The sequence below is a fragment of the Scyliorhinus torazame genome, chromosome 1 (assembly GCF_047496885.1).
Source record: "Scyliorhinus torazame isolate Kashiwa2021f chromosome 1, sScyTor2.1, whole genome shotgun sequence".
NCBI lineage: Eukaryota > Metazoa > Chordata > Chondrichthyes > Carcharhiniformes > Scyliorhinidae > Scyliorhinus > Scyliorhinus torazame.
Window position 1 is genome coordinate 163,848,170 of NC_092707.1, and position 576,716 is coordinate 164,424,885.

General features: G+C 48.6%; 2 protein-coding genes across 4 annotated transcripts; one reads left to right on the top strand and one right to left on the bottom strand.

Annotated features, from left to right (window-relative positions):
• The first annotated feature begins 34,073 nt into the window (after positions 1-34,073).
• On the top strand, positions 34,074-282,329 carry fndc5a (fibronectin type III domain containing 5a). 3 transcript variants are annotated; one of them, XR_011944774.1, is made up of 7 exons: positions 34,074-34,513; positions 105,027-105,142; positions 109,773-109,965; positions 207,302-207,394; positions 214,256-214,389; positions 241,052-241,330; positions 281,834-282,328. XR_011944774.1 is itself a non-coding variant. In XM_072501097.1 (6 exons), the coding sequence occupies exons 1-6, from the start codon at positions 34,435-34,437 to the stop codon at positions 281,861-281,863; spliced, it is 645 nt and encodes a 214-aa protein (XP_072357198.1). In that variant the 5' UTR covers positions 34,074-34,434; the 3' UTR covers positions 281,864-282,329. The 3 variants fall into 3 exon arrangements, 2 of the variants coding, with proteins under 2 accessions (XP_072357198.1, XP_072357197.1); XM_072501097.1 differs by lacking the exon at positions 241,052-241,330 and having other exon boundaries at positions 281,834-282,329; XM_072501096.1 differs by lacking the exon at positions 281,834-282,328 and having other exon boundaries at positions 241,052-243,906.
• Positions 282,330-416,003: 133,674 nt separating this feature from the next.
• ldlrap1b (low density lipoprotein receptor adaptor protein 1b) lies at positions 416,004-488,011 on the bottom strand. Its single transcript, XM_072501098.1, has 9 exons — positions 487,754-488,011; positions 465,262-465,404; positions 460,069-460,181; positions 452,541-452,655; positions 438,775-438,847; positions 424,918-425,010; positions 423,031-423,143; positions 420,312-420,346; positions 416,004-416,956 (listed from the first exon to the last, which is right to left on the bottom strand). The coding sequence occupies exons 1-9, from the start codon at positions 488,004-488,006 to the stop codon at positions 416,812-416,814; spliced, it is 1,083 nt and encodes a 360-aa protein (XP_072357199.1). The 5' UTR covers positions 488,007-488,011; the 3' UTR covers positions 416,004-416,811.
• Between the last annotated feature and the right edge of the window lie 88,705 nt (positions 488,012-576,716).

A 576,716-nucleotide genomic window follows, 5' to 3' on the forward strand; every position in this document is an offset into this window, starting at 1 on the left:
TCTGGAAGATAACTCAACAATTTATCCCAATTTTAAAGAACATCCTCATTTTCCAATTTAATTTGAGGTATGTCAAATTCACAGTCATCTGGATTTGGTTTGTCACTTTGAGTTAGAATCATTCAAACCTCCATTTTCTCTCCTTACCTTTCAAAGTACCTTTTAAGCAGATTCACATGACACACTTGGTGAGTCTTCCTTCCATCTGGTGTTTTTACCACATAATTCACCTCACTTAATTTCCTTTCAATCTGATAAGGTCCACAAAACCTAGCCTTTAAAGGCTCCCCTACCACTGGTAACAACACTAAAACTTTATCTCCACTGGCAAAACTACAAACTTTGGATTTCTTGTCCGCTACTTGTTTCATCACATTTTTTTGCAACTTTTAAATGTTGTCTAGCCAATTCACCTGCTCTATTTAATCGTTCCCTAAAATTTGACATGTAATCCAATAGTGTAATTTCCGATTTCTCACCCAGCAATTTTTCTTTAATCAATTTAAGTGATCCTCTTACCTCATGACCAAAAATTAGTTCAAAAGGACTAAATTTGGTTGACTCATTAGGTGCATCCCGAATTGCAAACAGTACGAATGGGATTCCTTTATCCCAATCCTCTGGATAATCTTGACAATAAGCCCTCAACATTGTCTTTAACGTCTGATGTCACCTTTCTAACGCTCCCTGCGATTCTGGATGGTACGCAGTTGATTTAAATTGTTTTATTCCTAAGCTATCCATAACTTTGAATAACTTTGAGATAAAATTTGATCCTTCATCCGATTGAATTTCTGTGGGTAGTCCATATCTTGTAAAGAATTTAAGTAACTCCTCCACAATCCTTTATGTACTGGAATGGCCTCTGGAAACCTAGTAGACATATCCATTATAGTCAAAAGATATTGACTCCCACTTTTTGTTTTAGGAAGCGGTCCTACACAGTCAATTAGGACCCTTGTAAAAGGTTCCTCAAATGCTGGAATGGGTATTAAGGGCGCTGGCTTTATCACTGCTTGAGGTTTCCCTATCGCTTGACATGCGTGACATGATTGACAAAATCTAACTACATCTTTCTGTAGTCCAGGCCAATAAAAATGTTTCTGGATTTTAGCTTGAGTTTTCCTTATCCCCAAATGACCTCCCACTGGTACCTCATGTGCCACTCGCAACACCTCCTTTCTATACACTACCGGCAATACTACTTGATGAACTTCTGCCCACTTTTCATCTGCCTGCATTTGTACAGGTCTCCATTTTCTCATCAAGACATCACTTTTACGGTAATAACACTCTGGTATACTCTCAGATTCCTCTTCCGTATATGCTTTCTGATATATCCGTTTTATTTCTACATCTTTCTGTTGGAACTACGCCAATTTTCCTGAACTAAAAATATCCGCCTCATCCTCCACCTGTTCTTGTTCGTTTTCAACCATCTGATCAAAAATCGTTTCTGATAATTGCACTTCAACTTCATCTTCACTCTTTGATTTCTCCTTTTGTCTTAACCTGTGACTTTGTGACCTTGTCACGACACAATCCGGAAAAATCCCAGGATATTCATCCTTCAACCCTTCATTTGTCTGATTTTCCACTGGCTTATCAACCACAGTAGGCATCACTCCCACTTGCGATCCAGCTATATCATTACCCAAGATTATCTGTATTCCTGGACAAGATAGATTCTCTATTACTCCTACTACCACTGCACCACTCTTCACTGGACTTTCCAAGCTTACCTCATATAATGGAATGCTACTCCTCTCACCCTGAATTCCACATATTACCACCTTTTCTGGCAACATTCTTCCCAAACTATATAATTCCTCATCTCTTACCATTAAAGATTGATGCGCTCCTGTATCTCTTAAAATTGTGACTTCTTTACCTGCTCCTCCTGATACACATGACTAAATTTTACCCACACAAGAAAATTCTTTAAAGACATCTGGCACCTTCTTATCAATTACTTCTTGAACAGGCTGTACAATCGTTTGCACCTCCTTCGCTTCCCTTGGGCTTCACCTCCTCATATGTCCCAGATACCTCCTCCGGTAGTGATGCAAACACTTCACTAGCCCCACCTATCAGCTTTGTTTGAATCAGTAATACCCACATGTCCTGTGGCCATTTCATTTGTTTAGCTACCTTCTCAAATGAAATGAAAAAGGCTTCCACCTCCTTCTCGTCAAACCTTGGCAATGCTTGGACATATTTAAATAGATCCCCACCACATCTTCGACTGCGACGCTCTGTCTCACTATCCTCATCAATTTCATCCAACTGTATGTTTCCTTTGCATCTGCCAATTTTAACTGATTTTCATGTTTCATAGCCATTTTATGAAGTTCAAACTCTCTCTTTTATTCCCTTTCCTCTCTATCTCTTTCTTTTTCTTTGTTTCTTTCTTCTCTCTCCTTTTCTTTTTCCTCTCTATCTCTATCTCTTTCTTTGTTTCTTTCTTCTCTCTCCTTTTCTTTTTCTCTCATTGCATATTCAAGCTTCTTTAATTCTTTTTCATGTTCAAATTGCTGATTCTGCAACTGGAGCTTTGCCATTTCTAATGAGTCAGAATGTATCTCAGGCTAAATTAAATGCTCAGCTACCGCGGTATGTACCTCATCTTTTTGCATTTTGCCAGGCAATGTTAACTGCAATGCTTTTGCCAAATCTAACAGTCTGCTTTTAGTCTCTGACCGTAAGGTATTGCGTGTTACCGTGTTCACCCCAAAAAACTCCTGAGCCTCTGAAACAGCCATTGTCCATAACACACTCCCCACTTAAACTAAAATACCACACCTAAAAAGCAACCACAATATGCTCACCCCTCACTGTCTTTAAGTTTGTTAAGCCAATCCAGTCAATAGACTTTTATCCCCCTCGAGCCCCCAATTGTTATGGGTCCGGGTTTACAGAACCCCAAAGTGTTTCATGGAGTTCAACCGACCCACAACTTTTAATAGATTGTGGTGTGGGAAGCACACGGCGTACTCTCTAGGTGTGATACAGCAGAGATGGACAAATGGTTTTTGAAACAAAACAATGTTTATTCTATGAACTCAAGTTAACCTTTTAAAAACAAACATTGAATATCTTAACACCCATTACTTCAAAGATAACCCCAAAAGACTCCAAACCTAAATAATCCTTCAAACTGATCCTTTAAACATCCAAAAGACTTCAAACCTTCAAAAACAGACATGAGGTTACATTCAATATATTTATAGTCTTTGGATTTGCAGAAATCAACAGACCAGCTCTGTGTTTATTCCTGAAGCTCTCAGCAAAACACACAGACACTCCCAGCTGCCTTCTCAAACTGAAACTCAAAAAAGCACAAGTGAGCTCAGCTCCCCCACCCTCTGACATCACTTCAGTAATATGATCAGCTCCATTTCATAAAGGTACATTGCTTAAACATCCATTTCTTAAAGGTACTCTCACATGACAGAGGTGTTGATCCATTTAAAATTAATCGATAAATATTTCCATTCACATAACAGACAGGAATACCATCCAAACATCTTCAACCTGCCGATGTACCAAGAGTAATTTCCAATCTCACAAGTTCGATATTGATTTTTCAGAGCTTGTCTTATCCACTTTATTCAAATTGTTGGAAGCAGGTGTTAGGTAGAGTGACTCATTGTGCAAAACTAAGAGGGAAAGATCTGGTTTAATCCACTCATGTCAGACAATTGAATAGGAGTTCAGATGGCAGTTCAGAACAGTTATGATAGTTTGTGCAGTCACTGATCTCATTGGGACAAAAGGGTGGGAAAAATAGTCAGCGTTTTGCACTTATTCAGTGAGTGTTTTTTTCCGAAAGTTACGCAGAGCCCTCAGTTCTGAAAGGGTAAATGCATATCGATATACCAAGGACAAGAAAAATATCAACCTGAGAAAACTTGAGCAGCAGGTTCAAAAAAGCAGCCAATGCCAGAATTGCCCCAAGCATAAACAAAACATGTGAAAACAGGGAGTTACCTGAGTTTTATTAATGAAGCTGTAGGTGTAGCCAATATTCCTTCACTGGTATTACGTGGGAACAAACATATCTCCATGAAAACCTGAAGGAGAAAGAAATGTAAATCCAAGAGGCACAAAATTGCCTGTTTATTTCTATGGGGACATCTGGGGGAATAGTGATTTTTATATTGGTTAACGTTAAACATTTTTATTCGTTACATTTGATGATGGATTTCTGTTTAAAAAAAGGAAAACCAAAGTGGCATTTGGATTTTGAACAAACTGACACACACCTGCACACTCCAAAAAGCTACTTTAATCCAGCAATCTCTCCGCCCTTTCTATTAGACCCTTGCTGATCCTCCAACCCTCCCAGTTCATGCTGGTCTCTTCTCTTACTTCCATCGATCAATTCCACTGCCCTGCCAAACCTCTTTCAACCTGGCCCTCTTACACCCTCTCCAATGTGTTAGAAGCTGGTATTTTTCTGCCAGAACACAATTTTTCAAGCTGGCACTGTTCTTCTCCACCCATCCCATTAAGTCGGCACTCTTGGGCAGCACGGTGGCGCAGTGGGTTAGCCCTGCTGCCTCTCGCCGCCGAGGTCCCAGGTAAAATTCCGGCTCTGGGTCACTGTCCGTGTGGAGTTTGTACATTCTCCCCGTTGCATGGGTTTTGCCCCCACAACCCAAAGCTGTGCAGGGTAGGTGGACTGACCACGCTAAATTGCCCCTTAATTGGAAAAAATAAATTGGATACTCTAAATTTATTTTTAAAAAGTCGGCACTCTCGGCCCATTCATGCCCCACATGCCCTACCCAACTTCCTCCATCTCACCAGTTTAAGCTGGCCCTTTAACACACTATATCCACTTCCTCCCCCATTGATGCTGCTACTCTCCTTCCTTCCTCTCCCTCTATTAAATCGACACTGCTTCTTTCCCTCTCCTAATGGGCAGCTCCCAGCTTTTCCCCTCCCAATAGGAAAAAACAGTTCAGACCAGTATTCTTATTTTCCTGTTCAAACGTTTTTCTGTTCTGCCTCTCAAAACACTACTCTCAGCTTCTTTCCCCTTTTGCTTTCCCTTTTATTCACCCTGCCCCTCCCCCTTTCTCACTCACGCAGGACTTGCTCAAGGAAAGATATGGGGCGAGATTCTCCGACCCCCCGCCGGGGGGTGAACGGAGATGTCATTTCCGCGCCAGCTGGCGGGGCACCAAAGGCCTTTTCCGCCAGCTGGCGGGGCGGAAATTCGTCCGGCGCCGGCCTAGCCCCTTAAGGTTGGGGCTCGGCCCCCAAAGATGCGGAGCATTCTGCACCTTTGGGGCGGCGCGAATGCCCGACTGATTTGCGCCGTTTGGGGCGCCAGTCGGCGGACAACGCGCCGTTTCTGGAGAATTTCGCCCATGATGTGGAGAAGCCAGAGTTGGACTGGGGTGAGCACAGTACGAAGTCTTACAACACCAGGTTAAAGTCCAACAGGTTAGTTTCAAATCACTAGTATTGTGTTATGTAATTTGGAATAACACAAGCTGCCACTTGATGCATTTTTGAGTAAGAGATGCTCCAGATTTTGAAGTGAGTTCAATGTGTTTTATTGAACTATTAGCACAGTTCTCAACGAGTTCGACTCTCTGCTAATCTAAATGTAGTAACTAAGTCTAACTGAACCAGCCTTGCTCTAAGCCATGTGCTGGGATGTGATGCTGAGGATACACCCTGTCTCACTCTGTAGATGTTGGTCTGTGGAAAGAAGCGGGGTGTGAGTACCTCATCCCTTTTATAGTGAGGTACCACCCCTGAGTGTCCTGACTGCTCATTGGTCGTGTCCTATTCTATGTGTTCATTAGCTGCATGTTTACATATAATGACAACTAGCTTTCGGAGGACTGCTCCTCCTCAGGTGAATGAAGAGGTAGGTTCCAGAAATACATATATAGACAAAGTCAAAGATACTCTGACTGTGAGCATTTGCAGGTAATTAAGTCTTTACAGATCCAGAGGGAGGGGTAATCCCAGGTTAAAGAGGTGTGAATTGTCTCAAGCCAGGACAGTTGGTAGGATTTCGCAAGCCCAGGCCAGAGTGGTCGGGGGTGAATGTAATGCGACATGAATCCAAGGTCCCGGTTGAGGCCATACTCATGTGTGCGGAATTTGGCTATAAGTTTCTGCTCGGCGATTCTGCTTTGTCGCGCGTCCTGAAGGCCGCCTTGGAGAATGCTTACCCGGAGATCAGAGGCTGAATGCCCTTGACTGCTGACCTATTCCCCGACTGGAAGGGAACATTAATGCCTGGCGATTGTCGCATGATGTCCGTTCATCCGTTGTCACAGCGTCTGCATGGTCTCGCCAATGTCCCACGCTTCGGGACATCCTTTCCTGCAGCGTATGAGGTAGACAACGTTGGCCAAGTCGCACGAGTATGTACCGCATACCTGGTGGGTGGTGCTCTCACGTGTAATGATGGTACCAATGTCGATGATCTGGCACGTCTTGCAGAGGTTGCCATGGCAGGGTTGTGTGGTGTCGTGGTCGCTGTTCTGAACGTTGGGTAGTTTGCTGCAAACAATGGTTTGTTTGAGGTTGCCCGGCTGTTTGAAGGCAAGTAGTGGGGGTGTGGGGATGACCTTGGCAAGATGTTCGTCTTCATCGATGACGTGTTGAAGGCTGCAAAGAAGATGTCGCAGTTTCTCCTCTCCGGAGAAATACTGGACGACGAAGGATACTCTGTTGGTTGTGTCCCATGTTTGTCTTCTGAGGAGGTCGGTGCGTTTTTTTGCTGTGGCGCGTTGGAACTATCGCTCGATGAGTCGAGCGCCATATCCCGGGCATATGAGGGCATCTTTCAGCGTCTGTAGAGCCTGTTAAGCTCCTCCTCGACTGAGCAGATCCTGTGTATACGGAGGACTTGTCCATAGGGGATGGCTTCTTTAATGTGTTTAGCGTGGAAGCTGGTGAAGTGGAGCATCGTGAGGTTATCCGTGGGATTGCGGTAAAGCGAAGGGCTGAGGTGACCGTCCTTGATGGAGACGAGTGTGTCCAAGAATGCAATCGATTTTGGAGAGTAGTCCATGGTGAGTCTGATGGTGGGATGGAACTTATTGATATCAACGTGTAGTCGTTTCAGTGATTCTTCACCGTGGGTCCAAATGTCATTGATGTATCCGGTGTATAATGTCGGTTGAAGGTCCTGTGTGGTGAGGAGGTCATGTTCAATCTTGTGCTTGAAGATGATGGCATATTGAGATGCGAATTTGGTCCCCATGGCTATTCCATGTGGCTGGATGAAGAACTTATTGTCGAAAGTGAAGACGTTGTGATCCAGAATGAAGCGGATGAGTTGCAGAATTGCGTCTGGAGATTGGCAGTTGTCGGTGTTGAGTACTGAGGCTGCTGCAGCAATGCCGTCGTCATGAGGGCTGCTGGTGTAGAGTGCTGAGACGTCCATTGTGACGAGGAATGCTCCTGGTTCAACTGGTCCATGGGTGCTGAGTTTCTGTAAGATGTCCGTTGTGTCACGACAGAAGCTCGCCGTTCCTTGTATGATGGGTTTCAAGCTGCCCTCGATGTAGCCAGAGAGGTTCTCACACAGGGTCCCATTGCCTGATACGATAGGCCGGCCTGGTGTGTTGGCCTTGTGTATTTTCAGGAGGCAGTAGAGATGTCCAATGCAGGGAGTACGTGGGATGAGAGCACATAAGGTGCTCTGAAGGTCTGGATCCAAGGTCTTGATCAGTCTGTTGAGTTGGCGGATGTGTTCCTTGGTCGGATCTGCAGGTAACCCCCACCTTCAAGACCTACAATCCACTTCCCAGGTCACTGATTCCTGCCTCCTCACCCCTTCCCCACTGAAGCCTTTGATTTCTTCCTCTGAGGCTTCTGATCCATACCCTCAGGCCTCTGATCCACTCTCCTCCAACCTCAGACCCCGCTGCCTGAGACCTCTGATCTCACTTCCTGAGACCTCAGTCCCTCCCCAAGTCCTATGAACACCCACGCACCCTGAGGCCCCCACCACCTCAATTCCCCCCCAAATGATCGGTCAACCTGCTCAAGACCTTCTCCATCAATCACCCCAATTGGTCTCCCCCATCTCCCTGTTCAATCCCCATTCTGATAGACACACCTCCTCCGGGCACTATAATCAAACCATTCCTCACCCCAAGCCCCTTCCCTGGCATGGGCTTAATGGACGGCATGGTAGCACAGTGGTTAGCACTGTTGCTTCACAGCAGCAGAGTCCCAGGTTCGATTCCCGCTTGGGTCACTGTCTGTGCGGAGTACAAAGAACAAAGAACAAAGACAAGTACAGCATAGGAACACGCCCTTCGGCCTTGCCCGTGCCTACCATGCTGCCCGACTAAACTAAAATCTTCTACACTTCCTGGGTCTGCAAGTTCTCCCTGTGTCCACGTGGGTTTCCTCCGGGTACTCCGGTTTCCTCTAAAAAAATCCTGAAGGACGTGCTGTTAGGTAAATTGGACATTCTGAATTCTCCCTCTGTGTACCCGAACAGGTGCCGGAATGTGGCGCCTCGGAGATTTTCACGGTCACTTCATTACAGTGTTAATGTAAGCCTACTTGTGACAATAAAGATTATTATTATCGTTATTGTTGCTGGGCCCTCACTAACTAAACCCCTATTCGACTGAAGGCCCAGGAGCTAGCTTTCAATCAGGCTCGCCAGCACAGGGAAAACACATTGGTGATATTGGGCACTTGCTGTGGAATTAATGCTCCACAGGGTGTGGAGAAAAGATGAATTGTGGGTTTCTCACAACAGTCTGACCAACCTACACCCTGCAGATCAGCGAAGGAAAGATTGGCCCTGTTCTCAGTGTCAGCAGGACAACAGGTCACTAGGGTTAACAACTGGATGGCTATAGGCATCCATGTAAATGCACCCAGCAAAAGTTGTACTTTCAGAAATGTCGGGTGAAAAATCGGAGGGCCTTCCCCACTTCCGATGCCCTTCCCTTTGATTGCATACATATTTAAAAGAAAAGGGTAACTTTTGTGGAGGTTTGGAACCAGGCTCATTCTTTTGGTTGGAAGGTGACACAGAATGCAGAGGGATCTGGACTAAAGGAATGAGTAGAGAATGCTGAATACTCTGAAATAATTAGAAAGCAAGTTTGCAATTTATGGGACAAAGATTAAGCAGTTGGAAAACAAATTGTAAGTTGTTAGCACCCGCAGAGAATCGAAAATCTCTTTTGAACATTGACCTCTGTGTTTGTAATTTATTATACAATTTCATGTAAAGCTTCATAAAAATCACTTCCTATAAAGTATGTTCACAACGGTACCTGCCGAGCAAATTTCAAAAGCTCACTCTTATCATCCAGCCCACAATGTGTTGCCAATTCCCTGGCACAAATTCCAGCGTTCACTGTTCTATTGATCTTGTAACTCTTTCATCCTATTATAATTTACCAGAGATGACTAGGTCTGACATCTTTTGGCAAGAGCTGTGAGATGATAAATTCACAGCATCTGTCTTAGGAGCCGCTGTAGAGGTCCCAGTGACAACTGAGCTCTGCTCAGCTCAAAACTACTCCAGCGGCTTTCAGTTGCTGTCTTATAAAATTGATGTTACTTTGGAAACCAAAATACCTTTGTCCATTCTCTTTTATTTCACTACAAATGGCAAACAGATACAATCTTATTCCCTGTTTTCAGCCATTTACATTGATTACCAGGGGGGCGGGGAGCTTGTACCAATTGCACTAAATGTGGAAAATTGGACCATTTTCTACCCCCCTCCCCCTCAGGCCCTACCCCATAAAAAAAATTTACATTTATTTTTATGTTTCTTTCTCATGGACAACTGTGGCCAAATTACTTGAGATTCGAATGGCGAAGAATGGGTCTGATTATCCTGCATTGTTGACAGGATCACTTTAGGGTGCATGGAAAGGGATGTCTATATTTGTTCCCTGATATTTTCCCTAGGGCATGTAAGTGGGGTATTGGCCGTTTAGCCTCTTTTGAGGGGCACATTCACTCTAGCAGATAGGGGAGGTGGTGTTGTAGTGGTAATGTCACTGGACTAGTATCCAGAGACCCAGGGTAATGATCTGGGGACCCGGGTTCAAATCCCACCACAGCAGATGATGGGGTTTCAATTCATTAAAAAGCTGGAATTAAAAGTCTAATGATTACCTCAGTGGTCCTCCACGTGCTTGGCCCTCCTAGCTCTAAGCAGCCAGCTGTTTACCTCGTCTCGTGGCCCTCAATGCCCCTGGCGGGCGTCCTCTGGGGGCTTTGGGACCAGAGGGCCCCGGCTCACTTTTCGGTGGCACATACACAGCTATGCCGCCCTGTCCCGTGTGTGACTGTGAGACACGACCACATCAGAGGAGTGGATCTCGGGGGAGCTGCTGGCAACCGTCACCACTCCTTGGGACGGGTCTGGCTTGGCACCCAGCGCCCTGTCGTCGGTGCCCATAGAGCCCTGAGGTTCACCTTGGGACGGAGGGGCAGCTGATTTGATACCCAGCTGCCCCTGCATCATCTGGCTCTACCATTCCTGGCGGTTCCCCATGGTCCACACCATTGTGTTGACACCCTCAGCGATGCTCCTCAGTGACTGGGACATGCTCTGCAGTGCATTGGCAATGCCCACGTGCGATTGGGACAAGCTCCACAGCGCCTCGGCCATTCCCATCTGAGAGCGGGACATATCCCGGAGAACATCATCAAGGTCAGCCTGGTACTGGGTGACATCCCCCAATGAGTCGGATATTCTGCCGAGACCCTCAGCCATGGCCATCACTGACAACGCAACACCTTGGTCTCATTGTGCCGACATCGTGCACCAGGCTCTCCACTGCGGTCGTCACCCTAGTAGTGTTGGCCTTGGTGTAATGCATTGCCGACGACATCTCCTGCGCCCCTAGCCTCAACTATGAATCTGGTGGAGTGACACTGACATCTTCCTCTGAACACTCAGGTTGGTCCCTATAGTCTCCATCAGCTCCGGATAAATCTGTACCACAGGCTCAGCATCAGGCTGGGATCCAGCTGGGTCCTGGGATCCAGCAGCCCTCCGACTGCTGTCTTACCTGGGGGTTCCTGCCTCCACCTGATGTGTATCATCAGCTGTGTGGTGCTCACCAGATTGTGCCCCAGAAGCCTGTCCACCAACATGCCCCACGAAGGTGTGTGTATCTGCACTTGTGGAGGGTGGGGATGACAGCTGTGCCGTGACCACGGTTGCATCCTCAGAGCTCTCCTCCGAGGTGTTCTCCTCGGACTCAGGCGAGAGTGCCGCCCAGGATGGGCTGGCTCCATCGGCTGGAGGACCTGCAGGAGAACGGATATGTGGTCAGTGAGAGGGATGAGTCAGTCAGTCAGTGAGGCAATACCAATGCATGTTTGACAGCTCCTCCGGGTGGAGCCCGAGGTTCTTCACTTCTGCGGCATCCGTCAGCCTCCGAGTGGCTGACCGATCTGTCCTCGTCCACACCAGTCACCTCCAGGGCACGCTTCTCGAAGGAGGTGAGGATTCTTATGTCCGGCACCCATCCACTGGTCTGGGCCCTCTCCCGACGATTATGGGAGAGCATTTGGTGAGGAGCCACAGAGTGGGCATCGATAGCCACACGCGTGATTCACTGTGGTTAGAGAGGGAGTGTGAAGGCGGGGTTGGGGGTGTTGAGGAGGAAGGGAGAGAGAGGGCTGGGGGTCATATGGGGAGTTGGGGGTTGGTGCTCACTTGGTGGAGGCACAGGGGGGTTGGAGTCTACTCACTCGTGCTGCCCAGTGTAGGTCGTTGACCTTCTTCCTGCACTGCTGGCCAATACTCGTGGTCATATTCCTCAAGCTAACAGCTGCCGGCATCTCATCCCAGGCGCACTGGCTGCCTTGAGGCTCACCCTCAGGAATACTCAGAGGAACAGGACATCCCTCCTGGGCTCCACCGTGTCTTAGCGCCTCCCCAAGTCAGCATCTCTAAATCTTGGGGCCGGTCTCCTGGGTGCCATTGTTGCGAGCTGGCTGGGGTTGGCTGAGCAAGTGCAGCTTAAGTGCTGCTCAACCTTGTTAGTGGGGGGCTGGCGAGCCCAGGCCCAGCGAATCAGCTGGCGAGCCTTCATTTGCGGCGAGGAGCCTATGAGGCCTCGTTAAGTGGACCAATTAACGTTGAATTGCATTGCCAGCCTTGCTGGGCTGGACGCCGGGAAGCTCGTGGCAATTCCCGCTGGCTGCCACACAGGAATTTTTCCAGAGAATTGCACCCTTCCTGTTTAGTTTTAAATAACAGAGGAACTTTTCCTCTGGAATTGGAAATTAAAGAGCTAGGATTGATGGCTGTTTTCCGGTGTAAACGAACTTTGTGTCCCAGGGGTCAGTGCTGGATCTACTTTATCTTAATTAAATACAAGTGATTGATGTTGGATATTAATCGAGAGCACAATATCGAAATTTGCTTTAGACACAAAGTAGAGGTTTGGGAAATGGTGAAGACACTGTCAAAGACTTGGGAGCATAAAGGCAATATAGAAGAATGCACAGACAGATAACAGATAAAATTCTGTTCCCCCTAGGGTCCCGGAGGTTGAGTCACAGGGCAGCCAGTGCTGCCTGGGACGAGGTGGTGGTGGCCATAAGCTCCGGGATGTGACCTCCAGTGTCGGAAAAAGGTCAATGACTTACATCAGGCAGCATGACTGAATGCAACCCTCCACTCCGCCCCACCCCCACCTCCACCCCCCAGATCTTTCCGCCCCCTCATGAACATCCAGGACCCCAGATCTCCAGGCAGCCCTCAACCTTTCCCTCACCCCTCCCTCCTTCAACCCTCCCTTCATCCCCCTCTCCCTTCAGCTCCCCCAACCTTTCCTTTACATTCCCCCTCCCGCCACTGTGAACAACGCATGTGGCTAATGATGCCCTCTTTCTGTCTCCTCGGGAAAATCTCTCCCACAGCCGTAGGGAGAGGGCCCAGACTGGCAGAGGCATGCGGAATATAAGAATCCTCACCTCCTTCGAGGAGCGGGCCCTGGAGATGATTGGGGTGCCCGAGGACAGGGCGGTCAACCAAGCGGAGGTTGGCAGATGCCGCAGAGCTGAGGAACCACCGGGCTCCACACAGGCATAGTACAGGCATCGGGAGCTGCCAGGGCTGGCAAAGCCAGATGACGCAGGGACAGCCGGGGCCTGGACCAGCTGCCCCTCATTCTCAAGGAGAACCTCAGGGCCCTATGGGCACCGACCAGGAGAAGGGGGCGCTGAGTGCCAACATGGACCCGTCCCATGGAGTGAGGAAGGTGGTCATCAGCTCCTTCGAGTTCCACCCTTCTAATGAGGCCACGTCTTGCAGCCAGCACACGGGACAGGGTGGCACGGCTGTGCATTTGCCACCGACAAGTGAGCCGGGACCCTCCTGGCCCAGAGGATGCCCACCAGGGGCATCGAAGGCCACAGGATGAGGTAATCAGCTGGCTGCCTCCCCCTATGATGCGCGTGCTGGGAGATGCCTAGCGGGAGAGATAGGAGGGCCAAGCACATCAAGGATCACTGAGGGCACCGGGAGAGGGGGGGAAGGGGGTGTAGATAGGGGTGAGGATGGGGTGGTGAGGGGGGCATGATGGTGCGTGTGCGGCACCATCGGGAGAGTGGGGAATTGTATAACGCATTAAACACTCTTGTGAACAACCAGTATGACGCCTCAATCACTTTCTTCCGCAATGTGGGCCGAGCTCCAAACCCTTGGCCATTCTCTCCAGGGGTCTCCCCCTCCCCCGGGTACACCACGTGCAGGTGCGAGTGAGCACTCAGCAGACAGGCAAGTGTCAGGCTATGGCATAGATTGAGGAGCACTAACGCTCAATTCTTTGCGGGTTATCATCAACCCCCTGCCCACAACAGTGACCCGCTGACAGTGCCGACACAGTCCTACCATCCTGGAGAGATGTGGCACAGACCCTGGGTGTTCGGATATTGGCTACTGTGTGTGTGGTGTTGCCCCCCGCAGTGTTCAGGCACAGTGTCCAGGCATCACGGTCTGATTGGGATGCTAGGCAATGTCTCCCAAATGCTATATGGCCCGCCTACCCACGGGATTCCACTTGGGATTTGCAAAGTGCTCACTTAACCACGATTGCCAATTCCCTTTTAGCAATACCCTTCAGCCACATGGCCAGATACCTCGGTAGTCGGTGGGCTTGTGGGTAGTTGGTGGGGCAACAGACAAAGGTTGCCCCCGGAACGGACACACATGATCCAGGGGTTGGCATGGTGATGTCATGTGCAGTTGTCTCCTGGTTACCCCCACCAAGCGCCTCCTCCCCCATCCTCCCATGGCGGCCCACCCTTGTGGAGGGTCCCCTACCCCCGACCAGTGTTCCCCCCCGATGAGGGTCTCTCTGCGCCCCCCCCCCCCCCCCCGCCGCCACCCCACCCCCCCCCCCCCCCCCCGCCCCCGAGCACTGGGGTGGAAAGCCCAGCGCCCCCGGGCTCTTTGTCAGTGAGCAAAGATGGCTACTCACCTCTTCGGCTCCCCACAGAAGTCTATCCATCAGGTTCACGTTTTTAAAAAGGAGTACTAATCGGCGCCAGCGTGAGCACTTGCTGGGGAGGCCAAGAATGACGGGAAGCCGTTGGATATGGGGTGGCTCTCGTGCATGGAAATTGGGCTTAAATGGTGATAATTGGTTTCTTGCCACGCTACGGCAGAATCCCAATTTCACCGAAGTGAGTCGTCCATTTGCATCGTAAACTGTTTGGCGCCTGGCACGCTTCTCATTTTCGTCCTCTCCCGATGTTCATCAGCCTTCTTTCCCTCGAGCAAGAGCACAGCGTGGCCAGAGATTTGCTCGTAGAACTTCATGTAATTTAAGTTTCAGATTACAAATTTTAAAACTGAATGACTTATTTTCTGTATCCTGCTGGGGTACTTCCAAAGAATGATGAAAATGACTTCCTGAAGTAATCAAACACCCACTAAGGTAACCAGCAGCCATTCCATTCCACTGGGTATTGGCACTCTTTGCAGTGTACTGCTATTGTGAACCTTCTGCTGTTTCTTTTTCCAAGAGAAGTGGAGCTTCTAGTCAAGAGGAAGAAGGAAGCTTACGTAAGGTTGAGGAAGCAAGGATCTGACTCAGCTCTCGAAAGTTACAAGGCAGCCAGGAAGGAACTCAAAAATGGACTGAGGAGAGCTGGAAGGGGGCATGAAAAAGCCCTGGCGGGAAGGATTAGGGGAAACCCCAAGGTGAGAAATAAGAGGATGATCAGAGGATAGTGGAGGGAACTTGTGCCGAGAGTCTGAGGAGATGGGGGAGGCCCTAAATGAATACTTTGCTTCAGTATTCACTAGAGAGAGGGACCTTGTTGCCCATGAGAACAGCGTGAACCAGGTTAATAGACTCGAACAGGTTGATATTAAGAAGGAGGATGTGCTGGAAATTTTGAAAAGCTTCAGGATAGATAAGTCCCCTGGTCCTGACGGGATATACCCAAGGTTACTATGGGAAGCGAGGGAGGAGATTGCTGCGCCGTTGGCGATGATCTTTGCATCCTCACTCTCTACTGGAGTAGTACCGGATGATTGGAGGGAGGCAAATGTTGTTTCCCTGTTCAAGAAAGGGAATAGGGAAATCCCTAGGAATTACAGACCCATCAGTCTTACGTCTGTGGTGAGCAAAATATTGGAAAGGTTCTGAGAGATAGGATTTATGATTATTTAGAAAAAACATAGTTTGATTAAAGATAGCCAGCATGGCTTTGTCAGGGGCAGATCATGCCTCACAAACCTCATTGAATTCTTTGAGGATGAGACGAGACAGATTGATGAAAGTCGGGCAGTGGATGTGGCGTATATGGATTTCAGTAAGGCGTTTGATAAAAATGTCCCCATGGTAGGCTCATTCAGAAAGTTAGGGGGCATGGGATACAGGGAAATTTGGCTGTCTGGATACAGAATTGGCTGGCCGAAAGAAGACAGCGAGTGGTAGTGGATGGAAAGTATTCCGCCTGGAGGTCAGTGACCAGTGGTGTCCCGCAAGGATCTGTTCTGGGACCTCTGCTCTTTGTGGTTTTTATAAATGACTTGGATGAGAAAGTGGAAGAGTGTGTTATAAGTTTGCCAATGACACGAAGGTTGGGGGAGTTGTAGATAGTGTTGAGAGTCATTGCAGCTTACAACAGGACATTGACAGGATGCAGAGCTGGGCTGAGAAATGGCAGATGGAGTTCAACCTTGATAAATGTGAAATGATTAATTTTGGAAGATCAAATTTGAATGCTGAATACAGGGTTAAAGGCAGGATTCTTGGAAGTGTGGAGGAACAGAGGGATCTTGGGGTCCACATACATAGACCCCTCAAAGTTGCCATCCAGGTTGATTGGGTTGTTAAGAAGGTGTATGGTGTGTTGGCTTTCATTAACAGGGGGATTGAGTTTAAGAGCCGCGAGGTTTTGCTGCAGCTTTATAAAACTCTAGTGAGACCACAATTGGAATATTGTGTCCAGTTCTGGTCACCTCATTATAGGAAGGATGTGGATGCTTTGTAGAGGGTACAGAGGAGATTTACCAGGATGCTGCCTGGACTGGGGGGCATGTCTTATGAAGAAAGGTTGAGGGAGCTAGGGATTTTCTCACTGGGCTGGTTTAGCACAGAGGGGCTGGTTTAGCACAGGGCTAAATCGCTGGCTTTGAAAGCAGACCAAGGCAGGCCAACAGCACGGTTCAATTCCCGTACCAGCCTCCCCGAACAGGCGCCGAAATGTGGCGACTAGGGGCTTTTCACAGTAACTTCATTTGAAGCCTACTTGTGACAATAAGCGATATTCATTTCATTTTTTTTCACATGATAGAGGTGTACAAGGTGATGAGAGGCATGGATAGTGGATGGCCAAAGACTTTTCCCCAGGGTGGACATGGCTGTCATGAGGGGACATAATTTTAAGGTGATTGGAGGAAGGTATAGGGGAGATGTCAGAGGTAGGTTCTTTACACAGAGAGTGGTGGGTGTGTGGAATGCACTGCCAGCAGAGGTGGTGGAGTCAGCGTAACTAGGGACATTTAGACGACGACTCTTATACAGGCACATGGACAGCAGTAAATTGAAGGGGTGTAGGTTAGGTTGATCTTAGGTTAGGATAAATGGTCGGCACAACATCGTGGGCTGAAGGGCCTGTACTGCGCTGTACTGTTCTATGTTCTATGTTCTAATTGTCCCGTCATGTATACTTTGCAAATTGAACCTTTGTGAAACAGTTTTCATATGTGTCAACATTGCTCTCCTCTTGGAAAGAAACATTACAGATGCTGTATCAAAAACAGGAAAATCTTGAAAACATGACGGAAATTGGTGAGCGTCTTCGGAGAGACAGGCATCTGGGGCGAAATTCTCCGTTATCGGCGGAAACTCCGCCGATCGGCGCAAAAAACGGCGCAAATCCCACTTGCGTCACGTCATAAAAATGGGCCGATAGTCTGCGGCCCGAAATGGGCTAGCAGCGACGTAACGGGATCCGCGCTTGCGCAGTGGTTCACGCCGTGCAGCGTCATACGCGCTGCACGGCGTGACGGCTCATAAGGCCGCGCAGCTCCCCCCCACCCGACCGGAACACCCGACCGCAACACCCGACTTGATGGCTGGCCGTCGCTCAGCCCCGAGGTTCGAGTCACGCGATGTGGAGGCGCTCCTGGACGCGGTGGAGCAGAGGAGGGACGCCCTGTATCCCGGGCACGGCCGCAGAGTTGCCCCACGCCACAGCCGGCGTCTGTGGAGGGAGGTGGCAGAGGCCGTCACCGCTGTGGCCCTAACACCACGGACAGGCACCCAGTGCCACAAGAAGGTGAACGACCTCGTCAGAGCAGGCAGGGTGAGCCTCCCCCATATCCCCCCCTCCCCATATCCCCCATATCCCCCCTCCCCCATATCCCCCATATCCCCCATATCCCCCCTCCCCCATATCCCCCCTCCCCCATATCCCCCATATCCCCCCTCCCCCATATCCCCCCTCCCCCATATCCCCCATATTCCCCCCTCCCCCATATCCCCCCTCCCCATATCCCCCTCCCCCATATCCCCCTCCCCCATATCCCCCCTCTCCCATATCCCCCCTCCCCCATATCCCCCCTCCCCCATACCCCCATATCCCCCCTCCCCCATATCCCCCCTCCCCCATATCCCCCCTCCCCCATATCCCCCATATCCCCCTCCCCTATATCCCCCCTCCCCCATATCCCACATATCCCCCCTCCCCCATATCCCCCCTCCCCCATATCCCCCATATTCCCCCCTCCCCCATATCCCCCCTCCCCATATCCCCCCTCCCCCATATCCCCCCTCCCCCATATCCCCCCTCCCCCATATCCCCCATATCCCCAAGTGAATCCAGCCCTAACCTTAACCTCTGCAATGCACGCGCAACCGATGGCGTGCATTCATATACCTGCCTAACACTGTTGCCTTTTACCCCTGCCACCAGCCCCCCCCCCCACAGGAGAAGCGCGCACACAACAATAGGGAGCATGTGAGGACTGGAGGAGGGCCCGCTGATGAGAGGCCACTGACCGTACACGAGGAAAGGGCCCTGGAACTGGCTGGCGGACCTGAGGACCGGGAGGTTGCTGATGCAGAGGTCGGGGCCCCACGAGCAAGTGAGCCACCAACAGCCCGTCCCCATATCCCCCCTCCCCTATATCCCCCTCCCCCGTATCACCTGATCACTGCCTGATGTCTAACCATGCATGCTTCATTGTGTATCGCAGGACCAAACGTCCAGGCACCCATCCCTGCAGATGCAGACCGCCCGCAGGATGCCCCTCGGAGACCACAGGAGACGGAGAGACCCGCACCCTCCAGCAAGCGACGCCCGCAGGATGCCCCTCGGAGACCACGGGAGACGGAGAGACCCGCACCCTCCAGCATGCGACGCCCGCAGGATGCCCCTCGGAGACCACGGGAGACGGAGAGACCCGCACCCTCCAGCATGCGACGCCCGCAGGATACCCCTCGGAGACCACAGGAGATGGAGAGACCCGCACCCTCCAGCATGCGACGCCCGCAGGATGCCCCTCGCACACCACGGGAGACGGAGAGACCAGGAGCAACAGGGAGACGACACCCCCGTCACGTGCGGGAGCGACCACCCAGCGATGAGGGGGGCAGCCACAGGCCCCCGTCACATCCGAGCCAGGACACCACTACCCAGGACACCACTATTCAGGACACCACTACCCGGGACACCACTACCCAGGACACCCCTACCCGGGACAGCACTATCCGGGACAGCACGACCCAGGACACCCCTACCCGGGAAGACGAAATACCGGACAGTGACTCAGAGTGGATGGGTGGAGACGAACCCCCACCCCAAAGTGCCATGGACTCAGAGTGGGACGAAGAGCACGACACAACGCCACTGCTGTCACCAACACCCTCCACCATCGCAGAAACACTCACCACGGTTGGGCACTTTAGTGATGAGGCGTCTGGTACACTCACTGGTGCGCACAACACAGCCGTCCCGGTACAGCAGGTGGAGGTAGGAGCAGCAGAGGGACCGGGCGGTCGGAGGGCAGCCCAGGCCAAGCGAACATCTGCCGCCCAGATGGATCCCGGGTTCCTGCAGTTACCACACCCACACATAGATCCGATGCAACCACCGACACGGAGACGAGCGAATAGGGTGACGGGTGGCTTGCGGCGGCTGCGGTCGCAGGTGGAGGAGTCCACCCGCGTCCAGGAGCTGGGAGTGGTCCCGGTCATGCGTGCCACCCAGGCTGACACCGCACGGGTGGCGTCCGCGGTGGAGGCAATGGGTGCGACGGTGTCAGACATGGGGAACGGTTTGCGAGGCCTGGGGCCTTCCGTGCAGGCGGCGTCTGTGGCCCAGGAAATGGCTGCCCTCTCACAGGAGGCCATGAGCCAGTGCCAGCGCCAGATGGCAGAGGCGCCCAACGCCATAGCCCAGTCTCAGCAGGCCATGGCCCAGTCTCAGCAGGCCATAGCCCAGTCTCTGCAGGCCATGGCCCAGTCTCTGCAGGCCATGGCCCAGTCTCAGCAGGCCATCGCTGAGGGCATCGGCGCCAGTGGCCATGTGCGAGCTGGCGTTGCACTGTCGCAGACAGAGTTCGACAACCCCCTGGGCTCCATGGCTGCAAACCTGCAGACCCCTGTCGATACCAGCACAGGCCTCCAGGACTGGCAGCGCCAGATGTCGGGGGCGCGTCGGATGGCCAGTCCGTTCGCATCCCCCACCCATGTAGAGGCCTGGGGGCCATCGGGCACCCCGAGGGAGGAGGAGGTAGTGTGGTCCGTCCCGGCTCCCTCTGTAGGGGAGGTCCCGGTACACCGCGACACCTTGGACTCCCCCCCTTCCGTCCCAGGTGCATCGGGTGGGTAACGGGCAGGACAGGCTGGCAGCTCGCCATCCCAGTCGCCCGGGCCGCAGCCTGGCCCATCTAGGCCAGGACGCCTCAGGAAACGGCCGCCAAAGGGATCCGGTGTCAGAGGGCAGGAATCACAGGAGTCCACCTCCAGTTCTGCTGTACCGTCTGGGGAACCACGTAGACGTAGTCAAAGGGCCCGTAAGGCCAAACAATTAGACACTGAGTAAGTTGGCACGGGTGCAGGGCACAGATGAGTTTTAGGGGCTAGGGCACGTGCATGAACTCCTTTGGTTATTAAAGTCAATGTTACACCTACCGAAGCTGCCTTTGTGCTCTGTCCAAAGTGTGCGGGCGTGTCATGTACGTTGAGCGCAAGTGTGTGTGTGGCGGGTGGTCTTACCTCAGCCCCAGGTGAGTCTGCCCCCTTCCCCCTGGGCCGCCATCAACATCCCCCGGGCAGAGGACGGGACCGTGCGCTGCAGTGTCACAGCCGCATGCAGGGATGGTCCGGGTGGATGGTGGTACTGTGGCCATGGGTCAGACATAGTCCAACGATGTAGAGCCAGGAGCTCATCGGAGGCGGGTTGTCATCATCCTCCATGTCCTGCGATAGACACGCGTCCACCCGCAACTGGGTGAGCCCGGCCCGTTGTGCCGCCGGTGGATTGGCAATTGGGGGTGGGGGGGTGGTGTGCATGCGGGTGGGGTGTGTGGGGTTGGGGAGGGGGGTGAGGGTGCTGGGTGGGTGGATGGGTGGGGGGTGTGGGTGGTCGGCTGTTGTCATGGTGTGCGGTCTGTGGCCATACTACCCGATTCCCACGCCCATCTAGTCAGTGAAGCGGGCGTCTATCAGTCTGTCCCGTGCCCGCTGGGCCAGCCGGTAACGGTGGACAGCCACCCGCCTGTGTCTACCCCGTCTGCCCTGACCATTGCCCCCATCCCCCTCATCTGGGGAGGACTGGGCCTCTTCCTGCTGCTCCTCCACTCCGCCCTCCTCTGCCTGCGGCACATCGCCCCTCTGCTGGGCCCACAATGATGCGGCCGACCCTATCTGACCGATACTGGAGGGCGCCCCCAGAGAGGTCCAGGCACCTGAAACGCATCTTCAGCACGCCAAAGCACCTCTCGATCACTCCCCTTGTCGCTACATGGGCATCATTGTAGCAGTTATCCGCCTCATTGCGTGGCCTCCGTATAGGCGTCATCAGCCACGATCGCAATGGGTAGCCCCTGTCGCCCAGCAACCAGCCCCTCAGCCGGGGATGGCGTCCCTCGTACATGCCGGGGATGGATGACCGCGACAACACGAATGAGTCGTGTACACTGCCTGGGTGACGGGCGCAGACGTGCAGGATCATCATGCGGTGGTCGCAGACCACCTGTACGTTCATTGAATAGGTCCCCTTCCTATTAGTGCATCCCATCGATCGCGCCCTGGACCATGGGGAACCCGGCAACGGCAGAGAAGCCCACGGCCCGGGCATCTTGGTTGGCCCGGTCCACGGGGAAGCGGATGTAGCGGTGCGCCATGGCATAAAGGGCATCTGTCACTGCCCGGATGCACCGATGCACCGATGTCTGCGATATGCCGGACAGGTCCCCACTCGGTGCCTGGAATGACCCCGTTGCATAAAAGTTCAGGGCCACCGTAACCTTGACGGACACGGGGAGAGGGTGTCCCCCGCCAGTGCCACGCGGTGACAGGTGTGCCAGCAGGTGGCAGATGTGTGCCACGGTTTCCCGGCTCATCCGGAGTCTCCTCCTGCATTCCTGGTCCGTGAGGTCCTGGTATGACTGCCGGGGCCGGTACACACGGGGCGCCCTCGGGTGCCTCTGTTGCCGTGGGGCCACGACGTCCTCCTCCCCCTCCTCGTCCTGTCGGTCAGGTGTCCCTCCAGCCTGGGCGGCTGCCGCTTGCCCCTCTGCGGCAGCCTGCGCCGCCTCTCTGGCACGCTCCTCCTCCTCCTCCTCTTCCTCCTCATCCAGGGCAACATAGACATGAGCGGCTGCCACCACGGCGGCCAACATCGCTGGATGGTCTGAAAACATGACGGCCTGGTGGGGGGGAGGGGAACGACGACATGTCATCATTGCCCATATGCCCTCCTCCCCCCAGCCAGGTGGCATGGACCGCATGGGTCCAACTGTTGGAGGCTGGCACCTGGCCAGGTGGACCAACTCATTTGCCCTCCCATCACCCACCCCGGCACGGACCCCCTCCCCAACCCCCAACCTCCACCCCAGCACGGACCCCCCCCCCAACCTCCACCCCGGCACGGAACCCCTCCCCAACCTCCACCCCGGCACGGACCCCCTCCCCAACCTCCACCCCAGCACGGACCCCCCCCCCAACCTCCACCCCGGCACGGACCCCCTCCCAAACCTCCACTCCAGCACGGACCCCCCCCCCCAACCTCCACCCCGGCACGGACCCCCTCCCCAACCTCCACCCCAGCACGGACCCCCCCCCAACCTCCACCCCGGCACGGACCCCCTCCCCAACCCCCAACCTCCACCCCAGCACGGACCCCCCCCCAACCTCCACCCCGGCACGGACCCCCTCCCCAACGCCCAACCTCCACCCCAGCACGGACCCCCCCCCCCAACCTCCACCCCGGCACGGACCCCCTCCCCAACCCCCAACCTCCACCCCAGCACGAACCCCCCCCCCCAACCTCCACCCCGGCACGGACCCCCTCCCCAACCTCCACCCCAGCACGGACCCCCCCCCCAACCTCCACCCCAGCACGGACCCCCCCCCCAACCTCCACCCCGGCACGGACCCCCTCCCCAACCTCCACCCCAGCACGGACCCCCCCCCCAACCTCCACCCCGGCACGGACACCCCCCCCAACCTCCACCCCAGCACGGACCCCCCCCCAACCTCCACCCCGGCACGGACCCCCTCCCCAACCCCCAACCTCCACCCCAGCACGGACCCCCCCCCAACCTCCACCCCGGCACGTACCCCCTCCCCAACCTCCACCCCAGCACGGACCCTCCCCCCAACCTCCACCCCGGCACGGACCCCCTCCCCAACCCCCAACCTCCACCCCAGCACGGACCCCCCCCAACCTCCACCCCGGCACGGACCCCCTCCCCAACCCCCAACCTCCACCCCAGCACGGACCCCCCCCCAACCTCCACCCCAGCACGGACCCCCCCCCCAACCTCCACCCCGGCACGGACCCCCTCCCCAACCTTCACCCCGGCACGGACCCCTTCCCCAACCTCCACCCCAGCACGGACCCCCACCCGCAACCTCCACCCCGGCACGGACCCCCTCCCCAACCTCCACCCCAGCACGGACCCCCCCCAACCTCCACCCCAGCACGGACCCCCTCCCCAACCTCCACCCCAGCACGGACCCCCCCAACCTCCACCCCGGCACGGACCCCCTCCCCAACCCCCAACCTCCACCCCAGCACGGACCCCCCCCCAACCTCCACCCCGGCACGGACCCCCTCCCCAACCTCCACCCCAGCACGGACCCCCCCCCAACCTCCACCCCGGCACGGACCCCCTCCCCAACCCCCAACCTCCACCCCAGCACGGACCCCCCCCCAACCTCCACCCCGGCACGGACCCCCTCCCCAACCTCCACCCCAGCACGGACCCCCCCCCCCAACCTCCACCCCGGCACGTACCCCCTCCCCAACCCCCAACCTCCACCCCAGCACGGACCCCCCCCCAACCTCCACCCCGGCACGGACCCCCTCCCCAACCCCCAACCTCCACCCCAGCACGGACCCCCCCCCCAACCTCCACCCCGGCACGGACCCCCTCCCCAACCTCCACCCCAGCACGGACCCCCCCCCCCAACCTCCACCCCGACACGGACCCCCTCCCCAACCTCCACCCCGGCACGGACCCCCTCCCCAACCCCCAACCTCCACCCCAGCACGGACCCCCCCCAACCTCCACCCCGGCACGGACCCCCTCCACAACCCCCAACCTCCACCCCGGCACGGACCCCCTCCCGGCACTCCCCCGGAGCCCAGCCTACTCTATCCACCCCCCCCCCACCGCCGCACACACACACAAGCCGAGACACACCTCTCCTCACGCAATCAGTCTGCGGCCACGCCATTTCCTGCCCAGAGCCAACCCCCCAGGCCGTCACTCACCTCCTCGCTGGTCGGCGTGAGCCTGGAGCACCGGGTCACGCCGATGAAAAGGAGGTTTGATTGACGTCGACGTGAACGGTCATCACGTCGACGGGACTTCGGCCCATCCGGAAGGGAGAATATCGGCAGGCCGAAAATCGGCTGCCTTGCGCAGACCCGTGACATTCTCCGCGGCAGCGGCGCCATTAACGCCCCGCCGACTTTTCTCCCTTCGGAGACTTCGGCGGGGGCGGGATTCACGGCGGCCAACGGCCATTCTCCGACCCGGCGGGGGGTCGGAGAATGACGCCCCTGATGTTTCAGATGTGGACCCTTTATCTCCAGGATCAAGATGAACAATATTTTTTTTAAAATCAGGTAGAAACGAGCCTCTGAAAGCTGTCTCTTGATGCCAGCAGATAGCTGTTATAAGCGAGAACAAGTGATGGACAGGCTCTCTTACAACGGAGGAAGAGCTATAATGAACTGAATGCAAGAAAGGCTTTTGAGGAGAGTTTTGAACACAGATTTAGGTGGAAAACCATTGAACCAGCATACACTGTGAACGGTTGTTGCTAAAATAAAAAGGCAGCAGCAATTCTCATATCCGACCTACCTTTGCCAAGTCATTGACCTTGTAGGGTTTATACAATTTTTACTCCTTAGGAGAATCAGAGGTGAAGTTAGCCAATATTTCAAAGCTTTTAAACCAATTTGTTTAACATCAAAATACTAGTTTTAGAGCTGGGCATGCATACAACTTGGAACTCAGAATGGCCAACTCTTTGCATGGCAGATTGAGAAGTTAATAATCCATTGATTCTGCTTGATCTTGTGAACTATCTCCTCTTTCATTTCAGAGCGGGTCTTCTTATCCCATTAGTACCGAGGGAAAGAAGGTTTCCACTATCTTCCCATTCTCTTTTTCCCACGGTTACATAGACAAGTGTGACCAAACAACACAAGTACTCACAGCTCTCTCACAGTCTCTCAAGACTTGCTCATCTGCCGCTTATCCCACATGGTTTGCATAACACTTTTCAAATTTGGTCAATGTTACCAATGTCTTTGTGAACAGTCAGTTTAATGATCTCTTAAACCAAACTTGGTTCCTTTTGCAAGTAATTAATCCAAAGCTCCCATCATATCCCATAGTTTCCTTAAAACTAGTGCTGAAAAGTCCAGAAATTTCAAACCTTTTTTTTCCGCTGCTGATCTTCTATACTTGGAATGTCATCTATTTCCACATGCTCTGTCAATCATTTTATTTTACTGATTTGCACCCATATGATCATCACAACCTTTCCTTGCACACTCTTATTTCTTCAAGGTCAACATGAGAAAAATGATGCCCTTTGACTTTTCCCGTGCCAGGGAACATACTCTTGATGTTGCTTCCTGAGCTGGTGAGGGTATTGTGGATGAACTGGACTGTTGGAAAACTTTTTAACTGCTCTGAAAATATTCTTGAAGAAGCACCCAAAATTCAAGGATTGGATGGGGCATCATTTAAGCACTGACCCTCCAGCAAGGGGCTGCCATCTTAATTGGCCAGGGGTTTCCCCAAACAACAAGTCCCCCCCCCCCCAACCGCCCCCCGCTCCTCCCCCCAAACTCAGCATTTTAAATAAGAATTTCATTCCTTGTCTACTATCAAGCACGTTGATTAGTTGAGTTATAGAAGATTCGCGAAAAGGTCAAAGCCCCACCTATTAATGTTCTAAACACGTCACATGAGGAAATTCAGGGCCATTTTTAAAACCCAAAAACCAGCCTGATGGAAACTTAAAACTTCAAAAATTAGAATCAAGAATCCAAACCAGCTTGAACACACCTACTAATGGAGGCAGAATGAGGGGTGTTGACCAATCCACTCTAATGAGATGAGCCAGTCATTGTAACCTATTCAGGCCTTCATTTTAACAAGTTCCTATTTTAGCCTCGGTGGGTTTGGTTTTCCAGGCTTTAGGAAACTCAGCAGCTAAAGGGAAGTAACAAGGCTGGATCAATCAAGTAAGTCTATTTACCTACTTGTGCTTTACTGCTTGTGGGCCAGGAGTGGAATGAGTGTTTCCTCCAGATCCAATTGTCTAACCTGTAAATCTCCCACCACCTCCACCATTTCTTCCTGAATGCTTGTGTCACTGACCATCAATCTCCATCTCACCTCTTGGGCTGGTTTAGCTCAGTGGGCTAGACAGCTTGTTTGTAATGCAGAACAAGGCCAGCAGCATGGGTTCAATTCCCGTACCGGCTTACCCGAACAGGCGCCGGAATGTGGCGACTAGGGGCTTTTCACAATAACTTCATACTTGTGACAATAAAAGATTATTATTATTATTCTGCTCTCATCCCAATCACCAGCCCCCCCCTTCTGATCTCTTCCTGATTTGTCACAATCACACTCAACCATTCCAACAGAGATTCCTCCCCCCACTTTAGCCTTCATCTGCAGCTTCAACAATCACAAAACTCAGCCACTCTTGAGCCACAACCTTATGCTGCAGGATTTTGGTGTTTAGTTGAGGGTAAATTCTGCTCATCGGACAGGCTTCCCTGGGGCGAGGAGAGAGGAGAATCTGTTTCAAAATAATACATGGCACTCAGGGTAAACCGGGTGTTCGGGTTCCCTGAATATAACTCCTCTTCCTCCCAGGCCCAATCCAAAACCCATCCCAGTATATATTAGTCTCTGGATGAGGATCAAGCTCATAACTGCTTAATTTAACAGACCCCTTTCGTGTCATGAAACAAACATTTGAGCAGCTATGCATCGCTCCGATTACTTGTATTCTTATGTTGTCAGTCCAGAACTGATTAATAGTTGAGAACACTTTCGCATTTTAAGGTAGGTTTCTCCTTATGAAATATTAATACACCAATATTCATCTTTGTCTATATGTCTGTTCAGGTTGAATTAGTGGAACAAACAATGAAAGATAATTTCAAGCAGGTACAGCAAAAAGATCACAAATATCCAAATAAGCACAGATAGACGGGGCAAAACAGTGCTGAGCATTGTTCAACTCTGAATAAATTTAGAATCTATTTGCCAAGAGCCTTTTAAAATTTATTTCTCATCTTTGAATGCATTGACAGCTTAAGGATAAAGAACACCATGATTTATACTGCAGTGACCCAGTAAATGCCATTAAATTGTGATATTCTTGATTAAATATCCAATGGTAACTCATCAGCTCCAAGGTATTTGTGAAAAAGATCAATTACTTGCTTTCCATTTTTATTTGCAGAGCAGATTTCCTTCAGACTAATATGGTTATGTTTTAGACAGTGAAGGTAGCTCATTGAATTGACGATCCATTGCAGTAGAGCATTTATCATGAGTAGTGAACAACTGTGCTAACGAATATATCTACATAAATATATTGATTTAAAATAATCAACAATTTTTCCATTTATCTCCAAGTAATCCACACTATGGGAATTTGTTTAATTCATTCGTGGGATCTGAGCATCATTGCTTAGGCCAGCATTGATTGCCTATCCCTAGTTGCCCTTGAGAAGGTGGCGGTGAGCTGTTTTCTTGAACCACTGCAGTGCATGAGGTTTAGGTACAGATACAGTGCAATTAAGGAGGGAGTTCCAAGGTTATGACCCAATGACAGCGAAGTGACGATAGTATAGATCCAAGTCAGGATGGTGTGTGACTTTGAGGGGAATTTGCAGGTAGTGGTGTTCCCAAGAATCTTCTGCCTTCATTCTTTGAGATGACCATAAGACCATAAGACATAGGAGCAGAATTCAGTCACTCGGCCCATCGAGTCTGCTCTGCCATTCAATCATGGCTTATATTTTTCTCACCCCCATTCTCTTGCCTTCTCCCCATAACCCCTGATCCCCTTATTAATCAATAACCTATCTATCTCTATCTTAAAGACACTCTGTAATTTGGCATCCACAGCCTTCTGCAGCACCTCCTTCCCCTAAATGCCTCACTCACCAAATTCTCAGTTGTTCATTCAGTCGCACTGAGAGCCCTGTAGTTATACTATCTGAGACTTAGCTGGTTCAGCTCTGTTAAGAAACCAGATTAAATTAACTACCTAATTAACAAAACAGCAAACATGTCCTTTGTTAACTGTTAGTTAGAATATATCTATTATTTGACGGTACGGTGGTGCAGTGATTAGCATTGCTACCTATGACGCTGAGGTCCCAGGTTCGATCCCGCCCCGGGTCACTGTCCGTGTGGAGTTTGCACATTCTCCCCATGTCTGCGTGGGTTTCGCCCCCACAACCCAAAGATGTGCATGGTAGGTGGGTTGGCCATGCTAAATTGCCCTTAATTGGCAAAAATAATTGGGTACTCTAAATTTATTTTAAAAAAAGAATATATCTATTATTGTTCACTTTTCTCTAATATGGTGTTATTTGGGACTCAAATAATTGGATGGTAGGATGTATTTTATATTTATTGTCCCAGTTATTGATACAGGTTGCTACTAGTCATCCTGATCAGTGTCAACTTATTCAAAGAACATGTTCAATATTCCTTATGGCAAAATGTGACAGTAAATAGATTTCTCTGAAATAAATCATGAATGGTTTAGCCTGAAGGCTGGACCATGAAATCAAACAGGTTTCACCCTAACACAAGAAATATAGCTACTACATTCAACTAAATCAGCTAGTAGCAGCACCCTGAGCATAAAGGCTGTGGGTTCATGTTCAACATTAGGAGCCAACACATAATTGAGTTTCTGGGAGAACTGCATTGTTAGAGGTACATTCCTTCAGACAAGATAGTGAACATAAATTCCACCTGGCCATAAATATTTAAGACCAAGAGCACTATTCAAACAATGCCAAGTTTCTTGGTCAACATGCCTCCCTCAAGCAACATTTCTCGAAAGAAATTAATTGACCATCCATCTCATTGTGGTTTTTAGGAATCTTAACATCACAATGACAAATCTTGCAACTGTGTTTGCTCATGTAACAACAATCAATGTTTTTCAAAGTAATTCATTTGAGGTAAATTTGATAATCTGCAAGGGGCTTTGGGTCAGCCGCCTGCTTACAACCGCCTATTGTGGAAAGGAAAATCCTACAGTATAATGTAGCTGATTCAGTGCCCCACTGTGTTTGAAGCACTGAGACATGTTTGAGAAATGTAATAGGGTAGGTTAGAATCTTATACTTCTTTAACCGAGTTCCATTTCTTATTCCAGTATGGAATATACTCAGTTATACACTCTATCCTCACTGAAAATACCTTCTTACAAACGAGCTACCGTAAACACTCAGTGATCTATATTACTATACAATGTAATCCAGGTATTCCTGTATCAGTATCAAACCTGAATGATTCTACACTGTAGCCCCACAGAAAAGTATGTGATCTCTCGTATAATTGCACTCAGCAGTCCTTCCCCTATTCTGGCACATAGTCTTCTTAATAATACCAACCTCATCAAGAAAGTTGAGTTTCATTGTGCTCAGCAACTTTCTTACTTCAATTATTTTTTGCTGACTGGAATTTTGCCAGCCCTCTGGTGCCAGGATGAGAGGTGGGAAAGTTGTTTAAAATGGTGGCAGAAGGCATTGGGAGGGGAGCCCAACAAAGCCCTTCCTGCCACCATGGGATATTCCCACAGGTTGGGAACAGCAGTGACTCAGCTTCCTGCCAACTGAAGAACAGTCATGTTGGACTTGAAATATTAACTCTCTTTCTCCCTCCATCGATGCTGACAGACTTGCAGAGATTTTTTCAGAATTTTCTCTTTTTATTCCATATCGCCAGTATTTTGCTTTTATTTAATTGGAGATGGGAAGTCAATTGATTAAAGTAACAGGCCAATTGATGCCCATTTTACAAGCCTGCTGGCATTTTACCAGTGCTGATGCCTCCCACCCCTTCACCCCCCCTTTTTGGTGATTCCATGACCCAGGGAGGGGCCCATCAGGTCCACTGGCCCACTGGCCATGCCCATGCCCAATTACGCTGCTGGTGAATTTACTCCATCCATTGCCAAATCTTACCTGCCTTGCCTTTTGCACAGAAGTAAAAGTTCCTACTTACTTACAAGGGCACGTCAGGATGGAGGAGCTTTCTCTTTCCCTTTCTAGCCACAACGGTGACCACCTCTATCAGTGACCCTGAGGAGCTGCGAACCCTCTGGTTGTAATGGCAACACAGAGATGGAGATGGTAGTCCCAGTGGCAGCCTCTTAACTTGACATCACTGATAAAATAAACTCTGCAGTCCAGTTACCCAGCAGTGCAGGCTGAGGGCATGTATTTGGTCACTGCATCAGAACCCACAGCGTGCTGGCAAAATTCCAGCTCCTATCCCAGTGCTGGGTCTATGAACCACATGCTATGGATTAATTCATCAACAATTTTATTTCAGTTGCCTATTAAATCGATTCCCAATTTGATTCCAAGTCAACATCAGCATCCTGTGGCAGCACGGTGGTGCAGTGGTTAGCACTGCTGCCTCATGGCGCCGAGGACCGGGGTTCGATCCTGGCCCCGGATAACTCTCTGTGTGGAGTTTGCACATTCGTCCGTGTCTGTGTGGGTCTCACCCCCACAACACAAAAAGATATGCAGGGTAGGTGGATTGGCCACGCTAAATTGCCCCTTAATTGGAAAAAAAATAATTGGGTACTCAAAATTTTAAAAGAAACATCAGCATCCTAGTCTGATGTTTGCAGAGTTGTAATATAAAGATTCACTTGAGGGCCACATAAAGTTCAATAATTGATTTTTATATATAATGGCCCGTAACTTCCTCAGAGTGGCAATCTCCATCATGTTGTCACTCTCGATGGCCTTACCCTCACTGGGCTTCTGACACTGCAGTCTCACCCAACCTTCCTCAATCAGGTTAGGTGAGACAGGAACAGTGAAGCGTACCTCCTGCTGCATCGGCGTGGAGTAACTGGGGTGCAGAAAGGTAAGAAACGCCCCCTTTTTATGGCACTAGCTGCTGTAAAGGTGCTGTTTAAAGGAACAATTAAAAGGCAAGTGGGGTTGGGTCAGTTTGGACTGGAGAGAGTGGGGGAGCAGCCAGGTTGGACCAGAGAGAGGGGGAGGGTGGGACCGGAGTGGGGGGTAGTTTGGAGCGTCCATTGGGAGCGTCTTTGTGTGGGGGGTATCCTGTATGAGGCTGGTTTTTTTTAATAGTTACTCTGGAGTTGGAAGTGATTTTTTTCCCCCTCTAACTCTTTCAGAGTGACTATGAGGATAAAACTGGCAGCACCATCTTAAGTTAGCGATTAAAATCACTTCTGTCAGTTGGTTCCCAGCCCAGCTCTATTGTCCAGAGGAAGTTAGCGCTTCTGGGCAATTGCTGGGTAAACCCTTATGTGGAAACTTCCTACGGGGATTCCTCAACACATCATTGGGGTACCCCCTATAGGCTACACTGGGGAACCAGGAAGTAGAGTGTGTTTTATTTTGCATTGAGAAAATCAGCACCTCTTTTCATATCATGACCCCATCCTCAGTTCAATAAGACCATTGTGATAGCATTCTTCCATGCAACAATTTCTGTACCACATGTTCAACCCAAAACTACTGATATGTTTCCAACAACTACACTACAATGACAAGATGACAGATCAATACCACTAATGTGTAGCATCACTGGCAAACACAGAGAAAAAAGGGCAAATCTACAAGATCACAACCTTTATACTGTCCCCCTCAATGTATTCTTTCTGTATTCAAGTCTGTTCCACCCTGGCATCCCCACCCCCACCTTCCCATGTTAGAAGTTTCCATATCTCTTTTCAGCACCAACTTCATCAGTGCATTTTCTTCAAGTTGTCTGATCCACGCATCAGACTGCAGCCCTGCCATGATTTCTAGTAATTCATCCATTCCTGCTCACCACTGTCTAAATCCCAACTCTCGCAGCACGCACATCACAGGGCCCCATCAGTGTATTGACAGCGTCTTTAAGCAAGTTAGTTTTCATAAGATTTTTCAAAAGTTTTAAAATTAATCACAAAATTGATTAAATGTAATAATAGGTCATGAGTCCATTAATCCCATCCAGTTGAACATCCACTGGAAGGTAGCTTTTCAAATGTACTAATGTGTTATAACAAGACCAGAAAATGCTGGAAAAACTCAGCACATCTGGCAGCGAGGAATAGTTCATGTTTTGAGTCCAATGTGACATTAGAGACATCTTAGAAACCTAGAATTCCAACAGTGCAGAATGAGACAATTTGACCCACCAAGTCTGCACTGACCTTGGCCCAACCTTACCTAGGCTTAGGCTAAGGCCCAGACCACCTAACCCACACATCTGTGGACACTAAGGGGAAATTTTACCATGGCCAATCCACCTAACCTGCACATGTTTGGACAGTGGGAGGAAACCAGAGCACCCGGAGGAAACCCACGCAGAGAAAATGCAAATTTGACATAATCACCCAAGGTTTGACGAACCTGGGTCCCTGACGCTGTGAGGTAGCAGTGCTAACCACTGTGCCACCCTTAGACTTAGCTCTTAAACTTCAAGCATTAACTCTATTACTCTCTATCCACAGATGCTGCCAGACTTGCTGAGCTCCTCCAGCGTTTTCTTGTTTTATTTCAGATTTCCAGTGTCCACAGTATTTGTTTATTATTTGTCCTAGTGTGCCTGATGGTAATAAAGCTGATGGCCCATTTTGAGGTAATTTTTCTTTATACCACCCATTGTGTCCCTCGCCCCCTGGTTGACGGTCCGCTCCACAGTATAATGCATAACAAAAAAGTGAAAATTAATCTGATTTTTAGGGCTTTTTAATACATTGTTTAAACAGCAACTTGTTAGGTTATTATTAGTGACGCAGCGCTGCAGTTGTGATTTCAGGCTCCAGCGCTCTCTCCTACCACAAAGAAAGAATGATGGATCGGCTCTATTCTTGACGGGTTTGCAAAGGGCAGCATTTCGTGATAGATTTCCTGAACATTCTGCACCAGGTAGAAAACTTCTTCCTGGCCATAGGGTCAGTTTACCGTGCTCAGAATATGACCTATTTTAGTTGAAGCAGGGGGGAGCTCAGAAACTCCCTTCAATGGCTGGCTGGCAAAGTTTAGGCGGCTTGGTGAATTGAATTTCTCCTCTGCAGACTCGATCTTTGCAACACTTTTTCAAGGTGATTTCCAGTAATTAAGGCTGGACAGTAAGAACTTTGGGGGGGGGGGGGGGGGTGAAGGGAGAGATTTGTTGAATGAAATCGGGGCCAATGCAACCGAAGGTGCACTTGAGAACAAGCACAGTCCCATTCACAGGAAGACTGAAAATGTTCGCCCTGAACGTTAAACGTGCTGAGCATTTCCAGCATTTTTAGGTTTTTTGTTTCAGGTTTTCAGCATCCGTGATGTTTTGCTTTTTTTTGTTACAATAGTGTGTCATTTTAAGGGGAAGGGGGAAACACACACATGGCTTTGTCGAGTGTTTGACTTGTGAGTCGATGCTCTCCCCCCCACCCCGGTCTGTGAAGGCATTGGTAAAGTTGGAAGCATCGATGCATCAGGGAGGCAGCTGGAAGGCTGTGTAAGTCTCGCTGTTATTTCCTGCATGCCTCGGTAGCTGGCACTCTCCACTCTCCGTCAATAAAGACTGGAACGCAACAACACAGCGGAGGATCACTTACGCTGGGGACGGGAGTCTGGACGCTTCTGCCGGGGGGGGGGGGGGGGGAGCCTGCACCGGCTTTGGGCGATACAATTGGTGCATTTGTCCCGAGGGCTCTCCCACCCCCACCCCTCAGGGCAAGGAGGAAAAAAACTTTTGTTCGCCAATCCGTCATCTGGAATCAGCACTGGGAGAGGGAGGGAGGGCTGCCTGGGATTATGTGTGGAGCTGTCCAACGTGCTGAAATGCAGCCTGGCTCCCCGGGGCTGTTTGAAGGTGGATACTATGGGACTCGCTGCTGAGAAGTTGAACCGCCGATCATAGCGCAATGGGACGTGAAGATTTTCACTTCTAATGTCGAGGGGGCTTTGCTCCAAGTATGCGTGGCGGGATTTGACGGAATGGGCCGTTTCCTTGTATACCTAAGATCAACTGTGCTACTATTTTTCACCTATTTTAACATCTGCCTGATCACAGCAGGTAAGTCAAAACGGTGGGGTTGGGGGGGGGGGGGGGCTGGTGCTGCTCCTCCGACCCCGCAGTCAGTTTGTCCAGAAATGTTCTGATTCGCTCCCCTTGCCTGGGGGATTCTGTCAATAGATACAATAAGGACAGTCGGTATTGCAATGTTAAGCTTGCATCAGGCATTTTTGGGTCAACAATCGATGATGCTCAAGTCGTAGAATAAAAGAACTAATAATCCTATTTCCTAAACCCAGCCTTAATCAAGGTATTTTTTGTTGTTACTTGCAATGAGGGCGCCTCGAAAAGAGTTGCTCCGTCCAATGAGCCCCTTTGAATCATATTGTAGATCCTTCGCCAGATTGACGTTTTTTTAAAACCCTCCGAATCTTTGTGAAAATGTCACCCATACCTCTCCAGTTGGATATGTGGATGTGTACATGCTTCCCTTTAGGAAAGCTGGGGATCTACCTGATCTGGATGTATTTTAACCCTACACGGATTACACCTTCCGATGTTGCACCAAACCAAAAAAAATACTTGATTTAATTTTAAGGCGAGTAGCAGGAATAAACTATGCTTCCTCGTGCTTATATAAATCGGGTTTATAGCAGCGCAGCGTGGTCCAAACCTACATAACGTTTGTTTAAAATGACAATTTTGAAAGCTGCAAATGATATCCAGGACCGAACGGGTTTATCGACTTGATGCTTATAACTTAAGCACATGTGCACTACGGTCAGCTCTGCACAATTCACTGATGCTTTCAGATAGAAATGCATGTCAGACAGCCCAGGCTTCCCGAAATAAGCCGTACCTGCAAAATTAAATCATTTTCTATTACAAACCCGCCGAACTGTATGCTGTAGGTGAACTGTCTCTTGTATTTTCACATCTAAAATGTGAAGTGCAGCACTGGTGCATTCTGACAACATAATGAAGGGAGCAGTATAACAAGATAAGCCCACTATTGCCAATTGCAGCATGTTGCATAGTTTCAGAGCAACCTAAGGTGCAGCTTGGTGCCAATGACTGGTGGTGGAGGTTGTTGCATTATAATGAAGGATAAATCAATGGAGCAACACCTTATTTTCAATGCATTGCTGGAGGTTAAGTAGCAAACAGTATGGCTAGTAATTAAAGAAGATCAATTAACATGAGTGGAAATGCAAGTAAAGGGTTTGGGATTAATTTCAAGTACTCATTGTTTTATCTTATACATATTCTAAAAATCCAGTCATTCAATTTGTAACTTCTTTATCATGAAATATAAAGCTTAAATATTCAAAACATGTGTGGATGTTATTATAGCAACAATGCTTGTATTTTAAGTTACAAGAGGTGCAACAGCATTTATCCCTGAAGTAGTGATGTATCGTGATGTCCATAGGCTTATCAGCTCACATCTCTGAGAAGAATATTTAATTGATCAAACAGTTATCACACCACTTTTAATTGGAAACCAAGTATCATATCCCAAAATGGAATGATTATTTACTCTGGTAAATGAAGGCTCGTGAATAAAAATGAATTGTTCATACAAAGTGTAAGTTAAAGTCAATCAAATATGAAAATACATGGGATTGTAGCTTGTTTAATTTAAAATCTGATTAAATACATTTTTTTTATTGGGTATATGTGCCTATATAAGATACAGGTTTATCATTGGTTGCAATCTTCACTGCTATATTGGATAATAATTCAATAGTTAAATTCTCTACATCAGAGTTAGGATGCCTTAGACTTAACCTGTAAATATTACTGGTACAGGGCTGATCCAGATGCTTATATAACAAGCAGCAATAGTGGCCAGGTATGAATACTGATTTGTTACAGGAGGATATACATTAAATTTAAAAGGATTAATAAATTGTTAAATGTACCGAGCATTACTAAAATGTCAATCATTTAATACATTTCTTTTATCTGTAAATCTCACAGACTTTCATTATCCAGGGTCTGCATTGCAGCACCAGCATATTTTCAAAATCACCGTTTCAGTTTCCAGAATGCACACTTGAATTCCATAACATTTGCAAATTCAGTTTTTCTCAATGGCATTGAAAAATATATCGACGAAATAAACCTTCTTATGACACTTACAAATCCCCAAACTTGATAGTGAAAAATAATTTCCACACCAGTTACATGGATTACGATAAACTCCTAACCGAAAACAGATGTGGTGAGTTATCAGTTTTCAGTGATAAACAGTATGCACAGGATACAATGGTTATATTAATTTGTAAAATTCATGGACGGGGTTCTCCATTGGCTGATGGCGACATCGCAAAATGCAATTGGGCGGAGAATAGGTTCTGAGACAAAAATAGCGGCGGGCGGCGATTTGGCGCCAAATCGCTATTCTCCATCACCTCGACAGTGGTGCCAATGCGGTCCGGAATGCACGCACAGTAAACACCGTTTGCATATCATTAGCAGGCCCGACCCGGTATTCTCTGGGGCCTCTGTGATACTCCGCCTCCAATGAGCCGAGTTCCTGACGCGTAGTTCACTTGTGCTTATTAAAATCATGAAACCGGCGTCATGGCTGCTGAGGGAGAGAGAGGGGCAACGGAAAGTGTCCAACATCACCATAGTTTGCTGACAGTTGTGCTGCTGGCTGGGGAGCTTCTGCCAGGGCCGGGGGAGTAGCGGGAGATGACCAGGAGATGGGCTGTGGGGCCGCGGTGGGCGGACGCAGAACATCATTGCCACAGCCAGCAAGGCAGCTAGACAGCTGCACACACCGCTAACAACCCACTGTGAACATGGGTGGTATATGTGCCCCCAGGCCACCCCCCTATGTGTCCTCTGGCACCAGCTGACCCATCAGCTGTATTGGCGTGCTCCAACACAACCTGTGCCATCTTGTTGGCCGGGTTGTGTGTGTGTGGGGATTGTTATATATGTGCGGTTGCAGCTTGTCAGCCCACCCGAGTGTCAATCATGGACCTGGCGAATCCTGCACCATTTTTCATTGGAATCGATTGTGTTCCACGTGGCACCAGTGCTAACCCCTTAACAGTTGCTGAATTGATCCAGGTTCAACGCCAGTTTAGCTGGTGTGAAAGTCCACGAATTTCGAGTCAGCGTCAACACTTAGTGCGGGATTCTCCGACCCCCCGCTGGGCTGGAGAATCGCCGGGGGGGGCGGCATGAATCCTGCCCCGCCGCCCCGACGAATCCGGCAGCGCCGGTTTTTCACCAGGGACAGGAATCGCGCCGGTCAGGGGCCTTTGGCAGTGGCCCCCCCAGGCGATTCTGCGCTCCACGATGGGCCGAGTGGCCGCCCATTTTCGGCCAGCCCCGCCGGCATAAATCAAACAAGGTCCTTACCGGCGGGACCTGGCTCTGTGGGTGGCCTGTGGAGTCCTCGGGGGACTCTGGCCCTGCCGGGAGCCCCCACAGTGGCCTGGCCCGCAATCGGGGCACACCGATCTGCGGGCGGGTCTGTGCCGTGGGGGCACTCTTTCCCTCCGCGCTGGCCGCTGTAATGGTCCGCCATGGCTGGCGCGGAGAAGAACCCCCCTGCGCAAGTGCTGGGATCACGCCAGAACATGCTGCCGCTCCCACGCATGTGCCAACTCGCACCGGCCGGCGGAGGCCCTTCGGCACCGGTTGGCGCGGCGGCAACCCCGCGGGCGCCGGCCTAGCCCCTGAAGGTGTGGAGGATTCCGCAACTTCCGGGCTGCCCGATGCCGGAGTGGTTCACGCCACCCCTCGGCGCCGCTACGGCCCGCCACGCCGGATAGAGTAGAATCCTGGCCTTCGTCTCAGAAACAGAGAATCCCACCACATATATTTATTTCTGTTTGGGGAAAATAAAAATATTATAGAGGCCTATCTTGAGTACTTATCATTTATATGAATGAGCTTTGATAATACTTCTCTGAGAGCACATTTATTTGTAAATTATTAATCTGCGATGATATCTTTGAAGCCATATGATCTCAGCACACTAGTGGCCTTCTTCTACACTGTAGGAATTCTCTGGGTCTATGGTCAAGGAGGTCAACACGAATTTACAGCACAAGTCAACATATCTATCCAGAATTTGTATTTCCATTTGACAGAAAATAAGTTAACAACTTTAAGTTATTAAAACTCCCCAAGTAGCATCAAAGCTATTAATAAAATGTCAATATTAAATTGAAGCGATTGGAAATCTATTCCTCCTTTATGTCATCTTATTTTATTTCTGTTTTAAGTGTAAATCATTCTAGCATGATTTTCAAAGGGTTAAAACATTCCACTAATTTATTATTTCACTGGTGTGCTTTACCACTGATGTAGGCGGCTGCCATAATGAACAGAAGCAGAATTGCTCTTTCTTTAATGCTGACACGGTAGGGGCAGCACGGTAGCATAGTGATTAGCACAATGGCTTCACAGCGCCAGGATCCCAGGTTCAATTCCCAGCTTGGGTCACTGTCTGTGTGGAGTCTGCACGTTCTCCCCGTGTCTGCGTGGGTTTCCTCCGGGTGCTCTGGTTTCCTCTCACAGTCCAAAGATGTGCAGGTTAGGTGGATTGGCTATGCTAAATTGCCCTTAGTGTCCAAAAAAGGTAAGGTAAGGTGGGGTTACAGGGAAAGGGTGGAAGTGTGGGGATAGGGTGGAGGTGTGGGCTTAAGTAGGTGCTCTTTTCAAGGGCCGGTGCAGACTCGATGGGCTGAACGGCCTCCTTCTGCACTGTAAATTCTGTGACAAGTTTTTATCCTAGAATAAATCAGTATGTAATAGCAGTGGAATATACTCAAAAGGATTCTGTAAATGTTATGATTGTTATTATGCAGCATTATTCCATCCAAACAACATTGTATGCATCAAATATCACCATTTTAATTGTGAATGGTTAAGATATTTTCAATTTATTGTTTTAATTGTCTAAACGTACTCCCTCTGTTCAGACAATAAGATTATAACAACAACAGCTACATAGTTTAACTTGCAACATAAATAATTCAGCAGCAAAATTGTTCAAGTTCATTTGAGTCATTTTATTGCAGTTGTTGGCTATTGTAGTTTTTTTTATGTGCATCTGAAATTCACAATGGCAAAGGAAGCACATCAGTATAAACTATTGTAAGATTATGCTAGTGTATTTGCCAAATACATAATCAAGAGTTCAGAACTTATAGAAAATAGTTTAAATTCACTCAACAATAATGCTGAAACCAGCATTTGAATCCTTCCCCTGCTTGTGCTGAATAAATAACAGTAGTTAATGTGACAAATGATGCGATTGGCACTTTAACCTATACGGAGTTGAATAAATGGTAACTTCAAATACTGGGACTAGTGTGTTAACCATTGCCCTGAAGAGTAAACAGGAGCTCTGTCAATGCATGCTTTTGTCTGTGAACTCATTTTATGGAAAAGGACAGTGAGAGTAGAGTTTAAAGGATGAAGTGAATTAGTATTTCAGGCTGATTCTGAAGTGTGGCCTGTCAACTAACCAAAGAGAGTAAAATGAAATATACACATCTAAACTTCGAAAAGAGAATAAGTAAGATTAAGAAAGTCATGGGGTTTTAATAAAATAACTACTTCAACGCTGAAAGGGTGCATGGCTGGTTTGTGTAGAGAGTGTTTCTGAGTGGATTTTTATGGATTTAATTTGAAATTAATGAATTCAACAAAATGTTTAATGTTGGATCTCGTTTATTTAACTGGGTGCTTAATGCATAACTTTCAGTTTGGCAACATTCTTTGCTCAATTTATATTGGTGTGAGATTTTAAGTGAATAAATTTAGCAGCTTATTTTCAAAATGTATTAAATTGGTGTGATTGTTACAATTTACTCACCTTTGCCTGATGTTTGGTGGAGCCTTTACATGTTTAAATATTTATTCTCTATAATACATTGAATTGGTTACTGGTGTGAAACATAGTTCTTTCCTCTTACTCAACATGCAAATCCATCTTGGACAGATGGGGTGAAGATCCCAACTCTCTGATGACAGTTGGTGATATTGCCCATCCATCTTTTATGGATTATCAATGCTCAGACCAGAAAGTTACTTATCGAATAATTATTTAATTAGTGTAATTGACTGTTGTGTGAAATATCGTAGAGAATCTGACTACAATGGTGGCACGGTGGCACAGTGGTTAGCGCTGCTGCCTCATAGCATCAGGGACCCAGGTTCAATTACGGCCTTGGGTGACTGTCTGCCATGCCTGCGTGGGTTTCCTCCATGTGCTGGATCCGGTTTCCTCCCACAGTCCAAAGATGAGTAGGTTAGGTAAATTGGCTGGGATCAATTGTCCCTTAGATGCAAAGATGGGGTTGGGAGGATTACAAGAATAGGGCGGTGACTGGGCCTAGGCAGGGTGCTTTTTCGAAGAGTCAGTGCAGATCAATGGGCCTAATGGCGTCCATCAGTACTCTAGGGATTCTATGGAATGATCTTGTCAATGTCAGAATGCTGTGGATGAAATGTCATTGAGCCTGACGGAGTGGGCATGATGGCAGGGGCTGGAAGAATTGGCATCAGATTCCTGGCATTGGGAAAACTGTTATAAATTAAGTTGGGGGTGGGAAAGGTCTGATACTGGAATCCCACCCCTCAGTAATAAGATGTTAGTTAGGTTCATTAACAAGACAACTGACACCAGTTATCTCTGAATCCACCACAATTTAGTGACTGCTGAGAGTCACACAGCTCTCCTGTGCATATGAACATACTGACTAGGAGTAGGATTTAGACCACTCAGTCCTTCGACCAGCTTCACTGCCATTCAGTAAGATCATGGCTGACCGAACTGTAACTTCCTGCCACCCCTGATTACCTTTGACCCCTGTGTTTATCAAGAATTGGTTCCGACATCGCAATCGCAGCAGGCACTGATTTCGCAACAAATCGCAATTCTCCATCGCCTCAACAGCGCCGTCAATGCACTCCAGAGTGCACATACAGTAAACACCCCGAGCATATGTCATGTGAGAGTATCTTTAAGAAATGGATGTTTAAGCAATGTACCTTTAAGAAAACAGTGCTGTGAGAGAGTGGGTGGAGCTGGGCTTTAGATCAGCCATTTTGCAGTTTTAAGTTTCAGTTTGAAAAAGCAGTGTGTGTGTGTCTGTGTGTTTCCAGAGAGCTGCAGTTTGGAGGAGACGAGCTTGGGGAGTGTCTGTGTTTTGCAGTGAGCTGGATTTGCTGTGATGTCTGCCATGAAAGACTATTACTGGATAATTTGGGTGATTTAAACTCATAATAGTAAAGCCTTTAACCTGATGTGATTCTGTTTAAAGGTGTTAAGTCTCTTGGAAGTTTGAAGGAACATTTTGAGGAATTATTTACTGTTGCAATATTTTCGGAATTATCTTTGAAGTAAGGGGTGTTAAGAGATCCAATGTTTATTTACGATGTTAAATTGGGTTCATGGAATAAACATTGTTTTGTGTTTAAAAACCCACATGTCCATAATTGTAATCCCACACCTAGGGAACAAGCCGTGTGCTAGGAATAGCAACAAATACATTAAAGGGGGAGGTTGGCTGAACTCCATGATACATTTTGGGGTTCTAAAAACGCCTCGCCCATAACACGTATCACTAGTGGACCAACCCGGTATTCTCTGGGGCCACTGTGATTCCTGATGGCGATGGTCACTTGTGTTTTTAAAAATCATGAAACCGGCGTTGCGGCCGATAAGGGAGAGAGACGAGGTAAGACATGGAGAGGCGCGATTGTGGGCTGCCGGGCCGGACTCTGGCCGTGCTGGCGAGAGTGGGAGAGGTCTTGCCAGGGCTGGGGTGGGTGACGGGGAAATGGACCATGTGGCCGGGGTGACCCCCACAGGACTGGGCCGGTGTCCAGGCACGGACCGCCATTCCCGCAACCTGCAAGGCAGCCATCTTGCTGTGCAACACACTGACCTTGGCCCCTGGTTTTGCCGAGTGACACTGGCCGTATAGATGCCCCACTCTCGCACCCCACCCTCCACCATACCACCCTCCTCTCCCCAGCCGCTACCCGCTGGTGGGGCATCATGCGGCCCACTCCAGGGTTACGCCCACAGCAGCCCTTATGGGGCACCAAGTGGGGGCCGTGGAGCATACCGCTGGCATGGGCAGCGCCAGGTGACGGTACCCTTGGCAGCAGGGATGGGCGCCAGGGTCAGAGTCCCCATGGTGCCAGGCATCGACAGGGCCAGGTGTGCTGGGGAGTGGAAAAGTGGGGGCAGAGACCTCAGTGCCAATCGGGGGTACAATGTAACCTGTAGAACCTGGTTAGGCACGGGGTTATGCTAACATGTCAGCCTTTCACCCTCTGCAGCAAATGGATATTGGAATTCAACCAGCAATGATGGCCTCCCTGCTACTGGCCAGGATGCCCTGCGACAGTAAGAGCTGGAGCTGCTCGAGGAGCAGCAAGCTGCAGCAGCGGAGCGTGCAGCAATGGAGAATGCCACAGAGGAACAGGAAGCTGCCGCCCAGGGTGGAGAGTCAGCCGCCCAACAGGGCAAGGAGGATTAAGTGCCAAGAAAGCACTGCATGAGGCCTCGAGTGTACTGGGAGCATCTGTCGCTCGAGTACCTGCTGGACCGGGCATGCCGTTGAAGACATCGGTTGAGCAGGGAGACAGTGCCACAGATCTGCCGGATCGTGGTGTACCTGGTACCACGGGGGAATGGGGGAGAACACATGCTCCCAGTGGCCGTCAAGGTGACGGTCGTCCTGAACATTTACGCCACGGGGTCCTTCCTGTCCGGAATCTCACAGACCTCAGTGCACAGGTGCATCCACGCCAACATGGATGCCCTATATGCCCAGTCGGGACAATACATCCATTTCAATGTGGACCAAGCCCACCAGGATGCCCGTACAGCGGGGTTCAGCGCCATTGCTGAGATGCTCTGGGTCCAGGGGGTGATCGATGGGATGCATATCCCCCTATGCGCACCTGCAGGTGACAGGTCACACTCCACAATCTGAAAGGGGTTCCACTCGATGAACGTTTAGCTCAAATGTGACCATCAGATCATCTGCGCCCAGGGGCGGCACAGTGGTGAGGTGGTTAGCACTGCTGCCTCATGGCATCAAAGTCCCAGGTTCGATCCCGGCACCGGGTCACTGTCCGTGTGGAGTTTACACGTTCTCCTCGTGTCTGCGTGGGTTTCACCCCCCACAACCCAAAGATATGCAGGGTAAGTGGATTGGCCACACTAAATTAGAATAATAATAGTCATCTTTATTGTCACAAGTAGGCTTACATTAACACTGCAATGAAGTTACTGTGAAAAGCCCCTTAATTGGGAAAAAAATAATTTGATACTCTAAATTTATATTTGATTTAAAAAATGTTTTAAATGGACGTCTACACCCGATACCCAGGCAATGTGCACGACACCTTCATCCAGGCGCACTCGATGATTCCTGATATTTTGAGACCACCCCCGGCGGAAGGTTTGGCGCCTGGGCAGCAGGGGTTTTCCGCTACAGTTGTGATTGATGCCACCTATCCGGAGGCCACAGATGCGCGGAGACAACAACCCCCATGCAGTGACCAGGAGCATGATCCCGCGGTCCTTCGGCTTCCGGAAAATGTGGTTCAGGGGCCTGGATCGCTCTGGATGGGCCCTCCAGTATGGCGCTGAGAGGGTCGCCTGCATCGTAGCGGCCTTTTGCATCCTCCACAACATTGCGCAGCAGAAGGGCAATGTGCTGGAGAAGAAGGATGAATGCCCGGCCTCCTCTGCGATGAGCTCTAATGCACTGCATCGTATGACAACGTCCTACTCCTGCCCACAGTCACACCTTTCACTGTCCACCTGGGTGATCCCTGCATTAGAGCTGGTCATTCCATCACACAGTGCCATTGGATCCCTGGGGTGGCAGTGTTGGGACTATTATGGGGAGGGTGGGTAGCTGAGCCCACCTACAACATCCACCCAATTCCCCTCCCGCCGCACCCCCACCCTGGCCAGCTCACCCCTCACACCCATCTGACAGAGCACCAAGGCAGGTTGTAACAGTATTAACAGGTGCTTAATGTGCATCAATATTTACAAATACATGCCCTAGCCCCTAGAACTAAATTGCCCATGCTAACCTAACTGGTGTCTAACGTTCTGGCCTCACGGGCCCTAACTCTACATCTTGGTGGATCCCCAGAAGGTACATCAAGAGCGGAGGCGGCCTGCTGTGATTTCCGCCCTGCGACCTGCGTCCCCATTGGTGGGCGTCTTCTGGGGCGAATGGGCCTGGATGGACCTGGCTGCTGCTCGGGTGTACCAGGTTGCGTGGTGCTGCCCTGTTCTGCCCATTGCCCATCAGATGCACCATGGACAGGAGGGGGGGGAGTCCGGGCTGTTGGGGTGTTCCGGAACCTCCCCTGCGGGAGTCACCGGCACAGGCTCCATCACCTCCTCCACCCTCGGGATGCACGATGGCCCCCGGGCTACTCCATGGGATGGGGGTGTGAGCGGAGTGCATTTGATGGTGAGGCGCCCCCGCCACCTGGCGCTCCAATCCTGGAGGCTCTGGTCTTGGTCAAGGTTTGCACGCTCGCAGCTGTGGATTAGAGGGAGTGGACCATCTCCGTCTGGGACTGCACCACATCCGCTGCGACTGTGCCATCACTTGCTTGGTTTGTGTCATATCAGCCAGTGACTGTGCCATCTCACTCTGGGACTGGGCCACGTTGGCCAGCGCATGGGCAATGCCGCCGACACTCTCAGCCATGGCCTACTGTGACTGGGCCATGCTCAGGAGCACCGCTGCGATTTCCAGGTGGCTCTGGCACATGGCTGCCTGTGAGGCGGCAAGCCTGTCTTGCGCCTCGGCCAGCAACTGCACAGAATACCCCAGGCCTTGGACATGCTGATCCATAGCCAAAATCGTCACCCCCAATGCCTCCACCACGGATGCCATCTGTGCAGTGTTGACCTGGATGGCACGCATTGTCAGCACCACCTCTTGCTCCTGCTTGCGGTTGGACTACTACAACTGCGCTTGCAGGTGCTGGGTGCTCGTCAGCAACCCCTCATGTAGTCCCTGGCTCTGCGACTGCATCTCCACAATCGATGGGACTGTCCGTTCCAGAACCCCAAAACCCATCTGGACAGCAGCTAGTCCCCTGAGATCAGCCTGTCCTCTGGACATCCGCCCCCTTGGGTGCTCCTACCTACACCTGATGTACCGGATCAGCTGTGTGGTGCACACTAGAGGGTGTCCCAGGAGCCTCTTCACTAAAGTGCCCAACCGAGGTGAGTGTCTCTGGGATGGTGGAGGGTGTTGGAGACAGCTGTGACAGGAAATCTGTGTCATCCCTGGACTAGGGCTCCGGGTGTCTTGGGTCTGTCGACGAGGGCTGCCATCCGTGCTGCTGTCATCATCACTTCTTAGCACATGGGGGGAGGCCTTATGCTCCGGCTGTGGCATTGGCTGGGGGCGGGGGACACCAGATGGACCCGTCCCATCACCAGCAGGGCACAAGACACAAGACAAGATGCATGATCATACAGCAGGCCGGGTGGGGGGAGAGTGGAGATGTGGGGGTGAAGGTGGTGTGGGGATGACGGTGTGAGCGAGGGTGGTGTGGGGATGACGATGGTATGAGGGTGAGGGCAAGGGTGGTGTGGATGGTGTTGGGGGGTTTTGACACATGTGGCATGTGGAATGGCAACTCATTGTGGTCTCACCTCCTCGCCATGGTCGATCCCACCTCGACAACTTCACTTCCTCTGGGCCACCGCCCATGTCCAGGGCCTCTGCTCAGCATGGTCAGGGCCTCAGGTCAGGTGGTGCACCTCCAGTTTTCCCTGGTCCGAGTGGTTATGGGCGGGGGAGGAAACAGAAAATGCCAGTGTTAGACAGTTTGACGCATGCAGCCCAGAGGGTGGATAGTTGGTGGCCTCAGTGGCCAGGGCACCCGGCCATGGCAGCCGGTATGGGTACTGGGATGTGGTGCAGGTTGGGGGTTCGGACTCCCTGCAGGTGGGTGGGGGCTTGGGGGGAGGGGTTGGCATTACAGGTGTGTTAGACATTATTAGTGCCAGGGCACAGTGCTGCCTTCTCACCTTGGCCGCCCTGAGGAGGCTGTGCAGTTTCTTCCAGCACTGCAGGCCAGTCCGGATGGCATTGCTCACGGAGCTGACCGCCTCTGCCTTCTGCGCCCAGGCTGCAGCTGACAGCCTCATTCCCGGGCTGGGGTACACGGTTGCCTGCCTCTCCTCCACCACGACCAGGAAGGCCTCAAGCTCGGTATCAGTGAATCTTGGTGTCGCTCTCCTGGCTGGCACCTTGTTGACTAGGATGGTATGTGTGGGAAGTGAAGTGTGTATTTGCGGCTGCAGCTTGTCAGCCTCCTGTGTGTCAGTCCCAAACCTTTTCTCATTGGGATCGATTGTGTTACACATGGCGCTGGTGCTCGCCCCTCAACAGTCGCTCAATTCCAATTAAAAACCGTGCGGGATTCGTTGGGTCCGTGACTGAACCTCGGGAGGCTGACAAGCTGCAGCCGCACATACACATTACACATTACACTCCCTGCACACACTTATCCCACCCAAAAAGATGGCATTGGTTGTGCTAGAGCCGCCCATACAGCTGATGGGGGTTGGCTAGGGCCAAAGGGCACCCAGGGGGTTGCCTTGGGGTGACACCTATACGACTTATGGCACTCGGTTCAAAGTGGGCTGTTAGCGGTGTGTACAGCTGCATGGCTGCCTTGCCGGCTGCGGCAATGGTGTTTTGTGCCCGACCCCACAGTCCAGCTCCTGGCCACCCCCCACTATTCCTCCAACCCTGGCAGAAGCTCCCGTACTTCCCCGCTCCACCTCATCAGCCACTACGCCGGTTTCACAATTTTTATACTTAATTCCCCTCGCAATAAACAATAATATTTTGTTAGCTTTCCTAATTATGTGCTCTACCTGCATACTAACCTTTTGAGATTCATGCACTAGGACACCCAGGTCACACTGAATCTCTTTCCAAATGCTCCTCTGCAAATCCTGTTGGGTTTGCTGGTGGCCTACAGGGTGGGTGGGGGAGCTGGTGGAGGTCCCTCATTGTCAGGCACTCAGTATCTGATCAAGGGACCCTGCATCAGGAAGGAAGGCTGGTGAAAGCGACACCCCTGCCCTTGTCTCTGACCCAACCCTCTCTCTCCCATGCACCCCCCCGAACCTTTGATATCCATCTTGCCCTCAATCAACTTTGACCTGGGGCCCCTCATTGATACTGGGCTTCTGGTGGGGGCATTTATGACAGCTGCCACTGCTCCCAGTGACACTGGGGGAAACAAGGAGCTGCTGATCTCCAATTTGGCTGGAAGCTCTTTGTGGATGGGATTACCAGCCCCGTCCTCCACCCCGCCACCCCCCGTCCAGGTCCTCGTTCCTGAGGAAGCGACCAATTAAAGTGACTGATAGGAACGTAATTCTCTTGGGCCTCCCACATGGACCTTACTGGGGCTCCCCACAGGTTTTGGAATTGGCAGGTGAAACCCTTGTCAGGCCATTAAACCTCACTCTCTAAATCAAATAAGTCAGCACTGCTGCACAAGAGTTCAAATTCATTATAATTGTTACAAATCTGACCTTTATTTTACTTCATAACCAACATAAATTACGGGTGGCAAGTTGTAACTGAAATGAAGTGAATGAATTTTGTTGATTCACCCTTTTGAATTGGTGCTAGATTAAACAGCATATAGCTTCCCTCCCTAATTCGCTCCAAACAAAGTTTGGATGGGAAGTTCAGGTTAGTGTAAATTCAAAAGCAGGGAGAGAAATATCTAAGATCTAGAGCAGAGCAACAATTTAGGTTGAAGGAAATAAGCCGAGTGGGTCAGGAGGGGACGGAGATCTTAACAATGGTAATATGACATTAGAGACTAAAACGTCAGGAACAATAGTAAAAAAAAGTTAAAGTTAAGGGCACTATATCTCAGTGCATGAAACACTGACAACTAATAGCACAGATAGAAATAAATGGGTTTTAACTAATGGCCATGGTGGAGCCATGACTGCCCAGTGTCCAAGGTTGGGAACTAATATTCCAGGATACTTTGTCTTTTAGAAGATTAAAAGCAAAATGTAAAAGGAACAGGCGTACCTGACAATAAAGGATGGGATAAAGGTAATAGAATAAAGGGATCCTAGCTCAGAAACTCAAGAGGCAGTTTGGGTGAGGCTAAGAAACAACAAAAGGCAGAAAACGTTGGTGGTAGTAGTTTATAGAACCTCTACATTGGTTGTCGTATCAGGCAGTATAAAAATCAGGAAAGTAGTGGTGCATATAACAAGTAATCATTGTACAGCCAAGGCAAAGCAAATTTGCAGGAATAATATAGAGGATGAGTTCATGAATGCATTCAAGATGGTTTCCAAGATCACTTATCTTGAGGACCAAATTGGAGACTGCCTATTTTATTGCACAGTGAGAAATGATAAATTAATAACGTGTTGAAAAGTGATTATTAAATGATACATTTTGGGCAGCACAGTGGTGCAGTGGTTAGCACTGCTGTCTCACGGCACCGAGGTCCCAGGTTCGATCCGGCTCTGGGTCATTGTGCATGAGGAGTTTACACGTTCTCCCCGTGTTTGTGCAGGTTTCATCCCCACAACACAAAGATGTGCAGGGTAGCTGGATTGGCCACGTTAAATTGCCCTTAATTGGATAAAATGAATTGGTTACTCTAAAATTTAAAAAATAAATAAATAAATGATAGATTTTATATTGAGTTTGAAGAGAAACTTAGTTACATCAAAATGATGGTCTTTGATCTGAACAAAGCAAACTATGTAGGCAGAGGGCACCTGGGCTAAGGTAGATTGAGGAACATGATGGTAGATAATGTAAGAGTCATTCCTATTTTTTCCTTTGATCCTATTTCTTTTATGTTAATTTGTGGTTTTGGCCCATGGATCAATAATTGCAAGACTCAAAACATAACACAAACTGTTTGCCAGGATACTGTGTTCTCAGGCTTTATGTCTGGGAGAAGGGGAAGCCAGACGCTTCGACACCAAGTGGATGGGAGGAAATGGTTTTGGAGGGAATCAGTTTGATTGGTTGGCTGGAGACCAGTGGGTTGGCCAGAGACAGTGTTCTACCTGACAACAGTCAGTGATTGGTTTCTGCTCGTTGATGTTTCTGAGAGAACCTTCCAGAAGTGATCAGACCTCAGAAGTAAAGGCAGTTGTTTTCTCTCTCTGCTGCCTGCTGTCCGTAGGTGGAAGCTGAAGATCATAGATCATAGAATCCCTACAGTGCAGAAGCAGGTCATTTGGCCCATCATGTCTGCACCGGTCCTTGTTCCAAAAGAACACCCGACTTAGGCCCAATCCCCCGCTCCTATCCCCGTAACCCCACCTAACTTTTTGGGAGCAATATTAGCATGGCTAATTCACCTGACCCGCACATCTTTGGACTGTGGAGGAAACAGAAGAACAGGAGGAAACCCACACAGACACGGGGAGAGAAACCCCACACATACAGTCACCCGAGGTTGGAATCGAACCCGGGACCCTGGCACTGTAAGTATATCAAAATCAGCAGTTTGTTGCTGGCCAGGGGCTGAAGTAAAATAACTAATGTATTGTTTAGAAAAGAGTAAGAGTTGAGCATATCCTTTGCTGTGAACCAGAAAGGATATTGAGTCTGCAGGGAAGCAGACAACCTTACCTGAGACAGCCTTATCATATCAAGCCTAGAAGGAAGGAAGTACCAAACCGGAAGCCAGAACTTCAGAAAGACATTGACTGGAAGTCATTCCTGTGACTCAAAGATCCCTATCCTTTTGTTTTTTGAATATTTATTTCCCTTTCCACCATCCTTTTCCCTCTATGTGGTTTGTCTGTGCGTGTGTGTAAAGAGTGGGGCGAGTTGGAAAAGGAGGGGGGCGGGAAATGGGTAGTAGATAGCCGACTTTTCTGTCTGTTTCATTAAAGATACTGTTCAGAGTAAAAGGTTACTCATGTTTTAAAGTTACAAACATGGTAGTTTATTGAACTAAATCAAAGACTGCGGGTAGTTAAATAAATTAACGTCATTGTTGTTGTAACTCCAGGGCTGGAATCGACCACGCGCTAGCCCAGGGTGTCTTAACAAAATAAGAGATGGCATAGCCAGGCAATGGTAAACATTTAAACAATTAATTCACAATGATTATCCATTCCCTTGAGGAATAAAAAGCCTACATGAAACGTGAAACATGACAGGCTGCGGCTAACAAGAGAAATTAAAGATAGTATTAGATTAAAAGCAGGGGCATAAAATGTTACCAAAGTGAGTAACAAGCCTGAGGATTGAGGGGATTTTAAAATTCAGGAAAGATAACCAAGGGATTGATAAGATAAAATGAGACTAAACTGGTGAGAGACATGAAACAGATTCTTTTTTTTAATATAAATTTTGAGTACCCAATTCATTTTTTCCAATTAAAGGGCAATTTAACATGGCCAATCCACCTAACCTGGGTTGCGGGAGCGAAACCCACGCAAACACGGGGAGAATGTGCAAACTCCACACAGACAATGATCCAGCGCCGGGACTGAACCTGGGACCTTGGTGCCGTGAGGCAGCATTGCTAACCACTGTGCCACCATGCTGCCCTATGAAACAGATTCTAAGAGAAAGGAAGAGATTACCTTCAGAGGCAGAGACAAGAGAGGAGGTAGAGGAGAATCAGGTCATGAAAATTAATACTTTGTCTATGTCTTCATAATTAAAAAACAGAAAAACCTCGCTGATAAAATGGACAAACAACGGTGTACTGAGATTCAGGAACTTAGTGAAATTAGTATTAGAAAAGAAATAGTGCTGGAGAAAATGATGGAACTAAAAGCTGACAAATCCACTGGACCTGCTGGCCTAGATGCGAGTGTTTTAAATAAGTAGCTACAGAGATAGTGAAGCATTGATTTTCATCTTCCAGAACTCTGTAGCTTCTGGAATTGTTCCCCTGGATTGGAAGGTTGAAAACATAACTCTGCTGTTTGAGAGAGGAGAGAGAAAACAAGCAACCTATCAGTTAGACCGACTTTAAGATGTAGGGGAAATGCTTCACTCCATTATTAGGGTCATAACAGGGCACTTGGAAAATCGTATTAAAATTGGGCATAGGCGGGACAGCACGGTGACGCAGTGGTTAGCATTGCTGCCTCACGGCGCCGAGGACACAGATTAGATCCCGGCCCCGGGTCTCTACCCATGTGGAGCTTGCACATTCTCCCCCTGTCTGCGGGTATCACCCCCATGACCCAAAGATGTTCAGGGCAGGTGGATTGACCACCCTAAATTGAGCCTTAATTGGGTGCTCTAAATTTATGAAAAAAAAGATTGGGCATAGCCAGCGCGAATTTATGGAAACGAAATTGATCTCGACAGATCTGTTATTTTTAAGGATTGGATAATGAGCAGTATAACAGAAAGTAAGAATAAACCAATCATTTTTAGGTTGGCATGTTAAGTTGCAGGTTATAAGTTGTAAATTGCTCCAAGGGAGCAGGGCAAGCCAGAAATTTTCCAAAATCTCAGGGCCAGCACGATGGCACAGTGGTTAGCACTGCTGCCTCACTGCGTTGAGGTTCTAGGTTCGATCCTGGCTCTGGGTCACTGTCCGTGTGGAGTTTGCACATTCTCCCCGTGTCTGCATGGGTTTTACCCCACAACCCAAAGATGTGCAGGGTAGATGGATTGGCCACTCTAAATTGCCCTTTAATTGGAATAAATGAATTGGGTACTCTTAAATTTATTTTTAAAATTAAAATCTAGGCCAATATGTGGAGAAATGTGAGGGGTGGGATTCTGTGGGAATTGGCGGGGTGGGCAACGGGAAGGAGTGGCGTGAACCACTACGGTGTCAGGCCACCCCAAAGGTACGGAATCCTCCGCACTTTCAGGGGCTAGGCTGGCCCCGGCGCCAACCGGCGCCGAAGGGCCTCTGCTGGCCAGCACGAGTTGGCGCATGCGCGGGAACGCCAGCGTATGCTGGCGTCATCCCAGCGCATGCGCAGGGGGGGGTTCATCTCCGTGTCGTCCATCGCGGAGCAATAGCTGCCGACGCGGAGGAATAGAGTGCCCCCACGGTGCAGGCCCGCCCGCGGATTGGTGGGCTCCGATCGTGGGCCAGGCCACCGGCGGGGCATCCCCCGGGGCCAGATCCCCCCCGCGCCCCCCCCCCCCACCCGAGGACCCCGGAGCCTGCCCCGCCGCCAGGTCCCGCCGGTAAGGACCAACTCTAATTTACGCCGGCGGGACCGGCAAAAACAAATGGGCGGCCACTCGGCCCATCGCGGGCCGGAGAATCACCGGGGGTCCGCTGCCAGCGGCTGCTGACCGGCGCGGCGCGATTCTCGCCCCCGCCAAATCCCCGGCGCCGGAGAATTCGGCAGCCGATGGAAACGGGATTCACGCCGCCCCCCCCCCGGCGATTCTCTGACCCGTCGTTGGGTCGGAGAATCCCGCCCGAGGTTTCCCAGTTTGATAGGATACATTGCAAAGCAGAACATTTTCAAATGGTGAGAGGGTGCCACGGTAGCACAGTGGTTAGCACAGTTGCTTCACAGCTTCAGGATCCCAGGTTGGGTCACTGTCTGTGCGGAGTCTGTACGTTCACCCTGTGCCTTCATGGGTTTCCTCCGGGTGCTCCAGTTTCCTCCCACAGTCCAAAGATGTGCAGGTTCGGTGGATTGGCCATGCTAAATTGCCCTTAGGTTAGATGGGGTTACTGGGTTACGGGGATGGAGTGGAGGCATGGGCTTAAGTGGGTGCTCGTTCCAACAGCTGGTGCAGACTCGATGGGCCGAATTACCTCCTTCAGCTCTGTAAATTCTATGAGCCTGGAAAATGCCGGTATTCAGAAGGACCCTTATACATAAATCATAGAAAGATAATATGCAGATACAGCAAGCAATTAGGTGAGCAAATGGTATTTTAGCCTTTATGTCAAAGGGCCTAATTTTAAGGGTAGCACGGTGACGCAGTGGATAGCACTGGGAGTGCGGCGCTGAGGACCTGGGTTCGAATCCCGGCCCTGGGTCACTGTCCGTATGGAGTTTCCACATTCTCCCCGTGTCTGCGTGGGTTTCGCCCCACAACCCAAAGATGAGCAGGTTAGGTGAATTGGCCGTGCTAAATTGCCCCTTAATTGGAAAAAAATAATTGGGTACTCTAAATTCACTGAAAAAAAAGGGCCTAATTTTAATTCTATGTGAGTGAGTGTTGAGTAGGTCAAAATCTCCCTCCAGGAGTAAAGAAGTCTTAATTAGATAGGGTTTTGGTTCGAACACCCATGTGTACAGTTTTGGTCTCGTTACCGAAGGAAGGATATACTTGCCTGAGAGGAAGTGCAACAGGTTTATTAAACTGATTCCTGGGATGGAAGGATTGTCCTGTGGGGAGAGATCAAGTAGACTAGGCCCATATTCCCTTGAGTTTCGGTGATCTGACTGAAATCGGATGCTGGGATGATGTTTTTCTCTGTCTGGAATTAGGGATTAGAAGTAGGACTCACCCATTTAGAACTGCGATGGGGAGAGATTTCTTCATTCAAAAGATTGCGAATGATCAAAACTTTCTACTGTAGATGTTCAGTTATTCAGTATATTCCTGGCAGTGATTGATGGATTTTGGGATCGGGATATGGGGATATTGCTGGATGGTGGAGTTGATAGGGTCTGGTTTACCACAGTGGGCTAAACAGCTGACTTATAATGCAGAACAAGGCCAGCAGTATGGGTTCAATTCCCTGTACCGACCTCCCTGAACAGGCGCCAGAATGTGGCGACTAGGGGCTTTTCACATTGAAGCCTACTTGTGACAATAAGCGATTATTATTATCATCATTGAGATTGAAGATCATCCATGATTTTAGTGAGTGGCAGAGTAAGTTCAAAAGGTCATTCGGCCCATCATGTTTCTATTTCTTGGGCAGGTTTCTCCGGTTCCCCAGCAGCGTGTTTCCCAGTGGCGTGCCGTTCGCTGGTGGCAGGATTCTATTCTCCCGGCGCATGTCAATGGGATTTCCCATTGCACCCATCCCCACCACTGTAATACCCGCTGGCAGGGTTGCGATGCCAGCGGGAAAAGTGAATCCGGACAACTGGAGAATTCCGCCCCTTATGTCTCTATTATATTCTTACATCAGAGGCGGGATTCTCCGACCCCCCGCCAGGTCGGTGTATCGCCAGGGGGCAGCGTGAATCCCGCCCCCGCCGGCCACCGAATTCTCCGGCACTGAAAATTCGGTGGGGGCGGGAATCGCACCGCGCCGGTCGGCGGGACCCCCCCCAGCAGTTCTCCGGCCCGCGATGGGCCGAAGTCCCGCTGCTGTCATGCCAGTCCCACCGGCGTGAATCAAACCACCTACCTTACCGGTGGGACAGGTGGCCCGGGCGGGCTCCAGGGTCCTGGGGGGGGGGGGGGGGTGCGGGGCGATCTGGCCCTGGGGGATGCCCCCATGGTGGCCTGGCCCGCGATCGGGGCCCACCGATCCGTGGGCGGGCCTGTGCCGTGGGGGCACTCTTTTCCTTCCGCCTCGGCCATAGCCTCCGCGATGGCCGATGCGGAAGTGACACACCCCCGCGCATGCGCATGGATGACGTCAGCAACCGCTGCCGATCCCGCGGACTTCCGCCGGCCGGCGCAGTCCCTTCGGCCCTGGCTGGCGTGGCGCCAAAGGCCTTTCCCGCCGGCCGGCGGCATGCCAACCACTCTGGCGCGGGCCTAGCCCCTCAGGGTGAGGGCTTGGCCCCTAAAGGTGAGGAGAAATCCACACCTTTGGGGCGGCCCGACGCCGGAGTGGCGGGAATCCCGGCGGGGGATTCCCGCCACTCCATCCCGCTGGGACCCCCCGCCCTGCCGGGTAGGGGAGAATCCCAGCCAAGATATTTTTTGTTTATAATCCATTGCTAAATTTCTAAACCACAGCTTGCATTTGTAACAACAATAGTTTGCATTTGTATAGCATCTTAAACATAATAAATCTGTCTGAGCTGGATTTGAATATTCTCAGAAGGAAGAAAAATGCTTTACACCACTAACCAAATCTTTGTATTATGCAGAATAAATATTTTCAACATACAAAGGTTTCATCAAACGTCACAGCAAAGGTGAGCAAATGATTCAACATTTTCAGTAGAATTTTGGTTGAGCTCAAGTTTATGGAGGGCAGAAGATGGGAGGCTGGCGAGGAAAGTGTTGGAAGTCTGGAGGTAACAAAGACGTGGGCGAGTGCTTCATCAGAGGTTGATAAACTGAGGCAGGAGTGGAGTCGGGAGGTGAAAGTAGGTGGTCTTGGTGAAGGAAAGGGAAATGTGGGCAGGAGCTCAGCTCATCATTAGGCATGATCAAAGGTGACATTATAAATTGAAGACAAGATTGTAATTGAATGGTCTAACTTTCATTTCACTCAGTGACAGTTACCTCAGCTAAATAATTAATCATCTAAGCTTTGTTTTCTAAAAGCTAATCTGGAACACCTTTGTGCCAGCATTCCTGGGTATCCTGACATAATTTGGAGAAGGTTTTGCTTTGATCCTGATACGGGAAACACAGTGCCTGGAACAGATAGCCTGCTCCCCTCACATTCAGCCGAGAACAATATTTAATATTGATCACTGAACAGCTAAGAGGGAGACAGAGCTATCACCCTTAATGGTTGACCCACAAAGGGCTTTCCCAGCTTGTAAACACTTGCCAACGGTGGCACATGATACATGAATAATCTTCACCCAAATGTGCAGGTTACTGCAATAAAGTAAAACTTTATGCACTGGCACATTTGAGGAACTTTGGGACCGGGCATGCAGACAGAGACTGCGGATGAGCAGAGAGAAAGTGCGACATATCTGCCACATGATGGCACACCTGGCACCACAGGGGTATGTGGGAGGAGACCTGCTCCCGGTGACTGTCAAGGTGACTGTCGCCTTCAACATCTACGCAACGTGGTTGTTCCAGTTATCGAATGGGGACCTATCCGGGATGTCACAGGCATCAGCGCACTGGTGCATCCATGCTATCACTGACGCCCTGTATGCCCACGTGGAGCAGTACATCCAGTACCCTGTGGACCGCAGCCACCATGATGCCCGGGCTGCGGGGTTCGCTGCCTTCACCGGGATGCCCCGGGTCCAGTGGGTAATCGATGGGGTGCATGTCGCCACCCCCACCCCCGGCTGCAGGGCTGGTTGCTGGGTGACAGGGGTTACCCGTTGCAGCCGTGGCTGATGACGCCTATCCGGAGATCACAGACCGATGCGAAGAGCCGCTACAATGACGCCATTACAGCGACAAAGGGTGTGGTCGAGTGGTGCTTTGGGATCTTAAAGATGAGCTTCAGGTGCCTGGACCGCTCTGGAGGGACCCTCCAGTACGAGGCTAGGAGGGTCGCCCGCATCGTGGTGGTCTGCTGTGACCTCCACAATATCGCCCAGCAGAGGGGCGATGTGCTGGAGGAGGATGAGGAGGAGGGGCACGCCTCGTGCGATGAGGAGGATGCGGGGGAGGGGGACAATGAGCGTGGGGAGGTGAGGGATGAGGATGAGGGTGGGGTGGGGAGGTGAGGGGGTGTGGGGGGTTGAGGGGTGAGGGTGAGGGGACACACCTGTGACATGAGGATCCGCAACTAGGTAGGGGGTCTCACTTCCTCACCCACCGCCAACCTCCGTGCGGCAACTTCCCTCTCCTCCAGGCCGCCAACTACGTCCAGTGCCTTCTGCCCGGGCAAGGAACGCAGGTCTGGTGGTCCCCCTCCGGTCTTCCCCCGCTCCCAGCAGTTGTACGTGGCTTTCTCCTGGGCGGGGGGGGGGGGGGGGGGTTGGTGCCAGGGGCACAGCGCTCCCTAATCACCCTGGCCGCCCTGAGGAAGTCATGCAGTTTCTTCTTGGATGCCAGTCCAGACGACTTTGCCAACGCGCTGGCTACATCCACCACCTGCACCCAGGCACGGCGAGCGGCGGCGCCTGACGACCTTCCTCCCAGGCCGGGGTCCACCTCTCCTCCACGGTGTCGAGGTGGGTCTCCAGCTCATCGTCCCAGAACCGTGGCGCTGCTCTCTTTCCAGCCACGTTGACTGCGACGTTGTGTGTGGGGGGGTATGTGTGGCAATCACGGAGCCGGCGAATCCGGCGCTGCTTCGCTTGCAAACGGTTGCGTTTCACTTGATGACCATGCTAACCCCTTTAGAGTTGCTGAATCATTGCACCTGTTGCATCGTTTTTGCCGTCGTAAAAGTCCACACTGGAGAACCCTGCCGCATATTCTTATAGAAAAACACCATTTGTAATTAATGTAAGGAATGTTTCATCTAAGGAGCATACAGGCAAATAAATTTAACATGAATAATCCCAAGTGTAACAGGACCAGGTTATGTAGAAATGTTAGAGATGTTCAGGCTCTACAGTATATAATAAAGATTGTATAAGTAAAGCTCAGTTGGCTGGCTAGCTGATATGTGATGCTGAGTGACGCCAACAGCATGAGTTCAATTCCCATACCGACTGAGGTTATTCATGAAGGCCCCGCCTTCTCAACCTCGCCCCTCGCCTGAGGTGTGATGATCCTCAGGTTAAATCACCACCAGTCAGCCCTCCCCCTCAAAGGGCAAAGCAGTCTGTACTCATCTGGAACTATGGCGGCCTTACCTTTACCAATATACTTATAAAAAGTGAAAATGTATAAAATATTTATTACAAAGTACTATGGGTAGTATACCCATGAAACATGTATTTAAATTTGAGAAAAGTAAATTGAAATCATATATTGGAAAGGTTTTTTTATTCATATGGTGTTAAATGTTTAGAACACTTTTATAGGCATAGCCAGAGAAACAAGGCCACATTTCAAATGCAGATAAATGTTAGGCCAGGCGGGCTAGACAGCTGGTTTGTAATGCAGAACAAGGCCAGCAGCGTGGGTTCAATTCCCGTACCGGCTTACCTGAACAGGCGCCAGAATGTGGCGACTAGGGGGCTTTTCACAGTAACTTCATACTTGTGACAATAAAAGATTATTTTTTTTCTCTAGGGAATCCAGCTTTAATGCGATAGATGACCTTATCTTGTCCTTGACTGCATTTTTCTTTTTTTATCCGTTGTGGAATTCAGCCATTGGGAATTATAGCATTGAGGTAATGATTTTCTGACGGTCTAGTAAAGGCCATCCTACAACCTCATTATGCATTTCAGATTCTAATTTGAATTCACACGTCTGCCTCTTCAGTTTTAAATCAATGGTGCGCTTTTAAATAATACCTTTTCACCAAAATAATACATAGTCAGCCGAGCTCAACCATGCACATAGTTCAGATGAGGTGACCGACACCGGAATCGCCGCCATCACTGCGGTGCTCCCAACGGCAGATCAAGGCTCCGGACCGACTGAACCTGTAACTTGATGGGGCTCTTAAAAAAAAAAATCATCCTTCTGTATAACTCTCCTCCACCCCCGCTGGACTCAATTTTTTTCTGTACTTTAAAACATCTACTTGTATATAGTTCTCCACCACCCCCACCTGACTCAATTTTAACAAGGGGTGAATGTAGTAGTCACCACTGATGTATATATATTAGGTGTTTTGTGGTAAGGCCCTGTACTACAGGTACAGGGGTAGTTCCCTGCCTGCTGGCTCCTCCCAGTAGGTGGAGTATAAATATGTGTGCTCCTCGTACTGCAGCCATTTTGCCAGCTGCTGTAGGAGGCCACACATCTTAGTGAAATAAAGCCTCGATTCCATCCTAGTCTCGTCTTTGTGTAATTGATCGTGCATCACTGTTAATGTTGCAATCTTGCCATTATGAAGTACATGCTCTGGTTGTAAGTGATTGGGGAAAGATTAGGGCATTATCCTTCAGTAGAAAAAGATCAGTTTCCACCTGTGCGTCTGTGTAGGAGAGAGGGGGAGGAAAAGGGAGCACCTCTGTTCTTCGGTTTATTGACAAAACCCAATTTTAAGGAAAGACTGGTTTAAGATTCTTCCTTTACTCAGTGAATAAGCAGTGCATTATAACAATGACATGGTCATTATCACATTGCTGACTGGGAACTTGCTGTGTGCAAATTAGCTGCTGCATTTTCTGAATTGTCATGTGTGGTCACCGTATTCATAGAATAATAGAATTCCTACAGTGCAGAAGGAGGCCATTTGGCCCATCGAGTCTGCACCAACCCACTGAGAGAGCATCCTACCTCGACCAATTGCCCAGCCCTGTCCCTGTAACCTCACCGAACCTGCACATCCCTGGACACTATGGGGCAATTTATAGAATGGCCAATCCACCAAACCTGCACATCTTTGGACTGTGGGAGGAAACCGGAGCACCCGGAGGAAACCCACGCAAAAAGTGCAAACTCCATACGAACAGTCACCTAAGAATCATAAAATCATAGAATTTACAGTGCAGAAGGAAACCATCCGTCCCATCGAGTCTGCACCAGCCCTTGGAAAGAGCACTCCACCCAAGCCCACACCCCATCCCCGTAACCCAGTAACTCCACCCTGGTTGAACCTTGGTTACTGGCACTGTGAGGCAGCAGTGCTAACCACTGTGCCATGCGTGCCGTTCCTTGGCTGTAAATCTTGCTGAGGTCATCGGTGTCCATGAAAAGCACAATATAAATGCAAGTCTTTCTTTTTTTCTTTCAATCTTGAATGAGTCTTAATATTTAACTGCAAAGCTGAGACAAATTGCCCAGGGAACATTTACTCAGACGTATCTGTGACAATCAAAATATCTTAAGGTAGTGAAAATTAAAAAATCTTCTAAAAATGGGCACATGTGCTTCAATTCTCACATTAGATTGCAGATCCAAATGAGCTATTGATTTTTCCATAACTATTTCAACTGAACCAGCACTCATTGCATTGGGTGATGATGTGTTCCATAAGAGAACTGCAAGTGTGAAAATGACCATTGATAAATATAACGTATCTTATTTCCTGTGCATAATACTTCTTAATTTATACATGTCAGGTCACATCTTTGATCACTATTCTGGACTTGCATTCTTGTGCAATCTTCTTAATTTCAGCCTGGGAGTTCGGGAAACAGGTTAAAATTTTGAAAGTAGAGAGCACATTGAAACAATTGTTAATTTTCTTTTGGCAGGAACTCACGCTATTTTGCTGTCTTAGCTCCAGATATTTTTCTGCACCATGCAATATTGGCTTCTTGTATAAAGCAATGCAGATGCAGCTTTGTTTTATGTAAATGGGTTTTCTACCTTTATAAACTGCTCATCATCCCCCAGCTGGGATAGCAAGATAGCATGAAGACAGTAATTCTGGATCACTGCCAGTGCAGTCCAGGATTTGGTACAACGACAACCACAACCTGTATTTATTATTTATGTAGTCCCTTTAAATATAATAAAACAGAGCAAAGCATTCCCACAAACCAGCACTAAAAGATTGGCAGCCCAACTGACAAAACTTGCGATGTAGGTAGGCGAGAGGGTGTGGCCTTAAGACCTTTAATAAATTTGTCAATATAAAGAGGCCTGAACTTCCAGCTGTCTTAATGCAGGGACAACTCCTCCACTAGACAGTCAGCAACTGTGGCCCTCTGGCTATGACGGATGCAGGGCTCTGCAGCCAGGGCGACATGGTGAAACAGTGGTTAGCACTGCTGTCCCACAGCGGCAGGGACCCAAGTTCGATTACAGCCTCGGGTGACTGGTGTTTGCATGTTCTCCCAATGTCTGCGTGGGTTTCCTCCGGGTGCTCCAGTTTGCTCCCACAGTCCAAAGATGTGTGGATTTGGTATTGGCTATGCTAAATTACCCTTTAGTGCCCATGGATGTGCAGGTTAGGTTACAGGCATAGGACAGAGTGGATGGGGAGTGGATCTGGATTGAGCGCACTTTCGGAGGGTCAGTTCAGACTCAAATGGCTGAATGACCTCCTTCTGCATTGTAGGATTCTATTGCGGACGGTAGCACAGTGGTTGCTTCACAGCGCCAAGGACCCAGTTTCAATTCTCGGCTTTGGTTACTGTCTGTGCGGAGTTTGTACGTCCTCTCCGTGTCTGCGTGGATTTCCTCCGGGTGCTCAGGTTTCCTCCCACAAGTCCTGAAAGACGTGTTTGTTAGGTGAATTGGACATTCTGAATTCTCCCTCAGTGTATCCGAACAGACGTTAGGAGTGTGGCGATTAGGGGCTTTTCACAGTAACTTCATTGTAGTGTTGGGCATTCTGTGCAGGTGCTGGCCGAGGCCCAGGACAGGGTTGCCACCTCACAGGCAACCATGCGCGAGAGCCACCTGGAAATCGCAGCGGCTCTTCTGAACATGGCCCAGACACAGCAGGCCATGGCTGGGAACGTCGATGGCATTACTCAGATGCTGGCCAACATGGTGCAGACACAGAAGGAGGTGGCCTAGTCCCAGATGGAGATGGAGATGGCGCTGTCACCGGCTCACGTGTCACAGACCCAGCAGGTGATGGCACAGTCAATGGGTGATGTGGTGCAGTCCCAGAACGGGATGGTCCACTCCCTGTGCTCCAAGGCCGCCAGCAGGCAGACCCTGGTCGAGACCAGAGCGGGCCTCCAGGACAGGCAGCGCCAGGAGGCGGGGGAGTTTCAGGGGATTGGTCCGTTCAAGCCTCCGTCCCATGGAGTAGCCGGGGAGCCGTTGGGCACCCTGAGGGAGGAATGGGTAATGGGGCCCGTGCCAGTGACTCCCACAGGTTAGTTGCCGGAACACCGCAGCACCTCGGACTCCCCCCTCCATCTGGTGAGCAGCAGCCAGATCAGGGCAGCACATGCCACCTGTGACACCCGAGCAGCAACCGTGCCCATCCAGGCCGGGTGCCCCAGAAGACGGCTGCCAACGGGAACCCAGGTCGCAGGGCGGGAATCACAGCAGGCTGCCTTCACTCCTGCTACACCATCTGGGGGTCCATCAAGACGTAGCGTTAGGGCCCGTAAGACCAGAAAGTTAGACACCAGTTAAGTTGGCACGGGTGCAGGGCACAGTTTAGTTACAGGGGTGAGGGCACAAATCTGTGTATCTGTTGTCACATTAAACACCTGTTAACACTGTTACAACTTGCCTCGGTGCTCTGTCAGATGAGTGTGAGGGGTGGGCTGGACTGGGCTGCCCAGAGAGGGGGTGCAGGGCGGGAGGGGGGTGGGGGGAAATGGACGAACATTGTGGGTGGCATGGGCTCCTCACCATCCCCAAACCCCAGTGATTTGATGGCACCCTGTGATGGAATGGCCAGCTCGTATGCAGGGATCGGTGGAAAGTGCTACCATGGGCAGGAGTCAGATGTTGTCATACGATACAGAGCACCAGAGCTTATCATAGATCAGATTGTCATCAGCCTCCATCCCATGCACCAGACCCGGTGTTATTGCCAAACCAGAGTCCCCACCCTGTAGTGTGGCAAGCATGTATCACGGAGGGGGTGCAGGCAGGAGGGTGGCCAGAAATTGGGGGTGGGGGGAGGGGGGGAGGGGCAGCGGTATGGGGGTGGGATGCAGTGACCATGCCTATGGCCAGTGTCTCCCCACCCCAGTGGGTGAACCTGGAGGCAATCAAAGCATCCCGTGCGTGTTATCCCTGGTGCACACTTCATGCTGCCTCCCATGCTTGCCTGGGCCCCATGTCCTGCACATCCCCCTCATCGGACGAGGACTGGCATCCATCCTCCTCCTCCAGCACGTCACCCCTCTGCTGCGTGATGCTGTGGAGGGCGCAGCGGGCCGCCACGATGTGGGCGACCCTCTCAGCAGCATACTGGAGGGCCCCTCCAGAGTGGTCCAGACACCTGGGGCGAAATTCTCCCCCAACAGCGCGATGTCCGCCGACTGGCGCCAAAAACGGTGCCAATCAGACGGGCATCGCGCCGGCCCAAAGGTGCGGAATGCTCCGCATCTTTGGCGGCCTAGCCCCAACATTGAGGGGCTAGGCCGTCGCCGGAGGGATTTCCGCCCCGTCAGCTGGCGGAAATGGCGTTTGTTGCCACGCCAGCTGGCGTGGAAATGCGGCGCATGCGCGGGAGCGTCAGCGGCCGCTGACAGTTTCCCGGCGCATGCGCAGTGGGGAGAGTCTCTTCCGCCTCCGCCATGGCCCGATCGCGGGCCAGGCCACCGTGGGGGCAGCCCCCGGGGCCAGATCGCCCCGCACCCGCCCCCCCAGGACCCCGGAGCCCGCCCACGCCGCCTGGTCCCGCCGGTAAATACCAGGTTTGATTTACGCCGGCGGGACAGGCAATTCCTGGGCGGGACTTCGGCCCATCCAGGCCGGAGAATTGAGCGGGGGGTCCCGCCAACCGGCGCGGCCCGATTCCCGCCCCCGCCCAATCTCCGGTACCGGAGACTTCGGCGTGGGCGGGATTCACGGCGGCCAACGGCCATTCTCCGACCCGGCGGGGGGTCAGAGAATGACGCCCCTGAACCGCATCTTCAGGAGGCCAAAGCACCGCTCGATCACACTCCTTGTCACTGCATGGGCTTCATTGCAGCAGGTCTCGGTGTTAGTCTGTGGCCTCCGGCAGGCGTCATTAACCATGACCGCAGTGGTTAACCCCTGTCACCCAGGAGCCAACCACTCCCCCAAACATGTCAGGAATCGTTGGTGTTCCAGGATGAAGTTGTCATGCACACTACCTGGGTATCAGATGCAGACGTGCATGATGCGCAGCTGATGGTCACATATCAGCTGCACGTTCATCGAGCGGAACCCCTCTCGGTTTGTGTCGAGCAGCCTGTCATTTGCAGGTGCTCGTAGGGGGACATGCATCGCGTCGGTCACCCCCTGGACCAGGGCATGTCAGCGATGGCAGAGAACCCCGCTGCCCAGGCATCCTGGTGGGCTCGGTTCATGTTAAAATAGATGTAATGAGCCATCTGGGCATACAGGGCCTCTGTGGCGGTGTGGATGCACCTGTGCACCGAGGTCTGTGAGATCCCGGACAGGTCCCCACTCGGCACCTGGAAGGGCCCCTGGGCATGGAAGTTCAGGGCAACTGTCACCTTGACGGCCACCACATAAACCCCTGTGGTGATAGATATGCCACGATCTGGCAGATATGTAGCACTGTCTCCCTGCTCATCCAGAGTATCCGATGGCATGCCCGGTCCAGCAGGTCCTTGAATGGCAGGCGCTGTTGGTACACACAAGGCCTCATAAGGCGCCTCCTTGGCACGTCCTTCTATTCGGCCTGTTGGCGGGTGGCTCTCCACCGTGGGCACTGCCCCCTGTTCCTCTGTGGCATGCTCTGCTGCTGCACGATCCACTGATACAGCTTCCTCCTCCTTGAGCAGCTACAGCTCGTACAGCCGCAGTGCATCCCCTACGGCTGCGGCGACAAGCAGGAAGGCCACCATTGCGGATTGAATTCCAATATCCAATGTCTGCAGGGGGTGAATGACCAACATGGTAGCTTGGTGCGTACCCCCGTGCCTAACCAGGTCCAACGGGTTACATAGCACCCCTCGCCCCGTCTGTGCCCAGCACTGTGGGAACCTCCGGCCCTGGCGCACGTCCCTGATGCCAGGGGTATTGTCAGCTGGCGCTGCCTTTGTCAGTGGTACACGCCACAGCACCTGCTCAGTGCCCCCGTAGGAGCTACAGAGAGCATTGCCCTGAGTGGACCACCTGATGCCCCACCGGTGGGTGGAGGCCAGGTGGGGATGGGGCACTCATACAGGGTGCAAGGTGGGTGGTCAGTGGGGTGTGCAGCAAGATGGCTGTCTTTCAGGCTGCGGCAACACCTGGACACCACTCCAGTCCTGTGGGGAGAGCACCCCAGCCTCTCGGTGTGTTCCCCTGTCCCTCCCCTCCACCAGCCTTGACAGTGCGGAGGCCCTGGAGAATACCATCAGGCCCCCTAATGATTTGCAAACAGTGTCTACCGTACGTGCGATCCGGAACGCATTGACATCACTTTCGAAGTGACGGAGAATTGCAATTTGGCGCCAAATTGGAACCCGCTGTGATACTGGTATCACAACCAATTCTCCACCCAATCGCGTTTCCTGGTTTCAGCGCAGGCAATGAATGATCCGGCCCTATATTTTTAATTTCTATCCCTCTATTAAGGAGCCCCGAGCTTTGTTTGGTTTTTAAAAAAAAAAATAGCCTTATTAACCTGTCGTTAATTTTAGTAATCGGGTTCTTATTTTCCTAATGCTGGTGAAAGACCTATTCTGGGTTCTTCAGTGATGTCTCATTGTATAATTCCTCCTCAACATTTCTTTCCTTCTCCTCCAACAACTATTGGCATTCTTCAAAGACTCTGTAATTTGCTACTACATAAATTTCCATTTCTCTGAGATGCAACATTTTTAGTTAATATCTTACTAATGAGCATTCAGTCACTCCTCCCTAATTTCCTTACACAACATAACTCTCCTTTCAATATCACTCCTTGAGGGTGATTTTGCACTTGCATTTAGCATCAGCAAGAACGATGACGCAGGTGTAAAATATTGCAAGAATTGGGAGATGCTATCCTCGCTCAGAAAGGGCTGGGACCTCACTTAAGTATATTTTATTAATAATAATCTTTAATAGTGTCACAAGTCGGCTTACACTAAGACTGCATTGAAGTTACTATGAAAAGCCCCTAGTCGCCACACTCCGGCGCCTGTTCGGGTACATCAAATCTGCTCCGCCATTCAATCATGGCTGATATTTTCTCCCCATTACCCCTGATCCCCTTATTAATCAAGAACCTATCTATCTCTGTCTTAAAGACATTCAGTGATTTGGTTCCACAGCCTTCTGCGGCAAAGAGTTCCACAGATTTACCACCCTCGGGCTGAAGTAATTCCTCCTCATCTCTGTTTTAAAGGGTCGTCCCTTTAGTCTGAGATGGTGTCCTCTGGTTCTAGTTTTTCCTACAAGTGGAAACATCCTCTCCACGTCCACTCTATCCAGGCCTCGCAGTATCCTGTAAGTTTCAACAAGACCCCCCTCATCCTTCTAAACTCCAACGAGTACAGACCCAGAATCCTCAACCGTTCCTCATACGACAAGCTCTTCATTCCAGGGATCATTCTTGTGAACCTCCTCTGGACCCTTTCCAAGCCAGCACATCCTTCCTTAGATATGGGGCCCAAAACTGCTCACAATACTCCAAATGGGGTCTGACCAGAGCCTTATACAGCCTCAGAAGTACATCCCTGGTATTCTAGCCCTCTTGACATGAATGCTAACATTGCATTTGCCTTCTTAACTGCTGACTGAACCTGCACTTTAACCTTAAGAGAATCGTGAACAAGGACTCCCAAGTCCCTTTTTGCTTCTGATTTCCTAAACATTTCCCCATTTAGAAAATAGTCTATGCCTAAATTCCTCCTTCCAAAGTGCATAACTCACACTTTTCCACATTGTATTTCATTTGCCACTTCATTGCCCACTCTCCCAGCCTGTCCAAATCCTTTTGCAGCTCCCTTGCTTCCTCAATACTACCTGTCCCTCTACAGATCTTTGTATCATCTGCAAACTTAGCAACAGTGCTTTCAGTTCCTTCTTCCAGATCATTAATGTATATTGTGAAAGGTTGTGGTCCCAGCACAGGTCCCTGAGGCACACCACTAGTCACCGGTTGCCATCCTGAGCAGCTCCATGGGAGGGGTTCCCCTTATGTGAGTTGGGAAGGGCTGATGCCTGGTAGGTGGCAGAGTGCCCCTGAGACTATGGTGGTTGGGGGAAAGGGTGGAGATTTCCCCCGAGACTGGGGTGGTGGGGGTAGAGACCATGGTTGTCGGGGTGGGGGGGAGATTGGGGAGACAGAAGAAAGTGCCCCGAAGTCTGCGATGTTGGAGTGGAGAAGGGGGAACTCCAATGCCTGTGAAAGGGAGGAGAGGGGGCAACCCTGTTGCCTGAGAAATGGAGGGAAGAGTGGGCAACACCAATGCCTGCGAAGGGGGAGAGGGTGAGGGGTGAGCCCTGATGCCTGCAAAGTGGGTGAAGGGGGAGAGGGGAGGGCCCTGAGACCTTCAAAGGGGGTGAGCGCTGGATCCTTTATTTCCTTATATTCAACAAACATTGGCTGGGATTCTCCGAGCCCGCCCCGGGTCGGAGAATCGCTGGGGCGGGGGGCGGGAGAATCCTGCCATGCCGCTCCGACGCCAGGCCACCGATTCTTCAGCGACCGGAGCATCGGTGGCAATCGCGCCCACGTGGTCGGCGTGGCGCCAGTTGGGGGCCGTTGAAAGCAGCCCCCGTGGCAATTCTCCGCCCTTGACGGTGCGAGTGCCCGCCGACTTCCGCCAAGTCCCGCCGCCGTGGTTTACATATGGTACCACCCGGCGGGACCTCAGCGTTCTAGCTGCGGGGGCCGTCCTGGTGGGGGGGGGGGGGCGGGGTGATCCGACTCCGCGGGGGGCCTCCACAGTGGCCAGGCCTGCGATCAGGGGCTACCGATCGGGGGCTACTGCCATGTTGCCCAGGGGACGGCGCAGATGGCAACCACGCACATGCGCCGGCGTGGAGACGGCAGTGGCGTGCATGTGCGGACCCATGCGGCCGTGGCACGCATGCGCGGACCCGTGCCAGCCGTGTAGGGCCGGCTTTCGGCACCAGAGCAGCGCACAGCACTCCGGCACAGTTCTAGCATCCGAAGAAGAGGAGAATTACTGGCCTTGGATGCCCGTTGATGCCGACGTCGTTTGCGCCGATTTTGACGCCGGCATCAACACTTGGCCGGGGTTCCGGAGAATCCCGGCCATTGTTTCCCACCATTTCCTATAGTCCTAAAATGGTACATTTAACAGAAGGAACAGCTGTCAGAAATAATGCTGTAGCCCTAATTCTCTGGTGCACATGTATGATCCTCAATCTCTGTGCACTGTTTGTTTGTTGCTAGAATGTGGGATTGTGCAATCATCCGTGTTATCTCCTGAGGATATTGGCGTAGAGAAAACCTGTTTAGGACAAACCATAAGATTCTGCCATGATCCCTGCAGGTCACCAAGCAAAGCTTCAGGAAAGAAAGCAGTTGCATTTAAAGCATCTTTCAAATCCTCAGTTGGTCCAAAAATGCCTCACGGCCGATTAATTATGTGTGGAGTGTACCACGGTACGTAGGCAAATGTGGCAACAAATCTGCTCACAGCAAGCTCCTACAGACTGCAGTGAATATAACCAGATAATCAGGGCGGGAGTTTCTACAACTCACCATCCTCCCCTCCCCCCTCCACCCCCACCCCCGGCATGTTTAGCAGAGGCGGAGGTGGCACACCATTGGCCGGCTGAGGGACCTTCCAGTCTTACTGCTGTGAACAGGGTTTCCAGATGTTCACACCCTCCACCGCTGGAGAACCCACAATGGGGGTCACCGTTGGCGGGACCAGAAGATCTGTTTCAGTGTTATTTGCTGATTGATAAATGCTGACCACAACATTAGAAGAAATCCCCCCCTGCTCTTATCTAGTGGAATGGGATCTTTTACCATCTACCTGGGCAGATAGATGGGGCCTTGGTTGATCCTGTCTGAAAGATGCCACCTCTGCTAAGGCAGCACTCACTCAGTCCTGCACTAAGATATCAGCATAGATAATGTACTCATGTCTCTGAAGCGGACCTATTGATCAGAAGGCAAAATGCAACCACTAGACTGATCTGGTACCGTTCACCGCGAGTTTGTTTTCTAACAGTTTTTTTGATTTCATCAAAACAATGAAGTTTCTTTTCCTTAGCATCTTAGAATAGTATAAACTGCAAAGAGAAAAATAATTAATTCACTGAGCAGCCCAAATATGTCATCTGAAATCAGTAGAGTGCCTCACCATCTGCAGTCTCTCTCATACAACATGCCCATCAATGTGTGCCGAGCAGGCTAGCACTCTTCCATTTATTATTTATATTAGAAGTGAAACGCCTCCGAGTCAACAAAAACCTGTTAGGATTTTTCCGTCTATCAAAAGTCAGTGTCTAACACTTGCGCAAATCCTGTTACAATGAGCCAAGTTCATAATTCCTCATGTTTGCCAAGCCATTATGCTTTGCCAGGCTATCAGATGGTATCCCCATGAGGATCTGATGGGATGCACCCAACTGAAGCAAAGATGTTCAATTCCTGAATGCTGAACTAAGCCTGGACCTTGCAGTTATTTTACTCCTGCCAGTAAACTGTTTAATTCATTAAGGTACCCATGGTGTATTTGCCCTTTTATTCTGTTGTTCACAAACATTTTAGAGGTGAATTTTGCCTAATTATGTGCGCTCAGTTGAGATATTTTCTAACCTGCAGGTATATGAATCATACAGGAATTAGTTTACTCTCCTTGGTAAATGTGAAACAGGAGCCTACAAAAATGATAGGAATAATCGGAAGAGCCAGCTTCCCCCCCCCCCCCCCCCCCACCACCAGACGCCCCCGCTCCAGCAGCACCTTTTTCACCCGCAGGGTTTTACCCGCCCATACAAATCCCGAGATCACTGCATTCACTTTTTTGAAGAACGCTTTGGTGATTAAAACTGGGAGGCTCTGAAAAGCAAACAAAAACCTCGGGAGGACTGTCATGTTAACTGTCTGTACCCACCCACCAATGACAAAAGGAGCACCTCCGAAAGTCCTGCCTCATCTAATCTACAAACTGCCCCACATTCAATTTCTGCAGCTGCTCCCACTCCCGCGCCACCTGGATACCCAAATATCGAAAGCTTCCTCCCACTGCCTTGAACGGCATCTCGCCCAATTTCTTCTCCTGCCCCCTCGCCTGGATCGCAAAGACCTCACTCGTACCCATATTCAATTTGTATCCCGAAAACCGAGCAGATTTCTCTAATATTCCCATAATCCCTGCAATCCTCACCCCCCAGCGAGTCCAATATGTACAGAAGTAGATTGTTCCCGTAGAGCAAGACCCTGTGCTCCACCCCCCTGACTATCCCCTGCCAGAACCTCGGCGCTTTCAATGCCAATGCCAATGGCCCTATAGCCAAGGCAAACAACAGTGGGGAAAGTGGACATCCCTGCCTCGTCCCCCAGAGTAATCTGAAGTAAACTGATCTCACCCGATTCATCCGCACGCTCGCCACTGGTGCCTAGTATAGCAACTGGACCCAGTCCACAAATCCCTGCCCAAACCCAAGCCACCCCAGAACCTCCCACTCCACCCGATCAAAGGCCTTTTCTGCGTCCATGGCCACCAGCACCTCAACCTCATGCCCATCTGGAGACATAATAATTACATTAAACAACCTCCTAGTATTGGTCGCCAAATGCCGTCCCTTAACGGACCCTGTCTGGTCCTCCCCTACTACCCTTGGCGCACAGTCTTCGATTCTTGTGGTCAGGATCTTCGCCAATAGTTTGGCATCCACATTTAACAGGGCGATTGGCCTGTATGACCCACAGTTTTCCGGCCCTTATCCCGCTTTAAAATGAGGGCGATCGACGCGTGTGACAACGTCGGAGGGAGCACTCCCAACTTCTTTGCTTCATTGTAGGCCCTTACCAACGGCAGTCCCAAAACCCCCGAGAACCTCTTAGAAAATTCTGCTGGGTACTCGTCCGGTCCCGGGGCCTTACCCGATTGCATCGCCTCCAACCCCTCTACTACTTCTACAAGTCAAATTGGAGCCGCCAAGCACTTAACCAGCTCCTCATCAACCTTCGGGAACATTAACTCTCCCAGAAACCGCCTCATACCCTCTTCCCTGGCTGGTGGTTCCGACTCATACAATTTGCTATAAAATTCCCTAAACATCCCATTCAGCCCCGCCAGGTCCAAGATCGTATTCCCACCTGTGTCTTTCACTTTCCCAATCTCTCTCGTGGTGGCCACCTCCTCCTTCCTCAGCTGGTGTGCTAATATCCTGCTTGTTCAAGAAGCTCACCAACTGGTCCGTTGACCACTGAGCCGGCAGGGCGGCTCCCTGCTCCCTGCCCCTCCGCCATCTCCACGTGCGTCGCATCAGCTCCAGCCGACTGATTCCCTCTTTTCCGACCACTTCTGGCCCTCAGCTCCAAAGCCCAGAGGATCAATCTCTTCCACTCACTCTCCTGCACCTTATTTCTGCCTCACATCCACCCGTTAACTGGGGAAAAGGTCCGAAACAACTGCCGCGAGTGGGACCCACCAAATGTGCGACCACTCACTCACTGGTCCGACTTTGGACCATGGGGAGGTCACTATCTCATGTTGCTGCAGAGTTTCTTTGGGTTGAGCTGGCTGAAATATCTGACATGTGGGGCAGTTGAGGACCGTGTTGGCAACGTCCTGGCTGATGCCCGGCCAATAGACTGCCTCTCGAGCTCTGCTTCGACATTTCTCAACCCCCAGGTGACCCTCATGGAGTTTGCCGAGCACCATAGCTCGCATGCTCCGCGGAATCACAATCCTATCGAGCTTCATGAGGATGCCGTCCACCACCGTCAGGTCGTCCTTGACGTTGTAAAACTGGGGACACTGTCACTTCTGCCAGCCATTCGTGAGGTGCTGCATCACACGCTGTAGCAGAGGATCCTTGGCCGTTTCCTCGCGAATTTGGATGACCCTCTCATCAGTGGCTGGAAGGTTGGAGGCACACAATTGCACCTGCGAATCGATTTGGCAGACAAAGTCAGTTTGTTCACATGGTGTGGTGATAGACCTGGAAAGGGCATCTGCAACAATGAGTTCTTTGCCTGGCGTGTAGACAAGTTCAATGTCGTAGCGACGTAGCTTGAGAAGGATTTGTTGTAACCGAGGCGTCATGTCATTTAAATCCTTCTGGATTATGTGGACTAATGGCTTGTGGTCCGTCTCAACTGTGAATTTTGGAAGGCCATACACATAGTCGTGAAATTTGTCGATTCCCATTAGGAGGCCCAGGTATTCCTTCTCAATTGAGCATACCGTTGCTCAGTGGGCGTCATGGCTCTGGAGGCATACGCAACTGGGGCCCATGAGGAGGAGTCATCCCGTTGGAGGAGCACCGCCCCAATACCATCCTGGCTCGAGTTAGTGGATATTTTGGTCTCCTTAGTAGGGTCGAAGAACGCCAGAACCGGGGCTGTGGTGAGTTTTGCCCTCAGCTCACGCCATTCGTTCTCATGAGCGGGCAGCCACTGGAATTCCGTCGACTTTTTGACGAGATGGCGGAGCGCTGTGGTGTGGGATGCCATGTTGGGAATGAACTTCCCGAGGAAGTTGACCATCCCTAGAAAGCGGAGGACCGCCTTCTTGTCCTCTGGGGTCTTTATGGCGTTGATCACCGAGACTTTGTCAGCATCTGGCCGCACGCCTTGCTGCGAGATGTGGTCACCAAGGAATTTGATTTCTGATTGAAGGAACGAGCACTTGGCTCTGTTGAGTCGGAGGCCATGCTCATGGATTCTGTGGAATACCTGCTTGAGGCGATCGATGTGTTCTTGAGGAGTTGTGGACCAGATTATGACATCGTCAACATACACGCGCACCCCCTCGATACCCTCCATCATCTGTTCCATGATGCGGTGAAATACCTCTGAGGCAGAGATGATGCCAAAAGGCATCCGGTTAAAGCAGTAGCAACCGAACGGGGTATTGAATGTGCACAGCTTGCGACTGGATGCATCCAGCTATATTTGCTAGAACCCCTTGGAGGTGTCCAGCTTTGTAAAGAATTTGGCATGAGCCATCTCGCTGGTCAACTCTTCTCGTTTTGGTATCGGGTAATGTTCCCTCATGATGTTGCGGTTTAGATCCTTGGGGTCGATGCAGATTCGAAGTTCCCCTGACGGCTCCTTGACGCAGACCATGGAGCTGACCCAGTCCGTGGGTTCTGTAACCTATGATATGATGGCCTGGTCCTGGAGGTCCTGTAACTGCTGCTTGAGGCGGTCCTTGAGGGGTGCTGGCACCCAACGTGGTGCGTGGATCACAGGGGTGGCGTTCGGTTTGAGCAGGATTTTGTATCGGTATGGGAGTGTACCCATTCCGTCGAACACGTTGTGGTACCGCGTGATGATGTCATCAATTTCAGCCTGGAAGTTCTCATCAGGTGAGGCCGTCGCCTGTGACGATGACATGATGTGGACTCGCTGAACCAAGTTCAGGAGTTTGCAGACCCGAGCACCGAGCAGGGATGCTCTGTCAGGTCCCACAATCTTAAATCGCAGTATTGCTTTAAATTACTTATTGGAAACTCTGAGTTGGCATGAGCCACTGGCAGCTATGGCATTGCCATTGTAGTCAAGGAGCTGGCAGGCCGGTGGAAGAATCCTTGGTCTGACGCGGATGGTGTCGAGATCGGATTTTGAGATGAAGCTCGCCGATGCGCCGGTGTCCAGTTTGAACCGGATGCGAGCCTTGTTGACTGTGAGGACAGCACACCACTCGTCGTCGGGATCCACGCTGAGGATCAGGAGGTGCTTCACAGTCTTGGAGAAAGGCAGCGCATGCTTCGTAATGATGCCCACCCGGTATGGAGATTTGAGGCACTCAGCATCAGGATCTGTTGGGCTGTCGGGGTCGGAGTCTGGCATGGCCTGCTGTATTGAACGGACGCTTCTGCGCCGTGGCTGGGATCGCTCGATGCTGGGCAGTGGAGCAGATCTGCAAAGGGCTGCGTAGTGGCAAAGCTTGCCACACTGTAGACACCGTCGTGATTTTGCCGGACATTGCCGCTTTAAATGGGTGGAGCCACAATTCGGATACGCCATGACGCCAACGTCAGCGCGCTCCATGCGCCATTGCACATGTGCAGTGCGGTCGAACGATGTACACACCTGCGCAGTCTGGTCGTCGGTCTCGCCGTCCCCTCGGTTGTGGCGCGCATGTGCAGGGGCCCGGGAAAAGCGCGCAAAATGGCCACTCTCGTCAATACTTAGGCCCTGCATTTGTGCGTTGGCCTGCACCCGTTCCGCCTTGTGGGAGGTTAGCTTTGCCGTTTCTGCCGCCCTGATGTGGGAGTGCCGATTGTTAGCATGTTCGTGGAGAACGCACGTTTCGATGGCGATGGTGAGGGTGAGCTGCTTGACTTTCAGGAGCTGCTGGCGAAGGGAATTGGAGTGGACCCCGAAAACGATCTGATCGCGGATCATGGAATCAGTGGTCGAGTCATAGTTACATGACAGCGCGAGGATGCGGAGATGGGTCAGAAAGGATTGAAAAGGTTCATCCTTACACTGGAAAACGTACCGTTCAAAGCTCTCATTCACCTCAATGTCGCAGTGGCTGTCGAACTTCAGTAGGGCTGTTTTAAATTTTGTCTTGTCTTCGCCTTCAGCGAATGTAAGGGAGTTGTAGATGTGGATAGCGTGGTCCCCGGCTGTGGAGAGAAATAGTGCGATCTTGCTGGCGTCCGATGCGGCCTCGAGGTCGGTGTCTTTGAGATAGAGTTGGAACTTTTGTTTGAAGATCTTCCAATTTGCACCGAGGTTGGAGCTGCGGAGGAGGGCGGACGTTTTCCATGTCACCGGATGGCTGTTTGCTGGTCAACGCTGATTCACTCAAGGTAGGTCCGTCAATTTTCAGCATCACTCACTGGTACCATGATGCGTTGGGTAGGCTGGGTCGATGTGGACTGCACTTGATGCAGTGTAGTGAGAGACAGACCTCCAACACTTGATAAGATGCAACATGATTTTATTTAACATCTAGAACAAACAAAGAACAAAGAACAAAGAAATGTACAGCACAGGAACAGGCCCTTCGGCCCTCCAAGCCCGTGCCGACCATACTGCCCGACTAAACTACAATCTTCTACACTTCCTGGGTCCGTATCCTTCTATTCCCATCCTATTCATATATTTGTCAAGATGCCCCTTAAATGTCCCTATCGTCCCTGCCTCCACTACCTCCTCCGGTAGTGAGTTCCAGGCACCCACTACCCTCTGCGTAAAAAACTTGCCTCGTACATCTACTCTAAACTTTGCCCCTCTCACCTTAAACCTATGCCCCCTAGTAATTGACCCCTCTACCCTGGGGAAAAGCCTCTGACTATCCACTCTGTCTATGCCCCTCATAATTTTGTATACCTCTATCAGGTCGCCCCTCAACCTCCTTCGTTCCAGTGAGAACAAACCGAGTTTATTCAATCGCTCCTCATAGCTTATGCCCTCCATACCAGGCAACATTCTGGTAAATCTCTTCTGCACCCTCTCTAAAGCCTCCACATCCTTCTGGTAGTGTGGCGACCAGAATTGAACACTATACTCCAAGTGTGGCCTAACTAAGGTTCTATACAGCTGCAACATGACTTGCCAATTCTTATACTCAATGCCCCGGCCAATGAAGGCAAGCATGCCGTATGCTTTCTTGACTACCTTCTCCACCTGTGTAGCCCCTTTCAGTGATCTGTGGACCTGTACTCCTAGATCTCTTTGACTTTCAATACTCCTGAGGGTTCTACCATTCACTGTATATTCCCTACCTGCATTAGCCCTTCCAAAATGCATTACCTCACATTTGTCCAGGTTAAACTCCATCTGCCATCTCTCCGCCCAAGTCTCCAGACAATCTAAATCCTGCTGTATCCTCAGACAGTCCTCATCGCTATCCGCAATTCCACCAACCTTTGTGTCGTCTGCAAACTTACTAATCAGACCAGTTACATTTTCCTCCAAATCATTTATATATACTACAAAGAGCAAAGGTCCCAGCACTGATCCCTGTGGAACACCACTGGTCACAGCCCTCCAATTAGAAAAGCATCCCTCCATTGCTACCCTCTGCCTTCTATGGCCTAGCCAGTTCTGTATCCACCTTGCCAGTTCACCCCTGATCCCGTGTGACTTCACCTTTTGTACTAGTCTACCATGAGGGACCTTGTCAAAGGCCTTACTGAAGTCCATATAGACAACATCTACTGCCCTACCTGCATCAATCATCTTAGTGACCTCCTCGAAAAACTCGATCAAGTTAGTGAGACACGACCTCCCCTTCACAAAACCGTGCTGCCTCTCACTAATACGTCCATTTGCTTCCAAATGGGAGTAGATCCTGTCTCGAAGAATTCTCTCCAGTAATTTCCCTACCACTGAAGTAAGGCTCACCGGCCTGTAGTTCCCGGGATTATCCCTGCCACCCTTCTTAAACAGAGGAACAACATTGGCTATTCTCCAGTCCTCCGGGACATCCCCTGAAGACAGCGAGGATCCAAAGATTTCTGTCATCTAAACTAAACTAAACATCTAAACTATTATACATGTTCAACTGTGGGTTGACATTATGCTGATTGACTGGAGACCTGATACTAGCCTAACCAGACTTACTAGCTACCACATGGTGTTTACACTGGCCAGCTCACGAACTCTGACTGTCTCAGAGGCTGGTCCCGAGAGAGAGGGAAAACTGGTGCCCTCTGGCTTTATAGTGGTTTTGTCCTGTCTGGTGATTGGCTGCTCTGTTCTGTGTGCTTACTGGTTATCCTGTGTGTCAATCACTGCCTGTCTGCACTCCATTATATACATAGATGTATATTATGACACCCTGATTCTCAATGACCTGAAGAGTGAATTATTTAGCCTCATAATCTAAGTAAGATATCAATCGTTCCAAGATAACAGACACAGGAGGACTTTTATAGACTACTTCAGCTACTAGCTCTATCCAATAACTTCACTTGATCTTTCTTGTGAAGGTGATCAAATGAAACCATTTTAACTTTTTAACTACCACGTTCTTGAGCAGTAATAACAGCAATAACAAAACATCTACTTTATGATAGTTATAGAACATTATTCGCTTCCTGTATATTGAAAAAGATAGAGTTCTTCCTAAAATCATGCTAAAATTACTTATTTTTACAATGAAACAAATCCTTTCCTCATCAACTACAAAAGTTCCCTGACTTGGTTAATTCCCTTCCGGTGAAAGGCTCCAGTCAGGCCAAGGTATAATTTGGAAATGTCAGGCTGTTAAATAACATTGCAACACCAATCAAAGCTTCAACAATGTTAAAAAACGTTTTTAAACTCAAAAGGGGCAATTAATCAAACATATTTGAGCAATTAAATGTTTGTATTTCAATTAAGTGATTTGCCTGCACCCCCTGTTTTTCAGATGATTCAGTAGATTACTATAACAAACGGTAACTAGCTGAATTGGAACATATTTCTGTGTTTTGAGTTAGCTTTACCTTGCAACTCATCACCACAGGTCACCCACCTGCACAAATACCACCGCCACGCCCCACCCCCACCCCCCCAACGCCACCGCATGCATTGTGACAGAATTAAAGAAACCAATACCAAGGTAAATATTGTGCAACGATCCTGTTACATAGACAATTCTCACAGTACTTCCTGTAATAACACAGGCTATAAGTTCCTTCCCTCATGTCTCAAACCTCACAGGCAGATCCTAGAGCTGCTTAACTTGTTCCAAGCACTTAATGCTACAATGCCGGTGCTATATTCAGTTAAAGGAGTGTTCTTTGACTAGCTCCATATCTTCTGGCAAGTTCTGCTCGCCTCTTGAACCCTGCTGATTTCATCCAGTGCCTTTACACCACCTTCAATTGTGTGAAATTAATTCTGTAAAAAACCAAGTAAATCCTGAATATATTTGCACATTCCCTGTTGGGTGGGGGTGGGGGGGGGACGACAGGAACGACAGTCATTGCTGTGTTACAGTTGAAACCCCCCCCCCCCCAAACACTTGATCTGGTGTTCACAGCTTGATGGCAGCTTCTGTAAGCAAATCAAGTTCGCAAAACATGGGTCTCTATTCATTACCACGTGCAGCTTCACATGTCCAGATTTAACAATGAATGCCGGATAAATAGTAGACTCCGCCACAATCTCATGACAGTTTAAGGTGGCAAAATGATGAGCACATCACAGGATTTAAGAATTGGTTTAAACAAAGGTTAGGCTATGATCCACTGATCTAATTTTCTGAGCATTGTTTGTCATTTTCTCATTGGTACTACCAGCTAGAAGCATATTTGCATCATTGCTTCTAGTGGGTTAGAATCAAATACTCTTTCACAAACCAATCAGACCGCTGAAACAAAAAACACGCTCTTCAGAAGACCAAAATCAATCCCCTTACCCTTTGATGGTATGATTCCAATCCTAGTTGACAATCTCTTGCCATTCATCACCTGCCAACAGGAAACTTTATAATTATAGAGTCATAGATGTTTACAGCATGGAAACAGGCCCTTTGACCCATCTTGTCCATGCCATCCAGTTTCTATCATTAAGCTAGTCCCACTTGCCCGCATTTGGCCCATATCCCTCTATGCCCACCCTACCCATGTAACTGTCTAACTGCTTTTTAAAGGAAAAAATTGTACCCGCCTCTACCACTGCCAAATTGTTTTGTTGTTTTCTCTTTCCGCATCTATTGGTGGACAAGGCAGACTTCCATTTGATTCCATAGCAATTTTTTTTTACCTGGAACAGGTTGCTAACCTGCCACCGGAGGCTTATAGCTTGAGGGGCGCCAATCCGTACCGAGCATGACTGACCAGGAGACTCTCCCACTCTTATTATCTGCTGATTGATTGATTGATTGATCTTTTGTCCCATGTACCAAAGTACAATGAAAAGTATTTTTCTACGGCCAAGGGAACGTACACAGTACGTACATAGTAGACAAAAAGAATACTCAAAAGAATACATTGACAAATGGTACATCGAGAAATAGTGATTGGTTACAGTGCGGAACAATGGCCAAAGAAAGCAAATACGTGAGCAGGAACTGCATAGGGCGTCGTGAATAGTGTTCTTACAAGGAACAGATCAGTCCGAGGGAGAATCATTGAGGAGTCTAGTAGCTGTTCCTATATCTGGATGTGCGGGTCTTCAGACTTCTGTATCTTCTGCCTGACAGAAGGGTCTGGAAGAGGGCAAAGCCAGGGTGGGAGGGATCTCTGATAATGCTGTCTGCCTTCCCAAGGCAGCGAGAGGTGTAGACAGAATCAATGGGCCAGGGTTGTGTGATGTGTTGGGCTGAGTTCACCACACTCTGCAGTTTCTTGCTATCCTGGGCCAAGCAGTTGCCATACCAAGCTGTGATGCAGCTGGATAGGATGCTCTCTATGGCACCGTCATGTGAGTGTCCCTTTAAGAAAGGTTTTTGTCTTATCACATGGCTTCAGTGATGTCATTGTGTGGGTGGAGCTGAGCTGTGGCTGTGGCTGTGTGAGGTTTTTGGTTTCTCTTTCATTTTGACTGCTGTGGACTCAAAGTGAAAAGAAGTACTTACTCTGTATCTTTATTTTCATTTTAAATATCTGTTCCAGTAAAAAAAATTTGATTATAGCTACCTGCTTTGGTAACTTAAAAGATATAGTTAGCTTTCTGGAAGGGTTTAAACCAGCTGGTGAGACGGAGTCAGAATCTCAGGAAAAACCAGTCTTATTCAAGTGAGAATGCAGAGTGCTGGGCCTCGCCCTTGAAAAGGGGTTTTTGGTTTATGGGATTGTGTTATTGAATTGGAACAGTTAAGTGAGAATTCAGTAAGTGTTATACATAGATTACTGTAGCTGTGTGATGTCTTTAATGTTTGTAATTGATAACAATTCTTGAGTGTTTATATAAATGCTAACTAACTTCTTAGAATAAAGCTTATTTTGATTAAAGTGTCTAAGAAGACTGATGAATCACACCTGCAGTGAAGGCTTTTGTACTCATCCTAGCCAAATTCAACATAAACATTGTAGGTCAGGTGGACTTCATAATATACTTTGGAGTTTCTAAACCCTGGCCCATAACAGGCACACCTGTAGACGTTTGTGAGAGGTGTTGCAGACATGCCGGATTTCTTTAGCTTCTGCAGCAAGTAGAGATGTTGTTGGACTTTCTTGACTGTTGCATCAACGGGAGTGGACCAGGACAGACTGTGATAATGGTGACCCCCAGGAACCTAAAGCTATCGACCATCTCCACTTCGGAGCCATTGATGTAGACTGGAGGGGGGGGGGGGGGGGGAGGGGGTGGCGGTAGGGCGTCGTGCTCTGCTTCCTGAAGTCGATGATCAGTTCCTTGGTCTTTCCAGCATTTAGAGAGAGGTTGTTTTCGGTACACCATGCAACCAAGTGATCTATCTCCCTCCTGTCGTCTGATTCATCGATGTTTGAGATACGACCCACCACAGTCGTATCATCCGCAAACTTATAGATCGAATTGGAGTTGAATCTCGTCACACAGTCGTGTGTGTACTGGGAGTACAGTAGAGCACTGAGCGCACATCCTTGCGGGGTCCCGGTATTGAGGACAATTGTGGAGGAGGTGCTGTTACCTATCCTGACAGATTGCGGTCTGTTGGTGAGCAAGTCAAGGATCCAGCTGCACAGGGAGGGGTCAAGTCCAAGATTGCAGAGTGTTGTGTTGCAAGCACGTTGATACTCAAAATACTGGCTGTGTTATTCATCGGCCATCAAGTCCTGGGGTGGGACTCGAACCTGGAGCTTCTGGCTCAGAGGCAGGGACGCTACCCACTGCGCCACAAGACCTCCTCTAACCTTATAATAGCATTGTATTAAAATTCACTTTGTAATTAAAACAGCTGAATGCAGCAATCTCGGGTCAATAGCAATGTACATCCAATTCACCAAATGACCTGGCACTGATCTTTGTTTGGAAATCACAACCGAAGATGAGTAAATAAGTCGGAGAGCACTGCAAAGGTAACTGAACTCAAATGCTTTATCAGGGGAATGCAACTTGGCTAAATTATTACATAATAGGAGGCCATGTTGTTTCCATTGATGAAAATTGGGGCAAATGTTTGAAGCTTTTTTCAGTTGCCTTACCTTTCCTTTGCTGCTAAAGGTGATGATTCTTGCTGAATTACAGCAGCCTTTAGCATCCCCATCAGATCACCATCCTTCACATCGGAGCCTGAACAGTGAATATGTGCAGTTTATTTATCCATGGAAGGCTACACGGATCGTAGTGTAATCTTATGCACATACAAACATATTCCTACACATATATTAATTTAAAAACAATATCAGCAGGCATCATTTAGTTAAGATCAGGAACCGGAAGCCTACTTCTTCTTTTCTCGCTCCCCAATCAGTTTCATTCCACCCTAGTTAAAATCCACAAAATTAAACTAGAATGGAATGTGGAACCTTGCTGTTGTGCAAGGTTCATTGATCAACCGTATGGTGCATTTACTGAGCTCTCAGTACTGCGGCAATGAGAATCCATTATAAATAATATTTTGAACATAGCTATTATCTTATGAAATATTGAACATAGAACATAGAACATACAGTGCAGCAGGAGGCCATTTGGCCCATCGAGTCTGCACCGACCCACTTGAGCCCTCACTTCCACCCTCTCCCCGTAACCCAATAACCCCTCCTAACCTTTTTGGGCACTAAGGGCGATTTATCATGGCCAATCCACCTGACCTGCACGTCTTTGGACCGCGGGAGGAAACCGGAGCACCCGGTGGAAACCAACGCACCCACAAATATGCATTCTAGTTAGGTAGGGGGCTGGTTTCTCCAGTCGCCAACACCAGAGAATCAAAGTTCCCGACCAAATCAGGGGCGGTGCCGCTTTTGCAATGCTCAGCCCCCTCCAAAGCAACGCCTTAGCTGCGGCCTCAGGACATTGCCTGAGGCCCGTCCCATGATGTTCCGCCCCCGACCAGCCGAGTTCTCGATGGCATCGGTCGCGTGTGGTCTCATCTGTCGGGAACGCAGCGTGGTGGCTGCGGACTCAGTCCAGCGCTGTCACAGTCGGGGGACGGCCGATCCACGGGCCTGGGGGGACTTTATTCAGTGCTGGGGGCACTGTGCTGGGGGTGGTCCGAGGCGCGCGAGCCGGCCTATTTTGCGGACTGGGACTGCAAGCGGCCTCTGCCGTGTAGCACGGCGCAGTCACTACAGGCCTCCGCCCTGCACATGCATGGCCACAGACCCAGCAATTCTCAGGGCCGTATCGGCAGCTAGAGCCTGGTGCTCTACTCTGCCGGCATGCTAGCCCCCAGCAAAACGGGGAATCATTGGCCCTTTTACACCATTTTTTCAGGCCACCGTTCGCACGCCGGCGTGGGGATATAGCCCCAGAACAGGAGAAACCAGCCCAGGATATTTATTTTCATACGATGTTGCGGTTGATTGCTAATGCCATGGTGGTAAATGGGGAGTTACATAATAGCAAACAAGTCATTTGATAGGTAAGAAGGGATTTGTTAATGTAGCATGCTGTTTGAAGACTTGGGGCTAGATTTTATCCTTGGTGAATGGTCGGGTTTCTCAGACAGTAAATACCAATACAGTGTGTTCCACTTTCCTTCTGCCTTAAACATTGGTAAGAATGCAATGGTGTTAAGTAAGATAGAATAATGGGATGCATCAACCATTTATCAGATGACAAAGATAAGCTGTGGTAGTCACCACTTATATATATATTGTATATATAGGATGTTGATATAGGTGCTTTATGGTAAGGCCCCTGTACGACAGGTACGGGGATAGTTCCCTGCCTGCTGGCTCCGCCCAGTAGGCGGAGTATAAATATGTGTGCTCTCCGAACAGCATCCATTGCGTCAGCTGCTGTAGGAGGCCACACATCTCAGAGTAATTAAGCCTCGATTACATCCTAGTCTCGTCTTTGTGTAATTGATCGTGCATCAATTTATTACACTGAGTTTTTCAGAAGATGGACCTGCGCATCAAGCCGGATCGCCTGCAGCTGGATCCGCAAGCAGACAGCGCCAAAAAGTACTTTGAACATTGGCTAGCCTGTTTTGAAGCTTACATCGGGTCTGCGCCAGACGAAATTGCAGAAGCACAGAATCTCCAGATCCTTTACACGCTGCTGAGCTCCAACGTCTTTCCACTTGTCCAGGTCGTGCCGACCTACACAGAGGCCATGGCGCTACTGAAATGAAATGAAATGAAGGAAAACTACGCTCAGCGGACTAACACACTCTACGCCAGGCACCTCCTCTCCACGCGGCGTCAACTTCCCGGTGAGTCGGTGGAAGATTTCTGGCGCGCCCTGCTCCCTCTTGTTAGAGACTGTGACTGTCAGGCCATTTCGGCCACGGAACACTCAAATTTGCTCATGAGCGACGCATTTGTTACAGGCATAGGGTCTGACTACATCCGCCAGCGCCTCTTGAGGGGGCCACGCTCGACCTCGCGACGACCAAAAAACTAGCGCTTTCACTTACGGTCGCATCACACAACATTCAGATGCCCCCGACCACGAGGCCCCCTGTGCATCGTGGACTCCGCAGACGGCCGCCCCATCGTGGACCCATCAGCGACCGCCCTCAGCCAATCCCACGCCTGTGCCGCGCGACAGCCAACCAACCCCGGGGGGCCCAAATGCTACTTCTGTGGGCAGTCAAAACACCCCCGACAGTGCTGTCCGGCGCGGATCACACTCTGCAAGGCCTGTGGCAAGAAGGGACATTTCGCTGCAGTGTGCCAGGGCCGCTCAATCGCCGCTATTGTCCCGGCACCCCCCGCGTGCAGCCAGTGGGCGCTGCCATCTTGTTCCTCCCAGGTCCAATGGGCGCCGCCATCTTGCTTTCCCCATGACACGTGCGGCCCGTGGGCGCCGCCACCTTACCCGACTCAGGACCCATGTCCGTCAGGCACCTCATCCGGCCGCTCATCGCCTGCAACCGCCAACGCCCAGCTGCGTCTCGCCTCGGTCACGATTGAGCAGTCTCGACCACACAACCTCGCAACTGCTGCAACTAAAGTGAAGGTCAACGGGCACGAGATCTGCTTGCTTGACTCCGGGAGCACTGGAGCTTCATTCACTCCGATACGGTAAGGCACTGCTCGCTCACGGTACACCCCGCTAACCAGAGCCAGGGACTAGTTTAGCACAGGGCTAAATCGCTGGCTTTGAAAGCAGACCAAGGCAGGCCAGCAGCACGGTTCAATTCCCGTACCAGCCTCCCCGAACAGGCGCCGGAATGTGGCGACTAGGGGCTTTTCACAGTAACTTCATTTGAAGCCTACTTGTGACAATAAGCGATATTTATTTCATTCATTCATTTCAGAGAATCTCCCTGGCCTCCGGGTCCCACTCCGTGGCGATCCGGGGGTACTGCATTGCCACTCTCACTGTCCAGGGCGTGGAGTCCAGTGGCTTCCGCCTCTACGTCCTCCCCAACCTCTGCGCTGCCTTGCTACTCGGCCTGGACTTCCAGTGCAACCTCCAGAGCCTAACCCTGAAATTCGGCGGGCACCAACCACCCCTTACTGTATGCGGCCTCGCGACCCTTCAGGTCGACCCACCTTCCCTTTTTGCAAACCTAGCCCCGGATTGCAAACCCATCACCACCAGGAGCAGACGGTACAGCGCTCAGGACAGGACCTTCATCAGGTCTGAAGTCCAGCGACTGCTTCGGGAAGGCATCATCGAGGCCAACTACAGCCCCTGGAGAGCCCAAGTGGTAGTGGTTAAAACTGGGGAGAAACACAGGATGGCTGTGGACTACAGCCAGACCATCAATCGGTACACGCAGCTTGACGCGTACCCCCTCCCACGCATATCTGATATGGTCAATCAGATTGCACAGTACCGGGCTCTCGACAGGAGACCTGAAATCTGCCTACCACCAGCTCTCCTTCCACAAGGCGGACCGCCCGTACACTGCGTTCGAGGCAGACGGCCACCTTTACCACTTTCTTAGTGTTCCCTTCGGCGTCACCAATGGGGCCTCAGTCTTCCAACGGGAGATGGACCGAATGGTTGACCGGTATGAGCTGCAGGCCACTTTCCAGTACCTGGACAATGTCACCATCTGCGGCCACAATCAGCAGGACCATGACGACAACCTTGCCAAATTTCTCCACACTGCTACTCTCCTCAACCTCACGTATAACAAGGAGAAGTGCGTGTTCAGCACGAACCGCTTAGCCATCCTCGGCTATGTAGTCCAGAACGGAGTTCTGGGGCCCGACCCCGATCGCATGCGCCACCTCATGGAACTCCCCCCTCCCCCACTGCCCCAAGGCCCTCAAACGTTGCCTGGGGTTCTTTTCGTATTACGCCCAGTGGGTCCCAAACTATGCGGACAAGGCCCGCCCACTCATCCAATCCACTGTTTTTCCTCTGACGGCCGAGGCTCACCAGGCTTTTAACCATATCAAGGCCGTCATTGCCAAGGCCACGATGCACACGGTCGACGAGACGCTCCCCTTCCAAGTTGAGAGCGATGCATCAGACGTCGCTCTGGCTGCCACCCTCAACAAGGCAGGCAGGTCCTTGGCATTCTTTTCCCGCACCCTCCATGCCTCCAAAATTCAGCACTCCTCTGTCGAAAAAGAGGCCCAAGCCATCGTTGAAGCTGTGCGGCACTGGAGGCATTACCTGGCCGGCAGGAGATTCACTCTCCTCACTGACCAACGGTCGGTTGCCATCATGTTTAATAACACACAGCGGGGCAAGAACAAAAACGATAAAATCTTGAGGTGGAGGATCGAGCTCTCCACCTATAATTACGAGATTTTGTATCGCCCCGGTAAGCTCAACGAGCCCCCCGATGCCCTATCCCGTGGTACATGTGCCAGAGCACAAGTGGACCGACTCCGGACCCTGCACGGCAACCTCTGTCACCCAGGGGTCACACGTTTTTACCATTTCATCAAGGCCCGCAACCTGCCCTACTCCATCGAGGAAGTGAGGGCGATCACCAGGGACTGCCATGTCTGCACGGAGTGTAAACCGCACTTCTACTGGCCAGATCGTGCGCGCCTGGTGAAGGCCTCCTGCCCCTTTGAACGCCTCAGCGTGGATTTCAATGGGCCCCTCCCCTCCACCGACCGCAACACGTACTTTCTCAGTGTGGTCGATGAGTACTCCAGGTTCCCCTTTGCCATCCCATGCCCCGACATGACGTCTGCCACCGTCATCAAAGCCCTCAACACCATCTTTGCTCTGTTCGGCTTCCCCGCCTACGTCCACAGCAACCGGGGATCCTCATTCATGAGCGATGAGCTGCGCCAGTACCTGCTCAACAGGGGCATTGCCTCGAGCAGGACGACCAGCTACATCCCCAGGGGAAACGGGCAGGTGGAGAGGGAGAATGGGACGGTCTGGAGGGCCGTCCAGCTAGCCCTATGGTCCAGAAATCTCCCGGCCTCCCGCTGGCAGGAGGTCCTGCCCGACGCACTTCACTCCATTTGGTCGCTTCTGTGTACTGCGACTAATGAAAACCCCATGAACGTCGCTTGGCCTTCCCTAGGAAGTCAACCTCCGGGGCTTCGCTCCCGACATGGCTCGCAGCTCCAGGATCCAGTCTCCTCCGTAGACACGTTCGACTCCACAAGGCGGGCCCATTGGTTGAGAACGCACAGCTACTTCACGCCAACCGGCAGTACGCCTACGTAGTGTACCCCGACGGCCGCCAAGACACAGTCTCCCTCAGGGAACTGGCACCAGCTGGCTCCACACACACCTCCCCCTCCGACCCGGCGCCACCCTCCCTCACCCCGGCGCACCCCACCGCAGCCCCCGCTCTGGGACAACCCATCCTCCCCTTGCTCACACCCGGGGATGAAGAGGATTTTGACACGCTCCCGGAGTTACCGAAGACCAAGCCGCCGCCGGAGTCGCCACCAGCACTGCGGCACTCTCAACGTCAGATCAAGGCACCGGACCGCCTGAATTTGTAATATTATCTGTACTTTTACAACACAACTTTCTATATATAGTTCTCCACCACCCCCGCCGGACTCATTTTTTTAACAGGGGGTGAATGTGGTAGTTACCACTGATGTATATATAGGATGTTGATATAGGAGTTTTACGGTAAGGCCCCTGTACTACAGGTACGGGGGTAGATCCCTGCCTGCTGGCTCCACCCAATAGGCGGAGTATAAACATGTGTGCTCCCAGTACAGCAGCCATTTTGTCAGCTGCTGTAGGAGACCACAGATCTCAGTGTAATAAAGGCAGCACGGTAGCATTGTGGATAGCACAATTGCTTCACAGCTCCAGGGTCCCAGGTTCGATTCCGGCTTGGGTCACTGTCTGTGCGGAGTCTGCACATCCTCCCCATGTGTGCGTGGGTTTCCTCCGGGTGCTCCGGTTTCCTCCCACAGTCCAAAGATGTGCAGGTTAGGTGGATGGGCCATGATAAATTGCCCTTAGTGTCCAAAAATTGCCCTTAGTGTTGGGTGGGGTTACTGGGTTATGGGGATAGGGTGGCGGTGTTGACCTTGGGTAGGGTGCTCTTTTCCAAGAGCCGGTGCAGACTCGATGGGCCGAATGGCCTCCTTCTGCACTGTAAATTCTGTAAAGCCTCGATTACATCCTACTCTCGTCTTTGTGTAATTGATCGTGCCACATAAGCACAAAAGAATGAAATAAATATCTAGACAAATTGATTATAAGGTGTCCAGAGACATATGCAAGCAATGTATAGGAAACCCTTAATTGCAGTGAAAGATGTGTGAACGTTTGTCATTGTATTTTCCTCCTTTCCTTCCATAGAATAAAAAATTACGTTTTTGCTCCCTAAAACCCTCTAGTACATCAAAAATGGTTTATTCATGCTGTCAAAAATCAAATCTATTCCCTCCCCGTCTGATAATTTCTGTTGTTTCTTATTGTAAACTTTGAAACTAAGATGGAAACTATAAGTGCCGATACCAGCAGCAGAGTTTATCATCCAATCTGATGATAAATATTCCAAAAATGTTACTGAACCTCGGTACACGTGACAATAAACAAATCCAACTCCAACTCATCCAGGTTGTAAATGGGTTCTGTGAACATGTCTGTTCTTGATTTCTACTCATTGGGTAGAATTTAGTGGAGCTCGATGGATCGGGCAAAATGGCAGGCGGACCCAGTGACTCACACCAAAGATGGTGAATCCAACTCCTGGCAGTTGAAAAATTGTCCCAAGGTAGTGCATGACGTAAAGGGGCTGATTGGGAAATATTGACAGGGTGGTTAAGGTACTTAAATCCAATTATCACTGATCCCACTGGTATTTAATGGTGGCTCAGTGGTTAAATGATTAAAATGGGTCTCCCGTGCCTCCAGAACCTCACCGAGCAAACACAGTCACGTTTGCCAGCGGCCAACCATGGGGGCACTCACTGCCCGATCGAAGGGCTGACATCGGGGAATGTGGGTGGCCCACTGATGGCCACCTCCTTACTCTTGCATCTGACCCCACTTCCCCCACTTTTTTGGTGACCCCCTCTCCCCCACAACTTCCAACCCTCTGCATTTACCTCAATCTCTAGTGAAGGCCACAGTGTATTACTGGCAGCACCATTGTTCCTGACAATGCTGTCAGTACAGGAGAACTGCCACTTCGTGACTGGCTGGCAGCTCTTGGGGTGGGATTTCCACCTGCCTGGTGACTTGATATGATAAGAGGCCCAATGCTGTTCAGGTAAGGATCTGGTTACCAGGTAATTGCAGTGGGCCTCCTGGAAAAGAAGCAACGTGGGGTTTACAAAGGACCGAATGGCCTCCTCTTGCTCCTAGTTGCTATGTTTCACCGGTTCCCCAACCGGTTGACGTGGCCCCTATTGCCAACACCAAATTCATCCCATATTGTCTGTCTGTAAAATAAAGTCTGACAAAGAAAAACAAGGGCTAGAATTTTATGCTTCCTACCTCGGCGGGTTCTGAGGCTGGTGGGGTGGGGAGGGGCATGAAATTTTACAGGCCTTAATTTCTACCTCGCCCCTGAAGGCCCAGTGACTTCCAGGCCTCACTTCCACCCCCTGAATATACGCGGCATCCCGACCGTTCCCATCATGATCACCCTGGTCTTTCCTACCCTCCCACCTGGACATTACCAAGGTGACTAGATGCCAGGTTGCCCATGCCAAGTATTGGGCCTTGGGCTGCCCTTGCTCTTATGAGGTGAGGGAGGACTCGAGGACCCCATAACAGGTAAATTGGGGCGCTGGGGGGTCCGGAGCCCATGTTGGGGAGTTCGAGGGGGGGGGGTCAAGAGATCGGGGTGGCATTTAAAAATGGCTGAGCTGATCAGTGCAGGAAATGAGGTAGGTGCGGCCTCGGCGGGGCGTTCCTCACCACAGCCACAGAAAAAAACAGCCCCGTTTGATAGCAGGGCCATTCTCGACATCTTTTCCTATTAAACGTGCCCCATACATTCGACCAGCCATTTGTGAGCAATTTGATCCTGGAAAATAAATCCACTACAGTAATGCCCATAAATAAATGAGGTGGGAATGATTGTCGGGCATTTTGAAGTGGAAAATCACAAACCTTGGTCCTTGCAGAGGAGAAGGTGGCTGAACAATTGGAACAATTGTGGGGGGGAAGTGTGCAAATGAGGACAGAAACATAAAGAAGCTCTCCAGATACTTGATATATTTTGGCATTTGAATTAAGAAAATATCAATCACCAGTCTGTGTTTGCCAAGTACATTGTTCATTTTAATATTTATTAAATAGCCTCTCACATTGCTATTGTTTTACCATATTTCACTCCCGTAATAATATTCATTTTTTGCTTTTAATTTCATATTAAATGTTTCATGCTCTCAATTTACATCAAGGACCTTCTAAAATTACGCTCCTAGTACAGACTCCAGACTATTACAGTGGGTAATGATGATGAACAGCACACAATCCAACTTGGTACAGTATTTCCTGGCACATGTAAGAGTAAGAGCAGGAATCAACCTTTCAAATGTCTCCAGGGAAATTTAAGGATTCGGGAGGAAAAAATGATACATCACCAGAGAGGACATGGGCTGGCACACCTTAAGAAACCATTGAAGCCGGCAGTACGGTGATGCAGTGAGTTAGCCCTGTTGCCTCACAGGGTCCCAGGTTCGATCCTGGCCCTGGGTCACTGTCCGTGTGGAGTTTGTACATTCTCCCCGTGTTTACGTAGGTTTCACCCCCACAACCCAAAGATGTGCAGGGTAGGTGGATTGGCCACGCTAAATTGCCCCTTAATTAGAGAAAAAATGAATTGGGTACTCTAAATTTATCAAAAAAAATAAACCATTGAAGCCACAGATATTTGAGAATATGGATGGGATTGCGCAGCTGATGTTCAGATCAACCTGGCAGGAATTCAGTGTGAACTCTCGGTCTTACCCATGCTGGAGTAATTAGTGGTGCTTTCAAATAATCATGGAACCTGGTTTCAGGTGAAAATAAAGCAAGTACAAGCTCTATGATCAGACTAAAAATGGAGCTCCATTTATGTCAACAGCTTGTTAATGTTGCTATTAGACCACCAAATTAAACAGATACTTGACACTGTTCCATGTACTGCTGTGACTGAGGACCATACAATAGGGAAGCCCTTTAATTATGTTAATTTATTGAAATGAGGTTCCCGACCTTTCTGGGCAGGAACATCGTTACGTCACCACGGGGAGGGGTGGGGGGAATCAGAAAAGGAGATCTCGCCATTGAGATTCTCGTTTTCTGAGTCTCGTGATATTTTGCACTCACATCGGCGCTTGCGCTCATGGCAAATGCAGATACAAAATGGCAGCCAGAGAATGCTGAAAAATCTCAGCAGCTCTGGCAGCATCTGTAGGGAGGGAAGGTTTCGAGTCCATTTGACTCTTCAGAACTAAAAGAGACTTAACAGAGTCCCGTTTTGGGCACGTGGAGCAGGGTGTTTCTTGGCATCGGCAGCGGCGAGAATGACCCTGATTCCTAACGGGACTCTGCCGGTTTGTTTTGGCCTCAGCGAGGGGTGTCCCATTCAGGCCGCACACATGCCCTTTCCTGCACTGAAAATCTCGCAGGTGCAGGAAGAGTATTCGTGGATCGGGACATCATTTTTAAATGATGCCCTGATCTTTTGACCTCTCTCTGCTCCCCCACCGTGGCCTCCGCACCCCGTTACTGCCACAATTTAGCTTTTAGGGAGTCCTCAAGCCCCCACTCCCTGTACCCATCTCTTAGGGGCAGGGCACCCCAGGCCCGTGTCCAGTCCCTGGCAAAGAAAACCTGGCACCCTGGCATTGCCAGCCTGGCACCCTGGCAGTGCCAAGTTGCCAGGCTGGCAATGCAAAGATGCCCAGGTGCCAGTGGGAATGCCAGGGTACCACCCTGTCTTGAGCCCAAACACCCGGGGGCCTCCAATGGCTTGTTAGCCCCCCCCCTGCAAGTGCTGTTCCACCTGGTACACGATTGTGTCGACCAATGTTAAATGGCACCATGGTGAGGTATCCCAGGCGAGGTGTTTATTCCTGGGCCTTGGAATAATCCGGCGTAGACGAGCCTAATGAGGCCGAGATCCAGATTGCGACGTCTCGTGAGATTTCATTATATCTCACGAGGCATTCCGAGCGTTGCAAATCTCGCGAGTCTTCTCGAGAGATTAAACAGTCTTGTCACGTCACCAAGTCAGACTCTTCGAGGCTATTAAATTGCACCCGCGGAAAATATTTTTGTTCCAGATTCCAGCATCTGCAAAATTTTGCTTCTAGAATAATGAATTGTATTAACTTGTTGCTGTCAATATGGGATACAGAATAGAGAAGACAAGTACACAAATAAAACAGCAGAAAAATACTTCATTGCTGTGTTAATATAAGCCTACTTGTGACAATAAAGATTGTTATTATTATTATTATTATTATTATTAAATGAACTTTTATTGAACTACTATTGATATTCATACTACTTTGTCCTTGTCCTTCTTCAGAGTTGAATTGGAGGTTCTTCCTGCTGATGCGAATGATTTACATTTTACATTGACTGATCAGCTCTTAGATACTCCATCATGTACAGTTCTTGCTGTTTCACCTCAGAGAACTTTCAATTGCATTGCATCTATTTTAGTTTAAGCAGGATACTCATTAACATTATAGCCCTCTGAACCTTATCCCACCCACACACAATTTTTATAGCAAGATTTGACAGTGCATAGTTTTATTCCATTTTATTGTAAGATCAAGTGTGGCTGGAATAAATCGTCATAACTTGTCAACTTGTGTAGCTGACATAGCTATCTGAAATAGCTGCAACGATGCCACCTTAAACAACAGTGGTTAGTGGGGAGAATATTTTACAGATTCTCTTGGAGGTACGTTGAAAAGTATCAGTTGATCTGTCAAAACAGATAAGGCATATCATCAACATTGTGGGTTTTGATAACTGTGCAAATAGATATGTGTGATTATTGTATTCATCATTGCGATGGTTATGATGATTATTTAAGGAAGTGAATGGGCTGGTTTCTCTGTTTCAGCCACTAAGTGTTGGTGCCATTGGAGCATGGTGTGGTCTTTTACGACCAAAATTTCTGCGTGAAACCCTCACCGATTCCGGGACCGGTGATGGGGTGGCAGTGACATTGGGTGAAACTCCCGGATCCCGCGCCAAAAACAGCCGGAGAAAGGCCGGGCCCCTGAACGCTCATGCACACGGCTGACGACCTGCAACGGTCACGCCATACAACATGGCGCCGGCCGTGCGCAGACCCGACCCACCATCCACGACCCACATCCCACCCCCTCGCCACCAGCCACCAGTCACCCCAGCCCTCGCGGAAGCCCCCCCCGGTCAGCAGCACTGATCCCGGTCCGCAGCCGCCACGCCGGGTTCCCACACGGCTGAGACCACACGTGTCCCGCGCCATTGGAAACTCGGTCCATTGGGGGTGGAGCATCGCGGGAGGGCCGGCCGATGACGCAGCAATGACGTTGCAGCGGCGCGCGACGCGATGACGCCATATCCGAGGGAACGGAGCATGGCTGACCCGCGTCAGCTCCAGTTTAGATGTTGGAGTCGATTCTCCGCCCGATCGCCGATTACAATATCGGCTTCGGGCAATGGAGAATTCCATGCATTGTGTTTTGTGGCAGAATTGTTTTAGGAAACAAATGATTAACAGCCATATTTGAGTATTCACCTGTTGTTTGACAAAACATGATAAAGAACCAGTCTGCACTGGCACATTAAAAATACCATGTGCATTTGAACATATAGCAATCAGAAATATTTTGCTCAGATTCTTGGGATACCATTTGAGAAAATACCACATCAATTGCATTTCATCCATTTAGGGCCATTTTATAATCAACATAATTAGAGCTTCAAAAGCCTGGAATCCCTAACAGCACTGTGTGTGTATCTACACCACGTGGACTGCAGCGGTTGAAGAAGACAGCTCACCACCACCTTCTCAAGGGCAATTAGGACAGGTGAAGTCCACTACCCTTGAATAAATAAAGAAAAAAGGTCACAGATGCATGGAACAAAATTTATAGGGAATGAAACGATTGTTGGAAGAGGGATTCGTTGATGTTAGGACCTGATGCCAATCAAGTTTCTATGGTATATTTTTATTATTCATGCAATGTGGGTGTCACTGGCTGGGCCATTTCAGGGGTATTTATTTTGAGTCAACTAAATTGCTATGGGTTTGGATCACATGTGGGCCAGACTTGTTAAGGATAGCAGATTTCCCTTCCCAAAGGAACATAATGAACCAGATGGGCTTTTTTAGAACAATTTTTAAAAATAAATTTAGAGTACCCAATTATTTTTTTTCCAATTAAGGGGAAATTTAGCATGGCCAATCCACCTAGTCTGCACCACTCTGGGTTTTAGGGGTGAGACCCACACAGACACGGGGAGAATGTACAAACTCCACACGGGCAGTGACCCAGGGCCGGGATCGAACTGGGTCCTCAGGGCTGTGAGCCAACAGTGCTAACCACTGCATCACCCTGCCACCTCCAGGTTTTTTTTTTAGAACAATCGACTATGGTTTCATGGTCAAGACTTTTAATTAAAAATAGATTAATTCAAATTCCACCATTTGTTGGGATTCAAACCCAAGTGCCAGAGACACTGGGTCTGTGGATTATAAGTCCAGTGACAATATCACTGCGCCATCACCTCTCATAGCTGCTCCGACTACTGATTTTGCAATTTGGACTCTTTCATTTTGATATTCGTTTGGAATATATAAGCAAAAAGAATACAGGTACTAATTTAAAATGAGCTGAAGTTAAAAAGAACATCAGGTGAAATTGAAATGGTGTCGATGCCACATTTTCAATGATGCCAGAGTCAACTATTGCTGAGAACCTCACAGTGATTTCCCAGGACCATTTGAAACTGAAGTGACCGGTTGTTGGGGTGCAGCTCTCATCGTGACCTAGAGAATAAATTACAAAATAGCAATGAAATATATGGTCAAAACTGTGAAATGAATATATATGAAATGTTTATACACACTGTAGGGGAATGAAAATATAATCCCAATTTACGAATATAAAAACATTCAAATTAGGAGCAGGAGTAGGCCATTCGGCCCCTCGAGTCTGCTGATTGTATTCTCAACACCACATTCCTGCCCTTCCCAATAACTTTTCACCTTCTTGTTAATTAAGAATCTATCTCGCTCTGCCTTAAAAATATTCAAAGATTCTGCTTCCACTGCCTTTTTGAGGAAGGTACAGTAAGAAGTCTTACAACACCAGGTTAACGTCCAACAGGTTTGTGACAAACACTAGCTTCAGAGCACTGCTCCTTCCTCAGGTGAAGAGCGAGAAAAATAATCGTCAGGCCTAAATTGGATGCAGTTGAAATTTAATTTAATTTGCACCATTGTAAGAATACAGCTGTCAATGAAGGTGATAGACTTTTTGCAGCTTATTAAATGCTAGTCACAAACCAGTTAATTATGTTAAAACCCGACAAGTTAAACCCCTGATGTTTTCCAATCGGCCAAATTTTGCAGAAGTAACACTGAAGTGTACAGCTATCACAGTTATTGAAGAATAAATCAGTCAGCAACCTTAGGCTGTTTTTAAATTTAGATTACTCAATTCTTTTTTCCAAATTAAGGGGCAATTTAGCAGGCCCAATCCAGCTACCCTGCACATCTTTGGATTGTGGGGGTGAGCACGCACGCAAATATGGAGAGAATGTGCAAACTCCACACGGACAGTGACCCGGGGCCGGGATTGAACCCGGATCCTCAGTGCTGTGAGCAGCAGTGCTGACCACTGCATCATTGTGCTGCCCCACCTTGTGGCGATTGTACATGTGCAGTTAAATTCAGACATTCGGAAGATGTGGGGCGGGATTCTCAGATAATGGGGCTATGCACCACGCTGGCAGGAAAACCAGCGGCAACGACTCCGGTGTCAACGGCCCACCAAGGTGAGGAATTCTCACCTTTCTAGGGGGCTAGGTTGCTGCCGGAGTTGTCCCCACTGCTCCAGCCAGCGCCAAAGGGCCGGCGAGATCTCACGCATGTGCGGATCGGCCGGCGTATTTCCACACATGCAAGGGGGTTCTCTTCTCCGCGCTGGCCCCCGGGCAATATGGCGGAGCCCTACAGGGGCCTGGCATGTAGGAAAGAAGTCCCCCCATGGAACAAGCCCGCCCGCAGATCGCAGGCCAGGCCACTGTGGGGCCGGATCCCCCCGCGCCCCCCCGAGGACCGCCCCCACACCCTGCCAGGTCCCGCCGTGCGTGAGGTGAGTAATTCATGTCAGCGGGACTGGCCAAAACTGAACGGCCGCTCGGCCCATCAGGGCCTGGAGAATCGCTGTTGGGGGCGCTGTCAACGGCCCCCAACCGGCATGGCGGGAATCCCGCCGCCGCCTAAAAAATGGCTGCGGAGAATAGGGCAGCCGGCACGGGGCAGCGGGGTGGGATTCGCGCCTCCCCCCGGGGATTCTCCGATGTCCACATGGTCTATGTTGTCCTGCTCTACCACAAACCAGATGGAAATTGTCTCTACAGCAAAAGCCCATAGAATGTCAGCAGGTAAGCACAAATATAATGAATAATTAGTGTCATATTTAATGTGCCTTGCACTTTGGAAAAAAAAACATTCTTGTTGCGCAATGTCCCCTTTTTGTAAGTATTTTTATTTGACGGATGTCCACCATTTTCACAATACAAAAACCGCAACCAAACAAACCACCCCGACCTCCCCCGAACCCCCCCCCACTCAACAACCAACGATAACCAACACCCAAAAGTGCATGATGAACAAACTCCAACAATTGTAGAACTCCTCCTTCACACCCCCCCCACCCCTCAGCTCAAACCTCACCTTCTCCAGGGTCCAAACCTCCAGCAGGTTGTCCCGCCAGGCTGAGGCATGGGGTGGAGAAGCTGACCACCACTCCAACAGGACCGGCTTACGAGTGATCAGAGAGCTGAAGGCTAAAACATCCGCTCTCGCCTGCAACTCCGGCCGGTCCGACACCCCGAATATAGTTTTGAGAGGACTTGGCTCCACATCCATGTGCAAGACCCCTGAGATTGCACTGAACACTGTCCTCCAAAACCTTTCCAACTTTGGGCAGGACCAAAACATATGTACATGGTTTGCAGGGCCGCTCCCACATCACTCACAGACATCCATCACCCCCTCAAACAGCCGGCTCATCCTTGATTTTGTGAGGTGTGCTCTGTACACTACCTTCAGCTATATCAGCCCCAACCTCGCACATGAAGTTGAGGCATTCACCCTCTGCAGCACCTCACGCCACAGCTCCTCCTCCCACTTCATCTTAATCCCCTCCAAGGACACCCTATCCTCCTCCAGGATCCTTCCATAGATTTCTGAAGTGACCCCTCCTCTCCAACAACCCCACTGACAGCACCACCTCCAGCAACGAGCAGACCAGTATTATCAGGAAGATCGGGAAACTCTTCCTTGCAAAGTCCCGCATCTGCATGTACCCAAACCCTTCTCCCTGAGTGAACCCATACGTCCCTCCCAGCTCCTCTAAGCTCCCAAATCAACTCCCCCCCCAAGAAACAAATCCTTCATTTCCTTAATCCCCCTCTCGTCCCATCCCCAAAATCTTGCATCCATCCTCTCTGCCTCGTACCCATGATTACCCCTGACCCTGCCCCCAGCTTGCTTTTTTAAAATAAATTTGGAGTACACAATTTTTTTTTTCCCAATTAAGGGGCAATTTAGCATGTCCAATCCACCTGCCCTGCATACCTTTGGGTTGTGGAGGTGAGACCCACACAGACACGGGGAGAATATGCAAACTCCACACGGACAGTGACCCGGGGCCAGGATTGAACCCAGGTCCTCACCGCCATGAGGCAGCAGTGCTAACCACTGCGCCACTGTGCTGCCCTGCAGCCCCCAGCTTAAAGCGCTGCCTAAACTGCCTCCAAATCTTCAATGTGGCCACCACCACCGGACTAACCGGGTACTTTCCTGGGGCCATCGAGAGCTAGCCGTTGCCAGCGCCTACAACCCCAATCCCCTACAAGAGCCTGCCTCCCTCTTTACGCACTGAACCTCCTGCTCCTTGCTCCAGCCCCGCAACTTTTCCACATTCGTCACCCAATAATAATACAGTAAGTTTGGGAGGCCTACTCGCACCCCCCCCCCCCCCCCCCCCTCCTGCGGTCCCCTCAGCAATACCACCCTCCTAATCCTGGCCACCTCTCCCCCCCCCGCCAAATGAATAAGGAGGTCAACTTGTCCACCCCCGGAAGAAGGAGATAAAAAGACCGGCAGATATTGAAATAAAAACAGGAATCGCAGCAAAACATAGAACATAGAACATACAGTGCAGAAGGAGGCCATTCGGCCCATCAAGTCTGCATCGACCCACTTAAGCCCTCAGTTCAACCCTATCCCCTTAACCCAATAACCCCTCCTAACCTTTTTTTGGACACTCAAGACAATTTAGCATGGCCAATCCACCTAACCTGCACGTCCTTGGACTGTGGGAGGAAACCGGAGCACGCAGAGGAAACCCACGCAGACACGAGGAGAACGTGCAGACGTGAGGTGCTGCAGAGGGGTTATTGGGTTACCGGGATAGGGTGGAAGTGAGGGCTTAACTGGGTCGGTGTATACTCGATGGGCCGAATGGCCTCCTTCTGCACTGTATGTTCTATGTTCCGCACAGACAGTGACCCAAGCCGGGAATCGAACCTGGGACCCTGGCGCTGTGAAGCAACAGTGCTAACCACTATGCTACCGTGCTGCCCATTCATTTTAAACATTCATTTTAATTGCCTGCACCCAGCCCGCCAACGACAGAGGGAGATTGCCTTCACCGTACTAGTGCACCTGCATCAAACTAGTGAAATTAAAATTCCCAAACTTTGCCCAATCTCGAGCCATCTGCACACGCAACTACCTAAAGTGGGTTGCTGCCAAGCGGAATAGCAGCCCCCCCCCCCCCCCCCCCACCCACACACCTCTGCTCCAACGCCCGGCGGGGAGACCATAAAATACTCGCTTTTTCCGAGATTCAATTTATACCCCGAGCACATCCCGAATCTCTGGAGCAACACCACTATATTCCCCACCGACATGCTCACCTCCAAAATATACAACAGCAGATTATCGGTGCATAAGGACACCCTGTGTTCAACCCCACCCCCTCTTACTATCCCTTTCCACAACCCCAACCTCCTTAGCACAATGGCCAAGGTCTCTATAACCAATGCAAACAATAGGAGGGACATAAGGCACCCCTGCCTCGTACCCCGATGCAGTGCAAAATACTCCAAATTCATGCTGTTGGTGGGAACACTCGCCATCAGTTCCTTATACAACAGCCTCACCCACGCCACAAACCTTGGCCCAATTTCAAATCTCTCCAGTACCATCATCAAATAACCCCACTCTTCCCGATCAAATGATTTGTCTGCGTCCATGCCACCATCTTCCCACTGCCAGAGAAAGGACTAGTTTCAGCAGCCTCCTCACGTTTGAAAACAACTACAATCCCTTCACGAACCCCGTCTGGTTCTCCCAAGTCGCCTTCGGGAGACAACCTTCATAACTTGATGCCAACACCTTTGCCAATATCTTGCCGTCTACATTCAGCAGCGATATGGGCTGACACTCCACTGGTTCCTTGTCCTTCTTTAGTGGCAACGAGATGGAAGTCTGCCCCATTGTGGCAGGAGACCCCTGTCTATCACATCCTCAAACATTCCAACCATCAACGGTGCCAGCTTGTCCTTACATTCCTTATAAAATTCAACTGGGAACCCCTCAGGCCCCGGCGTCTTCCCTGCCTGCATCCTCCCAATCACTTCCTTCACCTCCAGCTCCCCCACCAGCTCTTCCAACCCTGCCCTATCCTCCTCTCCCAGCCTCAGATACGCAAGCCCATCCAGAAATTCCCTCATTCCCCCACTCCTCCTCCAGTGGCTCCGACCTATAGAGGTCCCTGTTAAATTTTTCAAATACTTTCTTAATCTGCTCCGAAGCCACCGCCAACTTCCCCATCCAATCCTGTACTCAAATGATCTCCCTCACCACTGCCTCCCTCTGGAGCTGCCTGGCCAGCATACGACCCTCTCCCTTAACTCATAAACAGCTCCATTCACCCTTCTCAACTGACGCACCGTTTTCACTGTGGACAACTGGTCGAACCTCGCCTGCAACTCCTTCCTCTTGGCCAGGAGACCTGGGTCTGGGTCCCTCGTTCCTCCCATCCACCTCCAGAATCTCCTCTATCAGCTTTTGGCATTCCTCCCTCTCCTCCCTATCCACCTTAGCCTTGAACGAGATCACCTCCCCCCTCACTACCCCCTTCAGAGCCTCCTAGACCACTGACTGCGAGACCTCCACCGTGCAATTAAAGCCCACACATTCCTCGATCACCTTCCCGATATTATCAATGACGCTCCGGTCCGCTGACAACCCCACGTCCATTCTCCACCCCGGCCTCTGGGCTATCCCCTTCTCCAATACCACATCAATCTATTGCACAGCATGATCCAAAATCACGATTGCTGAGTACTCCAACCTCCTAACCCCGGCCAATAGCACCTTCCCCACCATGAAACCATAAATCCTCACATTCCCGATAGCGCGGTTTCAGGGGTAGTGAGCCTGGTGTGGTGGCTGCAGAGAGAGAGAGAGAGGACATGCGGACAGTGTCCAGCACCGTCACACCCGGGCAAGATCCATGCCGCTGGCCATGGGGCTTCTGCTAGGGCAGGGGGAGGGAGGGAGTGGTGGAGGGTGACCAGGAGATGGGCTGTGGGGTCGGGGTGGGTGGTATGCGGTCCAGCACATCTGAAGCTATCTTTTCTGGTGCAATCGATGTGTGTGTGGCGTTGTAGGCGTACGTAGCTGCAGTTTGTCAGCCCTGCGCATGTCCAGCAAGGACTGGGCGATTCTCCAACTGTTTACCATGCATTACGTGGGTGTTTCACACGGCGGCGGTGCTAGCCCCTCACCGGTAGCGGAATCGGTGTGGGTTTCGTGCCGATTTTCCTGTCGTGAAACACCACAGATCCTTCTTTGGTGTCGGCACTTAACCTCAGGAGAATCCAGCCCCTTGTGCACCGGAGAGAAAAACAAATATTCGGGTGTCAGAACCTCCATGGGTCCACTCCTCGCATCTACCTCATGAGCCCAGCCAATGCCTTCACCATACCCACCGCCCACCTCCCTCCCGACTGGGCCAGCGAGCACACTGGAAACCTATCCACCTTTAGTTCCTGCACCATGTTCAAATTCCCCCCTAGTATCAGCTCCTGGGTGTCCAGATCCAATGGCGCCCAGCAGCTCTTCACAAACACCACATCGTTCCAGTTTGGGCCATATTTGCTCGACAGTGCCACCAACCTCCCTCTAGTGCCCCCGTCACTATCACCTACCTGCCCTCCTGACCAGCCATCACCTTCTCCATCTGAAGCCTTCCCCTCTTGCTCACCAATATCGCCACCCCCAAGCCCTACTATCAAACCCCAAGTGAAATACCTGACTCACCTAACCCTTCCTAAGCCCCACCTGTTCCTTCACCCTCAAATGGGTCTCCTACAGGATTACCACGTCGGCCTTTAACCTCTTCAAATGTGTAAAAATCCTCAATCTCTACACCGGTCCCCTATTCTGACCCACCCCCCGCCCCTCCTATCTGCCATTATCATAACCCAGGGCCTTGCCCCTCAGACCTGACCCGCCCCATCTTTCTGTTACCGTCGAACCCCTCGCCCCTCCCCCCCAGAATCCCGCATCCACTTCTTCTCCCAGTATCAATCTCCTCACCCCCCACCTTTCACACCTCACAGGCCCATCGAAACCTGTTCGACCAGGTTCCAATGACCGTGGCCCCTTCCCCCACCCCACTCCCGTTCACTAGCTAACCTTCACTTGGTAGTATGGAGGCCCTTGCCCAGGCCCACCTCCTCCCAATCCCCTCCCCCATAACAGTCCCATAAAAACAAATAAAACCAGTGCAATACTGCACCCCAGAAAATCACAATAACCCCAAAGCTGAATATACTTGTAACCAACTGTAAACAAAGGTGAACTACCCTCCCCTGTTCAACTAACCCAAAACCCAGGCGTTTGCCCCAGCAAATACAAAACAAGAAACTACAAAAAAGAGAGATCAAAACAAAGCACAGTCCCCATCGTTTCAGTCCAAGTCCCAATCCCAGTCCCATCTCTCATTTCAGTCCCAGTCCTTCAGCCTTCATGTACGCTTCCGCCGCCTCCACCATCTCGAAGTAGAAATCCCTCGAGTTGTGCACCACCTCAGCTTCACCAGGGAGACCACTCCAAACCTCACGCCGTTGCTGTACAGTCCCGTCTTTACCATCCGAAGGCTGCCCACCTTCTCACCAGTGCCACCGTCAAATCTTGGTCTGTTCAAATACCAGCGCATTCCCACTTCACCTCTTGCCTTTGCTTCGCTAACTCAGGACCTTCTCCTTGACGTGAAACTTGTAGAAGCAAATTGTAACTGCCTTTGGTGGCTCTTTTGCTTTCGGCTTCGGCCTGAGCGACCGATGTGCCATGTCCAGCTCATAATCTTTTTTTTTTTATTGTCACAAGTAGGCTTACATTAACACTGCAATGAAGTTACTGTGAAAAGCCCCTAGTCGCCGCATTCTGGCACCGGTTTGGGTACACGGAGGGAGAATTCAGGATTCTCAGCTGGTACGGGAATTGAACCCACGCTGCTGGCCTTGTTCTGCATCACAGACCAGCTGTTTAGCCCACTGAGCTAAAACAGCCCTGGGAGGGTTCTTCCCCTCCCTCCCCCATCAGCTCTGTCAGCATCTTTGCAAAGTACTTGGTTGGTCTCGGGTACTGCACCCCGTCAGACAGGCCCATGATCCATAGAACTTGCCGCCTTGACCTGTTCTCCAGGTGCTCCACCTTGGCTCTGAGCCTTATGTTAGCCTCCACCACCCTCCGCAGCTCCTCATACAACGAGGTGGACAGGTCACTGTGCTGCGACAGAGTCTCCTCCACCCCCTTCAACCTCTCTCCTGGCTCCCTTCGACACTGCCGCCTTCACCGGGGCAATCGCCTCCTCCGCCCACTCCTTCATCGCAGCCACCATCTCCTTTAATGTGCTTGGCGACTGCCTCGCAAATTCTCCATCCATCACCTCGGTCAGAGTTCCACTGTGAGAGGAGCGGCTCCACACAGCGATCCAGCCTCTGCCATCTTTCTTCCTGCCGGACTCACCAGCTCACTTAATGGCAGACTTTCGCTCGGTCCCTTCTTTCCAGTTCCCTTCTTCTGGGTCTTTGACCTCTCCTACCTTCCTTATACCTTCCTGTACCAGCTCATTCAAAAACTGCCTCTGGAACCGGGCATTAAAGTCTAAATACCAGAGCCTCGAGCAGGAGCCACCTAATGTGCAACCTCCACCTAAATGCCATCACCGGAAGTCGATCGTGCAACTTCCCCTTTAAGACAAAAGATGAAACTAAGATAATTCTGGTAATGTGCCCTTAAACTTCTAGGATGTGTTCATGTGAACTACGTTGTTATGGAGTTGAAGCACAAAGTAAAAAGACAGCCAATTGCATATTGGTCTCAGAACACAAAACGACACATAATTGTGTCTACAGAATCTTCAGTTGAGGGGACAGCAAACCCTTTTCAAGGAGCTCTGTGTGTCATACAGTTCAAAAGGACAGAAAGCTAAAAACAAGGCAAACAGGAATTATGGATTGGACAAGAACAGTGTGGCTGTTTCAGTTTTGCTAGAGCCATTATTAAAAAAAAGCAAACTTAGTTGCTTCTTTACTGCCTGTTTAAATGGGGCACATTGCAATCCTATAGTCCAAAAATGTATTTATATTGGTGTTGACCTGTCTGCTAGTTACTAATAAAGATATATTGGATGTATCATTGAAAGGGGGGGGCGGGATTCTCCGACCCCCCGCCGGGTCGGAGATTCGCCAGGGGGTGGCATGAATCCAGCCCCGTTGCTCCGACGCCGGCTGCCGAATTCTCCGGCGCCGTTTTTTTGGCGGGGGCGGGGATCACGTTGCGTTGGTCGGGGCCGTTGGCAGTGGGCCCTCCGGCGATTCTCCGGGCCCAATGGGCCGAGCGGCTGCCCATTTTTGGCCGGTCCCGCCGGCATGAAATACACAAGGCCCATACCGGCGGGACCTGGCTCTGAGGGCGGCCTGTGGAGTCCTCGGTGGGGTGCGGGGGGATCCGGCCCCGGGGGAGCCCCCACGGTGGCCTGGCCCGCGATCGGGACCCACTGATCTGCGGGTGGGCCTGTGCCGTGGGGGCACTCTTTCCCTCCGCGCCGGCCTCTGTAAAGCTCCGCCATGGCCGGCGCGGAGAGGAAACCCACTGCGCATGCGCAGGGATCACGCCAGCGGTTCTGCGCATGTGGCACAACACGCTGGCGCTTCCGCGCACATGGCAACTCGTGCCGGCCGGGGGAGGCCCTTCGGCGCCGGTTGACACGGCGCAAACCACTCCAGCGCCGGCCTAGCCCCTGGAAGTGTGGAGGATTCCGCAACTTCCAGGCATCCCGACGCCGGAGTGGTTCACGCCACTATGTGGCACCGGTACGGCCCGCCCGCCGGTTGGGGGAGAATCCCGGCCGGGATGTGTGTTGTAGTGGTATTGTCACTGAAATAGTAATCTAGAGACCCAGGATAATGCTTCTGGGACCCGGGGTTTGAAACCAACCATGACAGCTGATGAAATTTGAATTCAATTTTTTAAAAATCTGAATTTAAAATGTCTACTGATGACCCTGAAACTATCTGGTCCACAATGTTGTTTTGGGAAGGAAAATATAAGTTTATCTTCGGACCACAAGGGCTTATTTTTTAAATTACCGATCAGGTGGTAATCTATAGGTAGTTTTGATACTGTCAGCAAGAACCCCTAGGGCAGCATGCTGACGTAGTGGTTAGCATTGCTGCCTCACGGCGCGGAGTTCCAAGGTTCGATCCCGTCTCTAGGTCACTGTCCTTGTGGAGTTTGCACATTCTCCCTGTGTCTGCGTGGGTTTTGCCCCCACAACCCAAAGATGTGCAGGGTAGTGGATTGGCCACGCTAAATTGCCCCTTAATTGGAAAAAATTAATTGGGTACTCTAAATTTTTAAAAAAAGAACCCCAAACATGTATCAGTTTATATATTTATCTCTTGATAAATGAGATGTGCTTCGGAAAGTCAAATAAAAATTGCTGTCTAATCGGACACTGACTTAGCAATCCTACTTTGAGTCTATCAGTGTGATAAATGGAAATGTCACACTATCACAGCAGAGGTGTTCTTTGAAGATGAAGAGTAATTTTAAGGAAAGTGTGTGATGTATTTGTCTCGCGCTGTACTTGACTTTGAAATTATTAATTCTCGAGCACTGTCATCCTCATTTCGGCAAGAATAGACAAAAGAACAATTTCATTTTGATGGACGTTTTTGCAAAAATAAAATTCTGGTGATCAGTGACTGGGAAGCTATTACTTTAAGAGAGATGTCAAGCATGGACAATTAAAGAGATTTTCTTTAATTTGGTTCTTTTCTCCAATTACAGACATACCAGCAGCTCCCGTCAATGTCACAGTCCGACATCTGCAGGCCAATTCAGCAGTGGTATCATGGGAGGTTGCTGATGGAGATGCTGTTATTGGCTATGCTATATCACAGCAGGTATTATTGTATTTGTTTCATCAGTATTTTGGATTCTAATTCTTCCCACTTGTTTCTCAATATCTTGGTTGTACTGTTTACAAAAAAAGATCAAGAAATATCAAAGTACCTCAAAAGAACTCTGTTGGAATAAAATCCAGTTAATGTGCACCCTGAAACCTTTGAATGCTAAGAGTGCTGCAGGGCAAAATAACCCAGTGCATAGATAGCAATCCCTGAACATTTTTCTAAGAAACCAAAATTGCAGCCTGAGTAAAAGTTACAAGTATAAACGTTATGTCTGAGGATTGATACCAGTTTCGATGGCTCTGAGTGTGTTCTGCTTCTTGTCCATTCAGAATTGCTATTTCAGACATTGCCTCACAGAGGTCGCTATACATCCTCATAGTCACACAGTACAGAAGAAGCCCTTTAGCCTGTAACCTGAAAGTTCCATTAATCAACTGACTATCGCCGTGCTTTAGGGCAGAGAACTGCAGCACCAATTATGAACTCCAATTACCCCAAGAATCTGCTAGACTTCAGAATGGTCTCACTTTCACCATTATCAGGGGCCTGGTGCACGGACAAGCCTGGATGCCTCTCGACTGGAATAATTAATGTTAAAAAGATGGCTTAAATATTGGGCGGCACGGTAGCACAGTGGTTTGCACTGCTGCCGCACGCCGCCGAGGACGTGCGTTCGATCCTGGGTCACTCTCCGTGAATGAATATAATAAAAAGATGCCGAAAACTGAAGGCTTGCGATGTAAAATGACTATCTGATGGGAGGGCATCTTAATAACATTTGATAGCATTTTGGTGGCACAGTGGCACAGGTGTTTTTTTTTAATTTAGAGTACCCAATTCTTTTTGTTTCCAATTAAGGGGCAATTTAGTGTGGCCAATACACCTACCTGTACATCTTTGGATTGTGGGGGCAAGACCCACGCAAACACGGGGAGAATGTGCAAACTCCACATTGACTGTGACCCGGGGCCAGGATCAAACCTGGGTCCTCGGCGCTGTGAGGCAGCAGTACTAACCACTGCGCCACTGTGCTGCCCCTGTGACACTGGTAGTTAGCACTACTGCCTCGCAGCGCCCGGGACCTGGGTTCGATTCCTGGGTGACTGTGTGGAGTCTGCACATTCTCCCCGTGTCTGCATGGGTTTTCTCCGGGTGATCCGGTTTCCTCCCACAGTCCAAAGATGTGCAGGTTAGGTGGATTGGGCATGAAAAATTGCCACTTTGTGCCCAAAGATGCGCAGGTTAGGTGGGGTTATGGGGATAGGATGGGGGGAGTGGGCCTAGATAGGGTGCTCTTTCAGAGGATTTGTGCAGACTCGATGGATTGAATGGCCTCCTTCTGCGCTGTAGGGATCCTATGGATAGTCAGTTCAGTCATTGGAGAAACACTCTCAATATGCCACATTCTCCCTGAGTTATTTGCAGTCCATGAAATAAGGGCGACATATAAGATTATGCGTTGATCACACAGAATGAGGTGGCTGTTGGAGGTTTATATGATTCCTGCAGAGAAGTTGAAATCTAATAATGTTTGCCCTTAGGAAATGCTACATACCATGAGAAAATTCACATAGATGATGTTTATGAACCTTCCCTGGAAAATTCCTTTAACTTTTTATTTCTTTATTTTATTCTTTCACGAAGGTGCTTGTGTGTGAATAAGTGTGCACACTTTTGTCCAAACAATTTTGGCTTTTTTCAAATTAAGCTTAACTTGGCAAGATATGGGGGCAGCACGGCGGCGCAGTGGTTAGCACTATTGCCTCACAGCGCAGAGGGCCCGGGTGCGATCCAGGCCTCGGGTCACTGTCCGTGTGGAGTTTGCACATCCTCCCCATGTCTGCGTGGGTCTCACCCCCACAATCCAAAGATGTGCAGGGTAGGTGGATTGGCCGCGCTAAATTGCCCCTGAATTGGAAAAAAAAGAATTGAGCACCCTAAATTTAAAAAGAACTTAGCAAAATTCTCTCAACTCTGAAAAGGCTTCAAGCCATCACTCCTCCAACAAAAATACAGCCGTTCATTACATCGCTGTGAAAAACAAATCACTTCTTTGTTTTGTCTCCATATTGCTCTTCCTTTTTAATTCCTCCTCTTTGGCTATCTTTTATAGTTCTCGGTCATGATTCTCTTCATGAGGGCAGCACCACAAATGTGACCAATCTCCCTACCTCAGCTTTTAATCCAGTTCCCAGCAGGAAACACTGGGAGGGAAATATTAATGGTGCTGAAGGCAGGGCTGCCACTGAAGCAGCACAAGAGGCAGGAATGCATTTGAAAGGCCAAAAGAGAGCAGGATCTACCAGACTAATTCATAATCCATCTGAATCTCTGATGGGATTTTCATTTTCTCCTGCCCTTTTAAGACTGCTCCCGCTTTTAATGCCTAGGCAACATCCGGACGCCCTCCTCCTTGACCTCTTAGAGCTGCCCCTCTGAACAATGCAAATCCCCTGCAGGAAATTTGGGTGCTGATAATGTCGTCATGGTGATGACCCTCAGACCCCTCCAAACCAATTGCCTCCTGAGATTTCCTGTCTCCCACATCCACCCTCTAGACTACCAGAACATCATGTAGATATATTAATGTATAATGACATTAATATTGCAATGATATGAATGCAGCTCGATAACAAGCTAAATTTTAATGAATTGTGTTGAATTTTTTTATTCATTCATGTGACATGGCATCGCAGGCTGGGCCATCCCTAATTGCCCTTGAGGGGACAGTTAAGAGCCAACCATATTGCTTTGGGTCTACAGTCACATGTACACATGTAGGTCAGAGCAGGTAAGGACAGCAGATTTCCATCCCTAAAGGACATTAGTGAGCCAGATGGGTTTTTACAGCAATCGACAATGGCTTCAGGATCATCATTAGACTTTTAATTCCAGATTTTTATTGAATTCAAATTTCATCATCTGCAGTGGTGGGATTTGAACCCGGGTCTCCAGAGCATTACTCTGGGTCTCTGGTTAACTAGTCCGGTGACAATACCACTATGCCACAGCGTCCCCATTGAAGGCAAGAGGTCTTGTAGTGAAAATGAAAAATGAAATGAAAATTGCTTATTGTCACAAGTAGGCTTCAAATGAAGTTACTGTGAAAAGCCCCTAGTTGCCACATTCCGGCGCCTGTTCGGGGAGGCTGCTACAGGAAGCATAAGTGAGGCAATGTCCCTTCCTCAGAGCTAGCAGCTCCTGGTTTTAAGTCCCACTTCAGGACTTGATAACCACAGAAGGTGCATTCACAACGAGGCCAAACAGGTTGATTATCAACCTGCCAATACTTCCAATAGACCCATGGCATGTGGTGAGAAAAGGAGAGTCTCCTGATCAGCCATCAGCAGAAGGTTGCTGCAAACTACTGCAGTATCTTGCAAAGCATAACCATGGACCAAACACAAGTCCATAGTCACCAATGCCTTTGCAGGGCATGGCACTGAGAGAAAGAGCCAGAAACCTGATGGAATGATTAAATCTGAATGTGGTGATAATCATAATAGCCAAAATCTACAGCAGTTCTTCCAACTGTTTCTTTTTCAGCTTATTTTATTTATCTATGTTAACAGGCATAATGCAGTCAGGAAACAGATAAAAACAAATAAATCTCAGTCAATTTCTGTATTGTCAGCCCCTCTGGAGAGTGATGATAACAATTATATCCCATGAAACTGAAATTAAGCATAATTCGAAGTTAATGGAAATCAAATATTTAAACCAATTATTCATGACTATCTGTCACACTGTAATCTCCGGAGTCTTGTGTTCCCAATATGCAATACCTGAAAGGTTTTGCACAGGAACAACATAAACAGCCTCAATCTTTGAAAAAAACGTACCTAAATATTTAACAATACAGAGAGGGAAGCTATAATTGCAAGTCAATGAAGAAGCTGCAGTGACAGCTGTAAGTTGCAATCATTCTTTGAGTTGAAATAAGTCACAAGAACTTTGAGTGAATTGTTCTGTTGACAAATTCCCATTTCGCATCTGGTCTATCTATCTGTGTGATGTACAATTGCTGTGTAACCTTAAATGAACTGTAATCCCTCTGGCTATGTAAATTCTATGTCTTGTTGATTACTACTACTTAACCAGAGTTTGGATTAAAACTGTTTACAGAGAAAAAGTTAAAACTTGCTTCTGCTGTTTTGCCCATCGCTAATAGTCTCCCCCTATATGACAAGCTGACTTACTTCCGCAGTCTCAATCTACCCTGTGAATTAATTGCAGAATTGATAAAGCATTTACTGGTATTAAGGGAATGTCGCTAAATTCTCAATCTCAAAGTAGTACATCATCCCAGTGATTTTGTTATAAATAGGGGCAGCGCGGTGGCACAGTGGTTAGTACTGCTGCATACGGCACTGAGGACCCTGGTTTGAATACCAGCCCTGGGTCACTGTCCGTGTGGAATTTGCACATTCTCCCCATGTCTGCGTGCGATTCAATCCCACAACCCAAAGATGTGCAGGGTAGGTGGATTGGCCATGCTACATTGCACCTTAATTGGAAAATAAATAATTGAGTAATCTAAATTTAAAAAAAAGACTTTGTTATAAATGTTCAAACTGTAAACTTTTCATTCAGCTTCAACAAGTATACTTTTTATTCTCAGAAAAAGGATGTGCGAATGCTACGCCTTATCCAGGAAGTGAATACCACATCTCGTTCCTGTGTATTGTGGGATTTGGAGGAGAACACTGAATATATTGTCCATGTTCAGTCAATCGGCCTGAGCGGCGTGAGCCCAGTGAGTGACCCTATCACCTTCCGGACCCCAAAAGAAGCTGAGAAATCGGCCTCAAAAGGTAACAGTGGGCCAATGTGCTTTAATAGAAAGGCCTAGTGGTTGAAACACAATCTGCCTACTGGTTGCATTTTGGCAACTGAATATTATAATTTAAAATAACCTGCAAAGGTTTTTAATGTGCTTCTGTACTTGTGATTAATGTGGCAGTCTTGTGGTACAGGGGATAGCATCCCTGCCTCTGAACCAGAAGCTCTGGTTTTGAGTCCCGCCACAGGATTTGATGGCCAAGGCAGGGCTTTCACAATGTAGTCAAACAGATTAAGTGTCAACGTGCAAATCCTTCCAAACACACCACTGGCTAGTGGTCAGAGCGGAAGAGACTCCTGGCCAGTCATGACCGATGTGGAGTGGCGCTTCTCAACTATAAGCCTCAGGTAACAGTCTAGTGAACTGTTCCAGCAAAAGCCTTGCTATGGGAACAGATTAAATTCTGTTTTGTGCACCACTAGTTCCGGGAAGAAAAACAACAACGTGTGATTAATGTAGAGGTCCTGTGGCACAGGGGGTAGAATCCCTGCCTCTGAGCCAGAACCTCTGGGTTCAAGTCCCACTCGAGGACTTGATGACCAAGGAAGGAACAGTTTGAGTATCAACCTGTAAATCCTTCCAACCTATGCCAAGGGCAGGCAGTAAGCACAGGGAGATTCCTGGTAAGCCATGGGATCATAGAGTCAGAGATTTTACAGCACGGAAAGAGGCCCTTCGGCCCACCGGGTCCACACCGGCCATCAAGCATCTATCCACTCTGACCCCATTTTCCAGCACTTGGCCCATAGCCTTGTATGCTGAGGCATTGAGTACTCATCTAAATATTTCTTAAAAGCTGTGAGGGTTGGTGCCTCTCAGGCAATGAGTTCCAGATTCCAATGCACTATTCATAGCTCTAAACTACAACGTACATATAAAAGTTCAGAAACGCAGACTCCCTGAGAGGTAGGCTGGATGACCTGTGTACCAAGAGCTCAGAGATCAATCCCTTTTCTGATTAGGGTGATTAGGGACCTGCCTACTTGCCCTAACTATGGTTGAGCCCATGTCGTGTGAGCTGGACTTGCCTTCTGCAAGGAACTAAAGATGTGTGCTGAAAATACTTTATATATTTATTGTTCTCGTTGCTTTAGGTCACCAGAAGTATTTATTGTAACCCCCATTACTAACGCACCATCAGAAACTATCAAAACATTTTCATCAAATAAACACAGGCTTAGTTGCAAAGCGTGTTGCAAAACTTTGAGAAGACTGAAAAATTGCTAAAGCAGGGATATATGTAATTTTCCTTTAATCGGGATATATTCCAGGAAACTAATGGAGGATAACAGCATTTGTTTTTTCTTAATTAATAAGATAAGTTAGTAATGTTCCCCATTCCAATTCTCTTCCCACACCTAGCAGCACACTAACACAGACTTTCACCTGTTTTCATAGCTAGTTATTCCTGGAACATGTTGCTAGTATGTCACCAAAGGCATGTAGCTGGAGGAGCGCCACTCCACATCAAGCTTGGCGGACCAGGAGTCTCTCCCACTCTTCCCACCAGCCATTGGTGTGTTTGGAAGAATTTGCAGGTTGACACTCAACCTGTCTGACCGCGTTATGAATACACCTTTCCTTGACCACCAAGTCTTGGGTGGGGCTTGAATCCAGAGCTTCTGGGTCAGAGGCAAGGACACTAGTCACTGTGCCACAAGAGCTTAAGGTAGTAGTGCAACCACATTGAGGGGAGGATAGTGTCATTCCCTTCTCAAAAGTGCAGGGAAATTGAGATACAAAGAGAATGAGTGATGAAGCACCATGGTCACAGTCACAGAGAATGCAAATTTGTTACTTTGATTGTTACTATTTGGTGCTTTGTCAGTACAGAAACCAAACTGAAGTGATTGAATTTATACAAGAACAAACTTGGGAGGCTAAGAATAGATGGACTTTGGAGAGAAACAATAGGTTGGAGAATGGTTGGGAATGTTTATGGAGAAAAGGATTGAGGATGCGTTTTTGGTGGTGTGTGTTATGACAGTGGTTTTGAAACGAGGGACTGGCAAGAGAACATTTTACAGTCTCAGGTACCATGGAGTAAGGAAGAGAAATTGGGTGTTCCTAAATTTAGTACAAATTGAATAAAAGGTGCAAGAGATTAGTCTTATTGAGGAGATGAACTCAGGTAAAGTTTGACAGGGACGTCTTGTGGTGCATCACCATCACTGAGGCAGAAACTCCGGGTTCAAGTCTACTCCAGGACTTGATGGCCAAGGAAAATATTTTCATAATGCAACCAGACAGAATGAGTATTAACTTCCACCGGGCACTAATCCACAAGCGGTAAGCATGGTAGCACAGTGGTTAGCACAGTTGTTTCACAGCTACAGGGTTCCAGGTTTGATTCCCGGCTTGGGTCACTGTCTGTGCGGAGTCTGTACATTTTCCCCGTGTCTGCGTGGGTTTCCTCCGGGTGCTCCGGTTTCCTCCCACAGTTCCAAGATGAACAGGTTAGGTGGATTGGCCAAGCTAAATTGCCCTTAGTGTCCAAAAAGGTTGGGTGAGGTTACTGGGTTATGGGGTTAGGGTGGAGGTGCGGGCTTGGGTAGGGTGATCTTTCCAAGGGCCGGTGCAGACTCGATGGGGTGATTGGTCTCCTTCTGCACTGCAGATTCCATGATTCTATGATAAGAGTGGGAGAGATTCCTTACCAGCCCTGTGTTGGAAAGAATGTTGGCGTCTCTACCATCCCTGTCTATAGCTCCAGGTTACAACATGAATGTAAAAGTGTATATTTGCTACAACTCTGACTCCTTGCGGGTTCACTCAGTTGGCCAGATAGCCAGTGTGGATCAGATTGGTGCCAACATCATGGAGGTCATTGTCCTTTCTGGCTGCAGTGGTTCGGTACCAGTTTCCTTGCCCTACCCGTAGTCGAGAACATGTCTGTGGGTTGAACCTGCCTTCAGGCAGAGAACTCAGTAAGAAGATGTCTCGAGGTAAAAGGAATAGGAGGTAGGAAGATAGAAACAGACAAAAAATGTATTAAAGTGCCTTCCATAGGTAGATATGTATACCATGGGTATATTTAATTCCATATAAATTAGTAGTGCAGATGAAAATTATATTTCATATTTTATTCATATTTTTAAATAGCAGGTTAACTAATAAAACTGTGGACTGCATGCATGTAGTTCACTATAATATCCAAAAATTAGAATTGCATAGATCCAATTGCATAGATCCAGGACAAATTTATTCACAATGAAATCCAAATTAGGTCTGTGATTAAGTTATGAAAATTTATCATATTTTAAACAACTGAGTATAATTTTATACCACACAGTATATTCTTGATAAGTGTTATTAACTACTGTTATATCATATTACTTGCCTGGTTTAACATTAAATATTAAACTTCATCATCATTGGCTAAGCCAGCCCAGTGATGATTTGCCCATGCCGGGGATAGTGAGTACTGCTGTACATGTGTTGTTATTGTGGTTGTTTTCCGTTGACACTATGCTGCAAGGTCCCTGTGGATGGACTCATAACACAGAAAGGGGCCATTCAACTTGTCATGTTCATGTTGGCTCTGTGTGAGAGAAATTGAACTCCCCAACCTTTCCCAGTAGCTCTGCAAACCTTTTCTCTTCAGATAATTATTCAATTTATTGTTGAAAGCTACAATTGAATCTGCCTCCACCGCACTAGCAGGCAGCCTGTTCCAGATCCTAACCACTCAGTGCATAACGGTGTTTCCTCAGGGTAGGGCAAATGGCCTTCTTCTGCACCATAACAATTTTTTTTTGCCAGCCATCTTTAAATTGGCATCCTCTAGTTCTCAACCCTTCCCCTTTGGGAACGTTTTCTCCCTACCCACTCTGTACAAACCCCTCATGATTGTGAAGAACAGGGACAGCACGGTGGTGCAGTGGTTAGCACTGCTGCCTCACAACGGCGAGGACCCTGGTTCGTTTCCGCCCCGGGTCACTGCCCGTGTGGAGTTTGCGCATTCTCTCCCTGTCTGCGTGGGTCTCACCCCCACAACCCAAAAAGATGTGCAGGGTAGGTGGATTGGCCACGCTAAATTGCCCCTTAATTTAAAAAAAATGATTGTTAGTAACTCTACCCTGCTACAATGGTTTACAGAGCAATAGATTTTCTTATCATAGAATCATAGAATTTACAGTGCAGGAGGAGGCCATTCGGCCCATCGAGCATGCATCAGCCCTTGGAAAGAGCACCTCTCCACCCTATCCCTGTAACCCAGTAACCCAACCTAACCTTTTTGAACACTAAGGGCAATTTATCATGGCCAATCTAACTAACGTGCACATCTTTGGACTGTGGGTGGAAACCGGTGCACCCGGAGGAAACCCACACAGATGGGGGAAGACGTGCAGACTCCGCACAGACAGTGACCCAAGCCGGGAATTGAACCTGGGACCCTGGAGCTGTAAAGCATCAGTGCTAACCATTGCACTACCATGCCGCCCCACTGCGCTACCATAATTCGTTCATGGGATTTGGGCATCGCTGGTTGGTCCCACATTTATTGCCCGCCCCTAAATGCCCTTGAGAAGGTGTTGGTGAGCTGCCTTCTTTAAACGCTGGAGTCCATGTGGTGTAGGTACACCTACAGTGCTGTTAGGGAGAATTTTGACCCAGTAACAGTGAATGAACGACGATGTAGTTCCAAGTCAGGATGGTAAGTGACTTGGAGGGGAACTTGCAGATGATGGTGTTCCCAGGTATCTGCTGCCCTTGTCCTTCTAGGCTGCAGAGGGTCGGGGTTTAGAAGTTGTTGTCGAAGGAAGATAGGCCAACTAGGCTGTATGTAATTTCTAACAAAATAATCCTCTTAGTGATGGTTTATTACTGGTCAAAAAAGGTGGATTGATGTTTCAGAAACAGCTTAAGCGGGGTTCCTCCTTTTGCTGTAACTGTTTTTAACATTTTAATCTATGTTGTATCTTTTCTTATGCTCGTCAGTAAAACTTTGCACAAGATCCATTTCATATCTAACTGGGTTGTGTAATATAATTCTATATATGTACCCATGAAAAATCTTGTAAAATAAATAACTGTTATCAAGAGGTGAGTGATATAAAATGCCACTTTCTTGATGACAAGAAGAGTAAAAGAAAAATGATTAAATTGAATTACTTCAGCTGCTGTTTCGATCTGCTATAAATCATTTCAAAAGAATGACTTGCCTTTATACAATGCTTTTGATGGCTACAGGATGCCCCAAAGCACTTTAACAGCTCTGAATTCTTTTGAAGTGCTGTTGCTTTTGTAATGTGAGAATTGGTAGTAAATTTGCACACCAAACGCCTACAAATAGCAATGTCATAATGACCAGATAATTTGTTTTAGGGATACATTTTTGCCAGGCCACAGTTGATAACCCACTGCTCCTCTTCAAAATAGTACTTTGGAATCTTTTATGTCTACACGAGAGGGCAGGTCAAACTTCAGTTTAATGCCTCATCCAAAAGCTCTGTACCTCCAACAGTGCAGCACTCCCGCAATACTGCACTGGAGGATCTGTCTGATGTGACTTTTCTCAATCCTTCAGTGGGCACTCTCTGGACTCAGTGCTACAAATAGAGCCATGGCTGACACATGCGGAGGGAGGGGATGACCATGGTATAATGGCAAGGTTGCTAGTAATCCAGAGACCCAGTTAATGATCTGGGGTCAGATTCCACCATAGCAGCTGGCGGAACTGGAATTAAGTTAATAATTCTGGAATATAAAGCCAGTCTCAGCAATAGTGACCATGAAACAATTGCCTTAAAAACACATCTGGTTCACTAATGCCCTTTCGGGAAGGAAATGTGCCATCCTTACCTGATCTATACCAATGTGCTTGACTCTGGACTGCCCCTCTGAAATGGCCCAGCAAGGGCAATTAGGGAAGGGCACCAAATGATGCCCACTTCCCATGAAAAAATAAACCTCGTGAGCATTCGACACTGCTTCCGATTGATCAAAGAAATACCAACATCAAACAGAACATGGACCACAGATGACAGCTGGATGAATACAGGAATAAATCAGATGATTGCATTGTAAGCTTAAAATGAACAGAATAAGTTACCTTCTGTATCTTTTGAGAACGTGTAAAATTCTTCATTATTTTTGATTCATCTCACATAATCCTTAGTTTCAGTAAATAACTTTAAGTGATCACAATTTAGTATGTTAAATGTGCAATCAGCAATATGTTATGGCTCACCTATGCCCAGCTACCTGCACTATTGTTCCACTAATATCTCTGGTCATACTTTCCGAAATGAACATCTTTCAGATTTCACCGAAGGGCAAGTCCTTGATACAATTGAGTTCTTAATTTGAATTAAGTATTGATTAATGATGAAATAATAAATGTTGATGCAGATGCAATCTAAAATAGGACTTTGCTCCAAACATGAATGGTGCTTAATGCACCCCATTAAAATCATAAACCTTGACATTTTGCTGTGGCACATTACAGTACTAATACTTAACGTCTTTGTGCAATTTGACTTGGTGTTCTATCTGCGGAATTCTTCTCAAATTCACTCAAGTAACAACCGGCAAAATTTCAGACAAATTCATTAATTATTCATACCCTGATAGCCTGCGCATCACTTCAAAACATTGAATTATAAAAACAAAGCAATTCCTCTATTCTCACCTCAGGCATTCCACATGCATGTCACCAATACAGGCAACATGTGAGGGGCACCATAACCTATAATCTTGATGAATGTGAATTGATTGCCAATCAGTATAAATCATTATTATCCAAAGTGAAACCAAATCCTGATTTGCTTTTAAAGGGTAACCCCAGTGCAAGAATTGTACTACTGATTTCACATTAACAGAGTTGTACAAATTAATAGCTGTTCTGATGAAAGACTGAGCAATGTTGCATCACACCATACAGAGCAGGTTCAAACCTTGTGCTGCTTTCCAGGAGTGCAGGAACAGAAGTGGACAATTTAGCCCCTTGAGCCTGTTCTGCCATTCAATGAGATAGAATCATAGAATCATAGAAGTTTACAGCATGGAAACAGGCCCTTCGGCCCAACCAGTCCATGCCGCCCAGTTTTTACCATTAAGCTAGTCCCAGTTGCCCGCACTTGGCCCATAACCCTCTATACCCATCTTACCCATGTAACTATCTAACTGTTTTTTAAAAGACACAATTGTACCCGCCTCTACTACTACCTCTGGCAGCCCATTCCAGACACTCACTACCCTCTGAATGAAGAAATTGCCCCTCTAGGCCCTTCTGAATCTCTCCCCTCTCACCTTAAACCTATGCCCTCTAGTTTTAGACTCCTCTACCTTTGGGAAAAGATGTTGACTATCTTGTCTTGTGATGACTTGTGACCTAACTCCATACCCCTACTTTTGCCCCATACCCTTTAGACATTTAAGCCAGAATTCTCCGGCCGTTCGCTGGCTGCCTGATTCTATGGGCTCGATTCAACCAAATAGGAACAAAGTCCCATAGCGAGCGCATTTAGCCAAGTGTTACCCAGTGCTCGCAGTGCCGAGAAACTCATGGCTATTCAATGCGACTCGCCTGAATGGGGAACGCACGGTCGAGGTCGCACTTAGTCCCGTTTTGAACACTGGGGAGCTCCGCTCGTCAGAACTCCCCAGTGTAGCGAAAGATCGGGATACCATTTTCAAATGGCACCCAATCACTGAGGCACCCCGAAGCGATCCCCAATCACCCTAGCCCTAATGCGCCATGGATGGGTCACTGGCCGATGTCCTGTGGGGGATCCTCCAATTGGGAGGAGGCTCCGCCACATATTCACCTGGGGAGGTGGTATTCCAAGGTGCAAGAGGGGAATCTAATAAAATGCAGGTTGAAGCCCCTTTGGGGGTCGTAACGCCCCCCCCCCCCCCCCCACCACCACCCCCATGTTCCGGCGGCGGATCCCTCGATCATTTGGGCAAATGTCGGGGGTCCTGAGGCTCAGGTGTTGGCCCGGGAGGCAAGGCTGTTGGTGCTACCGGCGCCGATAAGTGGTCATCTGGTGGCCCAGTGTGAATGTCTGATTCAGCATCATTGTTGTCATTGTCGCTGGATGGACCTGCAGGTGTGGCGGTCATCTCAGCTTCCTGACTTCCGACGGGTAGCGATACATTGAGAGGCAGTCCGATCATGGCAGGCCTCAGGGATCCCCCCGGGCAGCATGAGGGACAGCATCCAGATCCAGAGTGGGGCCTCTTGAGTGTTGCCCCGGCGGCTTTTGGTCCCGTTAACGCATGTGGTCCAGGTGGCGGTGTATTTAATTTCCCTGGGCCCGGATCATGTAGTTCACTGGTCCTGTTGCACAGACAACCAAGCCAGTGATCCATGTGGGTTTCATCCCAAACTTCTGGACGTATGCCGCAACGGGTATTTCGAAGGTGCGGATCCTTGGGCCCCGATTTGAGTCCCTCCTGGACCGATCCTGGCACTGACGGACCCATGCCCCAACATTGGGGAGGACTATACTGAGGCAATTCCTGAGCCGTCGCCCCGTGAGTAATTCCGCTGGCACTATCCCGGTGTGGCATGCGGTGTTGTGCGGTAACTAAAAAGGAAACGTGCCAAATGCACCTCCCAGGATCCTGCTGGCATCTTTTTCATTGCCCGCTTAAAGGTTTGGATCACCCGTTCAGCCAACTCATTTGAGACTGGGTGGTGCGTGGGAGAAGGCAGGGGAATGGGGATGAGAAACGTATCAGCCATGATTGAATGGCGGAGCAGACTCAATTGGGCGAATGGCCTAATTCTGCTCTTATGTCTTATGGTACGGGACGGAGCGTACATGAATGATGCAAACTCCAGGCTGGTGAATGTTGTCAGATACCAGGACTTTGGGCAACCCATGTGTGCTGAAGATGCCTCATAGTCTGGCCACGGTGGCTCATGCGGTTGCAGTGAGAACCCGGTGAACCTCCAGCCACTTAGACTGGCCGTTCACAAGTATGAGGAATATGCCCCCCTGGAACTGACCGGCAAGGTCTATGTGGACCTGCGACCACGACCTCCCGGACCACTTCCAGGGGTGCATCGGGGCTGCTGGCATGGAGCACAGTTGTGGGCCACCTTCTCGATTATGGAGTCTAATTCGTGCCACCAAATACAACTGGGTGCAGCATTTTCATTTTGGACAGCCCTGGATGTCCGTTGCGCAGGTCGACCAAGAAAGACACACGACCATGCTTGGGCACGACCACGCGCATTCCCCACAAGAGAACGCTGTCTTCGACGCTCATCTCTGGCAGCTTCGAGGTGTAGGTCTTCAGTTCATCCAGCAGTGCCCCGTGCTGGGCCCTGTACTGGACCATGTTCCTGACCCGTGACAATTTTGGATTTGTCTCAGTCCACTCCTTAATTCGGACCGCCATCACCGGCAGGGTGTCCAAGAAGTGGAAGGCGGTTATTACCTCCGCAGCCGGGTCAGGTGCTGGCAGCTCTGTGGCGAGGGGAAGGCGGCTTAAAGCATCTGCATGCGGAATCCTTGTGTCCGACCGATGCTCCAGGGTATATTGGTAAACGGCACGCAGCAACCCCCAGGCTGGACCCCCCCGCAACTCAGGTTCAGCCTGTAACCTGTTGGATTTGGATGGACAAAAGAATAATCATCTTGCCACCGTGTCTTCTTTCCGCCCCCCCCTACCTTGAAGAGAATGATTTTTGGAGTACAGCCAGCAATGCTAACTATCTACCTGGCTGCAGCTGCTGTTACGGACACACGGAGGCTGGAGGCACAGGACCTGCTCGGGAGGACCCTGCACAAGAGGAGCCTGCCCCAGAAGAGCAAGGGCCAGCCAGTGAGTCCCCAGCGGCAGCCATCCAACAGGCTGAGGAGGGGGTGCAAAGGAGGCGCCGCATCAGGCCGCGTTTATACTATCAGCGCCGGTCCTTCGAGGAAATGCCGTGCCTCCAAAGACTTCAGCTGACCAGGAAGACCATGCACCACCTGTGCTAGATGATGATGCAACTGGCACCACAGCGGTTTGGAGGAGGATGCCCGCTCCCGGTGGTCGTTAGGGTGACGGTCGCCCTCAACATTTATGCCTCTGGGTCTTTCCAGGTGCTGTCTGGGATCTCTTAGACGTCTGTACACGGTATTACGACATCCTGGGATAGTGCACGATCAATTCCAGCCCCACTTGACACGGAGTCACAGCACAAGTGAATTAATCAATCATTCTTATAAAAATGCCCCAAAGTCTTTGGCTGCCCAATAATTATAGTCACCAAGTTTGTAATTTAAACACAGTTACTTTTTATTAATAACAAGAACTAAAATGAAACATGCAGCAAATACAACTGGTTAACTATTTACTAATTCCCAATTCCCTGCTTTAAGTTACCCCCCCCCCCCCCCGGCCCCACCCTCTCTATGTACACACAAGACAGATAAACAGAGGAGAAGAAAGGGGTTAAAATAAATCGTAAGTAAAAGGGATAAATAGTTTTTGTTTCAGATGGTTTTTTCCAGCACCTTACTCCCCTTCAACTCTACTTACCGTACGTTCATTCATGCCTCTGTGGCTTCATAAATACAGCACTCACAGCCCCTCAGAGGCTGGTTTAGCACAGTGGGCTAAACAGCTGGCATGTAATGCCGAACAAGGCAGCAGCGTGAGTTCAATTCCCGTACCAGCCTCCCCGAACAGGCGCCGGAATGTGGCGACTATGGGCTTTTCACAGTAACTTCATTGAAGCCTACTCGTGACAATAAGCGATTATTATTATTATTATTTCACAACATCACGCAGCAGAGAGGGAATTGCTGGAGGAGGAGGAAGAATGCCAGGCCTCATCTGGCGAGGAGGATGGCCAGGATGAACCAAGCATGGAGCCCAGGCTGGCATGGCAAGCCACCCAACGTCTGCTCCAGGGCCGACAGACACAGGACAACCTCATCACATCCGAATTTGCCTACTGCGAGGCCTCGTCACCGGCAACACCGCTGTGGTAGTATGCATTAGGGGTCATGTAGGACTGTGAAGCCGTGATGTCATTGGCTGACAGATCCCAGGTCCTGGTTGGACGTTGACCTCTAGCTCCGCCCTGAAGGCGGAGTATAAGTACCAGGAGTCCTCCCCCGCAGGCAGTCTACTACTGAACTGCGGGGGAACAGTCACGCTTAATAAAGCCTCATCGACTTCACTCTATTCGTCTCTCGGAGTCTTTGTGCGCTACAATTTATTAAGCGTGACTAAAGGACTATGGAGCTCAGGATCATCCCGGAATGCCTGAGGATCAGCCCCCACGCAGTGAACGCAGCAGCAGCTTTCAAGCACTGGCAGACTTGTTTCGAGGCCTACCTCAGAACGGCCACCGGCCGGGTCACAGAAGACCAAAAACTACAGGTCCTGCACTCGAGGTTAAGCACGGAGATTTTCTCCCTCATCGAAGACGCAGAGGATTTCCAGACGGCGTTCGCAGCACTAAAAAGTCTCTATGTTCGCCCAGTAAACCAGATCTACGCTCGCTATCAATTCGCAACGAGACGGCAAAGTCCCGGAGAATCGATAGATGAATTCTACGCCGCGCTACTAATTTTGGGACGGGCCTGCAGCTGCCCGCCGGTGAACGCAAATGAACACACGGACATGTTAATGCGCGATGCTTTTGTGGTAGGTATGAACTCCTCCCAAATCCGCCAAAAACTTTTAGAAAAAGAGTCGCTAGGACTCTCAGAGGCACGGGCCCTAGCAGCCTCCCTAGACGTGGCCGCGCGAAACACCCGAGCCTACGGCCCCGACCGCGCGGCAGCCCATTGGGCTCCGTACGCACCCGTCGCGACAAACCCACCCCCCCCCCGACACCCCACAGGCTTGCGCGGTTCAAACGCCAAGTCGCACCGGTTGAGCCCGCTGCTATTTCTGCGGCCAGGCGAAACACCCCCGGCAGCGCTGCCCGGCCCGCGCAGCGATCTGTAAGAGCTGCGGGAAAAAGGGCCATTTCGCGGCTGTGTGCCGGTCCCGGGAGGTCGCCGCTGTCCCAGGAGAACAGGGAGCCCTGCACGCCGTTTACGCTCCCCAACCCCCCCAGCGCCCCATGTGCGACCCGCAGGCGCAACCACTCTGGGTCCCGACCACTGCTCTCCCCAGAGAACAGGGAGCCCTGCACGCCTTTTACGCTCCCCAACCCCCCCCCCCCCCGCGCCCCAATTATGACCCGCCGGCGCTACCACTTTGGGTCCCGGCCACCGCTGTCCCCAGAGAAGAGGGAGCCCTGTGTGTTCCTAATGCTCCCCAACCCCCCCAGCGCCCCATGTGCGACCCGCAGGCGCCGCCATTTTGGGTCCCAGCCACCACGAGGGGAGGAGGGGCGCCGCCATCTTGGACCACCCCAGACCTGTACGACGCATGGGGGCGGCCATTCTGTCCACCCCCGCCGCCATCTTGTGACCCCCCAGCCATGTGCGATGCATGGGGGCAGCCATCTTGTTCACCCCCGACGCCATCTTGGATGGCAACAACGGACCCCAGTGTCGACGGCTCCACGGGGTTCGAAGAAGACGCTCAACCATTGCAACCACGTCTGGCTTCAATGACGCTGGACCAAGCACGGCCCCGGACGCTCCAGACGACAACGACAACGGTGCTGATAAACGGGCACGAGACACCATGCCTGGTCGACTCCAGGAGCACGGAGAGCTTTATCCACCCCGACACGGTAAGGCGCTGTTCTTTGACCATCCGTCCCAGCGCACAAAAGATTTCCCTAGCTGCAGGATCCCACTCCGTACAGATCAAAGGCTTCTGCATAGTTACCCTAACGGTGCAAGGGAGGGAGTTCAAAAACTACAGGCTCTACGTCCTTCCCCAACTCTGCGCCCCCACATTACTGGGATTAGACTTCCAGTGCAATCTACAGAGCCTAACCTTCAAATTCGGCGGCCCAATACCCCCACTCACTATCTGCGGCCTCGCAACCCTCAAGGTTCAACCCCCATCCTTGTTTGCAAACCTCACCCCGGATTGCAAACCCGTCGCCACTAGGAGCAGACGGTACAGCGCCCAGGACCGGACCTTCATTCGGTCCGAGGTCCAGCGGCTACTAAAGGAAGGCATAATCCAGGCCAGCAATAGTCCCTGGAGAGCACAGGTGGTAGTAGTAAAGACAGGGGAGAAGCAAAGGATGGTCATAGACTATAGCCAGACCATCAACAGGTACACACAACTAGACGCGTACCCTCTCCCCCGCATATCCGACATGGTCAATCGGATTGCCCAATATAAGGTCTCCACCGTGGGCCTCAAGTCCGCCTACCATCAGCTCCCCATCCACCCAAGTGACCGCAAGTACACAGCCTTCGAGGCAGACGGGCGATTATACCATTTCCTAGGGGTCCCATTTGGCGTCACAAACGGGGTCTCGGTCTTCCAACGAGAGATGGACCGAATGGTTGATCAACACGGGTTACGGGCCACGTTCCCGTATCTCGACAATGTAACCATCTGCGGCCACGATCAGCAGGACCACGACGCCAACCTCCAAAAATTCCTCCGGACCGCTAAAGCCTTGAACCTCACGTACAACGAGGACAAGTGCGTTTTTAGCACAAACCGGCTAGCCATCCTGGGCTACGTAGTGCGCAATGGGATAATAGGCCCCGACCCCGAACGTATGCACGCCCTCATGGAATTTCCCCTCCCGCACTGCTCAAAAGCCCTAAAACGCTGCCTGGGGTTCTTTTCATACTACGCCCAGTGGTTCCCCCAGTACGCAGACAAGGCCCGCCCCCTAATACAGACCACGACCTTCCCTCTGTCGACAGAGGCTTGCCAGGCCTTCAGCCGCATCAAAGCGGATATCGCAAAGGCCACGATGCGCGCCATCGACGAGTCCCTCCCCTTCCAGGTCGAGAGCGACGCCTCCGACGTAGCTCTAGCGGCCACCCTTAACCAAGCGGGCAGACCCGTGGCCTTTTTGTCCCGAACCCTCCACGCTTCAGAAATCCGCCACTCCTCAGTGGAAAAGGAAGCCCAAGCCATAGTGGAAGCGGTGCGACATTGGAGGCATTACCTGGCCGGCAGGAGATTCACTCTCCTCACGGACCAACGGTCGGTAGCCTTCATGTTCGATAATGCACAGCGGGGCAAAATCAAAAACGACAAGATCTTAAGGTGGAGGATCGAGCTCTCCACCTTCAACTACGAGATCTTGTATCGTCCCGGAAAGCTGAACGAGCCGTCCGATGCCCTATCCCGCGGCACATGTGCCAACACACAAATTAACCGCCTCCAAACCCTCCACGAGGACCTCTGCCACCCGGGGGTCACTCGGTTCTACCACTTTATTAAGTCCCGCAACCTCCCATACTCTTTAGAGGAGGTCCGTACAGTCACCAGGAACTGCCACATCTGCGCAGAGTGCAAACCGCATTTTTTCAGGCCGGATGGTGCGCACCTGATTAAGGCTTCCCGCCCCTTTGAACGCCTTCGTCTGGATTTCAAAGGACCCCTCCCCTCCACCGACCGCAACATATACTTCCTTAATGTGGTGGACGAGTACTCCCGCTTCCCATTCGCCATCCCCTGCCCCGACATGACCGCGGCCACAGTCATTAAAGCCCTGAACACCATATTCACACTGTTCGGTTGCCCTGCATACGTCCACAGCGACAGGGGGTCCTCCTTCATGAGTGACGTGCTGCGCCAGTTCCTGCTCAGCAACGGTATAGCCTCGAGCAGGACGACCAGCTACAACCCCCGGGGGAACGGGCAAGTAGAGAGGGAGAACGGCACGGTCTGGAAGACCGTCCTACTGGCCCTACGGTCCAGGGACCTCCCAGTTTCACGGTGGCAGGAGGTCCTCCCGGACGCTCTCCACTCCATCCGGTCACTACTGTGTACTAGCACTAACCAAACGCCTCATGAGCGCCTCCTTGTCTTCCCCAGGAAGTCCTCCTCGGGAACGTCGCTGCCGACCTGGCTGGCGGCCCCAGGACCCATCTTGCTCTGAAAACATGTGCGGGCGCACAAGTCGGACCCGTTGGTCGAAAGGGTTCACCTCCTTCACGCGAACCCGCAGTACGCTTACGTGGAGTACCCCGACGGCCGACAGGACACGGTCTCCCTGCGAGATCTGGCGCCCGCCGGCAACACACACACACCCCCGACACCAATCACCCCCTTCCTGCCACCGCCGCACCCCGCGACCGCCCCCTTCCCAGGAGGATCGGTCCTCCTCCCAGGCCCGACCAGGAGTGAAGCCCAAGCTGAAACCGTAAGGCTCCCGGAGACGACAACACCGGAACAAGCACCACCACCACCACCGGGGCCGAGGCGATCGACACGGACGACCAGACCGCCCGACCGACTCGTGGCGTCGATCTAACACTACAATATGTGGACTTTTAATGAGAACATTTTGTCTTTTTCTCCAGACGATTACTGAAAATAGTTCGAAACAAAAAAAAAACCTTGTACATACTGTAATAACATGCGAAGGTTTTCCTCCCAGGACCAGCCTTGTAAACCCTTAGCACCATGCGAAGCATCACCCCGCCGGGTTCATTTTTAACAAGGGGTGAATGTGGTAGTATGCATTAGGGGTCATGTAGGACTGTGAAGCCGTGATGTCATTGGCTGACAGATCCCGGGTCCTGGTTGGACGTTGACCTCTAGCTCCGCCCTGAAGGTGGAGTATAAGTACCAGGAGTCCTCCCCCGCAGGCAGTCTACTACTGAACTGCGGGGGAACAGTCACGCTTAATAAAGCCTCATCGACTTCACTCTATTCGTCTCTCGGAGTCTTTGTGCGCTACAATCGCCACCCGTGCCACCTCTCTATACTCTCCCTCACCACCCCCCCACCCCCTTCCAAGTGGTGCACCTTTCCCCATAACCGCTCACATCCTCCCCTGCCCCACCTCACTTCACACCATCCCACCACTCCAGCACTCGCTCCTCCCTCCGAGCGTCTTACCAGCATCACTACAGGGTGTTGGCCCTGGGCAGGCAGTATCAGCGGGTCTTGTCCTCAGGATGGAGGATGATGACAACTCGCTGTGAGGTGAGCTCTGGTGCTCTTCATCGTTTGCCAAAGTCTGACTCCTGCCTTTAGGATCACAGGACCACTGTGCGCCCGGTGATCCCTGTATGTGTATTGCCCATTCCATCTCACGGGCCTATATATCCTCTGGAGATGGTGAGTGGTGATGGGTCACTCACTGTGTAAGCTGTCCTACAAGGTGGCCTCACACCTCTGGCCCCAGTGCATGGGGCCTCCAAGGTTGACCCCAGGTTGAACAATCAATTGTCCTGGCGGCCCTGCACTGTGCCATCCTTCAGCACCTGCACCCCACACCACCAACTTTCCAGTACAAACCTGGCACACCCTCTACACCCAGCCCACCTCTCACAACTTTCAGACAGAGGATTGAGACAGATTGGAATGTTTGTGAAAAGGTTTTTAATCATGACTAGAAACAATTGATGTCACCTGACCCCTACCTCTAACCTATGTGATGCACCCATCCCAAGTTAACTGGTTCTAACGTCCTTATTTTACATGGACTACCGCTCCTTCTATGTGTGACCTCAAACAGTACATTAGACCTGGAAGCGGCCTGCTGTGTATCTCGTCCTCTGACCTGAGATGCCTTTGACGGCCGTCCTCTGAGGGGAATGGACCTGGATGGGCCTGGCTGACTTTCAGATTCGCTAGTGTCACGTCGGGGGAATTCAGAAGTGCTGAAGTGTTCCAGCAACTCCCCTGCAGGAGACACCAGCATTGGCACCATCACATCCTCCTCCCTCAGGATGCTCGATCACCTGCGGGCTACTCCATGAGCTGAGGTGAGGCTGGAATGAGCTCGAGAGGTTCCACCGTCACCTGGCGCTATCAGTACTGGAGGCCCACTCTCATCTCAACCAGGGTCTAGATGCCCTCAACCATGGAGAACAGAGACTGGGGCACATCCCTCAGTGAGTGAGTCATGTCCCTCACTGCCTCGGTCATGTCCCTCTGTGACTGGCCCAGGTCAATTAGTGCCCAGCCAATCCTCTCGATGCCATCAGCCATTACCCATGGCCAAGCTCTGGAGCACCGCAGAAATGTCCATGTGGGCCTCGTACGTAGCTACCTGTGACTTGGCTCCACTGTCCTGATCCTCAGCCGTTGACCCCACAGTATGCCCCAAGCCTTGTACGTCTTGACCCAAGGCTGTGACATTTTCACCCAAGGCTTCCACCCGGATGCCACCTGCTCATTGTTGGCCTGGGTACATGCAGTGTCGGCACGATCTCCTGCACCTGAAGGTGGTTGAACTCTTCCAACTCAGCTGCAGGTACTGGAATGTTGCTGACACCCCCTGGAGTCTCCTCACTAAAATGTGCCACCGAGGCGATAGTCTCTGCGATGATGGAGGGTGCAGGTGAATGAGGTGTGAAGAAGCTGATGTTGCCCCCAGACTGGTCCGCCGGGGTGTGCTGGGGTTGTGGCTGGGGGAGAGGTACCCCAGACAGGCCAGCATGGTCTGATGGTGAGCCTGCAAGACAAAGAACAAGACACATGGTGAGAACTTGGGAAGGAGTGGTCAGGGGAGAGGGCTGGCTCACTTGCTAAAGGGATATCATTTTGCATTAGGGGCTCACTTGATTGTCACATACCGACATCTGCCTCGGAAATAATCCTCTTCTACACCTCACTGGATAATGCCATACCCCTCTGCTCAAAAGGGGTGAGAGCCCTGAAGTCTGGGATGCCCCCTCCAGTCCCCTCCCACTCTCCTCTGTTATGGGCTGTCTTTTCCTAGAGGACACATAAAATACATGATGGGACGCATAGAGGTGAGTTACACGGGGGTGGGGGTCTGTAACTGGTGCCATTTTGTGCAAGGCACCTGACCAAAGAGGACAATATAGGTGTTGGGGTTTGGTGCAGGGTGGGCTGTGAGGGAGATGCAGGCAGGTGGGCTTTGTTGGTCTCTATGGGAGTGGGGGGGTGATGTGAGGAGTGAGGGACAGGAGTGATGCTAGGGGAACAGAGTTGGTGGCTCATCCGAGCTGCCCTGAGGAGGTTGTTCATCTTCGTGTGACATTGTGTGCCAGTCTGCCTGGTGAGGGTCGCAGTGCTGAGCGCCTTGGCCCGGTTGACAACCGCGGGTCGGAACCTCCTGCCCATCCTGGGGAAGGAGATGTCTCGCCTCTCCTACACCGCATCCAACATGCTATTGTGCTCTGCGTCTGTGAAGCATGGTGCTGCTCTTCCTCTTGGGTGGAATGAGAGTGTGTGGGCAGTGGAGCAGCTCCAGCTTGTCAAGCTCTCCAGCGCCAATTCCGGACCCAGTGAATCTGACGCTGGCGGGAATGATTATTGCTCCACATTCACGTGGCTGGCCCATTAGAATATCCTGAATTGGTCCAGAAATATCACCCCCAACGGGAACCTGAACCGCGCGCAATTCAGTCCCAGTGTCAACCCAAACGAAGAATTTCTTAAAATTTTTTTTTTAGCGTACCCAATTCTTTTTTTCCAATTAAGGGACTATTTAGCATGGCTAATCCACCTACCCTGCACATCTTTTGGGTTGTGGAGGTGAGACGCATGCAGAGGCGGGGAGAATGTGCAAACTCCATACGGCCAGTGACCCAGGGCCGGGATCGAACCCGGGTCATCGGCGCTGCGAGGTAGCAGTGCCAAACACCGTGCCGCCCTTCAAACGGAGAATTTCACGCACTGCATTTAACAATCTTTGTTAACCACGGATGATGGCTCTTCTCCTTGGAATTTTTCTTCCTCATCAAGATGTATCTACTCTGTGTGTTCTGAAATATCCCCATTGCAACCCCATTTCTACAAACCTATCTTTTAACCTCATTTGCCAGTTCTCTTTAGCTAGCTCTGCTTTCATGCCATCATCATTTCCCTTATTTAAGTTTAAAATACTAGTTTTGGACGCACTGTTCCTCAAACTGAATGTCAAATTATTATGATCACTGTTACCTAGGAGTGCCTTCTTTATTAGGTTATCAATTCATTCTATCTCATTGCAGAATACCATCTTGAGTATAGCCTGCTCTCTGGTTGGCTGCAGAATGTGCTGTTCGGAGAAACTATTCTGGAAACATTCTAGGAACTGTGCATCTGGGCTACCTTTGCCCATCTGATTTTTGCTGTCTATGGGATTGATTATAGAACATAGAACATACGGTGCAGAAGGAGGCGATTTGGCCCATCGAGTCTGCACCGACCCACTTAAGCTCTCACTTCCACCCTATCCCTGTAACCCAATAACCCCCCCTAACCTTTTGGACACTAAGCATTGCCAATCCACCTAACCTGCACGTCTTTGGACTTTGGGAGGAAACCGGAGCACCCGGAGGAAACCCACACAGACACGGGGAGAACATGCAGATTCCGCACAGACAGTGACCCAGCGGGGAATCGAACTTGGCACCCTGGCCATGTGAAGCCACAGTGTTAGTCACTTGTGCTACCGTGCTGCTCTGACTACTTGATGTTCTGGCCCTGTCATGGAGGCAATGCCGAAAAATACAGCAAGCTGTTCAAAAGTCCATTGACTTTGGCAGGTCTGTAAAGTCTCGTGGGTGCGATGGGCCTTAGAATTCTGCGCTATACATAGGCTAAAATTCCCCATGATTATTGTGTACCTTACTGATAAACTCCTATCATCTTTTCATTTATATTCTGTCCTACTATGTAGTTCTAGTTAGGGAGCCTGTACACCACTCCTACAGGTGACTTACTGCTTTTATCAATTCTCATCTCAACCCACACTGCGTTTACATCTTGGTTTCCTGAACTTGGATCATCCCTCTCTAATATTTGAATGCCATCATTAATTAAAGAGAGCCACATTCCATCTTTTCCTAACCTCCTGTGCTTTCTAAAAGTCACATATCCTTCAATGTTCAGGTCCCGATCCATGTCAACAAAGACCTCTATTGAAACTGTGTAAGCAGATGGTAATTTTATTTTAACCTACATCAGATGACTTGGCAATCAAAGGTGTCAGCAGAGTGTTTCATCACTCCCTCACACTTCAGCCTCACTTTTTCATGTCTAAAGAGCATTGACTTTTAAAATAAAACTTTAGATCATAACAGTTAAATATGCCTCATCCACCCTTGAAGAAAATTTACATCTACTGCATAAATTTGTGTCTCCCATAAACCAATCAAACTGAGGTATTTTTGAGTTTAGCACTAAGTTCAAATGGCCCTGGCCCTGACTATGTGATTCACAACTTGCCTCCTCCTCGCAATGGCAAAACTTGGATCTGTATTTAATTGGGATGGGTGGGGGGAACAGACTTCTGCATCCAGATCCTGCCCACCCTTCTTATAGTTCTGCAAAGTATTTCCAGCATTCTGGAATTCTGGCCCAAGAGGTTTCTGTCAGTTCCACTGGGTAATCAAGGCTAATGTTAGTAGTTTTGACATCATTACCAAATTTGACCATTGAAAAATCAACGCAACATCATTCTTTGGACGTTGTCTTACTTAGATTATCAAAATCCAGGTCAAGCCATTTTTCTCCACTTTTTGGCTGAATGAAAATCTCCCAATGGTAGTCAGGGCAAGATTCTCCGACCCCCCGCCGGGTCGGAGAATCGCCGGGGGCTGGCGTGAATCCCACCCCTGCCGGTTGCCGAAGTCTCCGGCACCGGATATTCGGCGGGGGCGGGAATCACGGCGCGCCGGTTGGCGGGCCCCCCCGCTCGATTCTCCGGCCCGGATGGGCCGAAGTCCCGCCACTAAAATGCCTGTCCCGCCAGCGTAAATTAAATCACCTACCTTACCGGCGGGACAAGGCGGCGCGGGCTGGCTCCGGGGTCCTGGGGGGGGGCGCGGGGCGATCTGGCCCCGGGGGGTGCCCCCACAGTGGCCTGGCCCGCGATCGGGGCCCACCGATCCGCGGGCGGGCCTGTGCCGTGGGGGCACTCTTTCCCTTCCGCCTCTGCCACGGTCTCCACCATGGCGGAGGCAGAAGAGACTCCCTCCAATGCGCATGCGCGGGAATGCCGTCAGCGGCCGCTGACGCTCCCGCGCATGCGCCGTCCGGAGATGTCATTTCCACGCCAGCTGGCGGGGCACCAAAGGCCTTTTCCGCCAGCTGGCGGGGCGGAAATTCGTCCGGCGCCGACCTAGCCCCTTAAGGTTGGGGCTCGGCCCCCAAAGATGCGTAGGATTCCGCACCTTTGGGGCGGCGCGATACCCGTCTGATTTACGCCGTTTTGGGCGCCAGTCGGCGGACATCGCGCCATTTCCGGAGAATTTCGCCCCTGATGTTCATTTGCTATTTCTTCTGGGTGGACACAAGATATAGGTATGACCTCCGGTGCCGGCCATGGAGTGAGTGGTTGCACATTTGGTGACTCCCCCTCGTGGTGGTTTTTTCGGACCTCTCCCCCAGTCAACAGGAGGATGTGAGGAGGAAAAAAGATGCAGGAGAGTGAGGGGAAGAGATTGACCCTCTGGTGTGTGGAGCTGAGGGCCTGAAACAGTCGAAAAAGAGGGAATCAGTCGGTTGGAGCTAGTGCGGCGCTTGTGATGCACATAGAGATGGCGGAGGGGCAGGGAGCGGCCCTGCCGGCTCAGTAGTCAACGGACTAGCTGGTGAGCTTCTTGAACGGGAAGTTCACCCAGCAACGTAAGGAGACTCTGGAGGACCTGGCCTGGATGGTGGATTCGATCAAAGCGGTGGTCAACCGCGTGCAAACGAAGCTGACGGCCCAGGGTCAGGCGATCCAGAAGGTGGAGGAGGTGGCGGGCGAACACAAGGAGCAATTTGCCTTGATGGCTGCAGAGGTGGGGTTGATGCGGGTCCAGCAGAGGTCACTCCAGGAGAAGGTTGAAGACCTGGAGAACCGGTCATGCAGGCAGAACATAAGGGGCGGGATTCTCCGAGCCCCCGCCTGATCGGAGAAATGCTGAGGGGGGCGGCGTGAATCCCTCCCCGTCGCTCCAACGCCGGCTGCCGAATTCTCCGGTGCCAGGTTTTTGGTGGGGGCGGGGGTCGCGCCGTGCCGGTCGGGGGACATTGGCAGTGGGCCCCCGGCGATTCTCCAGTCCCCGATGGGCCGAGCGGCCGCCCGTTTTTGGCCAGTCCCGCCGGTGTGGATTAGACCAGGTCCGTACCGGCGGGACCTGGCTCTGAGGGCTGGCTGCGGAGTCCTCCGGGGGGGGGGGGGCCACCGATCTGCGGGCGGGCCTGTGCCGTGGGGGCACTCTTTCCCTCCGTGCCGGTCTGTGTAAAGCTCCACCATGGCCGGCGCGGAGAAGAAACCCCCTGCATATGCAGAGGAAACACGGCAGCGGTTCTGGGAACACGCTGGCGCTCCTACGCATGCGCCAACTCGCGCCGGCCGGTAGAGGCCCTTCGGCACCGGTTGGCGCAGTGATTCCGCACCTTCTGGGCGGCCCAACACCGGAGTGGTTCACACCACTCCTTGGCGTGGGTACGGCCCGCCCGCCGGATACCGGAGAATCCCGGCGAAGGATCGTAGGCCAGACGGAGGGGAGTGAAGGAACCGATGCTGACGTGTATATGGGGAGGATGGGGGAGAAGCTGCTAGGAGAGGATGCGCTTGTCTTTGGAGGTGGACTGAACGTACAGGGTACTAATGAGGAAACCCCAGGGAACGAGCCACCGAGGGCGATGGCGGTGAGGTTGCACCGGTTCCTGGACGAGGAGCAAATTATGAGGGGGGCCAGCGGGGGGGAAGTACTGCTGACAGGGCTTTTAAAGTGGAAGGAGAGGAGGATCGATGACGGTGGGTGCCTGAGGGCAGGCCAGGGGAGGTGCGGGACACAGGCGGCTGGCCCCAGAGAGACTATAGTTGATCGGCAGAGAGGGGGTAGGGGCAGGATGTCACCTGACCAGGCTGATCACGTGGAACGTGCAAGGATTGAATGGGCCAGTCAAGAGGGCCCGTGTGATCGCACACTTAAAGCGGGTGAAGGCGGATGTGGCCATGCTACAAGAGACTCGCATAAAGGTGGAGGACCAGATTAGGCTGAGGAAGGGATGGTTGGGCAAGTATTTCATTTGAGGTTGGACTTTAAATCGAAAGGGGTGGCGATTTTAGTCAATAAGCAGGTGGCATTCGAGGTGGGAAATATAGTGGCTGACTCTGGGGGAAGGTATGTTATGGTAAGCGGGAAACTGGAGGGGATGCTGGTGGTATTGGTGAACATCTATGCCCCGAACTGGGACGATGTGGAATTTTTGAGGCGGGTACTGGGAGGATTCCTGACCTGGACACTCATCGGCTGATTATGGGGGGGGGGACTTTTATACGGTCCTGGATCCGGGACTGGACCGGTCGAGCTCGAGGTCGGGGAGTGTTTTGACTACAGCTAAGGAGCTTCGGGGGTTCATGGAACACATGGAGGGGGGTGGGGGGTGAATCCATGGAGATTTGGGAGGCCGAGGGCGAAAGAATTTTCATTTTACTCCCATGTGCGCAAGGTGTACTCCCGAATAGATTTCTTTGTTTTGAATAAGACTTGGCAGGGGCGGTGGATGTCGAGTATTCGGCAACAGTGGTGTCGGACCATGCCGCGCACTGGGTGAGTCTACGAGTGAACACAGGGGGGGGGCCAGCGCCCGCAATGGAGGCTGGATGTGGGACTGTTAGCAGAAGAAGAGGTGTGTGAGCTGGCGAGGAAGGCCATCCGGGGATAGGTAGAGATTAATGATATGGGGGAGGTGTCGGCAAGTACAGTTTGGGAGGCACTGAAGGCAGTGGTCAGGGGGCACCTGCCGCACCGGGGACCGCACGGTAAGGTGGTGTCGAGAACAGGAGTAGGAGAGGGAAAGGTCTCCGAGATCTATAAAGAACTGATGGAGTGGGAGGGAGCCCTGATAAGGGAGGTGAAGAGAAAGTGGGAAGAAGAGCTGGGTGGGGGGTTGGAGGCCGGATTATGGGAGGAGGCCCTGAGGAGAGCTAATGCATCCTCGTCGTGCACCAGGCTCAACCTGATACAATTCAAGGTGGTCCACAGGACACACATGACTGTGGCCCGAATGAGCAGGTTCTTTGAGAGGGTGGAGGATAGGTATGTGTGTTGTGCAGGGGGTCCTGCGAACCATGTCCATATGTTTTGGGCATGTCCGAGGCTGAGGGGTTTCTGGCAGGGGTTTGCTGATGTCATGTCAGAAGTATTAAAAGTGAGGGTGGTTCCTAGTCCAGAGGTGACGATCTTTGGAGTGTCGGAAGACCCGGGAGCCCAGGGGGTGAGAGAGGACCGACGTCCTGGCCTTTGCCTGACTGGTGACCTGGAGACGGATCCTACTAGGATAGAGGGTCTTGGAACCCCCAAAGTCGGGGGGGGGGGGTTAGCGATATGGTGGGATCTCTCAGACGCGAGAAAATTAAATTTGCCTTGAGGGGTTCATTGCACGGATTTGCCCAGAGGTGGCAGCCATTCATCAACTTCTTTGCAAAAAATTAAGCTGTCAGCAGGTGGGGGAGGAGGAGTCGGGGAGGCGTGGGAAAGACGAATGAGGGCAGGAGAACCAGGTGGCTGGGGAAGGTAGCACTGTTTGTGTAAGCCATGTTGGCTGGGGTTTGTGCACGAGGGGCTTGTTGGTTATATTGTTGTGGTTTTTGTTGTTGTTGAAATTTGATGTTTAAGATTGTTAAAATTATAAATGCTTCAATAAAATATTTTCTAAAAAACAAACAATATATAATGTATTTTTCTCCCTTCCTGTAGTACTTTTCCAGTAATTTATTTTGTTGAAGGAAATTCTTACTTTCCTCATTGGATCATAAGGCACAATGGTCAGTGCAGGTCATTTATAAATTCATTTATGAATTCATTTTTTCTGATTGCTTCATTTTAGTTTTACAGCTTTCCATTGGAATTCAACAGAACTAATGCATTCAAATACTCATACATAAATCAGATTATCCTGGTTATGCCTCATCACAGAAGAGTGCACACACGGACTGGAAGCATGCCCATGAATCCAATAAGGTATCAAAAACCTTGCAGATAGTGGGGGCGGCATGTGGTGCAGTGGTTAGCACCAGGACTGTGGCACGAAGGACCCGGGTTCAAACACCAGCCCTGGGTCACTGTCCGTGCGGAGTTTGTACATTCTCCCCGTGTCTGCGTGGGTTTCACCCCCACAACCCAAAGATGTGCAGGTTACGTGAATTGGCCACGCTAAATTGCCCCTAAATTGGGTGAAAAAATAATAATTGGGTACTCTAAATTTGCAAAAGAAACCTTGCAGATAGTTAAAGATGCCTCAAGTCTCTGAGTCAAAATGCACCCTAACTCAGCCATGCTGAAGTGGCAAATAGATATCAGGGGCGGGATTCTCCCCTACCCGGCGGGGCGGGGAGGGTCCCGGCAGGATGGAGTGGCATGAACCACTCCGGCATCCGGCCGCCCCAAAGGTGCGGATTTTGCCACACCTTCAGGGGCCAAGCCCACACCCTGAGGGGCTAGGCCCGCGCTGGAGTGGTTGGCGCGCCACCAGCCGGCGGGAAAGACCTTTGGTGCCACGCCAGCCGGGGCCGAAAGGACTTTGCCGGGCGGCGGAGGTTCGCGCATGTGCGGGAGTGTCAGCGGCTGCTGACGTCATCCCCGCGCATGCGCAGGGGGGGTGTCTCTTCCACGTCGGCCATAGTGAAGACTGTGGCCGAGGCAGAGGGAAAAGAGTGCCCCCACGGCACAGGCCCACCCGCGGGTCGGTGGACCAGGCCACCGTGGGAGCATGCCCCGGGGCCAGATTGCCCCGCGCCCCTCCCAGGACCCCGGGGCCGGCCCGCGCCACCTAGTCCCGCCAGGAAGAGAGGTGGTTTAATCCTCGCCGGCGGGACAGGCATTCCAGCAGCGGGACTTCGGCCCATTGCGGGCCGGAGAATCGCCGGGGGGGGGGCTCGCCGACCGGCGTGGTGCGATTCCCGCCCCCGCTGAATATCCGGTGCCGGAGAATTCGGCAACCGGCGGGGACGGAATTCACGCGCAGCCCCCAGCGATTCTACGGCCCGGAGGTCGGTCGAAGAATCCCGGCCCAGGTGCCTCTCCAAACTGTGGAAGGGGTCACTAGTGAGCAAATCACCATCATCTATTTCTGCATTCATCCCATTTTGGTGCAATATTTTAGGTAAGTAATGTCTTTTGAGTATCAAACAGCGTATGGGTCACTGTGCATTTATCTGGTGAAAGGGATCTCATACTTCACACTATCCCACAATGGGTTGCAAACCAAGGCTATTTCTCAATGGAGGAACAAAGCTAGTGATGTATTGCTGCTTAAGTATCTATAATATATTATCAAGAGTTTTGATCATTTGAACATAAATTATACTTTATCCTACTGAATAAAGTTAGACCACATGATTAATCTACACCATTTTAGCTTGATTTCACACAGCTTTGCACTGTTTGTGTAAGCCATGTTGGCTGGGGTTTGTGCTCGAGGGGATTGTTGGTTGTATTGTTGTGGTTTTTGTTGTTGTTGAAATTTGATGTTTAAGATTGTTAAAATTATAAATGAGTCAATAAAATATTTTCTAAAAAACAAACAATATTTAATGTATTTTTCTCCATTCCTGTAGTACTTTTCCAGTAATTTATTTTGTTGAAGGAAATTCTTTAAGATTGTCCCCCAATATGTAATCCCCATCATGGAGGGGATTATTATTGAGGCCTCAGAGTTTGAAGTCTGGGAGCACAAGGAGAAATATGATTTTTAATATACTTGTCAGTTAATATACCAATATGCTACATGTCTTTGTACTAGAGTCAACATCAAGGCTGAGAAATTCACTTTGCACCAAGAACTGGAGCAATGGAAGATGAATGCACTGAAAGCCCTTTCCAAATTGCACCTCGAACCACATTTCCATAAAAATGGCGGCCGATCAGTTCTCGGCCTTTTGGCTAAAATGAGCATGAGGTCAGGTGTAATGCCTGAATCTGGTATGTCTCTCTTGTGGGGACCATGAACTGGATTCAAATTGAATTGGTTTTTGGAGCAGGCAAGTATCTGGATTAGGGATTTGACCCTGTCCAGACTCTGAGCTCTGGCTTCGTAACTCTGTTAAAGTAATAAAAGAAAATAGCGGCCGATAACACCATGTAGTTAACTTGTTGAGACCTTCAAAAAAATCAGGTGACACTGTTGCCAAGCCAAATTGCAGGTACACATCACATCAGCGATACTCACACTTCTCCCATTGCCCTTCTCCCACTGCCGCTCCACCCAATGTCACTCCTCCCACTGCCCTTCCTCCCACCGCCTTCCTCCCACTGCCATTCCTCCCACTGCCGCTCCAACCAATGTCGTTCCTCACACTGCCCTTCCTGCAACTGCTCTTCCTCCAACCACCCTTCCTCCCACTGCCATTGCTCCACTGCCACTCCTCCCAATGCCGCTTCTCCCACTGCCGTTCCTTCCAATGCCACTGCTTCCACTGCATTGCTCAACTGTCGCTCCTCCCACTGCCGCTCCTGCCACTGTCATTCCTCCCACTGCCACTACTCCCACTGTCATTTCTCCCACTCCTGCTCCTCCCACTGCCGCTCCTCCCACTGTCAATCCTCCAACTGCCACAACTTCCACTGCCATTGCTCCCACTGCCACTCCTCCCACTGTCACCACTCCCACTGCCACTCCTCCCACTGCCGCTCCACCCACTGCCACTCCTCCCATTGCCACTCCTCCCACTGCCACTCCTCAAACTGCCATTCCTCCTACTGCCATTCCTCCCACTGCCACTCCTTCCACTTTCACTCGTCCCACTGCCACTGTTCCACTGCCATTCCTTCCACTGCCCCACCTCCCATTTCCCCTCCTCCCGCTGCCCCTCATCCTATTGCCGCTCCACCCACTACTCCTCCTCTTGCTTCCCCTTCTCACATTGCCACTGCTCACGTTGCCACTGCTCACATTGCCATTATTCACATTGCCGTTGCTCACATTGCTGCTGCTCACATTGCCACTGCTCACATTACCACTGCTCACATTGCCACTGCTCACATTGCCGCTGTTCACATTGCCTCTGCTCACATTGCCATTACTCACATTGCCGTGGCTCACATTGCTGCTGCTCACATTGCCACTGCTCACATTGCCGCTGTTCACATTGCCTCTGCTCACATTGCCACTGCTCACGTTGCCACTGCTCACGTTGCCATTACTCACATTGCCACTGCTCACGTTGCCACTGCTCACATTGCCACTGCTCACATTGCCGTTGCTCACATTGCCACTGCTCACATTGCCGCTGCTCACATTGCCGTTGCTCACATTGCCACTGCTCCCATTGCCACTGCTCACATTGCCAGTGCTCACATTGCCACTGCTCACATTGCCACTGCTCACATTGCCGCTGCTCACATTGCCACTGCTCACATTGCCACTGCTCACATTGCCATTGGTCACATTGCCGTTGCTCACATTGCCACTGCTCCCATTGCCACTGCTCACATTGCCACTGCTCCCATTGCCACTGCTCACATTGCCTCTGCTCAAATTGCCGCTGCTCACATTGCCTCTGCTCACATTGCCACTGCTCACATTGCCGCTGTTCACATTGCCTCTGCTCACATTGCCATTACTCACATTGCCACTGCTCACGTTGCCACTGCTCACATTGCCACTGCTCACATTGCCGTTGCTCACATTGGCGCTGCTCACATTGCCGTTGCTCACATTGCCACTGCTCACATTGCCGCTGCTCACATTGCCGTTGCTCACATTGCCACTGCTCCCATTGCCACTGCTCACATTGCCAGTGCTCACATTGCCACTGCTCACATTGCCACTGCTCACATTGCCGCTGCTCACATTGCCACTGCTCACATTGCCACTGCTCCCATTGCCACTGCTCCCATTGCCACTGCTCCCATTGCCACTGCTCCCATTGCCACTGCTCACATTGCCTCTGCTCAAATTGCCGCTGCTCACATTGCCTCTGCTCACATTGCCACTGCTCACATTGCCGCTGCTCCCATTGCCACTGCTCGCATTGCCACTGCTCCCATTGCCACTGCTCACATTGCCACCCCTCCCATTGCCACTGCTCACATTGCCACTGCTCCCATTCCAACTGCTCCCATTGCCACTGCTCACACTGCCACTGCTCCCATTACCACTGCTCCCATTGCCACTGCTCACATTACCACTGCTCCCTTTGCCACTACTCACATTACCACTGCTCCCATTGCCACTGCTCACATTGCCACTGCTCACATTGCCATTGCTCGCATTACCACTGCTCACACTGCCACTGCTCACATTGCCACTGCTCACATTGCCACTGCTCACATTGCCGCTGCTCACATTGCCACTGCTCCCATTACCACTGCTCCCATTACCACTGCTCACATTGCCACGGCTCACGTTGACACTGCTCAGATTGGCACTGCTCACATTGCCACTGCTCACATTGCCACTGCTCACATTGACACTGCTCACATTGCCACTGCTCACATTGCCACTGCTCACATTGCCGTTGCTCACATTACCACTGCTCACATTGCCACTGCTCACAGTGCCACTGCTCCCATTGCCACTGCTACAATTGCCACTCTTGACGTTGCCACTGCTCACATTGCCACTGCTCCCATTGCCACTGCTCACATTGCCGCTGCTCACATTGCCACTGGTCACATTGCACTGCTTCCATTGCCACTGCTCACATTGCCGCTGCTCACATTGCCACTGCTTCCATTGCCACTGCTCCCATTGCCACTGCTCACATTGCCCGCTACTCCCATTGCCACTGCTCCCTTTGCCACTGCTCCCATTGCCACTGCTCACATTGCACAGCTCCCATTGCCACTGCTCACATTGCCACTGCTCCAATTGCCACTATTGACATTGCCACTGCTCACATTGCCACTGCTCCCATTGCCAGTGGTCACATTGCACAGCTCCCATTGCCACTGCTCACATTGCCACTGCTCCCATTGCCACTGCTCACATTGCCACTGCTCCCTATGCCACCTCTCCCATTGCCACTTCTCACATTGCCATTGCTCACATTGCCATTGTTCACATTGCCACAGCTCACATTGCCACTGCTCACATTGTACAGTTCCCATTGCCACTGCTCACATTGCCACTGCTCCAATTGCCACTATTGACATTGCCACTGCTCACATTGCCACTGCTCCCATTGCCACTGCTCTCATTTCCGCTGCTCACATTGCCACTGCTCACATTGCACAGCTCCCATTGCCACTGCTCCCTTTGCCACCTCTCCCATTGCCACTGCTCACATTCCACAGCTCCCATTGCCACTGTTCACATTGCCACTGCTCCCATTGCCACTGCTCACATTGCCACTGCTCCCTATGCCACCTCTCCCATTGCCATTTCTCACATTGCCATTGCTCACATTGCCATTGCTCACATTGCCACTGCTCACATTGCCACTGCTCACATTGCCGCTGCTCCCATTGCCGCTGCTCACATTGCCACTGCTCCCATTGCCACTGCTCACATTGCCATTGCTCACATTGCCACTGCTCAGATTGCCACTGCTGACATTGCCACGACTCACATTGCCACTGCTCACATTGCCACTGCTCACATTGACACTGCTCACATTGACACTGCTCACATTGCTATTGCTCACATTGCCACTGCTCACATTGCCACTGCTCACATTGCCACTGCTCATATTGACACTACTCACATTGCCACTGCTCACATTCCTATTGCTCACATTGCCACTGCTCACATTGCCACTGCTCCCATTGCCACTGCTCACATTGCCATTGCTCACATTGCCACTGCTCCCATTGCCACTGCTCACTTTGCCACTGCTCACGTTGCCACTGCTCACTTTGCCACTGCTCACTTTGCCACTGCTCACATTGCCACTGCTCACATTGACATTGCTCACATTGCCACTGCTCCCATTGCCATTGCTCACTTTGCCACTGCTCACATTGCCACTGCTCACTTTGCCACTGCTCCCATTGCCATTGTTCACATTACCACTGCTCACATTGCTACTGCTCACTTTGCCACTGCTCCCATTGCCACTGCTCACATTACCACTGCTCACATTGCCATTGCTCACATTGCCGCTGCTCACATTGCCACAGCTCACATTGCCACTGCTCACATTGCCACTGCTCAGATTGCTGCTGCTCACATTGCAGCTGCTCACATTGCCGCGGCTCACATTGCCGCTGCTCACGTTGCCACTGCTCACATTGCCACTGCTTACATTGCCATTGCCCACATTGCCACTGCTCACATTGCCAATGCTCACATTGCCGCTGCTCTCATTGCCGCTGCTCACGTTGCCACTGCTCACATTGCCACTGCTCACATTGCCATTGCTCACATTGCCACTGCTCCCATTGCCACTGCTCCCATTGCCACTGCTCACATTGCCACTGCTCACATTTCCACTGCTCACATTGCAACTGCTCACATTTCCACTGCTGACATTACCACTGCTCACATTGCCATTGCTCACATTGCCACTGCTCACATTGCCATTGCTCACATTGCCACTGCTCACATTGCCACTACTCACATTGCCACTGCTCACATTGCCACTGCTCACATTGCCACTGCTCACATTGACACTGCTCACATTGCCACTACTCACATTGCCACTGCTCACATTGCTATTGCTCACATTGCCACTACTCCCATTGCCACTGCTCACATTGGCACTACTCACATTGACACTGCTCACATTGCCACTACTCATAATGCCACTGCTTACATTGCTATTGCTTCATTGCCACTGCTTACATTGCCATTGCTCACATTGCCACTGTTCACATTGCCATTGCTCACAATGCCATTGCTCACGTTGCCACTGCTCCCATTGCCACTGCTACCATTGCCACAGCTCACATTGCCATTGCTCACTTTGCCACTGCTCACATTGCCAATGCTCACATTTCCACTGCTCACTTTGCCACTGCTCACATTGCCATTGCTCACATTGCCACTGCTCACATTGCCATTGTTCACATTGCCACTGCTCCTATTGCCACTGCTCCCATTGCCATTGCTCACATTGCCATTGCTCACATTGCCACTGCTCCTATTGCCACTGCTCCCATTGTCACTGCTCACATTGCCATTGCTCACATTGCCACTGCTCACATTGCCACTGCTCCCATTGCCACTGCTCACTTTGCCACTGCTCAGTTTGCCAGTGCTCACAGTGCCATTGCTCACATTGCCACTGCTCCCATTGCCACTGCTCACTTTGCCACTGCTCACGTTGCCACTGCTCAGTTTGCCACTGCTCAGTTTGCCACTGCTCACATTGCCACTGCTCACATTGACATTGCTCACATTGCCACTGCTCCCATTGCCATTGCTCACTTTGCCACTGCTCACATTGCCACTGCTCACTTTGCCACTGCTCCCATTGCCACTGTTCACATTACCACTGCTCACATTGCTACTGCTCACTTTGTCACTGCTCCCATTGCCACTGCTCACATTACCACTGCTCACATTGCCGCTGCTCACATTGCCACTGCTAACATTGCCATTGCTCACATTGCCACTGCTCATATTGCCACTGCTCACATTGCCGCTGCTCACATTGCCATTGCTCACATAGCCGCTACTCACATTGCCACTGCTCCCATTGCCTCTGCTCCCATTGCCACTGCTCACATTGCCACTGCTCACATTGCCACCGCTCACATTGCCACTGCTCACATTGCTGCTGCTCACATTGCAGCTGCTCACATTGCCGTGGCTCACATTGCCGCTGCTCACGTTGCCACTGCTCACATTGCCACGCTCACATTGCCACTGCTTACATTGCCATTGCTCACGTTGCCACTCCTCACATTGCCAATGCTCACATTGCCATTGCTCACATTGCCACTGCTCACATTGACACTGCTCACATTGCCACTGCTCACATTGCCACTGCACTTATTCCCACTGCTCACATTGCTACTGCGTCTATTGCCATTGCTCACATTGCCGCTGCTCACATTGCCGCTGCTCTCATTGCCGCTGCTCACGTTGCCACTGCTCACATTGCCACTGCTCACATTGCCATTGCTCACATTGCCACTGCTACCATTGCCACTGCTCCCATTGCCACTGCTCACATTGCCACTGCTCACATTTCCACTGCTCACATTGCAATTGCTCACATTTCCACTGCTGAAATTGCCACTGCTCACATTTCCACTGCTGAAATTGCCACTGCTCACATTGCCATTGCTCACATTGCCACTGCTTACATTGCCATTGCTCACATTGCCACTGCTCATATTGCCACAGCTCACATTGCCACTGCTCACACTGCCATTGCTCACATTGCCGCTGCTCACATTGCCATTGCTCACATAGCCGCTACTCACATTGCCACTGCTCCCATTGCCTCTGCTCCCATTGCCACTGCTCACATTGCCACTGCTCACATTGCCACCGCTCACATTGCCACTGCTCACATTGCTGCTGCTCACATTGCAGCTGCTCACATTGCCGTGGCTCACATTGCCGCTGCTCACGTTGCCACTGCTCACATTGCCACGCTCACATTGCCACTGCTTACATTGCCATTGCTCACGTTGCCACTCCTCACATTGCCAATGCTCACATTGCCATTGCTCACATTGCCACTGCTCACATTGACACTGCTCACATTGCCACTGCTCACATTGCCACTGCACTTATTCCCACTGCTCACATTGCTACTGCGTCTATTGCCATTGCTCACATTGCCGCTGCTCACATTGCCGCTGCTCTCATTGCCGCTGCTCACGTTGCCACTGCTCACATTGCCATTGCTCACATTGCCACTGCTACCATTGCCACTGCTCCCATTGCCACTGCTCACATTGCCACTGCTCACATTTCCACTGCTCACATTGCAATTGCTCACATTTCCACTGCTGAAATTGCCACTGCTCACATTTCCACTGCTGAAATTGCCACTGCTCACATTGCCATTGCTCACATTGCCACTGCTTACATTGCCATTGCTCACATTGCCACTGCTCATATTGCCACAGCTCACATTGCCACTGCTCACACTGCCATTGCTCACATTGCCGCTACTCACGTTGCCACTGCTTCCATTGCCTCTGCTCCCATTGCCATTGCTCACATTGCCACTGCTCACATTGCCACTGCTCACATTGCCACTGCTCACATTGCCACTGCTCACATTGCCATTGCTCACATTGCCACTGCTCACATTGCCATTGCTCACATTGCCACTGCTCACATTGCCACTGCTCCCATTGCCACTACTCACATTGCTGCTGCTCACATTGCAGCTGCTCACATTGACGATGCTCACATTGCTGCTCACGTTGCCACTGTTCATACTGCCACTGCTCACATTGCCACTGCTCACATTGGCACTGCTCACATTGCCATTGCTCACAGAACCACTGCTAACATTCTCAATGCTCACATTGCCATTGCTCACAGTGCCACTGCTCACAGTGTCACTGCTCACATTGCCACTGCTCGAATTGCCACTGCTCACATTGCCATTGCTCACATTGCAACTACTCACATTGCCACTGCTCACATTGCCACTGCTCGCATTGCCACTGCTCACATTGCCATTGCTCACATTGCCATTGCTCACATTGCCACTGCTCTTATTGCCACTGCTCACATTGCCACTGCTTCTATTGCCATTGCTCTCATTGCCGCTGCTCACATTGCCACTGCACCTATTGCCTCTGCTCCCGTTGCCACTGCTCCCGTTGCCACTGCTCCCGTTGCCACTGCTCATATTGCCACTGCTCACATTGCCACTGCTCACATTGCCATTGCTCACATTGCCACTGCTCACATTGCCGCTGCTCACATTGCCACTGCTCACATTGCCACTGCTCCCATTGATCTGCTCCCATTGCCACTGCTCACATTGTCACTGCTCACATTGCCACTGCTCACATTGCCATTGCTCCCATTGCCACTGCTCACATTGCCACTGCTCCCTTTGCCACCTCGCCATTGCTCACAGTGCCACTGCTCACATTGCCACAGCTCACATTGCCAGTGCTCCCATTGCCACTGCTCTTATTGCCACTGCTCACATTGCCACTGCTTTTATTGCCATTGCTCACATTGCCACTGCCACCGTTGCCACTGCTCCCGTTGCCACTGCTCACATTGCCATTGTTCACGTTGCCACTGCTCACACTGCCACTGCTTACATTGCCATTGCTCACATTGCCATTGCTCACATTGCCACTGCTCTTATTGCCACTGCTCACATTGCCACTGCTCACATTGCCACTGCTTCTATTGCCATTTCTCACATTGCCACTGCTCCCGTTGCCACTGCTCCCTTTGCCACTGCTCCCGTTGCCACTGCTCACATTGCCATTGCTCACATTGCCACTGCTCACATTGCCACTGCTCACATTGCCACTGCTCACATTGCCACTGCTCACATTGCCAGTGCTCACATTGCCACTGCTCCCATTGCCACTGCTCCCATTGCCACTGCCCACATTGCCATTACTCACATTGCCACTGCTCACATTGCCACTGCTCACATTGCCACTGCTCACATTGCCACTGCTCACATTGCTCTGCTCCCATTGCCACTGCTCACATAGCCACTGCTCACATTACCATTGCTCACATTGCCACTGCTCATATTGCCACTGCTCACATTGCCGCTGCTCACATTGCCATTGCTCACATTGCCGCTACTCACGTTGCCACTGCTTCCATTGCCTCTGCTCCCATTGCCACTGCTCACATTGCCATTGCTCACATTGCCACTGCTCCCATTACCACTGCTCACATTGCCACTACTCACATTGCCACTGCTCACATTGCCACTGCTCACATTGACACTGCTCACATTGACACTGCTCACATTGCCACTACTCACATTGCCACTGCTCACATTGCCACTACTCCCATTGCCACTGCTCACATTGCCACTACTCACATTGACACTGCTCACATTGCCACTACTCATAATTCCACTGCTCACATTGCTATTGCTCACATTGCCACTGCTCACATTGCCACTGCTCACATTGCCACTGCTCACATTGCCACTGCTCACATTGCCAGTGCTCACTTTGCAATTGCTCACATTGCCACTGCTCACATTGCCACTGCTCACATTGCCACTGCTCACATTGCCACTACTCCCATTGCCACTGCTCACATTGCGACTACTCACATTGCCACTGCTCACATTGCCACTACTCCCATTGCCACTGCTCACATTGACACTGCTCACATTGACACTGCTCACATTGCCACTACTCACATTGCCACTGCTCACATTGCTATTGCTCACATTGCCACTACTCCCATTGCCACTGCTCACATTGCCACGACTCACATTGCCACTGCTCCCATTGTCAGTCCTCCCATTGCCACTCCTCACATTACACTGCTCCCATTGCCATTGCTCACATTGCACTTCTCCCATTGCCACTGCTCCCATTGCCACTGCTCACATTGCACTGCTCCAGTTGCCATTGCTCACATTGCACTTCTCCCATTGCACTTCTCCCATTGCCACTGCTCCCATTGCCACTGCTCACATTGCACTGCTCCCATTGCCCCTGCTCCCATTGCCACTGCTCACATTGCCATTGCTCACATTGCCACTGCTCCCATTGACACTGCTCCCATTGCCACTTCTCACATTGCCATTGCTCACATTGCCTCTGCTCACATTGCCATTGCTCACATTGCCACTGCTCCCATTGCCACTGCTCCCATTGCCACTGCTCACATTGCCACTGCTCCCATTGCCACTGCTACCATTGCCACTGTTCACATTGCCATTGCTCACAATGCCACTGCTCACATTGCCACTGCTCCCATTGCCACTGCTACCATTGCCACTGCTCACATTGCCATTGCTCACTTTGCCACTGCTCACATTGCCAATGCTCACATTTCCACTGCTCACTTTGCCACTGCTCAGATTGCCATTGCTCACATTGCCACTGCTCACATTGCCATTGCTCACATTGCCACTGCTCCTATTGCCACTGCTCCCATTGTCACTGCTCGCATTGCCATTGCTCACATTGCCACTGCTCCTATTGCCACTGCTCCCATTGTCACTGCTCCCATTGCCATTGCTCACATTGCCACTGCTCACATTGCCACTGCTCACATTGCCACTGCTCACATTGCCACTGCTCCCATTGCCACTGCTACCATTGTCACTGCTCACATTGCCATTGCTCACTTTGCCACTGCTCACATTGCCAATGCTCACATTTCCACTGCTCACTTTGCCGCTGCTCAGATTGCCATTGCTCACATTGCCACTGCTCCCATTGCCACTGCTCACATTGCCATTACTCACATTGCCACTGCTCACATTGCCACTGCTCACATTGCCACTGCTCACATTGCCACTGCTCACATTGCTCTGCTCCCATTGCCACTGCTCACATTGCCACTGCTCACATTACCATTGCTCACATTGCCACTGCTCATATTGCCACTGCTCACATTGCCGCTGCTCACATTGCCATTGCTCACATTGGCGCTACTCACGTTGCCACTGCTTCCATTGCCTCTGCTCCCATTGCCACTGCTCACATTGCCATTGCTCACATTGCCACTGCTCCCATTACCACTGCTCACATTGCCACTACTCACATTGCCACTGCTCACATTGCCACTGCTCACATTGACACTGTTCACATTGACACTGCTCACATTGCCACTACTCACATTGCCACTACTCACATTGCCACTGCTCACATTGCCACTACTCCCATTGCCACTGCTCACATTGCCACTACTCACATTGACACTGCTCACATTGCCACTACTCATAATGCCACTGCTCACATTGCTATTGCTCACATTGCCACTGCTGACATTGCCACTGCTCACATTGCCACTGCTCACATTGCCACTGCTCACATTGCCACTGCTCACATTGCCAGTGCTCACTTTGCAATTGCTCACATTGCCACTGCTCACATTGCCACTGCTCACATTGCCACTGCTCACATTGCCACTACTCCCATTGCCACTGCTCACATTGCCACTACTCACATTGCCACTGCTCACATTGCCACTACTCCCATTGCCACTGCTCACATTGACACTGCTCACATTGCCACTGCTCACATTGCCACTACTCCCATTGCCACTGCTGACATTGCCACTGCTCACATTGACACTGCTCACATTGCCATTGCTCACATTGCTATTGCTCACATTGCCACTGCTCACATTGCCACTCCTCCCATTGCCACTGCTCACATTGCCACTACTCACATTGCCACTGCTCCCATTGTCACTCCTCCCATTGCCACTCCTCACATTACACTGCTCCCATTGCCATTGCTCACATTGCACTTCTCCCATTGCCACTGCTCCCATTGCCACTGCTCACATTGCACTGCTCCCGTTGCCATTGCTCACATTGCACTTCTCCCATTGCACTTCTCCCATTGCCACTGCTCCCATTGCCACTGCTCACATTGCACTGCTCCCATTGCCCCTGCTCCCATTGCCACTGCTCACATTGCCATTGCTCACATTGCCACTGCTCCCATTGACACTGCTCCCATTGCCACTGCTCACATTGCCATTGCTCACATTGCCTCTGCTCACATTGCCATTGCTCACATTGCCACTGCTCCCATTGCCACTGCTCCCATTGCCACTGCTCACATTGCCACTGCTCCCATTGCCACTGCTACCATTGCCACTGTTCACATTGCCATTGCTCACAATGCCACTGCTCACATTGCCACTGCTCCCATTGCCACTGCTACCATTGCCACTGCTCACATTGCCATTGCTCACTTTGCCACTGCTCACATTGCCAATGCTCACATTTCCACTGCTCACTTTGCCACTGCTCAGATTGCCATTGCTCACATTGCCACTGCTCACATTGCCATTGCTCACATTGCAACTGCTCCTATTGCCACTGCTCCCATTGTCACTGCTCACATTGCCATTGCTCACATTGCCACTGCTCCTATTGCCACTGCTCCCATTGTCACTGCTCCCATTGCCATTGCTCACATTGCCACTGCTCACATTGCCACTGCTCACATTGCCACTGCTCCCATTGATCTGCTCCCATTGCCACTGCTCACATTGTCACTGCTCACATTGCCACTGATCACATTGCCATTGCTCCCATTGCCACTGCTCACATTGCCACTGCTCCCTTTGCCACCTCGCCATTGCTCACAGTGCCACTGCTCACATTGCCACAGCTCACATTGCCAGTGCTCCCATTGCCACTGCTCTTATTGCCACTGCTCACATTGCCACTGCTTTTATTGCCATTGCTCACATTGCCACTGCTCCCGTTGCCACTGCTCCCGCTGCCACTGCTCCCGTTGCCACTGCTCACATTGCCATTGTTCACGTTGCCACTGCTCACACTGCCACTGCTTACATTGCCATTGCTCACATTGCCATTGCTAACATTGCCACTGCTCTTATTGCCACTGCTCACATTGCCACTGCTCACATTGCCACTGCTTCTATTGCCATTTCTCACATTGCCACTGCTCCCGTTGCCACTGCTCCCTTTGCCACTGCTCCCGTTGCCACTGCTCACATTGCCATTGCTCACATTGCCACTGCTCACATTGCCACTGCTCACATTGCCACTGCTCACATTGCCAGTGCTCACATTGCCACTGCTCACATTGCCACTGCTCCCATTGCCACTGCTCACATTGCCATTACTCACATTGCCACTGCTCACATTGCCACTGCTCACATTGCCACTGCTCACATTGCCACTGCTCACATTGCTCTGCTCTCATTGCCACTGCTCACATTGCCACTGCTCACATTACCATTGCTCACATTGCCACTGCTCATATTACCACTGCTCACATTGCCGCTGCTCACATTGCCATTGCTCACATTGCCGCTACTCATGTTGCCACTGCTTCCATTGCCTCTGCTCCCATTGCCACTGCTCACATTGCCATTGCTCACATTGCCACTGCTCCCATTACCACTGCTCACATTGACACTGCTCACATTGACACTGCTCACATTGCCACTACTCCCATTGCCACTGCTCACATTGCCACTACTCACATTGACACTGCTCACATTGCCACTACTCATAATGCCACTGCTCACATTGCTATTGCTCACATTGCCACTGCTCACATTGCCACTGCTCACATTGCCACTGCTCACATTGCCACTGCTCACATTGCCACTGCTCACATTGCCAGTGCTCACTTTGCAATTGCTCACATTGCCACTGCTCACATTGCCACTGCTCACATTGCCACTGCTCACATTGCCACTACTCCCATTGCCACTGCACACATTGCCACTACTCACATTGCCACTGCTCACATTGCCACTACTCCCATTGCCACTGCTCACATTGACACTGCTCACATTGACACTGCTCACATTGCCACTACTCACATTGCCACTGCTCACATTGCTATTGCTCACATTGCCACTACTCCCATTGCCACTGCTCACATTGCCACTACTCACATTGCCACTGCTCCCATTGTCACTCCTCCCATTGCCACTCCTCACATTACACTGCTCCCATTGCCATTGCTCACATTGCACTTCTCCCATTGCCACTGCTCCCATTGCCACTGCTCAAATTGCACTGCTCCCGTTGCCATTGCTCACATTGCACTTCTCCCATTGCACTTCTCCCATTGCCACTGCTCCCATTGCCACTGCTCACATTGCACTGCTCCCATTGCCCCTGCTCCCATTGCCACTGCTCACATTGCCATTGCTCACATTGCCACTGCTCCCATTGACACTGCTCCCATTGCCACTGCTCACATTGCCATTGCTCACATTGCCTCTGCTCACATTGCCATTGCTCACATTGCCACTGCTCCCATTGCCACTGCTCCCATTGCCACTGCTCACATTGCCACTGCTCCCATTGCCACTGCTACCATTGCCACTGTTCACATTGCCATTGCTCACAATGCCACTGCTCACATTGCCACTGCTCCCATTGCCACTGCTACCATTGCCACTGCTCACATTGCCATTGCTCACTTTGCCACTGCTCACATTGCCAATGCTCCCATTTCCACTGCTCACTTTGCCACTGCTCAGATTGCCATTGCTCACATTGCCACTGCTCACATTGCCATTGCTCACATTGCCATTTCTCACATTGCCACTGCTCCCATTGTCACTGCTCACATTGCCATTGCTCACATTGCCACTGCTCCTATTGCCACTACTCCCATTGTCACTGCTCCCATTGCCATTGCTCACATTGCCACTGCTCACATTGCCACTGCTCACATTGCCACTGCTCACATTGCCACTGCTACCATTGCCACTGCTCATATTGCCATTGCTCAGTTTGCCACTGCTCACATTGCCAATGTTCACATTTCCACTGCTCACTTTGCCGCTGCTCAGATTGCCATTGCTCACATTGCCACTGCTCACATTGCCATTGCTCACATTGCCACTGCTCCTATTGCCACTGCTCCCATTGTCACTGCTCACATTGCCATTGCTCACATTGCCACTGCTCCTATTGCCACATGCTCCCATTGTCACTGCTCCCATTGCCATTGCTCACATTGCCACTGCTCACATTGCCACTACTCACATTGCCACTGCTCACATTGCCACTGCTCACTTTGCCACAGCTCACTTGGCCACAGCTCACATTGCCATTGCTCACATTGCCACTGCTCACATTGCCATTGCCACTGCTCCCATTGCCACTGCTCACTTTGCCACTGCTCACATTGCCACTGCTCACTTTGCCACTGCTCACTTTGCCACTGCTCACATTGCCACTGCTCACATTGCCATTGCTCACATTGCCACTGCTCCCATTGCCATTGCTCACTTTGCCACTGCTCACATTGCCACGGCTCACTTTGCCACTGCTCCCATTGCCACTGCTCACATTACCACTGCTCACATTGCCACTGCTCACTTTGCCACTGCTCCCATTGCCACTGCTCACATTGCCACTGCTCACATTGTCACTGCACTTATTGCCACTGCTCACATTGATACTGCGTCTATTGCCATTGCTCACATTGCCGCTGCTCACATTGCCGCTGCTATCATTGCCGCTGCTCACGTTGCCACTGCTCACATTGCCATTGCTCACATTGCCATTGCTCACATTGCCACTGCTCCCATTGCCACTGCTCCCATTGCCACTGCTCACATTGCCACTGCTCACATTTCCACTGCTCACATTGCAATTGCTCACATTTCCACTGCTGACATTGCCACTGCTCACATTGCCATTGCTCACATTGCCACTGCTCACGTTGCCATTGCTCACATTGCCACTGCTCATATTGCCACAGCTCACATTGCCACTGCTGAAATTGCCATTGCTCACATTGCCGCTACTCACGTTGCCACTGCTTCAATTGCCTCTGCTCCCATTGCCATTGCTCACATTGCCACTGCTCACATTGCCACTGCTCACATTGCCACTGCTCACATTGCTGCTGCTCACGTTGCCACTGCTCACATTGCCACTGCTCACATTGCCACTGCTCACATTGCCATTGCTCACATTGCCACTGCTCACATTGACACTGCTCCCTTTGCCACTGCTCACATTGCTGCTGCTCACATTGCAGCTGCTCACATTGACGCTGCTCACATTGCTGCTCACGTTGCCACTGTTCACACTGCCACTGCTCACATTGCCACTGCTCACATTGCCACTGCTCACATTGCCACTGCTCACATTGCCATTGCTCACAGAGCCACTGCTCACATTGCCAGTGCTCCCATTGCCACTGCTCTTATTGCCACTGCTCCCTTTGCCACCTCGCCATTGCTCACATTGCCACAGCTCACATTGCCAGTGCTCCCGTTGCCACTGCTCCCGTTGCCACTGCTCCCGTTGCCACTGCTCACATTGCCATTGTTCACATTGCCACTGCTCACACTGCCACTGCTTACATTGCCATTGCTCACATTGCCATTGCTCACATTGCCACTGCTCTTATTGCCACTGCTCACATTGTCACTGCTCACATTGCCACTGCTTCTATTGCCATTTCTCACATTGCCACTGCTCCCGTTGCCACTGCTCCCTTTGCCACTGCTCCCGTTGCCACTGCTCACATTGCCATTGCTCACATTGCCACTGCTCACATTGCCACTGCTCACATTGCCACTGCTCACATTGCCAGTGCTCACATTGCCACTGCTCCCATTGCCACTGCTCCCATTGCCACTGCTCACATTGCCATTGCTCACATTGCCACTGCTCACATTGCCACTGCTCACATTGCCACTGCTGACATTGCTCTGCTCCCATTGCCACTGCTCACATTGCCACTGCTCACATTACCATTGCTCACATTGCCACTGCTCATATTGCCACTGCTCACATTTCCACTGCTCACATTGCAATTGCTCACATTTCCACTGCTGACATTGCCACTACTCACATTGCCATTGCTCACATTGCCACTGCTCACATTGCCATTGCTCACATTGCCACTGCTCACATTGCCATTGCTCACATTGCCACTGCTCATATTGCCACAGCAAACATTGCCACTGCTCACATTGCCAATGCTCACATTGCCGCTACTCACGTTGCCACTGCTTCCATTGCCTCTGCTCCCATTGCCATTGCTCACATTGCCACTGCTCCCTTTGCCACTGCTCCCGTTGCCTCTGCTCACATTGCCATTGCTCACATTGCCATTGCTCACATTGCCACTGCTCACATTGCCACTGCTCACATTGCCACTGCTCACATTGCCACTGCTCGCATTGCCAGTGCTCCTATTGCCACTGCTCCCATTGCCACTGCTCACATTGCCATTGCTCACATTGCCACTGCTCACATTGCCACTGCTCACATTGCCACTGCTCACATTGCTCTGCTCCCATTGCCACTGCTCACATTGCCACTGCTCACATTACCATTGCTCACATTGCCACTGCTCATATTGCCACTGCTCACATTGCCGCTGCCCACATTGCCATTGCTCACATTGCCGCTACTCACGTTGCCACTGCTTGCATTGCTTCTGCTCCCATTGCCACTGCTCACATTGCCATTGCTCACATTGCCACTGCTCCCATTACCACTGCTCACATTGCCACGACTCACATTGCCACTGCTCACATTGCCACTGCTCACATTGACACTGCTCACATTGACACTGCTCACATTGCCACTACTCACATTGACACTGCTCACATTGCCACTACTCCCATTGCCACTGCTCACATTGCCACTACTCACATTGACACTGCTCACATCGCCACTACTCATAATGCCACTGCTCACATTGCTATTGCTCACATTGCCACTGCTCACATTGCCACTGCTCACATTGCCACTGCTCACATTGCCACTGCTCACATTGCCACTGCTCACATTGCCAGTGCTCACTTTGCAATTGCTCACATTGCCACTGCTCACATTGCCACTGCTCACATTGCCACTGCTCACATTGCCACTACTCCCATTGCCACTGCTCACATTGCCACTACTCACATTGCCACTGCTCACATTGCCACTACTCCCATTGCCACTCCTCACATTGACACTGCTCACATTGACACTGCTCACATTGCCACTACTCACATTGCCACTGCTCACATTGCTATTGCTCACATTGCCACTACTCCCATTGCCACTGCTCACATTGCCACTACTCACATTGCCACTGCTCCCATTGTCACTCCTCCCATTGCCACTGCTCACATTGCACTGCTCCCATTGCCATTGCTCACATTGCACTTCTCCCATTGCCACTGCTCCCATTGCCACTGCTCACATTGCACTGCTCCAGTTGCCATTGCTCACATTGCACTTCTCCCATTGCACTTCTCCCATTGCCACTGCTCCCATTGCCACTGCTCACATTGCACTGCTCCCATTGCCACTGCTCCCATTGCCACTGCTCACATTGCCATTGCTCACATTGCCTCTGCTCACATTGCCATTGCTCACATTGCCACTGCTCCCATTGCCACTTCTCCCATTGCCACTGCTCCCATTGCCACTGCTCCCATTGCCACTGCTGCCATTGCCACTGTTCACATTGCCATTGCTGACAATTCCACTGCTCACATTGCCACTGCTCCCATTGCCACTGCTACCATTGCCACTGCTCACATTGCCATTGCTCACTTTGCCACTGCTCACATTGCCAATGCTCACATTTCCACTGCTCACTTTGCCACTGCTCAGATTGCCATTGCTCACATTGCCACTGCTCACATTGCCATTGCTCATATTGCCACTGCTCCTATTGCCACTGCTCCCATTGTCACTGCTCACATTGCCATTGCTCACATTGCCACTGCTCCTATTGCCACTGCTACCATTGTCACTGCTCCCATTGCCATTGCTCACATTGCCACTGCTCACTTTGCCACAGCTCACATTGCCACTGCTCACATTGCCATTGCTCACATTGCCACTGCTCCCATTGCCACTGCTCACTTTGCCACTGCTCACATTGCCACTGCTCACTTTGCCACTACTCACATTGCCATTGCTCACATTGCCACTGCTCCCATTGCCATTGGTCACTTTGCCACTGTTCACATTGCCACTGCTCACTTTGCCACTGCTCCCATTGCCACTGCTCACATTAGCACTGCTCACATTGCCACTGCTCACTTTGCCACTGCTCCCATTGCCACTGCTCACATTACCACTGCTCACATTGCCACTGCTCACATTGCCACTGCTCACATTGCCACTGCTTACATTGCCATTGCTCACATTGCCACTGCTCACATTGCCACTGCTAACATTGCCATTCCTCACATTGCCACTGCTCATATTGCCACTGCTCGCATTGCCGCTGCTCACATTGCCATTGCTCACATTGCCGCTACTCACATTGCCACTTCTCCCATTGCCTCTGCTCCCATTGCCACTGCTCACATTGCCATTGCTCACATTGCCACTGCTCACATTGCCACTGCTCACATTGCCACTGCTCACATTGCTGCTGCTCACATTGCGGCTGCTCACATTGCCGCGGCTCACATTGCCGCTGTTCACGTTGCCACTGCTCACATTGCCACTGCTTCCATTGCCATTGCTCACGTTGCCACTGCTCACATTGCCAATGCTCACATTGCCATTGCTCACATTGCCACTGCTCACATTGACACTGCTCACATTGCCACTCCTCGCATTGCCACTGCACTTATTGTCACTGCTCACATTGCCACTGCTTCTATTGCCATTGCTCACATTGCCGCTGCTCACGTTGCCACTGCTCACATTGCCACTGCTCACATTGCCATTGCTCACATTGCCACTGCTCACATTGCCACTGCTCCCATTGCCACTGCTCCCATTGCCACTGCTCACATTGCCACTGCTCACATTTCCACTGCTCACATTGCAATTGCTCACATGTCCACTGCTCACATTGCCACTGCTCACATTGCCATTGCTCACATTGCCACTGCTCACATTGTCATTGCTCACATTGCCACTGCTCACATTGCCATTGCTCACATTGCCACTGCTCATATTGCCACAGCTCACATTGCCGCTGCTCACATTGCCAATACTCACATTGCCGCTGCTCACATTGCCATTGCTCACATTGCCGCTCCTCACGTTGCCACTACTTCCATTGCCTCTGCTCCCATTGCCACTGCTCACATTGCCATTGCTCACATTGCCACTGCTCACATTGCCACAGCTCACATTGCCACTGCTCACAATGCCACTGCTCACATTGCCACTGCTCACATTGCTGCTGCTCACGTTGCCACTGCTCACATTGCCACTACTCACATTGCCACTGCTCACATTGCCACTGCTCACATTGCCATTGCTCACATTGCTACTGCTCACATTGCCACTGCTCACATTGCAACTGCTCCCATTGCCACTGCTCACATTGCCGCTGCTCACATTGCGGCTGCTCACATTGACGCTGTTCACATTGCTGCTCACGTTGCCACTGCTCACACTGCCACTGCTCACATTGCCACTGCTCACATTGCCACTGCTCACATTGCCATTGCTCACAGAGCCACTGCTCACATTGCCAATGCTCACATTGCCATTGCTCACAGTGCCACTGCTCACATTGCCACTGCTCACATTGCCACTGCTCGAATTGCCACTGCTCATATTGCCATTGCTCACATTGCCAGTGCTCACTTTGCCACTGCACCTATTGCCTCTGCTCCCGTTGCCACTGCTCCCGTTGCCACTGCTCCCGTTGCCACTGCTCACATTGCCACTGCTCACATTGCCACTGCTCACATTGCCACTGCTCACATTGCCACTGCTCACATTGCCAGTGCTCACATTGCCACTGCTTCCATTGCCACTGCTCCCATTGCCACTGCTCACATTGCCACTGCTCACATTGCCACTGCTCACATTGCCACTGCTCACATTGCCACTGCTCCCATTGCCACTGCTCACTTTGCCACTGCTCACATTGCCACTGCTCACTTTGCCACTGCTCACTTTGCCACTACTCACATTGCCATTGCTCACATTGCCACTGCTCCCATTGCCATTGGTCACTTTGCCACTGTTCACATTGCCACTGCTCACTTTGCCACTGCTCCCATTGCCACTGCTCACATTAGCACTGCTCACATTGCCACTGCTCACTTTGCCACTGCTCCCATTGCCACTGCTCACATTACCACTGCTCACATTGCCACTGCTCACATTGCCACTGCTCACATTGCCACTGCTTACATTGCCATTGCTCACATTGCCACTGCTCACATTGCCACTGCTAACATTGCCATTCCTCACATTGCCACTGCTCATATTGCCACTGCTCGCATTGCCGCTGCTCACATTGCCATTGCTCACATTGCCGCTACTCACATTGCCACTGCTCCCATTGCCTCTGCTCCCATTGCCACTGCTCACATTGCCATTGCTCACATTGCCACTGCTCACATTGCCACTGCTCACATTGCCACTGCTCACATTGCTGCTGCTCACATTGCGGCTGCTCACATTGCCGCGGCTCACATTGCCGCTGCTCACGTTGCCACTGCTCACATTGCCACTGCTTACATTGCCATTGCTCACGTTGCCACTGCTCACATTGCCAATGCTCACATTGCCATTGCTCACATTGCCACTGCTCACATTGACACTGCTCACATTGCCACTCCTCGCATTGCCACTGCACTTATTGTCACTGCTCACATTGCCACTGCTTCTATTGCCATTGCTCACATTGCCGCTGCTCACATTGCCGCTGCTCTCATTGCCGCTGCCCACGTTGCCACTGCTCACATTGCCACTGCTCACATTGCCATTGCTCACATTGCCACTGCTCACATTGCCACTGCTCCCATTGCCACTGCTCCCATTGCCACTGCTCACATTGCCACTGCTCACATTTCCACTGCTCACATTGCAATTGCTCACATGTCCACTGCTCACATTGCCACTGCTCACATTGCCATTGCTCACATTGCCACTGCTCACATTGACACTGCTCACATTGACACTGCTCACATTGCTATTGCTCACATTGCCACTGCTCACATTGCCACTGCTCACATTGCCACTGCTCATATTGACACTACTCACATTGCCACTGCTCACATTCCTATTGCTCACATTGCCACTGCTCACATTGCCACTGCTCCCATTGCCACTGCTCACATTGCCATTGCTCACATTGCCACTGCTCCCATTGCCACTGCTCACTTTGCCACTGCTCACGTTGCCATTGCTCACTTTGCCACTGCTCAATTTGCCACTGCTCACATTGCCACTGCTCACATTGACATTGCTCACATTGCCACTGCTCCCATTGCCATTGCTCACTTTGCCACTGCTCACATTGCCACTGCTCACTTTGCCACTGCTCCCATTGCCATTGTTCACATTACCACTGCTCACATTGCTACTGCTCACTTTGCCACTGCTCCCATTGCCACTGCTCACATTACCACTGCTCACATTGCCATTGCTCACATTGCCGCTGCTCACATTGCCACTGCTCACATTGCCACTGCTCACATTGCCACTGCTCAGATTGCTGCTGCTCACATTGCAGCTGCTCACATTGCCGCGGCTCACATTGCCGCTGCTCACGTTGCCACTGCTCACATTGCCACTGCTTACATTGCCATTGCCCACATTGCCACTGCTCACATTACCAATGCTCACATTGCCGCTGCTCTCATTGCCGCTGCTCACGTTGCCACTGCTCACATTGCCACTGCTCACATTGCCATTGCTCACATTGCCACTGCTCCCATTGCCACTGCTCCCATTGCCACTGCTCACATTGCCACTGCTCACATTTCCACTGCTCACATTGCAACTGCTCACATTTCCACTGCTGACATTGCCACTGCTCACATTGCCATTGCTCACATTGCCACTGCTCACATTGCCATTGCTCACATTGCCACTGCTCACATTGCCACTACTCACATTGCCACTGCTCACATTGCCACTGCTCACATTGCCACTGCTCACATTGACACTGCTCACATTGCCACTACTCACATTGCCACTGCTCACATTGCTATTGCTCACATTGCCACTACTCCCATTGCCACTGCTCACATTGGCACTACTCACATTGACACTGCTCACATTGCCACTACTCATAATGCCACTGCTTACATTGCTATTGCTTCATTGCCACTGCTTACATTGCCATTGCTCACATTGCCACTGTTCACATTGCCATTGCTCACAATGCCACTGCTCACGTTGCCACTGCTCCCATTGCCACTGCTACCATTGCCACTGCTCCTATTGCCACTGCTCCCATTGCCATTGCTCACATTGCCATTGCTCACATTGCCACTGCTCCTATTGCCACTGCTCCCATTGTCACTGCTCACATTGCCATTGCTCACATTGCCACTGCTCACATTGCCACTGCTCCCATTGCCACTGCTCACATTGCCACTGCTCAGTTTGCCAGTGCTCACAGTGCCATTGCTCACATTGCCACTGCTCCCATTGCCACTGCTCACTTTGCCACTGCTCACGTTGCCACTGCTCAGTTTGCCACTGCTCACTTTGCCACTGCTCACATTGCCACTGCTCACATTGACATTGCTCACATTGCCACTGCTCCCATTGCCATTGCTCACTTTGCCACTGCTCACATTGCCACTGCTCACTTTGCCACTGCTCCCATTGCCACTGTTCACATTACCACTGCTCACATTGCTACTGCTCACTTTGTCACTGCTCCCATTGCCACTGCTCACATTACCACTGCTCACATTGCCGCTGCTCACATTGCCACTGCTAACATTGCCATTGCTCACATTGCCACTGCTCATATTGCCACTGCTCACATTGCCGCTGCTCACATTGCCATTGCTCACATAGCCGCTACTCACATTGCCACTGCTCCCATTGCCTCTGCTCCCATTGCCACTGCTCACATTGCCACTGCTCACATTGCCACCGCTCACATTGCCACTGCTCACATTGCTGCTGCTCACATTGCAGCTGCTCACATTGCCGTGGCTCACATTGCCGCTGCTCACGTTGCCACTGCTCACATTGCCACGCTCACATTGCCACTGCTTACATTGCCATTGCTCACGTTGCCACTCCTCACATTGCCAATGCTCACATTGCCATTGCTCACATTGCCACTGCTCACATTGACACTGCTCACATTGCCACTGCTCACATTGCCACTGCACTTATTCCCACTGCTCACATTGCTACTGCGTCTATTGCCATTGCTCACATTGCCGCTGCTCACATTGCCGCTGCTCTCATTGCCGCTGCTCACGTTGCCACTGCTCACATTGCCACTGCTCACATTGCCATTGCTCACATTGCCACTGCTACCATTGCCACTGCTCCCATTGCCACTGCTCACATTGCCACTGCTCACATTTCCACTGCTCACATTGCAATTGCTCACATTTCCACTGCTGAAATTGCCACTGCTCACATTTCCACTGCTGAAATTGCCACTGCTCACATTGCCATTGCTCACATTGCCACTGCTCACATTGCCATTGCTCACATTGCCACTGCTCACATTGCCATTGCTCACATTTCCACTGCTCATATTGCCACAGCTCACATTGCCACTGCTCACACTGCCATTGCTCACATTGCCGCTACTCACGTTGCCACTGCTTCCATTGCCTCTGCTCCCATTGCCATTGCTCACATTGCCACTGCTCACATTGCCACTGCTCACATTGCCACTGCTCACATTGCCATTGCTCACATTGCCACTGCTCACATTGCCATTGCACACATTGCCACTGCTCACATTGCCACTGCTCCCATTGCCACTGCTCACATTGCTGCTGCTCACATTGCAGCTGCTCACATTGACGATGCTCACATTGCTGCTCACGTTGCCACTGTTCATACTGCCACTGCTCACATTGCCACTGCTCACATTGCCACTGCTCACATTGCCATTGCTCACAGAACCACTGCTAACATTCTCAATGCTCACATTGCCATTGCTCACAGTGCCACTGCTCACAGTGTCACTGCTCACATTGCCACTGCTCGAATTGCCACTGCTCACATTGCCATTGCTCACATTGCAACTACTCACAATGCCACTGCTCACATTGCCACTGCTCGCATTGCCACTGCTCACATTGCCATTGCTCACATTGCCATTGCTCACATTGCCACTGCTCTTATTGCCACTGCTCACATTGCCACTGCTTCTATTGCCATTGCTCTCATTGCCGCTGCTCACATTGCCACTGCACCCATTGCCTCTGCTCCCGTTGCCACTGCTCCCGTTGCCACTGCTCCCGTTGCCACTGCTCATATTGCCACTGCTCACATTGCCACTGCTCACATTGCCATTGCTCACATTGCCACTGCTCACATTGCCGCTGCTCACATTGCCACTGCTCACATTGCCACTGCTCCCATTGATCTGCTCCCATTGCCACTGCTCACATTGTCACTGCTCACATTGCCACTGCTCACATTGCCATTGCTCCCATTGCCACTGCTCACATTGCCACTGCTCCCTTTGCCACCTCGCCATTGCTCACAGTGCCACTGCTCACATTGCCACAGCTCACATTGCCAGTGCTCCCATTGCCACTGCTCTTATTGCCACTGCTCACATTGCCACTGCTTTTATTGCCATTGCTCACATTGCCACTGCCACCGTTGCCACTGCTCCCGTTGCCACTGCTCACATTGCCATTGTTCACGTTGCCACTGCTCACACTGCCACTGCTTACATTGCCATTGCTCACATTGCCATTGCTCACATTGCCACTGCTCTTATTGCCACTGCTCACATTGCCACTGCTCACATTGCCACTGCTTCTATTGCCATTTCTCACATTGCCACTGCTCCCGTTGCCACTGCTCCCTTTGCCACTGCTCCCGTTGCCACTGCTCACATTGCCACTGCTCACATTGCCACTGCTCACATTGCCATTGCTCACAGAACCACTGCTAACATTCTCAATGCTCACATTGCCATTGCTCACAGTGCCACTGCTCACAGTGTCACTGCTCACATTGCCACTGCTCGAATTGCCACTGCTCACATTGCCATTGCTCACATTGCAACTACTCACATTGCCACTGCTCACATTGCCACTGCTCGCATTGCCACTGCTCACATTGCCATTGCTCACATTGCCATTGCTCACATTGCCACTGCTCTTATTGCCACTGCTCACATTGCCACTGCTTCTATTGCCATTGCTCTCATTGCCGCTGCTCACATTGCCACTGCACCCATTGCCTCTGCTCCCGTTGCCACTGCTCCCGTTGCCACTGCTCCCGTTGCCACTGCTCATATTGCCACTGCTCACATTGCCACTGCTCACATTGCCATTGCTCACATTGCCACTGCTCACATTGCCGCTGCTCACATTGCCACTGCTCACATTGCCACTGCTCCCATTGATCTGCTCCCATTGCCACTGCTCAAATTGTCACTGCTCACATTGCCACTGCTCACATTGCCATTGCTCCCATTGCCACTGCTCACATTGCCACTGCTCCCTTTGCCACCTCGCCATTGCTCACAGTGCCACTGCTCACATTGCCACAGCTCACATTGCCAGTGCTCCCATTGCCACTGCTCTTATTGCCACTGCTCACATTGCCACTGCTTTTATTGCCATTGCTCACATTGCCACTGCCACCGTTGCCACTGCTCCCGTTGCCACTGCTCACATTGCCATTGTTCACGTTGCCACTGCTCACACTGCCACTGCTTACATTGCCATTGCTCACATTGCCATTGCTCATATTGCCACTGCTCTTATTGCCACTGCTCACATTGCCACTGCTCACATTGCCACTGCTTCTATTGCCATTTCTCACATTGCCACTGCTCCCGTTGCCACTGCTCCCTTTGCCACTGCTCCCGTTGCCACTGCTCACATTGCCATTGCTCACATTGCCACTGCTCACATTGCCACTGCTCACATTGCCACTGCTCACATTGCCAGTGCTCACATTGCCACTGCTCCCATTGCCACTGCTCCCATTGCCACTGCCCACATTGCCATTACTCACATTGCCACTGCTCACATTGCCACTGCTCACATTGCCACTGCTCACATTGCCACTGCTCACATTGCTCTGCTCCCATTGCCACTGCTCACATTGCCACTGCTCACATTACCATTGCTCACATTGCCACTGCTCATATTGCCACTGCTCACATTGCCGCTGCTCACATTGCCATTGCTCACATTGCCGCTACTCACGTTGCCACTGCTTCCATTGCCTCTGCTCCCATTGCCACTGCTCACATTGCCATTGCTCACATTGCCACTGCTCCCATTACCACTGCTCACATTGCCACTACTCACATTGCCACTGCTCACATTGCCACTGCTCACATTGACACTGCTCACATTGACACTGCTCACATTGCCACTACTCACATTGCCACTGCTCACATTGCCACTACTCCCATTGCCACTGCTCACATTGCCACTACTCACATTGACACTGCTCACATTGCCACTACTCATAATTCCACTGCTCACATTGCTATTGCTCACATTGCCACTGCTCACATTGCCACTGCTCACATTGCCACTGCTCACATTGCCACTGCTCACATTGCCACTGCTCACATTGCCAGTGCTCACTTTGCAATTGCTCACATTGCCACTGCTCACATTGCCACTGCTCACATTGCCACTACTCCCATTGCCACTGCTCACATTGCGACTACTCACATTGCCACTGCTCACATTGCCACTACTCCCATTGCCACTGCTCACATTGACACTGCTCACATTGACACTGCTCACATTGCCACTACTCACATTGCCACTGCTCACATTGCTATTGCTCACATTGCCACTACTCCCATTGCCACTGCTCACATTGCCACCACTCACATTGCCACTGCTCCCATTGTCACTCCTCCCATTGCCACTCCTCACATTACACTGCTCCCATTGCCATTGCTCACATTGCACTGCTCCAGTTGCCATTGCTCACATTGCACTTCTCCCATTGCACTTCTCCCATTGCCACTGCTCCCATTGCCACTGCTCACATTGCACTGCTCCCATTGCCCCTGCTCCCATTGCCACTGCTCACATTGCCATTGCTCACATTGCCACTGCTCCCATTGACACTGCTCCCATTGCCACTTCTCACATTGCCATTGCTCACATTGCCTCTGCTCACATTGCCATTGCTCACATTGCCACTGCTCCCATTGCCACTGCTCCCATTGCCACTGCTCACATTGCCACTGCTCCCCTTGCCACTGCTACCATTGCCACTGTTCACATTGCCATTGCTCACAATGCCACTGCTCACATTGCCACTGCTCCCATTGCCACTGCTACCATTGCCACTGCTCACATTGCCATTGCTCACTTTGCCACTGCTCACATTGCCAATGCTCACATTTCCACTGCTCACTTTGCCACTGCTCAGATTGCCATTGCTCACATTGCCACTGCTCACATTGCCATTGCTCACATTGCCACTGCTCCTATTGCCACTGCTCCCATTGTCACTGCTCACATTGCCATTGCTCACATTGCCACTGCTCCTATTGCCACTGCTCCCATTGTCACTGCTCCCATTGCCATTGCTCACATTGCCACTGCTCACATTGCCACTGCTCACATTGCCACTGCTCACATTGCTACTGCTCCCATTGCCACTGCTACCATTGTCACTGCTCACATTGCCATTGCTCACTTTGCCACTGCTCACATTGCCAATGCTCACATTTCCACTGCTCACTTTGCCGCTGCTCAGATTGCCATTGCTCCCATTGCCACTGTTCACATTGCCATTACTCACATTGCACCTGCTCACATTGCCACTGCTCACATTGCCACTGCTCACATTGCCACTGCTCACATTGCTCTGCTCCCATTGCCACTGCTCACATTGCCACTGCTCACATTACCATTGCTCACATTGCCACTGCTCATATTGCCACTGCTCACATTGCCGCTGCTCACATTGCCATTGCTCACATTGGCGCTACTCACGTTGCCACTGCTTCCATTGCCTCTGCTCCCATTGCCACTGCTCACATTGCCATTGCTCACATTGCCACTGCTCCCATTACCACTGCTCACATTGCCACTACTCACATTGCCACTGCTCACATTGCCACTGCTCACATTGACACTGCTCACATTGACACTGCTCACATTGCCACTACTCACATTGCCACTACTCACATTGCCACTGCTCACATTGCCACTACTCCCATTGCCACTGCTCACATTGCCACTACTCACATTGACACTGCTCACATTGCCACTACTCATAATGCCACTGCTCACATTGCTATTGCTCACATTGCCACTGCTCACATTGCCACTGCTCACATTGCCACTGCTCACATTGCCACTGCTCACATTGCCACTGCTCACATTGCCAGTGCTCACTTTGCAATTGCTCACATTGCCACTGCTCACATTGCCACTGCTCACATTGCCACTGCTCACATTGCCACTACTCCCATTGCCACTGCTCACATTGCCATTACTCACATTGCCACTGCTCACATTGCCACTACTCCCATTGCCACTGCTCACATTGACACTGCTCACATTGACACTGCTCACATTGCCACTACTCACATTGCCACTGCTCACATTGCTATTGCTCACATTGCCACTCCTCCCATTGCCACTGCTCACATTGCCACTACTCACATTGCCACTGCTCCCATTGTCACTCCTCCCATTGCCACTCCTCACATTACACTGCTCCCATTGCCATTGCTCACATTGCACTTCTCCCATTGCCACTGCTCCCATTGCCACTGCTCACATTGCACTGCTCCCGTTGCCATTGCTCACATTGCACTTCTCCCATTGCACTTCTCCCATTGCCACTGCTCCCATTGCCACTGCTCACATTGCACTGCTCCCATTGCCCCTGCTCCCATTGCCACTGCTCACATTGCCATTGCTCACATTGCCACTGCTCCCATTGACACTGCTCCCATTGCCACTGCTCACATTGCCATTGCTCACATTGCCTCTGCTCACATTGCCATTGCTCACATTGCCACTGCTCCCATTGCCACTGCTCCCATTGCCACTGCTCACATTGCCACTGCTCCCATTGCCACTGCTACCATTGCCACTGTTCACATTGCCATTGCTCACAATGCCACTGCTCACATTGCCACTGCTCCCATTGCCACTGCTACCATTGCCACTGCTCACATTGCCATTGCTCACTTTGCCACTGCTCACATTGCCAATGCTCACATTTCCACTGCTCACTTTGCCACTGCTCAGATTGCCATTGCTCACATTGCCACTGCTCACATTGCCATTGCTCACATTGCAACTGCTCCTATTGCCACTGCTCCCATTGTCACTGCTCACATTGCCATTGCTCACATTGCCACTGCTCCTATTGCCACTGCTCCCATTGTCACTGCTCCCATTGCCATTGCTCACATTGCCACTGCTCACATTGCCACTGCTCACATTGCCACTGCTCCCATTGATCTGCTCCCATTGCCACTGCTCACATTGTCACTGCTCACATTGCCACTGATCACATTGCCATTGCTCCCATTGCCACTGCTCACATTGCCACTGCTCCCTTTGCCACCTCGCCATTGCTCACAGTGCCACTGCTCACATTGCCACAGCTCACATTGCCAGTGCTCCCATTGCCACTGCTCTTATTGCCACTGCTCACATTGCCACTGCTTTTATTGCCATTGCTCACATTGCCACTGCTCCCGTTGCCACTGCTCCCGCTGCCACTGCTCCCGTTGCCACTGCTCACATTGCCATTGTTCACGTTGCCACTGCTCACACTGCCACTGCTTACATTGCCATTGCTCACATTGCCATTGCTCACATTGCCACTGGTCTTATTGCCACTGCTCACATTGCCACTGCTCACATTGCCACTGCTTCTATTGCCATTTCTCACATTGCCACTGCTCCCGTTGCCACTGCTCCCTTTGCCACTGCTCCCGTTGCCACTGCTCACATTGCCATTGCTCACATTGCCACTGCTCACATTGCCACTGCTCACATTGCCACTGCTCACATTGCCAGTGCTCACATTGCCAGTGCTCACATTGCCACTGCTCCCATTGCCACTGCTCCCATTGCCACTGCTCACATTGCCATTACTCACATTGCCACTGCTCACATTGCCACTGCTCACATTGCCACTGCTCACATTGCCACTGCTCACATTGCTCTGCTCTCATTGCCACTGCTCACATTGCCACTGCTCACATTACCATTGCTCACATTGCCACTGCTCATATTACCACTGCTCACATTGCCGCTGCTCACATTGCCATTGCTCACATTGCCGCTACTCACGTTGCCACTGCTTCCATTGCCTCTGCTCCCATTGCCACTGCTCACATTGCCATTGCTCACATTGCCACTGCTCCCATTACCACTGCTCACATTGACACTGCTCACATTGACACTACTCACATTGCCACTGCTCACATTGCCACTACTCCCATTGCCACTGCTCACATTGCCACTACTCACATTGACACTGCTCACATTGCCACTACTCATAATGCCACTGCTCACATTGCTATTGCTCACATTGCCACTGCTCACATTGCCACTGCTCACATTGCCACTGCTCACATTGCCACTGCTCACATTGCCACTGCTCACATTGCCAGTGCTCACTTTGCAATTGCTCACATTGCCACTGCTCACATTGCCACTGCTCACATTGCCACTGCTCACATTGCCACTACTCCCATTGCCACTGCTCACATTGCCACTACTCACATTGCCACTACTCACATTGCCACTACTCCCATTGCCACTGCTCACATTGACACTGCTCACATTGACACTGCTCACATTGCCACTACTCACATTGCCACTGCTCAGATTGCTATTGCTCACATTGCCACTACTCTCATTGCCACTGCTCACATTGCCACTACTTACATTGCCACTGCTCCCATTGTCACTCCTCCCATTGCCACTCCTCACATTACACTGCTCCCATTGCCATTGCTCACATTGCACTTCCCCCATTGCCACTGCTCCCATTGCCACTGCTCACATTGCACTGCTCCCGTTGCCATTGCTCACATTGCACTTCTCCCATTGCACTTCTCCCATTGCCACTGCTCCCATTGCCACTGCTCCCATTGCACTGCTCCCATTGCCCCTGCTCCCATTGCCACTGCTCACATTGCCATTGCTCACATTGCCACTGCTCCCATTGACACTGCTCCCATTGCCACTGCTCACATTGCCATTACTCACATTGCCTCTGCTCACATTGCCATTGCTCACATTGCCACTGCTCCCATTGCCACTGCTCCCATTGCCACTGCTCACATTGCCACTGCTCCCATTGCCACTGCTACCATTGCCACTGTTCACATTGCCATTGCTCACAATGCCACTGCTCACATTGCCACTGCTCCCATTGCCACTGCTACCATTGCCACTGCTCACATTGCCATTGCTCACTTTGCCACTGCTCACATTGCCAATGCTCACATTTCCACTGCTCACTTTGCCACTGCTCAGATTGCCATTGCTCACATTGCCACTGCTCACATTGCCATTGCTCACATTGCCATTGCTCACATTGCCACTGCTCCCATTGTCACTGCTCACATTGCCATTGCTCACATTGCCACTGCTCCTATTGCCACTGCTCCCATTGTCACTGCTCCCATTGCCATTGCTCACATTGCCACTGCTCACATTGCCACTGCTCACATTGCCACTGCTCACATTGCCACTGCTCCCATTGCCACTGCTACCATTGCCACTGCTCATATTGCCATTGCTCAGTTTGCCACTGCTCACATTGCCAATGTTCACATTTCCACTGCTCACTTTGCCGCTGCTCAGATTGCCATTGCTCACATTGCCACTGCTCACATTGCCATTGCTCACATTGCCACTGCTCCTATTGCCACTGCTCCCATTGTCACTGCTCACATTGCCATTGCTCACATTGCCACTGCTCCTATTGCCACATGCTCCCATTGTCACTGCTCCCATTGCCATTGCTCACATTGCCACTGCTCACATTGCCACTACTCACATTGCCACTGCTCACATTGCCACTGCTCACTTTGCCACAGCTCACATTGCCATTGCTCACATTGCCACTGCTCACATTGCCATTGCCACTGCTCCCATTGCCACTGCTCACTTTGCCACTGCTCACATTGCCACTGCTCACTTTGCCACTGCTCACTTTGCCACTGCTCACATTGCCACTGCTCACATTGCCATTGCTCACATTGCCACTGCTCCCATTGCCATTGCTCACTTTGCCACTGCTCACATTGCCACGGCTCACTTTGCCACTGCTCCCATTGCCACTGCTCACATTACCACTGCTCACATTGCCACTGCTCACTTTGCCACTGCTCCCATTGCCACTGCTCACATTGCCACTGCTCACATTGTCACTGCACTTATTGCCACTGCTCACATTGATACTGCGTCTATTGCCATTGCTCACATTGCCGCTGCTCACATTGCCGCTGCTATCATTGCCGCTGCTCACGTTGCCACTGCTCACATTGCCACTGCTCACATTGCCATTGCTCACATTGCCACTGCTCCCATTGCCACTGCTCCCATTGCCACTGCTCACATTGCCACTGCTCACATTTCCACTGCTCACATTGCAATTGCTCACATTTCCACTGCTGACATTGCCACTGCTCACATTGCCATTGCTCACATTGCCACTGCTCACGTTGCCATTGCTCACATTGCCACTGCTCATATTGCCACAGCTCACATTGCCACTGCTCAAATTGCCATTGCTCACATTGCCGCTACTCACGTTGCCACTGCTTCCATTGCCTCTGCTCCCATTGCCATTGCTCACATTGCCACTGCTCACATTGCCACTGCTCACATTGCCACTGCTCACATTGCCACTGCTCACATTGCTGCTGCTCACGTTGCCACTGCTCACATTGCCACTGCTCACATTGCCACTGCTCACATTGCCACTGCTCACATTGCCATTGCTCACATTGCCACTGCTCACATTGACACTGCTCCCTTTGCCACTGCTCACATTGCTGCTGCTCACATTGCAGCTGCTCACATTGACGCTGCTCACATTGCTGCTCACGTTGCCACTGTTCACACTGCCACTGCTCACATTGCCACTGCTCACAGAGCCACTGCTCACATTGCCAGTGCTCCCATTGCCACTGCTCTTATTGCCACTGCTCCCTTTGCCACCTCGCCATTGCTCACATTGCCACAGCTCACATTGCCAGTGCTCCCGTTGCCACTGCTCCCGTTGCCACTGCTCCCGTTGCCACTGCTCACATTGCCATTGTTCACATTGCCACTGCTCACACTGCCACTGCTTACATTGCCATTGCTCACATTGCCATTGCTCACATTGCCACTGCTCTTATTGCCACTGCTCACATTGTCACTGCTCACATTGCCACTGCTTCTATTGCCATTTCTCACATTGCCCTGCTCCCGTTGCCACTGCTCCCTTTGCCACTGCTCCCGTTGCCACTGCTCACATTGCCATTGCTCACATTGCCACTGCTCACATTGCCACTGCTCACATTGCCACTGCTCACATTGCCAGTGCTCACATTGCCACTGCTCCCATTGCCACTGCTCCCATTGCCACTGCTCACATTGCCATTGCTCACATTGCCACTGCTCACATTGCCACTGCTCACATTGCCACTGCTGACATTGCTCTGCTCCCATTGCCACTGCTCACATTGCCACTGCTCACATTACCATTGCTCACATTGCCACTGCTCATATTGCCACTGTTCACATTTCCACTGCTCACATTGCAATTGCTCACATTTCCACTGCTGACATTGCCACTACTCACATTGCCATTGCTCACATTGCCACTGCTCACATTGCCATTGCTCACATTGCCACTGCTCACATTGCCATTGCTCACATTGCCACTGCTCATATTGCCACAGCAAACATTGCCACTGCTCACATTGCCAATGCTCACATTGCCGCTACTCACGTTGCCACTGCTTCCATTGCCTCTGCTCCCATTGCCATTGCTCACATTGCCACTGCTCCCTTTGCCACTGCTCCCGTTGCCTCTGCTCACATTGCCATTGCTCACATTGCCATTGCTCACATTGCCACTGCTCACATTGCCACTGCTCACATTGCCACTGCTCACATTGCCACTGCTCGCATTGCCAGTGCTCCTATTGCCACTGCTCCCATTGCCACTGCTCACATTGCCATTGCTCACATTGCCACTGCTCACATTGCCACTGCTCACATTGCCACTGCTCACATTGCTCTGCTCCCATTGCCACTGCTCACATTGCCACTGCTCACATTACCATTGCTCACATTGCCACTGCTCATATTGCCACTGCTCACATTGCCGCTGCCCACATTGCCATTGCTCACATTGCCGCTACTCACGTTGCCACTGCTTCCATTGCTTCTGCTCCCATTGCCACTGCTCACATTGCCATTGCTCACATTGCCACTGCTCCCATTACCACTGCTCACATTGCCACTACTCCCATTGCCACTGCTCACATTGCCACTACTCACATTGACACTGCTCACATTGCCACTACTCATAATGCCACTGCTCACATTGCTATTGCTCACATTGCCACTGCTCACATTGCCACTGCTCACATTGCCACTGCTCACATTGCCACTGCTCACATTGCCACTGCTCACATTGCCAGTGCTCACTTTGCAATTGCTCACATTGCCACTGCTCACATTGCCACTGCTCACATTGCCACTGCTCACATTGCCACTACTCCCATTGCCACTGCTCACATTGCCACTACTCACATTGCCACTGCTCACATTGCCACTACTCCCATTGCCACTCCTCACATTGACACTGCTCACATTAACACTGCTCACATTGCCACTACTCACATTGCCACTGCTCACATTGCTATTGCTCACATTGCCACTACTCCCATTGCCACTGCTCACATTGCCACTACTCACATTGCCACTGCTCCCATTGTCACTCCTCCCATTGCCACTGCTCACATTGCACTGCTCCCATTGCCATTGCTCACATTGCACTTCTCCCATTGCCACTGCTCCCATTGCCACTGCTCACATTGCACTGCTCCCGTTGCCATTGCTCACATTGCACTTCTCCCATTGCACTTCTCCCATTGCCACTGCTCCCATTGCCACTGCTCACATTGCACTGCTCCCATTGCCACTGCTCCCATTGCCACTGCTCACATTGCCATTGCTCACATTGCCACTGCTCCCATTGACACTGCTCCCATTGCCACTGCTCACATTGCCATTGCTCACATTGCCTCTGCTCACATTGCCATTGCTCACATTGCCACTGCTCCCATTGCCACTTCTCCCATTGCCACTGCTCCCATTGCCACTGCTCCCATTGCCACTGCTGCCATTGCCACTGTTCACATTGCCATTGCTGACAATTCCACTGCTCACATTGCCACTGCTCCCATTGCCACTGCTACCATTGCCACTGCTCACATTGCCATTGCTCACTTTGCCACTGCTCACATTGCCAATGCTCACATTTCCACTGCTCACTTTGCCACTGCTCAGATTGCCATTGCTCACATTGCCACTGCTCACATTGCCATTGCTCATATTGCCACTGCTCCTATTGCCACTGCTCCCACTGTCACTGCTCACATTGCCATTGCTCACATAGCCACTGCTCCTATTGCCACTGCTACCATTGTCACTGCTCCCATTGCCATTGCTCACATTGCCACTGCTCACTTTGCCACAGCTCACATTGCCATTGCTCACATTGCCACTGCTCACATTGCCATTGCTCACATTGCCACTGCTCCCATTGCCACTGCTCACTTTGCCACTGCTCACATTGCCACTGCTCACTTTGCCACTGCTCACTTTGCCACTACTCACATTGCCATTGCTCACATTGCCACTGCTCCCATTGCCATTGGTCACTTTGCCACTGTTCACATTGCCACTGCTCACTTTGCCACTGCTCCCATTGCCACTGCTCACATTAGCACTGCTCACATTGCCACTGCTCACTTTGCCACTGCTCCCATTGCCACTGCTCACATTACCACTGCTCACATTGCCACTGCTCACATTGCCACGGCTCACATTGCCACTGCTTACATTGCTGCTGCTCACATTGCGGCTGCTCACATTGCCGCGGCTCACATTGCCGCTGCTCACGTTGCCACTGCTAACATTGCCATTCCTCACATTGCCACTGCTCATATTGCCACTGCTCGCATTGCCGCTGCTCACATTGCCATTGCTCACATTGCCGCTACTCACATTGCCACTGCTCCCATTGCCTCTGCTCCCATTGCCACTGCTCACATTGCCATTGCTCACATTGCCACTGCTCACATTGCCACTGCTCACATTGCCACTGCTCACATTGCTGCTGCTCACATTGCGGCTGCTCACATTGCCGCGGCTCACATTGCCGCTGCTCACGTTGCCACTGCTCACATTGCCACTGCTTACATTGCCATTGCTCACGTTGCCACTGCTCACATTGCCAATGCTCACATTGCCATTGCTCACATTGCCACTGCTCACATTGACACTGCTCACATTGCCACTCCTCGCATTGCCACTGCACTTATTGTCACTGCTCACATTGCCACTGCTTCTATTGCCATTGCTCACATTGCCGCTGCTCACATTGCCGCTGCTCTCATTGCCGCTGCCCACGTTGCCACTGCTCACATTGCCACTGCTCACATTGCCATTGCTCACATTGCCACTGCTCACATTGCCACTGCTCCCATTGCCACTGCTCCCATTGCCACTGCTCACATTGCCACTGCTCACATTTCCACTGCTCACATTGCAATTGCTCACATGTCCACTGCTCACATTGCCACTGCTCACATTGCCATTGCTCACATTGCCACTGCTCACATTGTCATTGCTCACATTGCCACTGCTCACATTGCCATTGCTCACATTGCCACTGCTCATATTGCCACAGCTCACATTGCCACTGCTCACATTGCCAATACTCACATTGCCGCTGCTCACATTGCCATTGCTCACATTGCCGCTCCTCACGTTGCCACTACTTCCATTGCCTCTGCTCCCATTGCCACTGCTCACATTGCCATTGCTCACATTGCCACTGCTCACATTGCCACAGCTCACATTGCCACTGCTCACAATGCCACTGCTCACATTGCCACTGCTCACATTGCTGCTGCTCACGTTGCCACTGCTCACATTGCCACTACTCACATTGCCACTGCTCACATTGCCACTGCTCACATTGCCATTGCTCACATTGCTACTGCTCACATTGCCACTGCTCACATTGCAACTGCTCCCATTGCCACTGCTCACATTGCCGCTGCTCACATTGCGGCTGCTCACATTGACGCTGCTCACATTGCTGCTCACGTTGCCACTGCTCACACTGCCACTGCTCACATTGCCACTGCTCACATTGCCACTGCTCACATTGCCATTGCTCACAGAGCCACTGCTCACATTGCCAATGCTCACATTGCCATTGCTCACAGTGCCACTGCTCACATTGCCACTGCTCACATTGCCACTGCTCGAATTGCCACTGCTCATATTGCCATTGCTCACATTGCCAGTGCTCACTTTGCCACTGCACCCATTGCCACTGCTCACATTAGCACTGCTCACATTGCCACTGCTCACTTTGCCACTGCTCCCATTGCCACTGCTCACATTGCCACTGCTCGAATTGCCACTGCTCATATTGCCATTGCTCACATTGCCAGTGCTCACTTTGCCACTGCACCCATTGCCTCTGCTCCCGTTGCCACTGCTCCCGTTGCCACTGCTCCCGTTGCCACTGCTCACATTGCCATTGCTCACAGTGCCACTGCTCACATTGCCACTGCTCACATTGCCACTGCTCGAATTGCCACTGCTCATATTGCCATTGCTCACATTGCCAGTGCTCACTTTGCCACTGCACCCATTGCCTCTGCTCCCGTTGCCACTGCTCCCGTTGCCACTGCTCCCGTTGCCACTGCTCACATTGCCATTGCTCACATTGCCACTGCTCACATTGCCACTGCTCACATTGCCACTGCTCACATTGCCAGTGCTCACATTGCCACTGCTTCCATTGCCACTGCTCCCATTGCCACTGCTCACATTGCCACTGCTCACATTGCCACAGCTCACATTGCCACTGCTCACATTGCCACTGCTCCCATTGCCACTGCTCACTTTGCCACTGCTCACATTGCCACTGCTCACTTTGCCACTGCTCACTTTGCCACTACTCACATTGCCATTGCTCACATTGCCACTGCTCCCATTGCCATTGGTCACTTTGCCACTGTTCACATTGCCACTGCTCACTTTGCCACTGCTCCCATTGCCACTGCTCACATTAGCACTGCTCACATTGCCACTGCTCACTTTGCCACTGCTCCCATTGCCACTGCTCACATTACCACTGCTCACATTGCCACTGCTCACATTGCCACTGCTCACATTGCCACTGCTTACATTGCCATTGCTCACATTGCCACTGCTCACATTGCCACTGCTAACATTGCCATTCCTCACATTGCCACTGCTCATATTGCCACTGCTCGCATTGCCGCTGCTCACATTGCCATTGCTCACATTGCCGCTACTCACATTGCCACTGCTCCCATTGCCTCTGCTCCCATTGCCACTGCTCACATTGCCATTGCTCACATTGCCACTGCTCACATTGCCACTGCTCACATTGCCACTGCTCACATTGCTGCTGCTCACATTGCGGCTGCTCACATTGCCGCGGCTCACATTGCCGCTGCTCACGTTGCCACTGCTCACATTGCCACTGCTTACATTGCCATTGCTCACGTTGCCACTGCTCACATTGCCAATGCTCACATTGCCATTGCTCACATTGCCACTGCTCACATGGACACTGCTCACATTGCCACTCCTCGCATTGCCACTGCACTTATTGTCACTGCTCACATTGCCACTGCTTCTATTGCCATTGCTCACATTGCCGCTGCTCACATTGCCGCTGCTCTCATTGCCGCTGCCCACGTTGCCACTGCTCACATTGCCACTGCTCACATTGCCATTGCTCACATTGCCACTGCTCACATTGCCACTGCTCCCATTGCCACTGCTCCCATTGCCACTGCTCACATTGCCACTGCTCACATTTCCACTGCTCACATTGCAATTGCTCACATGTCCACTGCTCACATTGCCACTGCTCACATTGCCATTGCTCACATTGCCACTGCTCACATTGTCATTGCTCACATTGCCACTGCTCACATTGCCATTGCTCACATTGCCACTGCTCATATTGCCACAGCTCACATTGCCGCTGCTCACATTGCCAATACTCACATTGCCGCTGCTCACATTGCCATTGCTCACATTGCCGCTCCTCACGTTGCCACTACTTCCATTGCCTCTGCTCCCATTGCCACTGCTCACATTGCCATTGCTCACATTGCCACTGCTCACATTGCCACTGCTCACAATGCCACTGCTCACATTGCCACTGCTCACATTGCTGCTGCTCACGTTGCCACTGCTCACATTGCCACTACTCACCTTGCCACTGCTCACATTGCCACTGCTCACATTGCCATTGCTCACATTGCTACTGCTCACATTGCCACTGCTCACATTGCAACTGCTCCCATTGCCACTGCTCACATTGCCGCTGCTCACATTGCGGCTGCTCACATTGACGCTGCTCACATTGCTGCTCACGTTGCCACTGCTCACACTGCCACTGCTCACATTGCCACTGCTCACATTGCCACTGCTCACATTGCCATTGCTCACAGAGCCACTGCTCACATTTCCAATGCTCACATTGCCATTGCTCACAGTGCCACTGCTCACATTGCCACTGCTCACATTGCCACTGCTCGAATTGCCACTGCTCATATTGCCATTGCTCACATTGCCAGTGCTCACTTTGCCACTGCACCCATTGCCTCTGCTCCCGTTGCCACTGCTCCCGTTGCCACTGCTCCCGTTGCCACTGCTCACATTGCCATTGCTCACATTGCTACTGCTCACATTGCCACTGCTCACATTGCCACTGCTCACATTGCCAGTGCTCACATTGCCAGTGCTCACATTGCCACTGCTTCCATTGCCACTGCTCCCATTGCCACTGCTCACATTGCCACTGCTCACATTGCCACTGCTCACATTGCCACTGCTCACATTGCCACTGCTCCCATTGCTCTGCTCCCATTGCCACTGCTCACATTGCCACTGCTCCCATTGCTCTTCTCCCATTGCCACTGCTCACATTGCCACTGCTCAAATTGCCAGTGCTCACATTGCTCTGCTCCCATTGCCACTGCTCACATTGCCACTGCTCCCTTTGCCACCTCTCCGACTGCCACTGCTCACATTGCCACTGCTCACATTGTCACTGCTCACATTGCCGCTGCTCACATTGCCAATGCCCCCATTGCCACTGCTCACATTGTCACTGCTCCCTTTGCCACCTCGCCCACTGCCACTGCTCACATTGCCACTGCTCACATTCCCAATGCTCACATTATCACTGCTCGCATTGCCACTGCTCGCATTGCCACTGCTCACATTGCCACTGCACAGATTGCCAATGCTCGCATTACCACTGCTTACATTGCCATTGCTCACATTGCCATTGCTCACATTGCCACTGCTCTTATTGCCACTGCTTCTATTGCCATTGCTCTCATTGCCACTGCTCCCGTTGCCACTGCTCCCGTTGCCACTGCTCCCGTTGCCACTGCTCACATTGCCATTGCTCACATTGCCACTGCTCACATTGCCACTGATCCCATTGCCACTGCTCACATTGCCATTGCTCACATTGCCACTGCTCACATTGCCACTGCTCACATTTCCACTGCTCACATTGCCACTGCTCACATTGCCATTGCTCACATTGCCACTGCTCACATTGCCAGTGCTCACATTGCCACTGCTCCCATGCCACTGCTCACATTGCCATTCCTCACATTGCCACTGCTCCCGTTGCCACTGCTCCCATTGCCACTGCTCCCATTGCCATTGCTCACATTGCCACTGCTCACATTGCCAGTGCTCACATTGCCACTGCTCACATTGCCATTGCTCACATTGTCACTGCTCACACTGCCACTGCTCACATTGCCACTTCTCACATTGCCACTGCTCACACTGCCACTGCTCCCATTGCCACTGCTCACATTGTCATTGCTCACACTGCCGCTGCTCACATTGCCACTGCTCCCATTGCCACTGCTTACATTGCCACTGCTCCCTTTGCCACCTCTTCCATTGCCACTGCTCACATTGCCACTGCTCACATTGCCATTCCTCACATTGCCACTGCTCACATTGCCAGTGCTCACATTGCCAGTGCTCACATTGCCACTGCTCCCATTGCCACTGCTCCCATTGCCACTGCTCCCATTGCCACTGCTCACATTGCCACTGCTCCCATTGCCACTGCTCCCATTGCCACTGCTCACGTTGCCTTTGCTCACAATGCCACTGCTCATATTGCCACTGCTCATATTGCCACTGCTCACATTGCCACTGCTCACAGTGCAGGTGCTCACATTGCCACTGCTCCCATTGCCACTGCTCCCATTGCTACTGCTCCCATTGCCACTGCTCACATTGCCAGTGCTCACATTGCCACTGCTCACATTGCCATTGCTCACTTTGTCACTGCTCACACTGCCACTGCTCACATTGCCACTGCTCACATTGCCATTACGCCCATTGCCACTACACACATTGCCACTGCTCACATTGCCGCTGCTAACATTGCTTCTGCTCACATTGCCACTGCTCACATTGCCGCTGCTCACTTTGCCATTGCTCCCATTGCTACTCCTCCCATTGCCACTGCTTACATTACTGCTGCTCACATTGCCACTGCTCACATTACCACTGGTCCGATTGCCATTGCTCCCATTGCCACTGCTCCCATTGCCACTGCTCCCATTGCCACTGCTCACATTGCCACTGCTCACATTGCCAGTGCTCACATTGCCACTGCTCCCATTGCCACTGCTCCCATTGCCACTGCTCACATTGCCATTACTCACATTGCCACTGCTCACATTGCCACTGCTCACATTGCCACTGCTCACATTGCCACTGCTCACATTGCTCTGCTCCCATTGCCACTGCTCACATTGCCACTGCTCACATTACCATTGCTCACATTGCCACTGCTCATATTGCCACTGCTCACATTGCCGCTGCTCACATTGCCATTGCTCACATTGCCGCTACTCACGTTGCCACTGCTTCCATTGCCTCTGCTCCCATTGCAACTGCTCACATTGCCATTGCTCACATTGCCACTGCTCCCATTACCACTGCTCACATTGACACTGCTCACATTGACACTGCTCACATTGCCACTACTCACATTGCCACTGCTCACATTGCCACTACTCACATTGCCACTGCTCACATTGCCACTACTCACATTGACACTACTCATAATGCCACTGCTCACATTGCTATTGCTCACATTGCCACTGCTCACATTGCCACTGCTCACATTGCCACTGCTCACATTGCCACTGCTCACATTGCCAGTGCTTACTTTGCAATTGCTCACATTGCCACTGCTCACATTGCCACTGCTCACATTGCCACTGCTCACATTGCCACTACTCCCATTGCCACTGCTCACATTGCCACTACTCACATTGCCACTGCTCACATTGCCACTACTCCCATTGCCACTGCTCACATTGACACTGCTCACATTGACACTGCTCACATTGCCACTACTCACATTGCCACTGCTCACATTGCTATTGCTCACATTGCCACTACTCCCATTGCCACTGCTCACATTGCCACTACTCACATTGCCACTGCTCCCATTGCCACTGCTCCCATTGCCACTGCTCAAATTGCACTGCTCCAGTTGCCATTGCTCACATTGCACTTCTCCCATTGCACTTCTCCCATTGCCACTGCTCCCATTGCCACTGCTCACATTGCACTGCTCCCATTGCCCCTGCTCCCATTGCCACTGCTCACATTGCCATTGCTCACATTGCCACTGCTCCCATTGACACTGCTCCCATTGCCACTGCTCACATTGCCATTGCTCACATTGCCTCTGCTCACATTGCCATTGCTCACATTGCCACTGCTCCCATTGCCACTGCTCCCATTGCCACTGCTCACATTGCCACTGCTCCCATTGCCACTGCTACCATTGCCACTGTTCACATTGCCATTGCTCACAATGCCACTGCTCACATTGCCACTGCTCCCATTGCCACTGCTACCATTGCCACTGCTCACATTGCCATTGCTCACTTTGCCACTGCTCACATTGCCACTGCTCAGATTGCCATTGCTCACATTGCCACTGCTCACATTGCCATTGCTCACATTGCAATTGCTCCCATTGCCACTGCTACCATTGCCACTGTTCACATTGCCATTGCTCACAATGCCACTGCTCACATTGCCACTGCTCCCATTGCCACTGCTACCATTGCCACTGCTCACATTGCCATTGCTCACTTTGCCACTGCTCACATTGCCACTGCTCAGATTGCCATTGCTCACATTGCCACTGCTCACATTGCCATTGCTCACATTGCAATTGCTCACATTGCCACTGCTCCCATTGTCACTGCTCACATTGCCATTGCTCACATTGCCACTGCTCCTATTGCCACTGCTCACTTTGCCACTGCTCAGATTGCCATTGCTCACATTGCCACTGCTCACATTGCCATTGCTCACATTGCAATTGCTCACATTGCCACTGCTCCCATTGTCACTGCTCACATTGCCATTGCTCACATTGCCACTGCTCCTATTGCCACTGCTCCCATTGTCACTGCTCCCATTGCCATTGCTCACATTGCCACTGCTCACATTGCCACTGCTCACATTGTCATTGCTCACACTGCCGCTGCTCACATTGCCACTGCTCCCATTGCCACTGCTACCATTGCCACTGCTCACATTGCCATTGCTCAGTTTGCCACTGCTCACATTGCCAATGTTCACATTTCCACTGCTCACTTTGCCGCTGCTCAGATTGCCATTGCTCACATTGCCACTGCTCACATTGCCATTGCTCACATTGCCACTGCTCCTATTGCCACTGCTCCCATTGTCACTGCTCACATTGCCATTGCTCACATTGCCACTGCTCCTATTGCCACATGCTCCCATTTTCACTGCTCCCATTGCCATTGCTCACATTGCCACTGCTCACATTGCCACTACTCACATTGCCACTGCTCACATTGCCACTGCTCACTTTGCCACAGCTCACATTGCCATTGCTCACATTGCCACTGCTCACATTGCCATTGCCACTGCTCCCATTGCCACTGCTCACTTTGCCACTGCTCACATTGCCACTGCTCACTTTGCCAATGCTCACTTTGCCACTGCTCACATTGCCACTGCTCACATTGCCATTGCTCACATTGCCACTGCTCCCATTGCCATTGCTCACTTTGCCACTGCTCACATTGCCACGGCTCACTTTGCCACTGCTGCCATTGCCACTGCTCACATTACCACTGCTCACATTGCCACTGCTCACTTTGCCACTGCTCCCATTGCCACTGCTCACATTGCCACTGCTCACATTGTCACTGCACTTATTGCCACTGCTCACATTGCTACTGCGTCTATTGCCATTGCTCACATTGCCGCTGCTCACATTGCCGCTGCTATCATTGCCGCTGCTCACGTTGCCACTGCTCACATTGCCACTGCTCACATTGCCATTGCTCACATTGCCACTGCTCCCATTGCCACTGCTCCCATTGCCACTGCTCACATTGCCACTGCTCACATTTCCACTGCTCACATTGCAATTGCTCACATTTCCACTGCTGACATTGCCACTGCTCACATTGCCATTGCTCACATTGCCACTGCTCACGTTGCCATTGCTCACATTGCCACTGCTCATATTGCCACAGCTCACATTGCCACTGCTCAAATTGCCATTGCTCACATTGCCGCTACTCACGTTGCCACTGCTTCCGTTGCCTCTGCTCCCATTGCCATTGCTCACATTGCCACTGCTCACATTGCCACTGCTCACATTGCCACTGCTCACATTGCCACTGCTCACATTGCTGCTGCTCACGTTGCCACTGCTCACATTGCCACTGCTCACATTGCCACTGCTCACATTGCCACTGCTCACATTGCCATTGCTCACATTGCTGCTGCTCACATTGCAGCTGCTCACATTGACGCTGCTCACATTGCTGCTCACGTTGCCACTGTTCACACTGCCACTGCTCACATTGCCACTGCTCACATTGCCACTGCTCACATTGCCATTGCTCACAGAGCCACTGCTCACATTGCCAGTGCTCCCATTGCCACTGCTCTTATTGCCACTGCTCCCTTTGCCACCTCGCCATTGCTCACATTGCCACAGCTCACATTGCCAGTGCTCCCATTGCCACTGCTCTTATTGCCACTGCTCACATTGCCACTGCTTCTATTGCCATTGCTCACATTGCCACTGCTCCCGTTGCCACTGCTCCCGTTGCCACTGCTCCCGTTGCCACTGCTCACATTGCCATTGTTCACATTGCCACTGCTCACACTGCCACTGCTTACATTGCCATTGCTCACATTGCCATTGCTCACATTGCCACTGCTCTTATTGCCACTGCTCACATTGTCACTGCTCACATTGCCACTGCTTCTATTGCCATTTCTCACATTGCCACTGCTCCCGTTGCCACTGCTCCCTTTGCCACTGCTCCCGTTGCCACTGCTCACATTGCCATTGATCACATTGCCACTGCTCACATTGCCACTGCTCACATTGCCACTGCTCACATTGCCAGTGCTCACATTGCCACTGCTCCCATTGCCACTGCTCCCATTGCCACTGCTCACATTGCCATTGCTCACATTGCCACTGCTCACATTGCCACTGCTCACATTGCCACTGCTCACATTGCTCTGCTCCCATTGCCACTGCTCACATTGCCACTGCTCACATTACCATTGCTCACATTGCCACTGCTCATATTGCCACTGCTCACATTTCCACTGCTCACATTGCAATTGCTCACATTTCCACTGCTGACATTGCCACTACTCACATTGCCATTGCTCACATTGCCACTGCTCACATTGCCACTGCTCACATTACCATTGCTCACATTGCCACTGCTCATATTGCCACTGCTCACATTTCCACTGCTCACATTGCAATTGCTCACATTTCCACTGCTGACATTGCCACTACTCACATTGCCATTGCTCACATTGCCACTGCTCACATTGCCATTGCTCACATTGCCACTGCTCACATTGCCATTGCTCACATTGCCACTACACATATTGCCACAGCAAACATTGCCACTGCTCACATTGCCAATGCTCACATTGCCGCTACTCACGTTGCCACTGCTTCCATTGCCTCTGCTCCCATTGCCATTGCTCACATTGCCACTGCTCCCTTTGCCACTGCTCCCGTTGCCTCTGCTCACATTGCCATTGCTCACATTGCCATTGCTCACATTGCCACTGCTCACATTGCCACTGCTCACATTGCCACTGCTCACATTGCCACTGCTCGCATTGCCAGTGCTCCTATTGCCACTGCTCCCATTGCCACTGCTCACATTGCCATTGCTCACATTGCCACTGCTCACATTGCCACTGCTCACATTGCCACTGCTCACATTGCTCTGCTCCCATTGCCACTGTTCACATTGCCACTGCTCACATTACCATTGCTCACATTGCCACTGCTCATATTGCCACTGCTCACATTGCCGCTGCCCACATTGCCATTGCTCACATTGCCGCTACTCACGTTGCCACTCCTTCCATTGCTTCTGCTCCCATTGCCACTGCTCACATTGCCATTGCTCACATTGCCACTGCTCCCATTACCACTGCTCACATTGCCACGACTCACATTGCCACTGCTCACATTGCCACTGCTCACATTGCCACTGCTCACATTGACACTGCTCACATTGCCACTACTCACATTGACACTGCTCACATTGCCACTACTCCCATTGCCACTGCTCACATTGCCACTACTCACATTGACACTGCTCACATTGCCACTACTCATAATGCCACTGCTCACATTGCTATTGCTCACATTGCCACTGCTCACATTGCCACTGCTCACATTGCCACTGCTCACATTGCCACTGCTCACATTGCCACTGCTCACATTGCCAGTGCTCACTTTGCAATTGCTCACATTGCCACTGCTCACATTGCCACTGCTCACATTGCCACTGCTCACATTGCCACTACTCCCATTGCCACTGCTCACATTGCCACTACTCACATTGCCACTGCTCACATTGCCACTACTCCCATTGCCACTCCTCACATTGACACTGCTCACATTGACACTGCTCACATTGCCACTACTCACATTGCCCCTGCTCACATTGCTATTGCTCACATTGCCACTACTCCCATTGCCACTGCTCACATTGCCACTACTCACATTGCCACTGCTCCCATTGTCACTCCTCCCATTGCCACTGCTCACATTGCACTGCTCCCATTGCCATTGCTCACATTGCACTTCTCCCATTGCCACTGCTCCCATTGCCACTGCTCCCATTGCCACTGCTCACATTGCACTGCTCCCGTTGCCATTGCTCACATTGCACTTCTCCCATTGCACTTCTCCCATTGCCACTGCTCCCATTGCCACTGCTCACATTGCACTGCTCCCATTGCCACTGCTCCCATTGCCACTGCTCACATTGCCATTGCTCACATTGCCATTGCTCACATTGCCTCTGCTCACATTGCCATTGCTCACATTGCCACTGCTCCCATTGCCACTTCTCCCATTGCCACTGCTCCCATTGCCACTGCTCCCATTGCCACTGCTGCCATTGCCACTGTTCACATTGCCATTGCTGACAATGCCACTGCTCACATTGCCACTGCTCCCATTGCCACTGCTACCATTGCCACTGCTCACATTGCCATTGCTCACTTTGCCACTGCTCAAATTGCCAATGCTCACATTTCCACTGCTCACTTTGCCACTGCTCAGATTGCCATTGCTCACATTTCCACTGCTCACATTGCCATTGCTCATATTGCCACTGCTCCTATTGCCACTGCTCCCATTGTCACTGCTCACATTGCCATTGCTCACATTGCCACTGCTCCTATTGCCACTGCTACCATTGTCACTGCTCCCATTGCCATTGCTCATATTGCCACTGTTCACTTTGCCACAGCTCACATTGCCATTGCTCACATTGGCACTGCTCACATTGCCATTGCTCACATTGCCACTGCTCCCATTGCCACTGCTCACTTTGCCACTGCTCACATTGCCACTGCTCACTTTGCCACTGCTCACTTTGCCACTACTCACATTGCCATTGCTCCCATTGCCATTGGTCACTTTGCCACTGTTCACATTGCCACTGCTCACTTTGCCACTGCTCCCATTGCCACTGCTCACATTAGCACTGCTCACATTGCCACTGCTCACTTTGCCACTGCTCCCATTGCCACTGCTCACATTACCACTGCTCACATTGCCACTGCTCACATTGCCACTGCTCACATTGCCACTGCTTACATTGCCATTGCTCACATTGCCACTGCTCACATTGCCACTGCTAACATTGCCATTCCTCACATTGCCACTGCTCATATTGCCACTGCTCGCATTGCCGCTGCTCACATTGCCATTGCTCACATTGCCGCTACTCACATTGCCACTGCTCCCATTGCCTCTGCTCCCATTGCCACTGCTCACATTGCCACTGCTCACATTGCCACTGCTCACATTGCTGCTGCTCACATTGCGGCTGCTCACATTGCCGCGGCTCACATTGCCGCTGCTCACGTTGCCACTGCTCACATTGCCACTGCTTACATTGCCATTGCTCACGTTGCCACTGCTCACATTGCCAATGCTCACATTGCCATTGCTCACATTGCCACTGCTCACATTGACACTGCTCACATTGCCACTCCTCGCATTGCCACTGCACTTATTGTCACTGCTCACATTGCCACTGCTTCTATTGCCATTGCTCACATGGCCGCTGCTCACATTGCCGCTGCTCTCATTGCCGCTGCCCACGTTGCCACTGCTCACATTGCCACTGCTCACATTGCCATTGCTCACATTGCCACTGCTCACATTGCCACTGCTCCCATTGCCACTGCTCCCATTGCCACTGCTCACATTGCCACTGCTCACATTTCCACTGCTCACATTGCAATTGCTCACATGTCCACTGCTCACATTGCCACTGCTCACATTGCCATTGCTCACATTGCCACTGCTCACATTGTCATTGCTCACATTGCCACTGCTCACATTGCCATTGCTCACATTGCCACTGCTCATATTGCCACAGCTCACATTGCCGCTGCTCACATTGCCAATGCTCACATTGCCGCTGCTCACATTGCCGCTGCTCACATTGCCATTGCTCACATTGCCGCTCCTCACGTTGCCACTACTTCCATTGCCTCTGCTCCCATTGCCATTGCTCACATTGCCATTGCTCACATTGCCACTGCTCACATTGCCACAGCTCACATTGCCACTGCTCACATTGCCACTGCTCACATTGCTGCTGCTCACGTTGCCACTGCTCACATTCCCACTGCTCACATTGCCATTGCTCACATTGCCACTGCTCACATTGCCACAGCTCACATTGCCACTGCTCACAATGCCACTGCTCACATTGCCACTGCTCACATTGCCACTGCTCACATTGCTGCTGCTCACGTTGCCACTGCTCACATTGCCACTACTCACATTGCCACTGCTCACATTGCCACTGCTCACATTGCCATTGCTCACATTGCTACTGCTCACATTGCCACTGCTCACATTGCAACTGCTCCCATTGCCACTGCTCACATTGCCGCTGCTCACATTGCGGCTGCTCACATTGATGCTGCTCACATTGCTGCTCACGTTGCCACTGCTCATACTGCCACTGCTCACATTGCCACTGCTCACATTGCCACTGCTCACATTGCCATTGCTCACAGAGCCACTGCTCACATTGCCAATGCTCACATTGCCATTGCTCACAGTGCCACTGCTCACATTGCCACTGCTCACATTGCCACTGCTCGAATTGCCACTGCTCATATTGCCATTGCTCACATTGCCAGTGCTCACTTTGCCACTGCACCCATTGCGTCTGCTCCCGTTGCCACTGCTCCCGTTGCCACTGCTCCCGTTGCCACTGCTCACATTGCCATTGCTCACATTGCCACTGCTCACATTGCCACTGCTCACATTGCCAGTGCTCACATTGCCACTGCTCCCATTGCCACTGCTCCCATTGCCACTGCTCACATTGCCACTGCTCACATTGCCACTGCTCACATTGCCACTGCTCACATTGCCACTGCTCCCATTGCTCTGCTCCCATTGCCACTGCTCACATTGCCACTGCTCCCATTGCTCTTCTCCCATTGCCACTGCTCACATTGCCACTGCTCACATTGCCAGTGCTCACATTGCTCTGCTCCCATTGCCACTGCTCACATTGCCACTGCTCCCTTTGCCACCTCTCCCACTGCCACTGCTCACATTGCCACTGCTCACATTGTCACTGCTCACATTGCCGCTGCTCACATTGCCAATGCCCCCATTGCCACTGCTCACATTGTCACTGCTCCCTTTGCCACCTCGCCCACTGCCACTGCTCACATTGCCATTGCTCACATTGCCATTGCTCACATTGCCATTGCTCACATTGCCACTGCTCACATTCCCAATGCTCACATTATCACTGCTCGCATTGCCACTGCTCGCATTGCCACTGCTCACATTGCCACTGCACAGATTGCCAATGCTCGCATTACCACTGCTTACATTGCCATTGCTCACATTGCCATTGCTCACATTGCCACTGCTCTTATTGCCACTGCTTCTATTGCCATTGCTCTCATTGCCACTGCTCCCGTTGCCACTGCTCCCGTTGCCACTGCTCCCGTTGCCACTGCTCACATTGCCATTGCTCACATTGCCACTGCTCACATTGCCACTGATCCCATTGCCACTGCTCACATTGCCATTGCTCACATTGCCACTGCTCACATTGCCACTGCTCACATTGCCACTGCTCACATTGCCACTGCTCAGATTGCCATTGCTCACATTGCCACTGCTCACATTGCCAGTGCTCACATTGCCACTGCTCCCATGCCACTGCTCACATTGCCATTCCTCACATTGCCACTGCTCCCGTTGCCACTGCTCCCATTGCCACTGCTCCCATTGCCATTGCTCACATTGCCACTGCTCACATTGCCAGTGCTCACATTGCCAGTGCTCACATTGCCATTGCTCACATTGTCATTGCTCACACTGCCACTGCTCACATTGCCACTTCTCACATTGCCGCTGCTCACACTGCCACTGCTCCCATTGCCACTGCTCACATTGTCATTGCTCACACTGCCGCTGCTCACATTGCCACTGCTCCCATTGCCACTGCTTACATTGCCACTGCTCCCTTTGCCACCTCTTCCATTGCCACTGCTCACATTGCCACTGCTCACATTGCCATTGCTCACATTGCCACTGCTCACATTGCCAGTGCTCACATTGCCAGTGCTCACATTGCCACTGCTCCCATTGCCACTGCTCCCATTGCCACTGCTCACATTGCCACTGCTCACAATGCCACTGCTCATATTGCCACTGCTCATATTGCCACTGCTCACATTGCCACTGCTCACAGTGCAGGTGCTCACATTGCCACTGCTCCCATTGCCACTGCTCCCATTGCTACTGCTCCCATTGCCACTGCTCACATTGCCAGTGCTCACATTGCCACTGCTCACATTGCCATTGCTCACTTTGTCACTGCTCACACTGCCACTGCTCACATTGCCACTGCTCACATTGCCATTACTCCCATTGCCACTACACACATTGCCACTGCTCACATTGCCGCTGCTAACATTGCTTCTGCTCACATTGCCACTGCTCACATTGCCGCTGCTCACTTTGCCATTGCTCCCATTGCTACTCCTCCCATTGCCACTGCTTACATTACTGCTGCTCACATTGCCACTGCTCACATTACCACTGGTCCGATTGCCATTGCTCCCATTGCCACTGCTCCCATTGCCACTGCGCCCATTGCCACTGCTCACATTGCCACTGCTCACATTGTGACTGCTCACATTGCCACTGCTCACATTGCCACTACTCCCATTGGCATTGCTCCCATTGCCATTGCTCACATTGCCACTGCTCATATTACCACTGCTCACATTGTCACTGCTCACATTGCCACTGCTCACATTGCCACTACTCCCATTGGCATTGCTCCCATTGCCATTGCTCACATTGCCACTGCTCACATTGCCATTGCTCACATTGCAACTGCTCCCATTGCCACTGCTCACATTACCACTGCTCACATTGCCACTGCTCACATTGCCACTGCTCACATTGCCACTGCTTACATTGCCATTGCTCACATTGCCACTGCTCACATTGCCACTGCTCACATTGCCATTGCTCACATTGCCACTGCTCACATTGCCACTGCTCCCATTGCCACTGCTCCCATTGCCACTGCTCACATAGCCACTGCTCACATTCCCACTGCTCACATTGCCATTGCTTACATTGCCACTGCTCACATTCCCACTGCTCGCATTGCCATTGCTCACATTGCCACTGCTCACATTGCCACTGCTCACATTGCCATTGCTCACATTGCCACTGCTCACATTGCCACTGCTCACATTGCCATTGCTCACATTGCCACTGCTCATATTGCCACTGCTCACATTGCCGCTGCTCACATTGCCATTGCTCACATTGCCACGACTCAAATTGCCAATGGTCCCATTGCCACTGCTCACATTGCCACTGCTCACATTGCCATTGCTCACATTGCCACTGCTCGTATTGCCACTGCTCACATTGCCGCTGCTCTCATTGCCATTGCTCACATTGCCACTGCACACATTGCCACTGCTCCCATTGCCACTGCTCCCATTGCTCTGCTCCCATTGCCACTGCTCACATTGCCACTGCTCACATTGCCAGTGCTCACATTGCTCTGCTCCCATTGCCACTGCTCACATTGCCACTTCTCCCTTTGCCACCTCTCCCACTGCCACTGCTCACATTGCCACTGCTCACATTGTCACTGCTCACATTCCCGCTGCTCACATTGCCAATGCCCCCATTGCCACTGCTCACATTGTCACTGCTCCCTTTGCCACCTCTCCCACTGCCACTGCTCACATTGCCATTGCTCACATTGCCATTGCTCACATTGCCATTGCTCACATTGCCACTGCTCACATTCCCAATGCTCACATTGTCACTGCTCGCATTGCCACTGCTCGCATTGCCACTGCTCACATTGCCACTGCACAGATTGCCAATGCTCGCATTGCCACTGCTTACATTGCCATTGCTCACATTGCCATTGCTCACATTGCGACTGCTCTTATTGCCACTGCTTCTATTGCCATTGCTCTCATTGCCACTGCTCCCGTTGCCACTGCTCCCGTTGCCACTGCTCCCGTTGCCACTGCTCACATTGCCATTGCTCACATTGCCACTGCTCACATTGCCACTGATCCCATTGCCACTGCTCACATTGCCATTGCTCACATTGCCACTGCTCACATTGCCACTGCTCACATTGCCACTGTTCACATTGCCACTGCTCACATTGCCATTGCTCACATTGCCACTGCTCACATTGCCAGTGCTCACATTGCCACTGCTCCCATGCCACTGCTCACATTGCCATTCCTCACATTGCCACTGCTCCCGTTGCCACTGCTCCCATTGCCACTGCTCCCATTGCCATTGCTCACATTGCCACTGCTCACATTGCCAGTGCTCACATTGCCACTGCTCACATTGCCATTGCTCACATTGTCACTGCTCACACTGCCACTGCTCACATTGCCACTGCTCACATTGCCACTGCTCACATTGCCACTGCTCACATTGCCACTGCTCCCATTGCTCTGCTCCCATTGCCACTGCTCACATTGTCATTGCTCACACTGCCGCTGCTCACATTGCCACTGCTCCCATTGCCACTGCTCACATTGCCACTGCTCCCTTTGCCACCTCTTCCATTGCCACTGCTCACATTGCCACTGCTCACATTGCCATTGCTCACATTGCCACTGCTCACATTGCCAGTCCTCACATTGCCAGTGCTCACATTGCCACTGCTCCGATTGCCACTGCTCACATTGCCACTGCTCCCATTGCCACTGCTCCCATTGCCACTGCTCCGATTGCCACTGCTCACATTGCCACTGCTCCCATTGCCACTGCTCCCATTGCCACTGCTCACGTTGCCATTGCTCACAATGCCACTGCTCATATTGCAACTGCTCATATTGCCACTGCTCACATTGCCACTGCTCACAGTGCAGGTGCTCACATTGCCACTGCTCAAATTGCCGCTGCTCACTTTGCCATTGCTCCCATTGCTACTCCTCCCATTGCCACTGCTTACATTACTGCTGCTCACATTGCCACTGCTCACATTACCACTGCTCCGATTGCCATTGCTCCCATTGCCACTGCTCCCATTGCCACTGCTCACATTGCCACTTCGCCCATTGCCACTGCTCACATTGCCACTGCTCCCATTGCCGCTGCTCACATTGCCGCTGCTCACATTGTCATTGCTCACATTGCCATTGCTCCCATTGCCATTGCTCATATTACCACTGCTCACATTGTCACTGCTCACATTGCCACTGCTCACATTGCCACTACTCCCATTGGCATTGCTCCCATTGCCATTGCTCACATTGCCACTGCTCACATTGCCATTGCTCACATTGCCACTGCTCCCATTGCCACTGCTCACATTACCACTGCTCACATTGCCACTGCTCACATTGCCACTGCTCACATTGCCACTGCTTACATTGCCATTGCTCATATTGCCACTGCTCACATTGCCACTGCTCACATTGCCATTGCTCACATTGCCACTGCTCACATTGCCATTGCTCCCATTGCCACTGCTCCCATTGCCACTGCTCACATAGCCACTGCTCACATTCCCACTGCTCACATTGCCATTGCTTACATTGCCACTGCTCACCTTCCCACTGCTCACAATGCCATTGCTCACATTGCCATTGCTCACATTGCCACTGCTCACATTGCCACTGCTCACATTGCCATTGCTCACATTGCCACTGCTCATATTGCCACTGCTCACATTGCCGCTGCTCACATTGCCATTGCTCACATTGCCACGACTCAAATTGCCAATGGTCCCATTGCCACTGCTCACATTGCCACTGCTCACATTGCCATTGCTCACATTGCCACTGCTCGTATTGCCACTGCTCACATTGCCGCTGCTCTCATTGCCATTGCTCACATTGCCACTGCACACATTGCCACTGCTCCCATTGCCACTGCTCACATTGCCGCTGCTCACATTGCCGCTGCTCACATTGCAGCTGCTCACGTTGCCACTGCTCACATTGCCACCTCTCCCACTGCCACTGCTCACGTTGCCACTGCTTACATTGCCATGGCTCACATTGCCACCGCTCACATTGCCATTGCTCACATTGCCATTGCACAAATTGTTACTGCTCACGTTGCCTCTGCTCGCATTGCCACTGCCCACATTGCCATTGCTCACATTGCCACTGCTCACATTGCCATTGCTCACATTGCCATTGCTCACATTGCCACTGCTCACATTGCCATTGCTCACATTGCCACTGCTCACATTGCCATTGCTCACATTGCCATTGCTCACATTGCCACTGCTCACATTGCCACTTCTCCCATTGCCACTGCTCACATTGCCATTGCTCACAGTACAGGTGCTCACATTGCCACTGCTCCCATTGCCACTGCTCCCATTGCCACTGCTCCCATTGCCACTGCTGACATTGCCAGTGCTCACATTGCCACTGCTCACATTGCCATTGCTCACTTCTGTCACTGCTCACACTTCCACTGCTCACATTGCCACTGCCCACATTGCCATTGCTCCCATTGCCACTACACACATTGCCACTACTCACATTGCCGCTGCTAACATTGCTTCTGCTCACATTGCCACTGCTCACATTGCCGCTGCTCACATTGCCATTGCTCCCAATGCCATTGCTCACATTGCCACTGCTTACATTACTGCTGCTCACATTGCCACTGCTCACATTACCACTGCTCCGATTGCCATTGCTCCCATTTCCACTGCTCCCATTGCCACTGCTCACATTGCCACTGCGCACATTGCCACTGCTCACATTGCCACTGCTCCCATTGCCACTGCTCACATTGCCACTACTCCCATTGGCATTGCTCCCATTGCCATTGCTCACATTGCCAATGCTCACATTGCCATTGCTCACATTGCCACTGCTACAATTGCCACTGCTCCCATTGTCACTGCTCACATTGCCACTGCTAACATTGCCTCTGCTCCCATTGCCACTGTTCCCATTGCCACTGCTCACATTACCACTGCTCACATTGCCACTGCTCACATTGCCACTGCTCACATTGCCATTGCTCACATTGCCACTGCTCACATTGCCACTGCTCACATTGCCATTGCCCACATTGCCACTGCTCAAATTGCTACTGCTCCCATTGCCACTGCTCCCATTGCCACTGCTCACATAGCCACTGCTCACATTGCCACTGCTCACATTGCCATTGCTCACATTGCCACTGCTCACATTGCCACTGCTCACATTGCCATTGCTCACATTGCCACTGCTCACATTGCCACTGCTCACATTTCCATTGCTCACATTGCCACTGCTCACAAAGCCACTGCTCACATTCCCAGTGCTCACATTGCCATTGCTCACATTGCCACTGCTCACATTGCCACTGCTCACATTGCCATTGCTCACATTGCCACTGCTCACATTGCCACTGCTCACATTTCCATTGCTCACATTGCCACTGCTCACATTGCCACTGCTCACATTGCCACTGGTCCCATTGCCACTGCTCACATTGCCATTTCTCACAGTGCAGGTGCTCACATTGCCACTGCTCCCATTGCAACTGCTCCCATTGCCACTGCTCCCATTGCCACTGCTCACATTGCCAGTGCTCACATTGCCACTGCTCACATTGCCATTGCTCACTTTGTCACTGCTCACACTGCCACTGCTCACATTGCCACTGCTCACATTTCCATTGCTCCCATTGCCACTACACACATTGCCACTGCTCACATTGCCGCTGCTAACATTGCTTCTGCTCACATTGCCACTGCTCACATTGCCACTGCGCCCATTGCCACTGCTCACATTGCCTCTGCTCCCATTGCCGCTGCTCACATTGCCACTGCTCACATTGTCATTGCTCACATTGCCATTGCTCCCATTTCCATTGCTCATATTACCACTGCTCACATTGTCACTGCTCACATTGCCACTGCTCACATTGCCACTACTCCCATTGGCATTTCTCCCATTGCCATTGCTCACATTGCCACTGCTCACATTGCCATTGCTCACATTGCCACTGCTACAATTGCCACTGCTCCCATTGTCACTCCTCACATTGCCACTGCTAACATTGCCTCTGCTCCCATTGCCACTGCTCCCATTGGCATTGCTCACATTGCCACTGCTCACATTGCCACTGCTTACATTGCCATTGCTCACATTGCCACTGCTCACATTGCCACTGCTCACATTGCCATTGCTCACATTGCCACTGCTCCCATTGCCACTGCTCCCATTGCCACTGCTCCCATTGCCACTGCTCACATAGCCACTGCTCACATTCCCACTGCTCACATTGCCATTGCTCACATTGCCACTGCTCACATTGCCACTGCTCACATTGCCATTGCTCACATTGCCACTGCTCACATTGCCACTGCTCACATTGCCATTGCTCACATTGCCACTGCTCACATTGCCACTGCTCACATTGCCATTGCTCACATTGCCACTGCTCATATTGCCGCTGCTCACATTGCCGCTGCTCACATTGCCATTGCCCACATTGCCACTACTCAAATTGCCAATGGTCCCATTGCCACTGCTCACATTGCCACTGCACACATTGCCATTGCTCACATTGCCACAGCTCACATTGCCGCTACTCTCATTGCCATTGCTCACATTGCCACTGCACACATTGCCACTGCTCCCATTGCCACTGCTCACATTGCCGCTGCTCACATTGCCGCTGCTCACATTGCCGCTGCTCACGTTGCCACTGCTCACATTGCCACCTCTCCCACTGCCACTGCTCACGTTGCCACTGCTTACATTGCCATGGCTCACATTGCCACCGCTCACATTGCCATTGCTCACATTGCAATTGCACACATTGTTACTGCTCACGTTGCCACTGCTCGCATTGCCACTGCTCACATTGCCATTGCTCACATTGCCACTGCTCACATTACCATTGCTCACATTGCCGTTGCTCACATTGCCACTGCTCACATTGCCATTGCTCACATTGCCACTGCTCACATTGCCATTGCTCCCATTGCCACTACACACATTGCCACTGCTCACATTGCCGCTGCTAACATTGCTTCTGCTCACATTGCCACTGCTCACATTGCCGCTGCTCACATTGCCATTGCTCCCATTGCCATTGCTCACATTGCCACTGCTTACATTACTGCTGCTCACATTGCCACTGCTCACATTACCACTGCTCCGATTGCCATTGCTCCCATTGCCACTGCTCCCATTGCCACTGCTCACATTGCCACTGCGCCCATTGCCACTGCTCACATTGCCACTGCTCCCATTGCCGCTGCTCACATTGCCACTGCTCACATTGTCATTGCTCACATTGCCATTGCTCCCATTGCCATTGTTCATATTACCACTGCTCACATTGTCACTGCTCACATTGCCACTGCTCACATTGCCACTACTCCCATTGGCATTGCTCCCATTGCCATTGCTCACATTGCCACTGCTCACATTGCCATTGCTCACACTGCCACTGCTCCCTTTGCCACTGCTCCCAATGCCACTGCTCACATTGCCATTGCTCTCATTGCCACTGCTCACATTGCCACTGCCCACATTGCAAGTGCTCACATTGCCACTGCTCCCATTGCCACTGCTCACATTGCCACTGCTCCCATTTCCACTGCTCCCATTGCCACTGCACCCATTGCCACTGCTCCCATTGCCACTGCTCCCATTGCCAGTGCTCCCATTGCCACTGCTCACATTGCCACTGCTCCCATTTCCACTGCTCCCATTTCCACTGCTCCCTTTGCCACTGCTCCCATTGCCACTGCTCCCATTGCCACTGCTCCCATTGCCACTGCTCTCATTGCCACTGCTCACATTGCCACTGCTCCCATTGCCACTGCTCCCATTGCCACAGCTCCCATTGCCACTGCTCCCATTGCCACTGCTCAGATTGCCACTGCACAGATTGCCACTGCTCACATTGCCACTGCTCACATTGCCACTGCTCACATTGCCACTGCTCCCATTGCCACTGCTCCCATTGCCACAGCTCCCATTGCCACTGCTCCCATTGCCACTGCTCAGATTGCCACTGCTCACATTGCCACTGCTCACATTGCCACTTCTCACATTGCCACTGCTCACATTGCCATTGCTCCCATTGCCACTGCTCACATTGTCGCTGCTCACATTGTCGCTGCTCACATTGCCGCTGCTCACATTGCCACTGCTCACATTGCCATTGCTCCCATTGCTCTGCTTCCATTGCCACTGCTCACATTGCCGCTGCTCACATTGCCAGTGCTCACATTGCCACTCCTCCCATTGCCACAGCTCCCATTGCCACTGCTCCCATTGCCATTGCTCCCATTGCTGCTGCTCACATTGCCGCTGCTCACATTGCCATTGCTCCCATTGCCATTTCTCACATTGCCACTGCTTACATTGCCACTCCTCACATTGCCACTGCTCACATTGCCACTGCTCCCATTGCCACTGCTCACATTGCCACTGCTCACATTGCCACTGCTCACATTGCCACTGCCCACATTCCCACTGCCCACATTGCCAGTGCTCACATTGCCAGTGCTCACATTGCCAGTGCTCCCATTGCCACTGCACCCATTGCCATTGCTCCCATTACCACTGCTCACATTGCCACTGCTCACATTGCCACTGCTCACATTGCCACTGCTCCCATTGCCACTACTCACATTGCCACTGCTCCCATTGCCACTTCTCCCATTGGCACTGCTCACATTGCCACTGCTCCCATTGCCACATCTCCCATTGCCACTGCTCAGATTGCCACTGCTCCCATTGGCACTGCTCCCATTGCCACTGCTCACATTGCCACTGCTCCCATTGCCACTGCTCACATTGCCACTGCTCCCATTGCCACCTCTCCCATTGGCCACTGCTCACATTGCCATTGCTCACATTGTCACTGCTCACATTGCCGCTGCTCACATTGCCACTGCTCCTATTGCCACCTCACCCATTGCCATTGCTCACATTGCCACTGCTCCCATTGCCACTGCTCCCATTGCCACTGCTCACATTGCCACTGCTCACATTGCCAGTGCTCAGATTGCCATTGCCCCCATTGTCACTGCTCACATTGCCGGTGCTCACATTGCCATTGCTCACATTGCCATCGCTCACATTGCCACTGCTCCCATTGCCACTGCTCCCATTGCCACTGCTCCCATTGCCATTGCTCCCATTGCCACTGCTCACATTGCCAGTGCTCACATTGCCGCTGCTTACATTGCCACTGCTCACATTGCCACTGCTCACATTTCCGCTGCTCACATTGCCGCTGCTCCCATTGCCATTGCTCACATTGCCACTGCTTACATTGCCACTGCTCCCATTGCCATTGCTCACATTGCCACTGCTCACATTGCCACTGCTCACATTGCCACTGCTCACATTGCCGTTGCTCACATTGCCACTGCTCACATTGCCACTGCTCACATTGCCGTTGCTCACATTGCCACTGCTCACATTGCCACTGCTCACATTGCCACTTCTCACATTGCCATTGCTCACATTGCCGCTGCTCACATTGCCATTGCTCACATTGCCACTGCTCCCATTGCCACTGCTCACATTGCCATTGCTCACATTGCCTTTGCTCCCATTGCCACTGCTCACATTGCCATTGCTCACATTGCCTTTGCTCACATTGCCACTGCTCACATTGCCACTGCTCACATTGCCTTTGCTCACATTGCCACTGCTCACTTTGCCACTGCTCACATTGCCACTGCTCCCATTGCCACTGCTCACATTGCCATTGCTCACATTGCCACTGCTCCCTTTGCCACTGCTCACATTGCCACTGCTCACATTGCCACTGCTCCCATTGCCACTGCTCACATTGCCACTTCTCCCATTGCCACTGCTCACATTGCCACTGCTCCCATTGCCACTGCTCACATTGCCATTGCTCACATTGCCACTGCTCCCATTGCCACTGCTCACATTGCCACTGCTCACATTGCCACTGCTCACATTGCCTTTGCTCACATTGCCACTGCTCACATTGCCACTGCTCACATTGCCATTGCTCACATTGCCACTGCTCACATTGCCACTGCTCACATTTCCATTGCTCACATTGCCACTGCTCACAAAGCCACTGCTCACATTCCCAGTGCTCACATTGCCATTGCTCACATTGCCACTGCTCACATTGCCACTGCTCACATTGCCATTGCTCACATTGCCACTGCTCACATTGCCACTGCTCACATTTCCATTGCTCACATTGCCACTGCTCACATTGCCACTGGTCCCATTGCCACTGCTCACATTGCCATTTCTCACAGTGCAGGTGCTCACATTGCCACTGCTCCCATTGCAACTGCTCCCATTGCCACTGCTCCCATTGCCACTGCTCACATTGCCAGTGCTCACATTGCCACTGCTCACATTGCCATTGCTCACTTTGTCACTGCTCACACTGCCACTGCTCACATTGCCACTGCTCACATTTCCATTGCTCCCATTGCCACTACACACATTGCCACTGCTCACATTGCCGCTGCTAACATTGCTTCTGCTCACATTGCCACTGCTCACATTGCCACTGCGCCCATTGCCACTGCTCACATTGCCTCTGCTCCCATTGCCGCTGCTCACATTGCCACTGCTCACATTGTCATTGCTCACATTGCCATTGCTCCCATTTCCATTGCTCATATTACCACTGCTCACATTGTCACTGCTCACATTGCCACTGCTCACATTGCCACTACTCCCATTGGCATTTCTCCCATTGCCATTGCTCACATTGCCACTGCTCACATTGCCATTGCTCACATTGCCACTGCTACAATTGCCACTGCTCCCATTGTCACTCCTCACATTGCCACTGCTAACATTGCCTCTGCTCCCATTGCCACTGCTCCCATTGGCATTGCTCACATTGCCACTGCTCACATTGCCACTGCTTACATTGCCATTGCTCACATTGCCACTGCTCACATTGCCACTGCTCACATTGCCATTGCTCACATTGCCACTGCTCCCATTGCCACTGCTCCCATTGCCACTGCTCCCATTGCCACTGCTCACATAGCCACTGCTCACATTCCCACTGCTCACATTGCCATTGCTCACATTGCCACTGCTCACATTGCCACTGCTCACATTGCCATTGCTCACATTGCCACTGCTCACATTGCCACTGCTCACATTGCCATTGCTCACATTGCCACTGCTCACATTGCCACTGCTCACATTGCCATTGCTCACATTGCCACTGCTCATATTGCCGCTGCTCACATTGCCGCTGCTCACATTGCCATTGCCCACATTGCCACTACTCAAATTGCCAATGGTCCCATTGCCACTGCTCACATTGCCACTGCACACATTGCCATTGCTCACATTGCCACAGCTCACATTGCCGCTACTCTCATTGCCATTGCTCACATTGCCACTGCACACATTGCCACTGCTCCCATTGCCACTGCTCACATTGCCGCTGCTCACATTGCCGCTGCTCACATTGCCGCTGCTCACGTTGCCACTGCTCACATTGCCACCTCTCCCACTGCCACTGCTCACGTTGCCACTGCTTACATTGCCATGGCTCACATTGCCACCGCTCACATTGCCATTGCTCACATTGCAATTGCACACATTGTTACTGCTCACGTTGCCACTGCTCGCATTGCCACTGCTCACATTGCCATTGCTCACATTGCCACTGCTCACATTACCATTGCTCACATTGCCGTTGCTCACATTGCCACTGCTCACATTGCCATTGCTCACATTGCCACTGCTCACATTGCCATTGCTCCCATTGCCACTACACACATTGCCACTGCTCACATTGCCGCTGCTAACATTGCTTCTGCTCACATTGCCACTGCTCACATTGCCGCTGCTCACATTGCCATTGCTCCCATTGCCATTGCTCACATTGCCACTGCTTACATTACTGCTGCTCACATTGCCACTGCTCACATTACCACTGCTCCGATTGCCATTGCTCCCATTGCCACTGCTCCCATTGCCACTGCTCACATTGCCACTGCGCCCATTGCCACTGCTCACATTGCCACTGCTCCCATTGCCGCTGCTCACATTGCCACTGCTCACATTGTCATTGCTCACATTGCCATTGCTCCCATTGCCATTGTTCATATTACCACTGCTCACATTGTCACTGCTCACATTGCCACTGCTCACATTGCCACTACTCCCATTGGCATTGCTCCCATTGCCATTGCTCACATTGCCACTGCTCACATTGCCATTGCTCACACTGCCACTGCTCCCTTTGCCACTGCTCCCAATGCCACTGCTCACATTGCCATTGCTCTCATTGCCACTGCTCACATTGCCACTGCCCACATTGCAAGTGCTCACATTGCCACTGCTCCCATTGCCACTGCTCACATTGCCACTGCTCCCATTTCCACTGCTCCCATTGCCACTGCACCCATTGCCACTGCTCCCATTGCCACTGCTCCCATTGCCAGTGCTCCCATTGCCACTGCTCACATTGCCACTGCTCCCATTTCCACTGCTCCCATTTCCACTGCTCCCTTTGCCACTGCTCCCATTGCCACTGCTCCCATTGCCACTGCTCCCATTGCCACTGCTCTCATTGCCACTGCTCACATTGCCACTGCTCCCATTGCCACTGCTCCCATTGCCACAGCTCCCATTGCCACTGCTCCCATTGCCACTGCTCAGATTGCCACTGCTCAGATTGCCACTGCTCACATTGCCACTGCTCACATTGCCACTGCTCACATTGCCACTGCTCCCATTGCCACTGCTCCCATTGCCACAGCTCCCATTGCCACTGCTCCCATTGCCACTGCTCAGATTGCCACTGCTCACATTGCCACTGCTCACATTGCCACTTCTCACATTGCCACTGCTCACATTGCCATTGCTCCCATTGCCACTGCTCACATTGTCGCTGCTCACATTGTCGCTGCTCACATTGCCGCTGCTCACATTGCCACTGCTCACATTGCCACTGCTCACATTGCCATTGCTCACATTGCCACTGCTCCCATTGCCACTGCTCCCATTGCCACTGCTCCCATTGCCACTGCTCACATAGCCACTGCTCACATTCCCACTGCTCACATTGCCATTGCTCACATTGCCACTGCTCACATTGCCACTGCTCACATTGCCATTGCTCACATTGCCACTGCTCACATTGCCACTGCTCACATTGCCATTGCTCACATTGCCACTGCTCACATTGCCACTGCTCACATTGCCATTGCTCACATTGCCACTGCTCATATTGCCGCTGCTCACATTGCCGCTGCTCACATTGCCATTGCCCACATTGCCACTACTCAAATTGCCAATGGTCCCATTGCCACTGCTCACATTGCCACTGCACACATTGCCATTGCTCACATTGCCACAGCTCACATTGCCGCTACTCTCATTGCCATTGCTCACATTGCCACTGCACACATTGCCACTGCTCCCATTGCCACTGCTCACATTGCCGCTGCTCACATTGCCGCTGCTCACATTGCCGCTGCTCACGTTGCCACTGCTCACATTGCCACCTCTCCCACTGCCACTGCTCACGTTGCCACTGCTTACATTGCCATGGCTCACATTGCCACCGCTCACATTGCCATTGCTCACATTGCAATTGCACACATTGTTACTGCTCACGTTGCCACTGCTCGCATTGCCACTGCTCACATTGCCATTGCTCACATTGCCACTGCTCACATTACCATTGCTCACATTGCCGTTGCTCACATTGCCACTGCTCACATTGCCATTGCTCACATTGCCACTGCTCACATTGCCATTGCTCCCATTGCCACTACACACATTGCCACTGCTCACATTGCCGCTGCTAACATTGCTTCTGCTCACATTGCCACTGCTCACATTGCCGCTGCTCACATTGCCATTGCTCCCATTGCCATTGCTCACATTGCCACTGCTTACATTACTGCTGCTCACATTGCCACTGCTCACATTACCACTGCTCCGATTGCCATTGCTCCCATTGCCACTGCTCCCATTGCCACTGCTCACATTGCCACTGCGCCCATTGCCACTGCTCACATTGCCACTGCTCCCATTGCCGCTGCTCACATTGCCACTGCTCACATTGTCATTGCTCACATTGCCATTGCTCCCATTGCCATTGTTCATATTACCACTGCTCACATTGTCACTGCTCACATTGCCACTACTCCCATTGGCATTGCTCCCATTGCCATTGCTCACATTGCCACTGCTCACATTGCCATTGCTCACACTGCCACTGCTCCCTTTGCCACTGCTCCCAATGCCACTGCTCACATTGCCATTGCTCTCATTGCCACTGCTCACATTGCCACTGCCCACATTGCAAGTGCTCACATTGCCACTGCTCCCATTGCCACTGCTCACATTGCCACTGCTCCCATTTCCACTGCTCCCATTGCCACTGCACCCATTGCCACTGCTCCCATTGCCACTGCTCCCATTGCCAGTGCTCCCATTGCCACTGCTCACATTGCCACTGCTCCCATTTCCACTGCTCCCATTTCCACTGCTCCCTTTGCCACTGCTCCCATTGCCACTGCTCCCATTGCCACTGCTCCCATTGCCACTGCTCTCATTGCCACTGCTCACATTGCCACTGCTCCCATTGCCACTGCTCCCATTGCCACAGCTCCCATTGCCACTGCTCCCATTGCCACTGCTCAGATTGCCACTGCTCAGATTGCCACTGCTCACATTGCCACTGCTCACATTGCCACTGCTCACATTGCCACTGCTCCCATTGCCACTGCTCCCATTGCCACAGCTCCCATTGCCACTGCTCCCATTGCCACTGCTCAGATTGCCACTGCTCACATTGCCACTGCTCACATTGCCACTTCTCACATTGCCACTGCTCACATTGCCATTGCTCCCATTGCCACTGCTCACATTGTCGCTGCTCACATTGTCGCTGCTCACATTGCCGCTGCTCACATTGCCACTGCTCACATTGCCATTGCTCCCATTGCTCTGCTTCCATTGCCACTGCTCACATTGCCGCTGCTCACATTGCCAGTGCTCACATTGCCACTCCTCCCATTGCCACAGCTCCCATTGCCACTGCTCCCATTGCCATTGCTCCCATTGCTGCTGCTCACATTGCCGCTGCTCACATTGCCATTGCTCCCATTGCCATTTCTCACATTGCCACTGCTTACATTGCCACTCCTCACATTGCCACTGCTCACATTGCCACTGCTCCCATTGCCACTGCTCCCATTGCCACTGCTCACATTGCCACTGCTCACATTGCCACTGCCCACATTCCCACTGCCCACATTGCCAGTGCTCACATTGCCAGTGCTCACATTGCCAGTGCTCCCATTGCCACTGCACCCATTGCCATTGCTCCCATTACCACTGCTCACATTGCCACTGCTCACATTGCCACTGCTCACATTGCCACTGCTCCCATTGCCACTACTCACATTGCCACTGCTCCCATTGCCACTTCTCCCATTGGCACTGCTCACATTGCCACTGCTCCCATTGCCACATCTCCCATTGCCACTGCTCAGATTGCCACTGCTCCCATTGGCACTGCTCCCATTGCCACTGCTCACATTGCCACTGCTCCCATTGCCACTGCTCACATTGCCACTGCTCCCATTGCCACCTCTCCCATTGGCCACTGCTCACATTGCCATTGCTCACATTGTCACTGCTCACATTGCCGCTGCTCACATTGCCACTGCTCCTATTGCCACCTCACCCATTGCCATTGCTCACATTGCCACTGCTCCCATTGCCACTGCTCCCATTGCCACTGCTCACATTGCCACTGCTCACATTGCCAGTGCTCAGATTGCCATTGCCCCCATTGTCACTGCTCACATTGCCGGTGCTCACATTGCCATTGCTCACATTGCCATCGCTCACATTGCCACTGCTCCCATTGCCACTGCTCCCATTGCCACTGCTCCCATTGCCATTGCTCCCATTGCCACTGCTCACATTGCCAGTGCTCACATTGCCGCTGCTTACATTGCCACTGCTCACATTGCCACTGCTCACATTTCCGCTGCTCACATTGCCGCTGCTCCCATTGCCATTGCTCACATTGCCACTGCTTACATTGCCACTGCTCCCATTGCCATTGCTCACATTGCCACTGCTCACATTGCCACTGCTCACATTGCCACTGCTCACATTGCCGTTGCTCACATTGCCACTGCTCACATTGCCACTGCTCACATTGCCGTTGCTCACATTGCCACTGCTCACATTGCCACTGCTCACATTGCCACTTCTCACATTGCCATTGCTCACATTGCCGCTGCTCACATTGCCATTGCTCACATTGCCACTGCTCCCATTGCCACTGCTCACATTGCCATTGCTCACATTGCCTTTGCTCCCATTGCCACTGCTCACATTGCCATTGCTCACATTGCCTTTGCTCACATTGCCACTGCTCACATTGCCACTGCTCACATTGCCTTTGCTCACATTGCCACTGCTCACTTTGCCACTGCTCACATTGCCACTGCTCCCATTGCCACTGCTCACATTGCCATTGCTCACATTGCCACTGCTCCCATTGCCACTGCTCACATTGCCACTGCTCACATTGCCACTGCTCCCATTGCCACTGCTCACATTGCCACTTCTCCCATTGCCACTGCTCACATTGCCACTGCTCCCATTGCCACTGCTCACATTGCCATTGCTCACATTGCCACTGCTCCCATTGCCACTGCTCACATTGCCACTGCTCACATTGCCACTGCTCACATTGCCTTTGCTCCCATTGCCTTTGCTCCCATTGCCTTTGCTCACATTGCCACTGCTCACATTGCCACTGCTCACTTTGCCACTGCTCCTGGAGCCACTCCAAGTGAAGTAACAACTAAGAAACTAAGCCCCGATGCCAAGAATGAAGGAAACTAAATATTCCCTCTTAAATTCTCTTTCCCCTATTTGGCCTTTATCCAACAATTAATAAGATAGCATATGATTTTTTATCCTTTTATTAATTTTTTTAACACTTTTATGAATTTGCACAATCTGCATCGCAGCATTGAATAGGCTCACAATCTATTGGCAGACACAGTTCTTATTCCGTACGTATTTCTATATTTGCATAAAAATGATGAAACAGAATGAAATATGGCCATAACTTCCCACTCCCTCCCCCTGCTTCATTATGCCTTACTGAAATCCTTATCATTTTCCTGCTGTCTCTCCCTAAATTCAGAGTAGGCAAGTTTTGGATCACATGCAACGTGGCCCTCATTTACACTGTGAGATGGATGGAGACAAACCTGGAAGCAGATTATGTTTGAGACAGGGAAGCAAATGGTGAGGGACAAGAACACAGAGCGGGGGCAGGAAGAGGAAGAAATTGGGAGAGAACTCTGATGTGGCACTAACCACAGGAAGACTTCCTGCATTAATTAAATATAGCAAAACCATACACATGTTTACAAAGTACATGCCACCAACTGCACAGAAGAAATCTTCCTACTTATACAAGTAGTAATGTAACTTATGCTCTATAATCCTACAACCTACATCCATATGCAGCATTAAAAATTTCAACCAGGGGGCGACACGTGTCTGTGTGGGTTTCACCCCCACAACCCAAATATTTGCAGGTTAGGTGGAATGGCCATGCTAAATTGCCCCTTAGTTGGAAAAAATAATAATTGGGTACTCTAAAAAAAAATTTTTTTTAATTCAACCAGTACTTTTCCTACAATCATTTTGTATTTGCGATTCTTAATGCTCCTTAATATAAAGAGTAACTGAAGTCATTCCAATAAATCAACATGCTGGGGCTTATCATTGATCAGAAACTGAACTGGACTAGCCATATAAATACTGTGGCTACAAGAACAGGTCAGAGGCTAGGCATCCTGCGGTAAGTAACTTACCTCCTGACTTCCCAAAGCCTGTGCACAATCTACAAGGCACAAGTCAGGAGTGTAATAGAATATTCTCCAGTTGCCTGGATGAGTGCAGCTCCAACAACACTCAAGAAGGTTGATATCAATCAAGACAAAACAGCCCGCTTGGTTGGCCCCCATTCACAAACATTCACTCTCTCCAGCACCAACATGCAGAGGTAGGAATGTATGCCATCTACAAGATGCACCAGGTTCCTTTGACAGCACCTTCCAAACACATGACCACTATCGTCTAGAAGGACAAGGACAGCAGGTACCTGGGAACACCACTACCTGTAAGTTCCCCTCCACGTTACTTCCCATTTTGGCTGGGAAATGTAGAGGCTGTTCCTTCACTGCTGCATCAAACTCCTGGAACACCCTCTCTAACAGCACTGTGGGTGTAGCTACGCCACATAAACTGCAGCACTTCAAGAAGATAGCTCACCACCACTTTCTCAAGGGAAATTTATGGGCAATAAATTCTGGCCTAGCCAGCGAATCCCACACGCCTTGAATGAATAAAACATAATCCCAGGCTCAGTTGGCAGATATTTTGTCAGTAGTTAGTTTTTATTAATTGACTCCCAATTTTATCCAATGTCTCACTGACTGAACGGTTTGATCTCTGTCTTACAGATGAAGTGACAGCAGAGACGCTGCAGCAACGTAATGCACAACTCAGGATGGGCGAGATGATAATTATTGTGGTTGTTCTAGTTATGTGGGCAGGTGGGTGTTTGCTCTGCATCTGTTTTTTTTCTTGTGTTAAGGCACTTCTGATGGTAAATGCCGAGCTGCCCGAATCCCAAATGGAAACTTGAAACAGCTGCCAGAACGGGGTTTTGCAATTTGCATAGTATGAGGAGGTTCCGATCTCCGGAAATGATGTCCCCGATTACTTGTGATGATTTTATAGTCAAGTAAATGTTTATTAAGAATGTTTTTTAAAAGCTAGGATTACACTGAAACACAAAAATGGTGTCACACCATAGATAGTAATTAAAAGCAGTTCTAAAAGATTTTTACTTAACTACCCTCGGAGTGAATCTCCCCTTTTTGTTTTCAGTGTTATATTACTTTGTGTAATGTATATATTATTCTTTTGAACCAGCCGAGTTGTTGAAATCAGCAGTAGTCTTCTTGTAAAGATAAAATAATTAAATTTTTAATTTTTAAAAATTTCTTTTTTTAATTTAGAGTGTCCAATTCGTTTTTCCAATTAAGGGACAATTTAGCATGGCCAATCCACCAACCCTGCACATCTTTGGGTTGTGGGGGCGAAACCCACGCAAACACGGGGAGAATGTGCAAACTCCACACGAACAGTGACCCAGAGCCGGGATTGAACCTGGGACCTCGGCGCCGTGAGGCTGCAGGGCTAACCCACTGCGCCACCGTGCTGCCCACGATAAACTGACTTATTGAGTAATATAAATAAATATTGTGAGTTCGTTTTACTTAATACTCAACTAGTAAAACAAAGAAACAATTGTAGAGATAACTAATTAAATTATACAATACAATACTTTGATAACTAATAACTTCTCTTTCTAGCTTTCCTATGTCGGTTCTCTCTGCACTCCTGATACACACACCTTCGGAAAGAGCGAGAAAGCTATTAATATAGGACCTGACAGTGAGACACCTAGTGTTCAATTGCCTGTACTAGCATTACATATATTGATCATGTATATTGATATACAGAGATCACGACATTCAGCATCTATCTTTCTAGATTTTTAAATCTATAGAATTCCAATATTGTTTTTTACCGCACGGTGCTCTTGTTTACCCTGGGGTGTCCTGTTCTCTAAGGCTGACAGACGCTGGGTCTTCGGGTCTGGTTTTGTTCCTACTGTTTTCTGAGAGTTCTGACCAGCTATCCTGCTGTCTTCTGGGAAACTTAAGCAGCTACCTCCTTGTATAGGCTTCAGTATTTTCTTACATGTATTCTTTCTTTAGGCGTCTTCATCGTCTCGTCCAACCTCTTTAGAAATGCTTCCTTCCCAGAATTGATTACATTTACTTCTTCACTTTAACTCTCAGGATTAAAAATAAATAAATTCACCCTGGGCAGGATTTTCCATTGGCTGATGCTGAAATCGGGAAATGCGATTGGATGGAGAATAGGTTCCGACGCCAAAATCGCAGCAGGCGCCAATTTGAGGCCAAATCGTAATCCTCCGTCACCTCGGCAGCGGCGTCATATAGTGAACACTGTATGCATATCATTAGCGAGTGAAGGAGTGCCCTGCCAGGGCCGGGGGAGAGGGAGGGTATCGGGGGAACTGGCCGAATTGCTGGGGTGAACCCCCCACAGGACTGGGGCGGTGTCCAGTCACGGGCCGCCATTACCGTGGTAATGCAAGGCAGCCAACTTGCTGCGCACCCACTGACCACCCACCTTGGCCCCAGGTCCAGCAGAGTGACACAGGCCTTTTGGATTCCCCCACCCACCATCACACCCTGTGCCACACACCCTACATCGTTTGACAACGTCTGACTCCTGCCCACGGCAGCTCTTTCCACTGACCATCTGGGTGATCCCTGCATGTGAGCTGGCTATTCCATCACACGGTCTCATTGAATCCCTGGGGTGATGGTGGTGTGGATGGTCAGCGGGGGGTGGGGGGTGGGGAGGCAGTGGGGGGGGGGGGTGGGGCGGGGTATGGGGTGCCCGGGCCACCCAAAATGTCTGTCAATTCTCCCCCACCCCTCTCTGGTCAGCCCAGACCAGCCCACCCCTCACACCCATCTGACAGAGCACCGAGGCAGGTTGTAACAGTGTGTACAGGTGTTTAATATGAACAAATATTTATCGATTTGTTCCCTAGCTCCTGTAACTAAACAGTGCCCTGCACCAGTGCCAACTTAACTGATGTCTATCTTTCTGGCCTTACAGACCCTAACGCTACGTCTATGTGGTTCCCCAGATAGTATAGCAGGGGTAGAGGCGGCCTGCTTTGATTCCTGCCCTGCGGCCTGGGTCCCCGTTGACGACCGTCTCCTGGGACAGAAGGAGGGGGGAGTCCAAGGAGCTGTGGTGTTCCGGCACCTGCCCCACGGGAGTCACCAGCACGGGGCCATCACCTCCTCCTCTCCCAGGATGCCCGATGGCCCCCGAGCTACTCCATGGGACTAGCTGCTACCCCGAGGCTCCGCTGCCATCTGCCGCTGTCCTGGAGGCCCACTCTGGTCTCGACCAGGGTCCAGACGCTCGCGGCCATGGAGCACAGAGAGTAGACCATCTCCCTCTGGGACTGGGCCTCCTCCCTCCATGTCTGCGTCACGTTGGCCAGCGCCTGGGCAATGCAGACATGGCCTGCTGTGACTGGGCCATGCTTAGGAGCACCGCTGTGATATCCCGGTGGCTCTGGCACAACCCTGCTCTGGGCCTCGGCACAGAATGCCCCAGGCCTTGGACAGGCTGATCCATAACCAAAGCCCTGGCCCTCAATGCCTCCACTGTGGATGCCACTCGTGCGGAGTTGGCCTGTGTGGCACACATTGTCAGCACCGCCTCCTGCTGCTGCACACGATTGGACTCCTACAACTGCGCCTGCAGGTACTGGGTGCTCGTCAGCAACCCCTCATGTAGTCCCTGACTCTGCGACTGCATCTCCACAATTGATGGGACTGTCCATTTCAGAAGCCCGAAACCCGTCTGGACGGCAGCCAGTCCCTGAAGTCGGCCTGCCCTCCGACTGTCCGCTCCCTCAGGTGTTCCTACCTCCACCTGTTGTACCTAATCAGATGTGTGGTGCGCACCAGAGAGTGTCACAGGAACCTCTTCATTAAAGTGCTCAACTGAGGTGAGTGACTCTGGGATGGTGGAGGGTGTTGGAGACAGCTGTGACGGGACATTTGTGTCATCCCCGGACTCGAGCTCCAGAGTCTTCTGATTCAAGGGTGGAGGGCTGGTGTCCAAGCTGCTATCGTCGCTGTTCGGCTCACGGGGGGGCTCCGGCTGTTGCACTGGCTGGTGGCGGGGGACGCCAGATGGACCCATCAGCAGCTGCTCCTGCAAGACACAAAAATGACGCATGATTAGACTGTGGCAGGGGTAGTGGTGGGGGTGAGCATGTGGGTGGGGAGTGCTGAGGGTGAGGGTGGTGTGGGTGTGGTGTAGGGAGAGTGTGGTGTTGGGGTGAGGATGGTGTGGGGGTGGTGTCAGGTGGGGGTTGGCACACGTGTCATTGGGAACCGCAACTAAGTGGGGTCTCACTTCCTTGCCTGCGACCGAGCTCCACCCCGGTGACCGTCCTTTTCCTCCGGGCCACCGGCCATATTCAGGGCCCTCTGCTCGGACATGGTGAGGGGCCGCAGGTCAGGTGGCCTCCTCCTGTCTTCTTCCACTCCCGGCAGTTGTCCGCAGCCTTCATCTGATGTGTGGGGCGGGGGGGGGTACAGAAAACGACAGTGTTAGACAGTCCCACGCATGCAACCCGGGGAGTGGGTATCTGGTGATCTCAATGGCCAGGACACCCGGCCATGGCAGCTGGTATGAGTGTTGGCATGTCGGGGTTCGCCTGGCCTCCAAGATGGGTAGGGGTTTTGGATTATGGGTGTGTGGGACGGGGATTGGTGCCAGTGGCACAGTGCTGCCTACTCAACCTGGCCGCCCTGATGAGGTCCTGCAGGTTTTTTCGGCACTGCTGTCCGGTCCGGATGGTGTTACCCACGGAGCTCACGGCCTCTGTAATCTTAGCCCAGGCACGGCGAACGGCGGCGGCTGGTAACCTCCTTTCCAGGCCGGGGTACAGTGTCATCCTCCTCTCCTCCATGGCGTCCAGGAGGGTCTCCAGCTCGGCACCCATGAGTCTCGGGGCTGCCCTGCTCGCTGCCATCTTGTTGACTGGGATGGTATGTGTGGGGAGTGAAGTGTGTATATGCGGCTGCAGCTTGTCAGCCTCCTGAGTGTCAATCGCGAATCCGGCACCATTTCTCATTAGAATTGATTGTGGCGCCAGTGCTAGGCCCTTGACAGTAGCGGAATCGGTCCAGGTGCAGCGCCAGTTTTGCTGTTGTGGAACTCCATGAATTCTGTGTCAGCGTCAACTTGGTCTGAGAAACGGAGAATCCCACCTCCTATCTTTACTTACTGACACCTTTTTTTACAACACAAACAATGCTACAAAACCACTTCATTCCGTATTTAACAGGCTTTTATCATCCAATCAAGAAATATTAATACTTTGTGTATCAAATGTATTTCACCACCCCACCACCAAAAACACGCCCGATGGAGACACGTAAAATCTAGCCCAATGTGATAAAATGAAGGTGGAGTGGCAATTTCCCCACCCTCTCCTGTCATCACATTTGAAATTTAGTGAAGGGAGTGTAGCCTTCAATCTAGCTGTTAAAATATTTTCTGAGATGCTGCCTTGGACTTTAGGCACAGGACTTGGTTAGTCGATAGACCAGACACAATCTGGTATCTGTTTAACACATGTTTATTAATACTGCATCTACACAGGTTACAGAATAGGTATGTTGCTCCTAGGCGTTGGGCGGGGTTCTCCCTTCTGGGGACTAAGTGCCCACTCCCACCAGAAAACGGGTGAGAATCACTCAGGACTTTTTCCTCGAAGGTCCGGGGTGATTCTCCGTTTTCCAGGGGCTAGCAGAGCCTCGGCGTGTGTCCTGCAGCTCTGGCCGCCAGCGGGGCCCTGCTAGCCAGACTGCATGGCCGCGCATGCGCACGGCGGGCGCAAGCGGGCGGCCCACCTCGACGCGGGCACTGCTGACATGGCAGAGCCACACAGCGGGCCCGTGCGGAAGAAGGCCTGTCCCTCCCAGATCGCGATGACTCGCCGATCGGTGGCTCCTGAGCGCGGGCCTGGCCACCGCTGAGGCCCCCCCCCCCCGGAGTCAGTCACCTCCCGTCCTCCACCAGGACCGCCACCGTGGCCACGGGTCCCAGCTCCCGCCGGGTGGTATCACATGTAAACCACGCCGGTGTGAGTTTGGCCGGTCGACCGCGGAGAATCGCCGCGGGGGTCTGTTCCAATGGCCCCGACCGGCGCCGTGTCGACCACGTGTGCGGGACTGGCAGGTCCGCGGAGAATTGCAGAAGCGCCGTCGTGCCGGATTTCTGGCGTGAACGACTATTCTCCGCCCCTGCGCCGGGCGCGATTCCGGAGCGGAGGGTCGGAGAATCCCGTCCATGGTGTTCCAACATCGAGAGAGAGAAACACACAAGAGTCGAAAACCTGGCTGACTGATGTCAGTAGTACATCACCATCTATGTCGTGAACATGAGAAATTAGAGATTTTAGTGTTTATCATCTATATAAAAATGAATTATGTGGACTGAATGATGTAGTTCCTATATTCTAACATACTGGATAAAATTAAGTAGAATATCAAAACCATGGAACCAGACAGATTTCATTTCATAATGGGATGCCACAGAGCACAGGGAGATTCTTCCATCCTGCCTGCCGCGAGAATGCCACGGGCGAGAGGCGGACAATGGAGAACTCCATTGACTCGGGCAGGATTCTCCGATCGCCGGGCGGATGCAGCCGGTGAATCCCGCCCTAAGGAAAAACATTTGAGCAATTTTATGAGGAATATACTAATACAATTTTATTTTTGCGTTGCTGTACATAATTCAACAGCTATCTGCTGATGTCTTAAAAGAGCATATCACCTCAGTTATACTGTAGCGGCAGCAAAGCAAATTTGCCATATCTATAACAAACAAATACATTACATCCAGAAAAATACTTTACATCCAGACATAGGAACAGCTTCTTCCCAACAGCTATAAGACTCCTCAACGACTCCCCCTCGGACTGATCTGTTCCCTCTAAGAACAGTATTCACGACGCCCTATGCTGCTCTTGCTCATGTATTTGCTTTGTATGGCCCCTTGTTCCGCACTCTAACCAATCACTGTTTGTCGATGTACCATTTTTCAATGTACTCTGTCGATTATTCTTTTGTTTACTATGTACGTACTTTTCACTGTATGTACTTTTCACTGTACTTCGGGACATGTGACAATAAATCAAATCAAATCAAATCAATAAAATTCAAAATTCAAAAGACATACAGATATTGATCTAAAACGTTTCATGACCTCAGGATGCTCCAAAGAACTTTACAGCCAATGAAGTACTTTTAAAATCTTGTCATTGTTATAACGTAGGAAAGATGGCAGCTAATTTACATACAGCAAAGTCCAACGACACAAGATCCAGATAATTTGTTTCTTTAGTGACGAGGCTGGGATCAATCCTCTGCTCCTCTTTGAAATAGTGCCCTGAGAGGGCAGGGGACTGTGCTTAAGTCTCATCTGAAAGACGACACCTCCAGCAGTGTAGCCCTCCGTCAATTCTGCACAGGAGTGTCAGCCTAGATTTTGTGCTCAAGGTTCAAGAGTGAGACTTAAACCCAGAAACCTTTGCGTATTCAAGAATTAGCAAAAGTTGACCAATCGACATGGTAAGTAAATGCTAAAGAATGCTAAAGAATATAGACTGACATGTAGCTCTGTTGGTTTCTTGGGGGTGTTCTCGTTTTGGTTTTGCTATTCATATGCATTGCTACTTATTGAGCTCGTTTTTGTCTGTTTGCCAGGTGTGATAGCTTTATTTTGTAGGCAATATGATATCATCAAGGACAATGAACCTAACAACAATAAGGACAAAGCCAAGAGTTCTTCAGAGTACAGCACACCAGAGCACCCAAAAGGGGGGCTACTACGTAACAAGGTAAGAGAAATCATTGGCTGACGTACAAGCAAAATCTATGTTTAAATCCTGTAATACACAGTGGCAAAGAAACCATATCAACAACTCAATACACCATTAGCATCAATGTATGTGCCTTGGACAAATGAACTATTTTATTTTGTTACTGTGATATCAGCTTCTACAACTTATCTATCTTTAGGCATATGTGTGTGCCTATGTGTCAGCCATTTCTGGCTCCTCACTCTCTTACTCGCCTCCTGTTGAGTCCTACATTAGACAGATTTCAATGCCTGTCGAAATCTGCTTCCACAGGAAGGTGCTTTCTCAAAGGAAACTGGTGGCTCAAGGCAAAATCAGGTCGATGGTAGTAATGAAGAACAAAGTGCCGGATTCTCCGCCGGCAGGATTCTCCGTTGTGCCGGCAGCGCACCCATGCCCGTGGGTTTCTCGGTAACGTGAAGTGGCCACAATGGGAAATCCCATTGGCAGGTGGCAGGAACAGAGAATCCCACTGCCGACGAGGGCCGCCGCCCAGAAAAACACGTCTGGCGGACCGGAGAATCCCGCCTAAGTGTTTATTGTCAACTAACAAGGGAAACTTACTTACAGGCAGAGAGGGCTGGATTCTCTGATTTTGTGGCTATGCCCGGAGGAAGCGCCTGATCTTACGACCAAAAAGACGGCAGTGCCCCCGCACCAATGCTCCGCCCGGTGGGGGGCTAGCAGCCGCGCCGGCTTCACCTGCAGATACAGACGCAGAATGGCCGGGTCCGTGGCCGCGCTTACGTATGGCAGCAGCCTGTGGCTGCCGCGCCGTACAAATGGAGCTGACCACGTGCGGACACGACCTGCCTCCCTGTAGCTCCCCTCGCCACCGCCCAGACCACCCCCCACCAGTTCCCCCAGCTCCCACCAGAGTCCCCCTGCCAGCGGAATGGCTCCCCCCCCGATCTGTCACGCCGCTGGACACAGTCCGCAACCACCATGCCAGGTTCACGAAAGTTGAGAGGACACGTGACCCACGCCATCGGGAAGTCGGCCCATTGGGGGCGGGCATCAGGGACGGCCTCAGTTGACGTCCTGAGGCCGTTCCAAAGGCATGCGACTTACTCAGTGGTTACGCCATTTTTGAGATGGCGGAGCCTCCAAAAACCGTGCGTTCCAGATACCGGCGTAAAGACGGATTCTCCTGCTGATCGCTGAACGCGATTTCAGCGTCGGCATTCGGAGAACCCTGCCGATTAGGCAGGATTTTCTGATTTTGTGTGGCTATGCCCAGAGGAAGCGTCTGGTCTTACAACCAAAAAGTCGGCGCCGCCCCCACATCAATGCTCCACCCGGTGGGGGGCTAGCAGCCGCACCACGTAAAGCCCTTACCTGCCGATACAGATGCAGAATGGCCAGGTCCGTGGTCGTGCTTGCGCATGTCGCCGACCTGTGGCGGCTACGCCGTACAACATGGCGTGGTCATCTGTGGACCCGGCCTGCCAGATAGTACCCCCCTGTAATCCCCTCGCCATCCCCGGACCACCCCACACCAGGCCCCCCAGCCTCCGCCGAAGCCCCCTTGCCAACAGAATGTCTTCTCCTCCTCTGACTGTGGAGGCGCTGGACACAGTCCACAGCCGCCATGCCCGGTTCACGAAGGTTGAGAGGACACATGTCCCACGCCGTCGGGAAGTTGGCCCATCGGCTGTCCTGAGGCCGTCCCAATGGCGTGCAGAGTACACCATTTTTAAAGGGGGGGGAAGGATGTGGCAGCATGGGCGGTGCATCCGAAAAGCAGCGCCGCCCCCGATTTTGGTGTAAAAACGGATTCGCCGGCTGATCGGCGAAGGCGATTTCGTCATTGGCAATCATAGATTCCCACCCAGAGTCTCTAATATAGCTGTTAACGCTCTGGCTCCTGGGTTCACTCTGACTAGAGCCCCGCTCCCCGGGACTCGCACTGATCCCTCATTGGTTGGTTGTGGTTCCCGTGCTCCCACAGTATAGAGCCAGTCATGTGGGCCACGAGGGCACGCCCCTTCAAGAGACCATGCTGCCACACCCCTTCCCCGCCTTAAGTCCCTCAATTAACATATATACAAACAGGCTATATATAATAATTATATACAATATAAGATTGAACAATACAAGGGACGAATGTTCAAACAGTCCATCAGAGCGTTAATCTATCAGGAGATTTCCTGAGTTTCGAGGACTGTCTTAATTCCCCCAACTGGGTCCTCCACCTGGGAGATAATGATGTCATCACTCACAGCAGATTGTTCCTGAGGGTCCACCAATCCCACAGAGGTTATTCCCTTCTGAACTTGCTCCTGGATCAACGATGGGGCCTCCTCGAGACATCTGAATCCCCTTTGTTCCGGCTCTACCACAGGATCACTGGTGCTGGCTGCCAGCCGCAACTCTTCCGAGATTGGCATTGTGGCCCCCCGGCTTCTCACGTGCTCTATGTGTTTCCTTACTGTCTTGCCACCCAAGTCCACTACATATGAAACTGGCCTGACTTAGACACAATCTGGCCTGGTAATGATAGTGGTCCTGAGGCAAAGTTTATGACAAGGACCAGGTCCCCTCCTTGGAAAGATCTTTTTGTGAAGTGTTTTACTTCCGCTGAGAGCCCTGTCGTGCCTTCACCCTCTCCGCCAAATTTGGGAAGACCAAATCCAAACGGGTCCTTACACGACAGCACATCAGTAGTTTTGCCGGTGTGACGGGGGCAATTTGGGCGGGGGGGGGGGGGGGGGGGGTGCGGGGTCGGCTTGTAGGATAAAAGAAAATTGGCCAACCTAAAATGTGGTGGTCAGCTGGATTGCTTCTTTATAGCTGCCTTGAAAGTTTGCACAGCTCTCCCCATTTGCCTGTTTGAGGCAGGGTGATTGGGGGTTGTCCTGGTAATGCTGAGTGCCATTCGTTCTGACAAAATGCTGAAAGGCCTCACCGGTGAAGGGGGTGCCGTTTTCTGACACTATTACTTCAGGGGGGCCGTGCATGACAAACACCTGCCTCAAAGCCGCCAAGGTCGATGGTCCCTTGAACTTCCAACCACTTTGAATCGGCGTCAGCCAAAACAAGGAGTATCTTGTCCTTGAAAACGTCGTCCACACATACCCTTGGCCATGGGTGTCCAAGCCACTCCCAAGGATGGAGGTTGGATGCAGGGAGCGGTGTCTGCTGTGCCTGGCAAGAGTCACACTGTAGCACTATGTTATCAATGTCCTTGTCTATGCCAGGCTACGAGGTATAGCTAGGAGTGAGCATTTTCATCTATGTCTGGCCCAGATAGTAATTCTTGCAACAAGCGCTCTCAGGCTAGGGGTCTCAATACCACTCGGGAACCCCAAAGCATGACTCCAGCCTCAGAACTGAGTTTGTCCTTATGAGTGAGGTACACAATTAATTGGTCTGATTTGTTGTGGTGCCACCTGGATAGATCATGAGTTTTACTTTGGACAGGACTGGGTCCCAGTATATCGAATTCTTTGTCTGGCCAGCAAAACTGACATGAAGAAGTTCAATGCTAACATGATTTCTTGCGGTACCGCGGGCTACTAGGTTCTTTGGAAGTGGGAGCCGACTCAATGCATCAGCAATGGAAATCTGTGTACCTATCCCATGCTGAAAGATGTAGTCATAGGCCACCAGCAACAAAGCCCACCATTGTGCTCTGGCAGAGGTGATTGGTGGCATCGGCTTATCCTCACCAAGGAGACCTAGCAGGGGGCTCGTGCTCCTTTATTATTGTAAAACATAGGCCATAAACATACTGGTGAAATGTAGATTACAGCAAGGTCTTGCTTCTCAATTTTCACATATTTACGCTCAGCATTATGAAATGTTCTTGAGGCAAATGCAATTCGCCTCACTGAGCCATCCTTTATTGTTTGGAATAGAACTGCCCCTGTCACATACAGTGAAGCATCGCAGGTCAGAATGATGGGTATTCTCGGGTCAAAATGAACCAGTCGGCTTGAAGATTGCAAAACCTGCTTAACGTGTTGGAAAGCTGGGTGCTGTGGTTCCTTCCAGTGCCATCGCTGATGTTTCCTAGAGCTCATGCTCTGATGCCAATGCCGTTGCAAGATTGGGAATAAAACGGCCATAATTGTTTAACATGCATAAGAATAATTTTAATTCAGCCACATTCCTATGTACGAGGACACTTCTCTTACAGCTCTTACCTTGTTTTCAAGTGGGTGTGGACCCTTTGAGTCTACTTTGAAAACTAGGTAAGAGACTTGACTGGCATGGAAAGCGCACATTTCACACTTGGGTCAGATTCCCACATCTTGGAATCTTCTTAATACCGTCTCTAAACTTGCGAGGTGCTTCTCATTTGATGTTCCTGTGATTAGGATGTCATCTAGGAATGCCTTGAAGGAGATTCTCCATTGTGCGCCAGAATATCACACGGGTCAAGGAGATGCCAGAAGGAAATCTGTGTATTGAAACCAGCCTTTGTGCATGTTAATTATCGGAAACTTTCAGGAATGTTCATCCAGCTCCAGTTGACTGGTAAACATGACTGAGGTTGAGTTTGGTATTTGTGAGGCCCCCCACCAACTTCGCATAATATCTTCAATTCATAGAATTGGATATTTATATTTATCTACTTGGGTGGCCTGGTTGATTGTAAGCTTGTAGTCCCCACATATCTTAATGGAGCGGTCGGCTTTAGTACAGGAACGATGGTGGCTGCCCACTCTGTAAACTGCATGTGTATGATGATTCCCAATTCTTCCAGATGTTTACGTTTAGCTTCCACGTTTTGGCGCAAGGCATAAAGGATCGGTCTTGCTCTAAAAAACTTGGGTGTTGAGTCTGGGTTGATTTAAATCTTCGCCTTTACTCCCTTTATTTGACCCAACTTGTTCTGCGACACTTCTTTGTGTCTCTTCAAGGTTTCCTGAAAGATACTGTCGAGATTTTAAAAATTTCCAACTAGTTTCACTTGATTTGGTGCAATTTTAGGATCTTCCCCCCCTATGTATCGCAAACTTGACTGAACACCTCCTCAAAAATATTTAAACACTTTCTCGCCCACAACTGTAGACGGTCCCCCAGTGTTGACCTCCATATTTAGTGGTCTTCCATTTACTGTGAGGCCGATCTCAATTGGGATCATTTTGGTCACTCTCACCACATTCAATTCGTATGTTTCAGATTCCTCATATAAATTCCTCTCCACTAGGGCATCACGGTGGTGCAGTGATTAGCACTGCTGCCTCATGGGGCCAAGACGCTGGGTTCGATCTCAGCCCCGGATCACTGTCCGTGTGGAGATTGCACATTCTCCCCTTGTCTGCGTGGGTCTCACAACCCAAAGATGTGCAGGGTAGGTGGATTGGCCACACTAAATTGCCCCATAATTGGAAAAAAAAAAGAATTGGGTACATTAAATTAAAAATATATTCTTCTCTACTTTGTTCACTGGTGCAGTTGTTTGCTCGATTCAGCCAGAAGCTTATTTTTTACACTCATGTTGTTAATACCGATCCTAAATGATCATGTAGCATATCGCCCAGTGCTGCACCAAACTCGCAATGCTTGGTCATTTGCCTGAGTCTAGCAACGAAACCAGAGATGGTCCCTCTTGGGTCCCTGGCAGCTGAATTGATCTTGTATTGCTGTAGTATGATCGAGGGTCTGGGACGTAAATGCTCCTTGACCAGCTTCACCAACTGGTCAAATGATTTTGAGTCAGGAGCTTCTGGGGATATCAAACTTCTTATAAGGTTGTTGGTTGTTGGCCCACAAATTGTTAATAGGATAACTTTTTATCTATCCTGCCCCATTATTTCATTTGCTGTGAAGAAGTAAGTGAGCCGCTCAATATACTTTGACGCCTTATCGAGTGGATCTAACTTCCCAATCATGGGCATCTTTCACTCACCTTTCTTTGGTATCATCGTGCTTTCCGACTCTGTGTTCGTCATGGAAGCTTTCCTTACCCCCTCGAGTTCAATGAGTGCGGGCTTGTGATTGATCCGGTTTATACTCGTCACCAAAGTGGTGGCTCGAGGCAATACCAGGTATATGGTACTAACAATGAATTAAGGGCGGGATTCTCTGTCCTGTCAACCTGTCAATGAAGTTTCCCATTGTGGGCAGCCCTGCGCCGCCGGGAAATCCACGGGCGCGGGTTGGCAACGAACAAGGTAACTTCTGTACAGGCAACAGAGTCACTAATATAGGTGTTAACACTCTGGGCGGGGTTCTCCGTTCCGGCAGCCGACCAATGAGATTTCCTATTGTGTCCACACCATGCCATCGGGAAACTCACTGGCATGGGTGTGCTGCCCGTGGAGGATCCCGCTGATGGATAATACCGCAGTCTGTCTCCTGGGTTCACTCTGATTAGAACCCTGCTCCCCAGGACCCGCGCTGATCCCTCATTCGTTGTGCCTCCTGCCAATCACGTGGACCATGAGGGCACACCTTAAAGGGGCCACGTTATACCAGAAACATAATACTTTTTGTTGCAAAGCAGCGGGGAGGCCAAAGGGCCCTGAATGAGGCAAACCCAATGTTTCAAATGACTTGTATAATGCTGTAGTAATAATCACTTTATCATCACACCGACGTGCAAGTTTAATGAAAATGCCTTGAGGATGACAAAAAGCAATATGATAGTTTGCAGTGTTTTCTGCAGTGCAATCAATAAACTCGCTCTGTGGCATTCAATGAATAACTTGAAAGCAGACAAACTTCAATGCACCTTTGAATAGAATTATAGGAACAGCTGATCCTATCTAGGGTCACTTGTTGTATCTCTGAGTGCACAGAATACTGCCTGCGCTCGATCAGTAGGGGTCAAGAATATTCCACTTTCAGGTTAATACAAACATTTTAAAAACAAATATTCATGAATTGTTAACACAGTCACTCTGTCCAATTACCATCATGGGTGGTATTGGATTGAACAACCGCTACGGTGAGGAAGAAGAAAGTGTAATAGAGGTCAACTCTGTCAGACCTCATTCTTTTTATAAGACCTTATTCTGTTCATCTGCTCAGCAATTTCTTTTTCCTCTGGCTTCTCTATTGCACCATCCCCTGTACACAATACCCCCGTACCCCCTCACCACCTGCACCCTCCAAACTGCTCACTTTCTCCTCATTTCCATGAAGGCTTCATTAGATTAATTTCCTCCCTGAAACAAGGCACCTGCCCCCTCAACCTACTACCAACCAGCTTCTGAATGGCCAATTTTCCTCATACTTACTGACATTTCCCTTTCCGCAGGCATCACTCCTATTCCTTTTGAAAGCAGCAGCATCACTTACCTCCTCAAAAGCCTATCTTTTAGCCACTATCCTCAAAGGTCAACAGATCCGGTGACGTCATGTGAGAACAAGTCACACGAAAGGTGGCTCCCGCCAGGGTCTCTGATTTTTGATCCCTTTTGCCTCTTTTTTGGGGATTTTTGTGTCCAAACCCAGGTAGCTGGTGTGGTGATGTGCATCAATGTAAATGCATGTAGGCTAGCTAGACACTAGAGGGAGCACCAGAAACATCACACACACACACACACACTCAACCAATAGATCAGTTAGATAGGACATGACCAATGGACATTCACGATACACACAAAGGTGACACGACCACAGGGGGGTATTACACTAACCCATATATAAAGGACACCACACACATGATCTGCCTCTTTCCAGTGGAGACAGTCAGTGAGAACAGACACAGGGTTGAATCAATATTACACCCACCACGTGGATTGCAGCAACTGGTTAGTCAGTCTGGGTAGCTATAGTAGGATTAGCAGTAGTGTCGAACCCGAGTAATAGAAGTGTAAATAGTTTAATAAAGTGTTGAAGTTATCTCAACGTCTGAACCTTCCTTTTTCAAGTGCACCACAAGGAAGCCACTTATGTTACACCTACAACATAACAAATCATGGTACCAGGACTGAACTGTTTCAATCCACATAGCCATACCTCAGTGTACAGTGACAACCAGCAACGATACCCAGGCAAGATGTTCGAGATCCGGGTTCCGCAGCAGCTCCAGTGCCACGGCGATCTCCGCGAAAACTGGCGGGTATTCCGGCAAATGTTTGAATTCTTCCTTGTAGCAGCCGAACTAGAAGATCTGGCCGATGCTGAAGAGACAGAGCTTCTCCTCACCATCGCCGGTGCCAGAGCAGTAGAGATCTTTTAAAAATGCAAGTTCTCCAAGGGGCAAAACAGGAGCGACTTTCAGGCAGTCCTGGACAAATTTGGCAAATACTGTGAGAAAAACACACTCCAACCAGCAAGAAAAGGTAAGAGAAGCGCCTTTACTCACCACGAGGTCGAGATCCCAGAGCAGAGAACAGTTTTGATCGGCGGCCATCTTTCTAAAGGGATGGCACTTGCGCAGTTACGAGACGCCGCGCATGCGCAATCACGAAAATGGCCCCCGGTACAGGAACAGCAATTTGCACATGGACAAACACTTCCTACGCGCTACGTCACATGCGTCATGACGTCAGAGGCCCTGGACCACACCCATTTAAAGGGGAAACGTCCCAAATCAAAGAAAAAATCTTTTAAAGCCGTAAAACAACCCTCTTTCCCCTGGAATGACAGCACAAATCCTCAAATTGAACCAGGAAATGAAATTAACCTCCGAAGAACCCTGCAACAAGCAGTTACCAACGCTCAAACCAATGATTCCGACCTTGAATACTTTGATACCGTCCTTTACATTTTCTCTGGACCTCGCGAGCCCAATGCCAGCTCCGACGCAAACAGCGATGAGATGGTCTTAGAAGTCTATGACTCGGATGAACCTTTCACCTTGGGAGGCTACCCCAGTACCAAATCCGAACCGCAACTAGACGTGTGGCAAAATGGCGACCCCCGTACTGAATCCGATGCAGACGCGGATTCGTTCTTCGGATTTGAGGATCTTCAGCCCAGCAGATATGACATCCCAACTCGTGAGTGCAGGATGATGCTGCAGCCTGAAGTTAAGAGACAGAGAGCGGTACACGCCCACAGAGAGCGGCCTGCTGCCACACAGAGCCTGGTCCACGCACCGCTCAGGGTTCCCGACTCTACGAAAGAAGACACGCAAGACTCCACACCGCAGTCCTTGCATGAACAAGAAGTGACTCCAGTATCACAAGCCTCCATGGCGAGCTCGTGGACAGACTCCACAATTGCAGAAATGCAAGACTCCAAACGCAGTCCTTGCACAAACAAGAAGTGACTCCAGTGGCACAAGCCTCCACAGCAAGCTCGTGGACAGACTCCACAATTGCAGAAATGCAAGACTCCAAAGCGCAGTCCTTGCACGAACAAGAAGTGACTCCAGTGTCACAAGCCTCCACAGCGAGCTCATGGACAGCCTCCACAATTGCAGAAATGCAAGACTCCAAAGTGCAGTCCTTGCACGAACAAGAAGTGACTCCAGTGTCACAAGCCTCCACAGCGAGCTCGTAGACAGACTCCACAATTACAGAAATGCAAGACTCCAAAGCGCAGTCCTTGCACAAACAAGAAGTGACTCCAGTGTCACAAGCCACTACAGCGAGCTCGTGGACAGACTCCACAATTGCAGAAATGCAAGACTCCAGAGCGCAGTCCTTGCACGAACAAGAAGTGACTCCAGTGTCACAAGCCTCCACAGCGAGCTCATGGACAGCCTCCACAATTGCAGAAATGCAAGACTCCAAAGCGCAGTCCTTGCACGAACAAGAAGTGGCTCCAGTGTCACAAGCCTCCACAGCGAGCTCGTGGACAGACTCCACAATTGCAGAAATGCAAGACTCCAAAGCGCAGTCCTTGCACGAACAAGACGTGACTCCAGTGTCATAAGCCTCCACAGCGAGCTCGTGGACAGCCTCCACAATTGCAGAAATGCAAGACTCCAAATGCAGTCCTTGCACGAACAAGAAGTGACTCCAGTGGCACAAGCCTCCACAGCGAGCTCGTGGACAGCCTCCACAATTGCAGAAATGCAAGACTCCAAAGCGCAGTCCTTGCACGAACAAGACGTGACTCCAGTGTCACAAGCCTCCACAGCGAGCTCATGGACAGACTCCACAATTACATAAATGCAAGACTCCAAAGCGCAGTCCTTGCACGAACAAGAAGTGACTCCAGTGGCACAAGCCTCCACAGCGAGCTCGTGGACAGACTCCATGATAGAAGAAACGCAAGACTCTAAAGCGCAGTCCTTGCACACACAAGACATGACTCTAGTGTCACAAGCCTCCGCAGCGAGCTCGTGGACAGCCTCCACGATAGAAGCAAAGCAAGACTCCGACGCGCAGTCCTTGCAGGAACAAGACCATGAGGGTCTAGCAACCTCCTCTGACCAACTAGCGGCAGACGATGAAAGTCTTCCATGCTCAAGTAAACAGCAAGAAGACTATGACAGTCCACCACGCTCCAGTGCACAGCAGGACAACCATGACTGTCTATCATGCTTCAGTGAAGATCAAAGCAACGATAACGGTCCAAGCCCAAATGAAGGACAACAGCAAGACAATGACAGTCCACCCACATTGTTTGCACCATCAGATGAAGACTCTGACAATTTACCCAACCCAAGTGAATAACAAGCAGCTACTGAGGATCTACCCACGGTATGTGAGACGGGTGACGACAGCATCCCACTTCCCATGCAAGATGTGCGAAGTGACAGACCTCAGCTACTGTGTACAGAGGCACTCGACGATCACTGTGAGACCACTGGTGACTCCGGTGACACCATGATACTTCCACCCTCATTTGCTCAAACCTCTCCACAAGTCAAAGCATTCCTGCATGTTCTGACTCCAGACGTGCAGCTTCAAGAAATCTCAGTTGACTCCAGTGAACCTGCTAAGACTCCGGACGGGGAGCACAAACAAACCAACACTGACTCAGTTAAAACAGACCAGACTCCAGATGGGGAGCAACCAAACGCCGACTCTGATTCACGTAAGCCGGACTTTACTCCAGACAGGGAGTGCCGCAACCTCAGTGATGGCACGTTCAGGGTGACAGCAGATGCCACAGCGACAGGAGATGGATCACTTAACAATTACACAGGGTCAGTAATAACAAGCAGTGGCTACAGTCCAAGAGGAATACACCAATATTCACCACAGCAATATCCACACATTATTTCCACACCAGCAGTGCAGCCAATGACAACTCATGCTGGACAAACCCAGTATTCAGGCATGCAGCAGCCAGCAGTCTATGCAGCATATTCTCAAACAGGCCAGCACTACGGATTGCCCACTAATGGAATCAAGACCGAAGGAGGACTACCGCAAGTGCAATCTGCACTACAGACTGGATGCCTTAGTTACAGCCCAGGATTTGCTGCACCACAGCCTGGCCAGACGGCATATTCCTATCAGATGCAAGGTTCTAGTTTCACACCATCACCAGGTATTTATGTGAGCAGCAATTCTGTTTCCAATTCGACAAGCTTCAACGGTTCTCAGCAGGATCACCCTTCCAGCACAGCATGTGGCCAGAACCAGTATGTACAGTCTTATCCAACTTCAACATATGGCACATCCATGACCTCAAATGATACTGTTGATGGTACCTCTTCAACGTCAACACCTTATCAGCTACAAAATGCCATCCGACAGCATCATCACAAACATTGAAAAAAGAAAGGGACTCCAAATCAGACAGCGAAGTGATTTGATCACTTCTTGGTTCCTGTGGCACAGGGATGTTGATGGCGTTCATAACCAAGAGAGACATTTGACCATGATGATTGATGGTTTTTGGACTCACACGAATGATTTGGACTTATTGTTTAATCACTGTTCCCATGACTTGTATATACCTTAATCTATCTACCTGTTTTTTGTTCAATTTTCTCAAAGTGTGCAGAAAATATGTAACATACAAAAAGGGGGGGATGTGGTGATGTGCATCAATGTAAATGCATGTAGGCTATCTAGATGTTAGAGGGGGCACCAGAAACATCACACACACACACTCAACCAATAGATCAGTTAGATAGGACATGACCAATGGACATTCACGATACACACGAAGGTGACATGACCACAGGGGGGCATTACACCACCCCATATATAAAGGACACCACACACATGATCTGCCTCTTTCCAGTGGAGACAGTCAGTGAGAACAGACTCAGGGTTGAATCAATATTACACCCACCACGTGGATTGCAGCAACTGGTTAGTCAGTCTGGGTAGCTATAGTAGAATTAGCAGTAGTGTCTAACCCGAGTAATAGAAGTGTAAATAGTTTAATAAACGTGTTGAAGTTATCTCCACGTCTGAATCTTCCTTTGTCAAGTGCACCACAAGGAAGCCGCTTATGTTACACCTACAACATAACAAATCAGCTGGTCTATGGAATATTTATTCGATTGAGCTATTTTGAAAGTTTCGACGAAAAAGTCCACTGGGAGGAAAACCCAGGCTGGTAGTCCAACGGAGGCACCTGAAAGAGAGACGATGGCGGAGGCGCCGCACCTATCACAGTGGATATGTTAGCTCATGGTGGAGAGTAACAAGGGCTTGAGGGCAAAAGTGGAAGATCTGGAGAAGAGGTTGAAGCGATTGAACCTCAGGATGGTGGGACTGCCAGAGGGAATGGAAGGTTCAAGGCCAAATGAATTCTTTTCAGAGATGTTCTCTCAGCTGGTGGTGGTGGGGAGGTGAGCGGGGGGTTTGCCTTGGGCACTCCAGCAGAAGCCACGGCTGAATGAGCCACTGTGATTTTCTGCTTTCATAGTTTCCAGAGGAATAAGCGGGTCCTGGAGTGGGCAAAGAAGAACCGCAATATTGATTGGGATGAGCACACGGTACGGAGCTACCAAGACATTGGGACCGAGCTGGCGAAGAGGCGTGAGGCCTTCAACAAGGCAAAGGCGGTATTCTACAGAAAAGGAGTGCAATTCTGGCTTGTGTACCCGGCACAACTGAGATTAATGATGGGCTCGAAAGATCATTTATTTGAGGTGCCGGAGTAGGCAGAGGCCTTTATTAGAGAGAGGAGACTGGGACCATTCTAAGGAGGGCTGATAGGGACTTTGGGAATGAGAGTGGTCAGGGGGGTAAATGATGCTTTATTATAATGTATTGATGTTTCTTCTTATTATTTTTTCTTGAATGTTGGGATTGTAAAAGGTGTGTTTGATAGAATACTGATAGGGGAAGAGGAATGTAGTTAGGACGCCAGGGTTTAGGCACTTGGGTTGGTAGGGTGGGCTAGGAGGGATTAAGCTGTTCTTTTTTTGGGCCTTTTGGAAGGGGGCTCTGAGTTGGGGCTACCTCACTAGCAAGCAGGAGAAGCTAATGAACAGGAGTTGAGTTGGGGGAGGGACTATGACTCATTGGGCCAGTTTTGGTGAGGCACAATGGGTCTAGTTGTTTGATTGTTTGATGGGTGGGATGGGTTAGCCGAGATGGCAGGTAGTCTGTGGGCCAGGGGGAGGAGGGAGGAGATCCTGGGTGGAAAAGGGGGGGGATGGGGTGGGAAGGGAAGAGCTAACAGTGACCAGGGGATTTTCTTTGTCTGATCCTTGGGGTGGGACCAGAGATCACCTTAAGTGGGCCTGTGACACAGGAATTTATAAGGAGAGGATGATTTATCACTGTGGAAATAGCTGACTTGCGGGTGAAGGAGGGGTAAGAGACCCCCGACAAGGTTAGTCATCTGGAACGAGCGGGGTATGGAGGGGGTGGTGAAAAGGGCAAAAGTTATTTTCCATTTAAAAGTTTTGGGGGTCGATGTGGTGTTCTTACAGGAGGCTCCCTCACAGTTGCGGAACCAGACAAGGCTGCTGAAGGCCTGGGGGAGCCAGGTTTTTCATTCAGGCTTTGATAGCCATGCCCAGGAGTGGTGATTCTAATCAACAAAATGGTCTGTTTCCAGCTAGTGGAGGTCTTGGCAGATCAGGGGGGTCAGTACATGATGGTTGGAGGGCAAGGCGGTGGTGTTAATGTAGGTATACGCCACAAATTGGGACGATGTAAAGTTTATAAGGCAGCTGTTGGCCGCAATAATAATAATCTTTAGTGTCACAAGTCAGCTTACATTGACACTGCAATGAAGATACTGTGAAAAGCCCCTGGTCACCACACGCCGGCGCCTGTTTTGGGTACACTGAGGGAGAATTCAGAATGTCCAATTCACCTAACAAGCACATCTTTCAGGATTTGTGGGAGGAAACCGGAGTGCCCAGAGGAAACCCACGCAGACACGGGAAGAACGTGCAGACTCCGCACGACATACTTATATACGTACCAAATTATTTTATGGGGATTTCAACTGTGTACTAGACCCGAAGCTGGATCGCTCCAGGCCAAAGTTGCTGGCTCCTTCGGGGATAGCGAGGATGTTAGCAGCATTCATTGAAGAGAGAGGAGGTACAGACTGGTGGTTTATGCACCCTGTGGGTGAGGAGTTCTCATTTCTTTTCTCCCCGGTGCACTCAAGGATAGATTTCTTTGTCATGGGTGGGACTCTCCTCCCCATGGTGAAAAAGGCGGAATATCCTGTAGTGGTTATTTCTGATTGTGCTCCGCGTTTGGTGGTTCTGATGTTGGAGGCAGGCTGGACGCATCGCATGGGATGGAGGTTGGACCTAGGGTTTTTATCAGATGTTGGGTTCTGTGTGAAGGTCTCCAGAGCCATAAAGGAAAATGTGGAGTTTAATGAGAATGGGACAGTCTCTCCCTCTACTCTGTGGGAGGCGTTGAAGGCGGTGATTAGAGGAGACATCATATTGTATAAGGCACGCATGGATGGGGAGGCAAAGAAGGAACAACAGAAGTTAGTGATGAGATCCTGGGAGCGGACGTTGGCTATGCGAGCAACCCAACTCCGGAACTATTGGCGCACAGGAAGAAACTGCAAATGCAGTTTAACTTGCTGTCTACAGACAGGGCAGTGCGCAAGCTGAGGTAGTTGAAGGGGCTGGTGTATGAGTACGGAAGAAGGCCAGTTGTCTTTTGGCTCACCAGCTAAGGCAGCAGGAGACGGCTAGGGAGATCATTCAGGTTCGGGATTTGGAGAGTTGGCTGGTCTCCACGCCAGACAAGGTGAATGGGGCATTTTGAGCCTTTTATCAAAGGCTTAAAAGGTCGGAGCCGCCAGGTGATGAGCTGGAATGGCAGAGTGTTTAGAGGGTCTGGAGTTTCCAAGATGGGGAAGGAATTGTGGAAAGAGTTGGAGGCGCTCCTGGAAATGGAGGAATTCCGAACAGCCCTAGCAAAGGTGTGGATGGGGAAGGCGCAGGGGATGGTTTCCTGGTAGAATTTAATAAGTTTGCAGATCGTTTGATTCCATTACATGTGGCGATGAATAATGATTCCATGGAGCAGGGTACTCTCCTTGAGACATTGGGGCAGGCATCAATCTCCTTCTCCTGAAAAAGGATAAGGATCCCGCAGATTGGGGTCATATCACCCGATTTCACTGCTCAATTTTATCACAAAGCTTTTGGCCAAGATCCTGGTGTTGAGGTTGGAACCCTGTCTCCCTGTGGTAGCTAGGAAAGACTAAGATTTGTGAAGGGCCGAAAGCTGTCATCCAACGTGACGCGTTTGCTCAATGTGGTTCTCATCCCAGCGGCTGGACCGGAACTGAAGATAATCGTGTCACTGGATGCAGAAAATGCGTTCGCTAGGGTTGAGAGGAGGTTCTTCTTTGTGATGTTGGAGAGGTTTGGGCTGGGCCCTGGGTTTGTGTCATGGGTATGGTTGTTGTACGAGGCTCCCTCCACCAGCATACATACCACGACTACATTGGGAGACGAGGGGTGTCCTATGTCTGCCCTCTTGTTCGCGCTTGAACCACTGACTATTGCATTGAGGGCCTCAAATAAGAGAAGAGAAATTATTAGTAATTGCAGATGACTTTCTGCTAGACACAAGGGAGCCGGGGCCAGTGATGGGGGCACAGTGGGTATATTGAAGAGGTTTGGTTCCTTCTCGGGATCCAAGTTAAATTTAGGGATGAGTGAGTACGTTGTGGTTAGGACCTCGGGAGGGGATGGTCTTGGGGGGGTCTATCTTACCACCTGGCAGGGACTACTCTTCGGTATTTGGAGATCCAGGTGGTACAGAACTGGGAGTGGCTACGTAAATTGAATTTTACCAGCCTAGCAGACAGAGTAAAGGCTGACCTGCAAAGGTGGGATAGCATTGTCCTTGGCGGGCTAGGTTCAATCTGCCAAAAATATACATCTTACAGAGGTTTGTGTCCTTATTTCAGTGTCTTCCAATATTTCCCGGTCCTTTTTTCAGAGGATTGAGCAGGTTTCATTTAGACGGGGAAACCCCCGGGAGTTCGAAGGGGGTCCTTCAGATGGATAGACATTCAGGGGGAATTTGATGTTTTATTACTGGGCTGCCAACACGGAGATGTTGGGGTGGTGTGGAGACCCAGCATCAATCTGGGTGTGGATGAAGTCTGGGTCATGCAAGAGGGTCCAGTTTGGGGTCGCTGGTGACAGCTTCTCTGCCTTTTGCTCCAGCAAAGTACTCATCAAACCCGGTAGTTGTCTCCACTTTAAAAATGTGGAGGCTACTCCGTCAAGCTGGGGCCAGCGTCAAGGTGGGCTCCTATTTATATGAACCACTTGTTTGAACCAGCAAAGTTGAATGCCACATTTTGGGGGTGGAGGGGGATGGGGCTGGAGAGAGTGATCTATTTCTGGAGGGGTAGTTTGCCAGCCTGGAGGCGCTGAAATAGAAAGTTGAGCTTGTGAGCTCCGATGCGTTTAGGCACCTCCAGGTTCCCAAATTTTGTTCGATGGATATTTCTGACATTTCCAGTGGCGCCGCCTTCTACCTTATTGGATAGGATATTTTCCGGCTCGGGGTCGGAAAAGGATAGCTCATCCAGCATTTATGGATGCACTTTGGGGAAAGAGTTGGACTCGGTGGAGGCCAAATGGGAGGAGGAGCTGGGACCCAATACTGGAGGAGGAGGTGTGGAGTGAGTCTCTCTGCAGGATGAACGCCACGTCATCCTGTGCGAGGCCGAGTCTGATCCAGTTCTAGGTAGCGTTTATGACGCACCTCACCAAGGCCAGAATGAGTCATTCCTTTGAAGGGGTTGAGGATAGGTGCAAGCGCTGTTCAAGAGGGCCTGCGAACCACACACACATGTTCTGGTCCTGTCCCAAACTTGTGGGTTTCTGGGTCTCAGCACCATATTGGCAATCCTGAATATTGAACTGGAGCATTGTCCTTTAGTGGCTATATTCGGGGTATTGGACCTGCCGGAGCTTTGGACAGGTACGAGGGCAGATGCCCAGACATTTGCCTTGCTGGTTGCTCGGAGGCGAAACCTCCTGAAATGGAGATTGGTGATGCCACCGTGACTAGGTGACGTAATGGAGTTTTTGCACCTTGAGAAGGTCAAATATACCGTGACGGGGGTCAATTGACAGGTTCTACCATGGATGGCAACCATTCATGTTGTATTTTAAGGAATTGGTCGCTGTTAGCTGTTGGAGGGGGGGGGGGTGTTAGAATGGGGGAGGGAATGAGGGGGTGGGTTTACTTGTTTTTTGTTTTGATTATTTTGTTTATAATTTGTGTACTTTTTGTATTTTTTTGGTGTAAAATGATAAAAGTTTAATATATTTATTTAAAAATTTTTTTTTTAATTGACAGGTCCAAATTTCCCATTCTTCGCAGAATCGGGGTTTATTTTCATCGTGGCGGAAGTTCTGCCCTCCACAAACATGAGCCACTGAGTCTGGGGTCAGCTTTGGGGGTCATTTAAATATTTTTGATGGGCTCCTTAGCCTCAACCAAAGTGGCAGTGGAGATTTGCTGTGGTAGTGGAATGTCAGCAACAAACGTATGAATGTTGGGTCGTGCCCCTCATCTGTTTAACTAAATATATACATAGTGCTTATGTGACACGAGGATGCACTGATTGTTGCCATCATTAAAGGCCTTCACAAAAGGCAGGCCTTATACAGCACAGTATCAAAAAAATGGAATTGCAGCTGTTTGTTCTACTGGCTGGAGCTTCTAAATTATGTACCTAACTGTCCTACTTGCTAACAGGCCAAATTTGCCTAATACAGTTGTTATCCAGTAATGTAGATAGTATCCTTTCTGGAGGTGTAAAAGCTGCTGCCTTATTACAATCATGATGTGGAGATGCCGGCGTTGGACTGGGATGGGCACAGTAAGAAGTCTTACAACACCAGGTTAAAGTCTAACAGGTCTGTTTCGAATCACTAGCTTTCGGAGTGCAGCTCCTTCATCAGGTGACTCACTCACCTGGTGAAGGAGGTGTCCTCCGAAAGCTAGTGATTCCAAACAAACCTGTTGGACTTTAACCTGGTGTTGTACGACTTCTTACTATTAGAATCAGTTTACCTACTTCTTTAATCAAGGGGGTTTCTGCCTATGACAGTTTTTCTGATAGCTTCAACTTAACATAACATTACCATAGAATCACACAGAGTATTCAATCTACTCTTTCTGTACTGGCTCTTTGAGAGAACTATCTAAATTATCTCACTCTCCAGCTGTTTCCTCATATCCCTCAAAGTTTCACCCTTTCAAGACTTGTTCCAATTCCCTTCCGTAAGTTTGACTTGTATCTGCTTTTTTTTAACCCATTCTTGGGATGTGAATGTTGCTGGCCTAATCCATCCCTAATTTACATTCCAGACAGTGCATTACAGATCATAACAATTCATGGCACACAGCATTTTTCCTGTCCCATCTGGCTCTTTTGTCAATTAACTTAAAATGTTTTTAATATAACCCACAGGTAAATTATGTGGATTATAGATGTATTTGCATGCGGCCTGTTCTATACTTTGGGTGAAGCCTAGTTCAAATTACTCACAGTAGTTGCTGACAATTTTCTACCTCGGAACAAAATGCTGACAATGCGCTGGTTTGATTTTTTTTTTCCCCCCCCCCACGCAGTTAAGTTTGGATCACTACACACAGGCTAGGTCCCTCTCCACAAGCATTAATGAAAGGGTAATTAGGAGAGAACTATTAATAGCTCGGCCTCATGCACTTCCTAGCAGTATGTGTCAGAGCAGCATTTAGGAAGACCTTGAAATAAATTTCTCCTGCCCTTTTCACTATAATTGGATCGATGAGGGAGCAAGTGAGAGGATGTAATACCTTAAAGGAAGCCTTATGGAAAGCATAACTCCAGTCTGGCTTTCAAGAATGGTGAATGAACTATACAAGACTGCAAAAGGCCAGTTCCATCTGTTCTGTTCTGTACTTAAGTTAAATAACAGCGCCCCTGGCCTTTACTCTGCAGGAGATGAGAGCACCAGTGACCCAAGGATTTCAATAAGCATACTTCAGTGCTTCCAATATATAAAAGCCTAGAAATTGGATTGTATCACATCCATTTTCAGGGGGAAAATGGCAGCTTGTTCCCAGACCCACATTTTAATGCTGTTGCTTCCATAGATTAACAGAAATTATGCTTATGATTGTTGTCCTTATTGTTTGCCTTCAATTTAGGTGCAAAGAATATCGGGGAGAATTTTACAGCCCCCCCCCCCCCCCCCCCCCGGGCCAGGAGCAAACTTGCAAGCGGGAGGAGGATGAAAGCTTTTTACTTTATCATTTACACATATGTGTACCTCAATTCTTCACTTACTGCTATATTTTGTATCAGACGGAATAAATGATGTAAGTGGCAAACCAATCTAAATCTTCAGAAGGCTGCACACAGAAAATTGTATTTACCCTGGGTTTGTTTGTGTCTTATGCCTTCAGCAGGTGACTTGATCTTCAACCTCATCAAACTCCCCTCAGATCGAAAAGTCAATGGCTATGTCAATTCATTGGAACAATGGTTCAAAGTAGAAAATTCTCCAGAATGTTGTTTTTATAACCAGGAATTTATGAAAATTGCTGTCCATTGATAAATGTACAGAATCACCATAGATGACTCATCTTTACCCTGCCCAAAAGTTCCTGGCAAATGTCATGGGCCATCACATTGTAGTGCAGGAGGTGATCTTGAAGGAATTCAGAAAAAGAAAGTCATTGGGCATCTAAGTGAGGATTGTAACAGTGACAGGGGCAACAGCAAACAACAATGGAGAGATACCCCATGGTTAGCTTCTAACAAATTCTGAAATTGTGCCATCATATCAGGGATAACTGCAATATTTGCAGGGTTGTCTCTGTCACAACAGCTCATGCTGGAACTCATTGCAGTGAGCAAAGTGCGAGCGATTACATAGAAGGAGAGAGTTATGGGCAAAAGAAGACTGGGCAGCTTCTGAAAGCTTTCTAATTTCTAGGTTTATGACATTATTTTGCCTGCAGCATTTATGAGTATAAGTGAACGGCAAAAGCAAAAGTAAGTGTTTTGGCTCACAGAGAAACTAATTTTCTTAACTTAATTCTGTTATCATTGACTAACATGCAACTAGTATCTCTTGGTTCCAAGTTCTGGAATTCTATCTCTAAGCCTCTCTGCTTCTCAAAACCGACTTCTCTGACCAAGTCATCTGCCCTAATATTTCTTTATATGGCTCAATGCCAAGTTTTATTTGGTAATGCTCCTTAGAAGAGCCTTGGCACGTTTTACTAATTAAAAGTGATTTATAAGTGCAAGTTGTTGTCGCTGTTTGCGATCGCAATGAGGAGTACATTGAGGCTAACCCATGTAGAGCATTGTAAGTCATCTTATGAGACATGTACAGCAGTAAGTTTGCGCAGGCCGTTAATACAAACTAGGCATATAACCAGCCAAGCAGCTTTCATGTGTTAGCATTGTCATCCACTCAGTATAAATACACTGAAGTACCAGTTGTCTCTGCCATTGTGCGCACTAATTAGTAGTTACAGTGAATTAAAAATAATGATTGTCTGGTTTCTCATCTATAAGCACACAGGTATATTTAACTTGTATGTGAAATTTTGTGAAACTGGCGTCAGTACTTTACAGCATTTTATTGTGAATGTCTTGGAAAAGTAAATTCAGTGCACTGCTTCAGAGTCAATCATGATGGTAGAACAAGAGGTGCAGGTCCAGATTAGCACAATGCAAATTCAGGACTAATGCCTGGAGCATATGGAACAAATCTCCAAGTAATGTAGTGGAAGGAAAAACTCATGATTAATTGAAAGTTGCTTTTATATTGTGTAAGTGTCATGCAGCAAGCCCAATTACCAAAGATTAAACAGCTAAATTTACTACAGTGGGTAGGCCATATTCAGGTGCTGGTGACATTCATCAACAATAAAAGTGACTAGAGAAACAAGTAGCTGCTGTCATGGGTGATGGTGGCACATTTCTAAGTGCGTAAGCTGGATCAAATGGCCTCCTTCATCCATAGAAGTTAGAATTCTGGAATAACACGAACTTGGTCTTTGTTTCTAAACTGTTAAATTCAATTGTCTTATCCTAAAGGCAAACCTGCTCATCCAAAGTAAAAGCAAACGTTTGGGGATTTTTTCCCCCTTTCCTTCCTGGGATGTAAGCATCGCTGATAAGGCCAGCATTTATTGCCCAGCCCTAATTGCCCTTCAAAGGTGGTTGTGAGCACGAGCAGCCTTCTTGAGCCCCTACAGTCTGTGTGGTGAATTTAAAAATACAGTGGCCCACGAAAGTTATAGGATTTTGACCCAGCATCAATGAAGGAATGGCAGTATATTCCCAAGTCAGAATGGTGTGTGATTTGGGTCAACTTGCAGATGCTGGTGTTCAAATGTGTCTGCAGCCCTTGTTCTTTTAGGCTGTAGAGGCCACGGTTTTGGAAAGCTTATTGATGCCTGTCTCTGAAGTGTGAACTTACTAAGGGCGCAATTTTTCCAAAAGGGAACAAAGGCCCCTAGCGAGCGCGTTTAGCTGCAAGTTTCCCGGAGCTCACAGTGCCGAGAAACACATGGCTATTCAACGCGATTCGCTTTGAATAAGGGGTCGGAACGGGGAACACACAGCCGAGGCCGCACATAGCCCCGTTTTGTACAGTGGGGAGCTCCGCTCGCCGGAACTCTCCAGTGTAGCAAGAGACCCGGGAAACGATCCCCAACCTCTCCCCGAGACCAAACACATTAGATGAGGGTCCCCGCACCTTCTCCTGCACCCACACCGGGTACAGCAGACCCGATCGCACGCAAACATCGTCAGCTTGGCACCTTGCAAGTGCCAACCTGGCAGTGCCCAATGCTAGCTGACAGTGCCACCTGAGCACCTTGGCAGTACCAGGCTGGTAACAAGTTGGCACTGCCAGGGTGACCAGGTGGCACCAGCAGTGCCACAGAACCACCCTGCCCAAAGGGCATGATGGGGAGGGGGGGGGTCTTCGATCTGCTTGGAGAACCCCACGAGTGCCAGTCCATCTGGTCCCCATTTGTGGTAACCAGTGCTGAACAGCACTCGCCCGATGTCTCTGAGGCGAAGGGGATGAATCCCAAAGCCTCAGGTACCTCAGGAATCTGAACATTAGAGTGAGGCTAACTGCCTCGCTCTAATATGCAGATTCGGGTTTCACATCGCAACGTCTCGCGAAATCGCGTTGGATCTCGTGAGGCACAGCGAACCGGTTAGATTGCGGGAGCAGGGCCACCCAGCTTTCATCGGCCAAGCTGCGCCGCGGGTGAGCTGCTTTTTTGGCGCAGCATGGTCATTGGAATGCACCCTAAGAGTTTGTACCTTGTAATCTTGTGAAAAAGTTTTATACTGGAAGCCACTTTGCCTCAAAAGCAAAGAGTTCCCAAATTGATTTAATTCATATAATAGTACATTGTGTGCATGGAACATTTATAGATACTCAAAATGGAACCACATGGAACCATCTCCAATTTATACAGTGACTGCTAAGTGTTTCTTTATTGAGAGCCTATGCAAATGTTGGTGTACTTCTTGTCATAATCTCCAAAATACATCCTGGGAATGTTGCCCAGGGCTTCTCTTCTCTGCTGGTGTCATTTCAGCGGAAATTCAATGGAAACCCCCTGGAGGTATGTTGGTGGGAAATGTCCACAGAGTAATAATGGCAGAGTAGGAGACCTCCTCAGGAAATTCCCAGTGCCAATGGATAATGCCCAAAGGGAAGCAGTAGTTTAGCTGTCAATTCTTTTGTCATACTGCATGAAAATAAAAGTGAACACAGTATTAAGTCAGCAAATGTGAAAGAAATGGAATATCGAACTCGCGATGCATAATATACCTGGCTCCACCAGTACAAAATGTAATAATCTCACAAATCCTCACTGTCTTCAGGGGATGTCCCGGAGGACTGGAGAATAGCTAATGTTGTTCCTCTGTTTAAGAAGGGTAGCAAGGATAATCCAGGGAACTACAGGCCGGTGAGCCTTACTTCAGTGGTAGGGAAATTACTGGAGAGAATTCTTCGAGACAGGATCTACTCCCATTTGGAAGCAAATGGACGTATTAGTGAGAGGCAGCATGGTTTTGTGAAGGGGAGATCGTGTCTCACTAACTTGATAGAGTTTTTCGAGGAGGTCACTAAGATGATTGATGCAGTTAGGGCAGTGGATGTTGTCTATATGGACTTCAGTAAGGCCTTTGACAAGGTCCCTCATGGTAGACTAGTACAAAAGGTGAAGTCACACGGGATCAGGGGTGAGCTGGCAAGGTGGATACAGAACTGGCTCGGTCATGGAAGGCAGAGAGTAGCAATGGAAGGATGCTTTTCTAATTGGAGGGATGTGACCAGTGGTGTTCCACAGGGATCAGTGCTGGGACCTTTGCTGTTTGTAGTATATATAAATGATTTGGAGGAAAATGTAACTGGTCTGATTAATAAGTTTGCAGACGACACAAAGGTTGGTGGAATTGCGGATAGCGATGAGGACTGTCAGAGGATACAGCAGGATTTAGATTGTTTGGAGACTTGGGCGGAGAGATGGCAGATGGAGTTTAATCCAGACAAATGTGAGGTAATGCATTTTGGAAGGTCTAATGCAGGTAGGGAATATACAGTGAATGGGCAGCACGGTAGCCTTGTCGGGCAGCACGGTAGCCTTGTCGGGCAGCACGGTAGCCTTGTGGATAGCACAATTGCTTCACAGCTCCAGGGTCCCAGGTTCGATTCCGGCTTGGGTCACTGTCTGTGCGGAGTCTGCACATCCTCCCCGTGTCTGCGTGGGTTTCCTCCGGGTGCTCCGGTTTCCTCCCACAGTCCAAAGATGTGCGGGTTAGGTGGATTGGCCATGATAAATTGCCCTTAGTGTCCAAAATTGCCCTTAGTGTTGGGTGGGATTGCTGGGTTGTGGGGATGGGGTGGCGGTGTTGACCTTGGGTGGGGGGCTCTTTCCAGGAGCCGGTGCAGACTCGATGGGCTGAATGGCCTCCTTCTGCACTGTAAATTCTATGATAACTATGGTAGAACCCTCAAGAGTATTGAAAGTCAAGTTGCAGCTGTATAGAACCTTAATTAGGCCACACTTGGAGTATAGTGTTCAATTCTGGTCGCCACACTACCAGAAGGATGTGGAGGCTTTAGAGAGGGTGCAGAAGAGATTTACCAGAATGTTGCCTGGTATGGAGGGCATTAGCTATGAGGAGCGGTTGAATAAACTCGGTTTGTTCTCACTGGAACGAAGGAGGTTGAGGGGCGACCTGATCGAGGTCTACAAAATTATGAGGGGCATAGACAGAGTGGATAGTCAGAGGCTTTTCCCCAGGGTAGAGGGGTCAATTACTAGGGGGCATAGGTTTAAGGTGAGAGGGGCAAGGTTTAGAGTAGATGTACGAGGCAAGTTTTTTACGCAGAGGGTCGTGGGTGCCTGGAACACGCTACCGGAGGAGGTGGTGGAAGCAGGAACGACAGTGACATTTAAGGGGCATCTTGACAAATACATGAATAGGATGGGAATAGAGGGATACGGGCCCAGGAAGTGTAGAAGATTGTTGTTTAGTCAGGCAGCATGGTCGGCACGGGCTTGGAGGGCCGAAGGGCCTGTTCCTGTGCTGTACATTTCTTTGTTCTTTGTTTTAGGCTTCACCTTGAAAACCTAAGAATAAGTATATTTCCATAAATAACATTTCAGATCTCTGAGCATTGCCATAGGATATCTGAGCTAATACTTTCAAAAACCTGAAGCTGAAATTTTTTATTTTAAAGTGCAACTTGGAAGTTTGTAAGAAAGTCAGAATGGGTGGCACAGTGGTGCAGTGGTTAGCACTGCTGCCTACAACGCTGAGGACCGGGTTCGTACCGGCCCAGGGTCACTGTCTGTGTGGAGTTTGCACATTCTCCCCGTGTCTGCACGAATTTCACCCTCACAACCCAAAGATGTGCAGGTTAGGTGGATTGGTCATGCTAAAGTGCCCCTTAATTGGAAAAAGAAAATTGGGTACTCTAAGTTTTAAAAAAGTCAAACATTTTTGGAAATATTTCAACAGAACTTAAAGAAAGGATCAATTTACCTGAATGTAAAAAACAATTAAAGTTTAGATGGGGTAGCCAAAAGTATTTTTTATTGTTTCGGAACACCATTGGATTGAAAAATACAATACAAAGATGACTGATAAAAAATATCTATTAAACTCCAGTGTTAGTTACAACTAAAGGCAGATGGGGCTACACTGATGACTCATAGAATATGCAGGTAGTGTGAATGTTGCTAATGTGATAGCCAAAATAGTGCCAGTGATATTCACAGATACAATCTCTTTGTCGCCAAACAGAAGACAGGATTTGTGTAAACAGTCAAGATTTTTATTAAATCTGCCTTAGTTGCACTTGAATCATCATTTTATGGCAGGCTTAACATTAGGTGTTGTCTGTTGTGCTCAGCTTAGTTAAGTGTGAAACAAAATGGCTAAACTGTCGCCTGGTGCGATTGATAGAGAACTAGATAGTTTAAAAACAGCTCTCAAAGAGACTGCTATTGCAATTTGGAAATTTGATATTCTCAATGCTTCTGTCCTAGGTCAGAATATGAATCAACAGAATCAATAGATTGTCTTAAATACATGATGGGAGTGTTTGAGGGAAGAGGTGATTACAGACTCAAAATCCTAGCGATCAGATGTAGATATCTTTTCACCCAATCATTGCATGTAACCTACGTTGTCCGACCCTTCAAGCTAGAGAAGGAGAAAGCATGGCAATTTGTATTTGACCTAAAGGCAGAATAATATAACTTTAAAATGCCTTTTTAATAAAAGGAAAACAATGTTAACTGTAGGAAACCTAAAATAAACAGCAGAATCAATTAACACCTGTTGAGGGAAGAGATAGGGGGAATGGGCTAAATCTTCAAAAAAGCTTGCATAGGTTCAATGGCTGAATATCCTCCTTCTTATCCTTGTAATATTTTTTTAAATATAAATTTAGAGTACCCAATTCAATTTTTCCAATTAAGGGGCAATTTAGCGTGGCCAATCCCCCTACCCTGCACATCTTTTTGGGTTGTGGGGGCGAAACCCACGCAAGCACAGGGAGAATGTGCAAACTCCGCACGGACAGTGACCCAGAGCCAGGATCAACCTGGGATCTCGGCGCCGTGAGGCAGCAGGGCTAACCCACTGCACCACCGTGCTGCCCTTTCCTTGTAATATTTTATGATTCTCTAATAGAATGATGAAATTTTGTTGATGAAATATCCCCTGAGAAATGCTTGAGCTCTCCAATGGGCAAGAAACATACAGATCATCGCCATTCATAGAGCCAGACTTGACAATGTGTGGTCTGAAGTGCTGATCGTAACAATGATGTTCTAAATAACAATTTCATCCTTTTATTCAGTTTCCAAAGAACAAGCCTTCTGTAAATATCATTGAAGCTTGACTGCTGTATGGCTAAGAAGATGGTTTAATTAATCCACTAACCTGGTTTCTCTTGGGAGGGAGCTGTTGGCTTCTGAATGGAAGGACAAACCTGCTTCATAAATAGATTTAAAAGCACACAACTATCAAGACTTATTGAAATGATCGTCATCATCAAGGACAGGAGACTATCTAATTTCTCACCGGTGACAAAGAAGACCCCTAAAGTTCTGCGCATTTTTATACAATATGAGAAAAGGTAATTTAATAAAGATTTTTATCTTTGTGTTCTTGCAAAGGGACTCACTAGTACAGAAATAAACAATTTAAGAAATGGCTACATATATTCAAACTTTCCTCACTGACAGTTCATCGAATGAATTATAAATGGTTGACAGAAGATGTTTCAGAAATCCAAGCTACTGAACACTGTCACGTGGACCCTAAACAATAGGCTATTATGCACATTTTATTATATAAATATTCAATGTCTCTTCATAGAGAGGAGAATGTGATTTTGGCAAGATTGTCTAAAATGGTACCACTGCAGTGGGGTTTGCTCAGTACAGGCAGAGCTAGTTCTTCTGTGAGGACTGGCAAGATGACTTGAAGTTCAAGAACATCTTTGTTGCAAAGATTATGATGATGTTAGATTTTTTATCAGCACTCACAATGACACTAACTCTCGGTTTTTTGCTTATAAAAATGATGTTTTTACACATGCAAGCTGTACGAGAGACATTTACAAAGAGGTAGCGGTTTCTTAAGGAGTTATTTCTTTCTGCCCATGAACCATTAATTCTGAGCAATCTTCTGAAAGTGTTTGTTTACACATTATAGCAGTTGTGTAGTTTCTTTTTAGTTATTATAACCAATAATAGAGGACCTTTAACTTTAATATAAGGAAGGACCATAGTATTAGTTTCAAAGGTAGACATTTTAAGAGACTTTTTAAAAATTGTTTCTTGTTAACTGAAATGTAGACTCCTGCCAAACTAGAAAGCGTAGAACACTTGGTGAAGACTTTATGATTTGTACTCATTACCCATACACAAATGCATTTTAGAACATAATTGATTTAATGCATGGAATGGAATTTTGCAAGGTACGACAACTATTTGGTAATCTTTCCTGATCAGTGGCAAACTTGGATGACAAATTTAGGGCAATTTAGCGTGGCCAATCCACCTACCCTGCACATCTTTGGGTTGTGGGGGGTGAGACCCACACAGACACGGGGAAAATGTACAAGCTCCACACGGACAGTGACCCGGGATCGAACCTGGGTCCTCGGTGCTGTTAGGCATCAGTGCTAACCACCTCACCACCGTGCCGCTTCCATGTGACAAATAAACAATAGCTGTGTGGGGAACATGTACTTGGAGTGACTCTTAGACATTTTCATGGCTATGCATTGAAATTACCATTATGATTGGGATTAAAGCATTGATGTCCTGCTTTAATTTTTTTTTTACCGCTGCTGTGTTTTATATTTTGCAGCAGTTACCAGCACAAAGGCACTGTGGTGATTATTGGACTGCCTATCATCTAATTTGCATTTTATGTAGCTGTGGTGCAACTAAGTGTTAATACAAAAAAAAATGTACTTTAAAAAAAATCAATACAACTTACATGCCAAATTCTAAAACTACTTTGTATCTGCAACATGTCTCACAGCTAAATGGCAAAATTGGGCTATCCAAATTTCTCTTTCAAACGCTCAAATATCACATTTAAAAAATAAAGAATTGAGCATTCCACTGAAGTACAGAAGTCAAAACGGCATTTTTGTACTTTGGCCTTTTCTAGTCCATAGGTTAGATTCTTCTCTGAGACCCTTCACTGTGTGAGCCACAGCAAGGGATATGATAGAGAGGTACAGATTCACCATGATCTAGTTGACTGGTGGAACAGGTTTAAGGGGTTGAATAGCCTACTCCTATAAGTATCAGATCAGGGCAACATATTTCAAGTGTGCTACATCAATGGGGGAAGATCCCTGCTATTTTCCAGTTCAAGGCCATTTGTGGTACACCTTTAGCATTGGTATTCCTGTGAACCATGGCACATGGGGAAAAGGCCAGTAGTGGAATTAGAGCCATAATCTGATTGAATGGCAGAACTTGCTCAAGGGGTTAAATAGCCTACCCCTGTTCTTACTATGTGCCCATGCTCCCTCCCTGGCCTAGTGCTAGAAACCAAACCAGCCCTTTAAATTTAGGCTGTTGAAATTGTCACTTTCTAGTAAACATAAAGGACATGGAAATTTTAAAAACACGCTTCTTGGCACTATTCTAAAGTACTGCATAAAATAGCCGTGTTTAAGGGATTCCTAACAATTTTTTTCAATAAATGAACCAGCTGTGTACAAGTCAGTAGGTCCTCTAAACTTAACTTCTGTTAATCAATCACAATTGTTATGAAGTGCCATAGCAGGGAAACAACAGATGGTTCTATTTGACATGGATATACATATTCTGGTCCAGAATGAGTCAGTTGAGAGTTTAGATGAAGTTTGACTTCCTTCCAATTTTTTCCTGAATTCCCACTGAACTGTCTGGCCCAGTCAAATTATTCCTCAAAATTTCCATAAGCAAAATTGTTTTCCACACGGCTAACTGGGATTTGTTTTGTTTAGACTTTTTGATCTTTAAGGTTTTATGCTTGCGTAAAAGACTGACTGATTTGCAGACGTAACTCTTTTTTTCTAACGTGCTTTTTGAAACAACGTTCCTTCTTAAAGAGAAACTTACAATCATCAGATCTCCAAATTTGAGGTAACCCAGACTTCAGGCTCATCCACAGAATCATTACAGCATAGCAGGAAGCTATGCAGCCCAGCCTGCCTGCGGCGGTTTGTCGAATGAGCAATGCACCTAGTGCCACCCCCCCCCCCCCCCCCCCCCCCGCCTTCTCCCTGTAACCCTGCCTACTCTGCCTTTTCATATAATAATCCAATCCCCTCTTGAATGCCTCAGTTGAATCTGCCTCCACCAAACTCTCAGGCAGTGCATTCCTTACCGTTAGACCTTGCTGTATGAAAAAGTTTCTCCTGTCTCCATGGCATCTTTTGCCAATTACTTTAAATCTGGGTCCTCTCATTCGCGATCATTCCACCAGCACAGTAGTTTATTATAGTGCTATGTCCAAAATATACTATATATACAAATATTTTCTATGTATGTGGTCATGTTCACTACTGCTGTTACATACGGAATATTTTAGTGAAAACTAAGTACTTACCGGAGAAATACTCCTCACTTAATAAGTTGTTTGTGTTTAAGATGTTATGTTTGGCTGAATAACACTAGTCACTACACTTTAAAAGAATTCATTGCGTGAAGCAATTTGTGATGGCTGTACTTTTACAGCATTATATAAATGCAACTATCTTAAATCCCTCTCTAGCACACTCTGCGTATTAAGGTGAACTATGAGAAAATCAGAGGAATAGCTGCCTTTTTTGAGAAAGATCAAGCTGGAACTAAGCTGGCTTCTGTTCCAACTCATTTAAATCAATTCCCTTGTTACAGCATCATATTGCTTTACATAATAATAATCTTTATTAGTGTCACAAGTAGACTTACATTAGCACTGCAATGAAGTTACTGTGAAAATCCCCTAGTCGCCACACTCCGGTGCCTGTTCGGGTACACTGAGGAAGAATTCAGAATGTCTAATTCACCTAACAAGCACGTCTTTCGGGACTTGGAGGAAACCGGAGCACCCGGAGGAGACCCACACAGAAACAGGGAGAACATGCAGACTCCGCATAGACAGTGGCCCGAGTCGGGAATCGAACCCGGGTCCCTGGTGCTGTGAAGCAATAGTGCTAAAAACTGTGTTAATGTGTCACTCTAGCCGAGGCCCTTCCACTACACAATACTATTGAGCATTTCACAAAGATTATCATGAAATTCAGAGATTACTTATGTCCCTCGCCTCAAGACTCCTTCAATTACAAGTAGTTGGAGCTTGTCATGAAATCAACAGCTGCTTCTTTGCAGGCAAAACAAAATCATTTCATATGAGCTTTATATTTAATGATAGCACTGAATTCTTGAATGCATAAACATTCATTTTTTTGTGACATACACACGCATCTACACATTCAGTATTGCAGTTCATGTATTCTTTAAATATCAAGTTATTTTACAGTGCTCTGATAATGTCACACATAGATTTGGGGCAGCCTTGAAGTTTCAAATTTTAAAACCCATAAACAAAATGCATTGGAGATCACTTATTCTATTAAGATTCTGGATTTTGGGACTTCTGGTGGTGGCTATCAGAGAGTAAGTCGCACATTTGGTGGCTCTTTCTCCGGTCGGACTTTTGGACCTTTCCCCCCGACAGTTTTGTGCTTTTGAGCTCTAGATCTGAAAGGATCAGCACTCAGGCACTGACTCCAGATATAGGCGTATGGAATTAAGAAGCAGAAAGAATCGTAAACAGTTGAATAAGTGGGCAAACAAGGGCAGTGTATAAGCTGCGGCTGAAGACAATATGGCCGATGTCCGGACCCCGGTGCAGACAGCCCAGCCAACAACGGAGCATCTATTGAAGGTCATCCAAGAGGGCTTCACCGCGCTGAAACGGGACAGTTTAGACCCGATCCAGAAATCAGTCAAGGATGAATGCCCAGGATCGGACAATCCAGAAGCTGGAGAAGGCGCTGGAGGAGCAGGAGGATCACCAAACGGTGGTGGAAAAGGGGATGGGGAGGCTGAAAGACCAACAAAAAAAGCTTCTGGAGAAGGTGGAGGACCTGGAAAATAGGTCCTGTCGGCAGAATTTAAGAATCATTGGTTTCCCGGAGGGGGCTGAGGGAGAGGATGCGTATGTGGCAGACATGTTCCAGAAGCTGTTGGGGAATGATGTCGTCCCTCGTCCGTTGGAGATGGACAGTTTTCTTGGGGAATTTGGCCGGTTCTCGGGGTATAAACTGAACATGGCAAAGAGTGAGTTGTTTGTAGTCCAGGCGATGGGCCAGGAGGGTCGGTTGAGGGGGCTGCCATTTAGGTCAGTAGGGGACAGTTTCAGATACTTAGGGATACAGGTGGCGCGGGACTGGGGTCAGTTGTGCAAGTTGAACTTATCTCGGTTGGTGGAGCAAATGAGGGTTGAGTTCTGGAGGTGGGATGCGCTCCCACTGACATTATCGGGGAGAGTGCAGACGGTTAAAATGACGATCCTCCCGAGATTCTTGTTCGTATTCCAGTGTCTCCCCATTTTCATTCCGCGGTCCTTTTTTAAGAAGGTGAATAAAATGATTATGGGATTTGTGTGGGCGGGAAAGTCCCTGTGGGTGAAGATGGTGATGCTCGAGAGGAACCAAGGGGAAGGGGGGGCTGGCGCTGCCAAAATTTAGTAATTACTACTGGGCGGCCAGCATAGCTATGATAAGGAAGTGGATGGTGGGTACGGGGTCGATTTTGGGGCGGATGGAGGCCGTTTCGTGCAGGGGCACCAGTTTGCCAGCCCTGGTTACGGCACCCCTGCCACTCCCGCCGGCACGGTACTCCACCAGCCCTATAGTGGTGCCGACTTTGTGGATCTGGGGCCAATGGAGGAGGCACATGGGGGAAGTGAGAGCATCAGTTTGGTCCCCAATTTGCGACAATCACCGGTTTGCCCTGGGGAATATGGACAGTGGGTTCCGAATATGATGGAGGGCTGGGATTGAGAGGATAGGGGATCTGTTCTTCGAAGGGAGCTTCCCGAGCATGGAGGAGAAATTTGGGCTGGCAAGAGGGAATGATTTCAGGTACTTGCAGGTGCAGAGACTTTCTACTCAGACAGATTCCATCCTTCCCATGCCTGCCACTTAGGAGGATCCAGGACAGGGTAGTGTTCAGTGGATGGGTGGGGGAGGGGAAGGTCTTAACTTATGGGGGCAGAGGGACGCTGACCGAGGAGCTGAAGCTTAAGTGGGAAGAGGATCTCGGAGGTGAGATAGAAGAGGGTTTATGGGCAGAGACTTTGAGTAGGGTATACGCGACCGCAACATGCGCTAGGCTCAGCCTGATTCAATTCAAGATCGTCCACCGGGTCCACATGACAGTGGCCCGGATGAGTAAATTCTTTGGACTGGAGGACAGGTGCGCCAGATGTGCGGGAGGACCAGTGAACCATGTCCACATGTTCTGGGCATGTCCAAAACTCAGGTTATTGGCAGGGATTCGCGGACGTTATGTCCCGGGTACTGAAAACAAGGGTGGTGATAAGTCCGGAGGTGGCAATTTTGGGGGTTTCGGATGACTCGGGAGTCCAGGAGGAGAGAGAGGCCGACATTCTGGCCTTTGCTTCCCTGGTAGCCCGGCGACGAATACTGCTGGCATGGAGGGACTCAAAGCGCCCGAAGTGGGAGGCCTGGCTATCGGACATGGCGAACTTCCTTGGTCTGGAGAAAATTAAGTTCACCCAGAGATGGCAACCATTTATCGACTTCTTTGTGGAAAAGTAATCATCAACAGGGGGGGGGGGGGGGGGGGGGGGGGGTTTAGGGCAACGTACATTAGGGTGTTAATTAGGCGGGGTCCTTGTGGGATGGGAGCTGGTTTTTGCACTATGTTGATTGCTCTTTGCACACTGTTCTGTACTGTTGCTCTTTACTATGCCTAAATGCCTCAATAAAATTGTTTATTAAAAAAAGCGATTATGGATTTTGCTGTGCAGAAGGAGATAGTTTTATTTAACATGGCTTGCCATGACTTTATTGATTTCAGTAGAAAAATATTGAAAAAGTGTGTCGAATGGTTTAGATCTGCGATATTTCAGCTTTCTGTTTTCTTGTACTCTTTCATGGGATATAGGTGTTGTTGTCAAGGCAACTTATTCCCATTCTTAATTGTCCTCATTGCCCTTTAGTGAGCCACCCTCTTAAACCGCCGCAGTCCATGTGGTGGTGAGTATATTTGTCGTCAGAGTCTGATATAACTATGTGCTTTGCTGGAACATTTCAAGGGCAGTTCAGAGTCAACTACATTGCTGTGGGTGTGGTTCAGCAGTTATTTAGAGGGCAGAACAGGGGACAGCAGATTTCCATCCTTAAAGGACATTAGTGAACCAGAAGGATTTTTTATAACAATCTAGTCGTTTCATGGTCACCATTTTCGATATTAGCTTTTCTAATTCAAAGTTTATTTAGTTAGCTGAATATAAATTCCTCAACTTCCACAGTGGGAATTTTAAGTCATGTCTCCAGATCATTATCCAGGTCTTTGGATTACTAATCTGGTACTATAACCATAAGACTACAGTCCCCACTATCGGAGTAAGCAGCATCACTGGGATGAAAAATAAAGGGGACAATAGCAGAATATATTCAAATTAAGTCTTCTTTTATGCTACATTGACAAAATAAAGCAGACGTGACCCAGAGCAAACATATTTAATCAATGATACATTAAATAAACATGAGTCATTGCAGTAAAGGCTTTAAAAAGCACATTATATAGGTTTGGTTTTAAGACTTTTTAAAATTTACTTCACTGGGCCTACACAAGTCTTCAAAAAGTGACAGTATTTAATTTAGGGCTGGCATATAACAAACATTACCAAATATACAATGCACCTTCATAGAATCCTGACAGTGCAGAAGGTGGCCATTCTTCCCATTGAGTGCGCACCAATCCTTCGAATGAGCACTTTGTCCATTTACGAGTGTCACCCTGCTCTATCCCCGTAATCCCATAACCTAACCTGCACATCCCTGGACATTTAGGAGCAATTTAGCTTGGCCAATCCACCTAACCCGCACATCTTTGGACTGTGGGAGGAAACCGGAGCACTCAGAGGAAACCCAAGCAGACACGGGGAAAACGTACAAATTCCACACAGACAGTAACCCGAGGCTGGAATTGAACTCGGGGCCCCTGGTGCTGCGAGGCAGCATTGCTAACCACAGTGCCGCCCAATAATTTACCTTGTAAATTATATGGAACGATTCTCAGTGCTGTTGTTTTCTTTAAATTTAGAGTACCCAATTATTTTTTTCCAATTAAGGGGAAATTTAGCGTGGCCAATCCACCTACTCTGCACATCTTTAGGATGTGGGGGTGAGACCCACGTAGACACAGGAGAATGTGCAAACTCCACACAGATAGTGACCCAGAGCCAGGATCAAACCTGGATCCTCGGCGCCGTGAGGCAGCAGTGCTAACCACTGTACCTTAGTGCTGTTGGTTTCAACAATGTTAACTGAATTGACTCTAACTGTATAGAGTCTAACTGTATAATTTATAACACAAGAAGTCTTCATTTACATTTATATAATGCAAAAGTAGACATTCATTGAAATATTCACTCCTCAAAGTGCTATATGCCATGAATAATTGTTGACCTTTGTTTCCAATCACTGTTTTCCTGAATTTCTAAATCCCAACTAAATGGTATGTCCCTCTATTTGGCAAAGGGAACCTGGCAAGGAGGGGGGAACCTGGCAAGGAGGGGGGAACCTGGCAAGGAGGGGGAACCCCCCCCCCCCCCCTGAGGGAACCCTCCAGGAGGGACGACACCCCCCCCCCCCCCCCACCCTCTAGTCTTCCTCACACCCACTAGTCTTTGTACCATGAGTTGATACAGTGCCTTTCGCGTTCTCTGGAGGTCCTAAAAGCCAATGAAGTACTTTTGAAGTGTAGTCATTGTTGTAATGTAGGGAACACAGCAACCAATTTGTTCATACAGCATAACTAAAGGTAGAATTCAAAGAACTCTTCATAGCTGTTGAAATAAACTTTAAAACTGTACATTTCCTCTATTTTACATTTTAGAGTGCAGCGCTATACTCCGAACACTAACTCTATACTGATGCTCGACCAATAACCTCAGAAACGAGATTGGAGACAATTGAAGGCTTTAATACGCTAGATGTTTCCCCCAGCAGCGCAGGTACAGAAGAAAGCTGCTGGGGCGGCATGGGCTCTTATACCCCGCCTTGCAGGGCGGAGCTAACATACAAGCTTATCCAATGGGGACAAGTACATTCTCCACCAATGGTATTCCGGCATTACTAGGTACCGAAATCCTCCTAACACAGACTTTCACATTCACCCCCTGTTAAAAAAAGAGTCCGGCAGGGGTGGTGGCTTCGTATTACAACGTGGTAAAAGTGGTAGAAGTTACAGTTATGAAGGTACCGTAATGCCTCCGTACAGCGTTTTGCCTCATTACAACTCTTAACTATTTATAACAGTAATGTATATTTCAAAAGGAAGCAATTAGTCGATCAGGGGCTCTGGTCGTCCTCTGCGATCGTCGTAGCCTTGGTGGTGCTGCCGGTGGAGGTTCGGGCATCTGTGACTCCGGGAGCGTGATTTTGTCTTCTGTGGCAGCTTCATCACCCCTAGACGTGGCCGGTGGAAGGGCCGACCAACCTGGAAAGAGGGCGGCAGTGGGGTGCGCCGGTGAGCAGGGCCTAGACGGGGCTGGTGGAAGAATCAATCCACCTGGGAAGGGGGCGGCTGTGGGGTGCGCCGGTGGGAGGGAGGGTGGGGCTGGTGGCGGGGAGGGTGTGTGGGGATCCAGCGGGTGCCAGGTCCCGTAGGGAGACCATATCCTGTCGGCTGTCGGGGTATGCCACGTAGGCGTACTGAGGGTTAGCGTGGAGGAGATGGACCCTCTTGACCAATGGGTCCGATTTGTGCACCCGCACGTGTTTTCGGAGCAGGACGGGTCCGGGAGCTGCCAGCCAGGTCGGGAGCGAGGTCCCAGAGGAGGACTTCCTGGGGAAGACAAGGAGACGTTCGTGAGGTGTTTGGTTGGTCGTGGTACAGAGTAGTGACCGGATGGAGTGGAGGGCTTTCGGGAGGACTTCCTGCCAGTGGGAGACTGGGAGATTCCTGGACCGCAGAGCCAGTAGGACGGTCTTCCAGACCGCTTCGTTCTCCTCTCTACCTGTCCGTTTCCCCGGGGGTTGTAACTGGTCGTCCTGCTCGAGGCAATGCCCCTGCTGAGCAGGAATTGACGCAGTTCATCGCTCATACCCCCTATCACTGTGTATGTAGGTGGGGAAACCGAACAGCGTAAAGATACTATGGAGGGCTTTCATGACAGTGTCGAGGCAGGGATGGCGAATGGGAACCGGGAGTACTCGTCAATCACGTTCAGGAAGTACGTGTTGCGGTCGGTGGATGGGAGGGGGCCTTTGTAATCCATACTGAGGCGTTCAAAGGGACGGGAAGCCTTTATCAGTTGCGCTTTCTCTGGCCTGTAGAAGTGCGGTTTGCACTCCGCGCAGATTTGGCAATTCCTGGTGGCTGTCCTGGCCTCGATGGAGTAGGGCAGGTTGCGGGTCTTGATGAAGTGGAAAAATCGAGTGACCCCATGGTGGTAGATGTCCTCGTGGAGGGCTTGGAGGCGGTCCACTTGTGCGTTGGCACATGTGCCGCGGGATAGGGCATCAGGAGGCTCGTTTAGCTTCCCGGGACGATACAAGATCTCATAGTTGCAGGTGGAAAGTTCGATCCTCCACCGTAAGATCTTGTCGTTTTTTATCTTGCCCCGCTGTGCATTATCGAACATGAAAGCAACCGACTGTTGGTCAGTGAGGAGAGTGAATCTCCTGCTGGCCAGGTAATGCGTCCAATGTCGCACAGCTTCTACTATGGCCTGGGCCTCCTTTTCGACTGAGGAATGGCGGATTTCGGAGGCGTGGAGGGTGTGTGAGAAGAAGGCCACGGGTCTGCCCGCTTGGTTGAGGGTGGCCGCCAGAGCTACATCGGACGCGTCACTCTCGACCTGGAAGGGAAGGGACTTGTCGATGGCGTGCATTGTGGCCTTTGCATTGTCTGCTTTGATGCGGCTGAAGGCCTGGTGGGCCTCTATCGACAGGGGAAAAACTGTGGATTGGATCAGTGGACAGGCCTTGTCCGCATAGTTGGAGACCCACTGGGCATAGTAGAAAAAAAAACCTAGGCAGCGCTTCAGGGCCTTGGAGCAGTGCGGGAGGGGGAACTCCATAAGGGGCGCATGCGTTCAGGGTCGGGCCTATCACTCCATTACGCACTACGTAGCCGAGGATGGCTAGGCAGTCGGTGCTGAACACGCATTTATCATTGTTCTACTTTAGGTTAAGGATTTTTGCGGTTTGGAGGAATTTTCGGAGGTTGGTGTCGGGGTCCTGCTGGTTGTGGCGCAGATGGTGACATTATCGAGGAAGACCCTGCCGCTGGTCTCACGAGATCTTGGCATCTCCAATCCCCTCTCACCTGATCTCTTTCCTTCAGTTCTTCATAAACATCCTCATCCAGGTAAAGTCCCATATTTCTATTGCCACTGTCATCTCTGAGCTTCTCCTTGCAAATTGACTTCAGTTTTTCATCCACATTGTCAAAAACTTGCATTGCCGCACACCTCAGTGTATTTGCGGTCACTAGTACGGATGGGGAGCTGGTGGTAGGCGGACATAAGATCCACCGTGGAGAAGACCTTGTAATGCGCAATTCTGTTGACCAGGTCGGATGGACCTTGGGCAGGGTGCTCTTTCCAAGAGCCGATGCAGACTCGATGGGCTGAATGGCCTCCTTCTGCACTGTAAATTCTATGATAATATGCGGCGGAGAGGGTACGCGTCGAGCTGCGTAAACCTGTTGATGGTCTGACTGTCGTCGATGACCATCCTATGCTTCTCCCCGGTCTTTACAACCACTACTTGAGCTCTCCAGGGGCTGTTGCCAGCCTCAATGACATCTTCCTTCAGTAACAGTTGGACCTCTGACCTAATAAAGATCCGGTCCTGGGCACTGTACCGTCTGCTCCTGGTGGCGATGGGTTTGCAATCCGGGGTGAGGAGGGAAGGTGGATTGACTTTGAGGGTCGCGAGGCTGCAGACAGTGAGGGGGGGGTATAGGGCCACCGAATTTGAAAGTTTGACTTTGGAGTTTGCACTGAAAATCCAACCCTAGGAATGAGGCTGCGCAGAGGTGGGGAAGGACGTAGAGTCGGTAGTTTTTGAACTCCCTTCCTTGGACTGTGAGGTTAGCTACACAAAACCCTTGATCTCTACTGAGTGAGATCCGGAGGCCAGGGAGATTTTTTGATTAACGGGGTGGACGGAGAGAGAACAGCGTCTTACCGTGTCGGGGTGTATGAAGCTCTCCGTGCTCCCAGAGTCGATTAGGCAGGACGTATCATGCCCATTGATGAGCACCGTCGTCGTAGCAGTCGATAGTGTTCGGGGCCGAGACTGGTCCAGGATCACCGAGTCTACTCGTGGCAGCAGTTGAATGTTTTCTTCAGGCGGTGTGTGGTCAGCCGAGCTTGGCTCCTGGGAGTCCATCCAAGATGGTGGCGCCCATTGGTCGCACATAGCTGGGGGTGCAGAAGATGGCGGCACCCGGAGGCCGCACGTGGCCCTGGAGGAGGAAGATGACGGCGTCAGCTGGCCGCACAGGGACCGTGGAGAGGATTGTGGTGGCGGTCCGTATTCGCCGCCGGAGACCGCAGTGACCACCCGGGCCTGGCATACCACCACAACGTGGCCCTTTTTACCGCATCCCTTGCAGGTGGATGCACGGGCCGGACAGCGCTGTCGGGGGTGCTTGGCTTGCCCGCAAAAATAGCAGCGGAGCCCTCCGGGGTTGCCAGGCCGTCTTGCAGCACAAGCTTGTGGGGGGATGGGAGATGCCTCGGGGTCGGCCGCCAGTGGGGGTGGGGGGCGAGGGGTTCCGCGCTGCCCAGGGGGCTGTCATGCGGTCAGGGACGTAAGCGCAGGCGTTTCGGGAGGCCACATCCAGGCAAGGGCCCGTGCCTCCTTGAGGCCTAGTGTCTCTTTCTCCAGCAATCGCTGGCGGATTTGGGAGGACAGCATAACTGCAACGAAAGCGTCCTGGATCAAAAGTTCTGTGTGGTCGCTCGCCAAAACTTGCGGGCAGCTGCAGTTTCTCCCCAACACCAGGAGCGCACGCTAGAATTCTTCCAGTGATTCCCCAGGGATTTGTCGCCTCATTGCTAGCAGATGTCGGGTGTAGACCTGGTTTACAGGGCGAATATAATGTCCTTCAGCAGCTCCATTGTTGCATCGAAATCGTCCGCGTCCTCGATGAGGGTGTAGATTCCTGGGCTCACCCTCGAGTGCAGGACTTGAAGTTTCTGTTCTCCCGTGGGTGTGTTTTCGGCCGTTCCGAGGTACCCGTTGAAACACGCTAGACAGTGCTTGAAGGTTGCCGCTGAGTTTGCCGTGTGGGGGCTGAGTTGCAGACACTCCGGCTTGATTCGGAGCTCCATTCTTTTAAATCTAGAGTATTAAATTGATGCACGATCAATAACCTCAGAAACGAGATTGGAGACAATTGAAGGCTTTAATACGCTAGATGTTTCCCCCAGCAGCGCAGGTACTGAAGCTGCTGGGGCGGCACGGGCACTTATACCCCGCCTTGCAGGGCAGAGCTAACATACAAGCTTATCCAATGGGAACAAGTACATTCTCCACTAATGGTATTCCGGCATTACTAGGTACCGTAATCCTCCTAACACAGACAACCACATATACTCAGGCAGCAAAAAGAACTGACAGAATCATTACAGTATAAATCTCAGTTGGTTTTGTTAATGTGTCGCTGGCAGGTCTAACATTTATCGCCCTTGAACTAAGTGGCCTTGCTAGGCCATATTAGAGAGTGTTTAAGAGTCAACCACATTGCTGTGGGTCTGGAGTCACATACAGACCAGACCAGGTAAGGATGGCAGATTTCCTTCCGTATAGGGCACTTTTGAACCAGATGGGTTTTTAAACAACAATAGTTTTCATGGTCATCGTTAGACTTTTAATTCCAGATTTTTATTGAACTGAGATTTCAATTCAATTTGAACCTGGGTGCCTAGAGCATTATCCTGGTCTCTGGATTACCAGTCCAGTGGCAATACCACAACACCATCACCTCTCCAGAATTGAACTATAAACTGTTGAATTTTAGTGCTCATACCACCAGATCAGTTTATTTATCCAAACAATTTTGAATTTAAGTCATGGAATTTCTGTACAAGAGAAAATCAATCTACTTATTCAGTAGCATTCTGGAAAAATATCCTTTCTTTTGTATTTTATAACAGGATTTTTTTTTTTGTTTATAGAAAATTCGTAGCTATGGAGAAATGTTGGGTTAATTGTTAGGTTGGGGGGGGGGGGGGGGGGGGGGGTCGAGGCATCCTGTTCAACAGCACGTACAGAAGCCCTCTTCTTGCTGTGGAAGCGCCGTCAAAATGGTTCTTGGATGCTGCAACCCCATACTTCTGTTGGTAAGGTACCACAGGTTGCTGAAAATTTCTTTCTTTAATATAAATGTAAAGTGCCTAATTTCTTTTTCCAATTAAGGGGCAATTTAGCATGGCCAATCCACCTACCCTGCACATCTTTGGGTCGTGGGGGTGAGACCCACGCAGACATGGGGGGAATTTGCAAACTCCTCACTGACAGTGACCCGGGGCCAGGATCAGTGCCGTGAGGCAGCAGTGCTAACCACTGCGCCACCATGTCGCCCTGGTGCTGAAGATTTCTAAAGGAGGACATGTTCCAGGGCTGCTGGTAGTCCCATCTGGGGCAGGGTTCTCCGACCCCATGCCGGGTCGGAGAATCGCCGGGGGCTGGCGTGAATCCTGCCCCCGCCGTGTCCCGAAGTCTCCGCCACCAGAGATTCTGGGGGGGCGGGAATCGCGCCGCGCCGGTCGGCGGGCCCATCCCCTCCGATTCTCCGGCCCGCGATGAGCCGAAGTCCCGCTGCTGGAATGCCTGTCCCGCCAGCGTGGATTAAACCACCTTTTGAACGGCGGGACAAGGCGGTGTGGACAGGCCCTGGGGGGTGCCCCCACAGTGGCCTGGCCCGCGATTGGGGGCCCACCGATCCGCGGGCGGGCCTGTGCCGTGGGGGCACTCTTTTTCTTCTGCCTTCGCCATGGTCTTCACTATGGCAGAGGCGGAAGAGACCCCCCTCCCCTGCGCATGCGCGGGGATGACGTCAGCAGCCACTGACGCTCCCGCGCATGCGTCGCCCGGCGAAGACCTTTCGGCCCCGGCCGGCGTGGCGCCAAAGGCCTTTCCCGCCAGCCGGCGGAGCGCAAACTACACCGGCACGGGCCTAGCCCCTCAAGGTGAGGGCTTGGCCCCCTTAAAGGAGACTTCCGCACCTTTGGGGCGGTTCGACGCCGGAGTGGTTCCCGCCACTCCAATACGCCGGAACCCCTCGCCCCGCCGGGTAGGGGAGAATCCCGCCCCTGTAATCTCCACATAAACTATTCCTAACTTGAGTGAAACCTATTTCAACAAAAATAAATTGGACAGAGCACAACAAAGTTCATAGCAGTTTAGTTTTAAAGTCTGGCACTGTGGCGAACCATGGGTATTGTCAAATTGTCTTGTCTGGATTTCAGGCTTTAGCAGTGTGGCAATGGGAATTTGTTAAACACAGCCCAAGCAGTACTCTCTATGAGGGGTTTAAAAAAAATCTGATGAGATGATTTTTGCTTGCTCCCTAGCAACTGACTGAAAGAATCACTGACTGTGGCCGAGAAGCAGGCTATCCTCTCAAACACCGCAAGAACATGCCCCTGTGCAGCCTGTAAGGAGAGAAAATTAATTGGGAAGGTGGAGATGGGGAGTAGAAGAGAGAGGGTTGCTCTGATGGAAGTGCAGCATAGTCTGGAAATAGTCAAATCAAGCCACTGCTGCATTAAAGTAAAAGTCAGTGTAAAACTCTCCTCGACTCTGCAAAAGATTAATAGCATAAGCAACAGGCACAGTAGCCTCAACAATATCATGGCCTCAACTTCACTTGCCCATCCAACAAACTGTCCACTCCTTTGAGCCCCTTAACATCCAAAATTACAAAAAGTATATCTGTACAGCAGAAAATAACTGCACACAGCACCATTTCCAATGTAACTCCTGTCTTTAAAAATAAAATCCTCAGATAATGGAATATGGCTCTGAAGGAGGTGCAGGAACAGAGAGACCTAGGTGCATATGTACATAAGTCATTGAAAATGGCAGGACATGTTGAAAGAGCAGTTAGTAAAGCATATAGTACCTTAAGCTTTATTAATAGAGCTATTGAGTACAAGAGTAAGGAGATCATGTTGAGTTTGCATAAGGCACTAGTCAAGCCTCATCTGGAATACTGTATCCAGCTCTGGGTGCCACACTTGAGGAAGGATGTGAAGGTATTGGAAAGAAGGCATTGGAGGAGATTCACAAGAATGATTCCAGAGATAAAGAATTGTAGCTACAAGGATAGATTGGAGAGGTTGGGACTGTTTTCCTTGGACAAAAGGAGGCTGAGAGCAGACTTGATAGAGGTATTCAAGACCCTGAGGGGTATGGACATGGTAAATAATGAGAAACTGTTTGCACTCCAGACAGCATAAAGAACCAGAGGGCACAGATTGAAAATAATTGGCAAAAGCGGTAAAAGTAATATGAGGAAAAGATGTTTTAACCCAGAGATTGATTGGAGTTAGGAACAAACTGCCTGAGAGGGTAGTAAAGGCAGGTTTGCAGGGTGTCAGGTTGTTATTTGAAAAGAAAGAATGTGCAAGGTTACGTGGATAAGGCAGTGAAGTGAAACTAAATGAAATGCTCTCCTAGTGCAGACTCAATGGGACGATTGGCTTCCTTCTGCACTGTAAAGATTCTGTGATTATATTTATGCATCTTGTACCACTGAATAATGCTGATGAAACTAGCTGCCCGATAAAATGTCAAAACCATGACCTCCCACAACCCTATTTTTGCCATAGTCAAGTGTATTTCAAAGCAGGGCATTACAGGGTCATGTTAGATTCAATGATTTGTACCATTTGTTTCTCATCACGCAGCCAGTTATAATTAAATGTTTAGATAAGTTTAAAAGTTCTATTTCAGTGCTCTATGGGTAAAGAATATCAATGTCTCACTCATTTCCAAGCAAAAATGGGACGTGTCATACTGTCACGTATGCAGGTAGCCGGAACTCATTGAGCACCATCTGGATTTGTCAGTCGAGCACTAAAGCAAAAACTTGGAATGATCTTCCACTTCATCCTTTAGCAAAGTCAAGATTAATTGCCAATTTGAGGCAGAATACAAAACACAGCTGAGCAGCTAGTGCTCATTTCGGTCATCTTTTGTGTCAGACAGATCTAACTGATCATCTAGCCTTGCGACTTCACTATTCCTACACTCAGTCCTCCAGAAACTTTAGATTATCCAGTGTTCTGCTGCCCTTGTGTCGTCTAACTTGCACCAAGTCCCGTTCACCTATCACACTTGTGCTCGCTGGCCTACATTAGCTCCCAGTTGCAAAGCTTAGATTTTAAAATTCTAATTCTTGTTTTCAAATTCTACCTCACCCCTCCCTATCATCATAATCTCCTCTAGCCCAACAACCCTCTGGGATGCTAGCACTCAACTAACTCTGTTCTCTTGAGTATCAGCAATTTTAATCACTCCACCATTGGTGATACACCTTCAGTGGCCTAGCCCCTGAGCTCTGGAATACCCTCCTGACACTCTCCATTTCCATACCTCAATTTCCTCAATGACAACACTCTTTCACTAAGCTTTTGGTCACCGGACCTATTATCTCCTTATGCAGCTCAGCGCCATACTTATTATGCTCTTCTGTAGCACCTTGGGATGCTTTATCATGTTAAAGGCACTGAATATAAATTGTTTATGCTACATTAGACAGGTATTTAAATGAAACCAAGTTAGCATTTATCTTAATAGCAATGAAAGTATGTTTTAAAATTAAACTAAAGTCTTCAAAGAAATGCAATTAATTATTCTTGGCTATGTTGGAACCTCTACATGTCAGCCACAATTTCAATTGAACTTTTGTTTGAATTGGCCTGTTGTGCCTTCGGGTGCTAGCTTTAGAAATGAATAGACGTCTGCCTTTCTATATAGCTTTTGACTGGTATTATCGAATGCTGTAATCACAAATAACTATAGTTTTGGGAGATTGTCAGGTGTGGTAATTTAACTTCACTAATAAACCAGAGGGCTAGCCTTACAACCCGGAGGACACAGGCAATTTGGAAGCAGTTTTTCAAAATTTGGAAATAAAAAGTTGGCATAAGTGTAAGTGGCCACAAAGTTGTTGAGGTTGTTGTAAGAAGTCCACTGAAGTCCTTTGAGGATAGAAACCTTCCCTCCTTAATCTCTCCAGCCGTTCTGTGACTCAAGTCCCATATCAACATTGTTGTCTCTTTACTTTTAAGTCATCATATTTCCAGATGATCATAGGGTACTTTCCCCTTTGAAGGGGAAAGCTGACTGGTGGTGAGTTTACCGGAGGATCACCACACCTCAGGCGAGGGGCAAGGTTCAGAATAACCTCAGCCGGTAGGTGACCTCTAACGAGCACCGCAGTTGTATCAAATGTTGCTGGAAGGAGACCCACCGCCAACTCATTCTAAACGCAGCTCGGGATGAGCAATAAACACTAATGGTGCCCAGATTCAAGATTTTTAAAAAGTTACAATTTTCTTAAAAGCAGTTGGTGAGATGCCAGGTGCACTTCTTGTTGCAAGCATTTAATGACAAACTAAACCAAGGCTTAAGTAGACAACCTCGATCCACAACATCAATACAACAAAAATACGAGTGTTTCTCATCTTGAAAATCATAGAATTTACAATGCAGAAGGAGGCCATTCGGCCCATCGAGTCTGCACCGGCCCTTGGAAAGAGCACCCTAATAATCCCACACTTCCACCCTATCCCTGTAACCCCACCTAACCTTTTTGGACACTAAAGGCAATTTAGCATGGCCAATCCACCTAAATTGCACATCTTTGGAATGTGGGAGGAAACCGGAGCACCCGGAGGAAACCCACGCACACACGGGAATAATGTGCAGACTCCACCCAGGCAGTGACCCAAGCCAGGAATCGAACCTGGGACCCTGGAGCTGTGAAGCAACAGTGCTAACCACTGTGCTACGATGCCACCCCAGAAATAGAAACATCTGTTGTATGGGTTTCATTTTTAAAAAATATTTTTATTCTACTTTTTCACATTTTCTCCCAAATTTACACCCACCAACAGCAATAAACAATAATCAGTAACGAAGACTTCCGGGTGCGGCGATGACCAGCTGAGTCGCACGTTTCGGCAGCTCCTGGTGAAACGGACTTTTGGGCTCTTGATAGGAGCCCCAACGGCAATTTTGACGGCTAAAAACACTGTGCGGTAAACCAGAAGGGAATCCCCCCTGGATACGGATGAAAAAAGGAGGAGAAAGTGGCCGGATTGCAGCGGATCCTTTAGAACAGCGGCAAGGAAGGCAAGCAAAAACCAAGATGGCGTCGGAAGGTGGCAGTTTAACATGGGGCCCTGAACAACAAGAGTTCTTGAAATGCTGTGTGGAAGAGCTCAAAAAGGAAATGAAGAAAGAGCTGTTGGCCCCGATACTACAGGCGATCGAAGGGCTAAAGGAGGAACAAAAGACCCAGGAGCGGGAGCTTCGAGTCGTGAAGGCAAAGGCAGCCGAGAATGAGGACGACATACAGGGCCTGGTGGTGAAGACGGAGACGCATGAGGCACATCAGAAACGATGTGTGGAAAGGCTGGAGGCACTGGAGAACAACGCAAGGAGGAACAACCTGAGGATTCTTGGTCTTCCTGAAGGTGCGGAGGGAGCGGAAGTCGGGGCATATGTGAGCACGATGCTGCACTCGTTAATGGGAGCGGAGGCCCCGGCGGGTCCGTTGGAGGTGGAGGGAGCATACTGAGTGATGGTGCGAGGACCGACAGCAGGAGAAATTCCCAGAGCCATAGTGGTGAGATTCCTCCGTTTTAAGGATAGAGAAATGGTCCTTAGATGGGCAAAGAAAACTCGGAGCAGTAAATGGGAGAACGCGGTGATCCACGTTTATCAAGACTGGAGTGCGGAGGTGGCGAGAAGGAGGGCGAGCTTTAATCGGGCCAAGGCAGTGCTTCATAAAAAGAAGATAAAATTTGGAATGCTGCAACCGGCAAGACTGTGGGTCACATATCGAGGGAGGCACCACTACTTTGAGACGGCAGATGAAGCATGGACTTTTATTGTGGAAGAAAAACTGGAATGAGCGGGTTATTAAAAAGAACGTTTGAACAAAGTGGTGGGGCGAATGTGGGGGGCGAAGAGGGGGGTTAAAAAGGGGGGAAAGAGGAGTTTTATGTACTAATCCTGCGATGTGGTAACTTTTCTCTCTTCCACAGGTGGTGATGGGGGGAGGAGGGGAGGTGGAGGAGATGGGGCGTTGGCCATTGGGGGCGGGGCCAAGGGAGAAGCGCGGGCTTGGTTCCCGCGCTATGATAATCATGGCGGGAATAGAGAAGCAGGAAGGAGGGGGCGTCGCACGGTGCGAGCCGAGGTCACGGGGGGAAGCCGAGGTCGGCCAGAGTTTGCTGACTTCTGGGAGCAACATGGGGGGAGTAATTACGCTAGCGGGGGATCTAGCGGGGGGGGGGGGGGAGGGGGGAATTACTGGGTTGCTGCTGCTGGGGAGAGGGGGGAGCTGGTATGGGAGGGGATGGGCGGGGGGCACCGCCTGGGGGAGATACAGCTGCGTGGGAACCGGGTGAGGAGCTGGAAAAAGGGGATGGCTAATCGACAAGGGGGGGTAGGAAGCCCCCCAACCCGGCTGATCACGTGGAACGTGAGAGGGCTGAACGGGCCGATAAAGAGGGCACGGGTACTCGCACACCTTAAGAAACTTAAGGCAGATGTGGTTATGTTACAGGAAACGCACCTGAAGCTGATAGACCAGGTTAGGCTACGCAAAGGATGGGTGGGGCAGGTGTTCCATTCGGGGCTAGATGCGAAAAACAGGGGGGTGGCTATATTAGTGGGGAAGCGGGTAATGTTCGAGGCAAAGACTATAGTGGCGGATAACGGGGGCAGATACGTGATGGTGAGTGGCAAACTCCAGGGGGAGACGGTGGTTTTGGTAAATGTATATGCCCCGAACTGGGATGATGCCAATTTTATGAGGCGGATGCTAGGACACATTCCGGACCTAGAGATGGGAAAGCTGATAATGGGGGGAGATTTTAATACGGTGTTGGAACCAGGGCTGGATAGGTTGAAGTCCAGGACTGGAAGGAGGCCGGCAGCAGCCAAGGTACTTAAATATTTTATGGAGCAGATGGGAGGTGTAGACCCGTGGAGATTTAGCAGACCTAGGAGTAAGGAGTTCTCGTTTTTCTCCTATGTCCATAAAGTCTACTCGCGAATAGACTTTTCTGTGCTGGGAAGGGCGTTGATCCCGAAGGTGAGGGGAACGGAGTATACGGCTATAGCCATTTCGGATCACGCTCCACACTGGGTAGACTTGGAGATAGGGGAGGAAACAGGAGGGCGCCCACCCTGGAGAATGGACATGGGACTAATGGCAGATGAGGGGGTGTGTCTAAGGGTGAGGGGGTGCATTGAAAAGTACTTGGAACTCAATGATAATGGGGAGGTCCAGGTGGGAGTGGTCTGGAAGGCGCTGAAGGCGGTGGTTAGAGGGGAGCTGATATCAATAAGGGCACATAAAGGGAAGCAGGAGAGTAAGGAACGGGAGCGGTTGCTGCAAGAACTTTTGAGGGTGGACAGACAATATGCGGAAGCACCGGAGGAGGGACTGTACAGGGAAAGGCAAAGGCTACATGTAGAATTTGACTTGCTGACTACGGGCACTGCAGAGGCACAATGGAGGAAGGCACAGGGTGTACAGTACGAATATGGGGAGAAGGCGAGCAGGTTGCTGGCACACCAATTGAGGAAAAGGGGAGCAGCGAGGGAAATAGGGGGAGTGAGGGATGAGGAAGGAGAGATTGAGCGGGGAGCGGAGAGAGTGAATGGAGTGTTCAAGACATTTTATAAAAAATTATATGAAGCTCAACCCCCGGATGGGAGGGAGAGAATGATGGGCTTCTTGGATCGGCTGGAATTTCCCAAGGTGGAAGAGCAGGAAAGGGTGGGACTGGGAGCACAGATCGAGGTAGAAGAAGTGGTGAAAGGAATTAGGAGCATGCAGGCGGGAAAGGCCCCGGGACCGGATGGATTCCCAGTCGAATTCTATAGAAAATATGTGGACTTGCTCGCCCCGGTATTGACGAGGACCTTTAATGAGGCAAAGGAAAGGGGACAACTGCCCCCGACTATGTCTGAAGCAACGATATCGCTTCTCTTAAAGAAGGAAAAGGACCCGCTACAATGCGGGTCCTATAGACCTATTTCCCTCCTAAATGTAGATGCCAAGATCCTGGCCAAGGTAATGGCAATGAGAATAGAGGAATGTGTCCCGGGGGTGGTCCACGAGGACCAAACTGGGTTTGTGAAGGGGAGACAGCTGAACACGAATATACGGAGGCTGTTAGGGGTAATGATGATGCCCCTACCAGAGGGGGAAACGGAGATAGTAGTGGCGATGGATGCCGAGAAAGAATTTGATAGAGTGGAGTGGGATTATTTGTGGGAGGTGTTGAGGAGATTTGGTTTTGGAGAGGGGTATGTTAGATGGGTGCAGCTGTTGTATAGGGCCTCGATGGCGAGCGTGGTCACGAATGGACGGGGATCTGCATATTTCCGGCTCCATAGAGGGACAAGGCACGGATGCCCTCTGTCCCCATTATTGTTTGCACTGGCGATTGAGCCCCTGGCGATAGCGTTGAGGGGTTCCAAGAAGTGGAGGGGAGTACTTAGAGGAGGAGAAGAACACCGGGTATCTTTGTATGCGGACGATTTGTTACTATATGTGGCAGACCCGGTGGAGGGGATGCCAGAAATAATGCGGATACTTGGAGAGTTTGGGGATTTTTCAGGGTATAAATTGAACATGGGGAAAAGTGAGTTGTTTGTGGTGCATCCAGGGGAGCAGAGTAGAGAAATAGAGGACCTACCGTTGAGGAAGGTAACAAGGGACTTTCGTTACCTGGGGATCCAGATAGCCAAGAATTGGGGCACATTGCATAGGTTAAATTTAACGCGGTTGGTGGAACAAATGGAGGAGGATTTCAAGAGATGGGATATGGTATCCCTGTCACTGGCAGGGAGGGTGCAGGCGGTTAAGATGGTGGTCCTCCCGAGATTCCTCTTTGTGTTTCAGTGCCTCCCGGTGGTGATCACGAAGGCTTTTTTTTTTTAAAGGATTTAAAAGAGCATCATGGGTTTTGTGTGGGCCGGGAAGACCCCGAGAGTGAGGAAGGGATTCTTACAGCGTAGCAGGGATAGGGGGGGGGCTGGCACTACCGAGCCTAAGTGAGTATTATTGGGCCGCTAATATTTCAATGGTGAGTAAGTGGATGGGAGAGGAGGAGGGAGCGGCGTGGAAGAGATTAGAGAGGGCGTCCTGTAGGGGGACTAGCCTACAGGCTATGGTGACAGCCCCATTGCCGTTCTCACCGAGGAACTACACCACAAGCCCGGTGGTGGTGGCTACACTGAAGATTTGGGGACAGTGGAGACGGCAGAGGGGAAAGACGGGAGCCTTGGGGGGGTCCCCGATAAGAAACAACCATAGGTTTGCCCCGGGGGGAATGGATGGGGGATATGGAATGTGGCAAAGAGCAGGAATAACGCAACTGAAAGATCTGTTTGTGGATGGGAAGTTCGCGAGTCTGGGAGCGCTGACCGAGAAATATGGGTTGCCCCAAGGGAATGCATTCAGGTATATGCAACTGAGGGCTTTTGCAAGGCAACAGGTGAGGGAATTCCCGCAGCTCCCGACACAAGAGGTGCAGGACAGAGTGATCTCAAAGACATGGGTGGGGGATGGTAAGGTGTCAGATATATATAGGGAAATGAGGGACGAAGGGGAGACTATGGTAGATGAACTAAAAGGGAAATGGGAAGAAGAGCTGGGGGAGGAGATCGAGGAGGTGCTGTGGGCAGATGCCCTAAGCAGGGTAAACTCGTCGTCCTCGTGTGCAAGGCTAAGCCTGATTCAGTTTAAGGTATTACACAGGGCGCATATGACTGGAGCACGGCTCAGTAAATTTTTTTGGGTGGAGGATAGGTGTGCGAGGTGCTCGAGAAGCCCAGCGAATCATACCCATATGTTTTGGTCATGTCCGGCACTACAGGGGTTTTGGATGGGGGTGACAAAGGTGCTTTCAAAAGTAGTGGGGGTCCGGGTCGAACCAAGCTGGGGGTTGGCTATATTTGGGGTTGCACAAGAGCCGGGAGTGCAGGAGGCGAGAGAGGCCGATGTTTTGGCATTTGCGTCCCTAGCAGCCCGGCGCAGGATATTGCTAATGTGGAAAGAAGCCAAGCCCCCGGGGGTGGAGACCTGGATAAATGACATGGCAGGGTTTATAAAGCTAGAGCGGATTAAGTTCGTTCTAAGGGGGTCGGCTCAAGGGTTCACCAGGCGGTGGCAACCGTTCGTCGAATACCTCGCAGAAAGATAGATGGAATGGAAAAAAAGAAGGCAGCAGCAGCAGCCCAGGATCGGGGGGGGGGGGGGGGGGGGAGGAGGAGGAGGAGGAACCAGAAGGACTCTCAGGGTTGTTAATATATACTGTATAATATGTATAGGTCGTTGCTACAGATAATTATATATTGGACTGTTAAATTATATTTTTGGAGAGTGTTACTTGTGATAAGGCAGTTGTCAATTAGGGTTAGTTTTCATTGTTGTTATTTATTACTTATTCATTTTCTGTTTATAAAATAGGTCATTGTTATTTGTGTTGTTATAATATTGTGTAAAGGATGCACAATGTACTGTGTTGGTTGACAAAAATTTTCAATAAAATATTTTTTTTTAAAAATAATCAGTAACGAATGCAATGTCAATCCCCATGTCAATAACAACAATCCCATTCTCCCACCAAACCCCCAAACAGTAGCCCGCATGTTAACAGAAACAAATAACAAAAAGGGATCAGGAATCATCCACAGTCACCATTAACACATAGTCAGTCAGTTCCCCTCCCCCCCCAAAACCCAACCCTTCTAACCCCATCCTAATGTTCGATGTAATCCAGTTCTTGAAAATGCATAATGAATAATGCTCATGAATTGTCGAACCCCTCCACCCTTCCCCTCAGTTCAAATTTGACCTTCTCAAGAGTCAAGAATTCCAGCGGGTCCCCCCCGCCATGCTGGGGCACAGGGTGGAGAGGTTGATCTCCATCCCAACAGGATCCGGCTTAGGTCGATCAACAAGGCAAAGGCTACAACATCGGCCTCCGTACCAGTTCCCAACCACGGCTGGTCCGACACCCTGAATATGGCGTCCCGAGGGCCCGGATCCAGTTTCAAGCGCACCACTTTGGAGATTACCCTAAAAACCTCCTTCCAGTAATCCTCCATCTTTGGACAGGACCAAAACATATGAACATGGTTTGCGTCCCCCCCCCCCCTCACCGCAACGTTCACACCCATCTTCTACCCCCTCAAAGAGCTGGCTCATTCTCGCCCTTGTGATGTATGCTTTAAAAACCACCTTCAGCTGTATCAGCCCCAACCGCACGCACGAGCTGGAGGTGTTCATCTTCCGGAGCACCTCACACCAGAATCCCTCCACTTTGCCTTGATCCCATCCAGCGGTGCCTTCTCCTCTTCCAAAACAGCCCTGTAAACCGCCGATACTACCCCCTTCTCTAGTCCCCCTGTCGTCAGCACCTCCTCCAGCAATGTGGAGGCCGGCTCTACCAGCAAGCTCTGTATCTCCTTTCTGGCAAAGTCTCGAACCTGCATGTATCGAAATACTTCCCCCCGCTCCAGCCCATACTTCGCTTCCAGCTCCTTCAATCCTGCAAACCGACCCCCAAGAAACAAATCTTTTAGTGTCCTAATTCCTTTCTCCTCCCATCTCCGAAAATTTCCATCCCACTTCCTTGGCTCAAATCTATGGCTCCCCGAATCGGTATTTCCCTTGACCCTGCCCCCAACCTGAAGTGCTGGCGAAACTGCCTCCAAATTCTCAACAAAGCTATTATTACCGGACTCCCTTCAATCTCTCTAAAAAATGTCTTTAGCAGGAAAATTGGCAGGCATTGCAAAAGAAACAGAAATCGCGGCAACACATTCATTTTAACCGCCTGTACCCGACCCGCCGGTGACAGACGGAGACCCTCCACACCAAACTAGAAATATTGTACCTACGGAGCCCCCCCCCAATCCTGTGCAACCTGCACCCCCAAGTATCTAAAGAGACCCCTGCCCCCACCAGCCGAGACACCACAAAATATTCACTCTTGTCTAGATTCAATTTGTACCCCAGGAAAGCACTTGTCTAGTTTTAATTTGTACCCCGAGAAAGTGTTGTATAGGTTTCATGGCAGAATAAATCGGCCAAGGTTGTGACAGAATACAATTCCATATTACCACAGAAATATCTTCTCAGTTTGTGATCACATTATCTTTTAACAAAAAACATTTACAAGCATAAAGATGGTGGTAATAAATTTAGCAAATAACGTAACTCTTAGCAATCTATGGTGAACTGTGTAAGCAATGCTACAACGTGTTTGAAATCAATCAGCATGAATTCAATTATCATAAAACAAAATTTGGTAGCGTACCGGGAATATCCAGCTGATTTCTACGAGTTGCTTGGCTTATAGAAAATTAATAAGCCTGCAGGAGCTCTATAATGGGTATTTTTTAAAGTCTGGGGTAATAGTTATCATCCAGTTTCTGTAACTTAAGCACTTTCTGAAAAAAAATACTGCATTTCAGTAAGGCCTTTTGCAATATCTGAATTAAATTTATATTTGTGGCTGCAGTTTACTAAGTTTAGATTTTTGAAAGGGCTCCATAGATTCGTCGGAGTAGATTGAACGTATTAGTGAGGATACGTTGTAATTTTCATCCACACATTATTAGATTTCCCTCAGCCCACTTGATTGTGATACAAGGAATCACAGTGATCTATTTGTAATACTTGTCGGGGAACATTGAAAAAAAAAAGCTACCTCATGATTCTCATTTTATTTATTTATTTTTTAAATTTAGAGTACCCAATCATAATTTTTTCAATTAAGTGGCAATTTAGTGTGGCCACTCCACCTACACTGCACATCTTTGGGTTCTGGGGGCGAAACCCACGCTGACACTAGGAGAATGTGCAAACTCCACACAGACAGTGACCTGGAGCTGGGATTGAACCCTGTCCTCAGCGCCGTAGGCAGCAGTGCTAACCACTGCGCCAACGTGCCGCCCATAATTCTCATTTTAAAGTTAGCTACTTGTGCTTTACATTACTTGATAAATGTTAATGATTGGCATACAGAGTGGTACTTTATTATTGGCACACGGGTATATTAATGATCATACTTGAGTCAACAGTGCTGCTATAGAATGATACCAAGCAAAGGTGCAATGGCATGTCTAAAACTCCACACTGCTCGTGTCCAGACAATGGTAAAGGCCTGAAAGTAAACCATTATATTCACAGACAGCACATGACACAGGGAGCAAATACTTAAAAATTAATGCTGCAGAGAGGAAGGATAAAGGGCAAATGACAGAAGCAATAAGATGAAACTTGTGTTATGTCCCCACTTTTGCATTTGGACAAACATTTCAAAGTATTGAATGATCTTTAAAAATCAAGCACTAATTGAATAAGCCCTAAACCTTTCAAATTAATTTTTGTTTCATTCAAATGCTGTTTCGTTTATAGAACAATAATTTATTAATCTTTACTGGAGGTAATGCTAATAAAAGCATGTATAACAACAAAGAAAAATACAGCACAGGATCAGGCCCTTCGGCCCTCCAAGCCTGTGCCGACCACGCTGCCTGTCTAAACTAAAATATTCCACACTTCCTGGGTCCGTATCCCTCTATTCCCATTCTATTCATGTATTTGTCAAGATGTCCCTTAAATGTCACTATCGCCCCTGCTTCCACCACCTCCTCCGGCAGCGAATTCCAGGCACCCACTACCCTCTGTGTAAAAAAACTTGCCTCGTACATCTACTCTAAACCTTGCCCCTCGCACCTTAAACCGATGCCCCCTACTAATTGACCCTTCTACCCTGGGGAAAGGCCTCTGACTATCCACTCTGTCTATGCCCCTCATAATTTTGTAGACCTCTATCAGGTCACCCCTCAACCTCCATCGTTCCAGTGAGAACAAACCGAGTTTATTCAACCGCTCCTCATAGCTAATGCCCTCCATACCAGGCAACATCCTGGTAAATCTCTTCTGCACCTTCTCTAAAGCCTCCACATCCTTCTGGTAGTGTGGCAACCAGAATTGAACACTATACTCCAAGTGTGGCCTAACTAAGGTTCTATTCAGCTACAACATGACTTGCCAATTCTTATACTCAATGCCCCGGCCAATGAAGGCAAGCATGCCATATGCCTTCTTGACTACCTTCTCCACCTGTGTTGCTCCTTTTAGTGACCTGTGGACCTGTACACCTAGATCTCTCTAACTTTCAATACTCTTGAGGGTTCTACCATTCACTGTATATTCCCTACCTGCATTAGACCCTCCAAAATGCATTATCTCACATTTGTCCGGATTAAACTCCATCTGCCATCTCTCCGCCCAAGTCTCCAAACGATCTAAATCCTGCTGTATCCTCTGACAGTCCTCATTGCTATCCGCAATTCCACCAACCTTTCTGTCGCCTGCAAACTTACTAATCAGCCCAGTTACATTTTCCTCCAAATCATTTATATATACTACGAACAGCAAAGGTCCCAGCACTGATCCCTGTGGAACACCACTAGTCACAGCCCTCCAATTAGAAAAGCACCCTTCCATTGCTACTATCTGCTTTCTATGACCTAGCCAGTTCTGTATCCACCTTGCCAACTCACCCCTGATCCCGTGTGACTTCACCTTTTGTACCAGTCTACCATGAGGGACCTTGTCAAAGGCCTTACTGAAGTCCATATAGACAAAATCCACTGCCCTACCAGCATCAATCATCTTTGTGACCTCTTCGAAAAACTGTATCAAGTTAGTGAGACACAACCTCCCCTTCACAAAACCATGCTGCCTCTCACTAATACGTCCATTTGCTTCCAAATGGGAGTAGATCCTGTCTCGAAGAATTCTCTCCAGTAATTTCCCTACCACTGACGTAAGGCTCACCGGCCTGTAGTTCCCTGGATGATCCTTGCTACCTTTCTTAAAGAAAGGAACAACATTGGCTATTCTCCAGTCCTCCGGGACATCACCTGAAGACAGTGAGGATCCAAAGATTTCTGTCAAGGCCTCAGCAATTTCCTCTCCAGCCTCCTTCAGTATTCTGGGGTAGATCCCATCAGGCCCTGGGGACTTATCTACCTTAATATTTTTCAAGACGCCCAACACCTCGTTTTTTTGGATCTACATGTGACCCAGGCTATCTACACACCCTTCACCAGACTCAACATCCACCATTCCTTCACTTTGGTGAATACTGATGCAAAGTATTCATTTAGTACCTCGCCCATTTCCTCTGGCTCCACACATAGATTCCCTTGCCTATCCTTCAGTGGGCCAACCCTTTCCCTGGCTACCCTCTTGCTTTTTATGTATGTGTAAAAAGCCTTGGGATTTTCCTTAACCCCATTTGCCAATGACTTTTCGTGACCTCTTCTAGCCCTCCTGACTCCTTGCTTAAGCTACTTCCTACTTCCCTTATATTCCACACAGGCTTCATCTGTTCCCAGCCTTCTAGCCCTGACAAATGCCTCCTTTTTCTTTTTGACGAGGCCTACAATATCTCTCGTTATCCAAGGTTCCCGAAATTTGCCGTATTTATCCTTCTTCCGCACAGGAACATGCCATGCCGGTCCTGAATTCCTTTCAACTGACATTTGAAAGCCTCCCACATGTCAGATGTTGATTTACCCTCAAACATCCTCCCCCAATCTAGGTTCTTCAGTTCCTGCCTAATATTGTTATAATTAGCCTTCCCCAATTTAGCACATTCACCCTAGGACCACTCTTATCCTTGTCCACCAGCACTTTAAAACTTACTGAAATGTGGTCACTGTTCCCAAAATGCTCCCCTCCTGAAACTTCTACCACCTGGCCGGGCCCATTCCCCAATACCAGGTCCAGTACAGCCCCTTATCTAGTTGGACTGTCTACATATTGTTTTAAGAAGCCCTTGTGGATGCTCCTTACAAACTCTGCCCCATCCAGGCCCCTAGCACTAAGTGAGTCCCAGTCAATATTGGGGAAGTTGAAGTCTCCCATCACAACAACCCTGTTGTTTTTACTCGTTTCCAAAATCTGTCTACATATCTGCTCCTCTATCTCCCGTTGGCTGTTGGGAGGCCTGTAGTAAACCCCCAACATTGTGACTGCACCCTTCTTATTCCTGATCTCTACCCATATAGCCTCGCTGCCCTCTGAGGTGTCCTCCCGTAGTACAGCTGTGATATTCTCCCTAACAACTCCGCCGCCCCTTTTACATCCCCCTCTATGCTGCCTGAAACATCTAAATCCTGGAACATTTAGCTGCCAATCCTGTCCTTCCCTCAACCAGGTCACTGTAATGGCAACAACATCATAGTTCCAAGTACTAATCCAAGCTCTTAAATTCATCTGCCTTACCCGTAATACTTCTTGCATTAAAACATATCCACTTCAGGCCACCAGACCCACTGTTTTCAACAACATCTCCCTGTCTGCTCTTCCTCAGAGCCATATTGGCCCTATTCCCTAGTTGTCCCTCAATGCTTTCACCTTCTGACCTATTGCTCCAGTACCCACCTCCCTGCCATACTAGTTTAAACCCTCCCGTGTGACACTAGCAAACCATGCGGCCAGAATATTTATCCCTCTCCAGTTTAGATGCAACCCGTCCTTCTTATACAGGTCACACCTGCCCCGGAAGAGCTCCCAGTGGTCCAGATAACGGAAACCCTCCCTCCTACACCAGCTGTTCAGGTCACAGCTTTACTGTGGTGTCACTTCAGTTCCCCCCCCCCCCCCCCCCCCACACAAAATTTGAAAATGTAATAAAAATAAATAAAAATCACTTACCTTCCCAGGTTCTCCGATGCTATCTGGTTCTTTCCCTGCAGATTAAAAGTTACAGGCCAAAAGAAAGAGAGAGAACAAAATAGTAGGGATAAAGCACCTTCTCCCACTCCGCACCAAAGTACCTCACTGCAACAAATTACCAAGTTCCAAATTCCCACTCTGGATGTGTCTCCTTCACTTGCACACAGCTTACTGAGTGCGCTTTCTGTCTGTCTTTTATACAGACCTCAGCTAACCAGGGTGACTCACTCCCTTTAAGCTTCAAAGAGAAGAAGAATACAATGTGCAACTTTGTGCCACTAAACAGGCCCCAGGTGACTGACAGATAACTGCCTCTCAGCAATTAGGGTGGGGGCAGTTCAGCCAATCAGACACTAAGCTACACACTGCACTTTTAACTGAAAAACAGCAGAATTAGACTTACCACTTACCTTTCCTGATTACCTCACTGCACCAAATTACCAAGTTCCAAATTCCCACTCTGGATGTCTCACTCGGGCTGTGTCTCCTTCACTTGCACACAGCTTACTGAGTGCGCTTTCTATCTGTCTTTTATACAGACCTCAGCTAACCAGGGTGACTCACACTGCTTAAGCTTCAAAAAGAAGAATGCAATGTGCACCTTTGTGCCACTAAACAGGCCTCAGGTGACTGACAGATTATCATAGAATTTACAGTGCAGAAGGAGACTATTTGGCCCATCGAGTCTGCACTGGCTCTTGGAAAGAGCACCCTACCCAAGGTCAACACCTCCACCCTATCCCCATAACCCAGTAACCCCACCCAACACTAAGGGCAATTTTGGACACTAAGGGCAATTTACCATGGCCAATCCACCTAACCTGCACATCTTTGGACTGTGAGAGGAAACCGGAGCACCCGGAGGAAACCCACGCACACACGGGGAGGATGTGCAGACTCCGCACAGACAGTGACCCAAGCCGGAATCGAACCTGGGACCCTGGAGCTGTGAAGCAATTGTGCTATCCACAATGCTACCGTGCTGCCCCAATAACTGCCTCTCAGCAATTAGGGTGGGGGCAGCTTCAGCCAATCAGACACTAAGCTACACACTACACTTTTAACTGAAAAACTTACCTTTCCTGATTACCTCACTGCACCAAATTACCAAGTTCCAAATTCCCACTCTGGATGTGTCTCACTCCGGCTGTGGCTCCTTCACTTGCGCAAAGTTAATGAATGTCTGATATGAATTTATCTTCGCTCGTTCTGCATATATATAATAGCTTGAAGATATGTTTTATTAGATTCTGCCAGAGAGCTAAAAAGGAGAGAGTGCCATACTCTAAGATAGTACCAGGCAGATATACAATTCCAAATTCGAAGAATTCAAAAAAAAGTGTGACCTTCTAAAAACACCACGGGGGCATTCTCGGGGCATGTCGTTCCTTGGTTCTCAGATCCCGCCACTTGTCAATGGGATTTCCCATTGAAGACACCGAACGCCACCAGGGAACCCGGTGTGCTGCCGGCAGGAACAGGGAATCCCAATAGCCGGAGAATTCAGGCCCTGGATATCACCTGGAAACCAAAATATCCATTACCCAAGATTAGCAGGACATTAACTATTTTGAGGCGTTATTTAACATAATTATTTTTGAAGTATAGTCACTGTTGTTACATCTGTAAATGTAGCAGGCCAGTTCCCAAAGATGACCAATGGGAATTAACATATTTTAGGCAATATTTTATGATGAATAAATATTGATGGAGTCATTGGCAAAATGTCCCTGTGCTTTTTCATATACTATATGCAATCTTTTATTCACGTGAAAGGACATAAAAGGCTTGCTGCAAAGTCTCCTCCTCTTCCCGGAAGGAAAGTCAGCCTCCCAGCACTCCCCCTGCCCCACAGCCATACACACATGCTGTGGGTGGGGTAAATTGGCCGGCACTGGGACCTATGGCCCCTCGCTAGGAAGAGAATCGGATTTGCCAGCAACTCCAGCTGTCTCGCAAGCGCCAAAATCACATTAATGGATGCTGCAGGGATTGCAACCAATCGCAAGAAGGGGGTCCAATAAATTCCAGAGCAAGACAAGTCTGGAGTGTTGTGTGGTTTGGCCAGCCTCGGGGTGGGACGGGTTTACCTTAGACTATCATACATGGGCTGACTCCCCCTTCCCCGATGTATAAAGGGTAGCCCCAAAATATGATACCTCCCTTCCTACATTCTCTTTCAAAAACGTTTTAACAAAATTGCCTGCCAACACCAACCATAACACAACTTTTTACTGAGGGTCAATTAGTTTGTGATTTTGGCACCTACCGTGTTATGAAGGTGAGCTCAGGGGTGAGTGGGAAGGTGGAGTATTGGGCACTTGCCCTATTTTACATGCCCGCCTACCAAAGGTACGCCTGGTGGCATGTAAAATAGGGCAGGTGCCCATAGCCACCTATAGTATGGTACTCCTCAAGTGTTTTATCTTAAGTATCAACCTACAGTATAATGTGCACTCTAGTCCTCCTGAGTCAGACTCAAATACGTCCTCAATACATACTTTTGTTATATGGCAACACAATTGTACATATGTTTAAAAAGGATTTGAGTACAAAATAAAATAACAATTTACTTACTACAAGTAAGTTTAAAGTAATCCACTTTAATTTGTCCACACATGGTAACCATTGCTACTGCTGTAAATCAGTCTTATGTGTCGTATTTGTGTTAGTTGCGGCTCAGATGTCAGCACTTGCCTCTGAACTCTAAAGTTGCTGTTTCCTGCCTCACTCCAGAATCTTGAGAATTAAAGGGCCAGCATTCAAATGCAGCACTGAGGAAATGCTGCACCATTGGGTGCGACATTAAACCAAGTGCACACAAGAGATTCCATGGGCTGGGTTTTATGTTTCCTCACTGATGGGCTTGAAGATGGAGTATTCAGCAGGGTGGCCTTCCTGCTGCACACCTATCCACCTCCGACTGTTTGAAATTTTATGGGCGTTTTGGGGAGGCATCAGACCCCCACCCTTGGATCTATTGAGACCCGTAAATTACCCATTAATGGCTAAGGAACTCAACCTCCTGCATTGAGAGAGAGAGAGAGAGAGAGAGACAGAGTGAAGGCTCATCACAATTTAATTTAACTATATACATTCAAGAAGCCAATGGCCACCATTCATGGTTGGCATTGCCTGAACTACAGAGCTGCCAGCAAACCAATTGTCACCAGCTCTTCTTCCAAAGGGAGGATGGCTCCCTTTAAAGTCATTAATGCTGTTCCCACTGTTAAATATGGGGCATCACAATGGACCTGAAAGCCCAACGTATGTGAGAAACTTCCTCATGACTGCACACGCTGAACTGCCATACCTTTATTCAGTAAACTCAAACTCAAGCAGCAGTCAAAGCAACTCGGAGGAAATCCAAGAATATTGAAGAATGCTTCGCCGGCAACTTTTTTTTTAAGAAGCAAATTTATTCATTTGTGGATGTCGCTAGCAAGTCTAGCATTTATTGCCCATTCCTAATTGCTGTTGAAGGTGGTAGTGAAATGCCTTCTTGAGCTGCTGCCATCCCAGCGCTGTCAAGGAGGGAATTCCAAGATTTTGACACAGTGATAGCAAAGGAATAGCGATATCGTTCCAAGTCAGGATGGTGTATGACATTGCTCCAATAGCAAAATGGCACTAAATTAAGGACTCGATTATACCTGTTATACCGAGCATTTATACTTAGATGGCTCAGATGCCAGCATTCTAAAAGGTTCCAATACAAACATATTTGAATCAAGAGATCAGATTATTTTTCCTTAATAATTGAATTCCTCCTATGTTGTAAAACAGTCGTGAAAAATATTTTAATTTGAAATGAATTGGGGACAAACTAACACAATTTGAACATTTGCAAAGGGGTTGCATGGATGTCAAGATTTCCTTGAATCATTAAGGATGAAATCGAGGCTATTACAGATAAGAACTAACACTAGATTTATAAAAAAGCTTATAGAGATATAAAGATAGATTTAGGAGAACTGAGAGCATGAAAGAAAGCCAGAGGTAAATATAAATATAATAATAAAGGCTTTTATAAGCACAAGGCATAACCAAAATGTGGCATCTCTAAAGAATGAAGATGCCTATCTTGTACAATAAAAGATACTGGGCAGGATTCTCCGTCCAACGACACCGGAATCTCAAAATGTGATTGGGTGGGAAATCGCACATGAGCCAAAAGTCATACGCCATGTCAGGCCACCGACAGAATGCCATGTTCCGGTGTCTTGACAGTGGCGTCAATGCATTCTACTCCACACATACAGCAAACATTAATGGGCCAGAAATGGTATTCTCTGGGGCCTCCACGATGCTCCATCTCTGCCAGGAGGAATTACCGAAGGCGAGTTTCACTTGTGGTTTTAAAAATAGGGAAACAGGCGCATTGGCTGCTGAGGGAGAGAGGAGGTAGAACATATTCCCAGAGACGCAACCGTGGGCTGCCAGTCCAGCCGCTGGCAGGGTTAGCTTTTGGGGGTGGGGATGGGGGGGTTGCCAGGGCTCGGAGGGAAGGGGGTGGGGGGGAGAAAGAGACCACGGGATCAGGCCGAGGGGTCGGAGTGATCCCTGGGACCAGTGTGTCCAGGCACAGACCATCATTGCTGCGGTCTGCAACGTAGCCATCTTGCTGCGCACTCCACTGACCGCCCACCATAGCTCGTGGTTGGGCAGATTGACACCAGCCATATGGTGCCCCCACCCCATAAGCCCCACAGTCCACCCCCCCACCTCCACAACCGGGCACCGCCCACCAGCAGGGCATCACAGTAGCCCTGAGGGGAGGGTGCCAAACTGGGGCCGCAGAGCGTATATCTGGCACGGGTGGCACTAGTAGCCCCCACTCCCCGGCCGACCACTCCCTTCCAGGACCACCCTCCCTGTATCACCACCACCTGCCTCACTATGGGGCGCGGGCCCTGGGTTGGCAATAACAGTGGTTCTAGTCCATGGGATGGCGGATAATGATGACCCACTCTGCAATGAGCTCTGGTGCCCTACATTGTTTGACTGCAGCACTTTCCACCGTGCACCTCGGTGATCTCGGCATATGAACTTGTCACATGGTCCCAGCAAACCCTTGGGTTGTCGGGGGATGGGTGCGGGGAGAGGGGAGGAGGGATGCGGTACCAGGCCGATGAGCGGTGTCTGACCTGGGGGCCCCGGCCCATGCCCACCTTCAAATTCTGCCCATCTCCCCCCCCCCCCCCGCCCCACTCCCCCCAGCGCTCCCTCTGCAGCCAGCCTAGCCCAGCCCAGCCCATCTCCCACCCTTCTGAAAGAGCACAGAGACAGTATGGAACTTTTGTGCACAGGTGTTTATTTTGAACATAACAAGTGAACATCTCTATAACGGTTTGTGCCCGAGCCCCTAATGCCATCCTGTGTGCTATGCCCATGCCATCTTAACTGGTGTCTACCTTTGTAGTCTTGCAGGCCATAATCCTACGTCTGGGTGGATCCCCAGGTGGTACATCAAGGGTAGAGGCAGCCTGTAACCTGGATCCTTTTTGGCGACCATCTTCTGGAGCAACCGGGCCTGGAAGGGCCCGGCAGTATCTCGGATGTCCCAGATGGTGTGGTGCCACCCTGTTCTGCCCACAGGATGTACCGGGGCAGAGTGGGCGTGGGGCAGGGGATGGGGGAATCCAAGGTGCTGCGGTGTTCTGTCATCTCTCCTGCAGGGGTCACCAGCGCGGGCCCCATCACCTCCTCCTCCCTCAGGGTGCCTGGTGGCACGTCGGCTTCTCCATGGGACAGGGTGCGACCGAAGCGAACTCCTGGGGCTCTTCCGCCACCTGACGCTGCCAACCCTGGGCGCCGGCTCTCATCTCGACCAGGGTCTCAATACACGTGGTCACGGAGTAGAGGGACTGTGCGACCTCCCTCTGAGACTGGCTCAGGTCAGCCAGCACCTGGGCAATGCTGTTGACGTCCTCAGCCATTATCAGTTGTGACAGGGCCAAGCTCTGGAGCGCCTCTGCAGTGTCAAGGTGGCCCTGGTACATGGTGGCCCTGTCCTGTGCCTTGGCCACCGCCTGCACAAGTGCCCCAGGCTTTGGGCATCCTGACCCATGGCCGATACCTTCGCCCCCAAGGCCTCCACAACCGTGTTAGCCTGGGCAGCATGCATTGTCGGCACCGGCTCCTGCAGGCCGTTGGACACCTCTAACTGCACCTCCAGGCTGTGGATGGTTGCTGACAGCCCTCCAAGACTCTGTGTCTGCATCTCCATTATCGATAGGACTGCCCTTTCCAGAAGCCCGAGATCAATCTGGACAGCAACTAGTCCGAGGCCAGGCCGCCCTCCAACCGTCCAGCCCTCGGGAGTTCCTACCTCCATGTGATGTACCACTGCATGTCTGTGGTGCGCATCAGATCGAACCCTAGGAGCCTCTTCACTAATATGCCCAACATATTAGTGTGTCTTTGGATGGTGGGGGATGTTGGTGACAGCCGTGACGGAAAGTCGGTGTCATTCCCAGACTGGTGTTCCCAAGTTGCCGTTTGGAGGCTCCCTTTCGCTATCCATTGCTACCTCGTCGCTGGAATCTGCTTGGGATTGTGGTCGGGGTACGCCAGAAGTGCTCACATCGTCGCCAGGTGATCCAGTAAGACACAAGACATGACACATAATTGGAATGTGGGTTGGGCTGGTGGGTAGTGTGGGGGAGGTACAGCGGTGTGGGGATGTGGCAAATGCTTTTGTCTTCTAAAAAAGGGGGTAATTGACATAATTGTTTTGGGGGGAGGGGTGGCAATGAGAAAAAACATTAGTTTTGAACCAAGAAAAAGTCAACATGGACAAAGCAATAGATTTAATGGCTTAAAATTTAAAAATGCACTTCAGAAAATGCCAATAAGAACTTCTGAAGATTAAGGCTATAGTATTGAAATGAAAACAGTGGCATGAATCAAGCCATTGGACAGGAGGGCAGAATCAATGTAGGAATAACTGGGCGGCACGGTAACACAGTGGTTAGTACTGTGGTTTCCACAGCTCCAGGGTTCCAGGTTCAATTCCCGGCTTGGGTTACTGTCTGTGCGGAGCCTGCAGTTTCTCCATGTGTTTGCGTGGGTTTCCTCCCACAGTCCAAAGATCTGCAGATTAGGTGGATTTGCCATGCTAAATTGCCCTTGGGTGTCCAAAAAAGATTGGATGGGGTTACTGGGTTATGGGGATAGGGTGGAAGTGTGGGCTTAAGTAGGGTGCTCTTTCCAAGGGTCGATGGTGCAGACTCGATGGGCCGAATGCCCCCTTTCTGCACTGTAAATTCTATGATAATTCTATAAATTAATTTTTTTTGTGACTGAAGAATTAGCTGGTTTTGCATCCCACACATTTTCAATGGGTCTCCAAGCACAAAAATAATCTGGATATGGGCAGAGGGAATATCAAAAATTGCTCATGAGCAGGTTAATCAGGGTTATGGTACACTAAGGAAAATGCAAAAGACTATATGGACTGATTGACCTATTATTTGTAGCCTCATCAATGAAGGTCCTCCAGAGCCACAAACCAGCTCCAAACTCAAAACAAAAGTAAAAACTCACAGAGCCAGAGCCCAGCTCCACCACACAATGACATCACTGAAGCCATGTGATAAGACAAAAACATTTCTTAAAGGGACACTCCCATGACAATGTGTGGAATTTTGAGCCCACGCGCTATTTACACTCGTGGCAAACACAGCCTCAAAATTTAGGAAAATTAGATTATTTTCCCTGCTCCTCACCAATGATGTAACAAGATCCTAATTTACAAATTTAAATATTAACGGGCCTCCCCACCACATGATCCCCCCCTCACTGAATGCCTTGCTGCTTTGACAAAAGCTTTACAAGAACAGGATCACGGGGATCTCACCAGGAACGCGACGGTAAGTATAGATCCTGGGGGGCATTCAGGGAACTGCCCCCCTAGCAATGATTGGCACTACCAACCTGTGCCTGGGGACAGCACCAGGGGCATGCCCCTCTAGAGAGCAGTGCTGGGAGTTCTCCTTCTAAATGTGGTTGGGGCTCATGTGAGAGTTGACGCCTGTGGAAGGAGGTGGGGGAGATGCCTGTTACGGGGGGGAAAAGAGAAATTGCCTGTCAGGTCGTGGGGGAAGGGGGTGTGAGGGGAGTGAGAAAAGAGTGAACGTGACACTGCCACAGTGGTGGTGGAGGTGGGGGTGGGGGGGGCTGGGAAGAGAAAGTGAGCCCCAATACCACCATAGTGGTGGGGGTCCTTGTCCTCAGTGTCTGGTGGGGCGGGGAGTTTAATTACAGCATTAATCAGGGAGCTCTTTAAAGGTGATGCCTCTATATCTGTGGAGCTGGCCTTGCCAGCTCAATCAGGCCCTGCCCCACCAGAGTGGCAAACGGCAACTTGGGAACACCAGTCTGGGGATGACACCGACTTTCCGTCACGGCTGCCACCAACACCCCCCACCATCCAAAGACACTTGCCTCAGTTGGGCATATTAGTGCAGCGGCTCCTAGGGTTCGATCTGATGTGCACCACAGACATGCAGTGGTACATCACATGGAGGTAGGAACCCCCGAGGGCTGGACGGTCAGAGGGCGGCCTGGCCTCAGACTAGTTGCCATCCAGATTGGTCTCGGGCTTCTGGAAAGGGCAGTCCCAGAGGTTTTTTTTTGCACTAAGTGCCAGAAAATCAGATCTGAAGTCTTGCCTGTGCATCTGGAGATACACACTCCTGCTTTCAGTCAGAGCCTGATACTTAATAAATTATGGTCACATTCCATCCCTGAACACAGGTTTATAAAAAGAACAAATGGAATTCTGGATTTTATATCAAGGAGTAATGAATACAAAAGCAAGGTAGCAATGATGAATGTTTGGCCTACATTTGGAGTGTTGTGTGCATTTTGGGCACTGAATTATTGAAAAGCACTGAAGCCGTGGAAAAAGGGTAACTTACATTAACTAGGAAAGAGAGAATAGATGTGAGAAACTTGAAATACTAGGCTTGTAACTGAAGTTAAGGGGAGAGCTAATGTGAGTGCCCACAATCGTGAAATAGGTTGAAGAAATTAAGTGAGAGGGTAACCCATTGGAAATTGTTACAATTACATGGGATTACAAATTTAGAATTAGTACACGAAGCAGGAAAAGAATCGAACATGGGTTAAATACATAGTCACAAATGGATAATGGTGCCAATTCAATTATATTTTTGAGTGTTAATTAAAAACAGTATGGAAAAATTGTATGGAGAACAAAGTAAATGGTGATAGTTTGAAGCTTAGCAGTGTCAAAAATAACCTCCTTTTGCACTTACATTTCGATGATTATTTCCCGTCTTAGTAACTGTTGAACAATGTACCCAAGCTTGATGTATATTTAATTTACTGCTGTATTATATGCTTTCATTTTAAATATGCATTGATACCGGATTTTTTGGAAAACACAAAAAATAGTGGCATGGAGATTAAGCAAATCAAAACATTAATTTCACGAAGAAAAAAACCGAGCAATTTGCAAACACATTAAAAATTGAACTCTTAAGAGGGCTAGCATGATTACTTATTTCTGTACATGAATGAAAAGATTTTACATTTTTACCAAGGACTGTACATAATATAAAATTCTACAAATGTACAAATATTTTGAAAAATAAAATTACTATGGTATTATGGTACTATAGTATCAAAACACTGTGGAATCTATGCATTTATTAGATATCATACATACCTATATATATAAATATATATATACATATATATATATATATCTGCCCTCTGGTGAGAATCCATCAGTTTTAGTTATTATCTAATGATGCATTTTAACTGAAGTATTTGGTACACTCAAATGATACAAGCTGCTGTTTCTTTAATAGGTTTGGATTTATATTATCAAGGCAACTTGAGAACATGTGGGAAATACGGGAGGATACTAAGCAGTGAGACAGTGTTACAACAGCTCTTTCAGAAGTGTGGAAGATTTACAACTCAACACTTTGAATTCTAACACCTTTGAGATTAGCAGGTTAATGATATGTTGTTACTAATGTGATATTTCAGAAGAGATTTATCTTATGCCATCACCAATCTGCTTGGTAATGATTTGCTGCACAGAATTGTAATTAACTTTAAGATGGAGCGAATATATAATCTGCATTACGTGCTAAAATGCATCAAACTACTTGTATATAAAATTTGCAAATCTCTGATTAATTATATTACAAAGGGAAAAAAGCACCGAAGTCCAATAAATAAAGAGATAAAATGACCAAATTGTTTGTTTTAGTTGCCCGTGAGGGAATTAACTTGTAACTAAAGGGGTGCCTAATAGCATTAACAGTATTGGGGCAATATATTCCATCTGGTAAAAATAGGAATAAAACAAAAATTCACATTAAGAACATTGTGGTCATTTCTTACATTCCTGTTCTCATGAAAAAATTGTCCATCATAGTTTTGCTTTAAAGTTTCAGTATTACTCCTTCTCAATCAATTGGATACATAGCGTATTTAAGAAAACTGCAGAGGAATTTCCAGTATTTCAATGCAATACACCCTGCATTACAACAGTTCCTAGGACTGCCTTTGGAAGAATTATAAATGGGATATGGTCATTTTATTTGCAACCTAACACATATGCACTTACTCCCCTTATTGTATTTCGAAAATCAACATGGCTATCCTTCATATTTTGTAGTACAGTTAAAGAACTCTACCAAACAGTTTCTAATAAACATTGCTACGACTAGGGGAGAAGTGCAATAACACCTTTTCTTTTACCACTCCTCGTTTGGTTGTAGCAGAGACGTTTAAAGGCTGCTGTATTGCCAATTCAGTAGGTACTTGATGGTGTGCCATTTGTAAGAACTTAGCCAGGCGGGTAATCTTGAGTAAAGCATGTAATTTGCTTTATTAAAATTTGCCCGGGTAAAAATATTAAAATGTTAAAGATGTACAAATACGTTCTACTTCCCACTAACGTCCTCAAACAATCAAATCCCAAGAACGCAGAACAAAATACAACTTTACACAGTATCAGATGTTAAACGTAACCAAGATGCAGATAACAAGATAAAGTCAATAAAGATTCACTGATTGTGTCTGGACTCCGGGAGTTCTTCAATGTTAGCAGCAACCAGTTGTACCTGGTGGACCCCCACCCCCCCACCCCCCAACCCTTTTCTCCTGGAATCAGTTATAGAAAATTCAATGGATTCTTCGTAAAGTCTCTTGTTATGGGCGAGGCTTTCCAGAACCCCAAAATGTATCATGGAGTTCAACCAACCTCTCCCTTTAATGGATTTGTTGCTTTTCCCAGCACACGGCTTTTTCCCTAGGTATGGGATTACAATTATGGACATGTGGGTTTGAAAACACAAAACACTGTTTATTCCATGAACTCAACTTAACATCTTAAATAAACATTGGATCTCTTAACACCACTTACTTCAAAGATAACTCAGAAAATATTGCAACAGTAAATAATTCCTTAAAATAAATGTTCCTTCAAACTTCCAAGAGACTTAACACCCTTAAACAGTATCACATCAGGTTAAAAGATACTATAGAATGGCAGAGATATATTAGCTTGGTTGATTTCAACACCAGCACCTTGCTTTTCTTCATGCAGCTCTCTGGAAACCCACAGACACACCCAAACTGCTTTCACAAACCTGGCTTTCTACTTTTTAAATCAGCTCACAGCAAAACAGCCAGGCACTTTTAAACTGCTCTCAGCCAAACCAGCCAGGTTCTTTTTTTTAGCTGCTCTCAGCAAAATCAGCCGGGTTCTTTTTAAAACTGAAACTAAAAACCTGCAAAACACAGACTGCAAAATGGCTGAACTGAGCTGAGCTCCACCCACTATGACATAACTGTTTTCTTAAAGGTACATTGCATAAACATCCATGTCTTAAAAGTACTCTCACATGACACCTCCCCCCAAGAAAAAAAAATAAAACATCAACTTCAAGATGGTTTCATTTTTCACTTTTGCACCATCCACTAAGAAATGTACACAGTAAATATACATTTTCATTTAAAGAAAACAATACACTCAAACAAGTGTAATAACATAGTCCATTTTTCTTTGTTCTTCCTCTAACCAAAATCCTTCTCGATTGACAGTCTCTTTGAACAAAGTCTCTGCACGATCCATCCATTCGTCTACACCTTGTCATTTATCTTCAGAATCAGGTAATTTAGTTCAATCTGACCACAGAGACCCTTGCAATGCTCCAATACAGAAACATTGGTGATCACAGCTTTCAGGCAGTCAAATGCCTGTTGAAAGTCCGCTGTCCATTGAAATTTTTTTACGTTTCTTCAGCAATTCCATCAGTGGAGTAATCCCGCCACAAAACATTTGCACAACTGTTCGATCAAATTCATTCATGCTAAGAAATTGCATTATTTCCCTTTGTCTTGAAGGTATCGAAAACTCCGCAAGGAAAGTGATTCGGGCTTCTCCAAATTCACTTTCGGCTAGGTTCACCACCAAACCCGCCACCTGAAGTCGATCGAAGAACTCCATACGATGTTTTAAATGTTCTTTCCATGTCTGGAAGTTGGAAATAAAAGCAGATTGTCCCACTTTCTCAATGCAATCCTTCAATGGTGGGACAGGATAAGAGTCCGTTCTTGTAACTGCATTTACCTTTCTATCGTCCACACACAACCGTTGGGTACCATCTGGTTTAGGTACCATCACTATAGGTGAGCTCCATTGGCTGCAACCCACTTCAATTATGCCATTCTTCAGCATACTCTCAATCGCTCTGTTAACCTGTGCCAATTTCAAAGGATTAAAACTATATGGATGTTGTTTGATAGGAACAGCATTTCCCACATCTATATTATATATAGCCATTTTAGTACTTTCCAATTTATCTCTACAAACTTGCCCATGTGATATCAATAACGCTTTCAGGTCAGTTTGTTTTTCCTCTGGAAGGTAACAACAATTCATCCCAATTTTTGAGAACATCCTCATTTTCCAATTTAATTTGAGGTATGTCAAACTCACAGTCATCTGGATTTGGTTCGTCACTTTGAGTTAGAATAATTAAAACCTCCTTTTTCTCTCCTTCCCTTTCAAAGTACCTTTTAAGCATATTCACATGACACACTCGGTGAGTCTTCTTCTATCTGGTGTTTTTACCACATTATTCACCTCACTTGAATTCCTTTCAATCTGATACGGTCCACAAAACCTAGCTTTCAAAGGCTCCCCTACCACTGGTAACAACACTAAAACTTTATCCCCACTGGCAAACTACGAACTTTGGTTTTCTTGTCCTCTACCCGTTTCATCACATTTTGTGCAACTTTCAAATGTTGTCTAGCCAATTCACCAGTTCTATTTAATCGTTCCCTAAAACTTGACACGTAACCCAATAATGTAATTTCCGATTATTTGGTAGACTCATTAGGTGCATCCTTAATTGCAAACAATACAAATGGAATTCCTTTATCCCAATCCTCTGGATAATCTTGACAATACACCCTCAGCATTGTCTTTAATGTCTGATGCCACCTTTCTAGCACTCCCTGCGATTCTGGCTGGTACCCAATTGATTTAAATAGTTTTAAATTGTTTTATTCCTAAGCTATCCATAACTTCTTTGAATAACTTTGAAGTAAAATTCGTTCCTTGATCCGATTGAATTTCTGTGGGTAGTCCATATCTAGTAAAGAATTTAAGTAACTCCTCCACAATCTTTTTAGCTGTAATATTACATACTGGAATGGCCTCTGGAAACCTAGTAGACACATCCATTACAGTCAAAAGATACTGATTCCCACTTTTTGTTTTAGGAAGTGGTCCTACACAATCGATTAGGACCCTTGTAAAAGGTTCCTCAAATGCTAGAATCGGTATTAAGGGCGCTGGTTTTATCACTGCTTGAGGTTTCCCTATCACTTGACATGTGTGACATGATTGACAAAATTTAACTACATCTTTATGTAGTCCAGGCCAATAAAAATGCTTCTAGATTTGAGCTTGAGTTTTCCTTATTCCCAAATGACCTCCCACTGGTACCTCATGTGCAACTCGCAACACCTCCTTTCTGTACCCTACCGGCAATACTACTTGATGAACTTCTGCCCACTTTTCATCTGCCTGCATATGTAAAGGTCTCCATTTTCTCATCAAGACATCATTTTTATGGTAATAACACTCTGGTATACTCTCAGATTCGTCTTCCGTATATGCTTTCTGATTTATCCGTTTTATTTCTATATCTTTCTGTTGTAACTCCGCCAATTTTCCTTAACTAAAAATATCTGCCTCATTCTCCACCTGTTTCATAGAATAGATTTCATAGAATTTACAGTGCAGAAGGAGGCCATTCGGCCCATCGAGTCTGCACCGGCTCTTGGAAAGAGCACCCTATCCGAGGTCCACACCTCTACCCTATCCCCATAACCCAGTAACCCCATCCAACACTACTGGCAATTTTGGACACTAAGGGCAATTTATCATGGCCAATCCACCTAACCTGCACATCTTTGGACTGTGGGAGGAAACCGGAGCACCCGGAGGAAACCCACGCACACACGGGGAGGATGTGCAGACTCCGCACAGACAGTGACCCAAGCCGGAATCGAACCTGGGACCCTGGAGCTGTGAAGCAATTGTGCTATCCACAAGGCTACCGTGCTGCCCCTTGTTCTTTTTCAACCATCTGATCAAAAGTCGTTTCTGATAATTGCACTTCAACTTCATCTTCACTCTTTGATTTCTCCTCGTCTTAACCTGTGACTTTGCGACCTTGTTACTACACAATCCAGAAAAATCCCAGGATATTCGTCCTTCAACCCTTCAGTTGTCTGATTTTCCACTGGCTTATCAACCACAGTAGGCATCACTCCCACCTGCGATACAGCTGTATCATTACCAAAGATAAACTGTATTCCTGGACAAGATAGTTTATCTATTACTCCTACTACCACTTCACCACTCTTCACTGGACTTTCCAACCTCACCTTCTATAATGGAACGCTACTCCTCTCATCCTGAATTCCACATATCACCACCTTTTCTGGCAACATTCTTCCCAAATTACATAATTCCTCATCTCTTACCATTAAAGATTGACTAGCCCCTGTATCTCTTAAAATTGTGACTTCTTTACCTGCTCCTCCTGATACACAAGTAAACTTTACCCACACAAGTAAATTCTTTAAAGACATCTGGCACCTTAACAATTACTTCTTGAACAGGCTGTACAATCGTTTGCACCTCCTTCACTTCCCTTGGGCTTTCCTTTACCACTAACAAACCCCACCATCTTATCCTGTTTTACATCAGCCTTCCCAGTGCTTTTTTTCAACCACCAACACTGACTTTACATGGCCTAGCTAATTACAGTGAAAACATTTGAAACTTTTCATTTCTTTTCCCCCCTTCTTGATTTCTTTTTTAATCTGAGGTACCCTCACTTTATTGTCTCCCATCAGTTCACCTTTACCTTTACCACTTGAGTATTTCTCATGTCCCCAGTTTCTATCCCTCACCGGCTGAAACTGATGTCGGAAACCAATCTTTGATTTATGAACCAATTCATAATCATCTGCTATTTCCACTTTAATCTTGCAGTTTTAACCCTCTGTTCTTCCACATGAGTTCTCACTACATCAGGAATTGAATTTTTAAACTCCTCCAAAAGTATAATTTCTCTGAGAGCTTCATACGTTTGGTCTATTTTCAAAGCCCTTATCCACCTATCAAAATTACTCTGTTTGAGCCTTTCAAACTCCATGTATGTTTGACCAAATTCTTTCCTTAAATTTCTAAACCTTTGTCTGTAAGCATCAGGCACCAGCTCATATGCACTTGAGATGGATTTCTTCACCTCCTCATACATTCCAGATACCTCCTCCGGTAGTGATGCAAATACTTCACTAGCTCTACCTACCAGCTTTGTTTGAATCAGTAACACCCACATGTCCTGTGGCCATTTTATTTGTTTAGCTACCTTCTCAAATGAAATGAAAAAGGGTTCTACTTCCTTCTCGTCAAACCTTGGCAATGCTTGGACATATTTAAATAGATTCCCACCAAGCCTTCGACTATGACGCTCTTTCTCACTATCCCCATCATTATCATCCAACTGTGCATTTCCCTTTACGTCTGCCAATTTTAACTGATTGTCATATTTCATGGCCATTTTCTGCAGTTCAAACTCCCTCTCTTTATCTTTTTGTTCTGCTCGGGCTATTCTTTCTTTTCTCCTTTCTTCTTTGCTTTTCCTCTCTCTCTCTTTCTCTTTCCTCTCTCTCTCGTATTCCAGCCGCTTTAATTCTTTCTGATGTTCCATTTGTTTAATTTGCAACTGAATTTTTGCCATTTCCAATGAGTCAAACTCTATCTCAGGCAACTTTAAATGCTTAACCACCGCCATAATTACCTCATCTTTTTGCATTTTGTCAGGTAATGTTAACTGCAATGTTCTTGCCAAATCTAACAGTCTGCTTTCCGTTTCTGCCCATAAAGTACTACGTGTGACATTGTCCACCTCCAAAAACATCTGAGCCTCTGAATGAGCCATTGTTCACAACACTCTCCCCACTTAAACTAAAATACCACACCGGAAAAACAACATTCCTTCACGGTCTTTAAGTTCACATAGCTAATCCAATAGATAGACTGTTATCCCCCTCGAGCCCCCAATTGTTATGGGCGAGGCTTTTCGGAACCCCAAAATGTATCATGAAGTTCAACCAACCTCTCCCTTTAATGGATTTGTTGCTTTTCCCAGCACACGGCTTTCTCCCTAGGTGTGGGATTACAATTATGGACACGTGGGTTTTTAAACACAAAACACTGTTTATTCCATGAACTCAACTTAACATCTTAAATAAACATTGGATCTCTTAACACCCCTTACTTCAAAGATAACGGAGAAAATATTGCAACAGTAAATGCTTCCTTAAAATGTTCCTTCAAACTTCCAAGAGACTTAACACCTTTAAACATTATCACATCAGGTTAAAGGATATATATATATATTCTGTAGAATGGCAGAGATATATTAGCTTGGTTGATTTCAACTCCAGCACCTTGCTTTTCTTCATGCAGCTCTCTGGAAACCCACAGACACACCCAAACTGCTTTCTCAAACCTGGCTTTCTACTTTTTACATCAGCTCACAGCAAAACAGCCAGGAACTTTAAATTGCTCTCAGCAAAACCAGCCAGGTTCGTTTTTTTGGCTGCTCTCAGCAAAACCAGCCAGGTTCTTTTTAAAACTGAAACTAAAACCCTGCAAAACACAGACTGGAAAATGGCTGAACTGAGTTGAGCTCCACCCACTCTATGACATCACTGTTTTCTTAAAGGTACATTGCTTAAACATCTGTGTCTTAAAGGTACTCTCACATGACACTCTGTTTGCTACAGAAATATAGACAATTTTTTCAGCAAACAGGATGCAGATTTAGAGGAAATGTTGTAGAGAGAGAGAGAGACACACATCTCTGCTCCATGTACAGCCTGGGTGCTTTCTGCTCAGAACCCAATTTTAGCATCCACACAAAGGTTGTATCACATTACCTCACTCCATGTCAGTTGTGTAAAGGGTTAACTTCAGAAGCATACATGGTGCTGATGTAACAATGCGGTCAGATCACTGATTGAAAAGTAACCGAGATCTGGAAGGAAAAACCACAATCTCGTGTAGGGGTCGAAATGTGTAAATACCAGCTGTAAGTCTAAACTAATGGTTTTAAGAATCTACAGACTCGAGCTGGGAGAAGACAATCCCCCAAACCCCTCATTAAGCCCTACGACACAACAAACCAGGTTGTACATTCCAAAGAATATATATTACAGCTGAGGTGATTAATGCTCCAACCATTAACTCCTGAAAGAGCAATCCTCCATCTTGATGTAATAGGAAGTAGTTCTTCACAGTTCTAGGGTGCCTTGTCTCTCTGTTGGTTCCCCATAGACTTTGCATTGCCATGGAATGGAATGTGACTTTATAGGTACAAATCAGCAGTGCATTCAAGTCAGTATCCTTTGTTTAACAAAAGTGTCCCTTTTTTTTTTTAAAGAAAAGGTTTAAAATATATGTATGACCAGCTGATGAAATTCCAAATTAATATCCCATATAGTATATCTTTGTAACAACATATTGTTTTATCTCAATAAATAGGTTCCGGAGTGAAAACAATCCAGCTACAAAGATAGGATCATAAAAAATAGCTGCGTGTGGGCAGCACAGTGGCGCAGTGGGTTAGCCCTGCAGCCTCACGGCGCCGAGGTCCCAGGTTCGATCCCAGCTTTGGGTCACTGTCCGTGTGGAGTTTGCACATTCTCCCAGTGTTTGCGTCGGTTTCGCCCCCACAACCCAAAAATGTGCAGGTTAGATGGATTGGCCTCGCTAAATTGCCCCAGAATTGGAAAAAATGAATTGGGTACTCTAAATTTTTTTTTTTTTAAATAGCTGTGTAAGATCAGGAAAGAGCTGAAGAGAAGGAAAGGGAGAGATACAGCCCGCGATATAGAACAGACTGTGGAAAAAACATAAAATAGTTGCAGGGAGATACAATTGTGCATAAATTTTCATTAGAAGCAAATGCCATGGTGGCACAGTGGTTAGCACTGCTGTCTCATAGTGGCAGGGACCCAGGTTCAATTACAGACTTGGGTAACGCTGTGTGGAGTTTTTTTTTTAAATTTAGAGTGCCCAATTATTTTTTTTCCAATTAAGGGGCAATTTAGCATGGCCAATCCACCTAATCTGCACATCTTTGGGCTGTGGGGGTGAAACCCACACAGACACGGGAGAATGTGCAAACTCCACACGGACAGTGACCCAGGGCCGGGATTCGAACCCAGGTCCTCAGCGCCACAGTCCCAGTGCTAACCACTGTGCCGCATGCCGCAATGTCTGTGTGGAGTTTGCACTTCATCCCGTGTCTGCGTGGCTTTCCTCCGGGTGCTCCGGTTTCCTCCCACAGTCCAAAGATTTGCAGGTTAACTGGGTTACTGGGATAGGGCAGGGTGTAGACCTAAGTAGGGTGCTCTTTCGGAGGGTTGGTGCAGACTCGGTGGGCTAAATGGCTTCCTTCTGCACTGTACGGGGTCTATGGTTCTAAGATCCCTGTATAATAACACTGGTGTCATTTGAAGTTCTAATATTGAGCATAGAGTCAAAGAATCCCGACACTGCAGGAGGAGGCCATTTGGCCCATTATAACTGCACCAACCCTTTGAAAGGGCATTCTACCCATATCCACTTTCCCATCCACCCCACCCTATCCCCGTTATTCCATAACCCAATCTGCATACCCCTGGACACCAAGGGGCAATTTATCATGGCCAATCCACCTAATCTGGCCATTTTTGGATTGTGGGAGGAAACCGGAGCACCCGGAGGAAACCCACACAGATATGGGGAGAACATATAAACTCCACAGACAGTGACCCAAGGTAGGAATTGAACCCGGGTCCCTGGCGCTGTGAAGTAGCAGTGCTAACCACTGTGCCGCCGTGCTGCCCATATTCCAAGCATCTTCCAAGTTGGTCACCAGCACCATAGGGGATCCACTCATCATTTAGAAATTATGCACGCATGACTACAGGAACCAATGCTTTCACAGGGCAGTGGGAACATCTTTGGATTATGTATTTTCAGAGGGTTGTATGAATTGTATATCATACCAGAACGACCCAGATGGATGATATGTCAGACCGATCTCATGTCAGAATGTACTGAGAATAAACCTTAAAATGTTCGATAAACTAAATTAGTATTTAAAAAAGACAACTAGTAAACATTAGAAAAAAAACTTTAATGTAACATTTGAAGGGTCTAAAATTGAGACAAAAAAAATAACAAAAGACTTTACAGCAATGAAGGACCACAGTGACACAATTTCCCATCATCTAATATTGTCTTGGACTGTTCTCAATAAATTGCAGTTTCTTTGTCAATAGCCTTAAGGATTCTGCCAACAAGTATATTTTTGGAAACCAATTTGGGATTTCCAGTCAGAAAAATAAATCATTAGTTGCTAACTGATGTACTTTATCGCCATATAGGTTTTGTGGTCATCGCCCAAAGCAAGTGATTGTTGCGAAACTGCATTTGAGATTAGTCTCCTCAACCAGCTTGAAAGTAAAGTATGCGTTACCAGATTTTCAAATGATCTTAAATTCTGTTGGATATAACATTTGAAACGTTGTGAAGCACTCCCCTTTCCTGTGTTATGAAGTTCTACTCAGTTGATAGAAATTTGAACAATAGATTGAGGGCAGGCTGTTTAGATGCAAAATGTCTGTTTCTAATTACTGCAGGTCCAACCCATAAAGCAAAATGATAGATGGACGCAAGCACCCTCAGTAAACATATAGTTACTCATTGTTCTATCTTTTTTATATGCAACTCAGTAGAACAATGGTTTTGAACCATTTTAAAGTTGGAATATGAGACCTTTATGCAAAATCAGAAGGTCTCCCTGTACCTTTCTTTTATCACAACCATTCTGCATCTGTGAATCAAAGGTCCTCCCCATACAGAGGGCCCCACAGTTCGCAAAGGAGCCCCTGCAAGTGGCAAATTCCTCATCCTGACAAAATTATCAAGATTGTGAATTCCTGCACTCTACTGATCGGGAAAGTTGAGAACCAACATATTGCTTCAGCTTTCATGAAGTAATTACAAGTGGAAAACTGTGACAATAATAAATGTAACTCTTCCTTCCTTCAGAGCTGGAGTGATGTATCATTATTACTACATAATTAAAAATATGTTACACCAATGCATCGCAAGCACCACTTGGCACAATTTGTGATTACTATAATATTAAGGCTACATAATCATCTATGGTACAATCAACTTGATTGCATTTTAAAAATTTTAATGCTAATATGCATCATTTGAATCCCGTTTGATTCACAGTAGTACCATCTGAATTATGCCTGAATAAATGCACATCATCATAGCTCCATATCACTTGCCACTGAAAGAGGTTGAGCCTGACCCAGGAATTACACCATAACCTTAATGTTAGCATGAAGCAAAACCACTTCACATCAATGCTACTATTGTGGTCTGAATATGCTCTCAAGTGACTAAAACCAGATAGACAGCTCAGAAAAGATCAAACAAATGAGAAATGCAAGTAAACTATTAAATGAATATTAGGCACTGTTCACATTAAATGACATGTCATTTGGACTGTGTGAACAAGTGAGTTCATCGATTAGTTGTAGTTAGCTCAAATCCTTATTAAATCATTTTATATTTCTATAATCGAAATATAAAAGGATTTAATGAGCTATTATAACAAATGCAGCACGTTTGACATTTCAAAGTTAATAAAGCATAATTCCTTGCCTAATATATTAAATGGAGCAAGTTTGCTTTACTGCACATCCAGTTCTCATAAAGGGACTTGGGTATAAATTGATCATGTTGCAAGATTTGTTTTCTGCAAAATAAATTTGTCTCACAGTACAACAATCCTACCTCACTACCAGGCTTCACAATGTCTTCAAAATCATAATGTGTAGTTTTTTTCACTGCAAGTCTGTTACCTGTATCATTATTATTCACTGATATTTGAGATTGACAGCAATATACAGAGGTAAGGTCTGAGCTACACGGGGGTTTCAAGTAATTTCACTTCAACTACTATTGTGTGAAATTTAAAAGGTCGCCAAGCGTAACTTATACTTAAAAGTGCTGGAGCTCAAATGGATTACATGATGCAAAGTTGAAGGCTACACAACATTTGTTGTCTCCTTCATTGTATGTCCTGGCAGTGTCAAAGGCAGGCAGAAAATAGTGTTGCAATTATTTTCTTCCATTAAATGTCATCTATTTAATACTACCAAAATTGCTATGCCTCCAAAATGGTCACTGAATTAATCACACTTGCTGCTGGTCACATATTCCAAACTAGTGAAAAATGGAAAATAAATTTCAAGTCTGTAGAATAAAACAAATCAAAACAGAAGTATGCTTCTATATAGTTTGGCAAGTTATCTTAAATTTCTAAAATCAGAACGTTCAGTTGGGAACATTAATAATTAATCTTTCAGACTCTGCAATTTTAAGGGTATAATTTCAGAGTATATTTACTTATTATGGTATTAGAGCCATAACTGGTGAAAGTATAACACCACTCACTGGCCACAACTACTGAATTACTGGCAATTAAATCCACACAGTCAAGCTAATTCTCAATTTTATGATTGCACGGTCTATCTCAAGAATAAAATTCCAACCAGTTATGTTGACAATTTCCTGTGTTTTCTTGATCTCAACCAATCTATTTGACAAAGGCCAAGATGATTCTTTGCAGTGAGCAAATTCTGCTAAGGGCTTGCCACTTTCTCGTTTCCAACTCCGATAGAAGGCCTTCCCTCCTTGACATGCTGACATTCAACAGCATCTTCCTGCAAAACAAAAAACTCCCACTAAGACTAAATAAGAAATGTATCTTACAAGCAATGCATTACATTGTAATGCGCTATCAATGTACCCAAATATTCCACCAGGAACCTGGAAACTAACTCCAGACAAAATGAACCTGCCACTCTGGTGACACAGAAGAAGAATGTAACTGATTCCAGCCAGCATGTTCTGCAACTAAAGTATGGGGCTACGCTGAAAACCATCTGGCATTCCACTGAAACGGTAAAATCGTCCATTGCTGTTTGCCCATTGGTAGAGATTGGGCTTGTTGAATGAGTTCATGTTCTGCCTGGAATAATTTCTGAGAAAACAAGTATTGCAGCATTAAAACAGATTCTCAAAATATTCTTCTACAATAAATTATTTACGCAACATTCAACAAAAACGATAAGATAATTTTCCTAGGCCAAGTCAATTTTTGAATTTTCTTTGAAGAAGAGCATTTTTTTTTCTATTCATTTGCTGGAGGTGGGTGTCACTGGCTGGGCCAGCAGTTATTGCCCATCTCTTATTGCCTTTGAGAGGGTGGTGGTGAGCTGCCTTCTTGAACCGCTGCAATACCTGTGGTATGGGCACATCCACAATGCCTAGGGAGGGAGTTTCAGGACTTCGACCCAGCGACAGTGAAGGATATATTTCCAAGTCAAGAGGGCGAGTGACTTGCCCAAGAATTCTAGAAAATTAAAGTTAACGCTTCTAATTTTAAGGCCTTTGGACCTTAAAATATGAGGAATGTGAAATTTTCAAGTGGTTATCCAAATTAATGACGGTCTCAGCTTTTTCTCTCCTTTGAGATTGCCAGGCTCTTTTGTCTCTTCCATTTTCTTGACTTTCATTCAGCACTGGTCATTACATTGCCATTTAATGGCAAACAAAATGTAGAATATAAGATTTTTTTTAAAAGTAACCCGAAATTTGAAAAATATTCAGATGTTTAGGACTGGGTAATAGAAAGTCAATAAAGCTGTTCAAAAAGCATATGGGATCCTTAGTTTTTTTAAATACAGGAATGGAGAAAACTCCAATACCTTTTCAGTAATATGGAAACCAATAATGCACACAGTACACCAATGGAGATGCTTAAGTTTAATATAGGCACTCATCCCCTCTCAACTTTTATTACTCTCCCTAGTCATAAAATCTACAATTTCACTAGCTTTTCTTACAGCTTCAGGATTGTGCCTTTAATATCCTGAGAATCTGTAGCCCCAATCTTTCTGCTCTTGCGCACCACCGACCCACTCGCATTCAGAATAAGAGTATTTCTTGAAAATGCATAATGTAACAACTCATGATTACTGAAATTGAATCCCATTTGTCACACACTTTGGACAGTCCTCCCAATTTATCAATATCCTTTTGGTCTTTGGAAGAATTAAATACATCTTCCATTTTGGCAAAACCTGCAAATTTTGACACCAGTTCCTCCAGGCCAATGTCCAAGTTATTGACATACACTGAACAAAAACACCACCAATCAAATATTATATCATTAATGGAATTATTTTCATTTATTTATCCAGTTTGCTGCCAGGTTTCCATTAATGCTATAAAGTCTAGACTTTCAAAATATTTGCTCTCAGTTCTCAGTTTATCTGTCACACTCTACACATTGTAATTCATGGAGAGAAGTGGAATGGCAAATGCACCTTGTCCCAGTTGTTAATAGTATATTATATGGTTTATAGTATCTTATTTTTTAAAAAAAATTTAGTGTACCCAATTATTTTTTCCAATTAAGGGACAATTTAGCGTGGCCAATCCGCCTATCCTGCACATCTTTGGGATGTGGGGGTGAAACCCACGCAGACACTGGGAGAACGTGCAAACTCCACACGGACAGTGACCCACGGGATTCGAACCCACGTCCTCAGCGCCGCAGGCAGCAATGCTAACCACTGTGCCACCGTGCTGCCCTTATAGTATCTTAATTACATTTCTTATACTGTTAAGATACTCAGATGAAGGACTTTGCTTAGTTCAGCACTTTGATCGCATATAAACACGGGATAGCTGGGTCACTGGGTGTTGGAGGAGAGGTACAAGACTTAACAAAGTCAATAAACTCTCAGTAAAGAAAAGTTCTGTGTTTGACTTGGATTCTATTAATGTCAGTAAACCATAACTGAGGATCAATCAGGGCTCTGCCACATTCCAACTCATCCACTGATCTAGTAAAGCCATCATGGAATCACACATAATTCAGGGGATGGGCAAGGGGGAAAAAAAGGGTAAAAAGAATAAAAATAGATTTTGGTAGCAAGTCATTCCGTTTAACAATATTGTTCATATTTTTGTGTTTACCTCGTTGTGAGATCTGAAGGGTGCTGCCAAGAGCTAGAATGATTTCTGCATTCGCTTTCAGCCACCTGATCCATTAGGCAGAGCAATTCTTGCATTGGTCCTGCAAAATAAATTGTTACGTTATGTTCATTTTATAAAGCATGTTTTATCCAGTTTCTAGAATTGCAAGATAGAACACACCTACATGGAATCTTCAAAACTCGCTTTAAAGAAGTATTCAAAAGCTGAGAGGTGATGAGTCACCGATTAGACAAGGGGGGTATGAATTGTAGCCTGTGAATCACATGTCCCTTAAAATCCAGTTGACTCAGTCATGTTGTATATTTTGTGCAGAGTTACGCTGTTTGAATTTTGCTACATATACAATGCTTTCCCCAAGTCACCTTTCTATATAACAATGGGCAGGATTTTCCAGCCCTTCCCACCAGCGTAATCTACTGGTCCTTCCGAAGGCGACCTGTGGCAGGGACAAGTGAGCCATGCAAAACATCATAAACGGTTGTGGGACTGGACTTCCAGTGGCGATCATGGTGTGAGTGGTCGCACATTTGGTGGCTCCCGCTCGTGGAGGACGTTTTGGACCTTTTCACCGGCCAACGGCAGAGCTGAGTGTTTGTAAAAGGTGCAGGGGGGGTGGAAGAAGAGAGTATCCCACCGGTGTATGGATTGGTGGACCAAAGGTGGTCGAAAAAGGAGAGTACAATGGTCGAAAGTTGGGTGTGGAACCTGCGACACAGGGGAATATGGCGGAGGGTCAAGGCCCAAGCTTGCCGGCCCAGTGGATCAGTTAGTGAGAATCCTCCACGAGAAGTTTGCCCAGCAGAGGAAGGAGAACTTGGAGGACCTGGCCAGGGTGGTGGATCCGGTAAAGGTGGGATTGACCACGTGGAAATGAGGTTAGAGGCCCAGGACCAGGCGATTCAAAAGGTAGAGAGGCAGTGGTGGAGCATGAGGAGCAACTTGCCTCAATGGCTGTGGAGATTGTGTTGATGAGAGATCAACAGAGGAGGCTGCGGGACAAGGTGGAGGACTTGGAGAATAGATCACACAGGCAGAACTTGAGGATCGTGGGTCTGCCGTGGCCAGATCGTGGGTAGTGAGGGAGCGGACGGAGGTGCATATGTGGCACGTATATTCGAGAAGCTGCTGGGTGAAGGAGCATTTGCTTGGCCCTTAGAGGTGGACTGAATGCACAGGGCACTTATGAGGCCACAAGGAAATGAGCCGCCGAGGGCGATGGTGGTGCGACACCACCGCTTCCTAGATAAGGAACGGATTTTGAGGTGGGCCGCGCAGACGAGGCACTGCACTTGGGAAGGCAACGAGCCGCGTGTCAATCAGGACCTGGGCGCAGAGCTGGCCAAAAGGAGGGCGAGCTTCAATAAGGTGAAGATGGCCCTCTTTAAGAAGGGGGTGAAGTTCGGCATGTTATACCCAGCGCGTCTGTGGGTAACGTACAAAGGCCGGGAACTCTACTTTGGGTCACCAGGGGAGGCAATGGAATTTATTAGAGACAATGGACTGGCAGGAGAATGAGGACATTGAACTGTGGAGGGGTTGTTCCCATCTTGTATCTCGGTTTTCTTCTGGTTTGTATGAACCACTTTTGCACTGTGTTTGGGGTTGTTGCTCTGTTTTGCGTTTGGGTTTGTTTGTTTGTTTTTGATGGGGGATGGCAGATTTTTCTTTCCTCTGTGTTGGGTGGGAATTGTAAAGTTTGCATTGGTTGGATGCTTGAGCGGGGGGGGGGGGGGGGGGGGGGGGGAATCAGGGGTAGGATGCTAGGCGCCATGGGTGGGGGTTACCAGGCTAACTGGGCGGGCAAATTCAGAAGTGCAGTGTGGGGTGAGCAGATAGTAAGTGTGTGGATGGGTGTTGGGATTGTTATTTTGTTTTGGGGGGGGTTGGGGGGGGGGGGTAGATGTCTGCTGACAGAGGAGAGACTGTTGAAGGTGACATGGTGAGGGTCGATGATGGTGGGCATCCAATGGGGGGCCTGAGAGTGTGCGGGACTGGAGGCTGGTCCAGGAAGGTCTATAGTTGACTGGCGGGAAGGATGATCACATGCAATGTGAGAGGGTTAAATGGGCCAGTCAAGAAGGCCTGTGTGTTCGCACATCTGAAAAGCTGTAAGGCGGACGTGGCAATAATACAGGAGAGACACCTGAGGGTGGTGGATCAGACTAGGCTGAGAAAGGTGTGCTAGGGCAGGTATTCCATTCGGGGCTAGATTCCAAAACAAGGGGGTGGTAATTTTGATTAATAAGCAGGTAGCGTTTGAAGTGGGAAGTATAGTGACGGACTCGGGGGGCAGATATGTTATGGTGAGCTGGAAGCTGGAGGGGATGCCGTTGGTGATGGTGAGCATTTATGTACCGAACTGGGATGATGCAGAGTTCATGAGGCAGGTGTTGGGGAAGATCTCTGATCTGGACTCGCATCGGCTGATTATGGGTGGAAAACTTTAATACGGTTGTGGACCCAAGACTGGATCGGTTGAGTTCGAGGACAGGGAGCGTGTCGTAAAAGTTGCAAAAGAAAGGGGTTTATGAGACTGATGGGGGGGGGTGGGGGGGGGGGGGTGGGGAGAGAGAGAGAGAGAGAGAGAGAGAGATATCCGTGGAAGTTTTGGCGGCCGAGAGCGAAAGAGTATTCATTCTTTTGCCACGTACACAAAGTGTACTCCCGAATTGACTTTTCCGTTATGGATAGGACATTGTTGGCGGGGTGGTGGACGTTGAGTACTCGGCGATAGTGGTGACGGATCATGCCCCACACTGGGTGGACCTACGGGTGAGTACCGAGGGGGAGCCAGTGCCCACACTGGAGGTTAGATGTAGGACTATTAACGGAGGGGGAGGTGTGTGCGGGGGGTGAGCGAGGCCATTCGGAGGTATGTGGAGATAAATGATAAGGGGGAGCTCTCGGCAGCTACGGTATGGGAGGCATTGAAGGCAGTGGTGAGAGGGGAATTCATCTCCATACGGGCACACAGAGAGAAGGCAAAGTGGGCGGAGATGGATAGATTAGTGAGGGAGATTCTCCTGGTGGGCAGGAGGCACTCGGATGCTCCGGAGGCGGGGTTGTTGAAGGAGCGGCAGAAGCTGCAGATGAAGTTTGGGTTTCTATCCACAGGAAAGGCGGTGGGGCAGTTGAGAAAGGAGAGAGAGGTGGTGAATATGAGGAGAAGGCTAGCAGGATGCTAGCACACCAGTTAAGGAAATGGGAGGCGGCGTGGGAGATTGGGAAAGAAGGACAGAGGAGGGAATACGATTTTGGATCCGATGGGGGCGAATGGGGTGTTTAGAGGCCTTTACAGCAGGCAATATGAGTCGGAGCCCCCAGCCGGGGTGGAGGGGATGAGGCGGTTTTTGGAGGAACTGGAGTTTCCGAGGGTTGAGGAAGAGCTGGTGGAGCGCCTAGGCACCAACTGGGCTGTTTGAAGTGGAGAGCAGGAGGCAATGCAGTCGAGCAAGGCCCCGGGGCCGGATGGGTACCCAGTGGAGTTTTATAAAAAGTTTTCAGGAGTGCTGGGGTCCTTGCTGGCAAGGATGTTTAATGAGGCTAGGAAGCAAGGGTATTCCTCCGACGGTGTCACAGACCTCGATCTCTCACATCCTGAAGCGGGATAAGGACCCAGAATAATGTGTGTCATACAGGGATTTGTGGACTGGGTCCGTTTGCTGTACCAGGCACCGGTGGTGAGCGTGCAGACGAACCGAGTGAGCTCGGATTATTTTAGGTTGCACCGCGGGACGAGGCAGGGATGTCCACTCTCTCCACTGTTTTCCCATAGAGCCATTGGCGATGGCACTGAGAGCTGCAAAGGACTGGCAGGGGATTGCACCGGGGGGGAAAGAGTGGTAGAGCACAGGGTCTCGCTATATGCGGACAACCTACTTTTGTATATTGCTGACCTGCTAGGAGGAATTTGAGAGATTATGAGGATCCTAGGGGAATTTGGCCAGTTTTTGGGGTATAAATTAAATATGGGTAAAAGTGAAGTCTTTGCGATTCAGGCAAGGGGGCGAGAGAGGTGGCTGGGGGGGATGCCATGCAAGCTGGTGTGAGGGAGCTTTCGGTATTTGGGTGTCCAGGTGACATGGGCGAGGGAGCAGCTACACAGGCTGAATTTGGTTCGGTTAAATGGAGCAGATGAAGGAGAACTTTACAAGGTGGGATATGCTCCCGTTGTCACTGGCGGGGAGGTGCAGATGGTAAAAATGACGGTTCTCCAAGGTTTTTGTTCATATTCCAGTGCCTGCCTATTTTTATCCCGAAGGCTTTCTTTAAGAGGGTGATTGTGGTGATCTCAGTGTTTGCGTGGGCGGGTAAAGAAGATGCTGCTGGAGCGGGGTCGGGGAGTGGGGGGGGGGTTAGGGGGCTGGCCCTACCGAATTTCAGGAACTACGACTGCCCGGCGAACATAGCAATGGTCAGGAAGTGGGGGAGGGGTCGATGTTGGAGCGGGTTGAGACGGCCTCATGTAGGGGCACTGTTAACGGCACCTCTGCCATTCTCACCGGCGGTAGTGGCGGCCTTGAGGATGTGTGTACAGTGGTGGAAGCACATGGGGGAGGGGGCGTCTGTATGGGCACCTATTTGTGGCCAACCACCGGTTTGCTCCGGGGGGGCTGGATTGGGGGAGGTTCTGGAGGTGGCAGCGAGCGGGGATCGAGTGGTTTAGGGACCTGTTTATTGACGGCAGCTTTTCGTGCTTGGGGGAATCTGGAGGAGTTTGAGCTGCCGGGGGAATGGATTCCGCTACCTGCAGGCAAGGGACTTTGTGCAGAGGCAGGTCTCGACCATTCCCATACCTTTTTAAATAAATTTAGAGTACCCAATTCATTTTTTCCCAATTAAGGGGCAATTTAACATGGCCTGCACATCTTTGGGTTGGGGAGCAAAACCACGCAAACACGGGCGGAATGTGCAAACTCTACACGGACAGTGACTCAGAGCTGAGATCGAATCTGGCGCCTCGGCGCCGTGAGGCAGCAGGGCTAACCCATTGCGGACCATTCCCATGCCTACCGCCCCAGGGGACACAGGACAAGGTAGCGTTGAAAACAGGAGTAGGAGAGGGGAAGATCTCGGGAACTTATAACAAACTCATGGAATGAGAAGGAACCCCCGATAGGGGAGGTGAAGCGAAAATGGGAGGTAAAAATTGGCAAAGAATTAGAGGGGGGATGTGAGAGGAGGGCCTGCGGAAAGTTAACGCATCCGTGTCATGTGCCAGGCGTAGCCTGATGCAATTCACGGTGGTTTACAGTGCACATATGACTGTGGCCCGTATGAGCAGGTTTTTTTAAAGGGTGGAATTATAGGTGTGGGTGGGGTGCGAGAGGGCCCGCAGATCACGTCCACATATTTTGGGCATGTCCGAGGCTTAGGGGATCTTGCAGTGATTTGCTGGCATTCCAGTTATTCCACGGCATTGAAGGTACGAGTGGTTCCGTATCAAGAGTTGGCAACTTTTGGTGTGTCGGAAGACCCCGGGAGTCCAGGGGGCAGAGAGAGGCCGATGTGTTGGGCCATTGCCTCCATGGTAAGCCCCGGAGGCAGATCTTATTGGCATGGAGGGACTTGAAACCCCCAAAGTCAGGGGTATGGATCAGTGACATGGCCGGGTTTCTCAGGCTTGAGAAGATCAAGTTCGCCTGAGGGGATCGATGTTAGGGTTTGCCCGGAGGTGGCAGCTATTTATCGACTTTTTGGGGGGAAATTAAGCTGTCAGCAGATTAAAAGGGGGGGGGATAAAGGGAAAGAGGGAGGCATGGTTGAGGTCCAAAACAATTAGTGGGGAAGAGGGGACTGGGGAACTGTGTATGTGAGCCACGTTGGCTGGGTTTGGTTGACGGTTGAGTGTGTGTTATTTGTTCTGTTGTTTGTTCCTCTTGAAATCTGCTTTAAAATTATATATGCCTTAATAAAATATTTTCCAAAAAAAAAAAAAACAGTTGTGGGACTGGAAGGTCCCGCTAGCGGTTGATGGCAAGCTGCCTCTGCTGGCATAAAACAAACCACTGCAGGGTGGGGATACTGTTTTCCCCAAGATGCTGCGCTACATATACAATTATAGGTGTGAGGATGCGGCAGTCACAACCTTAGCCTCCCCCAAACATTTGTAAAATAAAAATCTATGATAGTCAGAGATTACCTCATTAATGCCTGAGCATTTTAAGAACTGGACACAAGAAGTATTCTCAAAACCATATAGCATTAAAAAAAGCCTGCTGCTCATAAAAAAGGAAATAAAAATCAAGTTAGGGAATATTCCAGTCTATAATTAAGAGTAATGCTGCATCCTTAGCCAATCAATGCATCATTAAATTAGCCAACTCCTGTCTCATTTATTTAATTTACAGAAGTGTTCAAGAATGCCTACAGTCAAAATAATCTTTGTTCAATTTCAGAGTTCATTCGGAATTCTGTTGATCGTTTATTCAGCTCTTCAGACATGCCAATAATTTAAACTAGCAGAGCCCCACAAAACATTTAATTATAGTGAAATTACTACCTTCATTGTAACAATATATTTTAAAATCCCCATCCCTGCCATTCCATCTTTCCCAAGCCTTCCCTCGCATGCTCTTCAATTTTGCTCATATCATCCTCCATTCCAACCCATTCTTCCTGTGCCATCCCTATCGTGCATTTAACCCACCCCCACCCCGGTACTACAGCCCTACAAGCCACCTCCCCCATTAATTGATAAAATGAGAAATTAAATTTATGCTGCACCACAAAGGAAACCATCTTCTAATTTGCACAACCTAATTCTGCCAAGACACACGTCTTTCAACAACCATGACAGTCACACAGTTACAGCACAGCAAGCCCATTCTAGGAACACAGACTGATAAAATTAACTAAGTGACTAGGAACCTCTCCGCACGGAGATGTTGAAATCCCATCCACGCCCAGTCCAGACCAGAGCTATAAAGATCAATTGTTCCTTCCTACCCAACACATTAGCCAAGATGAATAAATGGACATGTTTGAATTGGAGAGTTGGATTACGAAATTTAACTCCCTTGTTCCACAGCAGAATTGTACATCCACATTTTTCTTCTGCTTCCAAATTGAAAAGTTTGACAAAGCAGCAGCAGGTGTGCAACAGCAAGGCTGAGAAGCAAGTGAGACGAGCTAGGGCGACAAAGGAGCAGCTAATTTCAGTTTAAAGAGAGAATAGTGGGGCGGCACGGTGTTACCACTGTGCCTGAACGGCGCCGAGGACCCGGGTTCGATCCTGGCCCTGGGTCACTGCCGTGTGGAGTTTGCACATTCTCACCCATGTCTGCATGGGTTTCACACCCACACCCAAAGATGTGCAGGCATTAATGATCTGGAAGAAGGAACTGAAGGCACTGTTGTTAAGTTTGCAGATGATACAAAGATCTGTAGAGGACAGGTATTATTGAGGAAGCAAAGGGGCTGCAGGCAGATTTGGACAGGCTAGGAGAGTGGGGCAATGAAGTGGCAAATGAAATACAATGTGGGAAAGTGTGAGGTTATGTACTTTGGAAGGAGGAATTTAGGCAAAGACTATTTTCTAAATGGGGAATGCTTAAGAAATCAGAAGCACAAAGGGACTTGGGAGTCCTTGTTCACGATCTCTTAAAGTGCAGGATGCACTTCTGAGGCTGTACAAGGCTCTGGTCAGACCCCATTTGGAATATTGTGAGCAGTTTTGGGCCCCGTATTTAAGGAACAAAGTGCTGGCTTTGGAAAGGGTCTGGAGGAGGTTCACAAGAATGATGCCTGGAATGAAGAACTTGTATGAGAAATAGTTGATGACTCTAGGTCCTGTACTCATTGGAGTTTAGAAGGATGAGGGGGGATCTCATTGAAACTTACAGGATACTGCGAAGCCTGGACAGAGAGGACATGGAAAGGATGTTTCCACTTGGAGTGAAAAACTATGAACCAGAGGACACAATCTCAGACTAAAGGGACGATTCTTTAAAATAGTGATGAGGAGGAATTTCTTCAGCCAGAGGGTGGTGAATCTGTTGGAACTCTTTGCCGCAGAAGGCTGTGGAGGCCAAATCACTGAGTGTCTTTAAGGCAGAGATAGACAGGTTCTTGATTAATAAGGGGATCAGGGGTTATGGGAAGAAGGCAGGAGAATGGATACGAGAAAAACAACCAGCCTTGATTGAATGGCGGAGCAGACTCGATGGGCCGAGTGGCCTAATTCTGCTTCTATGTCTTTTTTTTAAAAAATGTTTATTTCAAATTTTCCAACAACATTTTTTAGCAAACCCCCCCCCCCCAATAACAAAAAGAAACACAAACACAACAGTCAAAAATTACACAAAACTTATACATTGGGTTTCCCCCATATACAGTAACCCCCCCATATAACATTCAAAGGTACCCATAGGGGAGCCCCCCCCCACCCACACGAATTTCCCCCCCCGAAAGAGACCCCCCCCCCCGCCCCCCCCCCCCCCGGGTTGCTGCTGCCGCTGACCTCCTCCTACGCTCCGCGAGATAGTCCTCCACCCCAAAAGAACCTACTCAACCTCGCCCCGGTCATATGCGCTCTGTGAGTAACCTTAAATTGTTATTAAGGCTGAGCCTGGCGCAAGAAGAGGAAGAATTCAACCCCTCTGTTCTTCACATCCAGCCCAGAGTGGAATACCTGTCCTACCCATCCCTTTCTCAGCCTAACCTGATCTGCCACCTTCAAATGTGTCTCCTGGAGCATAACCACGTCTGCCTTCAGTCCCTTTAAGTGCACGAACACCCGGGCCCTCTTGACAGGCCCGTTCACGCCCCCTCACATTCCAAGTTATCAGCCGGATTGTGAGGCTGCTCATTCACCACCCTCCCGTCGACTAGCCATCTCCTTTTCTAGGCCAGCCACGTTCCCCCAACTCCCGCAACCCGTCCAGGTCCCCCAGACGGCGGACCCCCAGCCCAGACCCACCTCTCCTACTTCCAGCTCCCCTTTGCCAATGCAGCAGCAACCCTATAGCACCCCCCCCTCCCTCGCTAGATCCTCATCTAGCCCTTTTGCTCCCTCCATAACACTCCCCGTAAGTCAGCTGACTCCTGCTGACCACGGCCTCCTCCCGCCATTCCATCAACACCCCCCTCAGTGTGAGAATCCCCACCCCCCACTCCCTGGCAGTCAGTGTGTGCTCCTCTCCAGCACCGCCCCCCCCATCCCCCCCACCCCCGGCCCCCACTCCCGTCCTTCCCTAGCGCGGGAAAAAGTCCGCGCTTTCCTGAGCTGGCCCCGGCCCCCTCTGGCGCAGCTCCTTTTGCGACTTACCCCAATCCCCGGGCCTCCCCTCCCCCTCTTTCTCGTGGGGGGTCTGCCCCTCCAATACCGACACTCTCCACAGTCTCCCCATCATATCCCTTCACCCATCCCCATCCAGCACCCAACCAAAGGAACATTCCCTAAACGTAATAAACACCATATACACAGTAAAACATCCCCCCACAACAAACCCTCAATTTGAGTCCAACTTTTCAGTCCGTATAAAGCTCCATGCCTCATCAGGCGTTTCGAAATAGTGGTGCCGATCCTGGAACGTGACCCACAATCGCGCTGGCTGCAGTATACCGAACTTCACCCCCCTTCCGATGGAGCACCGCCTTAGCCCGATTGACCCCCAGCTCTCTTCTTAGCCACCTCTGCACTCCAATCCTGGTAGATTCGGATCTCCGTGTTCTCCCACCTGCTGCTCCGCTCTTTCTTGGCCCATCTCAGGACACACTCTCTGTCCATAAAGCGGTGAAACCTCACCACTACAGCCCTTGGCGGCTCCGTTGGCCTTGGATCTCCTTGCTAGGACCCGATGAGCCCCATCTAGCTCCCAGGGGCCTCGGGAAAGCTCTTGCGCCCATCAGCGAATTGAGCATTGTGCTCACATATGCCCCGGCATCGGGCCCCTCTACTCCTTCAGGGAGACCCAGAATCCGAAGATTCTTCCTCCTCGACCTATTCTCCAGGTCCTCAAATCTTTCCGCCCACTTCTTGTGCAGCGCCTCATGAGCCTCCACCTTCACCGCTAGGCCCAAGATCTCGTCCTCGTTCTCCGAGGCTTTTTGCCGCACCTCCCGGATCGCCGCCCCTTGGGCCTTCTGGGTCTCCAACTAGCTTCTCAATCGCCGCCTTCAATGGAGCCAGCATTTCGGTTTTCAGCTCCTCAAAGCAGCGTTTAAGAAACCCCTGCTGCTCCTGCGACCACTGCGCCCGCGACCACTGCGCCCATGCTGCATGGTCTCCACCCACCACCATCTTGTTTTTCCTCCCTCTCACTTTTCGCTGCTCAAGATCACTTTTTTCACCGCTCCACTCCTGGTCCAATCTATATAATGTCGGGGGGACCTTGCTGTCACCTTCCCACACTGGAAGCCGTCGAACAATTTCCGTTGGGGCCCCTCTGGAGAGCCCAAAAGTCCGTTCCCGGCGGGAGCTGCCGAACGTGCGACCTACCTAGGCATAGCCACAACCGGAAGTCCCTGCTTCTATGTCTTATGGCTAGGTGGATTGGCCACACTAAATTGCCCCTTAATTGGAAAAAATAATTGGGTGCTTTAAATTTTAAAAAAATAAAATAAAGAGAGAATAGTGGAGAATTGCTGACTCCAGTCAATATCTGAGAGCAACGTTTTAAATGATAACTGCTAATTATCAGGAAAGAAAAACATAATTAAGATTATCAGGCTTTGACAAATTAACTCAATCGAATATGTTCCTGAACGTATGCGCCAACTAATTCTACACCAGTGAGTAAGTATCCAGATGGGCAGCACGGTAGCACAGTGGTTAGCACTGCTGCATCACAGATCCAGGGTCCCAGATTAGATTCCCGGCTTGGGTCACTGTCTGTGTGGAGTCTACACGTTCTCCCTGTGTCTGTGTGGGTTTCCTCCGAGTGCTCTGGTTTCCTCCCACAAATCCCGAAAGACGTGCTGTTAGGTAAACTGGACATTCTGAATTCTTCCTCGGTGTACCCGAACAGTCGCCGGGGTGGGGCTACTAGAGGTTATCCACAGTGGCTTTGTTGCAGTATTGGCGGAAGCCTACTTATGACAATAAAGACTATTATTATTATTGATCAAATTCTGGCAAAGATGGAGAGGTTGTTCAAACAGCATTACCCACGCTGTACACCATTGTTCAAAAAAATCGCTCATAAAAGGTATTGTGCATGAAGATACTGACATTTACTCAAAAGCTGTAAAGTAACCTTTACTGTTGTCAGCTTGTCAGTCATGGCACACTCAGAATATAATTTAGGCAGCAAGTATTGCTGCAGCTTCCACATGATCCGATAATTCCGTTTTTCAGGTGAAATGTAAACCTGTGCCCCTATCTATTAGTTGTTCTCTCCACCTGTCCTGGTGCCTTCAATGATCTATGCACATATACACCCAGGTCCCTCTGCTCCTGCACCCCCTTAAGAATTGTGCCTTTTATTTTCTATTGTCTGTATATGTTCTTCCTACCAAATGCATCACCTCAAACCTCTCCACATTGAACATCATCTGCCACCTATCTGCCCATTCCACCAACTTATCCATGTCCTTCTGAAGTTCTACACTGTCCCGCACAGTTTACAAAGCTTCCAAGTTTTGTATCATCCGCAAACTGTGAAATTGCCCCTTGCACACCAAGATCTAGATCATTAATACACATCAGGAAAAGAAAGGGTCCTAGTACTGACCCTTGAGGGATCTCCACTACAAACCTTCCTCCAGCTCTGAAAATATACACCAACCATTACTCTGTTTCTGATTACTCAGGCAATTTTGTATCCACATTCCTATTGTCTCTTTTATTCCACGAGCTATAAAGTCCATTGTGCAGCACACATTGAACATCTTTTGCAAGTCCATGTACATCACATCAATAGCATGACTGTCATCAACCCAATCTGTTATCCCTTATTTTAGCCAAGAAGGAATAACAAGGGATTAATATGAAGTTTTAAGGGGCCAGAAAGTGCAACATAGCTGACAGGGAAGGTTATGTTTTTGGTCCTGGTACCATTCCAGGTCAATCAGTACACAAATAGACAGACTAAGATTGCCACTGTTCTTTATTGCTGTCTCAGTTGAACTAATGAGAAAAACATGGAATCTATAATCCTGCAATGCACTGGTTTGCAAAGTATGGTAAACCAGACAAAACATACAATACATAACAGAAGGGAAACAGAACATGAAAAAAAAAGCAGGAAAGGAAAATATTTTTAAAGGGATGGGATTTTGTATTGAAACTAATTTACACAAACTGCATTTGATTTCACTATCTATAGTGTAAAGAAAACTTCTCTTACTATGGTTTCATCAAAATGATGACAAACCAAGATTTTACAAATGGAAGTAAATTTCTATGTACTCTGGTTTCGGGAGCTCAAATCCTTTTCTCCCTCTACAATTTCATAGCATTTGTAGTTTAGGAAGAAGAAAAGGGTCATTCAAAACTCTACAGCATTTCACATTTCATGAACTGATGAGACTTTCATTCTGATTTTTAACAATCTATTTCTGTTACTTCATGGATCATGGGTTACCTTGAATCTCATGCCCATTGTTCAAATGGTTTGAAACAAACTGTAGATATAAATGTTTCCTCCGTTCTATCTCCACTTCTGATATGAAATTCAACCTGAAAGGCAGAAAAGAAAACCTAAGACACCTAATAATCTCAGGCTTCCCGCATCTCAATTAACTTGCAACATCTCTTTGTTGCACAGGAACAAGACGATGCGGTTCAGAAACATTCAAAACAAATGTTCCAGGCAATGTGTGTGCAAGGCATGCTGGAGAAATCATATGTCCTATTGTTATAGCACATCAATGCCTAAAGAGGCATCATAAATGCTGAGCTGGCATAATGCAATGCTCCCATCTACAGCCTACACCATAATAATGAACCTAATGGATTAAGACACAGTAACTAAATCAAACTCAGACTGATGTATAGAAATGGGTAATCAGTACAACAGTAAAATAGCATTTTCTAAGTAAAGTAAGCTCCAGACATTGCATTGTGAATGCTCATTAGGAAAAACAATTAATTGAGACCGTGCTGAAAGGTTCTACTAACAACATAACTCTTGTGTCTCTCTAAGATGGACTGGGATCATACATGTGGAAGGTTAGTAGGGTAGACAAATTATTTCATGTTATTTGTGGCTTAGATGCAAACTATAGCAATTATACGACGAGAATATTTTTGCACAGTTCATATGTCACTGTTTACCATGTTCTCTGCCTTCTTTTATGCTCTGTTGCTTTTTTGGCTGGTGCTTTTTTGGCTGGATTACGTTTCTGAATATTTTTCTTTTTTACAGCTTCTACAATTCTCTCCTTGAGCTTGCTGGCATCTTGTTTGCAAGATGGTGAGGTCTTTTCCAGAAAGGAAAAAAAATAAATTCATATATATTTATGTATAAGTACACAATACTATTTTGTTTCCGGAAGGGGAGCTGTTATCAGTGCCCAACATAAATCCACAACAGAGATTATTCCACCAACCTACATTTGAAAAGGAAAAGAAAATGGAGGGAGATGGACTGCCCTTGACCTGAAGGCAGCATTTGACAGAGTGTGGCATTATGGAGTCCTAGCAAAACTGGAGTCAATGCGAAACGGGGAAACCCCTCCGCTGCATCTATGATCTTCTTTCTATCATAAGATCGAAAGTGGGGGTGTTTACTGATGATTGCACAATGGTCAGTAGCATATGCGACTCCTCAGAAACTTAAAGCAGTTCATGTCCAAATGCAGCAATACCGGACAATATCCAGGCTTGGGCTGATAAGTGGCAAGTTACATTTGTGCCACATAAGTGCCAGATAATGGCCATTGCCAATAAGAGGGAATCTAACCATCACCCCTTGACATTCAATAGTATTACCATCGCTGAAGCCCCCCCACTATCAACATCCTGGAGGTTACCATTGACCATAAACGGAACTGAACTACCATATAAATACTGTGGCTACCAAAGCAGATCAGGGGCTAGGAATCCTGCGTCGAGTAACTCATTTCCTGACTCCCCAAAGCCTGCCCACCACCTACAAGTCACAAGTCAGGAGTGTGATGGAGTACTCCCCACTTGCCTGGATGAGTGCCACTCCAACAACACTCAAGAAACTCACTATCATCCAGGACAAAGCAGCCCACTTAATTGCTACCCCTTCCACAAACATTCACTCCCTCCACCACTGACGAACAGTGGCAGCAATGTATCCCATCTACAAGATGCACTGCAGGAACTCACCAGAAACTCCTTCGGCAGCACCTTCCAAACTGGCAACCACTACAACCAAGAAGGGCAAGAGCAGCAGATATCTGGGAACACCACTACCTGGAGGTTCCCCCTCTGAGACACTCACAATCCTGACATGGAAATATACCATCGCTCCTTCACTGTCGCTGGGTCAAAATCCTGGAATTCCCTCTTTAACAGCACTGTAGCTGTACCTACACCTCAAGGAGTACAGCGATTCAAGGAGGCAGCTGACCACCACTTACTGAAGGGCAACTGGGGATGTACAATAAATGCTGGGCTAGCCAGCAACACCCATATCCTGTAAAATGCATTTTTTTTTTTAAAATGGAAAAAGTTGTTTTCAAAATATATTTTAATCGCCGCATTATAATAAGGATGTAGATCAGCTAACAGCGCAGATGGATAGGTGGCAGCTGTAGGGCAGTAAAGAAAAATGCAAAATAATACATTTCGAGACAGCTGTCAGAACTGTGTACAGTTTTTTCACCCCATTATTGAAACAAGCCAACGGAAAAGCCACGGTGCAGCTTTACTAGGACTGAAGTTATTTCAGGGGGAAAGAAAACATTTGTTTGAATTTTGTGCCAAGCATAACAATGTGTAAAACAGCACTGACCAAGATAATAAAGTCAATTGAACAGCAAATTCTGGTGCCTGCCCACACAGGCAAATGCACAAACCAGCAAGTTGCTGTCAGATACCCCACTCCTCTTTTGCAGTCCATGCCGTTGGACTCGGCACTGAAATGACTGCAAAGGTATACACTTTGGATATTTGCCCACTAGTTCCGCACTAAAATAATTGGCTGAAAAGATTAGGGCAGGTACATCAAGAGTGACAGAGAGTATATAACATTTAAAAAATATATATTTTTACTCTCTTCCTTTTTCACATTTTCTCCCCAATTTACAACCACCAACAATAAACAATAATCAGTAACGAATGCCATGTCAATCCCACATCAATAACAACAATCCCATTCTCCCTCCAAACCCCAAACAGCATCCCGCATGTTAACATAAACAAATAACAAAAAGGAATCAGGTATCACCCCCAGTCACCATTAACACAGTCAGTCAGACCCCCTCTCCCCCAACCCTTCCAGCCTCCCCATCCTAATGTTTGATGTAATCCAATTCTCTAAAGTGCATAATGAATAACGCCCATGAATTGTCGAACCCCTCCATCCTTCCCCTCAGTTCAAATTTGACCTTCTCAAGAGTTTTTTTTTTAATTTATAAATTTAGAGTACCCAATTCATTTTTTCCAATGGAAGGGCAATTTAGCGTGGCCAATCCCCCCAGCTTACACATCTTTGGGTTGTGGGGGTGAAACCCACGCAAACACGGGGAGAATGTGCAAACTCCACACAGTGACCCAGAGCAGGGATCGAACCTGGGACCTCAGCGCCTTGAGGCAGCAGGGCTAACCTACCGTGCCACCGTGCTGCCCAGACCTTCTCAAGAGTTAAGAATTCCAGCAGGTCCCCCCATCAAGCCAAGGCATGAGGTGGAGAGGTTGATCTCCACCCCAACAGGATCTACCTTCGGGCGATCAACGAGGCGAAGGCTACAACATCTGCCTCCGCACCAGTTTCCAACCCCGGCTGATCGACCCCGAATATGGCCTCATGAGGGCCCGTCTCCAGTTTCACGTGCACCACTTTAGAGATTACCCTAAAAACCTCTTTCCAGTAATCCTCCAGCTTTAGACAGGACCAAAACATACGAGTGTGGTTTGCAGAGGATCGCCCCGCAACACTCACACATATCTTCTACCCCCTCAAAGAGCCAGCTCATCCTCGCCCCTGTGAGGTGCACTCTACATATCACCTTCAGCTGGATCAGCCCAAACCTTGCGCACGAGGTGGAGGCGTTCACCCTCTGGAGCACCTCACACTAGAACCCCTCTCCCAACTCTTCCTCCCACTTTGCCTTGATCCCATCCAGCAGTGCCTTCTCCTCTTGCAAAATAGCCCCGTAAACCGCCGATACTACACCCTTCTCCAGTCCCCCTGTCGTCAGCACCTCCTCCAGCAATATGGAGGCTGGCTCTACCGGCAAGCTCTGTATCTCCTTTCTGGCAAAGTCTCGAACCTGCATGTATCTAAATACTTCCCCCTGCTCCAGCCCATACTTTGCTCCCAGCTCCTTCAATCCTGCAAACCGACCCCCAAGAAACAAATCTTTTAGTGTCCTAATTCCTTTCTCCTCCCATCTCCAAAAATTTCCATCCCACTTCCCTGGCTCAAATCTGTGGTTCCCCCGATTCGGCATTCCCGAGACCATGCCCCCAACCTGAAGTGCTGGCGAAACTGCCTCCAAATTCTCAACAAAGCTATTACTATCGGATTCCTGAGTTTTTCCCCGGGGCCGTCGGGAGCGGCGCTGTTGCTAGTGCCTTCAATCCCAACCCCCTACACAAATTCTCCTCCATTCTGACCCACTGACTGTGAACCCTTTTGACCCAGCTCCGTACCTTCTCCACATTTTCCGCCCAGTAATAATACATAAGGTTCGGAAGATCCAAACCCCCTGTCTGCCTTCTTCTCTGTAGTAGCACCTTTCTAATTCTGGCCATATGAACGAGGTAATCATTGCTTCAATCTCTCTAAAACATGCCTTTGGCAGGAAAATTAGCAGGCATTGGAAAATAAATAGAAATCACAGCAACATGTACATTTTAAGCACCTGTACCTGATCCGCCAGTGACAGAGGGAGACCATCCCACCTTGCCGGATCAACTTTCACCCTCCCCAACAAACTAGAAAGGTTGTACCTGCGAAGCCCCACCTCCACTCCTGGGCAACCTGCAGTCCCAGGTACCTAAAGTGAGTCCCTGCCCTACGGAATGGCAGCCCTCCCACCCCTGCCTCTATCCCCAGCCGAGACACCACAAAATATTCACTCTTGTCCAGATTTAATTTGAACCCCGAGAAAGACCCAAACACCCGAAGCAGTTCCAGTATTCCCCCGATTGACACACTCAGTTCTGACACATATAACAAGTCATCAGCATACAAGGACACCCTATGCTCTATCCACACGCCCCCACCCCCGCACTATCCCTTTCCATAACCTCAAACTTCTTAACGCGAAGGCCAATGGCTCAATCGCAAGTGCAAACAACAGAGAGGACATAGGACATCCCTGCCTAGGCCCACGGTGGAGAGAAAAGTATTCTGAGCTGATATTATTTCTGTGGACACTCACCCTCACCCCTTATACAGTAGCTTTAACCAGTCTACAAATCTTGGTCCAATCCCAAACTGCCAGAACTGCCATCAAGTATCCCCATTCTACCCGGTCAAACCTTTTCTCGGTGTCCAATGCCACAACCACCTCTCTTTCCTGCCCCTCCGCCGGTGTCATAACCATGTTCAATACCCTCCTAATGTTCGAAAAGAGCTGCCTCCCTCTCACAACATTTCCAAGATTTAATAAACATCAATTTACAATATAAATGACTTGAAATTGTATTTAGAATATTATGATAGACGACCTTAGTTTAGGATCCAATTAATATGAACCTAAAGCATAAAACCAATCAAGACAAATTCATTCATCATGTTTATTTAAGCCACATCGACTGTGTTCTAACTGAACCACGTTTATAGTGCCAGTTTAATATTCTCAGGCTGCAGACTGACACACATGATTAATGGCATCTACAAATTCCTTAATTTATTTTAGCTGTGCTACACAAACTTGCTGAATAACGCATGGGAAATCTGCACAGAAAGCATAAAAAAGCATTTGTGGCTAGCTTACCTTTTGTTCCTTGGCCTTATGTTCAGTATGTACAGGAGAGCGGAAGTTTTTTTTAACCTCAGCATCATTGGCTTTTTCTTCAATAACTGATACCACTCTTTCAGAAGTCACTTGCTCCCAGAATGTTAATTTACGATCTTTGAGCGAGTCTGGTGAGCAGCTCGCTGGATTAGCTACGAGGGTCTCACTTGGTTTTCTGGAATCTGCTTCATTGCTGCTTCCTGCATGGCTCCTTTCATCAACTGCTTCACCTGCACAAACTGGTGGTTGGCTGAACAAAGCAACTTCCTCAGCTGATAGATAATACGGCCGATTTGATTCTTTTATGTCACCACCTTCATGAAGAGAATTGGGATTATGCTGTACAGAATTGAGGCTTTGATTAACTTCTTGCTCCACCTTCAGCACAGTGACATCCGTTGATGAGACATCACACAAATGATACCTTGCCGGAGTTTCATCAATGACAAGGTAGTTCTCAGGCAAATTTGATGCATTTGGGGGAGACAAATACAGCTGACTGTCACTAACATATTTACACTCACAGACTGTCTCATCTGTTATTCTACTCATGTCACCACATTTGAGTACAAGTGAAACAGTGTTATCGATATGGTTATCATCGAATTCCTGAAGAATCACACCTATTTCTTCAGATGCAAGGTTTAATGGACCCACAGCATCAACTTCTGTTTCCTCCACTTCCAATAGTGTGTCATCAAGATCTTCAATGTCATTTAATGCAGTCTTCATCTTCGAATGAAAAAGAGATGCCCCCTTTAAAGGAGTGGAACTTTTAATTGTGGTTAGTGCTTTAAACCGATCAAACTGCACATCCGCTGGTGAATTGGCAGGTGGGCTGAAACATCCTGTATGTGCGCACACCGGCATATCTGCACCTTCTCGTATCAAGTTATTTGACTGGAAGTGTTGGAAGCCTTCTGGAGTTCCTGTGCTTTCAGTGCATGGCTTATTACCACAAAGTGACAAGCACATTTCCTCAATTATTCCTGGCCTTTTAAATGGAGTGTGTACATGAGAGGTAATGGGTGAACGTTGTCTCCGGAATTGAGAACTAAGCAACTCTTTTGCAAGAGCACAATCAATTTTCATTGTTTTAACATCCATATTGCCTTCAATCTTCAACTATAGTTTGCAAAAGTCAGAGTTAATCTTCATCCATTATTTCCTTCATGATGGATTTGGTTCCTGTCCCTAAAAAACAAATCTTGTTGGTAAATGTACCCAAATTTTGCCTAGCAAATGTGAAAGGTAAGGCATTTAAAAAAAATTAAAACATGACATCTTTAGTTGCTAACTAAAAATAATCAGTTGAAGTTACTGAGCTTGGAAAGGGTCAAGTATTGGATTAATGTTTGCAGTGTTACCATAACAACAATGCAGATCCAAAGCACATTTAACACAGTAAATCTCCCTAAGGCAATTCAGAGGAACACCATTAAACAAAATCTGACACAGAGCCTCAAAAGGGGATGAATGAGGCAAGTTCTGGTTCTGAGGAGTGTCTTAAAGCATGAAAAGTAGAGAGGCAGAGAAATGCAGAGAGGGAATTCCAGAGCTTGGCACCTGAAAGCAGGGCAAAGATCTCGTAGAGCAAACACCTGTACGCTGCAATGCCACCACGAAGACCAGCTCCACGATTCAGAAATGCCGAGCCGGCCAGACTGATGCGGTGGAGTCCAGGTGGGACACCCTGTTCCCCCGGGGCTCAAAGGTTCAGCCACAGGGCAAAGAGTGTCGCCTGGGAGGCAGTGGCAGCAGCCGTCAGCTCAAGGAGTGTAACTAGGAGGACCACCACAAAGTGCCGCAAAAAGCTAAATCACCTTCGCCAGGCTGCACTTGAGTTGGTTTTGGCCCCATGGCATCGGCTCCGCTTGCCATCCCTGCTCCCCGCCCCCCCACACTTGGAACCTTGAAGGAGTGGTTGGCCCACAACGGACGGGAGAGGGCCCAGGTGAGCAGCAAGGTGCCGGACATCAGACATCAGAGTCCTCACCCCCTAGGAGGAATGGGCCCTGGGGGTCATGGTAATGGATGATGTCAGCTGATTGGAGGAGTCCCAAAGGCTACAAAGGAGATTGCGCCGGAAATGCTTGGCACCAAGGCCAACGCTGCTAGGTGGACAGCCTGGAGCATGATGTCAGTGCCAAGAGTGGTGCTGCCAAGGCATTGTTCAGTTAATGACGGCCAAGGCGGAGCACCTCGACTGTCTGTCCCAATCGCTGGGGGTTGTGTCTCAGTCTCAGATGGACCTTGCCGAGATGCTCCAGAGCATGTCCCTGTCACTGAGGAGTGTGTCCTAGAAACAGGTGGACATTAGCAAGGCGCTACAGAGCATGGCTCGGTCACAGAGGGGTATCACTGAGAGCATCAACACGATGGTGCTAACAATGGGAACAGACAGGGCTGGCAGAGCCAGATGATGCACAGGTAGCTGGAGCTCAATCCAGCTGCCCCTCCGTCCTGAGGTGGTACTGGAGACCAACGTAGAACCTCCCTACAGGGTAGCAACAGTGGTCACCAGCTCTCGTGAGTTTCCACACACCCCCCCACCCCATCGCCCATGACAATGATGAGCCTCGGAGTCAGTGTGTGGAACAGGGTGGCACAGCGAATCCAGTGACACCGGCAAATCGTAATTATTATTATTAAATAGAGTAGGACCTCTGGCCCCAGACCCTCCAGAGGGGAAGGCAAGGGTGGGGCCACCCGAGGGGCACAGTTGGGTGGGGGGGCAGTACAAGGGGGAGGGGTGGGAGGGGAAGCCCAAGGGGGAGGGGTGGGCGGGGACCGCCCGAGGGGGAGGAAGGGGAGGGGCATGTGTTTCAGGGTGGGGGTAGTAGAGCAAGCATACCAGGAGAGGGCTAGGGGTGGGATCGCCCCAGTTTGGGGTGGGGGGGGTCAAAAACCCACACACCGATATAAAGACGGTTCCCAAATAAAGTAGAGCAGATTTCACACATAAATCCGTGTTGGGGCACGTGTTGCTATCAGGGAGCATCCTAGGGACAAGTTAGGCCATTCATCTAGTCCTGCAGGGCCCCCAATGCTGGCATATCATGGAACATCCCCTTTTTTGCAAACCTTGGGTCAGTCTATGCCTTCAAATCTCAGAACATTCTCACAGACTTGCAACACCTTGAACTGCTTGCCCACGATCACTCGCTCGTGCTTCAAAGTTCTGCGACCTTTCCCGTGAAGTCATCCCAGATGGACATATTAAGTGTTCCCAGACATTGGTTGCTACCCACATTTATCCCAGGCTCCATAACTCCACCCACCGCATGTTTCCAGGAGTTAACAACTGCTCCAAGTGCAGCTGGCTCTTGCCCTCTTCAGCAGTTGAAACACCAGGACCTTGTTGGCCCTCTCAAATCTTATTATTTTCGGGATGGTACAGTGGTGCAGTGGTTAGCACTGCTGCCTCACAGCGCCGAGGACCCCAGTAATTGTCCGTGTGCAGTTCCATGTGGAGTTTGCACATTCTCCCTGTGTCTGTATGGGTCTCACCCCAACAACCCAAAGATGTGCCGGGTAGGTGGATTGGCCACGCTAAAACTGTCCCTCAATTAGAACTTTTTTTTTTAAAATCCTATTATTTTCTCTGCCCGGTATTAATCAGCCCAGTAATTCCTTCAATACCACCAGGCACCAAATCCAACTTCTGATTAAATTACTGACATACTCCAGGAATCCACTTTATTGCCAAACTGAGGCCAGTCATTGCAATACTGTGAGAATCATCCATCACATGAAACTCTACGTTTCAGACCCCAGCTCAAACCAAATTCCATTATCTCCTTTGCAACACCGCAAGCTGCCAATACTATAACTAATTGAATTTTATTAGTTGCCCTCCCAAATATTAGAATCATAGAATTTAGTGCAGAAAGAGGGCATTCGGCCCATCGGGTCTACACCGGCCCTTGGAAAGAGCACCCTACCCAAGCCCACACCTCCACCCTATCCCCGTAACCCAATAACCCCACCTAACCTTTTTTGGGCACTGAGGGCAATTTATTATGGCCAATTCACGTAACCTGCACATCTTTGGATTGTGGGAGGAAACTGGAGCACCCGGAGGAAACTCACGCACACACGGGGAGAACGTCCAGACTCTACACAGACAGTGACCCAACGGGGAATCGAACCTGGGACCCTGGAGCTGTGAAACAAGTGTGCTGACCACTGTGCTACCGTGCTGCCCTTAGTTGAACTGTAGACCTACTTTCAGTGACTACATTACCTAACAACCTCCATGGATCTTCAAGATAACAATAAAACACGTGATCTAACTTTCAATGTCTCATTTTGTGTTATCATACACAGAATCCTTACAGTGCAGAAGGAGGCCGTTTGGCCCATCGAGTCTGCAGCAACCCTCCGAAAGAGCACCCTATCCAGGCCCACGTCCTCGCCCTATCATCGTAACCCCACCTAAGCTTTCGGACACTAAAGGGTAATTTTAGCAAGGCCAATCCACCTAGCCTGCACATCTTTGGACTGTGGGTGGACACCGAAGCACCTGGAGGAACTGCACGCATACATGGGAAGATCATGCAAAACCTCCACACAATCACCGGAGGTCCGAATCGAACCAGGTCCCTTCTGCTGAGAGGCAGCAGTGCTCACCACTGCGCCTCCAGAGTTGTTTAAATCAATCCCCAAAACACTTAAAACCTTGTAATCCCAATTACTATCAAATAGGTTTTAAATTATTCAAGATCTGCAAACAAACATCCTAAATTACATAGAATCTACAGCACAATATACAGCACAGAGACAGGCAATTCGGCCCAACTGGTCTATGCCAGCATTTATGCTCTAGATGCGCCTCCTCTCACTTATGTTTGTGGATCTACAACTTCTAATGATGGCGAAAACTCAGTACCGAGGCAGTCTCCAATACAAAACGTAAGAGTTGAGAACAATACAACGGATGTAGCATGGAGCAAACCTTGAGCATAAAAGGTGCCCAACATTAAATATTAGCATAAACATTAAATATGCAACATATCTGGCTGAATCCCAATGGTGTAGCCTCTGAAACATTCACAGCCTGACTATATACCTCAGCCCTAGCTTTTTGAATCGTACAGCTGCTTTGTTGCACTCATTTCACTTTTTTTAAAAAATGTTTATTCTCCTTTCTCATATTTTCTTCAAAATTTACACCCACCAACAAACAATAAACGGTAACGAATACAATGTCACTCCCCTTGTCAATAACCACAATCCCATCCTCCCGCCAACCCCCAAACAACAGCCCATTTGTCAATACAAACATGAAATAAAGAAAGGAATCAGGAATCACCCAGAGTCGACACCACCCACCTAATGTTCGATGTCATCAAATTCTTGAAAGTGCAGAATGAATAACGCCCTTGAATTGTAGAACCCCTTCCCCTCAGTTCAAATTTGCCCTCCACCCCCTAGAAACAAATCAAGTTTCATCTGCACCACAATAGAGATTACCCTGAAAACCTCCTTCCAGTAATCCTCCAGCTTTGGACAGGACCAAAACATATGAATGTGATTTGCGCCCCCCCCCCCCCCCCCGCCCCCCGCCATGTTCACACACATCTTCTGCCCCCTCAAAGAGCTGGCTCCTTCTCGTCCTTGTGAGGTATGATCTATATACCACCTTCAGCTGTAACAGCCCCAACCTTGCGCACGAGGTGGAGGCATTCACTCTCACCAGAACCCCTCCTCCCTACCCTCTCCCAACTCTTCCCCCCACTTTGCTTTGATCCCTTCCAGCGGTGCCTTTTCCTCTTCCAAAATGGCCCCGTAAATCGGCCGACACTACCCCCTTCTCCAGTCCCCCTGTTGTCAGCACCAGCAATGTGGAGGCCAGGTCCACCGAGAAGCTCTGTATCTCCTTCTTGGCAAAATCGCGAGCTTGCATGTATCTAAACATTTCCCCCTGTTCTAGCCCATACTTGGCTCCCAGCTCCGTCATTCCTATAAATCGACTCCTGGAAACAAATCTTTTAGTGCCCTAACTCCCTTCTCCTCCCCCATCTCCGAAAATTCCCATCCCACTTCCCTGGCTCAAATGTGTAATTCCTCCAAATCGGCATTTCCCATGACCCTGCCCCCAACCTGAAGTGCTGTCGAAACTGCCTCCAAATTCTCAACAATGCTATTACTACCGGACTCGCTGAATATTTCCCCGGGGCCGTCAGGAGCGGCGCTGTTGCTAGCACCTTCAATTCCGACCCTGTACACAAACTCTCTTCCATTCTGAGCCACTGGGAATCAACCCCTCTGACCCAGCTCTGCACCTTCTCCATGTCCGCCGCCCAGTAATAATACATCAGGTTCGAAAGACCCAAACCCCCTGCCTGCCTGCCTTCCCCTCTGTAGTAGCAGCTTTCTAACTCTGGCCACCTTCCCTCCCCGTACGAACGAGGTAATTATTCCTTCAATCTCTCGAAAGAAAGCCTTTGGCAGGAAGATCGGCAGGCATTGAAAAATAGAGAAAAATTGCAGCAACACATTTGTTTTAACCGCCTGTGACAGAAGGCGACCATCCCACCTTGCCAGATCAGCTTTCACTCTCCCCACCAAACTAGAAATGTTGTACTTACGGAACCCCCCCCCCACCCCCCTCCTCTCCCGAACAACCTGCACCCCCAGGTATCTAAAGTGAGTCCCTGCCCTACGGAATGGTAGCCCCCCCATCCCTGCCTCCACCCCTGGCTGAGACACCACAAAATACTCACTCGTCTAGATTTAATTTGTACCCCAAGAATGACCCAAACACCCGAAGCAGCTCCAATATAGGGGAGACATAGGGGAGGGATTCTCCACTCCCGCGCCGAAGTGGCCGCGCCGTCATGAACTCCGTCGAGGTTCACGACGGCGCTAAACAGCCCCGATCCCGACCGATTCAGGCCCTGACAATGGGCTAGGATCGGGGCCGCGTCATCTACACGCGCCAGGCCTTGTCGCCCGCGTAAAGGCGGCGCCGCATAGGTGACGCGGCCGGCGCCGCATAACTGGCATCATCCGCACATGCGCGGGTTGGCCGGTGCCAACCAGCGCATGCGTGGTTGCCGTCCTCGAAGTCCGCCCCGCAAGAAGATGGCGGACGGATCTTGCGGGGACGCGGAAGGTCCTCCTTCAGAGAGGACGGCCCGACGATCGGTGGGCACCGATCGCGGGCCACCCCACATTTGAGGTACCCCCCGGTGCAGGATCCCCTCTCGCCCCCCCGCAGGCCGCCCCCCCCCCCCCCCCCCAGCGTTCGCACGCTGTTCCCGACGGCAGCGACCACTTTCTTACATGAAAACGCCACGAGTCGGTATTCCCGTATACAAGCGGCTGAAACGGCGCGGCAACGTCCCCATGAGGCAGAACGGGTCCAAGTGATTGAGCACCTCCAGGGCCTCAGCCTGGATGAGGGCAGCCATTTCACGCGCTTTTCGCGGACTCCCGCGCTTGTACGCACCAAACGAGAGGACGGCCACGTTGAGGAATGTAATGCGCAGGCGCGCACCGCCACACCGCGCATGCACGGTGGCGCAGCGAACGTGCTGACGTCACGACGTGCGGCAACTGTGGCTCCGCCCATTTAAAGCGGCAATGCCCTGCAAAATCTCGACAATGTCTACGATGTGGAAGACTTGGCCACTATGCTGCCTTCTGTCGAGCAGCTCAGTCTGCCAACTCCCATCGCTTCAGCCAGCCTCACACAGTGTTCAACTGCCCGACTTGTCAGCGCTTCCAGCCGGCCCAACCACGTGAGACCCTACAGCCCCATGAGTTGGTCACGTCCCCTTGGTCCAAGGTCAGCATTGACCTGTTCCACGCACTGGGCAGGGACTATGTCCTGATTGTAGACTACTTTTCAAACTACCCGCAGGTGGTACGTTTACACATCACATCGTCTGCAGTCATCCGTGCCTGCAAGGAGACCTTTGCTCGACACGGCATCCCACTCACTGTGATGTCGGACAATGGCCCCTGCTTCGCAAGCCAGGATTGGTCCAACTTTGCCAGGAGGTACAACTTTGTGCATGTGACATCCAGTCCCCTGTACCACCAATCCAACGGCAAAGCGGAGAAGGGCGTCCACATAGTCAAACAGCTCCTCTGCAAGGCTGCCAATGCTGGGTCAGATTTCTACCTCGCCCTGCTGGCCTATCGCTCGGCCCCACTGTCCACTGGCCTGTCGCCAGCCCAGCTGCTCATGGGTCGCACCCCGAGGACGACGGTGCCGTCCATTCATGTCCCAGACCTCGACCACGTTCCGGTCCTTCAACGTAAGCAACTGTCTCGTGCACAGCACAAGGCGGCTCATGACTCCCGTGCAGCTGATCTCCCTGCTCTGGCTCCAGATGACAACGTCCACATCCATCTTCCAGATGGTGGCTGGTCTTCAACCGCTGTGGTTCTTCGGCAGGTGGCTCCCCGCTCGTTCCTGGTTTGTCTACCGGATGGCTCCATTCTGCGCCGCAATCGACGTGCCCTTCGTCTCGTTCCACGCTCGCTACGTGATCCTCCACCATTGCCACACCCTCCTCTTGACCCTGACCTGGACTATGCAGAGATTCCGGTCACTCTGCATCCTTCTCACTCTGACGCAGTCCAGCCCGCTCCTCAGCCGGCGGTTCCCAACCCACCCTTGAGTCGGTCAACCAGAATTCGTCGCCCACCTCAGAGACTTAATTTGTGAACTGTGTGGACTTATGGACTTTCTGATTTGTTCTGTTCTTCCGTTTAATCGTTCAAGTGGTTTGTATATAGTGTTCATCTCGTTATTCTTGTGACACTTTTTTTCTGCACCAGGCACCTTCCCATGTAAATAGCTTCGTTTTTATGTACACAGTCCTGTAAATATTTCGCACACCGTAGTCAGGAACATTCACTATACACTATTTATTGCCACGCAGGTACATTTTTTATAAAAGGGGGGATGTCGTAATATACACCAGTATATCATGGTGCAGACACACACTGATGGACACACAGTGGGACCAATCAACATACACAACACCGCAGCCAATCACCAGTGAGAGCACACGCACTATAAAGACAGGGAGCATCAGAGTTCCCGCTCATTCGAGTTGCAGCTAGCTAGGAGGACAGAGCTCACAGCCTGCAACACAGACATTCACCATGTGCTGAGTGCATCGACTGGTTAGGACAAGGCAGAGGTCTTTAGTTAAAGCTAGTATCGTATTAACCCAGTCTAAGTATGTTTAAACAGTTAATGATTCAATAAAATAGCGTTGCACTATTTCAAGTGTTGGTGACCAGAACACCCAACACATCAGGTGAGACCACATCTGGAGTATTGTGTCCAGTTTTGATCTCCTTATTTGAGGCTGTGGTGGCATTGAAGGCAGTTCAGAGAGTTTCACCAGACTGATTCCAGGGATGGAAGGGTTGACGTATGAGGAGAGATTAAACAGTTTGGGCTTATACTCGCTGGAGTTTAGGAGGAGATGGGATCTGATAGTATATAAAAAACTAAATGGGATTGATAAAGTAAACATAAACCAAATGTTCCCCCTTGTGGCGAAATCTAGAATAAGAGGTCACGGATATAGGTCGAGAGGCGGTAGATTTAGAATTGAGATGAAGAGGAACTACTTCTCGCAGAGGGTGGTGAATTTATGGAACTCGCTGCCCTATAGTACGGTGAAATCAGAGTCATTAATTGGTTTCAAGAGATATATATTTTTGATAAAAAACGGGTCATAGGGATATGGGCAACAGGTGGAAAGGTGAATTTGAGACCAAGAGGAGATCAGCTATGATCTGATTGAATGGTGGAGCAGGCTCAAAGGGCTGAATTGCCTACTTCTGCTCCAAGTTCCTATGTTGAGGATTCCAAAAATTCAAAACCCTTTGAGAGGTAATTTTTCCTCGTCTCAGTCCTAAATGATCAGCCCACCTGTCCTGAAACTGTGCACCATACCGTGCTTTAGATTCCAGCAGAGATAACCTCTCAGCATCTACACTATCAAGCCTCTTCAGAAGTTTGCAGCTTTCAATGAGATCACCTCTCATACTTCTAAACTCAAGAGAATATAACCCCAATTTACTCAGCCTCTCACTGTCGCACAACCCCCTCATCCCAGGGACCAATTTAGTGTCCCACCTCCAATGCAAGCATATCCTTTGTTTAAATGTGAACAGCAAAACTTCAAACCGCAATCTAGATGTGGTCTCAACAAAAACCTGCACAATTGTAGCAAAACTGATTCATTCTTGCATTTCAATCCCCTTGCAATGAAAGCAAACATGGCTTTCTAATCGCTTGCAATACTTCGATGCTAACTTGCTGTGTTCCTTGCAGGAGCACATCTAAGTCTTTTTGAATATCAACACCTAAAAAGTTTCCCACATTTTAATCAATATTTAGTTTTTCTATTCTTACAACTAAAGCAAATCATTTCACACTTCCCTACATTTTGCTCCGTCTGACATTTTGTTGCACTCACTTAACCTCTTTGCAACCGGAGTCCTCCCGATGACTTACTTTTCCACCTAGTTATGTATCGTCAGCAAACTCTGTCTTCTCATCTAAGTTATTAGCATAGATTGTAAATAACTGAGACACTGGTTCTTGCGGCTCTCCAGCATTCACTGCCCGCCAACTTGAAAAAGCCCTGTTTATGTCCACGTTCTGCTTCCTATCCCTTATCCAATCCTTTATTCATGCTAATATATTACCCCCAACTCCATGGGGCCTTATTTTGCCTACTAGCCATTTGTATGGAGCCTTATCAAGTGCCTTTTGGAAATCCAGATGGACGGAAACCCAATGAATTTGCAAACCCCTTATGTCCAGTGGCAACAGTTTGAAAATCTATCATCTAAATCTCTCAATGTAGGGCTCCAACGTTAACAAACTTGGTGACAAGTAGTTTCTCTAGTTATTTGTAAACCAGGTAGATTCATGTTCCAAAGTGGGCACAGTTTACAATCAATCAGCCAGGACACACACATTTTGGAAAAAGCATTAGCTAGTTTTATCCATCAAGAATTAGAGCTGGTCATCTGGCATTGGCTAAGTTTTGTTTAGCATGTTAAACTGGCATCCTTCCATTCCAGTTCTAAAACTCTGCCCTCAAATCTGGCATTTCCTCAGATGGGTTAACCACATTCTCACTGCCAAGTCTATAGGGTACACTCAGTCAGTTGAATTCCCAGGTCACAATGTAAGCTGGGGTGCTGCCATCAACATAGACAATAACAAAGTCAACTGTGTAACACACGAAATGTACTGAGTTGCCTACTTTGAGATAGGTACCTACGGCCGGATATTTTACCTTTCTACAAACCACACAAAATTTTGATTCACATATTGGATGGCAACAACCCCCGCGAAAGCACTAAATCACAGGCGGACCGAGTTTCTGGGTGGATATTTTTCCATCGGTACAAACGACGCCAAGTCTGGCGAGGCATGCAAGGACCAGCCTTTTCTTTCACCGATAGATATATGCACTAGAAACTCTCGACTTTCTTTTTTTCCCGTCTCAATTGAAAAACGGTTAGTAACCCTCTCCCTCTCTCTCTCTCCAACACAACTTCCCCCGGTCCTCGCAAACTCACTCAGCTGTTTCCACCACCTCCCGCTCAAAGTGGCTGCATGTTGCGCGCGCAACCAAGCCTACACTGATCGTGACTGAAGCTGCGCGCGCGGCCTTTACCTGCAACAGGTGGCATGGAGCCAGGATTCTGAGTTGGAGTGAAAGATGCTCCTTCTAGTTTTTAATTTAATAATCTTTATTGTCACAAGTAGGTTTACATTAACACAGCAATGAAGTTACTGTGAAAAGCCTCGCCACATTCCGGCGCCTGTTCGGGTACACAGAGGGTGAATTCAGAACAGAATGTCCAAATGACCTAACAGCACTTTTTTCGGAACTTGTGGGAGGAAACCGGAGCACCCAGAGGAAACCCACGCAGACATGGGGAGAACATGCGGACTCCGCACAGACAGTGACCTAAGCTGGGAATCAAACCTGGGACCCTGGCGCTGTGAAGCAACTATGCTACCGTGCCACCGTGGTAGTTTGCAAATACCATCTATTTTGATGATTTGATGCGATTGTAAAAATTGATTACCATTCATCGTGTAATAGTTGTAGATGGTGTAGCCATCTGGGATGGCCACTTCCCGATTACAAAATGGACACTTTGCAAGGATTGCAGGGAAAATGGACAATGCTGAGAAAACAAGCAGGTTCAGAGCTTGTCTGTATATTGGAGCCGCAGCTCCCAGACAAGACCAAAACTGTAGGCCCATTAGCATACTAATGGCCCTTCTCCGGGAACAAAAGAGTAACATTTGAGTAACCGATACTAAGGCAGACACCCCGGCGCCAGAGGAGACCGAAACAAAGCAGGCCATCGGCCACCTAGGACACGCCCAACCATCAGGGCACCCACCCCTTTATTGGACGAGATCAATAGGAATGATCAAGAAACGGCCCAATTGATTGGGGCCAAGTTCAAGGCCCACCCAAAAGAGCGCGAAGCCCCTTTGGGTATAAGAAGGAGCCCCCAAAAGAGAATCGTTCTCGTGGACCTGGCTCTCACCAAGGAGAGACCTGTCCACCAGCTGCACCAGAAGTAAGTCTAAGGTCAACGCACGCTACCAGACAGATGACCTTAGCTATTCCCCTTTACCAGTTCGACCCCAGCAGTCTCAGAACCGAACAATGGCCATTGTTCCCCTGAATGAGTGGGCGCCCAAAGCTAAGTATAGGCTTTAGCAGTAGTGATAGTTTAGTCTGTAGAGCTTCGTGCATGAGCATATTTGACTGTGTGGGTAACTAAAGAAGCATTGACTTTGAACTAACTAACTGGTGTATCGAGCCTTTGATCAGTATTCGGTTTGAACCTTGTGGCGTTATTGAAAGATACCTGGCGACTCTAGAGCAAACGTAATTAGAATTAAGGAAGGCGACCATATTGACTGCCATATTCGGAGCCAACCAAAGAGAGCAACATTTACTGGCGACTCTGCCGGGACTCGACCTAGAAATGGCCTAGTCACTATGAGAGAACCCAAATTTGAATTAGAATCCAATTGGAAACAGAAAAACCACAAGTGTGAGAACGATACTGATCAAACGTCCGAGATTCGGAAGTGTGTTAATGCATGCGTACTAACAGCGAAATAAGGTAAACCTGAGAGATTTTGTTGTGTAAAACTGTCGGGAGCTTTGTAGGCCGGAAAATAGCATAAGCCGTACCCGTGTTTACATCACCATTTTATCACCCCGTGTTCCAAATTCAGTAGAGAACCCAGAGATAGAGAGAAAATGGCAATGAAGGCAATGGAACGCCTTATGAACCCCCAAGAATTCGAGGTCACAGCGACCAGTAGAGTAGGACATTGTCCCGTATGGGAAGAAGAGATCAGAAAATATCTCAAAGGGAAAGGTTGGCCCCTTTGGAGTGAATTCTACGCCAATGACGAAACAGGTTCTGGGAGTATAGGACATACTTGGTGGGAGAACCTGTCAGAGATTCATAAGAAGAGCTTGGGGAAAGCTCGCAAGCTGATGGCAATCGTGTCCTGCTTGGCACAATTGCGAGGCACAGAGAAGGTCGTTAGGACGCTCCGTAGAGCGATTGAGGAGAGAGACAGAAATAGTGAGGGAGATGCGAATTTGAGAAGGAGAATAAGGAGTTAAGAGAATAGTTAGCAGCGAGGGACAGAGAGGTGGATGATGCCAAGTGGGCACACCAGTCTTGTCTCGCCCATTTGAGTAATTTTCAGACCCAGTATGATAAGGCCTACCAGGACAAGAAACAGAGCAACAGGTAGAGCAATTGCAGAAACAGTGCAATGATTTAAAAGCAGCCCTACGAGCGCTCCACACTTCCACGACGGAACAAAGGCAGAGCTCCGTAGATCACACAAAGTGCCGGAAGCAAATTGCAGAATTGAAATCTCTGCTTTCTGTCCAGAATGGGTTTCAAAGTACGTTTGGACCCCAGTTAGACCAGGAAAACGGCCCCGATTGGCAGGAGTTAAATGAAACTACCCACAGATACGTACATGGGACATGTAAGCAAGAAAACACACCGAAAAGGAAAGCACCCCAGCCTCCAACTGAACCATCGGAACTCATCCCCATGAACCCTGTAATCACACACCGCAGGGCCGCAGCAGAAGGAAACACCGATTTCCTACACACAACCCCGTTAACCGTAACCCAATCACGGGACACATGTGGAAAAATTACACCGTTCCTTCCCACATCAGACCCCCATCAGTTTTTCGCTAGATTTAAACAGCAGGTGACCATGTACAGCCTGGATGAAAAGGAGCAAGTGAAGCTCACAGTTTTAAGCCTCGACCCTTCAGTCGTGGCAGCCCTTCCTGACCCACAGAATGTAGGAGGAGTCACACTCCAAGAAATGCACACAGCGATCCTGGATGCGATCGGCTATAACAGAGGAGACCCCGTAGAAGGCCTAAGCAAGTGTAGGCAAAAGAAAACAGAGCACCCCACAGCATTTGCTGGACGCTTGTTGATCCATTTCACAGTAGTATTTGGAGAATTAGCCCCCGGCATTTGTCCCCAGATAATATGGCCAAATGGACTCGAATTCTAGTCTCTCATGCGACAGAGGCAGCACAGAGAGCTTGTGCAAATTATGACCCCTCAGACGAGGCCCACAACGAGAAATGGGTTATGAAAAGATTGTCCCGCACTTGGGAACAATCCGTCCAAGGCAAAACCGCATTTGCAAAACCAGAGGAAGAGCAGGCAGACATGCATCCAGTTAGGACGCACCAGAACCCCGCATGGGTAAATGAGAGCAGGAACAGCCCACCGCAGCCTAAACCCAGGAATGCTACAACTGTGGACAATTAGGACACTATGCACGAGAGTGCAATGCACCCCAAAAGCAGCAGAGAAACCAACAGATAGGCACCCTAAATAAGAATAGGGCAAAGCCAATCCATAGTGTTCGCGTCCATTCAGAGAACGCAGACATGAACAGCACCGACTGACGGTGTTCGGGCTCCCCAACTTGGGTCTGCGACACCCTTTGGGACAAGTCCGGTAGACCGGTAGTAGCAGGCAAAGTCCGGGGACACCCCGTAGAATTTCTTTGGGACACAGGAGGGTCTTGCATCACGCTCAATTCCCCCACGATGTTTCAACGAGACACGTGGCCCACAAAAGACACCATCACACTCAGCGGCTTTACAGGTCATTTACAATGAGGACACATCACAGCCCCTGTAGCGACACAAATATGGAATATTACGACTAAACACCCCGTAGGTTTGGTCGATCTACCCCAGACAGCTGAACACATCATAGGAATCGACTTTATGAGCTCCCACAAACTCTCATTTGATCCGGTAAATAAATGTGAATGAAATGAAATGAAAATGAAAATCGCTTATTGTCACAAGTAGGCTTCAAATGAAGTTACTGTGAAAAGCCCCTAGTCGCCACATTCCGGCGCCTGTTCGGGGAGGCTGTTATGGGAATTGAACCGTGCTGTTGGCCTGCCTTGGTCTGCTTTCAAAGCCAGCGATTTAGCCCTGTGCTAAACAGCCCCAGAGAATGGAGAATGGCAAAGGCAGCACGAGCCCCCGCCACGCTCACAGTTGGAGACTATGAAAACAGGATTAGCTCAGTATGAGACTTCTGGTTCGACCCTCGAGCCATTAGTCAGGACAAACAGGTTATTGAAGTCCTGCAGCAACACAAAGCAGCATTTGCACAGCACAGGCATGACTGTGGCAAGATAGCTGGCTTAGTGAACATTACAGGTCCCGACCCCAGACCCCAAAAGCAGTACGGTTTTCTCCAAGAAGCAGAGGGAGAGATGTCCAAAGTAATAGAGAGTCTGCTTGATCAAGGCGTACTCCGATCAGTAACTTCACAAATAACGCACCAATTTGGCCCGTCAGGAAACCCAATGGATCATGGCGACTGACCATTGATTACTGGGAACTCAACAAAGTAACCCTAGTAGCAGCCCCACCGTAGCCACCAGTCCCGAGACCATGCTCAAACAGGGACTCCAGTCAAAAATATTTTCGGTTTTGGACATTAGCAACGGCTTTTGGTCCATTCCATTGGATAAAGTGTGCCAATACAAATTTGCCTTTCCATTCGAGGGACAACAATATACATGGTCGTGCCTTCCACAAGGTTCCACAACCCCCTCTCCATTTTCCACCAACGGCTGGCAAATGGACTAGTAAAGTTTTCCCCACCCGATTGTCTGGTCCAGTATGTAGATGACTTGCTACTACAGACAGACACAAAGGGAGAGCGCATTTCGCTTCTCGCCAAACTCCTAGGACTCCTAAAACAGATTGGATGTAAAGTCAACCCCAAGAAGACCCAGATTTTGCAGGAAAAAGTGATTTACTTGGGTACAGAAATCACTCTTGGTAAACACGAGATTAAGCAAAAGAGAATTGACTCGATCGTCAAATTGCCCCTTCCCCACAATGTCTCAGCCCTCCGGTCATTTCTAGGACTGGTTGGCTACTGCAGAAACCATAACGACGGTTTCGCCACAAAAGCAGCGCCCCTATCCGACCTTCTCAAGAAACAGGCACCTTGGGAACGGCTTCCACAGCACACGGATGCCATGGATGCTTTAAAGAGAGCCCTCAGCACAGCCCCCGCATTACAGGTCCCAGATCCACTTTCCCCGTACGCAATCGAAGTAGCAAGCACCGGCCGAACCCTTTCAGCCGTGCTCCTCCAGGAACGCCATGACCCTGTGGCATACGCCTCACGCGAGTTGGAGCCTGTCAAGCAAGGATTTTTTGCCTGCAAAAGGCACCTGCTCGCAGTTTTGTGGGCAGTACAGTACTTCGCCTACATTACAGGACTCAATCCCATCACCATTCTCACTGAACACACCCCAACACAGCCATTATTAGACGGTTGACTTAAAGATGGCACAGTCAGCCAAATCCGCGCAGCCCATTGGACCCTTCTTTTACAGGGACGGGACATTACAGTTAAAAGAACCAAGACCCACAATTTCCAAGCCGACAATTTGCAATATGCAGGTACCCCACATGAGTGTGAGATCATCACCACAAACCATAATTCAGGCCCATATATACCTAAGTCAGCTCCCAGGAAAGCAGGTAATACACCCCAGAGACCCCAGCCCAGACACGTGCGCACCCCTGAAAATTTATGTGGATGGCTCTTCCGCAGTTTTGAATGGAAAGAGAATAACCGGTTGCAGCATTTATGCAGAGGATGCGCAGGGACCCGCCCTTGAAGAGATTTCATTAAAGTTGCCAGGACATCTAGGCTCGCAGGCAGCAGAACTGGCAGCCATAGCTTACATTGTTGATCACCCAGACTCGTTTCCGACCCCAGCAGACATATATTCGGACAGTTTATATGTCTTCAACAGTTTAACGGATTTCCTACCCCTGTGGGAAACTCGAGGATTCATTTCCGCAGACGGAAAGCCCCTACCCTCCGTCATATCCTAGAGACAGCTAAAGATAGGAAATATGGTATAATTAAAGTTCGCAGTCATCATCGTTCTTCCCCCCCTGGTAATGTTAAAGCAGACGCCCGAGCGAAGGCAGGTTCCAGACATGGTTACTTTTGGAACCCCCCCGAGAGCACCCCAGTACACACGGTTCAGGTCTCACAGACCAACATTCAGGATCTAGCGAAAGCCCAAAAGGAAGATGAAAAGCTCAGGGAATTTTTAAACGGAATCTTCCCAGCCCTGTACGATAAGTTTAAGGACCCAATAACCACATGACGGTGTGATTTTGAAAGACGGCATTTATGTAGTTCCCAGCCAGGACAGGAACCAGATTATTTGTCAGTTCCATGACAATCATGGACACCAAGGCATTGAACCCACCCTAACCCACCTCAGACCTCTCTGCTGGTGGCCTGATTTAAAAGCCGATGAACCCATTACATTGAAAATTGCTTGATCTGTGCCCAGAACAATCCGGACAGATATGCAAGAAAGGCTCAGCTTAGTCACACTCGCCCTGCTAATGGCCCCTGGCCAAATTTGCAGATAGATTATATAGGACACCTACCCCCCTACAGAAATGGTTTTAAGTATGTGTTGGTGGTCATCGACACCTTCACAAAATGGGTGGAAGCTTTTCCATCCAGAACAAATACAACCAGAACAACAGCTAAAATCCTAACACAGCACATCTTTACAAGATGGGGCCTCCCACGCAGTAAAGAGTCCGATCAAGGCTCCCATTTTACAGGACGAGTAATGAAGAACGTCCTCACAATTTTCGGAATCAGGCAAAAGTTTCACATAGCCTATCACCCCCAGTCAAGCGGCATTGTAGAGAGGATGAACAGAACTCTAAAAGCCACTCTCAGGAAAATGGTGCAACAGAACAACAGCACCTGGGACTAATTTCTCCCATTTGCTTTAATGTTCTTACAAAACACGGTATCCACGTGCACAGGATACACCCCCCACACCCTCATGACCGGACGCCCCATGAAAGGGACAGAGTATTTATTAGGACTGGATTTGGCCAGCCCCGCAGTCACCGCCCTCACGCATGAAAATGCTGTACAGCAGCTTATTGAGAATATAAAGGCAGCCCAGCTCGCAGCAGCTGTGAGACTTGGGACCAGGAGGAAACAAAGCAAAGCGTGTTTCGATAAAACGGTACACACCACCGAGTTTGTAGTAGGGAAGCAAGTGATGCTTTCCCTATACAACCCCAGCTCATTCCTTTCCCCCAAATTTTCCGGACCGTACTCCATTTCGGACAAAGTCAGTCCCTCGGTATACAAGATCACATATCCCAACGGCAAGTCTGCGTGGTTTCACATAAACCAGCTTAAGGCTTGTGGCTCGCAGAACAACCATGCACACCGCATCTCGCTCGCAGCAGTAGATGAGCACGCCCTGCCCACAGATGACGCACTCCTATTTTCCCCCAGCCAGTCCAGCCTGTCCTCAGACACATCTTCAACCCCACCCCCAGAGGCAAGACTCCGCCTCTCCCTTCCTTCAACCAGCAGCGACAGCGACAGTGATAGCGATAGCAATGACGACAGCCACAGGACACCACGTTATGATTACACCCCTGCACCAGGCCCCACTCCCAGCGAATCCGAGCATGATTCCAGTGACCCCTTCAAAATCATGTACATCAAAGCCCCTGACCCAGACCCACAGCCCGACGATTATGGATTAAAACCTCGTAGCTCCAACCTCGACACACGATTCTGGCACCGAGACAATTTGTTCAGGCTCATCTGGAATGATGAGATGGACCCCAATTCGCCCCAAACAGCTTTAGCCAAACTACTCCAGTCAAGAGTATGGCAGCCGGGAGAAGATGATGACATAGAGTCTGACTCCCACCAAACGAATCCCTTTGCAACCCTGTTTGCTACTGAGCAATGAGGTGTCCACGTGATGGTAAAAAGGAACCAATGGAGAGATACGGTGTCCTTTCTGATGGAACCTGCAACATGTTTGTCGTATGTTTGTTCGTTTAATGTACATGTTAAATATTGTTTGTGAATTAAAAGGTTTTCATGGCCCCACGCCACCACTCTTTTAATGGCCACTGGCAGTTAATGGAACAAGTTTGTCCGCGGACAACCAATCATAACTACTCTCCTGATTTGAAGGTAATCACGAGAGGCAGCCCCCAGGACGACCACATTCTTATCAGTTCTTGCTGGTAGCTCAGGCAGTGGAGAAACGGCACTGGTCCCCGCCCTGCCTGAGGACCCCCCCCCCCTCTGGTCAGCTACGCTTGGGTAGAGCACATACGGCATTGATCACTGTCCTACCCGGGGATTCCACCCATTTCTTACCCGCCGCGGCCCATACGCACCCCATTTTGGCACTTTCAGTTCAAAATTCTTTTGTTTGTTTCTGGCGACCCTTAGGTTGCTTCCGTATGCTATTTACATCCTCAAACACTAGGATGGTAGATCGCACAGGCTGCAAGACGGCTCGCACTGTGTCAGTAGTTTTCTCGGATGTCTTGTCCAAATATTTGGCTTACCTGGAGACTCGAGAGCAAACGTAATTAGAATTAAGGAAGTCGACCATATTGACCGCCATATTCAGAGCCAACCAAAGAGAGCAACAATGGTAAACTCAGGAAACCTGGTGCAGACAAGATGGGCAAAAAGGCCTCCTTCTGCACCATAACAATTCTGTGATGCTGGCTGATGTTTGTGATCATAAACCCATTTGAATTTATTGAGCGTTGTCGGTTGAGATCTATTAAAAAGGGTTAACAACAACATCAGTGAGACTCACTTGGCAGTGTTTCTTGCATTACAATGGTGACTAGATTTCAGAAGTATTTTATTGACTATAAAGCCCTTTGATATCCCAAGGTTATGAAAGGTGCTATAGAAATCCTATTTTTTAAGGTAAGAAATGATAGAAAAAAGTTTTATCAGTAGTGGAGACTTTGCTTGGGTCTATAAGACAAAGAACCACCATGTGAAATGAGCAACAATTTATATTTTATGACACTTTATTGTAATAAATTGTCCCAAGATGCTTCACAGGCGCTTTATAAAACAAAATATGACACTAAACTATATAAAGAGATATTAAGTCAGATAGTCAAAAGCTTGGCCAAAGAGATGTTTTAAGGAGTGTCCTAAAGGAGGGAAAAAATGTAGAAAAGTAGCGAGGTACAGGGAGGGAACTCCAGAACTAAAGGCATAGTCACCAATTTAGAATGACTGAATGGGCCAGAGGGTTGTGGTGTTGGAGGAGATTACAGAGATGAGGAAGCAGTGAGGCCATATTGGGATTTCAAAACAAGCATGTGAATTTTAACATCAAGATGTTGTTTGACCAGAAACTAATATAGGCCAGTGAGTATAAGGAGCAGACATAAAGGTACCATTAATCTAGTTGATTGCTGAAGTACCTAAGTTAGGTCTTTGGAAGGAATCCAATCACAGTATGTCATGAGCACGAAATAAATCATGTCAAGGTTGTCAACATGTAGCCAGCATATCCTGAATGGCACCGAGATTCTTTGAACCATCGTTACAGGTCCTGGCACACTTTCTTGATGATGAACATGGGAAATTCACAGTGTGGGCCTCCCACCACTGTCCTTGGTTGAGAATCACCTCCTCCTCAGGATGCCAGACTGAGCCAGGACGTATTTCAGGCCCACGGCCAATAATTTAAAAAAAAAATTTAGTGGACCCAATTAATTTTTTCCAATTAAGGAGCAATTTAGCATGGCCGATCCACCTACCCTGCACATCTTTGGGTTGTGGGGGCGAAACCCACGTAAACACGGGGAGAATGTGCAAACTCCACACGGACAGTGACCCAGAGTCGGGATCGAACCTGGGACCTCGGCGCCGTGAGGCACAGGGCTAACCCACTGCACCACCGTGCTGCCCCCCCACGGCCAATAAAGTAGAGGAGGTAGGTTCCCCGACCTTTTCCAGGAGGTTGCTGCGGTGTAAGGGGGTGAAGAATTATGAAGGCAGACCCCAAGTAAGCTGTACCTGGAGCTTGTCCAGTTTAAGTTACCAGGCTTCTGCAGCTGCACTTAAAGCACATGCTTTCTCAAATTTTTACCCAGCAGTAACATCTATTTGTGGACACCGGGGTCTAAATAAGTCGCTCCTGCAACTAGTGCAATAGGTGAGAAACACAGCACAGACTGTGCTTCACTCGTTTGTATGTATTTATTATTCCCAGTTTCCGTGATAATGCTGCCCTCTGGGAAACAGTGGTGAGGCTGGATAGCAATGGAGCATTTCTCCCAGACAACCTGGGAGGCTTGGCATCCCTATCTGTTCCATGAGGCACAATTTCTTGTTTGCACTGCAGTGTTGGCGACTCGGATTAAATAAAAGTTGGCTATTGGATACTAATGTATTACTACACAAATGAGCCTTAGCCAACAGCAATAAAATAATTCTTATGCAGACAATTTCAACAAGCAAGATAGAAAGAAAGAGAACCTGAAAATGCTGTACATCTGAAATGAAGACAAATTGCTGGAAAACATAGCAACTTACCAATTATCTTAAAAGACAAATCAAGATTTCAGATGTGGATTCCACTTAAAACCTACATTTAAACGTGGAATAAATTATATACAGTCAATTCCACTAAACAATTCAATCTATCAGCAAGCTGCGCAAGGTAAATCTGCAGCAGCAGGGTCCCAGGTCCAGGTAACACCAATGTAACCCCATGAAGCACTATAAAAGTGGTCTTGCCCAACCTTTTCACTTTCTCTTGCTTTGAGGATGCCCTTTCCAACTGCTAATTTTGGGTTCCAGAGCTCCAAGTAAGAAAATGGATTATGATGAAAATAGAAAAGTAAAAATGATAGAAATACAAAGGAGGTCGCACACAACCTGTCACCATTAGTTGACTTCTCCCATCAGAAGTGGCTGAAAGTAGAGTCTGTCTTTTAATGCTGCTTGCAAATCACTCATTTCCATACAGTCAAATCCAACCCCCACTTACCACTGAAATTATTACCCACTTATCTTCTTTCAACATTACCCAACCGTGTTAACGGCAGATCCTTGCAGATAGACAGCCTGGTGCCGTTACAAGTAGCTGAAATGACCCATCTAGATGCATTTGGCAGGCCATGAAATGTTCAGGTGCTTTCATTGCCAAGGCTTAACTTTTCGGCTTTTATAAACTGTAGTATTTTGTAACACTCTATTTCTTATAACTTCAAGGTCTTCAACATTTGCAATCTATGGAGACCATTGAATTCCACAAGTCTGGAATGATTGATGGGATTTTATATGAAGGAATGAAGAAGCTCATCATCTATCTGCCATTAAGGATAATTTTTTCCCCAGTGCAGAGGTTTATTTATCTCTCGGAACTACCAGAGATCAAACATGAAAATGACCACCCTTCAGGTTGAAAGCAATCATTGTTACAAAAGAGCATTGTTTCACAAAACATTTCAATTTTTTAAAAAAATTGAGAGTACCCAATTATTTTTTTTTTCCAATTAAGGAGCAATTTAGCGTGGCCAATCCACCTAACCTGCACATCGTTTGGGTTGTGGGGGTAAAACCCACGCAGACACGGGGAGAACGTGCAAACTCCACAGTCAGTGACCCAGGACTGGGATTCGAACCCGGGTCCTCAGTGCTGTAGACAGCAGTGCTAACCACTGTGCCATATGCCACCTCACCAAAACACTTCATAACAGGACCTACATAACACAAAAGGGGATTGTGCAAGCACACTTAAAATTAACAAACTTTCCAACCTAGTAAGTTCATGGATGGGGTTTTGTTTGTCAGATTTGTGCTGTTCAGTGACATATGTTTTATTCCTTAGATCATTTTTGCATGTTTCCTACAATATCAGAAAACATATTTGCTCTCCATTGTTCAGAATTATTGATTCTAAATCACATACCATCCTGACTTGGAACCATATCGCTGTTCATTCACTATCGGTGCGTCAAAATTTTGGAACTCCTTTCTAACAGCACTGTGGGTGTTCCTAAAATACCAAAAACTGCAGAGGTCCAAGAAAGTGTCCACCACCTTATCAAGGACAATTAGAGATAAGAAATAAATGCTGGTCTACCTACATCCCATGAACGAATAAAACAAGTTCACATAAATTGTTTCATATGACCCATTTGTAGGAAAACACTCCTGTGAAGTGCCTTGCCATGTTTTGCTACATCAAAGGTGCCACATGAATGCAAGTTGTTGTTGTTGACACAGCTTTGTGTAGAGCGCCATTGCCCTATCTCTGCATCATGCTGTTTTCATGCATGGTTCCATGTGGTAGGTATGGAACCATTCAATTTTCCCTGCATGTTCATCTCAAAGTGAGTTTACACCAACACCAGAAACATTGTTCCCTCTGCAATATAACTCCGAGTGTTCAGGTGCCAGCACAAAATTTCTGCGATGTGCAGCATTTTCATATCACCACACTCTACGGCTTGTGAGCAGAGCTGTAATCTGGCTTCAACATCACAGACTGCCGGAGTTTGGAGGGTCAATATAAATTGTCCATGCACACAGGTTGAATTAATTATGCCTATATAGAAAAAAATAATTGCCAAATGAAACCTTTTAGCATTGAAGTTAAACTCCAACTGCAGACCTGAGGAGCTTCAGAACTCTAAATTACCAAGTATTTTTGGTAACAAAACTCTTGCCTTTATATAGCATTTTTTTGCAACTAAACGAAATCCAAAAGCACTTTGCAACCAGCTAAGTGGTCTTGAACTACAGTCACTATTGGACTGTAGGAAAGAGAGAGCCAATTTGTGCACAACAAGCTCCCACAAATAGCAATATAATAATAGAACAATAGAACATTACAGCGCAGTACAGGCTCTTCGGCCCTCGATGTTGTGCCGACCTGTGAAACCAATCTAAAGCCCATCTACACTATTCCATTATCATCCATATGTCTATCCAATGACCATTTAAATGCCCTTAATGTTGGCGAGTCCACTACTGTTGCAGGCAGGGCATTCCACGACCTTACTACCATTTGAGTAAAGAACCTATCTCTAACATCTGTCCTATATCTATCTCCCCTCAATTTAAAGCTGTGTCCCCTCGTGCTAGCCATCACTATCCGAGGAAAAAGGCTCTCACTGTCCACCCTATCTAATCCTCTGATCATAGAACATAGAACAATATAGCACAGAACAGGCCCTTCGGCCCTTGATGTTGTGCTGAACATTGTCCGAGTATCATCTTGTCTGCCTCTATTAAGTCACCTCTTAACCTTCTTCTCTCTAACGAAAACAGCCACAAGTCCCTCAGCCTTTCCTCATAAAATCTTCCCTCCATACCAGGCAACATCCTGGTAAATCTCCTCTGCACCCTTTCCAATGCTTTCCCCATCCTTCCAGATGACCAGATAATCTGTTTTTTTTAGTGATGTTGTTTGAAATATAATCAGCAAAGAGATAAATGACCAGCATGCAAGCACAGTGGTTAGCATTGTGGCGACTGGGGACTTTTCACAATAACTTCATTGCAGTGTTAATGTAAGACTACTTGTGACAATAAAGATTAGTCAAAACAAATTATATCTTGGGCTTTACTTTCAAGTAGTGATAGTGTTTAGGAGTAGTGATAGTGGTCAGGATTAGACACAAGGATTGCGGACAGGGTCTCAGTTTAACATTTCATCTGAAAAGCATAATCTCTGACTGTATTTCACTAAAGTGCCACGATAGATTATATGCTCACCTAGGGCTTTGTTATAACCTGCCTACTTACCATTGGCTGGGGACTAATGACAATCCCACAATCCTGTGGGAGTATGAGCTTCCCCAATGAGGGGGGCAGAGAAACCATTAGTAAACTCCATGTATAATTAAAGCTGGCCAGTTTGGAAACAGCAGGAAGGAGTGTGCAGCAAGGGAAGTTGCTGCTGTTATATATATATATATATATATATATATATATTATTGTAAATAAATGTTATTACTTTGTATCCTTAAAACTCGTGCTGTATTCTTCATGGCCCTCACAAAACTGGCAACTAAGGTTAAAGTGAATAGCTGTCTACACTGCTGAAGCCACCTCCCTGGATTTTTGTTGGATACAGGTTGGAAGTTGTTTTCCATTATACCATGCCTCTGTACGGATGTTTGGATGTTTTTGATGCTGCGCTGGAAAGCTGGAACCAGTACACACAACGGATGCGTCACTATTTCCGGGCAAACAATATCACCGAAAACGAGCGCCAGGTGGTCATATTGCTCACCGCCTGCGGCCCACATACGTTTGGGGTGATTAGGAGCCTTACGTACCCAGCTGCGCCGGACACCAAAACGTTTGATGAACTTGTGGATATAGTGGGGCAACATTTTAACCCAACCCCGTCCACGATAGTCCAGCGTTACCGGTTTAATACCACTGAGAGGACCCCTGGAGAATCCCTTGCCGATTTTCTATCCAGGCTACGCAGGATTGCGGAGTACTGTGACTATGGTGAGACCTTGTCAGAAATGTTACGTGACCGTTTGGTTTGCGGTATTAACAATGCGGCCACCCAGAGAAAGTTTTTAGCTGAGCCAACATTGACTTTTCAACAGGCCATTCAAATAGTATTGTCCCGAGAGAGCGCAGAACGAGGAGTGCAGGAGCTACAGGGAATGGAAGTGCATGCCTTGGGGCGCAACCCCTTCCGTCCGAAAACGTCCCCCCGCATTCCTGCGGTACCTTGGGTGAGGCAACGTCCGGACCGACGCCAGTGGCCGTCGGACATTCCTCCCCGCAGGGGGCCGTCTCCAGAACCAATGGATGAGGAGCCATGTCCGTGTCAGACTTGTAGGCGCCGACCCCATCATGGACAGCGGTCCTGGGGGCACCAGAGGCGTCATTGTTCCGAACGAAACTGGGACCAGCCCAGGGGCCGTAACTGGGACCAGCCCAGGGGCCGTACCTTCCATGTGGATGAACCTGCGGCAACTACTCCTGAGGACGTGGAGACGGAGGACGACTGACTGCAGCTGCATTGTGTGGCAGCTCCCCGTGTGGCCCCCATTAAGGTGACAGTACGGGTCAATGGCCACCTGCTTGAGATGGAGTTGGACACTGGCGCAGCGGTCTCCGTGATCGCCCAGAGGACATTCGACCGCATCAAGCAGGGTATACAGACCCTTACATTAACCGACTCACAGGCCAGGTTGGCCACCTACACGGGGGAACCACTTGACGTTGCAGGAACTACAATGACCCCTGTTGTTTATGGATGCCAGGAGGGGCGTTTCCCACTTATCGTGGTGCGCGGCCATGGGCCCAGCCTGTTGGGTCGGGACTGGTTGCGCCATTTGAGGTTGCAATGGCATCACATCCACCAAACAGTTTCTGAAGGGTTGACTGAGGTGCTAGGATGATACCCAGATGTATTCCAGCCTGGTTTGGGGAAAATAAAAGGGGCCGTAGCCCGTATCCAAGTCGAACCAGGAGCCACGCCGCGCTATTTCCGGGCGCGCCCGGTGCCTTACGCCTTGCCCGAGAAGGTAGAAGGGGAGCTCACTCGTTTGGAGAGTTTGGGTATTATCAGGCCCGTCCGTTTTGCTGACTGGGCAGCACCAATTGTACCTGTAATGAAGCCAGATGCCAGATATCCAATGCCTCGCATAGAGGATCTCTACGCGAAGCTTGCAGGTGGACTCTCGTTCACAAAATTAGATATGAGTCACGCCTACCTGCAGTTGGAGCTGGACCCTGCCCCCCGACCATATATAATGATTAATACACACCGGGGCCTGTATGAATATACACGGTTGCCCTTTGGAGTATTCTCTGCCTGCGCAATTTTTCAACGTGTTATGGAGGGCATTTTGAGAGGTTTACCACGTGTTGCTGTCTACTTAGATGACGTTTTGATTACAGGGACGTCGGAGCAGGAACATTTGGAAAATCTGGAGGCTGTCCTTAGACGCCTTTCGGAGGCTGGAGTCCGTTTACGTCGCACAAAGTGCGTATTTCAGGCAAAGGAAGTAGTCTACCTAGGTTATCGGGTGGACCGTGAAGGTTTGCACCCCGTCGCAGAGAAGGTGCGTGCAATTCAACAGGCCCCCGCCCCGACTGACACTTCGCACCTTTGTTCTTTTCTCGGTCTCGTAAACTATTACGGGAAGTTCCTCCCCAATCTGGCAACTACGCTGGCCCCTTTGCACCTTCTACTAAAGAAAAATCACACCTGGGTTTGGGGTCAGCCGCAAGAAACCGCTTTCCGGCGGGTAAAGCAACAATTGTCGTCGTCTGGGTTACTAACCCACTATGATCCTGGAAAGCCTTTGCTCGTCACATGTGATGCATCGCCGTATGGTATTGGGGCCGTCCTGTCCCACAAGATGGAGAACGGGGCCGAGCGACCGATAGCTTTCGCCTCCCGCACATTGACTGCAGCGGAGAAAAACTACGCGCAGATCGAGAAGGAGGGCCTGGCAGTGGTTTTTGCGGTGAAACGCTTCCACCAGTACGTGTACGGCCGCCATTTCACTATCGTGACTGATCATAAGCCTCTGCTGGGACTTTTCAGAGAGGATAAGCCAATACCGCAAATTGCTTCCGCACGGATCCAGCGCTGGGCTTTGTTGCTTGCTGCATACGAGTATTCTCTGGAGCACAAACCAGGTACGCAGATAGCAAATGCCGACGCCACTGAGTCGATTGCCTTTATCGACCGGCCCCATGTCGATCCCCACGACCGGTGAGGTGGTTGCAACCCTAAATTTTATGGACACCTTGCCTGTCACGGCATCACAGATCCGTGAGTGGACCCAGACGGAGCCAGTCCTGTCAAAGGTTTGGCACATAGTCCTGTATGGTGGGCAGCATAGACAGCTCCCAGGCGAGTTGTGGGCATTTTCCTCCAAGCTGTCAGAATTCAGCGTGGAAGACGGCATCCTCTTGTGGGGGACGCGTGTGATTGTCCCGGAAAAAGGCCAGGAGCTGATACTAACAGACTTGCACAATGGGCATCCAGGTGTGACCAAAATGAAAATGTTGGCCCGGAGTTATGTCTGGTGGCCAGGCCTCGACACCGACATTGAGAAGGTGGCCCAAAACTGCTCCATTTGCCAGGAGCATCAGAAGCTTCCGCCAGCCGAGCCCCTACATCACTGGGAATGGCCAGGGCGGCCTTGGGCACGCTTGCATGCAGATTTCGCAGGCCCTTTTCAAGGATCCATGTTCCTTCTATTAATTGACGCCCAGTCTAAATGGCTAGAGGTGCATAAGATGCAGGGGACAACGTCCTGCGCAACAATTGAAAAGATGCGTTTGTCGTTTAGTACGCATGGCCTCCCCGAGGTGCTGGTCACGGATAATGGCACTCCATTCACGAGTGAGGAGTTTGCGAGGTTCACGAAGATGAATGGCATACGCCATATCCGCACTGCCCCTTACCACCCGGCTTCAAATGGGTTGGCAGAGCGCGCAGTGCAGACATTCAAAAGAGGCCTAAAGAAGCAGTCATCCGGATCAATGGACACGAGACTGGCTCGCTTTTTGTTTACGTATAGGACCACCCCCATGCGGTGACTGGGGTAGCTCCCGCAGAACTCCTAATGGGCCGGAGACTTCGCATCCGCCTTAGTATGGTTTTCCCGGACATTGGCGCAAAAGTACGCCGCACACAAGAACGGCAGGGACAGGGATTTTCTCGGCATTGGCCGATTCGGCAGTTTGCGCCCGGTGTCCCAGTGCTCGTTCGGAATTTTGCTGGTGGTGCCCAGTGGGTTCCTGGTGTAATTTTTCACCAAACGGGCCCTATATCTTACTAGGTGCAAGCCCAGGGTCGTCTCCAGCGCAAACATGTAGAACACGTTCGGTCCAGAAGACTATCCCCTCAAAAGATACCCCACCCCCAGAGTTCATTTTTACAGCCGCAGAGACCAGAGACAAGGGAAGGTAGTCCTCACAATCTTCCACTGGTGCCTCACTCGAAGCCTGTGCAGGTCGTTACAGAACCGAATGGAGATAGAGACGCTGACATGATGGAGGCAGCAGACTCTGACTCCGAGATGGAGACACAGGATGCATCAGAGGGGGAATCCTCGGGTCCACGGGCCGTGGATGTACAACCGTTGCGCCGTTCATCACGGAAGCGCCGGTCTCCGTCTTGTTACACGCCGCCTGATCCAGCGCCGCGTGCAAATGGTGTCTGGCCTGCGGCCAAACGAGTCCGACGCCCTCCTTCGCCAGGGTCTTCGGTGGATTCCTTGGACTTTGGGGGGAGGGATGTTATAACCTGCCTACTTACCATTGGCTGGGGACTAATGACAATCCCACAATCCTGTGGGAGTATGAGCTTCCCCAATGAGCGGGGTGGAGAAACCATTAGTAAACTCCATGTATAAATAAAGCTGGCCAGTTTGGAAACAGCAGGAAGGAGTGTGCAGAAAGGGAAGTTGCTGCTGTTATATATATATATATAATATATATATGTTATTGTAAATAAAGGTTATTACTTTTTATCCTTAAAACTCGTGCTGGATTCTTCATGGCCCTCACAAAAGGCTTAGAATCCACAACCTTCTAACTGAACGGGAAGAATGCGAAACGACACGAACATTTACCTCTTTGATCATATTCAGCAAGTGACATGTCATGCTGCACTGAAGTAGGATGTCAATCTTTTACAAGGTAGTGATCTTGAGGAAGAGGCATCTTTTATCCTTTCATGTGACAAGGGCATCACTGGCAAGGCCAGCATTTATTACCCATCCATAAATGCCTTTGTGAAAGTTATGGCGAGACTACTTCTTGAACCGCTGCAGTCCATCTGGTGCAGGTACACCCACAGTGTTCTTGGAAAGGGAGTTCCAGGGTATTGACACCGCGACAGGGAAGGAACAGCAATGTAGTTCCAAGTCAGCATGATGCATGGCTTGGAGGGGAACTTCCAGGTGATGTGTTCTCAAGCCTTCATACCATTGTCCTTCGAGGTGGTAGGGTCACAGGTTTTGCGGCTGCTGTTGAAGGAGCTTTAGTGAATTGCTGTGATAGTATATCTTGTATATGGTACACGCTGCTGCCACTGTGCATCAGTGGGGGAGGGAGTGTAGATGGAGTGTCAAACAAGCAGACTGCTTTTTCCTGTTGTTGGAGTTGCATTCATCCAGGTAAGTATTTCATCACACTCCTGACTTGTGCCTTGTGGATGGTAGACAGGCTTTTGGAAATCAGATGAGGTACTTGCCACAGAATCCCCAGCCTCTGACCTGCTCTTGTAGCCACGGTATTTATATGTCGAGTCAGGTTCGGTTTCTGGTCAATGGTAATTCCGAGGATATTGATAGTGGTCATTCAGAGATGAAAATGCATTGAATGTCAAGAGGAAATGGTTGGATTCCTTGTTGGAGCTGGTCATTGCCTGGAACTTATGTTGCATAAATATCGCTTGCCACTTGTCAGCACCAACCTGAAAGTTATCCAAGTCTTGCTGCATATTGGCACAGTGTCTGCTTCAGTATCTGAGGAGTTGTGAATTTATTGTGCAATTATTAGTGAATATTCAACAGCTGAAGATGAATGGACCTTGGACTCCGACCTGAGGATCTCCTGCAGCAATGTCCTGGATTGAGCTGAATGGCCTCCAATAACACAACCATCTTCCTTAGTGCAAGGTATGATTCCAACGGGTGGAACTTTCCACCATTGTCCATTGACTTCAATTTTGCCAGGTGCCGAACTTAACCATGTGCTGCCTCAATAATAACAATGATCTTTATCATTGTCACATGTAGGCTCACATTAACACTGCAATGAAGTTACTGTGAATAGCCCCTAATCACCATATTCCGGCGCCTGTTCGGGTACACAGAGGGAGAATTCAGAATGTCCAAATTACCTAACAGCACGTCTTTCGGGACTTGTGGGAGAAACCAGAGCTATCGGAGGAAACCCACACAGATACAAGGAGAACGTGCAGACTCCACACAAACAGTGATCCAAGCCAGGAATTGAACCTGGGACCCTGGTGCTGTGAAGCAGCATTGCTAACCACTGTGCTACTAAGCCTCCCATATTAATGCAGTCACTCTCAAAAGCAGGTGTAGGCCAGTTGGCTCCTCTGGCCTGTCCTGCCATTAAGTATGATCATGGCTGATCCTCTGTCTCAACGCCATACTCCCACTCTCTCCCCATATCCCGAGATGCTTTTAGTGTCAATAAATCTATCTATTTCCTTTTTAAATCTATTGAGTGATTTAGCCTCTGATCTTTGAGAATTCTACAGGTTCATGACCCTCTGAGTGAAGACATTTCTACCAGCAGCTAGAGGAAACGTCCTCCCTGCATTCAGTCTGTCCAACCCTGTCAGAATTTTATATATTTCAATGAGATCTCCTCTCATTTTTCTAAACTCCAATGAATAGAAGCCTAGTCAACCCTATCTCTCCTCATTGCACAATCCTGCCATCCCAAGAATTAATCTGGTGAACATCCGCTGCACTCACAAATCATAGAATTGTCATAGAATTTATAGTGCAGAAGGAGGCCATTCAGCCCATTGAGACTGCACCGGCCCTTGGAAAGAGCACCCTACTTAAGCCTGCCTGCACCCTATCCTCTTGCAATGAAGGCCAATGAATCATTCACTCGGAACTTACAGTTGAAAATATTACAAATGCTTCAGCCTTGCATTGACATGTTGGGCTCCCCCATCATTGAGGATGGGGATGTCTGTGCAGGAGGCTAGTTTTGTTGTTTAATTGTCCACCACCATTCATGACTGGATATGGCTTCAGAGCTTAAATACATTCCTTTGGTTGTGGGATCTCTTAGCTCTGTCTTTCACATGCTGCATCCGCTGTTTTACAAGCAAGTAATCCTGTGTTGTAACTTCCCCAGGTTGACACTTCATTTTTAGGTATTCCTGGTACTGCTCCGGCATGCCCTCCTGAACTCTTCATTGAATCAGGGTTGATCCATTGGCTTAATGCTAAATCTAGACTGGGGACCATGAAGTTACAGATTGTAGTCAAATATAATTCTGTTGCTGCTGATGGCCTAGCACCTCATGGATGACCAGTTTGGAGTTGCTAAACCTGTTTGAAATCTGTCCTATTTAGCATGATGATGGTGCCACATAATACAATGGAGGGTACACCCAGTGTGAAGTCAGGACTTTGTCTCCACAAGGACTGTACAATGACCTGACCTACGTCTACTGTCACGGACAGATACATCTGAGAAAGCTAGACTGGTAAGGACAAAGTCTAGTAGACTTCTCCTTCTAGTTGCTTTCCTCACCACCTGCTGTATATGGAATCTGGCATATAATCCTTCAGGACTCAGCCAGCTCAGTCAGTAATGGTGAGTATTATGCAGCTTCCAGTTGGCGTGGGAGGCCTGTTGTCATTCAATTACTATAACTACCCCTTAGACTGCGAACAGTGTGTAGCACAGCAAAAGAAAAAAAGATAAAAATAGAAATATTACATTGATATAGCACCTTTGGTGACTTCAGAATGTGCAGCAAATGAAGAACATCTTGTAATTTTTACTACATTACTGTTGTTATGTTGGTAACATGGCAACCAATTTGCACACAACATAATTTTTATTTTGATAAACAATTTTATTAAGACATTTTGGAACAATAAACAACAACAATATAAACAGTGTGCAAAAAACAATCATTATAGTGCAAGACAACCCGCTCCCCTCCTACAAGGACCAGCCTAACTACCCCCCTAATCTACGTCACCTTAACTCCCGCCCCCCCCCGCTAACAATTAATTTTCCGTGAAGAAGTCGATAAATGGTTGCCACCTCCGGGCGAACTCTGACAGTGACCTTCTCAAAGCGAACTTAATTTTCTCCAGACCTAGAAAGCTCGCCATATCCGATAGCCAGGTCCTCCATGCCAACAGAATTCGTCACCGGGCTACCAGGGAAGCAAAGGCCAAAACGTCAGCCTCTCTCTCCTCCTGGACTCCCGGGTCCTCCGAAACCACAAAAATAGCCACCTCTGGACTCATCACCACCCCATGTTTTCAGTACCTGGGACACAACATCCGCGAACCCCTGCCAGTACCCCCTGAGTTTGAGGCATGCCCAAAACATGTGGACATGGTTCGCTGGCCCTCCCGAACATCTGGTGCACCTGTCCTCCACTCTGAAAAATTTGCTTATCTGGGCCACTGTCATGTGGGCTCGGTGGACGACCTTGAATTGAATCAGGCTGAGCCTGGCGCATGTTGCGGTCGCGTTTACCCTACTCAACGCCTCCACCCACTAGCCCTCTTACATCTCACCCCTGAGCTCCTCTTCCCACTTAAGCTTCAGCTCCTCGGTCTGTGTCTCCTCTGCTCCCCTAAGTTCCTTATATATATACGAGACCCTCCCCTCCCCCACCAATCCATTGGACACTACCCTGTCCTGGATCCCCCTAAGTGGCAGGCGTGGGAAGGATGGAATCTGTCTGCGTAGAAAGTCCCACACCTGCAAGTACCTGAACTCATTCCCTCTCACCAGCCCAAATTTCTCCTCTAATGCCCTCATGCTCGGGAAGCTCCCTCCTGTCATGTGAGAGTACCTTTAAGAAATGGATGTTTAAGCAATGTACCTTTAAGAAATGGAGCTGATCATATTACTGAAGTGATGTTAGAGGGTGCGGGGAGCTAAGCTCACTTCTGCTTTTTTGAGTTTCAGTTTGAGAAGGCAGCTGGGAGTGTCTTGTGTGTTTTGCTGTGAGCTGCAGGAAGAAACACAGAGCTGGTCTGTTGATTTCTGAAATCCAAAACTATAAATATATTGACTGTAACCTAATATCTGTTTTTGAAGGTTTGAAGTCTTTTGGATGTTTAAAGGAACAGTTTGAAGGATTACTGAGTGTTGTACTCTTTTGGTGTTATATTTGAAGTAACGGGTGTTAAGATATTCAATGTTTGTTTTTAAAAGGTTAACTTGAGTTCGTAGAATAAAAATTGTTTTGTTTTAAAAAACATTTGTCCATTTCTGCTGAATCACACCTGGAAAGTACGCCGTGTGCTTCCCACACCACAATCTATTAAAAGTTGTGGGTCGGTTGCACCCCATGAAGCACTTAGGGGTTCTGTAAACCCGGAACCATAACGATTGGTGGCTCGAGGGGGATAAAAGTCTATCTATTGGATTGGTTTAACAAACTTAAAGACAATGAGGGGTGAGAATATTGTGATTGCTTGTCAGGTGTGGTATTTTAGTTTAAGTGGGGAGTGTGTTGTGGACAATGGCTCTTTTAGAGGCTCAGGAGTTTTTGGGGGTGGACATGGCAACACGCAATACCTTACGGACAGAGACTAAAAGCAGACTGTTAGATTTGGCAAAAGCATGGCAGTTAACATTGACTGGCAAAATGCGAAAAGATGAGGTACTTACCGCGGAACCTGAGCATTTAATTTTGCCTGAGATACATTCTGACTCATTAGAAATGGCAAAGCTCCAGTTGCAGAATCAGCAATTTGAACATGAAAAAGAATTAAAGCAGCTTGAATATGCAATGAGAGAAAAAGAAAAGCAGAGAGAAGAAAGAAACAAAGCTAGCGATAGAGAGGACAAAGAAAAGGTGAGAGAAGAAAGAAACAAAGAAAAAGAAAGAGAGAGGAAAGGGAAAAAGAGAGTTTGAACTTCATAAAATGGCTATGAAACATGAAAATCAGTTAAAATTGGCAGACGCAAAGGCAAACATACAGTTGGATGAAATTGATGAGGATAGTGAGACAGAGCGTCAGAGTCGAAGACGTGGTGGGGATCTATTTAAATATGTCCAAGCATTGCCAAGATTTGATGAGAAGGAGGTAGAAGCCTTTTCCATTTCATTTGAGAAGGTAGCTAAACAAATGAAATGGCCACAGGACATGTGGGTATTACTGATTCAAACAAAGATGGTAGGTAGAGCTAGTGAAGTGTTTGCATCACTACCAGAGGAGGTATCTGGAACGTATGAGGAGGTGAAAAAATCCATCTTAGGTGCATATGAGTTAGTGCCTCAAGCTTACAGACAAAGGTTTAGAAATTTAAGGAAAGAATTTGGTCAAACATACATGGAGTTTGAAAGGCTCAAACAGAGTAATTTTGATAGGTGGATAAGGGCTTTGAAAATAGACCAAACATATGAAGCTCTCAGAGAAATTATACTTTTGGAGGAGTTTAAAAATTCAATTCCTGATGTAGTGAGAACTCATGTGGAAGAGCAGAGGGTTAAAACTGTGAGATTAGCAGCAGAAATGGCAGATGATTATAAATTAGTTCATAAATCAAGGCTTGGTTTCCGACATCAGTTTAAGCCGGTGAGGGATAGAAACTGGGGACATGAGAAATATTCAAGTGGTAAAGGTAAAGGTGATCTGATGGGAGATAATAAAGAGAGTGTACCTCATATTAAAAAGGAAATCCAGGAGGGTGGAAGAGAAATGAAAAGTTTCAAATGTTTTCACTGTAATAAACTAGGCCATGTAAAGTCACAGTGTTGGTGGTTGAAGAAAAGCACTGGGAAGGCTGATGTGGTAAAACAGAATAAGACAGTGGGGTTTGTTAGAATGGTAAAGGAAAGCCCAAGGGAAGTGAAGGAGGTGCAAGCGATTGTACAGCCTGTTCAAGAAGTAATTGATAAGAAGGTGCCAGATGTCTTTAAATAATTTTCTTGTGTGGGTAAAGTTTAGTCATGTGCATCAGGAAGAGCTGGTAAAGAAGTCACAATTTCAAGAGATACAGCAGCTAGTCAATCTTTAATGGTAAGAGATGAAGAATTATGTAGTTTGGAAGAATGTTGACAGAAAAGGTGGTGATATGTGGAATTCAGTGTGAGAGGAGGAGCATTCAATTATATAAGGTGAGGTTGGACAGTCCAGTGAAGAGTGGTGAAGTGGTAGTAGGAGTAATAGAGAAACTATCTTGTCCAGGAATACAGTTTATCTTGGGTAATGATATAGCTGGATCGCAAGTGGGAGTGATGCCTACAGTGGTTGATAAGTCAGTGGAAAATCAGATAACTGAAGTGTTGAAGGACGAATATCCTGGGATTTTATCAGGATTGTGTAGTAACGAGGTCGAAAAGTCACAGGTTAAGACAAGAGGAGAAATCAAAGAGTGAAGATGAAGTTGAAGTGCAATTATCAGAAACGATTTTTGATCTGATGTTGAAAAAGAACAAGAGCAGGTGGAGGATGAGGCGGATATTTTTAGTTCAGGAAAATTGACGGAGTTGCAACAGAAAGATGTAGAAATAAAACGGATATATCAGAAAGCATGTACGGAAGAGGAATCTGAGAGTATACCAGAGTGTTATTACCGTAAAAGTGATGTCTTGATGAGAAAATGGAGACCTGTACATATGCAGGCGGATGAAAAGTGGGCAGAAGTTCAGCAAGTAGTATTGCCGGTAGGGTATAGAAAGGAGGTGTTGCGAGTGGCACATGAGGTACCAGTGGGAGGTCATTTGGGGATAAGGAAAATTCAAGCTAAAATCCAGAAACATTTTTATTGGCCTGGACTACATAAAGATGTAGTTAAACGTTGTCAATCATGTCACACATGCCAAATGATAGGGAAACCTCAAGCAGTGATAAAACCAGCACCCTTAATACGCATTCCAGCATTTGAGGAACCTTTTACAAGGGTCCTAATTGATTGTGTAGGACCGCTTTCTAAAACAAAAAGTGGGAATCAATGTCTTTTGACTATAATGGATGTGTCTACTAAGTTTACAGAAGCCATTCCAGTATGTAATATTACAGCTAAAAAGATTGTGGAGGAGTTACTTAAATTCTTTACTAGATATGGACTACCCACAGAAGTTCAATCGGATCAAGGATCAAATTTTACCTCAAAGTTATTCAAAGAAGTTATGGATAGTTTAGGAATAAAACAATTTAAATCAACTGCATACCATCCAGAATCGCAGGGAGCGTTAGAAAGGTGACATCAGATATTAAAGACAATGTTGAGGGCTTATTGTCAAGGTTTTCCAGAGGATTGGGATAAAGGAATTCCATTCATACTGTTTGCAATTAGGGATGCACCTAATGAGTCCTTTTCAACTAATTTTTGGTCATGAGGTAAGAGGACCACTTAAATTGATTCAAGAATAGTTGATGGGTGAGAAATCGGAAATTACACTATTGGATTGCGTGTCAAATTTTAGGGAATGATTAAATAGAGCAGGTGAATTGGCTAGACAACATTTGAAAGTTGCACAAATGTGATGAAACGGGTAGCGGACAAGAACCCGAAAGTTCGTAGTTTTGCCAGTGGAGATAAAGTTTTAGTGTTGTTATCAGTGGTAGGTGAACGTTTAAAAGCTAGGTTTTGTAGACCGTATCAGATTGAAAGGAAATTAAGTGAGGTGAATTATGTGGTTAAAAACACCAGATGGAAAGAAGATTCACCGAGTGTGTCATGTGAATATACTTAAAAGGTACTTTGAAAGGGAAGGAGAGAAAAAGGAGGTTTTAATGATTCTGACTCAAAGTGACAAACCAAATCCAGATGACTGTGAATTTGACATACCTCAAATTAAATTGGAAAATGAGGATGTTCTTAAAAATTGGGATAAATTGTTGAGTTATCTTCCAGAGGAAAAATGAACTGACCTGAAAGATTTATTGATATCACATGGGCAAGTTTGTAAAGATAAATTGGGAAATACTAAAATGGCTCCACATGATGTAGATGTGGGAAATGCTGTTCGTATCAAACAACATCCATATAGACTTGATCCTTTAAAATTGGCACAGGTTAACAAAGAGATTGAGAGTATGCTTAAAAATGGCATAATTGAAGTGGGTTACAGCCAATGGAGCTCACCCATAGCGATGGTACCTTAAGCAGATGGTACCCAACGGTTGTGTGTGGACTATAGAAAGGTGAATGCAGTTACAAGAACGGACGCTTATCCTATCCCACGTTTGGAGGATTGCATTGAGAAAGTGGGACAATCCGCTTTTACTTCTAAATTGGATTTACTTAAAGGTTACTGGTACGTACCTTTATCCAAAAGGGCGAAGCAGATTTCAGCTTTTGTGACTCCAGATGGTATATACCAATTCAAAATTATGCCATTTGGCATGAAAAACGCCCCAGCCACATTTCAACGGTTAATTAATACAGTCGTTTCAGGATTATCCAATTGTGCGGTATATATCGACGATCTGGTAGTTTTTAGCCAGACATGGAAAGAACAATTAAAACATCTTATGGAGTTATTCGATTGACTTCAGGAGGCGGGTTTGGTGATAAACCTAGCCAAAAGTGAATTTGGAAAAGCCCAAATCACTTTCCTTGAGGAGTTTCCGATACCCTCAAGATGAAGGGAAATAATGCGATTTCTTGGCATGAGTGGATTTGATCGAACCTTTGTGCAAACGATTTGTAGCATGGTTGCTCCACTGATGGACTTGCTGATGAATTGTCAAAAATTTCAATGGACAGCGGACGTTCAACAGGCATTTGACTGCCTGAAACTGTGGTAACCGATGCTCCTGTATTGGAGAATTGCAAGGGACTCTGTGATCAGATTGAACTGAAGTATTAAACTTTAAGAGAAATGCCGAGGTGGCGAGGAATTAATGGATCATGCAGAGACTTTCTTGTTCAAAGAGACTGTTAATCGAAAAGGATTTCGGCTGGAGGAAGAAGAACGGGGGGAGAAAAAATGAACTATATCATTATACCTGTTTGTGTGTGTTTTTTTTTGAACCGGTAAAGTGTTTTTACTGTGTGCATTTTTTAATTGATGGTGCAAAGGTGAAAAATGAAACCATCTTGAAGTTGATGGGTTTTTTTTTCTTGAGGGGAGGTGTCATGTGAGAGTACCTTTTAAGAAATGGATGTTTAAACAATGTACCTTTACGAAATGGAGCTGATCATATTACTGAAGTGATGTCAGAGGGTGGGGGGAGCTGAGCTCTCTTCTGCTTTTTTGAGTTTCAGTTTGAGAAGGCAGCTGGGAGTGTCTGTGTGTTTTGCTGTGAGCTGCAGGAAGAAACACAGAGCTGGTCTGTTGATTTCTGAAATCCAAAGACTATAAATATATCGAATGTAACCTAATATCTGTTTTTGAAGGTTTGAAGTCTTTTGGATGTTTAAAGGAACAGTTTGAAGGATTATTGAGTGTTGTAGTCTTTTGGGGTTATCTTTGAAGTAATGGGTGGTAAGATATTCAGTGTTTGTTTTTAAAAGGTTAACTTGTGTTCATAGAATAAACATTGTTTTGTTTTAAAAACCATTTGTCCAGTTCTGCTGTATCACACCTGGAGATTACGCCGTGTGCTTCCCACACCACAATCTATTAAACTTTGTGGGTCGGTTGAACCCCATGAAGCACTTTGGAGTTCTGTAAACCCGGACCCATAACACTTTCAAGAACAAATCCCCCATCCTCAATCCCAGCCCTCCGCTTCGCAAAGTCACCACTACTATAATGCTGGTGGAGTACCGTGCCGGCGGGAGTGGCAGGGGCACCGTGGCCAGGGCTGCCAAACTGGTGCCCCTGAACGAAGCGGCCTCCATTCGCCCCCAAACCGGCCCCGCATCCCCCATCCATTTCCTTATCATAGCTATGTTGGCCGTCCAGTAGTAGTTACTAAAGTTTGGCAGCGCCAGCCCCCCTTTCCCTCGGTTCCTCCACACAACATACTTCTACAAACAACTATGTGATAAGGACCAGATAATCTGCTTTTGGGATTTTGATTAAGGGATAAATTTTGGTCAAAACACTAGGGAACACCCTGCTCTTCTTCAAAAGAAGGAGGCCACTCAACCCATCAAGTCTGCTCCGACCCCCCACACTATCCCCATAACTCCATCTAACCTTTTGGACACTAAGAACTTAGCTTGGCTAATCCGCATAACCTGCACATCTTTGGACTGTGGGAGGAAACCGGAGCACCTGGAGGAAACCCACGCAGACACGGGAGAAAGTGCAAACTCCACACAGTCATCCAAGGCCAGAATTGAACCCGTTCCCTGGTGCTGTGAGACACCAGTGCTAGTCACTGTGCCACCGTGTCGCCCCAAAGTCAAATGCAATGGCCTCCTGGAAATTAACCGGCTCCCCAGCAAGAAATGATGTGGCATTTCGCACTCCTTTTTAAACATTTGAAGCTGGTGTAATGGCAGCTGAGGGGAACTGAGGAGGTGATTAACCATTTCCATTTTCGGGCATGCAGTTCAAGGGCATTGGAGCTGCTGTCCCAATGATCAGCAGCAGGGGGGGTTGGACTTGATCGGGGGCTGAAGAGTTCCAGGTCAGCGGTCACCCCTGGGCCACCGGAGGGATGGCCGTGAGGGGCCTTTCGTCTGTGGGGCATTCAAGCCATTTTTTTTTCTTTAATAAACATTTTATTGAGGTATTTTTGGTATTATAACAACAACAAAATAAACAATAAACATGAAACTATAAACATAGTGCAAAAGTCGTCTCCCTCCCTTACAGGTCCCACCTTTATTGACCCCCTACTCGAAGCTAAACTAAACCCCCCCCCTCCCTTCTGCTGACGATTAATTTTCCACGAACAAGTCGACGAACGGTTGCCACCTCAGGGCGAACCCTAACAGTGACCCTCTCAAGGCGAACTTGATTTTCTCCAAACAGAGAAAGCTAGCCACATCCGATAGCCAGGTCTCCGACTTCGGGGGCTTTGAGTCCCTGCAAGCTAATAGTATCCGTCTCCGGGCTACCAGGGAAGCAAAGGCCAGAACGTCTGCTTCTTTCTCCTCCTGGATTCCCAGGTCTTCCGACACCCCAAAAATCGCCACCTCTGTGTTGTGTTATGCTGCTTCGGATAACACAGGCTGCTACTTGATGCAGCCTTAACTAAAGAATGCTCCAGACTCTGAAATGAGTTCAATGTGTTTATTGAACTATGAACACAGTTCGCAAATGAGTTTGACTCTCTGCTAATCTAACCTGCCATTCCCGCCGGCATGGTACTCCACCTGCCCCCAGACCATACCACGTGCTGGTATGCGATGCTGCTCATCAACCCTGTCTAACTCTCTAGATGTCTGTCTGTGGAAAGAGGCAGGGTGTGAGTGCCTCATCCCTTTTATAGTGTTTATGTCATACCCCCTTGTGGTGATGCCACCTCTGAGTGTCCTGACTGCCCATTTGTTGTGCCCTATTCTGAGTGCTCATTGGTTGCATGTTTGCAGATCATGACACTCTGGACTCAGTGCCACCCTCGTTTTTAACACCATTGTCATGACATCTGCAAACCCCTGCCAAAATCCCCTAAGCTTCGGGCATGTCCAGAACATGTGGACATGGTTCGCTGGTCCTCCTGCACATTTTACACACTTGTCTTCCACCCCAAAGAATCTGCTCATCTGAGTCACTGTCATGTGAGCCCGATGAACGACCTTGAATTGTATCAGGCTGAGCCTGGCACATGTTGTGGACGTGTTGACTCTACTCAATGCGTCCGCCCATAGACCATCCTCTATCTCTCCTCCCAGCTCCTCCTCCCACTTGCGCTTCAACTCCTCGGTCTGCATCTCCTCTGACCCCATAAGTTCCTTGTAAATGTCAGAGACGCTCCCTTCTCCTACCCACCCTCTGGAAACTACCCTGTCCTGAATCCCCCTTAGCGGTAGGAGTGGGAATGTTGACACCTGTTTAGGTAGGAAGTCCCGCACCTGCAGATACCTGAATGTGTTTCCCCTCGCCAACCCAAACTTCTCCTCCAGCGACCTCATACTCGGAAAGCTCCCCTCTATAAACATACCCCCCATCCTCTCAAACCCTGCTCTCCGCCATATCCGGATCCCCCATCCATACTTCCCGAGCAAACCGGTGCTTATTACAGATTGGGGAGCAGACCGATGCTCCCTCTGCTCCCACGTGTCTCCTCCATTGCCCCCAGACTCTCAGGGCCGCCACCAATACGCTCCCATGCCGACCCACTTCCTGATCATGGCTATATTTGCTGCCCAGTAATAGTTACTAAAATCTAGCAGCACCAGCCCGCCCTCTCCCCAACTCCGCTCAAGCATTACCTTCCTTACTCGCGGGGTCTTGCCCACACAAACAAAGCCAGTGATCACTTTGTTGACCCATTTAAAGAAGGACTGGGGAATAAAGATGTGGAGACATTGAAACATGAACAGGAATCTCGGGAGGACCATCATCTTCACTGTCTGCACCCTCCCAGCCAGTGACAACGGAAGCGCGTTCCACCTCTGAAAATCGTCCTTCATTTGGTCTACTAGCCAGATTTAATTTATGCAGCCGGTCCCATTCCCGCGCCACTTGAATACCTAGGTATCTAAAGCTTCCCCCTACTAATCTAAACGGCAGCTCCCCCAATTGCCTCTCCTGTCCCCTCGCCTGGACCGCAAACATCTCACTTTTCCTCATATTTAGCTTATACCCCAAAAACCGGCCAAATTCCCTTAGAATCCTCATGATTTCTTCCATCCTCTCTATTGGGTCAGATACATACAGAAGCAGGTCGTCTGCATAGAACGAGACTCTGTGCTCCATCCCCCCACCCCCCCGGACCAACCCTTTCCAGCCCATTGAGGCTCTCAGAGCAATTGCCAACGGCTCTATAGCTAGCACGAACAGTGGGGAGAGGGGGCATCCCTGTCTCGTCCCCCGGCGCAGTCTAAGATAGTTCGATGTTGTCCTATTCGTTCGTACGCTTGCCACAGGAGCCTGATACAGCAACCTGACCCAGTCAATAAAGCCCCGCCCAAATCCGAACCGTCACAGTACCTCCCACAGATAATCCCATTCTACCCGATCAAAAGCCTTTTCTGCGTCCATTGCGACCACTACCACCTCCCTACCTTCCGGGGCATCATGATCATGTTTAACAAACTACTTACATTGGCCACCAACTGCCTACCCTTAACAAACCCCGCCTGTTCTTCCCCAATAACGTTCGGAACACAATCCTCAATCCTGGAGGACACAAATTTGGCCAGCAATTTGGCAACCACATTCAACAGGGATATCGGCCTGTAGGACCCACACAGCTCCGGGTTGTTGTCCCGCTTCAGAATCAGCGAAGTCGTGGCCTGTGACATCGTCGGGGGCAACACCCCTCTTTCCCTTGCCTCATTGAACATCCTCATCAACACCGGCCCCAATATCCCAGAGAACTTTTTATAAAACTTCACTGGGTACCCGTCCGGCCCCGGGGCTTTACCCAACTGCATGGCCTTCAGATCCTCCACTATCTCTTCCAACCTGATTGGGGCCCCAGCCCTTCTACCAGCTCCCCTTCAAGTCATTTTTAAATATTGTGGATACCCATAACAGGGGAAACTACTGCTGCTGCCTGTCCATCCGACCAAACACTTCCAGGACAGAGCCCTGCTCTTGGTTTTATGCTGAAGGTCACTTTAACTCCCATTGACTGTGAGCAGCCTCTAGCTTCATAGTTGAAGGCTATTGCTCATGAGGAGTTGGCCTTGTTAGTTGGGAGAGCACTTTGCAGCTCTCAAGTGGTGCTGAAGGTTGCGTTTGCAGATTGCTGCCGCAAATGCCTGGAGGCTGCTGTTGCTGTTTCCTTCTTCTTGTGTAGTCTGGAGTAAGGAAAGGGAGGATGGAAGCTGACCTGCTGCCTAGGCTAGGGACCGAGAAATGGGAGCTCATTCTCTCTTCTGCTATGCTCTGGGTCGGTGTGTGATTTTCCACTGCTGAGGAGTTTACTGCTGGGAGCTGCAAGAGGGAGAGGAAGAGGTGATCGATCCAAATGAGCATGCTGCTTGCGGCTGCAGCTGACTGGAGGCTGCGTGTTTGTTTTCTGCCGGCTCTTTGCTTTTTGTAGCCTGGAGTAAGGAATGGGAAGATGGTAAGATGACCTGCCGCCTGGACTGGAGAAGGATAAGGGGAGCTCTTTCTCTCATTTGGCATGCTCTGGGTCAGTGCAATTTTCCACTGTTGAGGAGTCTGCTGTTGGGAACTGCGGCCGGGGGGGAAGAGAGAGAGAGAGAGAGAGAGAGACAGACAGACAGAGAGAGAGACAGACAGACAGAGAGAGAGAGAGAGATACAGACAGACAAACAGACAGAGAGAGAGACAGACAGACAGACAGACAGAGAGAGAGAGACTAGAGGGAGACACAGAGAGACAGATTGATCCGAATTAGCAATTTGATGAAATTGTTGAAGAAGTGCTTTTGCAGATTGCTGGTGATTTTATTGTAAGTGCGAAGATTAGCACGTCACCACAAGTCAACATCCTGGGCACCGAGGCTGTTTTACTGCACCTTGAACACCAGTGGAACATGTGGAGACCGAGCTTTGGTTCAGGTGACATTAGGCCGTATAAGAAGGCCGGTACAATGGAGGCTCATGGACAGAGTCTGATATGTAAAATGACTGAATGGCAAGGATCCTCCATTTTTAAAAATAAATTTAGAGTACCCAATTTTTTTTTTCAATTAAGGGGCAGTTTAATGCAGCCAATCCACCTACCCTGCACATCTTTTTGGGGTGTGGTGGTGAGACCCACGCAGACATGGGAGAATGTGCTAACTCCACACGGACAGTGACCCGGGGGCGGGATTGAACCTGGGTCCTCGGCGCCATGAGGCAGCAGTGCTAACCACTGCACCACCATGCTGCCCAAAGTCCTTCATTTTGCTGAGGACCTCTGAGGGGTGATACAGTGTGTTTGGTTTTCATTGTATAAATGAACTTTTGTAGTTTTGTGTTTGTACCGATATTCTGTAGCACAAAGGTACTTGTGTGTGTTAACCTTGTCATGTGAGAATACCTTTAAGAAATGGGTGTTTATAAATGGGTGTGTTTATAAATATCTGTAGTGAGAGTACCTTTAAGAAATGGATGTTTATTACTGCAGTAATGTCATAGAGTGGGTGGAGCTGGGCTGTCTGTCAGCTTTTTATTTTCGCTTTAGGCTTTTGCTCCAGGATGGGTTTGGTTTCATTTTAGTTTTGGAGAAGCTGCAATCTCAGCAGGATGTGTGTGTGAATCTCTGAAAGCTTATGAATGTCCATTTGCTGATTTCAATGTGGTAACTGTTCTCAATAGTGAAGTTCAACCTGATGTCTTTCTGGTTTAAAGTTTTTTTTAAAGGCTTATGGATGTTAAAAGGACAGCTTAAGCATTATTTAGTGTTGTATTCTTTGGGGGTTGTATTTAAATTGCTGGTTGCTAAGATGTTCACTGAATGTTTTAAAAAGATTAACTTGAGTTCATAGAATAAACATTGTTTTGCTTTTAAAAAATACTTTTCCATTTCTGCTGTACCACCTCTGTAGAGTGGGCCATGTGCTCTCCATACCACAATCTATTAAAGGTTGTGGGTCAGGTGAACTCCATGATACACTTTGGGGTTCTCTAAACCCTGGCCCATAACAAATTGGGGACTCGAGGGGGATAAAAGTCTATCTATTGGATTGGCTTAGTGAACTTAAAGATAGTGAGGGGTGAGCATATTGTGGTTGCTTTTCAGGTGTGGTATTCAAGTTTAAGTAGGGAGTGTGTTGTGGACAATGGCTCTTTCAGAGGCTCTGAGGTTTTTGGGGGTGGAGACGGTCAGACGCAGTACCTTATGGACAGAGACTAAAAGCAGATTGTTAGATTTGGCAAAAACATTGCAGTTAATATTACCTGCCAAAATGCGAAAAGATGAGGTAATTATGGTGGTGGCTAAGCATTTAAAGTTGCCTGAGATATAGTTTGACTCATTGGAAATGGCAAAAATCAGTTACAAATTAAACAAATGGAACATGAGAAAGAATTAAAGCAGCTTGAATACGAAAGAAAGGAAAAAGAAAGAGAGAGTGTCAAGAGAGAGAGAGAGAGAGAGGAAAAAGAAAAGGAGAGAGACGAAATGAGAAAAGAAAGAATAGCCCCAGCAGAACAAGAAGAAAGAGAAAGGGAGATACAGATCAGGGAAAAAGATAAAGAGAGATAGTTTGAACTTCAGAAAATGGCCATGAAACATGACAGTCAGTTAAAATTGACAGTCGTAAAGAGAAACGTACAGTTGGATGATAGTGATGAGAATAGTGAGAAAGAGTGTCAGAGTCGAAGGCTTGGTGGGGATCTATTTAAATATGTCCAAGCATTGCCAAGGTTTGACAAGAAGGAGGTGGAAGCCTTTTTCATTTCATTTGAGAAGGTAGCTGAACAAATGAAATGGCCACAGGACATGTATTACTGATTCAAACAAAGCTGGCAGGTAGGGCTAGTGAAGTGTTTGCATCACTACCGGAGGAGGTATCTGGGACGTATGAGGAGGTGAAAAATCCATCTTAGGTGCATATGAACTGGTGCCTGAAGCCTACAGACAAAGGTTTAGAAATTTAAGGAAATAATTTGGTCAAACATACATGGAGTTTGAAAGGCTCAAACAGAGTAATTTTGATAGGTGGATAAGGGCTTTGAAAATAGACCAAACGTATGAAGCTCTCAGAGAAAAATACTTTTGGAAGAGTTTAAAAATTCAATTCCTGATGTAGTGAGAACTCATGTGGAAGAGCAGAGGGTTAAAACTGCGAGGTTAGCATCAGAAATGGCAGATGATTATGAATTAGTTCATGACTCAAAGCTTGATTTCCGACATCAGTTTCAGCGAGTGAGGGATAGAAACTGGGGACATGAGAAATACTGAAGTGGTAAAGGTAAAGGAGATCTGATGAGAGATAATAAGGAGAGTGTACCTCAGATTTAAAAAGAAATCCAAGAGGATGGAAGAGACATGAAAAGTTTCAAATGTTTTCACTGATTTGTGAGGGGTAGGTCTTGCCTCACAAGTCTTATTGAATTCTTTGGGGAGGTGACCAAGCACGTGGATGAAGGTAAAGCAGTGGATGCAGTGTACATGAATTTTAGTAAGGCATTTGTTGAGATTCCCCATGGTAGGCTTATGCAGAAAGTAAAGAGGCATTGGATAGTGGGAAATTTGGCCAGTTGGATAACAAACTGGCTAACCGATAGAAGTCAGACAGTGGTGGTGGCTGGCAAATATTCAGCCTGGAATGCAGTTACCAGTGGTGTACCACAGGGATCAGTTCTGGGTCCTCTGCTGTTTGTGATTTTCATTAATGACTTGGATGAGGGAGTTGAAGGGTAGGTCAGTAAATTTGCAGACGATACGAAGATTGGTGGAATTGTGGATAGTGAGGAGGGCTGTTGTTGGCTGCAAAGAGACATAGGTAGGATGCAGAGCTGAGCTGAGAAGTGGCAGATGGAGTTTAACCCTGAAAAGTGTGAGGTTGTCCATTTTGGAAGGACAAATATGAATGCGGAATACAGGGTTAACGGTAGGGTTCTTGACAATGTGGAGGAACAGAGAGATCTTGGGGTCTATGTTCATAGATCTTTGAAAGTTGCCACTCAAGTGGATAGAGCTGTGAAGAAGGCCTATGTTGTGCTAACATTCATTAGCAGAGGGATTGGATTTAAGAGCTGTGAGATGATGATGCAGCTGTACAAAACCTTGGTAAGGCCACATTTGGAGTACTGTGTGCAGTTCTGGTCGCCTCATTTTAGGAAGGATGTGGAAGCTTTGGAAAAGATGCAAAGGAGATTTACCAGGATGGTGCCTGGAATGGAGAGTAGGTTGAAGGTGCTCGGCCTTTTCTCATTAGAACGGAGAAGGATGAGGGGAGACTTGATAGAGGTGTATAAGATGATCAGGGGAATAGATAGAGTAGACAGTCACAGACTTTTTCCCCGGGTAGAACAAACCATTACAAGGGGACATAAATTTAAGGTGAATGGTGGAAGATATAGGGGGAATGTCAGAGGTAGGTTCTTTACCCAGAGAGTAGTGGGGGCATGGAATGCACTGCCTGTGGAAATAGTTGAGTCGGAAACATTAGGGACCTTCAAGCGGCTATTGGATAGGTACATGGATTAGGGTAGAATGATGGGGTGTAGATTAATTTGTTCTTAATCTAGGACAAATGTTTGGCACAACATCATGGGCCGAAGGGCCTGTTCTGTGCTGTATTTTCCAAGTTCTATGTTCTATGTTCTAAACGAGGCCATGTAAAGTCACAGTGTTGGTGGTTGAAGAAAAGCACTGGGAAGGCTGATGTGGTAAAACAGGATAAGACAGTGGGGTTTGTGAAAGTGGTAAAGGAAAGCCCAAGTGAAGCGAAGGAGGTGCAAAAGATTGTACAGCCTGATCAATAGGTGATTGATAAGAAGGTGCCAGATCTCTTTAAAGAATTTACTTGTGTGGGGAAAGTTTACTCATGTGTATCAGGAGGAGCAGGTAAAGAAGTCACAATTGTAAGAGATACGAGAGCTAGTCAATCTTTAATGGTAAGAGATGAGGAGTTACGTAGTTTGGGAAGAATGTTGCCAGAAAAGGTGGTAATATGTGGAATTCAGGGTGCGAGGAGTAGTGTTCCAGTGAAGTGGTAGTCGGAGTAATAGAGAAACTATCTTGTCCGGAATACAGTTTATCATGGGTAATGATATCGATGGATCGCAGGTGGGAGTGATGCCTACGGTGGTTGATAAGCCAGTGGAAAATCAAACAACTGAAATGTTGAAGGACAAATATCCTGGGATTTTCCGGATTGTGCAGTAACAAGGTCGCAAAGTCACAGGTTAAGACGAGGAGAAATCAAAGAGTGAAGATGAAGTTGAAGTGCAATTATCAAAAACGATTTTTGATCATATGGTTGAAAAAGAACAAGAACAGGTGGAGGATAAGGTGGATATTTTTAGTTCAGGAAAATTGGCGGAGTTACAACAAAAATATGTAGAAATAAAACGGATGTATCAGAAAGTATGCATGGAAGAGAAATCTGAGTGTATACCAGAGTGTTATTACAGTAAAAGTGATGTCTTGATGAGAAAATGGAGACCTTTACATCTGCAGGCGGATGAAAAGTGGGCAGACGTTCATCAAGTAGTATTGTCGGTAGGGTACAAAAAGGAGGTGTTGCGAGTTGCACATGAGGTACCAGTGGGAGGTCATTTGGGAATAAGGAAAACTCAAGGCTAAAATCCAGAAACATTTTTATTGGCCTGGACTACATAAAGATGTAGTTTAATTTTGTCAATCATGTCACACATGTCAAGTGATAGGGAAACCTCAAGCGGTGATAAACCCAGCGCCCTTAATACCCATTTCAGCATTTGAAGAACCTTTCACAAGGGTCCTAATTGATTGCGTAGGACTGCTTCCTAAAACAAAAAGTGGGAATCAATATCTTTTGACTATAATGGATGTGTCTACTTGGTTTCCAGAGGCCATTCCAGTACGTGATAGAACATAGAACATAGAACATTACAGTGCAGTACAGGCCCTTCGGCCCTCGATGTTGCGCCGACCTGTGAAACCACTCTAAAGCCCATCTACACTATTCCCTTATTGTCCATATGTCTATCCAATGACCATTTGAATATCCTTCGTGTTGGCGAGTCCACTACTGTTGCAGGCAGGGCATTCCACACCCTTACATATTACAGCTAAAAATATTGTGGAGGAGTTACTTAAATTCTTTACTAGATATGGACTACCCACAGAAATACAATCGGATCAAGGATCAAATTTTACCTCAAGGTTATTCAAAGAAGTTATGCATAGCTTAGGAATAAAACAACTTAAATCAACTGCGTACCATCCAGAATCGCAGGGAGCGTTAGAAAGGTGGCATCAGAAATTAAAGATAATGTTGAGATTATCCGGAGGATTGGGATAAAGGAATTCCATTTGTACTGTTTGCAATTAGGGATGCACCTAATGAGTCAACCAAATTCAGTCCTTTTGAACTAATTTTTGGTCATGAGGTAAGAGGACCACTTAAATTGATTGAGAAAAAATTGGTGAGCGAGAGATCAGAACTTACATTCTTGGAAAACGTGTCACATTTTAAGGAACGATTAAATAGAGCAGGTGAATTGGCTAGACAACATTTAAAAGTTGCACAAAATGTGATGAAATGGGTAGCGAATAAGAAATCTAAAGTTCGTAGTTTTGCTAGAGGAGATAAAATTTTAGTATTGTTACCAGTGGTAGGTGAACCTTTAAAAGCAAGGTTTTGTGGACTTTATCAGATTGAAAGGAAATTAAGTGAGGTGAATTATGTGGTAAAAACACCAGATAGAAGGAAGACTCACCGAGTGTGTCATGTGAATATGCTTAAAAGATACTTTAAAAGGGAAGGAGAGAAAAAGGAGGAGGTTTTAATGATTCTAACTCAAAGTGACAAACCAAATCCAGATGACTTGGCATTTGACATACCTCAAATTAAATTGGAATACGAGGATGTTCTTAAAAATTGGGATAAATTGTTGAGAGGAAAAATGAACTGACCTGAAAGAGTTATTGATATCACATGGGCAAATTTGTAGAGATAAATTAGGAAGTACTAAAATGGCTATACATGATGTAGATGTGGGAAATGCTGTTCCAATCAAATAACCTCCATACAGACATAACCCTTTAAAATTGGCACTGGTTAACAAAGAGATTGAGAGTATGCTTAAAAATGGCATAATTGAAATGGGTTGCAGCCAATGGAGCTCACCCATAGTGATGGTACCTTAACCAGATGGTACCCAACGGTTGTGTGTGGACTATAGAAAGGTGTTTTTAAAATAAAAAAATTTTTGAGTACCCAATTCATTTTTTCCAATTAAGGGGCAATTTAGCGTGTTCAATCCACATACCTTGCACATCTTTGGGTTGTGGGGGCGAAACCCACGCAAACACGGGGAGAATGTGCAAACCCCACATGGACAGTGACCCAGAGCCGGGATCAAACCTGGGACCTCAGCGCCGTGAGACTGCAGTGCTACCACTGTGCCACCGTGCTGCCCTGACTATAGAGAGGTTAATGCAGTTACAAGAACGGTCTCTAATCCTATCCCACGTTTGGAGGATTGCATTGAGAAAGTGGGACAATCAGCTTTTATTTCCAAATTGGATTTACTTAAAGGTTACTGGCAGGTACCTTTATCCGGAAGGGCGAAGGAGATTTCAGCTTTTGTGAATCCAGATGGTATATACCAATTCAAATGCCCCAGCAACATTTCAGCGGTTAACTAACAAAGTAGTTTCAGGATTACCCAATTGTGCAGTATACATCGACGATCTGGTAATTTTCAGCCAGACATGGAAAGAACATGGAAAGGGCAGCACGGTAGCACAAGTGATTAGCACTGTGGCTTCACAGCGCCAGGGTCCCAGGTTCGATTCCCCGCTGGGTCACTGTCTGTGCGGAGTTTGCACGTTCTCCCCGTGTCCGCGTGGGTTTCCTCCGGGTGCTCCGGTTTCCTCCCACAGTCCAAAGACGTGCAGGTTAGGTGGATTGGCCATGCTAAATTACCCGTAGTGTCCATAAGGGTTGGGAGGGGTTATTGGGTTGCGGGGATAAGGTGGAAGTGAGGGATTAATGTGGGTCGGTGCAGACTCGATGGGCCGAATGGCCTCCTTCTGCACTGTATGTTCTATGTAATCTATGTAAACATTTAAAACATCTGATGGAGTTATTCGATCGACTTCAGGAGGTGGTGATAAACCTAGCCAAAAGTGAATTTGGAAAAGCCCAAGTCACTTTCCTTGGCCATACAATCGGACAGGGTTGAATGGTCACACGGGATGTGAAACCAACAGATATTGAGGAGTTTTCAATACCCTCAAGACGAAAGGAAATAATGCGATTTCTTGGCATGAGTGGATTTGATTGAACATTTGTGAAAAATATTTGTAACGGGTTGCTCCACTGATAGACTTGCTGAAGAAACGTCAAAAATCTCAGTGGACAGCGGACTTTCAACAGGCATTTGACGGCCTGAAAGCTGTGATAACCAATGCTCCTGTGTTGGAGAATTACAAGGGACTCTGTGATCAGATTGCATTAAGGTATCTGACTTTAAAGAGAAATGCCGAGGCGTAGAGAAATGGACGGATCGTGAAAGGACCTTCTTGTTCAAAGAGGCTGTCAATCGAGAAGGATTTCAGTTGGAGGAAGAAGAACAAAAATGGACTATATTATTATATCTGTTTGCGTGTGTTGTTTTTTTTAAATGAGAAAGTATATTTACTGTGTGCATTTCTTAAAAGATCGTGAAAAGGTGAAAAATGAAACCATCTTGAAGTTGATGGTTTATTTTTTAATCTTGGGGGGAGGTGTCATGTGAGAGTACCTTTAAGAAATGGGTGTTTATAAATGGGTGTGTATATAAATATCTGTCGTGAGAATACCTTTAAGAAATGGGTGTTTATTACTGCAGTGATGTTAGAGAATGGATGGAGCTGGGCTGTCTGTCAGCTTTTTACTTTCGCTTTAGGCTTTTGCTGCAGGATCGGTTTGGTTTCATTTTAGTTTTGGAGAAGTTGCAATCACAGCAGGATGTGTGTGTGAATCTCTGCAAGCTTATGAATGTCCATTTGCTGATTTCAACGTGGTAAGTGTTCTCAGTAGTGAAGTTAAGCTGATTGTCTTTCTGCTTTAAAGGTTTTTTAAAACTCTTATGGATGTTAAAAAGACAGCTTCAACATTATTTAGTGTTGTATTCTTGGGGGGGTTGTATTTGAATTGAGATGTTCACTGTATATTTAAAAAAGGTTAACTTGAGTTCATAGAATAAACATTGTTTTGCTTTTCAAAAATACTTTTCCATTTCTGCTGTACCACATCTGTAGAGTGGGCTGTGTGCTCCCCATACCACAATCTATTAAAAGTTGTGGGTCAGGTGAACTATATGATACACTTTGGGGTTCTCTAAACCCTGGCCCATAACAACCTTTTCCTTTTTGATTGATGGTTAGTGTGATACAGGGACTGTTAAGTAGTTGGTTTTCATCTCTTTGTCTCAAGGTACTGTTGAAGTGGTGCTACAGGCTGTGTTTGCTACTTGCTGCTGCTTGTAGCAGTAAATGCCTGGAGGATGTTGCTGCTATTTCCTTCGTTTTCGGTAGCCTGAAAGAAGGACATTTTTTTCTTTGATACCTGGAACCTGGAACACCGGGCTCAGGGGGATGTATGAATCCAGAAGGCAATCGAGTTTGAAACAAGAAAATGCTGCGGGGCCTGGCACATGATATTAATCCAAATGAGCATGCTGATGAAGATGTTGAAGAAATGCTTTCGCAGATTGCTGATGGTTTTGTTGCTGGTGTGCTGAGTGCTGCATGTAACCAGCATGTCAAACACATTGGAAGTCAAGGATGTTCAACAGCACCTTGAGCACCGGTGGAATATGTGGATGCCAGGATTTGTTTCCAATCAGATTGGGCCATGTGGGAGGGCCTGTTTAGGAGGGCCTGCGTAGCTGCAGCTCACTGATGGAGAATGGTGCTGATACGTGGAATAACCAACAAGTAATGTTTTGATGAACTGACCATTTCTGCGACAACGTTCTGGACATGATAATACATTCTCAAATGCATTCTCATGGGTACACGTGCCATGCCTCAGACGATGATTATTGAATCGCACATCAGTCAAACTTTGAAGCCTGGACAGCTTCCTGAACACTAGAAGCGTCAGCAACATAGAGGCACTCAAGAGCTGGGCTTCTGCACTGGGGATAGCCTCGTGACCAAATAGTAAGTGTGGGGATCAGGGGAGGGCATGTGAGCACCATCCCCCTAATGTTCCCAGCAGGGGTCTGGGGTCTAGGGGTTCCTGCTGTGGCCAGGGGTGAGGGTGCAGAGTGAGGCTTTCCAGCACAACTGGCTCGTTGGGTGGTTCTCATGACCGGTACAGGCTTGGAGTGTCAAAGGGCCTGTTCCTGTGCTGTATTGTTCTTTGTTCGTTGTTCTTTGTTCTGCGAGAAGGCGGAGCATGTAAGGGTGGGGGAGAATTGGGGGATTTGAGGTTCTCGGTGTGGAAGCCCTAACTGATTGTTGGTCACACTCCTCCTCCAATTCCTTACAGAGATGCAAAATATGGCTGGTTATGTCGGTCCCTTAGAGGTGCCCTCACAGTGCTGGTGACAGCCCAGGCGGCCAGACACCGGAAAGGCGGCAGCAGCATCAACACATGCTGGAGGAAGCACCCCATATGCAGTGCCACAGCGCACCCTGATGACCTGGCCGCCCATCAGGCTGAGGAGGAACCCAGAGGGGGACACAAGTGACAGCCCAAGCTGTACAGGTGTTGTTGGTCTTTCAATGACATTGCGCTGCAGGAGACTCCATCTCAACAAGGAGATAGTGTGGCACCTGTGCCAAGTCCTCATGGACTTGGCATCTCATGGCGGAGGAAGACACCTGTTCCTGGTGGTCATGAAGTTCACAACAGCCCTGCTACCTCTATGCTACCAGCTCATTCCAGGGCCTGAGCAGGGGCTTGTGCAGCATTCCCAAGCAACAGCCCACAAGTGCATTTGTGAGGTCATGGATGTCCTTTATGCCCAGGCAGCAGACTATATCAACTTTGAGCTGGACCATGCCCAAGATGCCCAGGCTATAGGATTCTCCGCCATCACCAGGATGCCCCAGGTTCAGCTGATAATTGATAGCACGCATGGCACCAGGGCACCAGGGAATACTCTTCATTAATAGGAAGGGGTTCCAGTCCAAGAATGTTTAATTCATGTCGGAGGACCACCTCCAAATGTGTACACGTCCCCAGGGAGTGTGCAAGACAGCTACATCTTGAGACATTCAGAGATTCCCGGCATCTTCGAGGTTCACCCCAGGATGTCGGGTTCACGCTTGGGGAACAAGGGGTACCCCCTGAGGTCCTGGCTGATAACGTCAGTGCAGAGGCTGGAGACTGGGGCAGAAACCCGATATAACGAGTCCCAAACTGCCACCCGTGCTGTCATTGAGTGGGGCATCGGACTGCTCAAAATATGGATCCGATGCCTGTACCGCTCTGGTGATGCCCTGCAGTACATCCCCCAGGGAGTCTCTCACTTTGTGGTGGTCTGCTGCACCCTCCACAACCTGACACAGCAGCAGAGCGACATGCTAGGGACGGATGAGGGACATGCAGCCTTGTCTGAGGAGGAGCTGGACCAGGAGGGGATGGAGAGGAGCTGAAGGAGGTGCCAGAGGATGGAGGGCAGGCGGCAAGCCCGGAGAAACAGAGAGGCCCTCATCTTCGTCCGATTCTCATCGGACAAGTCTTTGTCCATCCGCTCCCCCCTCCCCCTCCCGCAAACCATCCTTCCCCCAATTCCCTCTTCCCCCAATCCCTCCTTACCTCAATCACCCCCTCCCTCCAATTCCCCTCCTTCCCAACAATTTCCCTCATTTCCCAAACCTCCCGTGTGTCTCTAGGATGCATATCAGAGGTGGAGGCAGCCTCCTGCTTTCAGGTCCTGTGAAATTTAATGTCTTTGGCAGACGTCCTCTGGTGGGTCTGGAGCCAGAGGGCTCCGTCCGACTTACCGGCCTTACAGGCATCGCTGTGCCATCCTGTTCTACCTGCTGACCTTGAGATGGGCTGTGTCAGGAGGGGTGGATTTGGAAGAACTGGAGACTACCCTGGCCTCCTTGGTCATCAGATCTCAGGTTGGCCTCCAGCGCTTCCTCCTCCCTGAGGGTGTCCATAGGACCCTGGGGATCCCCATAGACCAGAGAAGCAGCTGGAGTGAGCTCTAGAGGCCTCTGTGCCATCTGGCTCTGCCAATCCTGGTGGCTCCCCATTGACTGCACCGTGGTGTCGACACCCTCCGTGATGCTCCTTAGTGACAGAAATGAAAATCGCTTATTGTCACAAGTAGGCTTCAATGAAATTACTGTGAAAAGCCCCTAGTCGCCACATTCCGGCGCCTGTTCAGGGAGGCTGTTACGGGACTGGGCTATGCTTTGCAGTGCCTCGGCAATGCCTACCTGCATCTGGCCCTCAGCCATGGTCACTTCAGACTGAATCTTGGGCACCACCACTCAAGATGCGGACATCATGCTCTGGGCTTTCCACTACAGTCACCACACTAGCAGTATTGGCCTCTGTGCCACGGATTGTCAGCATCATCTCCTGCGCCTGTAGCCTTTGGGACTCCTCCAATCGGCTATGCACTCACTGGAATGTCGCTGACAGCCCCTCCTGAATCTCACAGTCATGTCCTAGCATCTGCATCAGCTCTGGGATAATCTTGTCCAGAGGCTCGGTATCTGACTGGGACCCAGCTGTGTCCTGGGATCCAGCAGACCTCTGACTGCTGTCTCTCATGGATGTTCCTGCCTCCACCTGATGTGCACCAGCAACTGTGTGGTGTTCACCAAATTATGCCCCAGAAGCCTGTCCACTAATGTCACCCACCGAGGTATGTGTCTCTGTGCTAGTGGAAGGTATGGGTGATAGTTGGGATGCATTGCCGGTGTTATGGATGGCACGGTACCACAGTGGTTAGCACTATTGTTTCACAGTGGCAGGGACCCAGGTTCGATTCCCGGTTTGGTTCACTGTTTGTGCAGAATCTGCACATTCTCTCCATGTCTGCGTGAGTTTCCTTGAGGTGCTCCGGTTTCTTCTCACACGTCCCAAAAGACATGCTTGTTAGGTGAATTGGACATTCTGAATTCTCCCTCTGTGTACCTGAACAGGCGCCGGAGTGTGGCGACTAGGGGATGTTCACAGTAACTTCATTGTAGTGTTAATATAAGCCTACTTGTGACAATAAAAATTATTATTATTCTCCTCAGAACACTCCTCTGAGGTGTTCGCTTGGGTGGCGGCGGGAGTGGAGGGGGGGGGGGGGGAACCTCAGACAGCCTGGCCATATCAGATGGAGATCCTGCGAGACAATGGACATGTGGTCATTGAGAGGGAAGGATCGATTTGTTTGACATGAACAACTCACAGGTCATCTGGGGGAAGGAGCAATGGATCCTCACCTCTGCAGCACAGGCAGACCTCACCGTCAGTGACCGCTCTCATCTCGGACAACCCACGATTTCCAGGGCCCATTCCTCATAGGGGGTGTGAGCTCGCATCTCTGGTACTCCACCTCTCCATCTTGGTCCTTTTCCGCTTATTATGGGCTATCTTCTCTGGCGGTGTGGCTTTGTGAGGCGCATGCTTGATGGGTCGTGGGTTCTATATCAGGAGGCATGTGTGGGCACCAGACCTGGATATGAAGGGGCTGGGCTGGTGAGTGCCAGCGGCTGCTGAGGAACGTACACGAAGATCGGATGTGGGGAGGGTGCAGGGTGTCACCAGTGATTTGGGGGGAAGGGGATTTGCGGAATTTGAGGGGTGGCAGGCGGAACTGATGCCAGGAGAGAAGTGGTAACTTACCCTTGCAGCTCGGTGGAGGTCATTGGTCTTCTTCCTGCTTTGCATGGTGGTCCTCCTTGTCATGCTGCCTGATGCACTATCAATTACTGCAAAGATGAGAGTAGTGAATAATCGAGGCTTTATTGAGCAAAGATGTGTGGCCTCCTGTAGCTGCTACCAGAATGGGGCTCATTTCCAACACTATGTGCTGTTAAATATGGGCTGCGATCTCGCCAATGCGGCCATACAGGAACACCCTGCCAATCGCGTCCAAAATAATACTTTGAAATTTTTCCATTAAATCGCACCCAACGGTTACAGGCATAATCCTATCCAGGACATCTTGGAAACGAAATTATAACCAAAGCCCGATCTGCCTGTCTTTTCAGGTGGTTGTAAAACAGCCAATGGCACGCTCTGCAATGGGGTTCTCCCTTGTACATTAAACATACCAAACAGGCCATTCCCTCCCCCCCCTCCTCCTCCTCCTCCACCGCCCCCCCCCCGCCCCCCCACCAGTCCATGACAGCACTCTGTTTCATTTGCGCCTCCTCCTCCCAACTTTCCTTTTCTTAACTCCATCTATTCCTTCTCATAGAATCATAGAATTTACAGTGCAGAAGGAGGCCATTCGGCCCATCTGCACCGGCCCTTGGAAGAGCACCCTACCTAAACCCCACTTAACCTTTTTCAACACTAAGGGCAATTTAGAATGGCCAATCCATCTAACTTGCACATCTTTGGACTGTGGGAGGAAACCGGAGCACCCGGAGGAAACCCACGCAGACACAAGGAGAACGTGCAGACTCCGCACAGACAGTGACCCAAGCCGGGAATAGAACTTGGGACCCTGGAGCTGTGAAGCAACTGTGCTAACCACTGTGCTACTCAGTTACTTGCCGAGCCTTCGCTTATGATTCACTTCAACCACTCCCTTTTTAAATACCACTTCCATCTCTCAACCAAAATCCTCAGAAACAGATTAATTAGACACAACTTATTTTTTGTCTGTGAGATCTTGTGATGTGATAAACCAGCTGTCACATTTACCAACAAAACAACAAATGGCAGTTCAAAAGGTTATTCAGCTTTGAAATGCTTTTTTATTTCTATGTCGGAAAAACCATTACTAATTTCAATGATTTGTGAGCTCAGATTAAAATTGGAAAAATAATTATGTCTCTACCCCATTATTATAATATGACCAGTGCGCTAGATGGCTGAGAAATAAAGGACAATTTGTTACATAAGCAATGCTTCATGTCGGTATGTTACAGTATCAGGCAATGTGCATGCTCCCAAAATCTAAACCATCACAGAAATTTTAAGTGGAGCATTTTTTTTATGCAGACCATGCACCTCACATTAATTTAACAAAACATTATCACCAACCAAGCACAAGACAGATTTTGTTGGAAGAAAGACATGTCACAAGTTTCAAACCGTTTGAGGTGACTTAACAGTGAGACACAGAGGTAGAATACGGTACATCTGTGGGAAAATAAAGTGTTAATGGAAAGTCAGGCTTGAAAGTCAAGGGCAGCATGGTGGCACAGTGGTTAGCACTGCTGCTTCACAGCACCAGGGATCCGGGTTCGATTCTGGCTTCGGGTGACTGTCTGTGTGGAGTTTGCAATTTCTCCCAGTGTCTGTGTGGGTTTCCTCCGGGTGATCCGGTTTCCCCCCACTGTTCAACGATGTGCAGGTTAGTTGGAGTTAGAGGGATGGGAGTGAGCCCAAGTGGGGTGCTCTTTCAGCTGGTCAGTGCAGACCCGATGGAGTGAATGGCCTCCTTCTGCACCTTTTATGGATTGTAAAGCAGTAAAGTCTATTTCTCTGAAATAGTAAACCTAACGTCAACCAGCCCAGTGTGGTTTCTTCATAAATGAGGAAGCAAAGTTAATGTTAATAGAATAAATTGCACAATTTTCTTATAATGAAACACGTTGCTCAATGAGGTGTAACAAGCATACATCCTTATACTTTTTTTCTTTTTTAAAATAAATTTAAAGTACCCAATTCATTTTTTTTTCCAATTAAGGGACAGTTTAACCAGTGTAAATTACCTACCCTGCACATCTTTGGGTTGTGGGGGTGTGACTCATGCAGACACGGGGAGAATGTGTAAACTCCTCACGGACAGTGAGCCGGGGTTGGGATCAAGCCCTGGTCCTCGGCGCTGTGAGGCACCAGTGCTAATGACTGTCCCACCGTGCCACCCTTCCTTAGACTTTTTAAAGCCAGCACTTTTGTCAATGACACTGGTGGCACATGAACTGTGCGCCATTTGGGCACTCTTGCTTTTTCGCATTTCCCACCTGATTGCAATGACAATGCATGGGAAACTAGTGTAATCCAGTGACTGGGGATGCTTTTCATTATTGAAACCTGCCATCAACTGACAATGCAGCAGCGATCGGCAGACTGGAAATGAGCCATCTGGTCAAATAGGGAGGCTCTGCATTGTGGCCACAACCTTCCTGCCCAACTCCATTGCTATCAACAAAAGAATTCTGACCACAAAGGGTGTTCCTCAAAATAACATTTCATTTGTAAATGTTTAACATTACAATGGTTTCACCTTATTTATGCCAAGTTTTGCTGAGATCAGTTTAGTCAGAGAGCTAAATGTATTAGCACGACTCATGGTTGGCACAGATTGATGGTAACAGGGGAGCTGGTTCACTTCCTTTCGGCAGGCGCACGCAGGAATCGGAAGTGCACCCGCCAACAATTAAAGTTTCAATTAAACCAAATAAAGCTCCAATCGACTGGGATTCTTTTGTGGCTTTGGCGCTTTTATCCTTGATGCAAGGGCCAATCAGTAAGGTAGTCTTCACTTTAGCATCATTCGCAATCCAGGGTGGGATAAAATACCCAGGAGGTGTTTGAACATTGAGCAGTTGGGTGTATTGCTGTAATTTGAAAGTTGTTGCATCAGATTGGATTTGTTTATTGTCACGTGTACCGAGGTACAGTGAAAAGTATTTTTCTGCGAGCAGCTCAACAGATCATTAAGTACATGAAAAGAAAAAATAAAATACATAATAGGGCAACACAAGGTACACAATGTAACTACATAAACACCGGCATCGGGTGAAGCATACAGGGGTGTAGTGTTAATCAGGTCAGTCCATAAGAGGGTCGTTTAGGAGTCTGGTAACAGTGGGGAAGAAGCTGTTTTTGAGTCTGTTCGTGTGTGTCCTCAGACTTTTGTATTTCTGGCCCGGTGGAAGAAGTTGGAAGAGTGAGAAAGCGGGTGGGAGGGGTCTTTGATTATGCTGCCCGCTTTCCCCAGGCAGCAGGAGGTGTAGATGGAGTCAGTGGATGGGAGGCAGGTTCGTATGATGGACTGGGTTGTGTTCACGACTCTCTGAAGTTTCTTGTGGTCTTGGGCCGAGCAGTTGCCATACCAGGTGGTGATGCAGCCTGATAGGATGCTTTCTGTGGTGCATCTGTAAAAGTTGGTAAGGGTTAATGTGGACATGCTGAATTTCCTTAGTTTCCTGAGAAAGTATAGGCGCTGTTGTGCTTTCTTGGTGGTAGCATCAATGTGGGTGGACCAGGACAGATTTTTGGTAATGCCTATCCCTAGGAATTTGAAGCTGCTAACCATCTCCACCTCGGCCCCGTTGATGCTGACAGAGGTGTGTACAGTACTTTGTTCCTGAAGTCAATGACCAGCTCTTTAGTTTTGCAGGCATTGAGGGATAGATTATTGTCGCTGCACCACTCCACTAGGTTCTCTATCTCCCTCCTGTACTCTCACTCGTCGTTATTCGATGGTCGTATCGTCAGCAAACTTGTAGATGGAGTTGGAACCAAATTTTGCCACGCAGCCGTGTGTGTACAGGGAGTAAGGGGGCTAAGTACGCAGCCTTGCGGGACCCCGGTGTTGAGGACTATTGTGGAGGAGGTGTTGTTGTTTATTCTTACTGATTGTGGTCTGTGGGTCAGAAAGTCGAGGATGCAGTTGCAGAGTGAGGAGCCAAGCCCTAGGTTTTGGGGGTTTGAAATGAGCCTGGCTGGGATTATGGTGTTGAAGGTGGAGCTGTAGTCAATAAATAAGAGTCTGACGTGTGAATCCTTGTTGTTGAGATGCTGAGAAAGGTTTGTGGCATTTTTGTGTGCGAATATCCTTTGAACAATACTGCAGCTCCACAATCTTTGTCAGTCTTCAGGGAGCCTCTTCACGCATCCCCCAACAGCACTGAGCCTCTCTCAGTGCGCAGTTCATGCTGGTCGCCAGTTAATTGGGTGCCAGCAAGAAATCGCTGTCAGGAGCTAATGGTGGGCGGGAGAGGATTTCACCGATTGTACTCTCCCGACGAGGTAAAGATTCAGGCCTATGTTGTGTTTTTTTGTTCACTCTTTATTGAATGTTCATGTTAGTGCCCAGTTGTATGTTCCACTCTGTGGAACAAGGCTGTATTTGCAGAATCAGATAGTTCTCTCGCCCTTTCCTGTATTCAACTTTCAGATCATTCGGGAGGCAGAGGTGGTCATAGATAGAAGCTTCAGGGATGTAGTTACTCCGAAGAATAAAGATAGATGGGTGACGGTGAGAGGGGCTGGGAGGAAGCAGTCAGTACAGGGATCCCCTGTGGTTGTTCCCTTTAGTAACAAGTATACCGCTTTGGATACTGTTGGGGGGGGGGGGGGACTTACCAGGGGTAAGCCATGGGGTACAGGTCTCTGGCACGGAGTCTGTCCCTGTTGCTCAGAAGGGAAGGGGAGAGAGGAGTAGAGCATTAGTCATTGAAGGCTCCATAGTTAGGGGGATAAATAGGAGATTCTGTGGGAACGAGAGAAACTCGCGGTTGGTGTGTTGCCTCCCAGGTGCCAGGGTGCGTGATGTCTCGGATCGTGTTTTCGGGATCCTTAAGGGGGAGGGGGAGCAGCCCCAAGTCGTGGTCCACATAGGTACCAACGACATAGGTAGGAAAAGGGATAGGGATGTAAGGCAGGAATTCAGGGAGTTAGGGTGGAAACCTAGATCTAGGACAAACAGAGTTATTATCTGTGGGTTGTTACCCGTGCCACGTGATAGCGAGACGAGGAATAGGGGGAGAGAGGAGTTGAACACGTGGCTACAGGGATGGTGCAGGAGGGAGGGTTTCAGATTTCTGGATAATTGGGGCTCATTCTGGGTTCGGTGGGACCTCTACAAATGGGATGGTCTACACCTGGACCAGAGGAGTACAAATATCCTGGGGGGGAAATTTGCGAATGCTCTTCGGGAAGGTTTAAACTAGTACAGCAGGGGCTTGGGAACCTGAATTGTAGCTCCAGTATACAGGAGGTTGAGAGTAGTGAGGTCATGAGTAAGGTTTCAAAGTTGCAGGAGTGTACCGGCAGGCAGGAAGGTGGTTTAAAGTGTGTCTTCTTCAATGCCAGGAGCATCCGGAATAAGGTGGGTGAACTTGCGGCATGGGTTGGTACCTGGGACTTCGATGTTGTGGCCATTTCGGAGACATGGATAGAGCAGGGACAGGAATGGTTGTTGCAGGTGCCGGGGTTTAGATATTTCAGTAAGCTCAGGGAAAGTGGTAAAAGAGGGGGAGGGGTGGCATTGCTAGTCAAGGACAGTATTACGGTGGCAGAAAGGACGTTTGATGAGGACTTGTCTACTGAGGTAGTATGGGCTGAGGTTGGAAACAGGAAAAGAGAGGTCACCCTGTTCGGGGTTTTCTATAGGCCTCTGAAAAGTTCCAGAGATGTAGAGGAAAGGATTGCAAAGATGATTCTGGATAGGAGCGAAGGCAACAGGGTAGTTGTTATGGGGGACTTTAACTTTCCAAATATTGACTGGAAACGCTGTAGTTCGAGTACTTTAGATGGGTCTGTTTTTGTCCAATGTGTGCAGGAGGGTTTCCTGACACAGTATGTAGATAGGCCAACGAGAGGCGAGGCCATATTGGATTTGGTACTGGGTAATGAACCAGGACAGGTTTTAGATTTGGAGGTAGGTGAGCACTTTGGTGATAGTGACCACAATTCCATTGTGTTTACTTATAGTGATGGAAAGGGATAGGTATATACCGAAGGGCAAGAGTTGTATCTGGGGGAAAGGCAATTATGATGCGATGAGGCAAGACTTAGGATGCATCGGATAGAGAGGAAAACTGCAGGGGATGGGCACAATGGAAATGTGGAGCTTGTTCAAGAAACAGCTACTGCGTGTCCTTGATAAGAATGTACATGTCAGGCAGTGAGGAAGTGGTCGTGCAAGGGAACCGTGGTTTACTAAAGCAGTCGAAACACTTGTCAAGAGGAAGAAGGAGGCTTATGTAAAGATGAGACATGAAGGTTCAGTTAGGGCACTCGAGAGTTACAAGTTAGCTAGGAAGGACCTAAAGAGAGAGCTAATAAGAGCCAGGAGGGGACATGAGAAGTCTTTGGCAGGTAGGATCAAGGATAACCCTAAAGCTTTCTATAGATATGTCAGGAATAAACGAATGACTAGGGTAAGAGTAGGGCCAGTCAAGGACAGTAGTGGGAAGTTGTGCTTGGAGTCCGAGGAGATAGGAGAGGTGTTAAATGAATATTTTTCGTCAGTTTTCACACAGGAAAAAGACAATGTTGTCGAGGAGAATACTGAGTTTCAGGCTACTAGACTAGAAGGGCTTGAGGTTCATAAGGAGGAGGTGTTAGCAATTCTGGAAAGTGTGAAAATAGATAAGTCCCCTGGGCCGGATGGGATTTATCCTAGAATTCTCTGGGAAGCTAGGGAGGAAATTGCTGAGCCTTTGGCTTTGATCTTTAAGTCATCTTTGTCTACAGGAATAGTGCCAGAAGACTGGAGGATAGGAAATGTTGTCCCCTTGTTCAAGAAGGGGAGTAGAGACAACCCCTGTAACTATAGACCAGTGAGCCTTACTTCTGTTGTGGGCAAAATCTTGGAAAGGTTTATAAGAAATAGGATGTATAATCATCTGGAAAGGAATAATTTGATTAGAGATAGTCAACACGGTTTTGTGAAGGGTAGGTCGTGCCTCACAAACCTTATTGAGTTCTTTGAGAAGGTGACCAAACAGGTGGATGAGGGTAAAGCAGTTGATGTGGTGTATATGGATTTCAGTAAGGCATTTGGTAAGGTTCCCCATGGTAGGCTACTACAGAAAATACGGAGGCATGGGATTCAGGGTGATTTAGCAGTTTGGATCAGACATTGACTAGCTGGAAGAAGACAAAGGGTGGTGGGTGATGGGAAATGTTCAGACTGAAGTCCAGTTACTAGTGGTACCACAAGGATCTGTTTTGGAGCCACTGCTGTTTGTCATTTTTATAAATGACCTGGAGGAGGGCGTAGAAGGATGGGTGAGTAAATTTGCAGATAACACTAAAGTCGGTGGAGTTGTGGACAGTGCAGAAGGATGTTACAAGTTACAGAGGGATATAGATAAGCTGCAGAGCTGGGCTGAGAGGTGGGAAATGGAATTTAATGCAGAAAAGTGTGAGGTGATTCATTTTGGAAGGAATAACAGGAAGACAGAGTACTGGGCTAATGGTAAGATTCTTGGCAGTGTGGATGAGCAGAAAGATCTTGGTGTCCATGTACATAGATCCCTGAAGGTTGCCACCCAGGTTGAGAGGATTGTTAAGAAGGCATACGGTGTGTTAGCTTTTATTGGTAGAGGGACTGAGTTTCGGAGCCATGAGGTCATGTTGCAGCTGTACAAAACTCTGGTGCGGCCGCATTTGGAGTATTGCGTGCAATTCTGGTCGCCGCATTATAGGAAGGATGTGGAAGCATTGGAAAGGGTGCAGAGGAGATTTACCAGAATGTTGCCTGGTATGGAGGGAAGATCTTATGAGGAAAGGCTGAGGGACTTGAGGCTGTTTTCGTTAGAGAGAAGAAGGTTAAGAGGTGACTTAATTGAGGCATACAAGATGATCAGAGGATTGGATAGGGTGGACAGTGAGAGCCTTTTTCCTCGGATGGTGATGTCTAGCACGAGGGGGCATACCTTTAAATTGAGGGGAGATAGATATAAGACAGATGTCAGAAGTAGGTTCTTTACTCAGAGAGTAGTAAGGGCATAGAATGCAGTGCCTGCAACAGTAGTGGACTCACCAACACTAAGGGCATTCTAATGGTCATTGGATAGACATATGGACGATAAAGGAATAGTGTAGATGGGCTTTAGAGTGGTTCCACAGGTCGGCGCAACATCGAGGGCCGAAGGGCCTGTACTGCGCTGTAATGTTCTATCTTCTATGTTTTACCCCCAACACCGGCCAAATTCCTCGAAAATCCCCATAATGCCTCCTATTCTGCCCAACCAGGTCTGAACTATACAGGAACAGGTCGTCCGCATACAATGAGACCCTGTTATCAAAGCCCTCCTGCTCAATTCCTCACCAGTCCCTCGACGCCCAGAGCACCATTGTCAGCGGTTCTATCGCCAAGGCGAATAGCGGGCACCCCTGCCTCGTCCCCCAATGCAGCTCAAAATACACCAAATTCACTTGGTTCATCCGCACACTCGTGACCTGTACCTGATATAGCAACTGGTCCCAATCTATGTATCCCTGACCGAGCCCGAACCGCCTCAACACCTCCAGCGGGTACTCCCACTCACCTAATCATATGCCTTCTCCGTGTCCATCGGTACCACCACCCCCACCTCCTGCCCGTCCGATGGCATCATGATTACATTAAGCAGCCTCCTCACATTCGCTGCCAACTGCCTCCCCTTCACAAAACCCGTTTGTTCCTCGCTTATCATCCTGGGTCCCAGTCCTCGATTCGCAAGGCCCGGACCTTCTCCAGCAGCTTGGCATCTACATTCAGTCATGATATTGGGCGGTATGATCCATGCTGTCCCGGATCCTTATCCATTTTTAATATCAGGGAGATGGAAGCCTGCGACAATGTAGGGGGGAGCTCCCCCCTCTCTCTTGCTTTATTATACACCCTCACCAGCAGTGGCCCCAGGTCTGCCCCACACCTTCACAGGGAACCTGTCCGGCCCCAGGACCTTCTCTGCCTGCATCACCCCCATACTGTCCATCACTTCCCTCAACCCAATTGAGACCCCAAGTCCCTGAATCCTCTGCCTCTCTTTCAACAGCCCTGCCTCTGGCACCTCCAAATATCTCCTGTCCACATTCAAATCTCTTCCACCAGTCTTGCCATCTCCGCCCGCTCTGCCTTCTCCCTATGTGCCAGAAATGAAATGAGCTGCCCCCTAACCACCGCCTTGAGCGCCTCTCACAGTGTGGTGGCCATGACCTCCTCTGTATCATTTAGCTGCACGTAGCCCCGAATGGCAGCCCTCACCTGCTCACACACCTTCTCATCCACAAACAACTCCACATCCAGCCTCCGCCTGGGCGCTGGGCGCTGACACGGTAGCCACCTAAATTGGCCAACTCCCGATTTAAAATGGCGAACGGCAAAGGCTGATGGGAAAGTCAGCCAATAAGACAGAAACCAGCAGCTGCAGGTTTGCTGTGTATTTACCTCTGAAAAGGCCAGACAACATCGATACCAGCGACCATCAGCATAACAAAGTAGCAGCCATCTTCATACTGATGAGCAATCCCCGGGAACAATAAGTAACATTTTGGACTCACAAAGCAAAGCCAGACTCCTCGGCGCCAGCAGGAGTCAACACAAAGGAGGTGAACGAGCACCTCAAGACCGCCCATCGATCAGGGAACCTCTCCGGTATTGGAGAAAATCGAACCAAGTGATTGGGACAAAGTCCAATCACTTGGGACCAGATACAGGGTCTGCCCCGAAAGGCAGAAAGCCCCTGGGGACTATAAGAGTTAAGCCCCAAGTTCAAATCGCTCTCTTCACTCTCTTCTTCCTGCCCGGGTCACCCAGCAACACGAACCAACATTGACCGTGACCGGTGCAGTGATCGCCGACTGACGTAAGTCTTAATTCAATGCTCGCTACGAGATAGGCGCTCCTAGCTACCAATCCGTACCAACTTCGAATTCCGCAGACTCAGAACCCGAACGAAAGACCGTTTGTTCCCCTGACCTGGTGGGCCAGTCCGAAGTTAAGTATAGGCCTGTTAGTTGTAGAAGTAGCTTAGACGTAGAATTTGTGCATGAGTAGCGATTACTGTGTATAATAAATGTGCTTTGACTTAAACCTTACTAATCGGTGTATTGGATTATTGATCATTACTCGGACTTGAACCTCGTGGCGGTATCATAAAGATACCTGGCGACTCGAGAGCAAAGGTAATAAAACAGAGCAATTGAACCAAGGAGAAAATCAGCAACATTATTTGGCGACTCCAGTGGGACCCGATCTAGAAGTGGCAAAACCACTCCGGGAGAAACCAGAATTTGAATTAGAGATCCAATTGGAAACAGAAAACCACAAGTGTTCAAGCAGTTCTGATCAATACTCATAATTCGGATGTGTGTGTAACTAACAGGGCTATAAGGTAAAACTGATAGATTTTTTGTTGCGACAAAACTGTCGGAAGTTTGTATATCGGAAAGTAGTGAAAGCCGTACCCGTATTTACAGCACTGCCTTAATACCCCTGTCCCAAATTTGAAGAGCAGCATTCAGATAGGAAAGATGGCAATGCTGGCAATGCAGCGCCTCATGAACCCAGAGGAATTTGCGGTCGCAGCGACCAGCAGCAGTAGAGTGGGACAATGCCCCATTTGGGAGGAAGAGATCAGGAAATATCTCAAAGGGAAAGGATGGCCCCTTTGGAATGTATTCTGTGACAACGAGGAATCAAGCCCCGGGAGTACAGGACATACTTGGTGGGAGAACCTGAACGAGATCCACAAAGCGAGCTTAGGGAAACCTTGCAAGCCGATGGCAATCGTGTCCTGCTTGGCACAATTGCGAGGCACAGAGGAGGTCGTTAGGACATTCCAGAAAGAAGTAGAGGGCATACATCGAATGAGTAAGGTCGATGTAAGCGAGGTAGAAAAGGAGAATTTAGAATTGAGCAGGAAGTTGGCAGCAAAAGATGGAGAGGTGGAGGATGCCAAAAGGGCACAACAGTCTTGTCTGGCGCACCTAAGCAGCTTCCAGTCTCAATATGAAAAGGCCTATCAGGACACGCAACATGCATTCCTGGTACGTGAAGAAACAGAAAAGCAGGTAGCAGCATTGCAGAGACAGTGCAGCGACCTAAAGGCAGCGTTAAGAGCGCTCCATGCTGCCACCACAGAGCAAAGACAAAGCACGCTAGATCACGCAAAGTGCCGGAAGCAGATTGCAGAGCTGCAATCGCTGCTTTCAGTTCAGAAAGGCTTCCAGGGAACCTTTGGAGAAACATTAAATGAGGAAGACGGCCCTGATTGGGAAAAATTGAATGAAACAGTGCAGAGAGATGATCAGGGAACATGTGCGCAGGGAAAGCTACAAAAGAGGAAAGCGCCCCAAACCCCCACAGAGCAGATAGTTTGAGCTCCAACGAACCCAGTAACCACCCACCGCACAGGCACATCGGACGATGCGGAATTTCTATACTCCACCCCCTTAACAGTGACCCAATAACAGGACGCGTGCGATAAGATCACACCGTTCGTCCCCACCTCAGACCCCCACCATTTCTTTGCCACAGTCAAGCATCAGGCGACCATGTACGGCCTGGATGAGCGAGAGCATGGGAAGCTCACAGTTTTAAGTTTAGACCCTTCAGTAGAAGCAGCCCTTCCCGACCCACAGAATGTAGGAGGAGGCACCCTTGCAGAAATGCATACCGCGATCCTGGATGCGGTTGGGTATAACCGGAGTGACCCCGTAGATGGCCTCAACAAATACAGGCAAAAGAAATCCGAGTACCCCACAGCGTTTGCTGGACACCTGTGGATTCACTTTGCAGCAGTCTTTGGAGACTTAGACCGTGCCCATTTGTCCCCAGACAACATGGCCAAATGGACCTGCACCCTTATCTCCCATGCCACAGAAACAGGACAGAAAGCGTGCGCGAGTTATGATCCCTCAGAGGAGGCCCATAACGAGAAGTGGGTAGTGAAAAGATTGTCCCGCACTTGGGAGCAATCTATACAAAGCAAACCCGCAGTCAAGAATCCCGAGGAAAAGCAGGCCGCCGCAGATATACAGGCAGTTACAACACACCACAACCCCGCATGGGTGAATGAAAGAAAGAACAGCCCCCCACCCAAGTCACAGGAGTGTTACAACTGCGGACAGTTGGGACACTTTGCGAGAGAGTGCAATGCCCCGAGAAAGCCACAGAGAGCCCAGCAGACAGGCACTCTGAGTAAGAAGAAGACAGAGCCCATCCATAGTGTTAGCGCCCGTTCAGATCAGACGGACTTGACCGGAACGGACTGACGGTGTACGGGCTCCCCCAATTGGGTCTGCGACACCCTTTGGGATAGGTCCGGACGACCAGTAGTTGCAGCGAAAATTCGGGGACAGCCCATCGAATTTCTATGGGACACAGGAGGGTCCCACACAACAATAAATTCCTCCACCATGTTTCAAAAAGACACGTGGCCCACGACAGCCACCATCACCCTCAGCGGCTTTACAGGCCACTCACAGCAGGGACACATCACAGCCCCTGTACCCATTCAAATCGGTACCATCACCACCAAGCTCCCCGTGGTTTTAGTTGATCTGCCCCACACAGCAGAACACATTCTGGGAATCGACTTTATAAATTCCCACAACTTATAATTTGATCCAGTCAACCAGTGTGTCTGGAAGATGGCAAAATCTGCAAGAGCTGCCGCAACGCTCAACATAGGAGAGTACGCAAACAAAATTAGCGCCGTAGGCAAATTTTTGTTCAACCCGACCACGCTTAGTACAGACAAGCAGGTTAGGGCAGTTCTGCAAAAGAACAGGGCAGCATTTGCGACCCACAAGCACGACTGTGGACGGATGACTGGCTCCGTACAGATAACAGGACCTGACCCTAGACCCCCAAAACAGTATGGATTTCCCCAAGAGGCAGAGGGAGAAATCTCAAAGGTAATAGAAAGCTTATTAGAGCAGGGCGTACTTAGATCAGTAGCCTCCACTAATAATGCCCCGATTTGGCCGGTGAGAAAGCCCGATGGATCATGGCGACTTACCATCGATTACCGGGAACTCAACAAAATCACCCCCGCAGCAGACCATGCTCAAATAGGGACTCAACTCACAATATTTTACGGTTTTGGACATTAGTAATGGATTCTGGTCCATTCCATTGGCAAAGGCGTGCCAGTACAAATTTGCCTTCACTTTTTAAAATCAACAGTACACGTGGACATGCCTGCCACAAGGATTCCACAACTCCCCCTCCATTTTCCACCGACAGCTGGCAAATGGTTTAGCCAAATTCTCCCGCCCCGAATGTCTCGTTCAGTACGTAGACGACCTACTACTGCAGACAGACACCAAGGAAGAGCACATTGAGCTTCTGTCCAAACTCCTGGAACTCTTACACTCAATCGGTTGTAAAGTCAACCCCAAAAAGGCCCAGATTTTGGAAAACAAAGCGATATATTTGGGAAAAATTATCACACATGGTAAATGCGAGATCGAGCATAAAAGGATTGACTCGATTGCTAAATTGCCCCTTCCCCAGAAGGTTTCAGCCCTCCGGTCGTTTTTAGGACTGGTTGACTACCACATTGACGGTTTCGCCAGCAAGGCAGCACCCCTCTCAGATCTCCTAAAGAAAGGAGCCCCCTGGGAATGGCTTCCACAGCATGAGGATGCTGTGGACTCTTTAAAACAGGCACTCATAGCAACCCCGCACGACAAGTTCCAGACCCGCTTTCCCCTTATGCTACAGAGGTAGCAACCACAGACCGCACCCTTTCAGCCGTGCTCCTCCAGGAACGGCACCACCAGTTAAGGCCCGTAGCTTACGCCTCCAGAATTTTAGATGCTGTGGAGCAGGGATTTTCAGCCTGTGAGAAGCACCTGCTCACAGTATTTTGGGCAGTGCAGAATTTTTCATATATTACCGGACTGAACCCCATCACAATTCTCACGGACGACTCAAGGACGATACAGTAAACCAGATTAGAGCAGCTAAATGGACCCTTCTTTTGCAGGGACGGGACATCACTGTTAAACGGACAAAGACGCACATCTTTTTAGCCGACAACTTACAGTACCCCGGAACCCCCCATGAATGTGAAATTATCTCTCCACACCACAACACAGGCCCCTTTATCATGAAAACACCCCCCAGAATGATAGGTAGTTCAACCCAGAGCCCCCAGCACACAGACACGTGCGAGCCCATAAAGATCTATGTGGATGGATCTTCCACAGTATTGGATGGGAAGCGCATAACAGGAAGCGGTATTTATGTCGAGGATGCGCAGGGACGAGCCCTAGAGGAAATATCATTAAAACTTCCAGGCCACTTAGGCATGCAGGCAGCAGAGCTTGCGGCCATCGCAAGTATAGTGGAGCACCCAGATTCCTTCCCCAGCCCAGCAGACATATACTCGGACAGCCTCTATGTCTGCAACAGCGTCACGGAATTCCTGCCCCTGTGGAAAGCAAGAGGATTTGTTTCCGCAGACGGGAAACCCCTCCCCTCAGCCCCATTGTTCCGTCACATTTTAGAGAGAGCACAGAACAGGACTTTTGGTACAGTCAAAGTTCGTAGTCACCATCGTTCCTCCCCCCGTGGAAATGTAAAAGCCGACGCACTGGCTAAGGCAGGTTCCAGGCATGGATATTTTTGGACACCCCCCCGAAAGCGCACCAGTGAGTGCAGTTCAGGTCTCACAGACAAAGATCGAGGATCTAGTGCAGGCCCAGAAGCAGGACAGCAATCTCAGGGAGATTGTAAAGGGAAACTTCCCATCAGCCTACGAGAGGTTCAAAAACGCACTGACCACACATGACGGTGTGGTGTTAAAAGACACCCATTATGTGGTTCCTGAACAGGACTAGAATCAACTGATTTGTTTGTTCCATGACGGTCATGGACATCAGGGAATCGATCCCACTACAGCCCACCTCAAGCAGCTTTGTTGGTGGCCGAATTTAAAGGAAGATGTTAATCACTACATCGAGAATTGTCTTATCTATGCCCAGAATAATCCAGACAGATATGCCAAAAAGGCTCAACTCAGCCACACCCGACCCGTTAATGGCCCCTGGAGTAATCTCCAGATTGATTTTATAGGACCATTGCCGCCTTGCAGGAATGGCTATAAATATGTACTCGTGGTGATAGACACATTTACGAAATGGGTGGAAGCATTCCCAGCTCGAACAAACACTGCAAAAACCACAGCCAAGATTTTGACCCACCACATCTTTACAAGATGGGGACTCCCCCGCAGCATTGAATCTGACCAAGGTTCCCATTTTACGGGACGTGTCATGCAGAATGTCCTCACGATATTTGGCATCACCCAAAAATTCCACATAGCATACCACCCACAGTCGAGTAGTATCGTGGAGCGCATGAATCGGACCCTAAAATCCACTCTTAGAAAAATGGTCCAGCAAAACAACACCACTTGGGACTCAGTCCTCCCTTTCACGCTGATGTTTCTGCGGAATACAATTTCAACTTCCACAGGTTACACCCCACACACTCTCATGACCAGACGCCCCATGAAAGCCACAGAATTTTTGTTAGGTTTAGGTTAGACCAGCCCTGAAGTGACGGCTCTCACACATGAGAAAGCAGTAGAGCAATTAGATGAAAATGTTAAAACGGCTCAGCTAGCAGCCACAGTAAAATTGGGCACAAGGAAGGAACAGAGAAGGCTTGTTTCGACAGGACAGTGCATGCGACTGAGTACAGTATAGGACAGCAAGTCATGCTCTCCGTATACAACCCCAGCACACTCCTGTCACCAAAATACTCGGGTCCGTACTCTATTGCGGACAAAGTAAGCCCTTCCGTATATAAAATAAAGTATCCCAACGGGAAGACTGCGTGGTTCCATATCAGCCAGCTGAAGGCATACGGAACACAGTCTAACCACGCACACCACGTCATGCTCGACGCAGCACACCACACCCCGCCCACAGCCAACGTAACCCTACCATCCCCCAACACATCCAGCCCAGCCACGGACTCGACCTCGACTCCACCCCCGAAACATACACTCCGCCCCGGAACGCCCACAGACTGCAGCAGCAGAGACAGTGACTGTGACTCGGACGATAGCCACAGCACGCCTCCCTATTATCCCCATGCAACAGGACCCACACCCAGCGATTCTGACCACGATTCGAGTGATCCCTTCATGATCACTTTCCTAAACAAACCCCACCACTGACCACCGAACTACCATGACGCCCCCGATTCTGTCCCCACACAACTAGACACCAACTATTGGCACCGAGATAACTTGTTCCGACTCGTCCGCAACGACGAGAGCGACCCCACCTCACACCATGCAGCCTTTTCAGCCCTGATACATTCAAGAGTTTGGCATCCGGGAGAAGATGATGACCTTGAGTCTGACTCCCAAAACGAGAACCCCTTTGCGACCCTGTTCGCAACCGATAACTGAGGTGTCCAGATAATGTTTTAAAAGGAACCGCTTGGGAGAAAACGGTGTCCTTTCTGATGGAACCTGCAGCATGTTTTACGTTGTTTGTAAGTTTGTTAAATGTTGTTTGTCAGACCGAGAAAAGTTTTTTCCACGGCCCCACGCCCTTTCAGCAGAAACCTCTGAGGACTTGCCCACAGAGACTTACTGTTGGCCAGAGGAACTAGTTTGTCTGCAGACACTTGTTAAGGTCCCAGACTCCAGTTCAGCGGAACTAGTTTGTTGACAGATACCACACGCCCGTTCAGAACTGTCCTTCTGGTTCGAAGGAAAGAACCACTACGGCAGCCCCACCACGATGACTACATTTCTTGCCCGTTCTTGTCGGTTGCTCAGGCAGTGGAGAAACGGCTTGGGACCCGCTCTGCCTGGGAACCCCCCTCTGGTCAACTACGCTCGGGTAGGGGAAACATGGCATTGGTAGCCGTCCTACCCGGGGACTCCATCCAACTCTTACCCGTCGCGGCCCATACGCACCTCATTTTGGAAATTTTAGTTCAAAACGGTTTTTTTTCAGGTAACCCTTAGGTTGCCAACCACATGCTATTTACATCCTGAAACATTTGGATGGTAAATTGCACAGTCTGCGAGACGGCTCGCACTGGTTCATTATTTGGAAGTGTGTCTTGTCCTCAAATTCGGTTTTGAAAAAAAAAATGAGGGAGTCACACATAGTGACCAATTATAAAGGGAGTAATTGGCACTAAAGGACGGACAGACTATCGTACGAGATGTTAAACCAAGATAGTTACAGACACTATGCTTGTTTCCACAGAACTCCAGAAGCTCCAGGACCGGAGAAGTGAAGGGAAGAGAAGAGAAGAGACGTGAAAGAAGACGCACCATGAGGACTTCCTTCACATGGTTCATCATCATGATAATGGACATTTGGTTGCGAGTGACCGCGAACCCCATGACCTCAAGCCCCCCAGCCGTTAATGTTTCACTGCCCCACAGTACCCAGAGCCCAGTCACCAGCGACACCACACCATCTTGGTGTGCCAGGTTTATAACCTGGTACTCCCTGTCCTACGTAATAGAAACCTTATTGGTATTGGCGATACTCTGCTGCATCGTGCAGACGATGCGTCTAAGGAAATGGAGAAGGAGAGCCTACCGCCCTCGAACCCCGGTATATAGGATCAGATCCTCTGTTTTCGGATACGACCAGACCCCCGACCCCCGCAATCTATAATAAAGAGCATTCATTTGCGCTTTATTGTAAATAAAGAAATGTTCAGAATATTCATGAGCAATTGTTTGATCCTGAGCTTGACTGCCAAGCCAGGAAAAATGTGTATAAACTGCTATGATTTTGTTTGTATGGTTGAGGAAGTTAGAATGATGAAATGTTTCAGTGAGAGTAGAGTATTAAGAATAGTTAGAGGTTCCCATTTTTTTATTGTTTTGTAATGCATGTCCCTGTTTGACATAGCGCCCCTTAGAATTGTCAGTTAAAAATTTTTTGCATAGTTATGGTCAATGTAGAGGCCATGAAAGAAGTGCCCCCCAGGTCAGGGAATGGAAAGCAACATAGTTATGTGATCCTTCACGCTTCGCGTTAGGATCACAAGGAGGGTGTGTAGCCACCTAAATTGGCCAACTCCCGATTTAAAATGGCGAACAGCAAAGGCAGCTGGGAAAGTCAGCCAACAAGTCAGACACCAGCAGCTGCAGGTTTGCTGTGTATTTACCTCTGAAAAGGCCAGACAACATCAACACCAGCGACCATCAGCATAACAAAGCAGCAGCCATCTGCATACTGATGAGCAATCCCCAGGAACAATAAGTAACATTTTGGACACACAAAGCAAAGCCAGACTCCTCGGCACCAGCAGGAGCCAACGCAAAGGAGGTGAACGAGCACCTCAAGACCGCCCATCGATCAGGGAACAGCTCCAGTATTAGAGAAAATCAAACCAAGCGATTGGGACAATGTCCAATCACTTGGGACCAGGTACAGGGTCCTCCCCGAAAGGCGGGAAGCCCATGGGGACTATAAGAGTTAAGCCCAAAGTTCAAATCACTCTCTTCACTCCTTTCTTCCTGCCCGGGTCACCCAGCAGCACGAACCAACATTGATCGAGACTGGTGCAGTGATCGCCGACTGACGCAAGTCTTAATTCAACGCTCGCTACGAGATAGGCGCTCCTAGCTACCAATCCGTACCAACTTCGAATTCCGCAGACTCAGAACCTGAACAAAAGGCCATTTGTTTCCCTGACCTGGTGGGCCAGTCCGAAGTTAAATATAGGCCTGTTAGTTGTAGAAGTAGCTTAGACGTAGAATTTGTGCATGAGTAGCGATTACTGTGTATAATAAATGTGCTTTGATTTAAATCTTACTAATCGGTGTGTTGGGTTATTGATCATTACTCGGACTTGAACCTCGTGGCGGTATCATAAAGATACCTGGCGACTCGAGAGCAAAGGTAATAAAACAGAGCAATTGAACCAAGGAGAAAATCAGCAACAACACCCTCCCCCCCAGGCCACACGCAAATCCATCCAGTGTGGCGCGTGGTCAGATACCACGATCAGCGAATACTCCAAGTCGATCACCCCTGCCAGCAAGCCTTGTCTAACACGAATAAATAGATCCAGGACTACACCCGGTGCACATGGGAGAACTATGAAAACTCCTTCGCCCTCTGCCTCCCAAAGCTCCATGGGTTCACCACCCTCCATGTGCTCCATAAATCCCTTCAGCTCCTTCGTTACTGCCAACACCCTTGACGACTTGGGACTCGACCGGTCCAAGCTCAGTTCTATAACCATATTAAATTTGCCCCCCATAATCAATGGGTGTGAGTCGAAGTCAGGAATCTTCCCCAACACCCGTCTCATAAAATCTACATCATCCCAATTTGGGGAACAGTGTTTACCGGGAGCAGCGGCATCCCCTCCAATTCTCCACTAACCATCACATACGTGCCCCCCCCCCCCCACCCCCCGGATCATTCGCAATTCTCCCCACCTTGGACCCCACCCGCTTATTAACCAACATTGCCACCCCTCCCTCGTCTTCATATCCAGCCCCAAATGAAACACCTGCCCCACCAGCATTGCCCTTGGCGGCTGCCCCACCTGCGGCCTCCGCCTCAGCCCCCTGTGCGCCCGTTCCACCTCCAGGGGCCGGTCAAAGGCCCCCCCTCCTCCAACAATTTCTCCAGCATGTTTTTAAAAAATATTTTTTTAAATTAAAGTTTTGCAAAGTTTTTCATAATAAATAGTAATAATCCTAACACAGCAAAATAGAGTGAACATTAACATAGTGCAAAAAGAGAATATACAATAGCAATTGACTAGACGTAACCCAACGTGCCTGTCTTCCCACACCCTCCCAACGCAGCACTCACCCCCACTCCCCTATGGGTCGCTGCTGCTGCTGACGTTTTAATTTTCCCTGAGAAGCCATCGGACGGTATTATGCCCCAGCTCAACAGCAGCAGCTCTGTACACTTGGCAAAATTATTTGCACACAAAAGTAGGCATTTGTTTGTGGTGTTGTCGTCCCTTGCTTCTCCCAGACGGTGTTCGGTGCCGTTGTCTTCTCGTGCGCACTTGCGCTTCTGCGGCCCTCCCTTCCCTGTTTTCTCTGTTCCTGTGGACGTGAAGTTTGTTAACGTTTCCCTGCCTCCCCCTCCACCTCCCTGGCTCTCCTCTATTGTTCCATCTCTTCCCTCTACCCCCCCCCCCTCTCCCTGCTCCTGCCCCCCCCCCCACTCCCTCTCCCCCCCCCCCCCATGGCTCGCCTTTCCTTCTCTTAGATTTAGCTGTGTGTCCCCCCCCCCTCTCCCGGTCTATCTCTCCCTCTCATGCTTTGGCTACTTTCCCCTGTTTCTTGGCTACCTGGCTATTCTTCTGCTTGTTTGTTGGCCACAAACAGGTCTCTGAACAATTGGGTGAATGGCTCCCACGTTCTGTGGAAGCCGTCGTCTGACCCTTGGATAGCGAATTTGATTTTCTCCATTTGGAGAGATTCCGAGAGGTCGGACAGCCAGTCTGCAGCTTTAGGTGGTGCTGCTGACCGTCAGCTGAACAGGATTCTACGGCGGGCGATCAGGGAGCCAAAGGCAAGGGCGTCCGCCCTCCTCCCAGGAATAGATCTGGCTGGTCTGAAACCCCGAAGACCGCCACTTTCGGGCATGGCTCCACCCTCACCTGCACCACCTTGGACATTGTCTCGAAGAAGGCTGTCCAGTACTCCACTAGTCCGGGGCAAGACCAAAACATGTGGGCGTGGTTGGCTGGGCCTCCTTGGCACCGCTCACATTTGTCCTCCACCTCCAGGAAGAACCAACTCATACGGGTTCTTGTTAAGTGGGCCCAATGTACCACTTTTAGTTGCATTAGGCTGAGCCTTGCGCACGTGGAGGTGGAGTTGACCCTATGCAGTGCTTCGCTCCAGAGTCCCCACCCTATTTCGATCCCCAGGTCCTCCTCCCACTTCATTCTTGATGCGTCCAGTATGGTGTTGGCCCCTTCTACCAGTCGGTCATACATGTCACTAGTTTCCTTTATCTAGCATGCTTGCGTCCAGTTACTCTTCCAGTAGTGTCTGTCGTGGTGGTTGTGGGTATGCCCCTGTCTCCTTTCGTAGGAAGTTTTTTAGTTGCAGGTACTTTAGCTCGTTCCCCCTGGCTAGCTGGAATTTCTCTGTCAGTTCGCCCAGTGTTGCGATACTGCCGTCCGTGTATAGGTCCCCAACTGTCAGTGCCCTTCTGTCCTGTCCCCACCTTTTGAAGGTGGCGTCAGTCAGCGCTGGTGTGAACCTATGGTTGTTGCAGTTGGGAGCTTTACCAGAGATTCTGGTCAGGCCAAATTGTTGCCATAGTTGGTTCCAGGACTGGAGTGTGGCTATTACCACCGGGCTGCTGGAGTGTGTTTTGGGTGGGGATGGGAACGCCACCGTGGCGAGGGCCCGGAGGGAGGTCCCATGCAGGAGGCCTCTTCCGCGCGCACCCACTCGGCTTCTGGCTCCTTGATCCATCCCCTTATTCGCTCGGCCGTCGCCGCCCAGTGATAAAGTTGTAGGTTTGGGAAGGCAACCCCCCTGGATTTTGTTTTTTGTAAGACCTTCTTTGGGATCCTAGCATTCTTTCCCCCCCCCCCCCCATACGAACGCCATGATTAGTTTGTCTAGTGCCCCCCCCCCCCCCCCCCCCCCCCCCCCCCCCCCCCCCCCCCCCCCCCCCCCCCCCCCCCCCCATACGAACGCCATGATTAGTTTGTCTAGTGCTTTGAAAAAGGCCTTGCGGATGTAGATCGGGATGGATCTGTATAGGAAGAGATACTTGGGCAGCACGTTCATTTTGATCGTCTGGACTCTCCCCGCGAGGGAGAGTGGGAGTGTGTTCCATCTTTGCAGGTGCTTTTTTACTTCCTCTGTCAGACTGGTGAGGTTCCATTTGTGGATCCCTTTCCAGTCATGGGCTATTTGGATCCCCAGGTAGCGGAATTTGTGTCGGGCTTGTTTAAGCGGCAGTCCCGTTAGGGCTGCCCCACCTATTTGTGGGTGTACCGGGAAGATATCGCTTTTGCTCATGTTGAGTTTGTAGTCCGAGAAGGCGCCAAACTCTTTCAGGAGCGCGATGATTCCGTCCATGCTGCTCTGTGGATCCGAAATGTAGAGGAGTAGGTCACCTGCATAGAGTGAGACTCTGTGCTCTCTGCCTCCCCTTCGGATCCCCCTCCAGCATTTTGCTGCTCTGAGTGCGATTGCTAGTGGTTCGATCGTTAGAGCGAACAGCAGCGGGGACAGTGGGCATCCTTGTCTGGTGCCCCTGTGCAGCTGGAAGTATTGGGAGTTGGTATTGTTGGTCCGTATGCTCGCCATGGGAGCGTTGTATAGGAGCTTTACCCAGGAGATGAACCCTGTTCCAAGTCCGAACCGCTCCAGTACCTCTATGAGGTATTTCCATTCGACTCTGTCGAAGGCCTTTTCTGCATCTAGGGAGACGATCACTATCACTGCTGGTGTTCTCTTCCCGGAGGGGGTCATTATCACATTCAGCAGGCGCCTGATGTTCGAGGTAAGCTGTCTACCTTTGACAAAGCCCGTCTGGTCCTCTGCGACCACCTCAGGTACACGGTCTTCTAATCGTTTGGCTAGGATTTTGGCCAGTATTTTGGCATCTGCATTCAGCAGTGAGATGGGTCTGTATGTCGCACATTCAGTTGGGTCTTTGTCTTTCTTAGGTATCAGCGAGTTTGAGGCCTGTGCTAGCGTGGGTGGCAGTGTGCCCTTCGCTAGCGACTCTGTGAACATCTCCCGCAGGTGCGGGGCCAGTGCTGTCGCAAATTTTTTGTAGAAGTCCTCCGGGAACACGTCGGGTCCAGGCGCCTTCCCCGCCTGCATGGAGCTAATGCTATCCATGATCTCTCCCGGTGCTTGTGGTACTTCCAAGCCCCGTTTTCTGCCCTCTCCCACGACTGGAATGTCCAGTCCATCAAGGAACCGTTTCATCCCAGACTCCCCCATTGGGGGCTCTGAGGTGTACAGCCCTTGGTAGAAGGCCTTGAAGGCTTTGTTGATATTTTCTGGTTCTGTTTCTAGCGTGCCTCTGGTACCCCTGATTTGTGCAATTTCTCTGGTGGCTGCCTGCTTTCTCAGCTGGTGTGCCAACAGGCGGCTGGCTTTGTCTCCGTGTTCGTATAGGGTCCCACGTGCCTGGCGGAGTTGGTGCACTGTTTTCCTGGTGGCGAGCAGGTCAAAGTTCCTTTGTGGCTCTTTCCTCTCCGCCAGGAGCTCTACGGTTGAGGCCTCGGAGTATTTACGGTCTACCTACAGTATGGAGTCGACCAGCTGCTGCCTAGCCACCCTTTCCTCCCTATCTCTTCGCGCTTTGGAAGCGATGATTTCCCCTCTTAATATGGCTTTTAGTGCTTCCCAGAACGTGGAGGGTGAGACCTCCCCGTTCTGGTTGTTCTCTGTATACTCTGCTATGGCCCATGCTAACCTTTCGTTGAAGGCCTTGTCCGCTAGTAGGGCGACGTCCAACCTCCATGTGGGGCGTTGGGCCCTGCCCGTCTCCAGCCTCACGTCCATGTAGTGTGGAGCGTGGTCTGATATCACAATTGCGGAGTATTCCACGTTGTCTATCCCCGGAAGCACCGTTTTCCCCACCACAAAGAAGTCAATTCTGGTGTATACGTTGTGTACTGGGGAGAAGAAGGAGAATTCCTTCCCTGCCGGGTGGGCGAACATCCAGGGGTCCACCGCTCCCATCTGCTCCATAAAGTGACTGAGTTCCCTTGCCATGCTTGAGGTTCTCTCCGTTTTGTGGTTTGATCTGTTTGTCTTTGGATCCTGTACACAGTTGAAGTCCCCCCCATGATTAGTCGATGCATCGCTATGTCAGGGATTTCTGCCATGGTCTTCTTGATGAAGCTCATGTCATCCCGGTTGGGTGTGTACACGTTAACTAGTACTACCGGTGCCCCATCCAAGGTCCCGCTGACCATGACATACCGTCCCCCTTGGTCCATGACCGTGTTTGTCGCCCTAAACATCGTCCTCTTGCCGATCAATATCGCCACCCCCCTGGCCCTTGTTCCATAGCAGGAATGGTAGGTTTGTCCCACCCAGCCCTTTCTTACCCGCAGTCGGTCCTGCTCTCTCAGGTGTGTCTCTTGGAGGAAGACTATGTCGGCCCTCATATTTCTTAGGTGGGTGACGACTCTGGATCTCTTCACTGGGCCATTGAGTCCCCTTATGTTCCAGGTGACTATCCTGGTGGGGGGTGTCGTGTTGGGTGTTCTGATATACAAACGATCCAACACGGCTGGAGATGGCGTAACTCAATTTTATTAACTACTCAATTGTAACAACACTGCTAACTTGGGTACGTGCATTACCAGCTAATCTGTGGACCCTGTCCTATCATTATCTGGGTGAGGCACTCAGCACATGGTGAATGTCTGAGTGGCAGGCTCTGAGCTCAGTGCTCTGAGCTGGCTGCTGCTGGAATGAGCAGGAACTGTAGTGTCCCCTGTTTTTATAGTGCGTGTGCTCTCACTGGTGATTGGCTGCGATGTTGTGTGTGTGCTGGTTGGTCCTACTGCATGTCTATCAGTGTGTGTGTGATTGCACCATGATATGCTGATCTAAATATCATGACATCCCCCCTTTTTGCAAAGAATATGTGCCTACATGATAATAAATAAAGAAGTGTGGTGAGTGCATCTAATCATGTGTGTGCAATATTTACAACAATATGTACATGTGGCTATACTATATACACAGGAAGGTGCCAGGTACAGAAACTAACTATGTTACACCAAGAACGAAACCAATGTCATTAACAAACGATAACAAAATCTTAAACAGTATGGCAAAAAGTCTTAAACAGTATGTCAGAACAAATCAGTGAGCCCAATATGAAAAGGTTCATAAGTCTCTCAGGTGGGCGACGAATTTGGGTTGACCACCTCAAGGGTGGGTCAGGATCCACCGGCTGAGGAACGGGCCGGGCCACGGTCAAGTGAGGAGGATGCAGGGTGTCCGGAAGGTCAACAAAGTCCATTGCAGGGACAACAGGAGGGCGTGGCACCGGTGCAGGATCACATAGCGAACGCGGAACTAGACGAAGGGCACGCCGATTGCGGCGGCGAATAGAGCCATCAGGCAGACGAACCAGGAACGAGCGGGGAGCTATCTGTTGGAGAACCTCAGCGGTTGCCGACCAGCCGCCCTCCGGAAGGTGTATGCAGACATTATCTCCAGGTGCCAGGGCAGGAAGATCAGTCGCCTGAGCATCATGTGTCGCCTTTTGTTGCTCATGTTGTTGCTGCATCCGCCGAAGTACTGGAGCATGGTCGAGGTCTGGGACATGAATGGATGGCACAGTGGTCCTGAGGGTGCGATCCATAAGCAGCTGGGCCGGCGATAGGCCCATGGACAGTGGGGCCGAGCGATAGGCCAGCAAGGTGAGGCAGAAGACAGATCCTGCATCAGCAGCCTTGCAGAGGAGCCTTTTAACGATGTGGACGCCCTTTTCTGCTTTGCCATTCGACTGAGGATGCAGAGGACTGGACGTCACATGTGTGAAGTTGTATGAGCTGGCGAAGGAAGACCATTCCTGACTCGCAAAGCAGGGGCCATTGTCTGACATCACGGTGAGCGGAATGCCGTGGCGAGCAAAGGTCTCTGCAGGCCCGGATGACAGCCGATGACGTGGTGTCGTGCAGGCGTATGACCTCTGGAGAGCTGGAAAAGTAGTCGATGATGATGATGTAGTCCCTGCCGAGCGCATGGAACAGGTTCACGCCCACCTTCGAACAGGGGGACGTGACCAACTCATGGGGCTGAAGGGTCTCACAGGGTTGTGCCAGCTGGAACCGCTGACAGGTGGGGCAATTGAGCAGTGTTAGCAATGTCCTCACTTATTCCCGGCCAGTATACAGCCTCTCGGGCCAACTGCCGGCACTTCTCAACGCCGAGATGGCCTTCGTGCAGTTGTTCTAAGACAAGCCGGTGCATGCTGTGTGGGATCACTATGCGGTCCAGCTTCAGGAGGACACCATCAACGACTGCCAAGTCGTCCCGAATGTTGTAAAACTGTGAGCATTGTCCCTTGAGCCACCCGTCCGTCATGTGGCGCATCACACTTTGCAGAAGGGGGTCGGCCGCAGTCTCACGTCGAATGTGGGCCAGGCGTGCATCAGTGTCCGACAGATTAGCAGAAGTGCAGGCTACATGTGCGTCGACTTGACAAACGAACCCCTCAGGGTGGGATGGCGTGTTGACTGCCCTGGACAGAGCGTCTGCTATGTTGAGGTCCTTACCCGGGGTGTAGACAAGTTGAAAGTTGTACCTCCGGAGTTTGAGCAGAATGCGCTGGAGACGAGGGGTCATATCATTGCGGTCCTTTTGCATGATGCCAACCAGCGGGCGATGGTCAGTCTCCACAGTGAACTGGGGAAGGTCATACACATAGTCGTGGAACTTGTCAACGCCAGTCAACATGCCTAGGCACTCCTTCTCAATCTGCACATAGCGCTGCTCTGTGGGGGTCATGGCCCGTGACGCATTGGCGACTGGGTCCCATGATGATGCGTCATCCCGTTGCAGGAGGACCGCCCCAATTTCGGACTGGCTGGCGTCAGTCGAGATCTTCGTCTCCCTTGCAGGATCGAAGAACGCCTGTACTGGGGTGGTGGTAAACTTGACCTTGAGCTCCTCCCATTCACGCTGGTGGGTGGGAAGCCACTGGAATTCAGTTGTCTTCCTGACAAGGTGCCGGAGAGCTGTAGTGTGGGAAGCAAGGTTAGGGATGAACTTTCGCAGGAAGTTGACCATTCCGAGAAAGCGTAGCACCGCCTTCTTGTCTGTGGGCTTCTGCATGGCCATGATGGCTGCCACCTTGTCGGCATCCGGCCGCACACCCAACCGGGAGATGTGGTCCCCCAAGAACTTGAGCTCGGTTTGTCCAAAAGAGCACTTGGCTCGGTTAAGACGCAGGCCTTGGTCCCGTATCCGTTTAAAGATGCGCTGGAGGTGACTGATGTGCTCCTGCGGTGTGGTGGACCAAATAATGATGTCGTCTACATATACGCGCACCCCTTCGATGCCCTCCATCATCTGTTCCATGAAGCGATGGAACACTCCACAAGCCGATATGATGCCAAATGGCATCCTATTGAAGCAGTATCTGCCAAATGGAGTGTTGAAGGTACACAGCTTCCTGCTGGACTGATCCAATTGAATCTGCCAGAAGCCCTTTGAGGGATCAAGCTTGGTGAATATTTTTGCCCGAGCCATCTCGCACGTGATCTCCCCACATTTGGGTATGGGGTAGTGTTCCCTCATTATGTTGCGATTTAAGTTTTTCGGGTCTATACAGATCCGGAGCTCGCCGGAAGGCTTCTTGATGCACACCATGGAGCAGACCCATGCAGTTGGCTCTGTTACCCGGGAAAACACTCCTTGGTCCTGAAGGTCCTGCAGCTGCTGCTTGAGACGGTCCTTGAGGGGTGCTGGGACCCTGCGAAGTGTGTGAACTACTGGGGTGGCATCCTGTTTAAGCCGGATTTTGTACGTGTAGGGCAGTGTGCCCATGCCCTCGAAAACATCCTGGTCATGCGTGAGGATTGAGTTGAGCTGCGCCCTAAAGTCTGCATCTGGGAAATCGGACGTGCTTTCTGGAGAGGGAGAGTGTACACGCCGAACGAGGTGGAGGAGTTTGCACGCCTGTGCGCCTAGCAGAGTGTCCTTTGAGGAGCCCACGATTTTGAATGGTAGTGTGGCTTTACGTGAGTTGTGTGTCACTTCGAGCTGGCACGACCCCGTGGCGGGGATGACGTTGCCATTATAGTCAACGAGTTGACAGTTGGATGGCAGAATAGGTAGTTTAAACTACAGGGTCTGGAATGCTGACCATGCGAGGAGATTGTTGGAGGCACCAGTGTCCAGGCGGAATCTGATCTGGGATCGGTTGACCGTCAGGGTGGCACACTACTCATCGTCCAGATCAATGCTGTGCACTAACAGCGGCTGGTGCTTTCGACTCGGGGACAGCTTGTACTTGTTGATGACAGCAACGCGGAAGGGCTCCCTGTCCTCAGTGTCACTGGTCTGTGTGATGTCAGGATCGGACTCGTTGAACGTGGGTTGAATTGCCCGAATGTTTCTGCGAGGCTGGTTAAACGGATACGAGTTGGCAGGCTTAGCTGCTCAACAGCAGGCAGCGGAGTGGCCCAACCTGCCACAGCGTAGGCATTGTCGCGCTTTGGCAGGACATTGCCACTTTAAATGGGCGGAGCCACAGTTGCAGCACGTCATGACGTCAGTGCGTTCGTTGCGCCACTGCACATGCGCGGTGCGGTCTTGCATAGTGTGCGCCTGTGCATCGCGTTCCTCTGCGTTAGCATCCCCTCTTTTGGCGCGCACAAGCGCGGGAGGCCTCGGAAAGCGCACGAAATGGCCGGCCTCCTCCAGGCCGCGGCCCGGGAGGTACTCGATCGTCTGGACCCGCTGCTCTCTCCATGCAGCCGGGTCCCTGCGCTCCAGAGTTTCCCTTTGTCCCGGAGACACCCGACATGGCCGCCCACTGTGCGTCCATCATGCGGGTAGTCCCGTGCACTCTGGGGTCTCCCTTCGCCCAGAGGCCGTACTGGGTAGGTGCTTGCAGCAATTCCTTGTTTCGAGCCCTTGGTTGTGGCACTTTGTAGCCCAATTCCTTTTCTAGCCCTGTTTGTCCCTCCTTCCCTGTGTCGCCCCTCCCCGGTCTCTCCTTCCCTGTGTCCCCCCCCTCCCGGTCTCTCCTTCCCTGTGTCCCCCCCCCCTCCCGGTCTCTCCCCTTTCCCCCCTCTCCCTTGTACCCCTCCTTTGTCCCTCTTTCCCCTGTTCCTATCCCAGTTTGCTCTCCCATCTCTGTTGAGTGGTCCCCCCACCCCCAGCCTGGCGCCTTCGCCCCGTTGGGGGCGCGCTGCGGCCCTGCTTTGTTGCATGCCCCCGGCGCTAGCTTTCCTGCTAGCACGGTGGTCCCCCTCTCGGGAGTTACTGTCTCGCCTCTCCCCTGCCCGGCCTCTGCGGTTTTCTGCTCGCTCTTCCCCTATCCTACCCTGCACTCCTCTTGCTTGCTCTCCCTTCTCCGCTACTCTCGTTCCCTCATGCTGGGGCCTGGCCTCCCACCTGAAGTGTTCCCTCGGGCAGTGGTTTGTTCTTTGTTCAGGGTGCGCTCGCCGTGGCGGGGGCGGGGGGGCCTGGCGTTGCCTCACCCCTCCCCTCCCCCGTCAGCGTGTTGTTGCCCCCTGCCAGGGGCCCCTCATTTCTACCTTCGCTGGTGGTTTTCCAGCCCGTGTTCCTCGACAAACTTGTTTGCTTCGGCAGGGGCTGTAAAGAAGTATTCTCTTTCCTGATATGTGACGCAGAGTTTCGCTGGGTGCAGCATACCAAAACGCACGTTACTCTTGTGAAGAGCTGCTTTCGCTCTATTAAACTCGGCCCGTCTCCTGGCTAGGTCTGCCCCAATGTCCTCGTGAATTCTAATGGCGTGTCCTTCCCATTTGCAGGTTCTGTTTTTCCTGGCCCAGCGTAGGATTGTTTCCCTATCTTGGTACCGGTGCAGTTTAGCTATAACTGCTCTCGGGTGTTCCCCTGCTTTGGGCTTCGGGCGCAGCGACCGGTGTGCTCTGTCCATTTCTGGTGGGCTGGGAATGGTTTTCTTCCCCACTAAGTTGCCCAGCATCTCGGCCACGTATGCCGTGCGGTTTCTACTCTCGATCCCCTCTGGTAAGCACTATTCTGACATTTTGCCTCCTCGAGCGGTTTTCCTTGTCGTCCACTCTGCCCTTCAGGCTCCCCTGTGTTGTGCCCAATCTCGCCACCTCCCTCTCCACAGCCATGATCCGGTCGCTCACGTCAGTCGCTGCTTTCTCCAGCTCCTTGATGGTCGCCTCTTGTGCTTCCAGTTTCTTCCCTTGGGTGTCTAATTTCTCCTCTGCTCTGCCCAGGGCCTGCTGAACCTCCGTCAGGGCCTTGGCCATTGCTGCCTGCACTGCGGCCTCTATGTCTGCCCTAGCTTCTGCCTTGTTTACCTGCTGATGTTTCCTCAGCGCATTGGCAAAGGCTGCCTTCCAGTTCCAGCTCGCCCCTGGCCCCGGGGGAGACTACACCTGTCTGCCCAGCTCTTTATGATGCGGCGATACTTCCGTTCTGCCGCTTTGTTTGCCGATTGGCTCATCTGAACTGGCTCGCCCATTGCCCCGTCTGCCTTTGGTGCCCCTTCTCCCTCTGCTTTGGCTCCCTTCTGGCATATTTCCCCCTTTTTCTTCCCCCCTATTATTTATTTAATTATTTTCTTCCCCCCTTCCCTTTTTCTTCACCCCTCCCTTCTTTCCTTTACCGCTTTATTTTTCCTCTTTTATAAAATTCTTCTCAGGTGAATTTGTTTTGGGTGAGAACAAAAAAAAAGTGCAAAAATATTTTTCTTAAAAGTTTAAAAGTTTAGAAGTTTTCTTTTCAGAGTTTTGTTTTTGCAAAAGTTCTTTTTTCCTTCCTTTTCCCTCACTCACCCAGGTCGAGAAAGAGAGAGAGAGAGTGGCTTCTGGTCGGGATTCCCTCTTTGTTCCTGCCTCGTGGTGGTCGCCGCCCGGGTTGGGGGGTCGGTCCCCGCTGCTCGGTCCGAGCCGCCGCTCGTCGCACACTGCGCTCTCCTGCTTGGGGGGGGGGGGGGCTGTCCTCCGTTCGTTCCTCACTGCAGGTTCGGCCCCTGCTTCGGTCTGGGCCTCCGCTTCGGTCCTGGCCACCGCTTGTCCTGCCCTGCGCTCTCTCTCCAGCATGTTTGACGCGTACACACCGGCCTCTGCACCTTCAATGCCTTTCGGCATCCCAACAATCCTGAGCTTTTGCCTTATGGAGCGATTCTCCAGATCCTCCACCTCTCCCTCAGCTTCTTTTGGATCTCCCGCATCACTCCCACCTCCGCCACCAACGAGGCCAACTGCTCCTTGCGCTCCCCCACCACCGCCTCCACTTTCTGGATCACCTGGCCTGGGACTCCAGCCTCTGCTCCAATCGCTCGATCCCCAACTTAATTGGTTCCACCACCTTGACGAGGTCTTCCAGGGCCTCTTTCCTCTTCTGCCGAAACTTTTGATTGAGGAACTCTGTTAACTGCTCTGGCCACCACTGGGCAGGCAGAGCAGCCCATTTGCCCTCTGCCATCTTATCCTGTGGGGCACCACGCAGACTCTTCTGCTCCAGCAACTCTCCTTCTTACCCCACTCCTAGATCCATCCATCAGCCACCCAAAGGAGCAAAGCCTTCCCCAGGCACTCTCGCCTCTTGCTCTCAAATACTTCACACTTCAGGCTGGGAAAAGACCAAATAAAATCCACCTTGCGCAGAAGCCACCAAATGTGCGATCGCTCACTCCATGGCCGCCACCGGAAGTCCCCCACGCCACACTATTGACTCACCCTCGCCGATCACGAGTCTCCATGCAAGCTGCCATTTCACTGCTCTCCTCCCTCGTGTTGCAGAGTTAAATTAGGAAAACATCTGGCATTACACCCAACTGCACGAAGCCACTGCTGCGCACAACCCTTACCGGGTACCACGAGATTCTCAAATGTTGCTAACTTTATCCTGAGAGGAGAACATTATTGAAAACTAACCATGGAGTCACAGGGCTTTACAGCACAGGGAGAGGCCCTTCAGCCCATCATGTCTGCACCAACCATCAAGCACCTATCTGCTCTAATCCCATTTTCCAGCCCTTGGTCATGGCATTCAAACTGTGATGCTTGACACACTGCAAACACATCACTTACTTTATCTGTACCTTTGGGAAATCAAGTTACCACATTTTCCGCTCTTGTGAGCTCCACATAATCTCCCCCTTATTCTCATAATATGGGCTAGTTATGCTGCTGGTATGGTGGCTTATTGATGAGATCCTGAGACTTGTATGTTTAAACATAAACTCTTTCATTGGCAGGTTTTAACTATTTACAATACAAAGTATGATCTTGCACGGTGTTGGTGTTCCATCATGTTTTTCCAGACTGTTCTCTGGCCATCTGACAACATACATTATACAGTGGGTGGGGTCACTCCCCAGTCCCACGTTAACCCTTGTTCTGCTGAGCACCTTTACATGCAGGCACGTCACACTTAGATTTTCTCTCCATACGGTCTCAAAAGAAAGCTGAAGACGTGAGTAATGCTAACAGAAAGCTGCATGCAGCAATCATGTCATCTCTGAATCTAACAGTTTCCTGCTGATGGAAGAACACCACTTCACATTAAAATTACTTTTGGAGAGCTTCTGGTGTGATTGTCATAGCAAAAGATTTTAGTGTGGCTTCTTGACAATTTTTAATTAAATGGGTTGGATTCTCCACTTCTCCAGCCACGTGTTTCTTGGCGGCATGCCGTTCACTGGTGGCGGGCTTCTGTCTCCCGCCCCTTGTGAATAGGTTTTTCCATTGCAACCACCCCACGCTGCCAGGAAGTCCGCAGGCGGGTGTGCACTGCCAGTGGGAAATCAGAATCGCAACAGCCGAGGAATTCTGGTCAATATATCTGTTCAAAGCCTTGTAATCTTGTATTTCCTATTTGCAAAGTACATTGTGCCAACCCAGACTGGGTCTCATTTTAACTTTGTGTAAGTAAATGGGTTTTGAGCAAGTTAAAATATCTGCCTGAATACCAAATATAAATCTATAGTTAGTGGCAGTATTTAATTTTCTACAGCATAAGTATATGTGAGAAACTATTTCTGCTATAAACTAGATGCTACCAACAAATGAAAAATATCAACATACTTTTCTCAAGGATTCAGTGGACAAATATAAAGCACTTGTGATACAGAATTCCAATAAACAAGAAACACACTGATGCTGTGTCAGTGGTTGCAGGTGGAAATACACACTGGCCAATGACACCACACTCCCCACAAGATTTCTGAACTGCCGCCATTGGATGCACCAGCTCCCCTTCTGGCCAATGCAAAAGCGAAATGGTGCACTGAGAATATAGATGGACACAAACTTAGCCCTGCTCTCCTCCCCCCCCCACCCCGCCTCCACCTCCACCAAACTAACCACTGCAAAGTAAAAATACTCAAAGACTATAAGAAATTCTTGCAGTTTAATCCAGGTCTGTGGCCAACTCAATTTATCACTGAACCACAGTCATAACGCCATGTCAAAAATGCCAATGGAGTTGATTACAGTCTGATTACACAGTAATGGTGCCATTTACTACACTAATGGTGCTACAGGAATTGTTGCTGTTAAGTATGGGCTGTGAGTTACCTGCAATTCTCAGCAGGATGGTGTCATGTGAGGGTACCTTTAAGAACTGGATGTTTAAGCAATGTGCCTTTAAGAAAACAGTGATGTCATAGAGTGGGTGGAGCTCAGCTCAGTTCAGCCATTTTGCAGCTGGGTTTTTGCAAGTTTTGAAAAGTGCCTGGCTGGTTTTGCTGGGAGCAGCTAAAAAGTGCCTGGCTGGTTTTGCTGAGAGCAGTTTAAAAGTAGAAAGCCAGTTTGAGACAGCAGCTTGGGTGTGTCTGTGTGTATCCAGAGAGCTGCAGGAAGAAAACAAGGTGCTGGAGCTGAAATCAACCAAGCTAATAGGTCTCTGCCATTCTACAGAAAAAAAATATATCCTTTAACCTGATGTGATACTGTTTAAAGGTGTTAAGTCTCTTGGAAGTTTGAAGGAACATGTTAAGGAGTTATTTACTGTTGCAATAGTTTCTGAGTTATCTTTGAAGTAAGGGGTGTAAAGCGATCCAATGTTTATTGAAGATGTTAAGTTGAGTTCATGGAATAAACAGTGTTTTGTGTTTAAAAACCCACGTGTCCAAAATTGTAATCCCATACCTAGGGAAAAAGCCATGTGCTGGGAAAAGCAACAAATCCATTAAAGGGAGAGGTTGGTTGAACTCCATGACACATTTTGGGGTTCTGAAAACACCTCCCCATAACAATGGTCACAGCACTTTTGATAATTTAAGTAAAAGTATTCATTGTTCAGAAATGGGAGAACTTTAGAGAAGCCACAATTAATGTTCAGTTGCACGGGATGAGGTCTTATATTTTTTTAAAAACTCACATCAAAGCTCGTTGAATTATGTTAAAGAGCTGTGTTACTCGGCAAAGAAACCGTTACTTTTCACAAAGCTAGGGGGACGCAGTGATGTCAATTGAGGATGAGGGCAGGGCAGGAAGGTGAAAAAAGTATGTAAAGGAAAAGAAAAAGACAAAGGGCGCAAGTTAACGGAAATGAAACTGAGTCCCATGTCGGGCATGTTGAGCCATGTGGGTTTTTTTTGACGTTGACAGCGCCGTGAACGACCCCCATGTTAAATGGGACTCTGCTTCATTTTTGTGCCTCGGCGAGAAATGCCCCTGCCCGCCCCCAGTGTGCACTTAGTCCCATTTCCTGCACTAATAAACTCTGCTCACCAGTGCAGGAAGAGAAAGGGGTGCCAATTTAAAAATGGCGCCCCGATCTCGGAACCCCCTCCCCTCCCCCACTACTGTCTCAGGCCCCCTCAATTCACCAATGAGAGGTCTTCGAGCCCCTTCCGCACCCCACCTCATAAGGGAAGGGCACCCCCGGGCACGATCGCCGGCTTATGCCAGGACCACCTGGGCACCCTGGCAGTACCTGAGTGGCATGTGGGTGACACTCTCAGGTTGACACTGCTGGCAGCCTATTGATTTTAAAATTATTGCGTTTATTGTACATTGTACAAGTGTCAGCAAAATAACCACCATTTAAAAACAAAGTTCTCCACTAGATATTACTGACATTTGATCTCACAGCGTGGGAATGACTCACACTGGAGTTTTAAATGAACTTCCAAAAAAATAATTCCACAGGATAAATTCTGAACCCGCTCGGTCTGATATAATCGATAAAATATTCTTCCAATAAGAAATGTACAGTTGAGAACCACACCTTACGTCGTAAAGTAATCCAGTAGACGCCATGCACAGAATATCAGTTTGTTTAGAGGGGAATCTTTCTTCACAAAAGGCAGCATGAATCAAGGTACTATTTTTTGAGCTACTTCAGGAGCTTTTATCAGTGATCAATCTTCCCCATTGTTAGAGTTGGATGAGCAGAAAACCCAAAACAATATTATAAAACGTCAGCCATCTTGGGCTGTCTGAGCAATAGCAGGGGAAGGTGGTTATTTGAAAAAAAAATTTAGAGTACACAATTCATTTTTTCAAATTAAGGGGCAATTTAGCGTGTTCAATCCACCTACGTTGCACATCTTTGGGTTGTGGGAGCGAAACTCACACAAACACAGGGCGAAGGTGCAAACTCCACACGGACAGTGACCCAGAGCCGGGATCGAACCTGGGACCTCGGCGCTGTGAAACTGCAGTGCTACCACTGCCCCACCGTGCTGCCCAAGGTGGAGCAAAATTGAGAGAACATGAGTTTTCCTTCTTCTGTTAAGTGCCCAACAGCAATTTAAAATTCTTATACGTTTATACCCACCATCACAAATGCAAGTTCAGGGTTATTTATTCTATTTGCCACTGCGGGCACAGACAATGTGCCAATTATCCGTAGAACTCAACAGTGTTACAAAACTGCTCAGCAATATAAACTGATTTTTAAAATACTTCTTTGTATATTATACTGTAAGTATACTATACTTTTCGGTCGATTAAGTAGATGTTGTAGCCATCTCAGATGGCCACCTGCAAAGGACCATGGGAATTATGGTCAATCCAGGATTCAGCAGACTCAGAGCGTGTGTGTGTATTTGTAACCCAGATAGCTAGACGCGATCGAAATCCCCGCTCGTTTGCATTCTAATGGCCCATTTCCCCAGAACAAAAGAGCTGTACTCAGGTAACCGATACAGATACAGACTAATCGGCGCCACTCCCTTTACTCAGGGACCCCAAACAGCCAAGGTCAATGACCACTAAGGACATGCCCAGCTATCAAGGCACCCGCCCCTTTATTGGCCAAAATTGAAGGCAGAGATCGAAGCCTGTCAAATTATTGGGTCCAAGTTAAGGACAGCCCCAAAGAGCGCAAAATCCCAGAGGGATAAGAAGAGACACGTCCATGTGCTCGGTCTCTCTTGGATCCGGCCTATCCTAATCCAAGTGCAGCATAACGACCAGACAGACAAGTTCAAGACCAACGATTGCTACCAGACGGATGAGCCCAGCAGAAACAGAGCCATTTCTTCTACCCAGCCATGCAAGATCCAGACAAAGGCCTTGTCTATCGAGCCGGTTGCCCTGAAGTTAAGTGTAGGTTATTGTAGTTGGTAGGTGTAGTTTAACTTGCAGTGTTTTGTGTTGCATGTTGAAGTAATCCTTGTGTGTAAATAAACCACCTTTGAACTTGAACTGGTTATGTGGTCCTTTGATCGATATCCGGTAAAGCCTTGTGGTGGTATCATTTTGTCACTCCGAGAAAACTTTGAAATCCAATTGCGAGAAACAGAAAGGACCACAAGTGCAAGTCCCGTATTGACCAAATAACCGAATTTTGGAAGTGCGTACTAACCTGCATGCATACTAACAGGGATATAAGGTAAACTCGTTAGATTGTGTCAAAACTATTGAGGGAATTGTGAACCGGAAAATAGCTTAGGCCATACCCGCAGTTCAAATCACCGCCTTATCCCCCTGTCCCAAATTAAGGATAGGAAACAGAGATTAATGGTAGGAACAGAGATATTAGAAGCAATGGCCACAAAAGCGATGGAACGTTTAATGAACCCACAGGAACCCGAGGTCCCCACCTAGGAACAATGTTAGGCCCATACATAGTGTTGCGCCCGTTCAGCTAATTCAGCAATTAACACCACAGATTGACGGTGTTCGGACTCCCCAACTTGGGTCTGCGACACACTCTGGGACAAATCAGGCAGACCAGGAGTCATAGGCACAGTCCGGGGACGTCCAGTAGAATTTATTTGGGACACAAGAAGGTCCCGCACCACTTTAAACTCCTCCACAATGTTTCAGCGTGACAAATGGCCCACCACAGACACCATCACCCTTCGTGGATTTATCGGACACGTACAGCAGGAATACATCACAGCCCTCGTAGATATTCAGATAGGAACCATAAGCATCAGACACCCCGTTGTTTTAGTCGACTTGCCCCAAACAGCCGAGCACATTCTAGGAATCCATTTTGTGTGCTCCCACAACCTTTGCTTTGATACCGTGAATAGATGTGTATGGAAAATGGCCAAAACAGCAGGAGCCCCCGCTACGCTTACAGTAAGGGACTATGAACATAGGATTTGCTCAGTAGCAAACAATTAGTACAGACCAGACAATTAGAGAGGTCCTCAGAAGATATAAAGCTTCCTTCGCCCAACACAAACACGATTGTGGGAAGATCCAGGAATGATCACAATTTCAGGTCCCGATCCTAAGCCACAGAAGCAATACGGTTTCTCACAGAAGCCAAGGGTGAGATTTCAAAAGTCATCAATAGCTTATTAGATCAAGGAGTAATTTGGCCAGTAGCCTCAACAAATAATGCCCCAATTTGGCCCGTGAGAAAATCCGATGGTTCTTGGCGACTGACAATTGACTGCCGAGAACTTAACAAGGTCACCCCTTTAGCAGCTCCCACCGTTGCAATGAGTCCCGAGACCATGCTCAAGCAGGGCGTACAAGCAAAGTACTTCACAGTGCTGGACATCAGCAATGGCTTTTGGTCCATCCCAATAGACAAGACCTGTCAATATAAGTTCACATTCACATTTCAAGGGTAGCAGTATACCTGGACATGCCTCCCGCAAGGATTCCACAACTCCCCCTCCATTTTCCACCGACAATTGGCCAACGGACTTCCAAAATTTTCCCACCCCGAATGCCTTATACAGTATGTGGACAACTTACTCCTACAGACGGACACAAAGGAAGAGCATGTAAAGCTTCTTTCGGAATTACCAGGTCGTTTGCAATCCATTGGAAGCAAGGTCAACCCAAAAAAAGCCCAGATCTTAAAAGAAAAGGTGTTTTATTTAGGCACCATTATCACCCACGGGAAGAGTGAGATCGAACAGAAGCAAATTGAGTCAATAGTTAAATTGCCCCTGCCCCACAATATTACTGCACTCCGGTCATTCTGAGGATTAGTTGGATATTGTAGGAACCATATAAATGGTTTTGCCACAAAAGCAGCCCCACTCTCAGAGCTTTAAAAAGAATGCCCCATGGCAATGGCTTCCTCAGCACACAGACTCCATCGATGAATTAAAACATGCCCTAGGCACAGCCCCCGCTTTGGAAGTTCCAGACCCACACTCTCCCTATGCCATAGAAGTAGCAACCACCGACTGAACCCTTTCAGCAGTACTCCTACAGGAAAGACATGACCGCTTAGGAACGGTAGCCTATGCCTCACGATCATGTAGAGTGAGGTGCTACAGCCTGCGAATGGCACTTGCTTGCAGTCTTTTGGGCAGGACAGTATTTTGCATACATCACAAGCCTGAACCCAGTTATGATTTTAACCGAGCACACCCCAACGCAGCTATTGTTAGATGGTAAGTTAAAGGACGGTTCAGTCAGCCAGATCAGAGCAGCTCGCTGGACACTGTTGTTACAAAGAAGGGACATTACAGTCAAACGTACAAAGACCCACACATTTCCAGCAGATAACCTTCAGTATGCAGGGACCCCACATAAGTGCCAGATCATAGCAGCCCAACACCACACAGGACCCTTTATTCCGAAGTCACTGCACACACGGGCAGGCAGTAAAACGCAGAATCCACACACCATAGACAACGCTTTAAAGATTTATGTAGATGGTTCCTCCACGATAGAAAATGGAAAGAGAATAACTGGTTGTGGAATTTATGTAGAAGACGCATAGGGACGCGCATCAGAAGAAATATCTTTAAAATTACCCGGCCACCTAGGATCACAAGCAGCAGAACTAGCAGCCATAGTATATGTAGTGCAGCACCCCGATTCCTTTCCAACCCCCGCAGACATATATTCGGACAGTATATATGTGTGAAATACCTTGACACAATTCCTGCCCCTGTGGGAATCTCGAGGATTCGTATCCGCTGATGGTAAACCCCAACCCTCAGCCCCATTGTTGAAACACATTCTTAGGACAGTTAAAGACCACACGTACGGTATTATTAAAGTGAGAAGCCATCATTGTTGCTCCCCACCCAGTAATGTAAAGGCGCCTTAGCTAAGTCAGGATCACGCCACGGTCACTTTTGACAACCACCCCCCCCCCCCCCGAAAGTGAACCGATACACGCAGTCCAGGTTTCTCAGACCAATATCGAGGATCTATCCCAGGCCCAAAAGGCAGACGACACTCTCAAACAAATTTTAGACGGTAACTTCCCAGCCCCCTACGACAAATGCAAGGACTCACTTATGGTACAAGATGGTATAATTTTGAAAAATGGAATTTATGTGGTCCCCACCCAGGACAGAAACCAGATAATTTACCAGTTTCATGATGGACACGGACATCAGGGGATAGACAATCCCATTGCCCATTTAAGACCTTTGTGCTGGTGGCCCGATTTAAAATCCGATGTAACACATTGTTGAGAATTGTTCAATATGTGCACAGAACAATCCTGAAAGGTACTCCAAGAAGGGACAATTGAGACACACCCAACCAGTTAATGGCCCTTGGACAAATTTGCAACTCGACTACATTGGCCCCCTCCACCCTTGCTGAAATGGTTTCAAATACGTATTATTGGTAATCGACACCTTTTCACAATGGGTAGAAGCATTTCCCTCACGGACAAACATTGCAAAGGCCACAGCTAAGATTTTGACCCAACAGATATTTAAACGCTGGGGACTCCCCCGCAGCATTGAGTCAGACCAAGGATCCCATTTCACCGGCAGAGACATGCGAAATGTCCTAAGAATTTTTGGAATCAAACAAAAATTTCACATTGCGTATCACTCCCAATCCAGCGGCATTGTTGAGAGAATGAATCGCACTTTAAAAGCGACCATTAGAAAGATGGTGCAACAGAATAATACCACATGGGACACAGTTCTCCCATTTGTCCTAATGTTTATTCGGAACACCGTTTCCAGTTCCACAGGTTTCACCCCCACACTCTCATGACCGTACGGCCCATGAAAATAATTGAATATTTATTAGGTCTCGATTTGGCAAGTCCCACAGTCACCGCCCTCACCCATGAAAAAGCGGTCCAACAAGTCACAGACAATATTAAAGAGCAGCACAGCTTGCTGCAGCTGTCCTACTAGGCGCTAGAAGGAAGCGGACTTTGACAAAACCGTCCACCCCGTAGAGTACACAGTCGGGCAGCAAGTAATGGTTTCCCTTTACAAAATCAGTTAATTCCTCTCCCCCAAATTTGCAGGACCCTACTCCATTTCGGACTAAGTGAGCCGCTCCGTGTACAAGATAATGTACCCCAATGATAAAACTGGTTGGTTCCACATCAACCAGCTCAAAGTCTATGGAACCCAATGTAGCCACTCCCACCACATCTCCCGGGCAATAGCAGACGATTCCACCCCGCCCATCGACAACCTACTCCGACCCTCCCCCAGCCCTGACAGCACATCCATGCCCACAGACCCGACCTCGTCTCTGCCCACAGGTACGACTTTCCACCTTGAACTTGACTCCGACGACAGCGCCAGCCTCCCCGAATTGACCACGATCACTGACCACTGGTACAATCTTCCCGGCCCCAGTCACTCCAGCCCCCGGTACCACGACCAAGACATGTTGGGCCCCCTATACCCCCTTCCACAGCCAGAGCCACCGCCACCGCCCGACAACAGTAACTTCCCCTTCACTGCCGCCGCCCCTACGCCTCATGACAAACGAACCCCTTTTCGGCACAGCGACAACTCTTGTAGACTGGTTAGACATGACGATTCAGATTCCACGGCGGACCACGCGGCCACGGCACAAAAATGGCAGACACGATTCTGGCAACCAGGAGATGGTGATGATTCAGATTCTGACTCTGGTTATGGTAATCCTTTTACAACGCTTTTTGATACAGAACACTGAGGTGTCCAGATGATGAGAAAAAGACACCGCATAAGAATTACGGTGTCCTACTTTCTGATGGAGCCTGCCCACCTTTTTATTTTCCTTCTTTCTTTCTTCTTGTTGCATGGTTTTAATTAATGTCGGCCTGACACCCAATTTCTTGATAGTCATAGTTAATCTTCCAATGCCATTTACTGACCAATGGCTGTTAAAGGAACAATTGTTGGATCTCACATAAGTTACAAATTCTTTCTGCTCCTTTAGGTCACCCAGGTAGGGAATAACGGCACTAATCCCCACCCTGCCTGAGGACCACAAATTCATCCGGTCAGTTAAGCTCGGGTAGTGGAGCATCGGCACTGATCACCGCCCTACTCGGGGATTCCACCCATTCTTGCCCTGCGCGGCCCTCACGCAACTCATGTTTCCGTCACTTTGAGTACTCTGGAATGGTTCTTTACACTTTTCACTGTCTTTGGCAGGTCTTAGTTTTCCCTTCTCTGCTCTTTTATTGTGGTTTAAAGAATGCCCTTTGCCACAGTCTGTACACTTATCCCTTTACCTTCCGCGACCCTCTGGTCGTTCCCCACCTGCTATTTACACGTTTGACACACTTGGTTGCCACATATGGTGCGACACATGAACTACCTCTGGACCCTGGACGACGAAACTCTATAAAACTGGCCGCCCTAAAATTCAGCTGGTAAGGTGAGCCTCAGCCATCACTGTTTGCAGTAAAGGAAAGACTGGAAGGAGAAATTGTCCGCCCACTCCCCGCATCGACCACCAGCTGCGAGAATCTCTGCACTTACAAAGACATTTTTTTGGCAATGTCTGGTCTCTTAAAACGTTATTTCAAAAAAAATATGAGGGAGTCACACATGGTCGCGATCATAATGGGAAATTGGATTAAGGAAAGAAAGACAAGAGATATTAACTGAAGATAATAACAGATATTATGCTTGCACCCCCAGGATCACATGGAACACAGAAGAAGACAAGATGAAGCAAGGACTGATGACCTACATTATGGTCATCGCTGGACTCCTACAACTGCACACGTTACAAGCCTCTGTACCACACACACCAGCCCTGAACACCACCACAACATGACACCCCTAGCCCGGACACCACACCACACATAGAGATAGACACTGAAACCCCCACTTGGTGCGAAAACATTGCCAAATGGTATCCCCTTTTGATACACAGTAGAGGCCCTTCTGGTAATTGCAATAATCTGCAGTGTCATCCAGATACTTAGACTCCGCAAATGGCGAAAAAGAGCCTCCCGCTCCCCGATATATACACTCCGAGCCCCCTTCTTTGGAATTCACCCAACTCAACAAACACTGCAATCGCTGATAAAAAATAAAGACCGTATACCTCTCTAACTTTGATGGATTAAGTAGGAATGTGATGCTGCTCTTTTGAAGTCTTGTATTGTACATAAATTCTTTTTGATATTTGCCAGCAGCATGAGTAGCTTAGATAGAGTTAGTTAGATATTCAATTGTGCAGAACAGTGAAATGTTTTATAGTGACCCGTTAGAAATTCTGAATGTATGATGTGTTAATAAAAATGTTAGGTAAATGCTCCAAAAGCATAGGACAGAGTGTAGAACCTGTCCTTGACCAAGGGTAACCGGCACACCAGGGATGGATAAGGGATCAACAGTGTGATCCACCACACTTCGCGTTCAGGATCAAGAGGACGGGATGTAGCCATCTCAGATGGCCACCTGCAAAGGACCATGGGAATTATGGCCAACCCAGGACTCAGACAGACTCAGAGCTTGTGTGTGTATTTGAAACCCAGATAGCTAGACGCGATCGAAACCCCCCCTCGTTTGCATTCTAATGGCCCATTTCCCATGAACAAAAGAACTGTACTCGGGTAACTGATACAGATACAGACTAATCGGCGCCCTTTGCTCAGGGAGCCCAAACAGCCAAGGTCAATGGCCGCTAAGGACACGCCCAGCCATCAAGGCACCCGCCCCTTTATTGGCCAAAATCGAAGGCAGTGATCGAAGCCTGTCGAATTATTGGGTCCAAGTTAAGGACCGGCCCAAAGAGCGCGAAATCCCAGAGGGATAAGAAGAGACACATCCATGTGCTCGGTTTCTCTTGGATCCGGCCTATCCTAATCCAAGTGCGGCATAACGACCAGACAGACAAGTTCAAGACCAACGATCACTACCAGACGGATGAGCCCAGCAGAAACAGAGCCACTTCTTCCACCCAGCCACACAAGATCCGGACAAAGTCCTTGTCCATCTGCATAGAGCCGGTTGCCTTCAAGTTAAGTGTAGGTTATTGTTGTTGTTAGGTATAGTTTAACTTGCAGTGTTTTGTGTTGCATGTCGAAGTAATCCTTGTGTGTAAATAAACCACCTTTGAACTTAAACTGACTAAATGGTTGTGTGGTCCTTTGATCGATATCCGGTAAAGCCTTGTGGTGGTATCGTTTAATACCTGGCGACTCTAAAGAGCATCATTATTAATTGGCAACAATGTGCAAAGATTTCCCTCCCAATTAACAGGGGTACGTCACATTACGTTATGCCACCGTTGCAACTTTGCTCCCTGTTTTATATGAACAGCTTCAGTAAATCCATCGACTGGATGTCAACGGAAGATTCTGGATCATCACACTTTTTAAGTTGGATTTTGTTTATTCCGCTTTTTAAAAAAAATCTAGAAATAGTCATGTTTACATCCTTCTTGACTAGAACAAGATACCCATATGACATTAAGGCAATAAAGGTGTGGAAATGAAATGGATTTAAAATACATTACTATCAGTTATAATGATGCGTTCCTTATGTAACACAAAGGCAGAGACTAAATATGGTTTATGAATATTCCCACGTTTAACTTAACAAATGTTTAGCTCCAACGTTTCAAATTGCAAGTCTACCAGACGACAATTGAGGGCATTCAGCACAGCAAACTAAATGGGCCACTAAGGTTGTTAGGGTGACAACAGCAGATCCTGGAGAGAGAATAAGTGCTCGCTCATTTAGGAAGGAGGAGGATGTTTTAAAAATTACATTTTTATTATATTTACCACAAACTGAATGTATAGGTAGATAGTACTTTAAGGATTTATTTCTACTAACAACTTCTATCCAAATGATCAGGCAGATTATTGCTTAATTGACAGCCAACGAAGGCTAGACTATTCATCATTGGTGGGTCTAGAAGCCCAAATGGATTTTTTTATTAAAGCCATTTATTAGCTTGCTTTGGACTGGACCTCCTTAGAGAAAACAACAGCAGCAGGCACAATTAAACCTCTGTTTCAGTGGTGCTGCAACACTGCTACTCAAATCAAAGTTCCATTCTTGAACCAGCCTTCACGTATTGCATCTTGATACTGGAAGGTGCCGAGGGAGGTTTCACCCAGTGGTCAGTTCCTCTTTTGTAGGCAAGCTGTCTATTCTCTCTGGCACTTGGGTTATCAGAACCCAAACAAGTCATTTTTATCTGGGACTCCAGGATCACTTTTTTCCCAGTCCAAAGGAGATAAGCATTCTTCTGCCTGCATGTCCTGAGGGCTCACCCCAATATCCAGAAGCTGAGGATTTGTCCGAGACTGAGCAAGCCTTAAAAGGGAAAGAGGGAAAAGAAAAAACAGAATTTTACATTGCGGCTTTCATTTATCAAATTGTCGAATGCTATTTGTGCACCAAGTCTCCAGATCTTTCAAAAATTCAGTATATCCTGTGGAGGGATGATTCTTAAAACAAAAACAGCACTTCTGATCCAGAGTGGGATCCTTACAATGATGCTACAGCAAATGTGACTCCAAATGAATGTAATGAACTCTTTGTCTCAGATTCCAAAGAAAATCAATTTGAAAACACTTTTATTGTGGTTAAAGGCTTATTTGTACAATTACTTCATTCAATAAACCATGCCACATTAATTTAATACGAATTATTGGCATTGTGTTTCTTCCCCCTCACAATTCAAAATGGCAACACTTATATGCACGCTTCACATTTTATCATCACTGCATAAGTCAACCCCAGTTTTTAGAAGGATTTTTGAAAGCTTCAAAGGTCCACTTTATTTATTTTTTAAAAATTTAGAGTACCCAATTCATTTTTTCAAATTAAGGGGCAATTTAGCGTGGCCAATCCACCTAGCTTGCAAATCTTTGAGTTGTGGGGGCGAAACCCACGCAAACGTGGGAAAAATGTGCAAACTCCACATGGACAGTGACCCAGAGGCGGGATCGAACCTGGGACCTCAGCGCCTTGAGACAGCAGTGCTAACCACTGCGCCACCGTGCTGCCCTAAAGGTCCACTTTAGAAGCTGTGATCTATTTACAAGACTGGCACAAAGTCATTATGACTACAGCTGGTTTTGCACTGATGTAGTAGACTCTACTTTGCTCTCTCTCAATCAGTTGCATGAATATGGCCATTGATAGAAAGGTTGAGTTGGGGTAATTTGGGACTGATGGTGACAGCAGCGATGGGAGCAGGAAATAGAGATTTGAGTAACGAGGTGGGGAAAAGGTGGGCACAGATTTAAGAAGCAAGAACATGTTCAAGGGCTTTGGAAGGGGAAGAGAATAAAAAGTGGGGCAGCTATTTGCAAGAACAGAATTTTTTTTAAGGTGGAGATTAATAAAGCTGTTTGAAAGTAATTCCAGTGGGCAGAGCAAATGGAACTATTGACAAAGTCAGTGGGCATGGAGATCAAGGAAGGGATTGTGGAGGTGGTGAACAAAGTGAAAGGTGGTGATTGGCTAAGTTTCAAGGGCGAGGAGTTCGAGAGAAAGCGGTTAACTGCTATATTCAAAGATGTAGTAGCACCGGTGGGTCTTGTGAACTGCTGTCAGGTCTGCACAGAAAATGAACAAGCAACATTCAGAATTCTTCCCTTTCAGCAGTAGGTGTCACATACCAGATACGAGGGAGGAAAATATAAAAAGGAGCATATGCCGCCTCAGTTGTTGGTGGTGAGAAAATGAATTTGTGTCATAGAATCATAGAACCCCGACAGTGCAGAAGGAAGCCTTTCGGCCCATCGAGTCTGCTCTGACTCTCCCACTCCATCCCCATAACCCAGTAACCCTACCAAACCTTTTTTGGACAGCAAGGATCAATTTAGCCTAGCCAATCCACCTAACCTGCACATCTCTGGACTGGGGGAGGAAACCGGAGCACTCGAAGGAAACCCACGCAGCCACAGGAAGAAAGTGCAAACTTGGGCAGCATGGTGGCGCAGTGGTTAGCACTGCTGCTTCACGGCACCGAGGTTCCAGGTTCGATCCCGGCTCTGGGTCACTGCCCGTGTGGCTTTTTCACATTCTCCCCGTGTTTGCGTGGGTTTTGCCCCCACAACCCAAAGATGTGCAGGCTAGGTGGATTGACCCTGCTAAATTGCCCCTTAATTGGAAAGAATGAATTGGGTACTCTAAATAAAAAAATTAAAAAGTGGAAACTCCAAACACTTACCCAAGGCCAGGTTGAACCCGGGCCCCTGGCGCTGAGGCAGCAATGCTAATCACTGTGCCACCATTTCGGCCCTGGTTCCTTGTATTTGCATTTCTAAAAACTCCTGATTCTCCCAGCTGAATTATACCCACATTGCCATCTGTCACTGTCATCTAGACAAAGGAATTACTTTGTGCAACATAAACACAGAGTTAACGTACAGACATTGCTCTCCCGTAACCCACCTGTAGCCCATGCGAAAAGCAGCTGATGTGCTCCTCAAACCAAGCAGCACATGGGGATACAATCTGCTGCCCCGTTGCCTTCTTCACCATAACAACCTTCATAATAAAGTGGCTTTCAACTTGTTAAAGTCCTCCACCAACAAAAAGAAATTTGACTGCTGTCAAAATTATTTATTGCAATATGCCGCGGCAACATCACAATAGGAGGCCATCGGGAAAGAAAACCCACTTAACAGGAAGGTGCATTTGAAGTCTTCCACATTCAGTATTTATAGCTCATGGTTCTTTAAGCACTGAACTATTTTGTCTAAGTCGCTGATCTAGAATTAAATCACTCCCTCCAGATTGAACAATTTTTTAATGAATTAATTTTGAATATTTATTATTCAATACATTCCTAGGTTCAAATTAATAATTTTTTTTAAAATTAGCATTGCACTCCTTCCGCACAACAGGATAAATTAGTCAGATTGGCAACAGGCAATTGAACTCAGCAGGATGACAGCATTCACAGTGTGAAGCACAAGTACAGAGAACCGGAATGCTTTACAGATTTATTATTTGCTATACACAGTGCAGAGACGATCATCTGGGCTGAAAGTCTGGAACCATAGAATCCCTACAGCGCAAAAGGAAGCCATTCAGCCCATCACGTCTGCACCAACCCTCTGAAAGAGCACCCTATCTAGGCCCACTCCCTCCCCCTACCCCGTAAACCATTAATCCCACCTAACCTACACATCCTTGGACACTAGGATCAATTTATATAATATAATATACAATCACTTGTCACAAGTAGGCTTCAATGAAGTTACTGTTCTGGGAGGTAGGTACGGGACATGAACCCGCACTGCTGACGTTGTTCTGCATTACAAGCCAGCTCTAGCCCACTGTGCTAAGCCAGCCCCAATTTATCACGGCCAATCCACCTGAACTGCACATCTTTCGACTGTGGGAGGAAACTCAAGCACCTGGAGAAAACCCACGCAGACAAGGGGAGAAAGCGCAAACTCCATACAGACAGTCACCCAAGTTCGGAATTGAACCCGGGTTATTGGCGCGGTGAGGCAGCAGTGCTATGCACTGATACACTCACTATAATTACCTGTAACTGGGTTAAAGCTATCCAATTTGCAGCTTGCAAAAGTCAAAATGAGAGATCAGATTGAAAAGCAACAAGAATGAAACTGATGACTATGAAAAGGCATTCAAAATAAAGTAATTTTACATGTAGGTTAGAAATCTGAAAAACAAACAATTTTACCTTGAAAAGGCTTCATCCAGGTCATCATTCATCTCCTGGAAGTAAATTAAAGTAACACTTTTACACCAGTGCATGCAACCAGTTTACTTGCATTGAGCGAATGTACCCAAACACGGGAGGTAAGCACCACAGCACAATCCATACAACAACAAAAATCCATAAAACTGGGTTTGGTTAATTGTAGAATAAAAATGTCTATCTACATGATCCAGCCAACTGCATGGTAGGTCAACAGTAAAGCTTTGCAAATGTCCAGCATCCATCCTGCTTACAGAAATCTGGGATAAAAGGGGTTGCAAATGATTATCCCCCTTCTGGGGCAGCATGATTGCTTCACAGTCCCAGGGACCCAGATTTGATTCCCGGCTTAGGTCACTGTCTGTACGGAGTCTGCACATTCTCCTCGTGTCTACGTGGATTTCCTCTGGGTGCTCCAGTTTCCTCCCACAGTCCAAAGATGTGCAGGTTAGGTGGATTGGTCACATTAACTTGCCCCATAGAGTCCAAAGGTTAAGTAGGGTTGCTGGGATAGGATGGAGATGTAGGCTTAGGTAGGATGTTCTTTCAGGGGCCGATGTAGACTCGATGGACCGAATGGCCTCCTTCTATAAATGTCACTCTTCAGAAATGTCTCTTTGATGTCAGCTTGGTGGCCAATCAGGAGAATGCCTCATCCACTTCAAAGACTTGAGCTCATCACCCGTGCTGGCACGGTGGCACAGTGGTTAGCACTGCTGCCTCACAGCGCCAGGGACTCAGGTTCAATTCCGGCCCTGGGTAAATGACTGTGTGGAGTCTGCACTGTCTCCCAGTGTCTGTGTGGGTTTCCTCCGGGAGCACCGTATTCCTCCCACAGTCCAGAAATGTGTAGGTTTGGTGGGGTTACGAGCAAAGGGTGGGGAAGTGGGCTTGGTCGGTTGGTCTTTCAGAGGGTCGGTGCAGACTCAATGGGCTGAGTGGCCTCCTTCTGCACTGTATGGAATCTATGACACTTCAGTGCAACACTGAGGAAGTGCCATTGGTGCCAGCTTTTTGAACAGATTAAAAGAAAAATTCCCATTTTACTATTAAAAAAAGAGAAGCACAACACTTTTAATTTTCTGGTCAACAAGTCTTACCCCCACAACCTATGCGTTTGGAAGAATTACTCATTTGGTTTGAGTCACAATGACGTTTTGCTGCCGAACAGACAGGTAGATAGGATGACATTTTAAACAGGGGGTGGTGAATAGGGAGGGGAAAAGTTCAATCTAATCTGGAGGAGTTAGTGGCAGCAATGACAGTATTTGAATTTAGCAGGTAATTTAGCTAGCACATGGCTACTGGATTACTGGGGGAAATTTTATGGGAGGTGACGGGGGGGGGGGGGGGGGGGAGTGGGGGGCTCGAGAGCTGGCAGTGGCCATCTATAACCTCCTCCGGCTAGATCCGCAGGTTTTACCTGTTAATCAGGCAGTTGAGAAGTCAAGGGTAGGCCGCCCACCATATCAGGGTCCTGGAGGCAGTAAGATACGCCCAGAGGGCTGCCGGCGAATCACGGAATGGCCCAGGCCAGGGGGTAGGTGACGGTCAGAGGAGTTTCGCAGGGTTTGGGAGGGGGCTAGCGGTCAATAGTAAAGACTGCCTCTCAACACTGTCGCTGCTTCCCAACGCCAAGTTCCTCAATCAGACACCAGAGGGTCGTTGAGTGAAATCCCTCCACCCCTCATCCAGAGGGACCACAAGCAACCCGCGCAGTTTGTAGGTTGTTTTCCCCAAATGGCAACAGGCCACCCACCCCAGGATTAATTGCCCCTCAATGACCTCAATTGGCAGTGGTGAAGGAAGGCTGTCCACTGTTCTTTCTGCACTCTACTTAATCGGGGTGGATGCGGGAAGGTGGCAGAGTCCCCACCTGGCAACACCCTTCCCAATTAACTGCCCTCCATACCTCCAAACTGCCCAGTTTTTCCTGATCCAGCCACATGCTTGAAACATGTGGGTATGTGAACCCTCGACAAATGGTTTCATTTAGATAGCATCACAGTGTACCCTATGTACCACAAGGATTATTACAAAGAACTGCTCAGGGTTGATGATGTTGATATAGACATGGTGGGCCAAATGGCATCTTTTAGTGTTGGCTGATTCTTTTTGAAGATATCAACAATTGAATTTGGGCTAAATCATTGGCACATCAACACTAGGGGGAGCACTTTCCACGTCAGCTTTGCATGCGCCACAGTTTGATAAATGAATTATTAATATAATAATAATAATCTTTATTGTCACAAGTAGGCTCACATTAACACTGCAATGAAGTTACTGTGAATTATTTGCCATTTAGATATCTTCGTGTATCAATTTGGTTCTCAGGATGTTGTGAAACTCAGCACCAAAACAGCAAGCTTTTAACTGCTGAATATATTTCAGAGAAATCACAGTCATGTCGTTGTGCCGTTTTGGTGAAGAAAACAGAATTTCAACCTGACTATCCAATAAATTAGAAGGAAAAAAAAAAAGTTTAGAACATTCCATTTACATGGTTAAAGTTGCAGTGTTAAACTGGCCAAAAGAATTTGCACCCTCCAACTTGGTGGGAAAACCCACACATGTGCCGGCAGCTGCAGTGCAGGTCAAGTGTGCATTTGCAACTGCTCTTGGCATCTGGATTAAGTGTTGAATGAAGGTAATCAAGAAAACCTCATCGACTCATTTCCTCCACACTGGTTACACTTACCCATATGAAATTGTTGTTTACTGAACAATTTGTATCTGCATCGTGTCTATGGTTTGTCGATAATGAAGATATTGCCTCTTCAGTTAAATCCAACAAATTTGCTGTGGCTACCTCTGCATAGAATTTAAAAACAAAAAAAACATTAAATTTAAAAAGAATCGATTATATTACTATGCACAACATCTCTCAAAAGGTTTGATTTAATTTAGTTCATGTGGTAAGGATTCTCATTTTCCTCAGATAACTCGGGCCACAAGTCTTGTTGCTACAGCTTTATATGCTTTAACAGGTCAGTAATACTTCTCAATATGGCCCTAGAGGGAATATCTTCAGCAACCACCATCCAAAATCGGTACAAAAACAGAAGACGCAGGAAAAACTCAGCAGGCCCTAAATTGGTACCCATTTCTGCTTTAAGTCAGTGGCAAATACAAAAAAAAAAAACCAGGCCGACCAGGCGAATCACACAAATATACCGTCTTCAGCAAAGGCCTCCATTAAAATTCAATTTTACAATGAAGGCAGAAAAAAATGACTTCCCGTCACAAAAAAGATCACTTTATTGTATTGTAGCATGTGGATAAGTTTAATCTGGAGTCCTTTTGGCTCCATTTGTATTTTTGAATTGGAAACTTTATTGGATTCCTTCATTTTACCTCCGTTCCTGTGAATATTTGAATTTTGTCTCTTTGTAGGATTGAGTCCTCACAGAAGTTGTGCCTTTTAACAGGGCAAAATATTTGCCTTGCTTTTTAACTTTATAGCTTAAAAAAATAAAAACATGGTGCGCTTTTATCAGAGATAGTGAGATATAACTTTTAGAATCTCGATAGTGCAGAAGGACATCACTCGGCCCATCGAGTCTGCACTAACTCTTTGAAAGAGCACCCCATCTAGGTCCATTCCCTTGCCATATCCCCGCAACCCCACCTAACCTGTATATCCCTGAACACTGGGGGCAATTTTTTATCATGGCCAATCCACCTGGGCTGCACATCTTTGGACTGAAACCGGAGCACCCGGAGGAAATCCACGCTGACACGTGGACCAAGTGCAAACTCCACACAGTCACTTAAGAGGCCGGAATTGAACCTGGGCCCCAGGCACAGAGACAGCAGTGCTAACCACTGTGCCACCGTGCCACCCCTTTTGTACCTCTTGCTGCGGGAAATACAGAAGACTTTATTTAAGAACGTAGTATCTACAGTGCAGAAGGAGGCCATTGGGCCCATGGAGTCTGCACGGGAAAACCCAACCCCACTAGGCCCACATCTCCACCCTATCCCCACAACCCAGTAACCACACCTAACCTTTTTGAACACTATGGGCAATTTAGTATGGCCTATCCACCTAACCTGCACATCTTTGGACTGTGGGAGGAAACCGGAGCACCCGGAGGAAACCCACGCAGACACGGGGAGAATGTGCAGACTCCGCACAGACAGTGACCCAAGCCGGGAATCGAACCTGGGATCCTGGAGCTGTGCTACCGTGCTGCCCTCTAACAATGAACTTTCAAAAATTATAAGCAGCCCCAATCCCACCATCACACAATGAATGACGTCTTTCAAGAATTAAACCTGGGCCATGAGGTGGCAAAGCCAGCATAGGAACTGCTTCCAAGTTGGAGGGAAGGAAGAGGGCACGACATGGATATGAAAGAGCAAAAACTGCAAGATATGAGAATGCAGTTTAGTTAAATCAAGAGTGTGGAGTGTACAACATAGAATTGGGACTACAATGTTTTAGCCCCATCTCCGAGCCCCACTTGCAGCGAACTGGACTCGATGTTAGCAGTGAGGTCTCATAACATTGGACCTGTACTCTTCATGGACAGATTTACTGTTCCTTTCTCATTTCAATGAAACGGGCAGGAGCTGGTCTCACCTGTTTTGAGGCGGCTATTGGTGTGGATTTCTGTTTGGCGTTTGCCAGTAGCTCCACTGTTGGATGGCCCAGCCAATGTCCTTTTCCCTTTCTCTGTAAAGGATAAATTTTTAAAAATGTTAATCAATGAATGATTTTCTCATTGATTAAATGTAATGATTTAAAAAGGGACACTCAAATATTTAGTTCAGAGGCACCACTAGATATTTCACTCGAAGCAGACATTATTAAGGACTGCCAGTTAAGAAAAAGAAAGAATTTCTCCTGAAGCACAAAAAAGAAACAGACAGTGAAATTATAATTTGGGTGAAAGAGGGGAGAGAAAATAGATTCCAGAACTCACAGCCCACACAGACTGCCACTCTAATGGAGAATGTGGTTAACCACTGACTCCACAAAGAACAAAGGATATGGGCGCGAACTACTGGCCACGTACTGCCGGAATCAGAACGGGATGCGCTGGTAAATGCTGGGGGATGCCTCTCCCAGGATTCCCAATGGCCGTTGCGCCTCATGAGAGCCAACCAAATCTGCGAGACATTGCGATCTGGGTCCTGCCCACAATGAGCGGGGCCCAGTCTCCCACAGTTAAGTGGGTTTCAGAACCCACTTAACCGTGCTGATGCCGGATTGAACAGGCTCCTGGCATCTATTATTCTCCCCAAAGAGACTCCAGCCAGGGGCCTATTATTAATGGTCCACACCAACATGGACCAAGTGGAACGGAGCCTGGGGGTCTCCCAGGCCATTGGAGACCCATGGGTGGTCAGGGACAGGGTAGGGTGGCGCCCTGGCTCTCCCCTTGGCACTTAGACACTATGGCATTGCCGAGCTTGCATCTTAGCACTGGGTGCTCAGGTGGGACTGCCAGGCTAGCAGGAGCACTGCCAGGCTGCCACTGCCAAGTGTCAGAGACTGAGGGGGGCCATGCTCATGAATGTGGGATGAAAGGGCCTCTTGAAGATTGGGGGTGGGGGGGGGGGGAAAGGGGGTGAAACCCCCCTCATCCCTCCAAGGGCCCCTTATAGGTGAGTTGGGGTTTTGGGAGGGTGGGGAGGCTCCCGATCTCTCTCTGCACTGAAGTTCTGGCGAGCGGGGTTCCTCAGTGCAGGAAACAGGGCTAAGTGTTGGCTTGGCCGCGTGTTCCCCGCAGAGGTCCAATATCTAACCAGAATTGCGTTAGATAGTGCAGCGATTCTCGGTGCTGCAAGCACCAGGAAGCACGCGACTAAACGTGCGCACTATGGAACACTGTTCCCATTTAGTTAGATCAGGCCCAATGTCTCAGAGTAGAGAGCATGTTAGCATTGGTTGTAAAAACAGGACGTTAAATTTGCACATTAAAATCAGCTGATTCCAGAATAATGTGTTGAATGTAGATACTAATAATGAGAAGGTCTTAAGGTTGCCGATCAAACTGGATTCATGATATTAAATGTGTTACCATCGAAGGGAGAAAAATACAAGAGCAAACTGCAAGCTCAGTTCAATCAAAGCTTTGCTCTTCAGATTACACGGCAGCAAGCGCATAACTGTTACCAAGTGTTCTTCTCACCCAGCCTCACCCTCTCTCTTGTGGTATCTCAATACCCATTTGCCTGCCTGTGCCTGATCGGATGGGCTGAAGATCACACCATTACCAGTGGTGCTAGTTAAGCTGGCTGAAGTTGGATTTGCTTCTCCATCCGGGAAAGTAACTCACCGCCACGTGGCAAGTAATCAAGTGGGGAATGGAGGGACAAGCCTGCTACCCACCAAACCATGACACACCTGCACCAGCACCACAGCTTTCAGATGAAGGTGACCGTGCACAAAATCAGACTTAAATCGGAGTTATTGTTCAAGCCGAAGCAGGAGATTGATTTCCGCATTCCGAGCAAAGTCACACAACCCAAAACAAACTTCACTACGATCAAAAAAAGCACATCTTTCTATCAATTATGTGCTGGCAATGAGGATACAAATAGAGTGTGCAAACCCTGAATGTAAAAAAAAAAAAAGGAGAAATAAATCTCTCTGATTTCTAAAGTGCATTAACTAAAAAATGTAATAAATTGGAGCAATGGAATCAGCTTTAACCCATTGTGTTTATTACAAACCCTGTGTTATTTAATCTACAAAAGTAAATTGCAATAAAATTAAACCTGTTTCACCCACTAGAAACCGAGTCAAAGCGTGAAAGACGTTCAAGAAACAGAATACATATCTTGGGTCTCCAGAGGATGTTACCACAAGGTCCTCCTCACAATTTAAACCTTGTAAGAAACAAACCTTCCTGCTGATTTTGTATTTTTTTTTTAAACTTGAAATTAAATGAGCACAGATAAAATTTGCACAGCTGATGGTAATTTTTGTCACAGAAATTGGAGGACTCGTTGCCTTAGAGGCCAAAAGATATACAGGGCCAGCTAAGGTAGATCTGCATAGTTCATATGAAACATGCAAAACATGCAAATCATGTATTGGGAATATTTTTGTGGCCTAAATGGTTTCTCCTACATGATGGATCCTGGAAGCTGTTGCTCTCTTTGGTTGGCTCTTAATTTGGCTCTGTTTAATCACGTTTGCTCAAGAGTCGCCGGATATCTTTCGACACCGCTGAAGGTTCAGAACCGAATACTGATCAATGACTCGATACACCAGTTAGTAAGTTCAAAAGCAATGCTCATTTATTTACACACAGTCAAATCTACTCATGCATAATCTCTACAAACTAAACTACCACTATTACTAAAGCCTATACTTAGCTTCAGGCGTCCACTCAGTCAGAGGAACAATGGCCATTGCTCGGTTCTGAGGCGGCTGGGTTGAGCTGTTTACATGGTAGCAACTAGAAGCGTCTATCTCGTAGCGTGCGTTGACTTGGGACTTATTTGGTCTGGTGCAGCTGCTAGGCAGGTCTCTCTCTTCGGTGAGAGCCAAAGCCAAAGGAGGGCGGTTCTCCCTTGAGGGATACCTTTTATATGGAAAAGGGCTTTGCGTGCTTTTGGGCGGGCCTTGAACTTGGCCTCAACTAATTGGGTCTTTCCCAATCATCTGTATCGATTTTCCTCCAATAGAGGGGTGGTTCCCTGATCGCTGGGTGTGTCCTGGTGACTGTCAGTCTGCTTTGTCTTATCTTCTTCTGGCGCCGGGGAGTCTGCCTTTTGTTTCCCTTTTGTCCCCGGAGATGGCTCATTAGTATGTAGATTGTTTGGTGGTTTCTGTCCTGGCTGAGAGTTTAAGGTTCTAATCAACAGACAGAGCTTGCACCTGCTTGTTTCTTAGCATTGTCCAATTTTCCCTGCATTCTTTGCAAGTGTCCATTTTGTAATCGGGATGTGGCCATCCCAGATGGCTACACCCCCTCCTTGTGATCCTCAACGCGAAGCGTAAAGGACCACATTACTATGTCGTCTTCATCCTCTGATCACTGGGGCACCCATACTTAGGCTCTACACAGTCCTATCCTATGCAACACAATTTTACCTAAACCATTTTAAATACATTCATTATCATAAAACTCTACGGGGCACTATGACATTAAAACATGCATTACAGAAAAATTTTAAAAACTGGAACCTCTAACTATTCTCAATAAACTATCCTCATTTAAACAATCCAAAAATACAAACAATCCAAAAATAATTTATACATCTTAAACTGTACAAAATAGCAGCACAGAAATTTCTCTGGCCTGGCAGTCAGACACGGAGGTTTACATCTCTTTATTCCACAGAATACATTAAACAAAATGTATGCTCTTCAATCCGTCCCAATGGGTTCGGGGGTCTGGTGAAATCCGAAAATGGGGGACCTAAATCTGTATGCCAGGGTGCGAGAGCGATATGTTCCCCTTCGCCATTTCCTGACTCTAAACGTTTGCATGACACTGCAAAGTATCGCCAGCACTAAGAGTGCTTCGACTACACATGAGAGCGGGTACCAGGTGATAAACTTATCACACCAGGTCGGGGTATTGCTAGCAGTCGCTGGGCTAGTTATCTCGGTGTTCCATGTATTACAGGGGTGAGAATCGTTTACGGTTTGTGTGGTAGGGGTCACGGGGGGAGCGTCCGCATGGAACTGAAGGGATCCCGCTGGATCCATGTGAACACGAAGGCTGTCTTCAGCTTTGTCGGATTTCTTCTGTCTTCCTCTGGGGTTCCTGCAGTTCTGTGAACACAAGCATAATTTCTGTTATTATCTTGCTTAAGATCTCGTATGTCTGTCTGTCTGTCCTTTACTGCCAATTTCCTTTTATAATTGGTCACCATCTGCGACTCCCTCATTTTAAAAAAAACCGAATAATTAGGCTAGACATCTAAGAAAAAAATACTGCCGTCCTGCGAGCCGTCTCGCAGCCAGTGTGATTTACCATCTCAGTGTTTGAGGATGTAAATAGCATAGGGAAGCAACCTAAGGGTTGCCAAAACCAAACAAAAGAATTTTGAACGTAACAAGCCAAAATGGGGTGCGTATGGGCCACGGCAGGTAAGAAATGGGTGGAATCCCCAGGTAGGACGGTGATCAATGCCGTATGTGCTCTATCCGAGCGAAGCTGACCAGAGGGGGGTCCTCAGGCAGGGCGGGGACCAGTGCCATTTCTCCACTGCCTGAGCAACCGGCAAGAATGAACAGGGTCGCAAAGGGATTTGTTTGCTGGGAGTCAGACTCTAAGTCATCATCTTCTCCCGGCTGCCAAACTCTTGTCTGTAGTAACCGTGCTAAAGCTGCTTGGGGCGAATTAGGGTCCATCTCATCATTCTTGATGAGCCTGAACGAATTGCCTCAGTGCCAGAATCGTGTGTCGAGGTTGGAGCTACTATGCTTCAATCCTTAATCGTCGGGCGGTGGGTCTGGGTCAGGGGTTTTGATACAAGTGATCTCAAATGGGTCGGCAGAATCATGCTCAGATTCACTGGGAGTGGGGCCTGGTACTGGGGCATAGTCGTAACGTGGTGTGCTGTGGCTGTCGTCATCTTGATCGCTATCACTGTCGCTGCTGGTTGAGGGAAGGGAGGGGCAGAGTCGTGCCTCTGGGGGCAGAGTTGAAGTTGTGTCAGAGGACGGGCTGGAGGAGGATAGGAATACGTCATCTGTGGGCGGGGCGTGATCGTTTGCTGTTGCGAGCAGGATGTGGTGTGTGTAGTTATTCTGTGAGCCATAAGCCTTGAGCTGGTTTATATGAAACCACGCAGACGTACCATTGGGATAGGTTATTTTGTATACTGAGGGGCTGACTTTGTCCGAAATGGAGTACGGTCCGGAAAATTTTGGGGAGAGGAGTGAACTGGGGTTGTGTAGGGAAAGCATAACTTGTTGCCCTATTGTAAACTCAGTGGCGTGCACTGTTTTGTCGAAACAAGCCTTGCGCTGTTTCTTCCTGGTTCCAAGTCTCACTGCTGCAGCGAGTTGGGCTGCCTTTATATTCTGTACTAGTTGTGTAACCGCATTTTCATGCGTGAGGGCTGTAACTGCGGGGCTGGCCAAATCCAGTCCTAGTAAATACTCAGTGCCTTTCATGGGGCGTCCGGTCATGAGGATGTGGGGGGTGTACCCTGTGGATGTAGATACCGTGTTTCTTAAAAACATTAAAGCAAATGGGAGTACTGAATCCCAGGTGCTATTATTTTGCTGTACCATTTTCCTGAGGGTGGCTTTCAATGTCCTATTCATTCGTTCTACAACACCACTTGACTGGGGGTGGTATGCGATATGGAACTTTTGTCAATGACGAAAATCATGAGGACGTTTTTCATTACACGTCCGGTGAAATGGGAGCCTTGTTTGGACTCTATACTGCGTGGGAGGCCCCATCTTGTAAAGGTGTGGTGTGTTAATATTTTAGCCGTTGCCTTGGCCGTATTAGTTCTTGACGGAAATGCTTCCACCCATTTTGTGAAGGTGTCTATGACCACCAACACATACTTGTAACCATTTCTGCATGGGGGTAGGGGTCCTATATAATCTATCTGGAGATTTGTCCAGGGTCCATTAACGGGGCGGGTATGACTAAGTCGAGCCTTTTTAGCATATCTGTCCGGATTGTTCGGAGCACAGATTAAGCAATTCTCTACGTAGTGTGTGACATGGATTTTTAAATCAGGCCACCAGCAAAGCGGTCTGAGGTGGGCTAGGGTGGGTTCAATTCCACGATTGTCATGGAACTGACAAATGATCTGGTCCCGGCCTGGCTGGGAACTATATAAATGCCATCCTTTAAAATCACACTGTCGTGTGTGGTGATTGCATTTTTAAACTTGTCGTACGGGGCTGGGAAGGTTCCCTTTAAAACTTCCCTGAGTTTCTCATCCTCTTTCTGGGCCTTCGCTAAATCCTGAATGTTGGTCTGTGAGACCTGAACTGCGTGTACTGGGGTGCTTTCGGGGGGGTTCCAAAAATAACCATGCCTGGAGCCTGCCTTCGCTAGGGTGTCTGCTTTAACGTTTCCGGGGGGGGGGGGGGGGGGGGGGGGAACGGTGATGATAGCGAAACTTAATTATTCCGTATTTCCTATCCTTCGCTGTCTCTAAGATATGGTGGAGTAATGAGGCTGAGGGAACAAATCCTCTTGTTTCCCAGAGTGGTAGGAACTCTGTCAAACTATTACAGACGTACAAGCGGTCTGAGTAGATGTCTGCTGGGGTCGGGAACGAGTCTAGGTGGTCTACAATATATGCAATTGCTGCCAGCGAGCCCAAGTGTCCTGGCAACTTCAAGGAAATTTCATCTAGGGGACGTCCCTGCGCGTCCTCTACATATATACCGCAACCGGTAATTTTCTTTCCGTTTAACACTGTGGATGAGCCATCCACATATATCTTCAGGGGTGCGCACGTGTCTGTGGGCTAAATGGGCCTGTGTTCTGTTTTGTGGTGATGATCTCACATTCATGAGGGGTGCCTGCATACTGCAAATTATCGGCAAGGAATGTGTGGGTTTTGGTTTTCTTTACCGTGATGTCCCGTCCCTGTAAAAGAAGGGTCCAATGGGCTGCGCGGATTTGGCTGACTGTGCCATCTTTAAGTCGGTCGTCTAACAATAGCTGTGTCGGTGTATGTTCTGTGAGGATGGTGATGGGGTTGAGTCCTGTAATGTAGGCGAAGTATTGTACTGCCCAAAAAACTGCGAGCAGGTGCCTTTCATAGGTAGAAAATCCTTGCTCTAAGTGGTCCAAAATGCGTGAGGCGTATGCTACGAGGCGTAACTGGTCATGGCGTTCCTGGAGGAGCACGGCCGAAAGGGTTTGGTCGGTGCTTGCTACCTCGATAGCGTACGGGGAATGTGGATCTGGGACCTGTAGTGCGGGGGCTGTGCTGAGTGCTCTTTTTAAAGCGTCCACAGCATCTGTATGCTGTGGGAGCCATTCCCAAGGTGCCTGCTTCTTGAGAAGTTCGGAAAGGGGCGCTGCTTAAGTGGCAAAACCGTCAATATGGTTTCGGCAGTAGCCAACTAATCCTAAAAATGACCGGAGGGCTGAGACATTGTGGCGAAGGGGCAATTTGACGATCGAGACAATTCTCTTGTGCTCGATCTCGCGTTTACCATGAGTGATCACTGTTCCCAAGTAAATCACTTTTTCTTTCAGAATCTGGGCCTTCTTGGGGTTGACTTTACAACCAATTTCTTTTAGGAGTGCTAGGAGCTCGGCGAGAAGCAAAACGTGCTCTCCCTTTGTGTCCGTCTGTAGTAACAAGTCGTCTACATACTGGACCAGACAATCGGGGCGGGAAAATTTTGCTAGTCCATTTGCCAGCTGTCGGTGGAAAATGGAGAGGGAGTTGTGAAAGGCACGTCCACGTGTATTGTTGCCCTTGGAATATAAAGGCGAATTTGTACTGGCACGCTTTAGCCAATGGAATGAACCAGAAGCCATTACTAATGTCCAAAACCGAAAAAGATTTTGACTGGAGTCCCTGTTCGAGCATGGTCTCGGGACTCGTGGCTACGGTGGGGGCTGCTGCTGGGGTTACTTTGTTCAGTTCCCGGTAATCGATGGTCAGTCACCATGATCCATCCGGTTTCCTGACGGGCCAAATCGTTGCGTTGTTTGTGGAGGCTACTGATCTGAGTACGCCTTGATCCAACAAACTCTCTATTACATTGGAGATTTCTCCCTCTGCTTCCTGGGGAAATCCGTACTGCTTCTTGGCTTTAGGGTCGGGACATGTAACGTTCACAAAGCCAGTCAAACCGCCACAGTCGTGCTTGTGCTGTGCAAATGCTGCTTTATGTTCCTGCTGGACTTCCCTAACCTGTTTGTCTGCACTAATGGCTCGAGGGTCGAACCAGAAGTCTTCTACAGAGCTAATCCTATTTACGTATTCTCCTACTGTGAGCATGGCAGGGGCTCGTGCTGCCTTTCCATTTTCCAAACACACTTGTTAACAGGATCAAAAGAAAGGTTATGGGAGCTCATGAAATCGATCCCAAGGATATGTCCTGCTGTCTGGGGCAGATCAACTAAAACTACGGGGTGCTTGGTCGTGATGTTCCCTATCTGTATTGCTATAAGGGCTGTGATGTGTCCCTGTTGTAAATGACCTGTAAAGCCGCTGAGTGTAATGGTGTCTGTTGTCGGCCACGTGTCTCGCTGAAACATCGTGGAGGAATTGAGTGTGGTGTGGGACCCTCCTGCGTCCCAACGAAATTCTACGGGTTGTCCCCGAACTTTGCCTGCTTCTACCGGACTTGTCCCAAAGGGTGTCGCAGACCCAAGTTGGGGAGACCGAACACCGTCAGTCGGCGCCGTTCATGTCTGTACTCTCTGAACGGGCGCTAACGCTATGGATCGGCTTTGCCCTATTCCTGTTTAGGGTGCCTGTCTGTTGGTTTCTCTGCTGCTTCTGGGGTACATTGCACTCTCGTGCAAAGTGTCCTAGCTGTCCACAATTATAACATTCTTGAGGTTTTGGCTGGGGTTGGCTGTTCCTGCCCTCATTACCCATGCGGGGTTCTGGTGCGCTTTAACTGGGTTAATTTCTGCCTGCTCTTCATCGGGTGTTATAAATGCGGTTTTGCCTGCAATTGATAGCTCCCAAGCGCGGGACAATCTCTTCAAAACCTATTTTTCATTGTGTGCCTCATCTGAGGGGGGTCATAATTTGCGCAAGCTTTTCGTCCTGCTTCTGTGGCGTGGGAGAGTAGAATTCGGGTCCATTTGGCCATATTATCTGGGGACAAATGGGCATGGGTTAACGCTCCAGAAACTGCGATAAAGTGAATCCACAAACGTCCAGCAAACGCTGAGGGGTGCTCGGTTTTCTTTTGCCTACACTTATTTAGGCCTTCTACAGGGTCTCCTCTGTTAAAGCCGATCGCATCAAGGATCGCTGTGTGCATCTCTTGGAGTGTGCCTCCTCCTACATTCTGTGGGTCGGGAAGGGCTGCTACGACTGAAGGGTCAAGGCTTAAAACTGTGAGCTTCACTTGCTCCTTTTCGTCCAGGCCGTACATGGTTGCCTGTTGTTTGACTTTCGCGAAAAATTAGTGGGGGTCTGAAGTGGGAAGGAACGGTGTAATTTTTCCACACGCGTCCCGCAATTGGGTCACGGTTAACGGGGTTGTATAAAGGAAGTCTGCTTTTCCTTCTCCTGCGGCCCTGCGGTGTGTGGTTACAGGATTCATGGGCGTGTGTTCTGCCTGTTCGGTTGGGGGTTGGGGCGCTTTCCTTTTCTGGAGTTCGTGCGTACATGTCCCATGTACGTATCTATGGGCAGTCTCGTTCAATTCCTGCCAATCGGGGCCGTTTTCTTGATCTAATTGGGGTCCGAATGTACTCTGAAATCCATTTTGAAGGGAAAGCAGAGATTGCAATTCTGCAATTTGCTTCCGGCACTTTGCGTGGTCTACAGAGCTCTGCCTTTGTTCCGTTGTGGAAGTATGGAGTGCTCGTAGGGCTGCTTTTAAATCATTGCACTGTTTCTGCAATTTCTCAACTTGCTGTTCTGTTTCTTGTCTTACCAAGACCGCACGTTGCGTGTCCTGCTAGGCCTTATCATATTGCGTCTGAAAACTGTTCAAATGTGCGAGACAAGACTGATGTGCCCCCTTGGCATCATCCACCTCTCTGTCCCTTGCTGCTAACTGCTCTTTCAGATCTCGGTTCTCTTTCTCTACCTCACTCACGTCTACCTCACGACTTCTTTCTCTCTCCTCTATCTCTCTACGGAGCGTCCTGACGACCTCCTCTGTGCCTCACAATTGTGCCAAACAGGACACGATTGCCATCGGCCTGTGAGCTTTGCCTAAGCTCTTCTTGTGGATCTCTGACAGGTTCTCCCACCAAGTATATCCTATACTCCCGGGTCCTGTTTCCTCATTATCACAGAATTCACTCCAAAGGGGCCATCCTTTCCCTTTGAGATAATTCCTGATCTCTTCTTCCCAAACGAGACACTGTCCTACTCTACTGGTCACTGCGACCTCAAATTCCTGGGGGTTCATAAGGTATTCCATTGCCTTAATTGCCATTTTTTCTACCTAGGATCTCTACTGAATTTGGAACAGGGGGTGATAATGCGGTGATGTAAACATGAGTACGGCTTACGCTAATGTCCGGCCTACAAAACTCCCGACAGTTTTACGCAACAAAATCTCTCAGGTTTACCTTATACCCCTGTTAGTACGCATGCATTAACACACGTCCAAATCTCAGAGGCTTGATCAGTACTGTTTTGACGCTTGTGGTTTTTCTTTCTGTTCCCAATTGGATTCTCAATTCAAATTTTGGTTTCTCTCGGAGCGGTTAGACCACTTCTAAGTCGAGTCCCGGCGGAGTCGCGAGTAAACGTTGCTCTCTTTGGTTGGTTCTTAATTTGGCTCTATTTAAATCACGTTTGCTCAAGAGTCGCCAGGTATCTTTCGACACCGCCACAAGGTTCAGAACTGAATACTGATCAATGACTCGATACACCAGTTAGTAAGTTCAAAAGCAATGCTCATTTATTTACCCACAGTCAAATCTACTCATGCAGAAACTCTACAAACTAAACTACCACTATTACTAAAGCCTATACTTAGCTTCGGGCGCCCACTCAGTCAGAGGAACAATGGCCGTTGCTCGGTTCTGAGGCTGCTGGGTTGAGCTGTTTACATGGTAGCAACTAGGAGCGTCTATCTCGTAGCGTGCGTTGACTTGGGACTTATTTGGTCTGGTGCAGCTGCTAGGCAGGTCTCTCTCTTCGGTGAGAGCCAAAACCAAAGGAGAACGGTTCTCCCTTGGGGGATACCTTTTATGCGAAAAAGGGCTTTGCGTGCTTTTGGGCGGGCCTTGAACTTGGCCTCAACTAATTGGGTCTTTCCCAATCATCTGTATCGATTTTCCTCCAATAGAGGGCTGGTTCCCTGATCGCTGGGTGTGTCCTGGTGACTGTCAGTCTGCTTTGTCTTAGCTTCTTCTGGCGCCTTAACATTTTGTATCTAAATGTTTCCCTTTTGTCCCCGGAGATGGCTCATTAGTATGTAGATTGTTTGGTGGTTTCTGTCCTGTCTGAGAGTTTAAGGTCCTAATCAACAGACAGAGCTTGCACCTGCTTGTTTCTTAGCATTGTCCAATTTTCCCTGCATTCTTTGCAAATGTCCATTTTGTAATCGGGACGTGGCCATCCCAGATGGCTACAAACCTTAATAAGGTCAGAGCGGCACACACTCCTTGTTCACCTTTATTTCAACATATCCCTAACTACAGTGGCACTGTGGGTAGCACTGCTGTCTCAGAGCGCCAGGGACCTGGGTTCGATTGCAGCCTCAGGTGACTGTGTGGAGTTTGCACATTCTCAGGTTTGTATGGGTTTCCTCCGGGTGTTCCAGGTTCCACCCACAGTCCAAAGATGTGCAGGTTAGATGAATTGGGCATGGAAGTGGACCTAGGTAGAATGTTCTTTCAGTGTGTTTGGTGCAGACGTGATGAACCGAATGGCCTCCTTCTGCACTATAGGGATTCTATGGATACATTGGGCGCGATTCAGCCGAAACAGTCCGATTTTGGGAGCGTTTTGCCAGGTGGATCTTGATGCCTGCAATGGCAATTTGCCGTTTTTGGCCTTGGTGAGGAATACACTATCGAGGCACCCTTACTTAATTTCCTGCACTTGCGAGTTGCGGAACGGGGAAGCTCTTCGACCCCCCTCAGCGACTCCACCACTGCCTCTGGATCCCCGACTGCACCCAACCTACCTCTTCCGGGGTGCTCGAGCCCCCCCTCACCCCACCTCTCAAGGACAAGACACCCCCAGGCCCAATCCCTGGCATGGGAAACCTAGCACCCTGGCATGGACAGCCTGGCATCCAGCCAGTACCCCAGCCAGCCTGACAGTGCCAGGCTGGCACAGCAGGGTCTCTAGGTGGCAATGCCAAGATGTCAGGAGTGCCGGGATACCACCCTGTTCAATGCCGGGCATCACGGACTAGGCCAGCATTTATTGCCTTTCCTATTTCCTCTTGAGAATGCTCCTGTGAATTTGCTTCGGATGTTCCATTTCATTGAAAAGGCACTACATGACTATAAATTGTTGTTACAAAAAAAAGCAAAGATTAACTTGTACCATTTGCATGTTAACTTACAATAGCTTGCAACACTCGTCACAGATGCTGCATAAATCGAATATACATAGAACATACAGTGCAGAAGGAGGCCATTCGATACATCGAGTATGTACCGACCCACTTAAGCCCTCACTTCCATCCTATCCCCGTAACCCAATAATCCCTTCTAATCTTTTTGGACACTAAGAGCAATTTATCATGGCCAATCCACTTAACCTGCACATCTTTGGACTGTGGGAGGAAACAAGATACCCAGAGGAAACCCCCGCAGACACAGGGAGAACGTGCAGACTCAACACAGATAGCGACCCAGTGGGGAATCGAACCTGGGACCCTGGCGCTGTGAAGCCACAGTGCTAGCCACCTGTGCTACTGTGCTGCCCACATATGAATTGCATATGCCAGGTTTTCCCAAATACTTCCAGCTGTGGAACTAAGAGTACTGAAGGAACCTTGGAGAACCATTTTTATTATATTGAGGAATGAGACTACGAAAAAATTATTATTGCACAATAGGTACAAATATACAAAAATCAAACTTGAACGATGGTTCTATGTTGTATATGTATACATTTATTATAATTAATTAGTTCTGTTTTTCAGTAAATACTTTCGAGTCTTACCTTTTTGTTATTTCTAATGGGAGCACCCACTCAGACACACACACACTCCTTCACCCCCCTCTTCGATCCCTGCAGCACTGGCTCCTCTCACTCCATTTTCCCTATCTATTCCCTATTCAAGTCCCATCGGCTAACTGGCCGATAGTTTCCTAGTTTGTTGCTTTCTGTCTCCTTTCTTTTTTTGAATGAAGGTGTGTGGGATTTTGGAAGATTATAATCAATGCCACCACTTTCTCTACAGTCGCTTCTTTAAAGATCCAAGGATGTAGGTCATCTGGTCCTGGAGACGTTCCAGCCTTTAGGTCTGAATATTTTTCCTGCTCTCCAAGAAAGAAGGGAGACTTAATGCTGGAAACTATAGGCCAGTTAATCAAATAATCTGAAATAGGGAAATTGCGAGAATCCATTATACACTGGAACAGTAATTCTGCTGGATTTAATATACAGTATTAGATTTCAATTTAATATAGAGTATTAGATTTCTCAACTTTTTCCACATTTCAAGTTGGTTTTGTCTGTAATATTCAGTATGATTAAGATATTGATATCAAAGCAAACCTCGCAAGGTCAAAAGTTTAGTTTAGGCGGGTTTTTTAAACAAACAATTTTGTGGTAAGTCTGGAGCGGTTTAATCGCAAAACCAAAAATAGTCTATTTAACAGTGATGACCCAGTCACAGCAATTAATTGGCAACACAGTAACCCACCTTCTTTGGCAGCTTGCCAGAACTCAAAAGCTATTTTGAAAGCCTGAGCCACTGTTAGCGTTACTGCTTGAGCCTAGGAAGAGAGCACAAAAGTTACAACATTTGGGGCAAATGGCATTTCTAACCAAGACCAGTGAATGTTTGGAGAAATCGGCTCCATATCTTCGGGCTTTTGAATTAGAGCACAGCTTTTCTGCAGGTTTAAAATAATGGATTAGTTAACTTACAACGGACAAATTTATTATTTAAATTTAGCGCTGTTCCTTTCTGACAAGCTCAAACCAAACAGGAGCTGGAATCATAGATCAAGTTCCAATACACTTTTTTGCAAAATGGGAAAATCCATTAAACATGTAATTAACGACTGCCAAAATTAGATGCGCAAAACAAAAAAAAACATGTTTTTATTTGTAAAATTGTGTCAGGTTTATATTTTAAGAAGTTAGAGACGAGAAGATGAAAAGTGAACATACTCAGGAAGCTTGATTGCCTCATAAGAGGTAAATAAAAAAAGACAGGCTAATGTTTCAAGTTTATGCCTTGAAAGGAATATTTGCATTTATATAGCACTTCATGACCACCGGACATCTCAAGTGTTTTACAGTCAAAGTTGTTATTTTTTTTTAATAAAAGGTTAGTAATTATTATGTAGAAGTCTTGTGGTGCAGTGGGTAGCATCCCTGAACCTGAGCCAGAAGCTCCAGGTTCGAGTCCCACCTCAGGACTGGATGGCCGTGGAAGTGACGTCCATAATGTGGTCAAACAGATTGATTATCAACCTGTAAATCCTTCCAATATTCCATATGGCAGACAGCCAGAGCTGGACAGTTTCCTTGCCAGCCACACTACAGTTCTTTCACAAGCATAATCATCAGCCAACATACATCAAAATGGATGCCCATCGTTGCCAAATCTCTTAGAGCATGGTACATGAAGAGAAAGAGTCACTGTTGTAACCTGACAGCCAATATGCACACAGCAAACAGCAATGCTATAATGACCAGATAATCTGTGATGTTGTTTGAAGGATAAATATTGGCCAGGGCACTGGGGATTACTCACTTGCTCTTCTTCAAAATAGAGCCATGGAATCGTTTACATCCACCCAAGCAGATGGCGTTGCAGTTAATATCTTATCCGAAAGGCAGCACCTCTGCCAGGGCAACACTCCCTTGATACTGTATTAAGTGCCAGCCATTTGTGCTCAAGTCCCGAAGAGGCACTTGAACATAGAACATACAGTGCAGAAGGAGGCCATTCGGCCCATCGAGTATGCACCGACCCACTTAAGCCCTCATTTCCACCCTATCCCCGTAACCCAATAACCCCTCCTAACATTTTTGGTCACTCAGGGCAATTTATCATGGCCAATCCACCTAACCTGCACGTCTTTGGACTGTGGGAGGAAACCGGAGCACCCGGAGGAAACACACGCAGACACGGGGAGAACATGCAGACTCCACACAAACAGTGACCCAGCGGGAAATCAAATCTGGGACCCTGGTGCTGTGAAGCCACAGTGCTATCGTGCTGCCCACACCTGAAATCTTTGACTCAAGAGGGCAGAACAGGTACTAACACAGCCACGGCCTCCAGTGCAGATACATCCCCAGCTCCCGGAAATAATCAATCTTTCTACAAGGTCTTTAAACTTAAAAATAAGTTACATGGTTGGTTCAGTATCTTAGCTATTGTTGAGGGCTGACCAGTCATCCGTAACAATTCTCCAACAATGGAGGCAGTGGACTCTCCAACAAACAGTGGACTGCTTCCAAACCTCCTCAGTGCTTGCTGGCCCCATTTGCAGGCATTTCTAAATCCTGATCTTATCACAAGGATCCCATTGATGATAATATTATGATCTTGTGAAATATGCCACACTATTCAGGTAATTGTTTTTTAGGAAAAAAGCTTCTCCGGAGTTTATAGAAAAAAAGATTTCAAACATTTTTCTCATCACCATTAATCTTAGCTGTTTGGAACCGGAGCTTCTGGTGTTTGGGTTCTTTTGGTAATCCCTTAAAGCAACAATAGGGCAAAAACTGTTGGGCGACTGTCTCGGTTTGCCTACACACTAAAGATGGGGTGTGAATGATGCAAATGCTTAGAAACAGGAGTACTGTAGTGTGAAGCAATCAACACAAACTCTTATTGTAAGGAAGACAAAGGTAGTTTTAAGGGATTTATATTTGTATTAGTAAACATCAGCAGTAAGGTATAGTTTTAAGTGGATTTATTTTAATGTTTCTGTGCCTGGAAGGGTAAAACCTACAGGGTTAGATTTATGCTGGACAAAGGTGTTTGTATGTGTGGGGGTTGTTTCAGTTCCAACTGTAATTCCGTTGTGCTTAGAAGTAAGCTGTTGCTTAGCAACAGGAAGCCACTTACAAGAGGGAAAGGTTTCCTTTGTTTTTCGTTTTAATTGGAAACCAGAGCAGTTGGAGACATGATATAGGGGAGTGAACAGCTCTGCTCTGCCAGGAAAAGCTGGGCAAGAGAAGGGCGTTGCAAAGATGCAAGTTTCCTACAGAAAACCAGGAAACTGGGGCAGAAGGAATGTTTAATACCACTGAGGTTAAGAGAACAGAGACCAAGTTATTGTTCAGAAGAATTCAAGGAAGAGTAAACAAAGTGTTCTGAGATAAAGAGACAATTGCAGGAACCAGATTTAAAGTGAGACGGCAGACTTCAGAGGTAAATGAAATGTTTGATGCCATTTTATTAGTGTCTGGGAAATTAAGAGTTAAAGCAATTGTGAACAGTTTGTCCAGCAGTCAAGACAAAAAATGCTAAAGGGGCTGGTGTAAAATTATGGACTGTGTTCGCTGTTAAAAGTGGAGAGGAAGCTTTGGTTAAAAGAGTAATTTCAAAACCTGGACTGGATTTTGGAATGCAAAGAACAAAGAAAGTTACAGCACAGGGACTGGCCTTTTGGCCCTCAAAAGCATGCGCCGATTACAATGCCTGTCTAAACTAAAACCTTCTGCACTTCCAGGGTCCGTATCCCTCTATTCCCATCCTATTCATGTATTCATCAAGATGCCTCTTAAATGCCGCTATCGTATCTGCTTCCACCATCGACCCCGGCAGCGCGTTCCAGGCACTCACCACCCTCAGTGTAAAAAAATCGTGCCTCGCACATCTCCTCAAAGCTTTCCCCCATGCACCTTAAATCCACATCCCTTGTATCCCGGCCCTGGGTGTCCATGTGAAGTTTGCACATTCTCCCCATATCTGGGTTTCACCCCCATAACCCAAAGATGTGCAGGTTAGGTGGATTGGCCACACTAAATTGCCCCTTAATTGAGAAAAAAAAAAATTATTGGGTACTCTAAATTTATATTTTAAAAAATCCACATTCCAGTTGACCTTTCTAACCTGGGGAAAAAGCATCAGACTCTCCACTCTGTCCATGCCCCTCATAATTTTGTAAAACTCAGGTCGCATCTCAAGATCTATCGTTCCAGTGAAAACAATCCAGGTTTATCCGGCCACTCCTCATAGTGAATACCTTCCAGGCAAATGAATGAATGAAATGAAAATCGCTTATTGTCACAAGTAGGCTTCAATGAAGTTACTGTGAAAAGCCCCTAGTCGCCACATTCCGGCGCCTGTTCGGGGAGGCTGGTACGGGAATCGAACCGTGCTGCTGGCCTGCCTTGGTCTGCTTTAAAAGCCAGCGATTTAGCCGAGTGTAAACCTCATTTTGTACCCTCTCCAAAGCATCTACACCCTGTTGGTAGTGTGGCGACCAGAATTGTACGCAATATTCCAAATATGGCCTAACTAAGATTCTGTACAGCTGCAGCATAATAAATTTAGAGTACCCAATTATTTTTTATTCCAATTAAGAGGCAATTTAGCATGGCCAATCCAGCTAACCTGCACATTTTTGGGTTGTGGGGGTGAAACCCACGCAGACACGGGGAGAATGTGCAAACTCCACACGGACAGTGACCCAGGGCCGGGATAGCTGTAGCATAACTTGCCAATTTTTAAACTCAATGCCCCGACCGATGGGGAAAAGCATGTAAATTAGGAGAGGTGAGTGTGCAGCGGGACCTGGATGTCCTTATGCACCATTCGCTGAAGGTAAGCATGCAGGTGCAGCAGGTGGTAAAGAAGGCTAATGGCCTTCATTGAAAGTGTTTTCGAGTATAGAAGCAGTTGCTCCACATGACCATGGCGAGGCCACACCTGGAGTATTGTGTGCAGTTTTGGTCTCCTTCTCTGAGGAAGGATGTTCTTACTTACTCTTACGGGGGCAGGGACGAAGGTTTACCAGACTGATTCCAGGGATTGCGGGACTGTCATATGAGGAGAGATTGACTAGGTTGGGATTGTTCTCGCTGGAGTTCAGAAGAATGAGGGGGGATCTCATTCAGACTTAGAAAATACTAAAAGGACTAGGCAGGATAGATGCAGGGAAGATGTCACCAATGATGGGTGTGTCCAGAACCAGGGGTGAGATTCTCCGACCCCCCAGCGGGGTCGGTCGCCGTGAATTCCGCCCCCGCCGAAGTCTCCGAAGGGAGAAAAGTCGGCGGGGCGTCAATGGCGCCGCACACATCGGAGAATGGCACGGGTGGGCGCAAGGCAATGGATTTTGGGGCTGCCGATATCCTCCCGTCCGGATGGGCCGAAGTCCCGCCGACGTGATGACGGGTCACGTCGGCGTAAATCAAACCACCTTTCAATCGGCGTCAACCAGTGCTCAAGGTATACGCCGACCAGCGTGGAGGTGGGTGACGGCCTGGGGGGTTGGCCGCTGGAGAGGCGATGGCGTGGCCGCAGTCTGAATGTGTGGGGGAGAGGTGTGTGTAGGGTTTTGTGTGCGCGCGCGCGGCGGGGGGGTGGTCTAGAGTGGGCTGGGCTCCGGGGGAGTGCCGGGAGGGGGGGTGAGTGCCAGGGAGGAAGAGAGGGGGGGTGAGTGCCAGGGAGGAAGAGAGGGGGGGTGAGTGCCAGGGAGGAAGAGAGGGGGGGGTGAGTGCCAGGGAGGGGGATGGGGTCCGTGCCGGGGAGGGGGATGGGGTCCGTGCCGGGGAGGGGGATGGGATCCGTGCCGGGGAGGAGGATGGGGTCCGTGCCGGGGAGGGGGATGGGGGGACGGGGTCCGTGCCGGGGAGGGACGTGGGTGGGGGGGGGGGGGGGGGGGGGGGGGGGGTGCAAGTGAGTTGGTCCGCCTGGCCAGGTGCCAGCCTCCAATAGTCGGACCCATGCGGTCCATGCCACCTGGCTGGGAGGAGGAGGGGGTATGGGCAATGATGACATGCCGACATGACGTTCCACCAGGCCGTCATGTTTTCCGATCAGCCAGCGATGTTGGCCGCCGTGGCGGCAGCCGCTAATGTCCATGTTGCCCTGGATGAGGAGGAGGAGGAGCGTGCCAGAGAGGCGGCGCAGGCTGCCGCAGAGGGGCAGGCGGCAGCCGACCAGGCTGGAGGGACACCTGACCGACAGGATGAGGAGGGGGAGGAGGACGTCGCGGCCCCACGGCAACGGAGGCACCCGAGGGCGTCCCGTGTGTACCGGCCCTGGCAGTCATATCAGGACCTCATGGACCGAGAATGCAGGAGGAGACTCCGGATGAGCCGGGAAACCGTGGCACACATCTGCCACCTGCTGGCACACCTGTCACCGCGTGGCACTGGCGGGGGACACCCTCTCCCCGTGTCCGTCAAGGTTACGGTGGCCCTGAACCTTTATGCAACGGGGTCATTCCAGGCACCGAGTGGGGACCTGTCCGGCATATCGCAGACATTGGTGCACCGGTGCATCCGGGCAGTGACAGACGCCCTTTATGCCATGGCGCACCGCTACATCCGCTTCCCTGTGGACCAGGCCAGCCAAGATGCCCGGGCTGTGGGCCTCTCTGCCGTGGCCGGGTTTCCCCTGGTCCAGGGCGCGATTGATGGGATGCACGTCGCCGTGCAGCCACCTGCAGATAACAGGGCCGTGTTCACCAATAGGAAGGGGACCTATTCGATGAACATACAGGTGGTCTGCGACCACCGCATGATGATCATGCACATCTGCGCCCGTTACCCGGGCAGTGTACACGGCTCATACGTGTTGTCACGGTCATACATCACCGGCATGTACGAGGGACGCCATCCCCGGCTGAGGGGCTGGTTGCTGGGCGACAGGGGCTACCCATTGCGATCGTGGCTGATGACGCCTATACGGAGGCCACGCAATGAGGCGGAGAACCGCTACAATGATGCCCATGTAGCGACAAGGGGAGTGATAGAGAGGTGCTTTGGCGTGCTGAAGATGCATTTCAGGTGCCTGGACCTCTCTGGGGGCACCCTCCAGTATCGGTCAGATAGGGTCGGCCGCATCATTGTGGTGTGCTGCGTCCTGCACAATATAGCCCAGCAGAGGGGCGATGTGCCGCAGGCAGAGGAGGGCGGAGAGGAGGAGCAGCAGGAAGAGGCGCAGTCCTCCCAAGATGAGGGGGATGGGGGCAATGGTCAGGGCAGACGGGCTAGACACGGGCGGGTGGCTGTCCACCGTTACCGGCTGGGCCAGCGGGCACGGGACAGGCTGATAGCCGCCCGCTTCACTGACTAGATGGGCGTGGGAATCGGGTAGTATGGCCACAGACCGCACACCATGGCAACAGCCGACCACCCACACCCCCCACCCATCCACCCACCCAGCACCCTCACCCCCCTCCCCAACCCCACCCACCCCACATGCACACCACCCCCCCATTGCCGATCCACCTGCGGCACAACGGCCGGGCTCACACAGTTGCCGGTGGACGCGTGTCTATTGCAGGCCATGGAGGATGATGACAACCCACCCTGCGATGAGCTCCTGGCTCCACATCGTTGAACTATGTCTGACCCATGGCCACAGTACCACCATCCACCCGGACCATCCCTGCATGCGGCTGTGACACTGCAGCGCACGGTCCCGTCCTGTGCCCGGGGGATGTTGATGGCGGCCCAGGGGGAAGGGGGCAGACTCACCTGGGGCTGAGGTAAGACAACCCCTCACACACACACTTGCGCTCAACGTACATGACACCCCCGCACGCTTCGGACAGAGCACAAAGGCAGCTTCTGTAGGTGTAACATTCACTTTAATAACGAAAGGAGTTCATGCACGTGCCCTAGCCCCTAAAACTCATCTGTGCCCTGCACCCGTGCCAACTTACTCAGTGTCTAATTGTTTGGCCTTACGGACCCTATGACTACGTCTACGTGGTTCCCCAGACGGTACAGCAGAACTGGAGGTGGACTCCTGTGATTCCTGCCCTCTGACACGGGATCCCTTTGGCGGCCGTTTCCTGGGGCGTCCTGGCCTAGATGGACCAGGCTGTGGCCCGGGCGACTGGGATGGCGAGCTGCCAGCCTGGCCTGCCCGTTGCCCACCTGATGCACCTGGGACGGAAGGGGGGGGGGCCGAGGTGTCGCGGTGTTCCGGGACCTCCTCCTCCCTCGGGGTGCCCGATGGCCCCCAGGCCTCTACATGGGTGGGGGATGCGAACGGACTGGCCATCCGACGCCCCCCCGACATCTGCCACTGCCAGTCCTGGAGGCCCGTGCTGGTATCGACAGGGGTCTGCAGGTTTGCAGCCATGGAGCTCAGGGGATTGGAAAACCCTGTCTGTGACTGTGCGATGCCGGCTCGCACATGGGCAATGGCGCCGATGCCCTCAGCGATGGCCTGCTGAGACTGGGCCATGGCCTGCTGAGACTGGGCCATGGCCTGCTGAGACTGGGCCATGGCCTGCTGAGACTGGGCCATGGCCTGCTGAGACTGGGCCATGGCCTGCTGAGACTGGGCCATGGCCTGCTGAGACTGGGCCATGGACTGCTGAGACTGGGCCATGGCCTGCTGAGACTGGGCCATGGCCTGCTGAGACTGGGCCATGGCCTGCTGAGACTGGGCCATGGCCTGCTGAGACTGGGCCATGGCCTGCTGAGACTGGGCCATGGCCTGCTGAGACTGGGCCATGGCCTGCTGAGACTGGGCCATGGCCTGCTGAGACTGGGCCATGGCCTGCTGAGACTGGGCCATGGCCTGCTGAGACTGGGCCATGGCCTGCTGAGACTGGGCCATGGCCTGCTGGGACTGGGCCATGGCCTGCTGGGACTGGGCCATGGCCTGCTGGGACTGGGCCATGGCCTGCTGAGACTGGGCCATGGCCTGCTGAGACTGGGCCATGGCCTGCTGAGACTGGGCCATGGCCTGCTGAGACTGGGCCATGGCCTGCTGAGACTGGGCCATGGCCTGCTGAGACTGGGCCATGGCCTGCTGAGACTGGGCCATGGACTGCAGAGACTGGGCCATGGACTGCAGACACTGGGCCATGGACTGTTGAGACTGGGCCATGGCATTGAGTGCCTCTGCCATCTATCGCTGGCGCTGGCTCATAGCCTCCTGTGAGAGGGCAGCCATGTCCTGGGCCACAGACGCCGCCTGCACGGAAAGCCCCAGGCCTCGCAAACCGTTCCCAATGTCTGACACCGTCGCACCCATTGCCTCCACCGCGGACGCCACCCGTGCGGTGTCAGCCTGGGTGGCACGCATGACCGGCACCACTCCCAGCTCCTGGACGCGGGTGGACTCCTCCACCTGCGACTGCAGCCGCCGCAAGCCGGCCGTCACCCTCTTCGCTCGTCTCCGGTTCGGTGGTTGCATCGGATCTATGGGTGGGTGTGGTAACTCCAGGAATCTGGGATCCACCTGGGCGGCAGATGTTCGCTTGGGCTGGGCTGCCCTCCGACAGCCCGGTTCCCTCTGCTGCTCCTACCTCCACCTGCTGTACCGGGACAGCTGTGTTGTGCGCACCAGTGAGTGTACCAGACGCCTCATCACTAAAGTGCCCAACCGAGGTGAGTGTTTCTGCGATGGTGGAGGGTGTTGGTGACAGCAGTGGCATTGTGTCATGCGCATCGTCCCACTCGGAGTCCATGGCGCTTTGGGGTGGCAGTTCGTCTCCGCCCATCCAATCTGTGTCACTGTCCTGTATTTCAGTTTCCTGGGTAGGGGTGTCCTGGGTAGGGGTGTCCTGGGTAGGGGTGTCCTGGGTAGGGGTGTCCTGGGTAGGGGTTTCGTGGCACGGCTGTGACGGGGGCCTGTGGCTGCCCCTCTCGTCGCTGGGTGGCACACGCCTGCGTCGTCGCACCCGCACGAGACGGGGGCGTCGTCTCCCTGTTGCTCCAGGTCTCTCCATCTCCAGTGGTCTCCGAGGGACATCGTGCGGGCGTCGCATGCCAGAGGGTCCGGGTCTCTCCATCTCCAGTGGTCTCCAAGGGGCATCCTGCGGGCGTCGCATGCCAGAGGGTCCGGGTCTCTCCATCTCCAAAGGTCCCCAAGGGGCATCCTGCGGGCGTCGTATGCCAGAGGGTCAGGGTCTCTCCGTCCCCCGTGGTCTCGGAGGAGCATCATGTGGGCGGTCTGCATCTGCGGGGATGGGTGCCTCGACGTTTGCTCCTGCGATACACAATGAAGCATGCATGGTTAGACACGCAGGCAGTGATCAGTTGATATGGGGTAGGGGGGATATGGGGGAGGGGGGATATGGGGGTGGGGGGGGGGATATGGGGACGGGGGGGGGGATATGGGGACGGGGGGGGGATATGGGGACGGGGGGGGGGGATATGGGGACGGGGGGGGGGATATGGGGACGGGGGGGGATATGGGGACGGGGGGGGGGGAAAATGGGGACGGGGGGGGGATATGGGGACGGGGGGGGGGGGGGATATGGGGACGGGGGGGGGGGGATATGGGGACGGGGGGGGGGTAATGGGGACGGGGGGGGGATATGGGGACGGGGGGGGGGGGATATGGGGACGGGGGGGGGGGGATATGGGGACGGGGGGGGGGGGATATGGGGACGGGGGGGGGATATGGGGACGGGGGGGGGGATATGGGGACGGGCTGTCGGTGGCTCACTTGCTGGTGGGCCCCCGACCTCTGCATCAGCAACCTCCCGGTCCTCAGGTCCGCCAGCCAGTTCCAGGGCCCTTCCCTCATGTTCGGTCAGTGGCCTCTCATCAGCTGGGCCTCCTCCAGTCCTCACATGCTCCCTGGTGTTGTGTGCGCGTTTCTCCTGTGGGGGTGGGGGGGGGGTGGTGGCAGGGGTAAAAGGCAACAGTGTTAGACAGGTATATGAATGCACGCCATCGGTTGCGCGTGTATTGTTGAGGTTAAGGTTAGGGCTGGATTCACTTGGGGATATGGGGGAGGGGGGATATGGGGGAGGGGGGATATGGGGGAGGGGGGATATGGGGGAGGGGGGATATGGGGGAGGGGGGATATGGGGGAGGGGGGATATGGGGGAGGGGGGATATGGGGGAGGGGGGATATGGGGGAGGGGGGATATGGGGGAGGGGGGATATGGGGGAGGGGGGATATGGGGGAGGGGGGATATGGGGGAGGGGGGATATGGGGGAGGGGGGATATGGGGGAGGGGGGATATGGGGGAGGGGGGATATGGGGGAGGGGGGATATGGGGGAGGGGGGATATGGGGGAGGGGGGATATGGGGGAGGGGGGATATGCGGGAGGGGGGATATGCGGGAGGGGGGATATGCGGGAGGGGGGATATGCGGGAGGGGGGATATGCGGGAGGGGGGATATGCGGGAGGGGGGATATGCGGGAGGGGGGATATGCGGGAGGGGGGATATGCGGGAGGGGGGATATGGGGGAGGGGGATATGGGGGAGGGGGGATATGGGGGAGGGGGGATATGGGGGAGGGGGGATATGGGGGAGGGGGGATATGGGGGAGGGGGGATATGGGGGAGGGGGGATATGGGGGAGGGGGGATATGGGGGAGGGGGGATATGGGGGAGGGGGGATATGGGGGAGGGGGGATATGGGGAGGGGGGATATGGGGGATACGGGGGATATGGGGGAGGGGGGATATGGGGAGGGGGATATGGGGGAGGGGGGATATGGGGGAGGGGGATATGGGGGAGGGGGGATATGGGGGAGGGGGGATATGGGGGAGGGGGGATATGGGGGAGGGGGGATATGGGGGAGGGGGGATATGGGGGAGGGGGGATATGGGGGAGGGGGGATATGGGGGAGGGGGGATATGGGGGAGGGGGGATATGGGGGAGGGGGGATATGGGGGAGGGGGGATATGGGGGAGGGGGGATATGGGGAGGGGGGATATGGGGGAGGGGGGATATGGGGGAGGGGGGATATGGGGGAGGGGGGATATGCGGGAGGGGGGATATGCGGGAGGGGGGATATGCGGGAGGGGGGATATGCGGGAGGTGGGATATGCGGGAGGTGGGATATGCGGGAGGGGGGATATGCGGGAGGGGGGATATGCGGGAGGGGGGATATGCGGGAGGGGGGATATGGGGGAGGGGGATATGGGGGAGGGGGGATATGGGGGAGGGGGGATATGGGGGAGGGGGGATATGGGGGAGGGGGGATATGGGGGAGGGGGGATATGGGGGAGGGGGGATATGGGGGAGGGGGGATATGGGGGAGGGGGGATATGGGGGAGGGGGGATATGGGGAGGGGGGATATGGGGGATACGGGGGATATGGGGGAGGGGGGATATGGGGAGGGGGATATGGGGGAGGGGGGATATGGGGGAGGGGGGATATGGGGGAGGGGGGATATGGGGGAGGGGGGATATGGGGGAGGGGGATATGGGGGAGGGGGATATGGGGGAGGGGGATATGGGGGAGGGGGGATATGGGGGATACGGGGGAGGGGGGATATGGGGGAGGGGGGATATGGGGGATATGGATATTGGGCAGGGGGGGGGCAGGCTCACCCTGGCTGCTCTGACGAAGTTGTTCAGCTTCTTGTGGCACTGGGTGCCTGTCCGTGGTGTCAGGGCCACAGCGGTGACGGCCTCTGTGGACGCCGGCTGTGGCGTGGGGCAACTCTGCGGCCGTGCCCGGGATACAGGGCGTCCCTCCTCTGCTCCACTGCGTCCAGGAGCGCCTCAATGTCACAAGACTGGAACCTCGGGGCTGAGCGGCGGGCGGCCATCTGGTCGGGTGGGGGGAGCAGCGAGTCCTTAATGACCCGTCACGCCATGCGGCGTGTATGATGCCGCACAGCGTGAACCACGTGAGCCAGCGCGGATAGCGTCACGTCGCTGCTCGCCCATTCCGGGCCGGAGACTTTGCGACGTTTTTGGCAGCGTGATGCAGGTGGGATTTGCGCCGTTTTTGCCGCCGGTCGGCGGACTTTGCGCCGCTAACGGAGAATTTCGCCCCAGGGGTCACAGTCTGAGAATTCACGGTGAACCATTTCGGACAGAGATAAGGAGACATTTCTTCAACAGAGTGGTGAGCCTGTGGAATTCATTGCCACAGGAAGTAGTTGATGCTAAAACTTTGAATATATTCAAGAGGCAGCTGGATATAGCACTTGAGGAGAATGGGATGAAAAGCTATGGGGAGAAAGCAGGATCAGGCTATTGAGTTGGATGATCAGCCATGATCGTGATGAATGGATCGTGATGGGGCTGGTTTAGCACAATGGGCTAAATCGCTGGCTTTGAAAGCAGACCAAGGCAGGCCAGCAGCACGGTTCAATTCCCGTACCAGCCTCCCCGAACAGGCGCCGGAATGTGGCGACTAGGGGCTTTTCACAGTAACTTCATTTGAAGCCTACTTGTGACAATAAGCGGTTTTCATTTTCATTTCGAATGGCGGAGCAGGCTCGAAGGGCCAAAAGGCTCCTCCTGCTCCTATCTTTTATGTATCCTGCATGCCTGCTTGACTACCTTTTCAGTGATCTGTAGACCTATACGCCCAGATCTCTCTGCCTGTCAATACTTCTAAGGGCTCTGCCGTTTACTGTACATTTCCCATCTGTATCAGACCTTCCAAAATGCATTACCTCACACTTGTTTGGGTTAAACTCCATCTGCCATTTCTCTGCCTAAGTCTCTAACCGATCTATATCCTGCTGGATCTTCTGTCAGTCCTCTTCACTATCCCCTCCCCTTCACAAAACTCTCCTGCCCATCACTAATAACCACCACGGGAAAGTGTTATTCTGAGAGAAGATTGTAAAGCGTGTTTTTGGCAGTGAAGTTTGAAAACTCATGTGACAATCATCTGGGAGGGATTGGATTCGGAGGAGAAATCCGTAGACAGTAACTTGTGGGTGGCACGGTAGCACAGTTGGGCGGCATAGTAGCACAGTGGTTAGCATAGTTGCTTCACAGCTCCAGAGTCCCAGGTTCGATTCCCAGCTTGGGTCACTGTCAGTGCGGAGACTGTACATTTTCCCCATGCCTGCGTGGGTTTCCTCCGGGTGCTCCGGTTTCCTCCCACAGTCCAAAGATGTGCAGGTTAGATGGACTGGCCATTCTAAATTGCCCTTAGGTTAGGTGGGGTTACTGGGTTACGGGGAAAGGATGGAGGTATGGGCTTAAGTAGGGTGCTCTTTCCAAGAGCGGTGCAGACTCAAAGGGCCGAATGGCCTCCTTCTGCACTGTAAATTCTATGATTCAGAGCACAGTGTGTTTATTTGACCATAGCCAATCTGTGTGCTTGAAGTTGTACTTTGTAATCCATGTAAATCTTAAAATCTGTATGTAATTGTTAATCTAAGGGAGACAAATAAGGAATAGTGTATCATAATCCAACTTTTTCATGTTTAATAAATGGTTTTTCTCTTGTTGTTAAACATAATTAACGGTCCTGTGATTCAGTTCCTCCACGTTTTAATAAAATAAACTTTAAGTGATGGTCTTTTGAGCCAAGGCTCAATTTGTGAATCTTCCCGACCAGTTATAGCATCAACTGGAGTCGTAACACTCACCAGTTTTCTCTTTGTACACAGGAAGGCATGGCATTCCAATGTCTCATTTAACTGGCTCTGAGCAATGTAGGCAAAAACCTTATCGTGTACTTTGTCTGCCGTACAATACGATATCCTAGTAAAGGAAAAAGGGCATTGTTTAAGAACAAAAATGAAGACAATAAGAAACACATCTGAAATATCACCAGTGACAAAGATCTGCCTTCAATCCCAATTTTCTTTGGAGTACAATTTAGTATAGTAAGTAAATTTTAAAAATAAATGGCACTTAGTTGTGATGTAATTGGACAACTAAGCCTGGAATCAGAATGAATGGAGTCCCCATCTCAAGTGGACTCCTGCAGCTACTTCTACAACAAAAATTACTCTTACTAGTGCAAGCTACAATAGTGAGAGAGGGTGCGGTGTTATTTATTGTTGAAACTGTCTGGGGGCGGATGGGGATTTGGGTGTGGTTTTGTGTTTTCTTCTTATAATGTTTGGTATTAAAGTTGAGTATGAGTTGGGAGGCTGTTTGTTGATCCATGTTGTGAAATACTTTCATTTTTACCCTAGGTGGGGGTCACCCTGCTAGCATTTTAGCTAGTTAATGGGAGCGGAGTGGGGGAGATGGCTGGAGCGGATTACCTTTGTGGGGGGGGTTCTTCTGTTTCTTAAGGTAACAAGCTCAGGTTTTTTTCTGTTTGTTTTGCTGGGGTTGGGGGAGGTAGTTTGCTGATGGTGCAGGTTCCTTTGTTTTTGAACTGGCTTGATGGGGGTGATGGTGGCCATCTTGGGTGGGTTTGGAGCTGGTGCTGGTTGGGGCCCGACTGGATTGCCTCACCGGGGGCGGGCGGCGGTTGGTTACATGGAATGTAAGGGGGTTAAATGGACTAGTTAAAAGGTCTGGGGTATTTGGCCACCTGAAACATTTTGAGGCTGATGTGATTTTTTTCTACAGGAGACCCATTTGAGAATTAGGGATCAAACACGATTGCAGAAAGGATGGGTGGGCCAAGTGTTCACTTGAGTTTTGATGTTAGGACACGGGGGAACATGGCTTTGTTTTTACTGTGGGTAACATTGTGGTGGACTCAGGAGGGAGGTATTAATTGTTAGTGGAGTGTCTGCGGGCACACCTGTGACTTTGGTTAACACCCGTGGAGATTGGACATGGTGCTGAGAGCTGATAAGGGATTTTGCGAGCAAGTTTCCTCCACAATCGGGGATTATGCGCATTTCAATAAGAACAAGGCGATCTCGCCCTTCACACTTTGGGAAGCACTGAAGGTGGTTATTAGGGGCACGTAGGGATAAATCTGGGAGGGTGGAGTGACAGAGACTGGTGAATTCTATCTGGATGTGGACCACCAATACGCAATTGTTCCACCATAAGAGCTTTTGTCAGAGAGAAATAAATTACAGAGATTTTGAGTTGTCAATGGGCAAGGCAGTGGGCCAACTTCGTCACTCAAGAGGGACGTTTTATCACTGTGGGAAAAGGCCAGCCATCTGTTAGCTCACCCGCTGAAGTGCCAGGCTGCCTGCTGGGAGATAGTTCAGGTTAGGGACTTGGGCGACGGGTTGGTTTCTGCCCCAGAGAAGGTCAATGAGGTGTTTCAGGCTTTTTACAGGGGTCTATACAAGTCTGCGCCTTTGGAGGAAGATTCGACAATGTTACAATTTTTGAGTAGGTTAACCTTCCCAGAGGTGGAAGAGGAGAGAAAGCAGGAGCTGGCAATTGGATAGGCGGAGATCATGAATGGTATGCAGCGGGGCAGCACGGTGGCGCAGTGGTTAGCACTGCTGCTTACGGCGCTGAGGACCCAGGTTCGAATCCCGGCCCTGGGTCACTGTCCGTGTGGAGTTTGCACATTCTCCCCGTGTTTGCGTGGGTTTCACCCCCACAACCCAAAGATGTGCAGGCTAGGTGGATTGGCCACGCTAAATTGCCCCTTAATTGGAAAAAATAATTGGGTAATTGGAATTTATTTTTAAAAATTAAAAAAAAAAGAATGGTATGCAGACGGATAAAGCATTGGGTCTGGATGGATTCCCTATCGAATTTTATAAAGACATTGCTGATCTGCTGGTTCCACTTCTGCGGGATATGTTCAATGATTCTCTGTCCCAGGGGGTGCGCCCACATTTCCGCAGGCTTCAATCTCCTTGATCGCGAAAAAGAACAAGGATTCCGCAGAGTGTTGGTTGTTCCGACCCATTTCTCTGTTAAATGCTGACACTAAGCTTTTGGCAACTCATTTGGAGCCCTGCTTGTCGGGGGTGAATTTTGGACGGTCGGACAGGATTTGTTAAGGGCCGGCAGGTGTCGGCCAACATTAGGAGACTCTTGAATGTGGTGCTGTTGCACTTCTCAGTGACTGAGCCAGAGGTGACTATCTCAATGGACATGGAAAAACATTTGACCAGGTTGAGTGGGGCTACCTTTCGAAATTATGGGGCGATTTGTGTTTGGGCCAAAATTTATTTCTTGGGTTAGGCTTTTCCATAGGACCTCCACCAAGTGTCTGCACCAATGCCCAGAGCCTGGGGTACTTTGAGCTGAACATGGGTACAAGGCAAGGGTGTCCACTATCCCCATTGTTGTTTGCCTTAGCAATTGAGCTGCTGGCCATTGCGCAGAGGTAGTCTAAGTGGAGGGCGATAGGGCAGGGAGGGAGGGAGCCGAGGGTGTCTCAGTATGCGGATGATTTGTTATTCTACATTACGGGCCCTCTCTCTAATGTGGGGGAGATAATGGAGGTGCTCAGGAAGTTTAGTTCCTTTTCAGGATAAAGATGAACTTGGGCAAGAGTGAATTTCTTCTGGTGAACCCCCAGGGAGGGAAGCTGAACTGGGGAGGCTGCTGTTTCGTCCGGCCAAGACTAGTTTCCGGTATCCGGGTGTCCCATGACTGGGCAAAGATCCATAAACTTAACTTTCGTATTCTGGTGGATGGGGTGAAAACTAATTGGAAGAGGTGGGATGCCCTTCCTTTGACCTTGGCGGGAAGAGTTCAGATGCTGAAGATGAATATTCTACCAAGGTTTTTGTTCCAATGACTCCCAGTCTTTCTTTCTAAAGTTATTTTCGGTAGGGTCAATAAGTTCATATCTAACTTTGTTTGGGGGGGGGGGGGGGGGGTAAAACCCTCGGGTTCATAGGGCAATTTGGCAAAAGGATAGACAATCGAGGGGTTGCCACTACCTAATCTTTGGTGTTATTACTGGGCGGCAAGTATTGAAAAGGTGTGGGGTGGTTCAAGGATCCGGAGTTTTATATTGGGGCGGATGGAGGAGGCTCCTTGAATAGGATTGAGTCTAAGGGCTCTCGTTACTGTTCCTCTCCCGTTCTCACCGGTAAGATTCCTGTTGAGCCCAGTGGTAACAGCCTCTGAGAACTTGGAATCAATTCACGCAGCATTTTAAATTAGGTTCTATGTTGCTATTGCCACTGATTTGCAGGAACCATAGGTTTGTGTCATCTGGTCTAGATGAAACGTTCCGGGCATGGGAGAGAGAAGGGTTGGAGAGTTTAGGGTAATGTTTCTGGACGATAGATTTGCAGGGCTAGAAGAGATTTTAGAGAAGTTCCAGCTCCCGGGAAGGAATGTATTCAGATACTTGCAGGTCCACAGTTTTGTACGCAAGGAGCTTTTCTTCACTTCCCAGGTGCTGGCGCCTTTGCTTACGGATAGGGTCCTGTCATTCGACGAGTTAGGGGAGGGAAGACTTTCAGATATTTATGGGCAGGTGTTGGCGACGGAGCGGGCTTTGTTTGAAGAAGGGGAAGTGAGAGGATGAGTTGGGTTGGGTCTTTGAGGGTGGGGGGGTGGTTTGTGGAGTGAGGCGCTTCACAGGGTCACCTTCACCTCCTCATGCACAAGGTTAAGTTTGATACAGTTCAAGTAGTGCATAGCGTGCACTTGTCCAGGGCACCTACGAGTCGGTTCATCTCAGAGGTGGAGGATAGGTGTGAGCAGTGTTCTAGGGGGCCGACGAACTGCATGCACATGTTTTGGTCCTGCCCCAGCATGTTGATTTTTGGGTCTCCTTTTTTTGAAACAACGTCAGGGATTCTGGGTGTTAGGGTTGAGAAATGCCCGATGGTGGCCATATTTGCGGTGTCGGACTTGTGGGTGCTGCAGAAAGGGAAGAAGGCAGATGCCTTGGCCTTCGTCTTTCTAATAGCCTGGAGGAGAGACTTGCTTGGATGGAGGGCTCCAGGCATCACCTAACGCTTTGGTTTGGTTATGGGACCCGATAGAATTTCTGCACCTGGAGATGATCAAATACACCATGAGAGGGTCGATGGATGGGTTTTATTCAAGGTGGCAGCCGTTCATTATTTTTTTTAAGCAACTGGTTACCGTCAGCTGTTAGGGATATGAGGGTATGGAGGAATTGGTTAGTCTTGCAGGGTCTTCTTTGAGGGGAGGGGGACTCAGTGGAGAGTGGTATTCTTGATATGAAACTGGGTTAGGATGTGTGGTGTTGTGTCGGGGACATTTTTGTAATAATCAAAAGTTAATTTGAATATTTTGTTTGATATAAAAGAAAATTGTGGGGCAGCATGGTGATGCATTGGTTAGCAATGCTGCCTAACGACGGCGAGGACTCGGGTTAGATCCCGGGTCACTGTCTGTGCGGAGTTTGCACATACTCCCAGTGTCTGTGTGGGTCTCCAGAACCCAAAAAGATGTGCAGGGTAAGGATAGGTGGATTGGCCACGCTAAATTACCCAATTCATTTTTTTTTTTTACCAATTAAGGGGCACTTTAAAAAACAAATGTTAATATGCATGTGGGATGTCATTGTCTGTGGGTGGGGATGTGGGGAACCCTCAAGCTCACTTAGAGAGCAGGGCACCCTTTCAAAATGGTGGCCCGATCTCAGAGGAGCCGGTCTGCCCAGTGAGTTCAGCTCCCCAGTGATGCAAAAAATAGGTAAGTGTGGGCTAGCCCGGAGATCAACTCCCCGGGGGCCTAAAAAGTGGTGGTTAGATAGCTGTGGGGAACTCGCTGACAGAGCCGGGGTGAAACCCCAACCCCCACCCCCCGAAATTAAACTTGGAAACTTTTCTGTTAGATCGCGCCCATTATTTCAGGCCTGTATAGGGTGGATTCAAGACTGATATTTGGAAGTTTTTCTTCATAAAAATGATTAATATGAAGAATGAACATTAATAGGAGTCGCAGAGGCAGATACCCCAAGTCATTAAGAGGCAATAAATAGGATACTTTGAGGAGGTAATGCGACATAGGTGGTAGCATCCCTATTAAGGCATTGTATCAGAAGCAGGAAGATGAAATGGAAGTGTGGTGGAGGCAGAAAAAGTGGAGACTGCTGGGGCTCTCTGAATGGATGAATTAAGAGATTTAAGTGGTCTGTCTCATTTGCGAATATCTTGGGATTTAAAAAGCATCCAGTCAGGGGACGGGCAACTCATGGACACCAGCCTCGCAAAATCTGAATTAAAATATATCAGTGCAAAAATGTGGCCTTTGAAAGTAGAGCGACGGTTATATGCATGTGGTTTTGGAGCGAGAATTGCAAATATAAACCCACGTCCTGTCACTCCTTGGCACAGCAAGTTGTTGTTCTAAAATGTGTGGCACCTTGATTTTAATTCAATATTTCAAACATCAGAAATGCACCTTGGCATTGAATTAGGGAACAGTGACATGTGCCAAGCTGTCAGAAACAAGATGAACAAAGAAAAATTACAGCACAGGAACAGGCCCTTCGGCCCTCCAAGCCCGCGCCGATTCAGATGCTCTATCTAAAACTGTCGCCTATTTTCTATGGATCTGTATCCCCCTGCTCCCTGCCCATTCATGTATCTGTCTAGATACCTCTTAAATGACGCTATCGTGCCCGCCTCTACCACCTCCGCCGGCAATGCGTTCCAGGCACCCCCCCCCCCCCCCCCCTCTGCGTAAAGAACTTTCCACGCATATCTCCCTTAAACTTTCCCCCTCTCACCTTGAACTCATGACCCCTAGTAATTGAGTCCCCCACTCTGGGGAAAAAGCTTCTTGCTATCCACCCTGTCTATACCTCTCATGATTTTGTAGACCTCAATGAGGTTCCCCCCCCTCAACCTCAGTCTTTCTAATGAAAATAATCCTAATCTACTCAACCTCTCTTTATAGCAACGCCCTCCATACCAGGCAACATCCTGGTGAACCTCCTCTGCACCTTCTCCAAAGCATCCACATCCTTTTGGTAATGTGGCGACCAGAACTGTACGCAGTATTCCAAATGTGGCCGAACCAAAGTCTTATACAACTGTAACATGACCTGCCAACTCTTGTACTCAATACCCCTTCCGGTGAGGGAAAGCATGCCGTATGCCTTCTTGACCACTCTGTCGACCTGCGCAGCCACCTTCAGGGTACAATGGACCTGAACACCCAGATCTCTCTGTACATGAATTTTCCCCAGGGCTTTTTCATTTACTGTATAGTTCGCTCTTGAATTGGATCTTCCAAAATGCATCACCTCGCATTTTCCCAGATTGAACTCCATCTGCCATTTCTCCGCCCAACTCTCCAATCTATCTATATTCTGCTGTATTCTCTGACAGTCCTCTTCACTATCTGCTACTCCACCAATCTTAGTGTCATCTGCAAACTTGCTAATTAGACCACCTATACCTTCCTCCAGATCATTTATGGTCATCACAAACAACAGTGGTCCCAGCACGGATCCCTGTGGAACACCACTGGTCCCAGTTCTCCATTTTGAGAAACTTCCTTCCACTATTACTCTCTGTCTCCTGTTGCCCAGCCAGTTCTTTATCCATATAGCTAGTACACCCTGGACCCCATGAGACTTCACTTTCTCCATCAGTCTACCATGGGGAACCTTATCAAATGCCTTACTGAAGTCCAAGTATATGACATATACAGCCCTTCCCTCGTCAATCAACTGTGTCACTTCCTCAAAAAATTCTATTAAGTTCGTAAGACATGACCTTGCCTGCACAAAACCATGTTGCCTATCATTGATAAGCCAATTTTCTTCCAAATGGGAATAGATCCTATCCCTCAGAATCTTCTCCAGCAGCTTCCCTACCACTGCCTTCAGGCTCACCGGTCTATAATTACCTGGATTATCCCTGCTACCCTTCTTAAACAAGGGGACAAATTAGCAATTCTCCAGTACTTAACAGCAGCTTGTATTTGATCTTCCAAATCTTCAAACAATCATCAAAAGGAGACCGTTTTCCTTTACTGAAGATCAAGAGTTTTATCCCTTATGTTTTGTCATGATTAAGGCATGAAGGCTCCATAAACAAAAGTTTTTGTTTTATAAATGCAGCTACCTTTTCAGTAGGGGCTGTTGTGAAGAAGGGTAGATGCACAAAATGTTAACTGATCCAATCTCTCGTCAGTGGTTGCCAGTAGCACCAAGTGCTTCCAGCAATTTTCTTATTTAAAAAAAAAAAATCTCAGGTGGTAATGAGAGTTCCACATCAACCTTCCTATCTTGCACCACTCAATATTTGTGTCTAAATCAAGTGTTGGATTTGGAGTGCTTTGTACCTGTAGATGGAGACGTTCTCTATTAGTTCATTACTTGTACCATCATGTTGAATTATTCCTCGTGGCGACACAGTCAAAGAGACTTTCTGAAATTTTTTCCCGCCTGCTTTGGCCTGTGTGGAAAAAAAAATCTTAAATTTAGATGCAACATCCAAACCTGTACAGGATCAAAAGGCGGCTATTCTATTCCACGCACAAGAAATTCATTCTCTTATCAATTATAGATAGGCCAAACCAAGGTAACGTGTGACAGCATACCATATTTATTGATAAATGCAATTTCCAGGTGCTCACTAAAACTGTTGATGCTTCTTCACCGACAGGGTCTTCGGCATCATCTAGAATTCTTAGTTCTTTGATTGCAACCAACTATTTCTCTGCATAGATGTTGGGGGGGGGGCGGGGGAGGGGGGGGGGGAATTTCCCACCCGGGGGGAATTTCCCACCCCCGTTTTCGGCTGAGTAATCGATTGGGAATCCCAAAATGGCTTTGAGACCCCCCACTCCACCCCCCAAGCCAATAATTTAATTATCAGGCAGTCACCTCCCCCCCCCCACCCCCCCACCCCCCATATTGGACTGTCCAGTCTTCAGGTCAGTGTTAGGGTGTGCAAGGGCGGGGGAGTGGGCAGGGTGTGGGAAATGCTGGGGTTTGCATTGCCATTCAGATGGTGAGGATTCCTCTTTTCTATCTTTATCATTTTCCCCCCCGCCTAATCAGGGTGCCCTTTCCTGATCTTTCAGGAGCCAAAAGGTGCTAGTGTGACAGCATGGGACCTGCCTCCTTAATTGTTTTTTGACCAAGTGTCAAAGAAAATGGCGGAAAAGCCGGCAGTGCAGCCGACGGGCTGCACCCTGCTTTCCCGCCGAAGCTGACAATAGCAAAATTCCGCCACTTAAATTTCAATAATCATAAACTGAAGCTTTGCATTAGCCACACACTGAAAACAGATAAATATGGCAAAAAGAGTTATTCATTTCACAATAATAATTCCTTGTGGACACAAAAAATATCTTCCCTTCACCCCCTCTGTCAGCATTCCGCAGAGACCGTTCCCTCCAGATAATCTAGTCCACTTCTCCACCATACCCAACACCTCGCCCATCACCCATGGCACCTTCCCATGCAATCGCCCCTTTACCTCTTCCATGCTTAACATCCCAGGCCCAAAACACTCATTCCAGGTTAAGCAGTGTTTCACTTGCACCTCTTCCAATCTGGTCTACTGCATTCGCTGCTCCCAATGTGGTCTCCTCTATATCGGAGATACCAAACGCAGACTGGGTGATCGCTTTGCTGAGCACCTTCGGTCTGTGCGCATTCAGGACCCTGACCTTCCCGTTGCTTGCCATTTTAACACAAGACCCTGCTCCCATGCCCACATATCTGTCCTTGGCCTGCTGCAATGTTCCAGTGAAGCTCAACACAAACTGGAGGAACAACATCTCACTTTCCGGTGAGGCACGTGACAGCCTTCCGGTCTCAACATCGAATTCAACAACTTCAGATGATTAGCTCCAGCCCACCTCGACCCACTTGTTTTCATCCTATTTCATTTTAACTGTCTTTTACCATTTCTTTCCTTCTTGTCTTTCTTTATATATATTTACCCCACCCTATCCACCTTTCCTTACCCTTTCTCCCCTTCCCCTCCCCCACATTTGCATCGGTCACAGTTCACCCTCTGATATTAGTTTCTCTGCAGTTTGGCCTTTCACACCTTTTGTTCTCTCCTTGGTTTCTGTGGCTATTAGCACCCCGTATCCCTGGGTTTCTGTGGCTATGACTCATCTTTCATTCTCACTCCACAGTATAAATATTTCCCATTTTCTCTGTCGTTAGCTTTGGCAAAGGGTCATCGGACTCGAAACGTTAGCTCTTTTCTCTCCCTACAGATGCTGCCAGAATTGCTGAGATTTTCCAGCATTTTCTCTTTGGCATTCATTTCACAATGACTAATAACTGACTGTCGGATGTATTGCAAAACCAAAAAAAAAACAGAACTCAAATCCGTCAGTAGCAGGCCACTTCCACAAATTATTTTTCAATATTCAGAAACCAAATAATTGTTCTCCTGCTAGCACTGCGCAGTGACAGTGAAGATCAAGTGTAGTCCCCAGATGAAGTAGGTTGGTAAGAGCTATCATGAAGTAGGTTGGCAGGGGCTGTTATGTGGCATGGGCAATAATAGTCCCTATGTTAACACCGCAAATAAATGTTCTTATTTTTAATATTTCCATTGGAACATTTTATCTGCATATTTAGAAAGGAAATGGACAATGTCAATTTGTCATGCTCCAATTCCACCAATGTGGGTTTATTCTGTGGGCTTATTCTGTGGGCTTTTAGGTTCACAACGGTTTGAGAGGAGCTGAATCATTTTTGCTTGTGTCAGTAACTCAGCTACCATTGGCAATATAAACAGTGGCAATGGACAATTTTAATGACAGGTTTAAGAACAAAGAACAATACAGCACGGGAACAGACCCCTCGGCCCTCCAAGCCTGCACCGATCACGTATCCCATCTAGACCAACCGCCTGTACCCTGCTAAACCCCATCTGTTCATGTGCCTTAAAGGTCGCTAACGTTGCTGACTCAACCACCTCACTTGGCAGTGCATTCCAGGCCACCACCACCCTCTGTGTAAAAAAAACTTGTCCCACACATCTTCACTGAACATTTCCCCCCTCGCCTTGAACTTGTGCCCCCTTGTAATTGTGATTTCCGCCCTGGGAAAAAGCCTCCAACTGTTCACCCTATCTATACCCATAATAATTTTATAAACTTCTATCAGGTCGCCCCTCAGTCTCCGTCTCTCCAGGGAGAACAATCCCAGTTTATTCAGTCTCTGCTCATAGCTAATACCCTCCTTACCAGGCAACATCCTGGTAAACCTTTTGTGTACTCTCTCCAAAGCCTCCACATCCTTCTGGTATTGTGGTGACCAGATTGGACACAAGTATTCCAAATGTTGCCTAACCAACCTTCTATATAACTGGAACATGATTTTCAGGCTTTTATACTCGATGCCCCGTCTTATGAATGCAAGTATGCCATATGCTTTCTTTACCACCGTTTCCACCTGTGCTGCCACTTTTATGGATCTTGTGGTGTCTCTATGCTCCTGATGATTCAGCCATTTATTTTATGGCTCCCACCTGAATTGGATCTACCAAAATGCATCACCTCATTTGTCCGGGTTAAATTCCATCTGCCATTTCTCCACACAATTTTGCAGCCTATCTTTATCCTGTTGTGTTCTCTGACAATCTTCATCACTATCCACAACTCCTGCAATCTTAGTATCATCCGCAAACTTGCTTATCAGACGCGCTACATTTTCTTCCAAGTAATTTATATATATTACAAACAGCAGAGGTCCCAGTACTAACCCCTGCGGAACACCATTGGTTACAGACCTCCATTCGAAAAAACATCCTTTCACTGCCACCCTCTGAATTCTATGGCCAAGCCGGTTCTGAATCCATCCAGCTAGTTCACTCCTGACCCCATGCGATTTAATCTTTTGCACTAGCCTGCCATGAGGGACCTTGTCAAATGCTTTACTAAAGTCCATGCAGACAACATCCACAGCCCTTCACTCGTCAATTATTTTTGTCACCTCCTCAAAAATCTCAATTAAATTAGTGAGATATGACCTCCCACATACAAAACCATGCTGCCTGTTGCTAATAAGACCATTCACTTCCAAATGTGCATCGATCCTATCTCTGAGAATCTTTTCCAACAATTTCACTATCACTGACGTCAAGCTCACTGGCCTATAATTACCTGGGTTATCCTTGCAACCCTTCTTAAATAACGATACAACATTGGCTATCCTCCAATCAACTGGGATCTCACCTTGGCCAACAAGGACACAAAGATTTCTGTGAGAGGCCCAGCGAATTTGTCTCTGGTCTCCCTCAGTAATTTGGGACAGATGCCATCTGGCCCTGGGGATTTGCTACCTTAATGTTTTTTAACACACCTAACACTTCCTCCCTCATAATAATGACCGGTTCTAAAATGTTTACAAATCCATCTGAGACACCACCAATCAACGTGTCCCTCTCCTTTGCGAATGCCGATGCAAAATAATCATGAATGATCTCGCCTACTTCCTTTGGTTCTACACATAATTTCCCTCCTTTGTCATTGAGTGGAACAACTCTTTCTCTAGCTACCCTCTTGTTCCTAATACATGTATAAAATGCCTTGGGATTCTCCTTAATCCTGTCTGCCAAGGACATTTTGTGTCCCTTTCTGCCCTAACTCCCTGCTTGAATTCTTTTCTACTTTCCTTGTATTCTTCAAGTGCTTCATCTGTTTTCAGTTGTCTAGACCTCACTTATGTATCCTTTTTCTTTTTGACTAGACTCACAATTTTCCTGGTCATCCACGGTTCTTGAATCCTGCTTTTCCTGTCCTTCCTTTTTACCAGCACTTCCATCAACTGCCCCTGAAGACTCCCACATGCCAAATGTGGATTTACCCTCAAACAGCCTCTCCCAAGCAACAGCCTCCAAATCCTGCCTAATCTGGTTGTAGTTAGCCTTCACGCAGTTTAGCACCTTAACCCTAGGACAACACTCATCCTTTTCCATGAGTATCTGAAAGCTTACGGAATTGTGGTCACTGTTCACCACATGTTCCCCCACTGCATCTTTGATGACCTGTCCAGGCTTGTTCTCTAGTACTAGGTCCAGCATAGCCCTGTCTCTAGTCTATCCACATGTTGTTCCAAAAAACCTTCTGGGACACACTTTTAAAAAATATTGAGTACCCAATTCATTTTTTTTCCAATTAAGGGGCAATTTAGCGTGGCCAATCCACCTACCCTGCACATCTTTGGGTTGTGGGGGTGAAACCCATGCAAACACAGCGAGAATGTGCAAAGTCCACACGGACAGTGACCCAGAGCCTGAATCGAACCTGGGACCTCGGCGCCGTGAGGCAGCAGTGCTAACCACTGCACCACCATGCTGCCTTCTTGGACACACTTAACAAATTCCTCACCATCCTGTTTATCCTGTGTTCGGGCCTTGATGAGATCTTGTACAGGTGACGCCAATCCGCGTTGAGCTGAATTTGAGCGACTAAATCTGTCAAAGCTGCTACCAATTGCTTTCAGCATTAATATTGTACCCTACACCAGCCATTCAAAATGGAGACAAAATATTACGTTACCATAGCAACAATTCTTCGGACAGCAGCAGATGACATGTCTTCCCCTTTTGGTTGTTCCACGAGAGTCATACCCAAATACTTGAGGTTAAATACCATTCCTTCCTGGAGTGATTCTCTGGTATCAGTCCAGTTTTCTGGCAATTCTTGAAGAAAAGTTAAAAAGAGAGTGTGCATTAAGGAATGCTAGATGAAAGTTGATATCAGCACACTGACTGGCATGAGAGGGCAGATTCTGCTATATAGATTTTGGCTTGTAGCTACAGATTTAATAATAATAATCTTTATTATTGTCACAAGTCGGCTTACATTAACACTGCAATGAAGTTACTGTGAAAAGCCCCTAGTTGCCATATTTTGGCACTTGTTCGGGTACACAGAGCGAGAATTCAGAATATCCAATTCACCTAACAGCACGTCTTTCGGGACTGGTGGGAGGAAACCGGAGCACTCGAAGGAAACCCATGCAGGCACGGGGAAAACGTGCAGGCTCCACACAGACAGTGACCCAAGCCGGGAATCGAATCTGGGACTCAGGCACTGTGAAGCAAGAGTGCTAACCACTGTGCTACCGTGCTGCCCATAATACACCCTCTCTTTATGTTTAAGCGGTAGAGTTTCCACCTGATTGTGTGGGTTGTCTAGCTGCAAATTGCTTGAAATCAGCATAAACCCAAAAAGGAAGATTGCAGAATTTTAAATGAAGTTTCTACAACCATTTACAGGTGAGAAAACATAATGCTTCAAACCAGCTCCATCCACAAAACTGGCATATCCCCAGGTAACTTAGCAGCCATTACAAATTTCAGCCAACTGCACTCTTCGAGGAGTCCACCTTCTTTTTTCAATAGTAGGTCAGTGATGTTGGGCCGCATCTTGATATGGCCCCATGGCATCATCAAGGCCTGTCCTGCCATGAAATATGGTGTGAAACACCCAGGTGCACAATTAATGAGGTTTGTGGTGGAAGATTTGGCATGTTTTCCCACCAGGATCGGGAAACACTCCATAGTTTGGTGGTTATCTTGGGCGAATGTCTCCTTCGAAAGGATGTGATTGCACTGAGAGGATGCAGAGGAGATTCACCAGGATGCTCTCTGGGATGGAACATTTAAGTTATGAAGGGAGGTTGGATAGACTTGGCTGTTTTCGTTGGGAGCAGAGTAGACGGAGGGGCAACCTGATTGAGGTGTACACGATTATGAGGGGCACTGACAGGGTGGATAGGGAGCAGCAGTTCCCTTTTGTTGTAAGGTCAGTCATGAGGGGGGAAAGTTCAAGGTGAGGTGCATGAGGTTTAGGGGGGACGTGAGGAAAACTCTTTTTACCCAGAGGGTGGTGACGGTCTGGAATGCACTGCCTGGGAGGGTGGTAGAGGCAGGTTGCCTCACATCCTTTGAAAAGTACTTGGATGAGCACATGGCGTGTCATAACATTCAAGGTTATGGGTCAAGTGCTGGTAAAATGGGTCTAGGTAGGTGGGTCAGGTGTTTACCACGTGTCAGTGCAGACTCGATGGGCCGAAGGGCCTCTTCTGCACAGTGTGATTCTGTTTCACCTTCTCCAGTTGGGCCACCCGTAGACAGCAATTTACCTGTTATTTCTGCAGCATACATCCAGTAGAAGGCGCAGAATTGCACCAAATGACAATACCAATGCTACTAACTGGCACAGACCCTTAGAACAAATTTTAAAAAATCATTGCATCAGTGTCTTGCAATGTACATGTTGCGAGTGAGCATTAATTTCTAACCTCATTAACTTCAAGCAAGGTTGAAGACATGGGTGGGAAGGGCAGGAAAAGGTGGTGGCTTTTATCAGATCCTCCCTTCCTGATGCCAAGTCTCTCGATCAGGGACTTACAACAAGGGAGCGCCCCCAGGGAGGCTGAAAGCAAAGTCCACAAGGGTTTGGTTTCCCGGGTTCCTGAGTGCCAACTACCCCATTTGTCGTTGGATGAATAACCAACAGTGGCAAGATGACACCCTTAACCAGGCATAAATCGGATGGAGAGTACCCCACCGAGCACCCTACCAGTTCAATCAAGTTATGTCACCTCCAAGCTTGCCAGGGGGTGGGTGGGGTCACGGGAAGAGATATTAAATTCCAATGATCAGGAACCTTTTTTAAAAAAAAAGTGTTTTACCAAGTTGGATTATGTTACAATAGCATCCACTCCCAATGAAGGAAACAATGCCAGTCGGTTCTACTCTATGAACTTTTATCCAGAGAGTAATATTTCTGTAGCAAGCTGTTCCAAGAATTTGTCTCAAGACGCCAACACAGCGGGATTAAATTTCAGGCAACAATGCACATAAACAAAATCCACACCATATTTACGTTGAGCTTTAAACCTACAGCTAAGCGAACAGAATATGACTGCTTCTTGAGATTTCCCAAGTAATTCAGTTCTGTGGAGAATATCAGAATTATTAAAAGCAGATGTATGAAAATAATTGAGTTTTAAAATGACTTGTCTACGGTGCCGAGGACCTGGGTTCGATCCCGGCCCCGGGTCACTGTCTATGCGGAGTTTGCACATTCTCCCAGTGTCTGTGTGGGTTTCACCCCATAACCCCAAAGATGTGCAAGGTAGGGGGAGTGGCCACGCTAAAATTGCCCCTTAATTGGAAAAATTAAAAAATAAATTAAAATAACGTGTCTAAAGGCAAACCAGATTTTGACCCTGGTTTAATGGCAGATTGTTTATCCAATTCAGATTATGTGACAACGATAACGATCCAACATTACTGTTTCTGCTGCGCTTTACCACAGAAGAAGAAGAGAAAGACCAATTGAGGTTGCAAGTTGTAACAAGAAAACAATTTTAGTAGTTTGTCTTCCTCCTTTCCCGCCCTTCACCCGTGCACAATGTCATTAAAAGGTCAGGCCAACTACTTGAAAAGTTTGATATTTGGTAACTGAAGCTTGGAAGGGGTGAATTTTAAAGTTCGACCCTCTTCCTACTCAACCTTTAAGTCTTTTGATTCATTGCCAAAGTTGCTTAGAGCACCAACTCGACACTGCAGCAAAGAAAAACCCTAATGTTATAGAGCAAACCTTGTGCCATGGAAACCATGGGCTCCAATAATACCCACAGATTATTGGAGTCAGCTCGTATCTGACAATTCAGGTCAAGAAACTCCTTGTTTTGGTATATATCCACAACACAAACATTAGTTAAATGGAAGGGGAGGTGAAGTTTTGCATTTTCTTGGAACTAAACACAAAACCCTTTGATATGAAACTATTCAACATATTTTGGACTAAACTAGGATTACCATTACTGGATTCCCACCTTTGCAGCATTTTTACTTCATATTGTGGCATCTAAAATAGCCACCCTCAAAGCATAATGGGAATTGTGGTCCGGTTGGGACACAGATGATACACATCCGCCGTGTATTGTGCAGAGGAAACCAGACCTACACAGATACTTGCACCTGCTAAAGGTCAATCAGCGATCTCCCCAGGACAATGGGACACAGATTGAAACATAGCAGTAGTAACAGACTCGGGGGCGCCTATTCACCTTATTTGGGAGTGCATACGTGCCTTGGACAATAACAACCAGGACCCGCCCAGCTATCAAGGTACCCACCCCTAATTGGCCAGAATCGATTCGGGTGATCGAAATCCTATCGATCCATTGGATCCCGAGTTGGGACCGCCCAAAAGAGTGCAAAAGATCAGAGGATAAGAGGAGCTGCGCGACCAACATTCTGTCTCTTTTGGGACTGGCCTCTGCTCCACCAACTGCAGCACATCGACCAGCCAAATTCAAGGACCCGCGATCGCTCCCAGAAGGATGAGCCTCAGCCTAGATGCACCTGACAACTTCCAGCCGTCACACGTGGGGAATCAGATAAAGGCCTTATCTAACCTGCACAGAGCCGGTCACTTGAAAGTTAAGTAAAGCTCATTTAGGCTGCTAGGTATAGTTTAATGTGTAGCCACGTGTAGATTCTTACGCATAGAACCAAGCCTATGTTTAATAATAAACAATAATTGAACTGGTTGTGTGGTCATTTGTCCAGTACACGGAACGTACTCGCGTCTTGTGGTTATTATTAATAAACATAAAAGAGCAACAATCTGGTTACCAGTTATTTTAGGTTTATTGGGTTGATCATTTCCACAAGGCAGGTTTCAGAATATAAAATTTTTTAAGATAATCACAAAAAGAATTAAAAGGTTATTACATTTTCTTTGTAAAATGTGGAACACATGATTGTTGAAGTAAAGTCTGTAAATTCAAAGAGAATTTGATAGGTATTTGGTGGGGGTGGGGGGGGGGGGGGGAGGATAAAATAAAAGACAGTCATGACTTCACAGGAATGTGGAATTAGATTAGGTGGCAAACAAAGAAAATTGCAAGTTTAAAGTGGGTGGGCAAAATGGTCAGTTTCCAGTCTGTAACACTATGTAATTCTATGGGAATAAATTTCTTCCAGAGATTAAAAACTGGTTTTCATTGAAATCAAATGATACATTGTTCATGGAAGGAATAGACGTTTTGGGCAAATCTGTTCTTACAACACAAAATGCTTCTTTTGTACTGCTGAAAAAAAAAGATATGTCAAAGCTTTTCATCTTGCACTCATCAGGGCACCTCACAAAAAGGCCAGTATGAGGGGAAAACAACAGCTAAATAAAGTGAGTGACAGTCATTCGCTGACCCACTCTCCAGGGCAATACCTTAACAAACCAGGCAGCTGGACCTGAACTGAAATTTCAAACAATGCTCGGCAGTTATATTTTTAAAAAAATATTTTTAATCTCCTCCTTTTGCACATTTCCATCCAAATTTACACCCACCAACAAACAATCAACAGTAACAAATACAATGTCAATCCCCTGGCCAACAATTCCTCCCTCCCACCAACCCCCAACATTTTAAACACAAACATTAAAGAAAAGAATTCAGGAATCCACCATGCACCCATACATAGTCGCCAACAACATACACAGTCCAACCCCCCCACCCCAACACCCCCCACCCCCCTAATGTTCGATGTCATCCAATTTCTGGAAGTGCATAATAAACAAAGTCCATGAATTGTAGAACCATTTCATCCTTCCCCTCAACTCAAACTTCACCTTCTCGAGTGATAAAGTCTCCAACAGATCCCCCCTGCTTCGCCAAGGCACAGGGTGGAGAAACTGACCTCCACCCCAACAGGATCAGCCTTTGGACGATCAGCGAGGCAAAGGCTACAACATCTGCCTCTGCACCCGCTTCCAACCACTGCCGATCCGATACCCCGAAAATGGCCTCCAGAGGACCCGGCTCAAGTCTCAAATGTACCACCTTCGAAAGTACCCCGAACACCTCCCTCCAATACCCTTCCAGCTTTGGTCAGGACCAAAACATATGAACGTGGTATGTGGGCCCCCCCGCAAAGTTCACAAACATCCTCTACCCCTTCAAAGAGTCGGCTCATCCTCGCCTTTGTGAGGTGCACCCTATACACCACCTTCAGTTGTACCAGCCCCAACCTCGCGCACCATGTTGAGGCATTTACCCTCCGCTTGGCAGTTATCTGTAAGTCACCATCAACTTGTGCACTCTCCATGGCAACTCTACCAGAGTCCACTTGCTAACAAGTCAGTATTCTCTTCTCATATAGTTTTTAAAAAAATCATTTACGGGAGGTGGTGTCGCTGGCCAGATTAGCATTTATTGCCCATCCCTCGTTGCCCTTGAAAAGGTGGTTATGAGCTGCCTTCTTGAACTGCCACAGTCCCCGAGGTGTAGGTATATCCACAATGCCGTTAGGGAAGGAGTTCCACAATTTTGATCCAGCGACAGTGAAGGAACAGCAATATATTCCCAAGACAGGTGGTGATGTTCCCATGTATATGCTGCTCTTGTCCTTTTGATGGTAGTGGTCATGGGTTTGGAAGGTGCTGTAGTGTATCCTGTAGACGCTACACGTTGCTGCTACTGTGCATCAGTGGTGGAGGGATCGAATGTTTTTGGAAGGGGGAGCAATCAAGGGGGCTGCCTTGTCCTGGATGGTGTCAAGCCTCTTGTATTTCTTTGAAACATTAGGTTTAAAATTTTTATTTTTTCCTAACAACGCAACAAACACATTTTCAATGCAAAATAAGTACAGTATAGAATAATTATTGTAAATACAAAAAAAAACATTTTCCAAATAAGAAAAAACCAAAGAAAAAGTAAATAACTTAACTCCATCCCTAACAGACGATGTCTAGATCTTCGAAAAAGGAGATAAACGGATGCCCAGGTAGAATCTCTCAATAGAACCCTGAATGGTAAATTAAATTTTCTTCAAATGCAAAAAAGGACATCAAGTCCCCTAACTGGTCAGAGACACTAGGCAGAGCAGGTGTCCTACACCCGAGCCGTATCTGTCCGTGCTATCAGTGAGGCGACAGCGATAACGTCCGCCTCTACCCCAGATTGAACTGCCGGAGAGTCCGAAATCCCAATATGGCCACCAGGGGGCATGGCTATAATTCTAATCGGGCGATATTAGACATGGGTATTGAAAAAAGCCCAGAATCTGGCAAGTCTGGGGCAGGATCAAAACATAAACATGTGGGGCCAGATTCTCCGTTTCTGAGCATGCTGATGTTAATGGAGAATCCGTGGACTTTCACGTCAGAAAAATCGGCGCAAAACCTACATCGATTCTGCTATTGTTGAGGGGGGAGCACCGGTGGCGCGTGGAACACTATCAAAACCCATGAAAGATGGTGCAGGAATCGCCGGGTCCCTAATGGACACTCGTAGGGCTAAGAAGCTGCTGCCACGCTTAAATGATACATGCCCCACATGCACACATTGATCAGGGCCGAAAAGATGGGACAGGCTGTGCTGGAGGGTCCATACAGCTGATGGGTTGGTGCCCTGGGGGGTGGGGGGTCACCTATACGATCCAGGGAACCAGGTATAAAGTGGGCTGTCAGTGGATTGTGCAGCTGCATGTCTGCCTTGCCGGCTGCAGTAATGGTGCTGCTTACCCATCCACCCCGACTCCACAGCCCATCTCATGGCCACCCCCCACTACTCCCCCCCGCCCCCCCCAGCCCTGGCAGAAGCCCCCCGGCTAGCCGCACGGCTGTCGGCAAAGTATGGCGGTGCTGGATACTCTCTGTACGCTCTGTCTCTCTCTCTCTCAGCAGCCACCATGCCAGGTTCACAATTCGGGAGTGCAGCCCATCAGAGGCGGAGAATCGCAGATGGGCCCACTAATGATACGCGAACGGTGTTTCAACTACGCGCATTGACACCGTTTACTGGAGGTGGAGCATCGCGATTCGGCGTTAAAAGGGCACCTGCTGCGATTTTGGCGTCGGGAGCTATTCTCCGCTCAATCGCACGCCCCGATTTCTGCGTCGGCCAACGGAGAATCCCACCCATTATCTTTTCTTTTAATAAATTTAGAGTACCCAATTCTTTTTTTCCACAATTAAGGGGCAATTTAGCATGGCCAATTCACGTACCCTGCACATCTTTGGGTTGTGGGGCAAAACCCACGCAGACAGGGGGAGAATGTGAAAATTCCACACGGACAGTGATCCGGGGCCGAGGTCGAACCCGGGTCCATGGCGCCGTGAGGCAGTAGTGCTAACCACTGCACCAAAAGTATTAAGTGTTTTAATTATGCCATTGAAAGAGAGAATTGGATCTGTAATATATAAAAGTAGGTCATCTACATATAAAGAGATACCCGATTAATACCTCTCCATTGATTAGAAGCTCTCAATGCTATAAAGGCTCTATTGCCAGGACGAATACAAGTAGACAGAGTGGGCAACCCTACCTAGTGCCCCTATTTACGGTGAGGTAGTTTGAATATAAAGTATGTGTGAGATCCTGGCAGTAGGAGAATTGGATAGCGAACTGATCTAGGAGACAAATTTTTGGCCGAATCGGAATCTTCCAAGAATCTCAGACAAATAGTCACATTTTACCCTAACAAATGCTTCCTTTGTGTCTCGAGATACAATCACCTCTGGTTCGGGTGCAGGAGAGGAAGAAAGTATGACATTTAAAAGGCAACTTTTATTGGCTGATAACTGACGGCGATTTATAATGCCAGGTTGGCCCTCTGAAATTATGCTTGGAAGGCAACTTTCCAACTGGAGTGCCAGAGCCTTAGTGAGCAGCTGAACAACTGCGCTTAACAGCGCGATGGATCGGTACAAAGTGCACTCAGGTCCTTGTCCTTCTTAAGGAGCAAGAAAACAGAGGCTTGAGTAAGAGTTGGAGACAATGAAAGGTGCACTTCAAAATGGAAGGCATGTCTCTGTGGGCGCCAATTTTCAGCAACTACAGGTTTGTCCCAGCTGGGTTGGATGGTGTAAAGAGCCTACCACAACATGGAAGGGGAGATGGAGTCGGACCTATTTGATTGAATGTAATCGTCAATGGAGGTGGACAGGCGCTCACAAAAATCTTTTATTGGCCAGCAAAGTAATATCCAACCTCCAGGGTGGAGGTTAGCTGGGGTCAGACTCCAGCACCAGATCAACAAAGTGTGGGGTGTGGTCAGAAATTACAATTGCCGAGTACTCGGTTGCCACCATCGATGGGAGGAGAACCCTATCCAGAAGGGAAAAAATCAATGCAAGAGTACACCTGGCGAACATGAGAGAAAAAGGATGTGAAAAAACACTTGTGGCTACCCCTCCCAACTGAGACATGAAGGAAGACAAAGCCCGGGTCTAATTTCGGGTCCAAAACACAGTTCAGGGTATGATGGTATGTGTCGAGGTTGGGAGGGGACGATATATTGACCGTTACGGTCAGCCACAATCTGGGACGAGCAGATAAAACTAGAATAACCCCGAGTCATGTGGAGTTTGCACATTCTCCCCGTATGTGCATAGGTCTCACCCCCACAAACCAAAGAGGTGCAGGATAGGTGGATTAGCCATGCAAAATTGCCCCTTAATTGTTAAAAAAAAGAATTGGGCACTTTAAATTTTATTTTAAAAAACTAGAATGAAATACTTGCCCAACCCATCTCTTGCGCGGCCTGGTCTGATCTTTAATGCGTAAATGGATTTCTTGCAACAACAAAAAAACACAGAATTTAGGCTCTTGAGATGCGTGAATGCTCGAGAACATTTTACAAGGCCCTTCAAAACCCTAGTATTGCAGCTAATCAGTTGGTTTGGAGGTCTCCCACCACCCTGTAAACCAGAGTCAGCTAATTGCCAAGGAGGAATGTTAAACAAGGGGTACTGAGAAGACAAAGCAAGAAGATCAACCCAAGATGGCCACCGAGCCAAGTTACGTAACTCGACAAAGCGAGACCAGCAGACACCGCCAAGAAAATGAAACTAAACCCACCAAACCCAAACACGCCATCACGGTCACAGTCACAGTATTATATTATTACAGTCAAGCATAGCCACACCTAAAAGCAAATAGAACGGTGGCAAACAATAACTGAACTGAAAACCCTCAAATAACAGAACACAACAAAACTCTCTCATGTTAAAAATTATGAGCTGCAGAAAACTCTTTAATATTGCTCCCGTTAACTAACACACCTTGATGGCAGGGAGACTCCCAACAGGGAAGTAAAAACCTGTTTAACTTAGTGTGCCTTAGGGAAGCACAGTGGTGCAGTGGCTAGCACTGCTGCATCATGGAGAATTCAGTGATGGTAATGCCATTGAATGCCATGGGGCAATGGTTAGATCCTCTCTTATTGGATCATTGCCTGCCACTTGTCAGCCCAAGACCGGATATTGGCCAGATCTTGCTACAGTATCGAGGAGTAGTAAATGGTTATGTAAATTGTTGTTTTCCCCTTATAAAATCAGCATTCCTGCGCAAGATGAAAAGCTTTGACATGTCTCTTTTTTCGGTAGTACTCAAATTCTGTAACAAACTACTACTACTAGTTTATAATAATATTCTTTATCACAAGGAGGCTTACATTAACACTGCAATGAAGTTACTGTGAAAAGCCCCTAGTCGCTACATTCTGGCGCCTGCTCGGGTACACCGAGGGATAATTCAGAATGTTCAATTCACCTGACAGCACGTCTTTCGGGACTTATAGGAGGAAACCGGAGCACCCGGAGGAAACCCACGCAGACACGGGGAGAACGTGCAGACTCCACACAGACAGTGACCCAAGCCCAGAATCGAACCTGGGACCCCTGGTGCTCTGAAGCAACAGTGCTAACCATAGTGCTACCGTTTACCATCCAACTACTTACTTTACTGTCCATGATCTCAGCAGTTCAGGACTCCATTGATCAATACATTATATCTAAATGTATTATTGGAACCTTCGATCCTACTTATTTATGACATTTATCCAGAATATGATTTTCTTTTAAATTATAGACCAATGTGAAAAACTCCAAGATCAAAATATCAGTCATGAAAATTCACCATGACGTAAACCCAACTTGCCGATTCGAGAATCATGGCTAGTTTAGTCAGGAGGAGGCTGATTTTTGTTTAAGTCTGCAAAGAATTGTAGTTATTTTAACCTCCAACTTTAGTTCTGGGGATTTTTCAGGCAAATATTTGCAACAGGTAATTTACTGCAGACAAGAAAAAATGACCAAACCTGAAACCTTAAATAGACATTTATTTAAAGCACACCCAAACTCGCACAATATTTAAATTTAATCCCAGAATTAGAAAACTGCCCTCATCCACTATACTATCTGATATAACTACACAACTTTCAAAACCCCTAAAAGATCCTTTCTCCCAGTAACAGCACATCAGCAGAAAATTTTAATCCATGAATAGAAATTCGGCTTTATATGGACCAGAGTCCACGTAATGCACCCATTATGTGAAATTACATGTCAATTTTAAAAAACCACATTAACACAGAAATGTATAATCTTAAAGAGCGTCTGTCTGTACAGAGAACCATTTTACATGGAAAAAGTACAGTTTATTCAAAGGTTAACTAATGTATAGATGTCCCATTCTATGACAACGTTTCACAATACGATAAAAATGGACTATTAGAAGAACTTACATAAAAGATGTAAAATGTACAGAATTGGAGGCAACCTTGCAGCCTGGGATACAGAGGACGGAATTTTCTTTTTTTTCTTTTATAGATTTAGAGTACCCAATTCATTTTTTCCAATTAAGGGGCAATTTAGTGTGTTCAATCCACCTACCCTGCACATCTTTGGGTTGTGGGGGCGAAACCCAGGCAAACACGGGGAGAATGTGCAAACTCCACACGGACAGTGACTGAGGGCCGGGATCGAACCTGGGACCTTGGCGCCGTGAGGAAAGAGTGCTAACCATTACGCCACCACGCTGCCCGAGAAGGTTGAATTTAATGGAAACATTGCTAAGTTCATTTGTGGCTGGTTGTGCAAGGAGTTTCCCATTACCTACCTGCACCGCCCCCCCCCCCTCTCCCCAAGGCCCATCAGGTGGAGGTGGTGATGGCCAGGCGAGACAGCAGTCAGAGGTCTGCTGGATCCCAGGGCCCAGCTGGGTTACAGTCAGATGCTGAGCCTTTGGATCACGTTTACCGGAGCTGATGCAGACGATAGTGTGCGGCTGTGAGATTCAGATGGAGATGTCAGCGACACTCCAGCAGGTCCATAGCCAATTTGAGGAGTCCCACAGGCTACAGGTGCAGGAGATGACATCAGCAATGCTTGATACAAAGGCCAACACTGCTAGGGTAGCGACAGCAATGGAGAGCCTGGTGCACGATGTCAGCAACATGAGTGGAGGTGTCCAAGTCGTGGCTCAGTTGGCGACGGCCATGGTTGAGCACCTCGACAGCGGGTCCCAGTCGCTGGGGGACCTTAATGAGGCACTGCGGGGCAGGTCCCAGTCTCAGGTGGGCATAGCCGAGGCGCTGCAGAGCCCCTGGGTGTTCCAATATTGGCCGCTGCATCCATGGGGTTGCTTCTTGCAATGTTCAGCAACAGTGTCCAGGCATCATGGTCTGATTGGGATGCTAGGCGATAACTCCTGCATGCTACATGGCCTGCCCGCCCACTTGGGAGGTTTGAAGTGCTCACTTTAACTACCACAATAGCCAATTCCAAATTAGCAATAGTTTTCAGCTGCACGGCCAGTAGCCTCCAAGGGCAGTGGGAGTTTTGGCTGGTCGGGGGTGGGGGGGGGGGGTTGGTCCCTGGAATGGCATCACGTGGGCTACGGGTTGGCATGTTGGACCCGTGGCCGCTGAGACACCCATCTCTACTCAAGGCCACGGGTGGTGATAAATGGTGATTATTGGTTACTCACCACTTTACGGCGGAATTCTGATTTTGCCAACGGGAGCGGGCCAGTTTGATCGCCAACAGATCGGCGCAGTTCTCGTTTTTGGCCTCTCCGTGATTTAACAGCCTCATCGCGGAGTGCAAGGCGGCCTGTAGATCGCACCCCAAGTATCGTTAGGTAGTGGTGGGAAACGTGCCGGAAACCCGTCACAAATTACACTTATAGAGGGTGCGATCTGCTGGATGTTCACGCCAGCAGGATATCTCTGCTTCTACGCTGGCACACAGGTTTCCCAGTGACGAGGGGTGCAGTCACCATGAAATCCCATTGTCAGCGGTGAGGTTAGTAAATCTCGCTGACGGGCCACCTCCGCCGCTGAAAAAAACACGGTGTGTTGGTCGGTAAATCCCACCCAGAAACTTTCCGTTACATCGTGCCCATTGTATTGAAAGCCATTCTGTAATGCAATTTCTCTGATTCCAGCTCTCAAAATCTCCTCCGTATAAAACAACTGCCGACTGTCAGCTCATTAGTCTGAAGCATTCAAGCTGCTGACAGGAGCCAGAGAAAGCCATGTTTATTCTTGATTAAAAGCAATTCTGATCCTTGCAAATATTCTCTTTCTTTCATATGACGCTTGCTGCGAAACCCAAACTTACCTTAGCGTTGAGCTTGGAGGTCAGGAACGTCAGCTTGCAACCGGGGAGAGCTGCACATGCACGGTCTTATATTTTTATGTTCTTTGGACCCAGTGTGCTTGCGCACAGAAAACAAAAGGGTGCAAAAATCTGGGTCAGGTGACTGGTTGAGGAACATCATAGCTAGCAAGTATCCCAGGTAAGCAACAGGGAGAGATCCCAAATAGAAGTCCCAAGTACAGGACAGAGACAGAGGACAGAAACAGGCCCCAGTTAAGGAAGGAAAAAGGAGAGGAGCAGAGAAAGAGGCTCCAAGTGGCTCAGTAGAATTCCTGAAGAACCCAGGTTGGTGACTTCGTGCTACAGGTCATTGGAGTGAAGATACCCCTTTGGAGCAGCCGTGTTCTGTTCGGTGGGACCAAGGACCTGAAAGTCGTGATTGTGATTTGGTGCTCGAGTGTCAACAGGGGAATCCAGGGGAATGGAATCTTGGGAGACAAGATTGTAACCCTGCAACGTGGGCATTCCAAGATCAGATATTCAAAAGTGAAGATTGGAATCCCTCCCCAGAGAGATGGAGTATCAGTGAAATTGGTTGATTCACCCATTCATTCGTTGGCACAGTAGTTAGCACTGCTGCCTCACAGCTCCAGGAACCCAGGTTCGATTCCAGCCTTATGACTATCTATGTGGAGTTTGCACTTTCTCCCCTTGTCAGCATGAGTTTTCCTCTGGGTGCTCCGGTTTCCTCCCACGGTCTAAAGATGCGCAGGTTAGGTGGGGTTACGAGGAAATAGGGTGGGGGAGTGAGTCTAGGCAGGATGCTCTTCGGAGGGTCGCTGCAGACTCGATGGGCTGAATAGCGTCCTTCTGCATTGGGTCAGGTAGGGGATCTATTCATTGCTTTGCCTGAAGCAAGGCACAAGAGTTGGATTCAAAAATATGTTTTCAATGCATTTGTTTGCTTTTGTTGCACAGTTCCACAAAGTGAAGTCTGAACCATAAAACACTTCTGTTTATCACTGTGGGTTATGACATTTCTATTAGTTGTGAAATGAAACAGCTTATTCAACAACTTCTCTAGCGGCAGGGACTCACCCAGTGTAGTTGAAAGCAATAATCATCTTTTAATGTTACTTTTGATTAAATCATGAGGTCCAGAAAAAGTTAAGGAAGTGCCCTGCTGTGTGTGAAAAGAGCCATGCTGACAAGAAGGGAGCACCCAGGTTAGTTGCTTGGTCTGTGCTACTTGCCACTGACAGCCAAGGCTACAGGAGTGGTGCAACAATGCCATCCTCAACACAACCGGGCCAAGGGAAAATGGGGAAGTGTTTTTCTTTCCCCACTAGTTGTTTCTAGTGCAGATACTTGGGTAGCCCAAGATACAACTGAGTGATGATTGAATTTCCCGTCAAAGAATTAATTAAAAAAGCACACAAATGATCAGACTGTGCCTGGCATGCATCAAATCCTACATGGGACACCTTCTGGAAAGAAATGAGCAATAAGAACTTGAAAATCTTTAATCCTTGCAGTGTGATCGAATAGCTGCTTATAATGGGTAAACCAGTTCAGGGTGTTGGCATGGTTCCATGCCTACCAGTCTGTTCATTATTTGAAGGTTCCTGCAACTGTGCATTAGTAGGCATAATTTCTCACTCAAAGTGAAATGAGAATAAAGATGTATGAAATACACATTTAAATATGGGGGAGGGTAAACGTGTATAAAATTCCAACAACATAGATGTATCCTGCAGCTAAAGATTTGAACCCTCAGATCACAAGTACAAGCATAGTCCCAGGCTGAATGCTTTGGATGTACCAAACAAATGTTAAATGGTATATGAAAGTATAATTCATAACATTGCAAAACAATGCAGTTCAAACTTCCAGGCTTCAATTTATCCATTTCAACATGTTGTAAAACCAGACGAACGTTTATTAGTTGCTGTCCAATTTACTTGAAAAACTTTGTAAACCAGGGACAAAGTTCCCCCACCCCGACCCGCTCCAATCTCCTGGACCAGACAAGAAAACCAATATGCAGTTTGCCAACTTCACAACCAGCTTTTCTCTCCATATTTTCCAGCACTCAACATAAAATAATGCTGGAGAAGTATCTCACACCATCACAATCATGGGGCGGGGCCTGAGAGAGCCAGAAACATCTGCTCTCCAAATGGCAACCTCATCTTATAAAAATTAAAGCAAAAGATTCCATGGAAACAGATGCACCACCAATACACACACCCTCCCCCAGGAAACGCACTCCCTCAGGGGGAACACCTCCACCCACACGGATCTCCCAAAATGAAGCCCCCCCCTCCCCCCCCAGAACTGCACTGCCCTGCCCAGTTATTTCCCTCTCCATCCCAAGGGCTGTACTTACATCTGCACCCCTGGTGGATTCCTTTCGCCTGGTTCCCATTTTTTAAACTGCTATCAGCTAAAAAGAAAAGTTAGCAAAAAATGGCCCTCATCAGGGGGGTAAGAGTAAACGCTATCTCACACAGACAGGATTTACTCTTACCCACCCCCACCCTTTTGAAGTGGCCTTGCAAGCTACTCTAATCAATGGGAATGAACATTAAATTACAACCTTGTCCGCAATGCCCACAGCCCAATAATGAATTTTTAAAAGTACAGTTAAATTAAAAAGTTACACCAGATATCCATATAGCAACCCAGTCTTCAACTCTGAAACTAGCAGGGTGCAATTTCTAAGTGTGCATTCTTCATACATAACTCTAGACAGCAAATTTTAAATGGCAAATTTTAAATGGCACTTTTTCCATGGAGTTCATCACAGCTAACTTTCATCGCACCCTTACTTGGCGGCCATGCATACTGAGTCACAATTTAATAGAAGAGAAGAAAATTTACAACTATATAGAACCATTCATGACTTCAAGAAGACCCAAAGCACTTTACAGCCAATTAAGTGTAGTCACGGTCATTACATTTCCCTCCCCTCGCACTCAGATGTTAGGATATCAATTGTAGCATCCCTCCTCCTCCAACCAAGATCAGCTGAAAGATCTTGCTGATCTCTATGGTTACCAAATGAACCAAGCGGAATCATTCAATTTATAGATTTCATAATTTCTAAAGTTCTAGATCAGAAGCTAGATACCAAAACAAATAGTGGGAGGTTGTAAAATCTGTTTCTATTTATCATACTAGCATTTGAGATTTTGGCAAATGATAGAACTTTTGAGGAATGGCATCACAAGTCAGATTGCCACTCCGTTCTTTTTTACTTACCCAGGTTGAGAGCTCACATTTCTCGCCCAATCTTTCACCCCAGGCCTGGTGAGAAAAGTGCTGCACAGCAGCCCCTGGACTCCGTCCAGTGCAGGGCATCAGCATTGGGAGAAACTGAAGCCAAGTCTCCTTTTTACAGCACGAGCTGCCTCAAACCAGCCAAGTGTAAAGGTTGCAGTCACTGAGAAGTCAGGAAGAAGGTACGTCTGTAAGTAGGTGAGGATCGGGGTTAGGGTGGTCCAGGGTAGTGGAGTGGGGTTGGCCTTGGGTGGTCTGTGAGGTGACAACAGGATAGTCAGAGTGTGGGGAGAGTCAGAGGGTAGTGGGGTGGGGGGGAGGGGTCGGGGGTGGTTAGTACCATAGTTACCCAGGAGTTAAAAGTGGTTTTAATCCTACTAACATTTCCTGGGCAGCTATTCTGCTAAGACAGTCAGAACCATCTGAAGTCTGCAATTAAATTGGATAGTTCCCACTGCAAGGGAATCGCCCATTGGAAGTTTCAACTTCCCAGGCAATTCCCTCCTTGGGGGGGGGACCGCTGTGGAGTCCCCAGCGCATCTTCTGGGATTCATTTGGGGTACAACCGCCTGGAGATTGGGAGCGCTGGCCTTAGTGTCACTTCCAATTTGCTCATTTTAATTTTAGTACTTTTTTAAAAAATCGATTCTGCCAAATTTCATGGCCGGAAATGGGTGTGAATGCGGTCTACCCTTAACACTTACAGTACTATAGATTAAAAAACAGATTTAAAACATCTGCCCAACATAGAAAAGATGAGAACGTAAAAATGATTAGTAGTCGCTTAAGTTATTACAGGTAAGGATTTGAAAAATATCAGCTATGTATTATTTCACTCTCACTAATGCTGGCTCTATCAAAAGAACAATGGCTGAATGTAGCAAATGGAAGGAAGGATTTGCATTTACATATTGTTTATCCTCAAAAGCAACCTCCCCACCCACCAAAATAAAATGTCCTGGACAATGATTCATCTCTTGAAATGCAGTCAGTGTTTTCACACAACGTCCTCAAGCACCAATGAACAACAAATCAGTTTTGGTAGTTGAGGGCTAATTGTTGGCCAGAATCTAGGACAAACCCTACTCTTCAAAAGAAGTGCCATGGGGGTTTTGTTTATTATGTCCACCTCACCAGGTGGCTCCTTGGTTTTATATTTCATTTGATGGTCAGCACCTTCAACAATGCAGCACTCCCCGCAGTATTGTGCTTCAGCATCAGCTGAGATTTGGTGCTTCCAAGCTCTGAAATTGGTGAAGAGGCAAGAATATAACCACTGAGCCAATCTAATGAAAAGGTAGGAGTCATAGAGACAAGGATGAGTCTCAGTTCAGTTCCTGGTATGTGCTGAGTAAGTGACCATGAACAAGATGCTACATAATCAAAACCACCAGGCTAGAGGTGATGAAAATATCACTGACCCATTCCTGATCACTATTTGATGACACACTGAAAATCATTCAAGGTTAAGAACAATACTAGGCTTAGTTCTGATGACTCATTTGTCTAACAACTTAACTATACTCATCCTACATGCTTATAGCTGAAGAATGACAAGATATAGGAGAACTGTTTATGGTGTTAAATTATATCAAAACTATATTCCAGCATTAGTTACTGCATCAAGTCACTAAAGGTTTTTACAGTAGCAGTTACAAGAACTTCAACATGGTACAGTAGTGAAATCAATGGCAGGCACTGCATCACTTTTAATCTTCAGTGCACCAGCAACCTCATTGTGTTAAAAAAAAAAATATTGCTTCATTTATAGACACACCCTGTACCACTTAAATCCTTGGTCCATTTAACAAAGGGCTTTTGATTTGGCAAATGAGGAGTTACAGCCAGAACCTTTTCCATATATATTTTCTTCCCAGAAATTGTGTACAGGCTGTAGCATGCTGACCCTGATTTTACTGAACACCACTTACGAGTGGCTATTCATATCTGAAGTCAATGCTTGCAAGACCATTAAAAGTAGAAGGGCTAGGACCAGCCATGTGGCTCGAAGTTTATTTTAAACTGACTAAATTTGTAATGCTCATGGAGGTAAATTATATCAAATTTTCAAAGCAAGTGGAGAATTCGGTTCTCGTTTGCCAGATACAAACAAAGGATTATTTATACATGAGAAACAAGCCCTGGCAGGCTGAATGAGTCTAAGTAGGTGGATAAAGTAGCTGACCATTTACAGTGCTGTTTCTGAGGGACAGTTCCAAAGTGCAGACAACCTACTCTGACAATATGCCATACGCAAGACACAGCATGTAAAATTCATATATATTGTGTGTGTTGGGAGATGGTGCAAAGAGGCAGGGTTAGACAAAGCTGATCTTTTTGCAGTTTACATCTGCTGTGAAGGAATTGTTCTTGGATCTGAAACAAAATATTTCAAAATGAAAAACATTCCTTGGCTTGTTTTTACTCCCCTGTTTATGTTGATTAATCAGACCCTGTGTAATAAGAATCTCATCACCGGGAAGCAATGGTTAGCAACTTTTGAGCAACCATTTCAGTAATACAGTTTTAACTAATCTTACCACCATTCCAAAACATTACTAAAAAATGAAATTAATTCACTGACTCTCACACACATTGGTGCAGTTTAACAGTTGCTTTTGTTGCATTTGCAATGGCCTACATGGGAAACAATTAGTCCATCAGCACAACTGTACATTCTGGTTTAGGAATGGTTACTTTGTTGGCTGTGGCCTGTGCGAGAATCCAAAGAGGTAAGTATAGTGCCTTGTCTAGGGACACCCACACACTGTGCTCACAGTTTGTTCAATTAACTGGCATTACTGCTAATGTTGCATGGTTTGCTACATCCAGCCTGAGTAAATTATTCTAGCTCTACAAAGATAGAATCCAAGTTGCTTTAAGCTAAATTTCGAGTTTTTAAATAAAATTTGCCACATGTGATCAAATATTGTTGCAAAAGGCTGAGGAAAAGTCTTTAATACCTTACCATCCATCACATGATTCTATAATCTTTCAGCTCAACTGGAATAATCTTCTATTTGTTAAAGGAGAACTCCAAACTTCCAATTGTGGTTCACATGGAAGAAACTCCAAGTATCTGGACAGAATTCTGCTCTTCAATAAAGTATTTGGCAAGGGAAACACAGAAAATATATGATCTCCGGCATCAATCTCTATGTCATTTGGTCTTCCACTTATGCTGCAGAAACTATTCTAGGCCTTTGTACTCGCAGTAAAACAGATAGAAAAAAGAACCATGCTTTGGAAATCAGATTTTTAAAGGTGCAAGTTTATCAAAGATTGTTTATGCTTCAGTGTCTGTCTCAGGTGGAGCACCAGCTCAGGGTGAAACTCCAGCCTTTTGAGGTTTACAACCTAATGTTCAAAACATCACAGGCAACATTTTCAAGGCCCATTTGCCGTGGGCACAAATCCCGTTATGGTCACTAACTCTGACGAGAAGGCCATAACGGGATTTGTGGCAGAGCTGATTACCATGGATTTAAATGGTTTCAAATATTAATAAACAGATTGACACCATTGATTCTGGGGTGGTCCAATGTTCCATTGCCAACGTTAGATCGCACCTGCGCGAATCACTACTGGTATCCAAAATGGAAACCAGTCGTGATGGCCACACTGGGGACTCTGAGGAGAGTATAGCCCCGATGAGATAAGGGACATGGCAAGGCAGTGCACTGGCACCCTTGCAGTGCCAAGCTTGCCAGTTCCACGAGGCCCCACGCTACCCGAGTGATGGTGCAAAACACATACCCTTGCTTTTTTTGACGAAGTGTCAGAAGTTCTCCAAAAATGGGGCTATGTCCCCACGCCAGCGCAAAATACTGGCGTTTCACTCTGGACTTTCCTTACGAAAGTCCTGAGCGATTCAAATACCTGCATGGGGCTGGTTGGGCCCTGGAGTGCTCCTCGCAGCTCTGGCTGCGGATACAGGGCCCTGCACTTCCGGTCGGGGGTCCGCGCATGCACACAGCGGCGGCCTGCAGTGGCCACGCTGTGCGTGATGGCAGTCGGAATATAGGCAACCCCACCCCCAAGATCGCGCACACCCGCGGATCCTTGCCGCCCAATCACTCCCCTGGCCATCTATGAGGCCCCACCCCAGGTGATCGATCCCCCACGCCCCCCCACCAGGGCGGCCGCGGACTGAGTCCGCAGCCGCCACCCAAGGTTCCCGACGGCCGATACGTGGTTAGAACCACGCCGTCGGGAACTTGGCCAGTTTTGCGCGGAGAATCGCGAGGGGTTGGCTCTGCCAATGGCGCCCTAGCCGCGCTGCATAGATTGCGCACGAGCGATTCCCGAGCGATTCTCCGGGGACCAGAGAATCGCTTCAGCAGCGCCAGACCCGATTTTCTCGTAAACGGCCATTCTCCGCCCCTGCGCCGAACTCGCATTCGGCACGGGGCTGCGGAGAATCCAGCCCCTGGAGTGAAAACTGGCTGTGTTTCTGGGGAGAAACACGCCGGTTTTCAGTTAGAACCTGACACACATTTTAGGAAAATTCCACCCTACATCTCAAGCTCAGTACTACAACAAAACTAAATAAAATTTTACCAAAGACTTTAGTTGGCAGCATTATACGCTTCCCTTTGAAGTAAAAGGTTGTTGGTTCAAACCCCATCCCAGACTTGTATAATGCTGCAAGGGTGATGCATTGCTGGGGCTGGCCTATTTCATGCAGGATGTTTTTTCAGGTGGGCACTTTCCATAAGACCACAAGACGTACGAGCAGAATTAGGCCACTCGGCCCATCGAGTCTGCTCCGCCATTCAATCATGGCTGATATTTTCTCATCCCCATTCTCCTGCCTTCTCCCCATAACCCCTGAACCCCTTTCAATGTCCTGAATATCTTCATTCTTTCAACCATCACCTGATAATTTGCTGTTAATGGGATTGTGCGTACATTAATCAGATTATGAAAAAAATTAGATAAAGGATTGTGTAAATGCTTATATAATACACCGTTAGATATACAAAACAGGTTGCAAAAAAGCTATTTTTTGCAAATACAGGTACAACTGGAACACATGTATTAAATATTCATTCCAGTGAATTATTTTGCAGTTTGAATAGGTCAACTCTTACTTTATTCTGAGAACAAAGCTAGAGAGGACACGAGCACCCTCCCCATGACATGATACTCAGTGTAAAACAATGTAAAACATGGCACATCTCAGTAATCACAGGCTCACGGGGACATTCTGCCTGTTTATTTGAACATATCATTAGCAGAAAGCATGTGATGACATTAGTGGAGGTATTTTAGCAATAATGACACAGGGCATGTCCTGTGTCATGCACAACTGTGGAAATCCGGAGCAGATCAGCCAGAGCAAGAGAGCTAACAGCACACACGAAAGCACAACTGGTTTCAAGAAGGAATTAGATATAGCTCTTGGGGCTAAAGGAATCAAGTAATATTGAACTCGATGATCAGCCATGACCGAAAGGCCTCCTCCTGTTTCTATGTTCTATGTATGTTACTGTGTCAGATATACAAGTCTCAGTCTGAGCACTTCTATAAATTCGAGAGCACAAATCCAGCAACTTCTTCACCTATAATTTCACGCGTAGTTGATAGGCCATAGCCCCCAATATCAGGCTATACTCTGAGAGCAGTCTGACTACACTTGGGGGAGCAGTACCATATTCCGAGTCTGTATCACAGCCTGCATGGTGCCTTATGAACTCCAAATGCCAAAAGGTTTTTAAATAAGTGGGTGACAGGAGCTCGCAGTGACCGTGAAAGAACTGGGAATGTGGGGGCTGCTTCGTGAGAATGTCGCTCAGGGCATTCTTGAAATTCCGTTCAGGGAAAGTCATGAACTCTGATCGCAACTTGCGCTGGTGGAGTGAGACATCAATCTAGCCCGGGGGAGACTGGTGGAGCCAATCAACTTCAGGGTGGCGCCTTTTAAACAAAAACGTTTTTTAAAAATATATAAAAAATTAATAATCCTTAAATGTCGGAGTAATCCAGGGCGGATTGGAATCCATATGGTCACAGTTCAAGTGAAACGCAAAGGAAATTCACAAGTGGTGAAATTGACAGTTTCACACGTTGACACGTTTGTTCGGGCCGCAAGAGACATGTTCCCCGCGTCTCCATTTGTAAACGCGCTCTGCGCTTCTTTCACATTGGACTTCACTGCTCACATTTTTACCTTTCAACACAAGCAGGCAGAATAAGTGCAACTATCCTCAGGCCCGGAAACAGCGAGCTCCGGCCAAGAGTAACAATGTTAACAACATCCACGAACCGGCAGCTTGCCCAATGCTGAAGCAACTTTTGCCCACTCTCAAAACCTCAACAACGCCGGTTCGTAAAGTCTGACTGTAAATAAACCTACTTTTGTGTTTGCCACTTCCCCAGCCTTGTTTGGCGATGCTGGGACTTCTTATAATGGCTCGTCCCGCCGACTTTAAAGCGTCCATGTTATAAGTCCCAGCGCCCACACCCCAACCAACACCCCCCAGCAACAAAAAAAATAGCAAAGCAAAACTGCTTTTTACAGCAGCCTTCAGCTGCGCCGTCTCTTCTACTCCCTCCTGTAAACTTTCTTCAAAAGAAAAACCCTCTATGGAGTTTAGGGGAGGTGACATTTATGTAAAATACTTCGGTGCAGTCGTGACGTAACACGTCCCTTGACATTGCGTTTCTCGATCACCAGTTAAAAAGTTTCCTCAAAATGGTCAAACTTTACAGGTTGATGAGATCACCCTGTGGGCTGGTCCGGCCTGGCTTCGTGGCTTGCCAGTGGACAGGAGCTCTTACAGTGGCAGCACCCAGCAAATACTACAACTTCACAGCGCAGTGGGAGGAGTGATGTGTGTGTGTGTGTGAGAGAGAGAGAGAGTCGAGAGATAGAATGAAAGAAATAGACAAGGGGTGCTGGAAATCTGAAATATAAACAGAAATTGCTGGACAAACTCGGCACGTCTGGGTGAATGGAGAGATTCATTTCGACTCTTCTACACAACTCTTACTGCAAGAGGAAACAAAAACTGGACTGTGCTACAAGGCAGAACCAATGGCATGATATCCATCTGAACTCCAACTCCCAGAGGCATCTCAGCCTGTTTGTACATCTGACAGCTTTATTTGGCATTTTCATTTTTTTTCTGTACAAGAGGGTGTCACAGTTGTTACAAATTGTGACTATCCATAGAATTATTGGACGGGGGAATCCTCTGAAGCCTCAATGTTACAGCTTCGATCACTGGTATCAGCCCCTAGCGCAATGTCCCAGGCATTGTAATTCACCTCCCTTTCAAGAGGGCTAGGGTTCATTGCTCCCAATTGATGGCATTGACTGTTCTGGGAAGAGGTGTGTGTAAATACTCGGATCTGCTGCTTTTTGACCTCTGCAACACACCGACTCACGAGCTTTTCACCCATTCAATGAAAAAGGCGGTGAATTGCCAGCTGGTAAGCACAGGAGTGGAAACCTCGTATGGATCCAGGGCACACTGTGATGCACCCCATGACAGAATCGCCAACCAACACTCCACATGTCAGGAATAAAGAAACATTTGAGTGAGGGTCCATTGAACAAACACACCCGGTAGCACGTGAACCCGTCCCGGTCAATCACTGCCCCCTACCCCCCCCCCCCCCCTCCCCCAATGCTGCCCAAACTGCCCCCTCCCCTCCCCCCAATGCTGCCCAAAATGTGACCCTCTCCTGATCGGATTTTCAGTTTGTCTCTTTGAGTGGCTTCAGCAACATACATATGGGAAATATCTGCTTGAACCTGGACCCTGGTACTTTGCACCTTGCTCCAGGCATTGCCCCTTTGACATATTTTCATAGTAATTTCATTGCAATGTTAATGTAAGCCTACTTATGACACTAAAAAATATTATTATTCCTATCCTCTTGCAGCATTGAACTGTATCTCATTGTGAACTCCAATGTGGCAAGAGGAATCAGAAGCAAATTCAGAGAAATAAAACAGCAAAAGTGGGAGAATTTGCTTCTAAATTAGTTTCAATTTTATGTCCCGATTTAAACCCGGTGACATTAATAGGATACGCGCATGGCCAAGACTGTGAGGAAGTCAATTTTGTTTTACCATGCAAGACACCCAGGCTCTACAACAATGTAGACATTTATTTTTTATTTTATTTTTATAAATTTAGAGTACCCGATTCATTTTTTCCAATTAAGGGGCAATTTTAGCATGTTCAATCCGCCTACCTTGCACATCTTTGGGTTGTGGGGGTGAAACCCACGCAAACACGGGAAGAATGTGCAAACTCCACATGGACAGTGACCCAGAGACGGGATCGAACCTGGGACCTCGGCGCCGCGAGACTGCACTGCGCCACCATTTATCATAGCTCACCTTTAAACTCAAATGTACTGTGTATGTGTTTCCCCCAATTCAAGCATAAGGCTGCACTCAAACTTTTCACTTTCGAGAATTCATTTTAACTGCGGTTTCTAAGATGTCCTGTCTGAACATCGGGAATTTCACTCAAGGCTGTGACAAAAAGGGGGAATACCGACACAACTAACCCATGACATCATTTCATTTTAAGTCATTCTGAAAAAAATGGCTAATGGAATTTGATGTTTTCACCTGCTTGCCTCTCTCAAACAATGTTATATGGAAAAAAAAGCAAAATGCTGCAGGTGTTAGAATCTGAAACGGGAAGAAATATCTGTCTTCCCTGCAAGAGAGAAATTAAATGAATCTCAAATGCACAAAATTAAGAGTATTAGTGTGCTATTTTGATTCTCTTGTACTTAAATTAAAAAGTGAGTACTCAATAATCTTTTTCCAATTAAGGGGCAATTTAGCATAGCCAATTAACCTACCCTGCACATCTTTTGGATTGTGGGGGTGAGACGATTCTCGTGTATTACGATCCAGCCCCAGACCCAATAGTGGCTAGGATGCAGGACAGAACCCCCAATATTTTATTTTAATTTTGTACGGCTGTGAGGAAAGGATACCTCGTTCCAGGGGTGATTGCACACAAAAATAGGGATATGGTATATTAAACAAACTTTATTACTAACACAGCATTAAAGTATCTGTAACATCACACAAGAAAATAGCTGACACTTAACCCATAAGCTGTAATTAATACATTGACACAATAACCCTAGCTTTGCTCCCATTCAAACAACAGAACCATCTCAGCTCTCCATCCACTTTTAAATACAGTTAGCAGCACCAGGGATACTTGCTTAAGAGATGCTCTTTGAAACTGTTTTAAGATATAAACCTGAATCCTGTCAGAACAATAAGCATCTCTTGCTGAAGTCTTCATGGTTTGACTTTCAGGAAAGCTGAACCAACTCTTCTTCTCTGCTAAAATGCCTGACACACTAGCTCCTCCCATTAGTTACACCACCCTTCCAAGCTCAACTACAATATATCTAACTAACTACTCAGGGAGCCGTCTTAATCCAAACATAAATCCATTTGTCCAACTTTTTATGATGCTTTAATTGCACCTCTGGCTCCCAAAAACATAGTTGCCTTTTAAATCAGGATTTTTAAAACACTACTGCAGCAGTCAATACACACACTAGTCCAGGCTTTTAACCATTACTGCACTAAATACATTTAACACAATGTCTCTGAAATTCCTACATTCATCATACGTGGCATGGGCACAAAATTGGCTCTTCCAGATCTGCCACTACCATCAGTAGCCAACTTTTGTTTAGTGATACAGGTCGAGTATCCTCCACCTGAAACCCTCAGGCAGATTGCATTTGGATTTCAGATAATTCCATTTTTTGGATACTGCATACAAATTTACATTACAATAGACTAAGTCCTGTTGTCTAAAGTAAACAAAATGGCTAGAAAAGTAAGATGCATTACTGAATAATAAATACAGGCCTGTCATAAGTTTCTTTTTGACATATTCACCACAAAAGTCACAAGGTAAACAGTGCAGAAAAACAACTTGACTTCTTGCACTAAAGGTCGAATGAGGTTAAAACAGATTGTGGTTTTTGGATATGTGCAGTACACAGATTTCTGGATAAAGGATACTCAACCTCTATCAGTCAACATAGAAATACAGTTTGAACTGCACCCCGCCTCACCACATGCCCCATCCAATCAAGCAGGAACCAAAGTATGGGGAGTTGTTCGTCTTGTAACAAATCATTTTTTAAAACATGCCTATGTATCAAGCAACTGATGGTTCTGCACTGACATAAACTTCAATTGCTGGCCCAGCTGTAGTCCGGGATCCTTGGTCCACTCTTACTTGGAAGAGTGAAGGCCTCACCTCTACAAGAGCTAGAGATACTAAATTTAGATCTCAGGCTGCAACACATGGTCATCTCCTTCCACTGTTTCACATTATATAAACTATAGTGAATCCATGGATGACACAGTGGTTGGTACTGTTGCCTCACAGTGCCAGGGACCTAGGCTCGATTCTGGCCATGGGTGACTGTCTGTTTTCACATTCTCCCTTTGTCTCTGTGGGATTCCCCTGGGTGCTTTGGTTTCCTCCCACAATCCAAAGATGTGCAGGTTAGGTGGGGTTACGGGGATAGGGCAGGGGTGTGGGGTGCTCTTTTGGAAGGTTGGTGCAGGCCTGATGGGCCAAATGACCTCCATCTGCATTGTAGGGATTCAATGGAAGAGGTATATATTTTTAAACTGCGACTCGATTGTCAATGGTTCTGTTTCCGTTTACTACTGTGACATTTGAAAATGGAATTTAATGTAGTTGCCAGATGCACCCAGGCAAGAATTTAGCATCTTTATATTTGCCAGCATTTCTTCAAGTATTGTTATTCTTATGGGCAATGAATTGTTCCCATCTTTTTCCAATTATAACGGTAAAGCAGAATAATTCTTACGGTATATTTGAACTTGAAGCGCACTTGCTAGAATTGTTGCCAGTTTTCAATCCCTACAGTGCAGAAGTGCCATTCGGCCCATCAAATTTGCATCGCCTCCAAAAAAAAATCACTGATCTAGACACATGCTGTTGTGCTTTCTTTTACTGTCTTTTCTGTGGCTCTGTTCCAATTATGGCAATCAGTGAATTTGCCTCCTTTCTATGTTATCTATGTACGAATGCTGAGAGTCGCCAGGTATCGAATGAAACCACCAGAAGTTTCAATCGGCTATTGATCAAAAAGCCAAACACCAGTTAGTTAGTTCAAAGTCAAGGGTACTTTATTTACACACAATTAGTCATGCAACATAAACACTACTAGTTAACTACACCTATCAACTAAGACAACCTGTACTTAACTTCGGGCACCCGGCTTAGGTCATAAAACAGTGGCTGCTGTTCAATTCTGGATCTCTCGGGTTCGAAGGAGTAACTGCTGCTCAGCTGGGCTCATCCGTCTGGTAGCGGGCGTTGAACTTGGACTCGCTTCTGGTGTTGCTGCAATTGGTGATGACCGTGACCGGGGTACCAAGGCCAAAAAGAGAGCGAACATATGGCAAACTCTTCTTCTTATACTCAGGGGTTTTTTGCGCTCTTTTGGGCAGTCCCTCGATTTGGGCCTTACTAATTGGGTGATCCCTGATCACTCCGTTCAATTCCTTAGCCAATAGGTGGGCAGGGATCTGGATGGCTGGGCGTGTCCCAAGTGGTCACTGGCCCCATTGTTTGCGTTTCCCTTGAACAGGGAGTGGCGCTGAAATGTCTGGGACTGTCCCGGTTGCTTGAGTACCAGTCCTTTGTCTTGGGGAAGGTGGGCCATCAAATGTTAATCGGCCCTATTACAATGCTAAGTTTCGATACCATCTGGACTTTTGCTGGCAAATATGCATTTCAGGCACTGAGCCTGCCCGAGTCTTGGCTTATCCATTTTACCCGCCAGCTTTGCGAGTTCCATTGCTCTAGTTGGAAGTGGCCATCCCAGATGGCTACAATACCACACCCTATCCCCATAACCCAGTAACCACAAATAACCTTTTGGACACTAAGGGGCAATTTATTATGGCCAATCCACCTAAACTGCACATCTTTGGACTGTGAGAGGAAACCGGAGCACCCGGAGGAAACCCACGCAGGCACGGGGTGAACTTACAAACTCCACGCAGACAGTCACCCAAGGCTGGAATCAAACCCGGATCCCTGGCGCTGTGAGGCAGATGTACAACTGTGCCACTCCTGTTTTGTCTGCAACGTAGCAGAGAAACAGATATCCAGTGCTAGATTTTACTCAAAACTGATACCGATTAGTTATTTATCTAAAATACATACACATACACAATTCAAGGAAATGGCTGGTAATATTGTTAATGATGTAACATGTGTTTTGATTTCTCATTTGATAAACACGATTTTGATATTGTGATGACATTGCAAATGGAACTACTTCACAATATTTGTATAAACATGCACTGAATCCAGGTTTCCAGCTGTATTCAGGTTTTAGTATTTAGCTTCCTCATCTTGCTTTACAAAGTATGCAGAACTTTTTTTTTGCTCAGATTAGTTTTCCCTCCTTTCCTTTAAAAATCTCATTTGTATCTTCTTTGATAAACTGCATGTTGCCCTAATAACTTTACACCATCTCGCATTAAAATATGCTGCATCAGTAAGTCAGCCTATCTTGCTGTCAGCTGGCATCGGTTAGCCCCCGTGGATTGCAAAGCAAAATAACATGAAGCAACAAGTATTTTGCAAACTTCAACTCGATTTGTAGAATTGCCTAAAATAATTGCCTATGTTTTTGTTGAACAAAATCGTTATGATGTCAATGTTTTGAAAGTATATTTTTCGTGTGACTATCCACATGACTATCAGAATGATTCTGTTTATTATGTCTACAATATTTGGGAATTGTAACCTCTTCCAGAAATATTTATCTGCAATAATGTTAGTAGCTTGTTGCGTAGCTTGAAAGCATTTGAAACCCATAAATCTGTTTCTATAACTCGCTTCTCATGCAGTCACATGTATATTCTGTTACAACTAAAAGTAGGGACCAGGATTCAGCCTAACAAAGGCAAAATCAACTTCCGGTGACGGAGATGTGCTGAGCGGGTGCACAAAATGTGGCTCTCTTACTGGAAACTCGATATCAGGCACTTTTAACCCAAAATGGCCCGCTAAACCTGAGAAAACAAATTCCCTCACCCTCCTCCAACACCACCACAACGAACAAAACCTGCCAAACAATAACAACCCGAGGAGCCAAAGAGATGGCAAAGGCAGTAAAAGCCTGGAGAGAAAGACTAAGGCGATGGTGAACACGCGGGGCGACGAGAGTCCGACCATACCCCAACGGGATGGACCGCCAGAACATATGCCGGGCTACCTTCCAATGAACGATCGGAGAGAACTCCAAGTTTGCAGGTCACCCTGCAAACAATGCTGGAAAAGACGGTGCGGCATCTAGAAACGCAGGAGGTGATGATCAGAGAGCTGGAAAAGGCCGCGGCTGACCTTTCCAGAGCGATTGGACTGGCTCACTGGAGACAGAGATGGCAAGGTTGGTGGCAACGCAAGAGACATTAAGAGAGGTCAAGGACCAAGAAAATCGATTGCGCTGCCAAAACCTCCACATCGTGGGTCTACCAAAGGGAAGCAAGGGCAGGAACTATATGGAGTACGTGGCTGCCCCAAACCGCCTGAAGTGGACAGAGCCCGCAGTTCACTCCGGTCAAAGCTTAAGGCCGGGGAGCAGCCGTGGGCCATCATTATGAAATTGCACTGGTACTAAGACAGGGAAAAGATCCTGAACTGGGTAAGATATACAGGGTCCTGGTAATTGGAGGGGCTCTGGATCCAGGTGTACCAAGATATTGGGGCAGAGCTGGCCAAGCACCGGGTGGAGTTTAACAAAGCCAAGACAGCCCTTTATAAGAATAATGTGTGGTTCGGTATGCTGTACCCCACCAAGCTCTGGGTGACCTTCCAGGGCAGGAAGTACCATTTCACCAGACCAGCGGAAGCAGATGAATTTGTGCACAAGCATGGGCTAGGAAGACAAGGAAACCAGCAGTGAATCAGACACTTTATTGTATCAGTCAACAAAAAATGTAGAGGCCATTTGTGCGGGACTGAACCTCCTGGTCTTCAAATCTGACGTTTAGTCTCAGACATGGAGGGGCAGAGAGTAGTATGACACAGGAGGGGGTGAGGAGAATGAAAGTGGGGACGAGATACGGACTGGTCAGAGGGAGGTGTGGATCGACCCCAAGGTGGGGCACCACACTAGCAGGTGAGCTAGCACAAGGAAGTATATGTGGGAGGAGGGCCATGGCACATCTCTCAATGAGAGGGTGCCTGGCAACAGGGGGAGTGAAAATACTAGATCGGCGGGGGAAATAGGGGGAGGGTAATCAGAGGTGGGAAAGCTGGTAGGGCAAACTCAGGAATGAGGGGGGTGGGGTGGATGGAGGGTGGGCACAGACCCAGAGGGAAAACCGAGGTATGGGGGTGGGAGGGGTAATAAGCTGGCTACGACAGATCGCACATGGCAGCAAGGAAAACAAAGGCACTGCAAACAATCACTTTGGAGGGCCCACAAACAAAGGGAAACCCCGGTGCGCAGGGGCTCACTCACAAGGCCTACACAATGATGGCCGCCATCGTGGTTGGCCCCTGGACAAAAGGAAACAGGGGCACAGCCCCAAGGTAAGTATGGCTGATCCCGCAGGAAAGGGGGGGGGGGGGGAAACAGAACCCCCCCATCAGAATAGTCACCTGGAACGTTGGTGACTTAACAGCCCAGTGAAAAGACTCAGAGTCTTCGCCCACCTGAAAAGTCTGACAAACGACATAGTCTTCCTCGAAGAAGCCCCCTGAGGAAGAAGGACCGACTATGGGTAAGAAAGAGCAGGATGGAACAGACTTACCAATTGTGCTACGGGATAAGGGCTAGGGGACTTGACATACTGCTCAATATGATGAAACCATTTACGATGAGGATGGTTATGGACGAAGGGGACAGTACATCATGGTTAGTGGCATCGTAGAAGGGGCACCAGTGGTCCTTGTAACCATTACACACCCAACTGGGATGACACAGAATTCATGAAGAAAATCATGGCGGAAATTCCCAACATAGACACACACCGACTCATCATGGGGAGGGACTTTAACTGTGCACAGGACCCACAGACAGACAGATCCAACTCCAAATTGGTGAGAAAGGCAAACATGGCAAAGGAACTGGGCATGTTCACGGAACAGATGGGGACAGTGGACCCCATGGAGGCTCACACCACCCGGGGAGAAGGAATTCCCCTTCTTCTCCCAGGTACACAGGGTATATACTTGGATAGACTTCTTTGTAGTGGGGAAAGCGGTGCTTCCAAGAGTAGTAGGAGTGAATTACTCCTCCATCGTAATCTCCGACCATGCTCCACACTGCGTGGATGTGAGGTTGGAGACGGGCCATGCCCAATGCCCCCATGGAGGTTGGACACGGCCTTCCTGGCCAACAAGGCATTCTGCATAAAGATATCACAGGCCATAGATGGGTAGGTTACCAACAACCAGAGTGGTGAGGTCTCACCCTCCATGTTCTGGGAGGCGCTGGAGGCGATGGTAAGGGGGAAATTATTGCATAAAAGGCGTGCAAAGATAGGAAGGAGAGGGCAGCTAGGGAAGAGTTGGTCAGCTCCATACTGGAGTTAGATCAACGGTACGCCTTGGCCCCGACTGTAGAGCTAGTGGCGGAGAGGAAGAAGAAACAAATAGACTTTGGCCTGCTCTCCACTGGGAGAACAGTGCACCAGCTTTTATGAACTTGGAAACAAAGCTAGCCAGCTGCTGGCTCAACAGCTGAGAAAGCAGGCAGCCATGGGGGAGATTGCCCATGCTAGTGACAACAGTGGCAGGCTGGTTGCCACACCAGAAAGGATCAATGAGGCCTTTGTGACTTTATACCCGGGGCTGTACACTTCCAAGCCGAGGGGGACAAATCATAGAATTTACAGTGCAGAAGGAGACCATTCGGTCCATCGCGTCTGCACCAGCCCTTAGGAAAGAGCGCCCCACCCAAGTTCACGCCTCCACCTTATCCCTGCAACCCAACCCAAATGTTTTGGACACTAAGGGCAATTTATCATGGCCAATCTACTTAACCTGCACATCTTTGGACTGTGGGAGGAAACTGGAGCACCCGGAGGAAAAACACGCACACACTGGGAAAACGTGCCGACTCCGCACAGACAGTGACCCAAGTCGGGAATCGAGCCTGGAGCTGTGAAGCAACTGTGCTAACCACTGTGCTACCGTGGTAACCCTCACAGGGAGGGAACAGTTTCTCGATGGACTGGACATGCCAGTTGTGGGGGAAGAGACGAGATGGGACATGGAAGAACCATTAGAACTGTGGCTACCACCAAGAAAGCACAACAGCGCCTATACTTCCTCAGGAAACTAAGGAAATTCGGCATGTCCACATTGACTCTTGCCAACATTTACAGATGCACCATAGAAAGCATCCTATCGGGCTGCATCACAGCCTGGTATGGCAACTGCTCGGCCCAGGACCGCAAGAAACTTCAGAGAGTCGTGAACACCGCCCAGTCCATCACACAAACCTGCCTCCCATCCATTGACTCCATCTACACCTCCCGCTGCCTGGGGAAAGCGGGCAGTATAATCAAAGATCCCTTCCACCCGGCTTACTTACTCTTCCAACTTCTTCCATCGGGCAGGAGATACAGAAGTCTGAGAACACGCACGAACAGATTCAAAAACAGCTTCTTCCCCACTGTTACCAGACTCCTAAATGACCCTCTTATGGACTGACTTCATTAACACTACACCCTGTATGCTTCATCCGATGCCACTGCTTATGTAGTTACATTGTATATGTTGTGGTGCCCTATTATGTGTTTTGTTTTATTCCCTTTTCTTCTTATGTACTTAATGATCTGTTGAGCTGCTCGCAGAAAAATACTTTTCACTGTACCTTGGTACACGTGACAATAAACAAATCCAATCCAATCCAATCCAGAAGTGAGGGGGGCAAGTCGCCGGGGCCAGATGGATTCCTGGCGGACTTTTATAAAACCTTTGCACCATCACTGACCCCGCACCTGTGGGAGATGTTTGCAGACTCGCTAGTTAGGAGGATCCTGTCACCAACACTGGCATACGCCTCAATATCGCCGATACCCAAAAAGGACAAAGGCCCAACTGAATGCACATCCTACAGACCTATCTCACTGCTCATCGTAGATGCAAAGATCCTGGCAAAGGCCTTGGCAAAGCAGCTGAAGAGCTGCATGCCAGGCGTAATAGCAAAAGGCCAGATGTCAAGGGCAGGCAGCTGACAGTGAACATCAGGCACCTGCTGAACGTGGTAATGACCCCATCAGGGGAGAGAATGACAGAAGTGATCAGCTCCCTGGGCAGCATGGTGGCACAGTGGTTAGCATTGCTGCCTAAGGCGCTGAGGACCTGGATTCGAATCCCGGCCCTGGGTCACTATCCGTGTGGAGTTTGAACATTCTCCCAGTGTCTGAGTGGGTCTCACCCCCACAACCCAAAGATGTGCAGGTTTGGTGGATTGATCACGCTAAATTGCCCCTCAATTGGAAAAGAAATAATTGGGTACTCTAAATTTATATTAAAAAAAGAAGTGATCACCTCCCTGGATGCAGAAAAGGCCTTCGACAGAGTCAAGTGGAAGTACCTCATAGAGGTACTGGAACAGTTTGAGTTCAGACCAGTGTTCACCTCCTGGGTGAAACTACTATACTGTGTTCCCATGGCAAGCGTACGGACAAATACCACCAGCTCTCTATACTTCCAGCTGCATGAGGCAGGGATGTCCAGTGCCCCCGCTGCTGTTTGCTCTGCAATCGAGCTACAGGCAATTGCCCTCAGAGTGGCGGAGGGGTGGAGAGGTATCCAAATGTGGGACAAAAGGTCCTACAAAAGAGAAGAAGGATGGGAGGCCCGGCTCTCTCAAATTTACAGTTCTACCACTGGCCGACCACAGCAGAAAGAGTGAGGGGATGGGTGAAGGGACTGGGAGCAGAATTGGTGAAGATGGAGGAGAGTTCCTATGCAGGGATGTCCCTCTGAACCCTAGTCACAACCGCACTCCCATCCTCCCTGACCAAGCATTCGAGAAGTCCAGTGGTAGTAGCCACACTCCGGACGTGGTACCAAATGAGGCAACTCTTTGGCCTAACCGAAATGTCCACCATGGCCCCCCATCTGCAAGAACCACAGGTCTACTCCTGAAATAATGGACCCCACCTTCAAAAGGTGGAGACAAGACGAGGGGACACTGACGGTTAGGGACATGTACAACAGAGTTGCGCCCCTGGGAGAACTTATGGAGAGGTTTCAGTTATCAAAAGGAAACGAGCTGAGACACATACAGGTCAAAAGCTTCCTCCATAATGAAATGATGATGCACCCCCAGATACCAGGACATTTGTTAGTCGAAGAACTGTTGGATGTGGGCGACCTAGGGAAGGGAAATTGTGGGGACCTGTACGGGCGACTGTTGGAGGAGGTACGCTCCCCCAAGGATGAGATAAGGAAAAATGGGAGGGAAACTAGGCATGGAAATAGGGGGAGAACTCTGGATAGAAGCATTTCCCCTCCACATGCGCAGGGCTCAGCCTAATGCAGCTAAATGTGGTGCACTGAGCGCACCTAACCTGAATCCGAATGAGTAGGTTCTTTCCGCTGAGGGCAAATGTGAACGGTGCCATTGAGACTTGACCAAACACACCCAGATGTTATGGGGCTGCCCTAGACCTGCCGGGTACTGGGCGACTTTTTTTGTGGCAATGTCCAGGGTTGTGGGAGGGAGGGTGGGGCTATGCCTAAATGTGGTCGTCTTCGGGGTCTCAGACCAGCCAGAACTCTTCATGAGGAGGGAGGCTGACACCCTAGCTTTTGCCTCCTTGATCATCCGTCGGAGTATCTTGCTCAGCTGGTGATTCGAAACACCCACCCAAGGCTTCAGACTGGCTGTCCGACCTAGCGTAATTTCTCAAACTGGAGAAAATAAAATTTGTCGAGCCTTCCGGTGGTGGTCATGGAGTGAGTGGTTGCACATTTTGTGGCTACTACTTGAGGTGAATTGTTTGGTCTTTCCCCACCTGATTTAGGGGCTGTTTGCTGGTGTGACGTGCATGAGCACTGAGGCATTGAAATACTCCACCAGTGGGGTCGGTTTATGGTTTACCAGACGAGGAGTGCAACAAATAAGAGGCAGCAGCTTGACTGATTGTATATTCGAGGTGCAACTCAGGAAAATATGGTGGGCGTCATTCAGTGGTCTACTGAACAGCTGGTGAACTTCTTGGACTCTAAGTTTCAGCAGCAGAGGCAGGAGGCCTCAGAAGACCTGGTAAAGGGGATGGCACTTAGGGTGGCTAATGAGAGAGAGGAGCAGAGGCTGGAGATGCAGGGTCTGGCACTCCAGAAGGTGAATGGGGGAGCATGAGAACCAGCTGGCCTCACTGGAGGTGGAGCTGGTGCTTGTGGCGGACAGCCAAAAGTGGTTGAGGGAGAAGTTAGAGGACCTTGAGGACCATTCCAGGAGGCAGAATCTCCGGATTGTAGGGCTGCCTGACGGAATTGAAGGAACCCAGGCCTCAAAGCACGTGCCGAATATGCTGGAGAAGGTTGGGGGGGGGGGGGGGGGGGGAGTCTTTGACACCAGCCCCACACCCCAAGGTGAATTGAGTGTATAGGGCACTGAGGAGGACAACGAGGGTGATGGTGGTGAGTGTGCATCGGTTTCTTGACAAGCAGAAGATAATGAAATGGACAAACAGACAAAAAAGTGCACCTGGGAAGGAAACATGCTGAGGATCTACCAGGACCTGGGTGTGGGGCTGACCAAGCGGCAGGCTGGTTATAATTGGATCAAGGCTGCCCTCTACAATGAAGGGGTGAAGTTTGGGCTGTTGTCCCTGCTCGTCTGTGGGTCACACGCCAGAATCGGGAGTTTTATTTTGATACGCTGGAGGAGTTGAGTGAATTTATGAGAGACCATGGACTGGGAGGTGTGTGAGGACACTGAACTTTGGAGATGTTAGACTGGGGAATGTGGGTTTACACAATGGGCAGATTGTTGTATTCAATGAATAGGAGTGCAGAGTGGGTGAGTGAGTATTATTTTCTGTTTGTTCTGGGTGTGGGGAATGGTGGGGAAGGGTCGACTGTGGGGAAGGGGGGTAGTCAGAGGCCTCGGGCAGGGACCACCAAGCTAGCTGGCTGGCTGGTCATCAGAAGTGAAGTCGGGGAGGGGGGGTCGACTGGAGGAGGGAGTGGAGGAGGGGGGTCAGGTATGCTTTGTTTTTGGTTATGGGTGGGGGGGAGGGGGTGCTAACGTAGGTGATGTTGATGTGGTGCAGTTGGTTAAGAGGGGTTGGCGGCGGACATCTTAGGGAGGGCCCAAGGGACAGCGAGGCGTTGACCGGGAGAAGCTGGCTGAAGAAGGTGGGGCGGCTGACTGGCGGGGGGGGGGGCAGGGAGCATACAGGGTTTAAATGGCCCAGTCGCACATTTTTGCACATTTAAAGACCTTGAAGGCAGATGTAGTGTTTCTTCAGGAGACACACCTGAAGCTGGGAGACCAGATGAGGCTGAGGAAGGGTTGGTTGGGGCAGGTGTTTCACTTGAACATAGAACATAGAAGCGCAGTACAGGCCCTTTGGCCCTCAATGTTGTGCCGACCTGTGAAACCACTCTAAAGCCAATCTACACTATTCCCTTATCGTCCATATATCTATCCAATGATCATTTGAATAGTGTTGGCGAGTCCACTACTGTTGCAGGCAGGGCATTCCACACCCTTACTACTCTCTGAGTAAAGAATCTACCTCTGACATCTGTCTTATATCTATCTCCCCTCAATTTAAAGCTATGTCCCATCATGCTAGACATCACCATCCAAGGAAAAAGGCCCTCACTGTCCACCCTATCCAATACTCTGATCATCTAGTATGCCTCAATTAAGTCACCTCTTAACCTTCTCTCTAATGAAAATGGCCTCAAGTCCCTCAGCCTTTCCTCATAAGATCATCCCTCCACACCAGGCAACATTCTGGTAAATCTCCTCTGCACCCTTTCCAATGCTTCCACATCCTTCCTATAATGCGGCGACCAGAATTGCACGCAATACTCCAAATGCGGCCGCACCAGAGTTTTGTACAGCTGCAACATGACCTCATGGCTCCAAAACTCAATCCCTCTACCAATAAAAGCTAACACACCGTACGCCTTCTTAACAACCCTCTCAACCTGAGTGGCAACTTTCAGGGATCTATGTACATGGACACCGAGATCTCTCTGCTCATCCACACTGCCAAGAATCTTACCATTAGCCCAGTACTCTGTCTCCCTGTTATTCCTTCCAAAATGAATCACCTCACACTTTTCTGCATTAAACTCCATTTGCCACCTCTCAGCCCAGCGCTGCAGCTTATCTATGTCCCTCTGTAACTTGTAACATCCTTCCGCACTGTCCACAACTCCACCGACTTTAATGTCATCTGCAAATTTACTCACCCATCCTTCTACACCCTCCTCCAGGTCATTTATAAAAATGACAAACAGCAGTGGCCCCAAAACAGATCCTTGTGGTACACCACTAGTAACTGGACTCCAGTCTGAACACTCCCCATCAACCACAACCCTTTGTCTTCTTCCAGCTAGCCAATTTCTGTTCCAAACTGCTAAAATCCGATGCTTCCGTATTTTCTGCAGTAGCCTACCGTGGGGATCTTTGTAAAACGCTTTACTGAAATCCATATACACCACATCAACTGCTTTACCCTCATCGACCTGTTTGGTCACCTGCTCAAAGAACTCAATAAGGTTTGTGAGGCAAAACCTACCCTTCACGAAACCGCGTTGACTATGTCGAATCAAATTATTCCTTTCCAGATGATTATACACCCTATCTCTTATAAACCTTTCCAAAATTTTGCCCACAACAGAAGTAAGGCTCACTGGTCTATAGTTACAGGGGTTGTCTCTACTCCCCTTCTTGAACAAGGGGACAACATTTGCTATCCTCCAGTCTTCTGGCACTATTCCTGTTGACAAAGATGACTTAAAGATCAAAGCCAAAGGCTCAGCAATCTCCTCGCTAGCTTCCCAGAGAATCCTAGGATAAATCCCAACCGGCCCAGGGGACTTATCTATTTTCACCCTTTCCAGAATTGTTAACACCTCCTCTTTATGAACCTCAAGCCCTTCTAGTCTAGTAGCCTGAATCTCAGTATTCTCCTCGACAACATTGTCTTTTTCCTGTGTGAATACTGACAAAAAATATTCATTTAGCACCTCTCCTATCTCCTCGGACTCCAAGCACAACTTCCCACTACTGTCCTTGACTGGCCCTACCCTTACCCTAGTCATTCTTTTACTCCTGACATATCTATAGAAAGCTTTAGGGTTATCCTTGATCCTACCTGCCAAAGACTTCTCATGTCCCCTCCTGGCTCTTCTTAGCTCTCTCTTTAGGTCCTTCCTAGCTAACTTGTAACTTTCGAGTGCCCTAACTGAACCTTCATGTCTCATCTTTACATAAGCCTCCTTCTTCCTCTTGACAAGTGTTTTGACTGCTTTAGTAAACCACGGTTCCCTTGCTCGACCACTTCCTCCCTGCCTGACAGGTACATACTGATCAAGGACACGCAGTAGTTGTTCCTTGAACAAGCTCCACATTTCCATTGTGCCCATCCCCTGCAGTTTTCCTCTCCATCCGATGCATCCTAAGTCTTGCCTCATCGCATCATAATTGCCTTTCCCCCAGATATAACTCTTGCCCTGCGGTATATACCTTTCCCTTTCCATCACTAAAGTAAACGTAATCGAATTGTGGTCACTATCACCAAAGTGCTCACCTACCTCCAAATCTAAAACCTGTCCTGGTTCATTACCCAGTACCAAATCCAATATGGCCTCGCTTCTCGTTGGCCTATCTACATACTGTGTCAGGAAACCCTCCTGCACACATTGGACAAAAACAGACCCATCTAAAGTACTCGAACTATAGTGTGTCCAGTCAATATTTGGAAAGTTAAAGTCCCCCATAACAACTACCCTGTTGCTTTCGCTCCTATCCAGAATCATCTTTGCAATCCTTTCCTCTACATCGCTGGAACTTTTCAGAGGCCTATAGAAAACCCCTAACAGGGTGACCTCTCCTTTCCTGTTTCTAACCTCAGCCCATACTACCTCAATCGACGCGTCCTCATCAAACGTCCTTTCTGCCACCCTAATACTGTCCTTGACTAATAATGCCACCCCTCCCCCTCTTTTACCACCTTCCCTGAGCTTACTGAAATATCTAAACCCCGGCACCTGCAACAACCATTCCTGTCCCTGCTCTATCCATGTCTCCGAAATGGCCACAACATTGAGACTGGATATGAAGACGAGGGGGTGGTGATGCTGGTTAACAAGAGAGTGATCTTTGAGGGCGGCAGTATTGTATCCAATCCTGGGGGTAGGTTTGAGATGATTTGTGCAGAGTTAGAGAGATGCCAGTGGTGCTAGTGAATGTTTATGCACCAAATTGGGATGACATGGATTTTTTGAGGTGGGTCTTAAGGAAGATCCCAGACCTGGACATGCATTGGCTGCTTATGAGGGGGAAGGTTTGGGATCCGAAACTGGACCGGTCATGTCCTGGGTCCCTGACGGTTTTGGCTACAGCGAAGGAGTTGAGGGGGTTTATGAAGTGTACGGATCCATGGCAATTTAAGGGGAAGGAGTTTCTGTATTTTTCGCATGTGCACCGGGTGTACTCCCGGATTTATTTCTTTGTGTTAGACCAGGCGCTGCTGGCAGGGGTAGTTGGATCGGAGTATTCGGCAATTGTGGTCTGTGACTATGCGCCACAATGGGTGGATATGTGGTTGGTGCAAGGAGAGGCTCAGCAGCCGCAGTGGAGGTTAGATGAGGGATTCCGGTCAGACAAGGGTGTATACGAGAGGGTGGCCATTTAAAATTATGTGGAGTTGAATTATACAGGGGAGATCAGGCCTCCACATTGTGTGAGGCATTGAAAGCGGTGGTAAGGGGGGAATTCATATTGATTTGGGCACGCAGGGAGAGAGTGGAACGGGCAGAGAGGCTGAAATTAGTTGAGGACATCCTGAGGGTGGACCAGAGATATTTGGTGGCACCGGAGGAGGCTTTACTAAAGGAGAGACAGAGGCTCCAGATGGAATTTGGGCTGGTATCCACGGGAAAGGCGTCAGGGAATTGTGGAGAGCCAGAGGGGTGGTTTATGAGTATGGGGAGAAAGCGAGCAGGATGTTTGCGCATCAGTTGAAGAAGCAGGCGGTGGCAAGAGAGATTGGAAAGGTGCAGGATGAGAGGAGCATGGTGGTATCGGAGTCGGAGGAGGAGAATGGGGGTTTTTGAGGCCTTCCTTTGGAGTTTGTTTGAGTCGGAGCCACTGGCGGGGGATGAAGGGATGAGGCAGGTCTTGGATGGGTTGGAGTTCCCGAAAGTGGCGGCGGCGAAGGTGCAGGGACAGGGAACCCTGATTGTGCTGAGGGAGGTGATGGACTGTGTGGGTTTGTTGTAGGCGGGGAAGGCCCCAGGTCCGGATGGATTTCCAGCCTAGTTTTATAAGAAGTTTGGGTTGGAGCTGGGATTGGAAGGTATGTTGTTGTGGGCACCAATTTGCGACAATCATAGGTTGCGCTGGTGGGGTTGAATGCGTGATTCCAGGGGTGGCAGAAGGTGGGGGTAGAGTACTTAAGGGATTTGATTGTGGGTGAAAAGTTCACGGGCCTGGAGGAACTCGAGAAGACGTATCAGCCACCAAAGGGGAATAGGTTCAGGTATCTGCAAGTTAGGGACTTTGTTAGGAAGGAGGTGCCATCCTTTCGGACGCTGCCACCCCTGGTGCTGCTGGTTATGCTATTTTCCGAGGATGACATTGGAGAGGGTAGAGGAGCAGTTATATATAGGGAGCTGATGAAGTGGGAGGGGCTCCCATGGAGGAGGATCGGTGCAAGTGGGAGGAGGCGTTTGTGGCGGAGTTGGAGGCAGGAGTGTGGAGGCCGGAGTATGGAGGGAAGCCTTGCAGAGGGTGAATGCATCCTCGTTGTGTGCTAGGCCAAGTCTTATCCAATTTATGGTGGTGCACAGAGCCCACATGACGGTATCCAGGATGAGTCATTTGTTCTCGTGGAGGATGTTGTGTTAAGCACACTGCGATAACACGGGCTGCAACTGGATGCAGTTTTAACTGAAAGATACTCCAGACCTTGAAGTTAGTTCAATTTGATTTATTGAACCTGTCACACAGTTAGCTCACAGTTCTCTATGAGTTCGGCTCTCTGCTAACCTAAGTGTGATTACTCTGCGTGACTGAACCAGATGAGCTCTTAGCCATGTGCTGGAGGTGTTATGTGATATATACACCCTGACTCACTCTGTAGATGTCCCCAGTGGAAAGAGGCGGAGTGTGAGTGCCTCGTGCCTTTTATAGCGGGAAACCACCCCCAAGTGTTCTGCCTGCTGATTGGTTATGTCCTGTTCTCCGTGTTCATTAGCTGCCTGTATCTCATTATGTGCATGTCTGCATATCATGACAAAGGATAGGTGTGGGCAGTTTGCGAGAGGGCCAGCGAATCATGTGCATATGTTTTGGGCATGTCTGAAGTTGAGGGAGTTCTGGAAGGGATTTTCAGATGTAATGTCTAGAATTCTGGGGGTGGAGGTGGTTCCAGAGGTGGTCATATTTGGAGTGTCGGAAGATCCAGGTGTTCAGGTGGGGGGAGAGGCTGACATCTTGGCTTTAATCCGGAGACAGATTCGGTTGTGTTGGTGGGACTAGGAGCCACCAAAGGCAGGAGTGTGGGTGAGTGATCTGGCAGAATTCCTGCATCTGGAAAAAGTTAAGTTCATCATGCATGGGGTAGAAGAGGGATTCACCCTGAGGTGGAAGCTGAGTAATGAAACATCAGCAGGGTTGGGGGGGCGGGGGGGGGGGGCGGTGCTGGACAGTTTATTTGTTTTGTTACATTTTGTTTGGGGGGGGGGGGAATGGGCTGAAAAAGGAAGCAGGTTCTGGGGTGGGTGGGGTTGGAGGGTGGAGGCGACGCAGGGAGGGCAGGTTGTTGGTTACCTGTTGCCGTGGTTGGCTTTCTAGTTTTGTGATGTTGTATATATGAAAAATGCCATCAATAAAATGTTTTTAAAGAAAAACGAAATAAAATTTGCCATTAGAGGGTCGGAAGGGCGCGTCCACAGGAGGTGGAAGATGTTCACCAACTTGTTCCAAGATCTGTTCATAGCCAGCAAGCAGTAGAATAAGGAGAGCAGGGGGTGGGGGGCGGGGGAGACACAAGTGAGTCATGGATAAAGATGTAAAGTAAAGGGGGAGGGGGAAGGTGAAACAGGGGGGCGGGGGAGGACATGCACAGAAAATGTGAGGGACAAGGGACCAAGACTGTAAATAAAACATCTGCAAATACGTGCCCGGACCAAAATAGGAATTGCAACTAAGGTACGCCAACCAAAACGGGGACACGGCCACAGCAGGAGGGAAAGCAATTGTATGTAAATACCTGTGCTGACTTCTTTTTGTCTTTTTAACACCTTTTATTTCTTACTTGTTCTTTTTCTCCTCTTTTTGGCGTTCTTATGCAAAGTGTAACATGTGAGTTGTGAAATACAAAATGTGAAACCCCCACAAAAAAGCACTTTTAAGAAAAAAAGGCAAAATCTATAAATCTATTGTTCGGGACAGGAAAAGTTGGGATAGTTTGCGCTGGAGTGCCCATACAGCTGATGGGACACTTATATGACCCAAGGCACCAGGTTTAAAGTGGGCTGTCAACGGCATGCACAGTTGCATGGCTGCCTTGCCAGCTGCGGTAATGGTGTTTCAAACCCATCCACCCTGCCCCCACAGCTCACCTCCTGGCCACCCCACTATACCCCCCGGCCCTGGCAGAAGCCCCCCCCCCCGGCCAGTGGCACGATGTCGGCAAAGTATGGCGGTGCTGAACACTGTCCGTACACACTCTCTCTCTCTCTCTCTGAGCAGCCACCACGCCAGGTTCACGATTTGTGAGAGCACATGTGCCATCAGGAACTCAGCCCATCGGAGGCAAAGCATCGCGGGTGGGCCCACTAACAATATGCGAATGGTGTTTCAACTACGCCCGCCATGCGTCACATTGACGCAGTTTTCGAGCAGGCAGAGCATCCCGATTCACCGTCAAACCAGCACCTGCCTCGATTTCGGCATCGGGAACTATTCTCCGCCTGATCGCACGGACCGATTTCGGCGTCGGCCAACGGAGAATCCCGCCCATGAACTTCCCCACACATTCTTCAGTCACTAATAACAAATTAGAGATATTGCATACATAGAAATCTCTGCTCCTAACCATAATAGATATATTAGAACTAAATCCTTTGAGTTTCATTTCCAAATTATAATCTCTAATCTTTATATTCTCTGCCCTTTGCTTTCTACTTCAAAAACACTTTGGGAGCAAGATTTTGATTCAGACTTATCAGAAGATAATTCTCTCTCATGTACAATTTTCATCTGTATGTGCAATACACAGGTTGCTACCATTTAAAACCTTACATCTTATCTAAAAATCCAAAAGATTTATCCAAATTTTGATCCTACCAGTATAAATGTCATACTGCCCCAGCCTCTCTAATTCAAATGGACTTGGTGTGTCCTAAATTGGCTTTGTTTTGGTCAAAAACATTTACATCTCATATTATTAATAGCAACACTGAACCTTCTCAATACATCATTCTTTGGATTGGAACCCCTCTTACAAGAATTCAGACTGATAACTTTTCAACATTATTGGCTCGACGCATTATTCCATTAAATTGCGAGCCTGCCCCACCATTTTTACCAATTGGATCCATGATCTTACGCAAAATCCCAAACTTCAAATAATAAAGTACACTATAAGAGAATCCACTAATGGATTTTATGGAGCATGGCAACTTTTCCTGTATTATTTTGAGGAAATACAGTGCTCTACTTTCATATAACTAACCCTAATTAAGCTATAATGGGAAATGGTAGAAACAATTTAATGCAAATGAAACAGCGTCCCATGTCGAGCGCATTTATCCGGGTGTTTACTAGTGCTGGCAGCGCCGTGAATGACCCCGCTATTAAACAGGACTCGGTTTCATATCGGGCCTCGGCGAGGAACACCCCGCTGAGGCTGCACTTAGTCTCGAACGGGCTCCGCTCACCAGTGCAGGAATAGAGACCCGATCTCTAGCCCCCCACCAGGATCTCCAGACAGCCCCCCTCCCCCAACGCGAGGGTCATAGAGCCCTCCACACCCTACCTCATAAGGGCAGGGCAACCCTGGGCCCAATCCTGGCACAGGCATGATGCCACCTGGGCACCTAGGCACTGTCAGCCAGAACCCGACCACACAGGAGCCCCGATCGCCTGGGAATCCTGTTCCATGTTGGTGGTGAACAGTGCAAGACGTTGCTTACTTGGGGTCGCCAAAGCACAGGGGTTAGATCGCACGCCTTGGGTAACTCTGGTGAGAACATACTCAAATGATCCTGACTGCACATAGTGGGCAGGATTTAAATCACAACGCCTCGCAAAATCCCATTAGATCTTGTGAGGCATAACGAGCCGGGTAAATCTCACAAGAAGCCCCTTGTGATGTTTAACAGCCGCGCGCATTCAGAGTCGGGTGTGGCACGACCATTGGATCACGCCCTCTTCCTGCCCTATGAGTGCTGTTGATTTCCTTTTTGTTTATTTTTGGGGGGGGCCAGGGAGATTTTTTCATCTTTATTCCTTTGGGTTTTTTTTCTTTTTCTTCTTCCTCCTCCTAATTCTCTCTCAATTTTTTGTTTCTTTCTCTTCCAAATGTAAGTTAATTAAATTATTGCTGCACTGCAAGTTATTTTCTGTACTGTTATTCATTAGATTGTTGTTAAACCTTAATAAGCAGAAATAAATATAGATAGAATAATTGTTGGCCTATTTTCCACAATGCCTCGATTTTTGCGTGATGAAATTTACTGAAAATCCACAGCAAACTTGATGTCAGATTAACTCAAGAGTATCAGTTTGTCTCACATTTAAAATTTGCGAAAGGAGTGCCTGCAAAGTACCACTCTGCGTTCAATCAGCAAAGTGGGGGTTAAAGAAAAGATTTATTGTATAAGGACCAAAGAAAAACTGAATATTGTTTCTCATGAGTTCCAGAATCCCAAAGTCAGAGTCCCTAATGAGGAATTCTTCCATGTAGGCGTTTTATATTTGGCTGGCTGGAGACCAGGTGTTGTAAGATTCATCTCTCAGGTGGTGCTGATGACACAAAATGAAATAGGCACACACAGAGATTGAGTCGGTTCTATAGGCGATGGTACAAACTCGTCGAGCAGAGTCAGGTTAGATGGGGTGGTTATCCTGTCTCGACAAAGCAGGCTTTTCTGTGGCATGCCAGTTGAAGGTAAAACAACAAACTGACCGTGCAGCCCAGAAAGGTAATATTAAACCGTTCAAACGGCCATATGACCTCCCTTCTCCATACTGACTTCAAAAGGGATTTTTAAACGAACATTTGGAATTTGGACTGATAATATCTCGGCCATTATGGGTTGAACAGGGTGCCATTTATGTTGAGGGCCTGGCCTTTGGGAAGCCACTTACTCAGCTACCAAGATTGGCTGATTCAAATGCTAATGGCCTTCCTGTAGCTCTCTTTGAAATTGGTCTGACCAGTCTCAGGTAGGCATAATGTGACATTCCCGAAACGGAGGTGAAGAATTATTTTGTTCTGGAAACTGGCGGGGATAATCCCCAGACGGTTTTATAGGCGATGGTACAAAATCTGCCAGCAGAGTCAGATTAGATGGGCTGGTCATCCTAGTCTTAGCACAATATAAAGGCAGCTAGTCTTTTTGAAAGAAACACTCCAGTTGAGGTGATAACTTGGTTCTTTGGTCTCCAAGAGACAGCTGCATTTTTCAAATACTTTACTGTTGTACAGACTATAACAGGGCAGTCACTGCATGCTTCAGTACAAATTGTCCGTTGCGTTTGGTTATACTTTTGGTGCCTTCATTTGAACTCACCATTTGAATGTATTAACATTAGTTTAAGCGCAGGTGGCACCTTGTTTTTCTTCACCGTTGGTTCTCCAAAACGTCATCACCAAGATCCTATAAATGCAGTGATGTTTCTGGGCATGTGGAGATAGTGAAAAGGACTGTTTAAATCTCCATTGTGACTGATGCAACAGAAAAGGCAAGGATTGAGCAATAAATACTGGCGTTGCCAGGGACACCCATATCCCACAAATGAATTTTAAAAAACATCAAAAAGCATTGCTGAGAAAGCATTATTGGCAGGTCACAACTTGTACACAGAGGTAACATTTGACTCTGAATAAGTTCTGGCTTGCACTTGAATAGACTTTGAGAATTGTTTGTGTAACAACCTCAGGATTGGACGCACTGCAAAAGGAAAAGGCTGATTTGAAGATTGCACGCAACATCTATGGCAGTGGTGCAGAATCTGCTCTCTCTAAATTGTTCTTGGAATTAAATCTTGCCTAATGATGAACGTGCTTTATGCCAAGATTGACTCAGTGCGATTCTCCCCAAAGATTTCTCCGTTAATTTGTGGTGGGTTTTTCAGGGAGTTTCCCTCTGGCTCTGCCGGCAAGTTCCCCACTGCTATTCAATGACACTTTGATACTTTTTGGGGCCTTGAACAGTTTCTCACCGGTTTAGCCCACATTCAGAGATTGGGCCGCTATTTTGAAAGGGTGCCCCAATAAAGTGAGCTTGTGGGTCGCCTCCCCCCCTTCCTACCCAGACAGGTAAATCATAAGTAGGTTTACGACCTACTTCCATGAGTGTCATTCGGTCCTGCCCATTTGGGGCGGGGTTCCTACTCCGACGTCTCGTGGGATTTCAGAGAATCCTGGGAGGTGCGGAAGCTGTCGGGAAGCGTGCTGGAGACCTCTCCCGACATTCTCTGGCCGTGTTACACTCAAGCGAGAGCACAAATGAGGCCGGAGAATCACGCCGTTTCCAACCACCTATTTTGTGGTTCCAGAGTGCTAGCCACATGTCAGCGTTTGCCCAAAAAATGACTGGTGTTGTGCCCTCAGATTCATGGGATCTGCCTGACCCAGAGTCTCCTAAAGATTTGTGAGTGGGTGCAAAGTGTGAACACGTGGAGTTCCCAAATGTTTGAGGAACAGGGAGGGGAGTGATGTTGGAATCTGGCGTCACATTTGCAACATAATGTACATACAAAAGCAAAATACTGTGGCTGCTGAAAATCCGAAACAGAAATAGAAAAAAGCTGGAATTACTCAGCAGGTCAGGGAGCATCTGTGGTAAGAAACACAGCTAACCTTTATTTCAGTTCTGTGACTTCTAATGAAAGGTGATCTCTCACTGAAATGTTAAATTTGTTTCTCCCTCCACAGACTCTGTCGGGCCTGCTGAGTATTTACAGCCTTTTCTGTTTTTATTTAATATGACAATCTGCCAAGTGTTTCCATACGAATAACATTTTTTGTTAACATGTCAATCAGATCTGACTGTTAGTGCTTTTAGCCTTACTGCACCACAACAGGTTTAAAATAAAAGTTGGAGACCGTGGAACAACTACAATCAGAGAAAAAAGCAACAGGACTGAATTTTTAGTAGCGTAAAGTATTGTGACGGGTCCTTCAGGTAATAATAACAAATGATAAGGCAGCACGATGGGGTTTCTGTGCTTAGACCACTTGGCAGGTGATAATCAGAGACTTTTAAAAATCCAACAGGCTTCAAGGAGTTGAGAAATGGTGGCCGGCTGCTTGGTTCGCCGTGAGATCATAGAATAGAACCATAGAATCCCTACAGCGCAGAAAGAGTCCATTTGGCCCATCGAGTCTGCACTGACCCAACAAAAAGAGCACCCTGTGGTGATATACATCACTGTAAGTACACAAAGGGTTAATGTATATATACTACACTTAGCTAGACACTAGAGGGAACACCAGAGACATGACACACAGACTGTCAACCAATAGGTCAGTAAGATAGGACATGACCAATGGGCAGTCACTATACACACACACACACACACACACACACACACACACACACACACACACACACACACAGAGGTGACACTACCACAGGAGGGCATTACACTAACCCATATAAAAGGACACATCACACATGCTCAGTCTCTTTCCAGTGGAGACACTCAGTGAGTACAGACACAGGGTTGATTGAACATCACACCCACCACATGGATTGTAGCAGACTGGTTCGTCAGTCTGAGTAGCTATAGCAGGATTAACAGTAGAGACAAATCCAAGTAGGAGAATTGTTAATGGTTTAATAAACGTGTTAAAGCTATCTCCAAGTCTGAACCTTCCTTTGTCAAGAGTACACATCAAGGAAGCAGCTTATGCTACGTCAAGAGCATAACAAAACATGGTACTCAGGAGTGACCTGTTTAAATCTATATAGTTTCTACTCAGCAAACAGTGACAACCAACAACAGCAGCCAGGCAAGATGATGTTCGGGATTCCGGTTCCAAAGCAGCTCAGGTACCAAGGCAATCTCAGTGAAAACTGGTGTTGGTTCAGGCAGAGATTCGAGATCTACCTGGTAGCGTCCGACCTAGTTGGCATGGCGGATGCAGAGAAAATAAAGCTTCTGCTTACCATCGCGGGTCCAGAAGCAGCTGAAATCTTCCAGACCTTCAAATACTCAAAAGGGCAAAACAAGAGTGACTACCAGGCAGTGCTGGACAAATTCCAAGAATTCTGCGAGGAACATACAAGAAGAAAAGGTAAAAGAGGCGCCAAAACTCACCGCGAGGTAGGCTTGTAGCAACGAACGGCAGTTTTGATTTGCAGCCATCTTGGAAAAGGTGCTGCACATGCACTGTTGCACGAAGAGCGCACAGAACGGGAGGTTCATTTGCGCATGCGCAAGAAGCCGCAATTGTGAAAAGGCCCCAAGTGAAGAAACAGTGATATGCGCATGTGCAATTGCTTCCTACGAGCTACGTCACACGCTTCGTGATGTCAGACGCCCTGGACCACGCCCACTTAAAGGGTAAATGTCCCAAAACACAGAAAAAGAAATTTAAAGCCACAAAACCCGATTCTTCACGTGGTGGGTGTGATGTTCAATCAACCCGATTTCAGCACAATGCCTGAAATTCGACCAGTAGCTGAAGTTAACCTCCGCAGAACCCTGCAACAAGCAGTTAGCACCGCCCAAAGAGATGATACAGTCCTTGAAGACTATGACCCAGACCTTGAATTCTTCTTTGGACATCGTGAACCCAATGCCAGCTCCGACACAAAATGTGACGATATGGTCCTAGAAGACTACGACTCAGACGATGATTTCATCTTGGGAGGTGGCTACCCCAGTACCAAATCCGAATCGCAACGAGATGTGTTCTCCAGTGAAGAATCCGACACAGACCCGGATGTGTTCTTCGGATTTGAGGATCTTCAGCCCAGCATATATGATATCCCGACTCACGAGTGCAGGTTTATGCTGCAGCCTGATGCCAAGAGGCAGAGAGCGGTACAAGCCCACAGAGAGCGGCCTGCTGCCACACAGAGAGGTCCATGCACCGCAAAGAGTCCCCGACTCCAAACTGAGAGTGGTCAACGCACCACAAAGGGTCCAAGCCTCCACACAGAAAGCGATTAACAACTCCACAGCGAGACAACCGCACGTCTCCACACAAGAAGTGACTCCAGTGACACAAGCCTCCACAGCAAGCTCGTGGACAGCCTCCACGATAGAAGCAACGCAAGACTCCAAAGCGCAGTCCTTGCATTAACAAGACCATGAGGGTCTTGCAACCTCCTCTGAGCAACCAGCAGCAGACGATGCAAGTCTGCCATGCTTAAGTGTACAGCAAGCAGACTCTGATAGTCTACCCAGCTCAAGTGAATGACAAGACGACACTGAGGCTTTACCCACTGTATGTGAAACAAGTGACGACGGCATCCCACTTCCCATACCAGATGTGCACCGTGACAGACCTCAGCTGGAATGTACAGAGGCACTTGACAATCACAGTGAGACTACTGGTGACTCCGGTGACACCACGTTACTTCAAACCTCACTCGCTCGAGCCTCTCCGCAAGCAAATGCATTCCTGACTGTTTTGACACCGGATGGGGAGCATCACGAAACTTCAGAAGATTCAAGTGAACCTGAAATGACTCCGGACGGGCAGCATCAAGAAGCCCAAACTGACTCAGGTGAAACAGGCCAGACTCCAGACGGGGAGCATTGACAAGCCAAAAGTGACTGAGGTGAAACAGACCAGACGGGAAGCAGTGTAGCCACCTGGGTTGGCCACTTCCCGACTTAAAATGGAGAACAGCAAAGGCTGAAGGGAAATTCAGCCAACACAGGCAGAAACTAGCAGGTGCAAGTTTACTGTGTATTAAACTTTGCAAAAGCCCAGACAGCATCGATACCAGCAATCATCTGCACAATAATGTAGCGGCCATCTACATACTAATGAGCGTTCCCCGGGAACAATCGAAACATTTAAGGTAAACAAAGCCAAGCCAGACTCCTCGGCGCCAGCAGGAGCCAACATAAAAAAGGTTAACGAACACCTAAAGACTGCCCATCGATCAGGGAACCGCTCCAGTATTGGAAAAATCGAACCAAGCGATTGGAACGAAGTCTAATCACTTGGAACCAGGTACGGGGTCCGCCCCGAAAGGCGGGAAGCCCCTGGGGACTATAAAGTAAAGCCCCCAAGTTCAAATCGTCCTTCTTGACAGGGTCACTCAGCAACGCGAACCAACCCTTGACAGTGACCTGTCCAGCTGCTGCCAAAAGAACGCAAGTCTCAAGTCAATGCACGCTACGAGATAGGCGCTCCTAGCTACCAGTCCATACCAGCTTTAAATCCCGCAGACTCAGAACCCGAACAAAAGGCCATTTGTTCCCCTGACCTGGTGGGCCAGTCCGAAGCTAAGTATTGGCCTGTTAGTGATAGAAGTAGCTGAGAAAGTAGAGTTTATGCACGAGTAGATTTGACTGTGTGTGAATAAATGTGCTTTGATTTGAATCTTACTAATTGGTGTACTGAGTTATTGATCATTACTTGAACTTCAACCTCGTGGTGGTATCATAAAGATACCTGGCGACTCTAGAGCAAAGGTTATAAAACAGAGCCAATTGAACCAACCAAAAGTTAGCAACATATTACTGGCGACATCCTGACGAGACCCGATCTAGAAGTGGCTTAACCACTCCGGGAGAACCCAAAATTTGAATTAGAAATCCAATTGGGAACGATGGCAATCATGTCCGGTTTGGCACAATTGCGAGGCACAGAGGAGGTCGTTAGGATGCTCCGGAAAGAGATAGAAGGCATACATTGAATGAGCAAGGTCGATGTCAGTGAGGTAGAATGAGAGAATGTAGAGTTAAGGAGGAGGTTGGCAGCAAAAGACGGAGATGTAGATGATGCCAAGCGGGCTCACTTGTCTTGACTGGCGCACTTAAGCAGCTTCCAATCCCAGTACGAAAAGGCCTATCAGGACACGCAACGTGCAGTCCTGGTACGAGAGGAAACCGAGAAGCAGGTAAAGGCATTGCAGAGGCAGTGTAGTGACCTGAAGGCAGCGTTAAGAGCACTCCATGCTGCCACCACGGAGCAAAGACAAAGCTCATTAGACCGCGCAAAGTGCCGGAAGCAGATTGCAGAACTGCAATCTCTGCTTTCAGTTAGAAAAGGATTCCAGGAAACCTTTGGATCACAGTTAGATGAGGAAGACGGCCCTGATTGGGAAGAATTGAGTGAGACAGCGCAGAGATATGTTCAGGGAACATGTGCGCAGGGAAAACCCCAGAAGAGAAAAGCGCCCCAACCCCCCCACAGAGCAAATAGTTCAGGCTCCAATGAAACCAGTCACCACCCACCGCACAGCCACATCAGACAACATGGAATTTCTGTACACCACCCCCTTAACAGTGACCCAATTACGGGACGCGTGCGATAAAATCAAACCGTTCCTCCCCACCTCAGACTCCCACCACGTTTTTGCCAGAGTAAAACATCAGGCTATCATGTACGGCCTGGATGAGCGAGAGCAAGTAAAGCTCACAGTTTTGAGTTTAGACCCTTCGGTCGTAGCAGCCCTTCCCGACCCACAGAACGTAGGAGGAGGCACCCTTGCAGAAATGCATACCACGATCCTAGACGCGATCGGGTATAACAGGGGTGACCCCGTAGATGGCCTCAATAAGTGCAGGCAAAAGAAAACCGAGCACCCCACAGCGTTTGCTGGACGCCTGTGGATCCATTTCGCAGCAGTTTTTGGAGACTTAGACCGCGCCCATTTGTCCCCAGATAACATGGCCAAATGGACCCGCACCCTTATCTCCCATGTCACAAAAACAGGACAAAAACTTGCGCCAATTATGATCCCTCAGAGGAGGCTCATAATGAGAAATGGGTTGTAAAAAGATTGTCCCGCACCTGGGAGCAATCTGTTCAAAACAAACCCACGAATAAAAATCCCGAAGAACAGCAGGCAGAAGCAGACATACAAGCAGTTAAAACACACCAGAACCCCGCATGGGTAAATGAAGGCAAGAACAGCCCCCTACAAAAGTCACAGGAGTGTTACAACTGTGGACAGTTGGGACACTTTGCAAGAGAATGCAATGCCCCACAAAAGCAACAGAGAGCCCAGCAGACAGGCACTCTGAATAAGAACAGGACAAAGCCAATACATAGCGTTAGCACCCGTTCAGATCAGACGGACCTGAACGAAAAGGACTGACGGTGTTCAGGCTCCCCCAGTTGGGTCTGCGACACCCTTTAGGATAGGTCCGGCCGACCAGTAGTTGCAGCAAAAATACGGGGACATCCCATTGAGTTTCTCTAGGACACAGGAGGGTCCCGCACCACAATCAATTCCTCCACCATGTTTCAAAAGGACACGTGGCCCACTACAGCCACCATCACCCTCAGCGGCTTTACAGGCCACTCACAGCAGGGACACATCACAACCCCTGTACCCATTCAAATCGGCAACATCACCACCAAGCACCCCATAATTTTAGTCGATCTACCCCACACAGCAGAACACATTTTAGGCATAGATTTTATGAATTCCCACAACCTATCCTTTGATCCAGTCAACCAATGTGTCTGGAGATTGGCAAAATCCGCAAGAGCCCCCGCAACGCTCACCATAGGAGAATATGCAAACAAAATTAGTGTAGTAGGCGAATTTTGGTTTGACCCGGCCACAATTAGCACGGACAAGCAGGTTAGGGCAGCTTTACAAAAGAACAGGAGAGCATTCGCGACCCACAAACACGACTGTGGCCGGATGACTGGTTCAGTACAAATCACAGGACCTGACCCTAGACCCCAAAAGCAATATGGATTTCCCCAAGAGGCAGAGGGAGAAATCGCAAAAGTAATCGACAGCTTATTAGAGCAGGGCGTACTTAGATCAGTAGCCTCCACTAATAATGCCCCGATTTGGCCAGTGAGAAAGCCCGATGGATCATGGTGACTGACCATCGATTACCGGGAACTCAACAAAGTCACCCCCGCAGCAGCCCCCACAATAGCTACAAGTTCCGAGACCATGCTCAAACAGGGACTCAACTCACAATTCTTTACAGTTTTTGATATCAGTAATGGATTCTGGTCCATTCCATTGGCAAAGATGTGCCAGTACAAATTTGCCTTCACCTTTAAAAATCAGCAGTACACGTGGACATGTCTTACACAAGGATTCCACAACTCCCCCTCCATTTTCCACCGACAGCTGGCAAATGGCTTAGCCAAATTTTCTCACCTCGAATGTCTGGTCCAGTACGTAGACAACCTACGACTGCAAACAGACACCAAGGAAGAGCACATCGAGCTTCTGTCCGAACTCCTGGAACTCCTACAAGCAATTGGGTGTAAAGTTAACCCCAAAAAGGCCCAGATTTTGGAAAACAAGGTGATATATTTGGGTACAATTATCACACATGGTAAACGTGAGATCGAGCATAAAAGGATTGACTCGATTGCTAAATTGCCCCTTCCCCAGAACGTTTCAGCCCTCCGGTCATTTTTAGGACTGGTTGGCTACTGCCGAAACCACATTGACCGTTTCGCCAGCAAGGCAGCACCCCTCTCAGACCTCCTAAAGAAAGGGCATGGCTTCCGCAGCATACGGATGCTGTGGACCCATTGAAAAGAACACTCACAGCAGCCCCCGCTCTACAAGTTCCAGACCCGCTTTCCCCCTATGCGATAGAGGTAGCAAGCACAGACCGCACCCTTTCGGCCGTGCTCGCCCAGGAACGGCACGAACAGTTAAGGCCCATGGCTTACGCCTCCAGAGTTTTCGATGCGGTGGAGCAGGGATTTTCAGCCTGTGAAAGGCACCTGCTCGCAGTTTTTTGGGCAGTACAGTATTTTTCTTACATAACCGGACTAAACCCCATCATAATCCTCACAGAACACCCCCCCCACCCAACTTTTACTGGACGGACTCAAGGACGGTACAGTTAGTCAGATTAGAGCAGCCAGATGGACCCTTCTTCTGCAGGGATGGGACATCACTGTTAAAAGGATAAAGACCCACACTTTTTTAGCCGATAAGCTACAGTACCCCGGAACCCCCCATGAATGTGAAATTGCAATAAAACTTCCAGGACACTTAGGCGCGCAGGCAGCAGAACTAGCAGCCATTGCGTACATAGTGGAACACCCAGATTCCTTCCCCAGCCCAGCAGACATATACTCGGACAGCTTCTATGTCTGCAACAGCCTTACGGAATTCCTGCCCCTGTGGAAAGCAAGAGGATTTGTTTCCGCAGACGGAAAACCCCTCCCCTCAGCCCCATTGCTCAGCCACATTTTAGAGAAAGCACAGAACAGGACTTTTGGAATAGTTAAAGTTTGAAGTCACCACCGTTCCTCCCCCCCTGGAAATGTAAAAGCCGACGCACTGGTAAAAGCAGGTTCCAGGCACAGATATTTTTGGACACCCCCTGAAAGCGCACCAGTGAATGCAGTTCAGGTCTCGCAGACTAATAGAGGATTTAGTGCAGGCCCAGAAGCAGGATAGCAATCCCAGGGAAATTTTAAAAGAAAAATTTACGGCTCCTTACGATAGGTTTAAGAATATACTGACCACACATGACGGTGTGGTTTTAAAAGACACCCTTTATGTGGTTCCTGAACAGGACAGGAATCAGCTCAATTGTTTGTTCCATGACAGTCATGGCCATCAGGGAATTGATCCCACTACAGCCCACCTCAGGCATCTCTGTTGGTGGCCGAGTTTAAAAGACGATGTAACTCACTACGTTGAGAATTGCCTTATCTGTGCCCAGAACAATCCGGACAGATATGCCAAAAAGGCCCAGCTTAGTCACACCCGACCCGTTAATGGCCCCTGGACTAACCTCCAGATTGATTATATTGGACCATTGCACTCTTGCAGGAATGGTTATAAATATGTACTCGTGGTGATAAGACACGTTTACCAAATGGGTGGAGGCATTTCCATCCAGAACAAACATGGCAAAGACCACAGCCAAGATCTTAACCCACCACATCTTTACGAGATGGGGACGCCCCCGAGGCATTGAATCCGACCAAGGTTCCCATTTTACGGGACGTGTCATGAAGAATGTCCTCACGATATTTGGCATTACCCAAAAATTCCACACCGCATACCACCCCCAGTCAAGTGGTAACGTGGAGCGCATGAATCGGACCATAAAATCCACCCTCAGAAAAATGGTCCAACAAAACAACACCACTTGGGACTCAGTCCTCCCTTTTGCGCTGATGTTTTTAAGAAATACAGTTTCAACTTCCACAGGTTACACCCCACACAAAACTCATGACCGGACGCCCCATGAAAGGCACAGAATTTTTATTGGGAATAGATTTGACCAGCCCCGAAGTGACGGCCCTCACACACGAGAACGCAGTCAAACAATTAGTGGAAAATGTAAAAACGGCTCAGGTAGCAGCCGCAGTGAAATTGGGCACAAGAAAGAAACAGAGCAAGGCCTGTTTCGATAAGACAGTGCATGCGACTGAGTTCAGTGTAGGACAGCAAGTCATGCTCTCCGCATACAACCCCAGCACATTCCTGTCACCTAAATATTTGGGTCCGTACTCCATTTTAGACAAAGTAAGCCCTTCCGTCTACAAAATAAAGTACCCCAATGGAAAGACTGCGTGGTTCCATATCAACCAGCTTAAGGCATATGGAACACAGTCTAACCACGCACATCACGTCATGCTCGACGCAGCAGACCACGCCCCGCCCACAGCCAACGTAACCCTACCCTCCCCCAACACATCCAGCCCATTTCGGACTCAACCCCGACTCCACCCCCTAACTATAGACTCTGCCCTGGAATGCCCACAGACTGGAGCAGCAGCGACAGCGACTGTGACACAGAAAATTGCCACAGCACGCCTCCCTACTATCTCCATGCAACAGGACCCATACCCAGCGAATCTTCCCACGATTCGAGTGATCCCTTCATGATCACTTTCCTAAACAAACCCCACCACTGACCTACGATGATGACCCCGATTCCGTCCCCACAGAACTAAACACCACCTTTTGGCACCGAGATAATTCATACAGACTCATCCGGAATGACAAGAGGGATCCCAGATCACACCATGCACCCCTATCCGCCCTGATACACTCGAGAGTTTGGCATCTGGGAGAAGATGATGACCTTGAGTCTGACTCCCAAAACGAGAACACCTTTGCGACACTGTTCGCAACCAATAACTGAGGTGTCCAGATGATGCTTTAAAAAGGAACCACTTGGGAGAAAACGGTGTCCTTTCTGATGGAACCTGCAGCATGTTTTATGTTGTTTGTAGTTGCACTGTTAAATGTTGTATGTAAAACTGGAAAAAAAAAAATTTCCACAGCCCCACCCCACCACCCTTCTGACGTCCACTGGCAGTCAGAGGAACTAGTTTGTCCACAGAGACTTGTTTATGTCCCAGACGCCAGTTCAGAGGAACTAGTCTGTCGACAGAAACACAGACCCCCATTCATAACTGCCCTTCTGGTTCGAAGGAAAAACCAATACGGCAGCCCCCCACGATGACTACATTTCTTGCCCTTTCTTGTTGGTTGCTCAGGCAGTGGAGAAACGGCATTGGGACCCGCCCTGCCTGGGAACCCCCCTCTGGTCAGCTACGCTCGGATAGAGCACACACGGCATTGGTCGCTGTCCACACGGGGACTCCATCCAAATCTTACCGTCGCGGCCCATACGCACCTCATTTCGGCAATTTTCGTTCAAAAAGTTTTGTTTTGTTTTCAGGTAACCCTTAGGTTGCCAACCCTCTGCTATTTACATCCTGAAACATTGGGATGGTAAACCGCACAGTCTGCGAGACGGCTCGCACTGGTTCAGTATTTGTAAGTATGTCTTGTCCTGAAATTTGGTTTTTGGAAAACAAAATGAGGGAGTCACACATAGTGACCAATTATAAAGGGAGTAATTGGCACTAAAGGACAGACAGGCTATCATACGAGATATTAAACCAAGATAGTCACAGACACTATGCTTGATCCCACAGAACTCCAGAAGCTCCAGAGAAGATAAGAGAAGAGAAGAGAAAAGAGAAAGAACCATGATGACATGCTCCATGTTGCTCATCACCATAATAGACATTTGGTTGCGCGCGAACGTGAACCCCCTGACCCCAACCCCCCCAGCCATTAATGATTCACTTCCCCATAGTACCCAGAGCCCAGTCACAAGCGACACCACAACATCTTGGTGTGACAGGTTTATAACCTGGAACTCCCTGTCCTACTTAATAGAATCCCTATTGGTATTGGCGATACTCTGCTGCATTGTGCAGACTATTCGTCTGCGGAAATGGAGAAGGAGAGCCTACCGCGCTCGCACCCCGGTATATAGGATAAGATCCCCTATTTTTGGTTATGACCAGACCCACGACCCCCGCGATCTATAATAAAGAACATTCGTTTGCGTTCCTTTTTGTGAATAAAGAAATGTTTCATGAGCGATTGTACAATCCGGAGCTCGACTGCCAAGCCAGGAAAAATGTGTATAATGCTGCTATGATTTTGTGTGTTTAGGAAGTTAGTATGATTGAATGTTTGAGTGAGTGTAGTTTATTAAGGACAGTTAGAGGTACCGTATTTCTTATTTTGTAATGCATGGCCCTGTTTGACATAGTGCCCCTCAGAATTGTCAGTTAAAAATGTCTTGCATAGTCATGGTCAGTGTAGAGGCCATAAAAAAGTGCTCGCCGGGTCAGGGAATGAAGAACAACGCAGTTATGTGATCGTTCACGCTTCGCGTTAGGATCACAAGGAGAGTGTAGCCACCTGGGTTGGCCATTTCCCGACTTAAAATGGAGAACAGCAAAGGCTGAAGGGAAATTCAGCCAACACAGGCAGAAACTAGCAAGTGCAAGTTTACTGTGTATTAAACTCTGCAAAAGCCCAGACAGCATCGATACCAGCAACCATCTGCACAATAATGTAGCGGCCATCTACATACGAATGAGTGATCCCCGGGAACAATCGAAACATTTAAGGTAAACAAAGCCAAGCCAGACTCCTCGGCGCCAGCAGGAGCCAACACAAAAGTGGTTAACGGACACCTAAAGACTGCCCATCGATCAGGGAACCGCTCCAGTATTGGAGAAATCGAACCAAGCGATTGGAACGAAGTCCAATCACTTGGAACCAGGTACGGGGTCCACCCCGCAAGGCGGGAAGCCTTTGGGGACTATAAAGTAAAGCCCCCAAGTTCAAATCGTCCTTCTTGACAGGGTCACTCAGCAACGCGAACCAACCCTTGACAGTGACCTGTCCAGCTTCCGCCAAAAGAACGCAAGTCTCAAGTCAACGCTCGCTACGAGATAGGCACTCCTAGCTACCAATCCATACCAGCTTTAAATCCCGCAGACTCAGAACCCGAACAAAAGGCCATTTGTTCCCCTGACCTGGTGGGCCAGTCCGAAGCTAAGTATTGGCCTGTTAGTGATAGAAGTAGCTGAGAAAGTAGAGTTTATGCATGAGTAGATTTGACTGTGTGTAAATAAATGTGCTTTGATTTGAATCTTACTAATTGGTGTACTGAGTTATTGATCATTACTTGAACTTGAACCTCGTGGCGGTATCATAAAGATACCTGGCGACTCTAGAGCAAAGGTTGTAAAACAGAGCCAATTGAACCAACCAAAAGTTAGCAACAGCATCAACAAGCCAAAGCTGATTCAAGTAAGCCGGCCATGACTCCAGACGGGGAGCGCTGCGAACTCAGTGACGGCACGCTCAAGGAAAGAGCAGATGCCACAAAGGACGCTGACACGAGTAACTGTGTGAAGGACTCATAATCCACAGAGTGCGGTCCTTGAGCGCAGCAAACACAACAACAAATTCAACCAACACAACAACAACATCAAAGACAATAATAAGAAGCGTACCAAAGGCAACAGCGTCGACAACAAGCACGACAAACACAACGCCACTGGAACGACGACTGGTACGACATGGTACAACTCTGCAAATGAGGGACACTGTTACTGCTCAGCTCAGTACAATGACATACCATGGCAGGACGATGCATCTTACAATGGAACGTGGTTTTCAGGACAGATGCCATCAAGAATTACCACCCAAGCATCGAAAGAAAAAAAGAGTCCAAATCTGACAATGAAGTGATTTGACCACTTCTTGGGTCCTTCAGCACAGGGACACTGATGGCGTTTAAAATGCAATGCCACCATCAACATCACCAATCACCAACCAAACAAGAAAGCCACTCGACCATAACAAGTAATGAACTTTGGACTCATGCATATGATTTGGACTTATTGTTTAATGATCACTGTTATCATAACTTGTACAGAGTATCACTCATCTACCTAGTGTGTTCAATTTTCTTTAACACCCGTACAGAAAATATGTAACACGAAAAAGGGGGGGGGGGAATGTGATATACATCACTGCAAGTACACAAAGGGTTAATGTACATACACTACACCAAGCTAGACACTAAAGGGAACATCAGAGACATGACACACAGACAGTCAACCAATAGGTCAGTAAGATAGGACACGACCAATGGGCAGTCACGATACACACAGAGGTGACACTACCACAGGAGAGCATTACACCAACCCATATAAAAGGACACATCACACATGCTCAGTCTCTTTCCAGTGGAGACACTCTGAGCACAGACACAGGGTTGATTGAACATGACACCCACCACGTGGATTGTAGCAGACTGGTTCGTCAGTCTGAGTAGCTATAGCAGGATTAACAGTAGAGACGAATCCAAGTAGGAGAATTGTTAATAGTTTAATAGACGTGTTAAAGCTATCTCCAAGTCTGAACCTTCCTTTGTCAGAGTGCACATCAAGGAAGCAGCTTATGCTACGTCAAGAGCATAACAAAACACACCCTACCCCCACCTAGGGTCAATTTAGCATGGCCAATCCACCTAACCTACATATCTTTGGATTGTGGGAGGAAACTGGAGTACCCAGAGGAAACCCACGCAGACATGGGAAGAATGTACAAATTCCACACAGGTAGTCACCCGAGGTTGGAATTGAACCCGTATCTCTGGCACTGTGAGGCAGCAGTGCTAACCACCGTGCCACCCTGAACAGCTGGAGTTCTTTCTGGTTTGTGCTAAATCAGCAGACTTGAGCTGTGAGGCTGAAAATGCAATGTTAAAATGGTCCAAAAGGGGCAGCACAGGGATTCTATGATCATCATTGTAACAGGGAAACTGGAGCCTCAGAGGTATACTTAGGGCATTAAGGAAAAACCTGCCTGGAAAGGGTTAAACCGACAGTCTCCAAGAACCTAATTAAATTAGCATAGTACAAGCCAGCAGGCCATAACTAACAGGACACTGATCAACCTGGCTCCGGCCTGTCCAGGAAAGACGTTGTACAACTAGCCACATGCAAATGTCAGGGACATGGAGCAGATTACCACCCTATCACGGACCGATTGTTTAGACATGGTCCTTTTGAATTACAAAGCAGGTGGACAAAATGAACCTCCTGAACGATTGGGAGCAATTAGCTCGGCACGACCTGCCCTTCATGAACCCATGCTGCGTCTGCCCAATGGGACAATTTCCATCCAGATGCCTCGCTATTTCTTCCTTGATGATAGATTCCAGCATCTTCCCTACTACCGAAGTTAAGCTCACTGGCCTATAATTATCCGCTTTCTGCCTACCTCCTTTTTTAAACAGTTGTGTCACATTTGCTAATTTCCAATCTGCCGGGACCATCCCAGAGTCTAGTGAATTTTGGTAAATTATCACTAGTGCATTTGCAATTTCTCTAGCCCTCTCTTTTAGCACTCTGGGATGCATTCCATCAGGGCCAGGAGACTGGTCTACCTTTAGCCCTATTAGCTTTCCCATCACTACCTCCTTAGTGATAAATCATCTCAAGGTCCTCACCTGTTAAAGCCACATTTCCATCAGTCACTGGCATGTTATTTGTGTCTTTCACTGTGAAGACCGACCCAAAAAACCTGTTCATTTACTCAGCTATTTCCTCATCTCCCATTATTAAATCTCCCTTCTCATCCTCTAAAGGACCAATATTTACCTTTGCCACTCTTTTCTGTTTTATATATTTGTAGAAACTTTTACTATCTGTTTTTATATTCTGAGCAAGTTTAATCTCATAGTCTATCTTACTCTTCTTTATAACTTTTTTAGTAGCTTTCTGTTGTCCCCTAAAGATTTCCCAGTCCTCTAGTCTGCCACTAATCTTTGCCACTTTGTATGCTTTTTCCTTCATTTTGATACTCTCCCTTATTTCCTTAGATATCCACGGTCGATTTTTCCTCTTTCTACCGTCCTTCCTTTTTGTTGGTATAAACCTTTGCTGAGCACTGTGGAAAATCGCTTGGAAGGTTCGCCACTGTTCCTCAACTGTTTCACCATAAAGTTTTTGCTCCCAGTCTACCTTAGTTAGCTCTTCTCTCATCCCATTGTAATCTCCTTTGTTTAAACACAAAACACTAGTGCTTGATTTTACCTTCTCACCCTCCATCTGTATTTTAAATTCCACCATATTGTGATCGCTCCTTCTGAGAGGATTCCTAACTATGAGATCCTGAATCAATCCTATCTCATTACACAAGACCAGATCTAGGACCGCTTGTTCCCTCGTAGGTTCCATTACATACTGTTCTAGGAAACTATCGCGGATACATTCTATAAACTCCTCCTCAAGGCTGCCTTGACCGACCTAGTTAAACCAATCGACACGTAGATTAAAATCCCCCATGATAGCTGCTGTACATTTCTACATGCATCAGATATTTCTTTGTTTATTGCCTGCCCCACCATAATGTTACTATTTGGTAGCCTGTAGACTACTCCGATCAGTGACTTTTTCGCCGTACTATTCCTGATTTCGACCCAAATGGATTCAACCTTATCCTCCATAGCACCGATGTCATCCCTTACTATTGCCCGGATGTCATCCTTAAATAACAGAGCTACACCACCTCCCTTACCATCCACTCTGTCCTTCCGTATAATTTGATACCCTTGGATATTTAACTCCCAGTCGTGACCATCCTTTAACCATGTTTCAGTAATGGCCACTAAATCATAGTCATTCACGATGATTTGCGCCATCAACTCATTTACCTTATTCTGAATACTACAAGCATTCAGGTAAAGTACACTCATGTTGGCTTTTATACCTCTGTTTTGAATCTTAACACCTTGATCTGTAACCTCTCCCAAGTTATTCTTCCTCTTAACTTTTCTCCTAATTTTCCTTGTCGTTGAACCCATATCTTCATGCAACAACCTGCCGCGTCGCTTTTCATTTATGTTTTTACTTCCCATTTTATTTATTTTAGTATTACTGGGCCTATTCACTGAGCTCCCCTCAATGACTGTACCTTGTACTGTCCCCCTATTTGATTTTTGCCTATGGCTTCTCTGCCTTACACTTTCCCCCTTACTGCCTTTTGTTTCTGTCCCTGTTTTACTACCTTCCGACTTCCTGCATCGGTTTCCATCTCCCTGCCACATTAGTTTAAACACTCTCCAACCGCTCTGGCAAATAGCCCCCCTAGAACATCAGTTCCAGTCCTGCCCAGGTGTAGTCCAGTTTGTACAGGTCCCATCTCCCCCCAGAACTGGTCCCAATGCCCCAGGAATCTGAAACCCTCCCCCTGACACCATCCCTTCAGCCATGTATTCATCCTATATATCCTGTCATTTCTACTCTGACTAGCACGTGCCACCGGTAGTAATCCTGAGATCACTACCTGCGAGGTCCGATTTCTTAACTTCCTTCCTAGCTCCCTATATTCTGCTTTTAGGACCTCATCCCTTTTTTTTACCTATGTCGTTTGTACCGATGTGAACCACAACCACTGGCTGTTCATCCGGCCCCTCCAGAATGTCCTGTACCCGCTCCGAGACATCCTTGACCCTAGCACCAGGGAGGCAACATCCCATCCTGGAGTCTCTTTTGCGGCCACAGAAACGCCTGTCTATTCCCCTTACAATTGAATCCCCTGTAACTATTGCACTGTCACACTTAACACCCCTCCCCTCTGCAGCAGAACCAACCGTGGTGCCACGAGTTTGGCTGTTGCTGTTTTCCCCTGAGGCCATTCCCCTCAACAGTATCCAAAGCGGTATATCTGTTCTGCAGGGGAATGGCCAGTGGAGATTCCTGCACTACCTGCCTCGCTCTCTTGCTCTGTCTGGTGGTCACCCATTCCCTTCCTGCCTGCGGAGCCTGAGCCTGTGGTGTGACCACCTCTCTCTACGTGCTATCCACGATGCTCTCCGACTCGCGGATGCTCCACAGTGTCTCCAGCCGCCGCTCCAGCTCTGAAACTCGAGCTTCCAGGAGCTGTAACCGGAGACACTTCCTGCACACATGCTGACCATGGGGACTGGAACTATCCCCAGCCTGCCACATGGAGCAAGAGGAGCAGACCACGTCTTGGAGCTGTCCTGCCATGATTTATTCCTTTAAAATAAACTTTTGAAATTAAACTTTAGAAAGATGTTTTTGTGTCATATTATATCTAATCTCCTGTATACTATTTAATTAGCTTTATCCCGGAGTATTTATCTTGCTTGATCTGACAACAAATTAAATAGTTACTTAATTGAAATTAAAAAGTTATTTAATTAAAATTTAAAAAGTTATTTGAATCAAATTTAAAATAGTAATTTAAATCAACCCAAAATAGTTATTTAAGTGAGATTTAAAAATTATAAAATAGTAATTCAAATCAACTTTAAAATAGTAATTTAAATCAAATTAAAACTAGTAACTCCACAAAAATTCAAATTTAGCCCAGTCTGCCTTTCAGCCAATCAGGTCACAGTCTCCTGTGACGTCACTTTACCAGGTTTTTTTCAATTTGAAATAAACAAACAGACAAGCAGCTGTCCTACCTGCAGCAGTGTCCCGCGCAGGTCCGCCCCTCGCTGCTCACGGCTCTCTTCTCGCTGTTTTAAACACTGAAACTCTCGGCTCTCCTCTCGCTGTTTTAAACATTGAAACTCCCGGCTCTCCTCGCGCTGTTTTAAACACTGAAACTCCTGGCTCTCCTCGCGCTGTTTTAAACACTGATGTGCATGTAAGTGCATGCAAGATACTTGAACCCCTGTCAAATCACAGCAAGGTATTAGTCGACGTTCTGCCATTAAAGGAAACTTTCAAAGCCATACAGATAGGCCCGACCCAGTGGTGTTTCATCATACCAGAGACGGAGATAATCTCAGGGGGCCTGCTTTGTAATAGCAGCCACAGCTTTTGTATGCAAGTGACGGACTCTTTAACTGTGGGAGAGTTCTCGTCCCAGGGAGGACATCAGGTTACCCATTTGGGGCCTGCTAGGTTGATTCCTTGTACATAAACATTTTTTTCCTGTAAATTTAGAGTGCCCAATTCATTTTTTCCAATTAAGGGGCAATGCAGCGTGGCCTATCCACCTAGCTTGCACATTTTTGGGTTGTGGGGGCAACACCCACGCAAACACGGGGAGAATGTGCAAACTCCACATGGATAGTGACCCAGAGCTGGGATCGAACCTGGGACCTCGGCGCCGTGAGCCCGCAGTGCTAACCCACTGCGCCACCGTGCTGCCCTCCTTGTACATAGACAAGACACCAGGCAATATAATCAGACAGGCCATGCACAGGACAACAGAACTCGCTCAGGAATACGTCAGGTACTCAAAGGAACAAATAAGCAAGGGAAGGATCTCGGTAAACCTAGCAATACAGATAGCCATTCGGGTAGGACTCTCCGGGACAAACCATTGGTGGGACATGTTCTTTCCAGGGTCAGCAGGGAACCGATTGACCAATGGGTGAGAGGTGTTTAGAATGGGGATGACCATTGGCACGGGCGTAGTACTGGCATTGGCAACCATCATGTGCTGTCAGCAACACAGAAGGGATAAAGTTTACACCCCTGTACCCACTCCAGTGGCATCCCTCCATACCCGGGAAGGGGAAAAATCAGTGGCTGATGATTACAGCAGGATTGTTTAGGACACTTCCCGTGATCTGGAAGGCCGGCCACCCGAAAGACCCGGTACTGTGTCCTCAGCATGAACCAAGGCAGGAGGGCATCCACAAAAACCAGCGGTGATAGCCACAAGATAGAAATGTTTAGTAACAAGAAATATGAAAAATCAAATAATATCTGTCCGTGACGTTCTTGGGTGAGCCATCGGAGGGGGGGGGGGGTGGGAAAGAGTGTAGTAGGGAAAATGGAGCCTCAGAGGTACACTTAGGGCAGCAAGGAAAAACCTGCCTGGAAAGGGTTAAACCAACAGCCCCCAAGAACCTAATCAAATTAGCATAGTACAAGCCAGCAGGCCACAGGAAATACATAACTAATAGGACAGTGATCAGCCTGGATCCTGTCTAGGAAAGACACGGTATCGATAGCTACATGCAAGTATCAGGGACATGCAGCAGATTACCATTCCATCACAGACAGATTGTTTAGACATGGTCCTTTTGTATTACAAAGCAGGTGGGCAAAATGTATCTCTGGAACGATTAGAAGCAATGTATGTAAAACAATGTATCTGCGCCATCTAATCGGGAATGACTGTAATCCCATCACGTTGCCAGTACCGATAATTGGTTGCATTATACTATTTGAATCACTCATATCATTTTGAATCACTTTAAATCACTCTGCATCGAGCCAAAACAGTAGAAAGAATTTCGCGGGGGCTTTGTTCAGGGTGAGCTGCTTGGACTGAGCTATAGTTAAGGCGGCTGAGTTTTAGCTCTCCCGCATGCATGTGGCATTAAAAGAAGTTTTGTTAAATTTTTATACGGTCTGAAGAACTCAACTCATTTAACTCCGCTAACAATCATCAAATTCCCGCTGGCATTACGTGTCATCAGGCAACCGATTTTTCAGCTCCCAATGTATTGTCTGCCAGAACCCTGTCATGGGCAGGATCAGAAAATCCCAGACATAGACATTGATACTCGATCAATAACTCCTGAGATGAGATTGGAGACAGTTGAAGGCTTTATTGCGCTAGATGTTTCCCCCAGCAGCGCAGGTACAGAAGGCAGCTGCTGGGGAGACATGGGCTCTTATACTCCGCCTTACTGGGCGGAACCAGCAGGCAGGCTTCACCAATGAAAATAGCAGTCTCAGGTACCTCCCACACCAATGGTTTAACAGCATTATGCAGGGTACCGTAATACCCCTAATACCGACTACCACATTCACCCCCTGTTTAAAAAAAAAAGAGTCCGGCGGGGATGGTGGTCTTGCGTTATACAGTGGTAGAGGTGTAGGTTATGGTGGTACCCGGTATACATTAGCACAGTGTTTTGCCTCTTTACATGTCACAACTATTTACAGTAATTATTTACAGTCAGTGTGAAGCAATTAGTCGATCGGGGGCCCTGGTCGTCCTCTGCGATTGTTGTGGCTTCGGCGGTGATGCAGGCACCGGCTCGGGCATCCGTGGCTCCGGGAGCATGGCTTTGGCTTCTTTAGCAGCTTCATCATCCCTAGATGGGACCAGTGGAAGGACCGATCCACCTGGGGTGCACCGGTGGGAGGGAAGATGGGGTCAGTAGTGGAGGTGTGGGTGGGGATCCAGCGGGCACCAGGTCCCGTAGGGAGACCGTATCCTGTCGGCCGTCGAGGTACGCGACGTGGGCGTATCGAGGGCTAGCTTGCAGGAGGTAGACCCTCTCGACCAATGGGTCTGACTTGTGCGCCCGCACGTGTTTGCGGAGCAGTATGGGTCCAGGAGCTGCCAGCCAGGTTGGGAGCGAGGTCCCGGAGGAGGACTTCCTAGGGAAGACAAGGAGACGTTCGTGAGGGGTTTGGTTGGTCGTGGTACACAGTAGTGATCGGATGGAGTGGAGAGCATCCGGGAGGACCTCCTGCCAGCGGGAGACTGGGAGATTCCTGGACCGTAGGGCCAGTATGACGATCTTCCAGACCGTTCCATTCTCCCTCTCCACCTGCCCGCTTCTCCGGGGGTTGTAACTGGTCGTCCTGCTCGAGGCAATATCCTTGCTGAGCAGGAATTAACGCAGTTCGTCGCTCATGAAGGAGGACCCCCTATCGTTGTGTATGTAGACGGGGAAAACAAACAGCGTGAAGATACTGTGGAGGGCTTTTATGACGGTGGCTGCGGTCATGTCGGGGCAGGGGATGGTGAATGGAAACCGGGAGTACTCGTCAATCACGTTCAGGAAGTATGTGTTGCGGTCGGTGGAGGGGAGGGGCCCTTTGAAGTCCATACTGAGACGTTCAAAGAGACGGGAAGCCTTTATCAGGTGCGCTTTCTCTGGCCTGTAGAAGTGCGGCTTGCACTCCGCGCAGATTTGGCAATTCCTGGTGGCGGTCCTGACCTCCTCGATGGAGTAGGGCAGGTTTCGGGTCTTAATGAAAGGGAAGAATCGAGTAACCCCGGGTGGCAGAGGTCCTCTTGGAGGGCCCGGAGGCGGTCCACTTGTGCGTTGGCACATGTGCTGCGGGATATGGCATCAGGAGGCTCATTTAGCTTCCCAGGACGATACAAGATCTCATAGTTGTAGGTGGAGAGCTCGATCCTCCACCGTAAGATCTCATCGTTCTTTATCTTGCCCCGCTGTGCATTATCGAACATCATAGTTTATCATAGAATTTACAGTGCAGGAGGCCGCCATTCGGTCCCATCGACCCCCGGCTCTTGGAAAGAGCACCCTACCCAAGGTCAACACCTCCACCCTATCCCCATAACCCAGTAACCCCACCCAACACAAAGGGCAATTTTGGTAACTAAGGGCAATTTATCATGGCCAATCCACCTAACCTGCACATCTTTGGACTGCGAGGAAACCGGAGCACCCGGAGGAAACCCACGCACACACGGTGAGGATGTGCAGACTCCACACAGACAGTGACCCAAGCCGGAATCGAACCTGGGACCCTGGAGCTGTGAAGCAATTGTGCTATCCACAATGCTACCGTGAAAGAACATGAAAGCAACCGACCGTTGGTCAGTGAGGAGAGTGAATCTCCTGGCGGCCAGGTAATGCCTCCAGTGCCGCACAGCTTCTACTATGGCCTGGGCCTCCTTTTCGACTGAGGAATGGCGGATTTCGGAGGCGTGGAGGGTGCGTGAGAAGAAGGCCACGGGTCTGCCCGCTTGGTTGAGGGTGGCCGCCAGAGCTACGTCGGACGTGTCGCTCTCGACCTGGAAGGGAAGGGACTCGTCGATGGCGTGCATCGTGGCCTTTGCAATGTCCACTTTGATGCGGCTGAAGGCCTGGCGGGCCTCTGCCGACTGAGGATTGAATTAGTGGGCGGGCCTTGTCCGCATTGTTGGGGACCCACTGGGCATAATACGAAAAAAATCCCAGGCAGCGTTTCAGGGCCTTGGAGCAGTGGGGGAGGGGGAACTCCATGAGGGGGCGCATGCGTTCGGGATAGATAGAATTTACAGTGCAGGAGGCCATTTGGCCCATCAAGTCTGCACCGGCTCTTGGAAAGAGCACCCTACCCAAGGTCCACACCTCCACCCTATCCCCATAACCCAGTAACCCCACCTAATCCCCATGGAAACCCCACCCAACACTAAGGGCAATTGTGGACACTATGGGCAATTTAGCATGGCAATCCACCTAACCCGCACATCTTTGGACTGTGGGAGAAAACCGGAGCACCCGGAGGAAACCCACGCACACACGGGGAGAACGTGCAGACTCCGCACAGACAGTGACCCAAGCCGGGAATCGAACTAGGGACCCTGGAGCTGTGAAGCAATTGTGCTATCCACAATGCTACCGTGTTGCCCATAACTCCATCATGCACTACGTAGCCGAGGATGGCTAGACGGTCGATACTAAACACGCATTTGTCCTTGTTACATGTTAGATTAAGGATTTTTGCGGTATGGAGGAATTTTCAGAGGTTGGTGTCGTGGTCCTGCTTGTCGCGGCCGCAGATGATGACATTATCGATGTACGGAAAACATGGCCCGCAAACCTTACCGGTCAACCATTCGGTCCATCTCCCGTTGGAAGACCGAGACTCCATTTGTGACACCAAAGGAACCCTTAGGAAGTGGTAGAGCCCCCCATCTGCTTTGAATGCAATGTATTTGCGGTCGCTAGGGCGGATGGGGGGCTGATGGTAGGTGGATTTTAGATCCACCGTGGAAAAGACCTTGTATTGTGCAATCTGATTGACCAGATCAGATATGCGGGGGAGAGGGTACGCATCGAGCTGCGTATACCTGTTGATGGTCTGACTATAATCGATGACCATCCTATGCTTCTCCCCGGTCTTTACAACCACTACTTGAGCTCTCCAGGGACTGTTGCTAGCCTCAATAACACCTTCCTTCAGTAACCGTTGGACTTCCGACCTAATGAAGGTCCTGTCCTGGGCACTGTACCATCTGCTCCTGGTGGCGACGGGTTTGCAATCCGGGGTGAGGTTCGCAAACAGGGAAGGCGGATCGACCTTGAGGGTCGCGAGGCTGCAGACAGTGAGGGGGGTATAGGGCCGCCGAATTTAAAAGTTAAGCCCTGGAGATTACATTGGAAATCTAAGCCTAGGAGCGTGGCAGCGCAGAGGTGAGGAAGGACGTAGAGCCGGTAATTTTTAAACTCCCTTCCCTGGACCTTGAGGTTCGCTATGCAGAACCCTTTGATCTCGACCGAGTGAGACCCGGAGGCCAGGGAGATTTTTTGGTTGACTGGGTGGATAGGAAGAGAACAGCACCTTACCGTATTGGGGTGTATGAAGCTCTCAGTACTCCCGGAGTCGATCAGACAGGATGTTTTATGCCCGTTGATGAGCACGGTCGTCATTGCAGTCGAGAGTGTTCGGGGCCGAGACTGGTCCAAGGTCATCGAGGCAAGTCGTGGCAAAATTTGGATGTTTTCCTCGGCCGGTGATTGGTCATCCGAGTCGGGGTCCTGAGAGTCCAGCCAAGATGGTCGCACATGGCTGGAGGTGAACAAGATGGCGGCACCCAGCCGACGCACGTGGTCCACGGGGGATAAGATGGCGGCGCCCAAAGGCAGCATGTGGCCCTGGAGAAGGAAGATGGCGGCGCCCGCTGGCCGCACGTGGCTCGTGGAGAGGATTTTGGTGGCGGTCCCGGTTCACCCCCGGAGACCGCGGCGACCGCCCGGGCCTGGCATACTGCCACTAAATGGCCCTTTTTGCCACATCCTTTGGAGATGGATGAGTGGGCCGGGCAGCACTGCCGGGGGTGCTTGGCTTGCCCGCAAAAATAGCAGCGGGGCCCCCCGGGGTTGCCTGGCAGTCTCGCAGCACAAGCTTGTGGGGGAATGGGGGACGCATCGGAGTCGGCTGTGGAGGGGTTCCACACTGCCCGAGGGGCTGCCGCGCGGTCAGGGACGTAAGCACGGGTGTTTTGGGAGGCCACATCCAGGGACCTAGCAAGGGCCCGTGCCTCCTTGAGGCCTAGTGTCTCTTTCTCCAGCAATCGCTGGCGGATTTAGGAGGGCAGCATACCTGCAAAGAAAGCGTCCCGGATCAAAAGTTGTGTGTGGTCGCTGGCCGAAATTTGTGGGCAGTCACAGTTCCTCCCTAACACCAGGAGCGCACGGTAGAACTCCTCCAGCGATTCCCTGGGGATTTGTCGCCTCATCGCTAGCAGATGTCGGGCGTAGACCTGGTTTACAGGGCGAATATAGTGTCCTTTCAGCTGGGTCATTGCGGCCTCGAAATCGTCCGCATCCTCGATGAGGGTGTAGATCTCTGGGCTACCCTCGAGTGGAGAACCTGCAGTTTCTGGTACTCCGTAGGTTCAGTCGTGGCCGTCCTGAGCTCCCCTTTGAAGCATGCCAGCCAATGTTTGAAGGTTGCCGCTGAGTTTGCCGCGTGGGGGCTGAGTTGCAGACACTCCAGCTTGATTCGGAGCTCCATTCTTTAAAATCTAGTGCAATAAATTGATGCTCGATCAATAACTCCTGAGATGAGATTGGAGACAATTGAAGGCTTTATTGCAGTAGATGTTTTCCCCAGCAGCGCAGGTGCAGAATGCAACTGCTGGGGAGACACAGACTCTTATACTCCGCCTTACTGGGCGGAACCAGCAGGCAGGCTTCACCAATGAAAATAGCAGTCTCTGGTACCTCCCACACCAATGGTCTTACAGCATTATTCAGGATACCGTAATATCCCTAATACCGACTACCACAGACATATTAACATCAAGCTAAGTAGGAAATCTATTATTTGTGCTCTTGGATGTTGAACATATTTACTAATGCTTTCTTTCCTAACGTCCAATGATTAAACATGATCTCCCGTCTAACCAAACAGCCGCCCACCATTTCTCAACTCCTTCAAGGCCTGTTGGATTTTTAAAAGTCTCTGATCATCACCTGCCAAGTGGTCTAAGCACAGAAACCCCATCGTGCTGCCTTATCATTTGTTTCAAGGATTTTCATGTTGCTGTCTCCAACCAGAGATTTATGTACACCGTCATAAAGGAAACACCCTCTGGACTTCGACGTCTGTGTGTGCATATAAAATGTGAAATGAACTAAAATTCAGAGGAAATCAGAATGAGTTTGCTGTGCATCATCTAGAAAATTGCACCACACAAATAGAGGGCTTGGGAAAAAACGTCACAGCCTACTTTACGAACAATTCAATAACACATCTGCTTCCGGTTAGATGTGAACAGATTAAAGAATTTCCGTTTGCCGCGCTCCTATCCATAACAATGGGGCATCCTCTATCACACCTGGGTTCTCATAATCGCCTTCTATTTCCCCCCCCCCCCCCCCCCCCCCGAAAAGCTGATCATGGAGATGGAGGTCGCCAGTGCAACAATGTTATCACCATGGGTCTCTGAAGAAACTGAGCCAGCACTATCACATCATTCAAGTATACTCTCCATCAGAATACACTGCTAGTGGGTCCTCTCCCAGTTAGAAAGGGCGGTATTAGGTGAAGAGCTCAACACTAGTGAGGGAGAGAAGCTGATGATGGTAGAGATAGCCAAGAATGATTCTCCTCAGAATGTGGAAAACAGACATTGCCATGGTCAGGTGGGCGAAAATGCACATCTTGCCAGTCACAAGTAAGGTAGCTCTACTTTGACCAGCTGGATGAGCTGTGTGCCCACATGTTGGAATTCCCTGGGGCAGTGTGTCTGAATGGAGGAGTTAATTCAGTACTTGTGCATTATCATAGCTCAGTATTATGAAGTGAACTCCTCCATTGAGAGTGACCAACATTATTGAAGAGGACCCCACAACTTGCCATACCTGCCAATAATGTTAGACTCACTGTGGCCTGGAATCTCTTTGCTTCAGCTTCTTCCTAGGATCAGCAATAGATCTTGATGGCGTCTCTCAAGCGTGGCGCGCCATTGTATCTCGCAGGTCACTGATACTGATGTGTGAAGACTGGGCAGCCCGTACAATTTAGGACAAATGGGGCTTCGCAAGAGCAAAAGACACCAGAATTTGCCTCCATTGTTTGATTCTTGTAGGTGAGGGACATATCAGTTGCACTCATATCTGACAGGACACAGCGAGATTCATCAACAGGAAATGCTTCCACTCACAATCATTTAGCTAGCATGTGACCACAACAGGCGCTTCCTGCACGTGTGTGCTCGATTTCGGGCAGCAGCCTTGGTATCTTCATCCTCCAGCAGTCCAGGGTGCCGCAGCTCTTACGTCACCACCAGAATTCCGTGGATGTATTCCAAGGGACATATCCTTTGAAGAGATGGCTCCTTATTTCTTTATGGGACCCCGAGATAGAGCCACAGAGGAACTACAACCAAAGCCATTTGCTCACAGGGGCCACATAAAAGTCGTTCCAATGCGCGGGCTGTGCTTTCCGTATTTTCTCAAATTTAAACTGAAACTAATCACACTTATAAATGTCCTACATGAAGCGCATAGTAGGGGAGCAAATACTGCAGATGCTGGAAATGTGAAATATAAACAGAAAATGCAGGAAATATTCAGCAGGCCAGGGAGAAGCTTCAGGCTCACGATGTGTACTCGCTCTGTTTCTCTCGGTACAGATGCTGCTTTCTCTCGGTACAGATGCTGCTAGATGTTCTGAGCATTTCCAACACTTCCACTTTCGATTGGAACAGAAATGACCCCTTTTGCTGGCCCTTCCAAAAAACAATTAGACTTGTGAGCCCCTCATTCCCCTTTAACAAGAAACCCAGCAGCAGCTGCCAGAGATCTTGATTAGCCCAACATTAAACATTCATTTTTAAAAAGTGAAGGTATGAAGAAAGCAACTTGCTGAACAAAAAAAAAAACTCAATGTCCAAAGCAATAAATTGATAATGTAAAAAAAAAAAGAGTAATTAAAAAGTTACCATTAAAAACAAGTTAACTAAAAAAATCTTTTTGCTTAAGAAATGGAGCTACACAGAGACAGTCTAGGCCCCAAGACCTGGTCACCATGGAAGGAGGAGGGAACCAGAGCCAACCTAAGGATTTGGATTTAACCAACACCGACCTTGCATTCACCTCTGGTGGTGCAGACTTCAAGCTGGCCTCGGCAGAATTCAAATGAAAATGGTTGGCTTTAAGCCTGGGTTGTCCCCCCTCTTCCTGCCTGGTGTGGATTGGTGTAATAGGAGGGAGGAGGAGGGGCATGGAGGATGTGTGTGAATGGGAAGGCTGAGGTCAGAAGGGTACGCAGAACCCTTACAAGAACACATTCAGAACCAAAAGCTGAGTCAGCTGTGGAGGAAGTAAAGCTTGCGTCTGTATTAGAGGAAGAAATTGCTGAGGACCTTATGGTCAAAGCTGCATCTCCTCCACCTGTAGAGTCAGCACCTCTGGCTGAGGATTCCAGGACATTCTCTTGAGGTGAGCACCAGCACCTCCACATCATTCTCCTGGGCTTCAGTAACAAGTAAGAATCTGCCCGTTAGTGATATTGTCCTCAATAAAAGAGTGCATATGTAAATGTGCAGGCCTGGGCACAAGGGCATTTGTTGAAACCCATTAACCTTCTGCTCATATTGTCAAAGCCCCAACATCACAGCCGTGATCGGAGACAAAACCAGAAATATAGATTCCCAAAACCTCGTGATCATCAAATTAGGGAGTGACTGGGTTGTGCCTCCTCATAGTCCCATGTTCCAGACAAGGTTGCCATGAAAATAAACCAGGCAACACAGAGACAGCCCAAACCAGCCCAAAGCAGTCATCAGTTATTTGTTGGGAACCTGGCTTGTGATATTAATGAGATGGAGCTGAAAGTGTTTTTCACAGGGTGCGGCAATGTGGTAAAAACTTGCATTAACACCAAGAGTAGTGGCTCGAGAGGTTTGGGAAGGGCTCTAACTCTGGATGTTGCTGGGTGCAGTACCTCTGCAGAGCAGCGGGGATGATGAATCACCTGCCTTGCAGTTTAAGTCCATCCTGCATGGTTAACTCCTCCCTCATAGACAAGGTGGTGCGGAGCTCATGGGGAAGCTCCTTTGATGACTCAGGCCAGCATTTCATAATGATATCAAGGAGCTGCCTGCGAGACCGTTTGTAGGACAGTTTTGAGTTTGTCAACCCTATAGGCCAACAGTACTTGAATCATCATGATGTCAATGACCTCCTCATGATCTGCCTGGTGAGTGGTGGATTGGTAAACTCTGGAGAGGACATCAGCAAGGGACAGCACGGTAGCACAGTGGTTAGAACAGTTGCTTCACAGTTCCAGGGTCCCAGGTTCGATTCCCGGCTTGGGTCACTGTCTGTGCGGAGTCTGCCCGTTCTCCTCGTGTTTACGTGGGTTTCCTCCGGGTGCTCCGGTTTCCTCCCACAGTCAAAAGATGTGCAAGTTAGGTGGATTGGCATGCAAAATTGCCCTTAGTGTCCAAAAAGGTTGGGTGGGGTTACTGGGTTACAAGGATAGGGTGGAGGTATGGGCTTGGGTCTCGTGCTCTTTCCAAGGGCCGGTGCAGACTCGAATGACCTCCTTCTGCACTGTAAATTCTATAGGACAGCTCCTCACCGTGTTTGCGTGTGAGGTTGTTGCACCGTGGCTTGAGCATCAAATGCTGCAGTATGCTGATGCAGTATGAAGAGATTTTTTGAGAGTAGTTATGAGTGGCTGGTAGTCAGTTTCAACATTGGCAGGACGGCCAGATATGAAGTCATAACATTTCTGACAAGCGAAGACCAGAGCAAGGATTTCCTCCTTGATCTGGGCATATCGAGTTTCAGTGTTAGTGAAGGCCCTTGATGCGGAGACTACTGGTCTGCCTCAAAGGTTTCTGTCTTATTTCTGTCATTGAGGACTATCGTCGACATTTTGTTGCAGAGGAGTCGAAGGATGATGACGAATTTCTCTGGATAGCTGGCCTTTGACAGAGCCTTCCACAGTACGTCCCGACTGATGGAGTCAAAAACCTTGGTCAGATCAATGTAGAGTTGTTGATGTTGCACTGGCATTTTTCTTGAAGTTGTGGAGCAGTGAAAAACTCTCCAATGTTCCACGGTTTGGTCGGAAGCCACATTGGTTTTCTGGAAGGATTTCTTCAGAGACTGGGAGAAGGCCACCAACAAGATTCAGGCAATGATCTTCCCAGCAATGGAGAGTAGGGAGATTCCTCGGTAATTCCCACAGTCTGTTTTGTCTCCTTTCTTGAAGATAGAGGTGATGACTGCATCCCTGAGGTCGGCATGGATTTCTTCCTGGTTCCAGATTTGCAGGAGCTGGCGATGGAGATGACGGTGATCCCTTCCTCCTCCAAATTTGAAAATCTCCACTGGGATCCTGTCTACTCCTGTGGCTTTTCCATTCTCCTTGTGTTTAATGGCGGTTTCAGTTTCATCCACGCTTGGTGGGAGCCCAAGATCATCTTTAATATGGAGTTGGGGGATTTCCTCAAACACGTCCTCATCTACAATTGTATCACGGCTTAGGCACTCATGATCATTGCCTGCTAGTTCTTGGCAAGTTGCAGGTGGAGAGTCATGCATTCGTTGAAGCCGACAGGAAGTTCCGTGAGTCAGTTTACAAGTTCGCTCTTGACAGCCAGTCCAATTCCATGCATCCTGAGCTGACACTCATGTTTTCCCCTATAGAAGAAGGTTTGTTTTGATCCCAGATCACACCCCAACATTTGTTAAGATACAAGAACACTAAATGCATTTTAAAAATGTTTTAAACTATGAGGAAAGGATACTTCGCTCCAGGAAAGATTCCACCGACCATTATATATCTTTTATATTAAAACAAAACTTACCCTTTTAAAAAATATATATTTTGGTAAGAATTAACATTTTTACATTTAACACCCATAACATTACAAAACAAAACAAACCCAACACCAACCTCTGCCCCTGCCCACCCCCACCCCCCCGCCCCCCCCCTGCCCCGCAAACTCCAACCAACTTCCCCACCTCGCTCCCTCCCCATCCGAGCAGTTGACGGTAATCAGCTATCCGAAATTTAGTATAAACAAACCCCATCTTTTATGGAATCCCTCACTCACGTCTCTTAAAGCGAATTTCACGTTTCCCAAGTGCAAGAACTCCATTAAATCCCCCAGCCACAGCGAGGCACTGGGTGGAGAAGTTGCCCTCCACTCCAACAGAACCAGTCTGTGAGTGATCAACGAGGCAAAGGTTAAAACATCTACCCCTGCTCCAGTCTGCAACTCTGGCAAGTCTGACACCGAGGGGTAGCACAGTGATGCAGTGGTTCACACTGCTGTCTCATGGTACCAAGGATCTGGGTTTGATCCCAGCCCTGGGTCACTGTCCGTATGGAGTTTCCACATTTCCCTGTGCCTGCACGTGGCTCACCCCCACAACCCAATGATGTGGCTGGTAGGTGAATTGGCCACGCTAAATTGCCCCTTAATTGGAAAAAGAATGTCAAGGGACTGGGCTCTAAATCCACATGCAAGGTTGCCGACATGATGCTGAAGGACTACCTCCAAATTTTCTCCAACTTCGGGCAGGACCAGAACATGTGTGCACGATCGGCTGGGCCTCCCAGACCGTGCACAAATATCTTCCACCCCCTCAAACAGCATGCTCATCCTCGACTTTGTCAGGTGCTGTGTACTACCTTCAGCTGTATTAACCCCAGCCTCGCGCACACGTTTGAGACATTCACCCTCCACAGCACCTCACATCATAAGCCCTCCTCCACTGCCATCACCAGCTCCCCCTCCCACTTGGCCTTAACCCCCTCCTGATCCTCCTTGAAAATCCTACCATCGGTCGTCGACCCCCGACCCCACCACCCGCCCCCCCCCCCCACCCCCCCACCCCATTGACACCGCCCCTCCAGCAACGAGGAGACGGTGCCACCGGAAAAGTCAGAAAAATCTTTTTTCAAAACCCAGCATCTGCATGTACCTGAAACCCTCCCCATGCGGGACTCCAATCCTCCTCCCCACCCTCCAACTCCTCCAAACTTGCAAACCGCCCTTTCATCTCCATCACCTCTCGCTCCTCTCATCTACGAAATCTCACATCCGTCCTGGCTCAAACCCATTGTTCCCTCAGATCGGCATCAACTACGACCCCGCCCCCAACCCAAAGTGCTGCCGAAATTGAATATTTTCAGCATGGCCACCACCACAGGACTCCTGAGAATTTCCCTAGTGCAAACAGGAGCAGGGACATTGCCAGTGCTCGCAACTCGACCCCTTGTAAGAGCCTGCCTCCATCCTCACCCACAAAGCTTCTGTCTGCCTGCTCCAACCCTGCGCCTTCTCTGTGTTCGCCCCAATAATAGCACAACAGAATCGGAATGGCCAAGCCCCTGACTGTCGCCCTCTCTGAAGCACTGTTCCCCTAATCATTGCCACTACCTACACAAATGAAGAAATTAACCTATCCACCCCCATAAACAACTACTTCAGCAAAAAGACTGGTAAGCACTGAAAAAAATAAAATAAAAACCACGGCAAAATGTTCATCTTGGCCACCTGTACCTGACCTGCCAACGAAAGGGGAACATTGTCCCACCTCGATAGATCTGCCTTGACCCTGTCCACCAGACCCACCTCGATAGATCTGCCTTGACCCTGCCCACCAGACTCGTAAAGTTCAACTTACGGAGTTGGAACCAATCCAGAGCCACCTGCACTCCCAAATACCTAACGTGGGTTGTTGCCACCCGAAGTGGCAATCCCCTGCCCCACCACACAATTCACTTTTCCCCAAATTTAACTTGTAGCATGAAAAAGCCCCAAATATCCTAAGCAGTTCCTTTATATACCCCACTGAAGAGCCCGGGCTAGAGATATGCGTCAACAATTCATCAGCATACAGGGATAACCTATGCTCCGCAGCCCCCCTCACTATCTCCCTCCATTTATCCGAGCACCTCAACACTATGGCCAAGGGTTCTATACCCAACACAAAAAGAAGGGGGGACATAGGGCACCCATGCCTCGATCCCCTATGCATCGGAAAGTATCCTGAATTCATCCCATTTGTGCGCACACATGCCATTGTATCTTTATATAACAATTTCACCCATGTCACCAACTTAGGCCCATTCCCAAACCTCTCCAAACCGCATCCACATGATCAAACGCCTTCTCCGCATCCAGCGCCACCACCACCTCCAAACCCCTCCCTTCTGCTGGAGAAAGCACCATATTCAACAGACGCTGCACATTTGACTACTGTATGCCCTTTTCGACCCCGTCTGATCCTCCCCAATCACCTTCGGAAGACACTCCTCCAACCTGAGCACCAGCACCTTAGCCAATATGTTGGTATCCACATTCAACAAAGATATAGGCCTATATGACCCACACTCCACCAAGTCATTGTGCTTCTTAAGCAACTATGAAATGGATGCCTGTCCCATTGTCTCTGGCAGTAACCCCTTAGACATCGCATCCTCAAACATCTCCACCAAGAGTGGCACCAGCTTATCCAAAAATGCTGTATAAAACTCAACCAGGAAACCAGCCGGCCCTGGTGCCTTACCCATCTGCATCCTCCCTATCACCATCCCTCACCTTTTTTCTCTCCACTGGCTCTTCCAACACCGCTCTCCCCTTCTCTCCTACTTTGGGACATTCCAATCCGCCCCGAAAAATCCCTCATGTCTGACTCATCCTCTGGGGGCTCTGACTTAGACAAATTCTTATAAAACTCCTCAAATGCCTTCTTCATCTGTTCCGGTGCCACCCCAAGCTCCCCTGTCCCATACCAGACCCGAAAAATCTCTCTCGCAGCCACCTACCAGTCCGCCAACAAGCAGCTGGCCTTCTCCCCACACTCGCACACAGCCCCCCTTACCTGCCTCAACTGCCGAACTGCCTTGCCCATGGACACAAGGTCAAACCTCGCTGTAGCTCCTTCCTCCTCACCGGAAGATCCGGAGGAAGATTTGCATACCTTCCATCCACCTCCAAAATCTCCTCTACCAACTGCTGCTGCTGTCCACCAGAACCTTAAAACAAGATGGCAAAAACCAGAAGCTCCAGCAGAAGCCACCCAGTGGCGACCTCCACTAACATGTCACCATCAGAAGTCAACAAAATTTACTCTTGACATAGAATTGAACACATTAATATCACAGAAAATAGCTTTTCAATTAACAGTGAAACTATTCTTAAAAGGACATTGAAAACAGCGCGATTGGAGAGAGAGCCGGGATATTGAAAACAGCGCGAGAAGAGAGAGAGCCAGGACATTGAAAACAGCGCGAGAGGAGAGAGAGCCGGGAGATTTAAAAAGCGCGGGAGATTTTAAAAGCGTGGAGAGGAGAGAGAGCCGGGAGATTTAAAAAGCGCGGGAGATTTAAAAAGCGCAGAAGCTGCGAGTCAGAGCGGAGATTTAAAAAGATCGCGGCCTAGTTTCGGGAGCCGTTCGGAGGAGGAGGAGCAGTCTCTGTCAGGGAGAGAACCTGGGAACATTTAAGACACTCAGAAGGTAAGTAAGTGATTTTTACTCATTTTTACTTTTATACCTTTTTCAAATTGTGTGTGTCGGGGGGGAAACTGAAGTGACATCACAGAAAAGCTGTGACCTGAGTGGCTGGTTGGGAATCTACACTAAATTAAAAAAATTAAGCATTGGTAACTAATTAAACATTATTACTTAATTATAATTTAGAGGGGTATCTAAGCCAGAGATCGGAGAGTACTATATTTAGCATTCTCATTTATATTAGAAATCTAGTGCTAGGAAACAGATAGTGAACAGTAACTTTAATTTAAAAAAAATTTTTTTTTTAACGTTTAATTTTAATTAATTGATGCAATGTCAGTTAGAGGGGTGCAGTGCTCTGACTGTGAGATGTGGCAGGTCCGGGAGGCTGCCAGCGTCCCGGATGGCTTCGTCTGCAGAAAGTGCAACCAACCTGGAGCTCCTCACAGACCGCATGGTTCGGTTGGAGCAGCAATTGGATGCACTTAGGAGCATGCAGGTGGCGGAAAGCATCATAGATGGCAGTTATATAAATGTGGTCACACCCAAGGTGCAGGCAGAGAAATGGGTGACCACCAGAAAGGGCAGGCAGTCAGTGCAGGAATCCCCTGTGGTTGTCCCCCTCTCGAACAGGTATACCCCTTTAGATACTGTCGGGGGGGGGGGGGGATAGCCTATCAGGGGAAAACAGCAGCAGCCAGAGCAGTGGCACCACAGCTGGCTCTGATGTTCAGAAGGGAGGGTCAAAGCGCAGAAGAGCAATAGTAATAGGGGACTCTATAGTCAGGGGCACAGATAGGCGCTTCTGTGGACGTGAGAGAGACTCCAGGATGGTATGTTGCCTCCCTGGTGCCAGGGTCCAGGATGTCTCCGAACAGGTAGAGGGCATCCTGAATGGGGAGGGCAAACAGGCAGAGGTCGTTGTACATATTGGTACTAACGACATAGGCAGGAAGGGGCATGAGGTCCTGCAGCAGGTGTTCAGGGAGCTAGGCAGAAAGTTAAAAGACAGGACCTCTAGGGTTGTAATCTTGGGATTACTCCCTGTGCCACGTGCCAGTGAGGCTAGAAATAGGAAGATAGAGCAGCTAAACATGTGGCTAAACAGCTGGTGTAGGAGGGAGGGTTTCCGTTACCTGGGCCACTGGGAGCTCCTCCGGGGCAGGTGTGACCCATATAAGAAGGACGGGTTGCATCTAAACTGGAGAGGCATAAATATCCTGGCCGCGAGGTTTGCTAGTGTCACACGGGAGGGTTTAAACTAGTATGGCAGGGGGGTGGGCACGGGAGCAATAGGTCAGAAGGTGAGAGCATTGAGGGAGAACTAGGGAATAGGGACAGTGGGGCTCTGAGGCAGAGCAGACAGGGAGAAGTTGCTGAACACAGCTGGTCTGGTGGCCTGAAGTGCACATGTTTTAATGCAAGAAGTATTACGGGTAAGGCAGATGAACTTAGAGCTTGGATTAGTACTTGGAACTATGATGTTGTTGCCATTACAGAGACCTGGTTGAGGGAAGGGTAGGATTGGCAGCTAAACGTTCCAGGATTTAGATGTTTCAGGTGGGATAGAGGGGGATGTAAAAGGGGTGGCGGAGTTGCGCTACTGGTTAGGGAGAATATCACAGCTGTACTGCGGGAGGACACCTCAGAGGGCAGTGAGGCTATATGGGTAGAGATCAGGAATAAGAAGGGCGCAGTCACAATGTTGGGGGTTTACTACAGGCCTCCCAACAGCCAGCGGGAGATAGAGGAGCAGATAGGTAGACAGATTTTGGAAAAGAGTAAAAACAACAGGGTTGTGGTGATGGGAGACTTCAACTTCCCCAATATTGACTGGGACTTCCTTAGTGCCAGGGGCTTAGACGGGGCGGAGTTTGTAAGGAGGATCCAGGAGGGCTTTAAACAATATGTAGACAGTCCAACTAGGGAAGGGGCGGTACTGGACCTGGTATTGGGGAATGAGCCCGGCCAGGTGGTAGAAGTTTCAGTAGGGGAGCATTTCGGGAACAGTGACCACAATTCTGTAAGTTTTAAAGTGCTGGTGGACAAGGGTGAGAGTGGTCCTAGGATGAATGTGCTAAATTGGGGGAAGGCTAATTATAACAATATTAGGCAGGAACTGAAGAACATAGATTGGGGGCGGATGTTTGAGGGCAAATCAACATCTGACATGTGGGAGGCTTTCAAGTGTCAGTTGAAAGGAATTCAGGACCGGCATGTTCCTGTGAGGAAGAAGGATAAATACGGCAATTTTCGGGAACCTTGGATAACGAGAGATATTGTAGGCCTCGTCAAAAAGTAAAAGGAGGCATTTGTCAGGGCTAAAAGGCTGGGAACAGACGAAGCCTGTGTGGAATATAAGGAAAGTAGGAAGGAACTTAAGCAAGGAGTCAGGAGGACTAGAAGGGGTCACGAAAAGTCATTGATAAATAGGGTTACGGAAAGTCCCAAGGCTTTTTACACGTACATAAAAAGCAAGAGGGTAGCCAGGGAAAGGGTTGGCCCACTGAAGGATAGGCAAGGGAGTCTATGTGTGGAGCCAGAGGAAATGGGCGAGGTACTAAATGAATACTTTGCATCAGTATTCACCAAAGTGAAGAAATTGGTAGATGTTGAGTCTGGAGAAGGGTGTGTAGATAGCCTGGGTCACATTGAGATCCAAAAAGACGAGGTGTTGGGTGTCTTAAAAAATATTAAGGTAAATAAGTCCCCAGGGCCTGATGGGATCTACCCCGGAATACTGAAGGAGGCTGGAGAGGAAATTGCTGAGGCCTTGACAGAAATCTTTGGATCCTCACTATCTTCAGGTGATGTCCCAGAGGATTGGAGAATAGCCAATGTTGTTCCTCTGTTTAAGAAGGGTAGCAAGGATAATCCAGGGAACTACAGGCCCTTACTTCAGTGGTAGGGAAATTACTGGAGAGAATTCTTCGAGATAGGATCTACACCCATTTGGAAGCAAATGGACGTATTCGTGAGAGGCAGCATGGTTTTGTGAAGGGGAGGTTGTGTCTCACTAACTTGATAGAGTTTTTCGAGGAGGTCACAAAGACGATTGATGCAGGTAGGGCAGTGGATGTTGTCTATATGGGCTTCAGTAAGGCCTTTGACAAGGTCCCTCATGGTAGACTAGTACAAAAGGAGAAGTCACACGGGATCAGGGGTGAGCTGGCAAGGTGGATACAGAACTGGCTAGGTCATATAAGGCAGAGAGTAGCAATGGAAGGATGCTTTTCTAATTGGAGGGCTGTGACCAGTGGTGTTCCACAGGGATCAGTGCTGGAATCTTTGCTGTTTGTAGTATATATAAATGATTTGGAGGAAAATGTAACTGGTCTGATTAGTAGGTTTGCAGACGACACAAAGGTTGGTGGAATTGCGGATAGCGATGAGGACTGTCAGAGGATACAGCAGGATTTAGATTGTTTGGAGACTTGGGCGGAGAGATGGCAGATGGAGTTTAATCTGGACAAATGTGAGGTAATGCATTTTGGAAAGCCTATTGCAGGTAGGGAATATACAGTGAATGGTAGAACCCTCAAGAGTATTGAAAGTCAAAGAGATCTAGGAGTACAGGTCCACAGGTCACTGAAAGGGGCAACACAGGTGGAGAAGGTAGTCAAGAAGACATGCGGCAGGCTTGCCTTCATTGGCCGGGGCATTGAGTATAAGAATTGGCAAGTCATGTTGCAGCTGTATAGAACCTTAGTTAGGCCACACTTGGAGTATAGTGTTCAATTCTGGTCGCCACACTACCAGAAGGATGTGGAGGCTTTAGAGAGGGTGCAGAAGAGATTTACCAGAATGTTGCCTGGTATGGAGGGCATTAGCTATGAGGAGCGGTTGAATGAACTCGGTTTGTTCTCACTGGAACGAAGGAGGTTGAGGGGCGACCTGATAGAAGTCTACAAAATTATGAGGGGCATAGACAGAGTGGATAGTCAGAGGCTTTTCCCCAGGGTAGAGGGGTCAATTACTAGGGGGCATAGGTTTAAGGTGCGAGGGGCAAGGTTTAGAGTAGATGTACGAGGCAAGTTTTTTTACACCGAGGGTAGTGGGCGCCTGAAACTCGCTACCGGAGGAGGTGGTGGAAGCAGGGACGATAGTGACATTTAAGGGGCATCTTGACAAATACATGAATAGGATGGGAATAGAGGGATACGGACCCAGGAAGTGTAGATGATTGTAGTTTAGTCGGGCAGCCTGGTCGGCACTGGCTTGGAGGGCCGAAGGGCCTGTTCCTGTGCTGTACATTTCTTTGTCTATTGTTCTTTGAAACCCTTTTTACTACTAGCTTAGACCTTCTCTATCGCCAATTAAGCAAAGCCCATTTTAGTAAAAAGCCGCTTATAAATAAAGTTAGCAAACACAGGGCTACTTGCTGTATGCTTGTATAGAGATTTCTTGGAAAGACTGCTTGGAGAGAAAGAAATATCTTTCAGGAACCAGACTGCAGATCCTTCAGTCTTTGTTTTTTTTAATATAAATATTTTATTGAGAATTTTTGGTCAACCAACACAGTACATTGTGCATCCTTTACACAATATTATAACAACACAAATAACAATGACCTATTTGATAAACAAAAAATGAATAAGTAATAAATAACAAAAATGAAAACTAACCCTAATTGGCAACTGCCTTATCACAAGTAACACTCTCCAAAAATATAATTTAACAGTCCAATATATAATTATCTGTCGCAACGACCTATACATATTATACAGTATACATTAACAGCCCTGAGAGTCCTTCTGGTTCCTCTCCCCCCCCCCCCCCCCCCCCCCCCCCGATCCTGGGCTGCTGCTGCTGCCTTGTTTTTTCCATTCCATCTATCTTTCTGCGAGGTATTCGACGAACGGTTGCCACCGCCTGGTGAACCCTTGAGCCGACCCCCTTAGAACGAACTTAATCCGCTCTAGCTTTATAAACCCCGCCATGTCATTTATCCAGGTCTCCACACCGGGGGCTTGGCTTCTTTCCACATTAGCAATATCCTGCGCCAGGCTACTAGGGACGCAAAGGCCAAAACATCGGCCTCTCTCGCCTCCTGCACTCCCGGCTCTTGTGCAACCCCAAATATAGCCAACCCCCAGCTTGGTTCGACCCGGACCCCCACTACTTTTGAAAGCACCTGGATGACCCCATCCAAAACCCCTGTAGTGCCGAGCATGACCAAAACATATGGGTATGATTCGCTGGGCTTCTCGAGCACCTCGCACACCTATCCTCCACCCCAAAAAATTTACTGAGCCGTGCTCCAGTCATGTGCGCCCTGTGTAATACCTTAAACTGAATCAGGCTTAGCCTGGCACATGAGGACGACGAGTTTACCCAGCTTAGGGCATCTGCCCACAGCCCCTCCTCGATCTCCACCCCCAGCTCTTCTTCCCATTTCCCTTTTAGTTCATCTACCATAGTCTCCCCTTCGTCCCTCATTTCCCCATATATATCTGACACCTTACCATCCCCCACCCATGTCTTTGAGATCACTCTGTCCTGCACCTCGTGTCGGGAGCTGCGGGAATTCCCTCACCTGTTGCCTCGCAAAAGCCCTCAGTTGCATATACCTGAATGCATTCCCTTGGGGCAACCCATATTTCTCGGTCAGCGCTCCCAGACTCGCGAACTTCCCATCCACAAACAGATCTTTCAGTTGTGTTATTCCTGCTCTTTGCCACATTCCATATCCCCCATCCATTCCCCCCGGGGCAAACCTATGGTTGTTTCTTATCGGGGACCCCCCCAAGGCTCCAGTCTTTCCCCTATGCCGTCTCCACTGTCCCCAAATCTTCAGTGTAGCCACCACCACCGGGCTTGTGGTGTAGTTCCTCGGTGAGAACGGCAATGGGGCTGTCACCATAGCCTGTAGGCTAGTCCCCCTACAGGACGCCCTCTCTAATCTCTTCCACGCCGCTCCCTCCTCCTCTCCCATCTACTTACTCACCATTGAAATATTAGCGGCCCAATAATACTCACTTAGGCTCGGTAGTGCCAGCCCCACCCTATCCCTGCTACGCTGTAAGAATCCCTTCCTCACTCTTGGGGTCTTCCCGGCCCACACAAAACCCATGATGCTCTTTTCAATCCTTTTTAAAAAAGCCTTCGTGATCACCACCGGGAGGCACTGAAACACAAAGAGGAATCTCGGGAGGACCACCATCTTAACCGCCTGCACCCTCCCTGCCAGTGACAGGGATACCATATCCCATCTCTTGAAATCCTCCTCCATTTGTTCCACCAACCGCGTTAAATTTAACCTATGCAATGTGCCCCAATTCTTGGCTATCTAGATCCCCAGGTAACGAAAGTCCCTTGTTACCTTCCTCAATGGTAGGTCCTCTATTTCTCTACTCTGCTCCCCTGGATGCACCACAAACAACTCGCTTTTCCCCATGTTCAGTTTATATCCTGAAAAATCCCCAAACTCCCCAAGTATCCGCATTATTTCTGGCATCCCCTCCACCGGGTCTGCCACGTATAGTAGCAAATCGTCTGCATACAAAGATACCCGGTGTTCTTCTCCTCCTCTAAGTACTCCCCTCCACTTCTTGGAACACCTCAACGCTATCGCCAGGGGCTCAATCGCCAGTGCAAACAATAATGGGGACAGAGGGCATCCCTGCCTTGTCCCTCTATGGAGCCGAAAATATGCAGATCCCCGTCCATTTGTGACCACACTCGCCATCGGGGCCCTATACAACAGCTGCACCCATCTAACATACCCCTCTCCAAAACCAAATCTCCTCAACACCTCCCACAAATAATCCCACTCCACTCTATCAAATGCTTTCTCAGCATCCATCGCCACTACTATCTCCGTTTCCCCCTCTGGTGGGGCCATCATCATTACCCCTAACAGCCTCCGTATATTCGTGTTCAGCTGTCTCCCCTTCACAAACCCAGTTTGGTCCTCGTGGACCACCCCCGGGACACATTCCTCTATTCTCATTGCCATTACCTTGGCCAGGATCTTGGCATCTACATTTAGGAGGGAAATAGGTCTATTGGACGCGCATTGTAGCGGGTCCTTTTCCTTCTTTAAGAGAAGCGATATCGTTGCTTCAGACATAGTCGGGGGCAGTTGTCCCCTTTCCTTTGCCTCATTAAAGGTCCTCGTCAATACCGGGGCGAGCAAGTCCACATATTTTCTATAGAATTCGACTGGGAATCCATCCGGTCCCGGGGCCTTTCCCGCCTGCATGCTCCTAATTCCTTTCACCACTTCTTCTACCTCGATCTGTGCTCCAAGTCCCACCCTTTCCTGCTCTTCCACCTTGGGAAATTCCAGCCGATCCAAGAAGCCCATCATTCTCTCCCTCCCATCCGGGGGTTGAGCTTCATATAATTTTTTATAAAATGTCTTGAACACTCCATTCACTCTCTCCGCTCCCCGCTCCATCTCTCCTTCCTCATCCCTCACTCCCCCTATTTCCCTCGCTGCTCCCCTTTTCCTCAATTGGTGTGCCAGCAACCTGCTTGCCTTCTCCCCATATTCGTACTGTACACCCTGTGCCTTCCTCCATTGTGCCTCTGCAGTGCCCGTAGTCAGCAAGTCAAATTCTACATGTAGCCTTTGCCTTTCCCTGTACAGTCCCTCCTCCGGTGCTTCCGCATATTGTCTGTCCACCCTCAAAAGTTCTTGCAGCAACCGCTCCCGTTCCTTACTCTCCTGCTTCCCTTTATGTGCCCTTATTGATATCAGCTCCCCTCTAACCACCGCCTTCAACGCCTCCCAGACCACTCCCACCTGGACCTCCCCATTATCATTGAGTTCCAAGTACTTTTCAATGCACCCCCTCACCCTTAGACACACACCCTCATCTGCCATTAGTCCCATGTCCATTCTCCAGGGTGGGCGCCCTCCTGTTTCCTCCCCTATCTCCAAGTCTACCCAGTGTGGAGCGTGATCCGAAATGGCTATAGCCGTGTACTCCGTTCCCCTCACCTTCGGGATCAATGCCCTTCCCAGCACAAAAAAGTCTATTCGCGAGTAGACTTTATGGACATAGGAGAAAAACGAGAACTCCTTACTCCTAGGTCTGCTAAATCTCCACGGGTCTACACCTCCCATCTGCTCCATAAAACCTTTAAGTACCTTGGCTGCTGCCGGCCTCCTTCCAGTCCTGGACTTCGACCTATCCAGCCCTGGTTCCAACACCGTATTAAAATCTCCCCCAACACCGTATTAAAATTATCAGCCTTCCCATCTCTAGGTCCGGAATGCGTCCTAGCATCTGCCTCATAAAATTGGCATCATCCCAGTTCGGGGCATATACGTTTACCAAAATCACCGTCTCCCCCTGTAGTTTGCCACTCACCATCACGTATCTGCCCCCGTTATCCGCCACTGTAGTCTTTGCCTCGAACATTACCCGCTTCCCGACTAATATAGCCACCCCCCCTGTTTTTTGCATCTAGCCCCGAATGGAACACCTGCCCCACCCATCCTTTGCGTAGCCTAACCTGGTCTATCAGTTTCAGGTGCGTTTCCTGTAACATAACCACATCTGCCTTAAGTTTCTTAAGGTGTGCGATACCCGTGCCCTCTTTATCGGCCCGTTCAGCCCTCTCACGTTCCACGTGATCAGCCGGGTTGGGGGGCTTCCTACCCCCCCCTTGTCGATTAGCCATCCCCTTTTTCCAGCTCCTCACCCGGTTCCCACGCAGCTGTATCTCCCCCAGGCGGTGGCCCCCCGCCCATCCCCTCCCATACCAGCTCCCCCCTCTCCCCAGCAGCAGCAACCCAGTAATTCCCCCCTCCCACCGCCCCCCCCCCCGCTAGATCCCCCGCTAGCGTAATTACTCCCCCCATGTTGCTCCCAGAAGTCAGCAAACTCTGGCCGACCTCTGCTTCCCCCCGTGACCTCGGCTCGCACCGTGCGACGCCCCCTCCTTGCTGCTTCTCTATTCCCGCCATGATTATCATAGCGCGGGAACCAAGCCCGCGCTTCTCCCTTGGCCCCGCCCCCAATGGCCAACGCCCCATCTCCTCCACCTCCCCTCCTCCCCCCATCACCACCTGTGGAAGAGAGAAAAGTTACCACATCGCAGGATTAGTACATAAAACTCCTCTTTCCCCCCTTTTTAACCCCCCTCTTCGCCCCCCACATTCGCCCCACCACTTTGTTCAAACGTTCTTTTTAATAACCCGCTCATTCCAGTTTTTCTTCCACAATAAAAGTCCACGCTTCATCCGCCGTCTCAAAGTAGTGGTGCCTCCCTCGATATGTGACCCACAGTCTTGCCGGTTGCAGCATTCCAAATTTTATCTTCTTTTTATGAAGCACCGCCTTGGCCCGATTAAAGCTCGCCCTCCTTCTCGCCACCTCCACACTCCAGTCTTGATAAACGCGGATCACCGCGTTCTCCCATTTACTGCTCCGAGTTTTCTTTGCCCATCTAAGGACCATTTCTCTATCCTTAAAATGGAGGAATCTCACCACTATGGCTCTGGGAATTTCTCCCGCTCTCGATCCTCGCGCCATCACTCGGTATGCTCCCTCCACCTCCAACGGACCCGCCGGGGCCTCCGCTCCCATTAACGAGTGCAGCATCGTGCTCACATATGCCCAGACGTCCGCTCCCTCCGCACCTTCAGGAAGACCAAGAATCCTCAGGTTGCGTTGTTCTCCAGTGCCTCCAACCTTTCCACACATCGTTTCTGATGTGCCTCATGCGTCTCCGTCTTCACCACCAGGCCCTGTATGTCGTCCTCATTCTCGGCTGCCTTTGCCTTCACGACCCGAAGCTCCCGCTCCTGGGTCTTTTGTTCCTCCTTTAGCCCTTCGATCGCCTGTAGTATCGGGGCCAACAGCTCTTTCTTCATTTCCTTTTTGAGCTCTTCAACACAGCATTTCAAGAACTCTTGTTGTTCAGGGCCCCATGTTAAACTGCCACCTTCCGACGCCATCTTGGTTTTTGCTTGCCTTCCTTGCCGCTGTTCTAAAGGATCCACTGCAATCCGGCCACTTTCTCCTCCTTTTTTCGTCCGTATCCAGGGGGGATTCCCTTCTGGTTTACCGCACAGTGTTTTTAGCCGTCAAAATTGCCGTTGGGGCTCCTATCAAGAGCCCAAAAGTCCGTTTCACCGGGAGCTGCCGAAACGTGCGACTCAGCTGGTCATCGCCTCACCCGGAAGTCCCTTCAGTCTTTGTTAGACTACTGCTCAACCTGACAGCATTTGACAAAGACTGCCGTTCAATTTAAAAACTCCTAGCAGATTTCTAAATCTTTATCAAACTGCAAAACTGCAGAAAGACCTCGCTGCTCCCATTAATTATGTCATCTTTTATCACACTCACATCCCATGACCTGGTTACCTAAATCTAAGCACAATATCTCAAATTATCTACTCTTCAGGGAATCTCCAGCAATCATAACAAAGTTCCATTAGGTCTCTTGTTTGTAAACAAATACCTGGTTGGAATGATGATCACACTTTTATGACATCTTAATTGTACCTTTAGCAGACACACTGCCTGCCTGTATTTTAAACCATGAATTTCAATGCTCTTTGGTTCTCTGGAGGGCACGATGGCAATGTTGAAGTGCCTGAGTTTACTGGCAACAAGGGCAGTTCTCCATTCCAGTTGATTGTTTTGCCCGTTATCCGTGAAGGTTCGTCCATTCCACCTTCTGAAATTTGAGTTTATCTTTGATTTTCTGCCCGCAACTAGATGAGCCCACTAGATGCGGTTTTCCAGCCAGATCGGAGATGGAACAGACTATCTTTAGGACACCTTTTCTCACCCTTTCCCTATGCGGAATGATCAGAATGGAACCTGAAGAGGGCTGCTCAGTCATGAAGAAAGCTGCTGATATGCATTCCTGTGAGATGACTGAATCAAACTCCAGGGCCTTTGTGCGAGTCTGAAGCTAGGGACTTCCAGGTCTCAAGGTCCTGTCCCGTCACCTCTAGCTGATTGCTGCAGGGCTTGTTTGTGTGAGGGTGTGTTGGTTTCCAAGGTAGACAGACGCCTTGTGCGGGTCACCTTTTAACCTGGAAACGTCATTGCACATCAGCAGGCACATGGTCATTGACATGTCCAGTTCCAGTGGCAAAGGAATCTCGATGACCGAGGCTCTCACTGCTGCTGCAGCCTTCATCTGGCATCGCAGCCATTGATATCATACGAGTAACTTCCACCAAATCTGCCACTCAGGACTTGGTTTGGATTGAGTTGCGCTTCATCTGGTTCCTCCCCTCCAACCTTACCGTCATGGGTGACCCTGCCAAGAGCTTAAGACTCCCGGTGGCATCACTCTCGGGAACAACAAAATGCACAAGTTTCACCACCACAGCAAGGTGGCAATCCATGGACAGGGGAATGAACAGAAACTTTTGAGGTCAAGACTGGAGTCCAGCAGGGATGCATCATCACCCCCACCCTTTTCTCCATCTTGATCGCCAACATCTTTCACCTTGTCAAGAACAAGCCTCCCAGTGGAGCGGACATCGTCTCCAGGATGGACGAAAAACATTTAAATCTCAACCAGTGGAAATCCAAGAAGAAAACGACACTGACATCGCTCGTGGAACTTGAATATTCGAATTACATCGCCATCCCCGCTCTCACAGTAGACAATCTCCAAGCCATGCATGACGCCTTCGCAGAAACATCCCGAAGAATCGGTCTCAGCCTCAACTTCAAGAAGACTCAAGTGCTAAACCATTCTGCCCCAGGGCAAGATCCAGTCTCTACCTTCATGAAGATCAATGGAGAAACCCTTCCAAACATGGAACATTTCCCCTGCTTGGGGAGCCACTTCTCATCTAAGGCTGACATTGATGCAGAGATCCAACATTGTATCCAATTGTGAGAGCTGCTTATTGACACCCAAGGATGAGACTTTTTGAAATCCGTGCTGATACCAAGATCCTTGTGTACAAGGCAGTTGTCCTCCCAACTCTTCCCAATGGCTCAGAAACCTGGACTACATACAGACGCCACCCCCAAGGCCCTGGAGAGGTACCAATCAATGCTGTCTGAGATGGATTATCTGTATCAGCTAAACGACAGGCAGACTAACATTAGCATCCTTAACGGAGCCATGAGCACCAGCACCGAGACCACAATCATCCAAAGCCAATTCCGCTGGGCGTGCCATGTGGTTAGGGTGTCAAAGCAAATCTTCTTTGCCCAGCTCAAGGAAGGCTCCTGAAAAAGAAGAGGACAAAGGAGGAGCTTCAAAAACACCCTGAAGGCTTACCTCAAGAAATGTAACTTGAACGTCACCCACTGGTCAGGACAACAGGAATCATTGCCCTGCTCAGATTTGATTTTTCTTTGCGCAGGAAGCAACAATGCCAAGGTCATGCCTTGTTTAAGTTTTTATACAGTCGTACCTACATAATCAACTTCGATTTTCCACTGGTCATATGGTTCAGAGTCTTTACAAGACCACTCAAAAGTGTTTTACAGCCAATGAAGCACCCCAGAAGTGTAGCAAGCATAGCAGCCAATTTGTGCACAGCAAGCTCCCACAAACAGCAATGCGATAGTGAGTAGGTAATGTGTTCTTGTAATGTTGATTGAGGGATAAATATTGGCGAGTACATTGCGGTAACTTCCCCAATGTCATGGGCTCTTTTACATCCACTCAAGTAGGCACATGGGTCCTGGAATTATCGGCTCATATGAAATAAGGCATCTCTATAGTGCAATACTCCCTCAGCACTGCACTGGAATGTCTGCCTTGATTTTGTGCTGAAGCACAAAATAGATACCTAGTGTATCTATTTAAAGGATTAGTATACCTTGCACAGCAAGAGATAAGGAGCACAAATGAGCAGGTGAGCTGAGGCAGAGGCTGAATTGAGCAATGTCACAAACCAATAGTTTACCATCACTTGAGGTGGTAGTTGAATATGTGGAGTGTCCTGGTTCCATGTACAGTTAGAAAGAACATTTTACCATTTCACAAACCAAAAACTAACCACAGGTGAATATGGAAAATGAGTTAGTAGTGACTTACTACAGTGAAGCTATTTGAAAATGTGGATTTTTCTCTTATGTTGACCTTTTGTTTTGACAAAACATGAAAACAATGGAACAAACTCAAGGTGATGTTTATGGTGTTGGTAATGAGTTCAAAATAGCCTTTGCCGCACAGTCTACTATGAAATATAACGAATTGGAATAAAATAATAAGACCTCAGTTATGCAGAGTTTAATTGAAGCTGACCTTGAACTTCCTGTTGCAGGAAATTATGCTCACATTCTGGTTTTGCAGCAGGAACTTTGTGAAAACCCTTGTGAAAACGAGTGACACCAGGAACTTACATGTCACCATTTTTTTTAAAAAGAGGAGAGTTGACACAAACATAACAGAAGGCTGATGTAAAGATTTTTCTGACTAATTATGAATGCTAACACTTTTAAATAAAATAGCCTCGATTCTCTGATCAAAAACGTTTCGTTATCGTTTTTAAAAGCACTTTCACATAAACGTGCAAGGGTGTGTTACATGTCAAGGAGAGGCTCGCTGAAAATTGTACTTACAGCAAAACGGCATTCATCAATGTTTTATTTTTTAATTCATTCATGGGATGTAGGTGCTCCCCATCATTTAGTGCCTTTTGGAGGTGGTGGGTTGAGCCACAATCTTAACTCGGTCATTTCAGAGGGCAGGTACAGGACCACAACATTGTTGTTGGTCTGTAGTCACATGCAGGCCAACGCTGCATGAATGGCAGATTTCCTTCCCTCCAGGACACGATGTAAACTTGTTTTTACAACAACATGGTAGCATTATAGTCCCCATTTCTAATACTTGCTACTGATTCAAGACTTATTTACTTCTTTGAATTAAATTTCATCAGAGGCGGGGGTGAGATTGGATCTCACGTCTCTGAATCATTAGTCCAGCAACATAGCCATTATGCAGCAGTACTTCTGGAGCAAATAGCATTGGAATATCAGCAACAGGAAACCACGTGCTTTAATGTTTCTAAACAGAGAGGTCCACCACAGGAGTCGATTCGGCAGGGTCTTCAAGTCCCCATAATCCATAAGCATGTGTATAGCTTCATAGTATCACGACAGTGCGAAGGAGGCCATTCGGCCCATCGAGTCTGCATTGACTCTCCGCATCCACTCCCCCATCCTTTCTCCACCTAATCATCTTTTTGGGAAACTAATGGGTAATTAGAGTGGCCAATCTACCTAACCTGCATATCTTTGCACTGTGGGGAGAAACCGGAGGACCTGGAGGGAACTCATACAGACAATTGGATAAGTAACTGGCTATCACATAGAAGACAGAGGGTGGTGGTGGATGGAAAATTTTCAGACTGGAGACCAGTTGCCAACAGTGTACCACAGGGATCAGTGCTGGGTCCTCTGCTATTTGTGATTTTTATCAATGACTTGGAGGAGGGGGCTGAAGGGTGGGTCAGTAAATTTGCTGATGACACCAAGATTGGTGGAGTAGTGGATGAGGTGGAGGGCTGTTGTAGGCTGCAAAGAGACATTGATAGGATGCAGAGCTGGGCCAAAAAATGGCAGATGGAGTTTAACCCTGATAAGTGCGAGGTGATTCATAGTTGTAGAAAAAATTTGAATGCGGATTACAGGGTCAACGGCAGGGTTCTGAGGAATGTGGAGGAACAGAGATATATTGGGGTTCATGTCCACAGATCTCTGAAAGTTGCCACTCAAGTGGATAGAGCCGTGAAGAAGGCTTACAGTGTGTTAGCGTTTATTAACAGGGGGCTTGAGTTTAAGAGCCGCGGGGTTATGCTGCAACTATACATGACCCTGGTGAGACCACATTTGGAGTATTGTATGTAGTTCTGGTCACCTCATTATAGGAAGGATGTGGAAGCATTGGAAAGGGTGCAAAGGAGATTGACCAGGATGCTGCCTGGTTTGCAGGATAGGTCCTTTGAGGAAAGGTTGAGGGAGCTAGGGCTTTTCTCTTTGGAGCAGAGGAGGATGAGAGGCAACTTATTAGAGGCTTATAAGATAATGAGGGGGATAGATAGAGTGGACGTTCAGAGACTATTTCCTCGGGTGGATGTAGCTGTTACAAGGGGGCATAGCTATAAGATTCAGGGTGGGAGAAACAGGAGGCATGTCCGAGGTAGGTTCTTTACTCAGGGAGTGGTTAGGGTGTGGAATGGACTGCCTGCTGTGATAGTGGAGTCGGACACTTTAGGAACGTTCAAGCGGTTATTGGATAGGCACATGGAGCACACCAGAATGACAGGGAGTGGGATAGCTTGATCTTGGTTTCGGACAAAGCTCGGCACAACATCGAGGGCCGAAGGGCCTGTTCTGTGCTGTACTGTTCTATGGGGAGAATGTACAAACTCCACACAGGCTGTAATTGAACCCGAGTGCCTGGCGCGGTGAGGCTAACCATTGTGCCACCATGCTGCCCATCACTCTCAGTATTTGTAATTAGTTTATTAATGTTTGTATTTTTGAGATTGCATTTGTTTCTAAAATGTTCATTCAAGGACATTTTTAATTAAATTACTCTGATGCCATGAAATGCTGGAGGTGTCAGTATTTGATACTTGATGTATCGACCTCCATTTCCGATGTATTTTTAGCCATAACTTTACCACCATAAGGCGAGCAAAGGTGAAGGTAGCTGTTTTCTTCACAGAATCACTTGGCGATTGCAAGCGTTTGCAGTGCAGCTTCCAAGATATTAGTCTGTCTCAATCTCGTTCCTCAATTATTATGGCACCATTAATCGATTCATCAACTTAATGTTATTAGCTATATAAAAATGGAAAATGCTGAAAATATTCAAAAGATCTGTAGACAGTGTTCACACTACAGGTCGATAACCTTTCACCAGAACTGGGAAAAGTTAGAGATGCAATAGAGTTTGAGGAACTTTAAGGGGAGTGTGAGAAAAAGAACAAAAGGAAAGGTGTGTGTTTTATAACCTCCACAACTTCACACTATCAGCGGTCCCATGGTGCCAAGTCAAAGTGATAACCAGAGAATCAAAATGGTTACAGCACAAAAGGAGGCCATTCAGCCCATCACATTGATGCAAGAGTAACTCCGCTAGTCCTGCTGCCGCTCCTTTTCCCTGTAGTTCTACACATTGGGCCGTAACTGCCGTGCTGCCCAGCATCGGATTTTGGAAGGGCGGGGGGAGAAGATATCACAAAGATGCGCTGGAAAACCCATCTCTGCACTTGCAAATCAATTGCCCAGCAGTGCTAACTTCCCCTGGGTAATTGAACTGCACTGTGAACCATCCAAAAATTTGATTCAAATCACAAACTTTGGATGTTTCTGCCAGGGTTACACTAATAGCTACTCTAAAAGAGTCAACAAAACCTCTTCTAACTTCTGCATAACTATATTAAATGCCCAGACTGATTCCTGCACAAGATCCCCCTCCACAACCCAACACGACTAACCACTATCCCACGGTACCCCCCACGCATAGCGGACTCGTTCTCCTCCACCCATCGTCCCTACTCTCATTCTTGACCGAACCTGACCCCCCAACCCAGCTGGATTACTCCCTTCCTGCCGACACAACTCCCTGACCCAGCTGATTCACCCCCAACCCCGGACTGACCCCCTGACCCAGCTGGACCACTCCCACTCCCTGACCGACCCGGCTGGTTCAACCCCTCCATCCCAGCCGGACCACCCCCACTGACTCTAGATATTGACCACCTGAGTCGGAAGATCACTTGGGACAAGCACAAAAGGAATTTGCCACAGTTAAGTGAGCAGAGAGGCAATCCAACACCGATTGCCACGCTGCGGAGGTTACGGCCCTTTCCCCCTTCAGATAATGATCCAATTCCCTTTTGAAAGCAATGATCGAATCGCCCTCCACCATGCTCTCAGCAGGGCATTCCAGATCCTAAACACTCACCACGTCAAAAAAAGGCTTTTCCTCATGTTGCCCTGGTTCTTTTGCCAATCAATTTAAGTAAATATCTTCTGGTTCACAACACTTCCATTAATTGGGAACAGTTTTGCAACGACTATTTTGTTCAGACACCTCTTAATTCTGAATAGGTGTCAAATCCCCCCTCAATTCTTTACTCTCAGAAGGAAAGACTCAGCTTCATCAATCTATCCATGTCACCAAAGTTACGCATTCCTAGAACTATTGTCCAAATCTATTTTGCACCCTCTCTAATACCTTCATATCCTTTATCAAACACCTTTTGGAGGCCCATAGACACCACATCAACTATTCCCCTCACAACCCTCTCTGTTACTTCATTGAGAAACTCAATCAAATAAATTAAACAAGATTTGCTCCATGCTGCCTTTTCGAAGAGAAGATTAATTTGGTCCTGGATTATCGTTTCACAGGGGACAAGTTAAAGAAACAGCAGATATGTCTAGAGGAGGTGTGAATTTCAGCATCCTGAATAGCAGCTGCCCAGAAGTACAAGGGAGAAAAAAAAAGCAGAAAAGAAAAACATAGCAAGATGAGGGCAGAAGTTCCAATCTACAATTGTTGACCTCACGGTTGAGTTTAGAAGGTTGCAAGGGGCCCAATCGAAAGATGGATGTCCTATCCCCCAAGCTTACATTGAGTTTTATTAGAACATTTCAGCAGGCTAGGAACAGATAGGAGGTTTTCCTCAATGCAGTCATCAAGTCTGTATTTAGTCTCCCCAATCTAGAGGCGATCACATCAATTGTCATGAATGCTAAATTGAAAGAAATACAAGTTCATCGCTGTTTCATCTGAAAGGAGTGTTTGGGCCTTGGACGGTGGTATTGGAGCAAAATAAAGGCAGATGTTGGAATGAGAAGTACACAAATGAGATACAACAGATAGGTTCCTGGGCCCTGGCAACCATAGGGGGAAACCTCAGTTGAGGAAAAAGACCTATCGGAAGATGTTATTAGGAATGCACTTGACAGAGACAGAGAGAAGCTGGTCAGCAAGCACAGACTGGTGTCACAGATCTAGCAGCCCCTGAGTCAACAGTAATTAATAATAGTTAATCATAGTTGTTTGTATTTAGCCGTCATATCCAACTGTAATCTTACATCATAGAAATCCTTTAGTGTTTTAGTTAATTAATTCCTTTAGTGTTTTAGTTAATTAATAAACAATTTTGTTCATCTCAACGCGTGCCCCCCCCCCACCCCCCCGCCCCCCGGCGATTCTCAAGTCCCGCCGACTTTGTTCTTGTGTGGTCCTACCCGGCAGGACCTCGACGTTCATGCTACGGGGGGGCGGCCTGGTGAGGGGAGGAAGGGGGGGGGGGGGGGGGGATCCGACCCCGGGGGGGGGGGGGGCCTCCACGGTATCCTGGCCTGCGATCAGGGCCTACAGATTGGCAGGCGGGCTTATCCCAGTGGGGGTCTATGTTCCTCCGCGCTAGGCACCTGCAAGTCTCTGTCATGTTGCGTTGGGGCCGGCGCGGAGAAGGCAACCCCATGCGCATTCGTGAACTCGCGCCGGCCGTGGCGTGCATGCGTCGACCCGCGGCGCTGTGCTGATGCCCGGATCGGCAGCTGGAGCAGCGCAAGGCTCTCCAGTGCCGTGCTGGCCCCCTTGCGGCGCAGGATCGCTGATCCTAGGAGCCAGGTGATGCCATCGTAAAACGCTCCAGCGTATACGGCGGCGTCAACACTTAACCCCAGGATTAGAGAATTTTGCCCATTATCTTGTAATGCAAATCTTAAGCTTTTTGCTCATCAAGTCTCTTACATGTAGAGATGTGAAGCTGTGGTTAGTAACTTAAATGTTTTAACTACTTTAATATTGCTTTATTGTAGTGTACAATGCTGCATATTATATGGTAGTGGTAGATGTTGTGGGTTCCCTGACTCATTGACAATAAGGACTTTAAACAAGGTAGTTTATTCAGTCGCTCTGCAGCTGCTTCAACACTTGTGCTCTGCCCGCACTGCCGGGGATAACTTCCGTACTCCTGTCATGTGACCTCTTTTGTAACCGCCGCATCACATTCTCACATGGCCACACGGTCTACAGTAGATGTAACCATGACCAACAATATTGGAATCCCTTCAGAGTCTAGAAATTTCTCAGTAACTGTACTTTACTTTGCATGCAAATTACATTTGAATAGGTTTTTCAGGTCCTTTTCCTTACCTTGTATATCAAATATTCACAATACCACAGACAGTGGTCTCACACAAGGTTCACATAAATACATTTCCACCAAAAACAGAGCCTCTGAATAACTATCTCTCTTTAGGTTGGAGGCATTAAAGCCGATTCAGTTCCTCCAGTATCTCTTTTACGAAGGTCAGCTAACTCAAACCATTGAATGGACCTGGGATCGGCATGGCTTAGCTATTCACCACCATAATCAATTAAACCACTACATGATGCAAGCGCTTTTTGAACATATCTGTTAAAGGTTAATATACAACTAATTGAGCACAGGGCACAATATGCTTTTAGTTTGAAACACAATTCAAGGTCCAGTGGTATTTTTGGATTTATTGGCTTCTTGAAGACCTTTGGCAGATGCCTAGAAATTAAGATTCGGAGGCAGAACTACTTATCAGTTATAATATTTAACTACTTATCAGTTATAATATTGCTACCATAGGGAGATGTTAGGAAATGGGATCGAAGATGTACTGGGCAATTTAGGGGTTAACAGACGGAAGGTAAAACTGCTGGCACTGAATCAGAGATATATGCCCACACCTAGCCCGAGATACATTTTTTCATTCAGACTTAAAACTCATTAATTGGAAGAAACAAGATACCCTTGTTCAGCCGGGCTGAATCACTCAAGATCCATTGTCCTCTGGTACTTTTATGTAAACGGGAATGGACAATCAAAAGCCCAGATAGCAAGGATCAGTTCAAGTCTTGACACCCCAGAGTAGACCCATTGTTTGGGCGGAGCTCAGAGAGAGAAAAGAATCCTGTTCGAACAGATGAGTAGAAAAAGATTTGGGAAGTCACCGAGACAGGCTTTGGAAAAGGGGTCTAAAGGAGCTACTATAACAACAGTTATATATTCAGTAAATGCAAGTATCAGTGTTGCCTACTTGCCTAAGGGGCAATTTAGCAAGGCCAATCCACCTACCATGCACATCTTTGGGTTGTGGGGGCAAGACCCACGCAAACACAGGGAGAATGTGCAAATTCCACATGGACAGTGACCCAGGGCCGGGATCAAACCTGGGTCCTTGGCACTGTGAGATAGCAGTGCCAGCCACTGTGCCGCCATGCCACCTGCTAAGGGACAATTTATCATGGCCAATCCACCTAACTTGCGCATCTTTGGACTGTGGGAAGAAACCGGAGCACCCGGAGGAAACCCACACAGACAGAGAGAGAAAGGGCAAACTCCACACAGAGAATCACCCGAGGTCGGAATTGAACCCGGCTCCCTGGAGCTGTGAGGCAGCAGTGCTAACCACTGTGCCAGATCAGATGCTGAGGGACTTTAATTGATTGAATTGAGAAAGTGGAAATGAAATATGATGCTGACAAGGACAAAGGAAAAAGTTGAGAAAACTATAAACATTGGGGCTATAAACTAAATTGTATTAATTTACAGCTAACCCCAAAGTACCAGTACAAATCATTATCAATTGCATTCTAGTGTAGCACCAAGTAAAGCAAACAGGAGCGTGTTTGAACTGAACGTGGCCCACAACACAATCCGAGGAGAGGGTATTGCGTCTGCACATAGCAATTCCTTTTATATATTTAGTTGGAGCATTTCCTTCAGCTCTACTCACCCTGTTACGACACCCTGGGCAAGTGCGCAGTCAATTCCAGCCCCACTGGACCTGGAGTCACAACACAAGTGAATTAACCAATAATTCTTTTAAAAATATCTGAAGTATTTGGCCCTTGGCTGCCCAATAATTACAGTCACCAGGTTTGTAAGTTTAAACACAATTAGTTTATTTATAACAAGAAATATAATGAACTATGCAGCAAATACAACTGGTTAACTATTAACTAATTCTTAGCTCCCCACTTTAACCCCCCCCCCCCCCACCACCATCCTCTACACACATATACAAGACAGACAAACACAAAGGGGTGGAAAGGGGTAAAATAATAAGCAAAAGGAAAAAGAGTCTTTGCTCCAGATGGGTTTTAGCACACCTTTCTTCAAGCATGTTTGCAGGTTAAAGTTTTTGTTTCCAGACTGTTTGCAGACTGGAATGGTCTCCTCTGTAGATTCATTGATCCAGATTTGGGGCAATGGTGCATAGTTACGCAGAGTGACATTTGTGGATATAACCAAGAAGCACTCAGCTTTCTGGAGAGATATGGAAATCACAGGCTTTCTGGAGAAATACAGCACTCACAGCAGGGTTTCTGGAGAGAGAGATAGTTGGCTTTCCCTCTGCACTACCAGAATTAAAATGAAATGCCTTGGGACTCTGAAAAGCATATCACTGAGACAGGACCAATCACCACCTGTTACCAAGCAGAGTATGGCCTTATGGCTCAATTCGTTGGTCACCAGCCAATCAATCAAACCGAATCCCAAAGCATCTCTCTCACTGGTGCCGAAGTCTGTGGTCTCCTGTTCAAACCAGCACTAGCTAGCAAAGTGATCTCTCCTGTAACTTTTGGATTATTCTGCTTGAATTAAAGATACAGCCAGCTTTCCTTAAAGAGATATGTCCATTAATCACCCATGGATCAAAATAAAAACGGCAAAATGAAAAACAGGGGAAATAAGGGGAATAAACAAGATAGACCCTTCCAACCCTATTGGAGGACGACATTCTGGCACTGCTATTCTAAAGGACGACATGTGATGTCAGGCATCACCTTCAAGAAGGGGCAAAAGCAGAGATAGTATAAACTTGAGAAAAAAGACCAAGAGGAGATCTTATTGAGATATTGAATATTACTAAAAATATCCACAAATTCCGCTCTGCGTAGCTATGCACCATTGTCCCAAAGTCTAAGAAACTTGAAATGAAACTTACACAAGGGAATAATAGCAACCATACAGTGCAGAAGTGGCCCATTTGGCCCATCAAGTCTGCGCCAACCCTCCGAAGGAGCACCCTATCCAAGCCCACGCGCCCCTATGCTCCCATCCCAAATACCCAACCTAACCTTTTGGACACTTAGGGGCAATTGATCATGGCCAATCCACCTAAGCTGCATATCTTCGGACTGTGGAAGGAAAAGGGAGGGCCCGGAGGAAACCCACACAGTCACAGAGAGAACGTGCAAACGCCACACAGTCACCCAAGGCAAGAATCAAACCGGGTCCCTGGCACTGTGAGGTAGCAATGCTAACCACTGTGCCACCCAAAGTGAATGGACAGGTCGGATATAGACCATAATGAGAATGACACATGGTTGGAATGCTCTATCCAGGGAGGAGATTAAAGCTAAGATGCACAAAACCCAATGCGAGTTAGGAATAAAAACCTGGAAAACTGCCCCACCTAAATCAATATTATGGAATTGGGAACAAAAAGTAATTGTGATGAAAAAAAGTTGTGTTCAGCTCAGATCAAATAAGAAGCAGAGATTTGCAAATATCCTGATTCAACCAGTGATCGATACTGGGGGCGGGGGGAAATGAAATTAATGGCCAAGGGAATAGAGTTTCTGTTAGCTGCCAATGGTGATAGTTTCATATCTCCAATTGTTTAGGTGGAGTAAACTGTAATTCATTAATGGCTGGCTATAGGACAGACATGGAGCATAAAAGATAGTGGAAGGGTCACGTTAGGTGGTGGAGAAGCAGCACTGGGCATACAATTGAAAGTTAATCCCTTGTCTGCATGTAGACATGCAAGAGGAAATGCAAACTAATGAATTACTCATCAAATTAACCTTGTTTTCCCCCCAGTGCTTTCTTTGTTTAAAAAAAAAATGAGAATACACATCACATTTACAATTCACTAATTTAAAGGAACTCTTTTCCCAAATCCTTTCTTTCAATAAATTTAGACAACCCAATAATTTTTTTCCCAATTAAGGGGTAATTTAGTGCGGCCATTCCACCTAGTCTGCGCATCTTTGGGTTATGGGGGTGTGGCCCATGCAGATATGGGGAGAACGTGCAAACTCCACACGGACAGTGACCTGGGACCAGGATCGAACCCGGGCCCTCAACTCTGTGAGGCAGCAGTGCTAACTATTGCACCACTGTGCCGCCCTTTCCAAATCCTTTTTAATGGAAAAGTAGTCAACACTTCCAAAAAAGGTGACAACATGTATGGTACTGAATACCCATTGACGTTTTGCCTGTCTGAAGCGGTGTTGTTATATTTACCTCTTTCTCCCATTGCCCATCTAGATTGATTTACATATGATACCAAGAAAAGGACTGCAGTGTAGGCCACTTGCAACTTTGCATCACCTCCAAGTTTGGAAATCATTCACTTTCACAGCTCTACTTGGGCGATTTTAGGCAAGTCCTCAAGGTTATATAAGAAAACATCAATCTGACTGTAGGAAAATAAGTGAACTAGTCTTGTTGAACGGGATATTTCAATAAGCTACACAAAAAATACATTTCATGTTAAAAATGACCAATGTCCTGATAACTTGTGCTTAAATGTTTTAAAATCCAACTGTTTACTTTCACTTTGGGCTATCCTGTGTTGTGTCATCAGCAGTTTTTCAGTAAATGATCATCAATATCGTCTGCTAGCTATTGCTCAGCATTTTGCCCTTTTATTCTTTTTTAAAGGCAGCATCTAATTGTTTGACTCTTCATCTGAGAGTTTGTCCAAATAGCTATTGGCAGGACTTCCAGCCATGTGGAAACATCACAGCTGCTCTTGAAAGCAGTTAGGAACAGAAATCCATACTGAATATTCCTTTTCTTTTATTTGTTCTTGGAACTAATCCACATTCACAGCTTTCACCTTCACATACCGACCATTTTAGGGAAATCTTCAAGGTGATAAAAAAAATCACTATAACTGGTCACACCAAATGGAATATTTCAATTAGAACATAGAACATACAGTGCAGAAGGAGGCCATTCGGCCCATCGAGTCAGCATCAACCCACTTGTGCCCTCACTTCCACTCTATCCCCATAACCCCTTATAACCTTTTTGGTCACTAAGTGCAATTTATCATGGCCAATCCACCTAACCTGCACGTCTTTGGACTGTGGGAAGAAACCACAGCACCCAGAGGAAACCCACGCAGACACGGGGAGAACGTACAGACTCCACACAGACAGTGACTCAGCAGGGAATCGAACCTGGGACCCGGGCGCTGTGAAGCCACTGTGCTATCCACTTGTGCTACCGTCAAACAAGTGGATGAAAAATCGACGAGGAAACCAAATCGACGTGCAGGTAAGCTACACAAAAGATACAGTTCACATTAAAAATGACTTGTAACCATGCCCTGATGGTTTATGCTTAAACAAATGCACCCTGCAGCATTTATTGCCCATCCCTAATTGCCCTCGAGTAGATGATGGATTCTTGTACCACTGCAGTCCATGTGGTGTAGGTACATCTGGAGTGCTGGTAGGGAGGGAGTTCCACGAATTGCCCCAGCAACAGTGAAAGAATGCCAATATATTTCCAAGTCAAATGGTGTGTGACTTGGGAGGGGAACTTGCAGGTGGTGGTGTTCTCCTCAATGGTAGAGATTGTAAGTTTGGAAGATGCTGACAAAAGGAGCCTTGGTGAATTGCTGCAGTTTTTCTTCTAGATGATGCATACTGCTGCCATAATGCACCGGCGGTGAAGTGAATGGTTAAGGTAGTGGATGGATTGTTGATCAAACTGGCTACTTTGTTTTGGATGGTGTCAAGCTTATTGATTGTTTTTGAGCTGCAATCATCCAAGGAGAGTATTCCATCACACTCCCCCCTTGTGTCTTGTAGATGGTGGACAGGCTTTGGACAGTCAGATATGTTACTCTTCACAGAAGTCCCAACCTCTGACCTGCTCTTGTTACGACAGTATTCATATATTTGAAACAGTTAAGTTTCTGATCAGTGGTTAGCAGGTGGGGGATTCAGCGATTGTAATTCCACTGAATGCTGAAGTGAGGTGGTTAGATTATCTTGTCAGAGATGGTCATTTCATAGAATCATAGAATTTACAGTGCAGAAGGGGGCCATTCGGCCCATTGAGTCTGCACCGGCTCTTAGAAAGAGCACCCTACCTAAGCCCACACCTCCACACTATCCTCATAAACCAGTAACCCCACCCAATATTAAGGGCAATTTTGGACACTAAGGGCAATTTAGCATGGCCAATCCACCTAACCTGCACATCTTTGGACTGTGGGAGGAAACCGGAGGAAACCCACACACTCATGGGGAGAACGTGCAGACTCCGCACAGACAGTGACCCAAGCCGGGAATCAAACCTAGGACCCCGGAGCTGTGAAGCAATTGTGCTAACCACTATGCTACCGTGCTGCCCATTTCCTGGCACTTGTTTGACATAAATATTACTTGCCACTTATGAGCCCAACCTAAATGTTATCCTGGTCCTTCTGCATGTGGGCACTGCTTAGGTACCTGCGGAGTTCTCAGTTGTTGCTGAACCTAGGGCAATCATCAACAAACTTGCACACGTCTGACTTTATGTTGGAAGGGAAGGCCACCGATCAAGCAACTAGATAAAAGTAAATTACTGCAGCTGCTGGAATCTGAAACCAAAGAGAAAATGCTGGAAAATCTCAGCAGGTCTGGCAGCATCTGTCGGGTGAGAAAAGAGATAAGAAGAATAAGAATCGCTTATTGTCACAAGTAGGCTTCAATGAAGTTATTGTGAAAAGCCCCTAGTCGCCACATTCCGGCGCCTGTTCAGGGAGGCTGGTATGGGAATTGAACCCTCGCTGCTGGTCTTGTTCTGCATTACAAGCCAGCTATGTAGCCCACTGTGCTAAACCAGCCCGAGTGTTGGCCCCAGCCCCAGATAATGTTTCAAGTCCAGATGACGGGCTTTGACAAGGGGTCATCTCGACTCAAAATCTTAGCTCTTTTCTCTCCCTACAGATGCTGCCAGACCAGCTGAGAATTTCCAGCATTTTCTCCTTGGTCGATGAAGCAACTAGATGGTTTGGCATAAGCCTAAGGAACTCGAGCAGCAAGACATTGGGATTGAAATGATTGGCCTCCTGCATGCACACCCATCTTCTCTTGTGTTCGTCCCTTTTGACACTGGCTGGAAGATATGATGACTTTTTCAGGCTGTGATTGACCCATCTGAGGGACAGTTCTCCCAATTTTGGTAGGAGTCCTCAGATGTTAGCAAGGTCAACTGGGCAGGATATGCCAGTCGTTTCTGCTGCCAAGGTCAATGCCACCTGGCCTATTGAGTTTTATTCTTATTCAACTTTTCTGTACTAATTTGATACAAGGCTTGCTAGACCCTTTCAAGGGACAGTTTAGAATCAACCACATTTCTCTGTTCTCTGGGTCCAGAGTCGTGTGTCGGCCAGACTGGGTAAGAAGATAAGAACAAGGAACAGGAGTAGGCCATCTGGCCCCTCGAGCCTGCTCCGCCATTCAATGGCTGATCTTTGTGGACTCAGCTCCACTCTCCGGCCCGTACACCATATCCCCTAATCCCTTTATTCTTTAAGAACAAAGAACAAGAACAAAGAACAAAGAACAAAGAAATGTACAGCACAGGAACAGGCCCTTCGGCCCTCCAAGCCCGTGCCGACCATGCTGCCCGACTAAACTACAATCTTCTACACTTCCTGGGTCCGTATCCTTCTATTCCCATCCTATTCATATATTTGTCAAGATGCCCCTTAAATGTCCCTATCGTCCCTGCTTCCACTACCTCCTCCGGTAGCGAGTTCCAGGCACCCACTACCCTTTGCGTAAAAAACTTGCCTCGTACATCTACTCTAAACCTTGCCCCTCTCACCTTAAACCTATGCCCCCTAGTAATTGACCCCTCTACCCTGGGGAAAAGCCTCTGACTATCCACTCTGTCTATGCCCCTCATAATTTTGTATACCTCTATCAGGTCTCCCCTCAATCTCCTTCGTTCCAGTGAGAACAAACCGAGTTTATTCAACCGCTCCTCATAGCTAATGCCCTCCATACCAGGCAACATTCTGGTAAATCTCTTCTGCACCCTCTCTAAAGCCTCCACATCCTTCTGGTAGTGTGGCGACCAGAATTGAACACTATACTCCAAGTGTGGCCTAACTAAGGTTCTATACAGCTGCAACATGACTTGCCAATTCTTATACTCAATGCCCCGGCCAATGAAGGCAAGCATGCCGTATGCCTTCTTGACTACCTTCTCCACCTGTGTTGCCCCTTTCAATGACCTGTGGACCTGTACTCCTAGATCTCTTTGACTTTCAATACTCTTGAGGGTTCTACCATTCACTGTATAATCCCTACCTGCATTAGACCTTCCAAAATGCATTACCTCACATTTGTCCGGATTAAACTCCATCTGCCATCTCTCCGCCCACGTCTCCAGACAATCTAAATCCTGCTGTATCCTCCGACAGTCCTCATCGCTATCCGCAATTCCACCAACCTTTGTGTCGTCTGCAAACGTACTAATCAGACCAGTTACATTTTCCTCCAAATCATTTATATATACTACAAAGAGCAAAGGTCCCAGCACTGATCCCTGTGGAACACCACTGGTCACAGCCCTCCATTGCTACTCTCTGCCTTCTATGGCCTAGCCAGTTCTGTATCCACCTTGCCAGCTCACCCCTGATCCCGTGTGACTTCACCTTTTGTACTAGTCTACCATGAGGGACCTTGTCAAAGGCCTTACTGAAGTCCATATAGACAACATCTACTGCCCTACCCGCATCAATCATCTTAGTGACCTCCTCAAAAAACTCTATCAAGTTAGTGAGACACGACCTCCCCTTCACAAAACCATGCTGCCTCCACCTGTGTAAACCTTTAGAAAGGTTTCTATCTTTTTCTTAAAAACGTTTAAAGAAGGAGCCTCAACTGCTTCACTGGGCAAGGAATTCCAGAGATTCACAACCCTTTGGGTGAAGAAGTTCCTCCTAAACTCGGTCCTAAATCTACTTCCCCTTATTTTGAGGTTATGCCCCCTAGTTCTGCTTTCCCCGACCAGTGGAAACAACCTGCCCGCATCTATCCTATCTATTCCCTTCATAATTTTATATGTTTCAATAAGATCCCCCCGCATCCTTCTAAACTCCAATGAGCACAGTCCCAGTCTACTCAACCTCTCGTCATAATCTAATCCCCTCAACTCTGGGATCTAGTAAATCTCCTTTGCACTCCCTCCAGTGCCAATATGTCCTTTCTCAGGTAAGGAGACCAAAACTGAACACAATACTCCAGATGTGGCCTCACCAACACCTTATACAATTGCAGCATAACCTCCCTAGTCTTGAACTCCATCCCTCTAGCAATGAAAACAAAACTCGATTAGCCTTCTTAATCACCTGTGCAACTGCACACCAACTGTTTGCGACTCGTGCACCAGCACACCCAGGTCCCTCTGCACAGCAGCATGTTTTAACATCTTACCGTTTAAATAATAATCCATTCTGCTGTTATTCCTCCCAAAATGGATAGCCTCACACTTGGCAACATTGAATTCCATCTGCCAGACCCTAGCCCATTCACCTAACCTATCCAAATCCTTCTGCAGACTTCCGGTATCCTCTGCACTTTTTGCTTTACCACTCATCTTAGTGTCGTCTGCAGACTTTGCCACATTGCACTTGGTCCCTAACTCCAAATCATCTATGTAAATTGTGAACAACTGCGGGCCCAACACTGATCCTTGAGGGACCCCACTAGTTACAGGTTGCCAACCAGAGAAACACCCCTTTATCCCCACTCTGCTTTCTGTAGTTAACCAATCCTCTACCCATGCTACCACTTTACCCTCAATGCCATGCATCTTTAGTTTATGCAGCAACCTTTTGTGTGGCACCTTGTCAAAAGCTTTCTGGAAATCCAGATATAGCACATTCATTGGCTCCCCGTTATCTACTGCACTGGTAACATCCTCAAATAATTCTACCAAATTAGTCAGACACGACCTACCCTTTATGAACCCATGCTGCGTCTGCCCAATGGGACAATTTCCCTCCAGGTGCCCCGCTATTTCCTCCTTAATGATAGATTCCAGCATTTTCCCTACAACCGAAGTTAAGCTTACCGGCCTATAATTACCCGTTTTCTGCCGACCTCCTTTTTTAAACAGTGGTGTCACGTTTGCTACTTTCCAATCCTCTGGGACCACCCCAGAGTCTAGTGAATTTTGATAAATTATCACTAGTGCGTTTACAATTTCCCTAGCCATCTCTTTTAACACTCTGGGATGCATCCCATCAGGGCCAGGAGACTTGTCTACTTTTAGCCCCATTAGCTTGCAAAATACTGCCTCCTTAGTGATTACAATCATCTCAAGGTCCTCACCTATCATATCTTTATTTCCATCAGTCACTGGCATGTTATTTGTGTCTTCCACTGTGAAGACTGACCCAAAAAACCAGCCATTTCCCCGTCTCCTATTATTAAATCTCCCTTCTCATCTTCCAAAGGACCAATATTTACCTTAGCCACTCTTTTTTGTCTTATATATTTGTAGAAGCTCTTACTATCTGCTTTTACGTTCTGAGCAAGTTTACTTTCATAGTCTACCTTACTCTTCTTTATAACTTTTTTAGTAGCTTTCTGTTGTCCCCTAAAGACTTCCCAGTCCTCTAGTCTCCCACTAATTTTTGCCACTTTGTATGTTTTTTCCTTCAATTTGATACTCTCCCTCACCTCCTTAGATATCCACGGTCGATTTTTCCCCTTTCTACCGTCTTTCTTTTATGTCAGTATGAACCTTTTCTGAACACTGTGAAAGATCGCTCGGAAGGTTCTCCACTGTTCCTCAACTGCTTCACCATGAAGTCTTTGCTCCCAGTCTACATTAGCTAGTTCTTCTCTCATCCCATTGTAATCGCCTTTGTTTAAGCACAAAACACTAGTGTTTGATTTTACCTTGTCATCCTCCAACTGTATTTTAAATTCCACCATATTGTGGTCGCTCCTTCCAAGAGGATCCCGAACTATGAGATCATTAATTAATCCTGCCTCATTACACAGGACCAGATCTAGGTCCGCTTGTTCCCTTGTAGGTTCCATTACATACTGTTCCAGGAAATTATCCTGGACACATTCTATAAACTCCTCCTCAAGGCTGCCTTTACCAACCTGGTTAAACCAATCGACATGCAGATTAAAATCTCCCATGATAACCGCTGTACCATTTCTACATGCATCCGTTATTTCTTTGCTTATTTCCTGCCCTACCATCCTGTTACTATTTGGTGGCCTATAGACTACTCCTACCAGTGACCTTTTCACCTTACTATTCCTGATTTCCACCCAAATTGATTCAACCTTGTCCTCCATAGCACCAATATCATCCCTTACTATTGCCCGGATGCCATCCTTAAACAACAAAGCTACACCACCGCCCTTAATGTCCATTCTATCCTTACGTATAGTCTGATACCCTTGGATATTTAACTCCCAGTCGTGACCATCTTTTAACCATGTTTCAGTAATGGCCACTAAATCATAGTCATTCACGATGATTTGCGCCATCAACTCATTCACCTTATTCCGTATACTACGAGTATTCAGGTAAAGTACACTTATGCTGTTTTTTATGTCTTTGTTATGAATCCTAACACCTTGATCAGTAACTTTTCGCAAATTATTTTTCCTCTTACCCTTTCTCCTAATTTTCCTTGTCTTTGAACCCATATCTCTACATAATAACCTGTTACGTAACCTGCTGCCTTGCTCTCCATTAACCATTATACTGTCCATAGCTTTACCCATCCCTTCCCCCCAACTTGCTAGTTTAAAGTTCCGGTGACCAACCTATTTATCCTATTCGCTAGAACACTGGTCCCAGAATGGTTCAAGTGAAGACCGTCCCAACGGTACAGGCCCCTCCTGCCCCAGTACTGATGCCAATGCCCCATGAAATGGAATCCCTCTTTCCCGCACCACTCCTTTAGCCACGC

Bases quoted from the DNA above. Each gene is read 5' to 3' on its own strand.
- fndc5a (XM_072501096.1), top strand. From the start codon at position 34,435: ATGGGCCGTTTCCTTGTATACCTAAGATCAACTGTGCTACTATTTTTC. The intron at 34,514-105,026 runs GTAAGTCAAAAC...CTCCAATTACAG, and splicing joins CATCTGCCTGATCACAGCAG to ACATACCAGCAGCTCCCGTC. The intron at 207,395-214,255 runs GTGGGTGTTTGC...TCTGTTTGCCAG, and splicing joins TGTTCTAGTTATGTGGGCAG to GTGTGATAGCTTTATTTTGT.
- ldlrap1b (XM_072501098.1), bottom strand. From the start codon at position 488,006: ATGTCACCTCCCCTAAACTCCATAGAGGGTTTTTCTTTTGAAGAAAGT. The intron at 465,405-487,753 runs GTAGGTTTATTT...CTTTTCTTCAAG, and splicing joins GGGAAGTGGCAAACACAAAA to AATTGCCAGAAAACTGGACT. The intron at 438,848-452,540 runs GTGAGTGTTACG...CTCTCTTCCTAG, and splicing joins TGTGTACAAAGAGAAAACTG to GCTCAAGCAGTAACGCTAAC.